Source organism: Dasypus novemcinctus, chromosome 12, assembly GCF_030445035.2.
Source record: "Dasypus novemcinctus isolate mDasNov1 chromosome 12, mDasNov1.1.hap2, whole genome shotgun sequence".
Lineage (NCBI taxonomy): Eukaryota > Metazoa > Chordata > Mammalia > Cingulata > Dasypodidae > Dasypus > Dasypus novemcinctus.
The window spans coordinates 37,576,306-38,093,546 of record NC_080684.1 but is presented as its reverse complement, the minus strand read 5'-3'; the positions used below and the strand labels follow the sequence as shown (position 1 = coordinate 38,093,546).

General features: G+C 46.8%; 11 protein-coding genes and 2 pseudogenes across 17 annotated transcripts; 5 read left to right on the top strand and 8 right to left on the bottom strand.

Moving 5' to 3' along the window:
- Nucleotides 1–1,289: 1,289 nt before the first annotated feature.
- Nucleotides 1,290–2,809, bottom strand: INHBE (inhibin subunit beta E). Its single transcript, XM_058308305.2, has 2 exons — nt 2,424–2,809; nt 1,290–2,169 (listed from the first exon to the last, which is right to left on the bottom strand). Exons 1-2 carry the CDS (start codon nt 2,704–2,706, stop codon nt 1,415–1,417), a joined length of 1,038 nt encoding a protein of 345 aa, XP_058164288.1. The 5' UTR covers nt 2,707–2,809; the 3' UTR covers nt 1,290–1,414.
- Nucleotides 2,810–5,604: 2,795 nt separating this feature from the next.
- INHBC (inhibin subunit beta C) lies at nt 5,605–16,626 on the bottom strand. Its single transcript, XM_012520755.2, has 2 exons — nt 16,067–16,626; nt 5,605–8,314 (listed from the first exon to the last, which is right to left on the bottom strand). The coding sequence occupies exons 1-2, from the start codon at nt 16,377–16,379 to the stop codon at nt 7,572–7,574; spliced, it is 1,056 nt and encodes a 351-aa protein (XP_012376209.2). The 5' UTR covers nt 16,380–16,626; the 3' UTR covers nt 5,605–7,571.
- A 27,221-nt stretch (nt 16,627–43,847) lies between these two features.
- On the top strand, nt 43,848–321,377 carry R3HDM2 (R3H domain containing 2). The gene is given in 29 exon segments (XM_058308301.2): nt 43,848–44,153; nt 150,192–150,254; nt 239,037–239,093; nt 254,749–254,822; nt 275,191–275,372; nt 275,374–275,391; nt 280,021–280,044; nt 281,510–281,551; nt 283,875–283,961; nt 284,433–284,559; nt 285,909–285,987; nt 286,656–286,715; nt 287,284–287,424; nt 287,841–287,949; nt 290,469–290,564; nt 293,454–293,485; nt 297,740–297,972; nt 300,044–300,243; nt 306,070–306,171; nt 307,941–308,183; nt 308,506–308,632; nt 308,884–309,044; nt 309,518–309,672; nt 310,784–310,884; nt 316,175–316,344; nt 317,180–317,327; nt 318,990–319,087; nt 319,459–319,543; nt 320,356–321,377. Coding segments are annotated over 28 exon segments (3,315 nt in total). The 5' UTR covers nt 43,848–44,153; nt 150,192–150,231; the 3' UTR covers nt 320,697–321,377.
- Nucleotides 228,980–230,830, bottom strand: LOC139440195 (tumor protein D52 pseudogene; annotated as a pseudogene).
- Nucleotides 321,378–323,424: 2,047 nt separating the features above from the next.
- STAC3 (SH3 and cysteine rich domain 3) lies at nt 323,425–329,747 on the top strand. Of its 2 annotated transcripts, XM_004466169.5 has the most exons (12): nt 323,425–323,510; nt 324,253–324,319; nt 324,577–324,841; nt 325,072–325,169; nt 325,337–325,409; nt 326,384–326,481; nt 328,016–328,082; nt 328,267–328,316; nt 328,582–328,667; nt 328,853–328,904; nt 328,996–329,133; nt 329,305–329,747. In XM_004466169.5, the coding sequence occupies exons 2-12, from the start codon at nt 324,254–324,256 to the stop codon at nt 329,401–329,403; spliced, it is 1,092 nt and encodes a 363-aa protein (XP_004466226.1). In that variant the 5' UTR covers nt 323,425–323,510; nt 324,253; the 3' UTR covers nt 329,404–329,747. The 2 variants fall into 2 exon arrangements, with proteins under 2 accessions (XP_004466226.1, XP_004466227.1); XM_004466170.5 differs by lacking the exon at nt 324,253–324,319.
- Nucleotides 329,748–331,632: 1,885 nt separating this feature from the next.
- Nucleotides 331,633–337,955, top strand: NDUFA4L2 (NDUFA4 mitochondrial complex associated like 2). Its single transcript, XM_058308300.2, has 5 exons — nt 331,633–332,675; nt 335,150–335,891; nt 336,218–336,306; nt 337,061–337,121; nt 337,252–337,955. The coding sequence occupies exons 2-5, from the start codon at nt 335,784–335,786 to the stop codon at nt 337,306–337,308; spliced, it is 315 nt and encodes a 104-aa protein (XP_058164283.1). The 5' UTR covers nt 331,633–332,675; nt 335,150–335,783; the 3' UTR covers nt 337,309–337,955.
- Nucleotides 337,956–338,133: 178 nt separating this feature from the next.
- SHMT2 (serine hydroxymethyltransferase 2) lies at nt 338,134–343,173 on the bottom strand. Of its 2 annotated transcripts, none has more exons than XM_058308299.1 (12): nt 343,045–343,173; nt 341,827–342,024; nt 341,268–341,347; nt 340,887–341,087; nt 340,557–340,638; nt 340,291–340,413; nt 340,009–340,148; nt 339,479–339,644; nt 339,173–339,272; nt 338,935–339,090; nt 338,731–338,838; nt 338,134–338,609 (listed from the first exon to the last, which is right to left on the bottom strand). In XM_058308299.1, exons 1-12 carry the CDS (start codon nt 343,156–343,158, stop codon nt 338,482–338,484), a joined length of 1,596 nt encoding a protein of 531 aa, XP_058164282.1. In that variant the 5' UTR covers nt 343,159–343,173; the 3' UTR covers nt 338,134–338,481. The 2 variants fall into 2 exon arrangements, with proteins under 2 accessions (XP_058164282.1, XP_004466224.2); XM_004466167.5 differs by having other exon boundaries at nt 343,008–343,115.
- Nucleotides 343,174–345,431: 2,258 nt separating this feature from the next.
- NXPH4 (neurexophilin 4) lies at nt 345,432–355,282 on the bottom strand. Its single transcript, XM_058309112.1, has 5 exons — nt 355,205–355,282; nt 354,620–354,843; nt 354,274–354,448; nt 353,063–353,182; nt 345,432–346,967 (listed from the first exon to the last, which is right to left on the bottom strand). Exons 1-5 carry the CDS (start codon nt 355,280–355,282, stop codon nt 346,107–346,109), a joined length of 1,458 nt encoding a protein of 485 aa, XP_058165095.1. The 3' UTR covers nt 345,432–346,106.
- Nucleotides 355,283–357,859: 2,577 nt separating this feature from the next.
- Nucleotides 357,860–437,162, bottom strand: LRP1 (LDL receptor related protein 1). Its single transcript, XM_058308298.2, has 89 exons — nt 436,597–437,162; nt 428,490–428,612; nt 425,955–426,092; nt 423,722–423,841; nt 419,720–419,848; nt 419,336–419,599; nt 411,011–411,173; nt 410,681–410,903; nt 409,480–409,669; nt 408,884–409,027; nt 407,466–407,702; nt 406,025–406,205; nt 404,463–404,685; nt 402,583–402,784; nt 402,164–402,289; nt 399,501–399,641; nt 399,265–399,390; nt 398,778–398,894; nt 398,326–398,406; nt 396,554–396,721; nt 394,021–394,203; nt 393,388–393,588; nt 392,012–392,257; nt 391,635–391,832; nt 390,318–390,522; nt 390,045–390,209; nt 389,216–389,460; nt 388,955–389,086; nt 388,458–388,685; nt 388,103–388,277; nt 387,922–388,016; nt 387,549–387,698; nt 387,314–387,454; nt 386,912–387,046; nt 385,286–385,417; nt 384,922–385,056; nt 384,649–384,778; nt 384,360–384,486; nt 383,879–384,030; nt 382,965–383,089; nt 382,319–382,696; nt 380,742–380,931; nt 377,116–377,320; nt 376,566–376,758; nt 375,823–375,948; nt 375,614–375,742; nt 375,272–375,391; nt 374,894–375,007; nt 374,400–374,549; nt 374,203–374,325; nt 373,920–374,036; nt 373,643–373,771; nt 373,339–373,461; nt 373,109–373,249; nt 372,826–373,016; nt 371,913–372,096; nt 371,730–371,815; nt 371,449–371,568; nt 370,836–371,023; nt 370,539–370,744; nt 369,843–370,031; nt 369,260–369,408; nt 368,764–368,857; nt 368,235–368,351; nt 367,905–368,024; nt 367,430–367,552; nt 367,143–367,268; nt 366,689–366,805; nt 366,034–366,140; nt 365,799–365,931; nt 365,012–365,131; nt 364,804–364,926; nt 364,400–364,540; nt 364,189–364,323; nt 363,993–364,112; nt 363,151–363,419; nt 362,446–362,624; nt 361,953–362,059; nt 361,619–361,735; nt 361,043–361,219; nt 360,802–360,942; nt 360,522–360,695; nt 360,171–360,332; nt 359,721–359,895; nt 359,493–359,594; nt 359,299–359,363; nt 359,097–359,187; nt 358,852–358,996; nt 357,860–358,710 (listed from the first exon to the last, which is right to left on the bottom strand). The coding sequence occupies exons 1-89, from the start codon at nt 436,730–436,732 to the stop codon at nt 358,570–358,572; spliced, it is 13,704 nt and encodes a 4,567-aa protein (XP_058164281.1). The 5' UTR covers nt 436,733–437,162; the 3' UTR covers nt 357,860–358,569.
- An 18,477-nt stretch (nt 437,163–455,639) lies between these two features.
- On the top strand, nt 455,640–468,694 carry STAT6 (signal transducer and activator of transcription 6). Of its 2 annotated transcripts, XM_058308297.2 has the most exons (23): nt 455,640–455,838; nt 456,005–456,275; nt 458,797–458,933; nt 459,338–459,476; nt 459,750–459,833; nt 460,262–460,400; nt 460,526–460,575; nt 460,761–460,909; nt 461,397–461,528; nt 461,655–461,843; nt 462,160–462,247; nt 462,388–462,510; nt 463,087–463,179; nt 463,446–463,652; nt 464,809–464,903; nt 464,999–465,135; nt 465,456–465,602; nt 465,815–465,878; nt 465,990–466,100; nt 466,249–466,341; nt 467,012–467,077; nt 467,170–467,298; nt 467,389–468,694. In XM_058308297.2, exons 3-23 carry the CDS (start codon nt 458,818–458,820, stop codon nt 467,576–467,578), a joined length of 2,541 nt encoding a protein of 846 aa, XP_058164280.1. In that variant the 5' UTR covers nt 455,640–455,838; nt 456,005–456,275; nt 458,797–458,817; the 3' UTR covers nt 467,579–468,694. The 2 variants fall into 2 exon arrangements, with proteins under 2 accessions (XP_058164280.1, XP_004466219.1); XM_004466162.5 differs by lacking the exon at nt 455,640–455,838 and having other exon boundaries at nt 456,050–456,123.
- On the bottom strand, nt 468,651–474,466 carry NAB2 (NGFI-A binding protein 2). Its single transcript, XM_004466163.5, has 7 exons — nt 474,222–474,466; nt 471,972–472,845; nt 471,407–471,540; nt 471,081–471,132; nt 470,853–470,985; nt 470,506–470,697; nt 468,651–469,508 (listed from the first exon to the last, which is right to left on the bottom strand). The coding sequence occupies exons 1-7, from the start codon at nt 474,302–474,304 to the stop codon at nt 469,399–469,401; spliced, it is 1,578 nt and encodes a 525-aa protein (XP_004466220.1). The 5' UTR covers nt 474,305–474,466; the 3' UTR covers nt 468,651–469,398.
- A 228-nt stretch (nt 474,467–474,694) lies between these two features.
- On the top strand, nt 474,695–516,432 carry NEMP1 (nuclear envelope integral membrane protein 1). Of its 4 annotated transcripts, none has more exons than XM_071218915.1 (9): nt 474,695–474,941; nt 503,329–503,453; nt 504,606–504,825; nt 506,165–506,237; nt 507,299–507,392; nt 507,847–507,961; nt 509,031–509,256; nt 510,489–510,662; nt 511,391–516,432. In XM_071218915.1, exons 2-9 carry the CDS (start codon nt 503,352–503,354, stop codon nt 511,569–511,571), a joined length of 1,185 nt encoding a protein of 394 aa, XP_071075016.1. In that variant the 5' UTR covers nt 474,695–474,941; nt 503,329–503,351; the 3' UTR covers nt 511,572–516,432. The 4 variants fall into 4 exon arrangements, with proteins under 4 accessions (XP_071075016.1, XP_004466215.2, XP_004466214.2 ...); XM_004466158.3 differs by lacking the exon at nt 474,695–474,941 and adding an exon at nt 481,997–482,144 and having other exon boundaries at nt 507,850–507,961; XM_004466157.3 differs by lacking the exon at nt 474,695–474,941 and adding an exon at nt 481,997–482,144.
- Nucleotides 498,902–501,017, bottom strand: LOC139440194 (high mobility group protein B3 pseudogene; annotated as a pseudogene).
- Nucleotides 516,433–517,241: the final 809 nt, after the last annotated feature.

Genomic DNA, 517,241 nt, shown 5'->3' with positions numbered 1-517,241 from the left:
AGTCTCTCTGACCTTTATGAGAAAGGGGAAAAAATATTGTGGGGGAAAAGAGTTCTTTTCCCTTCCTGTTACCCCATAGGCAGACCTGCACGTCTGAGCTCTGCTTCCAAGGACCTCGTCCTTGGGTCTGGGGTCCACGGTTTGGCCTGGGAGTCATGGGGAAAAGGAAGCTAGGGAGAGGTTTGGGGCCCTGCAAAGACTGGTAATAATTGTGTGGGGGATGTGGGGGGAGGGCAATGGGAGTCCTATTTGAACCTCCCTCCCCCACATGTCTTTGACCCAGACACCAGTTAGGCCAGAGCAATGGTCACTGGAAAGGAAGGGAGTGCTCCCATCCCAGCCACATGCCCTTCCTCCAAGGGAAGGCTCTCCTGGAACCTAGAGCTTTCTCCTCCCCACCTACCCAGTTCTCTAGACGAGTGGATCTCAAACTCTTTGGTCTCAAGACTCACTCTTAAAAATTATTGAGATTTTGTTTATAGGGTTTATATCCATAAATTTACCATATTAGAAATTCAAACTGGGCATTTCAAAACACAAGAATATACAAGCACACATCCCATTAACAATGATGTCAGAAAGATGACGTAATCACTTCATGCACCCTCTGGAAAACCCCACTGTACATTTTTGAGATCATGAGAATGAAAAAGGCAAATAATAGCTGAGTGTTATCGTGAAAATCATTTTGATCTTGTGGATACCCAGGAAAAGGTCTCAGAGATACCTCGAGGGTCCCCAGACCACACTTGGAGAACCACTGCTCTGGACCATCATCCCAGCCCTTCATGACTCATACCGCTGATTTTTGTTTTCCTCCTTTTTATTAGGAAAGTATAAATGTTTGTTTCCCCATTGGGTCCTGGGGAAAACAGGGAACTACTCTGGGGTCAGCAACCCCTCTCTCCTGACTCCCCCTTCTGGGGCTCTCCCAAACACTCTCCCTCAGCCCTTTCCCTTCTCCCTCCTGACCCTCCCTTAAAGCACTTCAACAGCCCCTACCCTTGGCCAGCCTGTTTCCCCAGCCCCAGGCCAGCTGGGCCCTCTGCCTGCTTCCTCTTGGACTTTCTCTTCTTTAAGAGACTAAGTTATGTTTCTCTGTCTTCTTCCCTCCCTCCCTCCCTAGCCCCTGTCATCTCAGAGGGCTTAGGCCAGGAAATTACCGTTTCTGGGTAGACCCCTGTAGAGGAAACACTTCACTCATCTCCTCGCACATCAACCAGCCTGGAATAGACCGGAGTCTTAACGAGAGAGCACCCATTTGGGTCACACGGGGGTCAGTCAGCCCAGTTAGCCTGGGCTGCCAGCTGGTCTATGGGTGGGGGTGTGGATCAGGAATCTGATGCCTCCTGCCAAGATGCCCTTTGCTTGGGAAGCCCCGATGTGACCTCTTCCGAGCCCCCAGGGCCTCTTGCTAGCTGCAGCCACAGGCCTCCACCACCATATCTGGCACATCCGTCTTGACCACGTTGCCATTGTGGTCGAGGTAGAGGAGGGAGAGAGGTCTTCGGGCAGTGGGGATGCAGCAGGAGGTGCCCAGGGGCCAAGGGTTGTTGGCCTTGAGGAGGCTGAAGACGGCCGAATGGAAGGAGGCAGCGATGCCCGGGCTGCCGGCCAGGTGGGGCGGGCACTGCCCACTGCAGTAATTCAGCTGGTACCCCTCGGGCTGCAGGATCCAGTCCCGCCATCCCAGTTCCTGGAAGTCTACGTAATGGTCTCGCCTACAACATAAGGGGGTCTCAGGCTCACAGGTGGGGGTCCTCCTCCTGGCCCGGCCTACTCCAGGCTCACTGGCCCGGATCTTAAGCTCCAGGAAGGGTCGCTGGTCTCCCACTGTGTCCACCAGCCGCTGCCCTGGTCGGGCCGCTGTGCTATTGTCCTCTAGGGACCTGCAGTCCAGCTGGAGTTTCAGAACTCCAGACTCCTCCCCCCTCAAGCCACTAGAGGGCAGAGTCAGGCCATGCCAGCCCGGGGTGGTCATCAGGTGCTCAGCCAGGAGGGTGCGGGACCCGCGGCGCCTCCTCCTTGGGCCCCAGCGGAAGATCCTCAAGTGCAGGCTGCCAGGAAGGGTGTGGAGCACGTGCAGCCAGAGGCGGGCATGGTATAGGTGGTGGGACCGAGGAGTGGACAGGTGGAAGGTGAGCATGGGGCTGCAGGCTGAAGAAGAGTCTGCCCGGGAGATGCAAAGAGGAAAGAGGAATGTGAGCAGCAGTGAAACGTTCCTCTGAGACTCCCCCACATCCTGCCCACTGCCCTCCCTAGCACCCACCTTGAGAAGAAATTGGGACTCCCTTGCATCCACCACGACTGGCCCCTGCCCCAACACCTGCCTCTCCTACCGCACTCCACTCCCTCTGCCTTTTCTGCTAGGCCTCCCTCCCGCCCCCTTTCCCTGTCTGCTCTCCCATTTCTCTCTCACGCACCTGTGATGGTAGCAAAGCTGATGACCTCCTCCCTGCTGGCTGGAGCCACGCTCCCTGGCTGTAGTCTCTGGAGGGCTCTGGTCAGCGTTGCCTGGGGTGGAGGCTGAGTGATTCTGGGACGGCTGGTCAGGTGCAGGCCCTCCAGCACTTGCTGCTTGGCGAGCTCCAGGACCAGAGCTCGTTCTGCTTGAGGTGCCAATGCGGGGCCTCCACAGGAGGGACATACAGACCCTGCCTGTGTCCACACCAGTGCCCACAGCAGCACCAGCCAGAGGAGCCCCATGATCCTTGCAGATGGCCCCAGGTTGGGATTGTCCGAGGGCAGGCAATTGCTCCTTTGAGTCTGAGTGTACGGGAGCTAATGAAGGCACAACAGCAGCAGACACCAGTGCCACACCTACTCCTGGCCGAGGGTAGAGCCACCAGTCTTCTGTTGCCTGGGACTCAGCAAGGCTGGAAGTGGATCGTCTGATGAGCAGCAGCAGACGATTAGCCTCGTCTGCCAGTGTGACCCCTGCAGCTCATGCCTGGCTACTGACCTGGGGCCTCTTTAGAGCCAGTCACCTGGGCTCCCCACCTAGTGTTCAGCCAACAGACCTACCCACTGAGCCCCAGGATTGGCCCACTGGGCTGCCCATCAGGCCCCTGCAGGGGGTGGAGGTCCCCTCACCCACCCAGAGCTCGGGTTTCACCATCTGGCCATGGTGACAGGGCTTGAGGTAGGGGTATGGGTGGGGGGAGGCAATGTGCACACGCATGATGCAAGAAAGAGGATGATTTCACATGCTCGGTCCCCAAGGTCTGGGACTTGGGGGAGGGGACTCCATATGAGAGGGGTGGGAAGGAATGATTTCCCCCCATCCCTCCAGGCTTTCTAGCTTGCCCAGCAATCACAGCCACAGCAGTTACCATGAGGCAGCTGTGAGTTCCAGGGGTTAGTCCTCAGGACTCAGGGCCAGAACTCTGGTCTCTTTATTACTAGGTGGGGGGGGGCAGAGGTAGGGGGCTGGGGAGGACGGAGTCCTCTTGCCCGAGTCGAGGTGGCAGTGCCACGGGGCATGGCGGTCACCCCCTGACCCTGCCTGTGCTGGCTGCCCAGAGTCCAGTTGGACTGGAGCACCATGTGGAGGAGGGCTGGGATGTGGAGTGGGCAATAGGAGGGGTAGCTACTGGGATGTCTGGGGAAACCCAGAGTGGGAGGGAGTTGATGCAATCTCACAGCAGGGCAGAGTCCATCAAGCCTGGCAGAAGGCACGGGTCTTTGGAGAACCTGTACCCAGCAGCCACTTCTCTTTCGGGAGCTGTGAAGGTTGCCTGAATTTGGGGCATCCTAGAGGTGGTACTGTCTCAGCCATGTTTCTGTTTTATGGGGTGGGAAATGGGGACTTTAGGTGGATTGTTTTGTCTGTTTTGAGAGCAAAGCCAGGAAGATGCAGCAACTTTAGTTCCAGTCTCTGCCCTCCTTATCTCACCTCCTCCCAGACTTTAAATGGAAGGGCCAAGGTTCCCCCCCCTTTTCAGGGTGGTGCTTCTCCGCAGGCCCCCGTTTCTTCAAGAAACTGTGGGGAAAGTGGGTGTGATTTGGAAATGTGCCCTTGCTCCATTTTATTCATTTCCTGCCTATTTATTTATTTAGAGTTACTGATTTTTATTTTTGAATATTGAGATAAATGATCTAGAAAGTGTCACTCAAATCTTTCTCTCAATTCCTAAACCGAGCTGTAAAACAGATAATCTATCTCAAAAATCTTAGAAGGCCAAGAAAACACATGCGCACCAAATGAACTTTTCCTTCCTCACCTGACCACCCAGTTTAAAACCACACGGCTTTAAATTCTACCAATTAGTTAAAATGAAAAAAACTCAGGAGGGTTGGGCTAGCAACCATCTACACCTTAGCGCAAATTCATTGACTTGGCTTTCTTTACCTACTTCGTCACCTAAGATGAACTAACTGTCCTAAAAAGATATTTTGTGTCTTGGCAGAAAAGGGAATTCTGGTGTTTGAGGCTTTAGGGTGGATGTTCTTAAGCCAAACTTTGCCTTGGAATCACCCAAGAGAACATTACAAAATACACATGCTTTACCCATGCTGTGCCCCCCTCCCACCAAACCAGGCATGGGTGTTTGGGTTTGTTCGTTTGTTTGCTTCAGCTCTGCAGATGGTTTCAGATGGACTAGCCCTTGGGAGCTGTCATGAGCCCATCTGTGATCTCCCCCTCCAGAGCGAGAAGGGTGGCGCCTTGGGGAATGGGCTTCAGTACCGCCAGTGCCCACCATGTGGCAGTGCCGTGTCACTGGCAGCAGCAGGCGGGCCGCTGCCCAGCGCTTGCAGCTGAAGGCGCTGCTCTGGAGAGTGGCGTGAGCAGCGCTCCTCCACCTCTTACTCTGGGGACCCTTCCTCCCCCACCAGGAGCCAGGCGGAAGCTGGGTCCTCAGCTCTCTCCCCCTCACCACTGCTGGACAGCAGAGCCCATCCCGAAGGCCCGCATCCCTGCCACCACTGGTTTTGGATGTCATCACCCTCAGCTGTGGCAATGGAGCTTGGTGATGGGTACCGGGCTCTTGCTAGAAACTCCGGGCACGATGTGGTGAGGAGTGGGGAGAAGGATGCCCTCCCCTCCAGGCCCGGAAACACATGGGAGCATCTCTGTCCGGGTCTGGGCTGGCGACTGACAGCTCTCCACCTTGGGGACTGGAACCTCCGGCTGCAGAGTGGCGGTGTCTGCTCATGGGGATGCTTGGGAGAGCTGCCCTGTTGCTGCCCGGGGCCAGGGCCAGCGGAAGCAGCAGGAAGTGGCTGCGGGAGTCACTGGCTCCGTCTCTCCCCCACCTCACTCTGTCAGGTGCCCCCAATTTCCAGCTCTTCCCACCCCCTCGCTGCGGTGCCTGGCCCGCCCTACCTCCACACTGACACTTACGTCAGAACGCAGCTATAAATATGCTCTTAGCATCTTAGTCACTTTTCCCAAGAAGTGCTCCCGGGGTTATAAATACCCCAGCCATCTGCCTCCCAGCCCGCCCTACCACCAGCCTGGCTGGGGGCTGAGGAGTGGGAAAGGATGTGGAAGCCTGAGTGGTTGTCTTAGGGGTCTAGGGCGAGAGGCCAGGAAAAGGTGTGGAAGAAGACGGACCCACACTTTCCCCTCTTTACAAAAGGCAGAGCCAAGAAAGAAAGGGATCAACACTGAGATCCTGGGTTTATTTTTAAATTTGCTGTATTGTTTCGTCACAAATTTTTGACATTCGTTTTCATTTTCAAACAAACTGCATTAAAATATTATGGATCTTGATTACTGAATTTTTTGACACCCCTTAAAATCTTGCCATGGCCCTGGGGACTGAAGCTGAAATTGGAGGGAAGGAAGGAGGAAGAAACTATAATAGGAGGAGGGGTGGCCGGGGAGGGGGATACTTGCAGAAGGAGGGAAAGGCACCAGAAGACTTAAAAATCTCAGGATTTATTCCATGTGCAGCTCGCAGGAGGTCCCTTTGGGAGGACTTTCTCCCTTGGGGTTCCTATTCCAGGACAGGACCTCTTACCTTGATAAGGGTAAGCTGAGCAAACACAGACATCACGTTCCCCAGAGGGCACATGGGTTTTGCGCAAACTCGACCTTGGGCTGCAGACAATATTGACCCCATGGTTCAGGGTTGGTCAACCACAGGGAGGAGATGGTGGGACAAGAAGGGCAAAGGTCTAAAGAGGACCCAGTCTCAGAGCAAATGCCTCCCTCTGCCCATCCCAGGCCGTCCTCTCTTTCTCCCTCCCCACTCAAGTGTCCCTTGGCCATGTCCAGCTTCCAGGCAGGACTCCTGCGTGGAGCATGGGGGTCGGTAAAGAGGAGGCGAGTCCGAGGTCCTAGCAGCCAGCTCTGGGCCATCCCTCTGCCTCCTGCCACATGCAGGTGCCCAGGCTGCCGGTCTACTTGCTGACTGATCTGTCTCATCTTGGGGAGTGAGTACAGAGAAAGGAGAGGAGCAGATAAAACACAGGTTTTTATTAGCCACGAGACCAGCAAAGGTGCATCTGGGAGGGTGGAGGAGACCTAAGAAAGGAGAAGGCGGCAGCCTGGGGGAGGAGGAGGCAAAGACGCAACCATCCGGCCCTGAGGAACCTGTGTGAGGAGAGAGCAGGATGGGCAGGGCAGGCAGGCTCCGTGCCAGTCAGGGTCGTGGCAGGAGACAGAGGACACCCTCAGCTGTCTCCGAGCTTCGTTAAGAGGGCTTAGTGAAGGAATTATTTACAGTGGTACTGGTCTTAAGAACCAAGGCAAGTTGAAGCACCCAGGGAAGAGTCAGAATGAAAAGCCTTTCTGACCCTTTTCTCTGAAGCGGTGCTGTCAGAGCCTAGGGCAAGCTGGGTGGCCAGGCAGGAGCTGCAGGCTGTGGGGACACAGCCACAGTCACAGAGAACCCCTGCACCGAGGCAGAGAGGGAGAGGACATAAAAAATATTCGGACTTCTGTCTCCTTCTCCCCTTTCGATTTCCTGTCAGTTTCTCCTCTTAGGTAAACCCAGCTGGAAGCCAGAGGGCAAAGGGGCTCAGGTGTGTGGGCATGGAGGAGGGCAGAGAAGAACAAAGATTGGGCAGAGTTGTGTGAAAGAGGGCATTAGCAGCCCACCTGGGCAGGTAAGAAGGAAAGGGGCACGAGACACAGAAGTAAGGAGAGGAGGGCAAGCCTCGCTTTTGAAAACAGTGACATACTCTTTAGTGAATCCAAAGGAGCTCCCTGGGGATCCAGAAGATCAGAGGAAGGGGCCGGGTCAACTCATCTTGGGGTGGGGCCCATGGAGTGGAAAGGGCAGGAAGGCAGAGCAGATTATGGGGAGGATTAAGGGGGAACTAAGGGTGTCCTGGCTAGGGAAGCTGATGGCCTTACTCATGGTCAGAGGTGGATCAGAGTCTCTGGGGTGGGGGATGAGCATGGGGGGCTTGTTTGTTGCACTATCTTCCTGAAGAGGCTGGTGGTCACAGAGATGGTACAGGGATGCTCGAATCACAGGCGGGATCATTTCCATGGCTTGTGGAGGAGGAGAGACTGCTTTCTGGACATAGGCAATAAGGGGTCACTCCCTCCCCTCCAGGAAGGGCCCCTCTGTGAGGGCATGCTTCCCCATCCCACTTGGGCGTCCCCCCCAGCCCGCCTAACTGCACCCACAGGCCTCTACCACCATGTCAGGGATGTCAGTCTTGACAATGTTGCTGTCCCTGTCATAGTAGAGCAGAGACAGGGGGTGCCGGACAGTGGGCACACAGCAAGAGCCCCCTCCAGTGGTGCCCGCCGCTGCGTTGGCCTTGAGCAGATTGAGCACTGCGGTGTGAAAGGACGCAGCGATGCCTGGCATGCCTGCCACATGCAGGGGGCACTGCCCTGTGCAGAAGTTCATTGCGTAGCCCTCAGGCTGGATGATCCAGTCGTGCCAGCCAATCTCACGGAAGTCCACAAAGAACTCTTGACGACAGCACATCCTGGACCCACTCTGGCAGTCGATGCCTTGCCGGCGGACCCGGTGCTTGCCCCCAACTCTTACCTGGGCTGCCACGAAAGGCCTATGGGTAGCCTCACCCAGGATGACTGAGTCCCGAGCTACCTGGCCTTCAGGCACCAGTTCCACCGTCAGGTGTCCCTGGCTGCAGGCAGCCTGAGCTTCAGGGCCCAGGAGGAGCTGGTGCCAGCCACTGGCATCCACTTCCAGCAGGTGCTGGGTGGCCAACGTGAGGTTGGTGTCGTGTGGGCCTGGCGTAAGGACACTCACTTTCAAAGGCCGGGTGGTATTCGCGGGGAGCTGCGCAAAGAACATGAGGCTGGCCTGCTGGATCTCCATGCCCCCAGCGGTTCTATCAGAGAAGTGGAAATCAAGACGAGTCTGGTTGATGTTGGAGAGGTCTGTGGACACAAGAAGCCCCAGTCATTCCTACATTCAGAGGGTCAATTCTACCAGCTACCGCTCTTTCCTCACCATACTTGAGCTCTCTGCTGCTTCCTTCAGGACACTTGTTTCTCTCTTGGCTTCTGTGACGCAGCGCTCTTACGATTCTACTTTGGTCTTTGCTGGCTTTTCTTTCTCTGGCCATCCCTTCAAAATGAGAGCGCCCCAGGAAAGGTCTTTAACCTTCCTTTCTTTTCACTCTACCCTGAGGGGAACCCTTATCCACACTTGTGGTCGGCCAACACAATCTTTATGCTGGCGATTCCCAAATCTGTACAGCCAGTCCAGATCATTTTTCACATCTGGACTGGACACAAAGATTTGGGAATCACCATGTTTCAGGCCTAAATTCCCAACTACTTAATTTGCCACCTGACTGTCCTGCCGGCTCATTAAAGCCAATTTGTCCCAAATAGAAATCATTATTTTCCTTCCTAGAAACCTATCTTCCTGTTCTTTTTTGAACTGATGATACTACTACCTTCCATATCACCTCTAGAAACCCTGTGAAACCCTAGCATCATCTTCCCCATTCCCATTTCCAATCCCTCACTACGATGGTTCTAAGGTCTGTGCATATCTTTCTATGCCCATTACTACTGCTGCAGGTTCCTCTCATTCTGTTGCCCTACTGAAACACTTAATTGGGCTTCTCTTCCCCTCACTTCACTAAAATCGCTTTTGTCAAGATCGCCAACATCTTCCACGTTGCCAAATTCAATGGTCTACTCTTTATATTTATCTTACTCCATCTTTAAGCAATGTTTGACACTGTTAACTATTCTCCCCTTCATGAAATATTTCCTTCTCTTGACTTTTTTGACAGGGGACTCTCCATCTCAGTTTCCTTTTTTGACAGCTCCTCTTCCTTTGCCTGCCCTCTAAATGTTGGAGGTCTGAGTTCTCTTCTCTTCTCTATCCACACTCCCACAATGATCTCGGCAATTCCCATGGCTTTAAATTCTATCTGCTGGGGGAGCAGATGTGACTCAAGCAGTTGGGCACCTGCCTCCCACACGGGAGGTCTTGGGTTCAGTTTCAGGTGCCTCCTAAAGAAGAAGAGCAGACAATAAGCAGACACAGTGAGCAGAGACAATGAGCAGACAACGAGCAGACAGATGAGGGAGCCATCTCTGGGGGGTGATGTGGAGAAATTCTATCTTCTGATGACTCCTGAATGTATATCTCTGGCCCTGACCTCTCCCTGTATATCCAACCGCCTATTTAACATTTCACTTAGATAACATATTCAAAAAAAGAACTCTAGATTTACCACCCCTCAATCCAAACTTAAATTTTCCCTTGTCCTCCTTTTGCCTGTAAAACGCTTGTTCAAGGCCAGACTTTGATTTTCTTCTTCCCCTATTTTGAGGTTATATGCAAGATCTGTCAGTTCTGCCTCCAATTTGTGATATAATTTCACTTGTTCCCATCTTCTCATTATACATTGGTCCAGTAATCTTTTTCTTGAGCTTTGTGTAGTAGTTTCCTAAGTGATTCTCTCTTGTCCTCCAAACCATTCTCCACTCAGCCACCAGAATGCTCTTTTAATTACACAGATCTGATCAGCTTAATCTCCTCAGTTTAAAACACTCCAAAAGCTTCCCATTGCTATTTGGATAAAATCTAAACTCTTTAATGCGACCTACACCTAAAACGTGTGTGATTAGTCATTCTGCTGTTTATTTACTATATTCTACCTAGACTGGCTTTTTTTTTTCTCTTGAACTCACCAAGCAGGTACCCACTGCATGGTCTTTGTACTTGCTATTCCCTTGCCTGGAATGTCTTTCCCAAGATCTTCATATAATGGGCTTCTTTTTTTGGCACTCAGCTCAAATGTCTCTCTTCAGAGAGCCTTCTCCACTACTCTAAAGTAGCCTTTTTTTAGTCACCTGTCATTCTTTGTGATCAGTTTCCTTTTTTGTTCATTTGTTTACTCTGCACTTCTCCTACCCTCCCTCTACCCCTCAGCTAGAATTCAAGCTCCATGAAGGTAGAGCTTGTGCCTGTGTTGTATCCCTACTGCTGGCACATAGTAGGCACTTAGTAAACTTTTGTGGAATTGAGTGGGCTTTTATTCTTCTTTTACAGTGACACCAGAATTATTTTCTAAAAACTTGGCTGGACCATAAATTCATGGACTCAAAAACCTTATTGGTGAAAGAAACCCAAACTCTTTTAGCAACAAGTGATTAAATGTTCATTGTGATTTGACCTAAGCTACTTTTATTTTTATTTTTCAAGTAAAGGGTGCTTTATTGTGAGGATACAGCTCGCACTATCATGGGCATTGAAGGACAGGAAATAAAGTTCAACGAGCTCTGCGTGAATTGGAAAATCAGGAATAAGACTATTCTCAATAACTCTCAGGGCCAACACGGTCTCTCTCATCTCTATCTCTCTGGGTAAGTCTGCTCCATTCTTCTCGCTCTGTGTATTACTTCTGCTTCCCTTGATAATTTTCTTGAGTCCCAAAATGGTGGGCCCAGCTCCTAAATCTTAGGACTGTTTACTCAACTCTTCCTAGCTAAGTGAGCTGGTTTTCCAGTGTCCCAATTCCAAAATCCTGGAAGAGGATTGACCCAACTCACCTCTTCTTGCTAGGTCAGCAAGCACCCTATAGTTAGAACTCCTTAAGTCACTCCATTTACGGCAGGCAAACACATGACCAGCAGGGGCTGTAGTTAGACTAGTACATTATGAACAACAATGTACAACATCTCCCAATAGCCATGACTTTGTGTAGTCCATTAGTCCCTTCCCACGTCAACTCTGGGCTTAGCCGTGGGACTTGATTTGGCCAATGGGACAATAGGAAGTACAGTGCAAGAAGAAGCTTTGATAACCACTTACACATTAAGATTTTGTCTTTGGAAGCCAGCTACTGTGGTGTAAAGAAACTTGGGCTAGACTACTGAGTAATGAGAGGCCATGTGGAGGGAGACTCTGGAGAAGGAGAGACCTTCTTAGATGTTCTAGCCCCATCTGAGCTCCCAACTGAATGCAGGTCACATGAAAAAGCAAAGCTGTATCACATGGAGCAGAACTGTCCAGATAAGCCCAGTTAAACTACGAAACCATGAGAAATAATAGACTTGTTGTTTTAAGCCTCTATGTTTTGGAGATGGTTTGTTATTTATTGATAGGTAACTGAAATTAGTACCAGAAGTGAAGTGCTGCCATAACCCAAGTCTAAAATATGTGGTATTGGCTTTGGGACTAGCAGGTGGGAAGTGGTTGGAAGGATGATGAAAATACTGTTAGTGGAGGCTGGAAGAGTGGTGAGGAAACTGCTGTTAAAACCTGGAGAAAGGAACCTGTGTTACGTATTGGCTATTGCCTGTGGTAACTTGAAAGATAGAAAAACCATCTAACTATTGTGAGTTTAGCTAAAGATATTTCCAAGCAGAATGCTGAAAATGCCAATTGCCTAAGATATTTCAGGAGAGAGATGAACTAAAAGAGGAACTCTTCAATTTTTAAGCAGAATTTAGGGAAAATATTTCCACCTAGAATTTGTTAGACTGAAAAATAAAACCCTTTCTCATCTCTTTCCATCCGGCAAAAGTTTCTCAAAGTAAGAAACAGCCTTAGGGCAAAAATCAGATCCAAGGCACTGCCAATAAAACATGGCCTCAGAGTGAAAACCAAAACAAATAAAGGGTCCGTTATAAGATGCTTTGTTAGGATTTAAGATCTTTGTTAAAATTTAAGGTGGTGTTTTGTAGACCCTCTCAACTTCTAAGACGCAAGATGACTCAACCAAGAGACACAGTGAGGAAACACAATGAGAAAAGCAACAAAGCGGGAGCGGAAGTGGCCCAGGCAATTAGGCACCTCCCTCCTACATGGGAGATCTCCGGTTCAATTTCCACTGCCTCCTAAAAAGAAGGCCAGCACACAACAAACAGACACGGCAGATGCAGACATCGAGGGGATGGGGTGAAATAAACAAATAAATCTTTAAAAAAAAGAGAGAAAGAGAGAATTTGAATAGTGAAAGCAGCAGGGAGAGAGATAAACGGGACAGAGATAATTCAAAATGAAAAGAGGTCTCTGGACCCCCAACTTCTTTAGGCAGGAAGCGGGCTGAGAAAACTACTCAGTCTCAAACACCAAAGGAAAGACATCTCAGAGGGTGGAGCTGAGGGCTAAGAGGGTGGACCCAGCAGCCAAGAAGAACAGTGTTGAGCAGTGGGTAAATCCTACCAGGGAGCATAACCAAGAGAATTCTGGATTTGGGGTGGACTGAGAATTATGCTTGGCTGGATATCAGAATTTCTATGGATCAGTGATCTGTCTGTGTTCCTGACTCTCATCCCCCATTTTAAAGAGGGGTACCTATTATGGTTGTTCTGTTAGGTGTATGGGAGGCAGATAACTTGTGTTTTTAGGTCTCAGGCACTGGTGTGCTGATAAATGTTTAACAACTGGTCTCCAGGAAAAAAAAAAGGAAAGAAATAGAAGAGCCTCGATTCTTAGTGTTCGCTAATTTCTGTGGTGTGAATACACGCACCATGGGTCTTAGATGAGCATGACTGTATTTTGCAAGTGGGAAGGACATGAATTATTAGGGGCCAGAAGGCAGCCTCCTGTAGACTGTTACATGGTGGCCCCCAATGACCAATACCTCATGTTTTCACTCTTTTGTGCATTTCCTTCCCACATAGATTCTGGACTTGGCCATCTACTCTCTTTGGCTAATGTGTCATTAGCAAGCACAATACAAGGAGAAGTTAATCACTTATGTCCTCTTGGAATCCAGCCACCATACTTTAAAGACGCTCGGGCTAGACTACCGAATAATAATAGGCCATGTTCAGAGAGGCCATGGAGGCAAAGAAACCATCTTAGATGTCCCAGTTGAATACAGCCTCATGAGTGATCTCAGCTACAGTGGATGGAGCATAACTGTCCAATGAGTCCAGTTAAGTCACAAAGTGATGGGAAGTAATAAATCATCCTTGTTTTATGCCGCTATCTTTTGGGCTGGTTAGTTAATAAGCAGTAGATACTGCAAACAAAAGTTGTGTACAGTGGCATCCCCTCAGCAGGTTGGGCAAACATAGGCATTGACATTTTCAAGATGTTTCTTCCTGAAACCTAATATATTTGGACTGACACTAGGCAGAATGAGAGGTACAGGGTATCCAGTTCAGAACTCGCAGAGCCCCCAGTGCCCCTCGCCCTTTGGTTTCTACCCTTCCTTACCCTAGTTTCCCTAGTGCCCCAGGCTCTCTCTCTTCCTGTCTCCAGCAACAATTCTCAGATCTTTCTTTCACACTATGGTGTAGATGATAGCTTAAATTGGAATGAAAACTTCAAGCTAAAATATTTAAATATAAAAGGTGGAATCCAGGCATCAGGCCTCCTCACCTCCAAACTTCCTTTTTAACTTCATCTCAGATCAGGCCCTCTCTGGCTTGAATGTTGTCTCTGTGAATTCATTCATTTGCAAATATGTGGCATGTATATAGCCTTTGAAGTTGGGGAAAACTGTGTTTGAATCCTGTGCCGGCCACTTGCAAGCTGCTTGACCTGAGCTATGTGAATTATCTTTGAGTCTCACTGTCTACATTTAAAAAAATGGGAATAATGAAGTCCATTTAATGGGGTGGTTGTGAGCATCAAATAAGATGAGACAGTTCATCCTTGTTGTTACCATGTGCCAGAAACTGGGCTAAGCACCAGGGATACCAATGTGAAAGAGCCCCTGGACTGCAGTGTTGGGGGGACTCATGGTTCATGTCCATCTGCCAGCCTTATATTCATCCACCCCAAACTACTTTTCAACTCCCAGTGCAGTCTATTCCTTTGGACTTTTGCTCATATTTCCCCCTCAATTTAATATGCCATTTACAATTCTCTATCCACTGATATCCAACTTAATCTATGATGCCAGCCCATTTACCACCTTTTTCTGAAAGACTTCAGCATTTCACCAGGACCCACTGAATGACTCCTGGTCCAGCATGCTCTTGTGCCCTTACCCAGCATTTATTTCATTCTGACTTATGTTCTTATTAATTTATTCCCAGTGACAGGAGCTGAGTCTTTCCTCTATTACCTGCTCCCTCCCACCTTAGAAATTAAACTTTTTAAAAAGTAGGTAACACTTAAATAGCACTTATTCAGTTTGGGGGCTGTCTAAGCACTTTACCTGTATTAAGTCATTTAATCCTCTCAACTATTCTCTCATTATTTCCCTTTTATAAATGAGAAAACTTATCTATTAACAACAAAGTCACACAGTTAGTAATGGCTGAGCAAGGATTTGAGCCCAAGCAATCTGGCTCCTATATTTGTACTCTTGTAAGTACCTCGCGCTAACCAATTGCGCAACTGGAGCGCCCTGTTTGTACTCTTAATCACCAGCAGAAACTCCCTTTTGAACTAGATTAGGGCCTCATCCATCTACTGGGGTCTCTAGACTGGGTCAAGCTGACCTCCAGTGTGCTTGATTATTTGAACCACTACTTCTAATTGAGCAACTACTATGCTTACAAGAGGCAGAGTGGTATAGGGGTCAAGGTCATGGATTCCAGAGCTGGGCCAGCTGGTTCCACCACTTATCAGACATGTGACACTGGGCAAGTTACTCAACCTCTTCAGGCCTCAGTTTCATCATTTCTAATATAGGGAGAACAGAAGCACTTGCCTCATTGGGTTTTGTGAGGGTCTAATATGTAAAGGATTTAGAATGCAATAAACCAATAAACATTGGATAAGTGCTAGTTATTCCTTTTTTTAAAATTTTTTGTTGTCTTTTTTTTTTTTTAAGATAAATAGATCACGCAAAATGCTAGTTATTTCTAACCCACACTAGCCTCTGGTGAAAACATGAGCAATCAAAGACAGTTCCTGACCTCAAGGAGTCGCGCTTCTGTAGGAAGAGAGACTTCACAGAAAGTGGACACAGAGGATTCCTCAGCTGCAGGTGGTTCAGGGGGCGGGGGTACCTCTGCCACTCAGGTCAGGTGGGCTCTTTGAGGATGGGAGCGCTAGGTTCTGAAGGAAGAAGGGAGCAGGCCCTGTCCAGGGGAAAAGGGTCAGGGATGGGAAGGGCCTTTGGGGCCTGAAAAAGAGCTTGTAAAAGGTCGGCGAGGTCAGCGTGCTCTTCTGCTTCTGGGGTCCTGTCTTCGAATTCCTGATCTTGCCAGCTGTGCATTACAGTCTCCAGCTCCTCCCCACTCTGTGGAAGTAACTCTCTCTTCCCCTTTAGCCTCTACCCACCTCTGAGCGGGGCCCTGAAATATCAAGGCCAGAGGGCAGGGGTAGGGTGGTGAGATTTCATAGTCCAGATATTTTACTTCCCCTTTTTTTGCCCAAATGAGGCACCTGGAGGGGGGGAGGCGGGGAGAAAGGGGCTCATTCCTGGGGCCTGAGAAAGGACAGACTCCCCAGTTCCCAGGCCCTGTGTCCAAGGCCCAGGAAGTGGACGGACTCATAACCTGTGGAAGTTTGTGGGGATGGGGGCAGGCAGTCTTGGAAGAAACAGAATTTGCCGACTCCCTAGCTGTTCATTGGTCAGGTCCGAGCTACCTCAGAGAGCCTGGGGGGTGGGAGCCTGGGCTTAGGAAATCACAGTTTGTGGGAGGCAGGGGTTGGAATGGTTTGGGAGAGGGCGTTGGGCTAGGTTAATGAGGAAACTTTTCCTCTCCTTGAGAGGTCAGGTTTGGGGGAAGATCTACAGGCCAGGAACGTACCTGTCTCAGCAAAGCTGATGATCTCATACTCCTGTGCCCTGTTGGCCCGTGGAAGTGTCCCCCGTGGGGGTCCACGGAGGCGCTGCAGGGCAGTCCTCAGAGCAGCTCTGGACACAGGCCGGCTGCGCGTCGGGCGCTGGCTGAGGTGCAGTTTGTCCAAGATGCTTCTCTTGGCCAGGTCGAGAAGCAGCTCCCGCTGGCTCGCCAGGTCCAAGGTGGGGACCCCACATGACGGACACTGACCCCCAGCTCTGGGAGTGGCCACTGGGGCCAGAACCAGGACCAGGAAGGCCAGGAGCAGTGAGGAGGCCATTGCTGGAAGTGGTTCTCCCTGAGCGACACAGTGGAGACCGAGCTGCGAGCCCGGGGCTCAGGGTCTCAGCAGCTGTGGGGCTCGTGTCCTGGCTGCCGTGCGCCCCTGGCGGGGTGTGTGTCCAGCTGGCATGACTCCAGGTTGCAGGAGATCACGGTGCAGCCAGACATCTGACAGAGAGGTGAAGCCAGCCCCCGGTAGATCCTGGCAGGAGCTGCCAGAGCCTAGTCAGGGGACGTACGGGTGGGGGATGTGGGGGATGTGGGGGAGGTTGGTTGGTTTGGGGGAAAAAAAATGTCCCTTGGCCAATGTTGGGAGACAGTTGTTACCCACGTGAGCTGCCAGGGGACAAAGGTTAGAGCTGAAATTCCTCCTCAGATTGTGAGCGATGCTGGCAAGCCCAGAGGAAAGGGGAGGGAGTGGGGCGTGAGCATTAGAGGGTGACTCGGAAGAGAGGGGGCTATTGGCAAGGCTCTCTGGGTCATCATCAGTGGAGAGCTGCATTCTCCTTTGCCAGAAGCCGTCCTCTCCAAGCCTGCCCTTTCCCCACCTGCCCTTCTTTCCTGCCTGGGACTCACAATCCAGACTCCTCTGTTAGCCCCAGGGGTGGATCTAGCCCCGGGGGGGACTTGAAGACCCCCCCAGTCTGAAGCGAGGGGAGAGGAGGTGCCCCAGTGAGATCATGTGTCCTCAGAGGGAAATCTGAAGGTGGTGCGGGGCCTTGAGAGCTAGATTTTTAAAAAATCAACTTTATTGTTACATATTAATAAAGCACCCAATTCATCCAAAGTGTACAATCAATGATATTTGGTATAATCACATCATTGTGCATTCATCGCTTCAGTCACTATTAGAACATTTTTATTATTTCAATAATAATAATAAAAAAACAAAAAACAGACAAACCAGAAAATTCTTCACCTCTCAATCCCTCTGTTTTCCCTGCTGTACATAGCTGCTATTTCTGACTCTTCTTGCATAATTTTTTTTTTCCCTATTTGGTTGCATCATCATCTTTTTTTTTCTGCTGCTTCACCGGGTGTGGCCTGTGCCTCTCTGCGCCAGGCAGGTCTAGGACGCCTTTTTTTTTTCTTACCAGGAGGCCCTGGGGATTGAACCGGGTACTCCATATGGTGAACGGGAGCTCAATTGCTTGAGCCACAGCTGCTTCCCCACAATTATTTATTTATTCAGCAGTTTTATTGAGACATAGTCACATATAATCACATACAATCCATCCAAAGGGTATAATCAATGGCTTGTCATATAATCACAATGTTGTGCATTCATCATGACAAAAAATTTTAGAACCATTTCATTACTCCAAAAAGAAAAAGTCCACACCCCTTCCCCAGCCCTACATGACCACTAATCTAATTTCATCTTTGTAAATTGACTTATGTTTACATTTTATATAAATGGAATCATATGATATGTTTCACAATATATCTAGTTCATACTAGCACAATCACCCAGTATTTGTCCTTTCGTGTCTGGCTTGCTTCACTCAACATAATGTCCTCCAGGTTCATCCATGTTGTCATATGCCTCATGACTTCATTTCTTCTTACAGCTGCATAATATTTCACGTGTGAATACACCACAGTTTGTTTATAAATTCATCGGTTGATGGACACCTGTGTTATTTCGAACTTTTGGCAATCATGAATGACACTGCTATGAACATCGGTGTGCAGATGTCTGCTTGTATCACTGCCCTCAGTTCTTCTGGGTATATACTCAGTTGTGGTATTGCAGAGTAACATGACAAATATATATTCAACTTCCTTAGAAACTGCCACTTTTTTTTCTAAAGATTTATTTTTATTTATTTCTCTCCCCTTCCCCCGCAGTTGTCTGCTCTCTCTGTCCATTCGCTGTGTGTTCTTCTGTGTCTGCTTATATTCTTGTCAGCGGCACCGGAAATCTGTATCTGATTTTGTTCCATCATCTTGCTGTGTCAGCTCTCCATGTGTGGGGCGCCACTCCTGGGCAGGCTGCCTTTTTTTTTGTGCTGGGCGGCTCTCCTTACGGGGCGCACTCCTTGTGCATGGGGTTCCCCCATGTGGAGGACACCCCTGCGTGGCACGGCACTCCTTGCGTGCATCAGCACTGTGCGTGGGCCAGCTCACCACATGGGTCAGGAGACCCTGGGTTTGAACCCTGGAACTCCCATGTGGTAGGCAGACACTCTATCCATTGAGCCAAGTCTGCTTCCCTGTCAAACATTTTTGAGACCTAGATTCACTCATCCTTTGGGGTTTATACTGTTTAGGAAAAGAAGTTTTAAAATTCCTCAGAACTTAGCTCTTTTCCTCAAAGGTCCAGAGTAGCGGATCTCTAGGAAAAGGCCTTTCTTTCCACAAAGGAAATTTGCCAGGCAAAGGTGGGAGGTAATGTGAGGAGAATGGGTTTTTAAGCTAGGGAGCCGTATAAAATTCTGCCTCTTCCTCTTACTAGCTGTGTCCTTCTGAGCAGGTTACTTGACCTCTCTGGCTTCAGTTTCTTTCTCTGAGAAATGGGAATAATGATTATTCATGATTCCAAAATCCAAAAAGCTCTGTAAACCACAAGTTTTTTTCTAACTTATATGGTAGCAAAACTTGACCTAAATGGAAGTGAGGTTATTTACAGTCTTTTTAAAAAAATCCCATGAGATTACTTATGCATTTTTACTGCAGGAGTATTAATTATTCGATGCTGCCCTGGGGATATGTGTACCATTTCACCTTTCTAAAACTTGAAAAATTCTGAATTCTGAAGCATATCTTGTCCTAAGGATTTCAAATATGGGATTGTAGACTATAAGTGATATGGGCTATGTGTGGGGGCTGTGTGTTTCTTCATGAATAACCTGGGCTGTGTGTGTAAACTTGCTAAAACTTAAGATTTCAGCATAAGCCATGTGTGCATGCAAACAGTAAGAACTGAAGCCCCACCTTTCATAACCATGCCAACCACTCCAGTCTACCTAGTTCCCGGAAAGCCAATTAAGTGATACAGGCTCTATAGGCTTTGGATATTCAGGGAGGACATAGACTAAATATGTTAATTCAAGCTTATCTGGAATGTGGGGGATGTGTGTTAATTCAAGCTTATCTGGTACTCAGACAAAGCACCATTTGACTCCCCACTCCTACATCCTCTGCATAAAAAGGACCCAAAAATCCGATTTGGGGCTCGACGTTTTGAACAAGAGTCCACCATGCCCAGCAGTCGTTAATAAATTTTTCTTCTCAAAAATATTCCTGAGTCCTGGCCTTCCACACACAATCATTGACTTGCTCTGCTTCCATAACATAATGATTGTATTAGTCAGCCAAAGGGGTGCTGATGCAAAATAGCAGAAATCAGTTGGTTTTTATAAAGGATATTTATTTGGGGTAGGAGCTTACAGATACCAGTCCATAAAGTGTAAGTTACTTCCCTCACCAAAGTCTATTTTCATATGTTGGAGCAAGATGGTTGCTGACATCTACGAGGGTTCAGGCTTCCTGTGTTCCTCTGGGCTCAGCTGCTCTGTTTTCTCCACAAGGTCAGCTGTAGACCATCAGGTGAATGGCTCTGTCTCCCTCCTTGGGGCTCCAGCTTCAGCATCAAACTCCAACATCAAAACTTCAAAATTAAGAACCCACAACTCGGGAAGCAGATTTGGCTCAATGGATAGAGTGTCTGCCTAGCACATGGGAGGTCCAGGGTTCAAACAAGGTCTCCTGACTCATGTGATGAGCTGGCCCATGCGCAGTGCTGATGCGCAAGGAGTGCCCTGCCACGCAGGGGTGTCCCCCGCGTAGGGGAGCCCCACGCACAAGGAGTGCACCCCATAAGGAGAGCTGCCCAGTGTGATAAAAGTGCAGCCTGCCCAGGAGTGGCGCTGCACACACATGGGGAGCTGATGCAGCAAGATGATGCAACAAAAAGTGATGCAGATTCCCGGTGCCGCTGACAAGGATACAAGCGGACACAGAAGAACACACAGCAAATGGACACAGAGAGCAGACAACTGGGGGAAGAGGAGGGGGGATAAATATATAGAAAATAAATCTTAAAAAAAAAAGAACCCACAACTCTGTCTTTTGCCATGCCTTTTATCTGTAAGTCCCCACCAAGCAAAGGGTGGTGACTGAATGCCCTACTGGCACAAGAGGTTTATATAATTACTTAATCAAGCAAACCTCTGAATCCAATATAATCTTAATATGCCCAGAGGAAAAGATCAGTTTACAAACAAAATCCAAAATTTCTTTTTGGAGTTCATCAATAATATCAAACTGCTACACTCCACCTTCTGAATTCCAAAAAGATATTACAGTATTAAAAAAAAACAAAAAACCTTAAATCAGTTACAATGCAAGTACTAAATCATACCACAATCAATTTAAAGAAATACAGTTTGTCTTGGGGCAAAGTCCTATCTGCTATAGACCTCTGAAACTTACAAAACAATTCATCTACTTCCAATACACAAATGGACAGACAAAGGATAAACATTTCACAATAAGGAAAAATTGGGGGGGAAATGTGAGTCAGGGGTCCTCTACAATTCAGTAAACCCACAGGGCATCCTCCATTCAATTTCAGTCTAAGAGTCATTCTTAAGATGATGGTTTCTTCTCCTTGGTGCCTTATGGGAACCCACTCTTTCCACATGCTTGCCCAATGGCCATTTTCTTGATTCCACCCTCATCAAGCATCTGGGTGTCGACCCAGCTCCAGACCTCTCCCTCCAAGAGTGTTGGGGTGATTGCCACACCTTACCCAATCTTTGGGTTAGAGTCTTAACCCCCCTAGAACACTGACATGAAGACAACATTCCCCCTAACCTTTGGCATACAGGCTCAACCCTCTCAGAGCAATGAGTTGACCACCTGGCCTTCCCTAACCTTTGGGGCACAGGTTCACCCCTCTCAGACCTGTGCAGTGCTGACCTTAACCACCCTAAAATCTGGGGAATGTGCTCCACCCTCTGTATTCCCTGGGGTGGCAAAACTTTCCCAGAACATTGGACACAAACATCCACCCTCTTCAACGGGTGGCGCAAACTCACCCTCTCTGTACTCATGGGTGGAGCTCCTCTCGTGGCCCAGGGTGATGTCCTGATTCCAGATCTCAGCTGCCATGGTTTTCCTCTTAAAGCTGTTTCTCCTTCAATCTCTCCTTTCCATGTCCCTTTTAGTCCAAGCTGACAGTGTTCTTTTTCATACAGTTCTCTCAAAAACTTTGTTGGTTTAGCATTTAAGAAGCAGGGGTCCAAACCATCAGACAGTAAGACTTTCCATAAGTCTTTCCAAGATAACTGCATCTTCAATCCTGATTTATAAGATCCAAATTTAGTTAAGTCCTCCAGTGGGGCACTTTCATCTGGGAGTTTGATTTCCAGGGGCTTGAAATTTCCAAAATCAGTTTTTGTTTTCCTTGTGCTTAGATTCTCTCTCTTGTCTAGCATTTTGCTATAAGCTGCAAGCAGAAGTCAAGCCTCATTCTCTGGATTTACTTTGGAAATTTCTTCAGCTGAATGCCCAGGATCACCATTTTCAAATTCTGCCTTCCATTAAACACCAGCAGTTAATCTTGCTATGTTCTCTGCAATTTTAAAACACAGATTGCCTTTCCTCCAGTTTCCAATAATGGTTTTATCATTTATTTCTAAGGCATCATAAAAAATCTCTTTAGGGGAAGCGGATATGGCTCAATGGATAGAGCTTCTGCCTACCATATAGGAGGTCCAGGGTTCAATACCCAGGGCCCTTCTGGCCTGTGTGGTGAACTGGTCCACGTCAAGTGCTGTCATGCACAAAGAGTGTCACCCTGCACAGGGGTGCCCCTGTGCAAGGAGTGGCCCCTGTGCAAAGAGTGCAGCCCTGTGCAGGAGAGCAGACCACCCAGGAGTGCTGCCCACACAGAGAGCTGATGTAGCAAGATGATGCAACAAAAAAGAAACACAGAGAAGAGACAATATGAGGCACAGTGAACTAGGGAACTGAGGTGGCAAAAAAATGATCACCTCTTTCCCATTCCAGAAGATCCCAGGATGGGTTCCCAGAGCCACCTAATGAAAATACAACAGACACAGAAGAACACACAGCAAATGGACACAGAGAGCAGACAATGGAGGGGGGCGAATAAGAAAAATAAATAATTATGCCAGATTAAAAAAAAATGTCTCTACAGCATCCATATTTCTATCAACAGTCTCTTCAAAGTAATCTAGGCCTTTTCCAGCAAGCATTTCACAATTCCTTCAAAAAATACCCCTTACCCAGTTATAAAACCATTCTAGCATTTTGGTAATTGCAAAAGCACTTCCCCACTCCTTGGTACCAAATTCTGTATTAGTCAGCCAAAGGTGTGCTGATGCAAAATACCAGACATTGGTTGGTTTTTATAAAGGGTATTTGTTTGGGGTAGGAGCTTACAGATACCAGGCCATAAAGCATAACTTACTTCCCTCACCAAAGTCTATTGTCACGTGTTGGAGCAAGATGACTGCCAACGTCTGTGAGGGTTCAGGCTTCCTGGGTTCCTCTGGGCTCAGCTCCTCTATTTTCTCCACGAGGTCAGCTGTAGACTATCAGGTGAACAGCTCTGTCTCTCTCCCTGGGGCTCCAGCTTCAGCATCAAACTCTGCGGGCAGCGGCGGGCCTCCGGGAGGGTCAGCGCGGTTGGCCGGGCGGGCTCTCCGGACGGGGGCTGCCTCGCGGTCGAAGGAGAGGAGGGGGTTCGGCACGAAGCCGTGGGGCCCTCGCTCTCTCTGCTCAGGCACAGGGGACGCGCGGTGCAAGCAAGAACATCACGGAGACAAGGTCTAGGCACAAGTCTACTTTATTGTTGAAGGGGACATGGTTTTATAGGGTCTAGGGATACGTAAAGGGACTTGATTGGTGCCGGTGGGTGCTGTTGCTTGCGTAGGCGGTTACTGGACAGTAAGCTGGCTAAGAGGTTAGGAGCAAGGGAGGGGAAGGGGAAGGTGTGGGCTGTCTAGATAAGGCTAGGCGGAAGACGGAGAGGGGGAGAAGGAGGGGCAGCGCCGGCTGCCAATACTGGGTGGGGAGGAGACGGGGACAAAACTCCAACATCAAAACTCCAACATTAAAAGCCCCCAACTCTGTCCCTTGCCATGCCTTTTTTCTGTGAGTCCTCACCCACCAAAGGGTGGGGATTCAACTCCCTACTGGCACAAGAGGTTTACATGGTTACTTATTCCAGCAAACTTCGGAATCCAATATAATCTAATACGCCCAGAGGAAAGGATCAGTTTACAAAATAATCTGATATTTTTTTTTGGAATTCACCAATAATATTAAACTGCTACAATGAATGACTATCTCATAGAGATGTTTTGAGAATTAAATAATTTAGTGAAGCACTTACATCAGTGGCTGGAACACAATAAGAGCTTAATGAAAGTTTATTATTATTCTGTCACATAGGTTTGTTTGTGGGCCAGAGTATCCACTTTATTTTTTATTTTTTTAGATTTATTTTTATTTATTTCTCTCCCTTTCCCCCCACCCCCAGTTGTCTGTTCTCTGTGTCCATTTGCTGCATGTTCTTCTTTTGTCCACTTCTCTTGTTGCCAGCAGTACAGGAATCTGTGTTTCTTTTTGTTGTGTCATCTTGCTGCATCAGCTCTCCGTGTGTGCTGCGCCAGTCCTGGGCAGGCTGAACTTTGTTTCACACTGGGCGGTTCTCCTTACAGGGTGCACTCCTTGCGCAAGGGGCTCCTCTACACGGGGACACCCCTGCGTGGCACGGCACTCCTTGCGCGCATCAGCACTGCGCATGGGCCAGCTCCCACACCGGTCAAGGAGGCCCGGGGTTTGAACCGCAGACCTCCCATGTGGTAAACAGATGCCCTATCCATTGGGCCAAGTCCGTTTCCCAGAGTATTCACTTTAGATGTGTTAAAGAAACCCTGCCAATATTTGTCCTTCTGGACTCTACTTTCCTGGATATCAGGCCCACCATCCCCATTTGTAGTCCAGGCTTTCTTTTTTTTTTTTTTAAAGATTTATTTATTTTATTTAATCCCCCCCCCCCCCCGGTTGTCTGTTCTCTGTTCTCTGTGTCTATTTGCTGCGTCTTGTTTCTTTGTCCGCTTCTGTTGTCGTCAGCGGCACAGGAAGTGTGGGCGGCGCCATTCCTGGGCAGGCTGCACTTTCTTTCGCGCTGGGCAGCTCTCCTTACGGGGTGCACTCCTTGCGCGTGGGGCTCCCCTACATGGGGGACACCCCTGTGTGGCAGGGCACTCCTTGCGCGCATCAGCACTGCGCATGGGCCAGCTCCACACTGTAGTCCAGGCTTTCTGCTTCCACAGTGCAATCACTTAGCACATCATCTCCGCTGCTCACCATTATATTCCTAGCATCATGCACGGTGCCTGATCTGTAATATAGGTGCCTGAAATATATTTATTGAATGAACAAATGTTACAATCCAGGCTGCTTCTGGGAGGTTACACCCAAGTCATCTTTTTTTTTTTTTTTTAAGATTAATTAATTTCTCTCCCTTCCCCACCTCAGTTTTCTGCTCTCTGTGTCCATTCTCTGTGTGTTCTTCTGTGTCCACTTGCATTCTTGTCAGTGACACCAGGAATCTGTGTCTCTTTTTGTTGCATCATCTTGCTGCGTCAGCTCTTTGTATGTACAGCACCACTTCTGGGCAGGCTGCGCTTTGTTCTTGTGGGGCGGCTCTCCTTGTGGGGCGCACTCCTTGCACGGCACACTCCTTGAGTGTGGGGCTCCCCTACACCTGGGACACCCCTTCAGGGCAGGGCACTCCTTGCGCGCATCAGCACTGCATTTGGGCCAGCTCACCACACGGGTCAGGGAGGCCCTGGGTTTGAACCCTGGACCTCCCATGTGGTAGGCAGACACCCTATCCATTGAGCCAAATCCACTTCCCCCAAGTCACCTTGATTGGACTCTTGTGTTTCACAGTCTCTTAGCTCTCTTCTATAAGGGCTGTTTTTTTTTAAGTTTTGTTTTATTTTTAAGGGCTATGAAGAGGTAGTTTTATTGTTTCATTTCTAGTTTGAATTTATTTATTTCTAAAAATAACGGCTTTATTGAAATTTAACTCACATTCCATAAAAATCATCCTTCTGAAGTATACAATTCAGTAGCTTTTAATATATTCAAAGAATTGTACAACCGTCACCACTACCTGATTCCAGAACATTTTCATCAGCCCCAAAAGAAACCCTGTACCCATTAGCAGTCACTCTCCACCGTCCTCACCCCAGCATAGGAACTGATTTTCTCTCTAACATTTTAATATTCCTAACTTCTTTCTATCCTTCTTCATACATGATAACTTTATCTTGAGTTTGGGGATGATAGTTGTATTGTAATTTACTTCATGTCTTGACCACAGTATGTAGTTATCAGACTTCCTCAACCCCTATGATGACTTCAGCTGTTCCTCTTCTCCCTGTGAAGCCTACAGATAAGGAATAAGAGGTGAACCAAAGGGGGACAAGCAAAGGAGCAGGTGTAGCTCAGTGGTTGAGCGCCTGTTTCCCAATTATGAGGTCCTGGGTTCAATCCCCTGTACCTCCTAAAACAAATTGAAAAAAAATCATTCAAAGGGGGAAAAACAGAGGGGTGCTCCAGACTTAGCTGTTCTTCAGTTACTGCATTTGCAGTAACCGTCTCACTCTGTATCATGGCACAAGGAGTCCTTTCCAGTTTGTTTATTTATTTATTTATTTATTTATTTTGAGGTTCTGGGACCGGGGGTTGAAATTGGGACCTCATATGTGGGAAGCCAGTGCTCAACCACTGAGCCACATCAACTCCCCTGATTTGTTTGCTTGTTGTTTGTTTTGGTTTTATTATTATTATTTTTTTATTTTATTTATTTATTTCTCTCCCCTTTCCCCACACCCAACCCAGTTGTCTGTTCTCTGTGTCCATCCACTGTGTGTTCTTCTGTGTCTGCTTTTACTGTTGTTTTGTTGTCAGCCGCACCGGGAATCTGTGTTTCTTTTTGTTGCATCATCTTGTTGTGTCAGCTCTCTGTGTGGGCGGCACCATTCCTGGGCAGGCTGCACTTTCTTTCGCGCTGGGCGGCTCTCCTTATGGGGCTCACTCCTAGCACGTGGGGCTCCCCTACGTGGGGGACACCCCTGTGTGGCAGGGCACTCCTTGCACGCATCAGCACTGCGGATGGGCCAGATCCACACGGGTCAAGGAGGTCCTGGGTTTGAACTGCGGACCTCCCATGTGGTAGGTGGAAGCCCTATCCATTGGGCCAAGTCCACTTCCCTTTATTATTATTTTTAAAATGTATTTTAAATTTATTTCTGAAAGATATATAGATCACACAAAATGTTTGTTTTTGTTTTTAGGGGGCACCAGGACCAAACCCAGGACCTCCTCTGTGGGAAGGAGGAGCTCAACCACTTGAGCCACATCTGCTCCCCCTTTCCAATTGAAAAAAAAGGCATGCAGGCTCTGTAGACAAACTCCCCCAACTCAAAATCTGGAATTTTGGTTGACTTACTGTGCATGGGGTTCTCCTCATCTATTAAATGTGTTTAATAATAATAGTACCAGTGTTCTGAGAACTGAATAGAAAGAAATAATAAATGTGGAATGCTACACATAGAGTAAATACTAAAAATTATAGCAATTATTTCCCCCTGGCCATCACTGTCCCTGAGTTAAAAACCTGGAACTTGCAGATCCTTGAGGAATGAACTGTATACCTCCATGACTTTCCTCTTGTTATTCTACCTCTCTGAAATCTCTATTCTTGCCTCTCTGGTGAAATTTTTTTTTCTTTTCTGTTTTGACTTAAGGCAGAAATCTTTCTTTCTTTCTTTCTTTCTTTCTTTCTTTCTTTCTTTCTTTCTTTCTTTCTTTCTTTCTTTCTTTCTTTCTCTCTCTCTCTCTCTCTCTCTCTCTCTCTCTCTCTCTCTCTCTCTCTCTCTCTCTCTTTCTTTCTTTCTCTCTTTCTTTCTTTTTTAGGTAACAGGGTCAGGGATTGAAGCTGGGACCTTATATGTGGGAAGCTGGCACTCAACCACTGAGCCACATGAGTTGTTTTTTTCCTTTGTTTGCTTTTTGTTTTTAGGAGGCACCAGGGATCAAACCCGGGACCTCCCATGTGGGAAGTAGGTGCTCAACTGCGTGAGGCACATCTGTTCCCCAATGTATTTCTATTTCAAACAAGAGATTTCAGATTATTCCAATGTATCTTGACTTCAAATGATCATTTAGACACTGAGTGTCCTTCCATCTTGTTTTTTGCCATGTTCTAGAGCATTTTCCTCACCTGAATGGCAGAAGCTGAGTAGGAGATATATCCTTTACCAGTTATCAGGAAGGAAAAAGAACTGAGAATTTTTACTTTTTTAGGAGGTACTAGGACTTGAACCTGGGACCTTGAACATGGAAAGCACTGAAAGCACTCATGGTACCACTGAGCTACATCAGCTCCCCTTGCCCACATTTTAAAGGCCTAGCCTGTGGGTGACACACATTACTGCTGCTCACATGCCATTAGCAAGAGTTTAGTCCTATGGCTATGCCTAAATACAAGAAAGCCTGGGAGATGTAGTGTGTAGGGTAGCTATGTGCTTAGCTACAATTTTCTTTTTAAATCATTTTGTAAGATGGGAAGGATGGATTTTGGTAGACAATCAAAACTCTCTACAAGGAAGTGATAATAATAACCATTCAAGGGCCTGACACTAGGTAAAGAGGAACGACAGCGTGAGGATGATAGCAAAGAGGTGGAAGAGTCAAGGGACTGTAGATCTTCATGGAGTGAAAGACTGCTGGAGTCCAGAGACTAAAGGGAATAGCTGGGGTATTAGAGAGATGTCTGACACAGAGAATACAGTGGAGTTATTATTGGTAATGTCAAGGTCTAGGGTATGATCTTGGAATGAGACACTGATATAGTGTTGTCACAGTTGGAGTCCAGGTTCTTGGTTTACATTGTAAGAAGGAATTCAGAGAGGCACCCCAATGATAAGATAGTTAAGAAAGAATTTTATAGAGATAAAGTACACACTCAGACATGAGCACAGGCATGCTCAAGGTAGAGACACACTCACTCTGTTCTGGGGTTCCTGGTTTTACGGGCTACCCCAGTGGGTAGGGTCTGTGATGACTGGTGCATTTGAATCCATGCGCGGGAGTTTTATGGGGTGATTTGATTTCTAGGGGTTGCTATCCTGTGGTTTCTGTCTGCTGTGCACGAGCTTGGCTGGAGCTTGCTGTACGAGGTGATATAACAGCAGGTGGGTGGTGGTGTCCCTCCTGCAACCTTCGTGGTTGTACTGCAAGTTGCCCCCTCATATTTGCTTGTGTGTCAACAGGCTGATGCACGTCAGCAGGCTGTTGCCTTGGCCTCTCTTACTAGGTGGTATTTGTGCGGTTTATTGGGTTTTCCGCCCTTCTCCTTAGGTCCCTATTCTATCCTACCTCATTTGAGTGAAGGGCAGAGCACTGGCAGAGAGGAGGTCAAGTAACTAAAGCTGGGATAGTAGAAGGTCGATCCAAGTGGATACTGAAATTACTGAGATGTATGATGGGAGTACTCTTAGAACGACATGAGCCAGTTCCTAAAATCTTTGAGAAATGAGGTTGTGGTGGGTTAGAATAGGGAGAAAAGAGAAGACCTGGCAGACCTGGCAGAGAACACAGCCATGAGACCCTGCCAGGAAGCCCTCTGCTACTAAGAAAGCCAGAAAGACCCGCCGAGACCCTGGCCACAAGGTCCCATTTGGAACTCTTTCTGGGGTCAAGGGGAAGCCCTGGATACCTCCAAACAAAAGACCTCACCATGGGCCCCTGGGAGCTCATAGGTGGGCAACCAATCACAACAGCAAACAGCTGGGGCCCCTCCCCAGCATTAGGAAAGGGCGGAGGAATGGGCTAATCTGCGGCCCACATGTGCAACTCATCCTGTAGCATGCCCACCATCCATGTCTCCCATTTGTGTACTTATTTCTCTTCCTGTTTTGTTGTGTTTTTGGATAAACTCTTTACTCCCTTGCGTACCCTATGGCACATCCTTAAATTCTTCTGTGTAACGTAGCCTGGAACCCAGAAGCCCAGAACCCAGAGCGTTCTGCTAACGTATTTGGCGAGCCAAGCCAGGAGACACAGAGGCAAGTACATGCTCCCTGACCCCTGCCAAAGCCTGGTGAGGTTTTTTTTTTTTTGGGGGGGGGTTACATATTTTTTATTTTATTTTTTAATTATCTTTCGGTGAGGTTTTAATTGAAGGTTGTCTGCACATGCAACAAAAGAAAAGATACATAAGTGAGACCTCCTCAGAATTAAACACTTTTGCACTTCCCAGGACTTAGTCGAAAGGGTGAAAGGGCAGCCGACTCAATGGTAGAAAATATCTGGAAATCACGTGTCAGATAAAGGTTTAGTATGCAGGATATATAAAAAGATGTTACAACTCAACAATAAAAAGACAAACGACTCAAAAAATGGGCAAAAGACTTGAATAGACATTTGTCCAAAGAAGAAATACAAATGGTGAAAAAACACATGAAAATATGTTCAACATCACTAATGATTAGGGAAATGCAGATCAAAACAAAAATGAGATATCATTTCACATCTGTCAGAATGGCCACGACTGAAAAGACAGAGAACTACAAGTGTTGGCAAGGATGTGGAGAGATAGGAACACTTACTCACTGATGGTGGGAATGCAGCATGGTACAGTCACTGTGGAGGACTGTTTGGCAGTTCCTAAAGAAGTTGAATATAGATTTGCCAAGGGACCCTGCAATACCACTACTGGGTGTATTTCCAGAAGAACTGAGAGCAGTGACATGAACGTACATCTGCACACAGATTTTTGTAGAGGCATTATTCCAGATTGCCTAAAGTTGGAAGCAACCCAGGTATCCATCAACCAAAGAATGGATAAACAAACTGTGGTTTATCCACATGATGGAGTATTATGCAGTTGTAAGAAGATATGAAGTCGTCAAGCATATGACAACATGGATGAACCTGGAGGGCATTATGTTGAGTAAGGCAGGCCAGACACAAAAGGACAAATATTGCATGACTGCATTACCATGAACCAAATATATTGTGTAACATTTTGTATAATTCAAAAAAAATTTTCTATGTATCCAGTACATTTAACTGAGAAATGTATGTTTTTATTCAACTGTGTTTTCTTTTTCTTTTTACTATGTATCCAGTACATTTAACTGAGAAATGTATGTTTTTATTCAACTGTGTTTTCTTTTTCTTTTTAAATTGTTTATAGTTTCAATTATTAAAAGTACAAAATAAAGTTGGAAAAAAAAAAAAAGCCTGTCTGTGCCCTCCTTTGTTTTATTAGTGAGGCCCCTGAAACTCTCACCCTGGGCTGTGCCTGAAGGTTTGTTCCTTACTCAGGCCCTGGGAGGCCCTGAAATTCCTGTTAATCCATTACCTCCAGGCCTCCCAAGGCTGCTTGCTTGTAAGATGCAGAACAATCAGTTGCAGCTATTTTATTTTAATTAATTAATTAATTGAGATACTGGGACCGGGGATTGAACCCAGGGCCTTATATGCAGGAGGCCAGTGCTCAACGACTGAGCCACATCAGCTCCCCTGAGTTTCAGCTTCCCTGAATTGGCTCCCTCATCTGTTTTGTTCATTGTTTGCTCATTTGTTTCTGCTCATTGTCTGCTCATTGTTTTTGTTGTCTGCTTTTTTTTTTCTTTAGGAGGCACTGCGGGGAAGCAGACTTGGCCCACTGGTTAGGGCATCCGTCTACCACGTGGGAGGTCCGAGGTTCAAACCCCAGGCCTCCTTCACCCATGTGGAGCTGGCCCAAGCGCAGTGCTGATGCCCACAAGGAATGCCATGCCATGCAGGGGTGTCCCCGCGTAGGGCAGCCCCACGCGCAAGGAGTGCGCCCCGTAAGGAGAGCCGCCCTGCATGAAAGAAAGTGCAGCCTGCCCAGGAATGGTGCTGCACACATGGAGAGCTGACACAACAAGATGATGCAACAGAAAGAAACAGATTCCTGTGCTGCTGATAACAACAGAAATGGACAAAGAAGAACACGCAGCAAATAGACACAGAGAACAGACAATTGGGGTGAGGGGAGAAGGGGAGAGAAATAAAACAAATAAATCTTTTTTAAAAAAAAAGGAGGCACTGGGAACTGAACCTGGGACCTACCATGTGGGAGGCGGGTGCTCAACTCCTTGAGCCACATCCATTCCCAGGTGCTGCTTTTTTTTTCAAATCCACCCCCCCTTGTGGCTTTTTTTGCATGCCGTCTGCTCTGTGTCCATTCGCTGTATGTTCTTCTTTGTCTGTGTTTTAGATTTTATTTCCCCTCCCCCCTTGCAGCTTACTTGCTGTCTACTCTCTGTTCATTCGCTGCGTGCTCTTCGTGTTTTTGCTGTCTCCCTTTTTTGTTGCATCACCTTGCTGAGTTGGCTCTCTGCGGCATTTGTGGGCTAGGCGGCGCTCCACAGCGTGCAGGTGAGCGTGCCTTCACAAGGAGGCCCCGGGACACAAACCCAGGGCCTCCCATATGGTAGACGGGAGCCCAACTGATTGAGCCACAGCTGCTTCCCACGTGCTGCTTTTTAATGTCCCCCTTAATGTCTGGGTTTAACTGCTGAAATTGGTCCCTGGCAGTGACCTCTCTCATGGCCAAGCTTTCTAAAGGTTGGCAAGAGTAGGCCAAAAGAAAGGTTTCAGGCCAGCCCCTCTTCTAGGGAAAGAATTTCAACTGGCACTTCGGTCCAGTACCTAGGTCCAGACATTTCCCAAGTTCTGGTTCACCCCAGGGACACCTGGGCACATGGTTGCTGTGATTTCTGGGATGTCGGGAACAAGAGAAGCATTTTCAAATATCCCCCAAGATTTAAGAGGCTTGGGTGCTTCAGCCTTTTTTTGAGTCTAAAAGTTCAGTCAGGCCACTATCTGGGATGCCAGATCAGCTGACAGACTTTTCTTTCCTATTTCTCTAGAACAGTGGGCGCGCGGCTTCTCTAGCAGACTCCCCATTGGGGTGTCTTCTCAGGAATCGGGACAACCTGCCTACTGATGCTCTAAAGAGGAAGAGCCTAATGGTTTCTGCCACATCACGTGGCCACAGTACAGCCAGGAGTGGCTTCTGTATGGGACCCTGAATTCCAGTTAAACCTGTGTAAGGGGGGAGGGGGGACAGGTAGACCTGAGGGCCAGAGACCATGCGGTCATGTGTCCTTAAAGGGATGAGGAAATGCACTACCAAGTCAGGCCATTTTAATAAGCTCAGGGAAAGCACTCAGAGACAGAACCTAAAAACCCAGCCTTATTTCAAGGAAAGCTGCTACAGGCAATAAAAATACCCTCTGTCAGATCCTGACTCCAGAGAAGTACGATCTTTCCAGGAACTCACTTTATTAGTCAGTCTGCCTTGGATATCCATAGAAAGCTGCAGAAACTTGCCCTGGGCCCCCCAACTTCCATGAACTCCCTTTCAGAAATAGCCTTTTGTGTTTTCAACTATTGAGCCCATGCCGCCAAGATGGAGAAGGTAAGGAGAGTCGGGCACAGGCCCCCTTTAGCCGCCACCACTAAAGGCACCATCACCTCAGCTTCCCCCGAATCCAGTCTCCACATCAGCAGGAACCTGGCCCCGAGCTGCCTCACCACCCAGACTGGCGGGGCCTGAAGCCGTGCATGAACCATCAACCAGGAGGAGACTCGGGTGACGACCCTTGACGTGGCAGGTAAGATTCTTAATTTCTTTGTTAAAACGGAGCCACTTTATTTGGACCTAATCTGCCACTCCAGACCTCTCTAGTCTCAGTTGTGCCCAATAAGGGGAGTGAATAGGGCATCAAGATCTAGGCCATTTACTAAACCACTCCCCTGTAGAATAAGGAACCTTTTCATAAGCCATCAATTAAGATTAAAAAGCGCCTGGAGGGAAGTGGGCTTGGCCCAATGGATATGGTGTCCACCTACCACATGGGAGGTCCACGGTTCAAACCCCGGGCTTCCTTGACCCGTGTGGAGCTGGCCTATGTGCAGTGCTGATGCGCGCAAGGAGTGCCATGTCATGCAGGGGTGTCCCCGCGTAGGGGAGCCCCACACGCAAGGAGTGTGCCCGGTGAGGAGAGCCACCCAGCGCGAAAGAAAGTGCAACCTGCTCAGGAATGGTGCTGCACACACGGAGAGCTGACACAACAAGATGACGCAACAAAAAGAAACACAGAGACAGATAAAGTAGATACATCCCCAGGTACTGGTTCTTCTGAGGCCTACAGAGACCTACAGATTCTATGGTCATGGCAGATGGAGTTAGTGCCATGTGAGTTGACCCTACTTTGGAGTTTGTATTTCTGTGTGATGGAGCTGGACTCAGAAGTGATCTTTGTTCACAAGCTTCTCCTGTTACTTTTACCAGAACTGTAGTTGGTGCTGGGGTTTAATGTATACCCAGGGGACCTGAATCTCTGGACTGATCATGTGATAGCCAGGCCCTGAGCCTCAACAGACTTGCAATTCCTACACTCTGGTTTATTGGACTTACCCCACTCAGCTAACATGGAGGTGAAGAAGGTCAACCACCACACCAGGGAGCCAAGAGTGCCTATAACTGAGATCAGGAGAACTGCATCCAGCATCCATGTGGAATCTAAGCCCCCTCTTGATATAGATGTGGAGTGGACACAACCATTCTAAGGTCCACAGGATGGAGGAATAGAGGATGGATTAGAGTGGACTTACTGATATTCTATTCATGAACTATTGTGATTAGTAATTGAAGAAAATGTGGCATTGGTGTGGAGAAAGTGGCCATGGTGGCTGCTGGGGATAGGGAGTGGGAGGAAGAGATGAGATGTGGGGGTGTTTTGGGGACTTGGAGTTGTCCTGGGTGGTGCTGCAGGGACAGTTACCATACAGTGTATGTCCTCCCATGGCCCACTGGGTGGACTGTGGGAGAATGTGGGCTATGGTGTGGACCACTGACCATGAGGTGCAGCGGTGCTCAGAGATGTATTCACCAAGTGCAAGGAATGTCTCATGATGATGGAGGAGGTTGTTGTTATGGGGGGAGGAGTGAGGGGAAGGGGGCGGGGGGTATATGGGGACCTCATATTTTTTTAATGTAACATTAAAAAAATAAAGACAAAAAAAAAATACAAAACTTTTGCCAATACAGTTAAAAAAGAAACACAGATTCCCGGTGCCGCTGATAAGGATAAAAGGGGTCACAGAAGAACACACACTGAATGGACACAGAGAGCAGACAACTGGGGGGGGGGGGCAGGGAAGGGGAGAGAAATAAATAAAAAACAAATAAATCTTTAAAAAAAAAGCGTCTGGAAAGTCAGGTCTTTCCTTATGCTAAGTTAAATGTGCAAAATTCTCTCTTACGTTCTCTCTGTGCTAACTTTACCTTTGTCAGTCTGCTTGTGCCTACGAATTTGTAAATCAGATTTGGGGTTTGCCTGTTACAAATTGGATAACGGTGAAAGGTAACCTAAAAATGAGTCTTTAAATTGTCAATACTATCTTGCAATCGGATTTGATCTATAAAAGAAATCACATGAAATTAGTTTAACTGTTGGAAAAGCAGGAAAACTTAGCAACATTAATGTTACTAATAAAATCATTTTAGTTGCTTAGTTAATAAACAAAAGTGCCCAATTTGTTTTGAAGTAAAACTTACTAGAAACTGTAAGTTAAGATCATTAGATAGATGCCTTTATATTATAAAACAGTAGAGGGATATCTGAATTTACTACAACTGGTGGATTTAGCCTAGACCTGCTATGGTAGTCTTAGACTAATTTACCTTTGTTTATGGTTACTTCAGGTCTAGCTTCACCCTTGCCTGTACTTGTCATAGTAATGGTAATTGTATTAGCCAAAGGGGTGCTGATGCAAAATACCAGAAATCTGTTGGCTTTTATAAAAGGGTATTTATTTGGGGGTAGAAGCTTATAGCCACCAGGCCATAAAGCACACGTTACTTCCCTCACCAAAGTCTGTTGCCATGGGTTGATGCAAGATGCTGGGTGATGTCAGTGAGGGTTCAGTTTTCCTCTTCCTCTTAAGGCTCCTTGGTCCCAGCTTCTTCAAATATCAGATGTAGGCTGGGATAAGTCTCATCTCTCTCCCAGGGCTCAGCTGCTCTGCTCTCTCACAAGGGCAGCTGTAAGCTATCAGGCAAACCGCTCATCTCTCTTCCCAGGGCCTCTGCTGTGACTCTGGAGCCATCTCTATTCCTCTGTGTTCTTCTCCTGCATGTTTACTTCCCAGGGCTCCACCTCAAAACTCCAACTGACTCCTGTGCCTTATTGTTTTCTCAATGTCCTGCTGACGTGGCCCAATCAAAGCCTTAATCGTAATTTAATCAAGTAAAAGTGAAACCTCTGAATGAATCCAATACAATGTAATATGCCCAGAGTTTGAAAAGACCAGTTCACAAACATAATCCAAAATCTATTTGGAATTCATAAACAATATCAAACTGCTACAGGAATTATAAACTGAACTTACCTTTGAGTGTGGTTATTTTAAGACTAGCTTCTCCCGTAGACCTACTATTGGGATGGAATTCCAAACTGAGTTTGCCTTTGTTTATGGTTATTTCAGGACTGATCTCACCCTTGGATGTGCTTGCCCACCTTTGTAATGGTCACCACTTTATTCTCTCCTGCTAGAGTCCTGTTATCTCTGAGCACAGGGAGTGAGGACCTCCCACCTTGAGCATCAAGAATTCTGAAAGCAGTAGTTCATGATTGAAAAAAAAAAAACGGCTTTTCTTGAGGCTTTAAGGAAGTGAGTATATACTGGAATCAGTGTTGCTCATTGTCTGTCAAAGTCAAATGGGAAATAAGCAAAATTCTAAAATAAAGGAAAATGTTGTAAATTGTATTTTAAAGCATAGGAACAATTTGGGTAAAAGCCAATAACTAAAGAACAAATTGTTGTGCAAAACTGCATGGTCACAGTGCAGAGTAATCAGAAATAGCCTTCAAAGAGATCTTTTAAATGTTATATTACAGTTAAACTTATTTTGTAAAGGAATAAATTCTTAAGTAATATTAGTGAGCTATGTGTTTGTTTCTAACTTTCTATTTGTGTCTGCCTATTTGCTGAGTGTATATTTTCATACACTGGGATGGTAATATTAAATTAATAAATGAAAAAATTTAAAAGAGCTCTGTTCAAGTTTTTAAAAGTTAAATAAGCACTTATGAGGCTAGGGAATTAAGAATCATAGTTTAGTGAAGTGAATGTGGCTCAAACGATTGGGCTTCTATCTACCATGTGGAAAGCCCCACGTTCGGTTCCTGGGGCCTCCTGGTGAAGGCAAGCTGGCGTAAACTGACACAACAAAGAGGAGACACAGAGAAAAGACAATGAGAGATGCAACAGACTAGTGAGCTCAGGTGGCTCAAGAGATTAAATGCCTCTCTCCCACATTGGAGGTCCCAGGATCAGTTCCCAGTGCTTCCTAGAGAAGATGATAAGAGAAGACAAGCATACACAGAAGAATGCACAGCAAATAGACACAGAGAGCAGACAGAGAGCCCAGGCAGCAAGGGTTGGGGGATAAATTAAAAAAAAAAAAAAGAATCATAGTTTATCCTGTAATTCCCCAATTTAAACCTTTTAATAGACTTAAAATGAGAGTCATTAATAATACAATTGTCAAATTTCAGTCAGTAAAGGAGAGAGTCCTTGAAAGCTATGGAAAGATCTTTTCTAAATTATAATCAAAACAAATTAAACAATGTATTCCAGAACTTAGAAGTGAGTATTCTTTTAAGATTATTCAGTTTTAGAATATTATTATATAGGTTTTAGCTTCTTGTGAAGGAAGAGAAAAAGAACATTGCTTGCATAAACTCTTATGGCTTCAATTTTATTTTGCTTGGATGTTACCTCCCTAGGTTAATAGAATATCAATTAAATAAATTAGCATTATATGTATTAAATCTTTTTTTTAAAGGTCTATCTATCTATCTATCTATCTATCTATCTATCTATCTATCTATTTCCTCTCCCCCCCCACCCTGGTTGTCTGTTCTCTGTGTCTATTTGCTGCGTCTTCTTTGTCCACTTCTGTTGTCAGAAGTGGGAATCTGTGTTTCTTTTTGTTGCGTTGTCTTGTTGTGTCAGCTCTCCGTGTGGGTGGCGCCACTCCTGGGCAGGCTGCACTTTCCTTCGCGCTGGGCGGCTCTCCTTACGGGGCATAATCCTTACATGCGGGGCTCCCCTATGCGGGGGATACACCTGCGTGGCATGGCGCTCCTTGTGTGCATCAGCACTGCACATGGGCCAGCTCCATACAGGTCAAGGAGGCCCGGGGTCTGAACCGTGGACCTCCCATGTGGTAGACAGATGCCCTAACCACTGGGCCAAGTCCACCACCCTATATGTATTAAATCTTTACGATTGCACACAATGAACAGACACAGCAAGTACAAACAATGAGGGGGTGGGAAAATAAAGAAAATTGTAAGTTTGTGTTTAATGAAATATAGATCTGTCCTAAAGGGAAATGACTAGTTTTAATAAAACAGAGTGAGAAATATAAGAGAAGACTTTTAAATGGATAAAGGTAAATTTCATTGGTTACTAACTGTAAATTTAATAAGCTTATTTAAAGGTAAATTTATGTGGTGATGGTTAATTATAAGAAGTTTGTAAAAGCATTTTCTAAACTGAAGCATTTAAATGGCTAACTCCAGGAACCATTATTAATTAGAAACCTAAACTGATATTAATAACAAAGAGTAGCTTCATAACAGTGAAATCTGTCAGAGGCCACCTCAAGCTGCATGTTAAGGTGGTAGGGGGAAGATAAACTTGATTCCATTGGGAATCTTTGGTTTTCATAAAATAGTAGAGAAAGCAGTTTTTCCTGTACTGCTAAAGTAAAATACCTGTTGTGGCAGTTTGAGATTATTTATGAATTCCAAAAAGAGATTATGTTTGTAAACTGGTCTGTTCCTCCAGGCATGATCTGTTTTGAATGTATTAGATTCAGCTGAGATATCTTTGATTAAATTATGTCAAGATTAGGGCTTTGATTCAACCATGTCAGTAGGGCGTAACTCAGTTTAAGTCCCCGTCTCCTTCGTGGGCTGTATAAATGAACACTAACTCAAGAAGACAGACGGAAGAAGACACAGAAGAGGAGAGAGCTTGGTCATTTCAATCCTGCCACGTGAAAGAAAGGAGAAGGCTCAAACAACTAAAGCTCTGGGGAGAGCCGAGTCATTTGCCTCATAGTTTGCAGCTCAAGAGACCAGAGCCCTGAGTAGCTGAGAATGCCAGAAGGAAATGAGCACTCCAGACTACAGCTGAGATTGGTAGAAGCTGGGCCCTCAGAGCCTTAAGAGGAAGAGTAAGGCTGAACCCTTGCAGAGATGAGCAATCATTATGCTTCAACACATGGCAACAGACTTTGGTGAGAAAATACCTCTCATGGTACTCTGAGTTGGACCATTTAGGGCCTTGTAACTATAAGCTTTTACCCCAAAGAAATATCCTTTATAAAAGCCAACATATTTCTAGCACTTTGCATCAGCACCCCTTTGGCTGGCTAATACTCCTGTTATTATAATTAATATAATCATGGTAAAGGTGCAGAAGTAAAAAACAAAGCACTAAAATAGTTAATTTGATATGTTGTAAACTGCATTGGAAGTATTTAGAAAGTGTATAAAAATTAAAAGAGATAGAATTTAGTATTGTCAAACTCTCTTGTGCATTCAAATGAGACTCCAGTTCCCTGCATGGTGCCTCTCCATTTGAGTTATTGGTTAGGTCAGTCACTACGACCCCTAAAACAATAAAGGTATCTATCATATCTGGATACGATCGTGAAGTGGATGTCATTTTGGACTCATATGGCACCCGGCAATGGCTTGATATGGCCAGATTTACAATGGACATTGCCTCCAGACTGCCTCTGTTTCATAGCGTAGAAGGATGCTAGTCACCAGGCCAGTGAAACACTGGTGCCTCTCTCTAGGACCAATAGTGCTGCAGCATGCTACCTGTGTGAAGGACATACCAAGTGGAGCAACAATTACCAGACTGATGTGAGTAGAACTTAAACACAATTGGCATTATGGCCTGCTCCCATGGAGAGACAACATGTATGTAACATGTATTGCAAACCTTGGAGCTTAGATCTGTTAACTTCAGCTTAAAGAGGAACTTGTGCATCCACTAGTATTAAGTGCTATACCTATATACCTGCTGAATATAATATCTATTCTATTCTAGATCTTATGCAGAGGGATATTGAACATGCTAAAAGTCCTGGTAAACTTAATTCATTTTCTAAGTAGTTAGTGAATTTGCCTGTAAGATAAAGGAATGGCTCTCTTAAGTACTCCTGTATTTTGCTTGCTATATGCTTGTCTTGTTGTTGCCTATACTGTCTTTGTGAGTTTACATCTAGGGCAGTCCCTCTCTCTTCACCTGGCCTTTCTCACTCTTTTTTTTCATTTAGAAAAAATATCTTTATTTGTCCTAAGCATAACCACCACCATGGGAACTGGGGTTGGCAGTTTATACAAACCCAGCAGGTCTACCACAATATCTTCCTAGACTTAACCATCAGCATAAAAGAACTCAAGGAGAATACTGTTACTCATCAACTTTGGAAAGATTCATCCTCTGAAAGGCACCTGGCCTTTCTCACTCTTTTTTTTCACTTAGAAAAAATATCTTTATTTGTTGTGTTGTTCTGGATTTTACAAGAGTAAGAAAATAGTAAAAATCAAGAAAAAATACCGTTTTTTTTTTCTGTACAAAATAAAAAATGGATTGAAGTAGAAATAAGAATGGCTTTCTTTCATTGGGAATTTTTTTTTTTCTAATTTTTAATATTCCTTTTCTCACTCTTGTAATTCAGTGTGTCATGGCTAGCTTCCCTCTTGGGCCTGCTTACCACCATCTTCTTTATCCTTTTAATAGGACCATGTATCTTAAATTCTCACTAAGTTTATTTCTTCCAGAATCAACACCTTGCAGAATAAGATATTAGTTACGCAAGGATTTCATTCAGTTCCAACCATGGTGCCAGAGCCTTCTTCCCTCAACCTCAGTAGAATAGCCAGATGGTTTTACACTCTGTCAGGCAGGGCCTACTCCCCCAACCAGCAGGAAGCAGCTACAGAAGAATGACCATTGCCCTTCTGCTTCCCCTTGAGAATAAGGGTGTAAATTCTCTGAGGGAGGGGAGTTGAGGCAGTTTAGAACAGGGAAAAGAGGGAAGACCCAGCAGACCCAGCAGAGAACATGGCCATGAGACTCCGTCCAGAAACTCCCGGCTACTATGAAAGCTGGAGGGAAGCAGTCGTGGCTCAACTGATAGAGCGTCCATCTACCATATGGAGGGTCCAGGGTTTGGTCCCCAGGGCCTCCTGACCCATGTGGTAAGCTGGCCCACGTGCACTGCTGCTGTGTGCAAGGAATGCCGTGCCATGCAGGGGTGGCCCCCTGTACGGGTGCCCCACACATAAGGAGTGCGCCCTGCAAGGAGAGCTGCCCTGCGTGAAAAAAGCGCAGCCCACCCGGGAGTAGCGCTGCACACATAGAGAGCTGACGCAGCAAGATGATGCAATTCCCCAGTGCCACCGAATAAAGCAAGATGATGCAGAAGAACACACAGTGAATGAACACAGAGAGCAGACAATGGGGGGGGGGAGGGCAAGAAATAAATAAAAAATAAATCTTTTAAAAAAGAAAGCTGGAAAGACCTCGCCAAGACCCTGGCCATGAGATCTCTTTTGGGACTCTTTCTGGTGTCAAGGAGAAGATACCAGAAACAGATACCTCCAAACAAAAGGCCTCACCATTGGCCCTCTGGGAGCTAATGTGGGGCAACCAGTCAGAATAGTAACAGCTGGGGCCCCTCCCAAGCATTAGGAACGGGGAGGAGGAAAGGTCTTAAAAGGCTTAACCCCGGGCCTCATGTGTGCAACTCATCCTGTAGTGGGCCTGGAATCCAAGTCTCAGATTTTGTGCTTACCTCTTTTCTTGTTTCTTAAACTCTTTACTCCCTTGCTTACCCTATGGTGTGTCCTTAAAATTCTTTTGTGTGACATTACCAAGAACCTAGAAGCCTAGAACCCAGAGTGCTCTGCTAACAAGGTCAAGGGACAATGGGGGATTGTAAACGGTATAGTCTGATGACATGAGTAGGAGTGGTTTGAAAAGTGGCAATGAGGAAGGAGGAGGACTCTCACCTTATCTCCAGGCCCAAAGTCATATGGGGTGTGATAGAGGTAACAGCTACCACTAGAAGGGGAGAGTCTGATATCAACTTGAGCAAGATAACAAAGGAGACAGAGGAGGCTGAGAAGGTGTAGGGACTTTAGGCTGACAGGCTGCACATTCCAGAGAGCAAAGTGGAAGTGTTCGAGAGAGGGGGAGGGGTGGGAGAGGGGAAGAGAATGAAAGATCATGGAGCTGTATGGAGACTGGAGTAAGGGAACTGGAGGGTGACCTGGCATTCTGGGACATCTTGTGATGTCTGATATAAACAGGGATAAAAGGATAATGTGATTCATTCCGGTGGATTTAGGGTAGATAATATTGCCAAGGCTGTGAGTGCTGTGGAGTTGGGAGGAGTGGGTTTTTTCCAGGAATTCTGAGATCCCCTCTTCGCTCCTGCCACTGCACACAGAGGCAGGGGGAGGGGCATTCTGAACCTAGCACGGGGAAAGACACAATAGCTGTAATTTGTAAAGGTCTTCTCTCCCTTGAGGAAGGGCAGAGCTCACCTCAGGCTTCTGGGAAAGAGTGATGTTTTCTGATGGTTTCCTGCAGTCTCACTCTGGGAGGGAACAACATAGAGGCCTGGGGCCTGATTACTTGCAGAACCACTTGTGATGCTTAGGCAGAAGGGCTTCAAGGCTAAATCAGGGAATCTGGAACAGAAGAAGTCTGAGCCCTATGGATGATCAATTTCCCAATGGGGACTTAAAACTGGACGGAGGAACAAGGCAGAGTGGCAAAATTCATGGCTTAATAATGTCCTCAAGAATCTAGCTTGCTTCCAACTCTTTGCTCTATCATTCCCAGCTCTAGTTTCATCCTCTGGCTGGTAGCAAGATAGCTTCATGAAAATTTCAGCACGTGGCTAGTTTACTATCAAGACCAGAAAGCATGGGTGTTGTGCAATTGCAGTAAGTGGAATAGCAACTTCCAAAAATGCTTTTCCTTGGTACCAGCCCTTACACATAAATGAGCCCTTGCACCTACACATAATAAGGGCCCAAATTCAGGGGCTTTGTCTCAAAAGAAAAAGATTGGGCCAGTAGCTCTCTGTTTCAAAAAAATGCAAGCCATTTGGGGTACAACAATCCCATGGTAGAGCTGTGTCCCTCCAGCTCTTTCCTACAACCTGGCCCACCTGCTGTGGTGATCAGTTCCAGCACAGAGCCTAATTATGTTCAAGTTCAGTTGAAATTTCATTGCAGCTTCTATGTAACTTAGCCTCCCTTTACCTCTAAGAACTAATTGCTCCTTCTTGTGTTTCCATTGCTCATTGAACACCTCTCTGTTATAACACATTGTAGTACAATTATTTGATATTTTTACTATAGCAGTTCCTGTCGCACAGTAAATTTTCATGGTTAAATTCTGTCAATGTAAGACTACACGGCTTCTTTGAGGGAGTGACTAGTAAGTAATCCAAATACACACGATAACTAAACTGATTCTGCCCAGAATGGATGCAACGGGGAAGGTTGGAAATTTAAGATGATTCATAAGAAAATGAATTATATTTTATTTAGAGAAGGGGTGATGGTCAGAATGTGATTTAAAAAATATATATAATGTGTTTTTAATTGGAAGGATTTTCTTCCTATTTTCATCTGTAAAGTGGACACTTAACTTACCACACTATCTTAAATCTTTATTTATACAACACATATTTATTGAATATATGCTCTATTTTTGGTAAACCTGTTTTATTTTTTTAATTTTTAATTTGTTAAAAAAAATATTTTCATTATATAAATGTTATATAAAAAATATAGGGCTTCCCGTATGCCCAGCTCCCCACACTGCCCCTGTTTACCCACAGTAACATCCTTCATTAGTGTGGCACCTTCATTGCAACTGATGAACACATTTTGGAGCACGGAAAAACCTGTTTAAGAAGTGTTCAATGAATTGAAATTACTTTACAGTTAAAATTATTAGTGTGGTCTAAATTTAAGGTTCACTCGACCCCCTCGATAGCCTCAAGGTGGACTGAAGAATCTTCACGGATCTGGCGTGGCGGCTTCACAGTTTCCACGGTAACGCGGATGGAGCAACACAGTGAGCGAGCAAGCACGCTCGTGTGTCTGCGTGGAGGAAAAGTGCGAGTGTGTGGAGTGATTAGGGAGGAAGAGAGCGTTTGCAGGCAAGGAAAGGGGCACGCGCGGAGCGCAGGACGCAGTGACGACTACGGCGGGCGTGGTGACGTAGCGCGCAGGCGGCAGCGGGGGGGCGGACTCTGGGCCTTTCTTCCCCTTCTGATTTCCCCCTCCCCCCTTTTCTCCCTCTCCGGGTTTGGCTCCCCCCCGTCTTCCCCCTCTCCCCCTCCTCCCCAGGTCCCTTTCCCCTTCCCCGCCCCGGTCCCGGTCCCCCCTGCTTCCCCGCCCTGGGCCCCGGGGAAACCCCCGTCGAGAACACCCCGCCCCTGAAGCGCGCCGCCGCCGGCAGTCGGTGCCGAGCCGCAGCAGAGAGGCCGTGGGCCCGGGCGGCGGGCGGGCCCAGACGCGGGCGCCCTCCTAGCTAGGGCCCGTGCCAGGTGAGGCCACCTCCCAGCCAAGGGGCGGGCAGTGCGGGCCGCCCGCGGGGAGGGGGCGTGGCGGCGGGCGGGGGGGTCCTCCGCCTGGGTCCCCCTCACTGTAGTTACCCGGGCGTCGGGTTGGTGGGTCAGGGCCCGAGTCGCCCGGGGAGGACGAGCTCGAAGCCCGAGCGCCCGGAGTGTGCGGGTGGAGCGCCGGCGAGAAGCTTGGCGGAGGGCGGGGGGCTGGCGCCACCTGTGGCCTTTGCGGTGGGACCTAAAAGCTGTTGCTCCCTTGTGCTTGGGGTGACTACTAGCTCCAGGCGTTTCCTGGGTCCCTGTTTTCCTTCAAGCATTGGGAAAATAGGAGGGAGAGGTGTTGGAGTGTTTTAAATCATGCCGGTGTCCGAGTTTATTCCAGGGACAAGGATTTGGGTTGGCACGTACGGGGAGATATTTCTTGAGCGTTTAGGTTGGGCTTACGCTAAGCTTATAACTCATTTTTGAGTCCTTGAAAACTTCTCGATTTTGGTTTTGTGTAAGAGATAAATTTTTTCAGCATTTGTGACCAGTAGCTTAGTAACCCCAGGGAATATTTCTTCACTCAAAGTGAAGTGTACTTGAATAATGATGATAAATGACCAAGTAATAGCCTCAGAGGTTCGTAAAACCAAAGAAGTAAAAGTGTGGGAAAATTTAAATTCAGATTCCAGGTGGATGAATGTCCGTACCTATATATTTTTTCAAATAGGCTTCTCAATATTTGTGATTCCTGTCTGATGTTGGGCAACGTGGAGACTGGTGAAGAGGGTTCCTCTTGGGGAACATAAATTCCTAGCGTTTTATTGTGTTTTCAGATGGTGAAACGGACGTTTGTATTGTTGTTTATGGCTCTTTTTTCTTCCTAATGCATTTTTTTTTTTCATTTTCTTTCTCCAGTTATTATTATTTTTTTTTGAAGGGGCAGGGTGAGGATTGAACCTGGGACCTCGTAACCTTGTATGTGGGAAGCCTGTGCTCAATCGCTGAGCCACATTGCACATTATCCTCCCCTGAATTGGGTTTTTTGTTCGTTTGCTTGTTGTTTGTTTTTGTTGTTCTAGGAGGCACTGGTGACCGAACCAGGACCTCCCAAGTGGGAAGCAGACGTTCAACTGCTTAAGCCACATCTGCTACCCTCCAATATTACTTTTTTCCCCCCCCTAATATTTCTTTTTATCCCTTATATGGAGTCCTGTGGGTTACCTGTGACATCAAGCAAAAAAAAATTAATGTGGTGGGTTAGGTTAGTTCAGTTCACTTTTGTATTTTTCTTCTCTTGTTGCACTTCTTTACAGGGTTGAGAGAAGAAAGTTTCTTGAAGGTCTGATGAATTCTGTCAGCCAAAGTCAAATTGCAGAGTTGCAGTTCCAGCTGCCTCAGTGTTCACCATATGCTCTGTATTGCAGAACTTCAAATTTGGAAAAAAGTTTTGGTTTTACAAAATTTATCAAAAGAGTGTGTTTGATATTTTTCAATGGGAAGGAGTCAGAAGAGGAGATTACTTCCTTTCTCTTTCAGAATAAAAACCAAACAAAGTCTTTACAATTACCTTTAAGGCCCTAGATCAGTAACACCCCTTTTCCCCCCACTACACATACTAGTCTTTTAGTTGTTCCTTCAATACACTGGGCATAATTCTACTTCAGGGTCTTACGCACTCTTCTCTTTCTCTGGATCACACCTTAAAAAGCTGTCTGAATAAATTTGCCTTACCGAAGAAAGGGGATGTTGATGTGGGAGGAGCAGGGGTGGGGGTGGGGAGTGGGGTATATGGGAACCTCTTATGTTTTTTAATGTAACATTTTGTGTGATCTATTTATCTTAAAAAAAAAAAAACAAAAAACAAAAAAAAAAAAGGGAAGGAAAAAAAGCTGCCTGGTTTGTCCCTTTATCTCTTTCAGGTCTTTACTCAAATGCCACTCAACAGTGAGTGACATTTCCCTGACTCTAAATTGCAAAGCTCCTGCCTGCATACATTTACACAGCTCACTCTGTTTCCTACTTCTCTGCCTGAATTTCTCTTTAACTCCTATCATTCTATCACATACTATTATTTAATTTACTCTCCCCTCGGTTAGAAAGTAAACTTCATGAGGACAGATGTTTTTTGTTTTGTTAATTGTATCCTCAGCACTTAGTACAGCAGTTGACATGCAGAAAATGTTCAACAAATTTATTGACTGAATGAATAGGTATAGAGGATTTTTTATTTATTAATTAATTTATTTTAGGTACCTGGGATTAAACCCAGGACCTCGTATATGGGAAGCAGGCACTCAACCACTGAGCTACACCTGCTGGCTAATGAGAGTTGTTTTTTTTTTTTCATTCGTTTGTTTTTAGAGGTACGGGGATGAAACCTGGGATTTTGTACGTGCAAAGCAGGTGCTCATCCCCTTGAGCTACATCCACTCCCCGGTTTTTATTCTTGAGCGCTCTCATTGTCATGAATTTCTGACCAGAGAATGGGTATTGGTTATCCTTGGAGATTTGGGGTGGGTTTTCACTAGGATTTTGTAAGGTACTCATTGGAAGACTTCGAGCTATTTTTTTTTTTCTCCTGTCAGTTCTTGTCACATTTCTTATTTGACAAAAGTCTTGTGCTTTCAGGCCATTGAATAAAAGCACTCTGAAGGTGCAGAGGATAGGCTGTGGAGAGCTTTCATTGATGGGCTTGGAGTAAGATTATCTCAGATCTGTCATATGGCTAGAATTTTTATCTACTGCTTCAGGCTCTGCTCTGTGATCTGTTCACATCCTTGCTGAGACACATATCACTATCCTGGGCTCTCTTTGACCCCTAAGAACACAGCAGGCCAGTTCCACTTTCAGTTTTTTGGTAGATTGAGGACGTTAATATTTATAGTCCTGGCACTCTGGGTTAGATTTCTACCCCCTATTCATGTGGAGGTAGTTAAGCTCAAAGACAATAAGAATCGTTTTTTCTAACAATGGTAGAGTTTTGGTTCTGGAGATTATTTGAACCTTTTTTCACAAATCAGTTTTGGGAGGCATCTTTAACAACTAAATTCCATCCATATTAAGCTTGAGAGTAAAAGGAGCAGGCACCTTGAGGTCTTTGTATTATCCCACATTTATTTATTCTTTTATTATTTCTTGGTTGGTACATTTGTAACCTTCATTAACCTTCTGGCTAAAGTGGCCTGGATGAGATTTCTCTATGGTGCAGACTCTCATTCTTTTCTAGCTTTGGAAGGCAAAGGAGGTGAGGTAGTGCTTTCAACACTTTGTTGAATGCTAGTGGCAAAGCTAAAGCTTTTGCTTAAACCTTTCCCAGGATGTTGAAACCTGCCAGGCCTATGAGAAAATGATTTGTGGATAGTGGAAAATTTGGTGATCTAGAATGCATTGAACTGAATATGGTTCTGATGTTATTTGAATAAAGAAATAACATCAGAGGTATATTCTAGTTTTTTTGTTTTGTTTTTAATTTTCTCCTAATGCCTTTTCACCCTTTTTTTTTTTTTTTAAGATTTGTTTTTTATTTCTCTCCCTTTCCCCCCTGCCCCAGTTGTCTGTTCTCTGTGTCCATTTGCTGTGTGTTCTTCTGTGTCCACTTCTATTCTTGTCAGCAGTACTGGAAATCTGTGTCTCTTTTTTTGTTGCGTCATCTTGCTTCTTCAGCTCTCCGTGTGTGTGCTGTGCCAGTCTTGGGCAGGCTGCACTTTCTTTCATGCTGGGCGGCTCTCCTTACGGGGCACACTCCTTGTGCGTGGGGTTCCCCTATGTGGGGGGCACCCCTGTGTGGCAGGGCACTCCTTGCGCGCATCAGCACTGCGCATGGGCCAGCTCCACCTGGGTCAAGGAGGCCCTGGGGTTGAACCCTGGACCTCCCATGTGGTAGGTGGACGCCCTATCCTTTGAGCCAAGTCTGCTTCCCTATTCTAGTTTTGTGAATAATTTCCAACATGATTAAGGCAGATTGGCAAAAGCTTCTACCAAACTTTTATTGTCTCCTTTTATCCTTTCACATTTTCTGTGAAATCTTTCTCAGGTCCAAGATACTTAAACATGCGATCTCTATGACATAAGAGATGAGAATGTGTCATAGAGATCGCATGTTTAAGTGTTTATTCTAATTATTTTGTGTTGGTGAGATCATGCCAGGTCATATAGTAATTCTGTCCTTTCTGAGGAACCGCCAAACTGTCTTCCACTGCAGCTGTACCATTTTACATTCCCACCAGTAATGAATGTGTGTTCCTGTTTCTCCTCATCCTCTCTAACACTTATTATTTAATAGTAGCCATTTTAGTGGGTATGAAATAGTATCTCATTGTGGTTTTGATTTACATTTCCCTAATAGCTAGTAAAGTTGGTCATCTTTTCATGTGCTTTTTCGACATTTTGTATATCTTTGGAGAAATGTATATTCCTGTCTTTTGCCCATTTTTAAATTGCATTGTTTGTTTTTTTATTGTTGAGTTGGAGGAGTTTTTTATATATTCTGGATATTAAACCTATATTTGGATATGTGGTTTCCAAATATTTTTCCCCATTGCATAAGTTGTTTTCTACATTCAAGATAAATTCCTTTGATGCACAAAAGGCTTTGGTTTTTTAAACAAATCAATTTTGTTTGTATATATTAATAAAGCATACAGTTCATCCAAAGTGTGCAATCAGAATGGCGTTTGGTATAATCACATAGTTGTGCCAAAGGTTTTTATTTTGATGAGGTCCCATTTATTTATTTTTTCTTTTCTATTGATCCTTGTTCTTTGGCTATAAAGTCTAAGAAACTATTGCCTAACACAAAGACCTGGAGAGTTTCCCTACATTTTCTTCTAGGAGCTTTAGAGTTCTGGCTTTTATATTTAGGTCTCTGATCCATTTTGAGTTGATTTTTATATATGGTGTGAAGTAGGAGTTCACCTCCATTCTATCGCATATGCGTGTCCAGTTTTCCTGGCACCATTTATTGAAGAGACTATTCTTTCCTGATAAGTTGTCTTGGCCCTCTTGTCAAAGTCAGTTGGCCATAAATGTGAGGGTTGATTTTGGAGCTCTCAATTCGCTTCCATTGATCTAGATGTCTTTCCTTGTGCCAGTACTGTTTATTTTTTATTTCTCTCCCCTTCCCCTCCTCCCAGTTGTCTGCTCTCTGTGTCTGTTTGCTATGTGTTCTTCTGTGTCCCCTTGGATTCTTTGTCAGTAGCACCGGGAGGCTGTGGCTCTTTCTGCTGTGTCATCTAGCTGCATCAGCTCTCAGTGTGTGTATTGCTGCTCCTGGGCAGGCTGTGCTTTTTTTGCTTGGGGCGGCTCTCTTTTTGGGGTGCACTCCTTGCGTGTGGGGACACCTCTGCATGGCATGGCACTCCTTGCGTGTATCAGTACTGCATGTGGACCAGCTTCACCACATGGGTCAGGAGGCCCTGGATTTGAACCCTGGACCTCCCATGTGGTAGGCAGAAACCCTGTCCATTGAGCCAAATCTGCTTCCCATCTGTTTTTTTTTTTTTTTTTTTTAGACGTATTGGATGCTGGGGGTTGAGACCAGGATGTTGTATGTAGGAAGCCAGCAATCAACCACTGAGCCACATCAGCTACCCTGAGTTGGTTCTGTTTATTTTGTGTGGTGCTTGTTTTTTTTTTTTTCTTTCAGAGGTATCAGAACTGAACCTGGAACCTCACATGTAGGAAGCAGGTGCTTAACTGCTTGAGACACATCCACTCCCCCATGCTGTTTTGATTACTGTCTCTTTGGGAGGTGTGAGTCCTCAAATTCCATTCTTCTTTTTTCAAGATGGCTTTGGCTATTTGGGGCCCCTTACCCTTCCTTAAAATTCTACCATTGGGGAGCGAATGTGGCTCAAGTGGTTGGGTACTCGCCTCCCACATGGGAGGTCCGAGTTTGGTTCTGTGTGCCTCCTAAAGAAGATGAGATGATGCAACAAGCTAATGCAATAAGCAGACACAGATACAATGAGCAGGGAACAGATGTGGCTCAAGCAGTTGGGCACCTGCCTCCTACATGGGATGTCCTGAGTTTGGTTCCCAGTGCCTCCTAAAGAAGAAAAGTGGGCATAACAAGCAGGGTCAATGAGAAGACAACAAGCAAAGACAGTGAGCAGACAGACGAGGGAGCCATTTAGGGGAGTGTGGGAAATTCTATAACTGACTTTTCCTTTTCTTTAAAGAAAGCTGATGGAATTTTGATTGGGATTGCATTGGGTCTGTAAATTGATTTGGGTAGAATTGACATCTTAACAAAATTCAGTATTCTAATCTGTGAGCATGAAAAGTGTTTTAGTTTAGCCAAAGCGGTGCTGATGCAAAATACCAGAAATCATTTGTGTTTTTTTTGTTTTTTTTTACTTTTTTGTCTGATTGCATTATCATCCTTTTTGGTGTGTCACTTTGCTGTGTGGGGGCCTGTGCCTGTTACTGTGCAGGTCTGGGACACCTTTTTTTCTTTTCTTTTTTTTTTTACCAGGAGGTCTTGGGGATCAAACCCTGGTCCTCCATATGGTAAAAGGGGGCTCAATTACTTGAGCCACAGGTGCTTCCCTTGGTTGGTTTTTTTTTTTTTTTTTTAAAGATTCATTTATTTCCCCCCCCTTTTCCCCCCTCCTTGTCTGTTCTTTGTGTCCATTTCCTGTGTGTTCTTCTGTTTCTACCTGTATTCTCACCAGGCACCTCCCAGGACCTTCTGGAGTGGAAGAGAGGTGATCATGCTCTTGTGCCACCTGATCTGGCGTCTCTTATTCTGCTTCTTCTGTGCCTCTTTTTGTTGTGTCATCTTGCTGTACCAGCTCTCTGCGTGGGGCAGCTCTCCTGCACGGGGAAGCACTCCTGCACGGGGCAGCACTCCATGTGGGCCAGCCCACCTTCACCAGGAGGCCCTGGGCATCAAACCCTGTACTCCATATGGTAGATAGGAGCCCAATTGCTTGAGCCACATCTACTGCCCCGGTTGGTTTAAAAAAATTTTTTTTTTAAGATTTATTTTTATTCATCTCTCTCCCCTTACTCCCCACCCCCCTGCTGTTGTCTGCTCTCTTGTGTCCATTTGCTGTGTGTTCTGTGTCTGCTTGCATTCTTGTCAGGCAGTACGGGAATCTATGGATCTTTTTGTTGTGTCATCTTGCTGCGTCACCTCTCTGTGTGTACAGAGCTACTCCTAGGTGGGCTGCACTTTTTTCATGGGGCGGCTCTCCTTGCGGGACGCACTCCTTGTACGTGGGACTCCCCTACGTGGGGGACACCCCTGTGTGGCATGGCACCCCTTGCACATGGTAGGACTGTGCATGGTCCAGCTAACGACATAGGCCAGGAGGCCGTGGGTTCGAACCTGGAACTTCCTATATGGTAGGCAGACGCTCTTATCAGTTTAGCCACATCTACTTTATTTTAAAGATTTATTTATTTATTTCTCTCCCCTCCCCCCCCGGTTGTCTGTTCTCTGTGTCTGTTTGCTGTGTGTTCTTCTTTGTCCACTTCTGTTGTTCTCAGCGGCATGGGAATCTCTGTTTCTTTTTGTTGTGTCATCTTGTTGTGTCAGCTCTCTGTGTGTGCAGCGCCATTCTTGGGCAGGCTGCACTTTCTTTCGGGCTGGGCGGCTCTCCTTACGGGGTGCACTCCTTGTGTGTGGGGCTCCCCTACGCAGGGACACCCCTGCGTGGCAGGGCACTCTTTGTGTGCATCAGCACTGCGCATGGGCCAGCTCCACATGGGTCAAGGAGGCCTGGGGTTTGAACCACGGACCTCCCATGTGGTAGATGGACGCCCTATCCACTGGGCCAAGTCCGCTTCCCTCAGTTGGCTTCTTTGTGCCTCCTCAAACCAAAAACAAAAGAAAATGAGAAAACTAACCCAGGGGAGCCAATGTCCCTCAGTGGTTGAGTGCCTTCTTCCCACATATGAGGTACTAGGTTCAACCCCCACCCCTGGTACCTCAAAAAGAAAAAAAAATCATACTAAGTCCACACTATACTGTGATTTATTTAATAAATATACCTACACCAACACATCCCCCCATAAATACTGTTTTTTTTAAATTTTCTATGCAAGCTCATGGATCCCCTAAAATCTTTGGGTCTGTGGACCTTTGGTTAAGAAGCCCTGGTCTAGATGTTCTACTATTGAAAGTAGTATATTGAAGTCTCCTACTAGTAATGTAGAACTGTCTATTTCTCCCTTCAAGTCTACCAATACTTGTCTCATATATTATAATTAAGACTTTTTATTGAATTGCCCATTTATCTGTATATAGGGACCTTCTTTATCCCTTCTTAGAGTTTTTGAGTATTTAATGTTAGTATAACTACTTCGGCTCTCTTTTGGCTTCTATTTTCATAGTATATATTTTTTTCCATCCTTTCACTTTCAACATTCTTAAGTCTTTGAATTTAAGGTGAGTTTATTGTAAACAGTGTAAAGTTCCATCATGCTTTTTTTATGTTTTACCAATCTCTGCCATTTGACTGGAGAGTTTAAGCCAGGTACTTTTTTTTTTTTTTTTTAAACAGGTTTGTTTAGTTTTTCTTCTTTTCCCCCTCCCTGCTGTTTTTGTTGTCTGTGTCCATTCACTGTGTGATCTTCTGTATTTGTTTCTCTTTTTGTCCTCTTCTTTCTCCTCCAGGATTCACCGGGATTGGATCCTGGGGACTTCTGATGTGGAGAGAGGTTCCCTGTCAATTGTGCCACCTCTGTTCCTGGTCTTTGCTGCTCTTCACCTTGATTCTCCTCTTCGTCTCTTTTTTGTTGTTGTGTCATCATCTTGCTATGTGATTCACTTGTACGGGCACCGGCTTGCCATGTGGGCTCTTGGCTTGCTGTGCAGGTGCTAGCTTGCCGTGCGGGCACTCAATGCAGGCACTTGGCTCACCATGTGGGCACTTGGCTCACTGCTTGAGCACTGGCTCACCAGAAGGGCTTTGGCTCACCACATGGGCACTTGGCTTGCCATGTGGGCATTTGTGCGGTCACTTGGCTTGCTCTGTGGTCACTTGGCTCACCATGCAGGCACTTGGCTTGCCATATGGGCACTGGCTTGCCGTGCAGGCACGCTTTCTGTTCTTCCTTTTCACCAGGAGGCCCCAGGGATTGAACCCAGGTTCTCCCATATGGTAGGTGGAAGCCTTATCACTTCAGCCACATCCGTTTCCCAATTCAGCTACTTTTAAAGTAACTACTGCTAATGCAGGGCTTTCTTTTGTCATGTTGCTCTTTGTTCTTTGTAAGTCTTACACTTTTTGTTGTCCTTTAAGTCTTCCTTTAATGCCTATTTTAATATATATATTTTTTTGTAGTACTATGAATCTCTTCTCATTTCTTTCTGCATATATTTTTCATTGGTTTTCTTTGTATTTTCCATGGGTCTTAAGTTTAACCTCCTAAATCAGTAACAATCCCATTTGATTTAATACCAACTTAACTTCAGTAGCTTGCACATAACACTTCCTATGCTCCTCTGTCCCCTCTCCTTTTTGTTGTACTTGTTACAAATCATTTTTTTATACATTGTAGGTTCAAAGTCATAAATTCATCATTTCTTTTTATGTATTTGCATTTTAGAACCTTTAAGAAATAGAGTGGAGTTATGTACTAAAAATATGTTAAGGGAAACGGACTTGGCCCAGTGGTTAGGGCGTCCATCTACCACGTGGGAGGTCCGCGGTTCAAACCCCGGGCCTCCTTGACCTGTGTGGAGCTGGCCCATGCGCAGTGCTGAAGCATGTAAGAAGTGCCCTGCCATGCAGGGGTGTCCCCCACATAGGGGAGTCCCACGCACAAGGAGTGCACTCCATAAAGAGAGCTGCCCAGCGTGAAAGAAAGTGCAGCCTGCCCAGGAATGGCGCCGCCCACACTTCCCATGCCGCTGACGACAACAGAAGCGGACAAAGAAACAAGACGCAGCAAATAGACACAGAGAACAGACAACTGGGTGAGGGGGGGAATAAATAAATCTTTAAAAATATATATATATATGTTAAAATAGTACTGGTGTTTATAATTACAGTAGTACTGGCATTACTTTAATCAGAGGACTTTATTTCTTTATGCTGCTTTGATCCATTGTCTAGTGTCCTTTGCTATCATTTTTTTTTTAAGATTTATTTTTATTTATTTCTCTCCCCCCCGCCCAGTTGTCTGCTCTTTGTGTCCATTCGCTGTGTGTTCTTCTGTGACCACTTCCATCCTTATCAGCAGCACTGGGAATCTGTGTTTCTTTTTGTTGCGTCATCTCGTGTCAGCTCTCCCTGTGTGCAGTGCCATTCTTGGGCAGGCTGCACTTTCTTTCTAGCTGGGTGGCTCTCCTTATGGGGCGTACTCCTTGCGTGTGGGGCTCCCCTACGCAGGGGCACCCCTGCGTGGCAGGGCACTCCTTGCATGCATCAGCACTGTGCATGGGTCAGCTCCACACGGGTCAGGGAGGCCCGGGGTTTGAACCACGGACCTCCCATGTGGTAGGTGGACACTCTTTCCATTGGGCCAAGTTTGCTTTCCTGCTATCATTCTTAAGAACTCCCTTTACCATTGCTTGTAGGGTAAGTCTACTGGTTATGAACTCTGTCAGCTTTTGTTTATCTGGGAATGTCTTAATCTCACCTTTTTTTTTTTTTTAAGATTGATATATTTATCTCTTCCCTCGTTGTTTGTGCTCACTGTCTGCTCTCTGTCTGTTTGTTATGTCCTCTCTGTATCTGCTCAGTTTTCTTCTAGGTGGTACTGGAAACTGAACCCGGGACCTCCCATGTGGGAGGGAGGCGCCCAACTGCTTGAGCCATAGCCACTCCTTGCCTTAATTTTTGAAATACAGTATTGCAGATATAATATTCTTGGTTGGCTGTTGTTTTCTTTTAGCATTTTAAATATTTCATCCCAGTGACTTCTTGCTTCTGTGGTTTCTGATGAGAAGTTGGCATTTAATACTTTGGGACTCCCTTGTATATAACATGTTTTTCTCTTCCACCTATCAGAACTCGTCTTTTCCTTGTTATTCAACAGTTTGATTACTATGTGTCTGGGCTTGGTTCTCTTTGAGATTATCTTGTTTGAATGTGCATATTCATGTCTTTCATTAAATTGTGGAGGTTTTCTTGTCATTATTTCTTTGAATATTCCTTCTTCCCCTTTCTCTCTTATTCTTTTGGGACTCCAATAATTTCTATATTGGTGCATTTGATGGTATCCCAGGTATTCCACAGGTCTCTTAGTCTTTTCACTTAAAATTTTTTTTCCTACTCCTCAGCCTCAGTCATTCCTGTTATTTAGTCATTGAGTTTACTGATTCTAATCTGCTGTTGAAACTCTCTAGGGAATTTTTCATTTTAGTTATTGTGGTCCTCAATTCCAGTATTTCTTTTTGGTTCTTTTTTAAAATTTTTATCTTCTTATTGAGATTCTCATATTGTTCATTCCTTGTTTTCCTGATAGCCTTAATTATTTTTCTGTGTTTTCTTTTATCTCCTTGAGCACACTGAAGGTCAGTTTTTTAAAAGTCTTTGTCTGATATGTCCAGTGTCTGATCTTCTTTGTTAATGGTTTCTGGATTTTTATCTTATTCCTTTGGCTGGCCTATCATTTCCTATATCTTTGTCTTGTAATCTTTTATTGTACAATGTACTTTTTTTTTTTTAAGATTTATTTATCCCCCCGCCCCCGCCGTTGTTTGTTCTCTGTGTCCATTTCCTGTGTGTTCTTCTGTGTCCGCTTGCATTCTTGTCAGTGGCACCGGGAATCTGTGTGTCTTTTTGTTGCATCATCTTGCTGTGTCAGCTCTCTGTGTGTGCGGCGCCACTCCTGGGTGGGCTACGCTTTTTTTGTGCAGGGTGGCTCACTGCAGGGTGCACTCTTTGTGTGTGGGGCTCCCCTATGCAGGGGACACCCCTGTGTGGCATGGCATTCCTTGTGTGGGGCAGCAGTGCGTATGGGCCAGCTCACCACACGGGCCAGGAGGCCCTGGGTTTGACCCTGGACTTCCCATATGGTAAGTGGACGCTCTATCAGTTGAGCCATGTCCATGTCCCACAGTGTATATTTTAATATGTTTTTAAAAAAATTTTAAGCAGTTTTATTCACAGTATTTTTTATTAGGGAAGTTGTAGAAAAATAATGCAGAAAATACCGAGTTCTCATGTACCTGCCCGCATTATTAACATTTTGCATTAATGTGTTACCTTCATTACAGTTGATGAGAGTGTTGTTATAATTGTACATTAACTATAGCCTTCACTTTACATTAGAATTTTCACTTTGTGTTCAGTCCTATTTTTTTTTAATATTCTAGTAACATATATACAAGCAAAAATTTCACCTTTTAACTACATCCAGAAATATAATTCAGTGGTGTTAATACATTCACAATGTTGTGCTTCCATCAGCACCATCCGTTACCAAAACTGATCTATCACCCCAAACAGAAATTTGTACCAATTAAGCATTAATTCCCTGTTCCCTACCATACCCTGGCCCTGTTAACCTGTATTCAAGTTTCTGACTCTATGAATTTGTTTTTATTTCAGATCAGTGAGATCATACAATATTTGTCCTTTTGTGCCTGGTTTATTTCACTCAATTGATGGCTTCAAAGTTTATCCATGTTGTCACATGTATCTGAACTTCATTCCTTTTTATGGCTGAATAATATTCTGTTGTACGTGTAAAGCACGTTTTACCTATCCATTCTTCTGTTGATGGATCCTTGGGATGCTTTCATCCTTCGGTGATTCTAAATAATGCTGCTCTGAACATCAATGTAGCAGTTTGATATTATTTATGAACTTCAAAAAGAAATACAGATTATGTTTCTAAACTGGTCAGTTCCTCTGGTATGATAACCCTTTGTATAGATTCAGCTGAGATGTCTGATTAAATTATGTGAAGATTAGGCCTCTGATCCAACCACCTCATTAAGAGTGCGACTCAGCGTTGTGTCCCAGCCCACTTGGTGATAAAACAGACACTCACACGGAAGTAAATACATGGAGAAGGAGAACACAGATAGATAGGCAGGAAGAGAGAGTGCTCCATAGACAAAGCCCTGGAAAGAGAGATGAGCCTGATAGTCTATAGCTAATCTTGTGGAGAGAACAGAACAGCTGAGCCTGAAAAAAAACGAGCCCTGGGGAGAGTGAAGAGCCTTATGCCAGCCTAAGGTGAGATAGGGAGAAGCTGGAACCACGGAACCTTAAGAGGAAGGAGGAAGGCCAAATCCTTGCATACATCACCTCCCTCTTGCATCAACACGTCGCAGCAGACTGTGGGTGAGAAAGTACTTTTATGGTACCTTAAGTTAGATTCTTTAGGGCCTAGTAACTGTAAGCTTCTACTTCAAATAAATACCCTTTATAAAAGCCAGCAGAGTCCTAGTACTTTGCATCAGCACCCCTTTGGCTTACTAATGTGGTGTCTATGTATCTACTTTTGAGTCCTGCTTTCAGTTCTTTGGGTATATACCTAGCGTGGAATTGCAAGGTCATATGGTTATTCTATACTTAACTTTATGGGGAATTACCAAACTGTCTTTCACGGTAGCTGGACCGTTTTACATTGCTACCAACAGCAAATGAATGTTCCTCTTTGTCCACATCCTTTCCAACACTTATATTTTCATTGTTTATAAATAGTAGCTATACTACTGGCTGTGAAATTGGGTCTAATTATGGTGTTGATTTGCATTTCCCTGATGGCTACTGATGTTGAGCACCTTTTCATGTGCTTTTTGGCCTTTTGTATATCTTCTTTGGAGAAATACCTATGCAAGTCTTTTTTCCCTAAACAAATTTTATTGATATATATTAATAAAGCATACAGTTCATCCATAATGAACAACCAGTGGTATTTTGTATAATCACATAGTTGTGCATTCATCACTATAGTCATTATTACAGCATTTTCATTATTTCAATAATAATAATAAACAAAAAAAGACAAGAAAATTCTTCACCTCTCAATCTCTCTGTTTCCCCTGCTTTACTTAGCTGCTATTTCTGGCTATTCTTTTACATTTATTTATTTATTTATAAGCAATTTTATTGCGCTATATTCACATACCATACAATCTAAAGTATGTAATCAGTGTTTTTTTTTTGTATAAGTACCATGTTGTGCATTCATCATCACAAAAAATTTTAGAATTATTTCATTATTCCGAAAAGAAAAATGCCACACCCCTTAGCATGTCTTTCCCAGCCCTACATATCCATTAATCTAATTTCACCTTCATAAATTGATTTATGTATATGTTTTGTATAAATGGAATCATACAATATGTTACACAGTGTCTTTAGTTCATGGTAGTGCAGTCCTTTTGTGTCTAGCTTGCATCACTCAATATAATGCTCTCCAGGTTTATCCATGTTGTCATATGCTTCATGACTTCATTTCTTCTTATAGCTGCATAATATTCCATCATGTGAATACACCACAGTTTGTTTATCCGTTCAGTGGTTGATGAACACCTGGGTTTCCATCTTTTGGCAATCGTGAATAACACTGCCGTGAATATCAGTGTGCAGATGTCTGTTTGTGTCACTGTTCCCAGTTCTTCTGGTAGTGGTATTGCAGGGTCACATAGCAAATCTATATTCAATTTCCTTAGGATCTGCTGAGCAGCCCTCTACAGTGGCAGTACCATTCTGCATTCCCACCAACAGTGAATAAGTGTTCTTCTCTGTGCACATCCTCTCCTACACTTACAGTTCTCTGTTTTTTCAATAGTGGCCATTCTTTTTTTTTTCTAAATGATTCCAAGGATTTTTTTTTTTTTTTAAAGATTTATTTTTATTTAATCCCCTCCCCTCCCCCGGTTGTCTGTTCTCTGTGTCTCCTTGCTGCGCCTTGTTTCTTTGTCCGCTTCTGTTGTCGTCAGCGGCACGGGAAGTGTGGGCAGCACCATTCCTGGGCAGGCTGCACTTTCTTTCACGCTGGGCGGCTCTCCTTACGGTGCACTCCTTGCGTGTGGGGCTCCCCTTCACGGGGGACACCCCTGTGTGTCAGGGCACTCCTTGCGCGCATCAGCACTGCGCATGGGCCAGCTCCACACGGGTCAAGGAGGCCTGGGGTTTGAACTGTGGGCCTCCCATGTGGTAGAAGGACGCCCTAACCACTGGGCCAAAGTCCGTTTCCCAATAGTGGCCATTCTGATAGGTGTGAAATTTCCACCATTTGTATTTCTTCTTTGAACAAATGTCTGTTCAAGTCTTGCCCATGTTTTAATTGGGTTGTTTGTCTTTTTGTTGTTGACTTTTAACATCTCTTTGTATATCATGGGCATTACACCCTTATTGGACTTCTGACTTCCAAATATTTTCTCCTGTTGTGTTGGCTGCCTTTTCATCCTTTTGATAAAGTCTTGTGAGGTGCAAAAGTGTTTAATTTTGAGGAGATCTCATCTGTTTTTTCTTTTGTTGCTTGTGCTTTGGGTATAAGATCCAAGAAACCACCACCTACCACAAGATTTCGAAGATGTTTCCCTACATTTTCTTCTAGTAGTTTTATGGTCTTGGCTTTTATATTTAGATCTTTGATCCATTTTGAGTTGATTTCTTATATACAGAGTGAGATAGGGGTCCTCTTTCTTTTGGTTATAGGTACCCAGTTTCCCATCCCCATTTGTTGAAGAGACTGTTTTGTTCTGTTAACGTGGACTTGGTAGATTTGTCAAAAAGCAGTTGGCCCTAGAGGTGAGGGTTTATTTGTGCACTCTCAGTTCTATTCCACTGATCAATGTGTCTATCTTTATGACAGTAACATGCTGTTTTGACCACTGTAGCTTTGTAATATGTTTCAAGGTCAGGCATTGAAATTCCTCCTGTGTCTCTGTTTTAGAATGCTTCTGTCTATTTTGATGCACTTTCAAATGAATTTGGTAATTGCCATTTTTATTTCTGTCAAGTAGACTTTTGGAATTTTGATTGGTATTGCATTGAATCTATAATTCAGTTTGGGTAGGTTTGACATTTTCACAATATTTAGTCTTCTAATCCATGAAAACGGATTGAGCCACCTCCATTCCCTGCTTTGTTGTGTCTCTCATTATGTTTTCTTCCTTGTTTCTGTTGTTGCATCATCTTATTGTGTCAGCTAACTGTGCCAGCCTGTCATGTCAGCTTGCTGTCCTGAACTCAGGGCCTCCCCTGTGGTAGACAGGAGCTCAATCGTTTGAGCCAAATCTGTTTCCCTTTTCCTTTTTTTTTTTTTTTTAGATTTAGTTTATTTATTTCTCTCCCCTCCCCCCATTGTCTGCTCTCTGTGTCCATTCTCTGTGTGTTCTTCTGCATCCGCTTGCATTATCAGGCGGCATTGGGAAACTGCGTCTTTTTTTTGTTGTATCATCTTGCCTCATCAGCTCCCTGTATGTGCGGTGCCACCCCTGGGCAGGCTACGCTTTTTTCACGCGGGGTGGCTCTCCTTGTGGGGTGCACTTCTTGTGCGTGGGGCTCTCCTATGCAGGAGACACCCTTGTGTGGCATGGCACTCCTTGTGCGCATCAGCGCTGCACATGGGCCAGCCTACCCCATGGGTCAGGAGGCCCTGGGGATCGAACCCTAGACCCTCCATATGGTAAGCGATGCTCTATCAGTTGAACCATGTCTGCTTCCCCCTTCTTTTTTAATATAGGCATTAGGGCTATAAGTTTTCCTTTTAAGACTGCCTTCACTATATCCCATTAATTTTGATAAGTTGTGTTCTCATTTTCATTTGTCTTCATATATTTATTGATTTCACTTGTAATTTCTAGTTTGACCCAGTGATTATTTAGGAGTGTGTTGTTTAGCCTCCACACATTTGCAAATTTACCTTTTTCCTGTCTATTATTGATTTCCAGTTTCATTCCATTATGATCTAAAAAAGGTGCTTCGTATAATCTCAAGCTTTTACTTTTGAAAACTTTATTTATTTATTTTTCCCCCTTCCCCTCTTCCTGCCCTGCTGTTTATGCTGTCTGTTGCCTTCTCTTTTCATTTTCTCTCTTCTAGGATTCACCTGGATTCGATGTGGGAGACCTCTGATGTGGAAATAGGTTCTCTGTCAATTGTGCCACCTCAGTTCCTGGTTTCTTTTTTTTTTTTTTAAGATTTATTTACTTATTTATTTTTCTCCCCTTCCCCTGCCCCAGTTGTCTGTTCTCTGTGTCTATTTGCTGCGTGTTCTTTTGTCTGCTTCTTTTGTTGTCAGCGGCACGGGAATCTGTGCCTCTTTTTGTTGTGTCATCTTGTTGCGTCAGCTCTCCGTGCATGCGGTGCCATTCCTGGGCAGGCTGCACTTTCTTTCCCACTGGGCAGCTCTCCTTATGGGGTGCACTCCTTGCACATGGGGCTCCCCTACGCGGGGGGCACCCCTGCGTGGCACAGCACTCTTTGTGCACGTCAGCACTGCACATGGGCCAGCTGCACACGGGTCAAGGAGGCCCGGGGTATGAACTGCGGACCTCACATGTGGTGGACGGACACCCTAACCACTGGGCCAAGTCCACTTCCCAGTTCCTGGTTTCTGCTGCACTTCACCTTGACTCTCCCCTTGTCTCTCTCTCTTTTTTTTTTTTATGATTTATTTATTTCTCCCCCCCCCCCCATCCTGGTTGTCTGTTCTCCGTGTCTATTTGCTGCGTCTTCTTTGTCCGCTTCTGTTGTTGTGAGTGGCACAGGAATCTGTGTTTCTTTTTTTGTTGCATCATCTTGTTGTGTCAGCTCTCTGTGTTGGTGGCGCCATTCCTGGGCAGGCTGCACTTTCTTTGGCTCTGGGTGGCTCTCCTCATGGGGCGCACTCCTTGCGCGTGGGGCTCCCCTACGCGGGGACACCCCTGTGTGGCACAGCACTCCTTGTGCGCAACAGCACTGCACATGGGCCAGCTCCACATGGGCCAGGGAGGCCCGGGGTTTGAACTGCAGACCTCCCATGTGGTAGACGGACGCCCTAACCACTGGGCCAAGTCCGCCGCCCTTGTCTCTCTTGATGTGTCATCATCTTGCTGCGTGACTTACTTGTGTAGGCACTGCCTCACCACACACGCTTTCTTCTCTTTTTTCACCAGGAAGCCCTAGGGATTGAACCCAGGTCCTCCATATGGTAGGCGGAAGCTTTATCACTTGAGCCACACCTGCTTCTCATAATCTCAGACTTTTTATATTTATTGAGATCTGCCTTGTGACCTAATATGTGGTGTATCCTGGAAAAAGACCTATGGGCACTTGAGAAGAATGTATAACCCGCTGAGTTTGGGGGCAGCGTTCTGTGTATGTCTTTTAGGTCTAACTCATTTATCATATTGTTCAGGTTCTCTGTTTCCTTGTCTAGTAGTTCTGTCTACTGAGGTGAGTGATGTGTTGAAGTCTCTGACAATTATTGTAGCAATGTCTTTTTCATCCTACAGTTTTGCCAGTTTGTTTCATGTATTTTGGGGCACCCTGGTTAGGTTCATATATATTTGACTGCTATTTCTTCCTGGTAGATTGTGCCTTTTATTAATATATAATGGCTTTCTGTATCTCTTACAACTTTTTTGCATTTAAAGTCTTTTTTTTTTAAGATTTATTCATTTCTCCCCTCTCCCTCCATTTCTGCTCTCTCTGTCCATTCACTGTGTGTTCTTCTGTGTCTGCTTATAATCTCATTAGGCAGCTCCAGGAACTGATCCTGGGACCTTCTGGAGTGGGAAAGAGGTGATCATTCTCTTGTGCCACCTCAGCTCCCTGTCTGCTGCATTTCTTATTATTTCTCCTCTGTGTCTCTTTTTGTTGGGTCATCTTGCTGCATCAGCGCTTCGCATGGGCTGGCACTCCTGCGCAGGGCAGCACTCCTGTGCGGATTCTATGCAGGCCAGCACTCTGCAGGGACTCTCCACACAGGCCAGCTTGTCTTCACCAGGAACTCCTGGGCACCAAACCTTGGACCTCCTGCATGGTAGACAGGAACTCAGTTGCTTGAGCCACATCTGCTTCCCTTAAAGTCTGTTTTGTCTGATATTAATATAGCTGACCCTGCTCCTTTTTTCTTAGTATTTGCATTGAGTATTGTTTTTTAACCTTTCCCTTTCAGTCGGTTTGTGTTCCTAGGTCTAAGGTGAATCTCTTGTAAGCTGCATGTGGATGGCTCATGTTTTTTTATCCATTCTATCAGCCTATGTCTTTTGATTGTGGAGTTTAATCCATTCACATTCAATGATATTACTGTAAATGCATTTTTCACTTCTGCCATTTTATTCTTTGGTTTTCATAGGTCATTTTATTTTCCTCTATCTCTTTACTCTTTTTGTTATCTTTTCTGTTTTTCTTTCTTCAATACTCTCCTCCAAACCTCTCTCCTTTCTTTTTTTTTTAAAGATTTATTTTATTTATTCCTCTCTCCTTCTCCCTACCCCCCGTTGTCTGTTCTCTGTATCCATTTGGTGTGCTTCTGTGTCCGCTTGCATTCTTGTTAGGTGGCACTGGGAATCTATGTCTCTTTGTTGCGTCATCTTGCTGCATCAACTCTGTGTGTGCGGCGCCACTGCTGGGCAGGCTGCACTTTTTTCACATGGAGCGGCTCTCCTTGTGGGGCGCGTTCCTTGCACGTGTGGAACCCCTACGTGGGGGCACCTCTGCGTAGCATGGCACTCCTTGCACATGGCAGCACTGCACGTGGGCCACCTCACCACATGGGCCAGGATGCCCTGGACCTCTTATATTGTAGGTGGATGCTCAATCAGTTGAGCCATATCTGCTTCCCTATCCTGTCTTTCTTGTAGGCATTAAGGCTTCCTTTAATATTTTCTGCAAAGGTGGATTCTTATATATATGAACTCTCTTAGTTTCTGTTTGTTTGTGAATATTTTATATTCACCTTCATATTTGAAGGACAATTTTGTGAGATAAAGAATTCTCGGTTGGGAAACAGACTTTGGCCCAGTGGTTAGGGCGTCCGTCTACCATATGGGAGGTCCGCGGTTCAAACCCTGGGCCTCCCTGACCCGTGTGGAGCTGGCCATGTGCAGCGCTGATGCGCGCAAGGAGTGCCGTGCCACGCAAGGGTGTCCCCCGCGTGGGGGAGCCCCACGCGCAAGGAGTGCGCCCGTGAGGAAAGCCGCCCAGCGTGAAAAGAAAGAGCAGCCTGCCCAGGAATGGCGCCGCCCACACTTCCCGTGCCGCTGACGACAACAGAAGCGGACAAAGAAACAAGACGCAGCAAACAGACACCAAGAACAGACAACCGGGGGGGGGGGGGGAATTAAATAAATAAATAAATAAATAAATAAATAAATCTTTAAAAAAAAAAAAAAGAATTCTCGGCTGGAGTTTTTCTCTTTCAGTGTCTTAATTGCATCATACCACTGTCTTCTCGCCTCCATGGTTTCTGATGAGAAATCTGCAGTAAGTCTTACTTGGCGTCCCGTATAAGTGATGGTTTGCTTCTCCCTTGCTGCTCGGAGAAATTTCTCTTTATCTTTACATTTGACATTCTGAGTAGTATGCGTCTTGGAGTAGGTCTATTCAGATTTACTCTGATTGGGGTATGGTGTGGTTCTAGGACATGTAAGTTCATTTCTTTCATAAGAGTTGGGAAATTTTCAAGTATTATTTCCTCAGATACCCTTTCTGCTCTTTTTTCCTTCTTTTCTCCTTCTGGAACTTCCATGACACGTATCTTGTTGCATTTCATATTTTCATTCAACTCTCTGAGACCGTGCTGAGTTTTTCCATTCTTCTCTCTTTTTTTTTTCCTTTCAATTTCAGCTTTTCTGTCTTCTTATTCTTTATTCTGTCATTTTGAGTCTACTATTGTATGCTTCTAATGTGTGTTTGATTTCACCTGTTGTGTCTTTCATTCCTGTGAGCTCTGTTACTTTTCTGTTCAGGATTTCAAATTTTTCCTTGCACTTGCTATATGTCTTCTTGATGTCATTTATCTCTTTGACCATAATGTTTTCAATTCATAAATTTGATTTTGAAAATTTGTGTGCATCTCGCTGATTAGTTCTCTCAAATTCTGCATCTCTTGGGTTTTGATACATTCCTTTTCTTGGGCCATGTCTTCTGTTTTCTTAGTATGGCTTGTAATTTTTTCTGATTTCTGAGCATCTGATTAGGATGTAGTTTACTCTGATGCTCAGTTTCTTTTTTGTAGGATTTAGTGGCAGGAGGCTGTGTGTACCACTGCTCTTTGATTCTTGGCTCAACTTGGATTGTTAGGATTGTCTCTGTTCATTGCTCAGAACTGGGCACTGGCCCCAGTAATTGGTTGTAGACTCGCTTCCTAGGGCCTTGGGAAGGAGGGAGGCTATAGAGGCCGGAAAAGGCCTCTCCTACTCATCTTTAATTTTCTCATGTTCACTTTCTCGGTCTGCCAGAGGAAGGTGCTCTTAAGCAGCTCTCAATTCAGTGCCTGATTGGAGTGTATTTGTTGCAACACAGACCAGATCAATGAGATAGAGCTTACCCTCTGGTGGCTTGGAGTCTTGTTGTTCAAACTTTCTCTGAGATAGTTCTCCAGTGGCCTCTGGCAACCCTCTCCCTTTTTCTGGCTAGGAAATACTTCCATTCCCCTCTGAGTCCTCAACAATCAGTCCAGGTTAGTGGAGAAGGAGATTTGGACGGTCTTATATCTTTAGCCCCTTGCTGGCTTCCAAGGCAAACAGTGGTGCAGCCTCACCTGGCCTGGAAGTACTCCTGGGACATAGCAGACTAAATTTGTGAGTGGAAAGCTGAGTTGGCCCTAGGCTGTGTCCCTCTCTCTCCCTTTTCCTGGGGCGGTAGATCCCTCGAGCTTCCTTTGTCTGTAGTGGCAGGCCCAGAGGCCTTAGAATTCTGAAGTGTCTTTAGTGTAGGGAATGGTGGTGGCAGCTGCAGCTGCTGGTTTCAACTCACAGTTCTGTTGTTGAGATTTCCCTCCTCTCTCCCTCTCCTCTGGGCAGTGTCCAGCCTTAGCCTGGTCTCTTAAACCCTAGAAGATCTTTTTCTAGGCTGTTTCTGCCCATCCTCTAGCTATTTTTCCGGAGGAGAAGAGATCCCATGTCTTTCTGTTCACCATCTTCTCTGAAGTCTCTGTTTGATTCTTTTAGTTGCCCATGTAAATGGAATTTTTGTCTTAATTTCCTCTTCAAATTTTTCCTTATTACTATATAGAATCATTTTTGATATTTGCGTGTTTATCTTGTATCCTGATGTTTTGCTGATTTCATTTATTAGCTCTCGGAGCTTAATTCAGGTTTTTTTGGGGACTTATATACATATTATTCTGTCATCTGTAAATAATGAAAGTTATACCTCTTCTTTTCCATTTTGGATGCCTTTTATTTCTTTTTCTTTTCTAATTGCTATGGCTAGAACTCCGGGTACAGTTTTGAATAACAGTGGTGACAGTGGCCATCCTTGTTGCAGATCTTAGAGGGAAAGCTTTGAGTCTTTCAACATTGAGTGTGATGTTAACGGTGGGTGTTTTATATGCCTTTTATTGTATTAAGGAAATTTCCTTCTATTTCTCATTTTATGAGTGTTTTTATTAAGGGATACTGATTTTGTTAAATGCCTTGTTTAAATTAATTGAGAGGATTGTGTGTTTTTTTCTCTTTGTTAATGTATCACATTGTATTAATTGTTTTTCTTATGTTGAACCACCCTTGTGTATCTAGGATAAATTCCATTTGATCTTGGTGTATAATTCTTTTAATATGCTGTTGGATATGGTTTGCTTGTGTTTTGTTGAGTGTTTTTACATCTGTATTCAGAAGGTATATTGGTCTGTAATTTTTCTTTTCTTGTGGTGTTTTTATTGAATTTATATTACGATTATATTTGCCTTGTAGAATGAAGTAGCGAGTGTCCCCTCCTCTTTAGTTTTTTGGGAAGATTTGAGCAGGATTTGTTTTAATGTTTGGTAGAATTCTCCTGTGAGGGTGTCTGGTCTGAGCTTTTCTATTTGGGGAGGGTTTTGGCTACTGATTTAGTCTCTTTACTTGGAAATGGTTTATTGAGATCTTCTATAATATCTTTTTGAGTCAGTGTAACTTGTTTGTGTTTCTAGGAACTTGTCCATTTCATCTAGGTTGGGTAATTTGTTGGCATAGCATTTTTTTATTTATGCCTTTTTAAATTGTTATTTTGTTCATAGCATTTTAATATTTTAATGTATTCTGGTATATAGTTCCTAAGGTCCATGTTCTTTAAATTTATATTCAGCTAATGATAAGACAGAAATTTCCTTGAGTGGTAGGAGCTGACCAAAACAAATGACACAAAAAACACCTTTCATAGTGTTTGCAAATTGGCTCTGGGGTGGCTCATGTACTCTGTTAGAGTTTAGCCCTCTTACCAAGAAGATCATCTTGAGGGGAATGTGAAGTACAGGATTCTCTGTCTTTTCTGAGCCTGGGTCTTGTCCAGGGTTTCTTCTTTTCTACTCTTTATGAAATAGACTTTTTCCTCTCTGGAGTACTCTCTTGTAAGACTTAAAGCAGGTAATCATTTTTGCAGGTGGTTTTACTTAATTCTTTCTTATGTTGCTTTAGCTGTCAGCAAGCTCTTCTGCCTGAAAGGCATGTTCTGGGATGGTAGGTGGGCCAGAGAGGAGTTTCTTGGTTCAGTCTGTCAGAATTCTACCTGATAAATTGGCATTGACATACAGGCAATGCAGTCTGCATATAAGGTTAACTCTTCTCCCTCCTGATCATGACTAGACACCCACAATGGGAGCACAGGCTATCACCACACCAGGCCAAGGAGGGGCTGTTGCAAGGGCCCAGCCAGCAAGGCCACCACAAGCTTGTCCCTAAAGCTTTGTTGTTGACTGGCACTTGCCTGCCCTGTTACTGCAACCCATCTGTTCTCCAGAGTTCTTGGGCGGATGGCTTTGCCAGACTTTTGCTAGTTAGTTATTCAAAGATTCTTTGGGGGAATAGCACCCTGGAGCATCTTGTGCTGCTATCTAAGTGGACTCTAGAATTACATTTTGAGAACACATCCCCAGTAAGTACAAGAAGAATTTTGTTTAACAGTTGTTTTGTTTAAGGTTTTTGTATGCCTTTTTGTAAGATTAGATAAGGGACTGTGGGTATCCCTCTATGGAATGTGCTGTCAGCTTACAAGTAGGAAAAATAACTGGATGCTGGACGTGAAGATGTGTGCATAAATACATTTTCGTGTGTCTAGTTTTAGAGAACTTCATAGGCAGTGGCTTCAGTATTTTCCTTTAGCTATATAGCCTTCTCACCCTCTGTGTAGAAAACATTCCACTTAATCTTTTAGTGGCTAACTTTTGTTTTTACTGTGGTTGCCAATTTAACAGTGTAGCTCTTGCTCAGAGGACTTTTTCCACCTTTGCCATGAAGTTTCTTTGTGCAGTCCTTTCTTTGGGAACTTGAGCTTATTTTTGGAAACAGAATAAAGATAGGAAAGATTTCCTAAACCTTGATCTATTTTGACTCCTCTTTGAATTTCCTTAAATATCCATGCCATGTATCTGTTTTTCTAAAACTTAAAAAAAAAAATACTGATGTTGAAAGCCCCTAATGACAGTAATCTTTTATTTTATCTTTTTTTATTTGGGACATATGAAAGAAAAGATTCTGGACACTAAATCCAGGTGTTCCTTTTGCTTTTCTGCAGGATCTCTTGTGAGTTGTTCAGTCCTGTACTGGGAAAGATGTTTCAACTTTGTAGTTTTGACAGTAAGTTTCCCAGGGTGCCTTTTAGTTCTTTTAAAGAACTGACCAGCTTTGGAGCCCTAGCCTACATACAGATTGGGGAGGGGGGGAGGATGGGGAGGGTGGGGACAAGGAGAAAAGGTGGGAAACCCTCAGGCAATAGTCAAACAATTCTGGTATTTTTAAAGGATTAATTTATGGTTATTTGTTAACCATAGAAACATAAAAATATTTTCATTCCCTTTAATTCCCTTTAACTTAATTGTGACCCTTCTAAATTGCCAAAGACATACAACTGTTTTTTCATTTTTTTATTGATAACATATATATGACATAAAACTTGCAATTTTTTCAGTGGTGTAGCAGTTTGATATGGTTATGAATTCCAAAAATAGATACTGGATTATATTTGTAATCTGGTCTGTACCTGGGCATGATTAAGTTATGATTAGGGCTTTGATTGGGCCACATCATTAGGGTATTGGATAAAAGGCATGGCAAAGGACAGAGCTGAGAGTTTTTGATGTTGGAGTTTTGATGTTGGAGTTTGACGCTAAAGCCTTAAGCTGGAGCTCTAGGAATTAAGCTCGCGGAGGAAAGAGAAGGAAGACCCTGGAAGGGAGGGACCCAGGAACCCTGGACACCTGCAGACTTTGGCAGCCATCTTGCTCCAACACGTGAAAATAAACATTGGTGAGGGAAGTAACTTATGCTTTATGGCCTGGTATCTGTAAGCTCCTATCCCAAATACCCTTTATAAAAACGAACTAATTTCTGGTATTTTGCATCAGCACCCCTTTGGTTGACTAATACAAGTGGCATTAATTACTTTTACATGTTGTGCTACCATCATCACCTTCCATTAGTAAAACTTTATCATCCCAAACAGAAACTCTTTACCTGTCAAGCAGTAACTCCCAATCTCCCCTTTCCCAGCCTTGGTAACCTCTAATCTACTTTCTGTCTCTATTAATTTGCTTATGCTAGGTATTTAATGTAAGTGGAATCATATAATATTTGCCTTCTTGCATCTAAACTTTTTTACTATGCATAGTCTTTTCAAGGTTCATCCATGTTGTAGTATGTATCAGAACTTTTCATTCCTTTTTACTGCTAATAATATTCCATTGTATATGTATATCACATTTCGTTTATCCATTCATCTGTTGATGGACACTTGAGTTGTTTCTACCTTTTGACTGTTGTGAATAAAGCTGTATGAACATTGATGTACTAATACTTGTTTGAGTCCCTGCTTTCAATACTTTGGGGGTATGTACCTAAGAGTGGAATTGCTGGGTCATATTATAATTCTCTGTTTCACTCTGAGGAAATACTAAACTGTTTTCAGTAGTGGCTATACCATTTTACATTCCTGTCAACAGTGAAGGAGGGTTAAGTTCCTATTTCTCTGCATCTTGTTTAATACTTGTTATTTTCCTTTTTCTTCATTGGGTAGCTATTTTAGTGGGTGTGTTATCTTGTTGGTTTTGATTTTTTATTTCCCTAATGGCTGATGATATGGGCATTTTTTCATGTGCTTATTGGCCATTTGATTATCTTCTTTGGAGACCTATCTACTCAAGTCTCATGCCCATTTTTAAATTGGATTGCCTTTTTGTTGTTGAGTTGTAGGATTTCTTTGTATATTCTGGATAATAAACCCTTGTTAGATATATGACTTCCAAATATTTCCCCCTAATCTGTAGGTGGTTGTTTTACTTTTTTTTTTAATATGGGTTCAGCTACTTTTTTTTTTAAGATTTATTTTTTATTTATTTCTCTCCCTTCCCTACCCCCCCCCCCACCCCAGTTGTCTGCTGTCTATGCGCTGCGTGTTCTTCCGTGTCCACTTTCATTGTTGTATTGTTGTCAGTGGTACCAGGAATCCGTGTCTGTTCTTGTTGCGTCATCTTGCTGCATCAGCTCCTTGGTGTGTGTGGCCACCATTCCTGGGCAGGCTGAACTTTCTTTCGTGCTGGGCGGCTCACCTTACAGGGCGCACTCCTTGTGCATGGGGCTCCCCTACATGGGGGGCACCCCTGCGTGGCATGGTACTCCTTGCGCAACATCAGCACTGTGCGTGGGCCAGCTCTACACGGGTCAGGGAGGCCCGGGGTTTGAACCTTGGACCTCCCATGTGGTCGGTGGACGTCCTATCGATTGGGCCAAGTCTACTTCCCTATTTTACTTTCTTGATAATATCCTGGTTTGTTTGTTTTTTTTTTGAGGTGTGGGGGCCAGGAATTGAACCTGGGAACTTGTATGTATAAAGCTTGTTCCTGAGCCACATTTGCTTCTCTTCATTTCTTTTCTTTTCTTTTTTTTTTTAAAGATTTATCTTTGGGAAGCGGATTTGGCCCATGGTTAAGGCGTTAATCTACCACATGGGAGGTCCGCGGTTCAAACCCCTGGCCTCCTTGACCCATGTGGAGCTGGCCCATGTGCTGTGCTGTTGTGCACAAGGAGTGCCATGCCACTCAGGGGTTCCCCCCGGGTAGGGGAGGCCCAGGCACAAGGAGTGCGCCCTGTAAGGAGAGCCAGCCAGCGCGAAAGAAAGTGCAGCCTGCCTAAGAATGGCGCCGCCCACGCGGAGAGCTGACATAACAAGATGACGCGGGAAACGGACTTTGGCCCAGTGGTTAGGGCGTCCGTCTACCATATGGGAGGTCCGCGGTTCAAGCCCCGGGCCTCCTTGACCCGTGTGGAGCTGGCCATGTGCAGCGCTGATGCGCGCAAGGAGTGCCGTGCCACGCAAGGGTGTCCCCCGCGTGGGGGAGCCCCACGCGCAAGGAGTGCGCCCGTGAGGAAAGCTGCCCAGCGTGAAAAGAAAGAGTAGCCTGCCCAGGAATGGCGCCGCCCACACTTCCCGTGCCGCTGACAACAACAGAAGCGGACAAAGAAACAAGACGCAGCAAAAAGACACAGAAAAACAGACAACCGGGGGAGGGGGGGAAATTAAATAAATAAATAAATCTTTAAAAAAAAAAAAAAAAAAAAAAGATGACGCAACGAAAAGAAACACAGATTCCCGGTGCTGCTGGTAAGGATAGAAGTGGTCACAGAAGAACACACAGGGAATGGACACAGAGCAGACAACTGGGGGGGAGGGGGAGAGGGAGGGGAGAGAAATAAAAAAAATCTTAAAAAAAAAAGATTTATTTTATTTCTTTCTTTCCCCTTCCTCCCCATTGTCTGCTCTTTGCATCCATTAGCTGTGTGTTCTTCTGCATCCGCTTGCATTGTAAGGTGACATGGGGAAACTGCGTCTCTTTTTTTTGTTATGTCATCTTGCTGCATCAGCTCTCTTTGTGGGCAGTGCCACTCCTGGGCAGGCTGTGCTATTTTCACACGGGGCGACTCTCCTTGTGGGGTGCAGTCCTTGCGAGTGGGACATCCCTACGTGGGGATGCTTCTGTGTGGCATGGCACTCCTTGCATGCATCAGCACTGCATGTGGGTCACCTTACCACACGGGTCAGCTTACCACATGGGTCAATACCTAGGAGGCCCTAGGTATTGAACCCTGGACCCTCCATATGGTAGGTGGATGCTCTGTCAGTTGAGCCATGTCCACTTCCCTGTTTTTGTTTTTTTTAGGAGGCACTGGGAACTGAATGCAGGACCTCCCTTGTGGGAGATGGGAGCTCAATCGCTTGAGACAGATCTGCCCCCCAAGTGTCCTTTTCGTATTCAAAAGTTTTTAATGTTGATGAAGTTCAATTTCTCAACTTTTTGTTGTTGTTGCTTATGCTTTTTAAAAAATGTCATATCTCAGATCTATTGTCTAATACTTCAGGTCCTGAAGATTTCCCCCTATGTTTTCTTCTAAGAATTTTATGGTTTTCTGTCATATGTAGGTCTTCGATCCATTTTGAGTTTTTCTGTATGGTATGAGGTAGGAATCCAATTTCATTTTTTTGTCTGTGACTGTCCAGTTTTTCCAGCATCGTTTGTTGAAGAGTCTATTCTTTCCCCATTGAGTGAACTTGACACCCTTGTCAAAAATCAGTTGCCTAGTGGGAAGCGGACTTGGCCCAGTGGATAGGGCATCTGCCTACCACATGGGAGGTCCGCGGTTCAAACCCCAGGCCTCCTTGACCCGTGTGGAGCTGGCCCACATGCAGTGCTGATGCGCGCAAGGAGTGCCGTGCCACGCAGGGGTGTCCCCCGCGTAGGGGAGCCCCATATGCAAGGAGTGTGCCCTGTAAGGAGAGTCACCTAGCGTGAAAGAAAGTGCAGCCTGCCCAGGAATGGCACCACACCCACAGAGAGCTGACACAGCAGAATGACACAACAAAAAGAAACACAGATTCCCGTGCTGCTGACAACAACAGAAGTGGACAAAGAAGAACATGCAGCAAATAGACACAGAGAACAGACAACTGGGGTGGGGGGGGGGGGGAGGAAGGGGAGAGAAATAAATAAAATAAATAGTTAAAAAAAAATCACTTGCCTAGTGGGGGCAAGATAGCAGCAGAGTAAGTGTGCCAAGAGTCAGTTTGTCCTACAGTGCAGGTAGTAATCAGCCAGAGCTCTCTAAATCACCTGTTTGAAGAGTATCCTGCAACATCCTTGGAAGAATGGAAGGAGACTGCCCATCTGTAATGAAGATTCATTAGTAGAGCACTCCATGCAGCAGAGGCTGTTGCCCATCCCCCGCTGGCTTTGAAAGCTGCTTTGGGAACTATTCCTTGGTTGGAGTTGGATCCTCCATTTCCCAAAAATGGGGGAGGAAGAGGTGGTCAGGTACTGATTTCAGCTACTGATTAGTAAACTTTGCTGGCTACAATCCGGTCCTAAGAATAGCTAAAGTTTGAGTCTAAGTCAGAAAAAGTCTTGATAGCCTTCATTTTTTTTTTTTTTTTTTTTTTTTGTGCTGGGGCTGGAGATTAACCTGGGACCCTGTAAGTGGGAACCCAGTACTCAACCACTGAGACACACATCAGCTTCCCTGAGTTGGTTTTTTCATTTGTTTTGCTTGCTGTTTGTTTTTGTTTTTTTTCAGGAGGCGTGGGAACTGAACTCAGGACCTCACACATGGGAGGTGGGCGCTCAACTGCTTGAGCCACATCCACTCCCTGGTAACCTCCATTTTAACTTCACCCTGGCACGAGGGGAAGCGGGTCTGATTGAAAATCACAGTGAAGATAGGTAATGGCTTCTTTCCCCTGGTTGGACTGCAGGCCTATCCTAGGCTCCAGCCCCGTCTCTGGCAGGGAGGAAGCTGGGGGACCTGCACCAGCCTCTCTAGTCAACTTTAGGCATGGTCAGCGTGCACAGACTAGATTGTTGGACACATCTGTGGTTCTATCCCTGCCCCTCACAGAATAGGAGAAGGGAAAGTGCTCCATCACCCTTTTCGGGCACCTGCATGCGGCCTGCATGTGGTAGATTGCTAGGCACACTGGAGGCTCCATTCTTTCCCATGGCAGGGGATGAGGGGGGCTGGTGCTTCATCAGTCTACCTGGGCAACTGTGGTCAGTTTTCTCTTGGGTTAGTTTGCTGCCCTCTCCTGTGCTCCATTTCCTCCCCTTGGAGAGGAAGAGGCATGGAGCATTATCCATCTCATTGGGAAACTACAGATAGTCTTAGCCTGCATGGTTGGTTTATTGCACATGGCTGTGGCTCTGTCCCTACCCCTGGCAGAGGAGAAAAGTGGGAGAAGTTTTAACGGTTCCTGGGGCAACACAGGCAGCTTAAGCTTCCATGGCTTATAGTGCCAAACGCATTTTTGGCTCCTATTCCACAACCATTGGGGAGAAAGGACAAGAAACAGATGAAAAAGAGCTGAAAAAATACAGATTGGCAAAACACGAGCCACCATAATGTTCTGAATTAAGTTGAACCAAGTATCAAAGAGGGACTGTAGCACGCTGTCAATCAAGTAGAATCCCTAGATTAAAGAGAGAAAAGAGGCCAATAATAAATACATCTAGTAAATTAGATGCTGTGACACCAACAAAAAAGTAAAATCCATACCAGGAAACAGGATGATATAACCCAGTCAGAGGAACAAAGTGAGCCTCTAGATGACATAAAGGAGTTGAAAAAGCTAATCATAAATGTTCAAACAAATCTTCTTAATTCATTTAGATAATTAGATGGCTGAAGAGATTAAGGACATCAAGGAGATACTGGGTGAGCACAAAGAAGAATTTGAAGGCATACATAGAAAAATAGCAGACCTTATGGGAATGAATGGCACAGTAAATGATATAAGAAATACACTGGAGGGAAGTGGACTTGGCCCAGTGGATAGGGCGTTCGCCTACCACATGGGAGGTCCGCGGTTCAAACCCCGGGCCTCCTTGACCCGTGTGGAGCTGGCCCATGCTCAGTGCTGATGCGCGCAAGAGGTGCCATGCCATGCAGGGGTTTCCCCCTTGTAGGGGAGCCCCACGTGCAAGGAGTGCGCCCCATAAGGAGAGCCACCCAGCGCGGAAGAAAGTGCAGCATGCCCAAGAATGGCGCCAGACATGGAGAGTTGACGCCGCAAGATGATGCAACAAAAAGAAACACAGGTTCCCTTGCCACTGACAACAACAGAAGTGGACAAAAAGAAGAACACATAGCAAATGGACACAGAGAACAGACAACTGGGGTGGGGGTGGGGGGGAAGGGGAGAGAAATTAAAAAAAAATCTAAAAAATACACTGGAGGCATATAATGGCAGTTTTGAAGAGGGAGAAGAAAGGATCAGTGAGCTGGAGAAAGGGCCACTGAAAGTGAATATACAAAAAGGAAAGGTAAAGAAAATAATGGAAAAAAAATTGAGCAGGTTCTCAATACTAAATGCCAGCAAGATGTGCAAACATACATGTTATAGGTGTTCCAAAAAAAGTAGAGAAGTGAAGAGGGGTGGAAGGGATAATTGAGAAAATAATGGTAGAAAATTTCCCAACCCTATTATAGGACATGGATATCCATGTCCAAGAAGCACAGCATACTCCCATCTGAATAAATACTAATAGACCTAATCCGAGATTCATACTAATCAAAATGTCAAGTGCCAAAGATAAAGAGAGAATCCTGAGAGCAGCAAGAGAAAAGTGATTCATCATCTACAAGGAATGTCCAATAAGATTAAGTGCTGGTTTTTCATCAGAAACCATGGAGGCAAAAAGGCAGTGGTATATATCTAAGATACTGAAAGAGAAAAACTTCCAACCAAGAATCTTATATCTGGCAAGATTGTCTTTCAAAAATGAGGGTGATTTTAGAATATTCACAGATATACAGAAACAGAGAGTTTGTAACAAAGAGACTGGATTTGCAGGAAATACTGAAGGGAATGCTACAGCCTGAAAAGAAAAGACAGGAGAATGAGGCTTGGAAGAGAGTCTGGAAATGAAGATTATACCAGTAAAAGTAACTGAAAATGTAAAAAGAGTGGTGAAAATGAAATATGACAGGTAAAACCCAAAGGTCAAAATGGGTGAAGTAAGAACTGCCTATACAGTGATAACATTAAATGTTAATGGATTAAACTCTCCAATCAAAAGACACAGTCTAGAGGAATGGATAAGAAAATATAAGCCATCTTTATGCTGTCTACAAGAGATTCGCCTTAGACCCAAGGATATGAATAGATTGAAAGTGAAAGGCTGGAAAAGGATATTACATGCACGATATAACTAAAATAAAAAAAGAAAAGAAAAGCGGAAGTAGCTTTACTTATATTGGATGAAATAGACTTAAAAAAGCAAAGCTGTTATTAGAGACAAGGAAGGTTATTATAGACTAATAAAATGGTCAGTTCACCAGAAGGAAATAAGTCATATATGTATATGCATCTAACTAGCATGCCCCAAATTACATGAGGCAGACACTGGCAAAACTGAAGGGAGAGGGAAGCAGATATGGCTCAAGCAGTGGGTACCCACTTACCACATGGGAGGTGCTGGATTTGGTTTCCGGTGCCTCCTAAAGAAGACAAACTGATGTGATGGGTTGGGAGGGTGAACTGATGGAACAAGATGACACAATGAGGAAACACAAAAAGAGACACAACTAGAAGGGAGCAGAGGTGGCTCAAGCTATTGGGCTCCTTCCTCCCACATGGGATGTTCTGGATTCAGTTCTCAGTCCCATCTCCTAAAAAGGTGAGCAGACAGAGAGTGCCCAACAATTGGACACAGAGAGCAGACAGCGAGTACAAACAATGAGGTGGAGGGAGAAATAAATCTAAAAGAACCCAAAAAAACTGAAGGGAGAGATAAATGTCTTTACAATAATAGTTGGAGACTTCAATACACCACTCTCGTTATTGGATAGATCATCTGGGCAGAGAATCAATTAAAAAACAGCAAACTTGAATAGTAAAATAAATGAACTGAACCTAGTAGACATATACAGAATATTGCACCCTAGAACAGCAAGATATATGTTCTTCTCAGGTGCTCATTGATCTTTCTCCAGGATATACCTTATGTTATGTTGGAAAGCAAATCTCAATAAATTTAAAAAGATCAAAATTATGTATAGCATTTTCTCTGATTATAATGGAATAAAACTGGAAATCCAATACCAGACAGAAAAAGGGGAAATTCACAAATATATAGAGGTTCAATATCACTATTAAATAATCAGTGGATCAAAGAAGAAATTGCAGAAGAAATCAATAAATATCTCAAGACCAGTGAAATCAAGAACACAGCATATCAGAACAGGTGGGATGCTGTGAAGGCAGTGCTGAGAAGGAAACTTATAGTCCTCAGTGCTTACATTAAAGAAAAAAAGAGGTAAAATTAACGACTTAACTATACAATTGGAGGAACTAGAAAAAGAACAGTGAACTATGCCAAAGCAAGCAGAAGGAATGAAATAACAGATCAGAGCAGAAATAAATGAAATTGGAAGCAAAAAAACATTAAGAGAAGTAACAAAACCAAAACTTGGTTCTTTGAGAAGATGGACAAAATTGACAAACCCTTAGCTAGACTCACAAAGAAAAAAAGAAGATGCAAATAAATAAAATCATAAATGAGAATGAGGTCATCACTATTGACCTCACAGAAATAAGAGAGCTCATAAGAGGATACTGTGAACAACCATGTGCTAACAAACTAGACAATGTGATGAAATGGAAGAATTCCCAGGAACATATGAACAACCTACAGTGACCCTAGAAAATAAATAGAAGACCTCAACAAACCAATCATAAGCAAAGAGATTGAAACAGTCATCAACTCCACAAAATGAAAAGCCCAGGACCCGATTGCTTCACAGGTCTACCAAGCATTCAAAGAAGATTTAATACCAATCTTTTTTTTTAAAAAAAGCAGTTTTATTGAGATATATTCATATACCATACAATCTATCCAAAGTGCATAATCAATGATTTTTAGTATAATCACAATGTGTGCATTCATCACCACAAAAATCTCTAGAATAATTTCATTACTCCAAAAAGAAAAACTCCACACCCCTTAGCCTTCCTTCCCCAGCCCTCCATACCATTAATTTGATTTCATCTTTATAAATTGATTTATATTTACATTGTATATAAGTGGAAGAATTAAATATGTAGTACTTTGTTCTGGTTTCTTTCACTCAGCATAATGTGGTTTTTTTTTGGACTGACATTAACATCTAGCAACGTTGACTGTGGGGGGGGGTTCGCAGCGGTGGCTGTCTGCGTCTGGCTGAGGGACTGGCGGCCGTGGGTTCCTGCGAGCTTCTGATGCTCCGTGAGGCCTGAGGGGGACGAGAGGCGGTTCTTCCCGGGCGAGGGTGAGGCGGGAGACTTGGTCGAGTCTCCGGCGGAGGCGTGCAAGGTGTGGAGGGCGATGGGAACAAAGGAGGCGAGTCACCCTTGTAGAGCTGAGACAGAGCCGTTTATTGGGGGGGGGGGGGGTAGACAGAGGTTATATAGGGCTGTCACGGGGGGGGGGCGGGCCGGAGCCTTTTGCTGGGGCGCCCTATAAGGCATGGTGGGGGGACCCGAGGCAAGGATTGGTTGTTGGATGATACGGAAACTGAGTGCACCGGCAGGCAGCTGTGGCAGGGCGGAAGGGTGCCGGCGCCTGCGCAGTGAGGCACTGTGTGCGAGTGGGGAGTGGCGCGGGAGTGGCGCGGGGGTGGGTGGGTAGTTTGTTCTGCGGGCCGCCCGGCTGCGGTTAGGTACTTTCTGTGGGGGGGCGTGGGGCACCGGCCAGTTCTGCTAATTCCAGGCCCGATGGGCAGTGGAGGGTGGATGGCCAACCGGTACCCACCATCCTCACCCGGGACCGCTAGCTCTGTCCCTGGCTCAGGCCGGCTAGCCAGACCTCGGCAGGGCGTGCATCCAGTTGACAAAATTTTGTTCCGTTTTAGAGAACTGTCTTATAAATTGAGTATTACACATATTCATATTTCACATGAGCTTTTACTATGCTTTACAGTCCCATGTTACATTTTTTAGCGTTCCTTTTAGTAATATACATGGTCTTAGACTTTCCCTTTTAACCACTATCATAGCTATATAATAGCACTGCAAGTTACTAATACTATGTTGTGCTTTTACTTTTTCCATTCATTTCCAAAGATTAAAACACATCCTTTCCCCAGTTCTGCACAATTGAACCCTCACCTTTCTGTTCTCTAACCTCATTCAGTTTTGCGGTGACAATATTCATGTTATTATCTTGATGAGATTAAACAATATATTTAGTACATAATCAGTCATTCATACAGTATTTGACCTTCTGGGTCTGGCATGCTTCACTGACTGTAATGTCCCCAGATTCATCCATGTTGTCATATGATTCATGACTTTATTTCTTCATAACAGCTGCATAATATTCCATCATATGTATACATCACAGTTTGTTTATCCATGCATTGATTGATGAACGCCTAGATTGTTTCCATCTTTTGACAATTGCAAATAATGCTGCTATAATATAGGTGTACAGATGTCTGCTTGTCACTGCTCTCAGTTCTTCTGGGTATATACCCAGTAGTGGTCATGCCGGGTCACGTGGTAAATCTATATTCAGCTTCTTTAGGAACTTCCAAAGATTCTCTCAACATGGCTGTACCATTTTACATTTCCAACAGTGAATAAGTGTCCCTGTCTCTCCATATCCTCTCTCAACTCTTGTAGTTTTCTTTCTTTTTAATAGTGGCCATTCTAATAGGTGTGAAATGATATCTCATTATTTCTTTGATATGCATTTCCCTAATTGCTAGTGATGTTGAACAATTTTCATGTGTTTTTTTTTTTTTGCCATTTATATTTCTTCTTTGGACAAATATCTGTTCTTTTGCCTATCTTTTAATTGGGTCGTTTGTCTTTTTATTGTTGATTTGAAGCTGCTCTTTATATATCATGGATATTAAATCCTTATTGGATATGTGATTTCCAAATATTTTCTTGCATTGGATTGGCTGCCTTTTCATCCTTTTGTCAAAGTCCCGTGAGGTGCAGAAGTGTTTAATTTTGAGGGGTCCCATTTATCTCTTTTTTCTTTTGTTGCTTGTGGTTTGGGTGTAGGAGCCAAGAAACCACCACCTACCACTAGGTCTGTAAGATGTTTCCCTACATTTTCTTCTAGTGGTTTTGTGGTCTAGCCTTTTATATTTAGGCCTTTGATCCATTTTGCGCTGATTTCTTTATAGAGAGTGAGATATAGGGGTCCTCTTTCATTCTTTTGGTTATGAATATCTAGTTCTTCCAGCCTCATTTGAAGAGACTGTTTTGTCCTGTTAACATGGACTTGGTGGGTTTGCCAAAAATCAGTTGACCATAGAGGTGAGGGCTTAATTTTGGACTCTCAATTCTATTCTGCTGATCAGTGTGTTTTTCTTTATGCCAATAACATGCTGGCTTTTTTTTTTTTAAACAAATCAATTTTATTGATATATATTAATAAAGCCTAGTTCATCCAAAGTGTATAAATCAGTAGTATTTTATATAGTCACATAGTTGTGCGTTCATCATTTCAGTTATTATTAAGGCATTTTCATTATTTCAATAATAATGATAAAAAACAACAAAATTCTTCATCTCTCAATGCTTAATTTAGAATTTTCAACTAGCTTCTCTGGAAAAATGTGTGGAAATGGATAGAGTTGATGGTAACACATTATTGTGAATATAACTAACATGGCTCTTTTATAAACGGGATTGTGGCTAAAAGGGTTAGTCTAGGGATGTAAATGTCAATTGAAAGAAAGCTAGAGAATAATCAAGACTGAATGAATAATATTGCAAACCTGGATGTGGATGAGGATTGTGATTAATACAAATACAAGAATGTTTTTCTATGAACTAGAACAATTGTACTTCACTATTACAGGGTGGTGAGAAAATGATGATGCATGGGAAAAGTACAATTAATGTAATTTATGGACTAGTTAACAACAATGTTGTAATATTTTTGCATCAGTATGAAAGAAGTTACTATACTGGTGCTAAGGGTCAGTAACAGGGTGGTATGGGATTTTATTCTTTTGAACTAAGGAAAACATTCAAAGGTTTACTGGGGCAATGACTGCACAATTCTGTGATGAAAGTGAGGACCACTGAGTGTACACTTTGGATAAAATGTACAAGGCATGGAACTTTATAACAGTCAACCGTGTGGTGGAAGATTGACTGTGGTAAACAGTACAAATATGAGTGTTCTCTCATGAACTATAACAAATGTACAGTACTAAAACATTGTGTTAATAATAGGGGATGTATGGAAAAATATACCCAATGTATGCTATGGACCATAGTTAGTGGTAATAGTCTGATGATCTTTTTTCATAATCTGTAACAAATGTTCCACAATAATGTAAGGTGTTGGGGTGGAGGGTTGATGTATGGAAATTCTGCACATTATGTATGATTGTTTTTGTAACTTCTCTAAAAAAAATTTACAAATAACAGCAATAATTGGCCATACATGTGTGGGTTTATTTTTGAACTTTCAATTCTATTTAATTGGTCTGCATGTCTGACCTCAATTTTTTTTTCTTTTTTTTCTGGTAAAAAACTTTCAGTCTTTTTTGAGATATATTTGTGTGTGTGTGTGAAAGGGAATGACGTTAGATGTTAAATGGTCTTCTAATTTAAGCCAGTATTCTGATTCTTCCATTTCTCCATGGGCCTTAATATTATGTTTCACGATTTTCCGCCCATTGGAATCTTCAGTATCTTTACATTCAAGAAAACCCCTTATAATTATTTTGAGGCCCCAAAAGACCTCAACTAAGCCATTATCCTCCAGAGCTATAAGTGTAACTATAGGTGAGGTAACCAGCAAGTTTAAAATAATCAGTTTATTTTAAATTGGTATTTGCTGATTGTACGTCTTTAGTGGGAAGAGGAAGAACAAAGCTAATCAGTCAAATTTCATCATGATCTTTTAGAGGTAATCTTTCATTACTGGTTTTATATACAGATCTTGTGTAATGTACAGAATAGAGATAGACTTTTTTTTTTTTTAAAGATTTATTTTTATTTATTTAAATTCCCCTCCCCTCCCCTGGTTGTCTGTTTTCTGTGTCTTTTTGCTGCGTCTTGTTTCTTTGTCTGCTTCTGTTGTCGTCAGCAGCACGGGAAGTGTGGGAGGCGCCATTCCTCGGCAGGCTGCTCCCTCCTTCGCGCTGGGCGGCTCTCCTTATGGGTGCACTCCTTGCGCGTGGGGCTCCCCTAAGCAGGGTCACCCCTGTGTAGCAGGGCACTCCTCGCGCGCATCAGTGCTGCGCATGGGCCAGCTCCACACGGGTCAAGGAGGCCCAGGGCTTGAACCGCGGACCTCCCATGTGGTAGACAGACGCCCTAACCACTGGGCCAAAGTCTGTTTCCTAGACTTTCAACTTTATTAATTAGTTTCATCTTGTTATTTGTTGGTTCATTAGCTTTATTGTGTGACTTTTACTATGTTTCATTTTGATAGAAACATTGTGCTGCAGTGTTTATTATCAATAATGGTCAAAACCATACTTTTAATCTGCAAAGCACTTTTTTCTTTCCTGAATGCTCAATGGGTCTTGTAAGTAGTGTCCACATTTGTGTTAAAGTATTTGGTTTTCTAAGATTGCAGTTCATATTTTTATGGAGGTAATTTTTTTTGTTGTGTATGGCCGTTTTAAGAATGTATGCCTTGTTTTAGCATGTGATCATTATTATGGAATCAGGTATTTCTTAGTGTCTTGGAGAAGGGTGGTTCAGATTTGTGAAAACCTTTATAGTCTTAATAACTGAGAGCTGGGAGGAATGTAATCAAGTCAGTGACAAACCATAGTTAACAGTGGATACATTTGAAATACATTCTCCCTGTTTTCACACATTGTACTTTGTCCTTCCTTTTCCGTTTTGACTCTGGGAAAGAGAAGAATGTCTAGGACAGTAATGGACTGATAACTTGCAGAAAACAGGTGGTGGTGGTGTAGTGGTGAACATAACTGCCTTCCAGAAAACAATGTGATATGTATGGGTGGCTGGTAAATGAACACCTCCACAAGAAATGGTCACTGTTGGAGGAGGCAATTTCCAGAAGCCATCAAAATGAATGAGAATATAAAATGTACAAGTCCACTTTCCTTGTTCTTTCTTGTTTTAAAGATTTATTTATTTTTTATTTCTCTCCCCTTTTCCCTCCTGTGTGCCCTTCCCCCTGTTGTCTGCTCTCTGTGTCTATTTGCTGTGTGTTCTTCTTTGTCTGCTTGTGTTCTTTGTCAGCGCCACTGGGAATCTGTGTCTCTTTTTGTTGCATCATCTTGCTGTATCAGCTCTCCACATGTGCGATGGCACTCCTGGGCAGGTTATGCTTTTTTCGTGTGGGGTGGCTCTCCTTGCGGAGTGCACTCCTTGCGTGTGGGGCTCTCCTACACAGGGGACACCCAGCGTGGCACAGCACTCATTGTGCGCATCAGCACTGTGCGTGGACCAGCTCACTATGCAGGTCAGGAGGCCCTGAATTTGAACCCTGGACCTCCTTTGTGGTAGGAGGATGCTCTATCAGTTGAGCCAAATCTGCTTCCTGTCCTTGTTCTTTTTGAAATACAAAGAAGGTTTTAACTTAAAAAAAACAAGACAATGGGAAGGACATGATGGAGACCTTATCACTAAATCTAATAGACCCCTTTTTATCCTTATCTTTCTTGATTTTTCTGCAGCATTTGTCACCTTTGACCCCTCTCCTTCTTGAAATGCTTCAGTGATGCTGTACTTTCTTGGCTTTTAACTCAAATTCCTGGCTTTTTTCCTCCTGCCCATCCTTTAAATGTTTTCTTGAAGGTTTCTGTTATATTCTCCCTCTTCACTTCTGGTTCTTAAACTTTAGTGGAATATGTTTCACAAAATCCATCATCATTTGGTCCCTGCTAACCTCTCTGACTTACCTTGTACCATGCTCCTGTTCTTGCCATGCTCTACCCATTGGCTCTTTTTTGTCCCAGGACCTTTCCATTGTTATTCCTTCTGCCTAAAATGATTTTCTCCCAGATCTTTATTTGACTTTCCTCTTCTCAGCATTCATGTTTCAGCTTAAATGATTCCTTGATAGACCTTCCTTGAATATATTATCCAAAATAGTAAACCACCCTTAGCACCTCATCACATTACTCTGCTTTAGTATCTCCATACCACTTAGCCATTACCTTAAATGATCTTGTTTGTTTTCTTGTCCATTGTCTGGCTGCCACCTAGAACTTAAACTCCATGAGAACAGGAACCTTGTTTATTTTACTAACTGCTGTTTTCCTAGGACCTGGAGTAGTCTGTCACTACACATTTATTGAACAAAATGTAGGTTCCTGGGTTCCATTTCCAGAGATTTTGATTTAGTAGACTTGGGATAGGGATGAGAACCTAGGAATTTGTAGTCTAATAACAATTCAGTTGTAGCTCATGTCTCTGGTCAGTTGTCTTAGAAGATATTTTGGAAAACACAGCTCTCTACAGTCTGGTTTCACTTAGCATCTATTACTATAACCAGACGATTGCTGAATCTCTCCAGTTCTTATCTCCCACCTAACCTCTAGTCATTTATTCACCAGTCTCTTGAACATCTCTATTTGGCTGTCATATAGCACCTCAAATTAAACATGACTGACGCAAAAGTATTTTTTCTATGTAAGTCTCTTCTTCCTCCTGAGTTATTTTGTCTATGAATAAAACCACATAATTACATAGGCCAGAATCCTCGATGCCAAATTTGCATCTTTTCTTTCTTACCCTCTAATATCCAGTAATCATGAAGTTATGTAGATTTATCTTCTTAATCTCTCTCGAATCTTTCCATTTTTCTCCATCACCATTGCCATTTCCTTAGTTCAGAAAACCACCATCACCCATCTGGACAACTTCAGTGGCCTTTAGATGGCCTCCCTAGCCTAGTCTTACTCTTTTCAATTTTTTAACTAATGAAAACTGAAATTTGTTATTTTTTTCTTTCTTAAAACTTTTTAGTGGGTCCTCCTTTCTCTTAGGACAAAGGCTGGACTTTAAAAAAATATTGCCCCTCTACCTCACCTACCCTATATTTTGCTCAGGGTTAGACTCTTGCTACAAATGAGTTACTTATTTTCTTATCATTCCTGGTCTCTCACCTTACTGCCTTCCAAAACACCACTCTCTGAACATCCCTCTACCCCAAAACAGAAACAACAAAAAGTCTCACTGATTTAGATACCATGTTCTGGAACCCTTTCAGGGCATCCAAAACCTTTCATTTTGTCTGCCTTTTTTGAGCCAATTTCCACAAAGGTAACTTCCTCTTTGTCTTCCCCTTACCATATTTCTCTCTTCATTCCATTCTGAATTTCTGCTGATAGTGAAGTTAAATTTGTTAAGATGATGATCTTCCCATTTGCAAAAGAACTCTCTGGAGTGTGTGGTTTTTGTCTTCTTTCTCTATTAGCTGTAAGGAAAAGAGAAGGAAGAAGCTTAATGGTTTGAGACATATGTTTCAGAGGTATATGTTCTAGATGTGATTTTTTTTAAATTTAATTTTTAAATTTTAAAGTTAATAAATCACACAAAATGTTACATTAAAAAACATAAGAGGTTCCCATATACCCCACTTCCCACCCCCCATCCCCATCATGTATTTTTTTAATTGTATTTTTTTTGAGGATACATAGATCACAAAAAATGTTACATTAAAATATAAGAATGGGAAGCTGATTTGGCCTAATGGATCGGGCATCCGTTTACTGCATGGGAGGTCCAGGGTTCAAACCCAGGGCTTCCTGACCTGTCAGATGAGCTGGTCCACGCACAGTGCTGATGCGCACAAGGAGTGCCCTGCCACGCAGGGGTGTCTCCCGCATAGGGGAGCCCCATGCACAAGGAGTGTGCCCTATAAGGAGAGCCACCCAGGGTGAGAAAGTGCAGCCTGCCCAGAAACTGTGCTGCGCACACAGAGAGCTGATGCAGCAAGATAACGAAACAAAACGAGACACAGATTCTGGGTGCTGCTGACACAAGCAGACACAGAAGAACACACAGAGAATGGACACAGCAGACAGCTGTGGGGGGGAAGGGGAAAGGGAGAGAAATAAATAAAAAATAAATCTTTAAGAAAAAAAAATATATAAGAGGTTCCCATATACCCCACACACACCCCTCACCCTCCTTCCACTAGATGTGATTTTGCCAGTTGTTTTATCCCCCAGCTAACACTGTAAGCAACAGAGATGTTTGTTTTTGATTCCTGATTTGGGCCAGAGCTGTACTCAGGCCAGTATGAGCTAAGTTTGCCCTTGCTGCCCTTACTGCTAAAATTTTACCTTTCCCATTATAGTGGTATCTTCTGCCTTATGTATATTATTTCCCTTTCCAGTTTTCCTTATTTTTCCCTTCAGGGCTATTTGGTTTGAACTTTATCCTTTGTGTTTTACTCCCTGTCCTATTTTCCTAAGCACATTTTGACTATGAAGAAATGGGAATACCAAGAGGGTGTGTACTTGGAGTATTTTCCCAGTATGATGGTGCCAAAATATTTTTCTCTTTATTTTTAATTGAATTAGTGTGATGACTGAAAAACTAAGTAAATTTGACCAGTAAGATAGGACTGCCAAAAGAATACTAATCCATTTATATTTTGGGTGGGCTTTGTGCTTAAAGCTTTGAATTTTTAACCCCTTTGATGTTCTCTGAAGCCTTGCTGAATTACCCTATTACCCCTGCTGAATCAGTAAAGTGGTGTTAACAGTATGTTTCCTTGTAGAGAGTAGAGGAAAACTGACTTTTGTAGGAGCTATAAGGTAAGATGCCCCTTAGGGTTAAGTACAGTGATATTTCTTGATATATTTATTTATTTTTAAGTTTTATTTATTTTTAAGTTTATTTCTCTCCCTTTCTTCCCCTCCCCCCATTCTCTGCTCTCTGTGTCCATTCGCTGTGTGTTCTTCTGGGTCTGCTTGCGTTCTTGTCAGCGGCACTGGGAATCTATGTCTATTTTTGTTGCATCATCTTGCTGCGTCAGCTCTTGGCATGTGTGCAGTGCCACTCCTGGGCAGGCTGCGATTCTTTTTGTGTGGGGCAGCTCCTTATGGGGCGCACTCCTTGCGCATGGGGATCCCCTACGTAGGGGACACCCTTGCGTGGCATGGCACTCCTTGTGCACATCAGCACTGCATGTGGGCCTGCTCACCACACGGGTCGGGCGGCCTGGAGTTTGAACCCTGGACCTCCCATGTGTTAGGCAGATGCTCTATCACTTGAGCCAAATTCACTTCTCTCTCTTTTTTTTTTTTTTAGTTTATTAATTTCACTCCTCCCCCCCACCCCGGTTGTCTGTTCTCGGTGTCTATTTGCTGCCTCTTGTTTCTTTGTCCGCTTCTGTTGTTGTCAGTGGCATGGGAATCTGTGTCTCTTTTAGTTGCGTCATCTTGTTGTGTAAGTTCTCCATGTGGGTGGTGCCATTCTTAGGCAGGCTGTACTTTCTTTCGCACTGGGTGGCTCTCCTTACGGGGCGCACTCCTTGTGCGTGGGGCTCCCCTATGCGGGGGACACCCCTGCGTGGCAGGGCACTCCTTGCGCGCATCAACACTGTGCATGGGCCAGCTCCACATGGGTCAAGGAGGCCCGGGGTTTGAACCGTGGACCTCCCATGTGGTAGACGGATGCCCTAACACTGGACCAAGTCCGTTTCCCAAATCCACTTTTCTTTTTATTGATTTAAAATATAAACATTTGAGATTAAAGCAGCATTCAATGGGTTCTTAGGCTAGCTTCAATATTTTACTTATCCATTTAGCAGATAATGCAGAAGAGAGAAAAAAGATATCTGCAGATATTAATGAGCAAACTTTGCATTTAGCTGGGATATATTTATAACTCTTTTGTCATCACAGTAGCAAATAACCTACCTTACAGCAGAACAGTCTATGTACATATTACTCATCTCTAAATAATGTTTTCCAGTGCTGTTCAGTAACTAGGAACAGGATTGAAGTTGGTGTTGGCTGGGAGAAGGTGGTCCTTTATTTCTCTGTGCTGTGTTTTCATAACTGTTTCCTGTCTCTTATTTTCTCATAGGTTGAAAATGACAATTGTGTTTTCAATTTAGTGTACTGGATCTAGCTGTAGGATCTTTTCAGATCTGTTTTATGTTCTAGGCTTTGAGAGTTTCTTCTGCTTTCTTTATTCTATCCTGTTCTTCATTTATTTATTTTAAAAAATATATGTATTTTTTATTAGAGAAGCTTTGAAGCTTACAAAACAGTCATGAATGATGTGCAGAATTCCCATACATAACCCCTCCATTAACACCTTACATTGTTGTGGAACATTTGTTACAGATTATGAAAGAACATCATCAGACTATTACTATTAACTGTGGTCCATAGTGTATACTTGGTATGTTTTTCCCATACTCTCCCTATTTTTTTTTTAAGATTTATTTATTTATTCCCCCCCCCCCCCGCGCCCTGGTTGTCTGTTTGTTCTCTGTGTCTATTTGCTGCGTCGTCTTCTTTGTCCACTTCTGTTGTCAGCAGCACGGGAATCTGTGTTTCTTTCTGTTCTGTCATCTTGTTGTGTCAGCTCTCCGTGTGTGCGGCACCATTTCTGGGAAGGCTGCACTTTCTTTCGCGCTGGGCGGCTCTCCTTATGGGGTGCACTCCTTGTGCGTGGGGCTCCCCTACGTGGGGACACCCCTGCGTGGCACGGCACTCCTTGCACGCATCAGCACTGTGCGTGGGCCATCTCCACACGGGTCAGGGAGGCCCGGGTTTTGAGCCGTGGACCTCCCATGTGGTAGATGGACGCCCTAACCACTGGGCCAAGTCTGTTTCCCTCCTCCTATTTTTAATACCATGTATTAGTATTGTACGTTTGTTATAGTTCATGAGAGAACATTCTTATATTTGTACTGTTTACCACAGTCCATCTTCTACCACATGTTTATTGTGTTATACAGTCCCATGTGTTGTATAGTCTATCCAGAGTATACACTCTATGGCTCTTTCATCACAGAGTTGTGCAGTTATCACCTCAGTAAATTTTTGAACGTTTTTCTTAGTCTAAAGAAAAAAAATCCCATACTCCACTATTACTGACTTTTAGTGTTGATATAGTACTTTCCTTGACATTGATGCAAGAATATTACAATATGGCTATTAACTATAGTTAATTGTATTTTTCACATGCATCACCATGTTCTTACCACCTTATAATAGTGACATACATTTGTTCTAATTCACAAAAAATCATTCTTGTATTATTAACCATGATCCTCATCTACCTCAGGGTTCACTATGTTATTTAGTCCCTAGGATATTCTCTAACTTTATTTCGATTGACATTTACATCCCTAGACCACCTCTTGCAGCCACAATTCTGTTTATAAAAGAGCCATGTTAGTTATATTCAGTATAATGTGCTACCAACAACTTCATCCAATTAGTCAAGCTAATTGAAAATTCTACATACATTAAACATCAGTACCCCTTCTCAGCCCTCATCCTATCTCCTAGTAACCTACAGTCTAGGTTTTAACTCCATGTGTTTATTCTTCGTATTTAGTTTATGTTAGTGAGACCATACAGTATTTGTCCTTTTGTGTCTGGCTTATTTCAGTTAGCATAATTTTCTCAAGGTTCATCCATGTTATCATATGTGTCCCAATTTCATTTTTTCTTATAACAGTATAGTATTCCAGTAACTCTTAGGAGTTACCAGGAATTGAACCCAGGACCTCAACATATACATGTGAGGCACTCACCCAGCCTCTGAGCTGCATTCATTCCACTGTATATACCACATTTTGTTTATCCATTAGTTGATGAACACTGTCCTTTATTTTTGACTTGCATTTTGCACATTGCCCACAGCGGGGGGACACAAATTCAGCTTTACCTGTATACATATGGTCTGTCACATGAAGCCTCCTGAAGAGATTATAGATTTTTAAGAGCTGCAGGCATTCACTTGCCACTATTTCACTTAACCTACCCAGCTTTTTTTCCACTTAATTGCTTTGGAAAACTATGCCCGTATCTTAAAGTGTTAGCCTAGAAATCAGAGAAATTGTCAGTTTATTGTCTGTGTTAGTGTAGATATCATCTATGTTTTCTTCCTGGTACAGTTCTCCATTAGAAGATCCTCTCTTAATTTCTGTTCCTTCTGTATTTTTAGAATAGAAAGATGAATTTTAAAAGTCAAGTTTATAGAACTACTTCCAAAGTAAGACCTAACATCAGGAAAATTCATAAAGAGAATAAACTCATTCATTCATTCAAACTCTTAATTGGAGCTTACTATTTGTTAGGTATTGTGTTATATACTAAGGGTACCAAGATAAATGACATACAGCCCCTATCCTTAAGGAGCTCCTGGTTTATTTTAGGTTACAAATAAAGTAAATATACTTAAAGATAATAAGTATTACAAGTAAGTGATAAAAGATAATATGAGAGTGGATGTAGCTCAGTAGTTGTGAACCTGTCTTGGGTTCAGTCCCTACTACTTCCTAAACAACAAAACAAAACAAAACAAAACAAAAAAACGAGAGCAGCGAGGAGGGAGTGTTTAATTCTAAATGGCCAAAGCAGATTCAGGTTTTCGGAAGAGGTAAAGTTTGAATTGAATCTCAATAAATTCATTACTCCAGTCAGCATTTGAATGGCTACAGTATTAGGTGCTGAAGATACTGTCCTAAAAGAGAGCTTAGGCAGTCAAGTAAATCAATGATAATGCAGCTTAATGAGCACTGCTTTAGAGGAGAGCATTAGTAGCTTTGGAAGCCAGATGGAGGTCTGGTTTTCTCCAATAGTGATGCCTGACATGAACCATGAAGGACTGATATGAGTTAGCCAGGTAGAGAAGTATGGGCAAGAGAGTTCTAGTGAGAAATTGCACTTATAAAGAGTGGGGATATTGAACAGAGCAGCATGATGCCTTTTCCAGACTGCAAAAAACTAGAGGTCTCTTGTGGGGATTAGTCAGAGAAAAGGCTAGAAAGGGAGAGGTCTGATCTTGAGTTCTATTTTTATTAATTTATTTACATTTTTATTTTTATTCATTTCTTTTTTGGTTTTCTTATTTTCAAAGGTCTTATTTGGTAGGCTAAAAAGTTTGAATTTTGTCTTAAACTATGAAAGCTATTAAAGAATTTACTTTGTAAAAAGATCAGTCTTGTAGTGATTTGAGGACTGAATTAGAAAATAACTGGAATCAAGGAGTTTGGTTTAGGGGTAGTCATGAAAATCCCAATAAATGGTGAAGGTTTAATGTGGCCACTGCAAGTGCACAGGAATCGACAGATTCAGGAAGCATTTGAGAGGTAGACTGTTAGACTGGGAGATGTATGTGTGTGAGTATAGTGGTGAGTGAGAGGAATGAACCCTGAATGACTCCTGCTTTTCTGGATTCCATGCCAGGATGTTTGGCAACATCATTAATAAGTTAGAATACAGGAACATGCATGTTTGGGAATAAAACATGAGGCATTTGCTATGGACTGATTGAATTTGAGGTATCTGTGGAACCATGTGGAAATGCCCAGTAGGCAGTTGGATATACCTACCTGCCTATAGCTGGAGAGAGAAATCAGGGCTGTAGAGAGATTTTGAAAGTCAACTGTATATATGTTGTAGTTAAAATCATGGATTTGGATGCTGTCAGCTAAGGAGCACATTGAGACTGAGAAGAGTAGAGGCTGAGGAGAGAACCTTGGGGAGCTCTGACAGCTAAAGGCAGGGTTGGTAGTAGTAGACCCTTGGAAGAAATCTGAGAACAAGGCCTGAAAGGTAGGTGGAAAACTGGTAAAGTGTGTGTGGTAGTGTAACTGGATTTTGTTGGTTCTTGACTGTGCTGCAGAAATGAATTTCAATATATCTTCAAAAAAATACAATTTACAGAAATGGTTGGGGAGTGGGGAGTGGGTTATATGGGAACCTCGTGTTTTTTAATGTAACTTTCTTTGTGATCTATTAACTTTAATAAAAAAAGTGTTTTAAAAAAAAAGCCTATATGTGTGTATCAGAAATGGGGGAAAAAAACCGCACTGGGTGAGTTAGGCCAGTAATTAATTAAGGTAGGGAGGGACGAGAAACGGGAGAAAGTAACAGATCATGAGTCCAAGGTAGAGAGGAAGGGGCTGAAAAGCTATGAAGCAGGCTGATTTACAGATTTCAATTTCCCGTTATAGATTATAAATGCCCAAGTTTTACTTGCATGTTGATCCTTGTGGGGGAACATGGCGAGAACAGGGCACAGAAGGCAGGAACAGGGCAGGATCAGCACTGGGACTGGGCTAAGGCAAGAGAGAAGAAGAGCTTGGCGCTTGCTTCTTAAACCGTTATTCCCGCCCCTCTGCTAATGGTATAGGAGTCCCAGCTGTTTACTGTTTTGAATGATTACCCCACCCATCAATGCCCCAGGAGGGCCCAATTATAAATTCTCGGGGAATATCTGGGGCTTCTCCTGGCTTCTGGAGGAGATCTTGTTCTGAATGGCAGAATATTGTGTGTGTGTATGGGGGATCTTCCAGCAGCCTTCTTGGGTTTATTGATGTCCACGTCTACTCTTTGCCAGGCTCCAGATCCATCTATTTTTTTTTTTTTTTTAAGATTTATATTATTTATTTCTCCCCATCTCTCTGTGTCCATTCGCTGTGTGTTCTCTGGGAACCAATGTTGGAACCTTCCAGAGTAGGAGAGAGGTGATTACTTTCTGGTGCCATCTCAGCTCCCTGTTGTGCTACATCTTATTTTCTCTCCTCTTTGTCTCTTGTTATGTCCTCTTGCTGTGTCAGCTCTCCGCATTGCCTGGCACTCCTGTGTGGGGCAGCTTTCCTGCATGGGCTGGCACTCCACGTGGGCAAGCTTGCCTTCACCAGTGGGTCAGTTTGCCCTGACCAGGAGGCCTTGGGCATCAAACGCTGGATCTCTTATATGGTAGACGGGAGCCTAATTGGTTGAGCCACATTTGTTTCCCTAGATCCATCTATTGATTCCTTATCTTACTAGCCGGCTTCAGTAGGAACCAAGAGCAGAGGATTTCAAGATGTAGGTAATAAGTCAAATATGAGAAGGAAGAAAAGGACTTACTGGATTTGGCAGACTGTTCGTGGGTTCCAAAAATATCAGTGTAGGGTTGCTGGAATAATGAGAGCAGAGGTCAGATTGATTGGGTTGGGAGTGGTTGTAGCTCAGTGGTTGAGCACCTGCTTCCCATGTATGAGGTCCCAGGTTCAATCCCAGGTACCTCCCTTTTTAAAAAAATTTCTCTCCCCTTCCCCCAGGCCCCCTCCCGCCCCGCCATTTTCTGCTCTCTGTGTCCATTCGCTGTGTGTTCTTCTGTGTCCGCTTGGATTCTTGACAGTGGCACCAGGAATCTGTGCCTCTTTGTGATGCGTCAGCTCTCTGTGTGTGCGGTGCCACTCCTGGGCAGGCTGCGCTTTTCTCGCGTGGGGCGGCTCTCCTTCTGGGGTGCACTCCCTGCGCGTGAGGCTTCCCTATGTGGGGGACACCGCTGCGTGGCATGGCACTCCTTGTGCACATCAGCACTGTGTGTGGGCCACCTCACCACATGGGTCAGGAGGCCCTGGGTTTGAACCATGGACCTCCCATGTGGTAGGCGGATGCTCTATCAATTGAGCCAAATCTGCTTCCTGGGGGTACCTCCTTAAAAAGAAAAAATATGTATACGTGCGCGCGCACACACACACATATTGCATTAAGTTCAGAAGTAAATGGGAGATAAGAAAAAGCAAACAAGCCTTGTCATTCCAACTGAGTGCAAAGAGGCAGAGAGAGAAGGAAGAGTTTTTAAGATGAGAAATTTGAGCTTGCTTATCTGCTTAGGGGAGTGAGCAAGACAAGAGATAGTAATGATAATGGAGTGAAGTCCTTGAGCATGTAGAGTATGAAATTCAGAGTAGAGGTAGAATTAACTTAAGGAGAAGAGACAGGAATGGAGACAAATGTTTGGTGTCTGGACAAAGGAATTTGAGGGAGTTTACTTCATGACCTTTATATTCCTTGTGATGTCAGGGGACAAATTATCCCCTTGGGGCAGGGGTACTGATGTGTTAGGGTAAAGAGGATTGATAGAATAGGGGTTTTTGAGAAGAGAGTAGCTGTTGAGAGAATGTGAGGGGATAGCTGCATAGTGGTTTTGTATGGCCAGGCAAAGGTAGGGGTGGAGTCATGAAAGGGTGGGAGGGCATCCCAGGCAGATAGAATAGCATGGGCAAAGACCTCAGAGTATTAAAGAATATGGTACTTAGGAAAAGTTAGCAGTATTTTGAATGCCTGGAGAGAAGGATGTATATAGGGCCTGCTTTTATGGTGGACTTTCTAAGCTATTTTATTTATTTATTTGTTTGTTTGTTTGTTTTTATTTCTCTCCCCTTCCCCACCCCCAGTTGTCTGCTTTCTGTCCATTCCCTCTGTGTTCTTTTGTGACCACTTCTATCCTTGTCAGTGGCACGTGAATCTGTGTTTCTTTTTGTTGCATCATCTTGTTGTGTCAGCTCTCTGCGCGTGCAGCGCCATTCTTGGGCAGGCTGCACTTTCTTTTGCGCTGGGCAGCTCTCCTTACGGGGTGCACTCCTTGCGTGTGGGACTCCCCTACGCGGGGGATACCCCTGCGGGGAATGGCACTCCTTGTGCAACATCAGCACTGTGCATGGGCCAGCTTCACACAGGTCTAGGAGGTCCAGGGTTTGAACTGTGGACCCCCCATGTGGTAGGCGGATGCCCTATCCATTGGGCCAAGTCTGCTTTCCTCTATTTAAGCTATTTTAAGAAATTTAAACTATTTGAGGGAAAGGGAAACCTCTGAAGATTAAAAGCAGAAAAATGGAATGATCATTTTGTGTTTTACAAAGGTAACTCTGGTGGCAATTTGGAGAAATAAGGGGTTAGAATAGAGGAAGAAAGACAGGTTAGGAGGCTGTTGTAGAGGTCCATACAGGAGATGTTGAAATCAGAATAGACTAGGTTATGCTAGGTAAGAAATAAATTCCAAACCAGTAGCTTGAAACAGCAGTTTATTTTTCACTCCTTCTGCAGACCCTGCATGTCCTCTTGGCCAGAGACTTTCTCATAGCAGTTGTTCAGGGATAGAGGCTGACAGAGCAGCCCATAAGTGACAGAGGAGTGAAGAGGGATAGGAGCAGAAAAGAGCAGATGGAGTGCCAGAATTTGGAGATTGGTTAAATGTGGGGGGACAGGGAAGGGATTGTTGATGGATAGCTCTCAAGTTTCTGCCCTAGGTGACTGGATGGTGTTACTGAGATAAAAAAGGGGCAGGTATAGGGTTAGAGGAGTGTTGGTAAAGGGCTCAGTTTAGGAAACTTGTAGCAGCTAGTTGTCTAAATATATCTGGAGCTCTAGAGACAGGTAGAGGGGTTTAGATTTGGGAGTCCTCTACACATGAAAGAGGTTCAGCTCATAATAGTGAATGAGATCATCCAGGGTCAACTTGTTGAGTAATAAGACAACTGAGATGGAGTGTCAGAAAGGACCCAGGTTTAGGGGCACTTATAGCCTATTGGGATTGGATTTTATTATAAAGATTGCCATTTTTGGAACCAGGGCAGCCTATGCATTTTTCTGACAACTTATTCTCTAGTGATTTTTAAAAATTTATTGAAGTATATCACTCATACATAAACATACACGAACAATAAGTGTATAATAATTGTTGTGAACTTACAAAACAAATATATATAACATCACATAGGATTCTCATAACTCACCCTACTACCAAAACCTTGCATTGTTGTTAAACCTTTTAAAATAATGATTAAAGAGCATTGTCAAAATATTACTACTAAACAAAATATTTCCAACCAATTCTATTATCTTTATATTATTTATATATGAACATACATAAACAATTAAGTGTATAGTAAAAGTTGTGAACTTACAAAGCAAACATGCATAACATCATACAGGGGTCCCATACATCAACCCTCCACCAACAGCTTGTATTGTCAAGAGACATTTGTTACTAATTATGAAAGAATATTGTCAAAATCTTACTACTAATCATAGTCCTTATCTTACATTTGGTGTGTTTCCCCCCCCAGCCCACCCTATTATTATTTTTTAAATGTGTTTTTTATGACAGAAGTTGTAAACTTATAAAACAGTCATGCACATGTGCAGAATTCCTAGACAACACCCCTCCATCAACACACCACAATGTGGTGTGTCATTTGCTACAGATAAAATAATATCATCTGATTGTTACCGTGTCCACAGTGTACATTTGACTCACATTTTCCCTATTGCCTCAGTATCAACACAGTACATCTTTTGCATAGATGGAAAAATATTGTTACTCCTGACCACAGTCCATAGGTCACTCTAGTTGTATTTTTCCCATGCTTCTTCACATTCCCAACACCCTGCAGTAGTGATATACATTTGCTCTAGCTAACAAAGGACACTCTTGCCTCTGTACCATCAACCACAATTCTCATCCACCTCTTGGTTTACTGTGCTATGCAGTTCCTAGATTATTCTCTAGCATTCTGTCAGTTGGCATTTATATAACTAGACTACCATTTTTCAGTCATTTATAAACTAGCTCCCCATTTATAAACTAGCTCTTATTCACAGTGAATTACCATCCACTCTAATACATTTCCACACTTTTATAGTAAAGCTAATTAAAACTTCTACATACATTAAACATCAGTAGTCCACTCAGTCCTTCTCTTATCTCCTTTATGAATCCACCACCTACCCCCAGGTCTTTTTTTTTTTTTTAAAGATTTTATTTATTTAATTCCCCCTCCCCCGGTTGTCTGTTCTCTGTGTCTATTTGCTGCGTCTTGTTTCTTTGTGTCTTGTTTCTTTGTCCGCTTCTGTTGTTGTCAGCGGCATGGGAAGTGTGGGCGGTGCCATTCCTGGGCAGGCTGCACTTTCTTTCGTGCTGGGCGGCTCTTTTCACAGGTGCACTCCTTGCGCGTGGGGCTCCCCTATGCCGGGGACACCCTTGCGTGGCACGGCACTCCTTGTGCGCATCAGCACTGCGCATGGGCCAGCTCCACACAGGTCAAGGAGGCCCGAGGTTTGAACCGTGGACCTCCCATGTGGTAGATGGACGCCCTAACCACTGGGCCAAGTCCGTTTCCCTACCACCAGGTCTTGAAGATATTTTCCAATAATTTCTTCTAGAAGCTTTATGGTTCTTGCTTTTATTTTGACTTTTTTTGATCCATTTTGAGTTAATTTTTGCATAAGGTGTGAGATAGGGGTCCTCTTTCCTTCTTTCAGCTATGGATCTCCAATTCTTTCAGCACCGTTTGTTGAATGGATTGTTCTGTCCGAGCCGTGTGAGTTTGACAGGCTAGTCGAAAATCACCTGACCATACCTGTGAGAGTCTGTTTCTGAACCATAAATTTGGTTCCATTGGTCTATTGTGTCTGTCTTTAGGCCAGTACCATGCTGTTTTTACCACTATAGGTAGGTATTATGATTTAAAGTCTGGAGACTTTTCCTTTTTTTTCCTTTTTTCCTTTTTATGATGTTTCTGGCTATTCAGGACTCCTTACCCTTCCAAATAAATTTAATGTTCATGCTTTCAATTTTTTCTTTAATGCTAGTGTTATTTTTATCAGGACTGCATTAAATCTATATATATCAATTTGAGAAGAATTGACATCTTAATGATATTTTTTCTTCCAATCCGTGAGCATGGAATGTTCTTCCCCTTATTTAGGGCTTTTTTGATTTGTTCTAACATTGAGTTGCAGTTTTCTGAATACAAGTGCTTTACATCGTTGGTTAAGTTTATTCCTGACTATTTGAGTTTTATCTGTCATATTTTATTTTCACCACTCTTTTGACACTTTTAGTTACTTTTATTGATATCATCTTCATTTCTAGACTCTTTTCCCGGCCTCTCAAGATCTCCTGTCTTTTCAGGCTCTAGCACACCCTCTGGTATTTCCTGAAAATCTGGTGTCTTGCTTAGAAATTCTCTCAGTTTCTGTTTATTTGTCAATATCCCACTCTTGCCCTCATTTTTGAAAGACAGCCTTGCTGGATATAAGATCCTTGGCTGGAAATTTTCCTCTTGTAGTATCTTAAATATATCAGACCACTGTCTTCTTGCCTCCGTGGTTTCTGGTGAGAAATGAGCACTTAATCTTATTGGATATTCCTTATATGTTATGCATTGCTTTTCTCTTGCTGCTCTCAGAATTCTCTGTCTTTGGCCTTTGACATTCTGATGAGTATGTGTCTTGGAGTTGGTCTGTTTGGGTTTTTTCAGATGGGAGTGCGTTGTGTTTCTTGGACAGGGATATCTATATTCTTCAATAGGGTTGAGAAATTTTTTACCGTTATTTCTTCAAATATTCCTTCTACCCCTTTTCCCTTCCCTTCTCCTTCTGGGACACCCATGACACATATGTTTGCACACCTTTTGCTGTCATTTAGTTCCTTGAGACCTTGTTTAATTTTTTCCATTCTTCATCTGTTCTTTTGTATGTTCACTTTCAGAGGCCATTTCTTCAAGCTCACTAATCCTTTCTTCTTCCTCCTCAAATCTGCTATTATATGATTCCAGTGTTTTTTAAATTTCATTGATTGCACCTTTCATTCCCATAAGATCTGCTATTTTTCTATGTATGCTTTCAAATTCTTCTTTGTGCTTCTCCAATGTCGTTTTAATATCCTTAATCTCTTTAGCCATCTCATTGAATTTATTAAGGAGATTTGTTTGACCATCTGTGATTAGTTTTCTCAACTCCTTTATGTCATATGGAAGCTTATCTTGTTCCTTTAACTGGGCCATAGCTTCCTGTTTCTTGGTATGGATTGTAATTTTTTTTGGTGTCTTGGCATCTGGCTTACTAGAGTATTTTTTCTGGATGCAGTTTTTCTCTTTAATTTAGGGCTTCCTATCCTTTCTCCCTTGCTGGTTGTGCAGTAGGAGCCAGGCATGTAGTTGGTGCTATAAACTATCGAGGCTCAAGCTGCCCTCATTGCGCCAGGGACCAATGCAGCTTCTAACTTTTCTCCATTGCCAGGGATAGGGACAGGGTCACAGCTGTGTGGAATAATCCACGTGCAGGCCTAGACTATAGTTGCCCAGAGAGACTGATGAAGCTTAACATCCCTTTCTCCCCTGGCTGGGGCAGGGATGGAGATGTAGGTGTGGGCAGCAGTCTATGCACTGTGGGTCCAAGATGATCGCAATTGCCCTGGTAGACTTCCGATTTTCAGTCTATGCCAGCCAAAGTTACCTGCAGTTACCTGTATAGGCTGGTGCAGGGCTCCTCAGCCTCCTCCATGCCAGAGGTGGGCCTGACGCTTAGGTGCTGCAGGCTGATCTGCATGAAAGAAATTAGTTCCTTCCAATCCTGAGAGTTTCAGTCATCCCAGCTTCCCCTCAGGCTAGGGATAGAGTCAGAATGGCAGCTACTGGCCTCCTTCTGACTTGGGCTGGTTCACACCCCCCTGTTCCCAGGGTTATCTCTTAGCCAGCCAAGTCTACCAATCAGTAGCTGAAATAGAAATCGGCAGCCAAATGTCTTCTCCTCCCCTGTTTCTGGGAAATGGAGTTTCCATTTCCTGTCACAGAGCAGCTCCTGGGGCGGCTTGTGCAGCCAGAGTAGGACAGTTACCAGCCTCTGCGGCTTGGCCGGTAATTTCCCGGAAAGGCTGGCCCAGGTCCCCGCAGCTTCCTCCCTGCTGGCAGTGGCACTGAGGCATAGGCTAGACTTGCAGACCTGGATGGAAAGTAGCCGGTCCCCACCACCACTGTGATCCTCAGTCTACCCCACTTCCCCTTGTGCCAGGTGTGGAGTTCAGATGGCGGCTCCCAGCCTCTTTCTGACTTGGACAGGCTGAAACTTTAGCTGTTCTCAGGATTATATTTTAGCCTGCTGTATTTACTCATCATTAGCTGAAATTGGTGCCCAACCATCTCTTCTTCCCCCACTTTGGGGAAGTGGAGCTTGCAGTTCCACAGAACAGCTCCCAAAGTGGCTTGTGCCTCCAGTGGAGGATGGGCACTGGCCTCTGGGATGTGGAGCGCTCTACCTATGAGTCTTCTCTGCAGATGGGCATCTCCTCCTTCCACTCCTTCATGGATGTTGCTGGATGTCCTTCTGGTCTCCTGGAGCCCCCAAACAGGTGCTTCAGCTAGCTCCAGAGAGCTCTGGGTATTTACTAACTGCCCTATAGCAGGAGCTGACTCTAGGAGCTCCTTACTCCGCTGCCATCTTGCTGGTTCTTCTCTAGTGATTTTTATTTTTTAACTTTTTTTTTTGCGCTGGGCGGCTCTCCTTACGGGGCGCACTCCTTGCGCGTGGGGCTCCCCTACGTGGAACGGCACTCCTTGTGAGCGTCAGCACTGCACATCGGTCAGCTCCACAGTGTCAAGGAGGCCTGGTGTTTGAACTGCAGACCTCCCATGTGGTAGATGGATGACGCCCTATCTATTGGGCCAAGTCCGCTTCCCTCTTGTGGTTTTTAAATTAAATCAAGTTTATTTAATATTATTTATTTCTCTCGCCCCTCTTTTGTGCTCACTGTCCCCTCTCTGTGTCTGTTCATTGTATGCTGAACCTTTTTTTTTTTAGGAGGCACCGGAAACCAAACCTGGGACCTTCCACATGAGAGGGAGGAGGCTTGAGCCACCTCTACTTCGGCTTGTTGTGTATCTCATTTTGTTTCTTTGTTGTGTCTCTTTGTTGTGTCATCTTGTTGCATCAGCTTGCTGCACCAGCCCGTTGTGTCAGCTCACTGTCTTGCCTGTCTTCTTTAGAAGGCACCAGGAACCAAACCTGGGCACTCCTGTTTGGTAGGTGGGCACCCAACTGGTTGAGCCACATCCGCTATCCACTAGTGATTTTTTTTTTTTAACATTTATTTTATTTATTTGTGTCTCTTCTTCCCCCTCATTGTTTGTGCTTGCTGTCTGCTCTCTGTTTATCTTTCATTTTAGGAGACACCGGGAACTGAACCTAGGACCTCCCATGTGGGAAGGAGGCAGCCGATCACTTAAGCCACCTCCACTCTACACTTGTTATGTCTCTAATTGTGTTTCCTCACTCTGTCTCTTCATTGCATCTTCTCGTTGTGTCATCATCTCACTGTGTGATCTTGTTTTGTCATCTTGTTGCATCACCTTGCCATGTCAGCTCATTGTCTTGCTCTTATTCTTTAGGAGGCCCTGGGAACAGAGCCTTGGACCTTCCATGTGGGCGCCTACCTGCATGAGCCACATCAGCTTCCCAGTAGTGATTTTTTGAGAGGAAGCAAATGAAGGCAATGAGAAGCTGCTGCTTCCCCCAGCAGTGTGTTAACTCTATTATTTGTGCTAATGGAAGAATTATTTTTGTTGGTTCTTGGGTGGAATGAATTTTTAAAATAATTTAAAAAATATATTATTGAAGTATATCACACATACGTAAGCATACATATATAGCATAATACAGGAACATCATACCTCACTTTACCAACAATACTTTGCATTGTTGTGAAACATTTTTAACATTATTAAAGAATATCCTCAAAATATCACTACCAACCAAAGTATCTTACAGTTAGAGCATTTTTTTCCCCAACCCACCATTTTTTATTGTTACTATTTTTCAAAATTTTTATATTATTTATATACAAACATACATAAACAGTAAGTGTATAGTAAAAGTTGTGAACTTAAAAAGCAACGTGCCTAATGGCATACAGGGGTCCTATACATTAGCCCACTACCAACACCTTGTATTGTTGTGAGACATTTGTTACAAATGGTGAAAGAATATCATCAAAATCTTACTACTAACAACAGTCCATCTGTTACATTTGGTGTATTTTCCCCCAACCCACTCTATTATTATTTTTAAAATATTTTTTAAGACAGAAATTGTAAACATACAAAAAATCATGAACATGTACAGGATTCCCATGCAACACCCCTCTGTCAACACAACACACCATGGTGGAACATTTGTTACAGATAATGAGATAATATCTTCAGACAATTACCAGTTACACAGTTATAAGTGTACATTTGGCACACTTCTATACTCTCCCATTATCAAAACAGTACATCTTTGGCTTAGATGCATGAATATTACATTACTACTGTTAATCACAGTCCATAGGTCACTCTAGTTGTATTTTCCCCATACTTCTCCACATTCCCACCACCCTGCAATAGTGACGTACATCTGCTCCAGCTCTCAAAGGACACTCTTGCATCTGTTCTCATCCACCACACCACAGTTCTCATCCACCTCTGGGTTCACTGTGTTATTCAGTCCCTAGTTTATTTTCTAGCTTTCTCTCAGTTGGCATTTACATCCCTAGACTCCCTTTTCAGCCACATTCCAATTTATAGATCAGCTGTTAATCACTATACTGTGTTACCATCAACTCTGTACATTTCCATATATTTACAGTAAAGTTAATTAAAACTTCTGCATACATTAAACATCAACAGTCCTTCTCAACCCTCCTCTTATCTCCTTTAAGAATCTACCACCTATCACCAGGTCTTGAAGATATTTTTCTACATTTTCTTCTAGAAGCTTTATGGTTCTTGCTTTTATATTTAGGTTTTTGATCCATTTTGTGTTAATTTTTGTATAAGAGGTGAGATAGGGGTCCTCTTTCTTTCTTTTGGCTAGGGATATGAAGTTCTCTCAGCAACATTTTTGAATGGACTGTTCAGTCTGAGCTGGGTGACTTGTCAAATATCAATTGACCATAGATGTTAGGATCTGTTTCTTAACCATTAATTCACTTCCATTGATCTAGGTGTCTGTCTTTTTGCTAGTACCATGCTGTTTTTACCACTGTAGCGAGGTAATACGATTTAAAGTCCAGAAGTGATAGTCTTCCAACTTCATTTTTCCTTTTTATGTTGTTTCTTGGACCCCTTACCCTTCAAATAAATTTGATAATCATGTTTTCCACTTATTTTTAAAATGCTGGTGGAATTTTTATTGGGATTGTATTGAATCTGTATATCAGTTTGGTTAGAATTGACAACTTAATGATATTTAGTCTTCCAATCCATGAGCATGGAATTTTCCTCTAATTATTTAGGTCTTTTTAAAATTTCTTTTTAACAGTGAGTTGTAGTTTTCTGAATACAAGTACTTTACATCTTTGGTTAAGTGTATTCCTAGATATTTGATTCATTTAGTTGGTATTGTACATGGAATTTTTTTTCCTGACTTCCTCCTCAGATTGTACATTACTAGTGTCTTTTAAAGTTTAAAGTCTATTTCATCTAACATAAGTATAGGTACTCCAACTCTTTTTTTTTTTTTTTTTTTTGGGTTACTGAATGCATGGAATCTTTTTCCCACCTTTCACTTTCAATCTATTAGTATCCTTGGGTCTAAGGTGAGTCTCTCACAGAGAACTTATAGGTGGTTCATATATTCTTATCTATTCTGCCAGTCTATCTCTTTCAATTGTGGAGTTTAATCCATTAACATTCAATGTTATTACTGTAAAGGCAGTTCTTCTTTCACCCACTTTGACCTTTGGGTTTTATCTGTCATATTTTATTTTCACCACTCTTTTGAGACTTTTAGTTAATTTTATGGATACAATCTTCATTTCTAGATTCTCTTCCAGGCCTCTCTCCTATCTTTTCAGACTGTAGCACGCCTTTTAGTATGGCCTACAAAGCTGCTCTCTTGGTTATAAACTCTCTGTTTATCTGTGAATATTCTAAACTCACCCTCATTTTTGAAAGACAGCCTTGCTGGATATAAGATTCTTCAGGGAAGTGGATTTGGCTCAACTGATAGAGTGTCCGCCTACCACATGGGAGGTCCAGGGTTCCAACTAGGGCCTCCGGACCCATGTAGTGAACTGGCCCACGCACAGTACTGATATGCGAAGGAGGGCCGTGCCACACGGGTGTTCCCTGTGTAGGGGGGCCCCACATGCAAGGAGGGCACCCTGTAAGGAGAGCTGCCCTGAGCAAAAAAAGTGCAGCCTGCCCAGGAGTGGCACCACATGTGCGGAGAGCTGACGCAGCAAGATGACACAACAAAAGGAGACACAGATTCCCAGTGCCACTGACAAGAATACAAGTGGATACAGAAGAACACACAGTGAATGGACAGAGAGAGCAGGCAACTGGGGGAGGGGGGAAGGGGAGAGAAATAAATAATAAATCTTTTAAAAAAGATTCTTGAAGTTTTTCTCTTGAAGTATCTTAAATGTATCGTTCCGCTATCTTCTTGCTTACAGGGTTTCTGATGAAAAAATCAACATCTTACTGGGTATCCCTTGTATGTTATGCATTGCTTTTCTCTTGCTGCTCTTAGAATTCTCTCTTCGTCTTTAGCATTTGACATTCTGATTAGTATGTGTCTTGGAGTTGGTCTGTTCAGATTTATTCAGATGGGAGTACATTGTGCTTTTAAACTATTCCTTCTGCCTTTTCTCCCTTCTTTTCTCATTCTGGGACACCCATGGCATGTATGTTTGCATGTCTCTTCCTGTCGTCTAGTTCCCTGAGACCTTGTTCAAATCTTTACATTCTTTTCTTCCTCAGTTCTTTTTAAGTTTGCTTTCGGAGGCCATTTCTTCAAGCTTACCAATCCCTTCTTTTGCCGCCTCAAGTCTGCTATTATGTGATTCCAGTGTATTTTTAATTTTATTTATGTTCTTTTCATTCCCATAAGATCTGCTGTCTTCCTATGTGTGCTTTTAAATTCTTCTTGTGCGCGTCCAATCTTTTTTTTTTTTTGCTTATGAGGATTTTAAAAAAAATTTTATTATCTTTTTTTAAGATACATAGATCACACAAAACCATTGTCTTCTTAATGTCCTTAATCTCTTTAGCCATCTCATTGTATTTATTAATGAGATTTGTTTGAACATCTATGATTAGTTGTCTCAACTCCTTTATGTCACCTGGAGGTTTATCTTTTTCCTTTAATTGGTCATATCTTCCTGTTTCTTGGAATGGATTGAAATTTTTTGTTGGCATCTTGACATCTGGCTTACTAGATGTATTTGTTCTGGGTGCCGTTTCTCTGTTTAGCTTAGGGCATTCTTGCCCTTCCTTGTTGGTTGTGTAGTGGGTAGGAGCCAAGGATGTAGTTGGTGTTATAAGCTGTAGAGACTTAAGCTGCCTGCATTGCTCCAGGGACCTATGAAGCTTCTCCCAACTTCCCCCTTTGTCAGGGATAGGGACAGAGTCACAGCTGTGTATAATAATCCAAATCCTGTAGGCCTAAACTCTAGTTGCTGGGAGAGACTGATGAAGGGTCACACCCCTTTTTCCCCTGCCTGGGGTGGGGATGGAGCTACAGGTGTGGAAGCAATCTATGCCATGCAGGCCTAAAATTACTGCAGTTACCCCAGTAAGCTTCCTACTATTGATCCAGCCAAATGTACCAGCAGTTAGCCAGAGAGGCTCTTGCAGGGCCTACCAGCCTCCTCCCTGATAGAGGTGGGACTGAAGCCTAGGCTAGTGCTACAGTCCAGTCTGGGTGAAAGAAGCCGGGCCCCCACCAGCACTGTGATTTGCAGTCAGCCTGGCTTCCCCTCATGCTGGGCGAGCAGCCAGATTTACTAATCAGTAGCTGATGTTAGTGGCCAACCATCTCTAGGAAATGGGAAATGGAGCTTCCAACTCCAGCCACAGAACAGCTCCTGAGGCGGCTTGCACCACCAGAGTAGAATGTTCACTAGCCTCTGGCGTGGCCGGTATGTTCCTGGAGAGGCTGGCACAGGTCCCTCCAGGTTCCTCCCTGCAGGAGGCAGAGCTGGTGTTTAGGCTAGAGCTGCAATCTGATTTGGATTAAAAGAAACTGGTCTCTATCAGCATTGTGATTTTCAGTTGCCCTGCCTCCCCTCATGCCAGGGGTGGAGTTAAAAATGTCGGCTACTGGCTTCTTTCTGACTTGGACAGGTTCATACTTTACCTGTTCTTAGTGTTATACTTCAGCCACCTTGTGCCGCCAGTGTAGGATGGGCATTAACCTCCAGGGCGTGGGGTGTTCTACTTAGGAATTTCTCTGTAGACAGAGGTCTCCTCCTTCCATTCTTTCAGGGATGTTGCAGAATACTCTTCTGGTCTCCTGGAGTGTCCAAACAGGTGCCATAGGTAGCTCTGGGTGATTACTAATTGCTATATAGCATGGACTGACTCTAGGACCTCCTTACTTTGCCACCATTTTGCTGGTTGGGTGGAATGCATTTTAATTATTTTATGTCCTTTAGACATGTGATCAGTTTTTCAGTATTTTCTTATACTCTGGCTTTCCTTGTACTTTACTTGCCCTAGACCTGGAATCAACCATTTTTGCACTGAAGCCTGGTGGTTCCTTTAGGGGGAGTTCTTTAATGATGAGTTGCTTCTCATTCTTAGTTATCTGTTCTTTTCTACCCTTATGGGATCAATTACTTCCAGTAAAACAGTAGATTCCAGATATAAGAATCTTCTGTATCTTCTGAGGTGTGTTTGGTAATAAAATGTCTAAATGAATTGTTTCACAGTATGAAGTGAATTATAGGCAGTTGTGACTTTTCATGGGGGACAGGATATCGTCCATAATATTGGCCTTGTATTTGGTTCTTTTTCCTAAGTTGTTAGGGACACGCCATCTTATTCTCATATAACCCAGACTTTTTCTACCTATGGTGTAGTCACTCGAGTTATATCCTTGTTTGTGTCTTCCCCTGTCTGAATTAGAATCTCGCTTAGATAGGGAAGCATCGAAACCCAGGTGTCTCATACTTTGCTTTGAACTTGCATCTTGCACTATCTGTGTATTTTACATATTGGTTTGTGAATACAATCTAGGAATCTGACATGAAGTTAGGATATTTGTATTTAACAATTCTGTTGGATTATAGTTTTCTTGCTCCTTATGAGGTCTGAAGTTTCAGAAAATCCAAAATAGGATTAGCTTTAGAATTGGGATCTGGTACAGCAACATTAGTTATAGTCTAACTGTTTGAGAATGTACTTAGACTATCTAGGGCTCTGGGTGAAATGAGACACATTAGTCCCCCCCCACAAAAACATTTTGCACTAAACTAAAGGTAAGACCTATTGAACCTAACTATATATTCCTTTAATGTGGAAACATGTAAATAAGTTGTATGAAACTTGATGATGTGCTAGTAACATGTCATATTGAAATATTTAAAATCGTGCTTATTTTCCTTGTTCAAGAAATACAAAATAATTTTTGAATGATTTAATATGGTGGTCATTTCCAGAAGTCATAGATAATATTTTAATTAACACAATATCAGTCTATTATATGGCTTATATATTCTTATTTTATTTTTCTGAAGATACTTAGATTGTACAAATGTCAAATAAAAAATAAAGGGGATTCCCATATGCCCTGCTTGCCACACCTCCCACATTTTCCCATAATAATAATATCCTTCATTAGTGAGGTACATTCATTGCAATTGATGAACACATCTTGGAGCATTACCACTAAGCATGGATTAAAGTTTACATTGTAGTGTACTCTCTGTATTTAGCCTTTTATTTTATGTGGATGACTGCTCTCATATTCTTTAGAGTTAGCTGTCTGGCAGCCTAAAAGTACAGATATTAAAATGAATTGTGAGACGCGGCTGTTAATCAGATGAGCTCATGTCTACCATTTGGGAGGCCCTTGGTTCAAGGCCAGGGGCCTCCTTGTGAAGGCAGGCTCACCCCCACCCTATGGAGTGCCACCAGCCTGCAGACACCGCGGAGAGCTGACTCAGCAAGGTGATGCAACAAAAAGAAGGGAGATAAGCAAGAACACAGAAGAGCCCGCAGCGAATGGACACAGAGAGCAGACAGCAAGCAAGCCATAAGGGTGGAGGGGAAATGAAAATTGAAAAAATGAATTGCATGTCTTCTAACTATTTCTGTTACTTGGCTAAATTTAGAACTATGTAACACTCCTGCAGGATTCAAATCTCAGGATTTTAGTAGTCAAGACAGACAATATTCTGCTTCTCAGAGTAAAGAAGAAGAAGGGTACATTCAAGTTAATTTTTGCACTGTCACCTAAATGACTTAATTAAGACACAGAGTCCAGGAAAAAGAACTGTTCTGAGAATTTTATTTAACTGTTGCTGAAACCTTGTTAGTGTGTGGGCTCAGGGTGGTGAAGGGGATTTTTTTTTTTTCCTGTACCAGGTGAATTTTTGAAGGCTGTTGACAATCCTTTCTCCCTAAGAAATTACCCTTCTTTTTTTTTCAAAGATTTATTTTTTATGTATTTCTCTTCCCTTTACCCCCATTGTCTGCTCTCTGTGTCCATTTGCTGTGTGTTCTTCTGTGTCCACTTGCATTATCAGGTGGCACCGGGAAACTGCATCTCTTTTTTTTTTAAAAGATTTATTTATTTATTTATCTCCACCCCACCCCCCCAGTTGTCTGTTCTCTGTGTCTATTTGCTGCATCTACTTTGTCCGCTTCTGTTGTTGTCAGCAGCATGGGAATCTGTGTTTCTTTTTGTTCTGTCATCTTGTTGTGTCAGTTCTCCATGTGTGCGGCACTATTCCCGGGCAGGTTGCACTTTCTTTCGCGCTGGGCAGCTCTCCTTACGGGGGGCACTCCTTGCGCGTGGGGCTCCCCTACGCGGGGGACACCCCTGTGTGGCAGGGCACTCCTTGTGCGCATCAGCACTGCGCATGGGCCAGCTCCACACGAGTCAAGGAGACCCAGGGTTTGAACCGCGGACCTCCCATGTGGTAGACAGACGCCCTAACTACTGGGCCAAGTCCGCCTGCATCTTTTCGTTGCATCATCTTGCTGTGACAACTTTCCATGTGTGCGGCGCCACTTCTGGGCGGCCTGCCCTTTTTTTACATGGGGCGGCTCTCCTTGCGGGGTGCACTCCTTGTGTGTGGGGCACCCCTACACGGCACAGCACTCCTTGCACACAGCAGCACTGTGCGTGGGCCAGCTTACCACATGGGTATCAAACTCTGGACCCTCCATGTGGTAGGCTCTATCAGTTGAACCACATCTGCTTCCCAGAAAGTACTCTTGATGAGTACGGTTCTTTTACTTCATCTGGATGGATGAGGCAAGACATCTGAGCTAGAGATCAAGGGAGCATTACGTTTGGATGCTTCTGGGAGAATTTTATGATACTGGAATTGTTTTGCATGAGTGTAATTTCAGGCTACAGGTTAGCATAGGACGAGAAACTTAGTTATTCAAGTACATTTAGCTGTACATGAAATGTGAAGATTTGTTGATACAGTTGGGTAGGACTGCAGCACAAGAAATAGCAAATAAAGAGAATGAGTAATTTAAGTTAAATATGTTAAAATGGGATAAGATTTTACATATAGAATGAATCTGAGAGAATATGTTGTGTTTACTACCTGATTTAGTAATTGGAAAGCTAGGATATTGCTGCTACTAGAGTAAGAAAATTTAGGGACATTTAAAAAAATGATTATAGGGAAGCAGATTTGGCTCAACTGATGGAACATCCACCTACCATATGGGAGGTCCAGGGTTCAAACCCAGGGCCTCTTGACCTGTGTGGTGACCTGGCCCACGTACAGTGCTGATGCCCACAAGGAGTGCTGTGCCACACAGGGGTGTCCTCCACGTGCAAGGAGTGCACCCTGCATGGAGAGCCACTCTGTGTGAAAAAATGCAGCCTACCCAGGAGTGGCGCCGCACACATGGAGAGCTGATGCAGCAAGATGACACAACAAAAAAGAGACATAGATTCCTGGTGCTACTGACAAGAATGCAAGCAGACACAGAAGAACACAGTGAATGGACACAGAGAGCAGACAGTGGGGGGTGGGGGAAGGGGAGAGAAATAAATAAAAAATCTTAAAAAAAAAATTAAAAATCCACAAGAAAAATCCATAAAAATGGAATGTATGGTTATTCTGCCCTTGGATTTATACAAGTGGTGAAATGTAAAAAAGATTTAAAAGCAGATCCACATATTACCCTCATTGGATTTAAGCCCATGTGCTTTTATTATTTTCCTTTTTGCTAGGTCTTCCATAGATCAGTTTTAGCAGAGAGAGACATGGTCCTTGGTGAAATAGGCTGCCTTCAAAAGACTTGCTAGTTGCTAAAACAAGGTTATAAAGGAGGTAGTGGGATTGTTTTTGCTTGCTTTCTTTCTTCTTTTTTTTTTTTTTAAAGATTTACTTATTTATTTCTCTCCCCTTCCCTCCCACCCCGGTTGTCTGTTCTCTGTGTCTATTTGCTGCGTCTTGTTTCTTTGTCTGCTTCTGTTGTTGTCAGCGGCACGGGAATCTGTGTCTCTTTTTGTTGCGTCATCTTGTGTCAGCTCTCCGTGTGTGCGGCGCCATTCCTGGGCAGGCTGCACCTTCTTTCATGCTGGGTGGCTCTCCTTCTGGGGCGCACTTCTTGTGTGTGGGTCTCCCCTACGCGGGGGACACCCCTGCATGGCAGCGCACTCCTTGCACGCATCAGCACTGCACGTGGGCCAGCTCCACACGGGTCAAGGAGGCCCGGGGTTTGAACCATGGACCTCCCATGTCATTGATGGACGCCCTAACCACTGGGCCAAGTCCGTTTCCCCTGTTTTTGCTTTCTTTTGCTTTTGGCTGTTTATAAAGATTCTGAATCTCTTTTATAATTTGAATAAGAAAGCTAATTGCTTAAAAATTAAAAAAAGGTAAAGAAACTAGTAAATCAACATAAACTTGTAAGTACATTGATAGACTTGATCCTCAGATGTTTCTCATTGGCCCTCTATTTAGGTAGTGGGTTGTCTGTTTTCTGGACTTATTCCTTTGGGTAAACTCTCTTTTCATATGAAGTGAAGTGTTTTGTTTTTTTAAAAAATAATTTTATTATGTTAACACATATTCAGCACAAAATTTACCATCTTTTTTATTAGAGCAATTCTATCTAGGTTTGCAGAAAATACAGAGTTCCCATATACCACTCCCCTCCCCCCCCTTTTCCCTATTATTTACATTTTACATTAATATGGTAACTTTGTTAAAATTGAAACAATAGAAAAGTGGGGCAGATGGAAAATCACAGTGCTGATAGGGACTGGCTCCTTTTCATCCATATCAGGTTACAGCTCTAGCCTAAGTCCCAGCCCCACCTCTGGCAGGGAGGAAGCTCGGGGGACCTACACCATCCACTCTGGGAAACTGTAGGCCGTGCCACAGAGCCAGTGCTTATCCTACTGTGTAAGTGCAAGCTGCCTCAGGAGCTATTCTGTGGCTGGAGTTGGAAGCTCCCATTTCCCAAACACGGGAGGAAGAGATGGTTGGCCACCAACTTTCAGCTACTGATTAGTAAGTTCAGGTGGTGTATTAGTCAGCCAAAGTGGTGCTGATGCAAAATACCAGAAATCTGCTGGGCATGATAAAGGGTATTTGGGGTAGGAGCTTACAGATACCAGGCCACAAAGCATAAGTTACTTCCCTCACCAAAGTCTATTTGGAGCAAGATGGCTGCTAATGTCTGCGAGGGTACAGGATTCCTGGATTCCTGTGTTCTGGGGCTTATTTTTCTCTGGGTTTAAGGTTCCTTCCTTCCTGGGGCTGGCTTCTTTTTCCTCTGTGAGGTTATTTCCTGGAGCTCCAGCTTAAGTCTTCAGCATCAAACTCCAACATCAAAGCTTTAACATCAGAAACCCCCAACTCCGTTCTTTGCCATGCCTTTATCTGTGAGTCCCCACCTACCAAGGGGTGGGGACTGGGTGGGGACTCAATGCCCTAATGATAACTCAGTCATGCCCAGGTACAGATCAGATTACAAGCATAGTCCAATATTTCTTTTTTGAATCCATCAATTATATCAAACTGCTACAGGTGGCTAAATTATAACTCTAAGAACAGCTGAAGTTTGAACTTGTCCTAGTCAGAAAGAGGTCTGCCTTTCTGACTAGCTGCCATTTTGACTCTGCCCTTGGCATGAAGGGAAGTTGGACTGGTTGAAAATCATGGTGATGGTAGGGACCAGCTTCTTTCCACCCAGATTGGACTGCATCCCTGGCCTAGGCATTAGCATTACTTCTGGCAAGGAGGAAGCTGGTGGGACCTGCACCAGCCTCTCCTGGTAACTGCAGGTATATTCAGCCTGCACAAACTGAAAAGTCAGAAGTCTTCCTGGGCAGTTGTGGTCGTTTTGGACACGCATGGCATAGATTACTGTCCATACCTTCAGTTCCATATCCGCCCCAGGCAGGTGAGGAAGGAGCATGAACCTTCATCAGTCTCTCCAGGCAGGTAGACACTCTTGGCCTGCACAACTTGGATTATTACATACAGCTGTGACTCTGTTCCTACTCCTAGCAAAGGAGATAGGTGGGAAATGCTTCAGAGGCAACGCAGACAGTTTGAATCTCCACAGCTTACAGCATCAACTATGTCCTCCACTTCTACACAACCAACAAGGGAGAAAGGGCAAGAAACCCCTAGAATAAAGAGAGAAGCTGCACCCAGAATAGATGCCCAATGCCAACAAAAAATTACAATCCACACCAAGAAAGAGGAATATATGACCCAGTTGAAGGAACAAGATAAGCCTCCAGATGACATAAAGGAGTTGAGACAATTAATCATAGATGTTCAAACAAATCTCCTTAATAAATTCAATGAGATGTGTAAAGAGAAAAGGACATTAAGAAGGCATTGGATGAGCAAAAGAATTTGAAAATATCCATAGAAAAATCACAGCTCTTATGGGAATGAAAGGTGCGGTGAATGAAATAAAAAATATACTGGTGTCATATAACAGATTTGAGGAGGCAGGAACTAGGATTTTTGAGATTGAAAACATGGCCACTGAAAGTGAACATTCAAAAGAACTGATGAAGAAAAGAATGGAAAAAATTGAACAAGGTCTCAGGGAACTAAATGACAGCAAGAGATGTGCAAACATACATGTCATGGGTGTCCCAGAAAGAGAAGAGAAGGGAAAAGGGGCCGAAGAAATAAAGGTAGAAAATTTCCCAACCCTGTTTAAGGATATAGATATCCATGTCCAAAAGCACAGCATACTCCCATCTGAATAAATCTCAGTAGACCCACTCAGAGGCATATACTAATCAGAATGTCAAATGCCAAAGACAAGGAGAGAATTCTGAGAAAAGCAAGAGAAAAGCAATGCATAACATAAAAGGATACTCAATAATATTAAGTGCCATTTTCTCAATAGAAACCATGAGGCAAGAAATCAGTGGTATGATATATTTAAGATACTTCAAGAGAAAAACTTCCAGCAAAGAATCTTATATCTGGCAAGACTGTTTTTAAAAAATGAGGATGAGTTTAGAATATTCACATATAAACAAACGGAGTTTATAACAAAGAAACCAGCCTTGCAGAAAATACTAATGGGTGTGCTATAGTCTGAAAAGAAAAGAGAGGAGAGCAACTTGGAAATGAGTCTAGAAATGAAGATTATATCAGTAAAAGTAACTAAAAGTCTTAAAAGAGTAACAAAAATGAAATGACAGGTAAAACCCAAAGGTCAAAATGGTTGAAATAAGAACAACTTTTACAATAATAACATTAAATGTTAATGGATTAAATTCCCTAATCAAAAGAGGTTGGTGGAATGGATAAGAAAATATGAGCCACCTGTATACTCTCTGCAAGAGACTTACCTTAGACCCAAGGATACCAATAGATTGAAAGTGAAAGCTTGGAAAAAGATATTCTACTCATTCAGTAACAACAACAACAAAAAAAGTCAGAGTAGGTATACTTATACATATATCCTCATTCTGAGGATGAAGTTGGGGGAAAAATTCCATTTACAGTAATGACCAAAACAATCAAATATTTAGGAATAAACTTGACGAACAGTGTAAAGCACTTGTATTCAGAAAACTACAATACATTAAAGATATTACAAGATATTTTTAAAGCACCTAGATAATTGGAAGAACATTCCATGCTCATGGATTGGAAGACTAAATATCATTAAAATGTCAATTCTACCCAAATCAATATAGAGATTCAATGCAATTCTGATAAAATTCCACTAGCATTTTTTAAACAAATGGAAAACACAGTTTAAAATTTATTTGTGGGAAGCAGATTTGGCCCAACGGATAGGGCATCCACCTACCACATAGGAGATCCAAGGTTCCAACCCAGGACCTCCTGACCCATGTGATGAACCGGCCCACACGTAGTGCTGATGCGCACAAGGAGTGCTGTGCCATGCAGGGGTGTCCCCCACGTAGGAGAGTCCCACGTATAAGGAGTGCGCCCCGTAAGGAGAGCCGCCCAGCATGAAAAAAGTGCAGCCTGCCCAGGAGTGGTTCCCCACACACGGAGAGCTAACACAGCAAGATGACACAACAATACCAGACACAGATTTCAGGTGCCACTGAAAAGAATACAAGCAGACATAGAAGAACACACAGCTAATGGACACAGAGCAGACAATTGGGGGGGGGGGCATGCATGGAAGAGGAAATAAATAAATAAATCTTAAAAAAAAAAATATTTGTAAGGGTAAGGGGTCTCAAATAGCCAGAAACATCTAAAAAAGTAAAAGCAAAGTTGGAGAACTCTCACTTCCAGACTTTAAATCATATTACATATCTACAGTGGTAAAAACAGTATGTTATTGATGTAAAGATAGACTCATAGATCAATGGAACCTAACTGATGGTTCAGAAATAGACTCTCACATCTATGGTCTAATGATTTTTGACAAGATTCTCAAACCCACCCAGCTTGGGCAGAACAGTCATTCAACAAGTGGTGCGGAGAACTGGATATCCATAGCCAGAAGAAGGAAAGAGGACCCCTATTTCATACCATATACAAAAATTAACTCAAAATGGATCAAAGTCCTAAATACAAAAGCAAGAACCATAAAGCTTCCAGAAGAAAATGTAGGAAAACATCTTCAAGACCCCTCTTTAAAGAGATAAGAAGAGGGCTGAAAAGGACTACTAATGCTTAATGTCTGTAGAAGTTTTAATTAACTTTACTATAATAGTGTGGAAATGTATAGAGTTGATGGTAACACATTGTAGTGAATAACAGCTGGTTTATAAATGGGAATGTGGCTGGCAAGGTTAGTCTAGGAATGTAAATGTCAGTTGAAAGAAAGCTGGAGAATGATCTAGGAACTGAATAACACAGTGAACCCAGAGGTGGATGAGAATTGTAGTTGATGTTATAGACGCAAGAGTGTCCTCCTGTGAGGTAGAGCAGGTGCATACCACTGTTGCAGGGTGGTGGGAATGTGGAGAAGCATGGGGAAAAATACAACTGGAGTGACTTATGCACTGTGGATAACAGCAAAAATGTAATATTCATGCATCTATGCCAAAGATGTACTGTTTTGATAACATGGGAGTACTGAAAAACTGCTAAATGTACGCTATGGACCATGGTTGATGGTAATAGTCTGATGATGATATCTCATAATCTGTAACAAATGTTCTACCACGGTGTGGTGTGTTGATGAAGGGGCGTTGTATGGGAATTCTGCACATGTGCATGATTGTTTTGTAACTTCACAACTTCTATAATAAAAATATATTAAAAAAATAGTAATAGATATTATTGGATTGGGGGGAAAGTACACCAAATGTGAGATATGGACTATAGTTACCCACTATAGTTAAGACTTTCATGATATTCTTTGATCATTAGTAATGTCTAAACAGCATTGCAGGGTGTTGGTGATGGAGTGATATATGGGATCCCTGTATGCTGTTATGCATGTTTGCATTCCATGTTCACAACTTTTACTATACAGTTAATATGTATGCACGTTGATATATGAATGATATAAAAAATAATAAGGTGGGTTGGGGAAAATACACCAAATGTAAGATACTTTTAGGATGCTCTTTCATCATTTATTAAAAATGTTTCACAACAATGCAAGGTATTGGTGATGGGGTGATGTATGAGAGCCCTGCATTGAGGGACGAAACGGGGTCCCTGTTATGGGACGAGCGGGGTCCCTGTTGTGGGACGAGTGGGGTCCCGTTGTGGGACGAGCGGGGTCCCTGTTAAGGGACGAGTGGGGTCCCGTTGTGGGACGAGAGGGGTCCCTGGCGTGGGGAAGAAAGCCTTGTATGGCCGCTGAGGCTTCCCTCGGGGGCTCCGAAGGCGTGGAGGGCGCACGGCCCAGGAAGGAGTCGCTGAGACAGGCTGATGGCACAAGTCTGGTTTGTTGCGGAAGGGGATGCAGATTTATAGGATTGGGGAGTGGTGTGGCGGGTTCTGATTGGCTAGGGCAAATGCTGTTTCCATATAAGGCAATGTTCTGGCAATGGGCTAGTGATTGGCCAGTAGAGTATGTGCTAACTCTTGATAGGCTGACACTGTTACTAAGCTGATAGGTGGTTGTAAGCTGTTGCTGGGCAAACAGCGTACTAAGAGATTAGGTTTAAGGGAGGGGGGAGGGGAAGTGAGAGCTGGGCTAAGCGGGAGCTAGGAAGGGGGAGGGCGGTGCCGGCTAGCCGTTAGCAGCAAAGGCCTAGTCAGGCGTGGTCACCTTGTCTAGGCCCAGTGGGCCGAGGCGGTGTCACCTCTTGCCGCACTGTTTGCCACTGAGGCAAGCTGGGTGCCCCTCCTCCCACACTGCATGATGTTATGCATGTTAGTTTTATACGTTTAAAACTTTTACTAAACACTTAATGTTTATGTATGAGGTATATACTTCAGTAAATTTTTTTAATGGAAAAAAATAGAACCAATAGTATTATAATTATGTTATTAATTGTAACCTGTAGTTTACATTAGGATTTACTCTTTGTGTTGTATGGTTCTGTGGCGTTTTTTTTTTTCCCTTCAAATTCTGGAAAAAATTTATACAACATAAAATTTCCCATTTTAACCACTTTTCAAGTACCCAACTCAGTGGTGGTATTTACATTCATACTGTTGTGCTACTATCAGCACCGTCCATCACCAAAACTTCTCCATTATCTCAAATAGAAACTCAATACCAAGTTAGCGCTAACTCCCCATTCCTTACCACAACCCCTGCCCCTCGTAGCCCATATTTTGATTTCTGATTCTGAATTTGTGTATGTTAATTATTTCATATAAGCGAAGTCATAGCTTGTTGTTAAATGTAAACAGAACTTCATTCCTTTTTTGTGACTGTATAATTATACACTGTAGGTATGTACCACGTTTTGTTCATCTATTCATTTGTTCATGGACTTTTGGGTTGCATATATCTTTGACAACTGTGAATTATGCTGGTGTGAACATCAGTGGGTAAATATCTTTTCGAGTCCCTGCTTTCAGTTTTTTAGGTATATATCTAGAAGTGGAATTGTCAGGTCATAGGGTAGTTCTATATGTAACTTTCTGAGGAACCACCAAACTATTTTCCACAGTGACTGTACTGTTTTACACTCCTACCAACAATGTATGAGGATTCCTAATTCTTCATATCTTTGTCAACACTTATCTTTTTTATTTTTCTATTTTTTTAATGATAGTAGATATTGAGTGGGAGTAAGTGGTTTCTCGTGTTTTTGCTTTGTGTTTCTCTGATGGTTAACTTTGCTGAGCATCTTTTGTGTTTATTTGCCATCTGTGTATCTTCTTTGAAGAAATTCCAGTCTTTTACCCATTTTCTTTTTCTTTCCATTTGAACTGACTCATATTTATAAATGTGAATTTTACAAAGCTCTTTGCAGTTAATGATCACATCCCTTTTACACACCCCCTGCCGGAGATGGCTCCCTTGTCTGTCTGCTTGTTGTGTGTACTCTCTGTCTGTTCATCTTCTTTAGGAGGCACCAGGAACTGAATCCAGGACCTCCCATATGGGAGGTGGGTGCCCAACTGCTTGAGCCACATCTGCTCCCCCCCTTTTTTTTTTTTTTAATGGATTGGACAACTCTGTGTGTACTTGAAGTCCTTCCGTTTTCCTGTTTGTTTTGGGATGTTTCTGTTGTTTAGTTAGTTATTGATATATTGTCAACCATGGCTAAAATGAAACACTATTGACTCTACCAAGTAACAGCACATAAAACATAAATGTGAGTGAGGAGATAGGAGGAACAAAATGAAAGTTTCCTACTCTTTACAAAAAGGAGAAAAAAGCTAGCATCTTTCGTGGCAGATACCTAATTTAGTGGTACTGTGAAACATACCTGACAGTACGGGGACAATTTGTCTTATTTTGTGTATTTGCTTTCATGAGCTGCAATACTGCTTTAACCTCTAAACAAAGTCTTAAAAACTATCATCTCCTTTTAAAAAGTCTGTCCTCCAGTACATTCCATCTGAATGATTAATGTTTTATTTGCATCAAATACCATTCACATATTCAAGTAAAAAATATTTATACATTTATACTTATTTTCTTGTCTGCTAAAGTAGTATTGCAAGTTTTGGCTTCTTTTGACCTAGAAATCACGATCATATGCAAAACATTAATGGTGGAAGCAACTGATCAGAATATAAGCTGGTTGTCCAATTTGAATGATTTCAGTTTTGCCTAATTTTTCTTTTCACTGTTTTAGAAAACTGGAACAAATAAAAGCGAAAGGAAACCTTTGCCATTTCAGGAACATCTGTACCAAGCCTTTACTATCTGCAGTGTGGCAGCATACACTTGCAGCTGGCTGGCTAACAAATGACAAATTTATGCAGTAGCAACATTCTGTAACAGTAGTTAAGGCTCAAAACAGCAATCAAATCTCCATCCTGTGCTGAGGATTTATTACTGGCAGAGGCAAACAGAAGTTTTCTTTGTTTTCAGTAGGTCACCATTTTTTAAAAAAAGATTTATTTATTTATTTCTCTCCCCTTCCCCCCGCCCCAGTTGTCTGTTCTCTGTGTCTGTTTGCTGCGTGTTTTTCTTTGTCCACTTCTGTTGTTGTCAGCGGCACGGGAATCTGTGTTTCTTTTTGTTGTGTCATCTTATTGTATCAGCTGTCCATGTGTGGGGCGCCATTCCTGGGCAGGCTGAACTTTTTTTTGCGCTGGGTGGCTCTCCTTACGGGGTGCACTCTTTGTGCATGGGGCTCCCCTACGCGGGGGACACCCCTGCGTAGCACTGGACTCCTTGCGCGCATCAGTGCTGCACATGGGTCAGCTCCACATGGGTCAAGGAGGCCCAGGGTTTGAACCGCAGACCTCCCATGTGGTAGATGGACGCCCTAACCACTGGGCCAAGTCCGCTTCCTTAGGTCACCATTTTTAATTTGGTTGTTTGTCTTTTTGTTGTTGAGTTGTAGGAGTTCTTTGTATATTTTGGTCTTAAACACTTACCAAATATTTTCTTCTATTCTGTAGGTTGTCTTTTTTTTTTTTTTTTTTTTTCAGGCCATACTAGGGATTGAACCCGGGACCTCATATATGGGAAGCACAAAAGTTTTCAATTTCAGGGAATCCCATTTATCTGTTTTTTCTTTTGTTTGCTTGTGCTTTTGCTGTAAAGTCTGAGAAACCATTGCCTAACACAATGTTTTGAAGGTCTTTCTCTATGTTTCCTTCTAAGACTTTTACTGTTTTGGTTCTTATATATAGGTCAATGATCCATTTTGAGTTAATTTTTCTATATGAAGTTTATTTTTCTCTTTGCTTTTTGGCCATTTGATTATCTTCTTTGGAAAAATGCCTATTCAAATTCTTTGTTCAGTTTTTAATTGGATTGTTTGTCTTTTTGTTGTTGACTAGAAGGAGATTTTTCTATATTCTGGATATTTAATCCTTATAAGATATATGATTTCCAAATGTTTCCCCCATTCTGTAGGTTTTCTTTTTACTTTCTTGATAATGTCCAGTCATGTACAGAAGTATTTAATGTTAATGAAATACAGTGTATCTATTTTTTCTTTTGTTGCTTGTGCTTTTGGTGATGTAGCTCAGAACCCATGGCTTAATATAAGTTCCTGAGGACTTCCTGCTATATTTTCTTCCAAGAGTTTTATGGTTTTAGTTCTTACATTTAGGTCATTGATCCATTTTTTAAAAAAATGAGAATGTTGTATTTTTTATTCTCAGAAAATGTTACATCTGACAGAAACAACCAATTTCCTTGTCACTTACACTGTGTTACTTATTGATCCATTTTGAATTAATTTTTCTATATGGTGTGAGATAGGCACCCTTTTCGAAAATCAATTAACCATAGATGTGTGGCCAATTTTAAACTCTCGATTCTTTTCCATTGATCCATTTGTCCTGTGCCTGCACTATGCTGTTTTGATTACTGTAGCTTTATAGTTACTTTTGAAATTAGAATGTCTGAGTCCCCCAGCCTTGTCCTTTATTTCAAGGTGGTTTTGCAAGTTAAGTTTTTATTAAACTTCTCTGTACTTTCATTTTTATTTTAGCTTCACTGTACTTAATCATTAATCAGTTAGCTAACAAAATTTCTCTTTAAACCTAATAGTATGTAATTACGTTTCTGTGAAGAAGTGTAAATGTGCCCATTTGAACCCTGGGAGGAAGAAAAGCTTATTCTTATTAGCTTGCTTTAACTTGCTGGAGACGTAGCATTTTGATTTCATAAAAGGTGTTCCTGTAAAATTTGAAGAAGACAATATATTAAATGCTTTGACTAGAGTGAGAACTTACTTTTATCACAAAGTGGCCCTTTGTGCAACAAAGGAAGAATATTGCCTTTTTCTTTTTTCATAGGTTCCAGGGTTTTTCACAGTCAACTGGAGTATCAGATAAGGTATTTGGGACTTTTAGAAATAAGGCTTAGAATCATTGCAGAGCTGTGTAACTAGAGATTTTTTTTACTGCATTAAAAGACCTTATAGGGAAGTGGACCTGGCCCAATGGATAGGGCGCCCGCCTACCACATGGGAGGTCCGCGGTTCAAACCCGGGCCTCCTTTACCCTTGTGGAGCTGGCCCATGCTCAGTGCTGATGTGCTGATGTGCGCAAGGAGCGCCCTGCCACGCAGGGGTGTCCCTCATGTAGGGGAGCCCCACACGCAAGGAGTGCGCCCCGTAAGGAGAGCTGCCCAGCGCAAAAAAAAGTGCAGCCTGCCCAAGAATGGCACTGCCCACACGGAGAGCTGACACAAGAAGATGACACAACAAAAAGAAACACAGATTCCCGGTGCTGCTGATAAGGATAGAAGCGGTCATGGAAGAACACACAGTGAATGGACACAACGAGCAGACAACTGTGGGGGGGTGGAAGGGGAGAGAAATGAAAAGAAAAAAAGTCCTTACAGGCTGACTGTAGAGGTAGAACATGAACAATTCATCAGCAAAACAGCAGTAAATACAATGGTTTGGATTCTGTAATATAGACAGAATACATTAGAATTTAATTAAGTCTAATTGTGTAGTACAAACAGCAAATGTGAAAAAGAGAAGGAAAATCATTATGGAAGGATTTTATGGAAGAGATAGGAATGGAGCTACACCTTGAAAAAGATAAGTATACAAAATTTTTTTCCAGTGGTCATTTCAACTATATATATTTTTTCTTTTTTGAGATTTGCTTTTTTCAAATATGTTTTACTAGGGAAAATTTCAAATATATTCAAAAGTAGAGAAAACAGTAAAATGAACCTCCATATGCAGTTACCACCTCATGGCTAATCTTGTTTCGTCTGTACTACTATCATTGTCCTTGATTATTTTGAAGCAGATCCCCAATGTATATTTTCATCCAAAAACATTTCAGTATGTATCTCTAAAAAAATAAGGATTCAATAAAAGGTAGTATCAAATACCATTTCCCCCCTGAAATAATTAACAATATCTTAACTATCATATATCTGGTGTTCATATTTCCTTGATTGTACCATAATTATTTCTTCTCCTTCTCTTCTTCCTCATCCTCTCCTCCCTTCCCCTCCCCTCCCCCCTTTTGCAGAATTAAAAAAATATTATTCATCCCCCCACCCTGTTTTCTGCTTTCTGTGTCCATTCATTGTGTGTTCTTCTGTGTCTGCTTGTCTTCTCTTTAGGCAGCACTGGAAACTGATCCTGGGACCTTCAGGTGGGAGAGAGACACTCAATCTCTTGTGCCACCTCAGCCCCCTGGTCTGCTGCATCTCTTATTGTCTCTCTGTTTCATCATCATGCTGTGCCAGCTCTCCGCTTGGTCCAGCTTACCTTGTGGGTCAGAACTCCATTCAAGCCAGGTTGCCACATGGGCCAGCTTGCCTTCACCAGGAGGCCCAGGCATCGAACCCTGGGCTTCCTATATGGTAGACAGGAGCCCAGTCGCTTGAGCCACATCTCCTCCCCCATAATTTCTTTTAACAGCTTGTATGTTTGAATCAGGATCCAAATGAGGTGTATACATTGCAGTTTGCCGATATATTTTTAAATCACTAAATCAAAAAGATTTCTCCTCCCTCTCTTTTTCCTAGCAGTTATTTATTGAAGAAATCAGGTCATCTGTCCAGTAGAGTTTCCCACAGTCTGTTGGATTTGCTGGTTGTTATCACTGTGGTGTCATTTAACAGGTTTCTATGTCTCCTATATTTCCTTCGAACTAATAGTTACATCTACAGACTGGATCAGATTAAGATTCAGTGTTTTTGGCTAGAATACTTTAGAGGTGGTGGTGTGTACTTCCATCAGTAGGTGTTTGATGTCTGGTAGTCTTCTTTTTATCATGTTAGGTGCCACTGATATCAATGTCTAGATTCCTTACTTCCTTAGGGTCTACTTTCTGGTCTGATATGATGTTCCAAGATCATCTTTTACATTTCCTTTCCCAGATTATAACAGTGATTACCCCTAAAACCCTGGTTCCTTTTATGGGGAAATGGTGTTTAGAGTTCACAGACTGTGAGTGCAGGAGATATTCATCATTCTTGGCATTCTTTTGTGGTCAAGACTAGGAAATAACATGGGTTTTCTTTTGCTTTTTTGTTTTGTTTTTTAGAAAATATATTGGAAGTGTGTATCAATTTTTCCAATTTAGAGTCAATAATATAGTTTTTTATATATCTTCAATATTAAAGAGATTAATGGTTTTCAAATTATAAAAGTAATATGACTCATTGTAAGAAATTTAAAGAAGTCAGAAGTACATAAAGTAAAGGTGACTATCATATCCTTCCTCTGGAATCACTATTTAACCACTTAACACAATAAGGGGTATCTTTGAATCTTACATCAATTGTAGAACCTGGCTTAGGCAGCACTGAAGTGGAATTAAACATTAGCATTGATTTTTAATTTTTGAGGCTAGAAGAAAAAAGATAAATTAGAAATTATTCCTTATAAAGAATGAGGATTCTCATACATTTATATATAAACTTTTTTGTGTTAATACATTTACATGGTTCAAAATTCCAAGGATACAATTAGATATAAAGTAGAAAAAGAAGAGCAAATTAACCCAAAACTAGCAGAAGGAAAAAGTAACAAAGATTAGAGCAGAGACTAATGAGGAATAGAGACTAAGACAATAAACTCAACAAGACCAAAAGTTGGTTCATTTGAAATGATAAAATGGACAAACTCTTAGCTAGACTAATGAAGAAAAAAGAGAGAAGACAAAATAAATAAAATCAGAAATGAAAAGAGGGATATTATTGCCAACCCCACAGAAATTAAAGGTCTATGAGAAGATACTACAAAAAACTTAGGTAAACAAATTAGGTAACTAAGAGAAATGGACAGATTGCTAGAAATACACAAACTACACTGGCTTAAGAAGAAATAGAAAATCTCAGTAAACCAATTGATAGTAAAGAGATTGAATCAGTAATTGAAAACCTGCCTATAAAAGTCTAGGACCAGATGGCTTCACAGGGAAGTTTTACCAAACATTCCGGAAGAATTGACACCAATCCTACTCAAACTCTTCTAAAAAAATTGAGGAGGAGGAACACTTCCTAATTCTTTGTACAGGGCTAACTAACACTATCCACAGACCAGATAAAGAAAGATAAAACCAGATAAAGATAACACAAGGAAAGGAAAGTAAAACCAGTATCTCATGAATACAGATGCAGAAATCCTCGACAAAATACTAGTAAACCGAATACAACAGCACATTAAAAGAATTCTATACCACAGTCAAGTGGGATTTATCCCAGATATGTAACGGTGGCTCAACAAAAGAAAATCAATTAATATATATCAGTTTAACAGAATGAAGGAGTAAAATGATATGATCATCTCATGTGACACAGAAAAAACATTTGACAAAATCTAGCATCCCTTCATAAAAAACACTCAGAAAACTTAACAGAAGGAAACTTCCTCAACATGATAAAAGACCTATGAAAACCCACAGCTAAGATCATACTCAGTGGTAAAAGACTGAAAACTTTCCTTCTAAAAGCATGGCCGCTATCACCACTGTTACTCAACATTGTACTGGAAGTCCTAGGCAGAGAAATTTGGTAAGAAAAAGAAATAAAAAGCATCCAAATTGGAAAGGAAGAAGTAAAACTTTCACCATTTACAGATTACATGATACTGAAAAATCTTGAAAAATCTACAACAAAGCTCCTAGAGCTAATGAGTTAATTCAGTAACGTGGTGGGATTTAAGATCAACACCTAAAAATCAGTGTTGGGGAAATGGATGTGGCTCAAGCAGAACCCTGGAGGGTCCAGGGTTCAATGCCCAGGATCTCCTGGTGAAAGCAAGCTGGCCCACACACAGTGTCAGCCCACGCAGAGTGCTGGCCCATGTGGGAGTGCCACCCTGTGCAGGAATGCTCCCCTGTGCAGGAGTGCTGGCTGATGCGGAGAGCCGGCACAACAAGATGATGGGACAAGAGACACAGAAGAGAGACAATGATAAGATGTAGCAGAACAGGGAGCTGAGGTGGCGCAAGAGAAAGATCATCTCTCTCCCACTCTGGAAGGTCCCAGGATTGTTTCCCAGAGCTGCCTAATGAAAATACAAGCAGACACAGAAAGAACACACAGCGAATGAACACAGAGTGCAGACAATGGGTGTGTGTGTGTGTGTAGAAATACATAAGTCTTTTTTAAGAAATTCAGTGTTGTTTCTATATACTAGTATTGAACAATCCGAAGAAGAAATAAAGAAAAACTTCCATTTACAATAGCAGCTGAGGCAGTTTGAGATTATGAACCCTCCAAAAGATAAGGATTGTATTTATAAACTGGTCTGTTCCTCTGGGTACAGTACACTTAGATTGTATTAGATTCGGCTGAGATGGCTTTGATTAAATTATGTTAAGATTCAGGCTTTGATTTGACCATGTCAGTAGTGTATAACTCAGGTTAAGTCCCCACTCCCTTGGTAGGCTAATATAAATGGGCACTCACTCAAGACACAGAAGATGATATGGGGAAGAGAGAGAGCTCCGTAAGACATGGCAGAGGAGAGAACTTTGATCTTGGAGTCCAGGGGAGAGATGACAGAAAGAAACAAGCCCTATGCCAGCCTTTAGCTGAGAGAAAGGAAAACTGAACCCTTGGAGAGATCGGCAACTGACTTTGGTGAGAAAGGAACCTTGAATTGGACTCTTTATGGCCTGGTAACTGTAAGCTTTTACTGCAGATAAATACCCTTTATAAAAGACAACAGATTTCTGGTACTTTGCATCAGCATCCCTTTGGCTGACTAATACAGCAACTAAAAGAATTAAATAGGGAAAAATCTAACCACAGATGTAAGGATTTATACACAGAAAACTACAAAATATTGCTTAAAGAAATCAAAGAAGACCTAACTAAATGCAGGGACCTTCCATGTTCATCGATTGGAAGATTAATATTGTTAAGATATCAATTCTACCCAAAGCTATTTATAGATTCAGCACAGCCCCAGTCAAAATTCCAATAATCTGCAGAAATGGAAAGACCAATGTATAGTTTGAGACTATATGTATCCCAGAAAAGATCATGTTATTAGAGCTAATCCATTTCTGCGGGTTTGAACCTGTTGTAGGTGAGCCCTTACTTTTGATTAGATAACTTTAGTAGGGAGTGAGCCACCGTGGGTCTTCCTTTTTTTTAAGATTCATTGTATTTATTTCTCTTCCCCCACCCCCTTGCTGTTTGCACTTGCTGTGTCTGTCTGTCTTTGTTTCTTTAGGAGGCATCAGAAACTGAACCTGGGACTTACGATGTGAGAGGGAGGCACCTAATCGCTTAAGCCACCTCCTTCCCTGCTTTGTTGTGTTTCTTACTATGGTTCTCCTCTTGTGTCTTTGTTGCATAATCTTGTCGTATCAGCTCATCATGCCTGCCCATCACACCAGCTCGCCATCCTGTTCGTCCTCTTTAGGAGGCACCAGGAACCTCTTCTCCCTGCTTGGTTGTGTCCCATTATGTTTTTCTTCTTGTGTATTTTGTTGTGTCATCATGTTGTATCAGCTTGCCATACCTGCCCATTGCGCCAGCTCACTGTCTTCTTAAGGTGGCACCTGTAACTGAACCATGGACCTCCCATGTGGTAGGTGGGAGCCCAGTTGCTTGAGCCACATCTGCATCCCCTTTTTTTTCTTCCCAATGTTATTGATACATATTAATATTGTAAAGCATACAGTTCATTCACAGTGTATAATCAATGGTATTTTGTTATAATTACATAGTTGTGCATTTATCACAATGGTGGGTCTTAATGAGGATAGTGCTCTGCAAAGAGGTGGGAAAATGGGCAATATAAAGGGTCTCAGAACAAAGATATTTTATAACAGTTACATAAATGGGGTCTGGTGATGTTATTGTACAGCCTGAAGGAATTGTACAACCTGGAGAAAATTACAGTCTGTGATACCACCGGTTGTTCTTTTCCCTTGGGAGGGTTGTTCAAATTTAACTTACACCCTGGTCATACAGGTAGTTATGTGCTGTGGGGTTTGCTTCTTTTAAGGAGGAGGGGGAGCGCAGACTCGAGGCTCCCACAGGTACAAAGGATTGAACCTGGGACTTCATACATACAAAGCAGGCATTCATCCACTGAACTAACACCCACTCCCCAATAAACGTTTAATATCCAGATAATATAAAGAATTCCTATAACTTAATGACAAAGAAGCAAACAATGTGATTTAAAAATGGGCAGAAGACTTGAATAGACATTTATCCAAAGGAAATATACAAATGGCCACAAAGTACATCATGAGAAGATGCTCAATATCACTAGCCATTAGGGAAATGTAAATCAAAACCACATTGAAATACCATTGCACATCTGCTACAATGGCTACTACCAAAAAAGAAAAGAAAAGAAACATAACAGGTGTGGGAGAGGATATAGAGAAATAGGAACACTTGTTCATTGTTGGTGGTAATGTAAAATGATATAGCTGCTGTCAAGAACAATTTGGGGGTTTCTCAGAAAGATACAGAATTACCATTGTGACCGAATATGGTGGTTTGAAATTGTAGGTACCCCAGAAAAGCATGTTCTTAAAGTCAATCCATACCCATTGTAGGTTGTCTCTCTTGATGAGTTTACTGAGTTAAGGTGTGACCCACTTTCTTCAGGTTGGGTCTTAATTCTCTTATTAGAGTCCTTTATAAACAGAAAGAATATTGAGGGAGAGAGAGAAAGTAAAGAAGCAAGAAACTGAATGCAACAGAACCCAGAAGAGAAGGGAGAGACCAGGAGATCTACCATGTGCCTTGACGTGTGGCAGAGGACCCAGGGATCATCAGCAGCTGGTCTTTGGGTAGAAAGCGTAACCTTAGTGATGTCTTTATTTGGATATTCTTATGGCCTCAAACTATAAGCCAATAAATTTCTATTGTTTAAAGCCAGCCCACTTCATGGTATCTGCTTTGAGCAGCCTGGGAAACTAAAATGCCCAGCAATCTCACTTGTAAAAGTGAGATTGAAAAAACTGAAAGCAGGGACCTAGACATTTATACATCAGTGTTCATAGTGGCATTATTCACATTTGCCAAAATATGAAAGCAACTCAAGTGTCCATTAACTAATGAATGGATAAACAGCATGTATACACATACAATGGACTATTATTCACCCACAGAAAGGAATGAAGTTTTGATACATGTGACAATATGGGTGAACTTTAAAGACATCATGTTGAATGAAATAAGCCAAACAAAAAGGACAAATATGTTTTGATCCCACTGACATTAAATAATTAGAATACGCAAACTCAAAGAGTCAGAATCTAGAATATAGGTTAATGGGACTGGATATAGGTAGGGGATAATGGAGTTAAGTCTTAAAAGGTACAGAGTTTCTGTTTGGGGTGGTAAAAAAGTTTTAATAATGGATGGTATTGATGGTAGCACATTGTGAATGTAATTACAAGCATTGAATTACATATTTGAACATGATTAAAAGGGAAAATTTTAGGTTGTGTGTATTTTACTAGAATAAAAATTTTTAAAAATCAATGGCACTGTGCAATACAGTGAGCCTTAAAGTTAGGCCATGGACTATAGTTAATAGTACCATTATAAAAACCTGCTTTCATCGATTATAACATATATCACACCAGTGCAAGGTGTTAATAATATGGGAATATGGGAATCTTGTATTTTATGTACATTTGTTCTGTAAACCCATAAATTCTCTAATTAAAAAAACTTAATGTAAAAATAAAGATATAAAGTGACGTTTCCTTCCCTCCCTTACACTCCAGCTCACTCAGTTCCTCTTTTTAGAGGTAATTAGTATAAGTTTTTGTGCATGCCATATGTTTATAAGCATACAATACACATATAGAAGCAAGTATATATATTTATTCAACCATATTCAACTCCCTTACAAAATGATTCAGTTTCTTTTCACTTAACAATATAACTTAAAAGTACATCTTAAATTTCTGTATTCTCGATTTTGCCGACAATATCATGGGATGTAGATATACCATTTATTTTATCATTCTCCTACTAAAGGGCATTTTGATTTTTTCACAGTCTTTTGCAATTCAGTGATGCATGAATAACTTTGTATTATGTCATTTTGCATATTTGGGATAATATCAAGATAAATTTCTGAAAGTTGCATATTTTTGTGATTTTTATAGATATTGCTAAATTGCCATGCAAAGATATTTGCAATTTATATTCCCACAAGCAACTGATTATGGTTTTGTTTTTTTTAAGATTTTATTTATTTATTTCTCTCCCCTCCCCCTCCCCACCCCGGTTGTCTGTTCTCTGTGTCTATTTGCTACGTCTTCTTTGTCCGCTTCTGTTGTTATAAGCAGCACAGGAATCTGTTTCTTTTTGTTGCGGCATCTTGTTGTGTCAGCTCTCTGTGTGTGCGGCGCCATTCCTGGGCAGGCTACACTTTCTTTCGTGCTGGGCAGCTCTCCTTACGGGGCGCACTCCTTGCGTGTGGGGCTGCCCTACGTGGCAGGGCACTCCTTGCGCCCATCAGCACTGTGCATGGGCCAGCTCCACACGGATCAAGGAGGCCCGGGGTTTGAACCACAGACCTCCCATGTGGTAGACGGATGCCCTAACTGCTGGGCCAAGTCCTCCGCCTGATTATAGTTTTTTTGTGTGTGTGCTTCTGTAATCTTTTTTATTATGAAAGAAAATTACATTAAACAAATATACAATTTAACAATTTTAAAAATTTGTCTAAAATAAAAACGTGTGTAATCATTAGCTACGTCAAGACGTAGAGGATAATAAGTACCTAGGACTGCTCTGACTAGTTCCCTTTTTTAAAAAAAATTTTATTTTTTTAAAGATACTTGATTATAGTTTTGAGAGAGGTGATTTGGGCATGGGGAAGATACTCAAAATAACCAGTTTTTAAATATACTCATCCATGCATATTTATGGTGGAGCATCAGCATTAGATTGCATTTTAATCTATCTATGAAAGAATTAATTATCTATGAAATTAATTATCTATGAAAGAATATACTATTTGCTTTCTACTGTAAGTGAGTAATTACAGCAGGTCAGTTTTACCTAAGATATCAGGGATAGCTTTTTGGAGGAACAGGGCCTTCAAGACAAGTAGGGCAGGAAAATTGTATATTAGCAGTTTTCAAACTTTTTGGTTTTGATCTCTTCATTCTTTTAAAAATTATTGTGGACCCCAGAGAATGGGTTTTTTTTTTGGTATTTATTCTCCAAACTGCCCCCTCCCCCCTCCCCAGTTGTCTGCTCTGTCATTCGCTGTGTATTCTTTTGTGTCCGCTTCTATTCTTGTCAGTGGCACGGGAATCTTTGTCTCTTTTTGTTGAATCATCTTGCTGCATCAGCTCTCTGTGTGTGGGTGCCACTTCTGGGCAGGCTGAACTTTCTTTTGCGCTGGGCTGCTCTCCTTACGGGGCCAGAGAGTTTTTAGTCATGTGGATTTTAGTGATCAATATTTACTATATTAGAAATTAAAACTAAGGAAATTTAAATCTTCACTGAAATAAACTTCTTATATGTCAATATAGATACTTTTTTTATGAAAAATATTTTCTAAAACAAGAAAGATTAGTGAGAAGAGGGAGAACATTGTTTCACATTTTTGTATGTATCTTTATGCCTGACTTAATAGAAGACAGCTGGATTTTCAATCTGCTTCTGCATTGTTTGTTTTGATTTTTCTTTTTGATTGAAGTATATCAAGAAAATCCAGTGCCAGAAAAATGTAGTTGGAAAAGGGAGAGTATTTTAATATCCTTTTCAGGTAATTATGGATTTTTTTTTTTCATTCTGTAACCAAACTCAACAAATGGTAGTTTCTTAAAAGTTGTTTACAATGTGGACTTGGGAATCATATTAATGAGCTTTTGTATTTGGTAACATTAAAACCTGTTGGTCTATCTATTTTGAATGAATCTTATCTACTTTGAATGGATCTTTTACTCAAGTCATGATTTTGAAACATAATGGTCAATTGGAAAATATTGGCTTGCTGAATTATACAGATCTTCTAAATGTTTGGTACAGTTTCATTATACAACATGAAAAATACTCATTAATGTCAGAACTGATTTCATCAGGAAAGCTTTTTAAGCATCGAGAAGCTGTCATGCTCACAATAGTAGTTATAAGCTTTTCAAAATTCTCCTTTTTCAAAAAAAGTAATTTTCATTTTCAGTTAAAAAAAAATTCTTTTTTTGAGGTACTAGAGCCAGGAATTGAACCCCAACCTCATATGCGGGACATCGGCACTCAACCAGTAAGCCACATCAGTTCCCCTGAGTTGGTTTTTTCATCTGTCTGCTTGTTTTTAGGAGGCACTGGGGACCAAACCCAGGATCTCCCATGTGGGAAGCAGGCGCTCAGTTGCTTGAGCCACATCCAATCCCAACTACTTTTTAATGCTTTTTCAAGAACATTCTTAGGTGAAACATGCTTTTTTTTTTTTTTTAGCAAGCGTGAGGTTGTGAAAAATACAATGTCATTGTACAGTTTGATGACCCTTCCTTGATTTATGCATAGGCACCATCAGTTTTGCCTGCCATTGCTTTTGTCAGCTTGGTGAAAAAGGCAAATAACATCCTATTGATATTATGAAGGTAGTTTGACCTCACAGAACCTCTGAGCTCACTTTGAGAACTGCTGTTCTAGATGGAGGGTATATTATATATCCAGAGATACTGAGGTGAGAAAAAGCATACCATCCCTGTCCCCCCATGGCTCCCTCATCTGTTTGCTTGTTTTTGCTCATTGTCTGTTTTTTCTTTAGGACCCTCTTCATGTGGGATGCGGGTGCTTAATTACTCAAGCCACATCCCCGTTGTCTTGCTCATTGTTTGTGTGTCTTTAAGAGGCACCAGGAACCAAACCGGGGTCCTCATGGGAGACAGGCACTCAAAATGCTTGAACTACATCCATTACCAAGCATACCTTTCTTTTTAAAAATTAATTTATTGAAGTATATCACTCATACACAAACATACATAAACAATTAGTGTATAGTAATAGTTGTGAACTTAAAAAACAAACATATATAATATCATACAGGACTCTCATAACTCACCCTGCCACCAATACCTTGCATTGTTATTAAACCTTTTTAATAATGAAAGAGCATTGTCAAGGGAAGTGAATTTGGCCCCGTGGATAGGGCATCCGTCTACCACATGGGAGGTCCGCAGTTCAAACCCCGGGCCTCCTTGACCCATGTGGAGCTGGCCCATGTGCAGTGCTGATGCGCTCAAGGAGTGCCGTGCCACATAGGGGTGTTCCCGTGTAGGGGTGTCCCCCACATAGGGGAGCCCCACGCGCAAGGAGTGCACCCCATAAGGAACTGCCCAGCGCAAAAGAAAGTTCAGCCTGCCTAGGAATGGCACCACACATGGAGAGCTGATGGCAGCAAGATGATGCAACAAAAAGAGACACAGATTCCCATGCTGCTGACAACAACAGAAGCAGATAAAAGAAGAACACACAGCAAATGGACACAGAGAACAGACAGCTGGGGCGGGGGGGGAAGGGGAGAGAAATTTTTAAAAAATTATATATATATAAAAAAAGAGCATTGTCGAAATATTACTACTAACTAAAGTATTTTTCCCCCAACCCACCCTATTATTATTATCTTTGTACCATTTCTATATGAACATACATAAACAATTAAGTGTATAGTAAAAGTTGTGACATTAAAAAGCAAACATGCATAACATCATACACGGGTCCCATACATCAAACCTCCACCATCACCTTGCATTGTCATGTTTGTTACAAGTTATGAAAGAATATTTTCAAAATCTTACTACTAATTATAGTCCTTATCTTACCTTTGGTGTGTTTTCCCCCCAGCCCACCCTGTTACTATTTTTTAAATATATTTTTTGTGACAGAAGTTGTAAACTTACAATCATGTACATGTACAGAATTCCCAAACAACACCCCTCTATCAACACACCACACTATGGTGGACTATTTGTTACAGATAGATAATATCATCTGATTGTTACCATGTCCATAGTGTACATTTGGCTCACATTTTCCCTACTGTCCTAATATCAACACAGTACATCTTTGGCATACATGCAAGAATATTATATTAGTACTGCTAACCTCAGTCCATAGTTCATTCCAGCTGTATTTTTCCCATGCTTCTCCACATTCCCAACACCCTGCAATAGTGATGTACATTTACGCTAGCTCACAAACAACACTCTTGCATCTGTACCATCAACCACAATTCTCATCCACCTCTTGGTTTACTGTACTATTCAGTTCCTAGATTATTTTCTAGCATTCCGTCAGTTGGTGTTTACATACCTAGACTACCATTTTCAGCCAAATCCACATTTATAAACTAGCTGTAACTCATTTGTTACCATCCACTCTATACATTTCCACACTTTTACAGTAAAACTAATGAAAACTTCTACATACATTAAACATCAGTAGTCCATCTTAGTCCTCCTCTTGTCTTTTTTAAGAATCTACCACCTACCACCAGGACCTGAAGATATTTTCCTACAACTTCTTCCAGAAGTTCCTTGGTTCTTGCTTTTATTTTTAGTTTTTTGATCCATTTTGAGTTAATTTTTGGTTAAGGCGTGAGATAGGGGTCCTCCTTCCTTCCTTCAGCGATGGATATCCAGTTCTTTTAGCACCACCCGTTGAATGGACTGTTCTGCCCGAGCTGGGTGAGTTTGACAGGCTAGTTGAAAATCACCTGACCATACCTGTGAGGGTCTGTTTCTGAACCATAAATTTGGTTCCATTGGTCTATTGTGTCTGTCTTTAAGCCAGTACTATGCTCTTTTTACCACTATAGGTAGGTATTATGATTTAAAGTCTGGAGATGAGGGTTCACTTTTCCTTTTTATGATGTTTCTGGCTATTCAGGGCTCCTTACCCTTCCAAATAAATTTAATATTCATGCTTTCAATTTTTTCTTTAATGCGGGTGTTATTTTTATCGGGACTGCATTAAATCTATATATATCAATTTGAGAAGAATTGACATCTTAATGATATTTTTTCTTCCAATCCATGAGCATGGAATGTTCTTCCCCTTATTTAGGGCTTTTTTGATTTGTTCTAACATTGAGTTGCAGTTTTCTGAATACAAGTGCTTTACATCATTGGTTAAGTTTATTCCTGACTATTTGAGTTTTATCTGTCATATTTTATTTTCACCACTCTTTTGACACTTTTAGTTACTTTTATTGATATCATCTTCATTTCTAGACACTCTTCCCGGCCTCTCAAGATCTCCTGTCTTTTCAGGCTCTAGCACACCCTCTGGTATTTCCTGAAAATCTAGTCTCTTGCTTAGAAATTCTCTCAGTTTCTGTTTATTTGTCAATATCCCACTCTTGCCCTCATTTTTGAAAGACAGCCTTGCTGGACATAAGATCCTTGGCTGGAAGTTTTTCTCTTGTAGTATCTTAAATATATCAGACCACTGTCTTCTTGCCTCCATGGTTTCTGGTGAGAAATGAGCACTTAATCTTATTGGATATTCCTTATATGTTATGCATTGCTTTTCTCTTGCTGCTCTCAGAATTCTCTTTTTGTCTTTGGCCATTGACATTCTGATGAGTATGTGTCTTGGAGTTGGTCTGTTTGGGTTTTTTCGGATGGGAGTATGTTGTGCTTCTTGGACAGGGATATCTGTGTCCTTCAGTAGGTTTAGGAGATTTTCTATGATTATTTCTTTAAATATTCCTTCTGCTCCTTTTCCCTTCTCCTTCTGGGACACCCATGACCTGTATGTTTGCATGTCTTTTGCTGTCATTTAGTTCCCTGAGACCTTGTTCAATTTTTTCCATTCTTTTCTTCATCTGGTCTTTTGTTCACTTTCAGAGGCCATTTCTTCAAGCTCACCAGTCCTTTCTTCTTCCTCCTCAAATCTGCTGTTATAGGATTCCAGTGCTTTTTAAATTTCATTGATTGCACCATTCATTCCCATAAGTCTGCTATTTTTCTATGTATGCTTTCAAATTCTTCTTTGTGCTCATCCAATGTTCTTAATATTCGTAATCTCTTTAGCTACCTCATTGAATTTATTAAGAATATTTGTTTGAACATCTGTGATTAGTTTTCTCAATTCCTTTATGTCATATGGAGGCTTATCTTATTTCTTTTACTGGGCTATAGCTTCCTGTTTCTTGGTGTGGATTGTAATTTTTTCTTGGCATCTAGGCATCTGGCTTACTAGAGTATTTATTCTGGATGCAGTTTTTCTCTTTAGTTTAGGGCTTCCTGCCCTTTCTCCCTTGCTGGTTGTGCAGTAGAAGCCATCGATGTAATTGGTGCTCTAAGCTGTGGAGGCTCAAGCTGCCCTCATTGCCCCAGGGACCAACAAAACCTCTCCCAGCTTTCTCCTTTGCCAGGGGTAGGGACAGAGTCACAGTTGTGTGGAATAATCCAGGTCGTGCATGCCTAACCTGTAGTTGCCCAGAGAGACTGATGAACTTCACACCGCTTTCTTCCCTGCCTTGGATGGGTATGTTGCTGCAGGTATGGGCAGCAATCTATGCAGTGCAGGTCCAAGATGATCGCAGTTGCCCTGGTAGGCTTATGATTATTCAGTCTGTGCCAGCCAAAGGTACCTGCAGTTTCCTGGATATCCTGGTGCAGGACCCCACAGCCTCCTCCCGCCAGAGGTGGGGCTGAAGCCTAGTCTAGGGCTGCAAACCGATCTGGGTGAAAGAAACCAGTTTCTACCGTCACTGTGATTTGGGTCAGCCTGGCTTCCCCTCATGCTGGGAGCAGTGTCAAAATGGCGGCCACTGGCCTCTTTCCAATTTGGACAAATTCACACCCCAGCTGTTCCTAGGGTTATACTTTAGCCAGCCGGTCTACTAATCAGTACCCGAAATCGGTAACCCACTGTCTCCTCTTCCCTGTTTTTGGGAAATAGAGCTTCCAGTTCCAGCCACAGAATAGCTCCTGGGATGGCTTGTGCCACCAGAGTAGGATAATCACCAGTCTATGCAGCTTGACCAGTAATTTCCCAGAGAGGCTGGTGCAGGTTCCTGCCAGCTTCCTCCCTGCTGGAGGTGGCACTAGCGCCTAGGCTAGAACTGCAATCTGATCTGGATGGACAAAAGCCAGTCCTCACCAGCACTGTGATTTTCAGTCCACCCTGCTTCCCCTTGTGCCATGTGCAGAGATAAAATGGCAGCTATTGGCCTATTTCTGATTTGGACAGGCTCAAACTTTAGTTGTTCTCAGGTTTATACTGTAGCCTGCTGAATTAACGCATCAGTAGCTAAAATTGGTGCCCAACCGTCTCGTTTTCCCCCGTTTTTGGGAAGTGGAGCTTTCAATTCCAGCTGCGGAACAGCTCCCGAGATGGCTAGTACTTCCAGTGGAGGATGGATACCAACGTCCATGGCGTGGAGTGCTCTACTTATGAATCTGCTCTGCAGATGGGCAGTCTCCTCCTTCTATTCCTTCAAGTGTGTTGCCGGATGCTCTTCTGGCCTCCTGGAGCCCCCAAACAGGTGCTTCAGCTAGCTCCAGAGAGCTCTGGGTGTTTATTAACTGCCATGTAGCAGGAGCTGACTCTAGGAGCTCCTTACTCTGCCTCCATTTTGCTTGTTGTCCTCCCAAGCATACCTTTTTACGTCAACTACAAGTAATTTGTTGACTGGAATGCCATGGTGAGAGAGAAAAGGTAGTCAAGGGCCATGTTATAAAAGGCTTAAAGTACCCTGCTAAGGGGTGCAGAGTATATACTATACACAGTGGGGAGTCACTGAAGGATTTTAAGGAGGAATGTGCATGTTAGGGAGGGATATGGGTATGTGATGCCATCATAGTTTTCAGAGATCACTCTCTTCACAGTACCTGGTAGTACTGAGGACAGTGGAAAATGATAAGGTCTTAAGTAACATATTGGCCTTGCTCATGGAGCCACAAAGTGCGGCTGGGGCGGCTTGCACCCCGATGCTGACGGGGGGGGTTTGGAGGGGTTAGACTAGACCGCACTGGCGTCTGATGCTACGGCAGACAGCATCAGAGGGGCTCTCAGGAGTGGAGGACGCACGGCAAGGGGAGGAAGAAAGCCGCAGAGACCAGGTCTGTGCGCAAGTCCGGTTTATTGCGGAAGGGGACACAGCTTTATAGGGTTAGGGACTGCGTGGAGGGATTTGATAGGTGCGGGCGGGTACTGCTTCCTGATAGGTGATTGTAAGCGGTTGCTAGGCAGAGGGCTGGCTGAGAGGTTTGGAATAGGGGAGGGGAAAGGGGGAGTGAGAGCTGGCCGGATGTTGGGCTAGGCGGGAGATAAAAAGGGGGAGGGCAGCGCCGGCCAGCCGTTAGCAGCAAAGGCCTAGTCAGGCGTGGTCACCTTATCTAGGCCCAGTGGGCAGAGGCGGTATCACTTCTTGCCGCACCGTTTGCTACTGTGGCAAGCCGGGCGCCCTTCCTCCCACAACAAAGAGCCAAGCTGTTCAGATCAGTGCAAAGGTTGGGGCATGACCCTAGAACAACCTAGGAGCATCTGCTGGTCGGAGCATTGGGCAGGAGCTGCTTTCATCTTCATATCATTTATAAGCAGTCCCCTCAAATATTTTTTTGCCAGCAGTTTTCTTTGGAAGTAAACCTAATCAAAATTAGAAATACTCTAAAACTTCTTTTGTATGAGTGACTTCTAACTCTTGCCGGCATTTGTAACATCCCTGGGAGCTTTGGGCGCACAAAAAAATGAAAGCCCAGTGCATAGATTTTAATGTTTTTCTAACAGCTATGGAGATTTAAAGGACTGTGATGTCAATGTCTGATATTAATATCTTGTAGTAGTAACATATATTTGTTCAGTTTCAAAGAAAGGGAAAGTCTATGGTCATGTATGTTACTAAAAGAAAAGCTAAAGAATGTAACTTGAGACTGCATAGCCTAGTAAAACTGCATATGAAATATGAATATGGGTAAATTTGCATATATAAGACTGTCTTTCATTTTGTATTAATTTGCATTTTCTTGATGACTATTGAATATCTTTCCATATACATGTTGGTCTTTTAAATATCCTCCTGTGAAATGCCTGTTCAACTCTTTGGCCCATATTTTTATTGGGTTATTTGTTTTTTTCTTACTGATTTGTAGAAATTTACCTATTTTAGGTGAGTCCTTTGTTGGACATTTATTTCCATGTATCTTCTCTAGGTATTTTTTCTTTAGCTGTTTCCCAGTTATATGTCAATAGAGGGTGGTGCTGTATTGTTCTTTAGAGATTCCAATTTCCTTATGTGTTGAGAATGCACAAGCTGACTTTGAGTGGATCACTGTTGAAGTTTTGAATTAGTCTTAGTTGATTCGGAATATTTAGTTATCTATTGCAGTGTAACAAACCACCACAAAGCTTAGTGGCTTAAAACAACTTTATTTGCTTATGATTTAAATGGGTTGGCACTTGGGGTTGAACTCATCTGACATGTTTGCCTCTGCTCCATATGGTATGGGATGGACTCATCCATGTGTCTCTGGTCAGTTGGTAGGTTGGCTAGTGTTGGGTGGACCTGGGTGGCCTCACTCATGTGTGCAGCAGTAGGCTGGGTAATCAGTCAGGGAGTTGTGGCCTCTCTTATCGGCTGACTTAGTTTCCTTGCCTAGTGTCTGGGTTCTAAGGGCCAGAGTGGAAGTTGCAAGTACTCTTGAAACTTGTACTTAGAATATGCACAGTGTCATTCCTTCTGCATTTTATTGGTCAAAATAAGTCACAAAGCTACCCCAGATTCAAGGAGTAGGGAAATAGACTCCACTTCTTAATGGGAATTGCTGCATAATTTGTGGCCATGTTTAATCTTCAACAATCGGTGTTTTTCTTTTTTCTTTTTTCCCCTTTCCCTTTTCATTCCTTTTATTTTATTTTAAAGATTTATTTATTTATTTTTAAAAATGTATTTCTCTCCCTTCCCTCCCCCCGCCCCCCCACAGTCCATTCACTGTGTGTGCTTCTGTGTCAGCTTTCATTCTTGTCAGCAGCACTGGGAATCTGTGTCTCTTTTTCTTTGTGTCATCTTGCTGCGTCAGCTCTCCGTGTGTGTGGTACCACTCCTGGACAGGCTGCGGTTTTTTTTGTGCAGGGCAGCTGTCCTTAAGGGGCGCGCTCCTTGCGCATGGGGCTCCCCTACACGGGGGACACCCCTGCATAGCAGGGCACTCCTTGCACACATCAGCACTGCGCATGGGCCAGTTCCGCATGGGTCAGGAGGCCCTGGGTTAGAACTGCAGACCTTCCATGTGGTAGGCGTATGCTCTATCCGTTGAGCCAAATCTGCTTCCCTTCATTCCTTTTAAATGAAATGGAGAGTATTCTTGTGTGTGTGTGTGTGTTATTGCCTTGACATTTCGTTCTTCTTGAAGCTTATTTGGTGAACCCAAGTGTTTATTTGGTATGGCCATGATGCTTATGGTGTTGACTGTATCTCTTTTCCAAACTTTCATATTAATATCAAACATCTCTTACTGCCAAAAAAAATAATAGTTTTTTCCTCAGGTGATTTTAATTTTTAAAAAATTAGTAATTGCTGATGGTTAACATACTAGTCTTTTTATGGGGCTTGTTCCCAGCCCTTCCATAGCTTGTTAGTCATCTAGAATTACTAATATGGGCCCAAAATAACTTTTTTTGCCAAATGTTGAGAGAAGTCAGGGAGCGAAAGTTTCCATAGCAGAGAAGGTGATTGGGTTGCAGTTGTTTTAATGGGCACTGTTTTTATATGTGAAATTGTTGTAGAATTTGAGAGAGGCTTAATTATTTGTGTATAGAGAGGCCAGGACTCAGGAATGATTTTGAGAAGGAAAAATGGTTTATTGACGGCCGGCCGGACTTGGGAGCTTTCAGTGTGAATCCTGAGCCCTGAACAAGATTTTTAAATGTTTTTTATACTGCAAGGAAAGGCCAGAGGAAAGGCCAAATGGTTGCTTTGTTTTAGTTTTCTTTTTTCTTTTTTTTTTTAAAGATTTATTTTTATTTATTTAATTCCCCTCCCCTCCACCGGTTGTCTGTTTTCTGTGTCTTTTTGCTGCGTCTTGTTTCTTTGTCCGCTTCTGTTGTCATCAGCGGCACGGGAAGTGTGGGCGGCGCCATTCCTCGGCAGGCTGCTCCCTCCTTCGCGCTGGGCGGCTCTCCTTATGGGTGCACTCCTTGCGCGTGGGGCTCCCCTATGCGGGGGACACCCCTGTGTGGCACGGCACTCCTTGCACGCATCAGCACTGCGCATGGGCCAGCTCCACGCGGGTCAAGGAGGCCCGGGGCTTGAACCGCGGGCCTCCCATGTGGTAGACGGACGCCCTAACCACTGGACCAAAGTCTGTTTCCCTGTTTTAGTTTTCAATATCCTTCAATTAGCATATATATCTTCCACATCTTAGGTAAGCTTTTAGCATGGACTCCAGACATTTTAGATAAGCCTTTAGCATATTTGGTTTGCATTTCCCCTGAATACTTAAAGTTTATAGACCTTGCATTGTTAAACTGTTTCCTGCTCCCCAAGGGCAGGACTGCAGCCTTTCATCATCCCACATCTGCAAGTTACATATAGTTTAGATTATCTCTGAAGAGACAAAGAGTCTGCCACCCATAGCCCACATCATTTTCCCCCTTTGCCAAAGTTTAACTTGTTAAGCTTTGGCATAATTATTGTTGGAGCTATGAGGTGGATGGCTGTTTGTTGTTTTGATTGATTATTTATCAATCTTTAGTGTAGCATCCAGGACTGTTTTTAAGAGTTTAGAAGATTTTATTCTGGACAGCAGAATCCTGGGGTGGGAGCCTCCTGCAGTTATGCTGCGGCCACTGGCGCTTACATGGATTTTAATTTTATTTTACCCTTGAAGAGTTTACACCTTTAATTTAAAAGGGGTGCTGAAGGGAGATGGATTTCTTTTTTGTAACTGCTTCCTGCTGGCCATGAGCTGTAGTTATTGCTTAATAATGTGTAAAACTCTTAATTTATTCTAAGTGGAGGAAGATGGATCTGGCATTCTGTACGAAGTTGGATGAAGTTTTTATATGGTTAATAAGACGTTCACTTTGAAAGAAACAAACTTAATTAAAAATTTGGAATACCCGTTTTTAAAAGAGGACACATTGGATTACAGAGGTAGACAAGGTTAGGTGCCTATAAAGAAGGTACTCCTTAAAAGCTGGTGGGAACAGCATATATATATTTTTTTAAGTTATTTATCTTTAGAGAGAAATTGCAACAGACACTTAGCTTTGTTTGAAGACACATTCTAAGCTGTTTAATGATTGACACTCATTCGCTCTGTTAGATGCTCCTGGTGAACTGGCACTCTTTGGGCAACTGGCTTCACTCAGGATTAGAACACTAATTTGGAAATACTCTTAGTTTTCACTTGTGGGAGTGATTAGAACTACAGAATAAAGATTTTTACACCTTGGTTTTTATTGTACAATTTCTAACAATTTTGATTTGTTCAATAGGTGACTTACCATTAGCAAGCAAGTCTTACTTTTGCTACACAGCAGAGTACAGCAGAATATAGAAGTTGACTAAGACTGGCTGAGACTGCCACCTTATTCTATAGACATGTTTACTAACTGTTTAGAAAATGATTTTACTAGGAATTTAACATGTTTAATATACTTCTGCACTTGATCTAAAATAGAAAAGATAACGTTATAATTATTAGGCATATATTTAGTACAGGATAAAAGTACAGCACTTAATATTAACTAATGTATTACTTAATGCATAAGGATTCGGAGTTGCAATTATTAGTTTTGAGTTTCAGGTTTGTAATACTTTACATGTTCTCTCTCCATGAGAGCAGGCCATAATGCCAATTGTGTTTAGGTTTCACTTACAGTATCCTGGTATCATGGCTCCACTTAGCATGTTCTTCAACGCAGTGAGCAAGTTGCAGCATCCTTGATCTTAGAGAGATTTTCCAGTATTCCACTAGCCTGGTGCATAGTGCTCTCTGGCACTATGGAACAGTGCCAGTTTGGAGGTGATATCCATTGTACACTTGGTTGTACTGAGTCATTATTGGCGGCTGCAGGAGCTTGAAACTGTAACGTAGTTTCCATCGACTTCAGGAGCAGAACCAGAGACTGATACAGCAAATATTTTTAATTGAGGGGTCAGTGACTAGTCTAGCCAATAACTCACATGGAGAGGCCACCTCTAATGTATACAAGGCCTGGTTTGAATGCACAAGAGTTTGATAATGTTAATGTTTATTTTTTGTTTATATATATATATATTTTAAACAATTTAATGCAACACATCATATATTAAATGACTGTTTACTTACACAATTTTATTATGAAGATAACAGGTACTTTAGTAATAGAGGAAAAATATTATTTTTCATTGTTAAAATGAAAACAGAAGACTTCCAATATAATTAAGATAACTTTTTATTACCATTTACTTAAATATGTACTTTGCGGTGGCTTTCAGACAGGTTTTATTATTATTAAGTTATTTCTGCTACCAATACCAATTTAAGTTTTAGTTAACAATGACTTCTCTAGAACTAGAACTATTTAAACATTTTCAGTTTGGCAGATGTTTTATAAACTCCTTATAATTGACTATAACTACATTGACTAGACACCTCATGTTTAAATAAACTTATTAAGTTACAATTACTAAAGAAATTTACTCTATTTATTTAAGAGAGCATATTTACAATCTTTTTCCTTTAGCCTAATTTCACTAATGTGAACTTACAATTTTCATTACTCTAAAGATTTTGTACATAATGTTAATTTAGTTTATAAATTAACTATGGGAGATTACATACAAGTTAAATAAAATTGATACCATAATAGTTTATGCAAGGAATGTTCTCTTTTTCCCTTACAGGAAGCTAAAAACTTTTTTTCTTTAAGTTATGAAAATTATTAATTTAAAAGCATACTGACTACCAGGTTTTAAAACACATGCATACTGACTACCAGGTTTTAAAACACATTACACAATTACTTAATTTTTTAAAATCATAACCCAGGAAAGATTTTTCCATAGTTTTTATGGACTTTCCTTTACTTACTGAAATTTGTTAATAGAGCCACTAATTACCTTTATTTTGTTGGAAAGAAATCTTTTGGAAGAAAATAAGGCTCATCAGATTGTGGAGAAGAAAATAATTTATTCTTAATCTTGCAAGAAGGGGTGCAGAGCCAGATATGGCTGGTGCCCCGAACAAAGAAAAATGACACAATTTATACCCCTAAGCCTAGCATGCAAGTTCTTTCTCTGTTTTTCTAGATTGGATACTTCAGAAGTTACAGGTTATCTGAGATTTAACTTTCCTACGCAAAAGTTTGATTAAACTGCTTCCTCTATTACATTCCAACCATTTTAGTTTTCACTTGCTCCCCCCTTTGTCAAATAAGGAATAGAATTTAGTGCTGAAATGGCACTGACTTAGCTCTTTTTTGGGCATCTTTCTACTGCCCATAGGACTGGCCTAAACTGGTTTCCTCCACTGCTGTTCAACCCGGGAGTGGGAGACTGAGGCAGCAGGCCGCCAGGTTACATTAACAGTTTTCTTACGTGAAAATTAACCTAATCTTTGTTTTTTTGCATTTTATGGCTGACAGAAGGTTTAAACTGGGAAATTACTAGGCAAATTGATTTGTAATTCCCTAGCCTAGTAGATAGGTTTAATTTGCTACACCTAGTTTTGCCTTTAAAGCTCTTGCAAAGAGGAGGCTCTTTCCCAATTGTTTCTATAATTAGATTTCTATGACTTTTTTATCCTGCTTAGTTTAATTTGGGCTTTAAGAATATTTATTTACATATATAACTGCATATTTAATTAACAATTTGAATAGAGCTCTTTTAAGAATTTTTATTTATTTGATATTATTATTTTGATGTATGAAGACATACACTGAGCAAATGGGCAGACACAAAGAGTTAGACACAGAAACAAAACTCATTGATATTATTTATAATTTGCATTATTTTATATACTGTTTAGCTTAATTTGGAGTCCTGAAATATATATTACTTATAACTGCATAATTAACCTCAACAATTTGAGCAAATAGGCAGACATGAATAGTTTGACACAACAACATAATTTTAGTTACTTTAAACTTCTAATTTTTACAAAACAAGTGTGACTGCAAAACATTTTAAAGACTCTTGAAACTCTTAATTTGCACTATGACTGCGCAGTTTTTTACTATGACTATGCAGTTTTACACAAGAATTTTCTTTCTTAATGGATTGTAACCAAAATGTTCTTAATGCTTTAGCACTATTTTTTTTTTGTTTCAGAACTTTATATTTTACTTTGAATTTAGCAGAATTTTGGATAAGCAACAAGATTAATTTTATATATATTTACTGAGGCTATTTGAAGCCTCAGGGAGACAGACTGCTTTCTCTCATGAATTGCCACTCTTAGGAACACTGACCGTTGAGGCAGGAGATTTCTCCCCCTTCACCCCCCTTTTGATTTTGGAGATAATAAAACTCCAGTGGTTATTTAACCTTATTCTATCAGGCAGCAATTTATTTAGTTTACACTTGAATTCATGAGAGAAAGGGTTACTAATACCAGGAGAGGAGACAGTGATGTCCCAGCTCTTCTCTGGCCTATAGGGGCAGAAGCTATTATGAAATAACCATAGGCAAAGGCAAGGGGTGAGGTTAGACTTGAAGTAACCATAAACTAAGGAAAGGTAAAGTTTAGAGTTTACACTTAATAATTTCAAGCTAAATTCACTCAGCTATAATTTTAATTATTACTTTTCTACTATTTTATAACATAAATGCATATATAAATGATTTTAACTCTTAGTTACAGTTTTTGTTAATTTTTTAAAAAACCTATTAATTTTATAACACCTTTACCTTTCATTTGACTTATAACATATTAAATGAACTTAACCATTATTTTAATTTTTCTTGTAAAGTAAAGGAATAAATCTCTTGCAGTTAGTTTGAAATAAAAAGCTATTTTTCAGGATTTGATTTTTAGAACATAAATGTTTTTTTAAAAGAGGTAAGACTCTTCTTCAAACACTGAGGAAATGATGAGGTTAAAGTACAAGAAGCTATTTTGTAAAGATTTTCTTTGTATATTGATTTTACTCAATTTTAATCATAAAAATTTTCCTTCTACAAACCTTCTACACTTTCAGTATTCATTCAGGTTCTGTCCTACACTCTACTCTTTCTAATAATCAATTATTTTATCTTAGGACAAAATCATCTTCTGTTTCCTTAACAATAAAAACACACTCCATATATCCCACATACTAAGTTACCAGGCAAACTTCTTACAACATATAATTGCCATTAATACTAAACAAGTTTGTTAAAATAATGAATTTTTCTTCACTTTAAATACTTAGCATGTAATACCAGAAACAGTTTCTTTGGAAGCAAGTTGGCAGGGGAGGCTGGCTGCCAAATAAATTTGTTATAAAATTACCTTTTATTATTATTATTATCAATTCAGTTTTTGTTTAATAATGACTTTTTGCAATTAGCCATTTAAATATCTTAATTTAAACAATGCTTGTAAAACTTTTATAATTATTTATACCTTTAAGACAAATTTTACCTTCACAGAACACATTCTCTTACTTAAAGTTACTACAATACCTTCTAAGAACCTGGGCAGAATGCAAAGGTATTTTGGCTTTGACACCCTAGGGAGGGAACTTTACTGCATTTTATTCTGATTCTGCTTTTTACCCGCTTTATGGCAGTCTTTATGGCAGTCGGGTGCACAGCAATCAAACAGGAATGCAGCTTATGAATAGAAGGTGTGGACTCACTGGAAAGGGGCAAGCCGCTCTCCCCTTCCCAGCTTTCAGGCCAAAATGGGCAGACAGAACCTACTCAAATTCATCAACTCTCCAGGGGACCCAGCCACCCTGACTGGGGCAGCCCCAACAAACTTGGGTGCATGGCGCGGACACAGATGGCTTCCAAGCCCCGGCAAAGGGCCAGACCAGAGACAAGACAGCAGAGCATGCACAAACATCTAGACTCCGCAAACATCTAGACTCTTCAGTTTTGCCCTATAATCATTTCACTCCCTTGCCAATGGCAAGGGAGGGCTCCAGCTCAGCTGTAATTCTACTTTACATAAGGACACAACTCTAACACTGGCAATGAGCTGACACAGACAGAAGCACAAAGGTCACTAATTTGACCCACAAGTTTATATATATTTTCACTATGGCTGCCCCCACAGCCATCACAAACCTCAGAACACTTAACATTTGGTATAAAGCGAATTCATTCACAATTTAGCACCATAACAAAAGATTTCAGCTAGACTTTTTCCACTGTTTAAACTTTACACCCAGACCAAGCTTCACCAGAAAAGCCGATCCATTTTCCTGTAACCAAGTTTTGTTTTTTTTAATCTAGACTAAATTCCAGGACATTAGGACTTGAACCTATAAATAGCCTTTTTTACTAAAATCAAGACTCCACTCCTTTAGTGGATATAAGACTAGACAAACCCAAAACACCAGGGTTTTTTTCCTGGTTTTTTTCCAGGACATTAGGACACGAACCTATAAAAGCCTTTCCTATTAAAATCAAGACTCTACTCCTTTAGTGGATATAAGACTAGTACCAGATTCTAACATGCAGTTAGACAAACCCAAAACACCAGGGCTTTTCCCTGGTTTTTCACCTTTTCCCAAGCCTAGAGAGAACGGCTTCCCCCCAATTTTCTGGGGCTACTAGGGTTCTCTCGGGAGGTGATTAGCCTCCCCTTCCTAGCAATTAAAGCTAGGGCCTTCCACAGACTGTGCTCACCCGGGGAGTCTTACCTTCTTCCATGTTCGGAGTTCTTTTTAGTTCCCAGAATCTTTCTCTTCAGATCTTCCATTGCCCTCGATTTTTGTCGGGAAGGTGCTGGTGGAGCCCACATTTTTCTGGATTAAATTTAATCAAGGGGCGCCCAGATTTGGGGTTCACCCAAGTCCTCCCGGCTTCCTCGGGGATTTGGAAGGGGCAGCAAAATGCTACCGTCTCTGGCCTTCGTTTGTTGTCCCGCCAGAGTCGCCAAAAATGTTGTAGAATTTGAGAGAGGCTCAATTATTTGTGTATAGAGAGGCCAGGACTTTGAGAGAGGCTCAATTATTTGTGTATAGAGAGGCCAGGACTCAGGAATGATTTTGAGAAGGAAAAATGGTTTATTGACGGCCCGCCGGACTCGGGAGTTTTCAGTGTGAATCCCGAGCCCTGAACAAGATTTTCAAATGTCTTTTATACCGGGAGGAAAGGCCAGAGGAAAGGCCAAATGGTCGCTTTGTTTCAGTTCTCAATAGGCTTCAATTAGCATATATATCTTCCACATCTTAGATAAGCTTTTTAGCATGGACTCGGGACATTCTAGATAAGCCTTTAGCATATTTGGTTTGCATTTCCCCTGAATACTTAAAGTTTATAGACCTTGCATTGTTAAACTGTTTCCTGCTCCCCAAGGGCAGGACTGCAGCCTTTCATCATCCCACATCCACAAGTCACAGATAGTTTAGATTATCTCTGAAGAGGCAAAGAGCCTGCCACCCATAGCCCACATCAAAATAAACAAGAATCTTGGGCCAGGCAAAGATGTCAGCGACCTGTCAGCCATCAAGATGAATCAAAAGTCTTAGGTGAGGTGACAATGTCAGTACAATGAGCCCTTGCCTTTAATTTACTGGACCTTTTTATTAAGGTAACGGTTACACCTTTATTTTAGAGAAAAATGAGAGCCTTGTTGAAGATTGAGCTGACTTTAAAAATTATTTTGTAGAGGGAAGGTTGCTTTCAGTGTAGGTGCACCATTGGGAATGACATGTGTCTGCTTTTCAGATTACAGCTGTATTGGTGTGCCCAAGTGTTACAGTAGTTGAGATCTTAAAAAACTTGTCTCAGATAACTAGAGGCTATTCTGCTTCTCCAAGTACGTTTAACTAATTGCCTTTGGTCCTAGACAATTGGATTTGTTAACTCTAGTTTCTGGTTTACCAGTGGCCCAAATCAGCAATGATTTGATGAGAATAGGAACTTTATTGCAAAAGATGGATTTTGACTGCTAAGTATAGCTGATTAGAAGGGTAGGACCAAGTACCTTTTTTTTTTTTTTATTGTTTTGGTGACAGAGTCATTACAGCTTTCATCAGTCAGACTGAGTCTTCCCACTCCTGTGAGGTTTAGGGCATTTGGAGCACTTCACAGAACTATTACCAGAGTGATTTTCTCACAGGTGTTCACAGGTGTTTCTCAACGGTGTTTGGGTCAGTTTAGGCTAGTGGTTCTTCTGGGCAATGAGGCACTCAGGTACAATGAGAACAGCCAGATCCTTGGCAAATGTTGATTGAGAAAACTGGATTTGGAGCCACAGACTCAGAGACCAGTGTTGAGTGATAACAATTGCCATCTTAGTTTCTGAGCACAAAAGTTAGATTCAAAGAAGTTATGGGAATTTCTGAGAATGCAAGGAAGAGTGTTAGAATCAAGAAGAGAACGCAGGTTTTATAGCATGGCCATCTTACTTGCCATATAAGTAATTTAGTTTAAAAAACCCCTATCAGTTTACTCTGCTTCAGAGGAAGTACTTACCTATAAGTGAATCAGATAATTAGAAAATTATTTCAGTGCTTATTATGTATCAGGCACTACTTGGCATTGCAGATAAAGATATGAACAAGATATGCAAGATATCTACACTTAAAGAGCTTATATTCTTACCTGGGGAGATAGTTTTCAAGTAAATAAATATGATAATTTTAAGTGCTATGAAGAAAATAGATGTGGTAATGTAATAGAGAGTAAGGGAGGAAGGGGGCACTGCTTTAGATTGGGTGGTCAGGACCTGGTTGCTGAGTAGTGCCATTTGACCTGTACTTGAAGGGAGGCAGGGCCAGCATTTCCTTGATGGAAGAGGAATGTTCCGTCCTCTTTGAATAACAAATACAAGGGCCGGGTGGGGAGGATATGGTTTAGTTTAGTATGTTCAAGAGTTGGGCCGGATGAGGATCTCATTGACTGCCACAGTAAACAGTGCCTCAAACAGGGGGGCTCCTGAGGGCTTTAGAGTTATCTAGATATATAGGTGAGTCAGATAATCTCAGGAATTTGGCACCCTGTCAATGGGCCTTATGCCCCAATGTAACAGAGTTAAACTCATTTACAATTTCCCTGCACATGGCTCTTCTGCCCCTTTTATTTGAATCTATAATTAGCACTATACTTGCTAAATATGTCCCAGAGCTTAAATCTTAAACCATTACAACAATAAATATTAGTGTGTGCTTTGAATTACGTTCCTCTTGAGTCTCTCACTCAGAGTTGGAGATTGACAAATTGGAGTGTGCCAAGGCTCTCAGCATTAACCTACTGTGCCCACTTAAAATCAGATACATCTGGGTGTGACTTAAGGGCCTATGGGTAAAAGCTACTAGTAATATCTTTGTAGAAAGAGCAGGGCAAGCAAGGCATTTCCTGGGAAGAAATTCACCACATACGTAGTATTTTAGGACAAAGGTTGGTGGTGAAAGTTTGAGAGGCAATATCATGTGTGTAAAGTTCCTTTTTGCTTCTAGCCATCCTTCCCAACCCTAACCAAGTGTCTACACATCCCTGTTGCCAAAACCGTGAGGTGCACGTTCTGTAAAAAAAAAAAAAATTAGAATTTTTTCACAGAAATCCTTGTAAGATTTTGGGAGGACAAACTTCAGTGTTGTGATATTCATGGAACAGAGTTGTAAAAATGGTAAGTTAGTGATACTCCTTACTTCAGCATAGAACACAGTAAGGCTTAAGTGTTTTGAGGGCTCCCAGTAACATAAACCGTCTTAGGCACAGTAAAGACTCCATGAGCGGTACTCTATACTCAGGGTTCTGAAGGTGAGCTAAGCAGGAGCCAGTGCTTAGGTCCTATAATAGCCCTGACAGCAACAGCAACAATAAATACTGGAGTTGGGGATGAGGAAAGTTTGAATTGTTTGCAGTATTTACTTCTACTCACAGAAGAAAATTCTGTCCCTGTCCTTTCTTCTGCTTCTCATTTACTAAGAGAGATTCCAAATCGGCCTGTTCAGTTTCTGACTCTCTTGTATAAAAGGATAATGGGTAAAAAGTAAGACTGTGTGATTAATTTATTAATGTATTAGAAAGTAGAAGGATATCTTCTTCTAAGAGGGGTCATCAGTAAAGGCGAAAGAGCCAAATGGGCAGATTTTTTAAAAAAATTATTACTTGGGTGAATTCAGAGTAGAAATGGATGTAAGAGATTCAGGGAGGTTTTGAGTTATGTGAGCAAAAGAAATTGGACTTTTTAATTTAAATTGCTTTTAACTTTTTTTTTTTTTTTTTTTTTTTGAGGGTAGACTTATTTCTTATATGTGATGCCATTCCAGCACTGGACTCATGGAGGCTGAGCATTTACTCAGGTAATAATGGGTAACATTTATGGAACTCTTTCTATGTGCCAGGCAACAAATTAAATACTATAATGAATTCTCACGTAATCCTCACACAACTTCATGGCTTTGGAAATATTATTGTCCTCATTAATACATGAAGAAATTGAGACGTAGAGAATAAAGACTGAGTTCAGCTGAATTAAAAAATAAAAAAGAAACAGAGGAGTGACATCACATTTGCATTTTTAAAGATCATTCTGGCTACAGTTTGGAGGATGGAATTGGGCAAGAAATTATATGGCAAAATCCATTTTCTTATATGTCAGAGTATAAAGCTTATAACAGAGTCTCAAATATTTCCTTCTCAATTATTACAGTCTAAGGAGAGCCTAGTTTGGGGATATATTTTAAGTGTTATTGTGAAACATAGAACTGATTAGTTTTAAATAAACATTCTAGAATTAATATATCTAGGTAAGTGGTATGAGAGTCAAAATGTTCTCCTTGGAAGCTATGCTCTTATTCCAGGAATGCTTAAATGATTTTTAGAAACTCTTCTTTTTTAAAAGTTACATTCAAAGCTTCAGTTCCTTTAGTAATAGCAGATTGAATCTTTTGAGTTAAATTTGATTTATTTTTTAAATAAGTCATTGGAAGGAAATTTTTGTGAATCAGGTGATCAAGCTGTTTAATACCAATTTTATTATTAACAAAGGTATTAGAGGACTATGTATGACTATTCAGTGTCATGATTGATCTTCCTGTGTGGCTAATTCACTTTAAAATATTCCAAAGAAGGAATTTTTAAAAATGTTTTGAACTACGATAGTATTCCGTAAGTACATAGTATCAATAAGTAACTACATTTTAAGCAAAATCTTCTTTGAATGTAAACATTCCAGTTGTTTTGTTAAAATTACTTGATAGTCTTAGGTTTATGCAAACCTACTTACACTTAATAAATTTTCCTATTTTAAATAAAATAAAAATACTATTGCTATAGTAAAAGTGAGAAATGATGATAGTTTGGGTTAGATGAGGTCATTGCTTATGTGGCATAAATACCATGAATGTAAAGCTATTTGTTTGTTTATTTTTTAGGAGGTACCAGGGATTGAACCCAGGACCCCTTATACATGGGAAGTGGGCACTCAACCACTGAGCTATATCCACTCCCCAATGAGAATTGGGTTTTATGGTTTGTTTTTTTATTTTTTTAGGAGATGTTGGGGGTTGAAACCAGGACCTTGTTCATGGGAAGCAGGCAGTCAGTCGCTTGAGCTACATCCACTCCCTGTAAATTGGTTTTGAGTAACTAAACTTTACCCCAAATTCTAAAACCTTTCCTTGTTATTGAGTGAATATATCATAGTTTTTGTCTTTAAAACAGTGGGTTTACTTTTTGATAAGAAGAATCCACTTTAGGATTTTTACATTAAAGTTTTTATAAGTTTTTAGATATTTGATAAAAAATTTGAAATAGTATAAATCTATTTGAGTAAATGTCTCTATCTGCAATGTAAATATATATAAGTGGGGAGTTTTCTGTTAATATATAGATAATAGTTTTTTTTATTTCTTTCGCTGGAGGTACTGTTTACTCGATATTTTAAATTGAAGGAACCACATTAGGGTTTCTTATAGAACCTTTCTTGGTGCATCTGAATTCTTATTTACAGATCATTATTATTAATAATTGCAGTACTTGCCAAAGGTAGAGGGTTACTGAAAGAGTTTCTAACACTACTGAATAAAGATGGATAAAATATGAAGATTGAACGTCTCTGAAAGTATAACATAGTTAAAGTATTTTTAAGTTTATGAAAATTCAGATTTATATGCTGCCCTGAGTGCTTCTCCATGTTTAATTTCTCCAAGTGTTGACTGTATGCTCAGCAAGATAAATTAAAAATGGTTTTAGTAACCTCCTGTCAGCTACTGAGTGACTAGCACGAGTACCTTTGCCTTACTTCCCATTTCCCCATGTTTTGTTTTTTTTAAGAACTTTATTGAGGTAAACTTGACATACAGTAAACTACACATATTGAAAGTGTACAATTTGGTAAGTTTTGACATGTATACACCCATGAAACTTATCACCATGAGGATAACGAACATATTCATCACCCCACAAGTTTCCTTATCCCATTGGTAATCATTTCCTTGGCCTCCAATCTCCAAGCAACCACTGATCTACTTTCTGTTACTAAAGAATACTTTGTATTGCATGTTTTTTTGGGGGGAAAGAGGGGCAGGGAGGTCTGTTTTATTTTTTTTTTCTCAGCATAATTATTTATTATTCATTTATGTCATTGAGTATTATCAGTAGTTCATTCCTTTTTATTGCTAAATAGTGGTCCATTGTATAGCTATATCACGATTTGTTTATTCACCTGATTATGAATATTTGAATTATTTTCCAGTTTTTAGCAATTACAAATAAAGCTATGCTATGACTATTTATGAACAGGTCTTTGTATGGAAATATACTTTTATTTCTCTTGGATAAATACTTAGGAATAGAATGACTGGATCATATGATAAATGTAATTTTTAACTTTAAAAGAAAATGACAAACTGTTTTTCAAAATGGTCTGTACTATTTTGCTTTGCGACCAGTAATGTGTAAGTTCCAACTGTTCTCCATCCTTGACAACACTTGATATTGTCAGTGGTTCGTCTCCACCCCACCCCCACCCCCTGCCGCTGTGGTGCCCTTGTTTGTCTGCTTGTTGTTTCTGCTTGTTATCTGTGCTCATTGTCTGCTTGGTGTATCTGCTTGGTATCTGCTTGTTGTGTCTGATTGTCTTACTTAGGAGACAGCAGGAACCAAACCTGGGACCCCCCCTTCTCTCCCCTCCCCACGCCCAACTTATTGAACCACATCCGTTTCCCAATATTCATATTTTACATGAAGTTTCACTCTGCTATACAGTCCCATTTTACATTTTTTTAGCTTTCCTTCTAGTAATATATGTGACCTTAGGCTTTCCCTTTCAATCACTGTCATATTCTTACTGAGTTTTGAGATTTCTTTATATAACTCTGGATACAAGTCTTTTTCTCAGATATTCAATTTACAAATATATTCTCCTAGTCTGGCTTTCCTTTTTCTTTTGTTTTTAACTTTCAAAATGTCCAATCTTTTTATATAAAAAGCAATTAGAAAGCTCACTCATCTTTGACATTACTGTGACATTTTGAGATTATTTTTATGAATTCTAAAAAGAGAAAGATTAAACAAACTTTTATTGTTTAATTTGTTTAATTAATAGATTGTAAACAAATCTATTCCTCTGGGTTTGATAACCTTTGATTGCATTAGATTCAGTTGAGATGTCTTTTATTAAATTACCTATTAAGGTTAGGGCTTTGATTCGACCTCTTCAGTAAGATATGACTCAGGTTGGGTCCCTGCCCCCTTGGTGGGCTGATATAAATGGACACTCACTCAAGAAGACAAACAGGAAGAGAGAGAGCTCCTTTTTGATCCTGGGGCCCCGGGGAGAGATAATCCATTTGTCTGATAGTTTACAGCTTTTATAGAAAGCCTGGAAAGACATGAGCCCTATGCCAGGAGAGAGAGGAAGCCCAGGAAGAAGAGAGCAGGCAGAGATCAGCAACCATCTTGCTTCAACATGTGGCAACTGACTTTGGTGAGAAAGCAACCTTGAGTTGGACTCTTTAGGGGCTGTGTTAGTCAGGTTTCTCTAGGGAAGCTAAATCAACAAGAGATATCTGTCAATAGTAAGAGATTTTATCAGAGTCTGTCATGTGGCTGTGGGGCTGCACAAGTCCAGGTTTCACAGGCAGGCTGTAAAACCAGGGCTCCGATGAAAGGCCAATGATGGTCCTTGATGAGTCCAAGGATGAGCTGGGAAATTCTCCCTGAATGCTGGAATTAACTTCCCCTTTTAAGGCATTCAACTGATTGGATAAAGCATCACTCATAGCAATCTCCCTGACTGATGTAATTGTAATCAGCTATTTATGCAGTAAAGTCAGTAGTGACTAAAGTCCATAAATGCCCTTGTATTACAATTAACCCAGTGTTTACTTGACCAAACAACTGAGCACAATTACCTGGCTGAGGTGACACATTAACCTAACCATCACAGGGCCTTTTAACTGTAAGCTTTTACCCTGAATAAATTCCCTTTTTAAAAGCCAGTAGATTTTGGTACTTTGCATCAGCATCCCTTTGGCAGATTAATACAATAACCATCCATGAACCTTAGATTCAATTATGTAAAATTTATATTTGTTAGGAAGTTTAATTATAGTATTAAGTACTAATAAATTATTATGCATTAATGAGTAGTATTTAGTAGCAATTGATAGATGTTCAAATTAGAAGTTATTAACATTTATGATACTATAATTTTGTTACCTCTAAGTTTTATACCATTTCAAACATGTCATCTATATAGTTGGGGAAATGTATAAGGGAGGTAGTCTATCATTTCTTCAAATAAAAACACTAAGTTTTTGAGGGGAATGGTTATCTTTAATATATTAGCTTTTTACTCTAATATTAAAGATAGTGCTGTATCACCTGCTTAAGAGTTCCAGACATGGTATCACAATTGCTAAAACAAAATGAAACTGATGAAAGTAAATTAAGATAAACTGGAATGTCTTTCTGTTTATTTAGATCTTTGGTTTCCTTTAGCAATGTTTTCTAGTTTCCTGTGTATAAATACTTTACATCCTTGGTTAAGTTTATTCCCAGATATTTGGTTCTTTTAGTTGCTATTGTAAATGGAAGTTTTTTTCTTGATTTCCTATTCAGATTGTTCATTGCTAGTATATAGAAGCACTACTGATTTTTTTTTTAAGATTTATTTATTTTTCTCCCCTTCCCCCCCATTGTCTGCTCCTTTGTGTTCATTCGCTGTGTGTTCTTCTGTGTCCACTTGCATTATCAGGTGGCACCGGGAAACTACATCTCTCTTTTGTTGCGTCATCTTGCTGCATCAGCTCTCCGTGTGTGCAGCACTAATCCTGGGCAGGCTGTGTTTTTTTTGCCCAAGGTGGCTTTCCTTGCAGGGCGTACTCCTTGTGCATGGGCACCCCTACATGGGGGACGCTTCTGCGTGGCACGGCACTCCTTGCATACGGCAGGATTGCACATGGGCCAGCTCCACACGAGTCCGGAGGCCCTGGGTGCTGAACCCTGAACCTCCTATATGGTAGGTGGACACTCTGTCAGTTGAGCCACATCCTCTTCCCATGATTTTTGTGTGTTGATCTTGCATCCTGCCACTTTGCTGAATTTGCTTATTAGCTCTGGCAGCTAGTAGATTTTTGGGGACTTCCTATATATAGAATCATGTCATCTTCAAATAGGGAAAGTTTCCCTTCTTCCTTTCCAATCTGCATGCCTGTTATTTATTTTCTTGCCTAATTGCTCTGGCTAGAACTACCAGTTGAATGTTGAATAACAGTGGTAACAGGGAAGCGGATTTGGCTCAACTGAGAGAGCATCCACCTCCCATATCGGAGGTCCAGAGTTCAAACCCAGGACCTCCTGACCCATGTGGTAAGCTGACCCATGCACAGTGCTGATATGCACAAGGAGTGCTGTGCCACTCAGGGGTGTCCCCCCACATAGGGGAACCCCACGCACAAGGAGTGTGCCCCGCAAGGAAAGGCACCCTGAGTGATAGAAGCACAGCCTGTCCAGGATTGGCACTGCACACACGGAGAACTGACGCAGCAAGATGACACAACAGAAAGAGACACAGATTCCCAGTGCTGCTGACAAGATGCAAAGGGAACACAGAAGAACACATAGCAAATGAACACAGAAAGCAGACAATGGGGGAGAGGGGAAAGGAGAGAGAAATAAGTAAAATAAAATAAAATAAAAAAACAAACAGTGTAATAATGGGCATCCTTGTCTTGTTCCTGGTCTTAGAGGGAAGTCTTTTGTTTTTTCACTATTGAATATGATGTGTTAGCTGTGGGTTTTTCATATATGGTCTTGATGATGTTGAGGAAGTTTCCTTCTATTACTTATTTTCTAAGTGCCATTTTCAAGCCACGATGCTAGATTTTGTCAAATGCCTCTTTTGCATCAGTGGATTGTGAGCAGTTTAATATTGTTTATGAATTCCAAAAATAGATATTGGATTGTGTTTGTAAATTGGTCTGCTCCTCAGGGCATATTCGATTGTATTAGATTCAGAAGTTTCACTTTTACTTTATTAAATCAAGATTAAGGCTTTTATTTGACCACGTCATTAGGGTGTGCAGTGTTGAGTTCCTACCCCCTTGGTGGATATAAAATAGACTCTCACACAGAAATAAATGCATGAAGAGGAACATAGAAGTAGATACACAGGAGACGAACACAGAGGAATAGAGACAGCTCATTAGGCATGGCAGAGACCCTGGAAAGAGAGATGAACCTAATAGTTTACAGCCTTGTGACCTTGTGACCAGACCACAGCTGCTGAGCCTGGAAAGAAACAAGCCCTGGGAAGAGAGATGAGCCTTACGCCAGCCTACAGCTGAGATCAGAAGAAACTGGGCCCACAGAGCCTTAAGAGGAAAGAGGAAGGCTGAACCCTCTTAATTATCAGCAGCTATCTTGCATCAACACATGGCAGCAGACTTTGGGTGAGAAAGTACCTCTTATGGTACCTTGAGTTAGACTCTTAAGGACCTTGTAACTGTAAGCTTCTACCCCAAATACCCTTTATAAAAGCCATCATATTTGTGGTACTTTGCATCACCACCCCTTTGGCTGACTAATATAGATTGGAAGACTAAATACTGTCAAAATGTCAGTTCTACCCAAAGGAATCTACAGGCTCAACACTAATCCAGTCAAAATAACAACAGCCTTCTTTGGAGCTGACCATTAACTCTTTTAGGAAGCTTAAGGAACCCTAGATAGCCAAAACTATCTTAAAGAATTAGAACAAAATTAAAGAACTCGTACTTCCCTGTTTTAAAACTTATGACAAGGTTACAGTGGTCAAAACACCATGGTCCAGTCACAAGAACAGATATACAGACCAAAAGAATGGTATTGAGATTTCAGGCCTAAACCTGTAGGTCTTTGGTTTTTGTGGGTTTTTTTTGTTTTTGTTTTTTGTTTTTGAGATACTGGGAGTCAGGATTGAACCCGGTACCTTGTATGTGGGAAGCCAGTACTCAACCCCTGAGCCACATTGGCTTCCCAGAGTTGGTTGTTTGCTTGTTTCCCACCTCCCTTCCCCTTCCCCCGCCTTGCTGTTTTTTTGCTGTCTGTGTTGTGTTCTTTTCTCATTTTCTCTTCTCTAGGATTTACCAGGATTTGATCCTCGAGACCCCTGATGTGGAGAGAGGTTCCCTGTCAATTGCACCACCTCAGTTCCTGGTTTCTGCTGCACTTGACCTTGACTTTCCCCTTGTCTCTCTTTTGGTGCATCATCATCTTGCTCCATAACTCACTTGTGCAGGCACTGGCTCACCACACTGGCACTTGAGCGGGCAGGTTTTCTCTTCTTTATTTTTCACCAGGAGGCCCTTAGGATCAAACCTGGCTCCTCCCATATGGTAGGCGGGAGCACTATCACTTGAGACACATCTGCTTCCCTGTTTGTTTTTATATTTTCAGGAGGCACTGGGAAGTGAACCTTGGACTCCTGTATGGGAGGCGGGTACTCAACTGCTTGAGCCACATCTGCTCCCTATTAATTGATTTTTAACCAAGGTCATCAAGTCCACTCAATTTGGAAAGAATAGTCTCTTTGACAAATGATATTGGATAAGTGGATATCCTATGCAAAAGATTGAAGGGAAACCCCTAACTTACTCCATATATAAAAATTAACTCACAATGCTCAATTTAAATATAAGAACCAGGACTATAAAATTCCTAGAAGAAAATGTAGGAGAAAGTACCTTCAGGACCATTTGTGAGGCAATGGTTTCTTAGACTTTTGATAAAAGTATGAGAAACAAAATTAAAAAATGGATAAATGGAATTTCATCAAAATAAAAAAAAACTTGTGCATCAAAGGACTTTATCATGAAAGTAAAGAAACAACCTGTACAATGGGAGAAAATATTTGGAAACCATGTATCTGATAAAGGTTAAATACCCAGAATTTATAAAGAAATCCTACAACTCAACAACAAAAAGACAGATAACCCAATCAAAAAATGGAGAAAAGACTTGAATAAACATTCTGCCAAAGAAAATATGCAAATAGCCAAAAAGCCCATGAAAAGATTGCTCAGCATCTTTAACCATTAGGAAAATGCAGATCAGAACCACGAGATACCATTTCTCAGCCACTAGAATGGCCACTATTCAAAAAATGAAAAATTACAAGTGTTGGAGAGGATGTGGAGAAACAGAACACCCATCCATTTGTAGTAGAGATGTAAAATGGTGCAGCTGCTATGGAAGACAGTTTGGCGGTTCCTCAGAAAGTTAAGTACAGATTACCATATGACCCAGAAATCCCACTTCTAGGTATTTACCCAAAGAATTGAAAGCAAAGATTCAAACAAATAGCTGCACAGTGATGTTCAGAGCAACATTGTCCTTAGTTGCCAAAAGATGACTTTTCTTAGAACATCATTATTGAGATATAATACAGAAATCATGCAATTTATGTATATAATTTGGAGTTTTTAAATATGTTTACTGAGTTGTAAAATCATCACCACGATCTAAGTTTAGGACATTTTTGTGCCCCTTAAAAGAAACCCTCTATGAATTAGCAGTCATCTACTCTCCTTTCCACCCTAGCCCTAGGCAACCACTAATGTACTTTCTGTGTTTATAGCTTTTCCTATTCTAGACATTTTGTATAAATGCAATCATAAAACAAGAGGTCTTTTGAGACTGGCTTCTGTCACTTAACATGTTCTATTTTATTTTGTGTTTTAATGATCCATTTATTTTTTTATTGAGATATATAATTCAATACCATAAATTTTGCTCTTAAAAGTATACAGTTCATTGTGCTACAATGATGGAGGAAGTTGTTGGTGTGGGAGGAGTGGGGTGGGGGGTGGGGGTATACAAGAACCTCATATTTTTTTATGTAACTTTTTTTTGTGATGTATATATCTTCAAAAAAAATACAATTTACAAAAGTGATGGGATGGGGTGGGGAGTGGGGTATATGGGAACTTCTTATGTTTTTCATGTTTTTTTAATGTAATGTTCTTTGTGATCTATTAACTTTAATTTTAAAAGTGTAAAAAATAGTATACAGTTCATGATAGTGATGATAGCATAACATTGTAAAGTAATGAACAGCACTGAATTATTTGATTAAGCGTGTTTAAAGGAGAATAATTTAGGTTGTATAGATGGTACTAGATTAAAAATTAAAAACAAACCATAGAGCTTTATAACACAAACATGAGCCTTAATATAAACCATGGACTAGTTAATAGTATAATTATAAAATCTTCTTTTAGCATTTGTAACAAAGGTACCACACTAAGATAAGATGTTAATAATAGTGTGGCGTATGGAAATTCTATATTTTATTTATGATTTTTCTTTATATTTAAAAACTTCTCTTTTAAAAAAAGTATACAATTCAGTAGTTTTATATTATATTTACAGAGCTATTCAAATATCATCACTCTCCTAATTCCAGAACCCCAAAAAGAAACTGTCAATTAGCAGTCACTCCACCACACCCCAGGCCCCCTTGACCTTGGCAACCTGTAATCTACTTTCCATCTCGAGATTTGCCTATTCTGGACATTTCATATAAATGGAATCATATGTTCTGTGGCCTTTTGTATCTGGCTTTTTTCAAAAACATAGCGTAGTTTTCCAAGAATCCTTCAAGTTGTACATATCAGTACTTTTTTTTAAAAAGCAGTTTTATTGAGATATATTCACATACCATACAATCTACCCAAAGTATACAATTGATGGCTTTATAAAAACCATCAGTTGCATCAGTGTTGAGCATTCATTACCACAAAAAATTTTAGAACAATTTCATTACTCCAAAACGAAAAACTTCACATCCCTTAGCAGTTACTTCTGAATCCCTCTATCCTTCCACAGCCCTACATAACCTCCAGTCTAATTCCATCTTTAAAATTTGGTTTATATTTACATTTTATGTGAATGGAATCAACAATACATAGTACTTTGTGTCTGGTTTCTTTCACTTAGCATAATGTCTGCGTTAGTTCCTCCAGTGTGGGTCATGGACCCAGTAATGGGTTGCACATCTGCTTCCAAGGGCCTAGGGGAAGGAGGCTGTAAAGACCTCTCTTATTTGCTTTTCATTTCCTCACATGCACCGCCTTGGTCTGCCAGCAGATGGGGCTCTTTGGCAGCCCTCTCTGTTCAAAGCCTGGTTGGCTTCTGTTCCCTGCATCGGGGACTGCAACACAGTAACTGAGGACCCTCCCTGGAGGCTATTCAGAACCTGGCAATTCAAGCTTTCTCAGAGGCGGTTTTCCACCTAGACCGACAGCCCCCTCCCATTTTCTGGGTAGTAAATAATTCCACTCCCCTCTGTGTCCTTGGCAACGAGTCCCAGTTAGCAGGGTGGGTGATCGAGAGGATTGGCTCTCTTTAGTCCTGTGCTGGCTCCCAAGGCAAACAGTGCCGTGGTCCCTCCCATCCTGGAAGGGCTCATGGGATCCATCAGACCAAATCTGTGGGCTAAAAGCCATTAAGGTCCTGTTTCTTGGGGAGGTGGATCCCTGTGGCACCCTCTGTCTGTAGCTGTCTGCCTGAAGCCAGAGAATTCAAAATTGTCTGCTTGTTGGGTGGGGGTAAGGGTACCAGTGTCTGCAGCTGCAGCTTCAACTTATGGTCTTTCCATCAAGATTTTTTTTTCCTGTGCCCCTCTTTCTTCTGGGTAGTTTCTAGCCTTCCCCCAGTATCGAAACCCTAGACCATATTTTCCAGGCTTATTTCTACTTTTCCTCTAGCTATTTTTCTGGGAGAGAAGACAGTCCCATGACTTTTTTGTTTTCTTTTTTTTTTTTTAAGGATTAAAAAAAAAAACCTCTCTCCCCTTCCCCCAGTTGTCTGCTCTCTGTGTCCATTCACTATCTGTTCTTCTATGTCTGCTTGCATTCTTGTCAGCAGCACCAGAAATCTGTTTCTTTTTGCTGCGTCATCTTGCTGCCTCACCTCTCCATGTGCGCGGTGCCATTCCTGGGCAGGCTGCACTTTTTTCGTGCTGGGCGGCTCTCCTTACGGGGCACTCCTTGCACGTGGGGCTCCCATACGCGGGGGACACCCCTGCGTGGCAGGGCACTCTCTGTGTGCATCAGCACTGCGTGTGCACCAGCTCCACACAGGATCAAGGAGGCCCGGGGTTTGAACTGCGGACCTCCCATGTGGTAGACAGATGCCCTAACCACTGGGCCAAATCCGCTTCCCCCTGTGACTTTTTAATCCACCATCTTCCTGGAAGTCTGGACTGTCAGTACTTTCTTTTTATGATTAAATTTTACCCTTGTATGGACACAGCATCCATTCATCGCTTGATGAACATTGGCTTGTTTTTGCCTCTCGGCTGTAAGTGATAATGTGCTGTGAATATTAGTGTACACGTATCAGTGTCGGTCCTTGATTTAGAGTCTTTAGTGGTATGTGTGTAAGATTGCCTGGTCATATGTAATTCTACATTTAGCTGTTTGAGGAGTCACAGCATGTGCACCATTCTACATTCCCACCAATAATGTATAAGGGTTCCTATTTCTCCATATCCTGGCCAATGGTGGTGATTTTCCTTTTTTTTTTAGTAATAAGAGGAAAATGTTATTTCTTGTGCTTTTGCTTTGCGTTTCCCTGATGGCTAATGTTGAGCACTTTTTCATGCGCTTATTGGCCATTTGTGCCAGCTGTATCATTTTACATTCTCACCTGTAGTATAGGAGGATTCTGATATTTCTACGTCCTTATAAAGGTTATCTGACTTTTTGATTCTAGGTATCCTAGTGGGTGTGAAGTGGTATCTCATTGTGATTTTGATTTGCATTTCTCTGATGACCACTCACATTGTGTATCTTTTCATGTGCTTATTGGCCATTTGCATATCTTCCTTGAAGCAATGGCATTCAGATCATTTTCTCATTTGTTTAATTGGGTTAGTTGCCATTTTAGTATTGATTTATAGTTCTTTTTTTGTTTGTTTTTCTTTATTTTTTTATTGTTACATTAAAAAAATATAAGGTCCCCATATACCCCCCACCCCCTTCCCCCCATTTCTCCCCCTATAACAACAACCTCCTCCATCATCATGAGACATTCATTGCACTTGGTGAATACATCTCTGAGCACCGCTGCACCTCATGGTCAGTGGTCCACATCATAGCCCACACTCTCCCACAGTCCACCCAGTGGGCCATGGGAGGACATACAATGTCCGGTAACTGCCCCTGCAGCATCACCCAGGACAACTCCAACCCCCAAAAATGCCCCCACATCACGTCTCTTCCTCCCACTCCCTACCCCCAGCAGCCACCATGGCCACTTTCTTATAGGAGTTCTTTATATATTGTAGGTACAAGTTCCTTATCAGATATATGATTTGCAAATATTTTCTCCCATTCTATGGGTTGTCTATTCACTCTCTTAATAGTATCTTTTGAATCACAAGTTTTGATTTTGGTAAGGTCTAATATATCTCTTTTTTTCTTTTGCTGTTCATGCTTTCAGTGTCATATCTAAGAATCCCTTGCCAAAACCAGGGTCATGAAGATTAACCCCTATCTACCCTATCTATTCCTCTAAGAATTTTATAATATTTTAACTCTTCCATTTAGGCCACTGATCCATTTTGAATTAATTTTGGTATATTGTATGAGATGAGGGTCTACATTCATTTTTTATTTTTAACATGTGGCTATCCAGTTGTCCTGTCACCATTTATTGAAAGACTATTTTCCACATTGAATAGATTTGCCACCCTTGTTGAAAATCAGCTGATCGTAGATATATGGGATTATTTCTAGAGTCTCAGTTCTATTCCATTGATTTATATGTCTACCCTTATGCCAGTACTACTGTCTTGTTGCTTTATAATAAGTTTTGAAGTTTTAAGTGAGTCCTCCTGTTTGTTCTTTTTTAAGATCATTTGGCTATTTGTGTTTCCTTGCAGTCCACTTGAATTTTAGAATCAGCTTGTCACTTTCTACAAAGAAGTTATAAGGGACTGTAATAGGCATTGCATTGTAGAAAAATTTGGGGAATATTGCCATTTTAACAGTATTATGTCTTCCAATCCATGAATATGGCATATTTTTCCATTTACTTATATCTTAATTTCTTTCAACAATGTTTTATAGATTTCAGATTATTAATTTTCTACTTTTATTAAATTTATTCCTAATTATGTTATTCTTTTTGATGCTATGTAAATGGGAATCTATTACTAATTTTGATTTTGGATTGTTCATTGCAAGTGTATAGAAAAGCCATTGATTTTGCATATTGATACTGTTTCATGCAATATTGCTGAATAATTTATGCTATTTTTTTTTTCTTTTTTGGCATGTGGAGGATTCTCTATAAGCAAGATCATTCTTCTTCAAATAGAGATAGTTTTACTTTTTCCTTTCTAATCTGCATAACTTTTACTACTATTTCTTGCTTAATTCCCTGTCTAGATTCTCAGTACAGCGTTGGATAAAGAGGGCAAGAATGGACATCCTTGGTCTTAGAGAGAAAGCATCCAGTCTTCCATCATTAACTATGATGGTAGCTGTGGGTTTTCTTAGATGCCCTTTATCAGATTGAAGAAATTCCCTTCTACTCCTAGTTTATTGGGTGTTTTTGTCATGAAAGCTCAGAGTTGGATTCTGTCAAATACTTTTTTCTGCTCCTATTGAGATGATCATGTTTTGCTTTTGTTCTGTTGACATGATTTATTACACTAATTGATTTTCAGATGTTAAACAAACCTTGTGTTTCTGGGATAAATCCCACTTAGTATATCACTGGATTCAGATTGTTAGTATTTTGTTGAGGATTTTCCATCTGTATTCATAAGAGATACTGTCCTGTAGTGTTGTTTTATTGTGATGTCTTTGTCTGCTTTTGGTATCAGATTATTCTGGCCTCATAAAATAAGTTGTGAAAAGCTCCTTCTTCAACTTTTCTTAGAAGAGTTTGTGAAGGATTGGTATAATTCTTTTTTTGTTTGTTTGTTTGTTTTGGGAGGTACCAGGGATTGAACCTGGGACCCCGTACATGGGAAGCAGGCGTGCAACCACGGAGCTACATCTGCTCCCCACTAAGTCTTTTTTAAATGTTTAGTAGAAATCAGTGATGAAGTTGTCTGGGCCTGAGCCTTTCTTTGTAGGTCAGTTATCTTTTAAAAAATAATTAAATAATGAGCAAAAAAATTTCTTCCTATTTATCCACATACTTAACAGTTTTTATGCCCTTTATTGCATTTTGTAAGTTCATATTTCCAATTCCCTGAATAAATTCTTTCAACTCTTTTGAGTTTGTAAAGATCTTTATTTTGCCTTCTTTTTTGAAAGATATTTTCTGTGAGTGTAGAATTCTTGGTTTTTCTTTTAGTACTTTTAAAAGGTGTTTCCACGTTGTGTTCTGGTTTGAATTGCTTCTGATGAGAATTCTCTAGTCCTTTTCATCTTTGTTCCTCTGTACATAATGTGCCCCTTTTCCTCTGACTGCCCAAAGATTTCCTCTTTATCACTAGTTTTTTTATTTTTATCACTAGTTTTAAGGAGTCTAGTAACCGTGTGCCTTAGTGTGGTTTTCTTCATGTTTCCTTTGCTTGCAGTTCTTTTACCTTCTTGGAACTTTGTGTGTTTATTGTTTTAATCCAGTTTGAGAAGTTAGGTTACTATTTATTAACTTATTTATTAAAGATTTATTTTATTATTTCTCTTCCCACCCCACCCCCATTGTCTGCTCCCTGTGTCCATTTGCTGTCTGTTCTTCTGTGTCTGCCTGCATTCTTGGTGGCACCGGAAATCTGTGTCTCCTTTTGTTGTGTCATCTTGCTGTGTCAGCTCTCCATGTGTGCGGCACCACTGCTGGGCGGCCTGCATTTTTTTTGCACGGGTTGGCTCAATGCAGGGTGCACTCTTTGCACTTGGGATTCCTCTACATGGGGGACACCCCTGCGTGGCACAGCACTCCTTGCACACATCAGCACTGTGTATGGGCCAGCTCACCACATAGGCCAGGAGGCCCTGGGTTTGAACCCTGGACCTCCCATATGGTAGGCGGATGCTCTATCAGTTGAGCCACGTTTACTTCCCACTATTTATTTTAAATATTCCTTCTTCCCCTTCCCTTCTTCAGCAACACCATGGACACACATATTTCACTACTCATTGAGGTTATGTTTGTTGTTGTTTTTTCAGATTTATTTATTTTATTTATTTCTCTTCCCCCTCCCCCCAGTTGTCTGCTCTCTGTGTCCATTCACTGTGTGTTCTTCTGTGACCGCTTCTATCCTTATCAGCGACACCGGGAATCTGTGTTTCTTTTTGTTGCGTCATCTTGTTGTGTCAGCTCTCCGTGTGTGTGGCGCCATTCGTGGGCAGGCTGCACTTTCTTTTGCGCTGGGCGGCTCTCCTTACGGGACGCACTCCTTGCGCATGGGGCTCTCCTATGCGGGGGACACTCCTGTGTGGCAGGGCACTCCTTGCGCGCATCAGCACTGCGCATGGGCCAGCTCCACACAGGTCAAGGAGGCCCCAGGTTTGAACCGCGGACCTCCCATGTGGTAGGCGGACACCCTACCTATTGGGCCAAGTCCGCTTCCCTGTTTTGTTTCAGTGTTTTGCTTGGGGGTAGTTTTGATTGCTATCCTCAAGTCACTGATCTTTTTCTTCTGCAATTTCTAATCTGCTTTTAATCCTAGTGTATTTTCTTTCTCTTTTTTTAAATTATTTTTTCATCTTTTCTTGTATAATATATTTTTCTCTGCCATTTCAGAGAATTTAAAATTTCTTCCTATTTGCTACTTAGCATTTCCTTCATCTTCTTGTATATGTGGAATACAGTTATAATTTAAAATGTCCTTTATTAATTATGTAATCCTATCATTTTAAGTCATTTATTTTAACTTTTTTATTTTGAAGTAATTATAGATTAACAGGAGGTTGCAAAAAAAAAAAAAAGTACAGTGAGTTCCTGTGTACCATCACTCAGTTTTTCCCACTGGTAACGGTTTATATAACTATAGTACAGTATCAAAATCAGGAAATTAATATTAGTACAATCTACAGAATTTATTCAGATCTGACCAGTTTACTTTTATTCATTTGTGTGTATGTAGTTCTATGCAGTTTTATCACATGTAGATTTGTGTGTCTACCACCAGAAATAATAAATTAGATAAAGAACAGTTCTTTCTCTGAAAGGATCCTTTCTATTGCTCTTTTATAATACACCCAGCTCTGCCCCACTCTCCTAATCCCCAACCCCTGGAAACCACTATTCTGTTCTTTTTTTTTCTTTAAGATTTATTTATTTATTTCTCTCCCCTTCCCCCCTACCCCAGTTGTCTGTTCTCTGTGTCTATTTGCTGCGTCTTCTTTGTCCGCTTCTGTTGTTGTCAGCGGCACGGGAACCTGTGTCTCTTTTTGTTGCATCATCTTGTTGTGTCACTTCTCCCTGTGGGTGGCACCATTCCTGGGCAGGCTGCACTTTCTTTCATGCTGGGCGGCTCTCCTTACGGGGTGCACTCCTTGCACGTGGGGCTCCTCTATGCAGGGACACCCCTGCATGGCACGGCACTCCTTGCGGGCATCAGCACTGTGCATGGACCAGCTCACCACATGGGTCAAGGAGGCCCAAGGTTTGAACCGTGGACCTCCCATGTGGTAGATGGACGCCCTAACCGCTGGGCCAAGTCCACTTCCCTAATCTGTTCTTTATCTCTATAATTTTGTCAGCTCAAAAATGTTATATAAGTGAAACCATATACTATGTAACTTTTTAGTAATGGCTTTTATATACTCAGTATAATTATCTTGAGATTCATGCAAATTGCTATGAATTATCAATAGTTTGTTTTTTTATTGCTGAGTAGTACTCTTTGGTATGGGTATACCACAGTTTGTTTAACCTGTTGAATAACTTCTATGTTGATTCCAGATTTTGGCTATTAAGAATAAAGTAACTATGAACATTCTTTAAGTTTCTGTATAAATATGTTTTTATGTGTAAATGTAAGCTTTCATTTCTCTGGGGAGAGTGCAATGGCTGGGTGGTTTGGCTACTGTATATTTAGTTTTATAAGGAATGGTTAAACTGTTTTTCAGAGTGGCTGCACCATTTTTACATTCCTACCAGCAATATATGAATAATCCAGGTTTTCTGCTTTCTCGCTAGCTTTTGGTATATTCACTTTTTTTTTTAAGCCATTATGATAGGTATGCAGTGATATGTCATTGTCATTTTAATTTTCATTTCCCTAATTCCTAATTATTTTGAACATTTTTTTCATGTGCTTGCCATCTCTGTATGCTCTTTGGTGGACGGTCTGCACATACCATTTACCCATTTTCTAATTGGATTGTTTCTTTCTTTTAAGTTATGAGAGTTCTTTATATATTTTAGGTCTCTTCTGCCTCCTTGGCTTTCTCAGACTCCCAATCCTGCCTTCTTCATTTATGGAGCCTGCTGGACTCAGCCTGGTTCCTCCTCCATGTGACATGGCCTGGAAACACACAAGGCATTACATTTAGGCAATCATGGGCCTCACCTCTTTTGTTATCCATCTCTCAGGAATGAGTGTTCTTCATTGCCTGATACCCAGTGTCTCAAAAAGCATTGTTTCAAAAACTAATGTTTCATACATTTTGTTTGGTTTTCTAGTTATTTCTTCCAGGAAAGTAAATCTGATCCCTGTTACTACTTTTTTTTTTTTTTTTTTTTTTTAAAGATTTATTTATTTATTTCTCCTTCCCCCTCATTATGTGCTCATCTTCCTTTTTTTTTTTAGAAGGCACCAGGAACCAAACCTGGGACCTCCTGTGCCTAATCACTTGAGTCACCTACATTCCCTGCTTTGTTATGCCTCATTATATTTTCTTCCTTGTGTCTCTTTGTTGTGTCACCTTGTTGTGTCAGCTCACCATGCCAGCCCATTGCATTAGCTCTCTGTCTTGCTTATCTTCTTTAGGAGGCACTGGGAACTGAACCCAGGACCTCACATGTGGTAGGCAGGAGCTCAGTTGCCTGAGCCACATCCCTTTGCCAGGAACATCCTTTGTTAACAGTGTTGCCAAGTAATTCCTTCCTTTCTCAAGTTCTTAAAAAAAGGGGGAATGTAACCCATGTAGTGCTTGAACATAAAGAAGCTAATGTTTAGGCTGTGTTGAAGCCCAGCTATTTCCAAATGTTTGCAAATAATTAGATACAGGTTTAGAGCTATGAATAGGTCAGCAGTCAGTGCATGATGATGGTATGAAAAGATTTTAGTGATGATTTGTGCATCATGATGAATCCTTGTTCAGGGTTCTCTTTATATGTAATGCTAAATTTATATGTAATGCTAAATTCTCTTTATATGTAATGCTAATTTCATAAGCTTCTCTTTTTTTAATACTGGTAAAATTTATATAACATAAAATTAACCAGTTTTAAGTGTACATTGCTGTGGTATTAGTTACATTCACAATTTTGTGCAGTCATCACTACTATTTCCAAATTTTTCATCATCCCAAATAGAAACTTTGTACTCATTATGCACTAACCCACTTTTTACAAGCTACTTCTTTATTCTTAATCCTTTTAGCCTTTTTCTCAAAAGAATAGCTATATTTACGAAATCACAATATCTACATTTAAAGAGTAGAATTGACCTGTTAAAGCAGACTAAGTAGGTAATTCTCTTCTGACCTCTATTATTAGTTTTGGAGCTTACATCAGAGTTTATGATGATTTAGTATATATACAAGGCTTTCTTAAAGTTTTATCTCTGAATTTCAAAAAATTCAGAGAAGTATAGCACATAACTTTCAGACATTTGAGGAAAATATTCCTTTGGAATTTTTTCTGGAATTGGACACATTTTAGTAATTTAATGACTGTGAGTTCTGGTAATCTACTAGAGCCCCCTTTGGAATAGAGTTGCCTGATTGTGCCATTCTCATCAGGAAAGTTTTATTTCGATTTCCAGTCTTTCAGGTTTGCTGATGAGCCAAGGGTTCAGCTTGTTATATTAAAGTCACCTGTTTTTCAATAATGCCTATCAAGATGCCTTGCGAAAAGTGGTTACTCAGTATTTGTTGGCTAAATTAATGTCTCTCATTGAGGCACTACTTCAGTAAGTTCCCATCTTATATTTTATCCAGGATCTTTTCTTTCCTTTCTTTTCCATCTCTATCCTTTTGGTTATTTTCTTTCTTGTTTGCATTTTTTGCAAAGGGTGAGCAAAGAAGGCAAAATAAAAAAAAAGAACCTAAAGCCATTCTGTTTTTTATGAGTAACTCTGAAAAGAAAAAAGTATTATATAAGAAGAGATTGAAACACTTGGCTAAAATGAGATTTTGGAATTAATGCTGCATTTCATTTATCCATTATTTCTCCCTGCGATTACCGTGTCAAATTGACTTTTGCTTTTTTTCAAAGCCCTGATCGACTTTTTCCTTCTAATTTACAGCTGGTAACATGCTCTCTTATTTTTCATTTTTATTTCACATTTTTATAACTTCCTTTTTTCTCTGTATGGAGTCCTCTTCCTCTTCTTTTTGCCTTAAATATTGTGTCCTGAGGCTTCTGCTCAGCTTTCTCTTCTGCTGCCTTTGGCATTTTTCTTACCATGTTCTTGCCCTTTGTGACCTCATTCAGAATCTTTTTTTTTTTTTTAAGATTTATTTTTTATTTATTTCTCTCCCCTTCCCTCCCCCACCCCAGTTGTCCGCTCTCTCTTTCCATTCGCTGTGTACTTCTGTGACTGCTTCTATTCTTATCAGCGACACCGGGAATCTGTATTTCTTTTCATTGTGTCATCTTGTTGTGTCAGCTCTCCATGTGGGTGGCGCTATTCTTCGGCAGGCTGCACTTTCTTTCGCACTGGGCGGCTCTCCTTACAGGACTCACTCCTTGCGCGTGGGGCTCCCCTATGCGGGGGACACTCCCTGCGTGGCAGGGCACTCCTTGCGCGCATCAGCACTGCTCATGGGCCAGCTCCACACGGGTCAAGGAGGCCCGGAGTTTGAACTGCTGACCACCCATGTGGTAGATGGACACCCTATCCATTGGGCCAAGTCCGCTTCCCTCATTCAGAATCTAAGCCTTTAGCTTCTCAAAGTTTGGTGTTCCAGATATCCAGTCCCACATTTGTAACAGCTTTTTAGACATTTTGATTTTTTTCAGCCCATGGGCATATCACACTCACCATGTATAAAACAACTTGATTATCTTTCTTTAAAACTGATTCCTTCAGTATTCCTACCTCAAAAGATAGAAATATTAATAGTGCTTCTCAAACTTTTTGGTATCAGAGTCCCTTTAAATTCTTAAAATTATTAAGGCCTCCAAAAAACTTTTGTTTGTGTAGGTTATATCATGTTAATATTAAATATATTAAAATTGAGAAATTTTAAAATCTTTATTCATTTTTAAAAATAAACCTTTTCTTATTAACATAAATAGCATATTTTTATGGTGCAATATTTTTTTTTCCAAAACAGCTACAACAGAAACATTTAGTGAGAATAGTGGCATTGCTTTTTCATTTTGCAAATATTTTAATATTGGGGCTAATAGAAGACCGCTGGCTTTTCATTCATTTGATTGCAGTATTACATGTCATATAATGTCTGAAAAACTCTACCTTATACCCATGAGAGAATAATGGTGAAAAGGGCAAACAGTGTCATTTTATTTTATTTTTTTAGTTAGGCCAGTAATTTATTCAGGTAGGGAGGGAAGAGAAATGGAAGAAAATAACAGAAAATAACAGAGCAGAGGTCCCAGGTAGTGGGGAGGGGATGAAAAGGGATGAAGAGGGCTAATTTACTAGCTACAATTCCCCATTATAGATTATAAGTCCCTAGGGTTACTTGCGTGGCCACATGGCAGAGGAAAAATAGTGACAGTGGCATACAGAGGGGTAGGACAGGTCCTCAGGCCAAAGAGTAAGGTGAGAGCACCTCTTTTTTTTTTTTTTTTTTTTGAGTACTATGGGGGGAGGGGCACAGGGATTGAACCCAGGACCACAAATGTGGGAAGTTGGCACTCAACCACCGAGCCACATTGGTTCCCGAGTTGATTTTTTCATTTGTTTTACTTGTTTGCTTTGTTTATTCTTGAAGGCACCGGGAGCCAAACCCAAGACCTCCCATATGGAAAACAGATGCTCAGCTGCTTGAGCCACATCTACTTCCTGGTCATCTTATTTTTATGAAAATAGTTTTGACCTTGCATGTTCCATGAAAAATTTTTAAGTCTTCCCAGGGATCCTGGTCTTTACTTTGATAGTGCTATACTGTCTAGTCACCTGGATGTCCATTTAGATTCCTTCTCCTCTCTTAGTCAACAGACATTTCATATGTAACTAAGTCTTACAAATTCCTGGTTTTGAATGCCTCTCTGGTCAGAATTCCCTCTTCATTCATTCTACACTCAGAGCCCTTTTTCCTTTCTGGTGTCCCTGCCTCTAGTCGGTTTTCTTTCTAAACCATCCACACTGTGGCAAAAGTAATCTTTCTAAAATACAAATCTGATAATGTAATTCCTTTCTGAAATGTTTCTCATAGGTTTAGTTAATACATAAGATGTTTATGATCCTGTTTCCACCAACTTTCTAGTCTCTTTCAAGCCACTTTTCCGTCGGTACCTAATGCTATAGCTTGTTTTTTAATTCAATATTTGTCGTTCTGGGAAACCATCATGGTGACCCATACATTCGTGTTGTTAATAATGTTTGTTGGGCTTTAACTATGTTCCTGGCACTGTTCTAAGTACTTTCCATTCATTAGCTTATTTAATCTTCACACAGCTTTCAAAAGAAGTACTGTTATTATCATTCTGTTTTCTAGATGAGGAACCTGAGGTTTAGAGAGATTAAGTAACTTTCCCCAGATTACCCAGCTGGTAAATATAGAACATAGGTCTATTTCCCCACTTCTCTATTTGGCTAAAAACTATTTGTCCTCGGACATAAGGCTGAAGCATAGGAAACCTTTTCTCTAGTCTGATTTAGGTACTCCCTCCTTCCATTCTCATTTAACCCCCTTTGAGCAGCTCTAGCCAGCACTTAACAATACATTATAATTTACTTGTTTTTCCCTTGCACAGTTGATTTTCTTGGTAGGTGCATGAAGGGAACTTCATTCCTCTTGCATAGGAATATTAGATTGCTTCCCAGAATATTTGTCTCTAAGAAAAAAATGCATAGTGAGAACCTTAAAACCTAATGACACTCTCATCCTTATTATTCTGTTCATTCTAAGCAAGCAAGACTCTCAGTTTGGGAGGAACAGTGAAATAGATCATATTATCTCTCCTTTGATTAATTCTTTGAGTTATTTATTTATTTTTCACACTAGGTGACTCTGATCTCATTGTATTAGCTTAGGAAAGATAATAATAGCTAACATTTATTTGAATGCTTTCCATGTCTAAGCGTTTTATCTATATTAACTTATTTAATCTTAAAACCCCCTGAGGTATAGTTACTGTTACCTCCATTTTAGAGATAATGGAAGCTAAGCCACCTAGCAGTTAAGTAACCTGCCCAAGATCACACAGCTTAAAAGTGGCAGAACTGGGAAGCAAACCTCTTTACAGCTATACTGTACAGAATAATTAATTGAATCCTCTTTAGCCAAGACCCTATAGTTAAATTCTTTGTTAGGTTAAATATATAGTGAGGATTAAAGTTAAAATTATTTGATGCAACTCTGGTGTGGTGATCTTATAAAAAAGATTATTATTATAGTTTTGAGCTTTCTGATCAATTAAATCCTACTTTCTGCAGAAATAATAACAAAAAGTTTTACATTTTATTTGAGAATTATGAGGCTGATATTTTTCTTCTCTCAGCAAGTTACACTGTATAATTACAGAATCCTGTTTTCTTATTTATTTACTATAGAGATATATCTGAACTTTGTCTTTTTGGTAGGGTTCATCAGCCCTCATCTCCTTTCCATCCCCATCCCCATTCCCTTGAGCACCGAGCACTGCAGTAGATTTTTAATTTTGAGAATGCTAATTAGATTCAGTAATTACACACCTTGAGGCATTTTCTAGACATTTATGTCAGAATATTTGGTCTAGAATAGGATATGTTAGAGCTTGTTGGCTTTTGTGTCTTTTTTTTTTTTTTAAGAAAACTTTGAATTCTATTTTAGGAAGATTTATGTTAATCCATTTAAATACAACTAAGGAATTTAGGGCTACTGGGAGTTTTTTTCTTCTGCCAGTGCCCAGGAGTATGAGATTTGTCTTTTGCTAATAGCATCTTTTTTTTTTTTTAAGATTTATATATTTATTTCTTCCCCCTCCCCTTCATTGTCTACTCTCTGTATACATTTGCTGTATGTTCTTCTGTGTCTGCTTGTCTTCTCTTTAGACATACCAGGGTCCCATCCTGGGCCCTTCTGGAGTGAGCGAGAGGTGCTCAATCTCTTGTGCCACCTCAGCTCTCTGGTCTGTTGTGTCTCTCCTCTGTGTCTCTCTTTGTTGCATCATCTTGCTGCACCAGGTCTCTGTGTGGACAGCTTGCCTTCACCAGGAGGCCCTAGGAATCAAACCCTGGACCTCCCATAAGCCCAATTGCTTAAGCCACATCTGCTTCCCACCAATAGCATTTTCAGGTCATTAAGAGTAGTATTGTTTAAGATGATACCTTGTGTTGTGGATGAGTTTCAGAATCAGACCAGTATTGGACAATCTTAGTAAAAAATAAGTATTTGAATGGGTATGTAGTCTAGTTTTGGGATTCATGTAATCCGGAAAGTACATCTACAACATGTTCCTATTGTTGACACACTTTCAATTCTCAGTTATGCCTTGTAAGATGTACTCCTGCATTATCTTTTGCCAGGCATCATTTTGTGTACCTTGAAAATGTCCTGTGCATAATGTTGTCAGGGTTCTTTAGAATCTGTTTCAGAATAGATTTGATTCCAAATCACCAACTTCTGTTATATTCTCACATTTATTTACCTAGGATATGAACATCATCTGAGAGATAAATGAATTAAGAAATTTTGAAAACCATAATATGTTTTTGAGAGTGTAATTGGGTATAAGATACAGTTTGTAGACATGTCTCTGAGTAGATGAGACTGACCTATGCAAGAATCAAGAGATTGAAGATAAAAGAGCGAGAGAGATTTAGCAAGGTGCTTTTCCTAACCTCCTCTTTTGGATTTCTATTATATCCCATCATATTTGGAGCTTAAAATCAGAACCTCAGTTAAGTGAATTATTCCAGTAACCCTCGGTGGTAGAATTATTTATGATATTACTGAGTATTATTAGCATCCCAGTACATTCAGGTGAGGAAGCTAAGTGGAAGACAGCAGAAATATCCTCATATTAAAGTCATACCTTACATTAAAAATAATTAAATATAAATAAATAAAATGGGAAAAAATAAAGTCACACCTTAATGTTTTCACTAATTTTGTTTTTAAGGAAACTGTCCTAAAACTAGAGGATGCAGCCAAGTCAGTAGCCATATATAAATAATCTCTTTTTGGTGATTCAAGGCTTACTTAAATATTATTGATGTTGGAGTGTTAGATGACCACCCCATACTTGCTTTTTATGACTAATGGTTTATTCAACAAATATTTACATGTACTGTCAGGCACTATTCTGGAAGCTTGGGATATAATAATGACAGAAAAAAATTCCTGCTCTCATAGATCTTAAGAAAGATACCACCAGACCTCTGGGAAGTGGATGTGGCTCAAGTGATAAGGCCTCCACCTACATATGGGAGGACCCAGGTTCGATCCCGGGGGCCTCCTGGTGGAAACGAAGAAGAGAATGCGTGCCTGTGTGGCAATCCAGTGCCCATGTGAGGAGCTGAGTGCCCACGTGAGTGCCCGTGCAGTGAGCCAGTGCCTGCGTGGCAAGCCAAGTTCCTGTGCAGCATGCTGAGTGCCCACACTGTGAATCAGTGCCCACACAAGTGAGTCAAGCAAGATGATGACACAACAAAAGAAAGACAAGGGGAGAGTCAAGGTGAAGCGCAGCAGAGACCCAGGAACTAAGGTGGTGCAATTGACAGGAAACCTCGCTCCACATCAGAGGTCCCCAGGATCAAATCCTACTGAATCCTAGAGGAGAAAGACAAAAAGAGAAATAGATACAGAAGATCACACAATGAAAGGACACAGACAGCAATAACAACAGGGCATGGGAGGGGAGGGGAAGAAAAAAATTAAAATACAATCTGACATTAAACGTTTAAAAAAAAAAAGAAAAATACCACCAGACCTCTGTAGCTCAATGAAGATTCCTTAATTGAGACCCAGGAACATCTGTGTTTGGTTTGTATTTCCTTTCTGAAATTAGCTCTACTTTTTTGCCCTTTTGCCTGTACCAAGGAGCAGAGTGACAACAGGCCATATAATAATAGCTTCAGTTTGTTACAGATTTGCTGTGTACTAGGCACCTGGGAAAACCATCTAATCACAATAAAACCTATGAAGAAAGATTTTTGTGTTTTTTTTTTTTAAGATTTATTTTTTATTTATTTCTCTCCCCTGCCCCCCACCCCACCCCACCCCCCATCCCCAGTTGTCTGCTCTCTGGGCAGGCGGCACTTTCTTTCATGCTGGGCAGCTCTCCTTACAGGGCGCACTCCTTGCCCGTGGGCTCCCCTATGTGGGGGATGCCCCTGCGTGGCACAGCACTCCATGCACGCTTCAGCACTGCACGTGGGCCAGCTCCACACAGGTCAAGGAGGCCCGGGGCTTGAACCGCGGACCTCCCATGTGGTAGGCGGACGCCCTATCCGTTGGGCCAAGTCTGCTTCCCTGAAGAAGCTTTTAATTTGCTCTTTTGCAGATGAAGAAAGTGAGGCTTAGAGAGGTAGTTACTTATTATGATCATACAGTTGGCATGTGATAAGGCTAAATGGACCTGTTCCTGACAATTTTAAGTCCCAGGGCAAGAGCATGAGTGGTAAACTGTAGTCCTTCTATAGGTCTAAATATTTAACAGTTATAAATAAAATATTAAAACTGTTAGAAAAAAGTTGTTCTCTTCTATCTTGAGAAATATATTTTCATAATGACCTAAAAGGCAGGTTGGAATTTAGAATACTTTGACTCCCCAGAGTTCTGAATGGGGTAGTTCAGGGACATCCCACAAGTCTAATCTCCTTCTATACCTCTCTCATCGTTTGTTCTTCACCAGCTTTTCAGGCCGTGGAATATGTATAACAGTGGGTATTATTCCTGGGAGGAGAGACCTTGGGAAGAGTCCTACTGAAGGTTGTAGAAGTGGGCTTGGGGCTTCTTGGGCAGGGAATTTTGGGATCCAGAGTATACTTAGCAGTGGTAGAGGCAGGAGCTTCAGGTATCTATGTTGTCTTGGTCCCACGGACATCTTATCCTGAGGGGAAGGGCAGGTTATAGGAGGGCCAGAGTATGTTGGGCCCAGAATAGGGTCTCTTAACCATGTTCTAGAGGGGTACTGAGGCCAGATCCATCTTACTATATTATTTGCGAGAAAATGTGAATTTAAGGAGAAGTGGTGGCTTACTCTCTGTGAAGTGGAGGAGATAGAAAATAGATGATCTGATCATGTTATGTCTTGTCTTGAAAAGTGCTTTAAATGCATCAGGTATGAATGAGTGAGTGAGTGAGTGAGTGAGTGAGTGAGTGAATGAATGCATCAGGTTTTAAATGAGCCAGGTTGTTTTTCCATTGAAGACACTGTGTTTACTATTAGAATCTAGAGAATTTAAGAATTAGAGAAAAGAACTTCACCTTACTTCAAGTACCTTCTATCTAGCCTTTGTGTAGTATAACTTTCTGAATGCCATACTTAGAAGCAGATAGAGCCAGTTTTTCTTCTAAAGATATGTGAGGCAGGAGCATATTGGTCTGTTTACATATTGATCTGTAATTGATACTGAACAAGAATTTCTTTGATACTTTTTTTTTTCATAGTTAGAATAAGGTAATGTATAAAAAAGGGCTAGATCATGCGCAGTGCTGATGCGCACGGTGTGCCCTGCCACGCAGGAGTGTCCCCCGCATAGGGGATCCCCACGCGCAGGGAGTGCGCCCATGGGGAGAGCCGCCCAGCGCGAAAGAAAGTGCAGCCTGCCCAGGAATGGCCCCGCCCACACTTCCTGTGCCGCTGACGACAACAGAAGCGGACAAAGAAACAAGATGCAGCAAGTAGACACAGAGAACAGACAACCGGGGGAGGGGGGGAATTAAAAAAATAAATAAAATCTTAAAAAAAAAAAAGGGCCAGATAATAGTTTCTTTTAAAAATTTTTTTAAAGATTTATTTTATTTATTTGTTTTCTCACCCCCCTCCTCACCTCCCCAGTTGTCTGCTCTCTGTGTCCATTCACTGTGTGTTCTTCTGTGTCCTCCAGGATCCTTGTAAGCATCATCGAGAATCCGTGTCTCTTTTTGTTGCGTCATCTTGCTGCATCAGCTCTCCGTGTGTGCGGCGCCACTTCTGGTCAGGCTGCACTTTTTTCACACGGGACGGCTCTCCTTACAGGGCACACTGCTTGCGCGTTGAGCTCCCCCGTGTGGGGGACACCCCTGCATGGCAGGGCACTCCTTGTGCGCATCAGTACTGTGTGTGGGCCAGCTCACCACACAGGTCAGGAGGCCCTGGGTTTGAACCCCGGATCTCCCATGTGGTAGGTGGATGCTCTCCCAATTGAGCCACATCCGCTTCCCTCTTTTAAATTCTAAAGCATATTTTCATGAGTCGATTAGGCATCATTAGTTATTTAAATGCTCTTAAAATTTTCACAGTTGTCTGGAGATTGATCTCAAATTTATGAAGAGACAGTGTTGTATATTGTGATGGTAATGGGGAAATGCAGTTTTGGGTACAGAATGTTAAGTTTATCCTATATATATATTTTTAATTTATTGAAATAGTCATATATAAACAATAAGTATATAGAAATAGTTGTGAACTTACAAAACAAACATATATAACATCATACAAGGCTCTACCACCAGCACCTTGTATTGTTGTGAAACATTTTTAACTAATGATTAAAGAGCATTGTCAAAATATTACTACTAACCAAAGCATTTTCCCCAACCCTCCCTATTATTATTTTTATATCATTTCTACATGAACATATATAAACAAGGGTATAGTAAAAGTTGTGAACTTACAAAGCAAACGTGCATAACATCATACATCACCCCATCACCAACACCTTGTATTATTGTGAGACATTTGTTACAAATTATGAGAGAATATTGTCAAAATCTTACTACTAGCTATAGTCCTTATCTTACATTTGATGTGTTCTTCCCCCAACCCACCCTATTATTATTTTTTTAAAGATATTTTTATAGCACAAGTTGTAAACTTACAAAACAATCCTGCACATGTGCAGAATTCCCATACAACACTCCTCTGTCAACACACCACACTATGATGGAACATTTGTTGCAGATTATGAGATAATATAGATTATTACCTGGCCCATAGCATACATTTGGCACACTTTTCCCATACTCCCCCATTATCAATACAGTACATCTTTGGCATAAATGCATGAATATAATTTTACTGTTAAACTGAGTCCATTGGTCACTTCAGTTGTATTTTTTTCATACTTCTTCACATTCCCACTGCCCTGCAATTGTGACGTACCACCTGCTCTTGCACACAGAGGACACTCTTGCATCTGTACCATCAACCACAATTCTCATCCACCTCTGGGTTTACTGTGCTATTCAGTCGCTAGATTATTATTTTTCTCTAGCTTTCTGTCAACGGGCATTTAAGTCCCTAGACTACCATTTTCAGCCACATTCTGATTTATAAACCAGCTACTACTCACTATAATGTGCGACCATCAACTCTGTACATTTCCATACTTAAAGTTAATTTAAACTTCTACGTACATTAAACATCAGTAGTCCATCTCAGCCCTTCTCTTATCTCCTTTAAGAGTCTACCATCTATCACCAGGTCTTGAAGATGTTTTCCTACATTTTCTTCTAGCAGCTTTATGGTCCTGCTTTTATATGTAGGACTTTGATCCATTTTGAGTTAATTTTTGTATAAGGTATGAGATAGGGGTTCTTTTTCTTTCTTTTGGCTATGGATATCCAGTTCTTCCAGCACCACTCATTGGACTCTACTGTCCAAGGTGGGTGGGTTTGACAGGCTAGTCAAAAATCACTTGATCATAGATGTGAGGGTCTGTTTCTGAACCATCATTTTGGTTCCATTGGTCTGTGTGTCTGTCTGTGTGCCAGTACCATGCTGTTTTTCCAATGTAGTTAGGTAATAGGATTTAAAGTCCAAAAATGAGAGTCCTCCAACTTCGCTTTTCCTTTTTAAGATGTTTCTGGCTCTTCAAAATAAATTTGATAATCATGTTTTTCATTTATTTAAAAAATGCTGGTGGAATTTTTATCAAGATTGCATTGAATATGTATATCAATTTGAGTAGAATCAACATCTTAATGATATTTAGTCTTCTGATCAGTGAGTATGGAATGTTCTTCCAATTATTAAGGTCTTTTTTTTAAAGTTTAACAATAAGTTGTAGTTTTCTGAATACAAGTGCTTTACATCATTGATTAAGTTTATTCCTGAATATTTGAGTTTTATCTGTCATATTTTATTTTGACACTTTTACTTTTATTGATATAATCTTCATTTCTAGGCTCTCTTCCAGACCTCTCCTGTATTTTCTTTTCAGACTGTAGCACATTCTTTAATATTTCCCATGAAGCCAGTCTCTGGTTACAGACTCCCTCAGTTTCTGTTTATCTCTGAATATTTTAAACTCACCCTCATTTTTGAAAGACAGTCTTGCTGGATATAAGATTCTTGGCTGGAACTTTTTTTTTCTTTAAGATTTATTTATTTATTTACACCCCCCCCCCCCCGCCCCCGCTTGTGGCTTGTTCCTTTCTTTTGCTGTCTCTTCTCTGTGTCCATTTACTACACGTTTTTTCTGTATCTTCTTGTTCCCTTTGTTGTGTCATCTTGCTGCACCAGCTCTCCGCGGCACACGGGCCATCAGCTCTCCACGTTGCATGGACCTTGCCTTTACAAGGAGGCCTTGGGACACGAACCCAGGGCCTCCCATATGGTAGATGGGAGCCCAACTTATTTAGCCACAGCTGCTTCCCTTGGCTGGAACTTTTTCTCCTACAGTATCTAAAATATACCACTGTCTTCTGGCCTCCATAGTTTATGATAAGAAATCGGCACTTAATCTATTTGGGTATCCATTATATGTTATGCATTGCTTTTCTCTTGCTGGTCTTAGAATTCTCTCTCCGTCTTTGGCATTTAACATTCTGATTAGTATGTGTCTTGGAGTTGGTCTCTTCAGATTTATTCAGATGGTAGTACATTGTGCTTTTAAACTATTCCTTCTGCCCTTTTCCCTTTCTTTTCTCATTCTGGGACACCCATGGCATGTATGCTTGCATGTCTCTTGCTGTCATTTAGTCCCCTGAGACCTTGTTCAATTTTTTTCCATTCTTTTCTTCATCTGTTCTTTTATATGTTTGCTTGCAGAAGCCATTTCTTCAAGCTCACCAATCCTTCTTCTGCCTCCTCAAATCTGCTAATATGTAATTCCAGTGTGTTTTTTGTTGTTGTTGTTTTTGTTTTTTCCTGATCCTGGGTGTGGACTTCCTGCTGATAAGGTTCTCTGACTAACTCAGGAGCACCTGACTTGCTCAGTTCACCTTTGAGAGCTCCTGACCTCATCCCAGCTTCCAAAAATCATAAGGTACCCCCACCTAAAGACTCTTCCAATTTTTAAAAAATTTATTGAAATATATTACTCATACATAATAAATGTATAATAGTTGTGAACTTACAAAACAAACATATATGACATCAAACATATATAACATCTCACCCTACCACCAATAACTTGCATTGTTTTTAAACCTTTTTAACTAATGATTAAAGAGCATTGTCAAAATATTACTGCTAAACAAAGTATTTTCCCCCTAACTAATCCAATTACTATTATCTTTATATCATTTATATATGAACATACATAATCAAATATATCGTAAAGGTTGTAAATTTACAAAGCAAACAGGCATAACATCATACAGGGGTCCCATACGTCAACCCTCCACCAACACCTTGCATTGTCTTGAGACCTTTGTTACAAACTATGAAAGAACACTGTCAAAATCTTACTACTAATCATAGTCCTTATCTTATATTTAGTGTGTTTTTCCCCCAACCCACCCTATTATTACTTTTTAAATATATTTTTTTATGACAGAAGTTGTAAATTTATAAAACAATCATGCACATGTGCAGAATTCCCAAACAACACCCCTCCATCAACACACCACAATGTGGTGTGTCATTTGCTACAGATAATATAATATCATCTTATTATTGCCATGTCCATAGTGTACATTTGGCTCGCATTTTCCATATTGCCTCAGTATCAACACAGTACATCTTTGCATAGAGGCAAGAATATTATATTATTACTACTAACCACAGTCCATAGGTCAGTCCAGCTATATTTTTCCCATGCTTCTCCACATTCCCGACACCCTACAGTAGTGATATACATTTGCTCTAGCTAACAAAGGACACTCTTATATCTGTACCATCAACCACAATTCTTACCCACCTCTTGGTTCACTGTGCTATCCAGTTCCTAGATTATTCTCAAGCATTCTGTCAATTGGCATTTACATAACTAGACTACCATTTTCAGTCACATCCCCATTTATAAACTAGCTGTTACTTATTGTATGTTACCATCTACACTATACATTTCCACAATTTTACAGTAAAGCTAATTAAAACTTCAACATACATTAAACATCAGTAGTCCACTCAGTCCTTCTCTTATCTCCTTTAAGAATCCACCACCTACCACCAGGTCTTGAAGATATTTTCCAATAATTTTTTCTAGAAGTTTATGATTCTTTTTAGTTTTTTGATCCATTTTGAGTTAGTTTTTGGATAAGGCGTGAGATAGGAGTCCTCTTTCCTTCTTTCAGCTATTGGATGTCCAATTGTTTCAGTACCATTTGTTGAATAGATTGTTCTGCCCAAGCTGTGTTGAGTTTGACAGGCTAGTCAAAAATCACTTGACCATACCTGTGAGGGTCTGTTTCTGAACCATAAATTTGGTTCTTTTGGTCTATTGTGTCTGTCTTTAGGCCAGTACCATGCTGTTTTTACCACTATAGGTAGGTATTATGATTTAAAGTCTGGAGATGAGGATTCACTTTTCCTTTTTATGATGTTTCTGGTTATTCAGGACTCCTTACCCTTCCAAATAAATTTAATGATCGTGTTTTCAAATTTTCTTTAATGCTGATGGAATTTTTATTGGGGTTGAATTAAATCTGTATATCAATTTGAGTAGAATTGACATCTTAATGATATTTAGTCTTCCAATCCATGAGTGTGGAATGTTCTTCCAGTTATTTTAGGGCTTTTTTAATTTGTTTTAACATTGAGTTGTAGTTTTCTGAATACAAGTGCTTTACATGATTGGTTGAGTTTATTCCTGACTATTTGAGTTTTATCTGTCATATTTTATTTTCACCACTCTTTTGACACTTTTAGTTACTTTTATTGATATCATCTTCATTTCTAGACTCTCTTCCAGGCCTCTCAAGATCTCCTGTCTTTTCTTTTCAGGCTCTAGTACACCCTCTAGTATTTCCTGAAAATCTGGTCCCTTGCTTAGAAATTCTCTCAGTTTCTGTTTATTTGTCAATATCCTACTCTCGCCCTCAATTTTGAAAGACAGTCTTGGGAAGCGGACTTGGCCCAATGGATAGGGCTTCCGCCTACCACATGGGAGGTCCACGGTTCAAACCCTGGGCCTCCTTGACGCATGTGGAGCTGGCCCATGCACAGTGCTGATGCATGCAAGGAGTGCCATGCCATGCAGGGGTGTCCCCCGCGTAGGGGAGCCCCATGCGCAAGGAGTGTGCCCTGTAAGGAGAGCTACCCAGTGCGAAAGAAAGTGCAGCCTGCCCAAGAATGGCGCCGCACACACGGAAAAGCTGACACAACAAAAAGAAACACATTCCCAGTGCTGCTGATAAGGATAGAAGCAGTCATAGAAGAACACACAGCGAATGGACACAAAGCAGACAACTTGCGGGGGTGGGGAGAGGGGGAAAGGGAGAGGAAAAAAAAATCTTAAAAAAAAAAAAGAAAGACAGTCTTGCTGGATATAAAATTCTTGGCTGGAAGTTTTTCTCTTGTAGTATCTTAAATATATCAGACCATTGTCTCCTTGCCTCCATGGTTAGGTGAGAAATCAGCACTTAACCTTATTGGATATCCCTTATGTGTTCCACATTGCTTTTCTCTTGCTGCTCTCAGAATTCTCTCTTTATCTTTGGCCTTTGACATTCTGATGAGTGTCTTGGAGTTGGACTATTTGGATTTTTTCAGGTGGGAGTATGTTGTGTTTCTTGGACAGGGATATCTATATCCTTCAATAGGGTTGGGAAATTTTCTACCGTTATTTCTTTAAATATTCCTTCTGTACCTTTCCCCTTCTCTTCTCCTTCTGTGACACCCATGACTTGTATGTTTGCACGCCTTTTGCTGTCATTTAGTTCCCTGAGACCTTGTTCAATTTTTTCCTTTCTTCATCTGTTCTTTTGTATGTTCACTTTCAGAGACCATTTCTTCAAGCTCACCAATCCTTTCTTCTGCCTCCTCAAATCTGTTACTATATGATTCCAATGTTTTTTAAATTTCATTGATTGCACCTTTCATTCCATTAAGATCTGCTATTTTTCTGTGTATGCTTTCAAATTCTTCTTTGTGCTCATCCAATGTCTTCTTAATATCCTTAATCTCTTTAGCCATCTCATTTAATTTATTAAGGAGATTTGTTTGAACATCTATGATTAGTTGTCTCAACTCCTTTATGTCATCTGGAGGCTTATCTTGTTCCTTTAACTGGGCCATAGCTTCCTGTTTCTTGGTGTGGATTGTAATTTTTTGTTGGTGTCTTTGCATCTGGCTTACTAGAGTGTTTATTTTGGGTGCAGTTTTTCTCTTTAGTTTTGGGCTTCCTATGGTTTCTCCCTTGCTGGTTATGCAGTAGGAGCCAAGCATGTAGTTGTTGCTGTAAGCTGTGAGGCTTAAGCTGCCCTCATTGCACCAGGGACCAACGAACCTTCTTCCAGGTTTCTCCTTTGCTAGGGGGTAGGACAGAGTCACAGCTGTGTGGAGTAAATAATTCATGTGCATGCCTAAACTGTAGTTGCCCAGAGAGACTGATGAAGCTTCACATCCCTTTCTGCCCTGCCTTGGGCGGGGATGGAGCAGCATTTGTGGGCAGCAGTCTATGAAGTGCAGGTCCAAGATCCAGTGTGTTTTTAATTTCATTTATTGCACTTTTCATTCCCATAAGATCTGCTGTTTTTCTTTGAATGCTTTCAAATTCTTCTTTGTGCTCATCCATTGTCTTTAGTATCCTTAATCTCTTTAGCCATCTCATTGAATATATTAAGGAGATTTGTTTAACCATCTGTGATTAGTTGTCTCAACTCCTTTATGTCATCTGGAGGCTTACCTTGTTCCTTTATCTGGGCCATATCTTCCTGTTTTCTGGTGTGGATTGTAATTTTTTGTTGGTGTCTTTGCATCTGACTTACTACAGTATTTATTTTGCTTGCAGTTTCTTTCTTTAGTTTAGGGCTTTCTTGCCCTTTCTCCCTTTCTGGTTATGTAGTAGGAGCCAAGGGTATAGTTAGTGCTCTAAGTTGTTGAGACTCAAGCTGCCCTCATTGCCCCAGGGACCAATGAAGCATCTCCCACCTTTCTCCTTTGCCAGAAGTAGGGACAGAGCCACAGCCATGTGTAATAATCCAAGTGGTAGTACAGGCCTAGACTGTAGTTGCCCAGAGAGACTGATAAAGCTTAATGCCCTTTCTCCCCTGCCTAGGGCTGGGATGGAGGTGTAGGTGTGGGCAGTAGTCCTTGCCGTGCGGGTTCAAAATGACCACAGTTGCCGCAGTAGACTTTGAGTTATTTGGTCTGTGCCAGCCGAATGTATCTGCAATTAATTGGAGAACCTGGTTCAGGGCCTGCCACCTTCCTCCCTGCTAGAGATGGGGCTGAAGCCTGGCCTAGGGCTGCAGGCCCATCTGGGTGAAAGCAGTAGGGTCCCTACCAGCACTGTGATTTTCAGTCCACCCTGCCTCCACCTGTGCAAGGGGCGGAGTTAAAATGGCAGCTACTGGCCTCTCTGACTTGGACAGGTTCAAATTTTAGCTGTACTTAGGATTATACTTTAGCCCACCATATTTAGTAATTATACTTTAGCCCACCATATTTACTAATCAGTGGCTGAAGTTGGTGCCCAACCATCTCTTCCTCCCCGTTTTGGAAAGTGGGCCTTCCCATTCCTGCAGCAGAATAGCTCCCCAGGCAGCTTGTGCGGCCAGTGGATGATGGGCACTGGCCTCCAGGGCATGGAGTGCTCTACTTATGAATCTTCTCTGCAGTTGGGCAATTTACTCCTTCCATTCTTTCAAGGATGTTGCTGGATGCTCTTCTGGTCTCCTGGAGTGCCATACAGGTGCTTTAGATAGCTCTGGGTGATTACTAACTGCCCTGTGAAGAGCTGACTCTAAGAGCTCCTTACTCTGCCATCATCTTAATGGTTGTCTTTCATATACTTTTTTTAATATAACTTTTTTTGTTAGAGAAGTTGTAGGTTTAGACAAAAGTGATGCAGAAAATAGAGTTCCCATATATTACCATTGTTACTAACACTTTGCATTAGTGTGGTACCTTTGTGACAATTGATGAAAGAATATTATTGGAATTGTACTTTTAACTTTAGTCCACACTTTACATTAAGATTTGCACTTTGTGTTGTATACTCCTAACCTGTTTGTTTTAAATTTTATTAAATTTTAACATATATAACCTAAAATTTCAACTTTTTACCTAATTCAAATATATAATTTTTTTTCTTTATTAGAGAATTTGTCGGTTTACAGAACAATCATGTGTAAAATGCAGGATTGCCATATACCATCCTCTTATTTTAATACATTGCTTTGGTGTCCATTTGTTAAAATTGATGAAAGCACATTTTTATAATTGTGCTATTAACTATAGCCTATGGTTTAACTTAGGGTTTGTTCTTTGTATAGTACAGTTCCGTGAATTTTTTTTATCTTTATAAATTGATTCATATTTACATTTTATATAATTGGAATCATACAATGTGTTACACTATATATTTAGTTCTTAGTAAAACACAATCATATAATATCTGTCCTTTGGGTCTGGCTTACTTTACCCAACATAATGCCCTCCAAGTTCATGCACATTGTCACATGCTTTACGACTTCATTTCTTCTTACAGCTGCATAATGTTCCCTTTTTTTTCTTTTAAAGATTTATTTTTTTTTTATTTCTCTCCCTTCCCCCCCATCCCAGTTATCTGCTCTGTGTCCATTCGCTGTGTGTTCTTCTGTGACCGCTTCTATCCTTATCAGTGGCACCGGGAATCTACGTTTCTTTTTGTTGCATCATCTTGTTGTGTCAGCTCTCCGTGTGTGTGGCACCAGTCTTGGGCAGGCTGCACTTTCTTTCGTGCTGGGCGGCTCTCCTCACAGGGCGCACTCCCCGTGCATGGGGCTCCCCTATGTGGGGGACACCCCTGCGTGGCACGGCACTCCCTGTGTGCATACTTCTTTAGGAACTCCCAGTCTTCCACAGTGACTACCATTCTGCATTCCCACCATCAGTGAATAAGGACTACTATCTCTCTACATCCTCTCTAACACTTATAGTTCTCTGGCTTTTTAACAGTGGGCATTCTGATAGGTATGAAAAGACATCTCATTGTAGTTTTGGTTTGCATTTCTCTAATCATTAGTAAGGCTGAACATTTTTTCATAGTTTTTTTTTTTTGCGATTTGTATTTCTTCTTTGAACAAATGTCTATTCACCTCTCTTGCCCATTTTTAAAAAAAATTTCTCTTCCCCCTGCCCCCCAGTTGTCTGCTTTCTGTGTCCATTCACTGCATGATCTTCTGTGTCTGCTTGTATTCTTGTCAGCGGCACCTGGAATTGGTGTGTCTCGTTTTCTTGCGTGATCTTGCTGTGTCAGCTCTCCATGTGTGCGGTGCCATTCCTGGTGGGGCTACACTTTTTTCACGCTGGGCAGCTCTTCTTATGAGGCACACTCCTTGCACATGGGGCTCCCCTACTCGGGGGACACCCCTGCGTGGCACAGCACCCCTTGCGCACATCAGCAGTGCTCATGGGCCAGCTCTTCACACAGGTCAGGAGGCCCTGGATTTGAACCTTGGACCTCCTGTGTGGTAGGCGTATGCCCTATCTGTTGGGCCAAATCCGCTTCCCTCTTGCCCATTTTTTAATCAGGTGGTTTGTCTTTTTATTGTTGAGTTATGGTATCTCTTTATTTATCATGGATATCAAACCCTTATCAGACATGTGATTTCCACATATTTTCTCCCACTGTGTCAGCTGCCTTTTCACCCTTTTGATAAAGTTCTGTGGGATGCAAAAGTGTTTAATTTTGAGGAGGTGCTCATACTTTGAGTGTAAGGTCCAAGAAACTACCACCTACCACAAAGTCTTTTCAGATGTTTCCCTACATTTTCTTCTATTAATTTTATGGTCCTGGGTTTTATATTTATATATTTGATCAATTTTGAGTTGATTCTTATATACAGAGTGAGATAGGGGTCCTTTTCATTCTTATGGTTATAGATATCCAATTCTCCCAGCACCATTTGTTGACTGTTTTGTCCTATTAATATGGACATGGTAGATTTGTCAAAAACCAGTTGACTGTAGAGGTAAGGTTTTATTTCTGGACTTTCAATTCTATTCCACTGATCAATGTGTCTATCTTTATGCCAGTACCATGCTTTTTTGACCATTGTGGCTTTGTAATATGTTTCAAGGTCAGTCAGTGAAATTCCTCCCATTTGCTCTTCTTTTTTAGAAAGGTTTCGACTACTGGGGGACTTTCCCTTCAGTGTGATAGAGGTTCCTGCCTGGAGGCTAAGAGCTTTGTAATTCAAACTTTCTCAGAGATGGGTCCTCAGTCCTGGTTAGTAGAGAGGGAGTCTGGGTGGGTTGGCTCTCTTCTGTCCTTTGCTGGCTGCCAAGGCACACAATGGCAAGGCCCCCCCTGGTCTGGAAGGGCTCCTGGGACACAGCAGACTGAATCTGTGGGTCAGAAGCTGAGTCAGCCTTAGGCTGTGCCCCTCTCTCTTCCCTTTCCTGGGTAGGTGTGTTCTCAACAGTCAGCCCTGGTTAGAAGAGAGGGAGGGTGGCGGACTTGGCCCAGTGGTTAGGGCATCCACCTACCACATGGGAGGTCCACGGTTCAAACCCCAGGCCTCCTTGACCCGTGTGGAGCTGGCCCATGCACAGTGCTGATGTGTGCAAGGAGTGCCCTGCTGCGCAGGGGTGTCCCCTGCGTTAGGGGAGCCCCACGCGCAAGGAGTGCGCCCTGCAAGGAGGGCTGCCCAGCACGAAAGAAAGTACAGCCTGCCCAGGAATGGCGCTGCACACACGGAAAGCTGACACAGCAAGATGACACAACAAAAAGAAACACAGATTCCCGTGCCGCTGACAACAGAAGCGGACAAAGACGACGCAGCAAATAGACACAGAGAACAGACAACCGGGGTGGGGTGGGGGGAAGGAGAGAGAGAGAGAGAGATAAAATCTTAAAAAAAAAAAAAAACTGAGAGGGAGACAGAAGGTAGATCTCTCCAGGCCTGTGCTGGCTCCCAGGACAAATAAGGGTGGGATTGCAACCAGCCCTGGAGGGGCTGGTGTGACACAGCAGTCCAGATTTATGGGTCAGAAGCTGAGTCAGGCTGACTATGTCCCTCTCTCTCCCCTTTCCTAGGGCAGTGGATCCCTGGAGCCCCCTTTTTAGCTAGCTCAGAGGTCTGGGATTCTAAAGTCTTTAGTGTAGGGGAGGGCGTTGGCAATAGCAGCCGCTGGTTTCAACACTCAGTTTTGCTATCATGATTCCGCTCCTTTGTCCCTTTCTCTTCTGGGCAGTGTCCAGCCTTTGCCTGATGTCGTAAAACCAAAAAATGTTTTTTCCAAACCATTTCAGCCTGTCCTCTAGCTAATTTTCTGGGAGAGAAGAGAGTCCTGTGTCTGCCTAGTCCGCCATCTTCCCAGATGTCGAATTTAAAAAAAAATTTTATTCTGTAGTGAAGCTCCACGGATTTTTTAAAAAATTTTATTCTGTTACCATGTATACAGCCTAACATTTTCCCTTTTAACCACATGCAGATATATATTTCAGTGGTGTTAATTACATCACAATGTTGTGCTACCATCCACACCATCTATCACCAAAACTTTTCCATCACCACAAACAGAAATTCTGTACCAATTAAATATTAACTTCCCATTCCTACCCCCTATCTAAGCCCCGGCTAACCTGTGTTCTAGTTTCTGACTATGAATTTGCTTATTCGTTGTCAAAACATCATAGTTCTGGCACAAGAACATATAGATCAGTGGAATAGAATTGAGAGCTGAGAAATCAACCCTCACATTTATGACCAATTGATTTTTTATTTTTATTTTTATTTTTTTAATTGTTTTTTTATTTTTTATTTTTTATGTACCGGGCTGGGGAATGAACCTGGGACCTTGTATGTGGAAAGCCAGTGCTCAACCTACTGAGCCACTTTGGCTCCCCTGAATTGTTCTTTTTTTTCCTTTGTTTTGCTTGCTGTTTGTTTTTGTTTTTGTTTTTTCAGAGGCAGGTGCTCACGGCTTGAGCCCCATCTGCTTCCTTAATTTATTATTATTATTATTTTTAGGAGGTACTGGGAATGAATCCAGGATCCCATACATGGGAGGCAGACGCTCAACCACTGAGCTACATATGTTCCCCAATGAGAGTTGTTTTTTTGTTTGTTAAGATTTATTTACTTTATTTATTTTAATTTATCCCCCTTCCCCCCAATGGTTCTCTCATCTCTCTTCTTGTTTGCTTGCCTTCTCCAGGAGGCACCAGGAACTGAACCCAGGACCTCCCACATGACAGGCGAGCGCCCAGCAACTCTGAGCCACATCCACTCCCTGAGGGCTGCCGCATCTGCCGACCTGTGGCATCTGCTTATTGCACTGGGGGTGGCATATGGCTGGTTTGCGATGGTGGCGTCTAGCTTGTTGTGGCTGGGCAGTGTTTAGCTCATAACGGTGGGGGCGGTGTCTTGCTTATTTGTGCTGGGGGCAGTTGCATCTAGCTCGTTGTGGCTGGGGCATCATCTGTTCATGTTCTTTTGGGAAGCATTTTGTGACCAAACATGGGATCTCCCATGTGGTAGGTGGGCACCCATCTGGTTAAGCCACATCTGCTTCCTTGTTTAATTTTTTTTAAACAAATCCGTTTTAGTGGTACATATTAATAAAGCATACAGTTCAACCAAAGCAGTATTTGGTATAATCACATAGGTGACTGTAGCAGTTTGATATGGTTTTGAATTCCAAAAATAGATACTGGATTTTGTTTGTAATCTGCTCTGTACCTGGGCATGATTGAGTTATGATTAGGGCTTTAATTGGGCCATGTCATTAGGGCACCACCAAGAGGTGGGGACTCACAGATAAAAGGCATGGCAAAGGACAGAGTCTGGGGGTTCTTAATGTTAGAGTGTGATGCTGAAGTCTTAAGCTGGAACCCCAGGGAAAGAGACGTGCCATTCACCTAATAGTCTACAGCTGACCTTGTGGAGAGAGGCAAAGCCTAGAGAACCTCATAGCCTACAGCTGTCCTTGTGGAGAAATCAGAGGAGCTGAGCCCAGAGGAACCCAAGAAGCCTGAACCCTCACAGACATCGGCAGACATCTTGCTCCAACACGTGAAAATAGACTTTGGTGAGGGAAGTAACTTACACTTTATGGCCTGATGTCTGTAAGCTCCTACCCCAAATAAATATCCTTTATAAAAACCAACCAATTTCTGGTATTTTGTATTAGCACCCCTTTGGCTGACTAATACAGTGGCAAAGACCACTCAATAGGGAAAGAACAGTCTCGTCACCAAATGGTGCTGGGAAAACTGAATCTCCATTTGCAAAAAAAAAGAGGTCCCCTACCTCATACCATATTAAAAAATCAACTTAAGGGGAAACGGACTTGGCCCGGTGGTTGGGGCGTCTGTCTACCACATGAAACCCCGGACCTCCTTGACCCGTGTGGAGCTGGCCCATGCCCGGCGCTGATGCGCGCAGGGAGTGCCGTGCCACGCAGGGGTGTCCCCGCATAGGGGAGCACCACACGCAAGGAGTGCGCCCCGTAAGGGAGAGCCATCCAGTGCGAAAGAGGGTGCAGCCTGCTTAAGAATGGCGCTGCCCACGCAGAGAGCTGACAGCAGGATGATGCAGCAAAGAGAGACACAGATTCCCGTGTCGCTGACAGCAACAGAAGAAGCAGACAAAGAAACAAGACACAGCAAAATGGACACAGAGAACAGACAACCGGGGCTGGGGGTGGGGAGGGGAGAGAAATAAATAAATAAATCTTTTTTAAAAATCAACTTAAAATGGATCAAAGACCTCAGTATGCTCTTGGATTAAGTTTGCTAGTATTTTCTTAAGGATATTTGCATCTATATAAGAGGTATTGGTCTGTAGTTTTCTTTTCTTCTGATATCTTTATCAGGCTTTTGTATGAGGGTGATGTTAGCCTTATAGAATAAGTTAGACTGTTCCCTCCTCTTTAATTTTTTGAAAGACTGTGTAGAGTAGGAGTTAAGTGTTCTTGGAGTGTTAAAATTCCCCAGTGAATCCATCTGGTCCTGGAAGTTTCTTTGATAGATTTTTTTTTTTTTTTAATTTCTCTCCCCTTCCTTGCCCACCCCCAGTTGTCTGCTCTCTGTGTCCATTCGCTGTGTGTTCTTCTGTGACCGCTTCTATCCTTATCAGCAGCACCGGGAATCTGTGTTTCTTTTTGTTGCGTCATCTTGTGGTGTCAGCTCTCTGTGTGTGCGGCACCATTCCTGGGCAGGCTGCACTTTCTTTCACACTGGGCGGCTCTCCTTACAGGACGCACTCCTTGTGCGTGGGGCTCCCCTACGCAGGGGACTCCTTGTGCACATCAGCGTTGTACATAGGCCAGCTCCACAGGGGTCAAGGAGGCCCCGGGTTTGAATCGCTGACCTCCCATGTGGTAGATGGATGCCCTAACCACTGGGCCAAGTCCGCTTCCCTGATAGGAGATTTTTGATGACTGATCAATAGCTACTAGTAATTGGTTTGTTGAGATCTTAATATTTCTTCTTGAGTCAGTGTAGGTAATCTGTGTTTCTAAGAATTTGTCCATTTCATTTATGGTATCTAATTTTTTTGCATACAGTTGTTCATAGTATCCACTTACAGTTCTTTTCATTTTAGCATGGTCAATAGTAATGCCCTCTTTCATTTCTGATTTTTGTTATTTGTATCTTCTCTCTATTCCTTTGTCAGTGTAGCTAAGGATTTGTTGGTTTTATTCATCTTTTCAAAGAACCAAATTTGATTTGGTTGATTCTATTTTGTTTTCTAATTCATTTATGTCTGTTCTGATCATCATTATTTCCTTCCTTCTGCTTGCTTTGGGTTTAATTTGCTCTTCTTTTTCTTTTTAATTTGCTCTTCTTCCAGTTTTGAGGTTAAGTCCCTGATTTGAAGTCTTTCTTCTTTTGTAGTGTAAATATTTTGAGCTGTAATTTTCCCTCTCAGCACTGCCTTCACTACATCCCATAAGTTTTAGTATATTGTATTTTCATTTTCATTTGCCTCAAGATATTTTCTCTTTTTGCTTCTGATTTCCTCTTAAAGCCATTGGTTGTTGAAGAATATGTTGTTTAATTTCCAGATATTTGTGAATTTTCCTTTTCTCCCTTTTGTTATTGATTTGTAGCTTCATTCATTGTGGTCAGAGAATAGATATTATATGATTTTAGTATTTTTAAATTTATTGGGACTTGTTTTGTGACCCAGCATATGGGCTATCTTAGAGAATGATCCATGCTCACTTGAAAAGAATGTGTATTCTGTTTTCATTGGATGCAGTATTATATATACATCTGTTTGGTCTAGTTGACTTAGTGTATCATTCAAGTCTTGTACTTCCTTGTTGATCTTCTGTCTGGATGTTCTATTCTTTATTGAGAGTTGTGTGTTAAAGTTTCCTACTATTGGGAAATGAGTGGTTGAGTGCCTGTTTCTAATGCATGAGGGCCTGTGTTCAATCCCTGGTACCTCCTAAATAAATAAATAAATAAATAAAGTTTCCTTTTATTAATATAGAACCATCCATTTCTTCTTCAGATCTACCAGTATTTGCTTCATGTATTTTGGGGCTCTACTGTTAGGTACATGTGTATTTATTATTGCTCCATCTTTTTTGTTGAATTTTCTGCTTTATGAGTATGTAATGACCATCTTTGTCCCTCATAACTATTTTTGACTAAGTGTATTTTATCTGATATTAGTAAATCTACCCTAGCTCTCTTTTGATTACTACTTGCATGGTATATATTTTTTTCTGTCCTTTCACGATCACCTTGTTGTATCTTTGACTTTAAGGTGAGTCATTTGCAGAGCAGACAGCATGTAGTTGGATCATGCTTTTTTAATCCATTCTGCCAATCTCTGCCTTTTGAGTGGAGAACTTTAATCCATTTACATTAAAGTTACTATTATTATATAGGTCTTTCTTTTGCCATTTTGATATTTAGTCTTAGTAAGTCTTGTACCTTTCTTGTTCCTCACTTCCATTAAAGCCTACTTTTGTATTTATTGCTTTCTTTTTTTCATTTAATTCCCCCCCCTCCCCCGGTTGTCTGTTCTCTGTGTCTGTTTGCTGCGTCTTGTTTCTTTGTCCGCTTCTGTTGTCGTCAGCGGCACGGGAAGTGTGGGCAGCGCCATTCCTGGGCAGGCTGCGCTTTCTTTGGCGCTGGGCGGCTCTCCTTACGGGGCGCACTCCTTGCGCGTGGGGCTCCCCTACGCGGGGGACACCCCTGCGTGGGGCGGCACTCCTTGCGCGCATCAGCACTGCGCATGGGCCAGCTCCATGTGGGTCAAGGAGGCCCGGGGTTTGAACCGCGGACCTCCCATGTGGTAGACGGATGCCCTAACCACTGGGCCAAGTCCGTTTCCCTATTGCTTTCTTGTGTTGTACCATATTTAGTGCCTCCTTCTTTCTGGATATAATTTTCCTCTATTTTCCTTGTGGTTACCATAGGGTTAAAATTTAACATCCTAAATATACAACAATTATATTTGATCTATACCAACTTCAGTAGCATGCACATGTACTTTCTTATACCTGTCTGTCCCCCTACCATTTTTTTGTACTTGTTACCACTTATGTCTTTGTACATTTTATGTTCATAAACCTAGATTTATCATTACTTTTTTGTGCATTTTCATTTTAGCACCTGTAGGAAATAAGAATTGGTGTTCCATACCAAACAATGCAGTACAGTAATACTGGCATTTATAATTACCCAAATAGTTGCATTTAACTCAGGTCTTTCTTTTTTTAATTAATTAATTAATTTCTCCCTTCCCCTCCCTGCCCAACCCTGCTGTTTTTGCTGTCTGTATCTGTTCACTGTTTGATCTTTTGTATGTGTTTGTCTTTTGGTCTTCTCATTTTTTTCTCCTCTAGGATTCACTGGGACTTGATCCTGGGGACCTCTGATGTAGAGAGAGGTTCCCTGTTAACTGCGCCACATTTCCTGGTTTCTGCTGTGCTTCACCTTGACTCTCCCCTTCATCTCTCTTTTGTTGTGTCATCATCTTACTGCACGACTCACTTGCATGGGCACTGGCTCACTCTGTGGGCACTGGCTCACCATGTGGGCATTGGCTCTCCATACAGGCATGCTTTCTCTTCTTCTTTTTCACCAGGAGGCCCCAGAAATTGAACCCAGGTCCTCCTATATGGTATGCAGAAGCCCTATCATTTGAGCCACATCTGCTTCCCAGGTCTGTCTTTACTTTTTTTTTAAGGGAGTACCAGGGATTGAACCCAGGATCTCACACATGGGAAGCAGGTGCTCAGCCACTGAGCTACATCCCCTCCCCAGGTCTTTATTTTTTTATGTTGCTTTGAATCACTGTCTAGTGTCCTTTTGTTTCCATCTTAAGAAATCTTTAGCATTTCATGTAGGGCAGATCTAGTGGTGATATACTCGCTCAGCTTTTATCTAAGAAAGTCTTAATCTCCCACTAACTTTTTTTTTCCTTAAGATTTATTTAATTAATTATTTATTTAATCCCCCCTTGTGGCTTGTTCCTTTCTTTTTTGCTGTTTCTTCTCTGTGTCCATTTGCTGCACGTTTTTTCTATATCTGCTCGTCTCCCTGTGTTGCGTCATCTTGCTACACCAGCCGTCAGCTCTTGATGGCACACAGGCCTTCAGCTCTCCATGGTGTACTGGCCAGCCTGCCTTCACAAGGAGGCCCCTGGATGCAAACCCAGGGCCTCCCATATGGTAAGTGGGAGCCCAATTGATTGAGCCACAGCCGCTTCCCCTCCCACTTACTTTTGAAAGAGAGTCCCACCTGATGTAAAATTCTTGGCTGGCAGTTTTCTTGCAGCACTTTTAAGTATTTGAACTCAGTGCATTTCCTGCCTCCCTGGTTTCTGATGTGAAATTGGCACTCAGTCTTATTAGGATTCCTTTTTATGTGTGACACTTTGCTTTTTTCTTCCAGCTTTCAGAATGCTCTCTTGTCTTTTGCGTTTGATGGTACAGTTAATATAGGATGGTGTGTATGTTTATGTTTATCCTGCTTGGTGTTTTCTGAGCTTCTTCGTTGTGCATATTTATATCTAATGCTAAGTTTGAGACATTCTCTGTCATTTTTTCTTTGATTCTTATTCTGCCCATTTCTCTCTTGTCCTTCTGGGACTTCCATAATGGATATATTGTTCCAGTTTGAATTCCAAAAATAGATACTGGATTATGTTTGTAATCTGATCTGTACCTGGGCATGATTGAGTTATGATTAGGGCATGGCAAAGAACAGAGTTGAGGATTTTTGATGTTGGAGTTTGATGCTGAAGCCTTAAGCTGGAGCCCCAGGAAGTAAGCTCACAGAGGAAAGAGAAGCAAGACCCTGAAAGAGAGGAAGTCAGGAAGCCTGAACACTCACAGACCTTGGAAGTCATCTTGCTCCAACACATGAAAATAGACTTTGGTGAGGGAAGTGACTATGTATAAAACATATCTGTAAGCTCCTACCCTAAATAAATACCCTTTATAAAAACCAATCAATTTCTGGTATTTTGCATCAGCACCCCTTTAGCTGACTAATACAGTTTCCCCATAGCTGAGTTAGGCTATCTTTGCTTTCAAGATTTCTCTTTTTTTTCTGTTCCTCAGCATGACTCATTTCAAGTGTCTTGTCTTGAAGTTCACTCCTTCTTTCCTCTGCCAGCTCTATTTTGCTCTTCAAACCCTCCTGGGCATTTTGAATTTCATCTTTTATGGTCTTCAACTCTAGTAGTTCTATTTGATTCTTTTTTAAAATTTCTATCTCTTTACTTAGATTCTCATATTCTTCATTCATTATTTTCCTGATATCTTGTAGTTCTTTCTCTGTATTTTCCTTCATTTCCTTGAGCATTTTTAAGAGCATTTTTAAAAAGGCTTTGTTTAGTATATCCACATTGTGCTCTTCTTCATTGTTTCTTTTTCTGGATTTTTATCTTCTTTCTTTGGTTGGGACTTCAATTCCTGTTTTTGTGTTTGTCTTATACTCTTTTGTTGTACACTATACATTTCAGTAATTTGCAATATTGATTCTAGGATTTACTTCCTGGGATGCCTGTTTCTTGGTTTTGTAATAACTGGCGATAATACAGAGATTTTCTTGAACTTCAGCCTCCTGTCACGAATGTCTGCCCAAGGCGAATACACTATGCAGTGTTTTTCCTATATTACTGGGTATGACAGTTTGAGATTATTTTTGTGACTCCCAAAAGGAGAAAGATTATGTTTGTAAACTAATCTCTTCCTCAGGGTTTGAGACATTCTGACATTTTGATTGTATTAAATTCAGTGAGGGGCCTCTAATTAAGTTTACTTGGTAAAATCAGTTAAGGGCTTCTGATTGGGCTATATCAGTAATGCATAATTCAGGTTGAATCCCCACCCCCTTGGTGGGCCAGTATAAACACTCAGAAAGATGTGGGAAGAGAGAGTTCTGTCATGTTTGATCCTGGGACTCCAGGGACAGATGAGCCATTTGCCTGATAGTTTGCAGCTGACCTTGGGAAGAGAGCCAGGACTGATACAGAAAGCCCTGAAAGAAACTAGTCCTATGCCCAGAGAAGGGAGGATGCCCCAAAAGAAAAGCCCTTTGCCAGCCTGCAGCAGAGAGAAAGGAAGCCCAGAAGGGAATGATGAACCCTTGCCAAGATCAACGACCATCTTATGGCAAATGACTTTGGTGAGAAAGCAACCTTGAGTTAGACTCTTTAAGGCCTTGTAACTGTAAACCTTTACCCCAAATAAATACCCTTTATGAAAGCCAACAGATTTCTGGTACTTTGCATCAGCACCTCTTTGACTGACTAATACACTGGGTCTCTGTCTTGTCCTGGACTTTTGCTTGTTAGTTGTCTTAGAGTTCCCCATTTACAGGAGTTTGGTTGGTCCCTCTGTTTCCCAGGGTACAAACCTCCTTCTCCCAGGCATCTGAAGCCGTCATTGTCCCATGCTACTTTTGCTTGGAGGGCAAATTCTAGGAGAAAGGTCACCCTGGGAAGGACTTCCCCAATTCAGTCTTTCCCAGCCAAAACAAATCTGGGGACCCACAAAGTGGACTCAGACTATCTCAAAATGCCCAGTGAAGAATTTCCAAAAGGGTGCCAAAACTTCTCCAACAGTTCTTCAAAGTTGAGCTTTCCTGGCATTCCCAGCAAATGCTTCCTTTCTGCTAACTTTCTCCTGCAGCTCTCAGGAAACCCTTTAAATCTTAGTCTCTGCCCCTGTGTAAGGAAGAGTTGAAACAGTGGCTGCCTCAGCTTTCATGGTTGGTGCCACCACCTTTGTCTTGGGTCTTGTTGAAACAATAGCTGCCCTCAGGACCGGGATTCTCTAATCAAAAGGTGTGATCTGTGGAGTGGGTGTCGTTCAGTAGTTGAGTATATGCTTTGCATGTATGAGGTCCTGGGTTCAATCCCTGGATAAAACTGGTCAGCCATGTACATCCCTGTTCTTGGGGAAGAGGGTTTTTATGCCCCTTTCTGTCACCAGTCATTAACATGGGACTGGACCCTGCAGTGGGGGAGAGAAGGGGAAGGGTATCAGTAATCACCACACAGAGAACACAATTTATATTTCTTTACTGTAATTTACCTGCCTTCTCTCCCCACTCTTTTCTGGATGCTGTATGGTGTCCTTCTGGCCACTGGAGTTTCAAAATAGTTGTTTCAGACAGTTCCTGCCTGTTTAATAGTTGTTTTGGTGGAAAGACTGAGTCCTGGAGCTGCATACGCTACCATGTTCTATGGAAGTCCCCTATTCCTTCTTTTTTTAAATTTATTTTAAGATTTTATTTTATTTATTTCTCTTCCTTTCCCTCCCGTTGTCTGCTCTCTGTGTCTGCATCCGCTTGCATTATCTGGCGGCACTGGGAAACTGTGTCTTTCTTCTGTTGCGCCGTCTTGCTGTGTCATCTCTCCGTGTGTGGGGCACCATTCAGCTGTGCTTTTTTCACATGGGGCGGCTCTCCTTGCCGGGCGCACTCCTTGTGCATGGGGCACCCCTAACGTGCGGTGCACCTGTGTGGCATGGCACTCCTTGCATGTGGCAGCATTGCGCGTGGGCCAGCTCACCACACGGGTAAGGATACCCTGGGGATCAAACCCTGGACCCTCCATATGGTAGATGGACGCTCTATCAGTTGAGCCACGTCCGCTTCCCTCTTCTTTTTTAATGTAAGTTTTTAGAGCTGGAAAATTTCCTCTCAGCCCTGCCTTAAATGCACTTCATAAATATTGATTTGTTATATTTTGTTTTCATTTGCCTCAAGATAGTGCCTAGTTTTCTTTCTCCTGTGATTTTTTTGACCCTTTGGTTTATGTGTATGTTGTTTAATTTCCACATATTTGTGAATTTTTCTCCTGTCCCTCCTGTTAATTTCTAACTTCATTCTGTTGCAGTCAAAGAAGATACATTGTATGATTTCAATATTTTTAAATTTATTGAATTTTTTGAAGATTTATTTTTATTTATTTCTCTCCCCTTCCCCTCCTCCCCAATTGTCTACTCTCTGTGTCCATTTGCTGTGTTCTTTTGTGACCGCTCTAGCCTTATCAACGGCACCGGGAATCTGTGTTTCTTTTCACTGTATCAGCTCTCCATGTGTGCGGCGCCATTCTTGGGCAGGCTGAACTTTCTTTCGCCCTGGGCAGCTCTCCTTACAGGGCACACTCCTTGCGCGTGGGGCTCCCCTACGCGTGGGACACCCCTGCGTGGCAGGGCACTCCTTGCACGCAGCAGCACTGCGCATGGGCCAGCTCCACATGGGTCAAGGAGGCCCGGGGTTTGAACCGCGGACCTCCCATATGGTAGGCAGACGCCCTGTCCTTTGGGCCAAGTCCGCTTCCTTGAATCTTGTTTTGTAACCTATCATAGGATCTATGCTAGAGTATGATCCATGTGCACTAGTGAAATATGTATATTTTGCTGCTATTGGGAAGTGTCGTATATATGTCTGTTAGGTCTAGTTGATTTATAGTATCATTCAAGTCTTCTGTTTCTGTATTGATCTTCTGTCTAGATCAGGGGTTCTTTAACCTTTTTTGTTTCATGGACCCCTTTGCCAGTCACATGAAAACCATGGACCCCTTACTAAGTCTACACTATACAGTGTATTATTTCATAAATATATTGCACCCACACCAACACATCCCTGCCAGAATAATGTTTTTTTGAATTTCAATTCAAGCTCACAGACCCCTTGTTATCAGCCCCTGGTCTAGATATTTTACACATATACATTGTTAAGCTTGATTTTATAGAATACATTTGGGTTCTGGTCGTTGTGTAGTTCTGAAGTACCGATTTAAACATTGTCTATCCAGCCACACTATTCATTATATCCCATATTCAAAGCATTCTTGAATAGATTGAAACTCAACCATTTTCATGAACCCATGATGGTGGATGATCCACAACTGATTAGAAGCTCAATAATTTTATCAGAGAGTCTAATTTAAATCTGGGAAGATCATAATCACGGCTTTTTTTTTTTTTTTTTCAGTTTCCAAGCTTCTTTCTTTTAATTGATAGGTAAGAATCATGTGTTTTCATGATCAAGTCTATTAGAGGGAGAAAAGTGAATAGAAAAATCTGGAGTGCTTAACATACCCTTGATACTAGAGATATAGTTATGGAATAGAAGTTTAAATTGAAGTTAGACCTTGAATTTGGTGGTGTGGCAAATAGTATTTTAACCATTGTTCAATTTTTTTAAAAAACATGTCTCTAAGTCATTTGGGTTTATTTTTCTTGTGATACCTACTATTGCCAATTAACACTATTATTAATTAGTCCTCTTATCAAATTTGCAAAACTCCTGAAAAATACTTGTTTTTTTGATAAAGTGTATTAGAATTCTGGCACCTGTTTTGAGTGGCAATTTCTGCAGTGTCTTGTATCGCAAAGAGCTTGAGATTTGTTGACATAAATCCATTTTCTCTGTGACTCCTCATTCCACCTAGGCTCTCTAGCCTATGGGTTATTTTTAAATCCTGCTGCTGTGCTCTGAACTGCAGCAGTTCTTCTCCTAAATTATTTATTATTGTTTGGAGCTGAATGGAGCAGTATGTTTTTTCATATTGCTCATTAGAACTCACTTGTCTGTCGTCATCTTGGTTGACAGATAGATTTAGTTAATGTTAAATCCTGGTGCTACTGGATTTTCTCTAGGTTCTTGACTATGCAGCAGAAATGAGTTTCAAGAGCAGTCAGGTGCGTTAGACCAGAAATTTTTTCAGGTGGGGAGGGAAGAGAAATGGGAGAAAATAACAGATCATGGGTCCCAGGTAGATAGGAAGGGGCTGAAAAGTGAAAAAGAGGGCTGATTTACAGACTAAAATTTCCTATTATAGGTAATAAATGCCCATGTTTTACTCATGTGGCCACATGGCAAAGGAAAAACAGCGAGAGGGCAGAAACAGGCGAGAGAGCACACTTTCAGGCCTTACACCTGCTTTTTGAATTGTTAATATTCCAACCTTTTGCTAATGGCCTAGGAGGAGCCCCAGCTGTTTGCTGTTTTGATTGATTACCCTATGTATCATTACCCTATGAGGGCCCAATGATGAAGTCCTTGGGGAATATCTGGGCCTTCTCCTGGCTTCCAGAAGAAGTCTTTGTTCTGAGTGGCAGAATCTTGGGGAGAGTCCTCCAGCAGCCATCTTGGGGCTGTTGATGTCCACGTGGACTTCTTGCCAGGTTCCAGATCCATCCATTGATTCCCTATCTTACTAGCCGGCTTCACTGGGAAAGATGCAAGGGAATGTGGGAAATAGGCCACACTCTGAAATACTATGAGATTATTCAGACTTTGATTATTATTATTTTGTTTCAGCAGCAGTAGGAAAGAAAATAAGCTATGTTCTTGCCTTATAATCTGCTCAGAGAGATTGTGTTGTTTTTGTGATGTTTATTTTTATAATTGTTCTAATAATGTTGTTCTTTAGGAGAGATGGGGGAGAAAAACATGAAAAGCATGGCAAATAAGTCAGGATTCATTTTAGTTATAAATATGATCTGGAACCTTTGGGAGATTAAAAAATTCTCTGATCTTCTGGTAAGAGGATTGCTTTGTTTTTTTGGGTATATTTCTTCTCATTGCCTGTTCCCTACCTTCTTTTAGACTATAGACTTGAAAGAAGGATGGCAAAAGTTAAGACTGAGACAATTATTTTGAATGGTATTTCTTCCCTTTTCTGTTTCCCAGTGCATCAGAATATTTCTTTTTTTCCTTCATCCTTTCTTTTTGCCTGTATCTTCTTTCATGAAAATATATTTTCTCCCTTGATATCTGTCTTTTTTTCCCTCTTTAATATATTAGTACACTACTACTGAAGTTTACTTTTTAAAATATTTTCCCCTTTCCTATCACTGTAGACAGAGAATGGGTATCTTCTCAATTATTTGAGTACTGGAGAAGGAGAAACCTTGTTTGTCTCCCTACCCTCTGTGCCATCTCTGGTTTGGTTCTACCATTTAAAAAGAAGTAATGGGTATACATTTGGTTCTGTTTCTTGGAACGATGATGACATACTTTTGTATTTTGAACCAAGAACAAGTTTTTTGGTATTGCTGCTTCTGGTCAGTGACCCAGAAACTGGTATCTCGCTTCTTCTTTTACTGTCATTATTTTCGTTTAAATTCCCCATGGTAGTGGCTCTCTGTTGAATGAATCTTACATTTCTCAGCAGGACCTTGGGGTAGTCCACTGACTGTTGCCCTGATATTTCATCAGACCCATTTTATTGAACTATTTCAGTCAAATTCAGCTGTGCTGAATCTGCTCTTTCCCTTGTGCTTTTGCTCTCCTCCAAGTTATCTTGACCATCTCTTTGCTGATACCTTTCCACAACTTGAAAAATCCAGTTCAACATTATATTCTCCAGGAAACATTCCATGACTCAAGCTACCCAACTCCTACTAGTTTGTATTACTGTTTGTTTTTGCATTTATCAAACTTTCTGTTTTAAAGGTACTGTGGGAAGACAAAAAGATGGTATAAAGTACAGTGCCTGCATTCAAGGAGTTATAATCTAGGGTGCAAACAAAGATTAATGGGTTTGGGTTTTTTTTGCATTACTTTGAATTTCTGTGGCTTTTAAATTTCATATATGTGTATTTTAATTTCAGATTTCAATTGTAAGGGAAGAGCAAGGAAGGATCATATTTTCTGTAGAATCCTATGAATAGTTTTACTGCTCTCAGCACACAGTTGGCAGTCATCTGTCTTATCACAGGACAATTCTTTGGATCAGTTTAGGGAAAAAAGGATCCTAGATATTGGAGATTTTCTACTTTGTTTCTTTAAGAATGGTGAGAATGGAAGACTTTTATATATATATATATAATTTTTTTTTATCCTCCCCCCCTTGCGGCTTGCTTGCTGTCTGCTCTCTGTGTCCATTCGCTGTGCGTTCTGCTGTGTCTGCTTGTCTCCCTTTATTGCATCATCTTGCTGCACCAGCTCTCATGGGCATGGGCCGCCAGCTCTCCATGGCCACCAGCTGCCAGCTCTCCACGGGCACAGGCCAGCTTGCCTTCACAAGGAGGCCTGGGACACGAACTCGGGACCTCCCATATGGTAGATGGGAGCCCCACTGATTGAACCACAGCCGCTTCCCAGAATGGAAGACTTTAAAGTCGTACCTGGAGTTATATTTTGAGGAGTAAATGGCAGACAAACTGAAATTACAGAAATCTGCTTGGTTTCTAATAGTCATCCAAGTTTTGCCTGCGTAACAGAGTTAATGCTTGTTTATTACTGATATGCTAAAGGGATCCCTTACTTGGCCTATCCCTGATAGTCTGATAATATAGCTTTTTGTTTGTCTTTTAGGAGGTACTGGGGATTGAACCCCAGACCTCATATGTGTGGCACTGGCACTCACCCACTGAGCTACACGTGCTCCACTGATAATAAAGTTTAACATCCTTCTGTTAATATATTTCAGTTAACTTAAGTTCACTTTGAAAGTCTTCAGTGACTTTCATAACCATAATCCCATATTATCTGCAGAGCTGTTAATCCCATTTTCCAAAACCTCAGGAGAGTTGATGTTGCCTTGGATAACTTAATTCAGAGCCAGGTTCCCAGTCTTTTTAAAGGTGGAACTTTATTTCATTTTCCTGATACTTTTGAGATCACTTGATGGTGTTAAGGTACTGGGGTAGAAATTGGAGTGGAGGTAGGAGCAAGAATGCTCCTGAGGAAAGGTTAAGAAGAAAGCTGTTTATTTGCCCAATCCTTCTGTAGGAAATCTATCTGATAACTTTTTTTTTTAATACTAATAAACTGTATTTTTAGAGAAATTTTAGATTTACAGAAAAATTACATAGAAAATATAGGGAGTTCCCAATATAGCACCCCACAACCACCCCCTACACATTAGATACATAGTTTTCCCTATTATCAGCATCTTATGTTAGTGTGGTACATTTGTTATAATTGATGAACCAATATTGAAGCATTGCTACTAACCAAAACCTATAGTTTACAGCACTTTGTGCTGTGCAGTTTTATAGACTTTTTCACAGATGTATAATGTCATGTATACATCATTACAGTATCAAACAGAACAGTTTCATTGCCCTAAAAATGTCCTGTGTTCCACCTGTTCATCCGTCCTCTCCCCTCTAAACCCCAGGTAACCAATTTCTTTATGTCAGTGTTACAATTTACTCCAATACAAGATATTAACTACAATAACAATAAATCTACATTGGTCCGTGGTTATACTCTCCTCCCCACCTTATGTTTACTCATTCCTCAGTCTTAAGGGATTTGAGTTGATGATGTCCACTCTGGCTACTTCAGGCTGAAAGGGGACTTAGATACTAGATAAAGATATTATTTTTTTTAACTTTATAGATATAGATATATATGTTTGGTTTTTTTAGCAGTTTTTTTTTTTTTAATTGTAGATATTATTTTGCTCACAGTTGTAGATGCTCCTTGATTTTAGAATGGGACTTGTCCATCATCTTTGTTTTGTTAGCTATCCAGGACAGACCTGAAAAACTGGAAAATAGGAGTTGGTCATAGCTTTGCTGCATTTCCGGGCTCAACCAGCATGTAAACAATCCAAAGATTTAAGTTCCTGAAAGATATATTTAATATGTATACTAAAAATATAGGTTCTAATAAAAGGTGTAGAAGAATCATGATCAAGGGAATTATAAATGAGTAACTATGTCTTATAATGGGGAAATAGATTTTCATATATATATTTTTAAAGATTTATTTATTTCTCTCCCCTTCCCCCCCCCACCCCGGTTGTCTGTTCTCTGTGTCTATTTGCTGTGTCTTCTTTGTCCACTTCTGTTGTTGTCAGTGGCATGGGAATCTGTGTTTCTTTTTGTTGCGTTGTCTTGTTGTGTCAGTTCTCCGTGTGTGCGGCACCATTCCTGGGCAGGCTGCACTTTCTTTCGCGCTGGGCGGCTCTCCTTAACGGGGCGCACTCCTTGCGCGGGGGCACATCAGCACTGCGAATGGGCCAGCTCCACACGGGTCAAGGAGGCCCAGGGTTTGAACCACGAACCTCCCATGTGGTAGACAGACACCCTAACCACTGGGCCAAGTCCGCCGCCCCATATATTTTTAAATATATGAAAATAGGGCCTGTGGAGAGGTATTGACTTAATGAGGCTGTGTGCCTTGCCTGTGGTGTCCTGGCAGCCTTAGCGCCCTTGGGAGAACTTTTGTTTGAGGCTTTGTTTACTGTGGCAGTTTGTGAAATCTGCCTGAGGACTGCATAAATATAATCTCCAGAATGACCTCCCAACTCATTTTGAAATCTCTTAGCTATAAAAACTCCTGTTTATTAAATATTTCCCCCTTTGAGTCACTGCCTTTTTTTTTTTTTTTTTCCAAATGCTTCTCTGATTAATGCCTTATAATAATCCCTCGGTGCCAGGGAGGCTCATCTCCAGAAATTGTGTCCTGTGCGGGGGAGATTGCAGGGGAGAGGCAGAGGGGGGGAGGTGGTAGTTTGTTTGTGGAGTTGGTTTAGAGAGTTTACATTTGAATAATAAAGTTTTCAGAACCTTCTGACTTTTTGTACTGCCTTCTTAGTTCTGCCCCAGCTGAATCTTCAGCCCTAGCCCCACAGACTGCTAGCTGAATCCTTAGGCTTGACTAAGAGGAAGGGAAAGGGATGTATTAAAAAACTTTTGAACCATATGAATTTAGTTCTTGCTTAAAAAGTTGTTTTACATACATAAAATGAATTTATTTTTAAAAAGCAGACCGAAATTGATAAGCGTTCCCAGGTACCTGAGAGAATAAACTTAGCTCATCCCTAGTAGAACGTCCGTAACTCTGGCTTCAAAGAGAGATTGTCAACAAAAATGAGCTTATAATAATTAAAAAAAAAAAAATCTCAAGAGAAATCAGTCACTATGATCCAGACCTATGGAAAACTCAAGATACTGGGATTATTGGTTATAGAATATAAAATAAGCCTATTTAATGAAATAAAGAGTGAATAAAAATCATGAATAAGAAGAGAAATAAAGTAAGATAGGCTGGTTCATATAATAAGCAATTAGATATTTTAGAAATAAAAATATATAATTGAAAATTTAAAACTCAGTAGAAAGGAACTTCTTTTTTTTTTTTTTAAAGGTTTATTTCATTTATTTCTCCCCCCCCCAGTTGTCTGTTCTGTGTCCATTCACCGCGTGTTCTCGTCCGCTTCCCGCTTCTGTTGTTGTCAGCGCACAGGAATCTGTGTCTCTTTGTCGTTGAGTCATCTTGCTGTGTCAGCCTTCCGTGTGTGTGGCGCCATTCTTTCACGCTGTCCGGCTCTCCTTATGGGGCACACTCCTTGCACGTGGGGCTCCCCTACATGGGGGACACCCCTGCGTGGCAGGGCACTCCTTGCACACACCAGCACTGTGCGTGGGCCCAGCTCCACACGGGTCAAGGAGGCCCGGGGTTTGAACCGCGCACCTCCCATGTGGTAGACAGACACCCTAACCACAGGGCCAAGTCTGCTTCCCAGAAAGGAACTTATAGTTCTAGTTATGATAGAGTAACAGAAACCTGATTTATACCCACACCTTAAAAAATTTAAAAACTGGATAAAATGCATGAAATATATGAAAAAATTGTTTTCACAGATTAGACAGAGGTTAGCAAAGAACTATGATCCTTGAGAGAAGAGAAACAAACAAGTTGAGGCCTGATTGACCCCACCTTTCAGCCTGGAGAAAGTTTCTAGTCTGCAGCATAGGCCATGAGATAGGATATCCAAACAGAGATGCGGTTCTCCTTAAGTTGAGGAGACAGAGTTAAGCGTTCAAGGACACCAGGGTACCTGGAATTGATGGGGCAGAGTATTAGAGGGGAAGAGTTTCACAAGAGAGAGAGAACTCTGGATATCTGCCAAGGGTTACCCTAAATCTACATTATCCAATACAGTTGCTACTAGTCATATATGAATATGTAAATAAAATAAAAATTTTATTTCCACAGTTGTACTTATCACGTTTCAAGTGCTCAGTTGCCTCCTTTCCATCATTACAGAAAGTTCTATTGGATATTTGAACTTTTTGTATCTGTGGGAACCTAAAGAAAAATGAAATAATTTATATGAATATTTTAATGGAATAATTGTACTATTTCAGTGAAATAATTAAATGTAAATTTAATGAAATAATTGTACTATTTAAAATAGAGGTATAGCTAAAAAGCCAATGAAAGGAGATAACATTAAATCATTAAAATAATCTCTAAGATGTAAGAAAAAGGGAAAAATGAACAGATTAGGCAAATAGAAAACAAATAGCAAGATGGTGAATTTAGTTTTTGTTAATTATTTTATTTTCTTTCCCTACCCCCTGTTGTCTGTTCTCTGTGTCCATTTGCTGTGTGTTCTGTGTCCACTTGCATTCTCGTTAGGCGGCACCAGGAATCTGTGTCTCTTTGTTGCGTCACCTTGCTTCCGTCAGCTGTCCGTGTGTGCAGGACCACTCCTGGGTGGGCTGTGTTTTTTTTTTTTCACGCGGGGCGGCTCTCCTTGTGGGGCACACTCCTTGCACAGGGGCACCCCTTAGCAGGGGGCATCCCTCATGGCATGGCATTCCTTGCACACGGCAGCACTGTTCATGGGCCAGGAGACCCTGGGCCTCGAACCCTGGACCTCCCTAATGGTAGGCGGGTGCTCTATCAATTGAGCCACATCCTCTTCCCAAGATGGTGAATTTAAATCCATCCATATCAATATTCATATTAAATGTAACTGGCCTAAACACAGGGGCAGAGTATCAGATAAACAGATTGTTATTTTAACAGTTAAACAGGTGCATTTAAAAGACTCAACTAAATGCTATCTATAAGAAACTCACTTTAAATATATTTAAGATACAGATAGGTTAAAACTAAAAGGATGGCAGGGAATAATCGTGCAAATCCTAATTAGAAAAGCAGGAATTACTATATTAATATGACAAAATAGATTTCAGAGCAAGGAATATTACCATGGATAAAGAGAGGCTTATTTCATAATGAAAAGTAAGTTCTCTGAGACGATCTAATGATCCTAAAGGTTTATGCATTTAGTAACAGAGCTTCAGAATACAAGAAACAAAGGGCTGTGGAGATTTTCTTTTTGGAGTAATGAAATTGTTCTAGAGTTTTTTGTGATGATGAATGCACAACACTGATTATACTAAAAACCATTGATTATACACATCGGATAGATTGCATGGTATGTGAATATATCTCAATAAAACTTCTTTAAAAAATACATGAAGCTAAAAGAGTGATAGAGCTGAAAAGAGAAATAGTCCACCAGTATAATTGGAGATTTCAGCACTACTCTCTCAATAATTAATAGAAACAGTAAGCAAAATGAGAAAAAAAGAGCACAACAATAACCAATTTAAACAAACAAACAAAAAAAGAGCACAACAATAACTAATATGACCTAATTGGCATTTACAGACCACTACACCCAACAACAGTAATTTTACACATTCTTTTCTAATGTCCATGGGATATTTACCAAGATAGAACATATTCTAGGCCATTAAACACATTTCAATAAATTTAGGATTTAAATTATACAAAGTATGCTGTTTCTCTTAAAGGGATTAAATTATAAATCAATAACAGAAAACTGTCTGGAAAAATCCTTAAATATTTGGAAATTAAATACTCCAAGAGAGACATAGGTCAAAAAATAAATCAAAAGGCAAATTAGAAAATGTTTTCATTGGAATGAAAATGAAACATGACATTTACGAATGTGTGGGATGCAGTTAATACAGTGTTTAAAAGAAAATATAGGGGAGCAGATGTGGCTCAAACAATTCAGTGTCTGCTCCCCACATGGGAGGTCCTGGTGCCTACTAAAAAAAAAAAACCAACAGCAAGCAAACAAATGATAAAACTAACTCAGGAAAGCCAACGTGGCTCAGTGGTTGAGCACCAGCTTCCTACATAAGAGGTCTGGGGTTCAGTCCCCAGCCCTGGTACCTCAAAAGAAATAAAAAAGGAAATACAGCATTTGCCTATATTAGAAAAGTAGTAAGATTTAAAAATCAATGACTTTAGCTTCGACTTTAAGAAATTAGGAAAAAAAAGAGCAAACTAAACCCTAAACCCAAAGTAAGCAGAGGAAAGGAAAGTATAAAGATTGGAGCAAATGTCAATGAAATAAAAAGCAGAAAAATAGAGAAAATCAATAAAACCAAACTGGTTTTTAAAAAAGATTATAACAAAATTGATAAACTTTCAGGTAGACTTTGATAGGACAAGAGGAGAAAAGGGGCATATTACCAGGAATGGGAGAGGGGCATCAATGATGATTCTACAGTTATTAACAAGACAAGGGAAGAGCATGACAAACTTTATGCCAATAGGCCAATTTTGACAATATAGGTGAAATGGGCAAATTCCTTGAGAAACAAACTGTTAAAGCTCAATCACCAAAAAAATTAGATAACCCACATAGCCCTAATCTATTAGAGAAATTGAAATGTATTTTAAATCTTTCACACACACAACTCCAGGCTCAGATGGTTTCACTCATGAAGTCTACCAACAATCCCATATCCACAAACTTTTGAAGAACTTAGAAAAGGAAAGAACGCTTTTCAACTCACTTTATGATGCCAACCTTATCGTGATATAAAACCAAAGATAAAAGTAAACTATGCACCATTATTTCTATAAACAGAGATGTAGAGCTCCTTAACAAAATTTTAGCAAATTGAATCCAACAATATTTAAAAAGGGCAATACATCATGACCAGATAGAGTTTATCCCAGAAATACAAGGTTAATTTAACATTCAAAATTCAATCAGTGTAAGGGAAGCAGATGTAGCAATTGGGCACCTGCCTCCCACATGGGAGGTCTCTGGTTCCGTTCCCGTGGCCTCCTAAAGAAAACGAGCTGATGCAAGGAGCTGATGAAGGAGCAGAAACAACAGGCAGGGAGCAGATGTGGCTCAAATGATTGGGGACCCACCTCCCACATGGGAAGTCCCAAGTTCTGTTCTCAGCGCCTCCTAGAGAAAACAAGCTGATGATGGAACCATCTCAGTGGGGGAAAAATATCAGTCAGTGTAACACAAGAGAAGTACAACTAATGTAAATTATAGATGACAGCTAATAATAATGGTATAATATTTTACAGCAAAGGCAAGAAGATTATTTCAGTACTAAGGAACAATGATGGGAGGTGTATGGGGGTATGGGATCTTCCTTCTGAGGTAATGAAAATGTTCTAAAATTGACTGAGGTGATGACAGTACAACTCTGTGATTAAAATGAGAGCCACCAATTGTACACATTGAATGGATTGTACAAAACATGGGACAGTATAATATAGGGAGTTTAGTGATAGAAGATGGACTATGGTTAACAGGACAAGTATGAGAACTTTCTCCTGAATAACAACAAGTATACTAATAAAGAGTTAATAATTGGGTGAGTTGAGGGAAAATATGCAAATACATGATATGGACTATAGTTGGTAGTAAAATTTTGATGATGCTCTTTCATAGTTTGTAACAAATGTTTCAAAAAATGCAAAGTATTGGTGGTAGGGTGATAAAGAGGAGCCATGTATGATGATATACATGTTTGTAAATTCACAAACTTTACTTTTTTTGTTTATATATGGTCATGTCTGAATTATATACTTCAATGAAATATTAATTTAAGAAATCAGTGTAATTCACTGTATTATCAGATTAAAAAGAAAAGGCAGAAAAAGCATTTGACAAAATCCAACTTATATTCATATTAAAAACTCTTACCAAATTAGAATACAAGGGAACTTTATCCATCTGATAGAGTGCATCTCTGAAAAAACCTACAGCTAACATCATACTTAATCTTGTAATACTGAATTCTTGCCTCTAAGAACTGAAACAAGGCATAGATATTTACTTTCACAACTCCTTTTTGACATGTGCTGCAAGTTCTTGCCAGTGCAATAAAAGGGTGGGGGAAGAGAAGCAATCAAAGGCAGATTGAAAAAGAAAAACTTTTCCCTCTGTAGAAGACAGCTTCATGTATATAGAAAATTGCAAGATAGCAATGAAATTAGAATTAATAAATGAATTTAGGAAGGTTGTAGTATATAAAATCAGTACAAGAGCAATCTGAAAGAAATTGATTAAAACATACCATTTAGGATAGCATAAGACATATGAAGTTCTTAGAGCTAAATTTGATTTAAAAATATGCGATACAACATGAAAAAAATGTTCCATATCACTAGCTGTTAGGGAAATGCAAAGCAAAATGACAATGAGCTATTATCTTACACTGCATAGAGAATGGCCTGGAAAGGATGTAGAGAAATAGGAGCAGACCTTCACTGTTGGTGGGAGTGTAAAATAGTGCAGCCTCTGTGCAAGATAGTTTGACAGTTCCTCAGGAAGCTAAATATAGAACTGCTGTATGATCCAGCAATTCCTCTACTAGAAATATATCCAGAAGAACTGGAAATTGTGACAGAAATAGACATCTGCATACTGATGTTCATAGTGATGTTATTCACAATTGACAAAAGATGGAAACAACCCAAGTGTCTTATCAACTAATGAATGGATAAACAAAATGTGGTGTATACATATGGTGGAATACTATGCTGCAGTAAGAAGAAATGAAATTGGGACATATATGATAACTTGGATGAAATTTTTTTTTCAAGATTGAAAAAAAAATGATTTCTCCCTCCCCCTACCTCATTGTTTGTGCTCACCATGTCTGCTCATCATCTTTTCTTAGTAGGCTCTGGGAACCAAACCTAGAATCTCCCATGTGGGAGGAGTGCCCAATTTCTTGAGCCATATCCTCTCCCTGCTTGTTGTGTCTCTTGTTCTGTCTCCTCATTGTGTCATCTTATTGTATCAACCCGATACATCAGCTCGCTCCACCAACCCATTGCGTCACCTTGCTGCCTTGCTTCTTCTTTAGGAGGCACTGGGAACTAAATCCCTGACCTCCCATATGAGAGACTGGTGCCCAACTGCTTGCACTTCCCTGCATAAATCTTGAAGACATTATGCTAAATGAAATAAGCCAGAACACAAAAGGACAAATATTGCATGGTCTCACTAATATGAACTAAATATGAAGAATAAACACATGGAGTTAAAAGAGTATAGGTTATTAAGAGGTCAGAGGAGAGCTGAGAAGGACTACTAATGCTTAATGTATATAGAAGTTTTCATTAACTTGACTATAAAATTGTAAAAAGTATAAAAGTGTGGAATAGAGTTGATGGTAACACATTATAATGAGTAGCAGCTGATTTATAAATGGGATTGTGGCTGAAAAGGGCAGTCTAGGGATGAAAATGCCAATTGAAAGAAAGATAAAGAATAATTTAGGGACTGCATAGCACAGTGAACCCAGAGATGGGTGAGAATTGTGGTACAGATGCAGGGAGCTAGAGTGGATGTACATCACTATTTTAGGGTGGTGGGAATGTGGAGAAGCATGGGAAAAATACAACTGCAGTGACCTATGAACTGTGACTAACAGCAATACTGTAATGTTCTTGCATCAATGCCAAAGAAGTACTGAGTTGATCATGGGATTTATGGAAAAAGGTGGCAATGTACCTTATCAGCCATGGTTGATGGCAATATTTTAGTAATATTATCTCATAATCTGTAACAAATTTTCCACCATGGTATGGTGTGTTGGTAAAGGAGTGTTGTACGAGAATTCTGCACATGTGCATGATTGTTCTGTAAGGTCACACTTCTGTAATAAAAACATGTTTTTTTAAAATGTGTAATACACTGAAAACTACAAAGCATTGCTTATGGATCGGGAGATTCAATATTGTTAACATTTCATTTCTTCTGAAATTGATCTACAGCTTCAACATAATCCCAATCAAAATCTCAACAGGCTGTGTTTTGTTTTGTTTTTTTGTTTTTTGTTTTGTTTTTAGCAGTTGGTGAGTGGATTCTGAGTTTATCTGGGAGCAAAGAATGTAGAATAGACAAAACAAGTTTGAAAACCAAAATATTGGAGGCCATATTGGAGGACTTACTCCACCTGATTTCAAGACTTCTTATAAAGATTTGGTAATTAAGATGGTATGGTATTGGTATAAAAATAGACATATAGATCAATGGAAGAGAATAGAGGTCCAGAAGTAGACCCACATGTGTATGATAATTTTTTTAAGTAAAAGATTTATTTTTATTTATTTTTATATCTACTTTATTGATATATATTAATAAAGCATACAGTCCATCCAAAGTGTAGAATCCGTGGTATTTGGTATAATCATATAGTTATGCATTCATCAATTCAGTCATTGTTAGAGCATTTTCATTATTCCAGTAATAATAATATACTAGAATATATATTATTGATTTGAAATATGCAGTACAACACTGCTGTGAACATTGGTGTGTAGATATCTGTTCATGTCACTGCTCTCAGTTCTTCTCTGTATACCTAGTAGTGGTATTGCCAGGTCACATGGCAAGTCTATATTCAGCTTCCTTAGGAACTGCCCAACTGTCCTCCACAGTGGCTGTACCATTCTATATGTCTACCAACAGTGAATAAGTATTCCTGTCTCTCCACATCCTTTCTAACAGTTGTAGTATTCTGTCTTTTTTTTTTCTTTTTTAAAGGTTTATTTATTTATTCCCCGCCCCCCCCCCCCGAGTTGTCTGTTCTCTGTGTCCATTCCCTGTGTGTTCTTCTGTGACCGCTTCTATCCTTATCAGCGGCACCGGGAATCTGTGTTTCTATTCGTTGCGTCATCTTGTTGTGGCAGGTCTCCGTGTGTGTGGTGACATTCTTGGGCAGGCTGCACTTTCTTTCGCACTAGGCAGCTCTCCTTATGGGGCGCACTCCTTGTGTGCATCAACACTGCATTTGGGCCAGCTCCACGTGGGTCCAGAGGCCCTCAGTTTGAACTGTGGACCTCCTGTGTGGTAGGCGGACACCCTATCCATTGGGCCAAGTCCACTTCCCTGTCTTTTTAATATTGGCTATTCTAATAGATGTGAAATGATATCTCATTATAACTTTGATTTGCATTTCCCTAAGCACTAGTGATATTGAAGTTTTTTTCACTCTTTGTATTGTGCAATTCTTTGGGTATGACAAGTATATAATGTCACAGATCTGGTATTACGGTATCATACAGTCCTAAAATTTCCTGTGTTCCACCTATTCATCCTTGCCTCCTCCTGTACCTCTGGCAACTACTCATCTTTTTATTCTTCATAGTTTTACCTTTTTCAGAATGTCAGGTTTGGAATCACACAGTATGTAGCCATTTCATACTGGGTTCTTTGACATAGCAGTATGCATTTATCCTTTATGCCTCTTCGTGACTTGATAGCTCATTTCTTTTTATCACTGAGTTATATTCCATTGTATGGATATACTGTAATTTGTTTAGCCATTCACCTATTGAAGGACATCTTGGTTATTTCCAGGTTTTAGAAATTGTGAATAAAGCTGCTGTAAACATTTATATATGGATTTTCATATTGATATAATTTTTCAATACCAAGGAGCACAGTTGCTGGATCATATGGTAGGACTGACTATGTTTAGCTGTATAAGAAATGGCCAGACTGTCTTCCAAAGTGGCTGTATCATTTTGCATTCCCACCAGCAAATAATGAGAGTTCCTGTCTCTTCACATCCTCACCAGCGTTTGATGTTCTCAGTGTTCTGGATTTTAGGCCTTCCAATAGGTGCGATGTGTTTAGTTTATTGATTTTTGACAGTTTCCAAAGCATTTCCATGAGGAAAGGATAACTTTTTAACCAATGCTACTTTAACAATTGGATAACCATATTTTTAAAAAAATGAATGTCCAACCTTCATACTCTCAAAAATTGAATTCAAAATGTATCATAGTCTTAAATGTAAGGGCTAAAACGATTAAATTCTAGAAGAAAACCTAGGAGAAGATCATTGTGACTGTAAGGCAAAGTTTTCGTAAGTAGAGCACAAAAAGCACAAACTACGAAAGAAAAAAAGGGATAAATTTGATTTCATAAAATTTTTTTAAAAGCCTCTTATAAACACAGTTGAGACAATGAAAAGACAAGCTACAGAGTGGCAGAAAATGCAAGTTTGAGAAAATACTCATGTAGAATATATGAAGAATTCTTGCAGTTCAACAATCAGTAGACAACTCAGTTCAAAAATAGGCAAGAGCTGTGAACACTTTGCCAAAGAAAATATGGGGATGGCAAATCATTTGTCATTAGGGAAATACAAATTAAAACCGTAAGATACTACTGTATAACGATCAGGATGACTAATATTAAGTCATCAATCGTTGATGAGGGTATATGGCAGTTGCAACTCTCATATGCTATTCATGGGAATGTAAAACAGTAAAACAAACAGTTGGGCAGTTTTTTCTTTTTTTCTTTTAATTTACTGTCCAACAAAGCCACATCAGCACTTGTACATGAATGTTTATTCCAGCTCTATTTGTAACAGTTAAAAATTGGAAACAAGCAATAGGCAAATGGATAAACAAATTGTGGTTTAATACCATTCAGCAACAAAAATAAACAATCTGTCTGCACACCAGAACATGTTCTTGACAGACTTGTTAATTTTTGTTAAATTTTGATAGTCTTTTCGGAGTAACATGTTATCTCCTTGTTAAACTTGCATATTTTTAATTACTGCCAGAAAATGAACTTCTTTTCTTTTTATAGGTCATTTGGGTTTCCACTTCCTTTTCAAAGTCTGCCAATATTTCTATTATCTTGTCTTTCTTTTTGGTTTAAATTCTTTATATGTAGTGGATGCCAATTATTTGTCATATGTTTCCAAAAAAACCCTCCAAACTAAGTTTGTCTTTTAACTGTGTTTATAGTGTTTGGGTTTTTAAAATTTTTGTTTTTGTTTTTTTTTCTTTAGAGAAGTCCTAAGTTTATAGAAAATCATGCAGAGTTCTTATACACACCCTTATTAACATCTTACATTAGTGTGGTACAGTTGTTACAAAATTCCTGAAAAAAACTTTTTTTTTTTTATAACTCATGGTCCTGAATCAAAACCCTCCAGGAAGCATTTTGGACATGATTTCAAATTTTGGGGTAACTCAAACTTTGTTCATGAGAACTGAAGAGATTTTTTAACATATTGGTGATTTAAAAATTGGAGGATAGAAAAAAATACATGGATTTTTCACTCAAGAGCTATTCACTGTTTATGATGATTGTAGAAAAAGGGCAAATATTTTGTTTAGAAGAATGGAAAGAGTCATATTTATTATCCATTGGCATAATATAGACCATGAAATCCAATCCTGCATCACAATGTTTAAGCATAAAAACACATATACATAAAGACTTCCTAATTTAATGTATAGATGTAAATTGTCAGAACAATTCTTTTTATAGTAATACAGTATGTGATTTCAAGTCTAACTTTCATTATATTTAAGGACATATCTGACTGGAAGGTAAGGTCCAGCACCATGAATTATTCAAAGAAATAAAGCTTTGGAGCTCTAAGCCATTGAGTCCTGTAATCATGTGCACTACCTCCTTTCTAGGATGAATGATAATTCCATGGCTTCCTTCTCTAAGAATCTTTTCAGAGCCCCCTTTTTATCTTTATCCCTGAGACTGTAGATGAAGGATTCAAGACGGGGGGAAGGGGTGGCCACAGTGTACATCACTGAGGCTGCTGCACTCGAATGTGTGTTGCATGAAGCTGTGGGACTAAGGTACATCCCTAGGCTGCTACAATAAAATGAGACCACCGAGAGGTGAGACACACAGGTGGAAAATGCTTTATATATCTCCTGAGCTGATGAGATTGCACATATGGAGGAAACAATCTTAGAGTAAGAGATTCTGGCAAGGGAACCCCCAGCCAATTCCCCAGTTGTGAAATATAGCACTATGTAATTGAAGTGTCAAAACAGGCAAGTTGGACCATCTTATTAAGCTCACAGAAAAAGTGGGGGATTTCCAATTGTGTACAAAAGGACAGCCACAACAGCATTAAGCTGTGTAACAAGGAATGTAGAGTCCTCATAACCCAGGTCCCCCAAACTAGCAGGTGACAGATGGCCATGAAGTGGTCATAGAACATAATGGCCAGCAGGAAGTTGTCCAGCCCTACAAAGAGTAAGAAAAAGTACATCTAGGTGACGCAGCTTCCATACGTATGACTCAGCACTCTGTCTATATATTCACCAGCATCTCTGGGACAGTGGTAGAGGTGAAACAGTTGTCACAAAGCGACAGGTTGCAAAGGAAAAAGTACATGGGAATGTGGAGATGGGAGTCAGTGATGGTGGCCAGGGTGATGAGCAGATTCGCAGTGAAGGTGACCAGGTACATGGATAAGAACAGTCCAGAAATGAAGGGCTGCAATTCCAGAAGAAAAAAATTGCAAAATTTGTGTTATTTCCTGATTCCATGTAGCTGCTGTTACTACCAAAAATTAGAAAAAATGCAACATGACTCTTTTTTCAAAAAATCATTCCTTAGTAAACTATCTAATTTAAATTTTACACTCAGAATAATTTCCATATTTTGTTTATGGAACTGTTCCCCCTTGGTGAACTCTATGGCCATCCCTGATTAGTAATTCAGGTCCCACGTTCAGAATATTCCTCTAATAGTCACGTAGTCTAAGATTTTTAAGAGAAATCTATTCATTCTTTTGAGGAGTTTATATTGAGTGTCAGCTTAGTTCCAGACACTGCCTAGGCAATGGCCATAGAGTGGGAAGCAAGAATCCCTACATTCTATTCATGAGAAAGAAGATAAGCAAATAAATAATCATGTCATGTGGTGACAACTGCTAAAAGGGAAAGATATCAGCTAAAAGGAGCATGTCAACAGGTAATGCTATATTTTATTCGAGTGAAACAAGCAGAGAAGATGACATTTGAACATGCCCTCAAAGAAGAGAAAGTAGAAGCCACAAGGAAACCAGGATCAGTGTATGCCCAGCAGAAGGATGCGAAGGTCAGAGGCCCTAAGGACAGGGCTTCTTTCAGGATTCAAGGCCACCAGTGGTAGTGCAATGAAGAAGAAGAAAAGTGACAGAGATGATGAATGATGAGTTGGCCTCACTGATGTTGAAACTTCAAGACTCAGGGAGTCACTTATACATATGACACACCCCTTTCACTTTATTTAATTTGGTTGCAAAGCTATTCCATAAATAGCCACTCCTATTTCCATCTAAAGGTTTGGATCTAGACTATATTAGAATACACTCCAAATGGAATTTATGAGATAATTTATCTCTTCTCTAGGACTGCTTATACCTCACTTAAATGCAAGCACACATGGACAACCAAGTATAAAGGGTCCTCTGGGGTGAGTTATTATCACTCTCAGCCACACTGATTTGGTCAGGAGTGAAATAATGCAAGTTGACAACATCAGATTGTTTTTTCCCAAAATAGAAATGGTACCCAGGAATTTTAACTGCCATGCCTCCCATGGACATGTATATAAGAGGGTTTGTTTTGTTGTGGCCTTTTTCTGACATGTGTTTAGAAAAAAGAACATAAAATCTGCTCAGTAACCATAGGGAGACAGCAATTAAATGGACATCAAAATAAAGGTGAGAGGGAAACGGACTTTGGCCCAGTGGTTAGGGCGTCCGTCTACCACATGGGAGGCCCGCGGTTCAAGCCCCGGGCCTCCTTGACCCGTGTGGAGCTGGCCATGCGCAGTGCTGATGCACGCAAGGAGTGCCGCGCCACGCAGGGTGTCCCCCGCGTAGGGGAGCCTCACGCGCAAGGAGTGCACCCATAAGGAGAGCCGCCCAGCGCGAAGGAGGGAGCAGCCTGCCCAGGAATGGCGCCGCCCACACTTCCCGTGCCGCTGACGACAACAGAAGCGGACAAAGAAACAAGAAACAAGAAACAAGACGCAGCAAAAAGACACAGAAAACAGACAACCGGGGGAGGGGAGGAGAATTAAAGAAATAAAAATAAATCTTAAAAAAAAAAAAAATAAAGGTGAGGGAAGTGGATTTGGCCCAATGGAAAGGGCGTCCACCTACCACATGGGAGGTCCAAGGTTCAAACCCAGGGCCTCCTGACCCATGTGATAAACAGGCCCATGCACAGTGCTGATGTGCGCAAGGAGTACCGTGCCACATAGGGGAGCCCCACGTGCAAAGAGTATGCCCCGTAAGGAAAGCCGCCCAGCACACACAAAAAAGTGCAGCCTGCCCAGGAATGGCACTGCACACATGGAGAGTTGACACAGCAAGATGATGCAACAAAAAAAGAGACACAGATTCCGGGTACTGCTAACAAGAATCCAGGTGGACACAGAAAAACACACAACGAATGGACACAGAAAGCAGACAACTGTGGGGGGGGGGGGCGGGAAGGGAAGGGAAGAAAAATAAAAAATAAAAAAGATAAATAAAGATGAGTTAGAAATACACCAAATATAAACTATGGACTATATATAGAAATAATGTTATGATGATATTCTTTTCATCATTTGTAACACATGTAACATGTAAGGTGTTGATGGTGGGGCAGTGTATGGGAATCTGTATTGTATGGTATGCATGATTATTTCATTAACTCACAACTTCTCAAAAAAAAAACAAAACCAAAACAGTTGAACAAAAACGTGAAGGTTGATTTCTGAACTCTCTATTGGTCTATATGTTTGTCCTTGTACCAGTACCATGCTATTTTTTGTTTTGTTTTTTTAGAGGTACCAGCACCGGGGATTAAACCCAGGGCCTTGTGTGTAGGAAGCTGGCACTCAACCACTGAGCCACATCGGCTCCCCTGAGTTGTTTTTTCATTTGTTGGCTTGTTTTTTATTTATTTGTTTGTTTTAAGGAAGCACTGGGAATCAAACCTGATACACATCCCATGTAGGAAGCAGACATTCAACCACTTGATCCATATCCACTTCCAGTACCATGCTGTTTTGATTACTGTGGTTTTGTAGTAAGAGTTAAGACAGGGAAGTGTAAGTCCTTGAACTATGCTCTTCTTTTTCAAAATGGCTTTGGCTATTTGGCACCTCTTAACCTTTCCTTAAAATTTGACAATTGACTTTTCCATTTCTGCACAGAAGGCTGCTGGAAATTTGATTGAGATTGCATTGAATCTATAAATTGGTTTGGGTAGAATTGACATCTTAACAATATTTAGTCTTCCGATTCCTGCACACAGAATATCCTTCCATTTATTTAGGTTTTCTGTGATTTCTTTAGCAATGTCTTACAGTTTTCTGTGTAATAGTCATTTATATCCTTGATTAGATATATTGCTAGGTATTTCATTCTTTTTTATTTTTTATTTTTATTTTTTTAAGATTTATTTATTCCCCTCCCCCCAGTTGTCTGCTCTCCGTGTCCATTCGCTGTGTATTCTTCTGTGACTGCTTCTGTCCTTAGCAGCAGCACCGCAAATCTGTGTTTCTTTTTGTTGCATCATCTTGTTATGTCATCATCTTGTTATGTCGTCTCTCTGTGTGTGCGGCGCCATTCTTGGGCAGGCTGCACTTTTTTTCACGCTAGGCAGCTCTGCTTACGGGGCGCACTCCTTGTGCATGGGGCATCCCTACGCAGGGGACACCCCTGCATGGCACGGCACTCCTTGCGCGTATCAGCACTGAACATGGGCCAGCTCCACACGGGTCAAGGAGGCCCGGGGTTTGAACCTTGGACCTCCCATGTGGTAGGCAGACGCCCTATCCATTGGGCCAAGTCTTCCCGATATTTCAATTTTTTAGTTGCTTTTGATAATGGAATCTTTTTCTTGCTTTCTTTTTCAGATTATGCACTGTTAGTACATAGAAACACTACTGATTTTTGCTTGTTCATCTTGTACCCTGCCACTTTGCCGAATTCATTTGTTAGCTCTAGTAGCTTTCTGGTGGATTTTTCAAGATTTTCTGCTTATAGGTCATGTCATCTGCAACTGGGGAAAGTTTTACTTCTTCCTTTCCAATTTGGATGCCTTTTTATTTCTTTTTCTTGCCAATTGCTCTAGCTAGAACTTCTAGTCCATCGTTGAATAGCAGTGGTGACAGTGGGCATGCTTGTCTTTTTCCCGATCTTGGAGGGAAAGCTTTCTCTCTTTCATCATTGAGTATGATGTTAGCTGTGGGACTTTCATAGATGACCTTTATCATATTGAGGAAGTTTCCTTCTATTCCTAGTTTTCTAAGTGTTTTCTTTTTCAAGAAGGGCCTCTTTATTTTGTCAAATGCCTTTTTGAGCATCAATTGAGATCATCATGTGGTTTTTACCCCTTTGCTCTGTTAATGTGGTATATTACATTTATTGTTTTTCTTAAATTGACCCACCCTTGCATACCTTGATCATGTAAAATTCTTTTTTGTGCTGTTGGTTTGCTAGTACTTTCTTGAGGATTTTTGTGTCTATATTCAGAAAGGATATTGTTTTGTAGTTTTCTTATGGTATCTTTTATGGCTTTGGTATTAGGATGATGTTGCCCTCATATAATGAGTTAGTAAATATTCCTCCTCTTTAAAATTTTTGAAAAAGTTTGAACAGTATAGGTGTTAATTCTTGGAATGTTTGGTAAAATTCTCCCATGAAGCCATCTGGTCCTGGGCTTTTCTTTGTTGGAAGACTTTTGATTACCATACTCTTTACTAGTTATTGGTTTATTGCAATGTTCTCTTTGTTATTGAGTCAGTGTATGTAGTTCTGTGTTTCTAGGACTTCATCCATTTCATCTAGGTTATCCAGTTTGGTGGCATGCAGTTATTCATAGTATCCCCTTTAATCCTTTTTATTTCTGTGTGGTGAGGCACCAATGTCCCCCTTTTCATTTCTGATTTCAGTTATTTATGTCCTCTTTTTTTTTTTCTTTATCAGTATAGCTAAAGGTTTGTTGATTTTATTGATCTTTCCAAAGAACTAACTTTTGGTTTTGTTGATTTTTTTTTAATTCTCTCTCTCATTTATCTCTGCTCTTATCTTTGTTGTTTTCTTCCTTTTGCTCACTTTGTTTAGTTTGTCTTTTTTTTTTTTTTTTAAGATTATTTCTCCCCCTTTCCCACCCTCCATACACTCATTATCTGCTCTCTCTGTCCATTCACTGTTTGTTCTTCTGTGTCTACTTGTCTTCTCTTTAGGCAGCACCAGGAATCAATCCTGGAACCTTCTGGAGTGGGAGAGAGGTGCTCAATCTTTTGCGCCACCTTAGCTCCCTGGTCTGCTGCATCTCTTATTGTATCTCCTCTGTCTCTCTTTTTGTTGTGTCATCTTGCTGTACCCACTCTCTGTTTGGGCCATGTCACCTTGTGGACCAGCACTCGACATGGGCCAGTGTGCCTTCACCAGGAGGTCCCGGAATCAAACCCTGGACCTCCCATATGGTAGACAGGAACCCAATTGTTTGAGCCACATTCACATCCCTAGTTCTTGTTTTTCTAGATCCTCCAAGTGTGAAGTTAGATCTCTGATTTGAGATCTTTCTCTTTTTAATGTAAGCATTTAGAGCTACAGATTTCCCTGTGAGTACTGCCTTTGCTGCATCTCAAAAGTTTTTGTATGTTATGTTTTCATTTTCTTTGCCTCATATTTCCTAATTTTCCTTGTGCTTTCTTCTTTGACCTTAGATTGCTTAAGATTACATTGTTTAATCTCCAGATATTTGTGAATTTTCCATTTCTCCCTCTGTTGTTCATTTCTAGCTTCATTCCATTGTATTCAGAAAAGAAACATATGATATCAGTATTTTTTAATTCATTGAGACTTGTTTTATAACATAACATGTTCTATCCTGGAGAATGATCCATGTGCAGTAGAGAAGAATGTGTATTCTCTTGCTCTTGGGTGAAATATATAGATACGTCTGTAGGTCTAGCTGTTTCAGACTACCATTCATGTTTTCCATTTCCTTATTGGTCGTTTCTCTAGATGTTCTATATATATATATATATATTTTATTTATGTATTTATTTCTTCCCACCCCCTCATTGTTGACACTTTCTGTGTCTGTTCGTCTTCTTTGTTTCTTTAGGAGGCATCAGGAACTGAACCCAGGACCTCTGATGTGAGAGGGAGGCACCTAATTACTTAAGCCATCTCCATTCCCTGCTCTGTTTTGTCTCTCATGTTTTTTTTTCTTGTGTCTCTTTTGTCATTTTGTTGTGTCCATGACTGCCCGTCTTGTCAGCTCACTGTCTTGTTCGTCTTCTTTAGGAGGCACCAGGAACCTCTGTTCCCTGCTTTGTTTTGTCTCTCATTGTTTTTTCTTGTGTCTCTTGTTGTGGCATCTCGTTGTGTCAGCTTGCCATGCCTGCCTGTCACACCAGCTCACTGTCTTCTTTTGGAGGCACCAGGAACCATACCGTGGACTTCCCGTGTGGTAGGCAGGAGCTCAATCACTCGAGCCACATCTGCTTCCCTATACATTATTTAAAATGGTGTATTAACACCTACTATTAACGTAGAACTATTTCTTCCTTCAAATCTGTTGATATTTGCTTCGTATTTTGGGGGTCTCTGCTATTAAGTGAATATATATTTATAATTTTGTTATGTCTTCTTGCTGAATTGACCCCTTAGTCAGGATACAGTGACACTCTTTGTCCCTTGTAAAAATTCCCTCCCCTCCCCTGCCCTGCTGTTTTTGCTGTCTGTGTCCATTCATGGTGTGATCTTCTGTATCTTTTTGTCTTCTCTTCTTGAATTTCTCCTCTAGGATTCACTGGGATTCAATCCTGGGGACCTCTGATGTGGAGAGAGGTTCCCTGTCAGTTATGCCACCTTAGTTCCTGGCCTCTGCTACACTTCACCTTGACTTTCCCCTTGTCTCTCTTTTGTTGTGTCATCATCTTGCTGTGTGACTCACTAGCATGGGCACTGGCTCACTGCATGGATACTTGGCTTGCCATGCGGGCACTCGGCTCACTGCATGGGCACTGGCTAACCATGCAGGCACTCATGTGGGCACTCAGCTCACTGCGTGGGCACTGGCTTACGCGTGCAGGCATGCTTTCTCTTCTTTTTCACCAGGAGGCCCCAGGGATTGAATCCAGGTCCATGTTACTGGTATAGGTATCCCATCTCTCTTTTACTTACTACTTGCATGATATATTTTTCCTCCTCCTTTCACTTTCTACTTAATTGTGTGTTTGAATTTAAGATGAGCCTCTTTCAGACAGCATGTAGCTAGAGGCTTTTTAATCCATTCTACCAATCTCTGCCTTTTTCCTGGGGAGGTTAATCCATTTACATTCAAAGTAATTACTGAGAATACAGGACTTTCTTTTGCCATTTTGCTATTTTGTGTTTGTAAATCTTTACACTTTTTCAGACCCTGAATTTTCTTCCATTCGTAACTACTTCTGTACTTCCAATGCTACTGTACCATTTTGAGACCCTTTACATTTCTTTCTGAATGTATTTTCATGTATTTTCTTTGTGGTTGCCATGGGGTTAAAAATTTAATATACTAAATATATAGCAATCATGTTTACTTTGATACCAACTTATCATCAGTAACATACACATGCACTGTACCTATACCCCTGCATTGCCACACCTTTTTTGGTACTTCTTACACATGATGTCTTTGTAAAATTGTGTGTCCAAAACCATCAATTTCTCATACTTTTTATCCATTTGCATTTTAGCACTGATATGAAGTAAGAAATGAAATTACATAAAAATAATGTAATACTTAGTACTGGTATTTATAAATACCTGTATAATCACCTTTGCTGGAGGTCTTTGTTTCTTTATAGTCCTTTGATCTATTGTCTAGGGTCCTTTCCTTTCAGTCTTAAGAACTTCCTTCAGCATTGCTCGTGTGGCAGGTCTAGTTGTAATGAAGTCCCTCACCTTTTGTTTATCTGGGAATATCTTTGTCTCTCCCTCATTTTTTTTATCCCCCCCCCCCCCCGCAGCCTTTTGTGTGTGTGTGCATGTGCTGTCTGCTCTCTGTGTCCATTCACTGTGCATTCTTCTGTGTTTGCATTTATTTATTTCCCCTTCCCCCTTGTGGCTTGCTTGCTGTGTGCTCTCTGTCCATTCGCTACAGGCTCTTCTGTGTTCTCGCTTGTCTCCCTTATTTTTGTTGCATCACCTTGTTGAGTCGACTCTGCACGGCGCCTGCAGGCCAGGCAGCGCTCCACAGTATGTGGGTGAGCCTGGCTTCACAAGGAGACCCTGGGACACAAACTGAGGGCCTCCCATATGGTAGATGGGAGCTCATCTGATTGAGCCACAGTTGCTTCCCTCTCCCTCATTTTTGAAAGAAATTCTTGCCAAATATAAAATTCTTGGTTAACTGTTGTTTTCTTTCAGCACTCTATAAATATTTTGTACACTGCCTTCTTCCCTGCATGGTTTCTGATTTGAAAGTGATACTTAATATAATTAGGACTCCCTGATATGTAGCAAATCGCTTTTCTCTTGCAGCTTCAAGAACTCTCTCCTTGTCTTTGGCATTGGACATTTTGATTGTTGTATATCTGGGTGTGGTTTTCTTTGAATTTATCCTGTTTGGGTCTTGTTGGACTTCTTGAATGTGCATATTCATGTCTTTCACTAAATTCTGGCAGTTTTCTGCCAATTTTTTCTTTGAATATTCCTTCTGCTCCTTTCTGTCTTTCTTCTCCTTCTGGGACACCCAAAATGTGTATTATTGGTATGCTCAGTGGTTTTCCACAGGTCTCTTAAGTTCTGTCTATTCTTTTTTATTCTTTTTTTTTTTTCCTGCTTCTCAACCTGAGTCATTTCTACTGTTTATCTTCAAGTTCACTGATTAATTTTTCTGCCACCTCCAATCTGCTGTTGAAATCATCTAGGGAATTTTTTGTTTCAGTTCTTGTGTTCTTCATCTCTAGTGTTTCTCTGGAGAGATTCCCACATTATTCATTTATTATTTTCCTCATATATTTTAATTTCTTTCTCAGTGTTTCCTTTTTCTCCTTGAACATGTTGAGTATCACTATTTAAGTATGTGTCAGGTCAGTCCAAAGTCTGGTTCTCTTCATCGAATTATTCTGGATTTTTATCTTGTTTCTTTGAATGGGCCATCATTTCCTGTGTCCTTGTTTGTCTTCTGTGGCTTTTGAAGCCACATTTTCTATTCCTTTTTTTTTTTTTTTTACTTACATACAGAATTTATTAAGTTTTTTACATGTTTAATAAAGCATAGTTCAGGGAAGCGGGTGTAGCTCAAGTGACAGGGCTTCTGCCTACCATATGGGAGGACCCGGGTTTGGTCTCTGGGGCCTCTTAGTGAAAAAGAAGAAGAGAAAGCGTGCCCACACAGTGAGCAGTACCTGCTCAAGTGAGTCATGCAGTAAGATGATGACGCAACAAAAGAGAGACCAAAGGGAGAGTCAAGGTGAAGCACAGCAGAAACCAGGAACTGAGGTGGCACAACTGACAGGGAACCTCTCTCTTCATCAGAGGTCCCAGGATCGAATTCTGGTGAATCCTAGAAGAGAAAAAACGAGAAGAGAAATAGATACAGAAGATCACACAGCAAATGGACCCAGCAAAAACAGCAGTTGGGGGAGGGGAAAGGGGAAAATAAATAAATATTTTTTAAAAATGCATAGTTCAAATTGCATGTAAAGTGATAACAAAGTTCTAGCAATCAAGAATGGCCACAAGTTATTTCCTAATAATCAAAATTGTGGCTTTTCACATTTGGTCTTCATAAGATAATTTATCTGGAAATAAGTCTAGTCATGCTTTCAAAAAATATTCTAGGTCTCTCCAAGCTTGGCAGTTAACACTTGGCATAAACAACAGTAAAACAATCACAACGTGGGAAAGTAGACATGGCTCAAGCAACTGGGCTCCCATCTACCTATGGGAGGTCCAGGGTTTGATTCCCGGGGCCTCCTGGTGAAGGCAAACTGGCCCACGCGGAGTACTGGCCTGCACAGCACACTGGCCCGAGTGTAGAGCTGGTGCAGCAAATTGACGCAACAAAAAGAGACACAGAAGAGACAATAAAAGATGCAGCAGACCAGGGAGCTGAGGTGGTGTAAGAGATTGAGCAGAATGAGTACCATGGCCTCTGCATAGCTACATCCAGAGGCTTTGATTCATTCAATCCCCAGGACTCAGTTTTCAAAATAGAGAGCAATGTCTACAGGGTCCTTTTTTAATTTCTAACAGTTTGAAAACAACTCAAAGTAAATAATAGAAAACGATGCTTTTTTCCCAATGCATTACGTCCTCAGTAGTTATCCCCATCCCAATAGTATAAAAAATGTTCAAGTTATATTAGTTGTATAACTTTCTGTGCTTCTGATTTTAAATGGTGCTAAATGAATTAAATGAAGACCTAATATGATTTATTTTAGCATTTTACAGCAGGGTAGACCTAAAACATTCAAGCTTTTGAATTGAAACTTTAATGAGAATGTTCATTTTTCAAATCCTACCTTTAATACAATACTCTTCTTTTTTTAAGTGTTTTTTTCTTCTTGTGTCTCTTGTTGTGTCAGCTTGCCACACTACCCATTGTGACAGCTCGCTGTCTTCTTTAGGAAGCACTAGGAACCGAACCTGGACCTCCTATGTGGTAGGCAGGAGCTGAGCCACATCTGCGTCCCTAAATACAATATTCATGATGAGAGTATTATCTTGCCAATTTTCCTCTGAAATTAACATGTTAATTTGGTAAAAATTAAGTTACTATGAGCATCATAATAACCAATACACAGAAATGGCGCCTGTCATACACAACGATAAACAAAATATTTAGGGATTCCACTCTCAAGTCACCTAGTGTTTTAAATTACTGTACATATTATCACTTATAAGCATATAACAAATTTGATATAGAGCTGATTTATTTAGTGCAGTGTCTTCAGAAACCTCATACCAAAAACAGTGTTTATTCAAAACAGCTATTTTTTGTAGCTGGTAGTTCTTCCCTTGGAAGTAAAGATTACACCAAAATTTTCAGTAACAAGAATTCAGAAAATTTACAAAGACAGTTTTAGGGAGCAATCAAATATGCAGAAGTTCAAAGAGGAAAAAAGAAAATTTTATCAAAGACAAAGATCAAACTGGCATCCCAAATCCAAAGCAACTATTTTAAATAGGATAAAAACTATGATAACCTGGCAACTTCTTAAATCATTTGGTGCAGTTCCCAGGTACTGCAAGTGTTTTTCTAATGATGTTTCCTATGTGAAAGACCTGATATGCACATTGAGAGTGTTTCCCAAGAATGGAAATGAGGATACTTAAAAAAAAAATTTTTTTAACCTACTGTTTGGTCAAAGGAATATATATATAAAGCTAAATAAAAGCACTTCTGGTATAAATGTATGGCAATGAATGTTGACACAATGTGCTTGACTCACTTGCAGCATCTGCAATGGGTAGCAAAACAAAAGTAGGAATCTCACAGGCTCTCCTGTGTATGTTCTGTGAGAGGCTCTGTGGCTGTGGCACTAGAATTTGCAATCAAATTCAATACTTCTCCAAAATCACCTCCAGCAGGCTTGGTTTCCCCTACTTTAGACTTTTAAGTTTTCAACCTTTTCTTCAAATGATTTGAAAGTCAGGGAGTTTTTTACATCTTCTAGCTTTTTGATGGTGACTGATCCAACATGGATGAAAAAACCTCAGTCCAGCCTGAAACAAGGTTTCAGATGTTTTCTTTTTCTTTTTTTTAAACAAATCAATTTTATTGATACATATTAATACAGTTCATCCAAAGTGTACAATCAGTGGTATTTGGTATAATCACATTCATCATTTCAGTCGTTATTAGAGCATTTTCATTATTTCAATAATAAAAAAACAGGAAAATTGTTTACCTCTCAATCTCTCTGTTTCTCTGCTGAACGTAGCTGCTATTTCTGGCTATTCTCACACATTTATTTATTTACTTAGCAGTTTTATTGTGATATATTCACATACCATACATCCAAAGTATATAATCAGTGGCTTTTACTGTAATCACAATGTTGTGCATTTGTCACCACAAAAAAATTTTGAACAATTTCATTCCTTCAAAAAGAAAAGAAAAACTGCACACCCCTTAGCATTCCTTCCCCAGCTCTGTGGTAGATGTTGCTGTCACGTCTTGCCACCCTTTGGCAATGTTCTGCTTTACTTCCTGTAGTGAGCTGATTCCAAGTTAGTTGATTTCTGCTAGATGCATCTCTTTTACTGCTAACACTTGAGACAGAGTCTGGATTTCCTCTTCTACCTTTGCAAGTTCTCTTTTAACTGTTCTTGCTTCTTTGGCAGGGTATCCATGGCCCTGATTGTGGCAGCAACAACTTCCTCTGGTACTGGGTCTGTTCTCAGCCAACAACATTTCTGAAGAATTGGTGATCTGGGTGGAGATGAATTTCCTTTAGCAGAAAAGTAGAGATAGTTTTGTTCACTCCTTTGTCAAAATCAGATGGTGGGAAGTAGATGTGGCTCAAGTGATTGGGCTCCCATCTGTCATATGGGGGATCCTGGGTTCAGTTCTTGGGGTCTCCTGTTGAAAGTGAAGCTAGCCCTCATCAAGGAGAGCTGGCCCGTGCTGTGAGCTGGTGCAACAAGATGATGCAACAAAGAAAGACACAGGAAAGACAATGAAAGGCACACAAACCAGGGAGCTGAGGTGACTGAAGCAATTGAGTGCTTCTCTCCCACATTGGAGGTCCTAGAATCAGTTCCCTTTGCCTCCTAAAGAGAAAATGAGAAGAGAAGACAAGCAATCACAGAAGAACGCGCTGCAGACAGACAGAGCAGACAGCGAGCGCAGGCATTGCAGGGGGTGGTGGGCAGGGAATAATTTTTTTTAAAAATCAAATCATGACTTGCAGTTCTCATATAAATCCATCTTTCCCTATAATCCATTCAAGGCAAATTCAGGATGCATGGTTTTGGAACTGCCTAATAATACTCTTCAGATGAGTTCCGCTTCGGCCATGTTCTCTTGGTTGACTGTCAGGCACAACCTTACTGGGGAAATCCTGAAGGTGCATTTCCTTAATTCATTCAGCATTTGCTTTATTAATGGTGCCCTTTACCTTTTTTTCTGTAGTTTTGAGAAAGGTTACTGTCTTTAAGATTCCTCTGCAGCCTTTGATGCAGGGGCCTTGGATCAGTGGCCCCATAGCCCACCCCAGTGATATGAAGTAACTGATCAAAAAAGATCTGGAATCAGACCACACATCCCTGCAGTTTGAAGGACAAGTTCTTTATGTCACAACCTGGCCAGCAGCAGTGGGGACTGGATTTCTAGTCTCATGCTGGAGGAAGGGGGATGGTAGCCTCTTCAGGGAAGGTGAAACTCACTGGTCTTTATTACAGTTTACCAGCCTCTTTCTCCTATTTCTCCCTGAATGCTGCAGTGTCCCCCTAAAGTCTGGAGTTTCAAAGTGGTGATTAAGATAGTTGTTTTGGTGGAAGGAATGATTACCAGAGCTTCGTATTCCATCTTCCCCTGTTCTTGTGTTGTTTTCTGTTCTTCGTTTTTAATTGTAAAGAAGTTTCAAATTTTAAAGTGGTCAAACATTTCAATCTTTTTTTTTCTTGTTTGTGCTTTCTGATGCCTGTTCACAAAAGCCTTCCTTAAACTGAGGTCTTAACAATTCTTGTATATTTGCTTCTAAAAATTTTAAAGATTTGCATTTCATAATTAGGTCTTTAATCCATCTGGAATTGATGTTTGTGTAATATCAGTAAGGCTCTGATTTTTTTTCCTATATGGATAATCAGTTGTCCCCAACCATTTGTTATTGGAAAATTGATTATGCCTCCTTTAGTGTAATCAAATTTTTGTATATGCGTGATCTCATTATCCCCCCCATTGGTCTATTCATCTAGTACTACATCATTTCCACACATCTTAATTATTATATAAGAAGCCTATACCAAATAGAGCAGATCTCTTTACCATGTCATTTTATTCAAACCGCATTGATGTTTTTATTGTAATTGCACTGAAACTAGAGATTAACATGGGAGGAACTGGTTTCTTTGCAGTATTGAGCCTTCCCAATCAGAAATGTGGTCAATAACTTCATTTGGGGGAAGTGGATGTGGCTCAAGTGATAGAGCTTCTGCCTACCATATGGGAGGACCTGGGTTCGATCCCTGGTACTTCCTGGTGAAAAAGAAGAAAAGAAAGCGTGCCTGCTCAGTAAGCCGGTGCCCGCGCAAGTGCCCGTGTGGTGAGCCAGTGCCCTCCCAAGTGCCAGCATGGTGAGCAAGTGCCCCGCACAAGTGAGTCACACAGCAAGATGATGTGCATCAAAAGAGAGACAAGGGGAGAGTCAAGGTGAAGCACAGCAGAAATCAGGAACTGAGGTGGCGCAATTGACAGGGAACCTGTCCCCATCAGAGATCTCCAAGACTGAATCCCGGTGAATCCTAGAGGAGAGAAAATGAAAAGATAAGACAACACAGGTAGCAAAAACAGCAGGGTGGGAGGAGGAAAATGGGGGGAAATAAGTAACTAAGTAAGTAAATAAATAAATCTTTTTTAAAAATAACTTCATTTGGGTCTTCTCTAGGTTTCAATAATTTTTTATACTTTTTCACTAAAGTTCTTTTCTTTCTTTTAATAGTTTTGTCCCTGGATAGTATTGGTTGTTATGTATGGGTTCCCTTTTTCTCTTTTTACGAGAACATCAAAACCCTTTAGTGCAGTGATCTTCATTTTAGCTGGCCTCCTTTTAATGCTAAATGTTTCGTCCATAGATTTTCTTGAATTCTAGACGATCACATTGACTAAATTTTGGGGTTTGTCATTCTAATTCTTAGGCCTCATTTCTTTTTTGTGTTTTATTGCTCATGTCTAAGCCCTCCCATTTAATATTGAAAAGAAATAGTGATGGTAAGCATCTCTTTTTTTTTAAGATTTATTTTTATTTATTTCTCTCCCCTTACTCCCCCCCCCCCCCGCCAGTGCCTACTCTCTGTGTCCATTCGCTGCGTGTTCTTCTGTGATCGCTTCTATCTTATCAGCGGCACCGGGAATCTGTGTTTCTTTTTGTTATTGTTGTGTCATCTTGTTGTGTCAGCTCTCTTTGTGTGCAACGCCATTCTTGGGCAGGCTGCATTTTCTTTCACGCTGGGCGGCTCTCCTTACAGGGCGCAATTCTTGTGCATGGGGCTGCCCTACACGGGGGACACCCCTGCGTGGCATGGCACTCCTTGTGCACATCAGCACTGTGCATGGGCCAGCTCCATGCGGGTCAAGGAGGCCCAGGGTTTGAACCGCAAACCTCCCATGTGGTAGGCGGACGCCCTATCCATTGGATCAAGTCCACTTCCCGGTAAGCATCTTTATATCATTCCTGAGCCTCCTGTGTGTCAGGTACTGCGCCAGTGATTTGTTTCTAATTTTTGTAATCTTCCAAGGCAGATAGAGTTAGCCTCATTATATAAGATTCAGTGATGGGAAGTGGACTTGGCTCAACAGATAGAGCATCTGCCTACCACATGGGAGGTCGGTTCAAACCCAGGATCTCCATGACCTTTGTGGAGCTGGCCCATGCGCAGTGCTGATGTGTGCAAGGAGTGCCATGCCACGAAGAGGTGTCCCCCACGTAGGGAAGTCCCATGCGCAAGGAGAGCTGCCCAGCGCGAAAATAAGTCCAGCCTGCCCAGGAGTGGTGCTGCACACATGGAGAACTGATGCAGCAAGATGACGCTACAAAAAGAAACAGATTCCCAGGCCACTGACAAGAATAGAGGTGGACACAGAAGAACACACAGTGAATGGACAGAGAGAGCAGACAACTGGGAGGGGGGTGGAGAAGGGGAGAGAAATAAAAAACAATCTTAAAAAAAAAAATTCAATGAGGTAAGCAGTTTGCCAGTTACATAATTAGAGAATAGAAAACCTTGAATTCAAACCTAGTCAGCCTGACTAAAACACTACCGTTCTTTCCTTTATATGACATTCCCTCTATGTTGCATCTCTTGATGTTTTAGTTTGTGAATTATCTAGGCCACTTTCTCTTTTCCTGTTCTGATTTTAGCCATTGAATTTTTAGCATTTTTGTTAGAGGGGAGAAAAGAAAGGAAAAAAAGGAGATGTTATTTGAATCAGTCACTTTTCATCCTGCTTTACCTCTGGGAAATCTCTTAGTGGAATGAGGTAGAAAGTCTTGGAAAAATGAAATGTGGACATTTTTAAAACCAGAATTCTCCACTGTGTGCTTTAGAAACAGTACAAGCTCCCACATACTCACCATCCACAAAGCTTTCTTATTGCCTGCTTTTTATATCTTGTTGATGGGAATGAATACAATTTTTGGTTCTTAGTCCTTTTTTTTTAAGATTTATTTTTATTTATTTCTCTCCCCTTCCCCTGCCCCTCCCCCCAGTATCTGCTCTCTGTGTCTGTTCTCTGCGTGTTCTTCTGCTATCACTTCTGTCCCTTCAGTGGCACCGGGAATCTGTGTTTCTTTTTGTTATTGTTGCGTCATCTTGTTGTGTCAGCTCTCCGTGTGTGTGGTGCCATTCTTGGGCAGGCTGCACTTTCTTTCGCGCTGGGCAGCTCTCCTTATGGGGCGCACTCCTTGCGCGTGGGGCTCCCCTACGTGGGAGGCACCCCTGCATGGCACAGCATTCCTTGTGCGCATCAGCACTACACATGGGCCAGCTCCACATGGGTCAGGAGGCCCGGGGTTTGAACCCTGGACCTCCCATGTGGTAGGCGGATGCTCTATCAGTTGAGACAAATCCACTTCCCTCAAGGTCACATTTTAGTCTTCATATGCTATGCCTGAAGGGACCTAAACTTTCCCAGTTGTCTTATTTTCTCACTGTTGTTATCTGTTAGCTCACATAGTTCACTTAGTACAAGAATGAGTGTTTTTAAAATACCTGATTACAGAATCAATCCATGCTTGCAAAAAACATTTTAGAAAATACAATTGAGTATAACTATAAAAAACTATGATCTGAGAAGCAGATGTGGCTCAACTGACAGAGTGTCTATCTACCATATGGAGGGTCCAGGGTTCGATCCCCAGGGTCCTGACCCATGTGGTAAGCTGGCCCATACACAGTGCAGCCGCGCGCAAGGAGTGCCATGCCACACGGGCCCCCCTGTGTAAGGGTGCCCCACGTGCAAGGAGTGCATCCCACAAAGGAGAGCTGCCCTGTGTGAAAAAAGCACAGCCTGCCCAGGAGTAGCACCTCACACACAGAGAGCTGATGCAGCAAGATGTTGCAACAAAAAAGAGATGCAGTTTCCCAGTGACACTGGATAATGCAAGTGGACTTAGAAGAACACACAGCAAATGGACACAGACAGCAGACAACAGGGGGAAGGGAAGAGAAATAAATAAAATAAATCTTTAAAAAACAAAAACCTATGATCTCACTACGAAAAGATAGACACTTTTTATATTTTAATCCGTTTTCTTTTCATAAATATTTACACTTAATGTTATAATGTGTATATAGTTTTGCACATTAAGATTTATTTCTATACTAGCATAAATCTTTTCCCTTGTCATTAAAAAAAACTTTATATGTATAAACACATCGTGAGAATGACTTTACAATATTCTGTTGTATGAATAAGCCATCATTTATTTTAAGTGCTTTAAAGTGCTTAGAGTATTGCCTAGGCCATGGTAAGTACACAAAAAATTTTGACTAATGCAATTTGCTTTAATCATTTACTATGTCCTAGAGGTCTTTCTCTACTACATATAGATTGAGCTAATGATTCTTTGAGAGAGTAACTTTGTGAAGGAACATCAACATTCAAATATATTGTAACTTCTCTCATCTTATAAAAACCTCTCTTGATCCCTTCCCTGCTCAAGCTACCATCTTGTTTCTCTTTATACAAAATTCTTTGAAAGAGCTTTCTGTTCTTGCTATAACCAGTTTGTCTCTTCACACACTCCAATTAGGCTTTCTTCACCACCACTCCATCTTCCTAAATCCGTTAGTTTTAGTTTTCGTCTCACTTGAGCTATTGTTTTTTTTAAGTCAAATTTATTGAGGTATACCTAACGTGAAATTTACCCTTTTTAGGTGATCTACTCTAGAAATTTTAACAAATATGTGCAAACTTGAAACCACCATCACAATTCAGATGTAGAAATTTCCATCATTGTAAACAGTTCCCTTGTGCCCCTGTAGTCGATCCCCTCCCTTTCTTCCCAGACCCTGGCAACAACTACTCTGTTACTGCTTCTGTAATTTTGGTTCTTCTAGAATGTCATATAAACAGAATCATATAGTAAGTAACATTTTAAGACTAGCTTCTGTCACTCAGTATAAACCCTTTGAGAATAATCCCAGTTGTATATATGTCAGTGATTCATTCCTTTTTATTGTTAAGTAGAAAGAATTTCATTGTATGACTGTAACAGTTTATGCATTGATTCATTGTTGACTATTTAGGTTATTTCTACTTTTTGACGATTATGAATAGAATTATTATAAACATTCTTGTACGGATTTTGTAGGAATATAAGTTTTCATTACTCTAGAGCAAACAGCTAGGAATGGAATTGTGGGGTCATGTGGTAATCTATGTTTAGCTTTATAAGAAACTGCCAAACTGTTTTCTAGAGTGGCTGAATGAGAACTCCAGTTGTTCCATATCTTCACGAATTGTCAATATTTTATATTTAAGTGTCTTGCCCATTTTAAAATTGGGTTGTTTGTTTTCTTCATGTTGAATTTTGAGAGTTCGTGTATAGTCTGGATTCAAGTCACCTTTTGGATACATGATTTGCATATGTTTTCTCCTAGTTGGTAGCTTATTTTTCATTATCTTGACAGTGTCTTTTGCAGAGCATACATTTTAATTTTGATGATGTACTCTTTGTTAGTTTTTTTCTTTTATAGATTGTGTTTTATAGTTTCACATTTTACATTTGGATCAGTGAATCAGTTTGAGTTTATATAAGGTACAAAGGTGAGGCCAAGATAAATTTGTTTTTGTTTTCAATTTTATTGCTACATATTAATAAAGCATACAGTTTATCCAATCAGTGGTATTTGGTATATTCACCTAGTTGCACATTCATCACTTCAGTCATTTTCATTATTCATTATTAATCATTACTCGTAATTGGTACAATCAGTGTCATTTGGTATAACCACATAGTTGCACATTCATTACTTCAATCATTTTCATTATTTTCACTATTTCAATAATAATAATAAAAACTACACAAAGGAACCAGAAAATTCTTCACCTCTCAGTTTTTCTATGCTTTACCTGATGTACACATAGCTGCTCTTTCTGGCTAATCTTGCACAATTATTTGTTTATTAAGCATTTTTACTGCAGTATAGTCACATATCATAAGATCTATCAAAAGTGTGTAATCAGTGGCCATTAGTATAAACACAATGTTGTGCACTCATTGCAAGATAACATTTTTTGCATGTGGATGTCCAATAGTTCCTACACCATTTGTTGAAAAAATTGTCATTTCTCCATGAAATTGCCTTTGCACCATTGTCAGAAATAAATGATGAATTTGTGTGAGTCTGTTACTGGACTCTGTTTTCTATTCTATTGCTCTGTTTATTTTTCACCAATACCATACTGTGTTGACTACTGTAGCTTTATAGTAAGTCCTAAAATTTAGTACTCTGATTTCTGCAACTTAATTCTTTTTCAAAATTGTTTTGATTGTTGAGGTTCCTTTACCTTTCCTTATAAATATCAGAATTGGTTTAGTTTGTCTCTACAGAAATTCTTGCTGGGATTTTTATTGGAACTGTATTAAATCTGTAAATTACTTTGGGGGGGCGGGGAATTGATATCTTTACTATGTTGAGTCTTCCAGTCCATTATAACTGTATGTCTGTCCATTTATTTAGGTTTGATTTTATTCGTCAGTGTTTTATAGTTTTCAGTATACAGATCCTGTACATATTTTAAGTATATGCCTAAGTATTTAATTTTGGGAAGAGCTATTGGTTTATTTTTTTTATTTTGTTTTTCATATTCATTGCTAGTATATGGAAATTTAATTGATTTTGGGGGGTATTGACTATATCGTATGACCATGCTAAACACATTTATTTGTTCTAGGCCTTTTTGTTGTTGTTGTTTGGGGGAATCCCTTGGTATTTTCTGTATACACAATTGTAACATCTGCGAATAAGAACAGTCCTGCACATCTTTTGCTTTTTTTCTTGCCCTATTTCACTAGCTAGGACTTCCAGTACGATGTTGAATAGGAGTGGTGAGAGTGGACAACCTTGCCTTGTTTCTGATCTTAGGGGGAATATACTCAGTCCATAGGTTTGTTGTAGTTGCCCTTTATTAGATTGAGGAAATTCACATCTATCCTAGTTGGTTAAGGATTTTTGTTTTGTTTTGTTTTGTTTTGTTTTTTTACAGAGAACCGGGGATCGAACCCAGGACCTTGTATATGGGAAGCAGGCACTCAAACACTTGAGCTATGTCTCCTTCCCCTGAGAATCTTTATAGTCAGTGGATGTTAAATTTTGTCAAATGCTTTTTCTGCATCAATTGAAATGATCATGTGATTTTTCTTCTTTAGATTTAATATGATGGATTACATAGATTAGTTTTCAAAAATTGAACCTCTCAGGATAAATTCCACTTGGTTGATATGTGTTATCCTTTTTGTACATCAAGGGATTTGATGTGCTAATATTTTTATATAGTTTTCTTATAGTATCTTTGCCTGGTTTTGGTATCAAGGTAATGTTGTTCTCATAAAATGAGTCAGGAAGCGTTTCCTTCTCTTTTCTGAAGAGATTATTGTATAGAGTTGGTATTATTTCTTTTTTAAATCTTCATTAGAACTTATCAGATAAAACATCTGGGCCTGTAGATTTCATTAATAGTTACAGGTTTATTGAAGTTATCTATTTCATCTTGAGGGACTGTTGGTAGTTTGTGATTTTCAAGGAATTGGTTCTTTTCAGCTAAGTGGTTTATAATATTCCCTTTTTATTATCATTTTTTAAATGTTACATTAAAAAAATATGAGGTCCCCATATACCCCCCAACCCCCTCACCCCACTCCTTCCCCCCCCAATAACCTCCTCCATCATCATGAGATGTTCATTGCATTTGGTGAATACATCTCCGAGCACTGCTGCACTCCATGGTCAGTGGTCCACACCATAGCCTACACTCTCCCACAGTCCACCCAGTGGGCCATGGGAGGACATACACTGTATGGTAACTGTCCCTGCAGCACCACCTAGGACAACTCCAACCCCCCAAAATACCTCCACATCACATCTCTTCCTCCCACTCCCTACCCCCAGCAGCCACCATGGCCACTTTCTCCACACCAATGCCTCATTTTCTTCAATTGCTAATCACAATAGTTCATGAATAGAATATCAGTAAGTCTATTCTAATCCATACTCTATTCCTCCATCCTGTGGACCTTAGAATGGTTGTGTCCACTCCACATCTATATCAAGAGGGGGCTTAGATTCCACATGGATGCTGAATGCAATTCTCCTGCTTTCAGTTGTAGGCACTCTTGGCTCCCTGGTGTGGTGGTTGACCTTCTTCATCTCCATGTTAGGTAAGTCCAATAAACCACAGTGTAGGAGTTGCGAGAGTGTTGAGGCTCAGGGCCTGGCTATCACATGGTCAGTCTAGAGATTCAGGTCCCCTGGGTATACATTAAACCCCAGTACCAACTACAGTTCCGGTAAAAGTAACAGGAGAGGCTTGTATACAAAGATCACACCTGAGTCCAGCTCCATCACACAGAAACACAAACTCCAAAGTAGGGCCAACTGACATGGCACTGAACTCCATCTGCCATGACCATAGAACCTGTGGGTCTCTGTAGCCCTCAGAAGAACCAATACCCAGGGTTGTACCTACTTTATCTGTCTCTGGGACTCTGCTGAGGTGTGCATAAGGGCAACCCCTCTGATAACCTCCCGGCTCTTTTTGGAGACTCATAGCCATATAAATGCATTTGTCCTTTCCATTTCCCCCTTTTATTCAAGTCAAAAAGCATTTTTAACTCCTGGTGTTATATGTAGACTGAGATATTCTGCTGGTCCGAGTTGACCCTTTTATTCAAGGTCATTTTCTAGTTACATCATCAGCTGGTACTTGGTAGTAATCCCTCGGCGCTAGGGAGGCTTATCCCTGGGAGTCATGTCCCATGCTGGGGGGAAGGCAACACATTTACATGCTGAGTTTGGTTTTGAGACTAGCCACATTTGAGCAACATGGAGGCTCTCAGGAGGTAACTCTTAGGCACCCTGCAGCTCTAGGCCTTGTTCTTATTTCAGGTGCACAGCCTTACAAGCATAGTCATTAGTATCAAGGGCTCATTGTTGGACCTTCCTTCTTTTTTGGTCTTTGCCAATCCTTGGGGGATTGTTGCTGTTCCTTTAGGGACTGTGATAGAGCTCCCCTGGCTAGGAACTCAGCACTCCCTCAGTTGTTGTTTTTAATTGTAACCACTATGAAAATATCCAAACATTTTTATGTACCCTGGATATATGCCCTGGAGAACTCCCTGCCAACCATGTGTCCCCTGTCAATAACATCCCACACCAGTATTCCTCCCCTGCCACTGTTGAACCTCTCTGTGATCCAAAACTTCTTCAAAAGTGAAGCACAATATATTGCCGGGTTCCATTAATAGTAAAATAGAATATAGTGATGAGTTGGATATAGAATACATATTAATTTAGAAAAATTAAGGTAAAAATAAATTGGGGTATCAAAAAATTTAAAAATGCAAAAGCTTTTGTTTTTGATGTTTTGCCTTCCATCACTGCAATAAGTGTTGCCCTGTATGCAAATTGGCAAGGCAACTTCTTCCATCTTTTCCTCGGTGTCTATGTCCTTTCTTTTTCTTATTTATTTTTTTAATTATTAAGCTTATATCCAGAAAAGTTTTAGATCACAGTAATTCATATATACAATATACAGTACTCCCACATATCCAACATAAAACCCTTTTCCCTTCCACAGGAATAATCTTTTTACATATTCATACTATATTTACTGAAACTGATATACAGACATTAAGACAATAGCTTTCAAACAAAGTAACATTTGGGTTTACATTGTGTTTTATATTTTAGACTATACAATTTTCTAAATTTTTAGTTATCTTATGTTTTACATTATGATTTAAATTTTAGCCTATCAGCCCCTATATATTTTTTCCCTTATTATCTTGTTAGTGTCTGTAGGATTTGTAGTGATATCATCTTTTTCATTCCTGTTATATCAGTAATATGTGTCTTCTTTTTTCTTTGTCTTGCTAGAGATTTATCCATTTTATTGATCTTTTCAAAGAAACAGATTTTTTGGTTGAATTTTTAAATTTATTTTCAATTTCTTTGATTTCTGCTTTTAATTATTTCCTTCAGTCTGATTGCATTGAGTTTATTTTGTTCTTTTTCTGTTTTCTTTTTTTTAATATATATTTTTTAAAGATACTTAGATTACATAAATGTTACATACAAAATAAAGGGGATTCCTATATGCCCTGCTCCTGACCCCTCCCACATTTTCCCACATTAACAACATCCTTCATTAGTGTGGTACTTGTTACAATTGATGAACACATTTTGGAGCACTGCCACACAGCATGGATTATAATTTACATTGTAGTTTATACTCTCTCCCACACAATTTTGTAAGTTATGACAAGATATGTAATGGCCTGTATCTGTCGTTGCAGTGTCTTTCAGGACAATTCCCAGGTCCCAAAAATGCTCCCATATTACACCTGTTTTTCCCTCTCCTTGCCCTTAGAACCTCCCGCGGCCACTGCCTCCACATCAGTGATATAAGTTCTTCTATTGCTAGAATCACGATAAGCCTATAGTAGAATACCAGTTAGTCTACTTTGGTCCATAGTTCATTCCCCATCCTAAGGATTCTGGAATGGTGATGCCCACTCCACCTCTAATTGAGAGGGGCCTTTGATCCCACAGGGCAGATGGGTGGGACTCTCTTGCTTGCCGTTGTAGATTCTCTCAGTTTCTTGGGATGGTGGTTATCCATCATCATCTCCTTGTTAGTGGAAACCTTGATTATTGATGAGACCTTTCTCATTTTCTAATATAAATGAGATATGCATTTTCCCCCATAAGCACTTCTTTAGGTTGCATCCTACAAATTTTGATATTGTTTTATTTACATTTCATTCAGTTAAAAATGCTTTATAAGGGAAGCAGCTGTGGCTCAATCAGTTGAGCTCCCGTCTACCATATGGGAGGCTCTGGGTTCGCATCCCAGGGCCTCCTTGTGAAGGCAAAGCTGGCCCGTGCGCCTTGGAGAGCTGACGGCCCATGCGCCACAGAGAGCTGGTGCAGCGAGATGATGCATCAAAAGGGAGACAGGCAGATACAGAAAAAGTGCACAGCAAATGGACACAGAGAAGAGACAACAAAAGAAAAGGAACAAGCCTCAAGGGGGGATAAATAAATAAATCTTTTTTAAAAAACCCTTTTACAATTTCTCACAAGATTTCCTCTTGGACCCATAGAGTAGTTAGAAGTGTGTTATTTAATTGCTGAGTACTTAGAGATTTTCCTGTATATATGTTTGTCTTTAATTTCTAGCTTAATTCCGTTGTGGTCAGGGACCATACTTGATGTACTCTAAATACTTTTAAATTTATTAAGGTTGTTTTATGACCCAGGATATGGTCTTTTTTTTAACAAATTAATTTTATTGATACATATTAATAAAGCATACAATTCATCCCAAGTGTACAATCAGTGGTATTTATTATATCACATAGTTATGCATTCATCAAGTCGGTCTTTATTAGATAATTTTCATTATTTCAGTAATAATAATAAACACGCAAACAGGAAAATTCTTCACTCTCAGTCTCTCTGTGCTTTCCCCCTGCTTTACATAGCTGCTATTTCTGGCTATTCTGGAACATTCATTCATTCATTCGTTTGTTTGTTTGTTTGTTTGTTTGTTTGTTTGTTTGTTTTATTGTGATATTTTCACATATCAGACAATGTATCCAAAGTGTAGAACCAGTCACTTTTAGTATAATCACAGTATTGTGCATTCATCACCACAAAAAACTTTAGAACATTTTCATTACTCCAAAAAGGAAAAACTCCACATCCCTTAGCAATCCTTCTCCATCCCTATATAACCACTAATCTAGTTTCATCTTTTAAAAAAAATTTTATTTTTTATTAATTTTTCTCCCCTCCCCTCCCCCCCCACCCAGTTCTCTGCTCTCTGTGTCCATTCACTGTGTGTTCTTCTGTGTCCGCATAGATTCTTGTCAGTGGCACCAGGAATCTGTGTCTCTCTTTGTTGCATCATCTTGCTGCATCAGCTCTCTCTGTGCGGCGCCAGTCCTGGGCATGCTGCACTCTTTTTTGTGCTAGGTGGCTCCCCTTACGGAACGCACTCCTTCTGCATGGGGCTCTCCTACACGGAGGACACCCTTTTGTGACACAGCACTCTTGCGCGCATCAGCATTGAGCATGAGCCAGCTCATCACACGGGTCAGGAGGCCCTGGGTTTGAACCCTGGACCTCCTGTGTGGTAGGCAGACGCTCTCTCCATTAAGCCAAATCCGCTTGCCTAGTTTCATCCTTATAAATTGATTTATATTTACATTTTATATAGATGGAATCATACAATATGTAGTATTTTGTGTCTGGTTTTGTTCACTTACCCTAATTTTTTTTTTTTTGTCTGATATTAACATCATAGTATTAACATACATTTGTTCATGTTCAAAGATAAGTGATCTTATATATGCAATTTTGCCTATATTCATATTTCATATGTAGTTTTACTAGGCTTTACAGTTCCATGTTACATTGTTTAGCTTTCCTTTTTTTCCTCTATCTTGTTGAATATTTTGTGAACATTTGAAGAGAATGTGTATTCTGTTTTTAGTTGGAGTGTTCTTCAAATGTCAGATCCTTTTGTTCAGTTCTTCTGTATTCTTATTAGGGTTGTTTAGTTCTTTTACATTCTTGTTTATTTTCTGTCTAATGGTTTAATCTGTTCCTGAGAAAGGGGTGTTGGACTCTCCAGCTGTAATTGCACATTTGTTTATTTCTCCTTTCATTTCTCAGTTTGGGTTTTGTATATTTTGAAGCTTTTTTGAAGATTTGTTATTAGGCACAAAGACATTTAGTGTTGTTATATCTTCTTGGTGAGATGCCCTTTTTATTGTTCCATAATGTTCCTCTTTATCCCTGGTAATTTTTTTTTATTCTGATGTCTACTTCATTAATATTTATGTAACTATTACAGCTTTTTCTCTTTTTGGTTTAAATAACAAGAATTTATAGGCTTCCTTCTGAGGTCAATAGCATTTTGATGGGCTGGCAATTCTTGAGTTCTTGGCTTTTCCATCACATAGTGATGTCCTCTTCTTTCTCTTCTGGGTCCCATTGACTTCTGACTTCTGATTCCTCCCCATTGTGTCCTCTCATCATTTCCAAATTCCTTCTTATAAAGGACTCCAGTAATTTGGATTGAGATCCAGCCTCACTCAGTTGGACCACATCTTAACTAAAAACTACATCTTCAAGAGATTCCACTTACAATGGGTTCACTCCAACAGGTCTTATAAGACAAGCCACATTTCTGGACTACCTCCTCAACATCTGCAGAAACCAGATCCACCACTTTCTTGATTCCACAGCTCCTCAGAAGCTGGACCATTTCCTGAGTGAGGTGAGTGGGTGAGTGAGATTTGGGCACAGACCACATGCCCATGTTCACTGCAAGCCCGGGTTAGAGCAGGTCTGCTGACAATGAATTCTCTTAGTTTTTCTTTTTCTGAGAATGTCTTTATGAAGACATTAAATGAAAGTTGTATTAGTCAGTAAAAAGGGTGCTGATGCAAAGTACCAGAAATCTTTTTACTTTTATAAAGGGTATTTATTTGAGGCAAAAGCTTACAGTTACAAGGCCCTAAAGAGTCCAACTCAAGGTTACTTCCAAGCAAGATGGTGGGCGACCTCTGTGAAGGTTCAGTCTTCCTCTTTCTCTTAAAGCTTCATGGGTCCAGCTTCTTCTGATCTCAACTGTAGGCTGGCATAGGGCTTTTCTCTTCCCTGGACTCATTTCTTTCCAGGCTCAACTGCTTTGGTCTCTTCATAAGGTCAGCTGTTAACTATCAGGCTCTTCTCTCTTCCTGGGGCCACAGGATCCTCTGTATCTTCTCAGTGTATCTACTTATATGTGATCTTGATTGAGTGTCCATTTATATATATAGCCTACCAAGGGGGATGGGGACTCAATCCTGCATGTCCTAATGATGTGGTCAAATTAAAGCCCTAATCTTGACATAATTTAATCAAAGTCACCTCAGCTGAATCTAATAAAATCAAAGGATATCACACCCAGAGGAACAGATCAGTTTATCTTTTCCGGAATTCATAAATAATATCAAACTGCCACAAAGGTGAACTTCATTCCTGAAGGATATTTTCTCTGGATATAGGATTCTAAATTTATAGTTCTTTCCTTTTACTACTTTAATTTAAAATGTTGTTGCTTCTAGTCTGTGGTTCTGGTGAGAAATATGAAATCATTGAAATTATTGTTCCGTGATAAGTAATGCATCATTTTTCTGTTGTTGCTTTCAAGAGTTTTTCTTTGCTTTTAGGTTTTAGCCATTTGATTTTGAGGAATCCAAAAGTAGATTTACTTGTGTCTGTCATACTTGGAGATTTCTGAGCTTCTTGAATCTTTAAGTTTATGTCTTTTATCAAATTTGTGACATTTTCATCCATTTTTTCTTCACATATTTGTTTTTGCATCACACTCTTTCATCTTTCCTCTGGGATTCTCATGACCTGAATGTTTGACTTTTGGTGTTATCTCACAGGTCCTTGATGATCTGTTCTTTTTTATTTCAATCTTTTTTCTCTTTATTGTTCAGTTGGTGATTTCTATTGATCTGCTTTGAACTCACTGACTCTTCTGTCCATTTTACTGTTGAATCCATCAAGTGAGTGTTTTTATTTTTCAGCTCTAAAATTTCCATTAGATTCTTCTTTATATCCTCAATTTTTTTTGCTGAGATGGACTATATTTCCTTTAGTTTCAAGAGCGTTTGCTCTCACTTGTTGGAGCATTTTTTTAACGATAACAGCTTCTGAGGACTTTGTCAGGTAATTCCAACATCTGTGACATCTTGATGTTGACATCTGTAGATTATATTTTCCTAAGAAAATTGACATTGTCCTCACTCTTCATAGCAAGTAATTTTGGATTGTACACTGGAAATTTTGAATATTATGTTTATATTTTTAATTTTCATTTTAAAAGAAGCTTTAGATTACATAAATGTTACATAAAAAATATAAGGGATTCCCCATATGCCTCACTCTCTCCCCCTCCCACACTTTCCCACATCAACAACATCCCTCATTAGTGTGGTACATTTGTTACAATTGATGAATACATATTGAAGCTTTGTTACTGTGGATTACAGTTTACATTATAGTTTACACTCTGTCCTGCAGTTTTGTAGGTTATGACAAAATATACAATGGCCTGTATCTGTCACTGCAATGTCATACAAGATAATTTCCAGTGTCCCAAAAATATCCCCATTTTATATCTATTCTTCCCTTTCCTATCCCTCAGAACCTCTGGTGGCCGCGGCCTTTACATTGAATATTATATTTTGAGAGTCTGAGTATTGGTGAACTTGTATGGTGAATGCTGACTTTTGTTTTAGCAAACCTTGACCTGGCTGGGTTCAGGTTGCAAGTTCTGATCATCCTTCCAAAGTAATTTCAGTTTTCAAAGCCATTGCAGTGGTGTTTAGATCTGCTTTGTGTGTGTGCCACCCAGTGATCCCTCCGAGATTTAGCTGGTGGCTAGTCCCATAGTTCAGAACAATCTTATTAAGATCTATATATGCGAAACTGTTTTAGGTATGAAGGGTCATGAGAATGTCTCACAGAGTTACGAAAAAATTTATTCTTACATAAACGACATATATACATGTACATACATATAATTAAATATGTATTTACTCTAAGTCATTGCTGTACTACTTTTACAAATTTTTATATGTTAGACATTTCTCAAACAACAAAAGAATGGAGCTGAAAAAGAAATATAGTTCATGACATTTGCATAAAAAAATGATTGAAGTGATAAATGCTCAACTATGTAATTATACCGAGTACCATTGATTGTACACTTAGGATGAATTTATGCTTTATATATGTATCATAATTTATTTGTTTAAATATAAAAAGCCAATGGCTTCTCATCTCATTAAGCATAAAAGCCAGATTCTTTTCAGTGGTCTACTTGCCCTTCAGGATCAGCCTTCCAACCCCCTAATGACTTTTCATCTCCCTCAGGATAAAAGCTAGAGTTCTGTCTTTTCTATGTTTCCCTTAATGAATCTGTCTCGTATTCCTAGAGCTTACCATAGTGCCTGGCCCAAAATAAGAACAAAAGTACATGATAAATATGTGTTGAATGAATGACTAGATATTTCTTTGTAATAGGTTTGATTGTTTTCTTCAGGATGCCTGCACCCTCCCTGTATATATATTAATATATTTTAAAATATATATATTTTTTTATTTTTAAAAGATACATAGATTACATAAAATGTTACATTAAAAAAATTTAGGGGATTCCCATATGGCCCACTCCCTACATCTCCTACTTTTCCCACATTAACAGCTTCTTTCATTAGTGTGGTAAATATACTGCAATTGATGAACAAATTTTGGAGCATTGCCACACAAAATTGATTATAGTTTACATTGTAGTTTACACTCTCTCCCACTCCATTCTGTAGGTTATGGCAGGATATATAATGTCCTTTATCTGTCTTTGCAATGTCATTCAGGACAATTCCAAGTCCTGAAAATGCCCCGGTATTACATCTCTTTTTCCCCTCTCCCTGCCTTCAGCAAATCCAGTGGCCACTGTCTCTACATCAATGATATAATTTCTTCCATTTCTAGAATCACAATAAGTCTATAGTAGAATACCACTCTAGTCCATATTTTATTCCCCAATCATGGGATGGGGATATATATATACACACACACACACATCCCCTTCCCAGACTATATATATAGTGCTATTGCAGACTTCGCAATATGTGTAATGTCCGTTACTCCCTGTAGCAGTAAATAGTGTTATAACCTTTCCTTAGACTCTTAAAAATTAGGACTTAAAGGTCATTTTTAGTCTACTTTCTAGAACTGTTATCCCTCTTTCCAGATTTCCATTGTACTACTTCATTTGAATCCTTTATTGTAATCTATTTATCCTCATCATCACCCTTATACTCTATATTCTTATCCTTTTTCCTCAGTTCTGCTAATAAGATGCCTTTGCCTTCATGATTTTCACATTCCCCATTTTTGTTGCTTTTCTTTTTTAAAGACTTATTGTATTTATTTCTCTCTCCTTCCCCCCCCCCCCCCGCCCCATTGTCTGCTCTCTGGCCATTCACTGTGTGTTTGTTCTTCTGTGTCCACTTGCATTGCCAGGCGGCACCAGGAATCTGCATCTCTTTTTGTTGTTGTTGTTGCATCATCTTGCTGCGTCAGCTCTCCGTGGGTATGGTGCCACTCCTGGGTGGGCTGCGCTTTTTTTCACGCTGGGCGGCTCTCCAAGCGGGGTGCACCCCTTGCGCATGGGGCACCCCTGCACAGGGTACTGCTGTGTGGCACAGCACTCTTTGTGTGTGGCAGCACTGCACGTAGGCCAGATCCACACGGGTCAGGAGGCCCTGGGGATTGAACCCTGGAACCTCCATATGGTAGGCAGAAGCTCTTAACAGTTGAGCCACATCCACTTCCCCACATTCCCCGTTATTATAGCCAGAATCTTTAGGGGCAAACAGGAGAGAAAGAACAGATAGCTACTAGTATCGTTTGCTGCCTGCCTTCTTCCCCAAAATAAAAAAATAATTTTTACTAAATATAGCTGGCTAGAAAGAAGATTCTCTATAACTGGGTTTAGTCTTAGTTTTACTTTTGTAAAATATAGCCCAGTAGCTTTCAGGGGAAAAAAAATTTCACTGCAGATGAGAAAAAGGCTGGGTAAATTCAAAAGTAAACTTTTAATTCAGTACATATCCCCAACTCGTTATTTATTCTTCACCAAGAAGACTATTTTAACATCTCAACATGTGCAGCAAAAAAGAACTGCTGCTATGTCTTTAAATGCTATCCCCAGAGTATGTGGAGGCAGGCATGCTACTGAAGTACTTGAATGAGAGCAAGAGGAGGAGGTGAGAGGGGGTGCTCTTGCAGACTGTGAGCATGTGCATGTGTGTTTGTGAGTGTGTGTGTATGTGTGCGCGCGCACGGTGTGACTTGGCAGAGCGCTAGGTGACATCTCTGATCAGCTGGACCATGGTCTGCTTCAGAGCTGCTTGTCAGAACAATTAGCTACTGGAGACACAGGAGCAAGAATCAGTAGCGTTTCATTCAAGGGTGAAGGGGGTGGGAGGAAACTGTGGGCGAGGGAAGAGGCACAGGTTTCCCAGAAAGAATTTCTTCCAGCAAAATTCCGGCAGAGCAGATCCTTACAATGAGGTCTCCATTAATAATGTGAGTTCGCTGTTCGTATAAATGCTGATCCGTCTGGGGTGAGTTTTGGATAATTTTCTTTCTTTATATAAAAGTCCTTGAACTTCACAGAATGGGTAATAAAAGAAGCTAGAAAGATAGATAGCTTTTGTATCTTGGACAATTTAACTGCTTATCACACATGAGGGAAATTAGAGAATTTAAAGTGCTAAGTTTTGTGTTTTGTGGCATTTTCATTTGCTGTTTTTTATCTTTAAAATATTTTAAAAATTAAGTTTCCTAGGAACTCTGATTTCATTCATATTCTACGTCTTTCATGGCTGTTTCAAGCAATGTTTCATTCAGATTTAGCTTATGAGAATAGTGGTGATTTCTCTTCTCTTTGCTGATGCTGTTGACGCACATTGCAGGAAGCAGGGAATCCCCTATAAATATCCTTCACTGTGTCATTACAGAGCTATCCACACCCAGTGGGTGAATATGCCTCTCTGTCCTATGTCTTTATGTAACTGTCACCTAGTCTTTAAATGTGATAGGAAGAAATATGTTCCCTTTGCTGTGTGTTTAGGGGGGCTTTTTTGAAGGTGAACATCCTAGAACAAATTCCAGAATAGGAATTAAAATTCATTCAGCCTTTTTACTGAAACATGCCTTTCGACATGTTCAGGTTGTCGTGAATTTCTTCTGGGTCTACTGTTTCTTATTTTGGGTTATTTATTTGTTTCTAATAATTGGCTTGCTTTTGTTTGTTGGTCTTGGTTTCTGAAGAGTGCAAAGATGGGATTCCCCCTACCTCCAGTGACGTAGTGGTTTTGTTTGCAGTCTTTTTCTTCTAAGAAGGGAGGGCACAGAGAGAAGAAGAAAAATTCATCTGAAGCGGTGCGTTCTCTTATATGACTTGATGATAACTGGGTGCCATTAAATGGAGCTGAAGCCAGAGTGGATGTTTAAATGAAAGGGATGCAATTATGTTTGTTTCCTTTGAGAAAATAAGATTGGGCCAGTCAGGACTGCTGAAGCAGGGTGCCTGAATTAACCCTGTATGTACTGTTAATTTATATTAAACTAGTTGCTTTTCCTAAACATGGAAGGAAAAAGAGCTTATAAGCAGGTTTCTGGACCCTAGCATTCATAAATCATTCTAGGTTGGGTTTTGGAATTTGAAATTTTTCTCCCTGGTTTGCATGGGTCCTGAGCAGGCAGTTTGTTTGTTATTTCTCAGATCTCAAAAATTGGTGGTTACATAAAATTCCTAGTTTAGAATAAAACTCTAATTTTCGATCTTGGTGGCTAAAGCAGAGCTTTAGGCAGAAATTGTTAGATATACTTTTAAGTATGGGCATATCAGCCAAAAGCATCTGATTTTGGACTAAGTGAGCATTCAATTCCTTTTTTGCCTTTTTTGCAACTCCATTTTAATACCACCAGTCTCTGGAGGGCTGCCTGTAGAGGTCAGTGGGGGGGGGGCACTCAGTAGACTAGAGTCTAGGAAATTTTTTCCTGTCTCTTTTAGATGTATGTTCAGATGCATATGTGGAGAAGTGCCTTTAAGAATTTGCTGTCTTCTTTTCCACCTTGTTCTTCTTTTCTGTTCTGTGCTTTCATTTATTCTGTTATTTGTGTGAAATGAAAGAGTAATACTTATGTTATGCAATCCTATTTTCTATGGTAACTCAATTATATTTAGTATTTATTACAACAAATGTTTCAAACTAACAAAAATCTATTTTTATTTGGCAATGAGTAATAATTGTAGGGTGAAAGTAGAACATTCCAAAAGAGTAACCTATTTAGAAGCTTGCCTGACCCTGGAGCTCTAAAAGGTTAAGAGAAATTCCATTGCATCCTTACATCTTAATATTACAGCAAATATGTGGGTAATTTCTTGCTGGCTTTTCAGGAAACCCCTGTGGTGGACAACCCTCCTTAATAGTTGCTGGGAGACTATGCTGACGTCACTGGAAGCAGTTCCCAGTCTGCAACGAGGACAGGAATAGCCTTTGAGGAGGACGAAAACTGCTGTGAAATTAAAAGATGATGGTTTTGTTAACTTGGTTTTCCTTTCACTTGGGAGTGGGTGGGATAGACCTAAAGTGTTGAAATGTTTCAGTCATGACCAGGGTGTAAAAATTACCAAGAGATCTTTTTTATTTCATTGACAGTACTTCCTTTTTAAACCTTTGTTTTCTAACCATCAAGGCTTTGTGTGGAAAAAGTCAAGGAAAGGAAATCAGTTGAAAGGTGTTGGAGAAGATTTCAATTTTTATTTTTCATTCTTCTCTCTTTTTAATTTAGGAGGAGGGAAGGATCAAGAACTTTTTGCGAAAAGTATTTTTGGCATCACCTGTTTGGGATAATTAATGTGATACTTGTTGGAAGGACTGTCAGGAAAAATTGACAAAGAACCATTTCTGTGTCTAACAGTGTCTACTTAATTCTCTCTCATGTGCTCCTCTCTAGCTTCCACCCACTCACCATTATTATACAGCCTGTTAGGAGTTTCTCTTTAGGAAAAGCATAGTGATTAAATGCTGTGACTGGAGGGACTAAACTGCTCAAGTTCAAATGTTGGCTTTGTGAATTGCTGGCTCTGTGACCTTAGGTAAATTATTTAACCTCTCTGTGCTTCTGTTTCCTCATTGTAAAATGAAGATAATAATAGTACCTTCCCCATAGGGTTGTTTTGAGGTTTAAAAGATTTATTTGGAAGTGAAATATTTCTAATTTGATGCTTAGAGGCCAAACGGAGAATATGTTCCCTGAGAAGATTAGAGGCTCTCTTTCTCTTTATTTTGCTGTCATTGATATTTTGACTTCTACGGAACAGATGATAATGACTGGTTGTTGGTTTGGGGTTTTTTGTTGTTGTTTTATATTCTTTTATTGCTTTTTTTTTTTTACTCTTTAAAATTTTTATACCCTTGGTTTTGATCTTCTTTCAAATTTTAGGATTTTCTTTTTTAGGTTTTATATTAAGGTCTTGCACTAAAAGTTGCTTCTACTCTGTTTTCTGAATTCCTTAAGAATTCTTGGTAATTTGAAAGAGTTTTATAGAACATATTTTCTCAGTCCTAGGAATTTCTGGAACTGTCTATTGCCTTTCAATTTAGCCTGCCCTTAGGGTCCCTTGGAACACAGTACTAACAAAAGTGATGTAGGGAAGTGGACTCGGCCCAGTGGTTAGGGCATCTGTCTACCACATGGGAGGTCTGCGTTTCAAACCCCGGGCCTCCTTGACCCATGTGGAGCTGGCCCATGTGCAGTGCTGATGAGCGCAAGGAGTGTGTCCCCCACGTAAGGGATCCCCACGTGCAAGGAGTGCGCCCCGTAAGGAGAGCCGCCCAGCGCGAAAGAAAGTGCAGCCTGCCCAAGAATGGCACCGCACACACGGAGAGCTGACACAACAAGATGACATAACAAAAAGAAACACAGATTCCTGTGCCGCTCACAACAACAGAAGCGGACAAAGAAGAAGACACAGCAAACAGACACAGAGAACAGACAACCGGGGCGGGGACAGGGGTGTAAGGAGAGAGAAATAACTAAAATAAATAAATCTTTAAAAAAAAAAAAAGTGATGTAGGCATCTGTCTACATTGGACTTGTTTAGGAACTAAGATGTTCATGTAAGAAACTCCAGCATGAGAAACATACTGGAAATAAATTTAATAGCTATTTTTACTAGGCAATAGTGTCAGAGATTCTTAACATTTGACTGTTTATTCTTACTATTCCACTAGTTTTTAAGATGTCACTTGCATAAGAAATGCATATTCAGTAAATACTAATAGAATAAAATAGTCTTTTTTTTTTTTTGAGGTACCAGGGCTAGGGATTGAAGCCAGACCTCAAATGTAGGAAGCCAGCACTTAACTTCTAAGCCTCATCAGATCCCCAGTTGGTTTTTTGTTTGTTTGCTTGTTGTTTGTTTTTAGGAGGCACCGGGGACCAAACCTGGGACCTCCCATATGGGAAACAGGTGCTCAACCACTTGATCCACATCTGCTCCCCATCAGATACCTTTTTTTTTTTTTTTTTTTTAGGTACCAGGGCCGAGGATTGAACTGGGACCTCATATGCAGGAAGCTGGCACTCAACCACTAGGGGGAGATCAAAGTTGTTTGTTGGAGCCAGAAATATTGCATCAGTTATTGGTGAAAAGCACGCCAGGAAAAGGAAATATCTTGTAGCCAGAAGGATTTTAGAGTGTTTATGAACACCATTAGGAAGGGCAGTTTTTGGTCTAGCCTCATCCAGTTTATAATTTTCAGATTTCCTCTTTGCTTCAAGTTGGCCTCCAGCTAAGGAAGAAGGAATGGGGCATATGGAATGTAAAGAGGCAAATGTCTTATTTCCTCATTTGGACATGGTTAATTTTTTCTCTAAGGAAGTAGAAGGTGGTAAGGAAGGGGGTGTATAGAGATGAAGATAGACATAACAGAATTCCAAGGACTGTGTAAGCTGTGATTTGAGAATATGAAGAATAAGGGCCTAGATCTGTGAATTTTGTTGCTGATTTTAACATTTCAGGAAGAGTTATGGGAAACTTACAAAGGTCAGCGGTCCTAAATTAAAACCTTCAGCTCTGTGTCCTGTGGCATGGGAATCTTCAATATTGTGAGATTCAACAAGGGAAGATCTTTAGGATTTTGGGGATTCCTTGCCATTTGTTATTACAATTCACTCGTCCCTCCCCACATTTGCTTTCAGTGTGTCACTTTGACAGCATTTATCTTATTTGTCTGTAGAGATTATTCTCTGACTAGTATTTGCAACAGTTTCTGTGGAAAATGCTTTATTAGGAAAAAAAAAAAAAAAGGCAAAGGAAGTCTCATCTCATAGCTCTTAGTGATAAAGCCTGTTGCCACGGAGTCCAGGATCAGATTGGCTGACCTGGTGGCCAATGAGCAGATAGAACATAAACACATCATCATTTAACCTTGCAGAACTCACTTATTCAGTGATATATGACATTAATACCATCACTGTATATAGAGCTGTGGAAAAAATGTTGCAAGAACAGTGTAAGGTGTTTTTCTCTTTCAAAATTTGCTGTTTAATACAAACACTGTAATGTTATAACTTCTTAAAATGATTTGATTATGAGAGATTATGATGGGGAATACCTACCACCTGTCTGTGGATTGCACTGCTGCTGCAGTCAGTTGGGCTTGTGCCAAGTCTAGGGCAAACTCTGGCCTTCTTGACCAGAGGAGGTTTGTCTTTATATCTGAAACTGCCTTGGTTATTTTGATAGCTTTAGAGCTGAGTCAGAAATTGGCAGCTTTTTGCTTACTTGTTTTTCCTTCCATCTCTTCCTGTCAATGTTATGTTTGTCCTGGAGGTTAGAGGATTAGCTGGGAGTTCTTTCTGTGTTTTCCATCTTCACGTCTCTAGCTTGTTCATATTCATTTACTTAAGTCTGGGAGATTTCACTCAGCTCCAAGTTGGTTCCTTGTCTTAGCAACTCTGGTATGAATCTTCCCCTCAACCTTACTGCCCTAGAGACTGAGTTGTTCATACAAAGAAAATCCCCTTCTAGATCTTATAAATGAAAGAAGTCAAGAAAATTATTATATTTCTTGTCTTAGACTTTATGTCAGAGATACTTGAGAAATTATAGTGGGTCTTATTTTCTTCTCCCTCAATGTTCCCTTGCTTGGCTATTTACAGAACTAAAGGATTGAAAGAGACCTCAAGAGGTCCTTCGGTTGTTCTCGTTTTGAGATATTTGCGTCTCACTAAAGGTGAGTTGCGAATTTTTCATTATACTGTTCTCTTCTGTCTAAGAAAAAAAAAAAAACATCTTCTGATTCATCTGTTAAGCCAAAAGGAGAAAAAGTCTGTTTGGTATCCAATTGAATAACTTTTGTAAGGTAGGCCTTAGGGTAAGAGTAAAGGCTATGGCTTAGTTCATTGGATAAAAATAAAAAAAGAAGAAAAAACATAAAGTTAGGGAAATGGACATGGCCCAGTGGTTAGGGCGTCCGTCTACCACATGGGAGGTCCGCTGGTTCAAACCCCCAGCCTCCTTGACCCGTGTGGAGCTGGCCCATGCGCAGTGCTGATGTGCGCAAAGAGTGCCCTGCCACATAGAGGTGTCCCCCGGGTAGGGGAGCCCCACGCGCAAGGAGTGCGCCCTGTAAGGAGAGCCGCCCAGCACAAAAGAAAGTGCAGCCTGCCCAGGAATGGCGCCGCCCATACTTCCCGTGCCGCTGACGACAACAGAAGTGGACAAAAGAAACAAGACGCAGCAAATAGACACAGAGAACAGACAACCGGGGGTGGGGGTAGTTAAATAAAATAAATCTTTAAAAAAAAAAACATAAGGTTAGTCTGTCACATTATAAGCTTTGAACCTTATGTAGTTTGCGGTTTTTTAGAAACTGGTCTCTTCCTTGCTTGGCCTTATTTTAAATGGGAATCATTAACCTCTTAGATGAAAATTGAGGAAAGCCATTGTATTAGTTAGCCAAAGGGGTGCTGATGCAAAATACCTGAAATTAGTTGTTTTTTATACAGGGTATTTATTTGGGGTAGGAGCTTACAGATACCCAGCCATAAGCGTAAGTCACTTCCCTCACCAAGGTCTATTTTCACGTGTTGGAGCAAGATGGCTGCCAACGTCCGTGAGGGTTCAGGATTCCTGGGTTCAGCTCCTTTGTTTTTTCCACAAGGTCAGCTGTAGACTATGAGGCTCTCTAGATTGCCTCTCTCCACAGGTCAGCTGTAAGCTATCAGGTGAACGGCTCTGTCTCCCTCTCTGGGGTTTCTGCCTGTCTAAAGAGCCATCTCTATTCCTCTGTTTTCTTCTCCTGGCTCAGGTCCTCTCTGCCCAGGCGCTTGCTTCTCTTTCCTCTATGAGCATACTTCCTAGGGCTCCAACTTAAGGCTTCAGCATCAAACTCCAGCATCAAAACTCAACATCAGAAAACCCTTAACTCTGTCCTTTGCCATGCCTTTTATTTGTGAGTCCCACTCAGCGCCCTAATGACATGACCCAGTCACAGCCCTAATCATAACTTAGTCATGCCCAGGCGTGATTACAAACATAATCCAATATCTATTTCTGGAATTCATAACCATATAAAACTGCTACAACCATCCTTATCTTAATTTGAGAAAGCAGCAGGCATTTTGAGAAAACTGTGTGATAAAAAAGAAAGAGCAAGAGTTTGGAGCCAATCTTGAGTTGAAGTTTAGCTTTACCACTTACATTCTATAAATATTTAGGCATATTATTTATGTAATTCACTCACTTAAAAATGTATTTATTATGTGCTAGGCGGTATCCTATATCTTGGGTATACATATATCTGTGAACGAAATAAAATCAAATTTCTTGTTATCTTTATACTTTTTATTGGAGAGAGGAAGATAATAAACAAGATAAATTAATAAAATATAGATGGTGGTAACTACTGAGCAAAAAATAAATGCTAGGAAGTATTTGGGGGTTTTGTAATTTTAATTATTGTGGCCAGAGAAGAAGGGTTCACTGAGAAGACCACATGTGAGTAAAGACCTGAAGGAACTGAGTGAGCGAGCCATGCAACTTTTAGGGGGAAAGCATTGTAGTCAGAGGAAGAAACAGTAGAACAATCACCCCAAAGTAATTAGAGGAGTCAGTATGACTGGAACTGTGAAAGTGGGACAAAGTAGTAAGAGATGAGGTTAGAGGGCAAACGAATGGTCAGATCATGTGGGATCTTGTACATCATTTTAAGGACTTTTGCCCTGAGTGAAATGGAAACCATTGGAGAGTTTTGAGCAAAGGTGTAACATAATCTGACAATGTTTTAACACAATCACTCATCCTGCTATATTGAGAAAGTACCTTTGGCGGGCAAGGGTGGAAACAGAGATCAGTTAGAAAGTTATAGAGGATGGTGACTTGGATCAGGATAGTAGCATCGGAAGTGTTAGGAAGACATCTGATTATGGATATGTTTTGGAGTTTGAGTCAACAGGATTTGCTCGCTGGTCACTTTGAGTTTCAGTTTACTCTTCTATAAAATAGGAATAGTATTATCTACTTGTAAAGCATCTAGTTCTATGTACACAATGGAATAATAAATGATAAATATTCTATAAGTGAGGCCTCCTAAGATCTGAGCCATCAAACATTGTGAGTTCTTTACTAGCCTGACCAGGTATCATAGATGACAAAGTCTGAAGAAACCAACCATTCTGTAGTGATTCTTCTCTTGCCTTAGGCCTAAGCTTACACCTGGATAAAACATTGGATTTCCCTCTCTTAGAAGTAGCATTTATCTAAAGTAATTTCTTTAAAAAACTGTTCTTAAAATACCAAAGTACCAAGAAAAATAGGAAGCCAAGTGTATAATGAAGAGTAAACAGAACTGATATATTTTCTCTTCTTTGCAATCTTTTCCTGTCTAGTTGTCATTAAAAACAGGTAAAGTTCTTACAGTGGATTCAGTACTGATTGGGGAAAAGGTATATTCAAGATACCAATTCTGAGTGAAAATCTGTTAATTCATAAGTGTAAAAAACAGTACCAGTGAATGATGAGAAAAAGGGATCCCTCGTTATCTTTTTCTCCCTTCTTACTGTAGAGTATGATTAGGAAGAACTAATATTCACTGAGCATCCACTATATGCAGACATATTCGTTATCTCATGTGATTTTCCAATGACTATGAGGTATGTATCATGCCTCTTGATACAGCTGAGTAGGTTGAGACTCAATTACACAAGTCAAACTACAAAGTCTATACTCTTGTCTACTATAATATACTTGCTGTCTCCCACACTGTGGAGATTGAATCCTTTATTTTGATGGATGATGCTCCTAACTCACCCTACAATGATGCTCATCTTTTTTCTTCCTGTAGAGGTAGTGTTAGGGACCAAGAGTGATGCCCTTATACCCTCCATAAAAATGCCACCTCTCCCCTTAATTTACCTCTTCCCTCCTGTTTTAGTTTACTAAAGGCTGTCAAGGCACTATACCAAAAATGGGTTAGCTTTTACAATCGGGATTTATAAATTTATAATCTTACTGTTCCCAGGCTGTGAAAGTATCCAGATCAAGGCATCATGAGGAGATGCTTTCTCCCCCAGCTGCACTTGTAGGCAATCAGGCACATAGTGGCATCTGCATATCTGTCCTCTCTCCAAGCCTCATTGCTTTCAACTTCTAGTTTCAGTGGCCCCTCTGAGCTCTCTGTTCCATTAATTTCAGCTTCTGGGGCTTTCTCTCTCAGCTTCTGGATGTTTCTCTCTGTTTCTACAGCCTCCTCTCTCCTGTTTATAAAGGGCTCAAGCAAGAGGACCAAGACCCACCCTGGGCTATACCCTCCACTGAAGCAATGCAATCAGAGGGTCCCACACCCATAGGAATGGACCAATTTAGGAACATAATTTTCTGGGATCCACAAAAGACTCAAACTACCACATCTTCTAAGCATATCAACTCCAGGGTGTTGATGAGGATTCCTTGCTTATAGTAATTGAGGAATTTTTTATTATTATTTACATCGTTATTAGAGTGCATGTGTACATGTGAATGTGATACCAAGTAAGCAGTGTATTAGGATTGAGTTCTGCTGAAAGTAATAGTAAAAGTAAAGAGTATCTTAAATAAAATAGTTTCTTTTTCTCTCAAATTCAGGAAATCCAGAGGTAGTCCAGAACTGGTCTAGACAGGGACCCAGATTCCTTCTGTCTCTCTCCTTCTCTGTGGTTTTCAATCCTAATATCATCTCACAGTCCAAGATGGCTGCTAGAGTGCCAGCCTTTACTTTGACATCGATGCCAGCAGGGAGGAGGAATGACTAAAAAAGGGCCACCTGTTTCCTTTAAGGATAATTCCTGGTACTTCGTGTTTACTACTTTAGCTAATATCTCATTCACTAGAATTTAGTCACTTACTATTATTTAGCTGGAATGAAGTTTGGGTAGCATGTAGCTTTGTTCCAGGCAGCCATGTACCCAATTGAAAATCAAGAGTCCTGTTAAAGGGACCAATGGCTATTGGGGAATAAATTTTAGTCTTACCTCTACAGCAGAGACTTAAGGACTAATGATTTTTAGTGATTTCTAATTCCTTATGAAATTAGATTGTTCTCATCTCATTGTTCTCTGACCAATCTCATGTTTGATTTCAGTTTTTGAAAGATTCTCTTAAATCTAAATTGTTGACTAACCTGTCTTATCCACTGACATGATTGGGACATTGACCTCTAAGGTCATAATAGGGCCAGAAAGACTAAGCTGCAGGAAATTTAAGTTAGTAGTAGAAGGAAGGCATTCTGACAGTGCCATGAACGGTAGTTAAATTTGATCCTTTCCTTCCCAGATGTCTATCTGGGTTGAGTTACCAGATTTGCAAGGGGATGGGAAAAGATTACACTTTTAAAGTCCTTTCCATCCCTAAGATTCTGTGATATTTTCTGTATAGTGACTCTGCTTTGATAAAGCTAGAAAATGGCAGCAGCAGAGGATAAAATCCCCACTGCTGCTCTTTCTTTGAGAGAGGAGGAAATTTGATCTGTTTAGCTCAAGGAAGTAAAACGGGCAATTTTGGCCAAGAATGTAGAGAAGCTGACAGCACTGTAATAAAGCCCAACTAATGCTTCAGTCCATTAATCAAAGCACCTGCATTTCTTATTTCAGGGCAAGTACAGCCAAAATAGATACTGAGCGAGGAAAGGGGGTGCATGTTCAGAACATTTTAATCTTGTTTCTCTCTTGTCACTTTGCCTAAGGAGTTGCTCTGGATATCAGCCACCTCCTGTGGGCTCCCTTACACACTAGTGAATCCTTTTGCAATTATAAAGGAGAATGATTTTCATGCTTCCTTGGTTTGGAAAATTGGCACAATTATTGTTATTTTTATTATTGTTGTTATTGTTAATGGCCTACTACTAGTGAAATCTGTGATGATTGACTCCGCAGTTCTTAAAGACTTAGTGACTGTCACATACTTTACATGTTCCATAGGTTCTTTACACTCTATTCCCGTTTTCTGCTTTATTTCTTTGAAGAGAAGAGAGACTTCCATCCCTTATTTATAATTCAGTAGGGTCTTCTTTCCTATCCTCTCAACAGCTGTTGAGGCATTTGTCACTTTAGGCATGTAGTTATAATACTGTCTTCATATTTTTGTTTGGGCATTGCAGTAAAAAGAACATGGAATTTTGGAGTCAGGAGACCTGGATTTGAATCCTGTCTCCTCACATGTATTGTATGCCCCTGAACAATTATTTAATATTCCTTATTGTTACTGTCTTCCTCTATAGAATAGAGGTAATATCTTGTACCTTGAGAAGATCAAATAAGGTGTATGTAAAAGCTCTCTATAATTTGTAATTCGAAATCATGGAAAGAATGGACTTTGGAATCAGGTAACAGCAAGGTTATAGTCTAGTTCTGCTAGTTAGTAGTGGTATGACCTTGGGCAAGTTCCTTAACTATTATTGGTGGGTATGAGTAGAAGTGTATAAAGCACCTAGTTCATAATCATGCTTAATAATATATATATTTTTTAAAGATTTATTTTTATTTTATTTCTCTTGCCCTCCCCCCATCATCTGCTCTTGAGTCCATTCACTGTTTGTTCTTCTTTGTCCACTTGCATTCTCAGCAGCACTGGGAATCTGTGTCTCTTTTTGTTGCGTCATCTTACTGTGCCAGCTCTCCATGTGTGCAGCACCACTCCTGGGCAGGCTGCACTTTTTTCATGTGGGGCAACTCTCCTTGCGTGTGGGGCTCCCCTACAGGGGGACACCCCTGCGTGGCATGGCACTCCTTGTGCATGACAGCACTGCACGTGGGCCAGCTTACCACACTGGTTAGGAGGCCCTGGGTTTGAACCCTGGACCTCCTATATGGTATACTGACGCTCTATCAGTTGAGCCACATCCGCTTCCCTCAGTAATATTTCTTTTCCTTTTCTGCTAACTTCCAGTTTCAGAGAATATAAAAATAGGGTTACTGTGAGTATGTTGAGACTTTTTGTTTTGTTTTTAACCTGCCCTTTTAGCCGTATGGATGTCTTCTTCTTCTTCTTCTTTTTAGGAGATACGGGGGAATTGAACCCTGGACCTCATACATGGGATGTACGCACTCAACCACTTAGCTACATCCACTCCCCCATATGGATGTTTTTTGCCTACTGTCTTGACTCCTAAGGACATTTTTTCTGGGGTGTGGTTAACATACAATAAAATGCACAGATCTTAATGTTTAGTTCATGAGTTTTGACAATTTTATATGCCCATGTAACCCCTACCCCAGAGATACAAAATATTTCCATCACTCTCGGAGGGTCCTTTATGTGTCTTTCTGATCAATATTAGAAAAGCTGTAAGCAACCACTCCCAGGTTTCTGTTACCATACATTAGATTGACTGTTCTTGAGCTTCATGTAAATGGACTTACATAGTGTATATTTTTGTGTGTGAATCTGTCTTCTTTCACTTGATAGTTTTGAGATACATCCATGTTGCTGTGTATATCAGTATACACAGCAGAGCATTCTTTTTTTTATCATTGTGTAATATTCTAGTATATGAATATACCACAATTTATTCTTCTGAGCCCCTACATTTTAAACATTTTTTAAAAATCTAAATATCAATTGGAGGTAATATTATCCTTGATATACAAATTAGTAAAGGACTAAAAAGTTTTACTACTAATTTGCCCCAGGATAAGTCAGAATTTTTAGCACCTATCTATTGTCTTCTTACCTGTATTCTCTACTTGGTCATAAACTAAAAGGGCGAGGGGAATGAATGTAGTTCAAGTGGTTGAGCACCTGCTTCCCATGGGCTCAATCCCCAATACCTCCTAAAAACAAATAAATGAAAAAACCAACTCTCATTGGGGAGTGGATGTAGGTTGGTGGTTGATTGCCTGCTTCCCGTGTACGAGGTCCTGGGTTCAATCCTCTGTACCTCCTAAAAACAAAACAAAACAAACAAAAACTTAATAAAAAAATTAAAAGGGAAAAAATTAAACTGCCCTCTGTTTCTAATAGCCACCTATATTATGATATTCCTTTTGGCCCAGTGCCCAGAAGGTTCCTTATAGAGTTGATGGAAGGATATATAATCTCACTGTACTCTGGAAGGTACTTACCTTGGCAGTCAAAATTTTATGGGGAATATGCAGTATTCACCCTGAAAGAAAAAAAAAAAGCTGAGTCTTGGCTCCCAATCACCCTCCCCCATATCATCCTATTTCTTCACTCCCCCTTCCTCCACTCCACACCTGACAGTCCCCTCTGTGCAACTTTGAGCTACTGAGTGTCCCCAGGAGACATTCTGCCTTACAAATTGCACTGTTTGCCTCGATGAAATATACAATGTGCACGAATAGGTTGTAGAGAAGCACATATCTGGACTCTCCTGGGAGCTTAATGTCTTTGCTTTGTGTGTCACAGTTACATACAAAGTAGTTCCTTTCTTCTTCCACCACCAAAAATATTCCAAGCCTTAATTTCCTCTCTATTGCAAATAAATCGTCAAAAGTGGAAATTATTTCTCTTGTATTTTAAGCTTTTTCTACTGGTTTAATTCTTCCTCTTTAAGGTATTTTAAAGTCTTTAAATAGTCTTGTCCCTCAGCTATAACTTTCACTTTTGTTTTGGCTCAGAAAATATTTGTTTCGAGATATCCTTATTCCCCAAGAGTAAGAAGAGCCTTCTGTGTAGACTTACAGAACAGCAACTGACTTTAGTTAAAGGTTGTTTTGGAGAGCAAAAGAGAGTCTCAGCCCAAGACCTATGGTTTTGTGCTCAGTGTATGGTCTGAGAAATCTTGGCTCTGGAATAATAACACTTTGACCCCTCATACTACCCTCTTTCTAGTGGAGGACATCCTCTTTTACCCTAGAAGCAAAATGATGGGGAGACTTAAGACCATGTGCTTTGTAAATGATTTAAAAAGCTGGGAATGTTTAGAGAAGGAGATAAGAGAAAGTTGTCTTCTGTAAGGGGCTAACATGGAGATGCATTTAAGCTTGTTATTTTTCACTTGCCCAGAAGTATAAACTGGAGCAAAGGGAGGAAGTGGCAGATGAGTTCTGCCTTTTAGTATAAGGGAAGGTATCCCCCAAAGAAATGGGCTACGTCTGGAGGGAAAGATTTTTCCCTTCATTAGAGGTATCCAGCAGGGACATTACAACCATTTTTTAGTTATTGGTAATACCTGATTTCGGTATCTGTGAATGTAGAAGGATGGTGCTGAATCAAAAAATTTCTAAGTCCCCTTCCAATTATGTGATTCCTTGATTACTTTGTATCTTTAGTAGACCTTTCATTTTCCTGCCTTGTCATTTATCCCCTTAGCTGGAGGCAGTATTATATAAAAGTTAAGAAAGCAAGCTCAAGAGCCAAACTTTCTGGCTTTGGGTCCTGGTTCTGTTATGTGCCATTGTATGACCTTAAGCAAATTATTTAACTTCTCTGTGCCTCAGTTTGCTTATCTATAAAACGATGATAATAATATATACCTCATAGGATTGTTTCAAGATTAAATAAGATAATGTAAAGCACTTTAGAATAGTACCTAGAATAGTACAATGTGTAAGCAATCCTAAGTTTTAGTTTATTATTATCATCATCTCTGTCCCTGTTAGTTACAGAGCAGGGCTTCTCTGGTCATATATTCCCTTTCAAGATATACCCATTCTGGCTATTTCTGAATGCTTTTGGCCAGAAGGTATAGAAAACTCAATTCAAAATAGCTTAAATGATATGAAGATTTATGACCTCACTTATGAAGAGATCCAGAACTAGCGAGGCTCCAGGTTGGTTAATTCAATGTCTGTATCACAGCTTCAAGGATCCAGACTTATTCTCTCTGCTCCAGCCCCTTCCATGTATTGGCAGGATGCTGCCACAATTCAGGTGTCACCTGTACCCAAAACCACCTTCAGGAGGAGAGAAAGACCTTTTTTTCCTTCTAGTGCCTTTTTTTTTTTTTTCAATACAGTGGGAAGTGTTTCCTTGAAGACACCCACCAAGCAAATGATATCTCACTAGCAATGATTGAGTCACTTGTCCCTCTATAAGATAGTCACAAAAAGGAAATGGAATTACCATGATTGGTCTAGAATAATTAAGATTCACTCCTGGAGCCAAGGATAGGGTCTCCTTGCCTGTGCATGTGTCCTTAGAAGAGGGAAAACACCAAAAGGAAATCTGGGCTAGACTGATACATAGGATAAGAGTAGAGATCTGGCAACCAGTCTTCTGTGCTGCGTTACCTTTTTCTCTGTGCTGCTTCCTTTTCCTTTGTTTTACAAAGCCCTTTAAGAGGCTTGTAGTCTCAGTGGCAATGACAGTATATGGGTGGAATAATTGCTGTTTTATGGTGTCTGGAAGAATTGATACCTCAAGTTTTCCTTTTGCCTGGATGAGAGTAAGAACATGTAGCTCCTTAAAACTTGTTAGAATAGGTGACCATATTCCTCAGACAGCTATGTAACAAGATACTGTTATGGTTTTTTTCCTTAGTGTGTGGACCTAGAAACAGTGTTTGGACTCTGTAAAGTTAGTTCAGGTGTCCAGATGCTTGAGCCATTACTGACCCACATTGGAAGACGAGCTGCAAAGCTGTGCATCTGACTTGAAGAAATATACATAGATGGTAATTGAAACCCATCCTAGAAAAAGAAACAACCAGCTGCTTTATATTTTTCCATATCATCTTCTGTTTCTGACAGAAAAATCTGTTTGAGGCTATTTAAGCCTGTAAAAGAGAAAAATATTGAAGGTATATCATGTGGAAAAAGAATTGAATTTAATTTTGTTTGACCCTAAGATAAATTTAGTATCAAGATTAAAGCAATTTAGGCAGAATGGTGTAGTAGGAAGCTCTAGGCATTGGTCCCTCCGCTGAAGCAACCATTGAGCTGGAGAGAGTGATTAGAGGCAACTATTTTGCAACTCTAGAACCTGACTGGACACTTACAACAGTCTAAGAAGTGCTTCATGAAGGAAGAGGCTGCTGGATCTTTTTTGAGTGAGCAAATATGCACAAATCAATAACCATTCTGCATTCCTTAGTCCCACCACTGCTGTGGTGGCAGACCACATTTCTGTAGCAGTTGGCTGGTGCCAGGGAGGTGATTGAAACCTTGTCTTCCAAAATTTGTTTTGGTTGGTCTGGCTCAGATGTTTGCCATAGTTTCAGCCCTCTCTGAGCTGAAACGGTATCCTTCCCCTACTCCCTTTTTTTGGAACTAGACATCTGAGGAAATCTTTATCAGATCACTGGCTGACTGAAGAGATCATCAGTCACAGAAGCATCAGTGACCATACACAATAAGAAATTTGCCTTAGCAAAAATAGATCAGGGGAAGCGGATATGGCTCAGGTGATAGAGCTTCTGCCTACCGTATGGAAGGACCTGGGTTCGATCCCTGGGGCCTTCTGGTGAAAAAGAAGAAGAGAAACCGTGCCCATCAGGCAAACCAGTGCCCACACAAGTGCCCGCATGGTGAGCCAGTGCCCTACGCAAGTGAGTCACGCAGCAGGATGATGATGCATCAAAAAAGAGACAAGGGGAGGGTCAAGGTGAAGTGCAACAGAAACCAGGAACTGAGGTGGCACAATTGACAGGGAACCTCTCTCCCCATCAGAGGTCTCCAGGATCAAATCCCGGTGAATTGTGGAGGAGAGAAAATGAGAAGAGAAAGACAACACAGATAGCAAAAACAGCAGGGCAGGAGTAGGGGAAGGGGAGAAAACAAACAAACAAGTAAATCTTTAAAAAAAAAAATAGAATGGGTGACTCTAGCCCGTAACAAGCAAAAATCAGCAATTCTTGAGGAGTAGAAAACCAGATTTTCAGAGTTACCACATTATAATACTAAGAATGACCAGTTTAAAACAGAAAAGTATGGCCCACTCACGGGGAAAAAAAAGATTTGGGGGGAGTGGATGTGGCTCAAGCAGTTGAGTGCCTGCCTCCCACAAGGGAGGTCCCAGGTTTGGTTCCCAGTGCCTCTTAAAGAAGAGAAAAAAACAGACAAATAGGGAGAAAGAACAACAACAATGAGCAGACAGTGAAGCAAACAGACAAAGTAGCCAACTTGGGGGGATAATTTTAAAAATAATAAAAAGATTTTGACAAAATCATACATTGGAATTATTACTCAAAGATGTTAAATCACTGCTTAAATATGTTCAGTGAGCTAAAGGAAACCATGAACAAAGAACTAAAGGAAGGTAGGAAAACATTGTCTAAACAAAATAAAGAGAAGGAAATTGTTTAAAAGGAACCAAACAAATTCTGGAGCTGAAAAGTAAAATAATTGAAAAAGCTCATTAGAGAGATCCAACAGCTTTTGAGCCAGCAGAAGAAATGGTCAGTGAACTTGAAGATAAGATCATTGGAATTATCTAATCTGAGAAGCAGAAAGGAAAAAGAATAAAGACATATGAGGGCAGAGGCTAAGGTGGCTGTGGGAACAGAGCGTCGCCAGTCGTGCGGGTTGAGGGGTACACTGGCTGCACTTTGGGGCAGGCGCTCTGTGGTGAGACTGTAAATCCATCCCCCAGTAAGGCACACAGATCGCTCAGGTTTTCTTCTTCCAGCTGCATGCACATTGCATGAATTTCTCGCGTCTTCCTTCCCTGCTATGGAAGGAAAATGTGGGTGTTTTTTTCCTCCCTTTCACATCTTATGAGTGATGTTAATGCAGAAGAAATTCCCAAAGCTCCCAGGTTTGATGTTCTAGGAGGGATTTTTGCAGGAAAATAAAAATTTAATTAAAAAAAAAAAGAAAGAAATATGAGCAAAGCCTAAAGGACTTCATGTAGTGTACCAGTGTACATATTATAGGAGTCCAAGAAAGAAGAGAGAGAAAGGAGCAGAAATAATATTTGAATGAATGACTGAACACTTCACAAATCTGATGAAAGACATGAACATACATATCCAAAAACTTCACCAAACTCCAAGCAGTATAAATTCTGAGGCACATTATAGTCAAATGGTTGAAATCCAAAGACAAAATTTTGAAAACAGAAATAAGGAAGGGATGCATCACTTACAAGGGATCCTCAATAAGATAAACAGCTGATTTCTCCTCAGAAACCATGGAGTCCAGGAGGCAGTGGGATGACATAAAGTCCTGAGAGAAAAAAAAAAAAAGATTAACCAAGAATTCTGTATTTGGTAAAAGCTTTCCTTTACAAATGAATGAGAAATTAAGATATTTTCAGATAAATAAAAGCTGTGAGGAAGCTCATTACCAATATATCTGCCCTAAAATAATGCTAAACAGAATCCTTCAGGCTGAAATAAAAGGACACATGACAGTAACTTGAAGATATAAGAAGAAATAAAGGGAGTGGAAGTGGCTAGGGAAATTAGGCACCTCCCTCCCACATCAGAGTTCCCTGGTTCTGTGCCTGGTGCCTCCAGAAAAGAAGACCAGCACACAACAAGCAGACAGAGCAAATGCAAACATCAAGGGGGTGGGGAGAAATAAATTTTAAAAATAAATCTTAAAAAAAAAAGAAAAACACTGGTAAAGGTAACTACATATATAAATATAAAAACCAGTATTATTGTACTTGTGGTTTATAACTCCTCTTCTTAAATATGAAAGGCAAATGCATAAAATAATTATAAATGTGCTAATCGGCACATAATATATGAAGATATAATCTGAGACAATAATATAAAAGGGGGACAGATGTACAGGAGTACAAGGGGACTGAGATGTACAGAATGTTTACTGTTGAGGTTGGTATTATTTAAATGAGATTGTTATAAGGTTGAAATATTAATTGTAATGCCAAGTTAACCACAAAGAAAATAACTTAAAAGAAGAAGGGAATCAAATGGTACACGACAAAAAATCAACTAAATAAAAAAAAATTTTAAAGACGCAGTAATGGGGGAATCAGAGAACAGAAAACATAGAAGATGTACAGAAAACAAATAGCTAAGGGCAGAAGTAAGTACTTATCATTAGTTACTTTAAATATAAATGGATTAAACTCTTCTGTTAAAAGGCATAGACTGGGAGTGGCTATGGCTCAAGCAGTTGAGCACCTGCTTTCCACTCGAAAGGTTCCATGTTTAGTTTCCAGTGCTGCCTAAAACAACAACAAAATAACAAACAAACATGAACTCAGGGGATCTGATGTGCTCAGTGGTTGAGTGGCGGCTTCCTACATACAAGATCCGGGGTTCAATCTCCAGTCCCCAGTTCCTTAGAAAAAAGCAAATAGATTGACAGTAGAGTGACAGGATGAAAAATATGATCTATTTATGCATGCTGTCTATAAGAAACTCACGTTAGATACAAAGAGATTGAAAGTAAAAGGAAGGGAAAAGATATTCCATGCAAATAGTACAAAAAGTACACTGGGAGGTTATATTATTGTCAGAAGAGACTTTAAGTCAAAAAAGGTTACAAGAGACAAAGAAGGACATTATATATATTGATAAAAAAAAGTTCAATCCAGCAAGAAGTTATAAAAATTATAAACATATAAGCACCTACTACAGAGTCTCAAAATATATGAAGCAAAAATTGACAGAGGGAAGCAGATGTGGCTCAAGCAGTTGGGTACCCACCTACCACATGGGAAGTCCCAGGTTTGGTTCCTGATGCCTCCTAAGGAAGACACGAGACACTGAGCCAACATGACAGATGGGTGCAGCAAGCTGATGCAACAAGCTGACACAAGGAGACACATGAGAGACACAGCAAGCAGGGAGCAGAGGTGGCTCAAGCAATTGGGCACCTCCCTCCCACATGGGAGGCCCCAGGTTCAGTTCCTGGTGCCTCCTAAAAAGAAGATGAGCAGGCACAGAGAGCACACAACAAACAGGCACAGAGAACAGACTGCGAGTGCGAACAATATGGGGGGAGGGAGAAATAAATAAAATTTTTAAAAGAAAATTGACAGAAATGAAGGAAGAAATACACAGTTCTACAATAATAGTTGGAAGCTTCAATATCTTACTTTCAATAATGCATAACTGTATCAGACAAAAGATCAGTAAGGAAATAGAGGACTTGAACCACGCTATTAACCAGTTGGATATAAAAGACATATGTAGAACAATCCACTCAACAAGATTGAAATTTTACAAAGTATCTGTGATGGGTTTTTTCCAGATCCTAGAAAGGATCATATTCTTGGAGCTGATCCATTCCCCTGGGTATATGACCCTATGATTGAATTGGACTCACTGGGGGGAGGTGGGGTCAGTGATTAGATTGCTTCAGTGAGGCGTGACCCAGGGTGGGTCTTGGCCATCTTGTTGGAGTCCTGAAAGCAAAGACACTGAAAGAAGGCTACCTGGAATCAGTGCAGCATAGCAGCATAGAAAGAGGCCCCCAAGAGGCTAGACCCATGGAGCAGCTCGAAGCTGAAGAGATGAGACCGGGAGAAGAGGGGAGAGACGAATGGATGATATTTTGTGCTGCCATGTGCCTGATCACCCGTAACTACTACTAAGTGAGACATTATCTCTTGATGATGTCATGGCCTCAGAGTTGTAAGCTATCAACCTAATAAATTCCCAGTATAAAATGCAACACATTTCTGATATATTGCCTTAGCAGTATATCTAAGTATATCATAATAAATACATAATATACTCAAAGGTATTATATAGGTATTATATACTTAACTAAGTATAAATATATAATTTAGCCCTTAGCCTAAAACAGTATCTTTTCTGCTAACAGTGGAATGAAACCACAAATTAATGGCAGAAGGAAAACAGGAAAATTCACTAATACATGGAAACTAAACAAAACACACTTGAACAACCATTGGATCAAAGAAGAAATAACAAGGAAAACAAGAAAATACCTTGAGGCAAAAATGAAACTGCAGCAAACCAAAGTTTATGGGATGCAGCAAAAGCAGTCCTAAAAGGGAAATTGATAGCTATAGACATCTACATTTCTTAAAAAAGAAGATGACAACAAAAGATCTCAAATCAGTAACCTAACTGTACACTTCAAGGAAAGAGAAAAAGAAGAGCAAACTAAACCCAAAACTAGCAGAAGGAGGAAAATAATATAAAGATTAGAGCAGTAATAAACAAAATAGAAAGTAGAAAACGAGAAAAAATTAGTGAAACCAAAGGTCTTCGAAAAGGTCAACAAAATTGCAAACCTTTAGCTAGATTGAAAGGAAAAAAAGAGGAGGTCTCAGATTACTAAAATCAGAACTGGAAGTGGGGACATTACTTCCCATTTTAGATTTTTTTAAAATGTAGTAAATACAGGGAGCAGGTGTTGCTCAAATAGTTGAGCACCTACTTTCCAAGTTTGAAGCCCCGGGTTTGATCCCCAGTACCTCCTTAAAAAAAAAACAGCAACAACAGTTCTCACTGGGGAGAGGATGTAGCTCAATAGTTGAACACTGTTTCCCATGTAGAAGGTCCTGTGTTCAATCCTGGTACCTCCTAAAAGAAAAAAAAAAAGGTACTATGAACAACTGTATGCCAGCAAATGAGATTACCTAGATGAAATGGGCAAGTTCTTAGAAACACACAAACTACCTATATTGACTGAAAAAGAAAGAGATCTCAACAAACCAATAACTAATAAAGAGATTGGATCCGTGATCAAAAACCTGCCAACAAAGAAAAGCCCAGGACCAGAATTCACTAGTGAATTCTATGAACACTTAATGAAAATTAACACCAGTCCTTCTCAAACTCTTCAAAAAAATTGAAGAGGAGGGAACACTTCCTAATTCATTCAGAATTACTGATCTAATACCAAAGCCAGACAAAAATACTACAAGAAAAACTACAGACCAATATCCTTTATGAATGTAGATGGAATTAAGCACACAGAGGAGCTTGGTTGTAAGGAAAGAGAATCAAGCCCAGGGAAGAGAGGAACCCTGAGCTTGGAGAGATGCAAGCCAGGAAGAAAGGAACCCAGGAAGCCTGAACCCTGGCAGACATCAGCAGCCATCTTGCTCCAACACGTAGCAAAATACTTTGGTGAGGGAACTTGCACTTTATGGCCTGGTAAGTGTAAGCTTCTATCCCAAATAAATACCCTTTGAAAAAACAACTGATTTCTGGTATTTTGCAACAACATCCCATTTGGCTGACTAATACACCATCCTAAAATTAATTTGGAATTTCAAGAGAAATAACCAAAACAGTCTTGAAAAAGAAGAACAAATTTGGAAGACTCTTACTTCCCAATTTCAAAACTTACTAAAAAGCTACAGTAATCAAAACAATGTAATACCAGCATAAGGATAGATAGAAGTACAATAGAGAGCCCAGAAATAAACCCTGCCATTTATTGTCAAATGGTTTGCAACAAGAATGCCAAGACCATTCAATGGGTAAAGGATAGTCTATTCAGTAAATGATGCTGGAAAAACTGGATAGCCACATACAAAAAGATGAAGTTTGACTCTTACCTTACACCAAAGACAAAAATAAAAATAAACCAAAGAGGGAAGGAGACGTGGCTCAACTGATAGAGCATCCATCTACCATATGGAGGATCCAGAGTTCGATCCCCAGGGCCTCCTGACCCATGTGGTAAGCTGGCCCATGGTCAGTGCTGCTGTCGCACACAGAGGGTGCTGTGCCACGCAGGGGCGTCCCCACATAGGGGTCTCCCACACGTGAGGGAGTGCACCTTGCACAGGAGCGCTGCCCTACGTGAGAAAAGCGCAGCCCGCCCAGGAGTGGCGCCACACACACAGCTGATGCAGCAAGGTGATGCAACAAAAAAGACAATTTCCCAGTGCCACAGGATAATGCAAGTGGATGCAGAAGAACACAGAGAGAATGGACACAGAGAGCAGACAACGGGGGGATGGGAAAAGGAATAAATAAAATAAATATTAAAAAAAAAAAAATAGACCAGAGACTTAAATTTAAGAGCTAAAACTGTAAAACTCCTAGAAGACAACAGGTGAAAATCTTCATGACCTTGGATTTTGTGGTGCTTTTTTAAGTATGGCATCAAAAGCACAGGCAACAAAAGAAAAAGTAAATAAGTGCCCTTCGTCAAAGTTAAAACCTTTTGTGCATCAAAGGACACTCAAGAAAGTAAAAAAAAGTAAAAAGACAAGCCACAGAATGGGAGAAAATGATTGGAAATCAAATATCTGGTAAAGGAATTAATATTCAAAAGAATTCTTACAACTTTAAAAAGAATCCAAACAACTCAATTTCACAATGGGCAAAGGTCTTGAATGGACATTTTTCCAGAGAAGATATATTAATCCAGATGGCCAGTACACACATGAAAAGCTGTTCAACATCATTAGCCATTAGGGAAATGTAAATCAAAACCACAATGAGATGCCACTTGATACCTCTTCAAATTGCTATTATTTAAAAATAAATGTGTTAGCAAGGATGTGGAGAAATAGGAACCCTCATACTTTGTTAGTAGGGGTGCAAAATGGTGCTGCTGCTGTGGAAAACAGTTCTGCAGTACATCAGAAAATTAAATATAGAATTAAGATATGACTCAGCAATTCAACTTCAGGTATGTATCCAGAAGAATTGAAAGCAAGGACTCAAAAAGATATTTGTACACCAGTATTCATTGCAGTATTATTTACAGTAGTCAAAAGATGTAAGTAACCCTAGTGTCATCAGCATATGAATGGATAAATAAAATCTGGTGTATACATACGACTTCACCCTCTCTAGCATGACTGTTATTTAAATTTTAAAAATAACAAAAAGTATCAAGTTTTGGAATCCTCATGCACTGCTTTGGGAAATGTAAAATGGTGAGTCTACTGTTAAACCATTTGGCAGTTCCTTAAAAAGCTAACATAGTATTACTATATGATTCTGCAATTCCATTCCTAGGATTATACCGAAAAGAACTGAAAACTAGAACTAGTGTTCATAGCAGAATTATTTGTAATAGCCAAAAGATGGAAACAACGAAAGTGTCCAGCAACAGATGAACTGATAAACATGTGGTTGCATGTGTGTGTTATATAATAGAATACTGTTCAACAGTAAAAAGGAATGAAGTTCTGATACATGCTTCAACATGGATAAACCTTGAAAACATTATGCTAAGTGAAAGAAGCCAGGCACAAAAGGACAAATATTGTATGATTTGTCTTATGTGAGTTCTCTAGAATAGGCAAATTCATAGAGACTGAAAAGTAGAATAAAGATTACCTGAGGCTTGGTGTAGGGAGGAATGGGAAGTTATTGCATAATGAGTAGAGTTTCTGTTTGAGATGATGATGAAAAAGCTCTGGAAATAGTGGTGATGATTACACAATATTGTGAATGTACATAATGCCACTGAATTATACACTCAGAAGTGGTTAAAATGGTGTTTTAGTCTGCTAGACTGTCAAAATGCAATATACCAGAAATGGATTGGCTTTTTTCAATGAGGTTGCAAGCTTAGAGTTCTGAGGCTGTGAAAGTGTCCAAATCAAGGCATTATCAGATGAAGACCAGCACATGGCAGTGTCTGCTGGTCTCTCCCTTCTCTTCCAGAATTCATTGCTTCAGCTTCTGGCTTCCTCTCTCCCATATTCTGTTGATTTCATCTTCTTGCTCTCATCGCTTTTTCTTTCCTCCGTAGGAGCTCTTATGGTTTTCCTCTCTCTCTGCTTCTGTGAGTTTCTCTCTGAGCCTACCACCCTGCTCTCTCCCTCCCTCTTTTCCTCCCCCCCCCCCCCCCCCCCCACATATTCATCCCTTTTATAAAGGACTCCAGTAAGATAATTAAGGTACACCCCGGGGACCCCTTACTGAAGTAATCTAATCAAAAGGCCCTTAACTGAAGAAATCTCATGAAAAGGACCTACAATAAGGCCACACCCACAGGAATGGATTAACTCTAAAGACTTGATTCTCTGGGGTCTATTATATCTTACCACACACTCAAAAAAATTTAAGCTCAAACAATTTTCTTGAAGCATTGCTAACCATTAATTTATTATATACATACTTATTTTGTTTGATTAATAGGGCCACATTGGGACTAAGACATGACATCTGGGAGATTTCCAGTCTTATCTTTTTAAGAAGGGAAAGAAGTATGCAGGATTGAGGTACAGTCAGTAGTCCATGTAAGGAGAAACCTCCACAAACCGTTGTTGGAACTAAGCACGTTTGAGTCAGCGGTTGCTTGAAGACATGGATCTTTGTAGAAGGCATTAACTTCTACTTCTGAGTGTATGCTTGGAAAGCTGTGTTGGCTTCGATACAGGATATCAAAGGTAGCAGTGGCAAATGATAATGAGTCAACCACTCCTGCATTGCCGATGCTCAGCACCATTGAGAGGTAGTAGATTGACAGAACTCAAATGGTGAAATAGCAAACTCAAGATTCTCTCTTCCTCCAGGGAGATACCAAATCTTTCTGAAGGACAGATGACTACTAAGTTCTCTCCTTGCTTAAGAGAAAGGGAAGAATTTAAGATTCTATAACCCTTTTCTGGCTTTGCTACTGTTTAATGAAGGAGTAGCTTGAAGTTGATAACAATGTTGTGGTTTGTGGTAGCTAAAGTTTTCCCTTGGGAAGGCAAAGTGTTCCTCTCAGGTGGGGAATAGAGCTTTATGATATATTTTATTCTTTCTGGAGAGAGTCTTGTGAGTTAACTCTGGAGGGATAGAGCTAAAAAGTGTGAGCAAATTGCCCAGAGAACTTATACGAAATTGCTTTAGAAATGAATCCTGGTGAATCTCAAAATAATTATGCTGCGTTAAAGAAGGCAGACTATGTATGATTCCATTTATATAACATTCTAGAAAATGAAGAATAATCTGAAGTGATGAAAAGCAGATCAGTGATTGGCTGGAGAGAGGGGGAGGGATTACAGAGAGCATGAGGAAACTCTTGGGGGTGATGGATAGTCTTAATATCTTGATTGTGGTGATGCTTTCACAGGTGTATGAATGTCATAACTTATTGTACATTTTAAATATGTGCAGTTTGTTGTATGTCAGTTTTACCTTAGTAAAGCTTTAAAAAAAGAAATGAATCCAGGGGCAGCGTTTATCAAAGGACTCTTTTTCTGGGACATGGGGAGGCTGCTGAGCAAAATACGCATATGTGAAATACAAGTCTATCAGTGTAAAGTTTAAGTATGGATGAATACCTCTTGTGTACTGTTTGATCTTTCTTTAGGAGCCCATAGAGGCTACTGTATTCTATTTAAGAAGATGTCTAACAGTAACACTACTCAGGAGACTCTGGAAATAATGAAAGAATCAGAAAAAAAACTGGTGGAAGAATCTGTAAACAAAAACAAGTATATATCTAAGATTCCAAGTAAGGAAGAAATTGAGAAAGAGGGTGAAGATACCAGTTTTACGTCAGGAGACACAGGTAAGGATTAAAAATACATACTCTTCCTGTTTATACCTGAGTAGAAATATCATTATAGGTGACATTGGGAATCAGTAAGAATCAAGCCATTTATTTGAACAGTCTTTGTTCTCCCTGAAATCCCCAAATTCAGCTCTCCAGAAACATCTCCCCTTTTGTCAGAGTCCACGAAGAATTTTAGAGAGGATAGAGTGAAATCCCTAATCCATTTGAACCTGAGTTCACTGGTTCTTGCTAGATTTGCTGAGTTTTGAAATTTCAAACTATTAGAAAGTAAACTGTATATAAACATATTTAACAGTCATGAAATAGCTCATATATTAAATTCTGAAAACTAGAGCTGTCTGGCTTTACACACAGTGTTAAATTTATATCCTGGTTGTGTTAAAGCAGTCAGCAATTTCTGGGTCAGAAATAGTCTCTGAACTTGCCACTTGGTAAATGTGAGTGAGAGGAATTTCACTCTTCAGTTGCCATGTTGTTTTCTATCCAAATTCATATTGCAGTACAGAAATAGTGGCAGTAGATGGCCAGCCAAGCTTCTTCCAGGGTTCCCCCTTTGGTGCCCTGCCAGCCTGGTGTCCTTCTCTAGGCTACCTGTTCCAGCTCTTCTCTTCTTCTGTGGTTACTTCTGGTTTCCTCTCTTACCCAAGTCCAAATTAAATAAACTCTTTCCTTCATGCTCAGAGGAGAGACTGATCTTTATTATAAGTTCCAGAAATAGACAATTAACTCTAATGAGTAGTTATTTTAAAAAGCAGGAGCAAATATATTTAGGAAGGTCTAGAAACTTGAAGCATAATTTCTCTAGACATCTTGATTCACCTAGGCCTTGTCTCCTTTAAAGATTAAAATACCAAGTAGCAAATATAAAGGAATGAAGTAAAATCAGACAACTCCCTGAAATATTTTGTCTGTTAGCTGCCTGCTTTTCTATTGCCTTTCCTCTTAGTTTGCCAACTCTCTGTCCTGGCTGCTTTTTTTCCCATTATCTTCTGCATTTGGCTTGTTATTTCCAGCCCATCCTTACAGTTTCTGGAGACAGTCTGCCACTGTTCCAACTATACTTCCAGCCTCCACTGATACCAGTAAATATTTTTAAATCCCCATAATGAATATTTAATTTATATGCCATCATGTTATATTAAAGATGATTAAATCAACTATGGGATCCAAATTATTTTCAGGAGACTATTTTAAAGTAATGTTCTTGAAGATAGGCAGAAAAGAAAGGATGTGCCTATAGATTTTATACTTACAGACATTCACTTGGTTTAAAAATATGCTCTCCTGGATATACAAATAGGTTGCTGTGGTTTGGGTGCAGGTGGGGGCTGCCTCCCCTCTGATTCCTTTTGCTTCTTTTCTACTGCTAGAGCAGGTGGAGCTGCTGCTGCCCTCTACTGGAGCTCCTGCTCCCTCTGCAAAATCTTCAATTTTGTCTGCCATCCTCGATCTTTTGAAGCAGTCCTTTAGGAAACTGTCCTCTCTACAATTCTCTAACAGATCTTATACTAAAAATTATGCTCTTTCTCCTTCCTCCAATCCCAGAATCTAACTGATGCTGTCAGGGGAGTCCTTGTTATAAATGGGAGCTATAGAGAGTTTGGAGAAGGGGGACTTTCATTACTTGTACTATGCAAGATAGATTTTGGGGATCAGCAATTGGAACTCAGAAAATCTTTTTTTCTAAATAAAATTTTATTCAAGTATACCATTCATACATGCACATACATAAACAAAAAATGTGTATTAAAAGTTGTGAACCTAAAATACAAACACGCATACAGGACTACCATATATCACCCCACCACCAACACCTTACATTCATTTCTTTTTTGTTGGTTTTGTTGTTTAAGATTTATTTTATTTATTTATCCCCCCCTCTCCCTTCTCCCCTCTCCCCCCTTCCCTCTGCCCCCCACCCCCCATTTTGCACTTGCTGTGTCTATTCGTCTTCCTTGTTTCTTTAGGAGACATTGAGAGCCGAACCTTGGACGTCCAGTGTGGGAGGGAGGCACCTAATTGCTCGAGCCGCTTCCACTTCTTTTGTTGTATCTCTCATTATGTTTTTCCTACCTCTGTCTCTTGTTGCATCATCTTGCTACATCAGGTCACTGCGCCTGCCTATCGCACCAGTTCACTGTCTTCCTTTAGGAGGCACTGGGAAACTCTGCTCCCTGCTTTGTTGTATTTCTCATTATGTTTTCTTCTTGTGTCTCTTGTTGTATCATCTTGTGGTGTCAGCTTGCCGTGCCAGCTCACTGTCTTCTTTAGGAGGCATCAGGAACTGAACCAGGGACCGCCCGTGTGGTAGGCGGGAACCTAATCGTGTGAGCCACATCCACTTCCCAACTTACATTTTGTGAAGCATTTGTTACAAACTGTGAAAGAACATCATCAAAGTATTAATACCAAAAGTAAAAATTTTAAAAATACCTATATTACTACCAACTATAGCCCATAGCTTATATTTGGTGTATTTTTACTCCAACCTACCCCATTATTAACACCCTGTATTAGAATTGTATATTTTTTGTAGTTTATGAGAGAATATCTTGGTTCTTTTTTCTTTTTTTTTTTTTTAAAGATACTTAGATTACATAAATGATGCATAAAAAATGTAGGGGATTACCATATGTCCCACTCCCTAATCCTCCCACACTTTCCCACATTAACAAAATCTTTCATTAGTGTGGTAGGTACATTTATTGTAATTGAAAAGCATGTATTGGAGCATTGCCACTAAGTGTGGATTATGGTTTACATTACAGTTTAAACTTTCTCCCACACAATTTTGTAAGTTCTGACAAGATTTATAATGGCCGTATCTGTCATTGCAGTGTCATTCAGGACAATTCCAGTATCCCAAAAATGTCCCCATATTACACCTATTTTTCCTCTCTCCCTCCCCTCAGAACTTCTAGTGGCCACTGCCTCCATATCAATGATAAAAGTTCTTCCACTGCTAGAATAACAATAAGTCTACCGTAGAATAACAGTTAGTCTACTCTAGTCCATCATTCATTCCCCAATCCTGAGGATTCTGGGATGGTGATGCCCACTCCGCCTCTAATTGAGAGGGGGCTTGGATCCTGTGGGGCAGATGGATGGAACTGTCTTGCTTACAGTTTTAGACATTCTCTGTTCCTTGGGATGGTCGTTGTCCATTATCATTTCTCATCTTTGTTCTATTAACCACATTCTATCTTCCACCACTGGTTTCCCTGTGTTATATAGTCCCATGCTTTGTACAATCCGTTCAAAGTGTATGCTCAGTGGCTCTCATAGAGTTATGCTTTCATCACCTCAGTCAGTTTAGAACATTTTTCATTTCTCCAAAAGGAAAAATCCCATACCTTCTTATACCCCCTATTATTGTCCCTTAGAATTGATATAGTATCTACTTTGCTATTGCTGCAGAAATATTACAGTGTCATCCATAAGTTACATTAATTGTAATTTTCCCAGTATCACCATATTCTTGACACTTTGGAAAAGAAGAACATTCTTACATATAACATTCATACTATTAACTACAATCTTTGTCTACCACCAAAATCACTGTTTTCAGAACATCTTTTTTATAGGAACCGTGCTATAGGGGAGTAGATGTGGCTCAAGCAATTGAGTGCCTGCTTCCCCTGTGGGAGGTCCTGGGTTCAGTTTCTGCTGCCTCCTAGAAAAGACAAAAACAAATGAAAAAAACAACTCAGGAGAGCCAGTGTGGCTCAGTGGTTGAGCCCTAGCTTCCCAGATTCAATCCTGGCACCCATTACCTCAAAACAGTGCTATAAAAGCCGTAGGTGTTAAGATTCAGTTGGGCAGGTCCCCATTTAACTCATACTGAACTTAGATGTGTCCTTTAAATAACCAGGTAGGTATGGCCTCCTAGCTGAACTTTTTGCTTTAAATTTTTAATCCCTTCTGATTAATCTACTGTACTGCTTTAGGGAAATGGTTGTGAAATAGAAACCTGATCGTGTTAATTCTCTTCTTCAAACTATTTCTCTGTGTCTTACCACCCTAGACTAAGTCCCAGATTTCTCAGCATGGCATACTGTGATTTAGTCCTGCCAGCCATCTGCTTCTGACATCCTGTACTTCAACTTTATCTGATTCCTTGGTCCCCATTATAAATGGGAGCTGAAAAGTTTGAGGAAAGCATACTTTTGCACATGCTTTCTCTACCTAGAATGTCCTCCTTGGTTTTCTTTCCCTGGCCCTCTTCCATCCCCTTAACCCCATCCCCAGCATCTGTCTAACACCTGTTTATTCTCCCAAACTCAATCCAGATGTGTCATTCTCTAAGAAGCCTTCCTTAACAACATTTCTCACCCATCCCAGGTCTATATTCATTGTACAATTCTTCGATTAATGTCTTTTTCCTTCACAGAACTATTAACTCCATGAGGCCCAGGATTACGTCAGTGTTTGACTCACCATCGTACCCTGGGACCTAGCATAGTGCCTTGCCCATAGCAGGCAACTCAGTCTTTGTTAACTTTATATATTACTCAGTCTGAGTTAGATGCTCCTGCTGTATGTTCCTGTAGCATACCATGAGTACCTCTGTAATGCATTTAATATACTATATTGTAATTGTCTATTTGTCTGTCTTTCCAACAGGATTGTGAGTTCATTTTTGACAAGGTTTGTGTCTTTTGTCTCTGTATCCCCTAGTAAGGTAGTATAGTACCTGGCACATATTAGGCTTTCAAAATGTGTTTGTTAGGTGAAAACTATCCATTCTTGGAAATAAATAGGTTCATACATTCTTGCCAAGGGTGTAAATGGGTACAACTTCTTTGTTACTTTTGTATGCACACATGCATTCATGGGCATATATGTGTAAAGAAACATAATGGTGGTTGACCCTTAAAGTGGGAACCAGGTAGCTGGGGACAAACGTGACCCTCATTACATCTCTTGAATATTTGTGCCATGTGTATATAATACCTATTTGAAAAAATCCGCAACAGATACTGCTTTGTATTTTGGACTATGACTCTTTCTTGCTGCAACAGATCTTGACATTGACCAGCCCCACCATCATTTCTATTTTCCAGATATTTTCCTGGTTCTCCATTTTGCCTTGTGGCAATGTTGTTTGGTAACTAGTGAAGATGGGAAAGGAAAGAGACACCGCCATCTACCTAGGTCCATGCTGATGTTGTCTCTGTCTTTTTTCACCTGCCCAACCCTGTAGGCTGAGGTTTCTCCACACCCTAGTGGCAGCAAGTTCCATTCTAAACATTTCATAATCTCTAAATGCCTCATCCCATATATAACCCTACCCATTACCTCTTTACAAAAGCCCCCATTTTGACTTCTCAGCTCTTTAGGAACATTATCGTTTAATTAGTCATTCCTTTTCCCATCTGTCCTCAGGCCCTTGTTTTTCTTCATCCTCAGCTTCTACTATGCTCCATACTCACTCTCTCTCCTCTTTGCTTTGGAGGTCTTGACTCTATCTCCCATGGTTCCTCCCTCTTATCCTGTCCCATCTTATATCCTTGGCCCAAACAAGCTAGAAGAGCCACCAACAGGAGCTTACAACTGGAAGAATTCTTGGGGAGGGAGACAGTTGGGAAGATGAGTCTTCCTCCTATTTCTGTAGCCATAGAGACAGACGTTTTAGGTAGCTCAAGGTGAAGATCTGAATGTGTTTTCCTATAAAAACATTATTGTAAGTGATATTTAGAGATCTTATTTCACATCCATTATGGGTTAAATAGGCTCTTGTGAGCAAGCATGGGTATAAAACACTGTCATGCTGCGTTAGTGACATTTCCAGAAGCATCCTAATCAGGAGAGGATTCTGTGGTGTGTCCAAAAGTAATTTTTATTAATTTGTGGAATGGACCAACCTGTCAGTGTCCTCTTACTCTTAGTGGTGAGTGGTGATTTGCCTTTGGGTGGCCTGTGGTACCTCCACGTTGCCGTTGCTGGAGTTGTAGTATAGGACGACGCCATGCCAAGTGGTTCTCATCATACATAGTTTGGCTATTGTTGTAATGGTTTTTACAGTTAGTAATTGTCTTTGTAACCATGTATTGCTATTAATTTAAGTGTTAATTTTTCCCATCTTTAATATTTTCTGATCCTCTTCTAACAGAGACGGACATCCAACCATGGTCATGCCAGGAAACGAGCCAAGGTGAGAGCCCTTCCACTACAACATCTTTTCCAGCGTTTTTTAGTAATACTTTTCATGAATGAAAATATCACCAATATCCAGCTTATTCTGATCATATATAGGCAAAGTTTTCTTGCGTACACTCTGAACCCTAATCATCATGCACACATTTCTTATTGGAATGCCTGGCTTTACTTTTCTTCATTATCTCTAGTTCAAGCACAGTTTTTTTCTGATGTCTGAGAGGATACCCAGCTGGAGCCTAAGTGAAGTGGTATTGGTTCTTCTGAAATATCAGTTTCTCTGTTCACCCTGGCTTCTCTAGGATAGCTGCCATATGAGTCTTTTTTTTTTTTCAACATTTCTTTTTTTTTTCCCCATGTGAATTTTCCTTTAAGATAAATCTTGTGCCATTTGTAGAAATGAATCAGCGTTTTTGGATATCCTAAAAGTATAGGCATTTCTTGATGTTTCACTTTTTTAGATTGAAGCAGGGATGAGGATTTTGTTTTTAATCATTTTATGATAAAATTAGCACTTCGCAGCTTATTTCAAGCAAAATTATCAGGAAGAACTATATGTGTTAGTGTGTGATAGCTTTTTAATTAGCTAGGAAACAGTAAAATGTTAAATTTTTCTTGCAGTGGGAAAAATTGTCACCAGAAATAATAATGAGGGTACTCAACTCCTTCCCCCAGAAAAATGATGGCAAAATTTGGGAGTGGCACAGCCAATATTTGGCCTGGGTTTGAAGACAGCCAATAACTATGAGAAATTGTCTCTGAGTCCTGCTTTATACATGGCCTAATCCACAGTTTTGGACTTGATGTTGAAGTTCAAAACAGAGGGTACTCTCATTACTCTTAGGTTCCTCCCAATCTTTTTTGAGATAAGTACAACAGTTATCTACATTTTGCAGATGAGGAATCTTGGATTTGTAGAGATCGAGTGATTTGACAAAAGACATTCAGTAGTCAGTGGCAAAATTAGACTTGAAGTCACTTCTTCGGATTTACAACTTCTTTTCACTATACTGCACAACCTAGAGCAGACATACCATGTTTTGTCCTTGTGTATTCACTATAAACCTTGGTTGTATTTTAAGAACTCAGTGAATTTTTATAGGCACATTTCTAATGAGTCACTCTACAATTGTTGGCTTTGGAAATGAAATCCCAGTCCCTATGAGAGCAGTGATTTGCACAGTGGATTTCAGATCTTTTTGGCCTTCTCCAGCCAGCAGAAGTTAGCCAGGTAAATTAGCATTTTACAGCACTAAACCCCAAAGTGTTAGAAAGTTTCTTTGCCTTTCTCTTTACACTTTTCTTAGGCACTTCTTTCGGTATCTTTGCTACCTCAGATTTAGAGTCATTTAACATTATTGTCTACTCTATGCCAAGAACTCTCTACATTGTCTACTTTAAAACATCTAATTCTGGGAAGTGGACTCAGCTCAATGGATAGAGCATCCACCTACCACATGGAAGGTCTAGGGTTCAAACCCAAGGCCTCCTGACCCATGTGGTGAACTGGCCCATGCGCAGCGCTGATGTGTGCAAGGAGTGCCATGCCATGCAGGGGTGTCCCCCGTGTAGGAGAGCCCCACGTGCAAGGAGTGCACCCTATAAGGAGAGCCACCCTGCATGAAAGAAAATTCAGCCTGCCCAGGAATGCTGCCGCATTCCTGATGCAGCAAGATGATGCAACAAAAAGAGACACAGATTCCCGATGCCACTCACAAGAATATAAGCAGACACGGAAGAACACACAGCAAATGGACACAGAGAGCAGACAACTAGGGGGTGGGGAGGGAAGGGGAGAGAAATAAATAAAAATAAATCTTTAAAAAGCAAACAAAAAACCCCATCTAATTCTCACAATAACCCTTTAGGTATTTTTTATTCCACTGTTATTGAGGAAAGAACAAAGATCCAGAGAGGGCAAGGGATTTGCTCAGGGTCTTTTAACTTGTAAGTATAAAACCAGGAATTAAAACCAGGACTTCTGACTCTCAACTCCAGGGTCTTTCTACTGTGCCATGGTGTGTGTATTGACAGTAAACTTCTGAGTCCAAAATTGGAACATTGGGCTAGAGATAGAGAGCTATATGAGGTAGTTTTCCTAACATCTGTCCAAAGTAGCCATTTTATTTTTACATATGTACTGTTACAAGCAGGAGAACTATCTTTCAAGTGAATTGGTAACTGGCAAGTAGGACCTATTTGATAAAATCCTATTTAATGAAAGTAATAACTAACATAGCCAAAGAGGATGCCCTTCATTGAGCCATAAAGCTTTCTGAGTGCCCACCAAGGGACTATATATGTGTATTTGGATTTTCCAGTCTAATTCCAAGCTGAAGTTGGTGCGCAGCCTGGCAGTGTGTGAGGAGTCCTCTACCCCCTTTGCTGATGGTCCACTGGAAAGCCAGGTAAGTGGTGCTTTACAGCAGCAAGTGTAGCCTTTGAGCTGGGCAGTTGTTTGGTAAAGTGTAGTATAACAACCAGTAGCATCAACATCAGGCTTGGAGATTAGGGTGTAGGAGATTCAGAACAAAAGCTAATGGGACAGAGCATGAATGAGAACATGAAAGTATAGGTCTTCACACCTGGACCACCCAGGAGACGGTACAAGGAGCTCAAGTGTTTAGAATCATTTCCTTTCAATTTCTTTTCCAAGAAGAGCCATTGTAACTTGAGCTCTTCATATAGTAGGCTTTGATTGCTGGTAGAAAGGCTTGGCCTGTACCCTGTTAGTAGAACAAAAGCTAAAACAATTTAATGAACAACATGCACTCTTTTATAGGAGAAAGCTGCCACCCCAAGATTTGCCTGCTTTGGAGATTCCTAGGGAATTTTAGAAGAGTCTCTTTTGATTGTATTCTTCTTTCCTCTTGTCCAAGGATATAATTCAATTGCACATCAGTTGCCCTTCTGACAAGGAAGAAGAGAAGTCCACAAAGGATGTCTCTGAAAAGGAAGACAAGGACAAAAACAAAGAAAAGGTCCCAAGAAAGATGCTATCCAGAGGTGAGGACTTGCCCCCCTCTCTCATCTAGCCTAGAGCCTGTCTCCAAAGTGCCCTTTCCTTCCATCCTGAAGCCTAGCACCCACTGGCCTTACCAGCCCAATAGTTGAAAGTGTCCTGCTGACTGCATGGTTGCCTGGGGATGTGCTTCACTAGATTACATTCTTTGCTTTTTTTTTTTTTTTAAGATTTATTTTATTTATTTCTCTCCTTCCCCCCACCCCTCCCCAGTTGTCTGTTCTCTGTGTCCATTTGCTGCGTGTTCTTCTTTTGTCCACTTCTGTTGTTGTCAGCGGCACAGGAATCTATGTTTCTTTCTGTTGCGTCATCTTGCTGTGTCAGCTCTCTGTGTGGGCAGCACCATTCCTGGGCATGCTGCACTTTCTTTCACGCTGGGCGGCTCTCTGTATGGGGCGCACTCCTTGCACATGGGGCTTCCCTACACGGGGAACACCCTGCATGGGGCGGCACTCCTTGTGCGCATCAGCACTGCGCATCGGCCAGCTCCACACGGGTCAAGGAGGCCCAGGGTTTGAACCGTGGACCTCCCATGTGGTAGACGGATGCCCTAACCACTGGGCCAAGTCCGCTTCCCCTCTTAACTTCTTTAACCAACCCTGCCTGAGAGGCCAACATGCCACAGAGAGCTACTTTATCTTTATTCATGTTCCCATAGGAGGACATTTTCATCAATTCTGATTTTATTTGTGCTTCTAGAATAAGCAGTGACATGGATAATCTCTGGTAGCAGATCCTCCAGACCATTTATATTTTGGTTTTGGGATGCCTGGAATGATTTTTTTCTTTAATCATGAAGATTTGCCCCTGCAGTTACTAGGTTCCCTTTGATTTTTAATTCTTGGGCTGGTAGCAAAAAGACATAGTCCATAAAATTGATAGTTGGCAGGAAAAAGGAAACCTTGGGAGTAAAAATTTGAAGTGAATCATTCATAAAGTGAATGGTTACACATGAATAATCAACATTTAAGGATATTTGCTGAGATTCTGGAAAATTTCTCCCTGACTGCCCTTATCTGGAATTTATTTTACTTAACTAGAATAAAATCTGCTTTGTTTTGATTAGGACATTCAGTATTCAGTAAAGGTGATTTTTCAATATAATACCGTTACCACATTGTGACCCAGATTCCTCATTTTGTCCTTGTCATGGGGGATTTTGGGTATCTGGCAGATTAGGGTTGTTCTGGTTTTTTATGCTAATACCCTTGAGGTTGGCTTCTACTTTTCTATTCTCATCTTTCCTGATCAGGTTGTGGGCTTCTCCTTGGGGTCAGAGACCATACAAGGCAGTTTCAATTTTTTAAAATTTCTTTTATTGTGTTGTTTCTAGACTCCAGCCAAGAATATACAGACTCCACTGGAATAGACCTACATGAATTTCTTGTAAATACGCTGAAAAAAAACCCAAGGTAATAGCATGGTTTAGTAGAAAGGGAAATAAGGCCAGGGGCCAGGAGGACACCCAAGAGGCCAAGCAGCTTCCCAGAAGTTCTCCAGTTGGAATATAAGATGCCCACTCCCCACCATCATCTCTTTCCAGCACAGTTTTATATTCTGTGAAGAATTTAGAATGCTCTCAGACTGAGATTTCTGCTTTGGGGGGAGTTGAGGAAAATTCTATGGAAGAAGAATGCAGGGACAAGAAAATATGAAGGCTTGGGAGTACATGATGATAAAAAAGCACAGAAGAAAAAATAATTGGTTTGTACATAAGCTAAACTGTAATTGCTTAAGAGTTCTGTAAGTAACCAGAGGGGATATAGATAATGATTAGATTTATAAGTATGAAGTATGTATTTATATATATATGGCTGCCAACAGAATTAAATTTCTTCTATGGAAAACAAAGTGCATGATTAGGAAAACTACAAAATGTATACTTGGATTGTTTTTCTTTTTCAAAACATCACAGGACAGGCGAGTGATGCTGAGCAGCCTTTGCATTACAGTCTACTGTTGGGGTTTGGATATATGCCTCCCTTCAACTTCTGTAGTGAGCAAGTTGGGTTTTTAATCCCTGCTTTCGATGTCTATGGGAGGGCTGCGTTTTTGTTTTGTTTTAATCTTTTTTAAACAGGGACAGAATGATGCTGCTAAAATTAGAACAGGAGATTCTGGAATTTATTAATGACAACAAGTAAGTTACTTGTATGAAATATATATTTAGAGGTGGGAGGGGGCACTGGAAATAAATTTAGGTACAATTTTAGGACATGTCTCTGTCATCTTTCTGTTAGTGTGAATTTTGAGGTAATTACTCCTTGGGAACAAAAAGGAGTCAGGGAGAAGCAATCCAAATGGGATTTTAAAATATGTGCATGAAAACAAAGTGAAGTTATAAGGCTGTTGGGTAGGCTTGAGTTGGAAAAGAAGTTATATCTTTTCAGCAACTAGTTCTTGTCCCAGATTCTTTATTCTTAAATTTCTCCCTTTTTTTTTTGTAGAACACCATCCAGATGGGTTACACCTAGGGCTTAAGGAGTGTTCATAATGAGGATAGTAGGTCAGAGTGATCTGCAGAATACTGCAGATAAGGAAGCTGAGAGAAACCTTTTTGGTACCCATTGAGTAAATATCTATCTTCCTTGTACTTTGTCTCTTTCTCCTAAGGAATTTTCTACTTTAGACAGTTTAAGAAAAATTACAGTTAGCTGTTATTGCTGTTATTTGCCCTTATTTCACTTTTTTCCCTGGATTTCCTTCAGTAATCAATTCAAGAAGTTCCCTCAAATGACCTCATATCACCGGATGCTATTACACCGGGTAGCTGCCTACTTTGGGATGGACCACAATGTTGATCAAACTGGAAAAGCTGTCATCATCAACAAAACCAGTAACACAAGAATGTAAGGGAAGAAACCACAAATTGAGAAGACTTTCCTGGGATAACCTGCTGGGGTGGAAAAGGAAGGTGTAGGATCAAGAACTCTTTCAGGGGAGAGTAGAATGCAGAGGGTTATTGCATCAAACTCCTTTTGAGGCTTCAGGAACAGATTTTAGAGGCGCTAGAGCTTCGTGAAGACTGTCCCTGTTTCTCTTCACATTCACTGATAGTTATAACTTTGGAACAAGACAAGGTATAGATGTGTAAAAGAATAGAGCCCATGGAGCTCATTAAAACCTTTATGTGATTTTTTGGGTGTTGACTACAGAAACCCCCTGAGTGGGAGTTGTGAAACTTGAGAGCTCTACCTAGGAGATCTGATTCCTAACAAAAGGGTCTTTTTCTTCTCTTCCTTCCATATTTCTCTACCAATCCCAGCCCTGAACAGAGGTTCTCAGAACACATAAAGGATGAGAAGAGCACAGAATTTCAACAGAGATTCATTCTTAAGAGAGATGATGCCAGTATGGACCGAGATGATAACCAGGTGAAGAACGGAAAGGGGTGGGCCTAAGAGAGAGAGAGATTGCTGTAAGAGAAACTGGGAGGGGAAGAGAATTTTTGTGGAATGGAAAAAACTCAAAATATCTCAGTATGGAAAATGTATTGAGTGATACTGAGTTGCCTTTGGCTTAATGTTGAGGACTGACTATACTTGTTGAGCTGAATGCCACTCTCTTAGCCCCAGAGAGACATGGTGCTGAGGTTTGCTGGGTTTTCTCTTTGTGCCTAGTATACCTGGTTCTGCCACTGACTTCTAATTCCACGTCATTTTGGGACAAAGCAAGATCCTTCCCTTTCCTCCCTCAATCCAGCTGATGGTTTTATACTTTTTTTCCTTAATAGTTAGGGATTTCTTTGGGAACCACCAAAGCTACTATACCCTACTTCCACTCTTATCCTAGCTCAGGGTCAGCCTTCAGCTAGCAAAGTTGTGATCTACCTTACCCACTTATAAAGGTGTTTCTGATCCCTCTGCAAACTACTGAATCTCTTCCCAAATCCTTCCACCAAGGTGAGTGAGTTAATTTGACTTGTTACTGGGAACCTCAGGCAGTATCCTTTTGTGATTCACTCCTGTGGGAATAAGAGGTAAACAGTCTGCCCCATGCCTTCACTTACAGACCTGGCTGTTGTCCTGACCTCTGGCCCATCCTTTAGATAGTGATTGTTTGGGGGTTAGTTTTCCTAGCTAAGGAGAGGGTTTAGATCTATCCTGTTTCTGCTTAGCCTTCAAAGGGGATTAGGTAGAGAATAAGTTTTGAAGAGCCTGGTTGGGTAGAAACCATTTGTTTCTTGCCATTTAATGAAAATTATAATAATACCTTAACTCTAGAGTGAAAAGTAATTATTTAGGGATAGTCTGTGGTCTTGAGACCAGGACCTTTCCTGCTTGCTACTTGAGTATTTGAGGGAGTCTTTTTGAGAAAAGTGCCATATCTCTTGGGGACATGTTTAATAAAACACAACAAAATAAATAAAACAAAATTTAAAAAACAAGAAAGAGCCTTTCCATCCTGATGCCCTTCTCTCCATTTTCTCAAAACCCTTTTTCTATGGATCGAAAATTATTTAGGCCCAGAGGCACACTGGGGTAGAATAGAATCTGTCCCTATTGTGAACTTCTTTTTTCTCAGCTTCAGGCTTGATCCATAATAGAATAGTCTCTGTTCATTTTCTGTCTTAATAATAAGCATGGTAATTGCTATGTTATTGAGTATCTTCCCTAAACTAGGCTCTATTCTAAATACCGTGTGTGCATTCTCTCTTTTAATTGTCTCCACAACTCAGTGTAAATGGGTACATACAAGAAAACTGAGACTAAGAGATGAGTTATTTGCCTGAAGTCACATTACTCGGAGGTAGCAGAGCCAGGATTCTGCCTTTGTGTTTTTTCAACTCTGCCATTCTGCCACTTAAGTTATGACTTCCTTTGGAAAGAGTTGAAGATCAGCCTAGAGCAGCAGTCTCCTTCAGGATGCTTCATTTAAAGCTTTCATAGCTTCTGGTTTGAAGGTCAGAATCTCCCTCAGAACTCCTCACCTTCAAGATTAGTATGAGAAAGGACACTCGGTAACACCCTACCCAGGATAGTGTTCACAAATTGCAGGCCCAGAGAGGAAGGGACAATGACAGAGAGCTGAGTCAATGACAGAGGCTTGCCAGGGGGGAGAGGTGATCTGCCCAGCCATCCTTTCTAGGCACCTCACTACATTTTCCAGAGAATGTAAGGTCTGCCAGCCTCCATTTCCTTCTTTTCCTTATCTCTCTGTCTCTTCTCTCCCTCCACTGTCCCTTATTTTTCTGTACCTTTCTCTGTCCATTCTCCTTTTCTTTATGTTGCTCTGTTTTCTTTCTTCTCTATTTCTATATTTCCTCTCTCCTTCCCTCCCTCCACTTGGCTATAGTTAAGATGGAGAAGAAAAAAAAATGCTTAGACTTTGAGTTTAGCTTCACCCTTGGGATTTCATTTCCAAGGCCCTCTTTGCTGAGCTGTGTGTGACTTGGGTCTTCAGGCCGTGGCATAAGTGACTAAAGAAGGGGATAATGTCAGGTGCTAGTTCTGTAAATTTCCTCCTCTATATCCAGCTCTGCTAAACACCTGTTTCTTCTCCCTCTCTGGCTTCTTTCTATCCCTTGCTTTCCCTCCAAAGCAGTGTTGTTTATTTTCTTGAATCCTTACTGATTGAGAGAGTGCCTGATTATTACAAGGAAGCAACCCAATCCTTATAAATGCTTGTTGTTCTTGATACTCTGGGGGGTGGGGAAGATGAGAGCGCCCAGTCATCCAGAAAACGTGATCTCCCAAACTGCATGGTCAGATGTACCCAGTGAAAACCTGTCCATGACTGGAAATTTCATTTCATTTTTTTTTCCCTTTTTTTTTTTTTTTTTTTTTTTTTTGATGGCAACTATAAACTCTCCCGGTTTCTCTTCCTTGCTGGTGTGCAGTGAGCTTGCAGTACGAGGAGAACTTAACTAGCTTAATTCTGCTCATCGATCTAGATCAGAGTTCCATTGCAGGATGGAAGGAGGAGCAAGTCAATAGAAGAGAGAGAGGAGGAATATCAAAGGGTCCGAGAGAGAATATTTGCCCGAGAGGTAAGTGTAGCTTCTGAGAGTTGTTAGCCCATAGCTTTTAGCTCTTAAATCTTTGGAACTGTGAATGGAATGAACCTTCTATGAATGTTTTTTTAAACCAACATCAGCCAGCCCCAGATTTGAGCTCTGAAATCAAATGTAATTTATTGGGAAACTACATTTTTTGTTTTTGTTTTTTTTTTTTTTTTGGTGGTTTTTGTTTGTTTGTTTTTGGCTATTATTTTTCATGCTTTCTGATGTACAGTATACAAAGAGAGCTAAAACTTGGGATGGCTGAATTTGGTAGGGATGACTAGACTGAAAATAGAAATGGTTTTGGCAGGGCTTATGAAAGGGCCCTGAATCTTGCCCTTCAAACCCTCTTCCCACTTAACCTCTTTCACTCCAACTATCCATTTTAGGCATCTTTGCTTCTAAGTGGAATACTTAGTGTCCACACAGCCTTCATACATTCATCTTGTCTGGCCAGCCTCGTTTTTAGGATATGTTGGTGATTGGTAGAGTGCAGATTTGGCATCCATCCTCTGTGAGCTCTGCATATAACATGCACAGAGGGTACCACTATTCCCTCCAGGCCCTGTCTAAACAGGAAGTCTCTTTCTTCCTATATTCCTTACCTTACTTCTTAGAACAAGACTGGCTCCATGGACCAAAAGGCACCTTGAATCATTTTAGACAGCTTTATTTTGTATCCCTGTATCTGGTTGCCTTTGCCTACCAGGATGACGAGAAGTATAGCAGAAATTCAGGAAAAGGTGTGGATGGGCAAGAAAGGATGTAGGATCCAGGTAGCATTAGCATCTTATAAGTCATATTAGCAACATAGGAGAAAGAGCCCATCTCCCTTTGTTGTCAAAAGATGGCCAGTTCTACTCAGTATACTTAGATGGACACTACTCTCCTCACATTCCCCCACTCTCCCCTTCCTCAGCAATACCAAAAAATATATAACTTTTCATCATCACTTAGCTCAGAAAAATGTCTCCAACTTCAAGAAAACTGAACTCCCCTATGAACTTGCTCCATTGTCTCAGGAGACCCAGGTGCTTCCAAGGATCCTCACTGGGGACAGATACACGACAAGCCTTCTGGCCTAAAGTCCAAGGAGAAAGAATCTTCTTACCTTCTGTTACATAGACTTCCAGTGTGAGTCAGAAAAACCCTTCCTCCAAATTATCCAACCAATAGTTCAAAGACGTTTTCTATCTTTACCTACAAAGATATTGGGTGGAAACGAGAGGAGAGAAGTCATCTGTACACAGCTATGGTCACTGATGACCCTAGATTGTGAGCAGAGCAGGTTAGTGGATAATCCTAGCAAACACTTATATAGTACTTACTATCTTTCAGGCACTGTTAGAAGCACTTGATGTTGATTAACTCATTTAAATCCTCACACTGAGGTCTATGAGAAAAGTTACATTGTTTTCCCCACTTTACAAATGAGGAACTGAGGCACAGAGAGGTTAAGTAATCACCATAGGTCATTCTGCTATTTAGCAGAAGAGCTGGTATTTGAATTTAGGCAGTCTGGCTCTTCACCCTTAAACTAAACCACTTCTTGATAGTTTGTTCTACTCTGAGCTCTTTTGATTGAGAAGTATCACTGACATGGTAGCCTAACTGACTGTGCGATGTGCTCTCCTCTGCTTTACTTGCACACAGAAAATGACTGCCCCATAATGCCAACCATTAGCAAAGCCACAAATATTATGAAAGCATAGGCAACTTTTAATAGCGTGTTGGGGCTGATTATCAACTCTGGCATATATTAACCTACAGTCATAGCAAAGGCAAAGTTAGCTCTTCTCTCCTGTTTTTTTCCTGATTCCTAGTCTTACCAAGCCTCTACTAATATATGTATTCTTTGTTAAATCCTTGTGGATTTATCAGTTTCATTTCAGCACTTCCTAACTCTTGCTATGGTAGAGGTATCATATATCTCTGAAGGTCTAAACAAGGGAAAATGACCAGAGCCCACCATATTCCAAAGATTACTTTGTAGAGGGGAGCCTAGCCCATCAATGGGAGCCAATTAAGGGTGGAGTTGTAGGTTTTGGGGGAAGGAGGGAGCAGGAGGCAGGCCAAAAAGAAAGGGAAGTGGCAAGAAGGGTGTTTGGATGGAAATGCTGCTGCTGCAGCCGTCTCTGGAGCCTGAGCTATGTGTTGGGAAAGCCAGCCAATATAGGCTCTGCTCTACACGGAGCCCACTCTTCTTAGCAGCTGGACACTCTTGGTACTTTTTTCTAAGGCTTGGGAATCCCCCACAATGCTCACTTCACTCAGCTCAGTGGCTTTGTCAGTAAATGATCCCCAAAGGAAATGTTTCAGACTTTTAATTTTCTCATTTTTTTCTAGGCTCTGAAAAGTACCTACTTCCCCATTTTCCTACTCTCCTTGGGCCCCAAGTCAGAATGTCTTTCATTTTGGCCAATGTAGAGGATAGAAGTGGAATAACCATTGAGAGTAATATCCCCAAAACTAAGTTTCTTTCTCTTGTGTCCCTTTTCCCTCCCTTTGAACACACTTTTTAGGACCAAACACACCAATTATTAGGCTCAACTTACCTCTAGAGAGAATAAATTTAGGGCTAAAAAGGAAATAATAGATTAATACTTTGCTCTTTCCCCTTTCCATACTCCTTCTTTATCAACCTCTCTTTTTAAGCACTCTGTGGGAAGGCTAAAAACCCCCTCTCTTTCCCATTAAAGGTGAGAAGTCAGATTGGGTGTGTGGGTATGGGTCATCAGTCCCTGCTCCCTCTTTCCCTGTTGGTGGGGTGAGCTTTGGTTTGAGGACCTTGGGTATTCATAGCATCATGGACACCCTTTTCGGTTATGCCATGCTGTTTTCTTATAAGTTATTTTCCGTTTTCTCCCCTTCACCTAGACTGGCCAGAACGGATATCTAAATGACATCAGGTTAGTACCACTTAGCATGTTCCCTGCTTCTCATTGAGCTTTGTCAGTGAGGTTAATATAATCCTGTAATGATGCTTTTCTTTGATGTTAACCAACAGACTCTCCAAAGACGCCTTTTCTTCTAGCTCTCACAAGAGAAGGCAGATTTTTAGGTACCTCTGTGTGATCTGTATCTCTTTCTCTCTTTTTTTTTTAAATTTCGTTTTGCTGTAAACTTTTCAGCGGAGTGAGTTTGCTCCATGCATGGCTGCTTGTGGAATAATTCAACTTGTGGTTTTTGCAACACTGGATATTTTTCCCCATTTAAAAAAAAAAAATTGGCTCCTGCTCAGTGACTTTATTTTTATTGTTGCTGATTCCATTTTAAGTCCTAGATTAGGTGGGGAACAGGACCACATAGGTGTGTCTGGGATAGGTACTGCTTCCTCCCAAAAGTTTGGGCATTTTTTTAAGGATTTGAGTGCATATTTATATTAAGGTGAAAGAATGGGTGTCTTCTATCTTTTCCAAATATATGGAAAGATGTGAAGAACTTGTCCCTGACTCAGTATAGGGAATGTTTTATATCTTTAAAAAGAATACTACATGCACACATATGAAAAATACAAACACATGTCTATGGATAGTTTTCTCCTTGAGATAATATAATAGGTGAGCATGTCCTTTATGTTTGTCCATTACTTGCTCTTAATGCTGGTGAAAGCTGTTGTATTAACTTCCCCAGTACCTAATATTCTCCATTTTCCCACAAAACATTTAGTCATGTGACTCTCCCATTCATTTTGGACTCAGTCTCACACCCCAGAGTATTACACAAGGCAGTGGTGAGGGAAGCACCACTTCAGGGCCCTGTCATGGTGCTGGCTCATCTTGAGTATGTCCTTCCTTTTTACCAAGAGAAAAACTATAGAGTTTAGAGAACCTGGGTACTTAACTGTGATTCCAGTCTAACATTTTCCAAAGCATTTTTTTCTTTTTGAATCCTGAGTTTGAAAAGGGACTATCTGACTAAGTCAGATTGACTAGAGATCTCATTCTAGGCCTTTATTTTTCTTTTCCCATTTGTCCTTTCTAAAGCTAGTCAAACCATGTGGAACTTGGAATAATTTGAGATTTCACATCTTGGGATGGAGCAGTTGTCCCTCTTCACATATCTCTGAACTCTTTTTCCTAGACTATCCTGCCCTTGATCTACCTGAAAACTCCAGACAGAGAGAGCCCTGCAGTGTTGGTGGTAGTAGAGTCCCCCATCCTTTTTTAAGATTTTTAAGTTTCTGCTCCATATTCTACACTTCAGGGTCATAGATCATTCCAGAATACCTGTAATAAATACGAGTTTTAAATCAAGTCCTGTGAACCCTGACACTGAATGAACAGTGCTTTAAAGTTGCTAAAGTATCCTTTGTCCGATTCAGTTCTTTCAACATCCTGATTTGGTAAGCTGCGTTTACATCTAAGAAAACAATAGCAGAGAGATTAAGTGGCTAGCCCAAGTTTACATTTCTATTATTGGCAAACTGGGACTGCTTCCTTGTCCAGTGTTCTTTTCATTATACCTTGCCAGCTCTCTCCAAACGTCTCACCCCTTGCTCTCTGATTAGTGTTCTATTCAGAGCCCTAATTCAGATTCATTGCTAAGAACGATGCCTTTATTAGTGTGGTGGAGCATCCAAGTATATCAAACTGTGCAGGTAATAACTTGAAGAATCTGATGAGCAGGCAAGCCCTTGCTTCTCCTGACCTCTTTTTAAGCTGCCACTTTTCATACTGAGCTTTGATTAAAGATCTAGGTCATCTAAAATGCAGCTTCATGGTCTCTTAAAAGGGGCTAACTTCCTCCCTTATTTGGGTATTCATCCAGAGCTTTGATGATGAGGAGTTGATCTTCTCAAACTGCTTTATACCTTTCTCCCAAGTCTGTGTTTGTGAAGCAAATACCAATACACCAAATTCCATTATCCAGATTGGTAGTAACGATGGAAACTGCCCAATATTTCAGAAGATTTTACCCCATTGATAAATAAGCCACAGTGAGGCTTATTGATATTGCTACCTCTTCCACGGGTCTCTTAACCCGCACCTCAGACCCAACAAAATGGACATTTTACCAGCACTGTATCAACTAGTGAAAACCAGATCACTTCTGATTTTACAGGAGTATGAGATGTGAGTGATCTCTGACTTTACTTCCATCTCTCCCATCACACACAAACAACCCAATCTAGTGCGCAGAATTGAGGCTGAGTAGCTTTTCCTAGATGCCTTGTTCTTAGTGAAGTGGGAAGACATGACTTGAGATTAGATTTAGTTGTAGAGAGGGAAAACAAATCTCTCTCCTGGCCGAGACTCACCGTAGATTCTCCAGTCTTTGGAGGAATAGTGTACTAACCCAGGCTAGTCTAAAACCATCAGGCAATCCACGTTTTGAGCACTTGGTCATTGCTGTCTTGGGAATTGAGTGAGTATATAAGTGCTGTCACCTTGGCCCTAGCTTTCCCAGGGTGTTTGGTTTAAAGTTACTTCATTCACTATCTACCTCTGGTAGAAAGAGAAAGTCAATGGCAGGATTACTCTAACAGATAGTACAATGTTTAACTTAGGTAGAAAAGCTATTAGAACTGGTCTTGGAAAATTCAAGCTCTAATGCCATAATATTCAGGGCAGCCTCATCCATTGACACTGTTATATCCCCTTCTCTCACAAACACCCGTCTTTATTGAGTCTACTTAGTAGACTTTGCATTTGTCCACTGAGATAAAGAACCATTAGCTCTCATTTCAGATCTGGTTCTGTTCCTAGAGGCCATGATCTACACTTCTTGTTTCTCATTCTACTTTTGATATCCCCATGAGAGGGGGTAAAATTTTGGGGAAACGGAAGTGTTTCCCAGGCCTCAATTCTAACTACATGTAGAGAAGTATTGATATTACATATGAATTTACTTGGGGTAGCAAAAGAAAAATTAGCATTTCCTAATTACTGTGCCAGCATATTCTTAGCCCACCATAGTAGGCTTGGCTAAAAGCTAGAACAGTTAATCCTAGCATATGTTTTGTCTGTTTTCTTTGCATTGCCTTTGGAGAAGGTGAGGGTAATACCTTTCTTTATTAGAATAACTCTGAACCTAGTGTCTTTGGAGCTAAGGGAATTGGACTAGAGTTTTCTAATTGCTTTGGTGGGATGGTGGTGAAAAAGAGGGAGCCCAAACTTCTATGAGTTTCGTGTAATTGCTCCCCATTATACATATAAAATTGTTACCATTTGGTTTACTTAGGTCATTAGCTGTGGGAATGGTAAAACATAAATACCTGGTTCTTGGTAGCTTATTGATTGAGAAGCAGTAAGAACTCAGTAAGACTTATGGTTTTCAGGTCAACCCAGGCTAAGCTGAGGAGTTCATCTGTTTATAATCATAGACTATGATTTTATCATTAAAATTACCCTGATATTTCTGTGGTAGCGTAAGAGAGGAAGAATCCCTTTTCTCAATAGCCTTGTGCCCATGCCTAGGGCAGAAGAAATATCACTATGGAAGCAGTTTGGCACCCCTTGCCATCTAAGAGCTCCCTCTGTGCTTGGTCTGGTGGAGGACTTCAGCCCTTAGAGACCCTGGAACCAGTTGTTCCCAGACACCAACATGGAACTTCCACAAAACGGGTTGGGCCAATTCCAGACTATCTGACTGAGTTTTCCGGAGTGCTCCCTTAGTCCACCATATTCCTTTTCCCACTTCTGGAAAGGTGGCCAAAAGCAGCACCTCTGCTGTCTTAGACATGTGCTGTGTGGAAGACCTGCTGTGTGACTTATCCATGTCATTGGCTACTCCTGTCTTCTAGCAGTAGGGCCTTCTAAGAGTCCTTTTGTTTTTAAGAACTCCCAGAAGGAGCTGGTACCCCTCTGTTCCCCACTATTTCCTGCATGTGTGGGATCCTCACAGGAGGAAAAGACCACAGCCAATCTCAGCATCATGTATGTGGTTTTCCATCCACCTCTGGTCTGATGTATTGAATTAGTTGCCAGTGCACTGTCTTCCAGGTTTGCCTCTGTGCTCTTTGTTGCTGTACTGGATCTTGTTCTGTCTGCTCCCATCAAGTCTCAGTTGGCCAGCCAGCTAACAAGAAGTCGGTGTCCATCCTCTCCCAACCCCCAACCCTCATCCCTTCTTTCTTATTGAAAGAATAGAAATGAACTCTCTCCTAGCCCTTCTGCTGAAGTGGTAGGTGGAAGATTCTCTGACCACTGTGGTCTCTGCAGGGGGAACCGCGAAGGACTGAGCCGTACCTCAAGCAGCCGCCAGAGCAGCACAGACAGCGAACTCAAATCCCTGGAGCCACGGCCCTGGAGCAGCACAGACTCTGACGGCTCTGTCCGAAGCATGCGGCCCCCTGTCACCAAAGCCAGCAGCTTCAGCGGAATCTCTATCCTCACCCGGGGTGACAGCATTGGGAGCAGTAAAGGTGGTAGTGCAGGAAGAACCTCTAGGCCAGGTACTACAGCTTCTCTCCTTCAATGTCATGCCCATCACTGATAATTTACTTTTAACAAAGCACTTAGTTTCCTGTATCTAACACAGCCAGGTGAGGGGAACTTTGATTTCTTGAAACCATTGTCCATTTGAGTCCTTCTCTGATGTTCTTTCAGACTTTCTGACCTGATTCACAAAAATTGATTGGGACTAGATTTATTTTGTCTGATTTTGAATCAAGGTGGGACATTCCTATCAACCCATGTCCAGGTTATATTCTAAGATGAGAATGTTAGTTGCTTTCATTCTGTGGTCTCTGAGTTTATAAAGAGGATTTGTAGCACAGAGGGAGCCCTTAAAGTTTAGCTGTTTGTAGTTCATTGGTAGCATCCAATAAGCTGGAACTTCAAGGGGTGTGGCTATGGCTGCTCCCCTGGAGCCCAGTCTCTGGGAAGAAGCATACATTCATAAATTCTACATACAACCCCTATAACCACCTCTCCTCATTTGCTGTGTATCTCTCCATCTGTTCCTAGAACACTCAAAGCATTGGGGTATTTAGTTTTCTATACCCAATGGGCCTGTTTCACCATCCTCCCACCTCTAAAGAATTGCTGAATCTCATTCCAAAATTCTGCCCACCTTGTCCTCAATAGGTATCGGTCATGGTGAAACTTTGGCTTCTGACTATTAGGTCTCTGCTGCCCTTCTCTGTTACTGTCTTCCTAATCCTGCTGCCTCTGCCTTCGTCCGAGTCTTTATCTTCTTTCTTTTTTTTTTTTTAATTGTATTACAGAAATTGTGAACTTACAAAACAATCATTCATGTGTAGAATTCCCATATGATACCCTTCACCAACATACCACACCATTGTGGAACATTTGTTACAGATTATAAATTAATGTCATCAGACTATTACCCCTCACTATGGTCCATAACATACTTTGGCATATTTTTTTCCATAACCCCTATTATTAACATTATACATCTTTGTCTTTCTCTTCTTTTATTTAATTATGACACCAGCCCCAAAACTGATGTCTCTGCTCCATTTTCAGCCCCTTTTAAAGACAGTTTGCCAGTCTAAAATATAAATCTAGTCCTCTTAGTGCCATCTTAAAAAGTTCATGTTTCTGTGCTGCCTGTATAATGAAGTACAAACTATTTAATATGGCATAAGCTCACTTCCTTACTCCAGTTTGCCATCTCTGTCTCATTTCCAGATATCCATCCTCCTTTGGCTCTCCAACCATTTTTTTAATATGGCACTAGTTTTGTCCCCTCTCAGTATGACAAGCTTCTTTTCATCCTTCAAGCCCATCTCTCCTGCCACCTCCTCTCTAAATTCTTCCCTGACCCTCCCAGGAGTTAATTATTTCCTTCTCTATGCTTTCATACAGCTTTTTTCATGTTCCTGATATACCCCTTATCATTATCATGTTGTAATAATTGTGTGGATGTTTATCTTCCTTTGGAAGATTCTGGGCTTCTTAAGGGTAACTGCTGACTGTGTTCCCTTTACCGTTGAGTCCTCAGTTCATTACACAATGCCTGGCACTTAGTAGATATTCAGTAAAAGTGTGCTGTTTGAGTGAATGATTATATACCTTTCAGAACCTGGAAATAGAAAAATAGTGACAGGTGTGTGTGTGTATGTGCATGCATGTGCACGCATACTCTTGAGGAGGCAGGTTTGCCTTCTCACAACTGTTACAAGATATACTACAAGTAGAGAAGAATGCAAAGAGAAGATAGGTCCCTTAAAACATGAATTAAACATTCATGTTTTCAGCAGTCTAATCATCATGGACAGATTCTAGGCACTTCAGGGGAGGTTTCTCAGCAGGGTCACATTTTGTTCAATTCCAGAACCAAAGAGTCAAAGTCATTCCTGTGCCTGGGGAGCAAAACCAGCCCGGTGAGGATTCCCATCAGCAAGGCAGCTGAAACGGAATTGTAGTCATGCATGTATCTTCGAAAAACAGTGGGGAAATGGACATCAGGGGAGTGAAGAGAAAGGACAAGGAAAGATCTCCAGGACTGGGTACGTTCATGGTTTGTGCTTACAACTCTTAGTCTCCTCTTTGCCTTAGGTATGGCACTAGGTGCCCCAGAAGTGTGCAACCAGGTCACCTCATCCCAGTCTGTCCGGGGCCTTCTCCCTTGTACTGCCCAGCAGCAGCAGCAGCAGCAACAGCAGCAGCAGCAGCAGCAGCAGCAGCAGCAGCAGCTTCCTGCTCTTCCACCCACACCTCAGCAGCAGCCACCCTTGAATAATCACATGATCTCACAGGTGAGTCACCACTCAGTGTTAGAGCCCTCTCCATTCTGATTCAAGCAGGCTTTGACAGTACAATCCTGTCTCCTTTGCTGTGGGTAGCAACAATGATCAGTTTTTGGAGACATGCCACTCCTTCTTCCATCCCTCATTTGTTTGTTGTGCGTAGAGATTTGGCCAAAGTGCTCTCAGTAGGGTTGGCCTAGGAGTTTTTTGCTTTATATTTCTCCCTCTTCCTCCTCAGAAATGTCAGTGATATCTTTTACTCTGTCCCACATTTTTACTATACTTGTCTCCCTCTATATCCTGTATAATTAGCAAAGTGATTTTGCTCACTGTATCCATATATGGAGCTAAAAAAATATTACAGCTCCCACCACAGTATGACCAAAGAATGCGTTTATATGTAATGGTTTGGGGAGAAAGGGAATAACACTTAAGACCTTTGACGTGTGCATATATGACACAAGGCACAAAGACCCCAAATGGTGTCTTTGTCTTCCCTATGCCATAAAAGGGCATATCGTTCACCTTCTGTTACTGGACTGGTAGATCTTGGTATCAACTAGAGTTGGATTTGAATGAAATTATGCTTTTCTGGAGACCATGCAAGCCATCAGCATAAGAGGTCCTACTCTGAACTAGTCCTGGATTTAAAAGGCACCTTATTACTCTGAGCAGATGTGAAAAGAACTCTTCCTTGATGAGATTCCATAACTTTATCCTGAAGCACTCTCTGCTAGGCAGAAAATGCATGTGTCTACACTGACTCTTCTGCTGCAGTGCTGCAGTTTTTCTCATTTCACCTCCCAGACTCCCTTCTTCCCCTTGCTCAGCCCAACTTGGCCTTAGGTATATCTTTATCCTGGGTACAAAAAGCAAGTCCCAAGCACCAATACCCCAGAAACCAGAAGCAAGAATGGAAATGGCCCAGAATGGCCTGGTACTGCCCTATCTCAAACATAGTGAAATGAAGCTAAATGAAGAACCATGGAAAAAATAAATAAATAAATGAATCTAGGAAACCCTGTTTTGTGTCTTAATGTGATCTCCATGCAGGTCATTCTAGTCCTTCATCTTTCTCTAAATCACTCTCTCTGTAGTCCTGACTCTTTTTCTCATTCTACCACTGTCTACCCCATTAAGTCTTGTTTACATCACCTTATCTCCCTGCAGACTGAAGCACTGTGTGTGTGTGTGTATTTTCCTCTGTGTCTTGCTTCAAATCTGTAAAAGGGTAAATTCTGTGCTGCTCCCTCTGCCTTTCTCATACTGTGTTTGTGTGTGTGTATGTCACACTTTTCTAAAGTCCCAAATGTTTTTCAGTTTTCTTTTCTAAAATGCATGTATTTTAATACAGTCTTGCTCCCCTTTTTCCCCCTTATTCATCCATCTCCCTCCACCTTCCATCCATACCTAGAAACAGTCATCGAGAGAGAGGAATAAAGAAATGAGTAAAGAGAACAACCATTTGGGACTGGAAAAGTTATAAACAAACTAAGTGACCATCCTGAATCCCAAACTTCTGTTCAGATTCTGTCCCTGCTACTGGGATCGTGCATTGGTATTGACTCATTTCCTGCAGAGATTTTGGTGCTAAGCTAAATACTACTGATTGGAGACAGAGTAGCATTGTTTGGTACAGAGTCTCTGCTCCTTCAGAAATTTACTCTTAAGCTTGGCATGATCTCAGATTCCAAACTAAAGAATCTATCCTGGGTAAGCTTTGGTGGCCTGAAGCACTTTGGTGGTTGTTGATATTGTACCTCCACCATCATCATCCCCCACTGTATATATCTCTTTTTTACTTTCTCACTGCTCTTTCTTCCTCTCTCTCTATCCCTTTATTCCTTTTCCTACCTTTTTAAAAAATTGTGGTAACATATATATATGTATGTATGTATGTATGTATATCCCTTTTTTAAAAGTCAGGAAGAGGAATAAATATATTTATCATAAAATTTACCATTTTAACCATTTTTAAGTGTATATTTGCCTGGCATTAATTACTTTTACAATGTTTTGCTACCATCAAAACTTCCATTACTGAAACTTTTTCATCACCCAACGGAAACTCTTTACCCTTCAAGCAATAACTCCTTGTTCCCCCTATCCCCTTTCCCTCAGCCCCTGGTAACCTCTAAGCGCCTCTCTCTCTCTCTCTCTCCCTCTCTCTCTCTCTTCCCCCCCCCACCTTATTCTCGATATTTCATGTATTTGTCCTTTTGTGACTGGCTTCTATCACTTAGCATAATGTTTTCAAGGTTCATCCATGTGGTAGTATGTATCATTCTTTCTTATAGATGAATATTCCATTATTTCCATATAATACATTTTTTCTATCCATTCATCTGTTGATGGACAGGGGTTGTTTCCACCTTTTGGCTATAGTGAATAATGCTGCTATGAACCTTGATGTACAGATATCTGTTTGAGGCCCTGTTTTCAATTCTTTGGGTTCTATACCTGAGAGTGGAATTGCTGGGTCATAACATAACCGTTTGATGCTCTGAAGAACTACTGAACTGTTTTCAGTAGCAGCTGCACCATTTTACATTCTTGCCTACAATTTAGGAGGGTTGGGTTCCTATTGCTCACCTCCTGGCTAACACTTATTTTCCTTTTGCTTTTTTTGTTTTTTGTTTCTTTAGTGACCATCCTAGTAGATATGAAGTAGTATGCCATTGTGGTTTTGATTTGTATTTCCCTAATGGCTGATGATGTTGAGTATCTTTTCATGTGCCTACTGGTCATTTGATTATCCCTTTGGAAAAATGTCTGTTCAAGTCTGTTGCCCATTTTTAAATTGGGTTATTTGTCCTTTTGTTGTTGAGTTGTAGAAGTTTTATATTTATTCTGGATAGTAAACACTTTTCAGATATATGATTTCTAAATATTTTCTTTCATTTGAGGGTTATCATTTCACTCTTTTGTCCTTAGATACACAAAAGTTTTTAATTTTGGTAAAGTTCTGCTTATTGTTTTTCCTTTTCTTCCTCATTCCTGCTGCCCCTTCCTTCCTTTCCTTCCTTTCCTTCCTTCCTTCCTTCCTTCCCTTTATTCTGTCTTTCTGTTTTTCTTTCTTCTTTCTTTTCCATGACTGGCACTTCGCACTAAGGGCTTTCCAAACTCAAGAAGTTGTTGAGCTCCAGAATAATACTGTGCAGTTTCTCAAGTGGTGCATAACAGTGGAGAGCTGAAGGAGATGACCACACATGTACCACTGTGCTTGTTTTCAAGGTTTTCCTTTAGAAGAACAACTCTGAAAAATGGTGGTTACCTTTGGCTCTGCAGCAAGAAGCATTTGCCCCAGGGCTAAGAACTATGTGAGCTAAACTATGCTCTTTCACTTATTATTGGCAGTCCTCCTAGGTCAGAGCAGGCCTTCATATCATATGTCAGTAAGACATGTAAAACCAAGAGGTGAGGCTGAGAATTAAAGAGCCAGTGACCACCTTTGCCAGTTTGCTTAAAATGGAGTAGAGCTCTTGAAAAGGACCCCTCTCAGCCTCATTCCTGGTGTCCAGTTAGGCATCCAAGAGCCAGTGACTTAGCCCAGAATTCACCAGTAGGTGGCAGTCAACTCCCTCATGGCCAGTCTTTGGCTTCCCCATGGTTTCTCTGGAGTTTGAGCCTCCTAAGGATTATCTGTAGCTGAGGATAGTGGTGGAAAAATTAAAATAATAATAACACTGAGATCCACTGTTTTGACCACTGCCCTTCCCCAATCAGGGGAGGCCTGAGAGAGGAGCATCATTTCTTCTCTCTCACTTTTACTCAAAATTCACAAATGCGTGGAAAGCTGGCTGAATTTTTCTAAAGTTTACCACTTCACTGTCCCTGTGGCTACCCCCTTCCTCCCCAGAGTAAGGAAGTAATTAGGTCCTTCCCCAGAAGAAGGAAAAAGATTTGCATGCTAGAAAATGTATGGTTTTTTGTTTTATTTTATTTTATGGTTTTTTGATTTTTTAGGAGGCACAGGGATTGAATCCGGGACCTCGTACATGGGAAGCAGACGCTCAAAACCTGAGCTACACCCACTTCCAAAAATGTGTTTAAAAAGTCACTAGCACAAGCAATTCATATGCTTTGGAATACCATGGACTTATGAGAAATAGGTGTGCCAATAGACCTGAGTTTATTTGAAAGGCTACAGCAACATCTCTCCCAAGTCATACAGTAGATTTCTCAATAACATTTCCCTAACCAAAGTGACTTGCTTTTTATTTACTCCAAATATCAGGTCCTCTTGTCAAGGCCTCTGGAACAGTCTCCCCCTTTATGGGGGGAGAGGAGGGGATCTTTCTAATTCCAGGACTTTCTTCCTTCTGTGAGAGAGTCTCCCTAGAGATATGTGGCAGGAGAGGATATTGATACCATGGCACTTCCACCCTCTCCCTTCATACTTAGTCCAGAGAATGGGAGAAGTCTATGCAAGATTCTTAGGTAATTTCTTTTTTTATTATTTACCACCTCCCCCTCCCCACACACATACACACACACAGATGGTTCTCTCATCTGTCTGCTGACTGTTTATTTGCCTTCTCCAGGAGGCACAGGGAACCGAACCCGGAATCTCCCGCATGAGAAGCAAGTGCCCAATGGCCTGAGCCATGTCCACTCCCCACAGATTGTGGCATCTGCTGACTTGTGGCATCTGCTCGTTGTGGCAGGTGCACTTTCTAGCTTGTTGCAGCAGGGTAATTCGTTTTGACTTCTTCCTTCACCTTCACCTTCTCCCCACTCCAGGAGTAGAGTGGAAACAATGTCAGGCAGAACCAGGCTTCAGTTCCAACTCTGCAGTTTATTGGCTGTGTTATCTTAGATTAGTGATTTCTCTGAGCCTTCCTTTCTTCACTATAAAATAAGTTATCCTATCTTCCTATAGGATTATTGTGAGGCTGTAATGAGACAATGTGTATAAATATTATTTCTGTCCTCCTCCTCCCGTCCTTCTGATCACCAAGGGCTGTGACTAGAGAACCAACAAGATGATTGAAATGGCTGACAGGGAAAGGAGAGGAAAAAAAAATAACTGCCCATTAGTTGGTTGAACACACCATGTTCCTAATAAACAAATCCCCCTGCTTTAGACTAAGGAAAGGACTGAAGGAACAAAAGCTAAACCAGGGTATTTATATTTTATTCCTAGATCCCTCCCAGCTTGCTTATGGGGGGATTTCTCATACTGCCCTCACAGACTGGAGGAGTACAAAGCAATCATGGAACAGGAGGAAGTAGCCATAAGCAGGCCAAATGTTTTTTCCTTCTCTGCTCTTGGGAGGGAAATGATCCTTATGAATGAGCACTTCCTCCAAGACAGCTGTGGTGTGAAATCGGGACCTTGGCTGTGAGAGCTGAGCCAGATCTTGGATGACCCTTCCAACAGAAGCACTACGGGAGTGCGGACAAGAATCCCTTCCCAAGTGGGCATTCAAAAAGGGTTATAATAATGCTGCTCAGGAATTGTGTGTTCAGAAAAAAAATGCTTTGGAAAGATGCTGTGTTTGGAATCAGGCAGCAGACCCAGGCCCTGAGCCTCCTAAGATTGCTTGCAACAGCTGCAGAGTCTGAGTGGCTAATGGAGCAGGGCATGGAGCAGGTCTCTCCTAATGAGAGGGATTGCCTGTTTGTCAGAGAGATGCGAAAGCCACAAGCTGCCCCAGTCTTGGTCTGCAGCCTGATCTGCTGCCTGCTCGGTACCCTTGCTATTTGTGTGAAATTTCTTTTATGATTAACTTTTTTGTTCCTTCCTTTTCCCTCCCCATCTCTGCCCCTCTGCCTTTCCCCATGCCTCCCTTTTCTCTTCCCTTTTCCACATGCCTCTCTGCTGGTCTACAGTCAGTCCCGGCTCTGCAGCCCTCTCCGCAGCCTGTTCAATTCTCTCCAAGCTCCTGCCCCCAAGTCCTTCTTCCAGTCTCTCCGCCCCAGCAGTACAACATGGTATAACTCTATTCCCCTTTCTTTGTCCTTGTCCATGTGTGCCCTGTATTTGCGGGTATGTCTGGGTCAGTCTGTGGCGGCCTTGCAAGCACTTTGTGGTTTTTAGAGGACCATGTTAAAAGAGGTTTCTTTTTGTGGGGCCAGTGTGGACTGAACTGTATACTCCATTCTAATGGCCTTAGCACAGCACTTTAGACGTTAAAGGATGCTTATACTTAAGATAGACGGGAACAGTGAGTTCCCCCCAAGTTTTAGAAGAGGGAACAAAATTGCATGCTGGTCTAACCTAAGCTTCTAATCTTTCTACCTTGTATATGCTTCCTCTCATCTGCCCCCAGGACATATCTGAGGAATTCAGTTTTTTCTGTACAGAATGGTTCTCTATAATTTCCTTTAAAAATAAAAATACATTTGCAGATTTTTCTGGTACTGCTGGCAAAAATTTAAAATGTTCCCCATATCTTACCATGTCATCTTATATGAAAATATCTTTATTCCACTACATAGCACATGCTATTAAAATTGGTGTGTATCCCGGCTCCAGATCCTTTGAAGATCTGATTTGCCTGGTAGTTGTTAACTTCCATCACGGTTATAGAAACCCTGATTTTTAAATTTTGTTTAATTACATCTCTCTGCTTTTTCACTAGAATCCCCTCTTTCCTCCCACCTCTTATCTCCATTCTGAAAAGTCCTAGAATATGGACCTCAAATTAATCTGCAATCCAGTCCTCTTGTCATCTATTCCTGCCCAATAAGGTAGCAAAACAGCTAACTTGAAGATTAGACCCCTGAAAATTGAAACAGGAAAGTATTGTCTTTTGGTTTCTACTAGTTTCTTTTGCAAAAGAACTCCTGCTCTGGAGTGTGTATGTGTGTGTGTGTGTGCACGTGTATGTGTGTGTGTCTATCAATTACTGTCCAAAGAGTAGAGGACAGAAGCAGCTAACAAGCCCTAATCTATCACCACACAAGTGAGAGATGGAACACCATCACCCTTGCTGCTTAGGGGAGAGGGCTGAGAGAGAAGGTAATTACATACCGAACAGTCAGTCTCATCCTCCAGCTCAGCCACTCACCCTGGCCTCCTTTGGGAGGTGAGAATTGGAAGTGGTTTCTGAAGGGCAGGAGAACTCTGGGTAGTGTCAGAGAACAGAGGTGGAAATGACCTCAAGAGGGAGTAAGGAAATAAGCTGCAGGATCGGGCACCCAGCACTTCATGGGCAAAGCCGGGGAGCCACAGGAACCTACTCACCCATAATCCGTTCAAGGTGTTGCGTGGATCATTTATTATAAAAACAGGATTTATGGCACGGTAGGGTCCGTTTGTATGATTGGGAGCATGAAGAAGACAGGAAATGGAAAAACTCATTTAATCTTTTGTCTTTAACTCACTAGTTTGTCCTGGTTTGTTGGGGTTTTTTTTTTTCTCCTTTTCCCATATATAGAAGTGTGTCAATGCTTCTGTCTTCCCAGGATTAATCCTAATAAAAATCATGATCAGGATGGCCATGGTTACCTCATAGGTGGTAGAGAGACTGACTCTAGAGTTGGGCTTTAAGCCGCTGTTCAATTCACAGCAATTCAGAATGACATAGGCTTAGAGCTAAAAAGTGCCTCTCAGGAGCACAGGACAGGACTGTCCCACATTAGTGTGAGGCTTTAGAGAGGGTTCCTATTTCTTGTGTCTGTCTGTCTCTGTCTGTTTTGAAGCCAAAGAGATGCAGCTTGAAATGGCCTCAATCCTTGAGTCCCCCCTCTCTCAACAGGCAGATGACCTCAGCAACCCCTTTGGACAAATGAGCCTTAGCCGCCAGGGTTCTGCTGAAGCAGCTGACCCATCCTCAGCTCTGTTCCAGCCCCCACTTATCTCCCAGCACCCTCAGCAGACTAGCTTCATCATGGCTTCCACGGGACAACCCCTCCCTGCCTCCAACTATTCCACCTCTAGCCATGCACCACTTACTCAGCAAGTCCTGCCACCCCAGGGCTACATGCAGCCCCCTCAGCAGGTGAGCAGCTTGGGTTCCCAGTTTACTATTTTATTTATCCAATATTATAATGCTTTCTTCCTATGGTTTAGACAGAGCAAAGGAGAATACCTATCCCCGTTATGCACTTCAGAGTATTCATTCTAACCAGAAGGCCTTCTTTCTATGTAACACAAGTCCTTCCTGCTCTATTTCAAACATATATACTAATCCCGCAATTGCAGGGCCAGAACATCTCCATTTGCAGATTTTAGGTCATCAACCCTGATAGATTTAATAATTTAGGGATGTTAGGGCTACATTTTGAGTTACTCTCTCACATTTCTGTTTCCTCTCCCCATAGATCCAGGTTTCTTACTATCCTCCTGGACAGTATCCTAACTCCAACCAGCAATATCGACCTCTCTCTCACCCGGTGGCCTATAGCCCCCAGCGTGGTCAGCAGCTGCCTCAGCCATCCCAGCAGCCTGGTAAGAGGAATCTCTGGTATAAGAAGGAAGGCAGTGAATCTAGGGGAAGGATAGAGACTTGGAAAGAGAAGAATTTATTTACCTTCTCCCATCTCACCCCCCAAAAAAGGCAGGAATAATTAGCTCCAAATGAAGAACCCAAGGTCTCCAGAAAAAAGAAGAGAAGAGAGAAGGGAAATTCCTGATAGAGTGTGACCACCCAAACATGTTTGAGACCATACTGATATCTTCTCTGCCTTACCCATCCCTAGGTTTACAGCCCATGATGCCTAACCAACAGCAGGCGGCTTACCAAGGCATGATTGGGGTCCAGCAGCCACAGAACCAGAGCCTGCTCAGCAATCAGAGAAGCAGCATGGGGGGCCAGATGCAAGGCCTGGTGGTTCAGTACACTCCACTGCCTTCTTACCAAGTGGGTGCATTCTGAGTCGGGAAAGATCATCCATTGCTTGGGGATAGGAAAAGAAGGCCAGTCTCCGAGGGTCTCCAGACTCACAACTCCAGTGCTAAAATAGTACCCACTTTCTTCCTAGAATTTTTCCTTTCAAGTTTTTTGCTCTGAGGGAGAGCCCAGAGAGTCTGGGAAGAGTCATTTAAATTGTTTTATCTTTATACAGCCATACAAATAAATACATGCTTAGGGAAGTAGGGTCTAAAAGGAAATCTGGCTCCTTCTTCTATGTCAAATGCCCAAGGACAGGTTTTGGAGAAGGTGGAAATAGAGATAAAACTCTCTAAGCATGTCCTTCAGATGGGGAGAATAGGAGGAGTCTCTATGCGGTAGGGAAGGAAGCTGTCTTGTCCTGGTCTACTGCTGACTAGGCTTCTTCTCTGGATGGTGTCAGTGGTTACCCAGGTGGTCATTCTCTTCTTGTTTCTACTCAGGTCCCAGTGGGTAATGACTCTCAAAATGTGGTCCAGCCACCTTTCCAGCAACCCATGTTGGTTCCCGCGAGCCAGTCTGTACAAGGGGCCCTCCCGGCAGGGGGTGTACCAGTGTACTACAGCATGATCCCACCGGCTCAGCAGAACGGTACGAGGTGAGCAATCCCAGAGAGCAGGGACTCATCTCCCTTAGGCCTTCATCAGTTGTTGCCCCGTGGTTTTGTTTCTGCTGGCACTAAGGCAGGCAAGAGTAAAGATCCCAGTGATGCCGGAAAGCAGGTAGAATATGAGAGAAGGAGTTCATTCCTTTTTCCTCCTTGATTTGACATTTGAATATGAGTTCATCAGCAGAAAAAAGTTCAGAAATAGGAGACTTTATAATTTCCCCATCTTTTGTTTTTTTCAAATCATTGGAACTCAAGAACCATCGGATAGAGACAGGTTCATCATTAAATTAAGCAATTTTGGAGTATATATAAATGTATGTTTTTGTGTGTATTTCTGTATTTATGGGTGAATCTTGCTGTATCTTTTTCTATGTATTTTTTTTTATCTAAGTATAGGTCATATCTAATAGAATTTTAGAGATAAAAGGCACCTTAGAGATAATCTAGTCTACTCTCCTTGTTTTATTTCTCTCCCTTGTTTTGTAAATGAGAAAGCTCCAGCTAGGGATGTTAACAGACTTACCCAAAGTAGCAGAGCTGGAACTAAGACTAAAGACTGTGCTTAACTATATGTGTTTCTGTTTGTCTCACACTGTATATATGTTTTCTCTGCCTTTTTATGTTTTGTAGGTTTTTTTACCCTATTTATCTTTAGGTGACTGTCTTTATTTTCTGTGGTGTATGTATTTAAAAATCACACCTCTCCTTAGTTCTTTGTTACCCATATCTCCCTAGTACTCTCTATCTGTCTCTGGCACTCTCTATGCATTTTTGTTGTGTTTTTAGATTCCATTCATGTGTACATGTGCCCATGCCTATGTGTCTGGTATTTCCACACTATTGGAAAGAGCATGTGTCGCTAACATTCCATCTGTAGCACTGATTAGCAGCTTCCTAATTGAAAGATGATCCAGTACAAATATATATAATTAACTTTGAGTTGATGGGTGATTTTAGAAATTGCATGGCAAATTGGTCTGGGAATGGTTTGGAGCTGCCTCTGCTTCCCATGGGGGAGGCCCAAGAGGAAGCAGCTGTTTGCCAGGAGCTGTGTTCCTCCTTTACTGCTTCACCACTCCTTTCTTTCCCATCTCCCCAGCCCTTCTGTAGGGTTTCTGCAACCTCCTGGCTCTGAACAGTACCAGATGCCTCAGTCTCCCTCTCCCTGCAGTCCACCACAGATGCCACAGCAGTACTCAGGTAAGAGGATAAAGAATTGGAACGTCTTGGGCATTTGCAAGAGCAAAATGTTGCTGCAAGGCTTATGCTCTAGAGCTGAGAAGGATGGAGTAAGTTTAGGGGTTGGCTCTGTCCCCAGCCGTGAGAGACCACAGAGTCTTGACTGGTGTTTTCCTGGGGTGCTGAAGCTGACCTCTTCAGAGAGGTGAGGTTTGTTTTGTTGCCCGTGTCCCAGAGAAGCTGCGTCTCTGATTGATTTCTCCCCACCCCCAAATCCAGCATTATACTCATAAACGTTTGGAAAATGAAGTGCCTACCTCTGTCTCCTGCCTTTTTTTTTTTTTTTTTTTTTTTTTTTGAGGTACTGGGGGCCAGGGATTGAACCTGGGACCTCATACATGGGAAGCCAGTGCTTAACCACTGAGCCACATTGGCTACCCTGGGTTGTTTTGTGTGTGTTTTTTTTTCACTTGTTTGGTTTTTTTTTAGGAGGTACCCAGAACTGAACCGGGACCTCCCATGTGGGAAATAGGTGTTCAACTGCTTGAGCCATACTCACTCCCCTTGCTCTTCTTTAGACAGCTTTTCTTTTCCCTTGGGAGTGTGTATGAGGCTGATAAAATGCATTTTAAGTCATATCTTAGGTCTCTTTAGCAGTTTTTAGTGGGTACTCACATATATTATGACATTTTAATCCTCACCACGGCATCATGAGGAAGAAATTTAAGACTCAGAGAGGTTAAATGGCTTCCCTAAAAGTCACAGTCTTAAAAGTGGGATGTGGTCTTTTGAATTTCCATACATATCCCATAATGCATCCTCAGCAACACATTTTCTACAGGCTTCTGTATTCTTTTCCTTTCTCTGCAGTAGGAAAAAGTAGACCTCATGTCAAACAACTAAAGGTCCTCTTCAGATGGGCCAGCCATCCCTCGTGAATAGGCTTATGCCATGCAGCCTCTTACTGTCTGCCGCTGAGAACTCCCCTGTTCACCAAGTACCATTGCTCTTGGTTGTTTCCCCTGTTTATTTCCCAGTCCCTCTACCCTGACAGAGCAGTACACTTTGTTAAAGAAACTTCAAGGATTCTGGAGGACAGGAAGACAATTTAACCTCTAACATCCCCATTATAGTCTATTTTTTGGATCTCAGAGTGCCCTCTTCTGGTGAGAGAGGGAGGTATTTTGCCAGTTTTCACCATTTAGAAGCAGAATATTTTTCACTTAAGATTTTTGCAGTTCATCTTGTTCATAAGATGTAATCTGTGCTTACCTTGAAGGAGCAATGGCTTCTGCCTTTATCCAGGCCAAAGTTGGTTCTCTCACAAGGCTGAGATGTTTTAAATTCCACAGTCCTTACCCTTTATTAAATTATTGGTCTCTCTAGCTGTTTCTCCTAGTGTCCCCCAGAGGCGTTTGCCTTGAAATTCCCAACGGAGTATGGAAATTGTAGAAACCAGCTCCAAGAACCACTGTAGCCTGTGGTGGTGCTTGATACCACAGGGCATTTTCTCTCCTATTTGTTTTCATAAGTGTGTGCATGTGTATATTAGTATACCTCTATGTGCATTTTTATGCCTGTCTTTAGTGGTCTGTCAGTATATCTCAATGGTTATGTTTGTTTGCCTTCAAAAAAATAAGGTCTTTGAATCAGCAACATGCCAAATGAGCAGAATATTTCATTACCTTCTCTGGGCCTAGTATAGGGTTAAGTAAACTGAAACAGCTGTTGGTCTTTAAGTTGGCAGCTCTAGAGATCTGGGCTAGGGTTGGAAGGAGATAATCTAGGTCTTTCCAAGTAAACAGAAATGGATAAAACTCTCTATATATCTTTGGAATTTTTTGTCTCCTTTCTTTCCTAGCTACCCTGATTGATCCTAGGCTTCTGCCCGACCCCTTACACTTTACCCAGAAGTGGAACCCTCTCTTCTACCCACATGGTCTAAGAGGCCATACTCACTATACCATTGATTTTAAAAGTCTTTAATCCTTGCCCATAGAAACCTAAGAGAAAGTAGACGAAGAAAAATAACTGCTTCTTTCCTTCCCAGTTTATCCTGCACCAAGAATATAGAAAACAGGCACAGCTCACAAGAGCTGCCCTGTCACCTTCAGAGGACAGTTACCCGCCCTCCTCCCATGTAGCAACATGGTCACTCTTCCAAAAATAAAGGCAAGGATTAGGGTTGGTTGTTCCTGGAACAACTGTTCTGGTTTATTAATACATTTTTGTAGTTCCCAGTTCACCCCTGGGCCTAGACCTTAATTCTTCCACTATGATATTAGACATAACTATAACCCCAGGAGACACTTTCCTTCCCACTAAAATGATGGCTCGCAGGTCCCTCGAGGCTTCTGCAGGGATGCCTGTCTAGGGAAGATGCATACAGACATGAAATGGCTGTGATACCTATATACAGACTCCCAGCTCACAGTGACACAGCAACACAGACAGAGTGAGGTGCATACAGAAATAGCCTTGCACATACTGGCTCATTTTGTAGCTGAGGGTTTTCCAAAGCTGAGACAAATAACTCTTTTCTCTCCCATTTCCTGCAGATGCCCCTTACCCACACCAAAAAAAGGAAAAGGGGCCAAGGTGGTATTATTGGATTCCACCCTATAATTTAGGAAAGATGCCTGTGGATTTTATTCCTCTGGACATTGCCTTCCATAGATTTGATTCCTGGTGATAAGGTAGAAGCCCTATCAGTCTTCTACCTCAGTGATTAAAAAAAAAAAGAAAAAGAAAAACCTAAACGAAAAACAGTTCTGCCAGACATAAATGTCATCTGTTTGTATTTATGTGGTTTGCTCTGCCCAATCGACCTTTCTGCCTAGGTTTAATGATGCCACTTAAAAAGCTATTCACATGTCCCCTCTCCTTTCAGAGCTTTCGAGCCAAAATTGATTTCCTTATTCAACCCTTTCTTCCTTTTCCCACCCTGCCCCCCACACAAGCTCCTTCCCCCAACCTAAAGTGCTGTTACTGGGCAGTAGATTTTTATTTTTATTTTTTTTATTTTTATGTCCACTAAGAAGTAGTGACAGTTCAGCTGCTAATGGATGCCATCTGCTTTTGGCTTGAGGAAGAGAGGCATAAAAATCTGCTCATCGGTGGAGTAATGCTCTGTGTCTTGGGCGGAGTGAAGGAATACTGCTCCAGGGCAGCTGGGAAGGACTCGGTGTGAGGAGGAGCTCAGGACAAGGCTGCCCCTGCCAACAGAACGCTGGCTTTGTTTTCGTTGGGGTCAGAGGAAATAAAATGAGGACTTTGTTCTCTATCCCTCTCCCCTTAAGCCCCCTAAGGGCCCCTTAGGGAACTGTTTTGGTATTAGAAAAAGCTCCCACTGCATTTCTTATGTCCACTCCTACACAATGACACACATATATTTCACTCTCCACCCCTCACCTTTCCTGGCCCAGAGCAGTAGGCTCAGATCATGAACTGCCTTCCAGGAAAACTGTATATTTGATTATTATTGCATTAGGCCCTCAGGTGGCAATGAGGTGCTTGAATAAGGTCAATTGCAATTGCAATTTTGTTGATAGAGGATGTCGCAGCAGGCGGGGCTCTTAAGATAAGGAAATCAAATGCCCAAAGCAACTACAGTGAGTCATTAAATTCATGATACTCCACAACCCTGCCATTTTCCCATGGCCCTTCTTCAAACCATGCTGATGAATAATACCCTGTCTCTCTTGGCAGGGGATGGGGAGATGCGAACCACTCTGAATATTTGTGTTCTCTGATTAGTTGAACCCTAAAGGGTGAGGGGCACAAATTGACTGGGGAATAGGATACGACAGATGCTGTGTCTCTTGAGCTTATTTCTCAGGCCTCCCACCATTTCTTTTCCTTTCCTTTGACCAACTCTACCTGAGAAAAACAATCACCCTCACTTCCCAGCATGCCTGGTGCCCAGGGCAGAAGCTGCAACATTTCCCATCACAAGCAGTAATGCGATGGCAGCAGCAGTGGCAGCCTCAGCCCCAGAGCACTGAGCCATGAAAACAGCAGCTTTGCAGCAGATTCCCAAGCCAGCAACTCCCACCCCCATTTCTCCACCACCACACACATGCATGAACCTAGCCTGTCCCTCAATACGGGCATAGCCTGAGAGGTCAGGACTCTTCCCAATGAGGCAGCAGAATTTTTGACCATTCCTCCCAGCAGGGACTGTATCAAACTGCTTTTCACGAGGAGGATTCAGGAGCTAATTTTCCTCCTCATTGAGCCCTTTCCTACCACTACCCTGTGAAAAGATGAGGCCATCCATGTTTGCCCATGCTGAAACCCTCAAGTCCCCTCTAGTCAGTTAGCGGAACGACTCTGTGTAACCTTCAGAGGGCCCAACCCTTTACTCCATTCCTGCTCTCTCTCCCCTAATTCTGAACCTCCTTATTTTCATTCTGTTTCAATACCTTCCTAACTGTCTTCCTGCTGCTAGTCTGTCCCTCCCTTTAACCATCCTACATTCAGCCCCTTGAGTTCACTTTCCAGAGCTACAGGATCAAGTCCAAACTCCTTAGGAGAATGTACTTCAGACTCTGACACCAGCTATTGGTTTAATGTCTGACTCCCTAATGGACTGTCTATCCCATGAAGGCAGGGACCAGGTTTGCGTTTTGTACACCCAGTGTGACCAGCAGAGTAACTGGCACATAGTAAATGTTTGTTGAATGAACGAATAAGCATATTTGATTTCCTCTTACTTCCCTACCTATGCCTTAGCACCTTGAATTATTTGCCACTTCCTGAATATGACATACATCCATGCTATTCCTTCTGCTTGGAATATTCCCCAACTCACCCAGCCCTTGCCCAAAAAGTACTTCCTAGGTCTGACTTAGTGAAAATTGTGTGTACATCATCTCCAAAACCTCCAGAGATCACTGACTTATCATAACCATTACCAAGCCTGCATGTGCCCACAGCTGTAGCTCAAGCCCCAGGCTGGGGTCTGTGCCATACCCAGACATTTAAACAGTCTGACCTGGGCATTTGGTAATATCCGGCTTTGACAAAACAGAGTCATATTCTGCCGTGCATGCCAAAGTATTCTTCACCAGGTGAAGGCCGGGAGAGCATTGGCATCTAGGACTTATCTCCCTTCCATCCCAACTTCCATTAGTTTGAGGAGAGGTTGTCAGAAGCTGAATTGGCAACCATCTCAGATTCCTGGGAGGACACAGTTTGAGTGACTCTGTGGCTAGTGGGTACACTTGCTTACTGCCTTTACCATTTGGGGCCAGCTGGAAAACTGAAACAGTCTGAATTCACAATCAACCACTCTTTCCCTGCTACTCAGGAGTGTCACCTTCTGGACCAGGTGTGGTTGTCATGCAGCTGAATGTCCCTAATGGACCCCAAGCCCCCCAGAACCCATCCTTGGTCCAGTGGAGTCATTGTAAATATTACAGCATGGACCAGCGGGGCCAGAAGCCTGGAGACCTGTACAGTCCTGACAGTAGCCCCCAGGTGAGTCCTACAGTCCAGCCCTGTTTGGCCAAGTAGATAGCCAGGTTCTTCCCAAGAAACAATCTATGCCATTGACTGAGCAGCCTCTTACACATCTTCCCCTGGCCACTTTTTGGGGAGAAACACAAGAAATGGAAGAATACATCTCTTTCAGGGAACCTAAGATCTAAGGCAGCAGAGAGAACACATATTTGAAAATGCCCAAAAGAATACTTAAAATGGTGTATATAAATATAGACATTAAAATAACATAAGCTGGGAAGCGGACTTGGCCCAGTGGTTAGGGCATCCATCCATCTACCACATGGTAGGTCCACAGTTCAAACCCCGGGCCTCCTTGACCCGTGTGGAGCTGGCCCATGTGCAGTGCTGATGTGCGCAAGGAGTGCCCTGCCACGCAGGGGTGTCCCCCATGTAGGGGAGCCCCATGCACCAGGAGTGTGCCCCGTAAGCAGAGCCGCCCAGCATGAAAGGAAGTGCAGCCTGCCCAGGAATGGCGCCGCACACGCGGAGAGCTGACACAACAAGATGAAGCAACAAAAAGAAACACAGATTCCCGGTGCCGCTGATAAGGATAGAAGCTGTCACAGAAGAACACACAGCGAATGGACACAGAGAGCAAACAATAGGGGGGGGGAGAGAGAAATAAATCTTTTTTAAAAATTAAAATAACATAAGCTAATTACCTCAGGAATAAGGGGGCAGTTTAAAGTAGCAGTCTGACTTTGGCAGGATTAGCAAGAAAGACTTATTTCCTGAGGGAGGTGAGTTTTCAGCCAAGCCATAAAATATTCATGTTTGGTATTTATGTGATGTGTGCTCCTCTCTTCCCCAGGCCAACACACAGATGAGCAGCAGCCCCGTCACGTCCCCTACCCAGTCCCCAGCACCCTCTCCTGTCACCAGCCTCAGCAACGTCTGCACAGGACTCAGTCCTATACCTGTCCTCACACAGTTCCCCCGGCCTGGCGGTCCAGCACAGGGTAAGGGGGTTAGATCAGGGCTGGCGTCTGTAGAATTTTTCCAAATCTGAGAGCCAACTCTTCCTCTGTATCAAAGAACCTCGAGAAACTGTAATATCCTGTTTAAACCAAGGACACCCTCCCCTTTCTGGTGCTGCCCAGACTTCCTTTAGGTCAGGGGTTCTTAATCAAGGGTCCACAGATTTCAGTGGGTCCAAGAACTTGAATTTTTAAAAAATCAATTTATTTATTTTCTCTGACCTCTAACTGAAATCTAGCATTTCCTTCATTTATGAGTGTATGCAATAAATTACAGTAGTATTCCTTTCATATCACATTACAGTGTTGCATATCTTGAAAAATCGCTTGCACTCATCCGTATTTCAAAATTACAGAGTTGTTAGACCCAACACTAGTTGAGTGTCATAAAACTTTCTGCTGCTACATTCTGAGAAGGGGTCCCCGGTTTTCACCTGACTGGCAAAGGGGTCCATGGAACAAAAAAGCTAAGAACCCCTGCTTTAGGTACTTAGTAGGGTTGGTACTATGGGCTGGGGAAAAGAAGTTTACTGAACTTTCTAATGAACCAAGGAGTTTAACCCATCAGTACTGGGTCTGAAGACTAGAAGAATGGGTTTGTGTCAGACACAGGAGAATTTTAGAAAAAGGAATGCTGGATTTGGGTGGAAAGACTGGTTCCAGTTCTAGTTCCCCCACAATCTAGTTTTGTGATGTTGAGCAAATTACTTTAACTTGGAACCATCTGAGTTTCCTAATCTATAAAATGGGGTTAGTCATACATAAGATGGGTATGGATAACTTTCTGCCTTGCCTATTACATACAATATAAAAATAAGGTGAGTCTATGGTTTAAAAACTTAAAAGTGCTCTGAAATGTAATATTTTTTTTTGATGTACCAGGGGCCAGGGATTGAACCCAGGACCTCATATGTGAGAAGCTGGTGCTCAACCACTGAGCCACATGAGCCTCCCGAGTTGGTTCCTTTGTTTGTTTAGCCTATTCATTTCTGTTTTTTCAGGAGGCACCCGGGAACTGAAACCGGGACCTCCCACTTGGGAGGCAGGAGCCCAACCACTTGAGCCACATCTGCTCCTATGAAATGTAATTTTTATCAATAATAATAGCTAACACTTATGGTGCTTCATATGTACCAGGCATTGCTTTACATGATTTACATGTATTAAATGCATTTAACCTTTTCAGTAACACTAATAAGGGGGTTGGAAAAAGTATCCAACATCACATTACCAGTGACAGAGCTAGGATTTGAACCAGACAGTCTGGCTCCAAGTCTGTATTGCCTCTCACATGAGTCAGAAGCTTGAGCCCTGGGTTTTTGGGTGGGGAGAATCTGCGTAAGAGATCAAAGGCATTTGTAAGGGTCTGTAGGTTTCCTCCCTGGTCATTTCTTCAGGGCCTTTTGTCTACCAAGTAAAGGTGAAGGGATCTAATAGCTCCATTTGTCTGTGAGATACAGCTGAGAGCCAAGAAATTAGGAAGAGAGATGGCTCTTAAATCAGTCACATGGGCATTTCTATCACAAAAAAAGTAGTAATAGTGTGTATTGTTGCTATCCATTTTCAAAGTCCATTCCCAGAGTCTCTTAAAAGTCTTACCACAAAGCTCAAGCTCCCAGAAAACCATCTGCTCTTACTGCCTAGGTGATGGGCGGTACTCTCTCTTGGGCCAGCCATTACAGTACAATCTCTCCATCTGCCCTTCCTTGCTCCATGGCCAGTCAACTTACACAGTGCACCAGGTAAGGGTGTCCACCATCCCTTCCCACTCAGCCTTCAGGCCGTCAGTTTTCCCCCTCCACACACACTCTCATTCACTTACTCTCTCATCTGGGCCCCTATCACTGAGCCACCCACTTCATCAAGTTCAAAGGAAAAGGAAACAACAAAGAGAATGGATAAAGTGGGAGGGGCTAAAGGGCCTTACCCCTAATTCCTCCCACCCGACCCCAGTGCCAAGAAGGAGGGGCTCTTTGCTTCTCAGTGGCCACTTCCTGGGCAGTCTGATTGCGTGGGAGCGTGTAGTCCTCAGGACTGGGTGCTACTCTGCAACTCTTAGGCTAGCATACAGTCCGTGTTTACCCAAATGAGAGTACTCTTTTGGTTATTGAAGGGACAGAGTGGATTGAAGCATGGAAACCGGGGCAAGAGACAAGCACTCAAATCTGCCTCCACTGACCTGGGGACAGCGGACGTTGGTGAGTGACAAGATGTAAATCCCTATAAGAAGGTGCCCACCACCAGCCCTGCATTACCAGCCCAGGGCAAGAGGGGAAAGCCAGCTTAGGGTGAAGAGTGGAAATGGGAACCTTTTGTGCTCAAGAGTAAGGAGAAGAGAGAGAGAGTAAAGTATCCCTGTCTTCCTTACCAAGCCATCCCAAGTCCTGGGGAAGATCGAGGTAAAACTTGGGAATGTTGGAAGTTACTGAGTCTATAAGCAGAGAGTCTTCTGGGAGCGTCCTGAACTGAACATAGGACCTCGACCTTTGGTAGTCCTAGACCCAATTTAGGACTAGGAGAAATAATTCTCCTCCTGCAGACCTTCAGTACTAGGAAGTCAAGATCTGTCAGGAGTTCCCCCAATTTGGAACAGTTTGATAAAAAGGAGAGAAAAAGAAACTAACTTCCCTGGATGATGAGAAAGAAGACTGTATTTGGGCCAGCTTCTGAGTAGGAAGGAAACTATGAAACATTCAGATTGATCCATTGATTTTGTTTTTAAAAAATCAGCAAAATCCACATTACCATCACAGAAATGAATTCTGATTCCCACACCTTCTTCTTGCCTACATCTGTAGACTAGGAGAAGAGAAAGGTTCATCTTTTTCTCCTAGTTGCCCTGATCAGAATCTGGATGGTGAGGAATTTGGTTCATTTGGGGAGGGGAGGAGATGGCTAAGTGGAAATAGCTGGACGTTTGAGGGCATTGTATACAGACCTGCTCTGCTGGATGCTGCCCTTCTGCCACTCCCCACCTCTTACCACTATATTCTCTCTCCTCCCTTTCCAGTCCTGGGCCGGGTGCTGGAGGTGACAGATCTCCCTGAAGGCATCACCCGCACCGAAGCTGACAAACTCTTCACTCAGCTCGCCCTGTCCGGCGCCAAGATCCAGTGGCTCAAGGATGCTCAAGGGCTGCCTGGTGGGGGCGGGGGGGACAACGGTGGGACTGCCGAGAATGGCCGCCATGCGGACCTCGCTGCCTTGTACACCATCGTGGCTGTGTTCCCCAGCCCCCTGGCTGCCCAAAATGCCTCCCTTCGTCTCAACAACTCCGTGAGTCGCTTCAAACTTCGAGTGGCCAAAAAGAACTATGACCTGAGGATCCTGGAGCGAGCCAGCTCCCAATAAGTATTGGAGAGAAAGGACTGGCACAGTAGGGGCAGGCCAAGGAGAAGTGGGGGCGAGGGACCCAGACAGACAACTGACAGAGGCAGAAGACAGGGAGACAGATGCTAAATGGAGTCTAATTTAGTAGGAATGAAAAGGAAAACAAACAAACGCACTGGACTCCTCGCCCCCTGGCCATCGTCCCCTCTCTTTCCCCAGTTGGCTCCTCTCTGCCTCCCTCTCCTTCCCATCCTCTTCTATCATTTTTTTAATCTCTTCTTCCACCCATGAAATTAATTTCTTTCATAATTTTTTGGCCAGGTAGAATTGGGAAGGTCCTACCCTCCCCTGTTCTGTTTCCTTGCTATCCTGAGTTCCCTTTTCTTTTTTGGTCTTTATGAATATATTTATATGGGCAGAATTAAGAAAAACAAAATTGATTTCCCCTTCTTCTCACTTCCCTCATCTTGTCTCCCCAAACCCCACAGAGTTAAAACTTGGGTCCCCCTCATCCCCAGAACACTTGTATATTGTTTGAAGTTTGTGCCACAGTAAAAGACACAGTATTTAATTGCACATACAGATGTTTGCTGGGTATATTCACTGTAAATTTTATTTAATCTGGTTTTTTGTTTGTTTTGGGGGGTTCTTTGGGGGGGAGGTTGGTTTCGTTTTTAAATATAAAAAAAAAATCTTCTGTCACTGGGCATCAGTTCTCGTTTCTCTGTTGCCGCCCTGGTGTGAGTGGGGGTTGGAGGTCCTGGGTAGGTACAGTCCCACAGCTGTTGGAGGGGTTTGATATGTGTTGGGATGGCTTTCCCTAGCATACGCACATGTATCTTCCTACACCATTCCTTCCCTCCCATTCTCCCTGCCTATAATTCTGATGGATGGATGGGTTTCTAATGTGGCCTTGATTCTGGGTTCTTCCAACTCTGCCACTGACTGGTTCATTAAGCACATCATTTCTCGACTCTGGACCTCTGAGTCCCTATTAGTAAAGTAAGATTTTGACTGACAAGGTGACCTCTGAGGTTCTTGCCAACCTGTTAATTCTGTGAAATTCATTTAGAGCCCTTATGGCTGAGCTGGGAGGACTAAGGTCCAGGACTGGGCTGAGATGCCATCCTCATATCCCATCATCTAATCTTCTGAAAACCCTTAAGCAATGGAGGATTTGGGCCTTGCTTTAATCCTAAAGCCAGAGGACTGGGTTCTACCTGGAAGGAACAGAAGTGGGTATTTCTTACCATAAAATCCATATCAGCTGAACTTACACTGCTAAGGTGCTCAGCAGTCTCTATGCAGATGAAGAAAGCCCGAGAAGAGCAGAGGTCACCCTGCCTGCAAGAAGTCTTTCCCATATCTGGGGTTTCTCAAAGTTAGCCCTGTTTTAGTGCCATTAAAGAGCCTGTAGACTCAAAACCAATAGACCCCTGCCACCCAATGGTTCCCTACCAATCCCACCCCACCTCTTAGAAAAAAGAGCAGTGGGTGAAAATAGCAGAGCATATTGCCCTGGAAATCTGTTGAGACTGGGTGAGTGTATCTCTAAGAGCTCCTCTGAAGCTTGTCTGACCCTACCTCCAACCTAATCCTTTATTTCTTAACAGATACAAGGGATGATGCAGCACTACATTACTACGTCTAAATTGCTCTCCTCTGAGATGGACTTATCTTCTCTTCCAGCCATGCCACAGCCCAAAGAGTAGGAGAAACCTGCATCCTTGTGAGAAAAGAATGCAAGCTATCTCACTGACCTATCAGTTCATATATTGGGGTATTAGAGAAGGGAGAGAGCATCCGAAATTATTCATAAATTATTATGAAAATAATTTAGGAAATCTGAGACTTGGTCATCCTACCTCCAAGAGTTTGCAGTCCTCATGAGGAAAGGAACATTATTTACAGGGGATTTAAACAAATCTCCCAATGTGGCAGCTCTAGCCTTCCGACCATCCCTACCTGGTCATTAGACCCTCCCTCCCCCAGAGTCCCTCAGATGGCAGTCTTAAGCCCTTAAGAGTCCTGTAATCCTGAGGACAAGACGGGGAATATGGGGAACTGTTACTGGGGAAAACTGCAGGGCACAAGCAGTACTACAGATTCTTCACTCCCAGGATAGAATCAAGGCACTCCTCCAGCTACCCACAGTTAAGGAAGCAGTCTAGTCTGGCTGATAGGAGAATTCTTTCCTATCTTCACCAATCCCCAGCTCTTTCCTTCCTAAAGTTTAAGTCTAGGTCGATGCTTGAAGGTATACAAACAGAGTCAAAAGAAGACAAAGTCACAAGACGGCAAAGGCTGAGAAGTTGAAGTCTGTAGTTCCTAAAGTAGGTTCAGGGAGGGTAGAATTGGGGAGTTTTTGACATTGGGGAAAGGGGATGGGGAAATGTCTATGATTCATCTTTACTTCACCTTCAGTCTTCTAAAATCCACTCAAATGGGTGTGCAGCCTGTACTGAAGCCATCCCTTCCTGAATTTAGCTTCTACTGGCCTGCTCACATAGATGAAGAGTCTGAGAACAGCAGCTCTGGGGAACGGGAGGGGTTAGGGTTCAGCCCTGCCCCAAACCTCCCCGTGTCCAATTTCTCTGTGTCAGCTGTGTTGCTCAGCTGTCCACTTTCCTCCAGCCCTGTCATTTCAGCTCTGACACCAAAGGGAGAGGCTAGGAGGTCTACAAATACCAACTGGTAGCCGGTGTGAGTACAGAGGGTACTGGGGGGGCTCAGCCCCCAGGGAAGAGGACCGATCCTCCCCCAGCACCACCACCAAGGCCCCAGGGGCTCCCTCTTACCTCCACAGACTTTGGGCTGACTTAGGGAATCCCAAACGTAAGTTGCCTCTTATCCTCTTTCCATTTCCAGGACCGCTCACCCAGTTGTCCCAATCCTTAGTCTATTCAACTTCTAAGTTTCTCTTATCTCCAAGTACTTCGGATTTTAGGAGTGAAATTATTACTGTACTCCAGGAAGACAGCTAGCAAGGGGGGGGGGGGGGTCAGAGGATGGGGGTTGGGTCAAGGGGATGGAATAATAAGGGAGGGAAAGGCTCATATTACTCTGAAAACTTAAAATAGCTGAGGCCTGAGGCAGGCTGGTATGATCTAGGCAAGGGGCCCCCAGGGCTTAAGGCAGAGGTAGGGGAGAACTTAGGTGTCCAGCCCATGCTCCCATGCATGCATGCAGATGCACACATTAAACCTCTCAAAAAGAAGGGACCTGGGAAGGCATGTCACATCTCTTGCGCACAGCCTCCCAAGAGAAGGTACCTGTAGAAAAATTCCAAACCATGCAGACTTGAGCTGTGTTGAGGCTGTAAACTCTGGGGTTGCTCCTCAGGGTAAGAGGTGGGGTTTCAGTTTGAGAAACGGGTTGGGAAATTCTTCAGTCTGTCTAACTTTTCTCTGGACCTCCGCGGAGTCTTTCTGTTCATAAGCTCTGGGAAAGGATCTCCGTTGAACCAGTTTTCTCCCGAGGCCTCCTCTTCAAGGATCACTGCTCAAGGGACAGGAGTGAGGAAGGGAAGAATGGCAGTCAGGGATTAGATTTCATGGTGGGGTCCAACCTCTTGCAGGATGACAGAAAAGGAGGTGCTGGAGTCCCCCAAGCCCTCCTTACCAGCCGAGACTCAGCAAAGTGGGGTGAGTCTGGACCTCTGACCACTGGGTGTGGGGAGCTGGGAAACTATTACAGCCCTTGAAGAAAAGTATCTGAATTGTTCTCACTTGTATGTGACTCATTTAGAATGCCAGCCAGCACCTGCAGTCCCTAGTATCCCCTAATCTTGGGGTGTATCCTTTGTCTCAAACCAGAAAGAAGTCCAGTTAACTTTAGCCTCACCCACTCTAGAGAGGATGATGGTCCTTTAACACTGGATTTCCTTCACTCCCTCCCTCAGCTACAGCGGCTGAAGCAGTTGTTCAGGAAGGGGTCTGCGGGGACAAAGGAGATGGAGCTTCCTCCAGAGCCCCAGGCCAATGGGGAGGCAGTGGGAGCTGGGGGTGGGCCTATCTACTACATCTATGAGGAAGAGGAGGAGGAAGAAGAGGAGGAGGAGCCACCCCCAGAACCTCCTCAGCTTGTCAACGATAAGCCCCACAAATTCAAAGATCATTTCTTCAAGAAGCCCAAGTTCTGTGATGTCTGTGCCCGGATGATTGTGCGTGAGTCGTGAAGGGAAGTAGAGTGTGATGGGGAAGGCAGGGGGGTGGGGGAGAGTTTAAATGAGTGTTTGCATAGCAGACATGCTATGGCAAGTTTGGCTTTTTAAGAAAATACTGTTCAAATCTAGGGTCACAGACAGAAAAGGGACCCTAGGAGCTAGAGCAGCAGCAGTGGTGCAGAGGGGAAGGGAAATCAGGAGCCTCACCCAAATGTTCTTCCCCTCTCTAAGTCAACAACAAATTTGGGCTCCGCTGTAAGAACTGCAAAACCAACATCCATGAGCATTGTCAGTCCTATGTGGAGATGCAGAGATGCTTCGGCAAAATAGTGAGTAGGGTTCTGGGGCGCAAGAAGGTAGAAGGGTGGGAACATGTTGCCACCCACTCCCTTGCCAGCCCCTCCTTGAGTCAACCCATTCACTTCCCTTCTAAGAAAGGGTGAGCTCTGGACCCTGTCTTGCCATTTCTAATGCTCACTCCCATCCCATCCTACAGCCCCCTGGTTTCCGTCGAGCCTATAGCTCTCCACTCTACAGCAACCAGCAGTACGCTTGTGTCAAAGATCTCTGTAAGTGCCCCATATGGGACCCGAGGGGATGGATGGGCAAGCCTTGAGGTGGTTTCAGCACCACCTCTAGCTTTCAAAGCCAAAATCTGAAATTCTGTTTCGCATGGTTCTCTGTCAGCCTAATAGTCTTAGCTTGCAAGCGGGGTCAACATTATTTCACCTGTTCTGTCACTGAGGCAGATGAGACTTAGCCAGGGCCACACAAAGCAAGCATAAGGCATAGCCGCCTCTGCCTGACTTCAGAATCTGTGCTTTTTGTATGCAAAACCATTTCTAAGCAAGAACAAGAATTCTAGACTGTTCTCATGCTTGTTACAGAGTCATGCCAGATTCAGGGCCAGACTAAAAGCTTTGGGGCATCCTGCAGATTGATAATTTGGCAACCCTAGAAAACTTATTCATTGATACTTTGCACAACATTTACTTGGAGGAGAGGCTTAACTCTGAGGAATGTGGATGAAACAGAAGAATCTACTGGTGGTAACACCCCAGTTTACACATGCCACTCCATAGAACAAAAATCAGCAGCTAAGGGACCCACTCACCTTAGAAGAATAGTGACCCTTATTCAAGCATGCCCCAACTCCTAACCACTTTACCAAAGTTTTCTTCCAAACCTCATATAACACTCTTCCTGGAAGGAATTATGGTAAATATCCTTCTCTCTCTAGCACATTAAATTTCCAATGAGGTTTTCAGAGCCCATTATAGATTGATGACCCAGACAATGCCCAACTGATCCTTCCCTAATGCCCCACTACCCCATGTACCTTTCTTTTTTTTTCAGGGAAGTATTTTCTCTCCCCCCCCCTTTTTTTATTATAATTTTTTTAAGATACATCGATCACACAAACCCATGGGTGTCTTATCTACTCAATCCCACCTCTCCCTTCCTTAGGAGGTCTCACTTTCCTCCATGTCCTTCTCTTCCTCCCCAGTAATGTCTTCCTTCTTTCTTGTCTCATTCCCATTAGCTGCTGCCAGTCGCAATGACCCTGTTTTTGAAACTCTGCGCACTGGGGTGATCATGGCAAACAAGGAACGGAAGAAGGGACAGGCAGATAAGAAAAATGTGAGCACCACACATACTTTCCCTCCTGAGATCAGAGACCCCATAGGGCAGGCCTTGTCTCCCTCCTCTGGGAAGCACTGAAGCTGTGGATCTTCTTCCTCTAAAAGTACACGTAACTCAACCAACCAATTTTTTCATGCAATTTTAGAGGGTATTTTGCATCTGCTGCACTTCAATGTGAGCCACAGATTAAGAATTCCTACCATAGAGTTATATTTTCCCCTGGAACTCCCTTCTGAACTTGTCAGATTCACCACTACAACCACCAGGCCCCTGGCATTGCTAGAAAACCAAGACAAGAGCTATGCTTTTGGATTTGAGGAGTAGAACTTGCCCTACCGAGTAGTAAGAGAATTTGAGAGTTTGCAAGCATCCATGAAGATCATCTGGTCTGATTCATTCATCTTAATAGATGAGGAAACTAAGGCACAAAACTAGTGGCTGAGACCAACCTCATTTCCTTTTGTAAAAGGATTCCTAGATTGGCAATTTCCTAGACTTAGTGTGTACCACTTCAGCAAGGAATTTGACAAGTATCCTTACACCCTGGGACAACCAGGGTGGTCTAATATGGAAGATGGTTCAGTTAGATGGATTCTTAAAACTGGTTGAATGACAATACCCAGAGAGTCCTGGTTCTGTAGGGACTGTCTAGCTAGAGGGAGATTTTTGGATGCTTTGTAACATGATTTGGTTCTTGGTCCTCACCTGTAGGCACTTTTCTTACTGACACAAATGAAAATGTAAATATATTCATCAAATTTGTGGGAAGTAGGAAGCAGTTTTACCTACTTGAATAATATACTCAAAAATCTTACAGAGGAAAAGAATGGGCCAAAATTAATCATTTGAAAATTTGTAAGGAAAAATGTACAGATCTGTCTTTGGATCCAAAAAAGTAATTGCACAAAAACAGAAGTAAAGATCTGGCCTCAAAATAGTTGATATGGAGGTTGGGGTCAGATTAGGGATTTCTGTGGAGTAGACTGGCTTATTAGCATGCTTCCAGAAGGGCTAGCACACTGCTGGGTTCCATTCTCTTAAGAGAGTTACAAAAACTGTGCTGCCCATTTTTCTTTCACATGCTACTATTTTTAACATAGTAGTGAAGGATCTGGACTCTGGATCATGGTGGGGCACATGATTTGAAGGGACTGACAATGATTAATCTAGAGAAGAAAAGACTAAAGAAGTACATACATGTCAACTGTCCTCTTTAAAGGGAACATATTTGTTCTATCTTGCTCCAGAGGGCAAATCAGGACCAATAAGTAAAACTTACAGAGAGGCTGGCATAAGTCTAATATAGGAAATGGCCCCCAAGTGACATGGGGTTAATTTGTAAAGTAGTGAGCTCCTTCTTATTAGCCACATTCAAACACAATGCAGGTGACCCACCTGCCAGGATGTTTAAGAGGAAGTCCGTGCATTAGGCAGGAGGTGGGACTCGAGATCCTGTCATATAGTTCTCTGGCCTGACTGGAGAGCCAGGATTCCCCAAACCCCATCTCCTTAACTCTGGTACCCTCTCCAGCCTCTAGTAGCCATGATGGAAGAGGAGACAGAGTCCACCAGACCAGAAGAAGGAAAACCCCAGGCTGGTGAGTATCACCACCTCCATCCATAGAGGTGGACTAGCGTTGGGGCCTCTGCTGTGGCACACAGGATGGAGGGCCAAAGGACAGGCCAGCCTTGGAGATGAAAGAGTCCTCCAATGGAACGGTAAGAAAATGAGGGCTGCCCTCCAGGAGCCAGAGACAAGTTGTTGGTGTGTTTCCATCCCAGGAAACCCTGAAGGAGATAAGAAGGCTGAAAAGAAGACACCTGATGACAAAGTGAGAATCCTTTCTCCCTGCAAGGACCCCAGTCCTCTCCCCAACCCAGGTCTGACACCACTCATGGCCTCAGCAGAAGTTCACACCTACCTCTTGGTTTCCCATCACCCTTAACATGCCCTCTCCAACACACACACCAAGAAATAATACAGTTCAGGGACCTGGAAAAGAGCTGAAATGTAACCTATCTGGAAAATGCCCTAGCCTTGAACTCCTGCCCCTCCATGTGGGGTAGAGGAGCACTGACATACCTTCTCACCCCCAGCACAAGCAGCCTGGCTTCCAGCAGTCGCACTACTTTGTTGCTCTCTATCGGTTCAAAGCCCTGGAGAAGGATGATCTGGATTTCCAGTAAGCATGCTTTGAGAGAAGGGGGCCCTACTGGGCAGAGGGCAGGGAAGAGCCAAGCTCCCTATGGGAAAGGGAAAGGGGAGCAGGGCTTGGAGCCTATTGGGACTGGACCTGAGGCACAGGCAGGGAGCAGGTAAGTGCCACGCCCCCAAATCTCAAAGATTGCTCCCTTCTTCCTCTCCCAGGCCTGGAGAGAAGATTACAGTCGTTGACGACTCAAATGAGGAATGGTGGCGGGTAAGGGAAAATGTCCGGCGAGGGAGGGACGTGAACTGAGTACCTAGGACCTTGTACTTGAGAAATTGATTCTCCCTACCATCTCCCCTAGGGGAAAATTGGAGAGAAGATCGGATTTTTCCCTCCAGACTTCATCATTCGAGTCCGGGCTGGAGAGCGTGTGCACCGCGTAACTAGGTCCTTTGTGGGGAACCGTGAGATAGGGCAGATCACTCTCAAGAAGGACCAGGTAACTCTGGTGCTCCAACTCTTCCCTGGTCCCAAACTGCAATTCTGCAGACCACACTCCTTGGACATCTTAACCCATTAATAAGAGCCTCCACAACCCCAGCCTCCTCTACTCTGCTCTTCCACCCTTTCCCTTGATTCTTCTCCTGTTCCCTTATCCTTTAACCCCCAGATCGTGGTACAGAAAGGAGACGAAGCCGGCGGCTACGTCAAGGTCTACACCGGCCGCAAGGTGGGGCTGTTTCCCACCGACTTCCTGGAGGAGATTTAGGGTCGCGGGCGCCTGCAGGCGGGAGATAACCCTTGCCCCATCATGGGCGGGCCCCAGTTTGGGAGGGAAAGGGAGAGGGCAACAGGACTACTTGGCCGGGGGAGTGACGGCCACCGGAGCGTGACGGGGCTTCTGAGAAGGGACTGGTTCCCATCCTCCTCCCCCAGCTGGGGCCCCAAATACCTGGTGCCCAGCGCTGCCCGCACCGGCCACCTGCAGCTGCCACCTCTCGGGCCCAACCTGCGAGAGCTGAGAAAAAGTGCGCATCTCCACTAGGAGGCGCCGGGGAGTGGGGGGGGGGGGGTGGACTGCCGATGTTGCGAATTTATTAAAGTTTTGACATAAGTTAGGAAACTTTGTTCTTTAACTGCGGGGCGAGAGCGGGGTGAGGAGAGGGCCTGCTGAGAGCTGCAGAATCCGCCCCAGCGGTTCCTCCTCACTACCAACGAGTAGCCCAAGACCGACCTGGGCTGGTGCTGGTGGGAGGTGGGGAAACAGGTGCGTCCGCCTGGTGAGGCTTTTACTATGAAGAAAGGGGAGCTGGGCTGGAGTCACCGCCCCCGCCCCTCTGCGGCTGGGAGCAGGATCGGAAAGCTGGGTAGGCAGGCCCCCTGGCCTGGTGGCTCTCAGCCGCGGGCCTCGCCTTCCATCTCGCAACCTGGCTCAGCGCGGAGCTGAGCCGCCAGGGGGCGTTGCAACATCTCGGTTGGAGAGCGAGGGACCTGGGGAAAGAGATCCGGAGACTCCGAGCCGGAGACCCGAGGCCTGGGAGGGGGTGGGGTGCGTGCCGTCTCCATGGCAACACTTCCTCAAGTCCTTGGGGAACTGAGCGAGCGAGACCGCAGGCCCTAACCCCTCCCGCACGGCCCGCGCCCTAACCCTTTCCGACAGGTACCGAGTGAGAGGGCACAGGGCAGACAGCTACCCGGCTCTCGCCGAGAACCCCCTGCGGCGCGCCTTATGCAAATGTTTTATTTGCATATGCAAATATGCAAATGCGCCTGCACCGGTCAGGGCGGCAGGTGGCGGAGAGCGGGTAGGTGTAGGGAAGGGAGCTGAAAGAGACGAGGAGTTTGGGGACCTGGGAACGGATCAGTGAGAGGCAGCATGGGATGGTCGCTGTAGTGGGGCAGGCGGGGGTCTTGGGTTTGACGGCGAGTGGGGGAGGGTCGGCCTGGCCAGCCAGGAGCTGCTTCTCTCTCATGCCCGCTGTCTGCCAGGCCTGAGGTTGGCACCGCCTAGCAAGGTTGGCAGCGGGAGCCCGGGCACCATCTGCTGCTGGCGGGGGGAGGGCAGAGGCTCAGCTGGACTGGGGAGGAGGCGGGCGGGACTGGCGCCCCGCTTCCTTGCAGAAGGCTGAGGTGTGGTGGGGGGAGGGGACACCGAAGAGGACTCACTGCAGAACTGGTTGTTTCCTTTTCCCTTTGCCCTTGACTGTCTGGGACGCCTGGGGGGCCGTGGCGGGGTCATAAAGAAAGACTTAGCACCAGCCCCGCCCTTTTATCACTCTCGGGCTGGAATAGGAACCAGATCAGAACCCACCCCACCCCTACACACACACACACACACACACACACACAGCACACACAGGAATCAGGCCTTTGGCCTCTTGTCCCCACCCCACCTCAGGACCCGCATACCACGAAAGTGTGGGAGAGAAACGTCCAGGGCTTGGATCGCCTCTCTTCATCAAACGGTCTGAGATACTCAAAGCCAGAGCCCCCCGAGATCCTGGAGCGTCCCCCCCCCCGCCCCCCAATGCCGAAGCAAAACCAATTTCCTGGCTCATTGGGCGGTGATGCTGGTGGAGGGGTGCCGAAGGAGCAGGGAGAGCGGCTGTTCTCCCCGTACACTCGAGGGGCGCCCCCCTCCCCCGCCTCGCGGAGCCGGCAGCTGTCCCTAATTAGAGCGGCGGTTTAATTGGATTTATCAGCAGTTAATAGGAAATTAAGCAAAGGGCCCGAGAGAGGGGGGGAACAGGAGCGGAGAGGCAGGCTGTGCTGAGCTTGAAGGAGGGGTGCTGGGGTGCCAGGGGCGGGGACTCAAGGCCCAGCGTCTTGATCAAGCCCCAAGGTCGAGCCCCGCCCCCGTCCCCGCCTGCAGGTTGAGCGCTGGCCGCCTTCTGGAGAGCAGGTCCCAGGAGAGGGGCGCGGACGCGACAGCGACCCTGTGTAAGTCCCCAAAGCCCCTACAACCCGCCAGCGGCGGCCTGCCTGATGGATGATGCTGCCGCACGCGCCAAAGGTCATAAGTCTGGGCCAAGGAGCAGACTGAATTGAAAACAGGCGGGAGGAGGGGCCAGAGTGGCAAGATCCAGGACATAACCTACAGCCCACTCCCCACCAGGGCCCGCTCCACTATTAACAAAGAAGCGCTCTCTTGAAGTCGGAAATTTGAGTAGGATAGAGGGACCAGGGGGATCTAAAACGACCTGCTCTTCAACCACCACCTTGGAGCCGGTGTTGAAGATCCTGGGGTTCTCCTAGTACAGCTGCCCGTGTCCCCTTATGCCCCACCATCAGCACCACCACCACCAACTGCTCAGGGATGCAGGCTGGCTAACCTGCACCAGGGCGTCCAAGGGGACCCAGAAAAAAGGTCCCAGGTTGTCCCGGATTGGGGGGTCCCTGGCAGAAACCTAGTACAGTGGGGCTGACAGGCTGCCGAGTCCACAGCTCCAGGTGCCTCCTGTCACCACTGCCTTATTATACAGGAAGGCTAAGGAGGTCGGCTCCCCGGGAGCTCAGCGACCTAGCTGCCACCTTCCACCTGCCAGGCACAGGCAGCTCCTGCCTATCAGGAGTGTGTGTGTGGGGGGGAGGGGGGTCTGTAACCCTGGGGATTGTGGTTGTCTAGGCCCCTGGTGTGATGTGTGTCTGTGCTTGTGCCCCAGCTGTATGAGGTGTGTCTATCAGAGCCCCAGGTGCAGTGTGTGCCCTGAGTGTGTGTCTGTACCTGTCAGTCTGGACCATGGCCGCCCCACCTCACCCCCATCTGCAGGATTTCTGTCAATGCCCCTGGGTATCTAGGTGTCTGGGAGTGCATCTGTGCTTTGGCTCCTCTGTGTGTTGTGCAGTCTTCGCGCCTGAATGTACACACATGTGGGCATTTCCGCGTGTGAGCGAGAATCGGGAACGGCCGCTGGTGAATGTGTGTTGCTCTGGTATCTCCGCCTGCAGGTGCGTGTGCCTCGGTGACAGTGCGTGGGCGTGTGCCTGGGTGTGAGCCGCGCAGCGTGTATCCAAATGACAGTGTGACGCGCGTGTGTCTGGGTGAGTCTCCCGCCCCCGCCCCCTCCTCTTCCCATTTCTATTCCTCTCTCCTCTCCCGGCCCACTCGGCTCCGCCGTCCGCATCATCTCCATCCATTATTGAAGAAACAGCCGCGTCCGCTCCAATCACATCAACACCCCCGCTTCCCCGCCCGGTTCGCCCCGCGGCCGCTTCGGGTGCTGGAGAGGGAGAAAGCCGCCGCGTGGCGGGGGCGCCGGGCGGGAGCGGGCTCCTGACCCTGTGCTCCGAGCCGGGCCGGGCGCCGGGACGCCGGGGTCCCTGGCGGAGAGCGCTTTGCATAAACAGATGGCGCGGGCATCTTTGTCTCGCTCGCTCGCCTGCCGCGCGGCTCTCGGCTCCGTGGCTGCCTGGCTGATGCAATCATGATCATTTCGGAGCCTCGGGACCCGGCGCCCTTAGTAGCGGGAGAGGGGGGTCAGGAGCCCTGGGGCTCCTGAGCAGATGCTGGGCACTCTGTCTTCCCTCCGGCGCGTCCCCTCCCCGACCCAAGCTGCAGCGGGAAGACCGAGGCGGCATCGAGGTGACGGGCATGTGGAGGTGACCAGGAGGGGGATCTCGGGCAATGCCCGATGTGTCCCCGGGCTGCTGCAGCCCCCCAGGTGCAGCCAGCCGGAGAATAGGAATAACGCTGGGATGGGGAGGGGGCGAGATAGAGAGATGGGCATTTATGAAGAGAGACTTTATAGAGAGCAAAGTAGGGAGATGTAGTGGGAAGGAGCGACAGCAAGATACAGAGAAACGCATGCAGAGGGCCAAGGCCAGGTAGAAGGAACTGCAAGGGGAGAGAGGCAAAATGAGAAGGAAGAAGGAGACAGACAGAAAGATACACAGACTGACAGACAGACAGAGCTTGAAGAAGAAAGAGAAAGAAGGGCAGCCAGAAGCCGGGGCAGGCAGGGTCAGAGGGCGGAGGGCAGTCTCCTGCGGCAACACTGAACCAGAGTGGAGACCGAGCCCCGGAGCCCGGAGATGCCCAGCCTAGCGAGAGGGACCAAGTTGAGCCTGGGTGCCGCGCGCCGCTGCTAGGGAGAAGGGAGCTTCCGCGTCCTCTTTCTGCACCCAGGCCCCACAGCCCATCACAAGCAGTGAGGCTGCAGAACCCACTGCCTCGGCGGCGGCGGTTTGGAGAAGACCCATGCACCAGGCGAAGACTTACCCGCCCGCACGCAAGGGGCGCAGGGCCGACGCGTCCCGGCAGGGGGCACCTGAGGCCTCTCCCCCGAGGACTTGGCATGGGGCCCCCAGGGGGCGCCCGTGCCCACGGCCCCCGGGGCCCCACTCTGCCCCCGCGGCGCCCAGCTGTGTTGTCAGGTCGCGGCGAGGTGCAGTGTTCCGTTTGCGCCGGGGTGCGGCCGCGCCCAATCCGCGGCTAATGACTCCTGCGGTCCCTCCCCCGCTCCTCGGCCAGCGTGGCCTGGGTCCTTCCGATGGGAAAGTGAGGGGAGGAGGTGGGATCTGGGCCCCAAGGAGTTCTGTGTCTCGGCCCGGCCCCCAGAAGCCACGATCTAGAGGTGGGCACCAGAGATAGAGGGGTCCTAGAAATAGGGTCCCAGACCAGGGGCCAGAGACAGACCAGAGCAGGTGAAGGGTCAGGGGGTCGCGGAGAGGCCGGAGCAGGAATGGAGTAAGGAGCTTGAAGCTGGGCAGGAGGAACGGAGGATCCCGAACGCGCCAGGCCCTGGGCACTGGGACGCTGGAGAAAGGCACAGCGGGGAGGACGAGGGTCAGGAGCAAAGGGCGCCGAACAGGGGCCAGGCGTCCCTCGCGGCGGCGTCCTGCGCCCCAGATGTGCAGCCCAGAGGCGCGGCCCTGGAACTCAAGCTCGAGCTCCGGGCTGATTCCTAGTCCCAGGGACTGGAGGGCTGGCGGGTAGCAGGGCCCTGGGGGTGCGGGCGCCCAGAGAGGGCCGGGCTCTGCGCCGCTGGAGGCTCTGACATCCTGTCAGCCCCCCTTCCCCGCCCCCCACACGCCGCGCAGCGAGTCTCTGTCTCTTTGTTCTCGCCGTGTCTCTGACACTTTATCTCATTATCCGCTGGAGGGAGGCGGCGAGCCCGGGACCCCGCAGCCTAATTACAGCCGCGCTTGTCAGGGGAGGTATCAGCGCCGGGGAAGGGGAGGGGGTCGCTCCCAGGAAGGCGCCCCTCCCTCCCTGGACCCCGAGGGGCCCAGCGGTAGATGCACAGCTCGCCCTGCCCGCACCCGCCACCCGGCTAGCTCTGGAGAGAAGCGGGGGATCCGGCTGCAGCCTGCGAGTGAGGACTGTTTAGGGCTCGGGCCCTGCCTTCCTAAGACTGCGATTCCCCAAAGGTGGGGGCCGCGCAGCACACACTTGAATTGGCAGCGCAAACAGAGTCAATCGCTCCACATTTGCCTGTATCTCGTTCTCGTTCCTCCAACATCTATTCTGCCTTTCCTTGACTCTCTCCTCTCACTGCCTTCTCTTCTCCCCACAGCCAGAGGCAGAGGGCCGCCTCCTTGGGTGGCTCCACCTTCACTTCTACCAGAGGGAGGCAGGGCAAGCAAGTCTCTCAAGTCCTAAAACGGTGCTAACTGACTGTCCTGAGTCAGATTCTAGATGTGTCCCCGGCTCCTTGGCCCCCGACCCCCCTGGACCCAGGCCAAACGCAGCTTGGAAACACCACCCGGGACAGGAGGCACTGGGGCAGCTTTAGTGGTGACAGTCTGTCTCCACCCCCTCCTTACACCAGCCAGAGAGCTTTGCAGATGCTCTTCCCGATGTCACCGGCGGGCCCTCCGCACACGTGTACTTTGCTAGAGGCCCGCCTGCCCGTCCCACGACAGGACTCTAGGTCCCTTCTGGGCTCCTCTCAGTCTCGGGGGCCTGCACCTTTGCGGCATCTCCCTCGCATGGCCCAAGGTCCCAGGTGTGGTAGCGTCCATGGGTCAGGGTGCCAGCATCTGGAGGAGAGGGGCGAGGTGGGAACGTCTTGCCCCAACCACTGCCTCGCTGCTCTGGAGCTGGGGGAGGAGGGCAGCTGGTGAGGGTAGGCTGAGCCTGAAGAAGGGACGAGCTGGGCCTGGCGGGGCGGGGCAGGGCTGACCCCTCCCCAGGGGTGGGACCCTAGGATGGGGGAGGGAGCGGAGCCGCTGGAGAGGACCAGACGCTGGAGAGGCGATATGGCGGGAACCAGTCTTGGGGCGCGCCTCTACCGGCAGATTAAGAGACATCCGGCGGTGAGTTACGCTCCCAAAGTCCCTGGCCCCCAAATCCCCCAGCTCCCTGGCTCTTGCCAACTCCTCCAATGTGCCTAATTTCCCCCCGGGGGGCCACCACCCCACCCCTGCAATGCGCCCGACTCTGGTATTTACCGCACACAGCCTTGCTGTGGGGTGAGGGGGACCACGGGGGCTCCGGTGTAGGAGGTCCCAGGTCCCCTCTCCCAAAGGGAGGGGCCACCAGACCGATGGGGGTGGGCGGAGGGCAGAAAAGCTTGTACAGGTCGATGGATCCGAAACTGCGGGGCGGGGGCTGTCCTGAAAGTGCCCCCTCTTCCCCGCAGCTCATCCCGATGATCAGCTTCATCGGCCTGGGCATGGGCAGCGCCGCGCTCTACCTGCTGCGCCTCGCCCTGCGCAGCCCGGACGTCTGGTAAAGGCTGGGCTTAGGCCTCGAGGGGGGCTGGGGTGGGACAGGAGGACCTTGGAGGGACCGCAGAAGTGGGTGGCCCTAGCGGCTCCCCAGGCCGCACACCCCCACTGTACCTGGCACAGTGGGATCCGGCTGTGCACAGTGGGGGCAGGGCTGGAGCCTGCTCCTGACACAGGAGATCCTGACCTTGCGCCCACCTGGCCGCCCACTGCTCAGTGGCTCCCTACTTGGCCTGGTTGCCATGGTGATGCCACTCAGCCTGCTGCAGGCCTCTGGGGACCTCCATCTCTGTGCCCGAGCCCCAGGGTGGTGGCCTGTGGAGTGGCCAGGGGCACCACAGCGACCTGGGGTGGCACCAGGACCCCACGCTGGGCTGGAGCCCAGAGGTCCGGGGCGAGTGGTGGGGATTCCACGGCACCCAGGGCCAGCCCAGCCCCTTGGGACCTGCGTCTTTTCCCTGCAGCTCTGCTCTGCTGGGCCAACCTAGGGAAGCGGGAGTGGGAGGGAATCCCTGGGCCAGGCTCAGTCAGGCTGTCACAGGGCTCCACGCTGACAATGGTGACAGGCTTCTTGTCTCGCCTGTCAGCGCCCGCTAACGTGCCCCCTTCCCTGTGACTCTTTGGGAAATGCCACCCTCCCCCCAGGGTAGGCGCCTGGGAGGGGCAGGGACCCTGGCGGAGCGTGGGGGTCCTATTAAGCTCCGAGTCTAGGCTCCGGGAGAGGACACCCTAACTCTTGCCCTCCCACTCCACAGCTGGGACCGAAAGAATAACCCAGAGCCCTGGAACCGCCTGAGCCCCAACGACCAATACAAGGTACCGCCCGTTGGCCCGAGGGTTATACCCGCACCCGCTCATACCTTGGTCCCAGGGCCCACATCTCTAGCGCCCTGCTGCAAAGACACCTAGGGTGCCCAGTGCAACCCCATTTTCCCTCTCCTCCTAGTTCCTTGCAGTTTCCACTGACTATAAGAAGCTGAAGAAGGACCGGCCCGACTTCTAGGAGGAGCTGGAGCCCTGCGCTGGATGTCAACCACGGCCGCCAGCCTGCTCATTTCTTCCACTGGCACTGCCAGCACCCCCCGCCCCCGGGCACCACTCTGGCCACCCCGCTCAGCTCCCGCTTATACAGGCCCCGTTCCCACGCGGGGGGAGGCAGCCCCACCCCCGCGCGCCCCTTGCTCCCAGCAGCGGAAGCGCCTCTGACCCTCTGCTCGCTCGGGTCCCACGCTGGGGAGGAGGAGGATGTGTTAGGAGGAAGGCAGCGGCGGGGCAACCCAAAAGGAGCGGGGCCTCCCCCATCCCGAGCCTTCCAGGGTGTGGCCCTGGCTACGTGTGGAGCATGACCAACGTGAGTGGAGAGCCAGCGGGCCCGCGGGCCAGGCGGCGACGTGGTGAGCCCCACGTTAGCTCAGGCACCCAGTGCCCGCCCAGGGGCGGCGCTGCGCCGGCTGGGCTGGTCCTGGGGACCAGGGCACTTACCCCTGGAGAAAGGCCTCCTCCCGCCGCCTGAAACCGCTGCCTGCCCGCCCACGGCACCCCCTTCCCCCTCGCACCTGGGCCTCCCTGCCCCTCCCCTGCTCCCCTCGGTCCCCAGGGATCAAACAGAAGCAGCCGTGGGCAAAATACAATTTCATTTAACAAATTGAATTTGCTGCGCCTGCTAATCACGTCTGGTGTCGGCTCTGATCAGAGACAGAGAGAGGAGGCTGCAGCCCCGGGGGTCCCGGTGGTGGTGGTGGCGGTGGGAGGGAAGGGGGGAGCACCGTGAGGGAGACAAATCACCACCAGGCCCTGGGGATCCCTACCACAGTAATAGAAACTCAGGGTGGGTTAGCATTTTATTAGGTAAAAACAGGAAGGGGGTGCCTGCCTACCACTACTGGCTCAGAAGAGTAACTCCCTCCCTTTCTCCCCCTGCCCCCCACCCCCCAAGAAAGAGCAAGGAGCCTATAACACTGAGATAACGGCAGACTTAGGGCACAAAGCCCCAGGCTCCCCTTCTAAGTCTCGCTGCTCTCCTCAGCTATGAATTCTGGGAAGGAGGATTAGAGCTGGCTCTCCCAAGCTGGAGGCCTTCCCTGCCCCCTGCAAAAAAAGGCTTTCCCCTCCACTAACCCAGGTAAGGTGGAGGGAGAGTAACTGCCAGTCTGTGGGCCACGTGACCCAGGTGCCTTCATTGCTTATCAAAACCAGGCATGGGGAAGGCCCTGGCGAACTCCTCCACCCGTCGCCTGAGGTCTCCGATCCGCTGCCTTGTTTCTGGGTCCTTGAGCAGGAAGGATTTGAAATCCTGGAGCTTGGCTAGAGAGGGGCAAGACAAAAAGGGGTGGAAGCTCTCTCTGGGGAAGTGAGCTAGGTCAGCCGGGGAGGTGGCAGGCAGGTGAGCACAAACCAGCAGGCTCAGGAGGACCTGCCCACTCACCAGTCTTGCTCTTCACCTCCAAGCCAAGATTGACGCCTTCATCTATAAAGTCCACAACTTTCCGGAAGTCATCCTCACGGAACTGTCTGGAAGTCAAGGCTGGGGTCCCTGGGAGGGAGGCAGGAGGAGGATTAGCATAGCCCAAAGCTGCCAGACAGCCCCCCCGGTGTGAGAGAGCTTCCCTCCTCAAAGCCCAGGTCTCACCAAGCCGCAGGCCCCCGGGTGTGATGGCACTTCGGTCTCCGGGACAGGTGTTCTTGTTGGCAGTGATGGACACAAGCTCTAGCACCCGCTCAGCCCGAGCTCCGTCCAGGCCCTTGGGCCGCAGGTCCACCAGTACCAGGTGGTTGTCGGTGCCACCTAAGAGGAGACAGTAAGCAGAGGGTGGTGAGTCCGGGGCCTCTGCCTGAGGCCTCGGGGGCCCTCAGCCACCCCGACTCACCAGACACCAGGGAATAGCCTCGCTGTAGCAGGGCATCGGCCATGGCCCGAGCATTTTTCAGAATCTGCAGAGAGTACTCCCGGAACATGGGGGTGCAGGCCTGGGGATGGGACAGCAGCACCTGTGACCCGAGGTCCGGACCCCAGCTCTGCCCTTCCACCACCCGCACAGCCCCTGTGGCCTCAGACTTGACCCCCCCATCCCCGCCCCTCCTTCCCTCCAGCCTCAGTGTCAGGTAGCAAGGCACAGGCCGAAGCCTCCAGGCCAGTGCGCCACCCCCCGCCCCACACTGGCAGGCTCCCCAACCTGCTTCAGGGCCACAGCAACTGCAGCAATGGCATGGTTGTGGGGCCCGCCCTGCAGGGATGGGAACACAGCAAAGTTGATTCGATCCTCGAATGTGTAAGGGATATCCTGGCCCGTCTTGGGGTCCACGGCCTGCACGCCCTTCCGGTAGAAGATGAGTCCTGACCTGTGTGGGAGAGCGGTGGTCAGAATCGAAGCTGAGAAGAAAGAGCAAGGGATGGGGAAAGCAGAGGAAGCTGGCTGGCCCGGGCCCCCGACGGGACTCAGAGTCCACCTTGGTTGTGCTGGGGGTACTGGATTCCAGTGGTGGCGGGTTCAGCTCCTCACTCCCACCCCCCAATTCCCGGCCAGAGAATGGCCACCATGGGGCAGGACAAGGAGTCTCATTGCAAGACTGGGGAGAGCAGCTGGGGCTGTGGGTGGGCGTGCAGCAGGGGGGAATGAATTTCTCTCTCCGTCACAGCTCAACAACGCCCCAAGGTAGGGCGTGAAAACCGGAATGGCCCGGCCTGACCTGAGGGGAGCCTGACCTGGCCCCCCGAAGGGTCTTGTGAGTGGTGGTGGTGACAACATCCGCATGCTGGAAAGGTGAGGGGATCACCTTGGCTGCCACCAGGCCGCTGATGTGGGCCATGTCTGCCAGCAGGTGCGCCTTGACCTCATCACACACCTGCGCAGGTACAGAGACAGACCTGAGCCTGGGGAGGGTCCAGATGGGCCTGGTCAAGGCTAACCTGCCCCCCCCCCAAAAGGCTACCCCCCCTTCTCCAAAATCCCTCCCCCCACCCTCCCAACCCCCGCCTTGCGCCCACCTCTCTCATTCGGGCGTAGTCGATGAGGCGTGCGTAGGCGCTGGTCCCAGCGATGATGAGCTGTGGTCGGAAAAGCCGGGCCGTCAGGGCGAGCTGGTCGTAGTCGATGAGGCCGGTTTGGGGCTAGACAGATGGATAAAGAGCTCAAGCCCTGGGAAGGAAGCAGGGCAGCTCACTCTCCCCTTCAGCCCTGACAGCCACCCAGCGCTCTGGCCCCTTCCCAGCGGGACCCAAGCAGCCACCCCCACACACCCTAGAGCACTCACGTTCAGCTTATAGGGCATGGACTCAAAGAAAATGGATGTGGCTGAGATCCGCTTGACGGGAGACATGTAGCCATGGGTAAGACTGGGAAGGGGGAGGCAGTAAGGTGGTCTCAGACGGAATGACCCCCAGACTTAACCACTCCCCTCCTGCCAAGCTCCAAAGGCCTCCGTCCCTGAAGCACTGCTCTGAGCATGTGCCACCCTCATTACACCCACTGAAACTTGTGGATCAGAGAGAGGCCAGTTCCATCAGCATGGCACGCAGTAGGTGCTCAGTTAATGGCTTGTCTCCCATGCCCGTACTTCCCACCATATCCATCACACACTCACTGTCCCCCATCAGGCAGGTCCAGTCCCATGATTCGGTCGTGGGGCTTCAGAAGGGCTGTGTAGGCAGCCAGATTGGCTGGGGACCCCGAGTAGGGCTGGACATTGACGCCCCACTGCGCAGGATCCAGATCAAAGGCCTCCAAGGCCCGGCGCTGACATAGCAGCTCGATTTCATCCACTACCTCTGCTCCCCCGTAATACCTGCCATGGGAGGAGGGGACGTAAGGGCACTGGGAAAGGGCTCCACTACCCCCCTCTCTCCCAACAGCAAAGGATTGGGAAGGTCACTCCTCCATATACCCTGGGAGGATACAGGTAGGTGTCCCCCCAGGAGCACCTGCCCTGATGCTGCCGTCCAGCCCCCTGGCGCCTAGCCCTCACCTCTTGCCAGGATAACCCTCCGAGTACTTGTTGTTCAGACAGGACCCCAGGGCCTCCAGCGCAGCTCGGCTGCAGAAGTTCTGGGGTGGGGGTGGGGGGGTCAATGTCAGGGTTCTTGCACAAGACCTGAGCCCGTTCCCTGGACCGCCATACCCCCACCCTGCTGAAGCCTCAAGCTGCAGGGCAGAGCCAGACTACAGAAAGTTCTGCTCATTCCGAGTTTCTTGCCAGACTGGGGCAGCATCCTCAGAAACCCAGCCGACGTGATGGGTGTGTCCCCAGCAAGGCGACTTGTTCACTTGAACCTGTGCTGCTAGGCCCCTCTTTCTTCTTGGGAGGGAGGGATCAGATCAGTAGCTGGAAGGCTCTGGAGGCTCCCTAAGGCCCCTCCTCTCCCCCATGACCTTGACCTGTCCTGCCTTTGGTCTGGAGGTCAGTAAGGAGAGAGGGAAGTAAGGCCCAGCAAGAAGACCCTGATCTGGAGACATATCAGTAAGATGACCTGTTATCTCCTGCACCCGGGATGGCCCGACCCCTGCCCCCTCTCCCCAGGTCCCACCTCTGAGGCGATGAGCTCCAGGCCACGACACTGCCTGTCCTTCTCCTTCTGCAGCAGCTCCCACATTTCAGGGTCGCTGTCCGACAGACTCTCCTGGCCTGTCCAGCCCCTGACCGCTTCCCCAGGCTGGGTCTGGGCTGCCTCGCTGTGCTGGGTTCGTACGGCCATCCTGACTAGCTGGCCACATCTCTGCAGAGGCTAAGGGCAGGAAAAGTCAGAGTGAGATGAAGAGTCCAGACAAACTGTCTCCCAGCCACCCTCAGCAATGCCTATCCTGGCTCTAAACCCAGCAGGCAGATGTCACGCTCCAGTTCTCACCACCCCCACCTCCACCTTCAAAAGCCAGCTCCAGAGCCAAGGCTGAGATCAATGTCCAGGGGGTGGTTCTGATTCGGTCCATTCACCTCACCTCAGAACCTCCCCATACCTTGCCCCATGAGCCACTGTGCAAAACTCAGAGTGCAAAGTTTGTCTTCCAGAAGCCCGCGTCTCCAGAACTCACTGGAGGGCGGCGGAGGTCCAGACCTCCCCACCCACAGGAGCTAAAGGGCCTTCCTGCAGGGCCTCCGTAAACCGCTACCCCAGTAGGGTGGGAAGAAGCCAAGCTGACAGGGTTAAGGCCCCGGCTGTAAAGCTGGTTTCCAGAGAAATGGAAGTGGGAGGACAGGCCTTTAGCAATCCCTGGGGAAGAGCACTGTGTGTGAGGGAGTGTCTGCCGGTAGGGAAGTCAAAACCTATCCCTTGTCCCTTCCACCTCCCTCCCACACAGGGCCCGCACAGCTGCGAGCCTCCTGATGCAAGCAGCAGGACCGGGTTGCATCATCTGCACCGCTCAGAGCTGGGGGGAAAGGCTCAGTTCGTGGGTCCACGTTGGAGACCCCTCTCTTTCGTCCCTCCAGGGTTAGCGGGGCATCTGGCACGGTCTCCTCCCTTAATGCCACGTGAAATGAGCGGGCACCAGGCTCTGGGGCGCCTGTCCGCGGAAATGGGGAGGATGGGCCCAGGTCACCCGCACGTGCCCGGGGTCTCAAACTAGCATCCCCTAGTTTCAGCTCCACTCCCCCAAACTCCAGAACACGTGCGTGGAAAACCGGAAAACTCCAGAGTTTGTGAATAAGAACTTGGAAAGGAGGAGGGCTTTCCTTCCACTGCTCTCCCAGTCTCCGGAGCCCCAGCCTTACCCGGGCCGCCCCAGCACAAACAAAAGGGCAGCATTACGGTCGGATATCGTGAGGTCCAGTCACCAACTCGAGCCTGGGGCAGAAGACGGGCGGAAGAAGACCGACCAGAAAGCGCATGCGCATCAAGAGCCGCCGGAGAAGCCACGGACATAAGGGGAGGGATTTACGCATGCGTGAGGTGGCGCCTCTACGGCCGTCTGGAAATTGTAGTTTTTTCCCCTTCTTCCACATCATTTCCCCATCTGTAGCCTCAGGGTCAGACGCCCTTGTCTGAAAGATAAAAGACTCGGTGATACCCATCCCTTCACTACCCTGAAGACCTTCAGTTTTTTTTTTTTCTTCCTCTTGTACAGGAACAAAACTTCACTGAGTACCTAGTGGGTACTTGGCATTACTAGGTGCTGTGGGAGATACAAAAACTCCTGTGTAAGATGGAGAGCTATGGTGTTCTGGAAAGCACCCTGAGTTCAAGTTCCAGCTCTGTGAGGAATTGTGTCCGTGTCATCGTTCCCCCCCCCTCCCCCCCCACCCCTTCCTCTGATATCCCAGCAGGTAGCATGCTTTTTTTATCCCCAGGGCTATCACATGGCTTGACACTGCCAGGAGCTCCCTGAGTGTCTAGCGAATAACTGAATGGATGGACCGATGAGTAATACTGCTATCTAAGGTAGTGCTTCCCCAAATCACTGCTTAGCAGGATCACTGAGGAGAGATTTGGTTGTGTGTCAGCCCGGTGGGCAAGTGCCTGGATTCCACCCCACATCCACTGAGTGAGAGGAGAGGCCGCTCGCTCATGTATTTATACCATAGTTCTCAGCCAATTCTGATGCCCCCAAAGTTGGGAACCTACCCTGAGAGGTCCATGAGTCCCTCCCTTATGGGCTTTATCCAAACGAAGTCAGGCTTAAAGGAAAGTCCTTTCCAGTTCCAAAAGTCTATATCTCTGGGGATATAAAGAGAGCACAGCACCTGCTGCAGACATCATGAGGTGAACAGACAACAGAATGGGACAAATGCAGTAACAGGAGGAGGCACTTCACTCTGTTCTGAAATGTCCCTGGAGGAGGAGATAGCCATGAGGAAGCAGGTGTGTCAAGCAGAGGAAGAGGAAGAGTTTAATCCACCACAGAGCATGTTGACACGCAAAATCTTATTTAATCCCCAGGCCATGCTATTTTATTATCAAGTTATGAGTGAGGAAACTGAGGCCCAGATAAGCTAACTTGCTAGTTCCAATCATTCCCACCCCACGGTGAGCCTCAGAACCTCCTGCCCCCCCCCCCCCCCACACACACACACACACTTTACCTCCAGTCTCCTTCCCTCTTATTCCAGCCTCAGATTTTTCTCAGGTCTCTCCAGCAATAGGCCAGGTGTTAGGAGAAAGCAAGGTTCTTCCTCCAGTCTCTGATCCAGAACACTTCCCACCTCCCTCCTCCTTTCAGCTGATCTTGTCATTCAGCCAGCCACCCAGCCAGCAGGTATTTATTTTCCACTTACGACTTTTCACTTCCTGGGATGCCTGGGTCAGACTCCCTCTGACTCAGTTTCCCGCTGGAGCCAGTAAGTAATCCCCTGGAGAACAGCGCCCTCTCCGAGTCGGTACCTTGACCCGAGATGCCAGGCGAAGGCAGGCGAGGAGTCGCTCTGTGCCTCAGCTTGTCCGCGCCCCCCTCCCTCTACCCCAGCCAGGGGTCCCGAGGGGAGGGCGGCCCCGGAGCTTGAGAACTGATAATGAGGCCGCAGCCAATTAACGCCCGGGCTTGGTTTGGGGCGGATAAAACGAGCAGCGGGGTCTGCAGGAGGGAGCTGGGGGCGGGGGCGGGGCGGTGGGCAGCTGGCTGAAGAGGGCCGGCTTCGCAGAAGGCGCGCGGCGGCGGCGCGGCCCCGCCCCTCCCAGCCCGCGCCGGGCCCTTCCCCCTTTCCCTCATCCCGGACCTCCCTCCCCCTCATCCGTCTGCAAACTCAGCGCCCACGAAATTAGGAAGGGAAAGGAAGATCGATGACTCCAGATGCCGCAAACACCGGTCCCTCTCTTCCCTACCTGCCGCCTCCCGCCGGCCCCGCGGAGCTTAGCAGGTTGTCAGCGCTCCGCCTACGCCGCCCCTGCATCTCCACCCCATCCCAGGCCTAATACTCCTTTCCCAGACTGGATTCTCCGGAATCAACCCCTCTCAGCCGAACCCTCACCCTGTGTGCTGCAGGTTCACTCCAGCCCCCTTAGGGTCCCCCCTTAGGCAGAACTCTTACCCAAAGAGTTGTCCTCATCTCGCTCTCATCCCGTCTTGGAGGACCTCCGAGGTCCTAGCTCTGACAGTCTTTGCCTCAGTTTCCCCACAAGCCGCCCGAGGGAAGAGGCCTTGACCAGGCAGAGGCCCACACTCGCCCTCCCCCTTCCTTACAAAGGTCTCACACAGTCGCGTATTGGATTTCACTTTATTTTGTTCCCTTTCCCGCGTCTGTTTTGGCATAGAAAAAATTATCACCGAGAGGAAGCAGCCGGAGGGGGGCAGGTGGGGCTGGAGCGCGAGGACAGGAGGGAGGCTGGCAGAGGGCAGGGGCCAGGCGGAGCGCCCCCGCCCAGAAGTTCTGCTTGAGCTGCCCTAGTCGAGGTGAGGGGCAGAAGGGGGCAGGCACACAGCGGGGTAGGCAGAGGGGATGGGAGGAGGCCGGAGTTTATAGGTGGCCAGTCTTTGCCAGGCGACAGGGTGCAACCGGGGGACAAGCACATGGGGGCAGGAAAGGGGGGATGCGGATGCCAGGCCAGGCCTTATTAAAGCTGCGGGCAAAGGGAACGCACAAGTTCAACATCAGGGGAGCGAAGGGGACCAAGTGCAGACAAAGGGGATACTGAACCACCGCCAAGCCTGGCCCTAACCTGGAGCTGCGCTCCAGCCCCTCCACTGTGAGGTGTAGCGGAGAGGACTACCCCCAGCCCCGTGGGCACCCCCATAAGGAAAAGAGGACCCAGGCCACCCCCAGAGTGGACGGGGTGGGCGCGGCCCAGGAGCGAGGGGGCAGGGGGAGGGTCCCAGCCATGGAGGGAGGGAGGGGCCGGGATGAGGGGAAAGCCCCGGGCCGCCGTGGGGGCGGAGCGAGCTATCCAAAGTACGGGTGCTCGCTCTGGAAGTTATAGTCCGGGCACACCTTCTGCACAAGTTTGTAGTCAAAGCTGAGGAAGGAGACGAAAATGCAGATGACTTTGAAGGGCTTGGCACAGAGCCAGGCGGCCTGGCTCTGCGTGTGTTCCGTGAAACACACCTGCGACGGGTCGTACAGGCACGGACGGTGCTTGCGCGCGCGGTTTGTCTTCTCATACTCCACGTGGCAGTTGAAAGCGCGTGACTCTTTGGCCCCGGGCACCCCCAGCGTGCCCCCGAGCGGGCCGGTCAGCGCGCCCCGGAGTGGGCCCGCCGCCGCTGCCATCCCCAGCGGCGGTCCCAGCCCGGGCAGCACTCCCTCCAGGGCCAGCGTGGACTGCAGAGGGTGGGGCGCGGGGCCCGGCAGCCAGACGCCCCCAAACTCGACCCGCTTGGAGGGTGGCACGATGCTGACGCTGAGGTTGCCCAGGCTGGAGGAGTTGTGGCGGAAGTACACGCTGAAGGTGCCGTTCACGTGGTCCACGATCTTGCCGGTCACCAGCAGCGAGAACTTGAGGGTATGCACGCGGAAGTAGAAGTCTCCCCAGCCGAAGATCTTCTTGGCGCGGGCCGCTTTGACGGACGGCTTCCGCTTGCTGCGCTGTGCGGGCAGCGCCCCTGCCGCCCCTGCCGCCCCTGCCCGGGCCAGCGCCCGCGTGTGGTTAGCAGGCCAGGCCCAGCTCCAGGCGCGCGCCGTGCCCAGGCCGTCGGGAGAGCTGGGCGCAGGGAGCTGCTGGCCAGGGGCGCCGCCTCCGGCCGCGGCGGGGTGCAGCTGCAGGTACTGCGTCCTCCCGGACTCCGGTATCTGGGCACTGACGCCCTGTGGACCAAGAAGAAGGAGGGCACAGATGCTGGGGTTGTCCCTGGCCACCCCGCCAGAGCCCTGCCCGCGCCAACCCCTCTCCAGAGCCGCCAGGAGGACCAAATAGAACGGTCGGGGTGGGGGTGGGGGGGGGGGGGGAGCGGGGCTCAGAGGGTGTGCGTTCCAGTAAGATGTCTGACCCTTTCAAGCTATGCCGTCTTGGTCAGCTTCATCTATCCAGGCCTCAGTTTCCACATCTGTGATATGATGCCCTAACCTGGACCCTGGCTGGTTCCTGGTCATGGGCCAGCGAGAAGCTGGGCTCCTCCAAGTGAGGCAGTGGCCACTGTCAACACCAGCATTTAAGAAAGAGGTACAAAGGCCTTCCAGTGCTTCTGCGGAGACTACGGAGGCCCCACCCGGGGCCCGGGCTCCGTCTCCCCTGCCGTGGAGGTGGCGCGGGCAACCGCTGGCCCAGCGGAGAGGAATCGGAGAGTCAGGGCTCCGGGGGCGAGGCTCGGAGGCTAAGCGGGCACCCCTCCCTGCCCCCATCGCTCCCGTGGTGGTGGACACCGCCTGGAGGTCCTTCCCCTGGGCTCCGCGGGGCGGGAGAAAGCGCCCCCTGCCCGCTCCCGCCCATCACCGCGCGTCCCAGGTGGCGGCCGATCGGGGAGACAGCGCGGGCGTGAGTACAAGATGGATCTAGAGGCGAGAGCGTCCGGGCCTGGCCCGGGCCATCAATTATCCCGGGCGTGGGGCGGGGGGGGGGGGGGGGGGGGGGGGGGGAGGTGGCCAGTTACAAAGGAGACGGGGAGAGCGCGAGAGGAAGAAATATGGAGATGCAGCTCCGCCAGGGGGGCGGGGGGCGGGAGAGGAGCCGAGCGTGTCAGTCAGCCCGGGCTAGCCAGCGTTTGGTGTGGCCCTGACTGCTGCGGTCCGCGTGTGTTGGGGGGAGGGGGCGCTGTGTGTCAGTCTGGAGTGGCTGTGTGTCTGTCAGCCTGCCATGGCTATGTGTGTGTGTCTGTTTTCTTGGAGTGGTTGTGTGTGTGCGTGCCTGCCCGTCAGGGGTGTTTGTGTGTCTGCCTGTGGTGCCTGCATGTCTGTCACATCTGTCTGTGTGTCTAGGTTGGCTGAGAATGTGTCCTTGGTCTGAGTGAGGCTTGTGTGTGTCCCTCTGACGGGTGTGGCTGTGTGCCTGGGTTGCTGCAGGTCTGTGTATATTGGCCTGCAGGTAGCTGTGCTCTGTCGCCTGGGGTGTCGTTTGCTCCGTGTGCGCTCCTATCATCCTCTGTCCATGCGGCAAGCTCTTTCTACAGGGTTTGTGACCGCGTGTTCCGTTTGGGGTGTGTATATGTGGGTGAGGTGAACGGTGGGGGGTGTGGCTCCCACACTGGCCTGCAGGCTGAGCGTTGGGTGGGTAAGGAGGCCTGGCAGCACGAGTGCCCCCCTCTGTGTGCACATGCCATGTCCAAGGGGACCAGGAGTGGTAGAGCCAAGCTGCTGGGCTAGAATCTCTACCGCCTGGTCCCCGTTCCTGCAGCGCTGCGATCCCGGGTTATTAATGCCGCCGCCACCCGCTCATCATACATATTTATCGCCCCCCTCATCCCTCCTCCCATCCATCCTTCCTCCCAGCCCAGGTGAGGGGGTGGGGGCAGCAAGAGTGATCGACTCAGAAAGGCCTGAGCTGGCCGCCTGACAGGGCCTGGAGGGAGGGGTGGCAGACTACCGGGAGGCAGGCGCGAGGTGCCCTCCCAGAAGGAGGGGTCTGAGCCCCCACGGTCGGTTTGGGAAGGGCAGGGCCTGCGCTTGGGAGAGGGTATGGGAGGAGGAGGTGGGGGAAAGCTGAAGGGTGGGGTCACTTGAACTCTGACCTCCAGCTGCCTCACCCCTCTGAGCCAACTGCTGCACTTTCCCCAGCCAGCCCAGCTCTGCATCAGTCCCCACTGCCTGCTGCTGGAACCCCGGTTGCCTCCGAAGCCCCTGCACGCCCTGCCCCTCCTCCCCGCTCTGCACCCAGCCCAAGGCCTCCCGGCCTCCGCTCGGCCCAGAGACTGCTCCAAGGGGCTGGGGGAGGGGATGAGGCTTGGCAGGGTGGGGAGGGGCGCCAGGGCATCCCCCACTCTGATCTCAGACAAATTGCTGCCTCCGCTTCTCTGATCCCAGCAAATCCCCAGGCTTTGGGCACCTGCACCCCCCACCCACCACAGGAGCCGGCCAAGATAAAAGGGGGGGGCAGTCGAAGCGACCTTGGTGGGGGGGCTCGGACAGGGAGGGGCTGGAGTCTGCGAGGAAACGAGGCGAGAAATGGGAACATGGAATAAAATAAAATAAAATCCTCCCTCTGGCTTCCTTGCTCGCGTGGCTCTCTCTCCCGCTCTCGCTCTCGCTCTTTCACTGTCTCTCGCTCGCTCTCTCCCCTGACTCTTCCCTCAGTCTCTTTTTGTCTCTCAGTCTCTTCCTCACTCTCTCCGTCTCTCACTTTTTCCTTGCATCCTGGTTTTCTGTTCCTGTCCCTCTAACTGTGGTTCTCTCCCTCTGCCCTTCAGGTTTTGTCTCTCGCCCCCGTGGCTGGGGTGGGCGCGGGGGGAAGACAGGGTGGCGAGGGGCCCACTCGCCCAGTGCCCGAGGAGCCGTCCCCCGGCGCTGCGGCTGTGAGGGGGAGCAGGGTGTTGTCTGAGGATGGGCACCCCTCGCTCTGGAGCTGGTTTAATTAAGCTAATTGGGCGCGGTGACATTTGCGGAGGGGAGAGGCCAGCACAGCTGTCGGTGCGGGGGGGGGGGGGGGGGGGAGGGGAGGTGCGGGGTGGTGAGGGGGCTGGGGGACCCCCCCCAGGCTCCTCCAGGTCCCTGCTCGCCCCGAGCCCCGCGGGGAGCTCTCTGCCCCCAAGGCAGGCCAGCCCACGCACCAGAGGGGAGTCGAGGCTGCGTCTCGCTGCGAACAAACTCCACGGGTGGAGGGGCTCACTTGGGCTGGAACCACTGGGGAGGGGGGGCACGCTCGGGCTGTCGGCCCCCCAGCCGCATTGCAGGGCGCACCTCCCCGGGGCCTCGGCGCGCTCCTCTCCTGCGGGGTCAGGTGGGGCTGCTCGGCGTTCCGGGTGGGGGAAGGAGCAGCACCCCGTGGTGGAGGAGGGGACAGTGTTCCGGGCCTGGCTTGGGGAAGGGGAGGGAACAGCTTCTTGAGCCCCAGCACCCAGAAAGAGGTAGGGGCACCGCAGTCGGGGCAGCCCAAAATCTGGCTGGGAACCAGGGACAGAGAAGGGAGTGAGGACAGGAGTGGGTGGACAGGGTAGGCTGGGGCGGCGGGGGGGGGACTGGGACAGAGATGGAAGAGGGCTGGGATTGGGGAGCGGGCAGGCACAGTTGAGGGTGCAGGGGTGAGGATGCAGCAAGGACAGGCATGGAGGAGAAGATCAGGAATGTGCACCAGCATGGGGCACAGACAGGGCTGCCAGTGGGGTAGGGACCAGGCTGATGACCATGGGGGCCAAAATAGGGATGGGAGGGACAGGGATGGTGGGTGAGAGGTGGGCATTAGGAGCGGGCAGGATGAGGCTGGGGCAGAGACTGGGGCTGGGGGCAGGATGGGGTGGGACCAGGAATGGGGGGTGGGGAGTGGTTATTGGGCAGACATCAGGGATATCGATGGATGCAGAGACCAGGGGCACAGGAATGAGGACTGCGACGGGAAATGGGGGACGGGGAAGGAGATGGGAGACAGGAGCTGAGGACAGGGATGGGAGACGAGGCAGAGGCAGAAGACCTGGCAGGATTGGGCTACAGGAGGGGGACGGGCAGGTGGAGGCGCAGATGCCTCTTTGCAGACCCTGCTAGGGCACAGGGGGCGGAGGCGGCTGGTGGGGTGGGCTCTGCCCTTGGGCCAGGCGCCCCCTCCCCCTCAGCCCCGCCTGCCCGCCTGCTAGGAGGCCTGCAGCGCAAGGCTCGCCGTTATCTGAATTTTGATTTTATTTTATTTTATTTTATTTCCCTGCTTCCAGGAGCCGGCGCGGTCCCCCCGGGAACGGCCGCCCCCCGCCCCCCCCGCCCCGCGCCTCACTTTATTATTGCAATAAATGTGCCTATAAAGGCGCCGGCTCCGGGGCGCGGTGCGGGTGGAGGGGAGCTGCGGAGCAGGGATGTAATTTCCCGAAGCCGGAGCCGGAGGGGGGAGTGGGCGGGAGGTGGAGGAGGGGCAGGCGGGGGAGAGGGGGAGCCTCGCCAATTTCCCAGCGCGCAAGGTAGCGCGCCCTGTTCCCATCCCCACCGGCAGCTTGCTCCCACCCCACGCCCGGGACGCCCCCCCCCTTTCCCCCCAGTCCCGGGCAACGCTTGACCCCCAGGATCCCTCCCTCATGATCTCGTCCCCTCTCTGTTACCCTGTCCCCCTCAGGGACCCTACCCATCTCGAGTGGCTTGGGTTCTGCCCAAAGTTCCCCCACCTTCTTGCCCCTTACCCGGTCTCTTTCCACAGTCATCTCGCCACTGCCCAATTACCCTGACCTGCGTTTCTGTTCCCCACTTACCTCCCCTCTTCCCCAGTCACCCCATCTAGTTTCTCTGGCTTCTCCCCCTGCCCCCACCACCACATGACCCTCTAAATTCTCCTTTCCAACGGGTTCCCCTCCCATTCAGGGGCCTCGCCTCCACTGTCAGGCTGTGGCCCAAGGGAGCTGCCACAGCGCCCCCCTTCCCTGTGCCCCAGGCCCAGCTGCGGCCCTGATTCCCCCCAAATCCCCGCCGGCAGCTCCCGGCCTTGGCCCAGGCTGTGCGTGTCTAAGTGGCCCAGCCAGAGATTAGTTGGGGGGCCTGAGTGGGGGAGAAGGCAGGAGGGGGTGGCTGGACCAGGGGCTGGGGCCAGCTGGCTCTGCCAGACTCGCTTCAGGCCTAATCCTTCCCCGAGGCGGGATGGAGCTGGATGGTCCCACAGGGCCCCGCCCCTGCCCTCCCTCAGCTAATTAGTGATTAGTGATTAGTGATTAGTGATTAGTGACTATTGATTGCCTGCCACTTCTCCCAGAAGGCAGCCGTTTTGGCAGGGGGTGGGAGAGACAGAGACAGAGAGGGCGAGAAGACCTCAGTATTAGAAAGACTCCCAAGAAGCCCCGGCAGAGGCCAGAGCTGCAGGGACGGCAAGTCAGGAGTCCCAGGCCCGAGAGGACACCGGGAGAGCCCGGAAGGAGGGCGGAGGGCGAGCGCTCCTGGAGGAGGGGGTGTGTGAGCAGGATGGCTGGTGGCAGGGTTGCTCGCATTGAGGGTTAGGGCCTCCCAGAGCTGCCCTGTAAACTCTCCTCTGCTAGCCCTTCACCCCGGCTCAGCCTCACCTTTCACTCATTCCCAATCCTGGCACTGAGACACCCCTGAGTGCAAACTGCACACAGGCACACACTCAGATACGTGAATGTACGTGGAGGCTCACAATCGTGTACCCTCACTCGGATGCACTCAAACACATAGACAGAGCACGCAAACCCCAGACACCCGCATACAGACAGACATACAATACACATGCCCCGGCACACGGATGCACCTGAGACCCACCCTGGGCTAAACACATGTGCACACGCCATACTCACAAGTGCATACAAGCACACGCGATACTCGACACAGTTTTCTATCCTCCTCCCGCAGTTATACGTACCCGCACACCCACAGTGTGTACACACACACACATTCTTATCTGCACACAAGCTGGCCTAGACAGCATACACACCCCCCACCAACTCTCACGCGGGGGTCCACAGCTGCAGCTCCCCCCGCCACTCAGATAGATCCCCATCACTTACACCCTCAGGCTTACTCTCCCTCAAGTCCCCACCAGATGTTTCACTCCCCTTGAGGGGGCAAAGAAAATTAAACCAGATCTGTCCGCAGGGGAGTCTATTTGATGGGGAGAAAGGAGAAGGGAGGAGGTAGGGGAGGGTCATCCTGTCGCCTTCCCACCCGGGACCTTCGCACATGGGCATGTTGTGGGGCACAGACCCCCCTGTAGTCCTAAGGACAGGGTGGGCAGCAAGTCTAAAAGAAGCTCCCCCCAGGGGAGGGGGCTCCTCTGCCCAGCTTGCAGCCCTTCAAGGTCACCAGGCGGGTCTGGGAGAACAGAGCGCTCTCACCAGCTTCACCAGGGCAGCCTCTGGCCTGCTGGGGCTGCTGGGGGTGCCCGCTGGGGGCGACTGGGCTGAGCAGGTAGGGGTACCAGTGGTGGTGGGGGAGAAATCCCCCCCTTCCAGACCCTGTAGGGGATTGGGATACGTAGAGTTGGGGATTCGGGAAGCCACCTGCCTGCTCCCAAACTAGCTAGGTCACAGTTGGGGTACAGGAAGCAGGACAGCCCTGAGCATGGGAAGCTGAAGGAAAGGGAAAAGGGGCCAGGGCCAAGGGCCCTCTTTGTGGGGTCCACTGCCAGGAACAAGAAGCAGGGGGCGCTTACCCCACCCGTGCAAAGCCAAGCCCATAGCACCACACCTGGGGCCCAGCACTGGCCACCCAAGCCTGGCTTCCCAGGACACACGCAGGCACACAGGTGCACCCGTGCCCCACGCTCCACGCCCGCACATATGCTCACACAGGCTGAAGCCTCGCGGGGGGGGGGGGGGAGCCAGGTCTGGGCCCCCATAGCCCCTGGGTCCTCATCCTGGAGCCTCAGGGCAAGAGGCCGCCGAGGGGGGACCTGGAGGAACGGGAAGAGAGACGAGGCGACACTCCCCTTCCAGACGGCCCTCCCCCACACCAGCGGGGTGCGAAAAGGGGGTGTGTCTCTGCCAGGTCGGGCAGGGTTGACGGTGTCTCCGAGGGAAATGTGATGGGAGACCGGGGCCAAGTTCGGCCGTGTCTTTGTGAGTCCGTGTGCGCGCGTGAGCTCGGCCGTGTGTGCTCTGCTCGGAACACGGTGCCCACCTGGCATTGTGACAGGTGCAGAAACGAGAAATGACAAACGGGGAGTGGGGTGGCGGGACCGACAGTGAGGAAGGCGAGCGAGGTTGGCGCGGAAAGACGGCGAGGCTGACACCCCGCTGGCTCGTCGGTCTGTCTCGCACTCCGGCTCTGTCTGGCGCACTCGCGGGCCGCGCTTCGTCCCCTCCCCCGCCGCCGCGCCTGGGGCCGGATCCCGGCCCGGCCTCCACCCCGGCCCCCCACCCTCAGCCAACTTGCGCTGGGAGAGCGCCGGTCCTGGATCCGGGAGTCTGTCTGTCCGCGTCCCCCGCGCCGCGCAAAGTTGGGACAGGCCGAGCTGAGGGCCGGGCGGCCGCACGGACCCCGCAGCACTCCGGGACCCGGGCGTCCCGGGACCCCCGCGCCGGCGCTGCAGCCCCGCCGCCCTTACCTTCCGCAGGAGCCACGGGCCAAAGAGCAGGAGAAGCCATTCCGGGAGCAGCCGCATCTTCCCGGGCGGCCGCGCGGGGCGGGCAGGGCGGGTCCCGGGCAGGCGGGGGCCGGGCTGGGGCGCGGGGCGGCGGGCGGCGGCGGCGGCGGCGGGAGCGGGCGGCGCGGCCCGCGGACTGAGCGAGAGGCGCGGAGCGCGGCGCCGGGGGCGGGGCGCGGGCGGGGGAGAAAGTTGGGTCTGACTCCCGCGGGCGGGGGGCGGGGGCGGGGCTCCGCGGCGCGCCAATCCCCGCCGCGCCCCGCGCGCCCCCTCCCGCCCGGCTGGGGGCACCGAAGGTGACTTTCACCCCGACACGCCCCGGACACGCCCCCGGCCCAGGTGCGGAGCGGACGGAGGGGCCCGGGGCCGCTGTTCCCGAGGGGCCCGCTCGGGGCGCCGCCGACGGGGGAGAGGCCGGGGCGCGGGGCGCGAGGCCGCGGGACTGCGCCCCCGAAGTGGGGCGCCGCGGAGCGGGAGCCGGGGGGCCGCGGCGGCCCGGCCCGCCAGGGGCCCTCGCTGCTCCGAGCCGGGCTGGGGCCGGGGCAGGCGCAGGGCAGGGGCCGGGGCGGGCGGGGCCTCGGGCGGCTGCGGCCGCGCGGCGCTGACGGGGATGGATGGGCGCCCCGCGGCTCATTCGGCCCGGAGATGAGAATCATTGATCACGGACGGAAACCCCATCACGTCTGTCAATAGGGCTGACAAACGGAGCCCCCGGGCCCGCCCTCTCCCCGCAGCACCTCGGACGTCTCAGGACACTTTGGCTAGACCCGCCGTGCGCCTTTGTCCCCCCCCCACGCGCCCACCCCCGCGCCCTGCGGTGGGGGCTGGGCAGGAAGTCCCCTCCGCGCGGCCGCCGGGTCCCTTGGCGCGGCCTCTTTCCCGTCCCTCTCACTGTCCCATCCTTCACCGTCAGCGCCTCTCGCTCCTCGTCCCCTTTGCTGTCTGTCTCTGTCCTTGTCCCTGTCCCCATCGCCGGCCCTGTCTCTGTCTCTGTCCTCTTCCCGTTTCTTCCTCAGCTCCCTCCTCTCCTCAGTCTCTTTCTCTCTCCCCCGCCTGGAAGTGTGCAGCTGTCAGCTGTTGCTACGCACTGAGGCTGTGGCTGCGGTTGTGGAATGACCATCACCTAGGCAGAGAAAGATAGGGTCGAGCGGAGATAGAGAGACAGATGCATATCCGTAGACACAGACATGTCCCCCAGCGTGTACAGACACGCCGTCACAGGGCAGGGCACACCACTGAGGTGAGTGCGCAGCACAAGCAGAGCGGAATACCCAGGTATGCGCCGAAACCGGCACACACACACGGAGACAGGCACACCGAGGCACCCTGTTGCGCCGATGGACACACTCGTGTTACAAACACAGGAGCACACCCAGAGACGGAGAGACACACAGGCACGCTTCCACCGAGAGACAAGCACACCCGGCCAGGTGTGCACTGAGTCCCCCTCATCTCGACAGAGAGACATATTCACAGCCGGAGGTGGACAGACGCACTGGGACACACAGACAGGCGTGTGCTGGACTGGCAGCCCAAAAGACAAGCCGAGGCAGACTATTCACGGCAGCGAGTGCTAAGAAACAGAGAGACAGACACCAGAATGTGACAGATACAGAAAAAGGGTCAGGGAGAGGACAGGGAGGCTGAGAGAGAGAGGACAGGCAGAGACAGAGACCCCTCAGGGAGACCACAGGGAGCCAGGAGGCAGGGATCTGGGCGCAAGAGAGATAGAGAGGAGGCAGGAAGGGGCAGGAGAGGCCGGGCGCGAGGCCAGAGGCAGAATCCTGAGCCCGGGCCCAAGCGCAGGAGCAGCTGCAGTGGGTGAGGGCAGGGGCGCACCCAGGCCTGGGCTGTCCAGGAGAGAAGCCCCTCCCTGGGGCCTGGTTTTCTGGCATCTGGATACACCTCATCTCTTCTCCTTTCAGCTAGTCTCAGGTTACCCCTCCTCTCTCCAGCTACACACACACACACACACACACACTCCCTGCCTTTGGGTCTTTGCCTCTTTCCCTGTATCTCTGTCTTTCTTTCTGTCTGTACCAGCCTCCGGCCCTGGTCCCTGATTCTCCCCTTGTCTCTTCTCCATCTCTGTCTCAGGTCCCCTCCCTCCTTGCCAGGAGGGCAGTTTTCGAGGACTGTCTCCTGGGGGACCCTCTCCCAGCGGTTCTGATGGACAGAGGGAGGTACTCTGTGTTCCGAGCCACAGCTGGGAGTCCCTCTCGATCTGCTCAGGATCTTGAAGTGACAGGAGAGAATCAGGGTCTCCTTGGGGGTGTCAGATGCACAGCTGGCAGGAGGAGGGGGTGAGGGGGATAGGGTTGGTGGGGGCAGCAGGCAGGCACTAGGGGAGGGAGGGGAGCAGGCTGGCACTGCGTGGAGGGGGTGTGGCAGAAGAGCCTAGAGGGGAGGAAGTGAGTCTGGGCTGGGGTTCCTTTGCCTGCAGGTGCATAATTAGTATGTGTGTTGGGGCGGGGCCTGTGGGGGGCTTCAGGATAACCAGTGCTGCAAGAGTGCAGATGCCACCTGGTGGACAGATGGGGGCTGGAGCCTCCCTTCCAGCCATTAACAAGGATGCCCCCTTGCCCAGCAGGGCGGCTCCGCCTCCAGGCCTGGGGGCCCTGGGGAGCCTCAGGAGGCAGAAGGTCTCAGAGCTGGCTGGGAGGCTGAGGCTGGGGATGGGATCTCAGCACCAAGAGTGAAGGGCAGGGCTCCTGTTTCTGGAGGTGTCTAGACCCATAGTTTCTCCAGGGAAGGAAGAAGCCAGAGAAGAATAAACTGGAGGAGCTGAGCCAGCGAGAAGGCCCGCTCCCCTTTGGGGCTGGGCGAGAGTTCTCCCGACGTTTGCAGCCATCCTTCCTGAGCCCATATTTGCTGTTGAAGGGCGAGCGGGGCTCCTGCCCTCTAATGTTCTGGCCACAGCTTTTCGGACAGGGGTTGAAAGAGCCTTGGGGTTGTCCGTCAACCCCTGGGATGTCTCAAGTGATGGATCAGCTGGGTCTGTTGGTGGCCAGTGGGGCCGGCAAACTGGTCTGCCCAGCTCTCCTTTAGCGGGGTGACCAGGGGTGCACCCTGGGTTCTACTCTTGGCAGCTGATCCACGAAATGTGAGATGCCAGGTGCCAGGGGCAAACTCAGGCAGAGCTGTCGGAGACCACCCGAGGGTTAGAGCCTTCACAACCCCAAGAGGTTCCCTGTGCTGTGGAGGGATTTCTTACTGTGGGGATCATCTCGGGTGGTGAGGGGGTGGTATTGAAAGCAGAGACAGACTCCAAGTTAGTGTCCTAGAGCCGGAGGGAACACAAGGTCCAGAGAGGTGAAGTCCCTGGCTCAAGGTCACACAGCCAGGAGAAGCTGGCATTCTTTGACAAGCCCAGTGTCACCCCCTTCCCCCTGTACAGCAAGCTGGAGAGGCAGGGCGCTCCCGGAGAAGGCCGCTGGAGACCTTCCTGTCGGCCTGCAGCGCGGCGCAGGGCACCCTCTAGCGGCTGCGACACGCCAGCACAGCCCCAGCGCCCAGAGCCGCACACAGGCAGACACAAACAAGTGGCTTTTTTTTTTTTTTACAATTTTATTTATAACAATATCTGTGTTATTTAGTTGTAAAGGAATTCAGCAAAAATTATTAAAACGTTCATGTCCCCAAAACGGGGCTGCCCGCTTGCTCTTCCTTGGGGTGCCCCACTGCCTCCTCACCCTCTCAGTCCCCAGGGGAGCGGCCTGCCCAGGAGGCCACCTCGGGCCCTTGCAGAGGGGCTGGGCTCGGGGCATGGCCTCCCAAGAACAACCAGAAACCTCCGTCCTTTTCTTCCTACCTCAGCCAGAGCCGAACCTTCCAGACAGGGGCAGCAAAGGGCTCTCCCTCCCCAGAGCAGGGGGGGGGGGCACGAGGGTGTCGAGGGGGGAGCCTTGACAAATTGTGGTGTGGGGGGGGCCAGCACCACCAGTGCTCCCAGGGGGGGTGCGTTCTGGTGGGAAGGTGGGAGAAGGGCCCCCTCCCACTTTTCAGCCATAGGAGCCCCCAGAGCCCTCCCTGTCCCCCTCCCTGAAGGCAGCATTGGGGGGGGGGCGCCTAGGAGCGGGCAGGAAGGAGGAGAACGGAAAAAGATAATACTGTGCTCGCTTGCTCACTCACATATAAAAAGTAATTCCTTCATTTTTACATTTATACAGCTGGCTGGGGGGACCGGGGAGGGGCTCGCTGGAGGACTTCTTGGGCAGGGGCTGGAGGCTCTCAGGGGTCGTCCGACGGGGCAGGGCCCTAGGCCAAGGGGTCCCCTATCTCGTCCTCGGGGCCCCGGCCCAGGAGCTCTCGCTTCTCGTCCGTGCTGGCCAGAGAGTGGCGGCTGCCGTGGCCGCCCATGTAGAGTGTGGCGTACACAGGGTTGGTGAAGTTGGTGGGCTGTGGGGCGACAGAGGGGTCAGGTGCAGCTCCGGGGCTGGGGCACCCTGCCCCCCATCATCCACCCCAGCGCCCCCAGTCATCCCACCCACAGCCTCTTGCCCTGCCCTGGGAGCCTGCTCCTCTGCCTTCCCAGCCCACCTTGTCGGGGTCCAGGGCGAAGTCGGCGTCCAAGAGGCCCCCCACGTCGTCAGGCTCCCCGCCCTCGTACATCTTATAGGTGGGGTTCCCGATCTCCACGTTCATGGCTCCGTTGGTCATCCGCTGGTGCTGGAAGCCCTTAGCCCTGGGGAGAGGCAGGAGGGCAAGGGGGCAGGGGGCTTAGCGGGGGGCAAGGCCAGGGTGGTAATAGAACGGCCAGATTGTCCAGCCCGCCCGTGGCTCACCCTCGGACTCGCCGCTTGTACCAGAACACCGCTCCAGCCACCAGCAGCAGCAGCAGGAGCAGCAGCAGCGGGATTAGGATGGAGACCAGGTCTGGAGGGGAGGGGGGAAACTGAGTCAGAAGGCCCAGGGAAGCAGGGGGCGGTGAGCCCGCCCTGCTCCGGGGCCTGGCAGCCTCGCCTGTCCCTCCCCCTGGCCGCTTACGTCCAGACTGCTGCTCACTGGTGACCAGCTCCTCGCATTGGCGTCCCGTCGTGTGGGGCGGGCACCTGCAGACGGGAGGGCAGGCTGAGCACCGCTGCGGGGCGGCTGGGCGGGCCCCGGGGTCCCGAGGGTCCCCCTGCTCAGGTATGGGGAAGGGGGAGCCCACGCCCGGCTGGGGCCCGGGTCCGACTCACTGGCACTCGGGCATCATTTTGCTGTTCATGGTGCAGGAACCGCCGTTGTTGCAGTGGCCGACGCAGGTCAGACAGCTGGGGGCCACGCGGCCGTCGGAGCAGCTGCGGGAAGGGGTCGGCGGTGGGGGCTGGTGGAGGGCTGTCTGGGAGGGGGCGGGGGGGGGGGGAGGCAGGAGGCTGGGGTGGGGCGGGGGCCGGGCGGAACGGGGGCGGCGGGGCCCCACTCACTTGCAGGTGACGTCCCCGCTCTGCTTGTTGACCACGCAGGTGCCGTCGAGACAGCGGCTGCACTTGGTCACCTCGCACCTGGGCCCCTCGAAGTAGGCGGTGCAGCGGCACTGCCGGGAGCCGTCGGCGGCCATCTGGCACGTGCCCGAGTTCTCACAGAAGCCCGAGCACTGCCCTGTGCGGGGTGGGGCAGTGCAGGCGCCTCAAGCCTCCCCTCATGAACGTCCTCCGCGGGGACGCCACCCCCCCGGGGCCCCCGCTGCCCCACGGTGCGGGCCAGACCCGAGGACTTCCCTTTTGCTTGGACACTCCCCACGCCAGAGGGGCCGCCTCCTCGGGGGCCGCACGTCGGGTGCCTCCACGGAAGCACCAGCAGTGGGTCCCTTCCTGGAACCTGCCCCACCCCAGGGCTCTCGGCCGCCCTCCCTGGGGCCCGGGTGGCTCACTCACGGTACTGGCAGCGGTCGCCCAGGAAGCCAGGGAGGCACCGGCACTGGGGCTGGTTGCCCTGGTTGACGGTGCAGGTGCTGTTGTTGGCGCAGTAGCCCGCACACACCTGCTGGGTGCACTTGGGGCCCGTGAAGCCCGTGGGGCAGCGGCACGTGGGCATGCCTGGCGGGAGAGCGTGTGTGAGCGGGACCACTGCGGCAGCCCCCAGCCCTGCTGCAGGGCACAGGGCGGTGGAGGCAGAGACTGAGGGGCGCGGGGCTGGAGCTGGGGGCACGAAGGTGCAGGGGCGGAGCCAGGGTGGCAGGCACTGGGGATCGGCCGAGGCGGGCGGGTGGGCGGGCTGGGGCATACCGGACGGGGAGGCGGCGCAGGTGCCCCCGTTGCGACAGTGCTCCCAGCACTGGTCCAGCTCACACTTGTCGCCCGTGTAGCGGGGCTGGCAGCGGCACTTGGGCTGCCGGCGGGCGTTGAGGAAGCAGCTGCCGCCGTTGAAGCACTGCAGGTTACAGGTTCCCGGCCGCGGCGCTGCAGGGAGGTCAGGGCAGAGGAGGGATGGAGGCGTGGGTGCCGGGGGCGTCACGGGGGCTCGGAGGAGGGTGCTGAGGCCTCGGGGGGGAGGGGACGGGCATACCGTCTGGTGGGAGCGTGGGCGAGGGCACGACCACACAGGTGCCGTTGTCCAGCCGCTTCCCGTTGGGGCAGGTGCAGACGGGCCCACTGGGGCTCAGCAGGCACAGCCACTCGCACTTCTTGCGGTCGCAGGGGTTGGTCACTGCAGGTGGGGGGCGTGGGGAGGAGGCTGAGCGGGCCCTGCCCTGAGCCCCGGCTCCCAGGCTGCCCCTCCCCAGCCGCCCAGCCTCCCGCTGCCCCACCTTCCGGCTGCTTGTGCTGGTGGTACAGGACCACGTCGGAGGCGTGGCTCAGGGCCCCCGTCAGGTTGACCAGGGGGCTGTGTCCAAACTTGTGGATCTTGAAGACGCGGTTATTGATGTAGGTGACGCCGTAGATGTAGTCCTCGAAGACGTCAATGCTGAAGGGGTGACTCAGGCCTGGGGGAGTCGGGGGAGTATGGTCTCCAGGCCCTTCAAACTCAACCTGACCCAGATCAAATGCCCCTAGCCTGCGGCTACTCCTGTGGTCACGGCTAGCAAGAGGTCCCAGTGCCCCCAGACTTCTGGGGTCACGGTTGGCCTCTCCCTGCGCCTGCTGGGTTCCTACTGCGGCCGGTGCTACCTCCACACAGCTCGCGCTCAGGAGAACGAAGGAAAGGCCAACTGGGCCCGAGGGTCGGGGTGGACCTCGGGCCTTCCGGGGCAACACGGGGGGGCGTCGAGTTGGGAGGCTCTGCAGGATTATTGGGGGGTGGGGGGAGGCTGGCCAGAATGGAAGGTACTGGGTGAGGCCCCTGGGCTCGGCGGGGGTGGGCGAGGCTGTGGTCGGGGTCTGACCTCGTTTGCTGTCAGCGGCCACGATGGGGTCGGTGCCATTGAGCCGGATGCTGCCGATGACGGAGAGCTTGGCGTCGGCCCAGTACAGCCGCTCGTTGTGATAGTCCACTGCCAGGCCTGCGGGGGGGCTCCCGTGAGGGCCTGCCCCTCCCCCCGGGCCGGGGGCAGAGGGCGGGGAGCCGCGCCCTGGTCACAGGACCACCGCGCCTCACCGCGCCTGGGAGGGGTCCGCACAGCCACCTGCCCTGTCCCAGGCTAAGTCCCCCCCCTCCCGCTCCTGCGTGCTCAGCGAGCCAACCCCTCCTGCGCCAGCCCGCTGCCTGCCAGCACGTGCCTGTGGGCCACTGGATGTTGTCCTGAACCAGCGTTTCCCGGAGGGTCCCATCCATCGCCGCCGTCTCAATCTTGGGGTGATTACCCCAGTCTGACCAGTACATAGTGCTGGGGAAGAAGGGGTGAAAGAGGGTAAGACCGGAGCCTGCCCGGGCCTGCTGGGGAGCGGGCGAGGCGCCCCCCCTCCCATGGAGAGGACCAGGGGGAGCCAGCCTCCCGGCCCGGTGGGAGCCTTTTCCTCGAGAACCACAGTACGCGGTTCTAAGACAGCGGAGCAGGCAGGGCTGCCCCAGGGAGGGAAGTCCAGGCGTGGCTGCCATGCCGAGCTCCAGTCCCTGACCCGGCAGGCCCGGCTGGGGGCCCCGAAAAGGCAGCACCGGGGGGCCTGGGGTGGGGGAGGCCTGCAAGACTGAGGGCCTGAGGGGGCCGTGACCCCAGGCCAGTCGGGGGCATGCCTGAGACCGGCCCAGGTGCCCCCCCGGACCCTTGCCCACCCCCTCAGCGGGTCCACCACGATGGCATGGGGCTCGTCGATCATGCCCGAGATGAGCGTCTTGCGGTTCTCGCCCTTCATCTGCGCCACCTCGATCACATCGCGGCCCGAGTCGGTCCAGTACACGTTCCCGGCCACCCAGTCGATGGCGATGCCCCTCGGCATCTTCAGCCCCGAAATCTGAGCGGGGAACACGGGTTCAGGGCTGTGACCTTGTCCCTCCCCAGCTCCACCGCCCTGCCCGCCTGGCCCTGCTGAGAAGTCCTGCGGTCTGACAGCCAGTCGTGTGCCCTGGCTTTAAAGACACTGAAATGACATCGTCAGCCAGCTCCGACACGCCGGACTCGGGGCTTTCGCGGCTCATGCCGGTTCCTCCTCGCTAAAAGCCCAGAGGCAGGGATTACAATCCCGTTTCACCAATGAGCAAAGTCAGGGCCAAAGAAGTAAAGCAAGGCGCCCAAGATTCTCACGGCGGGCAGTGGTGAAGACTGGGAGTCGAACCCGGCTGGGAAGCCCCGCTCGGCCCGCCCACTGCGCCGTGGCCTCCTCCCACCGAGGTTGGCAGCCACGCGGCAGAACCATCTCGGTCCACCCGCACCTCCCGCGCCCTTGCTGTCCAGAGCCTCACCCTTGGTCTCCTCCCGTTTTTTCCCCACCCACCCAAACCGTGGCCTCTAGGCAGGCCCACCCCAGGCTCCACGCTCACATTGAGGTGGGTGACGCCCCGGTCGAGCTGTCGCCGGTGCCGGTTGGAAGTGGTGGGAGGCGCGGCGGGGGGCAGGCTGCGGTAGGAGATGGTGCCCGTGTGCCAGTTGGTCCAGTAGACGCGGCCGGCCTTGACGTGCACGTCCATGGCATCGATGCGGACGCTCTCGTCGCCCTGGAAGGCCTGCTCGTAAGCCGAGTGCGGGTGCCCGGGGAACAGGCTGCGGATCTCGTTGTCATCCGCGATGTACAGGACCTGGTACTCGGAACCTGGGGACGAGACGCCAGAGGCCGGTGGGCGTGCGGGGCCGGGGCGGACGGCCGGGGAGGGGGCCGCTGAGGTGGGTCCCGTGGACCCGCAGCTGCGGCCAGAAGCCCGTGCTCATCCCGCCTCCCCTCGGCTGAGCTAGCATGACCTGCTCCCCTGCATCGTCCCAGCCCCTCGGCCTCAGGGACTCCTGCCCCCTCGCGGCTCCTGGCTGGCGTCACTGCGCTCTCTGCTGCACGCTCGCGGAACCCGCGGCTGTGGGGTGTGTGTGCGAGCCCGCGCGTGCACTGGGGTGTGTGGCAGGGCTACACCCGTGTGTGAGGTGCTCACGCCGGCCCGCGGAAGGTGGAGGTGTGCGCGAGAGCGTGTAGGGAACACGTGGCTGAGCGTGTCACTGCATGCCTGAGGGCGGTCCCTGCACACGTCTCCGTCTGCCGAGGAGCCACCCGCCGCCTGCCGGGCCCCGGCACCGAGCTCAGGGCTGGGGCAGGAGGAGCGAGTTCCGTTCCCGGCCTGCCCCACCCCACTCGCAAGGTGCTGCCTGGCCCCCCTTCCTGCCATCCCCCGCTCCGTGCCTTCGGCCTTGCAGGTGTTGTGCGTCTTCATGAAGTTGCGGGCGCAGCTGCAGAGGTGGCCGCCCTTGGTGTTGTTGCAGAGCTGCGAGCAGGTGCCGAAGCGCAGGCACTCGTTGATGTCTGGGGGTCACATGGGAGCGTCACTGGGGGCGTGCAGCGGGGTCTCTGCCCGCCCCTGCCGGCCCCGCCCTCCTACCCTGGCATCCCGGCTGGCCGGGCACGGTGTGGAAGCCCGGGCGGCAGCCACAGTATGCAGCCTTCTCGGTGCGCACGCAGCGCGCCTCGTCCCCGCAGATGCTGGCGTTGGCGGCACAGCTGGTCAGCTTGGGGTCTGCGGGGAGAGGGGATCCCTTCCGCTGAGCCCCGGGCCTGGCCGGGCTCCCCCCGCCCAGCACGCCTGGCCGTACCGATGCTGCAGCCCTCCTCGTCGGAGCCGTCCCCGCAGTCGTCGAACATGTTGCAGCGCAGCGAGGAGGACAGGCAGCGCTGGTTCCGGCACAGGAACTCCTTCTTGTCCTTGCAGTGTGGGGTCTGGGCCGTGGGGGGCTCTAGGGAGGGTGGGGGCTTCAGATCCTGCCCCTCCTCCCACGGGGACCCCTAGACAGTCCCAGAGACCGGTGGGCTCCCAGCTGGCCGTCAAGCAGGCAGGGGGGACATTCAGGGTCCCAGCCCTGATCCCAGCCCCGGGCTGGCAGGAAGCCTCAGGCCTCTCCCAGGGGCTCTTCTTCCCTGGCAACAGACCCTCCCCTCCCCAGGTGAACCCCTTCCCCCCGCACGGCTCCCTCTCGGCCCTCACTGCTCCCCTGCTCACCACAGTCTTCCTCGTCAGTCCCGTCCCCACAGTTGTCGGTGCCGTCGCACTGGCGTCCGATCCACAGGCAGACACGGTCATTCTTGCAACGGAAGGGCCGGTTGGGAGGGCACACGAACTGGGCTGCGGCGAGGGGACAGGGCGAGCGTCAGGGGCCGGCGTGGGGAGCCCCTCCTTCCCCCGGGAGCCCGCGCCGCTGGGGCCTCACCGCACTCCTCGGGGTTCTCGTCCGAGTTGTCCCCGCAGTCGTCCTCGCCGTCGCACTTCCAGGCCAGCGGCTTGCACAGGGTGTTGTTGCACTGGAACTCGTCCAGGGGGCAGGTCCGCACTGCGCACGAGTGGAAGCGAAGCGCAAAGAATGAGACGCGAGCCACAGGATCTGGCCCAGACCCCTCCCTCATCGGGGGGTGGGGGGCAGCGGCGCTGCAGGGTCACCAGGCAGGCAGCGGCCCCACGGGCTTGGACCTAAGGGTGGTCTCTAATTTTCCACCAGATGGGCGGCTGGGAGTGGGGGCGGGGCCCTGCTGCCTCTAGAATTCAGGGGAGAAGAGGCATTTTTTTGGGGGGAAGTTCCAAGGCAGAGCAGGATGCCTGTCCTCACTGGGCTGTCCAGCCCCAGCAGAACAGCCAGGGGCAGGGCCTGCCTTGTTGTCCCAGGAAGGGAAAACAAGCAGGGCTCTGCCTCTCGGGGCGGCTCGCTGTCTGCAGGGACGTGTGGGGTGGAGGGGCACAGCCCACAGACTTGCTCCTGCTGGGTCTCAGCCCCGCTGGCCCCCTTGACGAAGTGCCCTCATGCAGGGCACAGACGCACCCAGGGACCTTGTGTCTGGCTCCCTGCTGGATCCCCAGTGCCCAGGACAGTGCCTGGCACACGGCGGTGGTCCATAAACGTTTGTCCAATAAGCAACAAACACAGGAAAGGAAGACCGAGTGCATGCCCGGGCCAATCGAGGGGGTGGGGGGTGAGGGGGGTGGGGGCCAGGCCGGGGGCTCACCGCCCGTGCTGCAGGCCTCCTCGTCACTGCCGTCCATGCAGTCGGCGTCCGCGTCGCAGCGCCAGCGCAGGGGTATGCAGTGGCCGCTCTTGCACTGGAACTGGTCCATGTCGCAGCGGGGGGTGCAGTCTTTCTGTGGGCGCAGGAGGGGGAGGCCCGGTCAGGGCTGGGCACCCCGGGGCCTGGCCCCCGCCCTTCCGAGGCCATCGCTCTTTCCTCCGGGACCCCTGCCCACCTCGTCTGAGCCGTCGGCACAGTCGTGATCCCCGTCGCATTTCCAGCGCCCGGCGATGCAGCGACCATTGGCGCAGGAGAACTCACTCTCGGAGCAGGGCCGAGGGGCTGGGGAAGGACGGGGAGAGAGCCCCAGGGGGGTGGGCATGGGGACTCAGCCCCCAAGGCACCCCCAACCCGTGGCAGAGTGAGGCCCGGGGCCCAAGGCCCAGCCTGCCGCCCCCACTGCCACAGCTGACTGGCAGAGCCGACTGGCTGCCCTTGTGGGACGGAGGGCGCCCAGGGCCACCCCACTGGGACAGACTGCTGGGAAGCGGGGGAGGGACAAGCCCACTAAGACAAGCACCAGGTGGAGGGAGGGCCCACAGAGGCCGACGGGCAGAGGCAGGGGTGTGGTGGGGGCCGGGCACGCCGGAGACACCTACCTCTGCAACCCCAAGAGGACAGTGTGAAAATGGAGAGAAACATGAGATGAGGTGAAATGGCACAAACTCAGATACACACCATGGAGTGGGGTGCGGGTGAGGAGGGCGGGGGGTGGGGGCCCCTGACCCCTGCCCTGGCAAGCCTCGGGAGCGGCAGGGGTGCAGAGAAGGGAGGAGCCCGAAGTCTCCTGGGGCCGGACGCGTGGTGGGCCGGGCGGGGTGGGGACATACTGCAGCTCTCCTCGTCCGAGTTGTCCCCGCAGTCGTTGTCGTAATCGCACTGCCAGCGGCCCGGCACGCAGCGGTTGTTCTTGCAGCGGAACTGGTATGGCTCACAGGTGCGCTCATCTGGGGGGGCGGGGTGGGGGGCACACGTTGGGGCGGCAGGCGTTAGGGTCTCAGGTGTGGGGGGCATTCCAGCCCGAAGAAGGCCGGGGCTGGGGTCTGGGCAGGGTCCTGATGAGTGGGGTCTGTGAGGCGGTTGAGGGCTCACCAGAGCCCGTGGGGCGGGCAGAGAGGATTCCGCCCGGAGATGCGCTGCCAAGGCGTGGGCTGGGGCAGGGCTGGGGGAGCCCGACAGGAGGGGCTGCGCAGGGGCGACCAGCCCAGGTCCCCAGCCAGAGGACGCCGCCCCACCCCTGCCGCGCAGGACGCCCTGCTCCGGGGCTGGGCCACCCCTGCTCACCACACTCTTCTTTGGGCTCGTCCGAGCCGTCCCCACAGTCGTCCTCTCCGTCACACTTCCAGCGCGCGGGGATGCAGCGGCCCGAGTCCTTGCAGCGGAACTCGTCCACTCCACAGGTCATCTGGGCTGCAGGGGGCGGGCGCCGAGGTGAGGGTGCGGCTCCTTCCGGGGGGTGCGCCGGGAGTGGGGGAGGGGTGGCGGGTGCCCGGACGTGGGGGTGGGCCTGGGTGCAGCAGGCACCGCTGGGGAGGGTGGGCCACGGGCTCCCGGGGCGCCTGGCGACTCACTGCAATTGGCCGGCTCGTCGCTGCCGTCCACGCAGTCGTTGTCGCGGTCGCAGACCCAGACGCGGGGGATGCAGCGCTTGGTGATAGAGCACTGGAACTGGTTGGGGGCGCAGGTCACCTCGGCTGCGGGCGAGGAGAGAATGAGGACCCGCCTCTCACGCCCCCACCCCGCTCAGGAGCCCCGTCTTCTTCCTTTCCAAGCCTTGGCCCCGTTCCGCCAGCGATTTCTTGGGAGGCAGGAACACTTAGCCCCGCGACCCTCCCTCCCTCCAATCTTTGAGCTTTATTTCCCCCCTGGATCTGCTCATCTCCACACCAAGCAGGTGCTGATTTCAGGAGCACGGCCAAGGTAGCCTGGTAATTTACACTGTGTGAGGACGTTGCTGCGGAGTGGTGAAAGCCTCTGGTTCCCCGTGAAGCACGCCCCCGTGCCCACCCCACCACCTGCACGCCTGCCCCAGCCTCGGGCGCTCACGGCAGTCCCGCTCGTCCTCCCCGTCTCCACAGTTGTCCTGCCCGTTGCAGCGGAAGATGCCGGGAATACAGCGGTTGGTGTTGGTGCACTTGAACTGGCTGGGCAGGCAGACGTGGATGTCTGTGGGGAGCGGGAGGAGGGGAGGGGAGCTAACGGTGATGCGGGCAACGTGAGGCAAGCTGGGGGCCACCCGTGCCCTCAGTGGGGAGAGCACAGGCCAGCACGCCTGGCCCTGGGAACCCGGCCTGGAGCTGCCCTTGGAGCACAGTATTAAATCCCAAATCCTGGGGAGCACGGGGCACAGGGTGGCTGGGGACTAGGCAGCCTTACCGCAGTTGGCCTCGTCACTGTTGTCCTGGCAGTCGTTGTCCCCATCGCAGATGAAGGCAGGGTTTGTGCAGATGCCCGTGGAGCACTGGAACTGCCCCGGGCGGCACTTGAACTCAGCTGCAGGCAAGGGGCGCCCAGCATCAGGAGAGCCCGCGGGGGGCTCCGGGGGGACCTCCCTCCCCCCCAGCACTGCAGTGGGCTCCCCTCCTCCCCCACGGTGGGCTCCCACCACGGCGGGCTCGGGGGGACGCCTACCCTGCCCGGCACCGCGGTGGGCTCCAGGGGCCCTCCCCAACAGCACCCTGGCGGGCTCCGGGGCCCTCCCCCCACCGGCACTGCGGCGGGTTCCAGGGGGCCTTCTCCCCTCCCCCCACCCCCTGGCACTGCAGCAGGCTCTGGGGGCGCCCTCCCCACTCAGCACCGCAGCGGGCTCCGGGGGCCCTCCTGCCCAGCACCCTGGCCACGGCCCCTCTGGAGGCAGGCCACGCCCACCCAGGTGGACCCTCCGGCCACCTGCCCGGGCACTCACGGCAGTCTGGGGGCTCATCGGAGTGGTCCCCGCAGTCGTCCTCTGTGTCACACTTCCACCAGAAGGGGATGCACTTGTCGTTCTTGCACACAAACTGGAGGGCAGGTGGGGCAAGAGGGGTTGGTGGGGGTCTGGGGAACTCAGAAGCTTTTTTTAAGGGGGTGGGATGTTTCAAAGAGGTGGCAGGGTCAGGGGACTTGGGGGGAAGCATGAGCTGGAGGGAAGGCCAGGACATGCCGAGCACAGGGAGGTCAGGGAGGGCCAGGGTCCGGCGGGTGGGGGCGGGCTAGGGCGCGGGGTGTTTTTGGGAGGGGACGGGTGCAAAGTATTGCTGTGGGGAGACAAGAAGTAGGCAAGAACGTGGGGGCGTTAGTGTGGAGAAACCAGATGCGTGATATTAGACTGGGTGCTGGGGTCCGAGGAGGGGCGGGGGTCCCGGTGAGGGGGGCCGAGGGGCTGGGTGTCGGTGACGGGGGCCCGGAGGGAGGGCCCTCACCTGGCTTGCCGTGCAGTTGGACACACAGGTGCGCCCGTCACCGCCCAGGTAGAAGTTCGTGGGGCAGGCGCACTTGTGGCCGCCCCCCGGGGACAGCAGGCATAGGTTGCTGCAGCCACCGTTGTTGACCTTGCAGGGGTGATTGGGCACTGCCAGAGAGACAGCAGTTCAAGGGTGGTGGCGGAGGACCGCACACACGGGCCACGCTTTCCAGCCTTCCGAAGGGACGCTCTAGTTCCCGCCTCATTCAGGAGGGAGCCAAAGGCGGAGAGAGGGGAGGGCCCCTGAGGAGGTCCTGGGCTCAGGGCCAAGCCGGGCCCCACCCTCCCCACGGCCTGCGCTTCCTTAGGGCCGCCCCGGAGGGCTGCGCCCAGATGTGCCCTCCTCTGCCTAACCCACCCTGAGCCTGAGCCTGATGGCCTCAGGGCTCTGCCCTAAAGGCTGCAGGGCTGGAGCCAGCCTGAGCTGCCGCTTCCCAGCCTAGACCGTGCCCTGCCTGTGCTGGGGAAGGGGCGGCAGCAGGAACCCTGCCGAGGCGGTGGTGCCCGGCCCAGCCCTTGCCCTCCCGCGCTTGTCCGCTTACCGTCCGGCTGGCGCAGGGCGTGGAAGACGTGCAGGTCCATAGGCCGGTGCAAGGTGCTGGTGAGCAGCGTCTTGTTGGCGCCCGTGGCCTTGTGGGCTCGGTTGATGGACTTTGTCTCCCAGTCCGTCCAGTAGACGTAGTCCTCGAACAGCGTCAGCGCAAAGATGTGCGGGATGTCCTGGCTCAGCACTGCAGCGCGGGGAGGCAAGCGGGCGTGGTCGGTGCCGAGAGCACGTGGTCGGTGCCGCGAGCACGCGGGCGCCTGGCCTTCTGGTGCCCGCAACGACCCCAAGGGGGGCGGCGGCCCCAGTTCCACACGGGGAGCGGCTTTCCGGGGCTGCGCAGCTAAAGAAGCGGCAGAGCTGGAACTCGAGTCCAGGGCTGTCTGCCAGCACGTTCGGAGCCTATGGGGCTCTGGGGCTTCCTATCGGGAAGGAGAAGAGCTGAAGCCCCAGCCCCAGGCTCCCCTCCCCACTGCCTCGGGGTCGCCCTGGGTCCCCTCACGCAGAGCTGGGCGTGGCCGGGGCCTGTCTTTCTCCTTCCTGAGGGTGCTGGGCCGGCGCGGGTCGCATCCCGGGGTGCTGGAGTCCCCTGCCTGCTGGGGTGTGGGTCCCACTCCTGCCCAAAGGCCCGCTGCCCCCGGAGCTGAGCCCTCAGGCCCGCCAGGCCCGCCGAGGCTGGACCCTGCACACTGACCGACGTGGCGGTTGGAGCCATCCAGGCTGGCGAACTCGATGTAGTCCTCACGGGCGTCGGCCCAGTAGATGCGCTCGGTGACGTAGTCCAGCGTCAGGCCGTTGGGCCACGTGATCTTGGTGTCCACGATGACGCTGCGGCCAGACCCGTCCATGCCGATCCGGCCGATCAGCGAGTGGTCGCCCCAGTCGGTCCAGTACAAGTACCTGGGCGGGTGGGGGGCTGTGAGCCCCGAGGAGCCCGGCCACCCGTCCCGCCTGCGCCCTAGGGCTCCCCTGGCCCTGCCCCCCCACGCACCCGTTCTGCACGTCCACCACCAGGGCCCTGGGCTCCCGGAGGCCGGAGCTGACGAGCACCGTCCGGTAGGCCCCGCTGAGCTTGGACACCTCGATGGTGTCGCGGCCCTTGTCGCACCAGTACAGGTTGCCGCCCACCCAGTCCACGGCCAGCCCGTCGGGGTTGCTGAGGCCGGTCCGGTGCAGGACCTGGGGGGCAGGCAGGAGGTGAGAGCCGCTGGGGAACACGGGGTGGCGCCCCGTCTCCCAGGCCGGCGGGGAGGACGGTGGGCGTGGAGCACCCGGCCTGAGCTCGAGGCTGGGAGGTGCGTCAGCTCCTAGAGGCTCCAGGACAAGGGTCTCGGGGCGAGGGCAAGCACAGGCCAGCGCACCCCGGGGTGGCGCCCACAGTGCCTGGGCGCAGCAGGCTTAGGGGGCGGGGGCGAGGAGGCAGGAGGCAGCAGGGAGCAGCAGGGAGAGGCTCTGGGGCATGGAGAACCCAGCGCTGCATGGCAGGAACTTGCCAAGACTCGGGGGGGGGTAGGAAATGAGGGGTCGAGGGGCGATGACCTTAAACAGAGCCATCGGGGAGGGAGCTGGGGCCTGGGCCTTGGGGCAGGTGGCCCCTGGCGCACCTGCACGTGGCTGCCGTTCAGGTGCATCCTGCGGATCATGCTGCCCTGGGTGGTCACGTCCGTCCAGTAGATCATCTGCTCGCGGTAGTCGAAGTCCAGGGCCACGGCGTTGTTCAGGCCCTGGATTTGGGGGTGGGGAGAGGGGGCGGCAGGTGTGGCAGCGGGGGCTGCATCTGGGGAGAGGGGGACGGTGGAGTCGGGGCGGCCGGCTGGAGAGCTCAATGAGGAAGCCCCTCCGGGCTGGGGCGACGATAGGGCGGAGGGTGCCTGGGGGTGGCTACCTGCTTGAGCAGTGTGTAGTTGGAGCCATCCAGGTTGAGCTTGCGCAAGTAGTACCGGTTGGCGAAGATCAGAAACGGCTCCTCGTCTGGAGGTGGGGGAGGCCGGCTCAGCTGCTGGCTGGGGCCTCCAGCCCTGCCCGCCACCACCCCTGCCGCCCCGGCCTGCAGAGCCCGGGGTCTCACCGGTCACGGCCTTGCAGCTGTGGGGATCGCCGCCGCGGGGGGCGTAGCCCTCCACGCACAGACACTTGTAGCTGCCGTGGGTGTTGACGCAGCGCTGGCTGCATGGGAAGCTGGTGCTGCACTCGTCCACGTCGGCGCAGGTGCGGCCGTCGTCCTTCAGCCGGAAGCCAGGGCGGCAGCGGCACTGTGGGCACAGGGAGCCTGAGGCCGGGGGCAGGCAGAGCAGGGTGTGGGAACTGGGCTTCAGGGGCTGCGGGCCTCCCCCAGGCCTGTGGGGGGAGACCCTTTGGGCGGCTGGCCAGCGGGAAGGCAGGGGGCAAGCAGATGGGGAACCACTTGCTCCAGTGGCCCGGCTCCCATCCTGGCAGAACCTCAGTGGCCTCCGTGCCAGGGACGGTGTTGGGCCCCGGCCCCTGTGATGCGGGAGCGGTGCCCAGCAGAGCCGATCGTGCCCTCCTCCTGTCTTCAGGCCCCTGGGCTGGCTCCCCACAACTTCCTGACCTCTCAAGTGTTGGCTGGGGAGCCCCAGGTGGTCGCAGACGGACGCCCTTCTCTATCCACACTCACTCCCCTCGGGATGCGTCCAGCCTGTGGTGGGTTCACAGCTCCAGGTGGACCCATCCCCTTCTCTGTCCCCAGGCTGGACTCCTCCCCAAACTCCTGGAGCTGCCGCCTCCTGCACACGCACGCGCTCCTCTCACACCCTCGTCCCCGTCAGCCAATCCCGCCACCCCCCACTTCCCAATGGCTGCAGAAGCCAAGCAGGCAGATTGTGATTTTGTTCACTGCTGATCCCTAACGACTGGAACGGTGCCCGGCACGGTGGGGGCAGAACTGACGCTTGTTGAACGAACGAAGGAACGAGGGAGGGAGGCAGGCGCCCCCTGCCTGGCGGCGTGGAAGCCGGGCACACCTTGAAGCCAATCTTGAGGTCTTCGCAGTCCTGGCTGCAGCCACTGAGCTTGCGGCTCAGACACTCGTTGACGTGGCAGCCGCGCTCGTCGGAGCCGTCGCCGCAGTCGTCCTGCCCGTTGCACAGCAGCGCCTCGGCCACACAGCGCCCACTGCTGCACAGGAACTGGGACGAGGCGTTGCACTTGTGCTCTGGGGAGGGCCGAGGCGGCAGGTCAGTGGGGCCCCGGGGTCTGGGGAACGGGGAGCCGGGGCGAGGGGAGGGGGCGGCGTGCACGCCCCACCTGGGCTGGTGCAGTGGGGGTTCTTGGGGGCCTCGTCGCTCTGGTCGTGGCAGTCGTTCTCGCCATCACACTCCCACTGGCGGGAGCTCAGGCAGCGCCCGTTGGCGCAGCGGAACTCGCTGGGGCCGCAGGTCGGGTACTCTGGGGGAAGAGGGCCGGTGAGGCGGGGGGGCCGGAGCATAGCCCCCACCGGCCGTGGACCCGCCTCCCGCCACAGCCGCGCGGCTCACCACACTCCGGGGTCTCGTCGGAGCCGTCGGTGCAGTCGCGGTCATGGTCGCACACGAAGTGCTTGGGGATGCACTGGCGGTTCTGGCACATGAACTCGCGGTCGTCGCAGGTGCTGTTGTACACTGCGCACGGAGCGGGCGCGCCCCTCAGTCGGCAGGGCCCCTGCCTGCCCACTGCCCCGGGAGCACTGCGCGGGGAGCCCCCCAGGCAGGTCCTACAGACGGTCAGTGCCGCGGCATGACCCCTGCCGCCGCCTTCCACCTCAGCTGCCCGCGCCCACCCCCAACGGCCCCCGCCACTCACGGCAGCCGGCGGCGACGCTCTCGTCAGCACCGTCGGCGCAGTCCTTGTCGCCGTCACAGAGCCAGCGCTCGGGGACACACACGTGGGTGCTGGGGCAGGAGAAGGAGGAGGGGCCGCACGTCTTGCCTTCTGCGGGGGGTCAGGGAGCCCCTGAGCGACTCGGGAGCAGGCGCGGCGGCCCACCCCTGCCTGCCCGCCTCCCCGCCTGGCTGGGGGGCTGCCGGCAGGAGGCACGGCTCCTCGGGGCCGCCCCCGGCCAATCCCAGCCACCCCTCACCACAGTGGGCTGCCTCGTCGGAGCCGTCGCCACAGTCGTCACTGCCGTCACACAGCCACTGCTTGGAAATGCAGCGATGGTTCTGGCACTCAAATTGGGCCTCGGAGCAGAACTTGTCTGGGGTGGTTGGAAACTGCGGTTAGGTGCTGGTGAGAGCGAGGTCAGCGGCCCCCCTTCCCAAGCCTGGAGGGGCTGCTCCAGGCAGGGCGCCCAGGGGACGGCCCTGACAGGGCTTCGGGCGAGGCCGCCCCGCCCCGCAGCCCCGAGGGCCACGGCCACTCACTGCAGTGGGTCTCGTCCTCGCCATGCTCGCAGTCATCCTCCTTGTCGCACGTCCAGCTTGTGGGGATGCAGCGCCCGCTGGGGCAGGCGAAGTAATTCAGGGGGCATCGGGGGCGCTTCACTCCTGGGGGCGAGGGAGGTGTGAGGGCTCTCCCGGCCCACCGCCCGCCACCCGCCGCCCGCCTGCCCCGGCCGGACCTGGGCAGTCGCGCTCGTCGCTGTAGTCCCCGCAGTCGTTGGCGCCGTCGCACACCCAGCTGGGCGCGTAGCAGAGGGAGGTCCGCTCGCAGGGCTGGAAGAGCACACCCTTCACCCCCAGACGAAAGTAGCTGCTGCAGTCCGTGGCGCCTGGAGGGGCGGGGACAGGGCGATGCCTGGCTCTCCCCACACCCCCTCCCAGGGCGGCCCAGGCAGCGCCTCAGCGTTGCAGATAGAGTTGTCCGTGGTGGGAACGGTGCCCCGCAGGGCGGTGAGTGAGCACCGCGGCCCCACACGGGCCCGCCCTCCCGCTCACCGCCAGCCTCCCTCAGTCCCAGCTGGGGGGCGGGAGGGGAGCAGGATCGGGTGGAGGGGGTGGGGGACTGGAAGCTGCCCCATGGGCCTGGGCACGGGCAAAGAGGGGCAAGGGCAGGAGCAGGGGGGACTGGGTGGGGGGCGCAGAGCCGCGGGCCCCGGGAGGGGGCGCCACTCACTGCAGTTCATCTCGTCCGAGGCGTCGTCGCAGTCCACAAACTGGTTGCAGCGGCTGGAGTTCCCGATGCAGGTCCCGTCTCGGCAGCGGAACTCGCCCACGCCACAGGCTGTCTCTACAACAGCGTCCACCCAGGGCCGTCAGGCCCCCGTCCTTCCCTCGCGGGCAGGAGGGTCTGGGACAGAGGCCCCGGGCCAAAGCACCTGCCCCGGGCCCCGGCACGCGAGTGCCCTGAACCGGACCCTTTGGGGCCTGGGGACAAAAGCTCCGCCTGAGTGGGGGTGAGGGAGAGGCTCAGCACCCAGGGCAGGGGGTCAGGCTCAGGAGGGGGTGGGGTTCCGAGGCCCAGGGGACGGGGTGCCGGGGGCCTCCCACTCACTGTTGCAGAGAATCTCGTCAGAGCCGTCCCCGCAGTCGTCCGCCCCGTTGCACCACAGCACGTTGGACACGCAGCGCCCGTTGTTGCACTGGCGGAACGTCTTCTTGCAGCGGCGGGAGTCTGCGGGCGGGGGAGCGGCCCCGGGTCAGCGGCAGGGCGCGGGAGGGGGGCCGCGGCCGAGACGCCGGTTCTCCCCCCTGCGAGCGCGTGCTCAGCCTGCGCGCTGGCGCGGACGGGGCTGGCGGGCGCTCTGGCCTCCTCGGGCCGCGCAGCCTTCCGTGCCGCTCCCTCGTGGCCCGCCCGCCGGGCCTGGGAAGTGGCAGGGCCGGCCGGGCTCCTTACTGCAGTAGGACGGCTTCTCATCGGACTTGTCCTTGCAGTGGGAGACGCCGTCGCATGTGAGGCTGAAGCTGACGCACTCGCCGTTGGCGCACTCGAACTCGTCTTGGGCTCGGCAGGAGGAATTCACGGCTGGGGAGGGCGGTGGAGGGGGCTTCAGGAGTGCTGCCCCCCTCGCCCGCCCCCCGCCCCCCCCCGCCGCGCCCCCTCACCCTGGCAGGTGAGGTCCTCCTGGAGGATGCGGCCCCCTCGGCAGGAGCAGTTGACGTGGCCTTGGTGGGTGAGCAGGCACAGGTCCTGGCAGCCCCCGTTGTTGACTCGGCAGGGGGACAGTTCGCCTGCGGGGGGGGGGGGGAGCAGAAGGGGGCTGAGGGCCGCTGCCGGGCACACCCACGGAGCACCCCGTGCCCACTCGCGCAGGCTCGCCGCTCCCTGGCGCCGGCTGTGACGAAGCGTGCACGGGGGCTGCTGCGGGAGCGACTGGGGAGGGCCAGGCGCGGTGACGGAGGGCGGGGAGGGCAGCCGCCGTGGCGGGCTGGGGGGCGGCCGACGGCGAGGGCGTGGGGGGGCGTGCTTTAAGGCGGGTTTCAGGGACTCGGTCTAAGGAGCCTGGAGATGGTGGGTGAAGTGGGGGCCCCCGGGCGTGTGCGGGTGTGAGGCGCCTGGGTGGCCGGGCCCCGCCTGGGTGTGTGAGAGTCCAGGAGGGGGAGTGACCAGGCCGCAGGGTGGGGTCCAGGACGTGGGGGTGCGTGTGAGCGCTCTTCCAGGCATGTGCCAAGTTCGTGCGCGCGTACAAGGGCGTCTTCGGGGGCTGGCGTGGAGGAGCGTAGGTGTCTGGGCCTTTCTGGGGGAGGCGTGCACAGGCGTGGGTGTGCACAGCAGGCCCTGGAGGCGGGAGGCAGAGGCGGGGTGCACGCGTGTGCGCGCAGGCGGGTGGGCCGAGGGGGCCACTCACAGCTGTTGGTGTCGTTGGCCACGGCGATGATGCCCATGGGCTGCTGGGGAATGTCCACGCGCAGCAGCTTCATGTCGCTGCCCACGTACTTGTTGGCCCGCTGCACGGCCCGCCGCACCCAGTCGGTCCAGAAGATGTGCTCCCCGTACACGGCCAGCCCGAAGGGGTGCACCGGCTCCGACTTCAGGATCACCTGTGGGGACCGCGCCACCCCATCACCACTCGACTCAGTCCGACTGCACCCTGTGCTGCGGGCTCCAGGGGTGGGGGCCCGGCTCACCCCAGGTTTGGCCAGAGCCCCAGGGCAGGAGGGTCCGACAGGGCCGCCCTGCGCTGCCCTCACGTCGTTGATGGGCTGGGCTGGGGGTCGCCCCAGGCCGCGCAGCTCGGTGGCAGCAACAGGGACTGGATTGGACCCCTCGTGCCCTCCGCGCTCTGCCCACTGTGCCACGCGGCTCCCATGCAGGTGCCCTGTGCCTGGGGGGGCGCCTCCCGACGGACCCCAGCCTCCCCTCCAGCCAGCCGTCCCGCCCGCGGGCCCCCGACTCACATAGCGGTGGGAGCCGTCGTACTCGCACCGCTCAATCTTGTCCAGGGTCGCGTCAGAGAAGTAGAGCTTCTCGGCCCGGTGGTCGATGGCCAGGCCATTGGGGGTACGGATGTCCTTCTCGATGAGCGTCAGGACGTTGGCGCCTGACAGCGCTGCGCGCATGATGCTGGGGTGCTGCTCGTTCCAGTTGGTCCAGAACATCAGGCTGGGCGGAGAGAGGGGCGCAGGGGTGGGCATCAGCGCCGGCGTCCGCGTGGGTGCCGGGCCCGCACAAGGGCTGAGGCCGGGGTGGGCAGCCAGCCGGCAGGACAGGCTCCGGCAGGACCGGAACGCAACCCCAGCAGCCTCGGGGCGACAGGGCGGGCGTGGCCCAGGTGCTCGGAGGGGCTGGGCGGCCGCAGGCAGTGCACACTGAGAGGTTGGGGTGTGCGTTGACATGTGTGTGTGCATGTGTGCGTGAGCACGTGCCTCAGGTCCCCTTGGTGTCTGTAGAATGACCACCCACATCGACCGGGGCCAGCGCGGCAGAGCGCGCCAGGCTCCGCGGGTTCCCATCGGGGCTCCAGCGCTCATGTGAGGTGACCTCGGGCCAGGTACTGAGCCTCCTTGTGCCTGCTCCTCCTCTAGGAGGTGGGGTAAGAGGACTGCCTGCCTCAGGAGGGGCTGTGAGATAAGTTAATACCTATCTTAACAACAGCTGGTAACCGCTATGAGAGTATTTTCTAGTATTTTATTTTTTACTGCTCTCCCCTCCCTGCATGAACCCGGCTCTTTTCCAAATCATCTGGCACGCCCCTGTTGAGTACCCGGTGCGTCCTAGATCTTGGGGACAAGTAGAATCACTTCCTCAAACTTGAAGGCCTATTTTATGTTTTTAAGATTTATTTACCCCCTTTCCCCGCTATTTGCACTTGCTGTCTTCTCTGTGTCCATTTGTTGTCTGCTCATCTTCCTTTTTTCAGAGGCATGGGGAACAGAAACCTGGGACCTCCCGTGTGGGAGGAAGGTGCCAGATCCCTTGAGCCACCTCTACTCCCTGCTTGTTGTGTCTCATTGTGTTTCCTCATTGTCACTTTGTTGTGCCATCGTATTGTGTCAGCTTGCTGCCCTGCGTGTCCCCTTGTTGTACAATCGTCTTGTGTCATCTTGCTGTGCCAGCCTGTTGTGCCAGGTTGCTATCTTGCTTGTCCTTTCTAGGAGGCATTGGAAACCAAACACGGTACCCCCACGTGGTAGGCGGGGGTCCAGCTGCTTGAGCCACATCCACCTCCCTTTAAGGCCTTTTGATTTTTGGGGTTTGGGCTCCAGCTCTGCCTCTTGTTAGTTCTGACCTTGAGTGAGCCTCTTAGCCCCTCTAGCCTCAGCTTCCTCGGTGGGGGCGGTCATGGGGAGAAGTGCCAGCTACTGGTTATGCCTCTACCCTCCCGGGTGGAGGGAAGGCTGAAGGGATGGATGTGGAAGAGTGCGGGGGAGTTGAGAACTACCCTGAGGGTGACTGAGTGTCGTCCTGACTATAACTGGAGCCACAGCTCCTGCGCCCTCATCCCAGGGGTTCTCGCCCAGCAAGCAGGGCCCTGCCCAAGGCTTCTCCACCACACTTGAGCCATCGCCTCCTTCCGCTACCCTTGGGTGGAAAACACTCCTCTCCTAGGGAGAGGCCGGCAGCTCCTGAGGCTAAGGCTCCAAGTCCAAAGGCCTTGAACCGTGGAAGGGCCGGAGGCTCCGACGGCTCTTAGAATCAGGATGGGAGTTTGTAAGATCTTGGAGGGAGGTGATCTTTCCTCCTAGCCTCCAAAAGAGGAAATGGGGGCCCTGGGGGGCCCCTGCTAGCATCGTCTTCATCGACTTGTCAGGGCTGGACTGGACTTGTCGGTCCCACAGGTGCCTTCCAGGCCCTCGGGTAAAGCTCCGTTCACGCCTTGTGGTGAGAGGCGACGTTCCTCTTTTATGCGTGGTTGATTCTGAGTTGAATAAACCACTTCCCGGGAAGGGGCCGTGGAGAGGGAGAGGAGACTTGCCCAAGGCACAGGCGGGCAGCAGCCAGGCACGCAGAGGACTTTCTGACCGTGCGGATGCGGGCTCCGAGCTGCCCCCGGCCCACGGCGCAGGCTCCATCCTCCTCGGCCTCTCCACCTGTCCACGCTGGCCTTCTTCCCGTTCTCCCAAAGCACTCTCCTCCTTGGACCTGGGAGCGCCTGCTCCCAGCAGCTCAGGCCTTCCTGGAGCGCTCTGCCCCCACCCCTGCTTCAGTGACCTCGTTATCCTCATGCGTCATCTCCTCAAGGCCACAGCCCCGATTCCCAGCCTGGGTCGGGTCCCGGGGATGCGCTCACGTGGCTCCTGCGGTCTCATCATGAGCAGAGTCAAAAGAGCCCTTCGGCCTCGGTGGCAGTGCCGATGTGGTCTCGTTCCGTAGTGCGTCCTCGGTGCATTTGCTGAGCGAACGGCTAAAGCCCCCTCAGGCTCAGAGGGAAGGTAGCAGGTGGGCAGCCGGGGGGCCGCCCGTGGCCTCGCGGTGGGGCCGGGGGGCAGGCAGGGAGCCTGGCATGATGGCCCCTAGACAGAGCTCCGGGCCCAGGAGAGGAGGCGCCGAGACGCCCGGCTATAGGCCGGGCTCTTTGTCATCAGCCGCATACACGCAGGCAGACCCGGGCAGACAGGCCCGGGGCGGGGGTGGACGGCGGCGCTGGTGCCCGGTTGGCGGTGCCAGCAGACCTGGACTTGACTGACGTCATGCAGCTGCTTTTGGATTTTGTTTGTCCCCTGATTTCCCAGCAAAGCTTTTTGGAAAAACATGCCAAGTGCTGCTATATTCAAGAGAAAAATTCAAGAGAAAAACCATTTTGTTCATGGGTGGGCCAGGACTGCTAAGGCGAGGGGGTTGTTTTGTGGTGAGGGCAGGGGCTGCTCCTGCAGGGAAATAGAGCAGGCAGACAGGGCTGGACCCTCGGGGAGGGAGCTGGGAGCACCCGCCAAGGGCAGTCCTCCAAGTTCGTCCCGTCTTGTGCTCTCAGCGCCTTTGCAGCTCTCCCCAGCTTCCCATGCTGTCCTCGGACCTGCCTGGCCCTACAGGGGAATGCTCTGCACTGCATGGACGTGGGGTTCTCTTGCAGTCCTTCTCCAGACTTTTGCTCAAAACCCCCTCCTTGGCTTTCCCACGTTCGGGCCTTGTACCAACCTGCCACCTCCAGGATGCCTCGCGCTGGCCTTAGTGCTCGCCACGAAGGTAACGCACCCCCCGGCTAGGGGCTCGCAGGGGCCCAGCCTGGGGCTGCCACACAACAGGCGTTCAATGAGTAGCCTCTGCTGGATGTTCTGAGCCCCAGAGCTGGAGCGCATACAGGGGACCTACCACGTGCCTTGAACATGGCTGGCTGACGAGCGAATGAATCAATCACAAGGCCAGACGCATCCTGCACAGCCCCCGATCCGCCCCTTGGTTATTACTGCCTCATACTATAGAGGAGGAAACGGAAGTTCAGAGAGGTCATACAGCTCGCCCAGGATCATATAGCAAGGAAGTGGCCAAGCGCAGATTAAAGTCCGTCTCTCCTGCTCCTTTGCCCTGTGCCTGGGTCTGCCTGCCCTGTGGCCCCCTCTCCCACTCCCCAGGCCCAGCAGCTCACTTCTGGCACTCGTCCAGCACGAAGGCCCGTGGGTGGTCATCCCCGGACATGGTGATGACGGTCTCACGCTCGAAGGCCCCTGGGCGGGTCTGGTCCACCGTGTGGCGGGTGATGGTGGACGTGGTATAGCTCGTCCAGTAGAGAGTGTCCCAGCCCCGGTGATAGGCCAGGCCTTCCACGGAGCCCACATCTGCGAGGAGACAGGAGCGGCCGTGGGTTGGGAGGGGCAGGAGGCAGAGCTGGAGGGATGCTAAGGGGGCGGCCTGGCCCGCTCTGGGGCACCTCCCCCTGCACACGGGAGGCGGGAAGGGGAAATGTGGGAGCTGGGGACTACGTGGGGAGCAGGGAGGGCTCGGGGAGCTCAAGTCTGGCCCCCTCCTGCCCCACCCTACTTCCCACCAAAACGATCTGCCGTCCATTTCCCTAATCCTGCGCCCATGTCCCCACCTGCAGGTGGATTTACCCTTATGCTGTGGTTACACTTTTCTGGAGCTGATTTCTGCCAAGTTGGGTATAAACCGGATTTCAGTTAAAAAAAAGTCCTGCTTGGACTGTACTGGGAAGCTTCCTATTTAAAAAGATCTGGACCAGACTGTTTTGTGGAGTAGGTATTTTCAACTCAGGTCAAATAATTCAATGCACAATGAGAGAGACACAGACAAACAGTGGTTCAAGAGAAAAAGACTCGGGAGTTTCAGCCACATCGAGCTGTATGATGATGTGGGTGTCAAAAGGCTGCATTAACAGAAGTATTGTAGCCTGAACAAGGGAGGTGACGCTTCTGCCAGTCTCTCCTGATCAAGCTATAATTACAGAGTGGTGAGTTTAGCTCTGGATGCTACATTTTCAGACAGACAACCTGGACAGTGTGGAGCAGGATATGTCTAGAGAAGGCTGAAAGGACAGGTCTGTTCTTTTCACCACTGTAGAGCCAGCACCTGGCTCAGTGCCCGGCAGGCTTTTATGGACTGGGTGAATGAATCAATGAACAAATGAAGAAGTTGGAGGACCTGGTGTCCACAGCCTGCGGAGGAGAAAACGGTGATAGACCAAAATAGCTGTTTTCAAAAGGGCCGAAGGGCTGCCTAGAGCCGGCAGCTCTAAGGACCACAAGCACTGGTCGTGGAGCCGCGCTACCCGTGCTGGGCGAAGCTCGCATGTGCACCGCGTCACGTCAGCCTGGCTCTTCACGAGCTCAGGCTTGGGGCGCGTAGGAAACGCGCCCAACGTTACTGGAAATCCTGCGTCTGGAGTCTAACCCAAGGCCGTCTCCACAGCCTGTGCTTATAACCCCGAGGCTACGCAGAAGAGAATTCGGGCCTTGGAGACAGAGCTGGGATGGGTGGGGTGAGGTCGGTAAGGGAAGGGCCAACTCCGACTCCAAATAAGGACGAGCTCTCAAGTAGCCGGAATGGGTCTCACAGGATCCCAGCGGCCACGGGCCGGGGCTGCCGTGGCCCGTGGCTTCAGACCCAGGGCAGGGCTGGGCTGGCACCCGAGGGCTCTTCACCCAAGCCTGGGCTGATCCTCCCTGCCCCCCCCCATCCACCTCCTGGGACCACCGGGCCTGGGCTCACTCTCCACGATGGTGGTCCTCCCCGAGCCGTCGTCATAGATTTGCTGGATGTTCCCAAAGTGGATGTCGCTGAAGAAGATGCGGTTGGGGGCGCTCGGGGAGCTGCCCGCTTGGTAGTCGAAGGCCAGCGCGATGACGTTCTTCATGTGCTCAGGGTCCTCGAAGGGCTGCACGGGCGCGTTGAGGTTGCGCTCATCCGACAGGTGGATGCTCTTGAGGATGGTGCGCTCCGAGTAGAGCAGGTAGCCGGCGTACTCGCGGCACGAGGCCCCGTCCTCGGCCAGCATCCCGTGGGCGCAGGCGCAGGCCCGCTGCCGCCCGCCTCGGTACAGGCACAGCTGCTGGCACCCGCCGTTGGCCACTGCGCACACGTTGGTGCCTGGGGGTGGGGGTCACAGAGAGCAGGTCCCCGCCGTGAAAGGCTGGCCGGCGCCTCCGTCCCAGCCGACGCGCTGGCGCCTGCGCTGCCCGCCCGCCAGGCCTGCGCACCCAGCTCCCCGCAACCTCTCCTCGTCACCGTGGTCTCCCGGGCCAATGGAAGTCCCACTTCAGGACTAACCCTTCTCCCGGCCCCTCACTCTTCCCCGCGGAGGGAGCATGCGTGGGCCACCGTGGCCCTCTCTCCAGCCCGGAGCCCCCAGCCTCACCCTTCTGCCGGTCCCGGTTGAAGACTTTGATGTCTTTGAGCTGCACGCCGATGCCCGTGCGCAGGGGCACGGAGTCCGTGGCGTTGTCTTTGCTCCCGCGCTTGATGGAGCCGTTGGCGTGGGTCCTGGGGGTGGGGCAGGCCGTGAGCAGGCATGGATTGGAGCGGGAGGGGGGCTGGTGAGGCGAGGGAGGGCGGGCAAAGTGAGGGAGGGGCGGGTGAGGTGAGGAGGGGGGCTGGCGAGGCGAGAAGGGGGGCGGGCGAGGCGAGGGGGGGCTGGCGAGGCAAGGAGGGGGGCAGGCAAGGCGAGGGGATCGGGGAAGGCGAAGGGGGGGCTGGCAGGGCGAGGAGGGGGGCGGGCGAGGCGAGGAGGGGGGTGGGCAGGCTAGGAGGAGGGTGGGCAGGCTAGGAGGGGGGTGGGCAGGCTAGGAGGGACGGACAGGTGAGGAGGGGGCAGGCGAGGCGAGGAGGGGGGCTGGCGAGGTGGGGGGGGTGGGTCAGGTGAGGAGGGGGTCTGGTGAGGGAGGAGGGTATGGGCGAGGCGAGAGGGGCGGGCAAGGCGAGGGGACAGGAGAGGTGAGAAGGGGGGCTGGTGAGGTGAGTGGGGGGTGGGTCAGGTGAGGAGGAGGGCTGGCGAGGCAAGGAGGGGGTGGGTGAGGCGAGGGGGACGGGCGAGGTGAGGAGGGGGGGCTGGCGAGGTGAGAGGGGTGGGTGTGGTGAGGAGGGGGGCTGGCAAGGTGAGAGAGGTGGGTGAGGTGAGGAGGGGGGCTGGTGAGGCAAGGGGGGGGTCGGGCGAGGCGAGGGGGGGCTGGTGAGGCGAGGAGGGGGGCAGGCAAGGCGAGGGGGGCGCAGGCGAGGTGAGGAGGGGTGGGGGGGGGCGGGCGAGGCTTGGAGGGCCGGGGCCCGAGCCCGCACCTGTCGCTCCAGTAGATGAAGTCCTCAAACACGGACACGGAAAACATGTCCATGTTGTTGCTGGACAGGACGACCTCGCGGTTCTCACCCGTCTCCAGGTCGATGCGCTCGATCTTGTCGGTCCTTGCGTCGCACCAGTACAGCTTCCCGTCCTGCGGCCCGAGGCACCCGCCTCAGCTCCGGGGCCCTGGCCCAGGCCCTCGGTCCAGCTTTCCCGCTCGCTCCCGCCCCCACATCCTCCCTACCCTCTGACCCACCGACGTTCCCACCTCTAGGTGTCCCTCCACTCCCCACTTCCAAGGGACCCCCGACACGTCTGGGTGGCCGGGGTGGGCGCTGGGCCAGAAGCCCAGAAGCCCAGGACCCCGGTCTCTGTGTCTTTCCACCGTAGGGGGGCTCAGCTCATGCAGAGGAGCACGGGGCGGGCGGGGGCTTCCCCGGGCTCCTCGGCCACCTCCTCGGCCAGGGCCGCGGCGCGAACCTCGTAGTCCACGGAGATGCCGTTGGGCCAGCTGATGCTGACGTTCACCAGCACCACCCGCTCCGTGCCGTCCAGGCGAGACCTCTCGATCCGCGGGTACTGGCCCCACTCGGTCCAGAACAAGTACCTGTGGGGGCGAGGTGGGCTCAGTCCCGACGCGGGCGAGCCTCCTGGAAGCCCGTCCTCTCCCTCCCAGCTGGGCAGGGGCCGCGCCGTGGGAAAGGGCCTCCCCCTCTCCAGGGCCCGGGCCGGAGCCAGGGCGGGTGGTGGCCGGCGCGCCCATCCTCACCCCTTCTCCGGGTGGACCGTGATGGCCCGGGGCTTGTCCAGGCCCTGGGAGATGACCACGTAGCGGAAAGAGCCGTTGAGCCGGGCAACCTCGATGACGTCGAAGCCCTGGTCCGTCCAGTAGATGTTGCCTGGGGGGGGTTGGGGATGTGGGTGCTCGCCCCCCAGCCCCACACACCCTGCTGCTCCCGTCTGCCCCCCTCTCCGTGGAACCCCCTCCTGGGAGCCCACCTCCCGCCGCGCCCTCTGCCTCGCTGGGCGCCCCCACGCTCACCTGCGATCCAGTCCACCGCGATGCCCTCCACGCGGCCGATGCCGTTGGTCACCACGTCCTCGCGCCACGTCTGGTCCCGCTTGGCCCGGCTGATGGTGCTCAGGCCCATGTCCACCCAGTAAATGGTGTCGTTTTCTGGCGGTGGGGGGAACGGGTGCGGGGAGAGCGGGCTGAGGTGGGGGCTCGACATCAAAACGGGGGCTGGGAGGGGGGCGGGGGCACCAGGGCGCCGGCAAGCAGGGCGAGTGCCGGCCATGGGGAGTGGCCCCTCGGGATGTGGCCGGGCGGCCTCTCCCGCACCCCGGGGCACACGTCCTCCAAAGCTCCTGGGTGGGTCCCCCCACCCTCCCCGCAGGTGGCTCACCAGCGTGGAAGTCGATGCCGACGGCCAGCGAGGTCCCCGACACCGGGACCAGGGCATCGGACTTGTCGTTGGGGTCCAGGGGGATCCCTCGGATTCCCTCGTGCACAGAATACAGGAGGAAGGAGCCCACGCCTGCAACGCAAGGGGCTTCAGCCAGGGGCCTCCCGGCATTCCCTAGGCGCTGCCTGTCACCCTCAAGCCACTCCGTCCTGCTTCCCATTCCCTAGGCGCTGCCTGGCACCCTCAAGCCACTCCGTCCTGCTTCCCGTTGACATCCTCCCCCGGCCGTCACCCTCTGTCCCTGGAACCTGGGCACAGGGGAGGGTCCCCGGGCTGGGAGAGGGGCAGCGAGGGGCAGCACCGGGGACCCACTTGCAAGTCCTCCAGCCACCGCTAGAGGGCGGCAGAGCCTCGGATTTCTCTCCCATCACCCACCCTCCAGCTGCAGTTACAGAAGACACCCAGCCAGACCTTCAGGAGTGTGGAGAAGTTTAGCCAAGGCAAACGGGACTGGAGGGCTCCAGAGTCTAGATTCCCAGCTTAGCCCCCTGCCTGCCTTAGTTTCCTCTTTGACATCCACCTGTCTGGAACTTGACATTCCCAACACCTTGCTCCGGAACCAGTTCCATTCCCTTCTTTTCCATTCCGAGAGGTACCATTATCCATGCACATGAACCCCAGAATCTTCCCTTGTCTTTATCCCTCTGAAACACTGTCCCCAGATGAATCCCTAAATGGGCCCTGCTTGTTCAGGCTCCATGAAGAAAAGAATTAGTGGTCAAATGGGTACAGGGAAACCCCAAACACCAGAGGCCCCGCTTGAAAATTTCTCAGGGCACATGAGCATATTCAAGGCTCTGAGAAGTTCTGCAGGAAAAAACAAACCAATGAAAAACACTTAAAAACCTTGTTCAAGCCTGTGTTTCTTTCTATAACATCTGCCCACATCAAAGAAAGAAGCTTCCCAGAATTGCACTTTGGGAAACGCTGTGGCGGGTAAGCTTATAAATTGGTCCGTAAGTTCTTGCAAGGAATCTCTGAGTTTCGGCCCAGCTACTAACTGCAGCCCAGGCCCGTCTCCTCACCCCTGGATCGCTCCATCGCCTCCAGCAGTTCTCACGGCCGCGTCCCTCCCTCCCTTGTCCCTCCCTCCCGCTTCAGCCTGCTCTGCCACCAGGTTAACCTCACTATACCACAGCCCGATCGCCCGTGACTGCCCCCCACCCCTGCCCACTACTTGGGCCCTGCAGCGCCTTCCTGACTGCCCTGGACTTTCGCTTTCACTGAGCCCCTTCCTGCACGCTGCCTGCCGCCCCGAGCCCCCATGCCTCCCAGCACACCTCTCCCACGGAGCCGGCCCTGATTCTGCCTGCTGTCCACTGCTCCAGATCCCCTGCGGGGCTGGACAGTCGGGGCCACTTCTGGGTCAGGCTTCCCCTACACGTGGGCCCCCATCTTTGGTTAAGGCTGTCGAGCTCCGTGGGCCAGGCGGGGGACTTCTGCCCCCAGGATCTCCCCCGGCACCCGGTGCAGCAGAGGGCGACTAAACCCGAGGTGAAGCAGGCCTCTCCCGGGCGTGGCCGTGGGGGCGGCAGGCCGGGGCGGGAGGGGCAGGGCGGCACTGACCCTCGCAGGCCTGCTGGCCACTCCGCAGGCTGTAGCCGGCTGTGCACATGCAGGAGCGCGTCGTCTCGGACGTGGGCAGGCAGAGCTGGGAGCAGTCGCCGTTGTTGATGCTGCAGGGGTTGGAGCCCTTGTGGTCTGGGGCGGGGGGAGACGAGAGGGCAGTGAGGTGACGCCCGCCAGGCCCCTGGTGTCAGGCTGCGGGCGCCAAGCCGGCCCTGGGCCCGTGCAGCTCAGGGACAGGACGCCCCCTCCTTCGCCCGGGTCTTCTGTTCTCCCGTCCCCGGGGCCAGCACTGCTACGAGCAGATGTGCTGCCTCTGTGAGAATCGGGGGAAGGAAGCCCAGCCCAGGCCCCGCCCCCTCCGCTCCCCCGCCCCGCGCGGCCCCCGCAGCCCCGCCTCACCCAGCTGCACGCTCTCGTCGTAGACCTTCATGTGCATCACCAGGGTGGTGCTGTTGCGCAGGACCACCGCGCCCGAGCCGTCGGCCTTGCTGCACGTGCCCATCTTCTCCGACACCTGGTCTGCCCACCACAGCTTGTCCCCTGGGAGGCGGGAGGGGATGAGGCCCTGGCGGAGGCCCCACCCCGGCGCCCCCGGGGGCCCGCGCGCCGCACCCCCCCCCCCCGCGGGCCTCACCCATGACGGCCAGGGCGGTGGCCTTGCCCAGCTGGCCCTGCATGGCGTCGAGCACCTCCAGCCCGCTCCCGTCCAGGTTGCAGCGGTTGATGGTGTGGTTCCTGGAGCTGACCCAGTAGAGCTTGCTTTCGGGGAAGTCGATGGCCAGGCCTGGAAGGGGGTGGGCCGTCACCACCGGGCGCCTGGCCGCAGGGCTGGGGATGCAGGAATGGGGACCCGGGACGGGCGCGAGGGAGGCGAGGTCGCGGGGAAAGGGGGCGAGGAGGACCAACACCGAGCTGGGCGCCCGGGGAGGCCGGGGGACAGCTGGGGACCCTGCGAGCACCCGGCCCGGGCATGAAGGGGGGCTGGGGGCAGGCAGGGCCAGCCGTACCCACGGGGCCCTTCTGGCCGCTGAAGAGCAGGGTGCGGTCGCTGCCGTCCATGTTGGCCATGCTGATGTTGTCGCCGTCGGTCCAGTAGAGCTTCCTGGGGGCGGCCGACCGCGAGGGGAGGGTCAGAGGCCTCGTCCAGCCCGCCCCCCCTCAGCCCCCAGCCCCGAGCGCTGGACTGACCCTCGCAGGGGGTGGACCACCAGGCCGTGGGGCTGCTCCAGGCCCTGGACCACGGCGTTCTTGAAGGAGCCGTCCAGCCGGGCCACGTTGATCTGCTTCTTATTGGTGTCGTAGCTCGTCCAGAACAGGTTTCGGGAGACCCAGTCCACAGCCAGGCCGTGGGCATTGGGCAAATCTGGGGGCAAAGCGGGGAGTCGGGTGCCCGTAGGGCGCAGGTGGGGGGCGCGCTTCAGAGGCCGGGTTGGCCTGGGCTCGGGATGGGGGGGGTTGAGCCAGGGCCGGAGCACGGAGAGGTGTGGGGGGAGCAGCGGGCTGGAGGGAGCCGGGGCGGGGCGGAGGGGGGGGCGGACAGAACCTGCCGAGACGACGGTCTCCACGCCCGTGCCGTTGATGAAGGCCCGCTTGATGGCCTGCGTGCGCACGTCGGACCAGTAGACGCGCTGCTCGCGGGCGTCGTAGTCCAGCACGGTGACGTTGTCGATGTCGGGCACCGTGAAGGAGATGATGTAATTGTAGTAGGGGGCGTCCAGGTCCACGCCCCGGATCTCCATCTGGCGCGCGTACAGCAGGAACTTCTTAAACTCTGCAGGGCGCAGGGCGGTCAGCCCGGGCAGCACCCCCCGTCTCCGTGCGTCCCACCCACCCGGAGGGGCCCTTCCTCCTTCCCTCGTCTCCTGTTTGCTGCCGGCCCCTGACCCAGGCGGGAGCGCCCTGCTGGGGCCGTGGCTCCCTGGCTTCCAGCGGTCATCTCTGGCCCCGCTCCCACCAGGAGCCTCCAAGGTGGGACTGGGTACCTCGGCCTGGGTAGCCGGAGCCTCCCGGAAGCCGGCTCCTGAGGGAGGGGTCCCCTACCATAGCAGGTGGTGTTGTCCTTGTGGAGCTTCATGAGGTGGGGGCAGGCGCAGGAGACGGTCCGGTTGTAGTTGATAAGACACAGGTGGGAGCAGGGGCCCCGGCCCCCGTTGGCCTCACATGGATTGGGAGCTGGGGGCGCAGGGCAGGGAGAGAAGCAGGGACCGTCCCGTGACTTCCTGGCCCTCCCTGGCCTCTCCCCGTAGTCTCGCCGCCCCACCCCCCCTCAGGTCCCCGTTCCGGCCTCCCCCGCTGCCTTACCCATGGGCTGCCGGGAGGGGTGGTACACCTGCAGGTCGAAGGGCTGAGTATTGGTCCTCTGTACCACGGTGACATTGTGGCCGGTCCACTTGTTGGCCTTGGCCAGCGTGTTTGTCCGCCAGTCCGTCCAGTACACCTCCCCCCCGTACAGCGTCACTGCAAACGGGTGCGACAGGAACTCGTGTCCCCGAAGCACCTCCATGTGGCCGGAGCCGTCGTAACGGGCTGAGTAAATGGCATCTGACCTGAGAGTGTGGTCGGGGCACAGTGAGGACGCCGTCTCGGGCCGCAGACCACCCTGCGCGGGCCCCCCCAGCACACTCGAGCACGCCCTCCCCTCACCCCTGCTGGCCAGACAAGGCAGGCAGACGGCCGGGCGCGAGGACCCAGCGGCCCAGGGCCCCGGCTCTCAGATCCTGATTCCCAAGCCACGAGGCTCTCGCGCTCCCTCCTCCCAGGGCAGCTGTGAGCCCGGCCCGTGCCTTGGCGGCATGAGAGAGAGCAGACACGGCCCCCAGCTCCCAGCCCCCAGGAAAACGCCCACAACTGCACGTGGAGAGGAGGTCGTACTGCCGCCCTCGCCTGGGGCTTCTGTGCGCGGCCCTGCTGGGTCAGACGTGGGCGACAGTCCTCCACCATCCCTCGTCCACCCGCAGCCCCGGCCCGGGCTCTCCCTCGCCACGGTCCCCCTCGCGGCATGCCCAGACCTTTGCCTCCCATTTCTGGCTCGAGTTCCCCGAGCCTTCTCCAGAGCACCATCCCTGCCCGGGGAGGGGGAGCGGAGCTGGAGACTGGGGCCTCCCCGAGGGCGCACGAGGGCGGCACAGACCTGGCGTCGATCCAGAGGATGCGCTTCTCCAGGTAGTCCACGGTGAGCCCGTTGGGCCAGCCCCCTGAGCCGGTCTCGCGGTGGATGGTGCGGCGCCCGGCCCCGCTCATGGAGGCTGCCTCGATGCGGGGTAGGCTGGCATCCCAGTCCGTCCAGAACAGGATCCTGGGGAGGGGTCAGGAGGGCCAAAGTGGAAGAGCCGGGGCAGGGTCTGTGGCAGGCTTCTAGGCAGGGCAGGTGGGGGGTGACCAGTGTCCCGGGCAGGGTCCTCACCCATCCCGGGGATCCAGTGCGATCGCCCTCGGGTGCTCGATGTCGCCGGCCAGCAGGGTGGTCCGCAGGGTCCCATCCAGCTTGGCCACCTCAATCTGGTCCAGGTTACTCTCCACCCAGTAGATGTTGCCTGCGATCCAGTCCACTGCCAGGCCCTCGGGTGTGGCCAGGCCATACTGAATCACCACCTCGAAACTGGTCAGGGCTGGAGGAGAGAGCATCGCAGGAGGTGAGAGGCCCCTTGGGCGGGGCGGAGCAGATGTGCAGTATCCCAGGATCGCGATGGGTCCCCTCAACCCTGGCACCCTGCCGACACCTCTGATGTCCCCAGATTCAAAAGTGGGTTTCCAGGCCCCCCCACTCTCCTCACCCGGTACCCTTCCCTGCCTGTCAGGGCCAAGTAGGAGGAGGTGGGGGGGCAGCTACCATCTGCCTGTAGTGCTAGACCTAAGGAGATAATCCATGGGAGCAGGTCAGACTGGAGGGTGGAGACTCTGGGGCAGATCTGGACTCAATATGAGGAAAGAACTTTCTAGAAGTTGCCTAATAGAATGTCTTAGAAGTTTTTCTGTTAATACATATGTATTTATCTCATTTTTAAATTATGGTTGCATGATAAAAACATTTTCACAATTGACCTTGCCATCCCCTTGCTGGTAGACATTTGAGATGGTGCCAAGTTTTCTCTCTTACAAACAATAAAACTCCTCCACTAAAATATGCCTCCCTCAAGTCTCTGCTCAGAAGTCACCTTCTCAAGGGGCCATCCTTGACCACCCAATGTGAAATGGCAACCGACACACTCTACCCTGTTGAACTCCTTTCTTTTAAATGACAGAACCTCTTGCCAGCTGCTATAGTCCATATTTTGTTTTGTTTATTATCCGATGTCCCTACTGGATTGTAAGCTCCACCAGGGCAGATATTTTCGCCAATTTTGATCACTGTGGTTTCCCCAGTGCCCAGTGCATACAGCAGGTGCTCTTTCTTTGGCGGAAGGCATGAAGTCTGACAGGTCAAGTTGCCTTGGAACAGAAGACAGGGTTCAGGTACCCCATCCCCCAAATGGTTTTCCTTCCCAGCCTGCAATTCTGGGATTTGGGGAGCTGAGCTCCAGGCCGTTCCAAGGAAAGGCTGATCATTTTGTTAATTATCAGGCTGGCAGCTCTGCTGATGATAATTACCGGGCGTCAGGCAGTGAGACCCACAGCAAAATCTAACCCAATTAACAGGAGAGTGGGGGATGGAGGAGCCCAGAGCTCTGGGGCCTGGAAGTGGGCCCGAGTGTCCCCTGGCGTCAGTCCCGGGCGCGGTCACCTCCGTTGTCCAGCAGCTTGCCGCGGTAGATCTTGTCCTCCACCACGTCGGTCCAGTAGAGGGCGCTCTGGCTGAGGTGGAAGTCCAGGGCGATGGTGTTGCGCAGGCCGGGCACCAGCACGCTGTAGTCCCCTTTGTGAAGGTCGATGCGCCGGATCTCGTGGCGGTTGGAGAAGATGATGAAGGGCTTGAAGGGGTCTGGGGGAGGGTTGTGATGGGGTCGGCGAGGGGCTTGGAGTAGGCAGGGTCTCTGCTGGCAAGCCCCGGCCGGCCGCCCCGCCCCGCCGGCCCCGCCCAGGCCCCGCCCCACCGCTCAGGCCCCGCCCCGGCCCCGCCCCTGCGCAGGCCCCGCCCCCCCGGAGCCCCCCGCGGCTCACCCAGGCTGCGGCAGCTCTCCCCGTCAGGCTCCAGGACCCAGCCCTCGTAGCAGGAGCACTTCACACTGAACTTGTTCTGGTCACACTTCTGGCTGCACTTGAGGTGCTTGGCACAGTAGCTCTGGATCTGGCAGGTGTGGTTGTCGGGCCCCAGCTCCATGCCCAGGGGGCAGGAGCACACGATGCCTTCGCCAGGCGCCACGGAGCAGTTGTGGCTGCAGCCGCCGTTATTCAGGGAGCACTGGTCTGGGGGGAGGCAGGGGACAGGCCCTGAGTCGGGACCCAGAAGGAGGCAGGGCGGGGGCAGGCAGACAGAAGCTCGCCTCCCTTCTCCATTCCCTGCTCCTCAGGCCAGGCAGGGACCCCAGCACCCACCACCGCCCCAAGGAGCACTCGCATAGCCGGGCCGCCTCTCTTTGGTCTCTATTTCCCCGCCCCTTCTTGGGCCCACAGCTGGGGCCAGGTTCTTTGCCTCCTCTCTGGGAGAGTCCTTACGCCCAGCCCCCTTTCTCGGTCTCTCCCGATTTGGGTGTGCTTTGGGCAGCCGCAGGGAAGACCCCGCCCGTGTCCCCTGACGCGCCGTGGGGCCTGCCAGCCTGAGCGGCTGGCTGCCCTGACGGATGGCCTGTCAGCACCTCTCCCTGGCCAGCCCCAGACTGCCTTATCTCCCGTTCCTCTCCTTTGAAGGAACCCAGTGCTCTGCCAGGCTTGGAGGAGGAGCGGCAGGAGATAAGGATGCTCTGCTCCTCATCCCCGAGACACAGCGTGCCGCCCTCCCCGGCCCCCGGCCCCATCCACCTCGTTTCCTTTGATCTTGAATGCATACCCTCCGCCCTGCCTTCACTCACTCTGCCAGTTCTACCCGTCCTGGGAACCCAGCTACAGCCCTGCCTCTGGGACGCCTGCCCTACCCACATCAGCACGCAGGCCCGGTGCTCTCCTTCATGAGTGCCCGCTCTCCCCTGCTCTGTAGTGATGTGTTATGGGTATGGGTGGGGTCTGTGCCTCCAGGAATGGGCTGCCCTGCTCTGTCTCCACAGTGCTTTAGGAGCTGTGTGACCCTGGGCAAGTTAGTTAACCTCTCTGTGCCTCAGTCTTCTCATCTGTAAAAGGGGGATTTAATGGCATCTGTGTTCTAGGACTGCCACATGGAATAGACGTCCTAACAGCGGCAGGCGGTGCTTAGCACAGGGAGCCCTAAATCAACACTGGCTGTTGATAACTACCCTGACTACCGCTTACCCAGCAGCCAGTGCTCCCCTCTCCTAATCTTAGACCTCTCCCCCAGAGCCCGCCCCATCCTACCTGCCCTGGCCCTGGCGCAGCCCCCCTCCCCTCTCCTCCGTCTGGGGCCACCGCCCGGGCCTGGTCCTCACCACAGAGCTCGCCCTCATCTGAGCCGTCTCCACAGTCGTCGTTGCCATCGCACAGCTTGTCGGGGGGCAGGCACACTGAGGTGTTGTTGGCACAGGGGTGCGAGGGCGGCCTGCAGGCCAGGGACTCACAGTTCTCCTCATCTGAGTTATCTTCACAGTCGCTGTCACCATCACACACCCATGCTTTGCTGATGCACCGAGCTGAGAGATGGGTGTCGTATGAGGGGCCAGGCCCGGGCAGTGGGGCTCTCCATGCCCTTTGCCCTTCTTTCCAGACCCAGCTGGATTTTATAATAGGGTCAGGACTGCAATGCCTTGGGGTCCACTAGGAACCTTGAGGCTTTTTCTGTCTAATTCTCATGAGCAATAAGACAGGCAGGCAGGAGTCTGCAGGAGGTGCAGAGTTCGGCTCTTGTGAGGGTTTTGGTTCCCAGGGCCCTTTGGATAGGCCCCAGCCCCTTCGCAGTTACCCCTACGCACTGCAGACACAAGGACACAAGCTTTCTCTGCACTGCCCGTTGCCTTGTCCCCACCCCCAACCCACAGTGCCCTCCTGCCACTGCTCTCTGCTTTCAACAGTCTCCTCCTGCCCACGCTGCCCCAACCCAGGCTTCCTCCAGTCCTCCTTTTCACCTGAGTCCTTGCAGCCGAACTTGACGTTGGGGTCACATACGTGGGTCACCCCCTCACAGCTCTTCTCATCGCTGGAGTCCATGCAGTCGGTGTCCCCATCGCAGCGCCACCGCAGGGGGATGCACAGCCCGTCCAGCCGGCACTGGAACTCATCATTGTGGCAGCCGCCAGGGGGCCTTGTGGCTGCAGGGGGCAGGCAGAAGGCATCAGGGGGTGTGAGAGGCTCCCGCCAGCTGCTTCCGTCCCTGCCTCCCCAGCACCTCCCGCTCTGCCCAGCCCAGGGCCAGTGGAGGCAGGCACGGAGGTCCTGCTGATGCTCGGAGGCACTGACTCAGCAGGAGGTCAGGAGCCATGACGCTCTCAAGGGCCCAGACGTCATTTTGTCTAATCTCGTTTCACAGACGAGATCTCGACTGGGTAAGCAATTTGCCGGGCCAGAGTCCGAAGGCTCCTCCAGCCCTTTAGCCTAGCCTGTTTCAACCATTCACGCTGCAAACACTGATTGAGCGCCTACGAGGTGCCAGTCACTGTCGTAGGTAACAACAGAGTAAAGACAAAGTCCGTTATCTCACAGGGCTTCGGTTCTAGTGGTGGAGAGAGACAGAGACAAAAGATGTACATCCAGAATGTCACTGTAGATCGTGATAAATGCCGTGGAGACAAAGCCCGGTAAAGGCTAGAAAACGATGGCGATGAGGCCTTAGATAAGGCGGTCAGGGAAGGCCCCTGAGCAGGAGACTTTTGCGTGGAGGACGAGCCAGGCAGAGGGAACAGCCAGTGCAAAGTCTCTGAGCTAAGACTACACTGGGCCTATCAGAAGATGCCCAGGAGGCCGAGGCAGCTGGAGCAGAACAAGCGTGGAGATGAATGGCGGGCAGGCCAACCAGAGAGGTACGGGGGGCCAGAGCTGGCAGGGCCCTGCAGGCCTCAGCAGGGGCTCAGCATTTGTTCTAGGTATGTGGGGAGCCACTGCCGGGCTGAGGGCAGGGTGGGCCGTGGCCCGGCTCCTGTTCTCTAAGGGCCCTCAGGCTCCCGGTGGCTGCCCACGGGAAGCCAACTCTGGAGGCTGCGAGAGGAATGGGTGCACCCTGGGTAGGGGTGCAGCCCGGAGGGGCAGGTGGGGCTATCCGCTCCCGCAGCTGCTCCATGCGCGCCCCTCCACGCTGCACCATGACCCTGCTCTCCACGTTCACCTCGTGCCTGCCAGCCTCTAGCTGCCTTCCCTTCCCCAGAGCCCCGGGCCCTCTTTGCACTCTAATCCTTTTCCAGGTTGTCTTCCTAAAGCACCTCCCACCCCGTAGCCCATTCCAGCTTCAGAACCCTTCTGAAGTCAACTGGCGCTGCAGACCAAGCCTCTGCCTTGCTCTCTCCTGCTGTGGGCAGCCGCCCCCCTCGTCACCGCATCCACACGAGGCCACCCCTTGCGTCTGACTGGCCCGCCTGGCCCCGGATTCTTCCCGGTAGGTTCCCACCTGCCCCTGAAGGCCCTCCCTCTTGTCCTCTTACCCACAGCCTAATCCTTCAAGAGGACCCAGCGCAAGCCCCACCTCTTCCTGGGTGGTCCAGACCATGCCCGTGCAGTCACAGTTACTGGCTGCAGCACCCTGCTCCCGTGTGCCAGGCCCTAGTGCCTCACCCACTTCATAGAGAAGTTGAGGCTAAGAGGAAGCAACCTCTCCAAGCTCGCCCGGCTGGTAAGGCGAGGGGCAGGGAGCGCTTCCCACATCTCATGGCCTTGGGGGCTCAGCGCCCTCCTGGGGGCCCAGGGCGCTGGTACGCGTCCCACGCCCCCAGCCCTCCTCGAGGGCCCTGGGGACTTGGTTGCCGGCTCCGTGCCTCCTGGGGACGTTCCCGTGCCCCCGCCTGGGGCTGGACTCGTGGCATTCATTCTGTTCCCATACCTGAACACCAGCTTCCAAGCTGTGACCCAGGGGCCAGACCAGGCCTGTGTAGGATTTCAGTCTGCACTGTCTTTGTAACCTCTGACGTCAGTGGCCAGAGTGTAAACACGAGTAGATTTCACGTACGATCCTGCCTTTCTGGCTTCTCTCAGAGCCAGGCTGACCCTGGCCTGAATTCCTCATGGGAGCAACCGACCAGAGCTGAGAAGGCAGCATGCCCGCATGGGGCCGAGCCGGCCAGCCCTCTGCTGGCCCCGAGGACCCTCACAGAGCCGGCCCCTCACTGTGCTCACTCAGCTCTGCCCCCGCTGGTGTCCTGTTTCCAGGCTACGGGTACCACACAAGCCCCGTGCACCTGCTCTTCGAGCCTGAGCGCGCTGGGCCCTCACCTAACACTGTGAATTGGTGCTAGTATTATCCCCACTACGCAGGTGGAACTCGCAGAGCTCGAGCAACTTGCTCAAGGCCACCCAGATAAGACGTTGCAGGGCTGGAGCTCAAACCCAAGGCCACCCAGCTGCAAAGCCCGGCGGTGAGGCCACGACGCGCAGGAGGGCAATCTCCCTCTCCCACGGGACGGGCAGCTCTGGAAGGATAAGCCCTAGCCCGTCCCCGCGCCCCGAGCTGCCCACCCTGGTTGGTGCAGTTGGCGTGTGTCTCATCGCTGTAGTCCCCGCAGTCGTTGTCGCCGTCGCAGGTCCAGTGCTCCGGGATGCAGCGCCCGCTGTTGCACTTGAACTGGGTGCTGGAGCAGGAGTGGCTGCAGCCAGCCTCGTCGCTGTTGTCCCCACAATCGTTGTCTGGGGGCGCGGGAGGGAGGGCAAGCGAAGGGGAGGCGGGGTCAGCAGAGCCACCTTCTCTGTGACCCCTCAGCTTGGGGCCCCCACTCCCAACTGCCCATTCCCACCCTCTGGCCACCCTGACCCCCCGCTAAGAAAATAACAAACAGAAAACACACAGAAACTGCATAGACTGCAGCATGCACCATGGCCCACGTGGAGGGGGGCGGGGTGGGGCTCCAGGAGGGCCCCTTCCCCACGCACTGGAAGGGCGGGGGCTGGGGGGCAGGAAACGATCTTTCCCGCCTTGGGCAGTGTGTGGGCGCGGGGTCTGCTTGCTTCTGGGGAGGGGCAGGGATTTCTCGTCTCGGAGGGAGAGAAGTGGGAGGTGTGTGGGCGATCCCTCTGCCGGGGCAGGGAGGGCTCAACCGACCCCTGCCCCCACCCTGAGTGCGGGCAGGTGGGGCCACTCTCCGTGGGGGTCAGCGGCGGGCCAGTCGGGGCCGCTCTGGGCAGTGCCAGGGTGCCTGAGCGGGCGGCCCTCCAGGCCTCGGGCTGGCCCTTCCCTCCTGCTTTAGGGGATCTTGCTAAGACGGGTCCGGCTGCTCTGGGGCTGTGTTCCTGTCTTTTTCCCCAGAGGATTTACTTCTCTCCTCTTTCTCCCGTCTAGCCCCACCTCTTGGTCACTTCCCCTCCTCCAAGTGGTCTCCCCTGCGCTCTCGCCTTCTCTCCCCTCCACCGCTTTCTTTCTCTCCCTGGTTTCGCCTGCCTCTCTCCTGGCCCCACCACTGCTCTCTTTCTCCCTCTGTCTCTTCCTCTCTCCTTTTTCCTCGAGTCCTGGGAACTCTCGGGGCAGGGGGGCTGCCTGGAGGCCCTGGAGGTGGCCTGAGGCCAGGCTGGGGCTCTGGGTGATGGTGCATGTGCTTCTATGCACTGACCGGCAGGCTCAGGACAGGTCTTTTCGTCAGAGCCGTCCCCACAATCCTTCTCTGAAACACAGAAACCGCCAGGGCAGCCATTGGCACGCGAGACATGGCACAGACGAGGGGCACACGTGGCACCGACCGACAGTGTTGGAAGGAGGCCCTGGCCCAACACGTCATGACACAGCACAAGACACACCCAGGGCCCCGAGACGGCACACGCCCCCGCCACCTGCCACACGTTACACACGCAGCGGGCCCCTCGGACCAGGGCCGATATCACCGGATCCGTGGCTGACCACCAGGTGGGCTTCCGAGCTCGGAGCCCGGAGGGTGCACCAGGGCTCCAGGAGATGGGGGATCGCAGGGAGAAGGGAGTCAGGCATGGGGCTCTCTTGCTCTGCCCCTCTGGCCCTTCTCGCTCCCGTCTCCCTGGCCCCCTAATCCCCCCTAGGATGGACAGCTCAGGCCTTGCCTGGGGCAGGAGCGGCCCTGACAGATGGGCAGGGTGTCCCCTTCCCCCTTCTAGATGCCTCTCAGCGTTCTGGCTCCTGCACTCTTCTCCCAGACAACCCAGCAGGGCTCCACTCTGTTGGGGCAAGGCCCCAGCTGGATTCTGAAAACCCCTTCTCCCATCCAGTGCCTGGCTGCAGCTGCCAGCTGTCCTTGGAGGCAGGGCAGGGGAGGGAGGCAAGCTCTCACCATTGTCACAGCGCCAGTTGATGTTGATACATCTGCCGTTGTTGCAGGTAAACTGAGTCAGGGGGAAGCAGGTGGGATAGGCTGTCAGGGAGAAAGAGTAGGTGAGTGGGGCGCCCTCAAGACTGCCCGGCACCACAGCACGGAGCAGGGTGGGCATGGGGACGCCCACCCCGGTCTGTCGCCCAGTCAGACGGGGGAGGGAAGGCCTAGGGGTGGGAAACGGCTCGCTCCGACCTGCCCCTGCTGGTTCCCAAACAGGCCGCGTGTGCTTTTCACCCCCGAGCGCTCTGGACCCTCCCGTAAGGCTGTGATGTCGGTGCTGTTATCCTCCCCACCGTGCTGATGGCACCCCCGGGTTCTCAGGGACGTGGTGCCGTGCTTGGGCCCCGCTCCTCCCCCCGGGGCACCTTCTGGTGGGCTTATCCTCCCCGCGTCCCGCCGCTCCCTCTTACCGCACGAGGCCGACTCGTCTGAGCGGTCCCCACAGTCATCGTCCAGGTCACACGTCCAGGAGATGGGGATGCAGCGGCCACTGGCGCAGGAGAACTGGTTGGGTGGGCAGGTGCGAGCTGGCAGACGGGAGCGGGCGTGAGTCGGCGCGGCCCTGGCCCCTGCTCTTACTGCCCTTTTCTGCTTTCTCCTACCAGGAAGCCTTCCCAAGAGTCTCAAAACCATTTCTCAACAGGGTGCTTTCGCCCATGGCTCTCGAGGGCTCTCCGGGAGCCTCCAAGGAAAAGATCCACCTCCCCGTTTCCCATCTAGAGCTGGGATTCTGCCCCTGCAGCCTCAGCCCCCACCTGCCCCGGCCCCCGGGGCAATGGGCCAGCAGACCATGCCACTGCTCGGACCCCACCCCCTGCCCTGAGCCTCTGCCCTCTTCTCGTGCCTCGGTCTTCCTGGGCCTGGCTTCCCCACCTATCCCTGCCACCCCCTGCACACCTGAACATGTGGCATTGGACTCGTCTTCACTGTTCCCACAGTCGTTGTCCCCGTCACAGAGCCAGCGGTTGGGGATGCACCGGTTGTTCTCGCACTTGAACCGATCCGAGGGGCAGGTGTGCTGATCTGGAGCGGGAAGAGGTCAGGGGCCAGCGGTCAGCATGCGGGGGGTGCCCCCAGCCCCCCGCCCAGGCCCCGCGGGCCGGGCATCCACAGGAGAGGGGCGGGCGACTCACGGCAGAGGGCAGGGGCCTCGTCGCTGTTGTCCAGGCAGTCGTTGTCTCCGTCACACTTCCACCGCTCCTGGATGCAGCGGCTGTTGGCACAGGCAAACTCGCCCGGCTGGCATTGGGGCGGGGGCACGTAGGAGGGGTTCGCTGTGGGCACCACGGGGCAGGAGGAGCAGAGGGTCAGGCCAGATCGCGGCATGGGTGCCCAGGCCCCGTACTCCTGCCACCACCAAGCAGGCCTCTCCCCGCCATCTCCATGAACCACCACCCCTCCCCCGGGAGATGCCCTGGGACGCCCCTGGCCCTGCCCTGGTCCCTGGCAGGGGCGAAGACAGCCCCCCAGCTCTGCGGACTCCGCTCTCCCAGCCTTCACGGCCTCACCACCGCTGGGGGGGTCTTGGACTGCTGGCAGGAGAATCGTGCCCTTTGTATTCCCACCGGTGACTTCCAAATGCCCAGGACTGCCAGCCCGTCTCCAGCCCTGCAGCCCCGCACACCCTTCTCCCCAGGAAGGACCCCGGGGTTCCGCGGTGACCGTTCCCTCCCGCAGCCCGCGGCCCGCCGGGCCTGCAGTGGGGTGGGTCCTCCTTGCCCTCACTACGGCTTCCTGGCTATTCTCCCTCCTGCGAAACCAGCCTTGACTTTGCTGTGATCAGACTGCACCCACCCCTGCCACCTGTCCCCCAGGCTGCTCCACCCCCGCGAGGGGTCTCGGCTCCTGGCACAGGAGCACGCTCGCCCGTATCACTTCTTGGTGATCTCGATGCCCATGTAGACGCTTTCCATGACGCTGACCCCTCAGCTCCTGGAGAACCCGCCCCGTTATGCTCTTGTTCCCCTCGACCTTGGGTGCTCCCCGCCACAGCCACACACTGATGTCCTACAGACCTATTTCCTTCCGCCTCAGGATTTCTACCCTAAGGAAACCATCTGGAAAAGGGGGGGGGGCACAAAACTGTGAGAAATAGCAGAGGGGCTGATTAAGAGCTGGGCCCTGGGTTCGAATTCCTCCTCTAACTTTAGGCCTCGGTTTCTTCATCTATAAAATGGGGGAGATTAAAATCCCTTCCCCGCAGGGCTGTTGTTAAGCAGTAAGTTACGCCCAGGAAAGGCTTAGACTTAGAGCAGTGCCCAGCACACAGTGCTCAACAAAGGTTGGCTTTGATTGCAACAAAAAAATTGGAAACGACCTAACCGTCCAATGGTAAAAAAGAGGCTGAGTAAGTGACGGAATACTTACTAAATGAAACATATTCCAGCTATTGAAAATGTTTCAATGTGGCAAAATGTTAAAGAGTTGGTGGATCTGGGTTGGGGGTTGGATTCATGTTCTCTGTGTGGGTTCTGTATTATTGTTGCCACTGTCCTGTAAATTTGAAATTATTTTAAAATAAAAAGTGTTTTTTAAAAATGATGCCTACATATTGTCAAGTGAAAACACCAGGAAACAGAACAGTGGGTGTGCTGCACAATCCTACTTGTGTAAAATTAAATACATGGGGAAATGCTGGGGGGGATGCCCCCCAAAATGCTAACAATAGGTGGTGGGATTTGGGGTGAACCGTACTTTCTACTTTCTGCTTTTCTATATTATTTATTTTTATGGTGAGCATGACCAACTTTTATTAAAAAACAAGGCTGTTTAATAAATGATGCTATAACAACATAGAAAATGCTTATGACATATGATCTGAAAAAGGCTGAACACATTTTATACATGGTGTGCTTACAGCTATGGAGAAAACACCAGCAATACCCCCTAAGAACAAGCTGGAGCTCAGGTTACCACAGTGCTGGTCCTCGGTGGTGTTTGCTGGTGGGATTTGGGCTTTTGAGCTCCTCTCTAGTTGTCAATTTTTAAACAATTAATTTTATTTACGAACACCCCATACCCACCATACCTACACCCCTTCCCCCACCCCCAACCCTAGTAACCTCTAATCTACTCTGTCTGTGAAGCTGCTATTTCCAGGCATCTTTGATAAGTGATATAATATTCACTCCTCATCAGTCCCTGTCCTACGTGCCTTGCTTGTTTCCCTGACCGTGTTTTCAAGGTCCTTCCATATTGCACCACGTCTGCACCTTCCTCCCTTCTTACGGCCAGATAGTGCTCCAGAGCGTGCACCACCACATTTGTTTAGCCGCCCATCCGCGGACGGACATTTGGGTGCAAGTAGTGGCTTGAGACCTACAAGTGGAACTGCCAGGTCATGTGGTAATCCGTACTTAACTTTCAAGGAACCACCAGATTCCTTTGCACAGTGGCTGCCCCACTTCACATTCCCAACAACAATGCACAGGAGTGCCAGTTTCTCCACTTCCTCTCCAACACTTATTTTCCATTTTTAAAATAGCTAATTTCTAAAATTTTGAGCTATTGTTGTATTATTTTAGCAATGGGGAAACATTTAAATGCAGCTAAAGAATATTTTCCTCCTGACATGGCTGTCCACTTTCTCGCTCAGTTTCCCCTAACCTCACGCCCTCCTGAGCCTCTCCAAAGAGCCAGGCTTCCATCCCCGGCCCCCGGAGCCTTCTCCCACCCCCATCCCTCGCTTCCTACCGCCCGCCACAGGGCCCCCCCTTCATCCGACCAGGACCCCGGAGCCTCCCCTGTGGCCCTCTCCCCCTGGGGTGGCCCCTTCCCGCCCGCCCGGGCCCCTCACCCAAGCAGGTGACGCCGTCCGCGTCCAGCACCTGGTCCTCCGCGCAGGCGCACTGGCGGCTCCCCGGCGTGGCCAGGCACAGGCTGCTGCAGCCGCCATTGTTGACGCGGCATTTGTTGGTGCCCACTGCGGGGGAGGGGCCACGGGAGAGATGGGGGGTGGGTTGTGGCCAGGACAGGAAAGGCCCGGGAAGGGTGGGGAGGGGAGACACAGTAAAATGAGGAGACAGCGAGGGAGGAGAGAGGAAGAAGAGCACGATGAAGGAGAGAAGCTGTGGACGGGGCGCGGCGCGCAGCGCTGGGTTGGACGGCCTCTCTTCTCCCAGTCCTGGGGGAGCGCCTTCACCTCCAGAGGAGCCAGGCCTGGGCCAGCCCCACCCCGCCCCCAGGCCCCCGCCCCAGCCCCAGCTCTGGGGGTACCTTGCTGCTGCTGGGCATCGTACATGCGGATCTCAAAGATGGGGGGCCGCTCGCTGCGCAGGAGGGTCACGGTAGGGGCGGCACCCGCTGCGCCCCGTTCCAGGCGGTAGACGCTGCCACTCCGGTACTCGGTCCAGAAGAGGTAGTTGCCATGGTGACAGAGGCCGAAGGCGTGGTTCAGCTCAGGACCCTCGTACACAATCTAGGGAGGGAGGGGAAGCTACTGGGCAGCTGGGGGGCCCAGAGGGGCCCGAGGAGCACGGGGGTCCTTGCTGTTCCCGCCCTGGATGCTAGATAAGGGTCTCATTTCCAGCACTGGCCCGGGACGCCCTGGGGTGACGAGTTTGCAAACACTGAGATGCGCCCTGGATGCCAGGCCCGGAGCCCAGAAGCTGAGCCAGCAAGGACGCTGAGGGCGAGCGATCCTCTCCTCTCTTGGGCTCGTTCACAATCATTCCTGTCTCCCCAACAGCACACACGCATGAACACACACTCAGGCGCACACACACTCAGACGACCTCAGGCGCGCACACTCAGACGTCCTCAGGCGCACACACACTCAGACGTCCTCAGGCGCGCACACACTCAGACGTCCTCAGGCGCACACACGCAGACGTCCTCAGGCGCGCACACACGCAGACGTCCTCAGGCGCGCACACACTCAGACGTCCTCAGGCGCGCACACACTCAGACGTCCTCAGGCGCACACACGCAGACGTCCTCAGGTGTGCACACACTCAGACGTCCTCAGGTGTGCACACACTCAGACGTCCTCAGGTGCGCACACACTCAGACGTCCTCAGGCGCACACACGCAGACATCCTCAGGCGCGCACACTCAGCCGTCCCCAGGCGCGCACACGCAGACGTCCTCAGGCGCCCACACTCAGACGTCCTCATGCGCACACACTCAGACGTCCTCAGGTGCGCACACACGCAGACGTCCTCAGGTGTGCACACACCCAGACGTCCTCAGGTGCACACACGCAGACGTCCTCAGGCGTGCACACACCCAGACGTCCTCAGGCGCACACACGCAGACGTCCTCAGGCGCGCACACTCAGCCGTCCCCAGGCGCGCACACTCAGAAACGTCCTTATGCGCACACACTCAGACGTCCTCACATGCACATACACTCAAATGTCCTCAGGCGCACATACACACACAGCACTGAGCAGAGAGCAGACAGCCAGGACCCATCCATTCACTTCTGCCTCCAACAAACATTCACCAGGGCCAAGTGGTGGTGGGCGCTAAGGGATGAAAAACACATCTCTGCCCTCAACCTGCTCGTTGTCTCATGAAGGGGACACACGGGGATCTGGTAAAGAAGAGCTTGGAGACAGCCTCCGAGAGGAGGCCCCTGGGGCCGGGGAGCCAGGGTGGGCTTTCTGGGCGGAAACGACCGCCTGAGCAGTGGCACAGAAACAGCCGGGCCACGCCAGGTGCTGGGAACAAGCTGTGCAGTGCTGGAGGCAGGGGGTGGGGAGAAACGAGACCACGGAGGTGGTCGGGGGCTGGAGCAGGATGGGACTCACGCATCACGGCCCACACGCCCAGACGGGCACACGATGCACGGCGCAGAGCCACTGGGTGCTGCCTCTAGGTGTGGAGGCAACAGACAGACACACACCAGGTGTGGCGTGGGCCCTCCAGACACAGAGATGTGCATGTGTGTGGTCAAGACAATGCACGGACGTGGCCACAAAGTAACAGAGGCAGCCCTCAGACAAGAGCACAGCACATGAGCTACAGCAGCCCCGGATGCAGCCATCCAGAGGGACGCAGGAGACACACATGACACCCACGGGCCCGGACACGCAGAGCCTCATCCACACCCAAACGTGGTCTGGCCACGCCCAAAGGCACACGCCTGCCCACCTTCCGGTCTGTGCCATTGAGCAGGATGGTCTCGATGCGGTCATAGAAGGCGTCCACCCAGTAGAGGCGCCCAGCAGGGATGTCCAGGCTCAGCCCATTGGGCCACAGCACCGTCTTGGAGGTGACGAAGATGTCTCGGTGGGAGCCATCCATCCAGGCCCTCTCCAGCCGCCCTCGCCGACTGTCCTTGGGGTCTTCCTCCCAGTCCGTCCAGTACATCCACCTGTGGGTGGGGGTCGGTCAGCACCAGAGGGGCCAGCCCTGCCACCAACTGTCCAGGGTATCCCTAGAGCCCCTCCCGGCAGACTCCCTGCCCTGCTCACCCCTGGACCACACATCTCATCATTCATTCCTCAGTCAACAAACATTCATCGACACCGCTCTACGCTGGGCTCTATTCTGGCCCTCAGGGACCCAGCAGAGGCCAAGCGGGCCAAGGCCCCGGCTCTCGTGGAGCTTGCCTTCCACTGGGGAGACAGGCAAGAAACAAGCCAGTCAACAAGGTCAGGGGACGAGTGATCAATGTCACGAAGGGCATGAAACAGGGTGATGGCGGGAGAGGGGCCAGGTGGCAGGTGGGGTGAGGGCAGGAGCGGGTGATCGTGGACGGTCTCTCTGAGGAGTCAGCATCTGAGCTGAGATCTGAAGGCTGAGGAGCCAGGCCTGCGAAAGTAGGGGAGTTTGGAGACCCTCTCAGTTGGACTCTGTCAGTGAGGTGGACTCAGGTTAAGTCTCTACCTCTTGCTGGGTCTGATAACAACACCCACACGATAAAGGAAGCCGCCGTGTTTGATCCTGCCATGGGAGAAAGGACTCCAGTTTCGCCCACAGCTGAGCCGCAAGGAGAAGCCCCCGCAAGGAGAAGCCCCCGCGAGGCTCAAAGAGCCGAGGCCCTGGGAGAGATGAGCCCTTTGCCTGAGAGCTGGCAGCTGAACTCTGGAAGAAAGCGGAGCTGTGGAGACAGAGAGGAGGCCCAGAAAGAGGCCGGCCCCTCGCCTGGCTTGCCTGCGGCTGCAGGAAGGTGGGGCCCTCAGCAGAGCTCGGCCGCCAGCTTGCTTCCCCGCGCAGCGGCTGACTTTGGTGAGAAAGCATCTCTTAGGGTGCCTCGAGTTGGACTTTTCATGGCCTTGGAAGACTTTAAGTTTTTACCCTAAATAAGTCCCCTTTATAAAAGCCAACCCATTTCTGGTACTTGGCATTGGCAGCGCTTCGGCAAACTAAAACACCACTTGAACCTCCAAGTGCAACGAGTGAGGTGCAGTTGAGGCCAGAGAGGTTGCCGGGCACAGGCCTCGCGGGCCGTGCGGGCCTGAGAAGGCACATGGCTCCCATCGAAGGGCAAGAGGAGCCAGCCTGTGCTGGGAGGGACAGGGTCCGCTTTGTACTGCTGTGTGGAAAGCATCACTCCATTCCCCTGCAGACAGGAACCCTTGCTCTCACGTGGCCCCGCCTCAGCCACCCTCCCCGACCCACAAACTGAGCTCTCTGACTTATCCACCCCCCATTTCTGAGACTCACACAGTCCCCGGCCCCGCCCACCCCGAGGCCCTGTGGGGGCTCACCCGTTGAGCGGATCCACCACGATGGCCCTGGGGTGTGTCATCTTGCCCTCGATCAAGGTCTTGCGCGTCTGAGCAGCCTTCTCCAGCCTGGCCACACTGATGGTCTTCTTGGGCCCATCGTCCGTCCAGTACAGATTGTCCCCCATCCAGTCCACGGCCACACCCTCCACATTGTGGATCGCTGCGGGGGAGAGTGACAACGTCTTCCCTCATCCTCCAGACCACGTGCTCCTCTGAGCACCTCAGGCCAGGCAGGCAATGCCCTGGGCAGGTGACGGGCAGGGGAGGCGGCAGGACGGCCCGGGGAGGACCGGCTATGTCCGCACATCTGTGCTGAGTCACAGAGTCCCCTGAAGCGGCACATGGTGACCCGTAAACCCGCGGGGTCAGCAGGGGCGGTCGCGGGAGGGCAAGCCCGGGCCTGCACATGGGCTAGGCCGACGTGTGACGCCACGTCCCAGGCTAAAAATCCTGAACTAACAGAATGAATAAATTAGGAAGTGATTTTTCACTGAGCCAAAGGCTGAGTCTCAAGTGTCCTTTAAATAGCAGTTCCCCCGGTCCAGGGAACCCTGATCTTTTCCTGATGAGGAGCTACTTTTGATTTCCTCCAAGTCTTATGACTTGCTGACTGCTGAGGTTCTCTGAGCCGTGGTGGGGTGGGGGCCGGGGCAAAGGGTGGTGACTGGCCAGGGAGCCTATCCTGGGGGCTTAGGGACAGGACTGTGAGTTCCTAACATCAGCAGGGAAGGGGCAGAGCTCATCTTGCTCAGGCGTGTGCACAGACGGGGGTTAGAGGACGACGCGCTGCTGACCTGCCCGTGCAGCTGCAGGGGTCCTTAACTGGGGGTTCGTGAGTTTGAATTGGAATTCAAAAAATATTACTTGCGTGTAGACGTGTTGGTGCAGATGTGACGTATTTGTTAAATAATACCCAGGGTAGTGTGGACTTAGCGAGGGGTCTGTGGTTTGCACCTGACTGGCAAAGGGGTCCACGGAACAAAAAAAGTTAAGAACCCCTAAGCTGGAAGGAAAACCTGGGTTCAGTTCATTAAACACCATCTTCTCAGGGCACGTGAGCACTCGGCCTTCGGCAGCCTGGCGGGCCTCCCCGCAGAGCCTGCGTGTGAGCAGCCCCTCCCAGGCTGTGCTGTGCGGAGCTCCAGGGCCGCGAGCCAAGGTGGAGACCCCGAGTTCTCCCCAGGGCTGGCAGGGATGGCCCGCGCTGCCCGGCCCATCCATCCTCCTGACTCTTTTTGGCTCAGCCAAGAAGCAGGTCATGCGGGGGTCGAGCTGTCTATCCCCGCATCTCCATAGCAACCAGCCCAGCCGGCCAGCGAGCAGGGGACTGTCCGCGCTGAGAGGGCGCCAGGCCCCGGAGCAGTGTGGGCGCCGGGCCGACCGCTGGGAGTCCCCCACCCCCCGGGGGGGCGGCCCTTACCGTCCTTCAGGATGGTCTCGCGCTCGGTGCCGTCGATCTTCTGCCGGCCGATGAGGTAGCTGGTGGTGTCGGCAAAGTAGATGAAGCCGGTCTCGGCGTGGAAGTCCAGGGCCCGGGGGTTCATGAGGTTCTCGATGGGGATCATGTGCTCGTCGGGGACCTTGGCCCCCACGTCCATGCCCCGGATGATGCCGGGCCGGCCCTTGCCGTACACCAGGAAGAGCTCGTGTTCCGGCTCTGGGCAGGCACAAGGGGGAACACGGAGTCAGACGCCCACAGGCCACCGCCCTGCCTTGCCGGGCCACGGCCGGGGGGCCGCGGGGCCCGCTGCGCCGGTGCTGGGGCGGGGGGTGGACAGACCACACACAGGCAGGTCCAGCTCTGAGTCCATGGCACTCCAGGGGTGGGAACGGGGGAGGAGGGGCATGCCCACTGCCCGGGAGTGAAGCCAGAGGCCCCATAAGTGAACTTTCAAAATGCTGTGGGATCTGATCACCCTGCACCACCTCTTCTGTCACAGCACTTCTTGGCGGGGCCACTCAAGTGGCCTCCTAGCCACGCCCCTGAGGCCGATCTTCTACCCAGGAGCTGGTGTGCTCCCTTTACAACGTGAAAAGTCCAATCACTTCCTGCTCTAAGGTCCCCAAGAGATGAAAAAATTTGATAATGGAAGGTAGTGATGGTAGCACAACACTGTAAAGGAAATTAATGCCACTGAATTGTATACTCGAGAATGGTTAAAATGGCAAATTGTTATATGGGTCACCACACAGATAATCCAACCTCTCCTTCATCTCTCTCGCTCACCCCACTTCAGCCACTGTGCTGTCTGTCCAACATGCCACACTCACGCTAGCCTCAGAGCCTTTGCACTTTCTATTCCCTCTGGCAGAAATGCTCTTCCCTCAGGTAGTCACTGGTTTGTTTCTTTACTTCCACGAGAGCTTGGCTCAAATGCCATCTCCTCAGAGAGGCATTCTCTGACTACGTTCTCTAAAACGGAGCCCTAACTCTATTCTCTGCTTTATTTCCTTCATAACACCTATCACCACGTGAAGTTACACTTGTCTGGCTGCTCCACCAGGATAGAAGCCCCCCGAGGGCAGGGACGACATCTATCTTTTTCTCTGCTGAGTCCCCCTTGCCAGAGCAGTGTCAGATGTGTGTAGGTGCTCAGTAAGTACTTGCCGAATGAATGAATGAACCAGTTTGCAGTCTTCTCGGGTGCCTGAGTGGGGTGGTGGGACAAGGCCTGCTCTTGGATGTGGGCTCAATCGCGCCTCCAGCCCTCACTAGGGGTGGAGTGTTGGTAAGCTCCTCAATTTTTTCTGCATCTCAGAAAGGTGCAGGCGGGCAGGGGGGAGACAGGTCAGGACCCCCCCATCCCGGCAGCCACGTGCACCCTCCCCGTCACTCACTCTTGCACGACTTCCCGTCACTGCCCAGGCTGAAGCCGGAGCGGCAGCGGCAGGTCCGAGCCTTGTGGCTGTTGGCCAGCAGGCAGATGTCGGAGCAGCCACCCGGCTTCCCGTACTGGTCGTTCTCACAGGCGTGACTCCTCACTGGGGGCAGGCGGGGAGGCGGTCAGCACCCCCAGAGCCCCCTTGCCCAGGCCTTGCGGGGGCCTCCCTGAACTGGCCACTCCCCCTGCTGTGGTCTTTGTCCTGTTGGCCCATTTTAGGATTTGGAGGCCACACGTCTGGAATGGCTCTCCCCTGCCACGGCGTAGCCTCAGACGCTCTGGCGGGGGGGCAGGGGGGTCACACCGTGGCCCCTCCGTGGCCAGGTGCTTCTGCTCCAGCCTGGCAGGGGCAACCCAGGAGGGGCCCTATGGCCGGGATCTGGAGGACAAGGGGGCAGTCAGAGGCCGGCAGGGGCCGCTGGGGGGCCTGGGGTCGATGGCCAGCAGGAGCGGGCAGGGAAGAAAGAATCAGGGCTCCCACGGGAGGGGCCCTGGAGGGACGGTGATCCCGCGGGCCCAGGGCCAGCTCGGGAGGGCTGCGGGCCCGCTCACCTCGGGGCTGCCGCCGCTGGTGGTAGATGTGGAGGGCGCCGCCCTTGTCCACGCGGGTGACGACCTGGTACTCGGTGCTGTTGAAGCGGTTCACGCGGATCACGCTTGTCTTCTGCTGGGCGTTGGCGTTGTCCGAGTTGGTGGCGTAGAGGTAATTCTCGAACACCGTCAGGCCATACAGATGCTCGATCTGAGGCAGGCAGACACGGCCGACCCGCGATGAGCAGGGCGCCTTCCCTCCCTCAGCTCCCCCCCAAGCCTCTTACCCGCATTCCCGAATCCACTCCACAGCTGCCTTTTTAGCTCCGTGCTTTACCCCCGTCTCCTCTGGCTGGCCTATCTCGCCCCTGAGAGCTCTGCCCATCAAAACCCCACCGTGCCTCCACAGAGCAGCTCTTTGAAAGCTTCTGGATCCTTCTAACCAGAGAGGGTCTCTCCGTCCATACTGTCTTGGGTGCTATCCAGTGCAGAGTGAGGTGATTTGTGGACTTATCCCACCTACTCTACCCAGACCCTAAGAGAACTAGACACATAGTAGGTGCTTTAATGATTTCAGAATGAATTCAATTCGGGCTCAAACTCCACCACAGAGAACATCCTTCCCCGACTCCAGCCCCCACCCTCGAGGCTCTGAGCAGCTTCTAATAGCCCCCCACCCCCCAGCTCACCTGGGGGACCAGCCATCCCTGCCGCCCAGTACTGAGGGGCTTGCTGTTCGCGGGACTTTCTGGGCTGACACAAGGACCGTCCCAGACAAACTGGGATGTCTGATCACCCTAATTATCCCAGAGCGGAGGTGCTTCCTGGAGCCGGCAGGGCTTCTAGAACCCGTTCAAGTCCTATTTCCCAGTTATGTCACCTCAGGCAAATCACTTAACCTCTTTGCGCTCTTGATTTATTCATCTGCCAAAAGGGAACTAAGCCACCTGCCTGCTCCAAACCCCATCCGGGGTGGTGTTACAAGGATTTTAAGGAAAAAGGAAGTAAAAGCCCACTCTCAAATCGTAGCTCCTGTCAGAGTGGAAGCCGTACCCCGTCTTCCCTGAAGAGCTCGAGCCCAAGGCCCGCCCATCATAGGGCTGGCGGCAGCCGTACTCCCACATCATCCGTCCGTCCGTCCCTCCACCCCCCGGGTGCCCTGGACAACGGTTCCCCTCGCCGGAAGGCCCCGCCCAGGAGCCCCAGACGACAGCCCCCTCACCAGGATGCCCTGGATGATGGTCTGCCGGCCCTTGCCCTCGTAGTCCACCACCTCGATGTAGTCCAGGTAGGCGTCGGCCCAGTAGACCAGGCGGCTGACCAGGTCCAGCGTGATGCCGTGTGGAAACACGATCTTGCTATCGACCAGCTTGGTGCGGTTCTGCCCGTCCATGTCACAGCGCTCCACCTTTGGGATCTGCCCGTAGTCAGTGAAAAACACCTTCCTGCGGGCAGGCGGCGTGTTAAACGGGACCTGGGCGCCAGGCCCCCCCGCCCTTTGCGGTGGCCTCGGCCTCCCCCGCTTCCGGAGCCCCTGCCCCACTGTTCTCACCCCATGGCAGGGTCCAGCGCAATGCCCTTGGGATTGTAGAGCTCCAGGTCTAACAAGGTCACGCACGTGTCCCCATTTCGATTGCAGACAAATATCCTATCGTCGATGTCATCCACAAAGTAGAAGTTGCCAGTCAGCCAGTCGATGGCCATCTGTTCCACGTCTGGAGAGGGTGAACAAAGAGCTCTAGGGGACGGATGCTCCCACGGGCGTACCCACCCTCTGCTGTCGCAGCACCTGCCTCTCTTGGGGCGTTTTCTTCACCACCCAAGCGACGGCTGGCTCCCTTCCCTGAGCACTTGTAGGAGTTGCCTCCAGCATCACTACATCTGCTCTTGGATTCTTTGTCATCTTCCCACACGTCTTTCTGAGTGGCCTCACACACCCCCAGGCCCGTGCCGGGTCATGGTCAGTGCCCGGAGGTACTGAGGCAGCGTGGGTAGACAGTTGACTGACAGGCTGCCCTCACTCCATCCCTCCCAGAACCGCGACCATCTTGAGGTGGCACAAGGCAGCGAGCACAGTTCCACTAACTAGCTCACTCCAATATAGAGATGTTTACCCGAGAGGAGCGTGCCAGGCCGGTTAAAACACCACACATCTTTGCTTTTGGCTGGGCTTGTATCAACTTTACGTGGTAACTGTAGTTACCCCAGGCTAACCAGAAGTCCTGGCTGGAAGCTGTACATGTTACACAGATTTAAAAATGGAAAAGTCATCAATAAATCCAGTTTGAGAGAAAAGTATTTCAACATAGGGGGTCTCTAGAAAAGGAAAGGTCCATGGTGGCACCAGGTTGGGAACCAGTGACGTGGCCAGACTTCCTCTACTTGCCCCCATCCCCGTTTCTTCAGTGTTCCTATTGCTCAATTTCCTCCTGTCCTAGGGAAAATCAGGAGGGTGGAATCCGATACGGGGCTGGAGGAGAGTGCACAGGGGGAGGGCCAGCAAAGGATCCTGAAGGTAAACTGGGGCACGGCTGAGAAAAAACAGCAGCTTCAGAAGCGTGGGGGTGGGGAAGCTGTAGACCAGGTGCCCACGCTCGGCCTGCGCCACGGTTCTGGAGGCGATGGAAGAGGCCAAGGGGGGGCCGAAAACAGGGGGATGGGGCGAGAGTGGCAGCGCTGCGGGAGGCAGGAGGGCCAGGGCAGGCCCTCCTGCTGGCCCTCTCCGGATGCCTCCTCTGCGGGACCCACTGGCTTCCACCCACCACTACCCGCTCCGAATTCCAACACTGACTCTTGCAAAAGTGGAAAATTTCCAAGGCAGTGACTCTCCAGGACCCCAACCTTGCACTCTACAGCCACCAACTTCCCCGGCACGTAAAGCCGTCTTTGGCCTACACGTCCTCAGCTGAGACCAGCCCCCAAGAGCTGCCCTCACACGGGCGGGGATTATTTTGCCCCCCACAGCGACAGGTAGATTGCCTTGGCATTCTGCCCACCCCTTACCCTCAGGGATTAGATTAGGGCCCGTTTCCTCGCAGGGGGCGGGGTGGGAGCGAGGCACAGGAACAGGAACATGGCTCTCCAGCAACTTGGCGAGGCCCTGACACTGACTCACAGTCACAGGACTCGGAGAGGAAGGGAAAGAGCCAACTGGAGGCCCTCATCAAACTAGTTTCCTCCTCAGGTCTCCGCTGTCAACCCCCACCCTGAGACGACTGGAGAAAGAGGTTCACTGGGATGAGGGGTCATTCCTGTAAGTGCTGACACATCCCCAAACCCGGCACTCCCTCCGCTGGGCCCCCGGTGCTGCCCCGTCCCGACAAGGTCCCAGGGAGGGGACAGAGCAGCCAGGGGAGTGCAGGGCCCAGGCCGTGCAGGAGGAGGGCCCGGCTCAAGGGAAAGGCGATCCAACTCTGCCCCCCACACGCCGTTACCACAGAGAGGACAGATTAAAATGATCGCCGCTGGGCCGCCTCCAAAGGAAACCAAAGTCCCAAAGGGAGGGACCTGCCCGCTGCCCCAGGCGGCCAGCGGGGAGGCTGAAAGGCAAACAGGGCTGTGTGCCCTTCACTTGGTGGGCACGGTGGGGGTCTGGGGGCTCCGGGCATGATACTATTTTCCCAGCACCAGCTGGCACAGCTATGTCCTTCTCTCCAACTTCCTGAGGCTTCCCTGAGTCACTGCCCAGCTCCAGGCCTGGCACACCCTGCCCCTGCTCTCCCCATCCACCCTTCCCTTGGCAACGGGGGAGGAGGAAGAAGCCTGCCCAGAGCTGATGCTGCTCATCCCAGGTGCAGCTCCATAACCATCCCCCAGCCTCAGGATGCGCCCGGCCCTAGAACCTCCCTTGGCCAGGATCCTCTCCCAGTTCAGTTCCGGGAAGGAAGGCGGCAGGAGTGACCCCGCTCTCGGTTATTTACCTTGGCCGGGAGGCGGGGGAACTCAAGCCCTCTCCCCCTTCCACCTCCCCAAAGGCCAGGCAGGGCCCCACTCAGCAGGCCGGAGAGCGTTGGCAAGAACCGGAGTCCCCAGCCCGGCCCGGCCTCCCGTTTGGTATTTTTGCAGCTGGAGACTATTAGTTGCGAGCAAAATCCTTTGTTACCCAACCCCCCTCCACCGCATTATTTTCCTCTCTCCTGAAGTCCAGATTCCTCTGCCTGCCCCCACCACAGAGCACGCATGCACACGCGCACACACGCACGTGCACGCGGGCACGCTCGGCCACCCGCCACGGGGCAGGAGGGATCCCGGGCTAGGCCAGGGGACGTGAGCATTCTGGCCCCAGCCCCTGGCTCCCGGCTCCTTGGGCTGCACCCCCCCACACCCCCCAGGACCCCTGGCCAAAGGCCGCAGAGCCTGAGGACCGGCGAGGCTCAGATAAGCCAAAGAGCAGCCTTGAGGGAGAAGAGGGAGAAGGGCGGGGGTGTCTGAGGGCCGAGGTGCTGGGGAGTCAGGCTCAGAGAAGGGGGGCTAGGAAGCTGGGAGGGGGCTGAGGAAGACACAGCAGAGACCACAGCCCGCTGGGATGACTCAAAGGACTTTCAGTTCCAGGCCCCAGAATAGACCTGGGGTGTGTGTGTAACTGCCAAGCCCTCCCCAGACCCCTCCCCGGGGCTCGCACTCTGCACTCCCCACGAACTCCAGTTTTTCTCAACTTCCTCCATCGTCACATTATTCAAAAGGCATTTCCCGAAACAGGGCCTGATTTCTTCCCCAAGTGGCCCCCACCCCGTTCCCAAGAAGACCCCAGCTTCAGCTAGGATGCCAGACACACTCCCTACAAGAAAGAAACTCCGGGGAAGTAAGGGGACCTCTGTGCCATTAGAAAATATCCCCCAACACATCCACACACCCCAAGATTGCAGGAAAGGGCCCGAGCTCCCTGGATGGGGAGCGGGAGCCATTTCCACTTCCGCTCTGCCTTCCGCTGACAGATGTGACTGTGGCACGGCGGGGGCCTGGGGGCCCCCCCGGCACGTGCACTATTTCCCCAGCACCAGGAGCCTCTCCGCATCCCTCCCCATCATTCCGCGTTGTCCTGGGCCCTGCACAGCCCGCGTTTGAACCCTGGCTCTGCCCCCTGGGACCGTGGCCGAGTCAGAACACTTAAGTCTGCGTCTGTCTCCTCACCTATAAAGTGGGATGGTACGTGAACAGCGCCGAGCACAGGGCCCGGCCCACAATAAACACGCCACCCCTGGGGGCTAGTGCTGGTACCACCCCCCAACCCGTTAGCCCAGCTCTGTCCTTCCCCACCTTCTCCACCAGGTCATCATCTGTGCCTGCAGCCCGACTCCAGAGCCCTCCTGACCCCAGGTGGGCCCCCAGGTGGCCAGTTTGGGGCTAACACCTCCTGTCCTGCAAGCTTTGGCTCAGGCTCCCAGATTTCCCCAGTCAGGGCTCCCACGAGCCCCAGCAATGTGAGGGCACGGCGCCGGCTCTCATCTCCGTCCCAGCACCTGACACATTTATTGATTCATTCGACAAATATTTATTGAGCACTTAGAGCTCACTCTGCCGTCCTACAGCGGTACATCATTTTTTCCCCTTCCCTTCTACTCAGAGCCCCTCGTTCTCTGGCCTTGCTGGGGCTTGGAATACCACAGGGAGGACAGTCTGCCCAGGGGTCCCGCTGCTGCAGGAGCCCTCCAGACGGAAGGCACCGGGGCGCGCCTGGCCGCTGCTCTGGGGCAGGCCCTGGCTCCTGGCTCTTGCTCCTGACGGGCCCTGACTTCAGCTCTTCCTTGCTTCCAAGTCTGGGGCTCGGCCACATCAGGTCACCACTATCCTCGGGTGCCCTTCCTGCCCCTGCGGTCCTTCCAACCTGGGTCCGTGCCCTGTCCCCTTCCCCTGCCAGCCCCAGGCCCCCAAGAGGCAACGAGTGTGCACGCTGCATCCCCGGGAGGAGAGGCCCGGACTCCGCGGCCCGGCCTGGCTCAGGGTCCTCCCGCTGCTAAGAACCCCTTTCCGGGCTCTGAAACGCATCTCTCTTGCTTCAGTTCCTTTGGCTTGAAAACAGGGAGGGGGTGTGTTGGGAGCAGGCTGGGTGGAAAGGCAACTTGAGGGAGACAGCGGGGGAGGAGAGGACAGGGCTGGATTGGTGCCGAGAGACACAGGCTGGCCCTGCCTGCGAGAGAGGAGAAAGGGCTGCGACGGGATTAGGAAACTCCGGCCGGGAATGGGAAGCACAAGAGCCAAAGTGCAGGGGGCTCAGAGCCAAAGAGCGGGGCGGCTGGAGCCCGATCACCGCCTCGGATTCGGACACCCTGTGGGTCTGAACGGCCAAGGAAGCGGGTGCTTGGCCTTCCTAGGTAGAGCCTGGAAGGGTCCCTTAGGCCAGGGGCGCCAGGGGGCCACGACGGCCTGGGGGTGCCCCGTCAGCGGGAACACAGCTCCCCTTCCAGCTGGGGACACCCGCTCATCACAGAGGGGCTGCTGTCTGCCCCTCACTGTCTCCCCCCTAGACGGAGTGCTACCTCATTTCCTGCTGTGATTTTAAAACCACTAAAACAGAGAGAGGGAGGGAAAAGTGAAGTTGGCCAGCTGGACTTGGGGACCCATTTCGCAACCTTGCCCACTGCAGCCTAGTGGGCCGTGGCTGGGTCTCCCTGTCCCCCCCCTTGCCTTCCCTATGCAGCCTGTGATACCCGAGGACCCCTCCTGAGCACCCCTCACAGCCAGTCCAAACTGCTGGTGGGTTCGGCAGACCCCATTTCCTTCCAGGCCTCTAGTGGAGCCCCAGCAGCTCCCGAGCACCGCACTCTTGCCGTCTGCCCTTTCTTTTCCTCTACATGGAAACACCCTCCGGCCCGGGAGAGCACTGCAGTGGAAGGGAGAACAGGGCAGAGGAGTTCAGCCTAGGAAACGCAGGGCTGGGGTCAGGAGACTCAACTGCCAGCCCTGTACGAGGCCGAATTGGGTGTGAGGTTCCTTGAGGGGGTGATGGGGGAAGTAGAGTGGGCAGGCCATGTCCTGGCGCTCGTACTGCCAGGCCTGTTGAACCTGCAGTTTCCAGAACGCCATCCTTTTATGTACCACCTCCGAAATGTTTGCCGTGTGTCTGTTGAGCTTGTACTATTACTTACTTACTATGCCTTTGAACTAAATCCTTTTCTTATCTGCTGCAGCCTAAGCAATCTATGAAACCATAGATTTGGTATGCTAATTGTAGGCGTTTCCTAATGAATATTAAATAAAATATAACTAAGACAATAAAAAAATGACCGTCTATGTGTCACCTAAAATCAAGATGGACCCACTTTGGAAACGCATTCGAATGCGAGGGTTTCATCTTGGTGCCTCTACAGTGTCTTTCTGCCCTCGGCCGTCATCCTCCCCAGTCCTCCTGGTGGGACAGCAACAGAGGGGAGGACGGGGAAGAGATGGGGTCCAGGTCCCCAGGCGCCCCCCAAATCCAGGCCAACAAAAGACATGGATGCCAGGCGAAGGGTCTGCAGGCCAGGGACTCAACTGAGGAAAGAAAGTGCACACATGACACCTTTTAGAAATATAAGGACTCGGGCCGAACAGAAGCAGAAGGAAGGAGCTGGGATTGAGACCGGAAAAAGCTGGACCTCTAAAGCCGAGCCTGGCTCCAAGGAGCCTTTCCCAGAAGCTGGACCAACCACTTCTCCAAGAAGCAGAGCGTGGAGGGCCCTCTCGGGCTCTCTGGACCCCTGGGCAGATCTGACTCTTCATGCCCAGGACCCATGTGAAACAGGCTCACTTCCTGGCCTCCTTCCTTCCTTCTATTCTATTTCTGTCTCTAGAGTTTTCTCTGGGACAGGCCCCCCCTTCTCCCCGCACCCGCAGGCCTGACTCCCTCCAGGTCTGCCTCTCTGTCCTGCCTGGGGCTCAGCCCAGGGGTCCCAGAGTCTCAGCAAAGAATAGACAATTCCAGGGAGGGCTGCCCCAGAGAGTGGGGAGAAAGACCTTCAGTCTTTCTTCCTCGCCCTGCGGGGAGAGCTAATTACAGGCCAGCGGCCCACTGCGCAGGTGAGCCGGCCACCTCACCACCAGGGCAGGCCGTTCGGCCCCTCCTGGGAAGGGAGATGAATGGGGGCTGGTGGGGGCTGGGGGGGTGGGGAGTGCCGGGGAGAGACGCTTCCGACATCTTCAGCACTGGGCCCATAATTAGTTTGTGGGATGAGAGCAAAATAACCATCCTCAGGGTGACAGCCAGACATTCAGGCGGCATGGGGAATGGGTAGGGGCAGGGAGGGAAGGAATGGACAGAAGCCGGGGCAAGAGGGACCCACTCATTCACCCCGCTAGCTTTCCTCCCAGAACCTTGGTCTCCTCCAGCCTCCTGGACTCTGCCCCAGAGGGGCCCAGGGAACCTAGCAGACTGGGCGGCAGGCTCTGTTTGCCAAGGGAGGGGTGCCTGCCTGAGGCCATTTCCTGCTTCTCTGGTGAAGGAAGGCAGCAGGGGGGCCCAGACCAGAGCAGCAGCTGAGAAGGCTCCCCTAGCCGCCTACCAGGAGCCCATCACCCGGCTGTGAGGCTGGGCCAGGGAGGGAAACTGCTGGGGCTGTTTGTCTAGACAGGCCCGCGGAGTGGAGCAGGGGCCCCGGAGCAGGGGGTGGCAGCTGCCCGGTGCGGTCTTGCCCCGATCCCACCCTACCTGCCACCGGCTCCAGGCTCGGCCCACCAGGCTCGGCGGCCCCCAGCCCCAACCCCCAGGGAGAGCTACATCTGACCAGAGGCGCGCCTCAGGCCGCAGCTGCCCTTGCACACGGTCTGGGATGCTCTGGAGGAGCCAGGGGCTGAGGCGTGGACCACTAGGCCAGGGTTCAGAGGGCGCGGGCTGTGAGAGGACCCCCATTCTACACCATCCCCGGAGGCCGGTCCTTTGCAGGGATCTTAGTCTCTTGTGGGGATTGTCCCCGGGGAATGAATGAAGGTGCTAGAAGACCTTTTAGGGAGGCTCGAGGTGCTGCTCCACCTCGCCTTCCTAAAGCTGCTGTGCTCGCCTTTCTTTACTAACCACTGGCTTCCACTTCAACTGATCTGATCTGGGCAGACAAGTTTAAACCTATTTTGCAGATTAGGAAAGCAAGGCAGAGAGGGAATTTTGTGGTTTGTTCAAGGGCCCAGGTCAAGTTACCCTCCCCCAGGGGTCGGATCAACCACAGGCCACAGATTCTTGCCCTCGTGCCAAATCTGGTGGAAACGTGATGACACTAGATGTTAACTCTAAAGTGGTTGGGTTTTTGTGTTTGTTTGTGTACCAGCATCTGAGGCAAGCTGCTCCGGCAGTGGCTCCAGGCCTGGCCGTGCTCCCTCCCCGGTGACGTCCCTTCTCCCCACCCCTGGGACAGCGAAGGACGAAGGACGGCTGGGAGCTCGCGTGGCCCCACCCGCACTGCTCCTCCCCTAGTCCCGTTCACTGCCACAGAGTTGGGCAGAACCTGTATGCGCCCCACGGGACCCAGCCAGCTCCGCTCCTTCGCCCTCCCTCCCCCGGCTCCAGGCCTCTTCCTTCTCCTGCCACGGCTCCCACTGCCCGGGAAAGCCCCTCTGCACTCAAATCATCCCTCCTCTATCCGCTGCCACAAAACGGGACAGTCCCTGGTCTACGGAGATGGACTATTCATGGTTCGCTCAGCCCCCGTTTGTGCTCCGAGTCCATCCCAGCCCTGGGTCAGAAAGGCAGGGGCCGCCCAGAGGCTCAGCCCCCAGAGCGGGGCGGAAGCACAGGCGGGACTCTGCCGCGGCCAGCAGCCACCGTCGTGCCCAGCCCCTGCACGGCCTCATCAGGTTACATCCTGCCTCCCCCCACCCAGCCACCCTGTCGGGTCCTGGCCTCTGCCCCAACAGGGCCCCTCTCGCCCATCTCCGCCAGCCTCCCCACCCTCGCCGGGAGCGGGCGACTCACGGTGCAGGCTGAGGGAAATGTTGATGGTGTGCTCGTCCACAAAGCCCTTCAGGCCGGGCATGCGGGCACACTTGAGCTGCGTCTGGGCGGCGCTGTCCCCGACGTGCACCCAGCACACGGTCTCGTTGGCGTAGCTGAAGTCCATGGCTGTGGTCTGCCGTGTGCTGGTGGGCGTGATGGTGGACACCTGGGCCCCGCTCAGGTATGTGGCCAGGATGTTCTGGGAGTTGGCGATCAGCAGCACAGGGGGCCGGTCGACGGGCTCTGGGGACAGGGCAGGGCAGGGTCAACGCGGCCCGGGGCCCTGAGACATCTCAGACTGCTGCCTGTCGGGGAGCAGCACCGAGGGCGCCCTGTGCCGTGGCCACGGGTGAGCCCACTCACCGTTCTTGGCCTTGCAGGAGCGGTTGTCTGGCTGCAGCAGGTATCCCTCGACGCAGCCGCACGTGAAGGAGCCGTCCGTGTTGGTGCATAGCTGGCTGCAGGTGCCGTACACTGAGCACTCGTCAAAGTCTGTGGGAAAAGAGCAGGAGTGTGGTTATTTGCAGAGGAAGGAGAGAAGTGAGTGCAGAGTGCACTCCCACACCATTGGTGGGTGTGTCCATCTTTACAGCTACTTTGGAGGACAATTTAGCAGAACCTACTAAAACCTGAAACGTGTGAACCTTATGATCCAGTAGGTCCATTCCCGGTACCCACCCTGGAGACACATCCATGCACGTGCACATCCCTTCATTTGTTTGGTAACAAGTTCTTGACTACCTACTATGTGCCAGATACCGTGCTAAGTTCTGGGGATACAAAGTTCCAGAAAACAGTTAAAGAACTCCAGTAACAAGGTAAGTGCCGAATCAAAAAAAACCAAAACAGGCTTAAAAGAGGTAGGATCTCCTGGAGCCCTGGCTGGCTCCTCCCCCACCTCTCACCAGATCACTTGTCCCCATTCTGGAGGGAGCAGAGCAATCGTCGTGCACATGCTGGGAGCATGTATGTCTGGCCCAACCTGTCTGGCGGGGGCCTAAGGGACCCATAGCCCCAGAACTTGCCCTGAGTGTAGAAGGCAGCTCACAGAGCTCTCCTACAGAATGCTGTGGAAGAGCGTCAAGTCACGCTGCCTGGGCAAGGAACTGCTGGCTGTAGGGCATGCAGCCCAGCGCACTACACCATGAGGAAACTGTTTCCTAGGGAAGACATGACGTTTGTATCTGTAAATGGGGGAATTCTTAGGGCCACGTGCAGAAAGGACAAGGGAAGCCCCAGTGCTTTGGTCTGGAGCGATTCTCCAAACTCACTCTAGGGAGTGCACTTGTAATGGTCAATATGGAAAGACTGGGAAAGGTGTTTTCCTTTTTTCCCTTCTTCTTCTTTTTTTTTTTTGTTAGCTCCTGGCATTCAAAGAAAGCGCTGCCATAACACCAGTGACTACAAACTTAAGGAACAGAGAACTCAGAGTCTGAATTTTAGTGATACACATTAAAGTATCAAAATGTCCAGGTTTCAACAAAAGATTACAAAACAATCAAACAGGGAGCGATGGCCCAGGCGAAGGAGAAGATTAAAGCATTAGAAATCATGAATGAGGAGGACCAAGCCTGGGATATACCAGACAAAGACTTAAAAAAATGGTACTAATTATGCTCAAAGAACTAAAGGAAACCAGGAAATAAGGATGATTACAAAGAGAATGGTATTAGAGAGGTAGAAATTATGGAAAGGAACCAAATAGAGCTGAAGATCACAGTAACAAAATTAAAATTCCCTAGAGGAGTTCAATAGCAGATTGGAGCTGGCAGAAGAATTAGTGAACTTGAAGATAAGACAATTAAAACCACACTGTCTGAAGAGCAGAAGAAAGAAAGAATGAAGAAAAGTGAACAGAGCCTGAGGAACTCGTGGGATATCATCAAGTGTACCAATATATGCATTATGGGAGACCCAGGAGGAGAAGAAGAAAGAGAGAAAAGGTCAAAAAGAATATTCAAAGAAATAATGGCTGATGACTACCCAAATTTAACGAAAGACATGAATATACACATCCAAGATGCTTAATGAACTCAAAACAGGAAAAACGTAAATGGATCCAAGCTGCAGCATATTATAATCAAAGTGTCAACTGCCAAAGCTAAAGAGAGAATTGAGAGCCACGAGAGAGAAGCAGCATGTTACATACAAGAGAGCCTCTATAAGATTAAACGCTGATTTCTCATCAGAAACTATGGCAGCAAGAAGACAGTGAGATGACATATTTAAATGCCCGAAAGCAAACCTCTGCCAACCAAGAATTCCGTATCTGGCAAAACTCTTTGAAAAATGAGGGAGAGATCAAGACACTCCCAGATAAACAAACGCTGAGGGAGTTCATCACCACTAGACCGGCCCTAAAAGAGATGCTAAAGGAAGTTCTGCAGATTGAAAGGAAAGGACACTGGACAACAGATTGAGGTCATAGGAAGACACAAAGATTTCCAGTAAGGGTAATGACCGGAGTAAATACAAATGCCAGTGCTACTATATTTTTGGTTTGTAACTCCAATTTTTACTTCCTACAGGATCTAAAAGGCAAACACTTAAAATGTAATGATGAGTCAGTGGTTTTGTACTCATATGTATAAACATGTAATTTGTGACAAGAGCTACATAAAGGTGATGGGACAGAGGGGTATAGGAACATAGTTTGAGTATACTACTGATGTGAAGTTGGTATCAAAACAAATGAGATTGTAACAATCCAAATGATTGTTAACATTCAGGATGTTAAATTTAAGCTCCATGGTAACTAAAAGAAAATATTGGAGAATGTGCAAGCTCACAGAAACAGAAGTTAGAATATAGTTGCCATGGGTGGAGGGAGGGGCGAAGGGAACAGGAATTAAGGCATAATGGGTGCAGGGTTTCTGTTTGGAGAGATGGGAAAGTTTTAGTAAGGGAAAGTGGTGAGGGCACCACAATATTGTGAATGTCATTAATCCCACCGAATGCTCTGCTTGGCTGTGGTTGAGATGGGGAAATTCATGTTCTATATATGTTCCCACAATTAAAGAGAGAGAGAGAGAGAGAGAGAGAGAGAAAGCAACCAAAGAGACAATGACAATTGAAGGCAATATATGATCCTGGACAGGATCAAACAAGGGAGAAGGCTCAAAAGGTCATTACTGGGATATATGGGGAAAAAAAGGAATATAAACTGTAAGCTTTATGTCATGTTAAAGTTCTTGAACTTGATAACTGCACTTAAGTGGATATATGAGTGAATATCCTTGTTCTTAGGAAATGTACACGGCAGTATTAAGTGTTCAAGGAGCATGTGGTATATAATCTACACTCAGTGTTCAGAAAATGGATTGAGAAATAGGTACAGATAGATAGATGGATAGATAGACGGATTGATAAAATGATGGACAGATAGCTACAGTGATGTGGCAAATGTGGTAAAATGTTAAAATTACTGGGTCTGGCTATCTCCAGGGGGAGGGGTTGGGGTATGTTGGAGTTCTTTGCATGGGACTTGTATTATTTTTGTAACTGTCCTGCAAACTTGAAAGTATTTCAGAATAAAAAGTAAAAAAAACAGACCCAAAACCTTGCCCTTGTGAAAAGCATGTTCTGATAAATGAAATACATTGTTATTACAATACTAAATGAAACAAAAAATGGTAAATCAGAAGTGTTAGTGCGATGGAAAGTGACTGGCACTATAGACAAAAATTAAGCAGAGAAAAGAGACAGAGGATGCAGGTGGTGGGGGTGGGATGGCCTCCCTGAGAAGGTGGCATTTGCTCAAAGACCCGAGGGAGGCAAATTTAAAACAGAAAAGTTTGCATTGTTTGCAACAGAGAACAACTGGGAACATCTTACTCACCCATAGGGGATGGCTAAATAAACTGTGGCAATAATCATACGTCACAGTGGTTTAAGAGAACGAGGAAGAACTCTACATAGTAACACGGAAAGATCTCTAGAACATACTGATGAGTGAAAACACACCGAAAAAAAGCTATGTAGAGAATGATATCATTTACGTAAAAAAGAGCACACACACATAAACAATGCTTCCAATTAGATTTCCCACAAGCACCTGTATACAAATGCATACAAAGGGCCTGGGAGAGAAAAGCAAACTGATAGCGGTGTTCACCTCCGCAGAGATGGGAAAGGGATCAGAACTGAAGATGATTTGTCAGAGGACTTTGATTTTATGTGTAATGTTTCAATTTTTTTAGGACAAGAAAATTCACATATGACCTTTAGTTTTAAGACGAACTTTTTAAAGTCTGGTGGAAGCCCGCGCTGAGGGCTCGATCTCCTGCACCTTCCATCCCCTTTTCTGCACGTCAGCCCCCCCGGCCTGCCCAGCCCGCGCACGCGCACAGCGCACCGCTCGCCTACCTTTGCAGCTCTTGCCGTCTGCCTGCAGCTGGAAGCTGTGGTTGCAGTAGCAGGTGGGCCCGCTGAGGGAGGGGACACAGTGGTGCTGGCAGCCCAGCCGGGAGCAGTTGCCGCGGAGCTCTGTGTGGGGGCAGGAGGCACACACTCAGGCCCCAGACCTGGCAGCCACAGCCAGCCTGCACCCTTCCCCCAGCTCCCATCAAGCCCTCAGAAACCACCAGCAAGGGCTGCGATGCTGGAGACGGGAGGGGCTTCGGAAGGGAGGAAACCGAGGCTCAGAGCCGGCCTAAAGACGGGCCCAAGGTCACCCAGCCAATTCCGGCAGAGCTGGGCTGAGAGCCCATGTCTCCTTGCTCTGGGAGCTCTGGACACCCTCTGTCCCCACTGGGAGGGGTCCTGGGACTTTGTTGGGGTCAAGAGGGAGGGGGGACAGTGCGTCCTGCCCCTTCCACCTGCTTCTCATCCGCGCTGCCTGGGGATGGCCGTGGTGGCGTCAGGGCTGGGGGCGCACGGCGGCCCCTGAAGGAGCCTGGCTCTGGCCAGGAGGGACCCTCAACCCCATCCGCAGGGCCCCAGGGCTTGCGAGAGAGGCCCAGGTGGAGGGCGAGGAGGAGGAGCAGAAGCGTTTCCCTCGGGATCCTTCTCTAATCTTTCTCCTGCCACTGACCCACTTCCACGGGGAAGACAGAAGGGAATGAGACTGGAGCAGGGAGAGGTAGGAGAGCAGCTGCCCCCCCAGACCAGCGACCCAATTAATGGCCCTTGCGTGGGGCCAGGCGGCCTGGCCACAAAGACCCCTTTGTCCAGCTGCCTCGCGCCCCCACTCCCCCCCCTACCTAGGAGAGAGAGTAGTCCAAGATGCTAAGATGTTTGGAGGCACTAAGCCTGCCAGGAGGAGGTAGGATGGGGGGCTAGCCCCAGTTATTCTTTCTGCTCCCCACCCTACCCAAGAGTCCAAATGTGCTGCCTGTCCAGCCTTCCTCCACAAAGGGGGAAAAAACTGTTTATTCTGGAAAAAAGAGTTTCTCTTCTGGATGGTGGGGTGGGGATGGGGGAGCACGAGGAGGCCTAAATCTGTAACATCAGAGAAGGAAGTTCAAACGGTACATTTCTGAGCTTCTCTGTTGATTTTGAAGCTGAAAAGGTATGTAGGAGGAAGCTGCTTTTCACATGTGCCATCCGATAAGACGGGGCGTGCGTGGTAATTGAAGTCAGCCCCGGGGCCCACACGCTGCATCCCAGCCCAAGAGCCTCAGACCAAAACATGCAAAACAAACCAAAGGGAAGGAGAAAAATCTTCCACAAACTTCCTTGCTCCACACCTCCCGCCCCGAGTGAACAGGATCCAGATGTGTCTCCTCCCACAGGCAGATGTTTTCTGACATGCGCACAGGCACCGGGCAGCCATCGGACATGCGCACAGGCACCGGGGCCCCGCAGCCGGGAACACCGCCCCGCCCCGAGGGGCTGGCGAAGCCGGCGCTTCTACCCCAGCCCCCAGCCGCCGTGCCATCTCCTGCTATGCAGGCCTGAGCCTCGGCCGCCCTGCTGGGGGGTCACTGCCCCCAGCTGCTCACACAGTGACCCTGACTCTCCCTGGCCCCCAGGCGCCTCACAGGCAAGGATGCAGGGCTGGTGACCTGAGCTGCAGGTGGGCAGGTGGTCTGACCTAATGTCCTAATGTCCCCTCCTCAGCCTGGGTGACTTTCCTAAATTTTCCGAGGCATCGGACAGCACAGCCAAGATCCCAGACTGTCAGAGACAGAGGGTCCAAAGCAGCTAGGAGGGTGCCTCAAGAGCTGCAGTTCCTGCGGGGTGCCTTAGGGGCACAGCCATTGGAAAATGGGCCTTCACTATTCCAAAAAAAGGTATGCAAACACTGACATTGTTTAAAGCTCTCATTTTACAGATGGAAAACTTGGAGCCCGGCAGTGACTTGTCCAAGTGCACAAAGCATTTGTGGGAGTGCCTGGGCTAGGGCCTGGCCCCGGGTGCGGTCCCCTGGGCTGTTCCACTAAGCTCCAAGCCCAAGGAGGCCACCAATTTTGGCTGCTCTTTGTTTGGTGGCAAATCTGTGTAGGGAGCCAGACAAGGCCTCATCCCAACGGAAGGTGAGAGGACAATCCTCAAGCTGTTTGGCCTCCAATCCAACAGCTGACTGGCTGAGAGCCCTCTGCAGCCACCCCACTGGCGAGGCTGGGCTGGGACAGGAGCACGTGCGGCGAGCCCTTACCTCGGCAGTGGGGCCCCTCGTCCGAGCCGTCCACGCAGTCCTGGATCCCATTGCAGAGCCGGGACATGGGGATGCACAGCTCGGTGCCCAGGCAGTTGTGCTCGTTGGGCTGACATCGCTGGACCTTGCTCTGTGGACCTGAGGGCAGATGGAAGGGTCATCGTGAGCCAGCTGGCTGTTAGTGGCCAGCTGCCAGCTGCTCACTGAGCAGGGATAAATTGAGGCTGGAGTTCCAGACCCAGGTATTCTTCAGATCTCAGGAGGAGTCACCCTTCCACCTAGAGCTCTTCTAAACCATTCCCACTGATAAACACACAACTGGGAGCAGTCAGGCACAGTGGGACACTGGGCCTTCAGCAAAGAGTTTACTCCCCAAATGCCCCGATTCTATGCTCAAGAGACAGGCTGAAGTCCAAGGTGCAAGGTTTTGATGAGCTGAGGGAAGCAGAGAAGCTCCCATGATGAAGAACACTTCCATCCCATATCTCCCTGGGTCACAGAGCCTGGGGCCGAGAGCCAGGCCAAGGCTTCCAGAACTGTGCTGTCCAATACGTGGCCACCAGCCGTAGGTGCCTATTGTGGCGACTTCAAACTGTAAGTGCAAAATGCACACCAGAATCCAAAGACTTAGGACAAAATAAACAATGTGAGAGATCTCAGTAATAACGTTTACATGGATTATATGCTGAAAGGATAGTATTTTGGATACATTGGGTGGGTTAAATAAAATCTATTATTAAAATTAATTTCACGGAACAGGTGTAGCTCAGCAGTTGAACGCCTGTTTTGCATGTACAAGGTCCCAGGTTCAATCCCCAGTATCCCCTAAAAAAAAAAAAACTAATTTCATCTGTTTCTTTTGACCTTTTATAGGTGGCTACTAGAAAACTTTTAAATGACCTGCATGGTTCACACTCTATTTCTATTGGACAGATGTTGTCTAGACATCCAACCACAAAGCATTTGTGTGACGGAAGGATTTGGGAAGCCCAAAAGTTGTGGTGGACTGGTGAGGTCTAGGGTACTTCCTCTGTTGCCCAGGTGGGTAGACTGGGGAGAAGGGGCAGGAGAGCTCTGCAGGGCATGCCAAGGAGGCCACGTGGGCCAGGGTGCTATGAGCTGGGAGTCAGACCACTGCCTGCTGGCAGCCTGCCCCCCAGCCTGGACGGCGTGTGGATGAGTGTGTGTGTGTGCGTGCGCGAGGGCATCTACAGGTGTGACTGGGCAGGAGTGGCCCGCCTGAGCGGGGTGATGTGTGCAACTGTTCAGCAGCGCGGGCACTTGTTTCTACGCAGGCGGGTTCTCCTGGGGTCTGTGGGTCTCCAGGGCTTAGTGAGCCTGGGCTTGTGTGAGTGTTTGCACGGCCGTGTGTGGGTCTGGGGTATCTGTTTCTGCGTTCACGTCTGAGATTCTGAGAATGCATCCGTGCTGGTGCTGGTATCTGTGTGTGTGCAGACGTGGGAGTGCCCGTGCCTGGGTGGGCCTGGGCGTGGGTGGGACGCGTCCAGGAGTGCATATAATGTGAGCAGTGTGGGGATGTGTACACAGTGGGGTTGGCATCAAGCTAAAGGAAGAATGGACCACGAGAGCCAGATGCAGCCCCCCGGCACGGCTTTCTTCACCCACATCACCTAGGCCTCAGAGTCCAAAAGGTGATGGGTGAAGGTGGCATCAGACGAGAAGGGGGTCCAGATGAAGCACCCACCACAGACACGCTCCAGGGCAGGGTATGGGCGTGAGACAGAGAACTGCTGGCTCCCTTTCCAGCCCCCAAATGACCCCTGATAATTATGGGTGGGGGTGAGAGGAGAGGGCAGGGGCTGGGCCCAGGACCAAGCCCGGAGGGAGAACAGAGAGTGCAGGGGCTGCCCAGACCCTGCCAGATGAGCCGAGCACGGGGGAGGCTGGAGGTGGAGACCCCAGGACTCAGCAGCTGTCCCAGGCTCCAGGGGCCACCAGCAAGTCCTCCGGCCCCCACGGGCAGGGTAACAGCTGGGTGGGGCCCTTTCTCCCAGTTTCAACAGCTGCCTCTGATTACACCACTTATGGGGGGGCAGGGGAAGGCGGAGGTGGCGGGAAACTGTGCACACAGGGGCGGGGCTTCTGGTACAGAGGCTGAGCAAGAGCCTGTGGCCTTTGGCCCAAGGACAGGAACGGGCGCCGGCAAAACCTGGGGGCACTCATCAAGGGTGGGGGCAGCTCAGATGGCAGGAAGAAGAGATATGGAAAGGAAAGGGGGCTGAGCCATCTCCTTCCGCTAGAGGCGTCGGCCCAGGGCAGAACATCCCCGGTGGGCTCGGAAGCGCAGTGGCCAAGGGAAAAACGCAAAGGGTGGTTTCGGGCAACTCCATGAACCATGGTGGGGCCTCTGAAGAGCAGGGAGAGGACAGTTTCGGTGGTCTCGTCACAGATAAACACAATCACGGAGCAAGGTCCACACCAAGCTAAAGATCAGCCATCCTGTTCCCAAACATTTGTCTGAGGCCAGAAGGAAAAGGGTTATGTCAGGGGGTTGGGATAGGGAAAGGGACTTACATATCTCCGGGGCCTCATCCGATCCGTCTGGGCAGTCCCTCTCGCCGTCACACCGCCAGCCCTTCGAGATACAGGTGATCTGGTCTCTGCAGGCAAACTGCTTGGGGTTGCAAGTCTTGGGGGCTGGGGCAAGGAAAGAAAGGGGAGAGTGTAAAATGAAGGATGGAGCTCAGGCCCAGGGTTGCGATGCTCCCCGGGGCTGCTCCTCCATCCCCAGCATCAATCTCGGTCCGGTCCAGACTCTGGGCCACAGCCCGTGTGACTCTGGGGGTGTAGGGGGTGGGGGCTCCGGGGAACACATTTTACTGCCCCCAGGCTGTGTGTCCAGCGTGCCTTTCTTCTGTTCCTCAGGGCAGAGCCCGGGCTGCCCTGTACAATGACAGTGGGGGCGGGGGGCACCGTCAGGCTTTTGGTAGGTTCCCTCTTTACCTTCTCTTCCTCTCTGTTCCTCTGCCCGCTGGGTCACACCTGGTCCCTTGAACCCAGCCTCCTGCCCATCTCCACCCCCAGGTTACTGGGCCCACAGGAAGGACATGTACGTGTGGGGGTGCTCTTGGCACCGGTGGCTTGGAGATGATAATCAGCCGAGGTCCAGGAGGGCAAGGCTAGGGTGGGGCGGGGCGCGGCGCAGGCGCTCTGAAGAGCCTCCCTGGCTGGTTAGGCCTCAGGGAGGCCTTTCAGCAGACAGCCTTAGAGGACAGGGGCACCCAGATCGTGCTCAGGATGAGAGCTGGGAGCAGAGGCGGGTGGTTGGGATGACCTCTAGAAGCTGGCTTCACCCCAGCCGACACGTGAAGCTCCTACATCCAGGACACCCCCCACCTTCCTTCCACTGCCTGCACCCGGCCCCCCTGCCCCTGCCCCATTCTCTTACCCCATTCTCCAAGGAGAAACTAAGAGTGGTAACGGTTGACTTTTACTGTAGGCTGAATAGGTGCCAGGCGCCCTGGGGGATTAGTCTTTCCATGTGTTATCTTGCTTAACCCTGTCCACACCATGACAAAGGAAGTACTACTAACACCACCATTGCACAGATGAGGAAACTGAGCCACAGAGGCCGTGAGGGAGGTCACGTGTGACTTGCCTGGCAAGTGATAAAACAGGGACTCGCATGCATGGCCAGCGCCCCATCCCCCACCAGCCTCGCCATTCCCACCATCCATCAGGGCTGTGCCTCCCGACCCCACCACCCTGTCCTCCATGGCAAGATGGGCCCCCCTGCACCCCCTCCCCGAGCCGGGTTCCTGGCCTCCCAGCCCCTGATCGCCCTTCCTCGGCCTGGGTCCATTCCGTTCCCAGTCAGCTGGCGCACCCTGAAGGGCAGCTCTGTGCCGGGCACCGCACTGGGCGCTGTGGGTACCAAGGCCTGGGGAGGCCCCCTCTGCCCCTCCGGGGCTCACATCCCCTGGGAAGATAGCCGTGCACTGACTCTCCTGCGGGGCAGAGGTGTGAATAAAGGGCGTGGGTGCCCCGGGCAGGGAGGGGTAGGGGTCTGGGGGGGTGCCACACAGGGAAGATGTCCCCCCGCCCTAACCCCCATCTCTGGCAGAGGGGGTGGCACCCAGGCCCCTGGCCAGGACGAGAACCAAGTTCAGGAAACACATCAAGGATGGCCCCCCCGGCCCCCCCGGTCCCCCCTCTTACCCCCCACCCTGAGCCGGGAATAAAGGCCCCTTGAGGAGGTGGATAATGCTGAGTTCATTGCCCCACTGGGCCAGCTGTGAGGGCTTCCCGGGAAGCACGGCTTGCCAGCCTAGTTAGCATGCCGGAGCACCGTCCTCTCCCCTGGCCAGCCACGGCCGGCTGGGGGCCGGAGGGGGCTGGGTGGGACGTCCGGGGTCCAGAAATGGACCCCCATGCCACCTGGGGCTCGTCCCCGAGATGGACTCACAGCCCGGGCTCGAGGTCACGGGCTGGTCACTCTGACCTCCCCTCCGTTCTGCGTCCCGGCCATGGTCCCCCCCTCCCTTGGCCCTCACTCAGTCCCCCGGCTGTCCCCCACCCCCATTTTTGGCCTGAACTCGACAGAGGAAACAGCAGCTGGCAAACTCCGAAAGCTGGAATGAGAGAGATTCACAAACCAGATGTGCTCTTTCTCGGACGACAGAGGGGCGGGGGAGCGGGAGGCAGGGGCGCGCACTCGGGGCCCAGCAGCAGCATCTCCCCCTCGGGCCCAGGGCTGGGTGGGGGCACAGCCCCGAGGGCCAGGGCGGTGCGAGAACCCAAGGATGGAGGAGAGGGAGGTGAGAGGATGCCCCTCCTGCAGGGAGGGTGGAGGAAGCCTAGGAATCTCGAGTTGGGAGGTGGACGCCTGTCTTTGATTTCCTCCAGGGGGAGACCGGGTGGAACAAATACCCTCCTTTGGGGCAGTCTACACAGCTAAGGGAAGCCTCCCTCCAGGCTGGGCGGGAGCTGCGGTGGGGGTGGGGAGACGGGATCTGCTTGGAGCCAGCGGCCAACCCCTTCCCCTCAGTAGAGCCCAGCACCCCGAAAACCCACCTTTGTGGCCTGCAGTTTAGAGGAGGGGACGACACTGCCCTAAGGTCAGGAGCAGCTAGGGGCGTCCCGTGCGCCCCCACAGCTGGGGCTTCCTAAAGATGAGCGCTAACGCTTTCGAAAGGCCACCCCGTGCCAGCGGCTGGTCTGAAGTGTTCTGTGCATAGATCCTCCCCACCCCGTGACAGTGGCCATCCCCATCTTACAGACCAGGAGACCGAGGTGCAGAGCGCTCAGTAAGCCAGCGGGAGCTTTCCTCGTTGGCCCTGGGGCCCGATGAAGAAGGGAGCTGGCAGGGAGAACATTTGGCTCTCTGTCACTGGGGGTGGTGAGGGACTGGAGGAGGTGGTGGTGGCCTTAGCCTGGGCATGGAGGGGACTCAGAGGGACTCGAATGGGACAGAGGAGGAATGAGAGGAGGGAGAGGAAGGAGAAGAGGCGAGAGGGAGGAGAGCGAGCGGGGCTGCGGGGAGAACACCAGGACACAGGGCCGTCTGTTCTCAGCTTTGCCTGGAGACGAATGTGACCGCCATGCTAACTGTGGCCAACACCCCTGCCCCCCTCGCCCAGACCCAGGCGCCGGCCGGCCACGGCCCCCAGGGCCACCGAGCGAGAGCCAGGAGAGGAGGTGCAGGGTTGGGTGAGCGGCCAGACACAACACGGACCCCCTGCCCTGCTCGGGCCTTGGCTCCCACCTCGTCCCATTCCAGGGCCTTAGGGGGTAGGGAAGGGGGGGCTGGAGAGGACCTGGCCGGAGAAGACAGGGTGAGGGGAAAGCACAGGCCCCTGCAGGAGCCTTCTCCAGAAGAGCTGGACCCATCGGGCACAGCGAGGGGGAGGAAGAGAGGCGACGCCTCTGAGGCTCCTTCCCAAAGGACAAGGGCGAGGAGAAAGCAGTTCACAGCCCCAGCCCCTCGAGACCCCTCTCCAGAGCAGACAGGGCAGAGGGAGAGCACTGGACGAGGCACGGGGAGGATGCTGTCTAAAGGGAGTCGCAGATACATCCGAGGAAACAGAGGCGCCAGGGCGTCGCCGGGGGTCCCCAGGGGGTGGGAGACCAGCCTGCAGGAATCTGAACTTTTCAAACACACAGGGGTGGGGCAGCTCCGGCCTGCCAGCCCCAAACCTGGAGCTTTTCGCTTTATTTTATGTCTTTTGGGTGTTACCCCGTGGCTCCTTCCCGCAGCTCAGTGAGGCTCAGACACATTTTTGTCATTCCTAAGTCTGGGCCTCTGCTTTGCGGCCTGGACAGACGGACAGACGGGATGGCTTGGACCGCCAGGGGCGGGGAAGGATCTCCCCCTCCTTCCTGAGTCAATATTGACTCAGCAGGACAGGAGCCTGGACGGTGACCTGCCCGCCATCTTTTTCCATTCCCCAAAAATAAAATCCAGACCCCTGGAATGCCTCCAGAGGTCACCTTATCACTCACCAAGCTTCATTAGTCCATCCCCCCCCGCCCCACCACTACACACACAGCCCATGCCCACTGGAAGGAAAAGCTCTAAGCTCCTGACTCACTGTCCGCATCTCTCTCCAGTTCTCAGGCTGCTGGTCATGAGGAAGTTCCTCCAGAAGTCTAACCTTCCCCCTTTCTTCTGAAACACCTCCCTCCCTCCTCTTACTCAGTCCACAAGGTGGATCAAGTCCCCTTCTTCCAGAAACATTCTGACACCTATTCCCAAATATCAGCAGAGGGGGAAGAAGAGAGAGGAATTGGAGGGAAGTGGAGGGAACTTTCACTGCTGAACTGGACCCTCTTGGGTCAGGCCAAGGAGAGGAAGAAAAACTTTAAATGGTGAGGGGTGCCAGGGAGCAGGTAGGAAGGCCCGGGATAGACTCCTGCTCCAGGTAGTTTTCAGGATACCAAGAGGCCTGGATGGAAGTGGATGGAAACAGGCAGAGACAGATACGGCAAGTGACAGAGACCGAGGGGCAGGGCAGGCAACACCACAATAGGAGAGCCGAACCCAGAGCGGGGGAAACGAGAGGCTCCGAGAGGCCAAGACGGCTCAAACCAACGACAGACAGACAGACAGGAGAGAGGCGAGAAAGACAGGAAGGATCTTAGCTCCGAGGCTGCCAAGACGATGACACAGTTGCCCTGGGATGAACCCAGAGAACGACAACCTCCTGAGATCAGGGCGCGAGGCAGCATGTGCCCTGGGCTGGGACATGAGCCCTGGTCTAGCTTGTCCAACCCAAGGCAGACCCAGAACGGAACCCGCCTCCCGCAGAATAGGGAGGGACAGAGGCTGGAGCAACTCCACCAGGGAAGATAAGGCCTAGCAGCGACTGGTCTCCCCTGGGGGAGCAGGAGGGACAACTGCCTCTCCTCCCACCGCACTTCCAAACCTCCCACCTCTCTCCCCGGGTGGTTTCCCGCTGGTGCCAGGGGCCACTGCTCCAGGAAGCACTCCAGAGTCAACTGCTTCCTTCTCCAAACAATTCAGGAAACAGCTAACCTGGCTGAAATCTCGGACAAGGGGTATGGGGGAGAGGGGTGGAGGGGAACTGGGCTCCCCAAAGGCTCATCCCCGGCACCCAGGGTACCAGGTCAGGGACCCTTGTGCAGTCCCATTCAACTGCACCCAGATTCCTCAGGAGCCACTAGCCCCCAATCCAGTGCTAGAAGCCCCTGAAGGCTGGAGCTCAAGGGGTGGGGGTGGGGTAACCTGGGGTTTTGAGGGGCAAAGGCTAAGACTGCAGCAGGAGGGAGAGTTAGAATAAGGAAGGACTTTCCAGCGGGAAGCAAGGAGTTTTGAAGAGTGGGGGGATTTGGACAGGATTTGGCTCTAGCCAAGGGCCCGGCCGACACCCTTGGGAGGTCCACTGAGGGGAGAGCAGTTGGGGTCAGGGATATGGAGAAAATGGAGGGAGAGGGAAGGCAAGCAGGACTGGAAGAAAAGGCAGTCAAGTGATGCAGCCCCCAACAATAAAGCATTCCTCCAACCCCAGAATGAATGTCCTGCACCTCCCACATTGAGGGATGAGGCTGAGCAGGCACGGTCAAGGATTTGGATCCCGCCAGAAGAGAGACGGGTGTGGATCCCTCTCTCAAGTAGCCCCATAATGTACTCAACCGCCCACTTTGCCTTCCAGCTGGCTCAGGGGCCATGTGGAGAGGAGGAGGAGGAGAGAAAGAAGTCAACCTTCTCTCCCAAGCCAAGGCTGCCTGGGGCTGCTCTCCCCGGGACAAAATATTCCCCGTCTTTGGGCCAGACCCTCCATAATCCCTCTTCCCATTCGCCCTCCCACTGTTTCTCCACCCTTCCCAGCAGCAACTGTACTAATGGGAACCAACATTGCTCCCCAGAGAGCAGGACTCTGGGGTGGGTCCAGACAGATGAAGCAGAGCTAGCAAAGGGCCCCAGGGCTGCTCCATGGCAGGAGAAGGGGAGGATAGACTCCAAGTTCGGTACCCTCAGGCCAGGAGGTTTCCTCCTCTAGAAAGCAAGGGAGAAAGTTCAGAGTCTGTGCCCGCGAAGCCTGAGGGTGGGGGAGGGATAAGGGGAATCCCACTGGCCGCCCCTGGATAGAGCCCAACCTGACCACCACCCAGTTCTGTGTAATCACCCTTTCCCACCCCCAGCCCCAAGTGGGATGGTCCTGATTTTTCACACCGTGGTTCCCAGGGTGAGAATGTCAGTGTGTATTTGGGGAGGGGTCCTCCTCCTAGGACTTTGGATAGAGTTCAGTGTGAGCTGGGGCGACAGCAGGAAAAGGCATAGAGGTTTCAAGTAAGGGTAGGGAGATAGTTACGAATTTATTAGCCCATTTCCCTCCTTCAACCACCACCAACCAAACTGATGTGGCAGCTATGCCCCTTTAGAACCCTAGAAGTGAAGCTACCTGGAGCCAGTGACCTTATCTGCACAGAGATCCCCTTGCTTTGCCTAACCCCATCCACCCTCCTTCATGGGGTTCCTGATGGATCTTTTTTCTCCTGTTCTATCTTAAAAAAAATATATATATATATATATATTTCCATCCCTTCCCAGAAGCTGTTACACCCAAATCTCCATGCCTCAGTTTCCCCTTCCAACCTACAGGGCTGAGAACCAGAGGAAAGACCTTGCATGACTGAGGGATTCATGGGGAAGGGTTGGCTGAGAGGGCTGGTCTGGAGGATACACAGGGCAGAGTCTCTTCCTCTTGGGCAGATAGTCAAGTTAGTGGGAGGGGGGTCCCCAGGACTGTGTCACTGAGGGCCACTGAGTATACTTTGAAATAGTCTGGGCATAAACCCCTCCCCCAATTGAAGCAAGCTGGGGGAAGGGAAGGGGAGGGAGAGATAATCTGGTTTCAGAAAAAAACTTTCCCAATCCCAACCTGGCAAAACACAGAAGATGGAGGAGGGGTTGGGGGGGGAGGGCAATTGCTTGTTGCGTGCTGGTATTCGGCCCAGTTCTGTCCCCGTACCACAGGAAGAGGTGAGTTTCCACTCTTTTCTCAGATCAGAGGCTGGACCCAGCCCAACCCCATGGCCCCAGCTCAAATCTTGGGGAAGACTTGAACCAGTGACTCACAAGTAAAAAGGAAATAAAAACAACAACAACAAAAACCACAGCTGATAGAAAAAGGCAAGCGAGGACACCCATTTCCCCAAAGGGCCACAGTTCATTCTAGCCAAAGCCTAAGTCTGCAGTATACAAAGTGTGGATGTACGGCTGGGGGAGGGTGGGATCAATAAACACATTTACCAAAGGTTCAGAGAATTGAGAGGCAGTGGCATAGGCAGCACCCCAACCCAACCTCAACTCTCTTTCTAGACCAAACTGTGATCAAGCCAGAAGCCAGGGAGAAATCAGGCCCCCCGCCCCCGCCCCGGCATTCCAGGCCATTTTCCAATACCCTTCCCCAGTGATGACATCTGACGTTTTCTCTTCTCAAAGCTCCCAGGCATTAAGAAGGAAAATCCAAAGTCACAAAGCATTGCCTGCACCCCCTTAGCCCCCCAACGCAGCTCTCCCCAGGCTGGTGGTAGAAGTCTTGAGACTGGAAGTGCTGACTCCAGAACCCAGGCAGGCAGCCCGTTGGATCCTGGACCCGGGCCTCCAGGCCTGGGCTCCCGGGCCCAGATTCCACACCCAAGCAGGGGGCCCTCCCCAGGGCCCTCTCTCCCCACCCACAGCCTTGTGGGGCCTGCCTGCCCTCTGCCCAGCGGGGCATCCCTGGCCCTGCTACCCCCTCCAGGTTCAGAGGCCACTGCAGAAGCCTCCCCCCACCCCCCCCCTTTGCAGCCGCACATTGGAAATCAGGATTCCTTCACAATTCAGATTGGGGAGGGGGTGCTGAGGCCCTCCCTGGCCAGAGATAAGAAGAGAAGGCCTCTGGATCCCAGGGTGGGAAAGGGGGAGCCCTCGCTTCCCTACCCAGGCCTCTGGTCTTTGTCTGGGCTGGGGGGTCCCGGAAGCATCATTTGCCCAGGGCCCCCATCCCCCCAAATCTTACCCCCATCCCCGCCCCCAGTCGGGCCGCTGCTGTGTCAGCTGGATTGGGATAACAAAAGGCACCCCCTCCCGCGTCTCCTTTCCTCGTCCCTACGCAGGAGTGGGGGCTGGGGAGGGGGTGTCCCCAGGGGTGCAAAGGGGCCGCGGAATCTCACTCACCCTCGATAGCCGCCGCGGCCAGAGCCGAGAGCAGCGGCAGCAGCAACAGCCACGGCGGGGTCAGCATGGTGTGGGCTGATGCAAGCAGCAGCCCCCTCCCCTCTGTTCCTGCTACTTCTCGTCTTCGCCCCCCCATTTGGGGGGTCCCCCTTATTCCTCCTTCCCCTCTTCTCCTCCTCTATTCTTATCCTTTCCTTTGGCAAAGCGCACCAAGGGTGTGGGTGAAGAGGCAGAGTTGGGAGTCCCTTGGGGTGGGCCTGCTGACGGGGGTGCGCCCTCTGCCCCCAAATCCAAACCCTTCACCCCCTGCTTTTCTCCTTGCTCCTCTCTCCCCCACCCGGGGCGAAGCTCACAGCCCCATCTCGGAGCCGCCTCCGGCTGCAAAAATGCACAATTGGGAGGAGGCGGGGAGGGGGGAAGGGGGAGGTGGGGGGCGTGGACCGGGTGGGGGAGCCTTTGGAAGGGGCCTGATGGAGCTCTGGGGGGTCCCCTCGTTTCCGCCTCCTGAGTGCACGAGCCCGGAGCTCGCACCGCTGTTCCCCGGACTGAGGTGCCGCGGGGGGGCCGAGGGGAGAGAGGGAGGGGACCGGGAGAGCAGGGAGGGAGGTAAGGGGCGGGGACAGAAAAAGGGAGGGGGGTAGAAAGAGCTACGCGGCAATCCCGTCAGTGCGCATGCGCTGATTTGGCGCGCTGCCCTGGGGAGGGGGAGTCAGAGGAGCGGCGAGACTTGGAGTTCGGGAGAGCGGTCGGAGCGTCGGGGTCCCGGGGGGCCGCCGGTCGGCTCAGGACCCGGAGTGCGCGCTCCCCTGCATGCGCCTTCTCTCCGCGCTCCAGGGAGCTGCCCGGGGGCAGGGGGCTCGGGCAGTGGGCGAGGAGAGCCGCTCCTGGGGGAAACTCCGCGTCGTTCCCGAGCGTTTCAGCCGCCGTCCCTGGGGGCGGGGGTCCGGGGCTCCGCGCTCGGGGCCGAGGCCCGATTTCCTCGGGGGACCCGGCCTGCGCCTCCCCAGCCCGGGGCGGGGGCGGGGCCGCCGGTCGGCGGGGAAGGTGCGGGGCCGAGAGGCCGCCTGTGATTTGGGGCCTCGGGAATCCCGGGGCCGGGATTGGGGCCTGCCCGGAGGGGGCGGCGGGGGAGGGGCCGCGCGGGCCCGCCCCTCGTCGCTCCGGGCCGCGGAGTAAACAGGGACAGCCGCGGGGACACGCCGCAGCTTGTCCGTCCCGCGGGGATGGAGCCCACCTTAGCGCGCGCCGCGCCCGGCTCGCCTGGCACCGCGCGCGGGAGGGGCAGGCCCTGGTTGGGAGGGCGGTGAGTCATGAGCGGGTGGGGTTGGGGAAGGGCCACCCCCCTGCGCCCCGGGAGGCTGAGGCTCATTTGGGGTTATTTTTTTTGTTTTTTTGATTTTTGTTTTTCACCTTCTTGCTGGCACCCCACAAAGCCAGGGTTTTAGATTCCGAGCACCGGGGATCTGGAATGAGATGAGGAACTCTGCACCTCCGCTTCCGAGCCTCGGGTTCGACGGGGGTGCCTGCTGAGGGACCCGGCTTGGGGAATGCTACTTTTGAGACCCGGAGGCTCCGGGCGCTTCCCGGAGACCGAGGAGGGGCTTCTGGCCACTGCCCCCTTCTGGGCGGTATCTTAAGGCCGCAACCTTGATAGCTGACATCTGACGTTCTGCGGGTGTGGAAATCAGAGTTCAGGGACCGCGGACAGGCGGTGTTGGCTGCTAGAAGCTGGCTTTAGAGGTGGGTTACAGTAGCCCCACTCTTCTCGCTGCCTAAAACTCTAGCCAAGAAAGGCCCCTGGTCCCACAGAAAGGGGAGTAGCGTGAAGAAACCCTCTGCTAGTGGGAGTTCGAGCAGGAGAGGAATCCAGAAGGAACTCGACCTTTCCCCAGACCAGGGATTCTTTCCGGCCCTCCTTGCAGTTTTGCAAGAGTGTGTTCAAGGCTTGTCATTTTTTCCTCCGAAATACCATCTCAGAGTTCCTCCATTTCCACTGCGAGAGAAAGGTTCTCCAGCAGGACTGGGTCTTATTCATCTTTGTATGCAGCCCTTGTGGCCTAACTCATGGCAGGGACGCAGTAAATACATTTTAGTGACTGCCTACTAGATTCCTCCCTCCCCCGGCGTCCCCTCCCCACATTTCTGTCCCAGGGAAATCAGGTCCAAAGGAAAATGATGTCTGGAGTGACTCGGGCCAGATGGGGCTGTGGGGCAGGGCAGTTGCATTCCTTTCCTTTCTCAAACCAGTGAATCTTCCTACAACTCTGCTTTCCTGGTGTCTGGTCCTTGCTGGTGAGCCTCCTGCTGGGTGTCTGTGGCCAACTGAGTCAAATGTGGACGCTTCTCCCGGAGAGTCATGGCCTTCCAAAAGCTGGCGTCAGCCAGCGTATCGATGCTTACCTCTCCCTGTTATCTCCTGAATGTGAATGTACGTTTACTTTTATTAACTTTGTATTGGGAAAAGATAATGCATGTTAGTCATTTTAAAAACTCAAAGCATATAGGAAGGTATAAGGTGAAAAGCAAACTTGCTGCTCTCCACACTCCCATTCTCAGCCCCAGAGGAACCACCACTAACAGTTCTCCAGCTCCTTCCTGAAAGAGTTTTTTTTTTAACGTTAGACAAATATAAATGAGTATCTTTAAATAGTACAAATGAGCTCATGCAATATATACTGTTCTGTAACTTGCTTTTTTTCAATGAACTCATCTTGATTCCTTTCTGTATCGTACTTACACATCATTCTTTGTATTAGCCACTTGGACTCTCCTTGCGTGGACACTCCACAGTCTCTTGGGCACTTGGGTTATTGCCAATCTGTGAATTGCTGAGGGCGTGTATCTCTAAGATGAAAGAATGAATGCCTTTTTCTACCTGAGCCTTTAATTATGCTGTTCCCCCAGCTTCTCTCTGCCCTCTTCAGATGAGCTCCTGTTATTCTTGCTTTGCCCATTTATCCTATTCTAAGCTTGGACTCAAGGTGTCCTCAGTACCCCAGAGTTTAGCACTTCATTGTGTGGGTCCTTTGCCCACCACAGACTATAAACTTGGGAGCCAGGACCATGTCTTTTATTTCTTCATATCCACCCAGGGTTAGGAGTGCTTGATCGGCAGGGAAGGAGGCTGGCAGCAGTCTTAGGACGAGGGGTGCCTGTCCTGGGAGAAGAGACAGTCCCTAAGTAACTGATGTCAAATGCGATGTGACTGTAGGCATCTCACTTCCCCATATTTCTACTATACGATTTATCTTTCAGGTCCTCTCTGCCTCAGTTTCTTCTCTTTCTCCCCCCTTCTATTCTTAAGAAGTTTCCTCTGATTTCAGTTTCTTGGGATAATGAACATAGTAGGAAATCAAAGAGGAATTCTTTGCAATCCATGATCAGGATACTTAGAATGATGAGAGCGGGCAAAGAAGTTGGTGTGCAAAGAGGATAGCTCCTTTTTTGGACCCCCTCTCCCCCCACTAAATTGTTAAACCCCCTCCCCACTTTCCTGCCTGAGTGTAGCAGAATCTGGATTGGGGCACTAAAGGGGCAGCTCTGGGACCAAGTCAGGCCGCAGACTCATGCCGCCTAGTGGCCGGTTAGAGGAGTGTGGGTAGGAAGGGGTATCTGGAAAGGGTCTGGTGGAAACTGAGAAGAGGGACGGGAACCAGGACTTCGTGAGGGCTTATCATATGCCAGCCCCACGCAGTGGACTTTATACAGATTAGTTTACTTCAGTCCTAAAACCACCTTGTGACATAGGTGTTATTTGCAGTTTGTAGATAAGGAAATAGAGGCTCAGAGAGATGAAGGAATCTGCCCCAAATCACAGTACAGATTTCAGGCCAGGTTTCACTCATTTATTAAACATTTATTAGGTACTTCATATGTGATGGGCACGTTGCTTGACACTAGGGACAAGCAATGGAAACACAGCCTTCAAGAAGCTCACAGGTTAGTGGGGTTGCTCAGCGAGGTGACTAACAGTTACAACCCAGTATCCTGATGCCGATGAGAGAGACGTGCTCAGAGGGCCTTGAGAACTTGGAAGGACACCTAGTCCAGATAAGGGTGAAGGGCAGAGCAGGGCACATGATGCCACAATAAATGATGAAAGAGAGGAAGGAGATGACAAGTGAGGACAGGAGGAAATGGTGTTTCAGGCAGCAAGGAGGATAGGCAGAAAAGGAACACTGGAGGCATGAGAAAGCTTATCACATTTGAAGAAATGCAAATGTGGTATGTCTGATGTTTAAGGCACTTTTCGGAAGGGTACTGGATGTATCACAAAGGACCTTGTGTGCCACAGTAAGGATTTTTCTGGAAGAGAGAGGGAGCCAGGTGAGAAAGTTTTTAACTAATGCACCACTGATAGAGTTGGAGAGGAAGAGAAGATTTCTAGAGGCATTAAGTAAGTAGGATCAAGTATGATAATTGGTTTTTCATTAGGTCTAGAAGATGGTGGCAGAGAAAGCTGGGCCCAGGAATTTTGGCTCACATTAGAATGTTCTCAAACTTTGGTGCACATTAATATCAACTGGAGAGTTTACAAAATCTCAGTGCTAGAGGATTTATACCACTTGACTTCAAGACTTAGTTACAGTAATCAAGAGCGTGTGGTACTGGCTTAAGGATTGACAAGCAGATCTGTGGAACAGACTAGAGAGCCAGAAATAGACTCACTCTTAAAGGTCATTTGATTTTGACAAATCAAAGTAATCCAATGGGGGAAAGGGATGGCCTTTCAACAAATGGTGTTGGAACAACTGGATATCCATATGGAAAAAAAAAAGACCTCTACTGCAGACTGTACACAGATTAATTCAAGATGGATCATAGAACTAATTCAAGATGGATCATAGAACTAAATCTTTTTTTTAAGATTTATTTTTTATTTATTTCTCTCCCCTTCTCCGCCCCCCCCCCCCCCCCCCCCCCGCCCCATTGTCTGCTCTCTGCTCTCTGTGTCCATTCACTGTGTGTTCTGTGTCTGCATATATTCTTGTCAGCGGCACCGGGAATCCGTGTCTTGTTTTGTTGCATCATCTTGCTGTGTCAGCTCTCCATGTGTGCAGTACCACTCCTGGGCAGGCTGCACTTTTTTCCGCACTGGGTGGCTCTCCTTACGGGGCGCACTCCTTGCACGTGGGGCTCCCCTACCGCATGGCACAGCAATCCTTGCACACATCAGCACTGCGTGTGGACCAGCTCATCACACAGGTCAGGAGGCCCTGGGTTTGAACCCCACACCTCCCATGTGGTAGGTGGATGCACTATCCATTGAGCCAGATCCACTTCCCTAGACCTAAATCTTAAAAGCTAGGTCATAAGGCTTTTAGATTAAAATAAAGAAGAATATCTTCATGACTTGAAAGTAGGCAAAAATTTCTTAAATCATAGAAAGCAATAATTAGAAAAAAGATAAATTAAGCATAAAAATTAAAAACTTTTGCTCATCAAAAGACACCATCAATAAAATGGAAAGGAAGCTAAATAACTTGTATCTAGAATATATAAGGAATTCCTATAACAGTAATAAAAACACGAATATTTCTTTAAAAATGGGGAAAGGATTTGAACAGTTAGGTCACAAAAGAACATAAATGAATGGTCAATGAGCCCATTAAAAGTGTTTGACTTCTTTAGTCATCAAGAAAAGACAAATTACAATTCCAAAAAGAGAGACTAAAGAGACATTGACAATTAAATGCAGTACATGATCTGAACTGGATCTAATAATGGAGAAGAAAATGCCCAAAAGGACATTATTGGGACAATTGAAAAACTTGGCATATGGACTACATGCTTTATATCAATGTTAAATTTCTTTTTTTTTTTTTTTTTTAAGATTTATTTATTTATTTAATTCCCCCCCTCCCCTGGTTGTCTGTTCTTGGTGTCTATTTGCTGCGTCTTGTTTCTTTGTCCGCTTCTGTTGTCGTCAGCGGCACGGGAAGTGTGGGCGGCGCCATTCCTGGGCAGGCTGCTCTTTCTTTTCACGCTGGGCGGCTCTCCTCACGGGCGCACTCCTTGCGCATGGGGCTTCCCTACGCGGGGACACCCTTGCGTGGCACGGCACTCCTTGCGCGCATCAGCACTGCGCATGGCCAGCTCCACACGGGTCAAGGAGGCCTGGGGTTTGAACCGCGGACCTCCCATATGGTAGACGGATGCCCTAACCACTGGGCCAAAGTCCGTTTCCCGATATCAATGTTAAATTTCTTGAATTTGATCATTGAACTTAAAGTGGTTACAAAAGTGAATATGCTAGGGAAGCGGCTGTGGCTCAATCCATTGGGCTCCTGTCTACCATAGGGGAGGCCCTGGGTTCACATCCTGGGGTCTCCTTGTGAAGGCAAGCTGGCCTGTGCCCGCGGAGAACCCGCAGAGAGCTGGTACAGCAAGATGACCCAACAAAGGGAGACAAGCAGACACAAAAAAATGAGCAGCGAATGGACACAAAGAGCAGACAGCAAGCAAGCTGCAAGGGAGGGGGGGATAAATAAATAAAATAAATCTTAAAAAAAAAAGAATATGCTAGTTCTTAGGAAATATACATATAAGTATTAAGTGATAAAAGAGCATGATATATGCAGCCTACTCTCAAAATAGATGATAGAGATAGATATATGAGAAGGGCGAGAAGGAGGGAGTAGGGAGGGAGGGAAGGAGGACAAATGTGGCAAAATGTTAGATGTTGGTAAATCTGGGTAAGGGGTATACTGGAGTTCTCTATTTGTGTGTATGTGTGTTTTAACTTCTTATTTTGAAATAATTTCAAACTTACAGGAGAGTTGCAAAAATAATAAAAAACTCATACAGAGACTGCCAACATACCCTTCACCCAGATCCCCAGATTTACCAGCTTTTACTATTTCACCACATTTGCCATTTTTCGTTCCCTCCCTCCCTCTCTTCCTTCCTTCCTCTTTCTCTTTCTCTCTCTATCCCTCTGCTTATCTAGTTATCTATTTTCTAAACATTTGAGAGTAGGTTGTATACATCATACTCCTTGAACACTTAATACTTCCATGTACATTTCCTAAGGACAAGGACATTCACTTAGGTAGCCATATTAAGTACAGTTATCAAGTTCAAGAAATTTAACATTGATATAAAGCTGACAGTCTGTATTCCAATTTTTAAAATTGTCCCAGGAATATCTTTTTGGGCCTTTCTTCCTCTCTATTATTAGATCCAGTGCAGAATCATGTATTGCATTTAATTGTCATTGTCTGTTTAGGCACTCTTCTTTTTTTTTTTAAAGTGTAGAACATAAGCTTTCACATTGCAACCACTCCCGAGCAGACCATTCAGCAAGATTAATCACATTCACAGTGTTGTGCAACCTTCACCATCATCTGTTACCAGAACTTTCCCATCACTCTAAATGAAAATCATGTATCCATTACGCATTAACTCCCCATTCTCTCCCCTTGCCCCCCACCCCTGGTAGCCTGTATTATATTTTCTGTCTGTATGAATTTGCATAGTCCAGTTATTTCATGTAAGTGGAATCATACAATATCTGTTCCCCTTGTGACTGACATTTCACTCAACATGGTATCTTCAAGGATCATCCCTGTAGTAAATATATCAGAACTTCATTCTTTTTAGGGCTGAGTAATAATCCATTGTATGTATATACTTCATTTTGTTTATCCATTCATCTGCTGATAGGCATTTGGGTTGTTTCCACCTTTTGGCTGTAGTAAATAATGCAGCAGTGAACGGTGATGTACAAATAACTGTCTAAGTCCCTGCTTTCAGTTCTTTTGGGCATTCTCTTCCAGTAGCTGTATCACTTTACATTCCCACCAACAATGTACTAGGGTTCCTATTTCTCTGCATCTTCATCAGCACTTATTTTCTAGTTTTTTGTTGTTGTTGTTTGTTCAATAGTGGATATGAGTTAGTATCTCTCTGTGGATTTGATTTGCATTTCCCTAATGGCTAATGATGTTGAGCATCTTTTCATGTGCTTATTGGCCATTTATGTATCTTCTTTGGAGATACATATTCAAGTTCTTAGCCCATTTTTAAACTGGGTTGTTTGTCTTTTTGTTATTGAGTTTTAGATATTTTGTGTGTGTGTGTGAGGTACCAGGGGCCGGGGATTGAACCTGGGACCTTTATGTGGGAAGCTGGCACTCAACCACTGAGCCACATCAGCTTACCTGAGTTGGCATTTTTGTTTTTTTGCTTGTTGTTGTTTTCAGGAGGCACTGGGAACCGAACCCAGGACTACCCATGTAGGAGGTGGGTATTCAACCATTTGAACCACATTTGCTTCCTATATATATTTTTTCTTTTTTAAAATTTATTTTTAATTTATTTCTCTCCCCTTCCCCCCCCCCCCGCCCGCAGTTGTCTGCTCTGTGTCCATTTGCTGCGTGTTCTTCTGTGTCCACTATATTCTTGTCAGCAGCACCAGGAATCTGTGTCTCTTTTTGTTGTGTTATCTTGCTGCGTCAGCTCTCCATGTGTGGCACCACTCCTGGGCAGGCTGTACTTTTTTCATGTGGGGCGGCTCTCCTTGCATGTGGGGCTCCCCTACGTGGGGGACACCCCTGTATGGCATGGCACTCCTTGCACGCATCAGCACTACACTTGGGCCAGCTCACTACATGGGTCAGGAGTTTGAACCCTGGACCTCCCATGTGGTAGGCGAATGCTCTATCCGTTGAGCCAAATCCGCTTCCCTATATATTCTTGATATTTCTTCCCTATATATTCTTGATATTGAGCCCTTACCAGATATATGACTTCCAAATATTTTTTTCTCATTTCATAGGTTGTCTTTTCACTTTTTTGATAATATCTTTTGAAACACAAAAGTTTTTAATTTTGATGAAGTCCACTTTATTTTATTGTTGTTGCTTGTGCCTTTGGTGTAAAGTCTAAAAATCCATTGCCTAGTACAAGTGTCTAAAAATATTTCCCTATGTTTTCCTCTAGGAATTTTATAGTTTTAGCTCTTTGATCCATTTGAGTTAATTTTTGTAAATGAAGTGAAATATAGGTCCACATTCATTCTTCCGCATGTGGATATCCAGTTTTCCCAGCACCATGTGTTGAAGAGACTATGCTTTCCCCATTGAGTGGACTTGACTCCTTTGTCAAAAATCAAGTGGCCTTGGATGTTTGGGTTTATTTCTGCACTCTTTAATTCTATACCATTACTCACGTAGCTTTCTTGTAGATTCTTCTGGATTTTCTCTATATATAGGATTATGCCATCTGTGAAGAGGGATAGTTTTACATCTTCCTTTCCATTTCGGATGCCTTTTATTTCTTTTTCTTGCCTAATTGCTCTGACTAGCACTTCCAGTACAAATGTACGAAAGTTTAATAGAAAGGGTAATAGTCATGGGTTTTTTGGTATTATTTTTGCAACTGTCCCATAAGTCAAAATAAAAGTTAAAAGAAAGAAAATGCAAACTAAAACCACACTTAACAAATGTCTAAATTTTTAAAAATTGACAAGCCCAAATGTTGGTGAGAATGTAGAGTAACTGGAACTCTCATCCATCATTGGTGGGAATGTAAAGTATACTACCACCTTGGAGCAATATGTAGCAGTTTCTTATAAAACTGAGCGGACACAGCTCAGTGATTGAGCACCTGCTTCTCATGTACCAGATCCCAGGTTCAATCCCCAGTACCTTCTAAAAAAAAATTAAAACTGGAAAAACTAAGCATATACCTACCCTATGACTCATCAATTCCAATCCTACTTATTTATCCAAGAGAAATGAAAGCATATGTTCACACAAATACCTGAACAAGAATGTTCTTAACTTTTTCTTCGTAATAGCCAAAAACTGGCTACAGCCCAGGCATCCATCATTAAAAGAAAAGATAAACTGCTGTATATCTCTACAATGGGATACTGCTCAGCAATAAAAATGAACAATCTGAAGATACGTGTAACAACATGGGTGAATCTTAAAAATATGTTAAGTAAATCTTTGGGAAGTGGATATAGCTCAAGCAGTTGGGCACCCACCTACCACATGGGTGGTCCTGGGATCGGTTCCTGGTGCCTCCTAAAGAAGACGAACAAGACAGTGAGCTGATGCAAGCAGCTGACACAATGAGATGATGCAATGAGATGACACAGTGAAGAGGCACAACAAGGAAACACAATGAGAGACACAATAAGCAGGGAGCAGAGGTGACTCGAGCCATTGGGTGCCTCTTTCCCACATGGGAAGTCCTGGGTTCGGTTCCTGGTGCCGCCTAAAAAAGAAGACAAGCACACAATGAATAGACAGAGGAGACAGTGACTGTAAACAATGGGGGGGGGTAATTTTTTTTAAAAAAGTAAATCCTGCCTTTTCCATTTACATGAATTATAGGACAGTCAAAAACTAATCTACAATAGGAAAAGACCAAAATGGTGGTTCCCCCTGTGGGTATGGAATGGGGATAATGATCTATATCTTGACTGAGGATTGGGTTACGCAAGTGTATGCATTTGTCAGAATTCAGTGAATGTATTCTTAAGATTTGTTCATTTCACGGGTTGCAAATTTTAACTCAGAGCGTTTTTGTTTTTTTTTTAAAGATTTATTTTTATTTATTTCTCCCTGCCCCTCCCCCAATCCCCCCACTCACTGCTCTCTGTGTCCATTTGCTGTGTTCCTCTATGTCTGCTTGTATTTGCATTAGGTGGCTCTGGGAACCGATTCTGGGACCTTCCAGAGTGGGTGAGAGGCGATTACTCTCTTGCGCCACCTCATCTCCCTGTTCTGCTATGTCGTCTTATTTTCTCTCCTCTGTGTCTCTTGTTGTGTCATCTTGCTGTGCCAGCTCTTTGCATTGGCCGGCACTCCTGTGCAGGGCGGCTTTCCCACGTGGGGTGGCATCCCCATGCAGGGCGGCACTCCTGCATGGGATCACATTCCCACATGGGCTGGCACCCCGTGTGGGCCAGCTTACTGTGTGGGCCAGCTTGCCCTCACCAGGAGACCCTGGGAATCTAACTCTGTATGGTAGATGGGAACCCAGTTGGTTGAGCCACATCCATTTCCCTCAGAGTGTTTATTAAACTGTAAACAAATAATGAACAAATTATTTGTTCATTATTGCAATGCCCAGGTCACACTCCAGACCAAATAAATCAGAATCTCCAGTGCTTCTAATATGCAGTCTATGTTGAGAATCACTTGGTCAAAGATGACTCCAAGGTTTCTGTCCTGGGCAACTAGGGGCATCTGTGGTTTCATTTACTGAAGCAGGGAACAAAGGAGGAGAAGCAAATGTGGTCAGAAGCTGGATTGTCTGACATTGAGCTCTCCATGGACTTGAACGTGGTAACGTGGTGATGTTCAAAAAGGCATCAATAGCAGGGTTTTATTTTAAATTAATTCACTTAGCCCTTACAACAGCAACCCTAAAAGGTGGATACTATTATTCTTACCATTTTACAGATTAGGTAACTGGAGCAGGGAAAGGTTCAACAGTCTGTCTGAGGTCACACAGCAACCAAACGGTAGGGCAGGAATTTGAACCCAGGTGGTCTGGCCCCAGAGACCATGGTTTTAACCACCACACTCTGCCACCTTGCCCCTGGAACATTGCAGCCTTGGCTGTAGATGAGATTACATGGGAAGAATAGTTTGTGTAGACAGGAGACTAAGAAGGAACACCCCGAGAAGCAGGAGGAAAACCAGGGAAGAGACAGACCACGGAAGCCAACCAGGTGCACAGTGTTGAAAACTGAGGCAAGGTCCACAAGGTAAGGACAAGGTGTGCCATCATTCGCAGTGCCTAGGAGGGGTGGGCATGTGTGACGTGGGTTTGAACAGTTTCATTGGGCTGGTAGGGGTAACCACCAGTTGGCAGTGTACTGAGGAGGTGAGAAAGGGCAGACAGTGAATGTGGATAATGTCCCCAAGAAGCTTGGCTGCACAGGTGAAGAGGAAGGGAGGCAGCCAGATGGTAATTAGACATCTGTTTGGAGGGCTAGAACTTCCTCGCAGAGCCTCAATCCTAACCACAGCTGGCTCCATCCACAGAGACTTGACTTGGCCCATCCACCAGGGCTATTGCTTGACCTTCTGTGGAGTCGAGGTCTGCTGGCTGCTTTAAGTCTTTGATAGCCCCCAGGGCTCCATTTGGAGCCTTGAGATGAGCTGACCCCCCCATTGCAGCATATCCTGTCATCCTTGGCAGGCTCGGTGGGCGTCCCCCCTTCTCCACTCAGCCCAGTGCTTCCTCTTCCTGACCACCCTACACTGCTTCGCACCGCCCTCCTTGCATGAAATCCTTGGCCGTCCTCAGCTCAGATTGCCCTTGCCCTTTTGCTTGCCTGAAAGCTGGCTCTTCCCTGAGGACACGCTTCCTTTAATGAGCTAAGCCTTATTCTTCCATGTGCACAAGACAGGTGTGGGAGCACGAGGCAGGTAGCCCACTCTGAGCTCTCCTTTTCCTATAACCATGATGGCTCCACCAAGGTCCCAGTTAGGATGCTTGGAGTGAAATAGAAGACCCAATGAAAGTAGCTGGGACAGTGAGGACTTCTAGAGCAGGTCCAGGGCTGGCTGATTCATCGAAGATTTCCTACCTCTTCACACTGCTATTCTATCCTCAGAGGCAGGTGGTATCTCCCGTTTGGTTGTGATATGGTTGCAGCCGTTCAGGTGTTGTGTGTGGAAAAGACACTCAGGAAGAGCAAAACCTCTCCCTGGAGCCCCGTAAGGTCCTGTTGGCCAGGAGTGGGTCGCTGGCCAGGGGAATGGAACTAAGGTGGTTGGCTACCATTGCAGATTCATCTCCTGAATACAGGGGAGCTGGGCACCTGAACAAATCCAGACTCTGCCAGTAAAGAAGAAGGGATTGGCTGCTGCGTAGGCATCATCAGTGTCTGTCCTAATAGCCCTAAAATTCCTCTTCTTTTAGGTCAGCTATTTCACCTGTCATTGAGAAGACACATAGCACCCTGCTCAAGGGTGACAGTGCTGGAGCCAGACTAGCCGGACTCAAATCTCACCTCTCACGTACTGACTCTGTGACCCTGGGCAAGTTATCCAACTTTCCACGCCACAGTTTCCTCATCTATAAATTGAGGAGTATCAGTGCTATCCAACAGAACTTTCTGCGACGAAGGAAATGTTCGATGTGCTAAGACGGTAGCCTCCAGTCACATGTAGCTTTTGAGCACTTGCAATGCAGCTAGTCCATCTGAGGAACTGCATTTTTTATTTCAAATTAAACAGCCACATGTTTATAGGCTCCACATGGATGAACCTTGAAGACATCATGTTGAATGAAATAATCCAGACCCTCATATCACATACTGTCTACAATACCATTGATATGGCAGATTCACAGAGACAGAAGTGGATTTCAGGTTACCAGGGTGGGGGCGGGGGTGGCGAGGAGTTCCTGCTTAACGGGCAGAGTTTCTGTTTGGGATGATGCAAAATACTTTGTACTGGATGGTAGTAATGGTAGCACAATATTGTGAATATAACTAGTATCACATGGAAGTGGTCGAAATGGGAAATTTTGTGTTGTGTATATGTCCCCACAATAAAAATAACTAAATAACTAGCCCTTTGTGTCCAGTGGCTGCTGTATTGGGCAGCACAGTTTTATACCATAGTATAGATGTACAATAACATGTACAATGCTTAGATTTTTAAAGTAGGGATTGAGGTGACACGGCAAACCCTCACCAAATGTTATTTATTATTTTTGTGGTCATCCACTGATGTACTGGTCACATGTCCCCACTGCTTGAAGACTGTGGCACCCAACTCACTGTCTCCCTGTCCACCTCAGGTCTTTTGCAAACCCAGATGGCTTCTGTGTTCATGCAGATAGTCCAGCCAGCGTCCGGACCTCTGGGCTCCTTGGCCTCCGCAGCGCCAGTGACTCACCTCTATGTTGCCAAAGCCTCACTCCCAAAGCCACTCCCTGCACCACACCCTCCCAGCAGCCCCGGCTTGCAGGGTGACTGGTCTTTAAGTTGGTTGAGACTTCCAGTTCCTTGACTCCATTCTTTCCTTACCCACCTGCCTCTCACCTCCTCTTCTAACCAGCCTCAATTCCACAAGGCTTCCCTTCTACTCCTCCACCATACACCCTCCTCTGTTGTTGGGAAGCTTCTTGGCATCAGACTGGTCCTTTTCAAACCATCCTCGACACCGCTGCTACGGTGTAAATCTCAAGTTACTCGTGTGCCTGACTCCTCTGATGGCTCTGCATTGCCAACTCCTGCCATTCCCAGAACGGACCAGCCTCCCACAGCTATCCATGCCTTTGCATCTGGCAGTTCCTCTTCTGCTTTAACTCTCCCCTTGTTCTTTGCCTGAACAACTCTATTTTTCCTTCAAGACTTAGTTCAAGCAGCACCTCCAGGAAAGGCTCCATGATCTCCCAAGCCTCTACGTGGCTGACGTGCCCCTCCCATGTGCTCCCACGGCGCCCTGTGCTCACTGGGATCACAGCCCTGATCACCCTGGAGCATCATCGGCTGTTAACAGGTCTGATGACTCGCCTCAGCTGCAAGCACACGAGGGCAGACACGCCACAGATGCTTGTTGAATTAACTGGACCTAAGTTCTGGGAGGTTTGGTTTTGTTTGTTGTGTATCAGTTTGCTTTTGTTTATTTATTTTTTAAGATTTATTTAATTTTATTTCTACCCCCTCCCCCGCACCAGTTGTCTGTTCTCTGTGTCCATTTGCTGAGTGTTCTTCTTTGTCAGCTTCTGTTATTGTCAGCGGCATGGGAATCTGTGTTTCTTTTTGTTGCATCATCTTGTGTCAGCTCTCCTCGTGTGCGGCACCATTCCTGGGCAGGCTGTACTTTCTTTCACGCTGGGCGGCTCTCCTTACGGGGTGCACTCCTTGCACGTGGGGCTCCCCTACGCGGGGGACACCCCTGCGTGGCAGGGCACTCCTTGCGCACATCAGCACTGTGCATGGGCCAGCTGCACACAGGTCAACGAGGCCCGGGGTTTGAACCACGGGCTTCCCATATGGTGGACGGACACCCTAACCACTGGGCCAAGTCCGCTTCCTGCTTTTACTTTTTAAAGGTGGGAGGGATTTGAACATGTTTATATACTGATGGTAAAGATCTGTACTAATCAGAGTGAGAGGCTGGAGAGTTGGGGGATTGCGGGTATAACTAAGAGAACAAGCCCTGAGGCGGCAGCAGGGAGGGGCTCTGAGCGCAGGTGCCCAGCACGCCTTGGGCAGGACCTGGGACCCAGTCGCCTTCTCCTCTGAGCCTGCAGGGATGTGCAGGTGCCACCAGGTAGGGAGAAGGCAAGAAACGGGGGGAGTTCCCAACCAACGGCCTCTGTTTCCTCTAAGTGATGAGTGCCCTCAAGGTGCGTGGAAATGTGGAAAGACTGGCGAAGGTCTGGGAGACAGAGCTGGTGAGGGGTCCACAGCAACTGCCCACGCTTCTTCCGTGGCCTCTCCCTTCAATCCCTCGGTCCTCCACAAATCCCAGGCCACTACCCCGTTCTCCTGAACGTGGCACCCACTCAACTTGCCTGCGAAATCTACTGAGCTCCTATAATCAATCCACCCATGAGTTTGGTCCTTATTTACGACAGTGTATGTCAAACATCTAGCCCTGTCCCAGGTAAAGAGTAAACACTCGGTAAATGGTAGCTAATGTTGTACTTACTGGCAAGAATGCATATTGTCTTCTCTAGCTGCATGGCCGTGGATGCAGCATGATATGCATCCCTACCCTCTGGGAGCTTATGTTCTTGTTGGGGTAGAAGGATGTACTATAAAATAATTTAAAAGCAACACAGAGGTACAGGTGATGGCCACCAACATCTGAATGATGCTTTCAAACTTTTTCAAACACAACCTGCACTAAGAAATATGTTTTATTAATACATCATAACCGGGAAGCGGATTTGGCTCAACTGACAGAGCGTCCACCTACCATATGGGAGGTCGAGGGTTCAAACCCAGGGCCTCCTGACCTGTGTGATGAGCTGGCCCACGCACAGAGCTGATGCGCTCAAGGAGTGCCGTGCCAGGCAGAGGTGTCCCCTGTGTAGGGAAGCCCCATATGCAAGGACTGTGCCCTGCAAGGAGAGCCGCCCCGCATGAAAAAAAGCCAGCCTGCCCAGGAGTGGCACCACACACACAGATCGCTGATGCAGCAAGATGACTCAACAAAAAGAGACACAGAGCTGAGGACAAGAAGGCAAGCAGACACAGAAGAACACACAGAGAATGGACACCGAGAGCAGACAAAGGGGGGGGCAGGGGAAAGGGAGAGCAATAAATAAATAAATGAACTAAAAATATATCTTTTAAAAAATAATACATCATGACCTAGGATTAGACACATACATAAAACTGGAACAAAAATTTCACGAAACAATACCCATCCTTTGTGTGATGCACTCTGTTATTTTCTATTCTATTCTACTTAGTTTTAAAAGAAGTAATAGTCAAGGCCTGCCAAATTGATTTTGTTACCCACTATTGGGTTGCCACTTGCAGTTCTCAGGCCACAAGATTTTTTTCATATGCTTTTTCTCATTCAATCCTTAGAGCCACTCAGAGGGATGGCAGGACCAGGAGGAGGGTAAGGCAAGTGAGGCACACACTCTCAGGGTTGTGCATTACTGAACGTCTTCTGGCCAATCCTGCAATTACATGACCTGAGAATGAATGCCTTCTTAATTTTGCACCCTAGTCACCTCATGTCCCTCATCCTTGTCCAAGCCCTGTGAAATAGGTATAACTATTGTCCCATTTCAGAGATTGACACTTGTGGTCATAAAGGTCTTTTTCTTTTTAAAATTTATTTTATTTATTTATTCCTCCCCACCTCTTTGTTTGTGCTTGCTGTCTGCTCTCTGTATCTGTTCATTGTGCACTCTCTGTGTTTGCTTGTCTTCTTTTTAGGAGGCACCGGGAACCAAACCTGGGACCTCCCATGTGGGAGGGAGGCACCCAATAGCTTGAGTCAATCTACTCCCTGCTTGTTGTGTCTCTCATTGTGTTTCCTCGTGTCTCCTTGTTGCATCATCTTGCTGCACCAGCCCATTGTGTCAGCTCACTGTCTTGCTTGTTTTCTTTAGGAGGCACCAGAAACCAAACCTGGGACCTTCCATGTGGCAGGTGGGCACCCAACTGCTTGAGCCATATCTACTTCCCTATAAAGCTCTTTTAAAAAGAAAAGATTTATTTCTCCCCACCTCCTCGTTGTTTCTGCATTTGCTATGTCTACTTTGTTGTGTGCTGGTCTTCTCTTTTTTAGGATGCACCAGGAACCTAATTGCCTGAGCCACCTCCACTCCCTGCTTTGTTGCATCTCTCATTGTGTTTCCTCGCTGTACCTCTTGGTTGTGTCATCTCACCATGTCATCTTGTTGCATCAGCTTGCTGCACCAGCCTGTCCTTTCAGCTCGCTGTCTTATTCATCTTCTCCAGGTGGCAACAGGAACCAAACCTGGACCTCCCATGTGGTAGGTGGAAGCTCATTTGCCTGAGCCACCCCCACTTCCCTCTATAAAGCTCTTAAATGGAGTCAGACCCAGCCAGATTTGTTTCTAAATTCTGGGTTCTTTTCATGACATCACAGTTTCTCCCTCAGTGCAGTCATTTGGAGAGGAAGACAATAAATATTATTTTCCTACCAGTACTTATTCCTCACCCTCCTACTCATCCTTGAAAGGAGCCAGAGTCAGAGATAGAGTTCAATCCTTCCCCTCTGCCTACCCAAGGTGGAGAGGGGGAGAACTTGGCCCTCCTGAGACCCCTTAGATGGTGAAGTCTGAATTCAGCTACTGTCTGTGGATGTCCTCAGGCAGAGTGTGCACCTGGGGGCACAGACAAAGTGCGTGTGCTGTGTTTGTGCACACACACTGCTGTCCCAGCTTTGCTTGCTCTACCAGCCCACGGAGAGGTTCCCTGCCTGCCAGCCCCATCCTCGCTCTCCCTCCTCGTCAGTCGGACTGCCCCCCAGACCCAGTAACCGCACATACACACACGCACACAACAGGCTCTGTCCTCATGGTGATTACATCACCCCCAAATCTGGGGACCCCTATTTGGGGTAACTTCCCCATGCCTGGTTTATTCCTACCATTTACTCTATGTGGCAGGCACTGCTCTGAGTCTTCACGTGTATTGTCACATTTCATTCTCACCTTATAAGGTAAAGACAATTTGCCCCATTTTAGAAGATGACAAGACAAGCCTGAAGCACAAAGAGGTAAAGGAAATTGTCCAGAGTTGTGCACTCAGCAGCACTGGCAGGATCCGAACCCTGGCAGCCTGTCTCCAGAGTCCAGGTCCTAGCTGCCATACTCTGCTTGTTCCTATCCTTCCTTGCCTGGGTGGCCCAAACACGTGCACTCATGCACAGACATGCCCGGTGGCATGGGATGGAGGTAGAGGAGCTGGGGTGTGAGGCTCAGTTCAGACACCAGGGGGCAGTATAGGCTTAGCTTTGGCCCCTCTGCGCAGCCCTGGAAGGGGAGAGAAGGGGAGTGGAAACTTCCCTCTACCGCCCGTCCAGACACCACCGTTTCTGCCGACCCAGCCTTTCCTGTTTGGGACATGAAGGTCTCTCTGGGTCTCTTGGCCTCCCCTATCTCCTCCCACCGAGAAAGCTGCAGAAACCATCCACTAGTTATGATGATGACTCAGAAGTACTTGCTGAGCAAGCCCGGTGTGTTTGGGTGCAGGGGTGTGTACGTGTGGCATTGTGCCTGCATGTGGCTCTGATCGCTGACACATCTGTGATGTGTGCGTGAGCATGTGTCGTCTTGTGGCTGGGGACTCTGTACATGTGTGTTTCTGGGTGTGTCTCAGTGTTTACCCCAGAAACAGATAGGAACTTTGCCAAGGCTGCACAGTAGATTCGTATTCAAACCTGCCCCCTGGGAATCTGCAGGCGGCAGCTCCAGCTTGTGCGGGCGCCCGCTGGGGTCTGAGGAGTGGCACCCTGGGAGGGGGGTGGAAAGACGGTCTTGGGGGAGCTCCGTCTCCAGTCCTCTAGAATCCTGGGCCGCGAGGTCCCCGTCCCCGGGCCCTCCCCTCGGTGGTCACGCGCTCTAAGGCGTTTCCCCGCTGAGAAGGGAAGGGGCGCTAGAAGTTCCTGGGTGCGCGGCGCTGCGAGCTGCTCTTCAGGTCCTCCACTGGAGGAAGTGCACACAGCCCGGAGCCATCTGCTTTTCCAGAGGTCCCAGGGAGCCCAGACCCCAGTCCCCGTGAAAGTTGGGCGTCTGGGGAAGCATGTCTCTGCTTGGTATTAGGTGACTTCCTGGAAGAAATCACACGCTTCCCAGGGGAGGCAGAGCGGGGAGGGGGCAGCCTCCCCTGCAGCCTGGCCCCAGGCCCCCGAGCCCCAGCCCTGGCTCCCCCCCTCCCACCCGGCCCAGGAGACACGCTCACCCCACTTTCTTCCTCTTCCTCCTCCAGCCCACTTTCTCTTCTCTGTGTCGTCAGAGCTCCAGGGAGGGACCTGGGTAGACGGAGAAGCCGGAAACAGCTAGGGCAGCCACTGCTTACACAGAAGAGGAAGGCCGGGAGAGGACTGTGTGTGTGTGATTTTTTTTCTTTTTGGTGGCGGTGGTGGGGGGTGGGGAGGTGCTAGCAGGGCCGGCCCTCAACTCGCTGGACAGAGCTACAGACCCAGAGGGACTGGCAGTGGCCGCTGAGAGGGGGAGAAGACGGCAGAAGGGTTGCCAAGGTGAGGGGATGCCTCCGAGGAGGGGTGGGTGGGGGGCCTCTAGTCAGAGCAGGGGGAGGGCTGATGGGGGGGGGGCTCTCAGGAGTCTCCCCCGGGCAGGGTGGAGAAATCGTTTCGGCTGGTGTTGGTACTGGGTTTGGGCAAGTTTTCAAACTCTCTGAGGAATCTGGGGTGGCCGCAGGCCCCAGAACCCGACGGGGTGGGGGGAGGGCGGGTGTCACTTTTTCCACGCCCCCACTCCCGCACCTCCAGGATGATGCAAAAGCAGGGAAAGGAGGGGAAGGAGGTGCCCTCTGACCTCTGAGCGGAGGGAAGCGGCCGCCCCTGCCCGGGAGGTGGATGCCAGAGGGCAGTTGGGCCCTGTCAAACCCCTACCCTGTCCCCCCGTAAAGGTTCCTGGCCCAGGGTGTGGCCTGTTTGGGGGGTGAGCGAGCCCCAGATGTAGACCTCATGGTGCCCCAGAGGAGGGGGGATTTCCCCCTGAAGGTGCTCCACGCCGGGCCGCTGCAGACGCGGGTTAACCCTCCTCGTGCTGCGCCGGCTCCGCCTCCCCGCCCCCACCCCCGCCGCCGCACGCACGCATTGGGCAACGCGGAGAAACTCTTGACTTTTGATCCTGTGGTCCCACGGTCAGAGCACTCGAGAACGGTCGGGTTGAGGTGCTGGGGCTTAGGCCGCGGAGTGGGCCAGCGAGGCTCCTGGACGTGGGGTTTCCCTTCCCGGTTTGGGAGGGAGCGCTGGCTCCGCCCCCTCCCGCAGCGGCCCCTCCCTCCGGGGCCCCTCCAGCGGCTCCCGGCGCCAGGGGCCCGGTGCTGGCCGGGCCGGTCGACCCCACCTGGTTGGGGGTGGGGGAGTCAGGGAGGTTTGACGCTAGGGCCGTTTCCCTGAGGTGCCAAAGGAAAGGAGGTCACCGCAGTCCCTACAGGATAGGGGTAGGGGGTCGCAGTTCTGGAACTGAGCACCAGCGGGGTCTCGGGAAGGGAAGAAGCATAGGGGAAGGGGGTGCTTTGAATCTGAAACACAGACCCAACGCGGGCTCCAGGAGGGGACCCGCCCGGGGAGAGGTGGGGTGGGGGAGCAAGGCCTGCTGGGCACACACACACACACACACACACACACACACACACACACACACACACGAGCTGGAGTGGCCAGGGGTGGAGAGGATTCTGTCTGTGGGAGAAAAGAGCCCCGGGGGGTAGGGAATGAGGGGAGGGGCTAGAGGGTCTTCAGAGAAGGGACCCTTCTGTTCCCCATCCCTTTGGGAACCCCAGGAGAGGGGAGAGGCTGAAAGTGCAACTGGAGGAATTGGGGATACTAGCAGGGATTTTCAATCATCCTCATCCTCTCTTTGCTAGGAGAAGAGAAGCATGAACTGAGACCCCTGGGAAACCACTGGTCTACCCCCCCACCCCTGCAGCCCCCACACAAGTGGGGTACAGCCCTTTCCCCTGCTTCTCCCACCACCTCCTTTCCTCTCTCCCTCTTTTCTTCTCTCTCTTGGCCTTCTAGTGCTCTCATTTCCTCTGGCTCTTTCAGGCTCTTCATTCCAGGCTTATTAACCCCATTTTCCCCCTCCAGTCTCTCTCACCCTCTTCTTTAGTTCTCTCTACTTACCCCTTTTCTCAGTCTCTCCTCCCTCATTTCTCTTCCCACCCTCCCCCTTTTCCTAGAATGATAAGATTTGGAGTTGGAAGGGATCCCAGTAACACAGCGTGGTGCTTAAAGTTCAGGAATTGGACAGTCTTGGATTCCAATCCCAACGTCATTCACTGGCTGAGTGGCCTTGAGCAATTTAGAGAACTTCCTTGAGCCTCAGTTTCTTCATCTGTAAAAGGAGATAATTATGTACTTTTAAAACTGTGAGGCTTTAATGAGATCATGGACTTAGCGTAATGCCTCATGTACAGTGCTTGATAAATGTAGGCATTATTACGTTACCATCTTCTTCATCGTCTGACCTGGTGGTTTTCAAATGATCTCATCCTGGAATTTTAAGGGGGTTCCTCCAGGGACACCTTTAAGGTGAGAAGATGAAGAGAGGGGAGTAGAACCAGTAGAGTTTCAGGTTTCCCACACTTGCTTTCAACAGAGAAGCTCTAATTTTTTAGCTTTTGTATAATTGTGATTTCACAGATTAAACACTAAACTAGTCTACTGCTTTAAAAAAAGGTATGTGAAGCTCAGTTCTCATGTGAGGTCCACAGGGGCGGCCCTTGTCTCCTGAACCAGAGCCAGATGGAGAGCTGGATCCCAGGTCCTCTGCTTTTTCAAGGGAGCTCTTTCCCACCACGCTGTCTCCTCTTATCTCCCCGTACCCATGGCCCCTGTGTCCATCACTGAGGGTGTTATCCCATCTCAGGCATCCACCAGGGATGACTCTGGTTTGAGGTGGCCTGGCTGTGAGTGGAAGTGGAGATGGTCTGTGGGAAGGCCGGTCTGCAAGAGGACCCCGGCTATCCTGAGAGGTGGGCCGAGTTTCCTGGGTGTCTCTTAGGGTGGCCTTGTTCCTTTCCTCTAGGCGCCCTCCCAACCCCAGATCATGTCTCTTTGGGGTCTGGTCTCCAAGATGCCGCCAGAAAAACTGCAGCGGCTCTATGTCGATTTTCCCCGGCACCTGCGGCATCTTCTGGGTGACTGGCTGGAGAACCAGCCCTGGTAAGTCCTGGTCGCCCCTCTCTGGTCCCCTACACCTGCCCGATGCCCATTAGATTCTCCTCCGCACCCGATGGAATTGTGGATTTGAGACCCGTTCTACCACGTGTGGTGGCCTTGGTTTAGAAGGGAGTCTGTCCCGCCGGAACTAGACCATGCATGTTGACATGGGGGGTCCTTCTCCCCCTTAGGAGGCTGAGCCAGAAGAGGGAGGTCAGGGCTGGGGCAAGGGCACGTGCAGTAACAGCCGGGAAACCTGGGACCGAGGGAATGAGTGAGGGCCGCAGAGGGCCTGGATGGAGAACGCAGAGTGGGGAGTGGACGCTGAGATGCTTGCTGTGGGCCGGAAGGTCCGGGGAGCTGAGGGCGCCCTGACCTGAGGCCGCCTCACCCTCGTCCTCCCTCAGGGAGTTCCTGGTCGGCTCGGACGCCTTCTGCTGCAACATGGCCAGCGCGCTGCTCTCAGCCACTGTCCAGCGCCTTCAGGCCACTGCCGGGGAGCAGGGGGAGGGCAGCGCCCTCTTGCAACACATCAGCACCCTGGAGGTGGGGACTGGAGGGGAGGGGACAGGGCTGGGGTGGGGACTGGGTGGAGCTGGGGTGAGCATTGGATGCTGGAAGAAAATGGGTGTTCTTGCGGTTAGACGTTGGCCAGCAGGCAGATGAGATTTTTAAAACATGCGAATGCATGGAAACTTCTGGAATCTAAAGTGGCGCTACCTACCAGTGCATGTGTGAATTGGGGGAGGTGTATGTGGAGTGGGGGAAGGATGTGGGTAAGAAGTAGGCCAGGCCTGCCCATCACCTTCCTCTCTACAGAGCATATACCAGAGGGACCCCCTGAAGCTGGTGGCCACTTTCAAACAAATGCTTCAAGGGGAGAAAAAAGCTGTTATGGAACAGGTATTGTGATACCCCACCCCCCACCCCGACTCAGCTCCCTGGGGCTTTAGCCTGAGCCATGAGAAACAAGAAAGAATTGGAGCCTCAGGAAAGGCTCAGTGTTCTAGGATGACCAAAGGAGGTTCCTTGGGTCACAGTGGACCCCCAGCCAAGCTCAGGGGAGCTTCAAATAAGGGACTGAGAGTAGAGAGGCCTGGGGAGCACAACACAAGGGGATAAGGAACTGGTTCCACCAGAGGTGGAGAGGTCTGATCCGCAGGACACTCCAAAAGGTCAGAGCTGCCTGAGGGGAAAGGGGAGCCAGCTAAGGGAGTGGTCAGCCCCTTTTCTGCACAGCGTGGTGGCGGTCACCTGTTCAGGGAGTGGAGGCTGGGCACTGAAGGATAGACAGAGTGTCTCACCTCTTGGCGTCTGGCCCTCCTGCGCAGTTCCACCACTTGCCAATGTCCTTCCATTGGAAGCAGGAAGAACTCAAGTTTAACACGGTGCTGCGGAGGCTGCAGCACCGAGCGGGGGAGACCCGCCTTCTCCGGGAAGCCCTGCAGCAGGGGGCGGAGGTTGGCCAAGGTAGGGGCCCGGGCCTGGAGCCGCGCGAGGGTCCTGGGGTGTGTGGGGGGAGTGGTGCCCCGTGGAGCTCAGCCGGACTGAACCTCCACTCTCTCTGCGCCCCTGATTTCTGCCCCCACCCTCAGTGTCTCTGCACAGCTTGATAGAAACTGCCAATGGGCCTGGGCCAAGCGAGGTGAGTAATGGGAGGAGAGGTGGAGGCTGAGCTCAAAGTACAGCTGGAGGGATGGAGGTTAGCCTTCAGAGAGGCGCGGACTGAGGTGGGGAGGAGAATGCCAGAGAGGAGAGAGAGCCCTCTCCCCAAGCGCCGCCGGGTGAGCAGGCAGCAGTGGCCCCGGCTCAGCCCCCCCCTGCCTGCAGGCCCTGCCAGCGGTGCTGCAGGAGGCTGTGGGGGAGCTGGAGGCCGCCCAGGCCCTGGTGCTGAAGAGGATCCAGATTTGGAAGCGGCAGCAGCAGCTGGCAGGGAATGGCGCGCCCTTTGAGGAAAGCCTGGCCCCGCTACAGGAGAGGTAGGGCGGGGCCGAGGGGGCAGGCGGGCAGGCCGGGGGTGGGCACCTGCTGCCTCTGCTGGAGCTGGGCCGGCGGGACCCCCAGGAGGGCCTCGGAGCAGGTCCAGGGGCCGGTTCCAGCAGCGCAAGTGCCCCAGGGGGCACAAGTGAGGGCTGGCCCAAACCATGTTATTCTCTACAAGCCCTGTGCCCTGGGGATGGGGGGACTTTTGGTATTGGATTTTTTGGGCGGGGGCACCTTTTACTTTGCACAAAAACACTCCACGTGCTGGCGGCTCTCCCGGGATTCTGCAGGGATCCGGGCACTGAGAACGAGCCTCCCACCCACGGCCAAGGCAGGTCCCGGAAGCCCTTCAGCCCGGGTGCCTTGCGGTCACCACCCCTCCACAAACACTCTTCAGCTTTCTGCCTGGGTGTAGGGGAGGGGGGTCTGGGCTGGAGCAGGCAGGCTGATGTCCGTGCCCCCTGACCGCCATCCTGGCCCCAGGTGTGAGAGCCTGGTGGACATTTATTCCCAGCTGCAGCAGGAGGTGGGGGCGGCTGGTGGGGAGCTTGAGCCCAAGACCCGGGCATCGCTGCTTAGCCGGCTGGATGAAGTCCTGCGAACACTCGTCACCAGGTATGCCCGGGAGCCCCCCAGCCTGGCCTAGGCGGACCCTGAGCAAGGAAGGGGGTCAGAGTGGGGGGGAGGGCATCCCGAGGAAGCCAGCCCCAATCCCCCTTGTGTCCTCACTGCTCCTCCCAGCTCTTTCTTGGTGGAGAAGCAGCCCCCCCAGGTTCTGAAGACTCAGACCAAATTCCAGGCCGGCGTTCGGTTCCTGTTGGGTCTGCGGTTCCTGGGGGCCCCAGCCAAGCCCCCACTGGTCCGAGCCGACATGGTGACTGAGAAGCAGGCGAGGGAACTGAGCATGCCCCAGGGGCCTGGTGCTGGAGCGTAAGCTGGGGCTGCAGAGGCCTGTTGGGGGGCGGGGGGCTGGCACCCGGAAGGCCGGGGTGATGGTGAAAGGGCTGTGGAGCGTGGGGACCCCGAGAGCTCAAGGCAGAGGAAGAGGGGGCACCCACTCAGGGGCTGGAATGGGATGGGGCCATCGGGGTTTGGCTTAAGAACCCGGGGGGGGGGGAGCTGGGGACTGGGGGGCCAGTGAGAGTGGGGTCCACACCGTTCAGCTAGGGACTCGAGCGCCTCACTCACATTGGCTCACGTGGCCCACCTGGGACGCGCGCACCCACTCTCTGACCTCCCCTGGCAGAGAAAGCTCTGGGGAGATCATCAACCACACGGTGCCTCTGGAGAACAGCATTCCTGGGAACTGCTGCTCCGCCCTGTTCAAGAACCTGGTGAGGGGCGTCGGGGCGTGGTGGGCAGGGAGGGGGGCCAGGGGGCTTCAGACTGCGGGGCTCTCCCAGGAGAGGGTGTGGGTTGCGCAGGAGACGTGACCTCCTCCCTCAGCCCTGTTTCCCTTCACCCCACCCGGCAGCTTCTGAAGAAAATCAAGCGGTGTGAGCGGAAGGGCACGGAGTCCGTCACCGAGGAGAAGTGTGCGGTGCTCTTCTCCAGCAGCTTCACGCTCGGCCCCAACAAACTCCCCATCCAGCTCCAGGTGAACCAAGCCCCTCCCCCCCAATGCCCCATCCGGGACCCCAGGTGCCCCTCCAGGCCACGCACTGGGGTCCTGAGCCCCCACCCCATGTGCCTGGGATTCGTGCACAGGGAAGCCGGGGTGAGGGGGAGGAGCAAGAATGCGGAGTGCCTGGTCCTGGAAGGAGCAGCCCCGTAGCAACCCACGGTTATTAAGCCCTTAGAGACCAGAGCACTGTTTGAAGTGAGATACGTGTTCATCCAGACACATTTGGATTTCACTATGAGGCTGGTGCTATTACTAGCCTCATTTTACAAATAATGACCTTGGGAGAGGGTAAGTAATTGGCCTGAGGTCACACAGCTCTGCGTGTTGGAGCTGGTATTTGAAATCTGGAGGTCTGGGTCCCTAACGTTGACTCGCAGCCACTTCTACAGTGAGGCCCTGTTGAGCTTCAGAAAGCACAGAGTGACCTGCTGTGAACTCTTAACTAGGTCGCGTGAGTCCAGTAGCTTCCTGCACCTTCAAAGCCAGCCCCTGCCCCCGGGGAAACCCCTCACTCCATTAAGAAAAATGCCCTCTCCGCATTCCCTTCAGGCCCTGTCTCTGCCCCTGGTGGTCATTGTCCACGGCAACCAAGACAACAATGCCAAAGCCACCATCCTGTGGGACAATGCCTTCTCTGAGATGGTGAGGAGAGACCTGGCGTGGGAGGGGCAGGGCGGCGAGGGCGCCGCAGGCTGGTGGGGCACCGGCCTGTAATAAAGGGTGTGACCTGCTTGCGGACCTGCTTTTGCACTCCTTCCGACATCCCGAACAGCCATCACGGCATAGCACAAGAGAGCGACCGTGGACAAAGCCCCTCCTGTGCGGCTGTGTGCAGGGGGGCGGGCTGCGTGGGAGCGGCGGGGGAACACAGCAGCGCCCGAGGCACCCTCTCCTCTCCTTCTCCCCAGGAGCGTGTGCCCTTTGTGGTGGCTGAGCGGGTCCCCTGGGAGAAGATGTGTGAAACTCTGAACCTCAAGTTCATGGCCGAGGTGGGGACCAACCGGGGGCTCCTCCCAGAGCACTTCCTCTTCCTGGCCCAGAAGATCTTCAATGACAGCAGCCTCAGCATGGAGGCCTTCCAGCACCGTTCTGTGTCCTGGTCACAGTTCAACAAGGTCATTCCCCTGCCCTTCAGACCTCCACCTCCAGGCTCCTCAACCCCAGAGCACCCTGGGGACCCTGCCTGGGCCTGACTGCGGGATCTTCTCAGCGCCCCATCGGGTCCGTGACGCAGGCCTCTGCCCTGGCGCGGGCAGTAGCACCCCTCGGCTCCGGGGAGCCCTGAGGATGCACCCTCTGGCACCCCTCAGGCAGTGGCCTGGGAGGCCCTCTGTCCTCGAGCTTTACCAGCGACTTGCAGAACTCTCCCAGATTTGTCAACAGAGCTCTGATTCAAAATGACTTTGGCCCATTGGGAAAATAGTTCCTGTTGCAAAAACCAGGATGCAATTCTGGTGTTTGCAGTAAAAATAGCTCCCAGTTCACTAGCTGCCAGACACTGGGCTTAGCGCTCAATGCACGTCCTATTACTTGATTCTCCCGGCGGCCCTCGGGGGCAGGCACTATTATTATCCCCACTTGCAGGTGAGGAACCTGATGCTCAGAGGAGTTGAGTAGTTTGCCCGAGGTCTCACAGCAGGTCAGTGGCACGGCTGTGATGGAACCCCATTTTTCTGACTCTGGCTCTTAACTGCTGTGTTTTATTGTCTCCCAAATAGGGTGGCTCAGAACCGGGTGGGTTACAAGAACAGGGGGAAAAAGGCCATCTAGGTGTCTTGGCTGATGACCAGCTGCATACACAGCAGCCATGTACTGCTCTCTTGGGGGAAAAAAAAAAAAAGGAAGAAAGAAACGCCCACACTGACCAGAGGATGTGTCAGTAAAGGGAACACAGCACGCCTCACACCCCGCCGGCCACCCTCCCGGGGGTGCCCCGCGGCCAGGCCTCCATAGGCAGGTGGCGTGGCGTGGTGGCTGGAGGGGCTCCGGCGCCAGACCGCCTGCGCTTCCATCCTGGACCTGCCTCTCACCAGCTCTGTCGACCCGGGCGCGGCATTCGACCTCTCTGTGCATCCGCACAACGGACGACGGGGTGGTTACCGTGCCTGCCCCCACAGGCTGGCGGAGATCAGAAAGGTCTTGAAATAGTGTGGTGCGCAGGACACATGAAGTGGGGCCTGAGGTCCAGCCAGGTCCCGACGCGCAGCTCGGTGGGGGCCCGACCCGGGCTCCAGCTCCCGCCCCCCCCTGCTCACGCCAGCTCTCCAACAGGAAATCCTGCTGGGCCGGGGCTTCACCTTCTGGCAGTGGTTCGATGGTGTCCTGGACCTCACCAAACGCTGTCTCCGCAGCTACTGGTCGGACCGGTGAGTTCCCACCCCGGGGGGCCGGGGCACCTGTGCCTCCAGCTCCCTCTCCGTCCCCAGGGCTCCCACCCCCACCCTCTCCTTCTCCTGGCCAGGCTGATCATCGGCTTCATCAGCAAACAGTACGTCACCAGCCTTCTTCTCAACGAGCCCGACGGGACCTTCCTTCTCCGCTTCAGCGACTCAGAGATAGGGGGCATCACCATAGCCCACGTCATCCGGGGCCAGGACGGTGAGGTCACCCCAGCCAGCCCTCTGCCTCTCGACCCGCGGCCTGTGGGGTTTCTTCTGGGAAGGAAATGCCCTGGCTTCCCTGATGCCCTCCTTGACCTCCAGAAAGTTCTCCTTTAGGTCTAGCTTCTTCCTTCTGGGGTCCCAACCCCCATCGTTTCACCTGGAGCTTGTGGGAATGAGAGTAGAGGGTCTCCCCCCCTCGGGAGCCTCGCCCTGGGGACCCCTCTCCCTTGGTAGATGGAGAGTGGGTTGTGAGGTGGGCGCTGGGGAAGGGACAGAAGTCTGAGCAGAGGGCCCAAGGCGTCCTTTCCGTTGCAGGGTCCCCACAGATAGAGAACATCCAGCCGTTCTCCGCCAAGGACCTGTCCATCCGCTCCCTGGGGGACCGAATCCGGGACCTCGCGCAGCTCAAGAACCTCTACCCCAAGAAACCCAAGGACGAGGCTTTCCGGAGCCACTACAAGCGTGAGCTGGAGCAGCAAGCAGTGCTGATTCCGTCCTGTCTTCTGCCCCCTCCCTGCTCCCAGCCGCCCCCTCTGTGCTTGCCATGGGTCACCCCTGGCTTCTCTCCCCACCTTCTTAGCCCCCCTTCTCCTGGATCCCCATCAGTCATGCCCATCTTTCCTTTCTCTGTAACTCTGGGGCACTCCACGGCTCTTCTTTCCTCCCCAACACAGCTGAACAGATGGGTAAGGACGGCAGGGGTTATGTCCCAGCTACCATCAAGATGACTGTGGAAAGGTGAGCATGGCCTGGAAATGGGGAGAGGGGCCCGGGGGCTGCTACTTAGCTGCAGGAAGGGAAGGTGGCATCGGCCCTTGGTCAGACGTGTGTCTCCCTCCACGATCCCAGGGACCAGCCACTTCCCACCCCGGAGACGCAGATGCCTAACCTGGTGCCCATGTACGATCTCGGGATGGCCCCTGATTCCTCCATGAGCATGCAGCTCAGCCCGGACATGGTGTAAGGGGCTCAAGGCGCAGGAGTGGGGCTGGTCTGGGCGCGCGGGCTTGCTGCGTGGGCAGCTGGGAGAGCGGGCCTCGAGGGCCGAAGCAAGACTGTCCCTCTCTTGGAGAAGGGCTGGCCTCAGGGGTCTGCTTTCTTTCCCCAGGCCCCAGGTATACCCACCACACCCTCACTCCATCCCCTCGTATCAAGGCCTCTCCCCAGAAGAATCGGTCAGTGTGTTGCCAGCCTTCCAGGAGTAAGTCGGAACCCCCGACCTCTTGGGGACAGGGTGGGACGACCACCTGCAAGGGGGGTCTGCATGCATTAGGAGAGGCTCTTCCGTGAGAAAGGGGTGGCCCGCGCACACCCTCTCCTTGCCTCTTCTGCGCAGTCCGCTGAGGTGGTCGTGGTTCAGAGCCGCCCACACTGCCCGAGTTCGAATTCCAGCTCTGTCTCTGACCGACTTTGGGCAAGTCACTGAACCTCTGCTGCCGTCACCTGTAAAATGGGGAATGATAATAATAATGATGATACCTCCCTCACAGAGCTATTGTAAAGGTTAAATACGTAAATAACACGTATAAAGCTGAACACAGTACCTGGCCCACAGCGAGAGCTCCCATAGAAATATGAGTTTTCTCTCTCCTGCTCCTGAAATCTGATGCCCCGGATCTGCTGCCTTGATTTTTTATTCATCTGTTTTTGGCCTTGAAAAGGCCTGGACATTTCTGAGCCCACGCATTGAGGTGGGGAGTGGGGGGTTTGGCTGAGCGTGGAAATGGCTTGCCCAAGGCCAGGCAGTTACTGAGCGGTGAAATCGGGACAAGGAGACAGAACTTGTTTCCTTACCCAGTGGTTTTGACTTTGCAACCCTGTGCCTTCACCAGCCTTCTTTCCTCTGACCTTTCCCACCTTCCTGGTTCCAGACCTCGCCTGCAGATGCCCCCCAGCCTGAGCCAGATAAGCCTGCCCTTTGACCAGCCTCACCCCCAGTGAGTGTCCAGCCTGCCCCTGGCCCTGCCCTGCCCGTTCTTGCCCTGGACAAGCCCACCCTCACTGTATCTCCTTTCCCGGCCCCGCGCAGGAGCCTGATGCCGTGCCAGCCGCAGGAGCACGCTGGGTCCACCCCTGAGCCCCTGCTCTGCTCGGATGTGACCATGGCAGAAGAAAGCTGCCTTAGCCAGCAGGTGGAAGGCTTCTCTCAGAGTCCCTGGTGAGTGTGGGGCTGGGGCCGGCTCTGCGTGGGAGCTGGAGGGGCAGGCACCGTGCTTACCCCACTGCTTCTCCCCCTTCCTCTTCGCAGGGTGAGTGAAGACATGCTCCCTCCCCTGCTGCCCCCCACCGAACAGGACCTCACCAAGCTGCTCCTGGAGGGGCAAAGGGAGCCAGGAGGAGGGTCCTTGGGAGTCCAGCCCCTCCTCCAGCCCTCCCCCTATGGGCAGTCGGGGATCTCACTGTCCCACCTGGACCTAAGGGCCAACCCCAGCTGGTGATCCCAGCTCTGAGCGGGGAGCCCAGGGAGACAGCTCTTCTACCCCCACGGACCTGCTCTGGACGCCTGCCCAAGCTCCCGGCAAGCAGCAGGTGGGGAGGGGGCCCTCCTCCCCCCACCTCCACCCTGGTCAGGAGGAAAAGATTTTGCCAGGAGAATGCACTGTGGTGGAGCAGATCCAGTCCTTCCCTCCCACCCAACACACACCCCGGCCACCCCCTTCAAGCACAAGAAAGGAAGTTCAGGCCCCAACGTGAGACACGCTCCAGCCCGCCTGCACACGCAGAACATACACACACAGCTCTCTGTGAAGACGAGGGGGGCTGCCAGGCTAGGGTGGGGCCAGAGCACAGGGCAGGGCGCAGAGGACTTCTCCGCCCACTCTGAACCAGGGCCCAGGATGCACACGTAGAAACAAGACACGTGCGCACCTCTGCACCTGAGGCTGGGGATGGAACGGAAGGACTGGGCTCAGCCCTGGGGGGGCGGGAGGCAGTTTTGGGGATCCTGGGTGGGAGGAGGGCAGGGTTCTGTACATTTGGTTACTGACTTGGGTTCTACCCAGATTAAAAACCAGAAAATCCCAAACCACCCCAAATTCCTACCAGTTAGATGGAGGCTTTTGGTGTATGAGATTGTATACAAAGATCAACTTCCTTCATGTAGAGCTGTGTCAAAGCGTGTGTAACCAAGACACGTTGATGTACAGATATGTGTACGTGTTAGGCATATGGCCCCAGGACATGCGTGACAATGTAGGTCTGGAAGTGTAAGACACTGCACTAAGACACCAGCAAGTGTGCTGGTGTCCCTGCAGTATGCTAATCCACAAGTCCTCTGAGTTTTGAGTGTAAGTGCCCAGGTGGGAGAACACCTGCACATGGCTGTAGCTTCGGCTTTTCAACACCTCCCGGAGCCAGGGGTGAGAGTCTGGGACTCAGGCCTACCGTGTGGTTCTCCCAGCGGACTAGGGGGCCCTGCCCACTGCTTCTCTTCCCCTATCCCCTGCCCACCGCCAGCTTCCCTCCACACCCCATCCACTGTCACCCTTTCTCCCTCTTGGGAGTCATAGATCCTAAGCCATAAAATAAATTTTATTCCAAAATAACAAAATAAATAATCTACTGTACACGATCTGAAAAGAAAGACACTCTATAACTGCTCAGATGGGTGCTGCAGTCCAGCCCCGAGCTGGGGGAGGCCCTGGGACCAACCCAGGCCTCCCGAAGGGCTGGAGCTTCAAGGGAATCCCACATCCACCCCCAAACCCTCCGAGAGAGGGCAGGAGGGAAAGAACTGCTGAGGACTTAGGGGAAAGATGGGGATGGATGGGCAAGGTGCAGCACTTAAGTTAACAAAACAAACTAGAAGCACAAATATGGGGAAGGGGAAGGGAGGAGGAGCAGGTCCAGTGTTCCCAAGCCCCCCGTTGTGGAGGAAGGGAGAACATTTGCATTTTTAGATGTTGGACCTTTCCAGACAAGTCCCCCTTTTCCCCCATGTCCAAACTGAGTCCAACTGCTCACACCACTGGTTCAACCCTAGAGAGAACGGGAGGGTGTTGTGTAAATGAGGGAGAGCCCCGAATGCCCCGGAGGCAGAGTCCTTGCCCCCTTGCTCTGGGCTTGTGTCCTCTCGCCAGGCTCCTGCTCGTTATTGCTTGAAGCCCCATAGTCCTTTGCCCATGGAGCAGGTGGGGAGGCAGGAGAAGGGCAGCGCAAGGATCCAGGGCTGTGACTAGGGTTTGGGGGTGGAGAGTGTGCAGGGGTCAGTGTGAGCCAGGAGTCTGGGACCCTGGCCCTGAGGACGCCAGTCCACCCCTCACTGCCGGCTGGCCTCAGCCTCCACCTTCACGCTGCTCCGGCGCCCCTCGACCAGGGCGGGATGGGGTCCTGGGGCGGGGCATCGGTCCAGAAGACCTTCCTCGAACTCTGTGGGGAGAAGGAGTGGGTTAGGAGGCTGTCGGGTGGAAGCTGCCGAGGTGGCTGGGAAGAGGAGCAGGGCAGAGCGCGCTGAGATCCCAGGAGCTCACTTTCCTCAATTACCACCTCCTGTCCACGGCGTGGGAACGGGGGTGGGGGCCGTACCCACGCGCGTGCAGCCCCCTCCCCTCTCGGCCTGTGAGTGGCCCTCTGTCTCTGTCTGCGTCTCTCTTTCTGTCTCCCGCCTCCGTTCTGCTGGAATTTCTGGTTTTGTCAGGAGCTGCGGGGGTGGCTTGGCTCTGACCTCTCCCCCTCCCCCCTTCCTCAGGCTCTGCTGCCCCCACTCATCCCTGGCCCCCTCCCAGGCCCCACCCACCCTGCCATGGCCCCCCAAATTTCTAGGAAGGCAAATAATCAAAGGGAACACAGGAAGCCAGCCTCCCAGCTCCTCCCCCAAGAAGAGCCCCCCTTCCAGTCCCGCCCCCACTTCCCACCCACGCACAGTTAAAAATACCAAGCCAGGGTTGGTGGCTTTGTCTGCTGCGTCACTCTCGGCCCAGCCGCTGCCCGGCCCTCGGCCCAGCCCCTTCCCCCAGCCACACACAATGCATCCCCCTTTGGGCTCCCCCCACACCCAAGCTGGGCAACCCCACCCCACAACTCCTGGCCTGCTCCACCCTCTTGTGTGGGTGGAGGGTCTAGCCAAGCTTCCCTTCCCAGTGACCCTCCTTCCTGCTCCCCTTCGCCCACCACTCTCTGTTCCCCGCTCCTTCCAGCTCTCTCTGCAGATGTCTGAGAGCCGGTCCTTCTCCGGTGGGAACAGCCCTGCAGGATCCTCCCCTCCTCGACCCATGCCCGGTCTGGCTGTGGCCTGAACCCTGACCCTCCTGCTGCCCTATGGTTACTACATCCCTCTTCCTCCCCGTCGGGCCCCAGGACACCCAGGACTGCTGTGTGGAGCCAGGGTGGCTGGGGTGCTCGGGGACAGCACTGCTGGCTGCCTCACCTGCGAGAGGCGGCTTCGCAGGCACACAGGGGCTGAGGCGGCCCACGCGGTCATGGGAGACGAGGCGGGCGAGCCGCAGCCCCTCGTCCATCAGTGTCTGTTGCAGGATGTGGCGGCTCCACAGCCCATGGGCTGGCAATGCCAGAGGCAGGTCAGCAGGGGGCGGCGTCAGCCTTGGGCATGGCCCCACAGCTGTGGGCATGGGCACGGGTCAGATAAGGGGCTGCAGCCAACTCAACCCCCACCCAGCCAGGCCTCCCATCCTGTTCCAGGTAGCTGCCTCCTGGCTCCATGCTCCCCACCTCACCCCGCCCCCCGCGAGGAGAAGTGTTCTGATGCCCACTCACCCTGCAAGTGGCCATCCAGGCTCTCCCCAGACAGGCTGGCACTGTCTTCCTCCAGGCTGGGGCGGTATGGAGGCACATAGGACTCAGGGCCTGGGGGAGGCTGCTGGACTTCGGGGTGACTCTGTTCTCCCACCTGTGGATGCCCCAAAAGGGGAAATGAGGACCTGGCATGGGAGGGGATTAGGGAAAGCTGTCCCGTCCCCTTCACACGCCCCCTGGAAAACCTACCTCTTGTTTTAGCTTCTTCAGTGGGGGTCCTCCCAGTTCTTCAGAGTGGAGCCTGCATAAATGAAGAGGAGGTAAAGGAGAGTGAGGCTGCAAAGGGCTCCCTGGCGGGCAAGGTACACAATGTGGCCAGGCAGGAGTCTTGCTCTGGGGGATCGAGGGGGATGTGAGAGGGATGGAAAGAGGGATCAGATAAGCAGACACGCCCGAGGGCAGGATGTGCAGGTGGGTGGGAAACAGGCTGGGAGATGCCTGGGCTGGAGCTTGGGACCCGATTCAGCTCCTCGGCAGGACTCCAGGCTAGGAAAGACCTGGAGAAGGGATCTTACCTGGAACCCTTCAAAGAGGACAAGTAGGTGCTCTCGCGGGCCACTTGGCGGGACAGGGAGAAGAGCTCCACCCTTCGCAGTAAGAGTGTGTTGTCCCTCATGCAGAACTGGGCCGCAGCCTCGTTGATGGTCAGCTGTGGAGAGGGGGCCGCGGAGGCAGTCAGAAACCTAACTCCCCTCATTTCGAGGACTCCTTAGAGCTTTCCACTATCAGACAGAGGCAGTCAGCCGACGGATGCCTGGGTGGTTTTTACGCTATTTGGGAGCATTGTGAGAGAGGAGGGCAGAGGTGAGCACCCACGGCTTCGAGGGATGCCCGGGGCCTTCGCTCCTATTAGGTGCTGAGTGACACTGAGCTAGACAGCTGCGTCCCCGCCTGGGTCTCTGCTTCCCTCTGTTTAGGGAGGGAAGCACTGTAGCTGTGGGCTTGGGGGTATGTGGGGGAGGGGGTTGGAAGGCGGGATCCAGGTCAGGGGGCAGAGATTTGGGGTGCACCGGGATTCGTGCAGGTGAGGGGGTTGCGGCTTGGGAGCCAAGAGTAATCCTGGGAGGCCGAGGTCCTCACCTCGTGCAGGCTGAGCTGTTTGCCCTCCCGCCGTTTGGAATCGAAGCGGCCGTAGATGATGCTGTACTTGCGGATCTCCTCTTCCTTCTGGCTATCATTATCGTCCATCTCAAAGATATGCCCCACACTCCGCGCCAGCTTCTTATTCAGCTTCAGCAGGGACGTCACCTCCCCCGCATCCCCCCTGGGGAAGCTCCGGAAGATCCTGTCCACACTCTCCACCACCATGCGTACCATCTCTGGCTCCAGTCGGTCCGGACTACCCCCAGTCCCACCTGCTGCCAGACCCGCAGCCCCCGTCCCTTCAGGGACTCCTCCCCCTGCAGGTGGGGAGAAGGGTGGCGAGCCAGCCTCCTCTTCTCCTCCTGCCCCAGTGTCCGACTCCGGAGTGCTGCGGCCTGGCCAGATCCGGGGGTCCCCTGATCCAGGCCCCCCCGGCAGTGGCGACAGCTTCTCCCCGAGTTCCAGGGGACTCTTAGGGCTAAAACTGCGGGCACAGCCCGCCTTTTCCCCTGGGCTGCCGTGCCCATTGCTCATGCCCCCTTTCCGGGAACCCGCGGTCTCAGAGATCTTGAAGAGCGGGATGCTAGAGACGGGCACGGCAGGCACTGGCTGGCTGAAGAGCCCCGGGTTGGTGGCCCACTCTCTCAGTGCCTTCTGCAGGCGTCGGACATGGAGGGGCTTGGTGGCCATGCCCACGAGGGCCATGATCTCCAGGAACTCCTCCTCACCCGCCTCGCACAGCTGCTGCACGTCGTCCCCTCCCTGCTGGATGAAGGTCTCGTAGTAGGAAAGGAGGTTGGCGCGCTGCAGGACCCGGTACAGCTGCAGCTCCCCCAGCGTCCGAGGCAGTGCCATGGTTTGGGCACTGGGCCTGAGAAGGAGGTGCACGAGAGTGAGGCCATCAGTACGAGTCTCCCTTGCTGGGGGCCACTGACCTTCCATCTCTTTCCCTCTTTTGAATGCTCTCTCGGCCCACTGCCCAGGCTTGAGCACAGACCAAGAGAACCAGACCCTGCTAAGAGACACAGACCATGCCAGTGCCAACCCACATTGGTTAGGAGCACCCAGAGCCAGTCTTGGTGGAAGTCCGACTCTTAGCCCCTATCCTCAGTTTTTCCCTTGCAGGCCTGGGGCCAGGAGACCTTGAGCTGTGAGGCTGGCCAGCACATCCCTGGAGTTTCTGAGCCTCCCTCTCCCCCAGAACAATCCTCCCCTTCCTTCCTCAACACCCAGCAGTCTCAACACTATTCAAGGTGACATCCTACGCTCAGGTGACTGCAGGACCACATCTTCTCCAGCGGATACTGGAGCCACTGCTGGCTGGAAGGAAGGTGTGGCCCCTTCCCTGCCCTTTCCTACTTAGTGAACCAGTGGGGACCTATGTGCCTCTGTCTTCAGGGCCCCCCATCCCCTTAGATGTTCTTACGGCACCCTTGCTACTTCTACGACTTCCTCTCCCTTCCAGGCTGCCCAAGGCCCCACAGTTGGTCCCTCTCCTGGCAATGACCTTTCCACCTGCTCAGTTCACCTGCCCCTTCCGCTCAGACATGAGGTAGAGGTATGGAAGGAGTGTCTCAATTGTTCTGGGGCCCTTCTGCCCCCACACCCTCCCACGGTGGTAGCGTCTGTGGGCGAAAAATGCCCGAGGACTGCCGCCTACTCTCCTCTCCTCATTTTCCACCCACATATTCAAGCGGAGTAGGGGAGAGACTCAAGGCGGGAGGGGCTGCACACCGACAGCCTCCCCCCTCCCCCTCATGTGAATAAAGAAACAGAAATGGGGAGAGACACTTAACACATCGCATCCTCTGCTAGTCCCGCAATTGCTTCCTTGGCTCAAAGGCGCCGGCTTCTCCCAGACCCGGGGTCCCGCGCTCTGAGCCAACGCCAGACTGAGCAGCTGAGCGGTCCTCCCCTGGCACTTTTGCCAGCTCGCGCTCCCGGGCTTCCCTGGCACTAGGGGCTCCCCGTGTTCTTTGCCGGGGGAAGGGGTTCACGATGCCTCCGGATCCCTGCCAGGTCATGCCCACAGAGTAAAATGGGGTGGGGGAACTAGGTACAACTCCTTCCTATCCCAAATCCCTGCCTGCTCCCAAGGCCCCCTAATTCGAAGACTCACCCCCTTTTCCATCAGTCTCCACCCCCCACCCCCGTCCCTCTTCCTCCCTTCGACCTCCGCCCTTCGGACCCCATTCGTGTCCGGCCCCACCCATCTCCACTCCCCGCCGCTTCCCTTTGCCCACTAACTTGAGTCTGGGCTGCGGCGTCCGGCGGGCGCTGTCCCCTCCGCCCGGCGGCTGCTCGGCTGTGGGGGAGGGTGCTCTGTGCATGGACGGCCGGAGACCACCCGGGCTGCCCCTCCCGGTGCTTGGCGCTCGGCGCCTAGTGCGCGCTGCGCTCTTCCCGGCGCGCGATGCCGTGTCCGCCGCTGTCCAAGCTCCGTCCCTCCCTCCACGTCTCCTCTCTTCGAGCCTCCGCGCCTCTGTGCCTCTGCCCCCCCACCCTCCCCGGCTGCGCTCGCCGCCTCTCCGCGCCTCCGCCTCCGCAGGACGCACGGGGAGCGAGGCCCGGCGCTGCGCTGGCTGGCGGGCTGGCGGGCGGAGGGCGTGGGTAGAGCCGGGGGCGGGGGCCGGGGGCGGGAGGCGGGCGCCGGGGCCTCTGGGCCGCGGAGATGCCGCGGCCGAGAGGCCCAGGGAGGCGGGGACTGGGGGAGGGGTGGCGGAGCACTAAGGCGGGGGCGGGCACTCGGAGCCCGGGCGCCGAGTTGGGGACCGAGGTGACCGAAGACGGGCTGCGGAGGGCGGGCCTGGGGACCCAGCGGGCGGGGAAAGGTCGCCTCGTGCCGCCCACGCCGGATGCGCAGCCGGCCCTCTCCGCGCCCACGTTCCCACGTGAGCTCCCCGCCGGCCACATTCCTACTCTCCCCCGCCACTCGGAGCTGAGAGCGGAGTTTCACAATCAGCACAGGTACACAAAGACAGAGAAGCGCCGGGACGTGCACACGGCCGAGACGACTGCGCGGCCGCCTGGTGCCCACACTGCGGCCTCGCGGCGCTGTACCAGCGAATGTGCAGAGTCGGAAAAGTTGGCGACGCTGGGCGCGCGGCTCTGCGTGTGCGCGCACCTGACTGCCGTAGGCGAGTCTGAGCGTGGGGCTGTGCGAGACTCCGGCGCCCTTCCGCAGCCCCAAAAGGAGTAATCTGGGGAGGCTGCCCTCGGAAACCGAGGCCTTCGCCCGCCCTGCCTCGAGCCCTTGCGGCAGTCTGGGGGCCTGGGATGGGCGGGTTACGCTCAAGGCCACCGCTTAGATGCCTGTTGAGACGCATAGGGGGTTGTTAGCGCGTGGGTAGGCGGGAAGGGGGGACCCCCGCCTCCGTCTACTCGTCTCATTCCCAAAAGAGGGAACTCTGCTCGTTCCTACCCCCAACCTCCAAGGCCCGAGTGTCCGACGGGGCTCCCTGCGGAAAAGCGGGAGCGAGAAGCGCCTGCAAGGAGCCAGGCCCCCTCCTCAGCTCACTGCCTCCTACCCCTTAGTTTCTCCCAGCCCCATCTGGTTCCCATTTCACCCCCTCCCACGGCTGGGAGGGCGCGCGGGGGCTCTGAGGGCCCCGCCCAGCGGCCCAGGGTCCGGGGGAGGAGAGGCGGGTGGCAGCAGGAGAGCAGTCAGGCCAGAAACCAGGTTCCCCCTCGTCGGGGGAGCCTGAGCCCCGCCCCGCCATTCCGCACTTCTGAGTGGCCCAGGGCCCGGCAGGGCGTGGGTGGCGTGGGCGGGGGCCGGTTTTACATTCCGGCCGGGTGAGGGGACCTTTCCGTTTCTGGTGGGGGCAGGAGAGGAGGGGTACTTGTTAGGGGGGGTTTCTGTAGATTCCCCTTTTCATCCCTTTAAACACCAAACCCCGAGGTTGAGGGTAGGAACGAGCAGAGTTCCCTCCTTCCAATGCCCCATTCTGCAACCGGAGGGCGCGCCTAGACCGGCTCCCTCCGGCAGCGCTCCTGGACCCCCCTCTGAGGCTCGCGGGGGCGGCCCCTCCCCCACGCTCCCCTCCGGTTATTTTGGAGCCCGGGCTGCCAGCCGCTGGCCCCAGGTTTCCACGTGCCCCCGCCCTCCCCCGCCCCCGCTCCCCGTGACGCACATCCTCCGCCCACGCAGCCTCTGCTCCAGGCGCCCCGCTCGCTCCCGCCCGGGGCCCCCCTGGGGCGGCGCTGAGCCCCGGGATCTGGAGGAAGACGCAGGCCTGGGGAGGAGGGCGGAGTGGGGCGTGCAGCGAGGCGGTGGGAACGTGCTGGGCGCCGGGCGCCAGCGGCCGCGCTTCAGAGAGAGGGCGAGGGAGGAGCCGGTCCTGGGGTCGCCTCTCCCGGGTCCTGGAGCGGGTCGTGGGCTAGAGAGGGAGGTGGGGAGAAAAACCTGGCGGACCAGGCCTGCCCACTTCCCGACGGCAGCCTGGGGGGGGTGAGGGGAAGTGATCCAGGTGCCCTCGTGTGTGTGTGTGTGTGTGTGTGTGTGTGTGTGTGTTGAACTCCCGAGTGTTTTTATTTTTGTTCCTCAAGGTTGTAGTGCGATGAGATTCAAATGAGAGAATGTATGTGCAAACTCCTTGTGAATTGTAAAATGCTAAGTAAAATTAAGACTTTATTATTGGTTTGTGTCTTTGTACCCCGAGATTACGTATTTATGTTTCTTTACATCTACTTGTGTATCTCTGTCTCTGTTTCTAGGTTTGTGTGAGTCCCAATGTGTGGATTAAAAAAAAGGGGTATATATTGTTAAAACCATTGACTTGTCAGGCCCCGCCAAGGCCCAGAGCGCCCCCGCAGCCAGCCGGAGCTGCCGAGATGTCTGTTCTTCGCTTCCCTCCCACTCCTGCCACCCCCAACTCCCTCCTCCCTTCCGTTGAGAACAAGGAATTTCCAGCCTTGAGAAAGGGGAGAGACACAGAGACAGAGACAAAGAGAGACTGGGACCGTGAAAAGCTGTAGGAAAACATAGAGAAGAGACATGGGAGGGGCAAGGCAAAAGGGAGTGGGGCCGAGGCAGAAATCTTCCTTTCTTCTCTTTCTTCATGGGTCTCATCAGTGTCTCCCCTCATTCCGGACCACTTCCCTACCTGACTAACCTGCCCTGCCCCGTACTCCACCCCGCACCTCCTTTTCCTTCGGTGTTGTGAGGCATGTACAGAAAAGCGGCATGTCCCGTTAAATCAAGGATTAATACTCAAAATTATTTTATTGTCCAGACGTTTTTCCAGGAAGATTTTCTGCTGGTTTGACAAAGGGAAACAGTATCCTCCGTCCCAATTTTCCATGAAGAGGAAAAGGTTGGGAAAAAACGGGAAACATGGGTGGAAGAGGAGTAAGGAATTGGAAAACTAGAGTTTCTTTCTTTGCCACGTGTTAATTTTCATCTAGCAGATTGCACTGCTCACTCCCCCCACGTTTTCACCAGGCCAATTCCCACTCAGCCAGCAAGGTCTGGCTCAAATGTCACTTTCCCCAACTCTGCATTCTGGGTCCTCTCCATTCCTCTAGGCAGAAATTAATTCCTCCCACCTCTGTGGCCTTCAGAGTTGCTTGTTTCACCCTCAGCCTGAGACCTCTTCAGGCTCTAGGCCTGGTATTTGGGGGACCCTCTGAAATGAATTAACTGATGATGGTGTTTGCAGGCCTGAGGAACTTTGAAAAGGGCAGTCCACATGGATTTTACCCCAAGTGGGACTGAACCTGGGCAAAGCTGTTAAGTGGAGAAGTTCATTTTCTAAATCTCTCCCCTTTTTGAAGTTTCCAGTGAGTCTCCCAAGTTTGGCTCCTTGGCCTTCTAAAATGACCATTATTCCAGTAATTGAATTTATATACAGGTGCTGAAGGAAGAGGCTGAATAGTAACAGAAATTAGAAAGTTAACGATTCTTCTTTTTCCCTTTTTCAGTAATACACCAGAATTTATACTCTCAGGAGTGCTGTCCTTCGATGTGGACATCTCCCAGGAGGTGCTTCACCCCTCAGAGACAGATAACCCTAACTTTTACCTTGAAGGAAGTTGTAGATGAGTAGGGGACATAGATTGTAAATAATAGGGAAACTGATTTGGCCCAAGGGATAGGGCGGTCTGCCTACCATATGGGAGGTCCAGGGTTCAAACCCAGGGCCTCTTGGCTGGTGTGGTAAGCTGGCCCATGTGCAGTGCTGATGCGCACAAGGAGTGCCGTGCTGCGCAGGGGTGCCCCCTGCGTAGGGAAGGCCCATGCTCAAGGAATGCGCCCCGCATGGGGCGCAGAGAACTGACACAGCAAGATGACACAACAAAAAGAGACAGATTCCCAGTGCTGCTGTCAAGAATGCAAGCAGACACAGAAGAACACACAGCAAATGGACACAGAGAGCAGACAACAAGGGGGCGGGAGGGGAGAGAAATAAAAAAACAAAAAACCAATAGATGTAAAAACAATGAGAGAGTATAGGGCTCAAGTAATCTAGTCTGCCTGGGGAGACTCAGTTTAGAGAGGCATCCACAGGAGGTGATAAGGTAACCCAGGCTTTTTTTTTTTCTTAAGGAGGTACCAGGGATGGAACTCAGGACCTGGTACATGGGAAGTGGGTACTCAACCACAGAGCTACATCCATTTCCCTGACCCATCGTTCTGAAGTATGAATAGGAGATTTCCAGGGAAGGGACAATCGAGTCAGAGACCAAAATATGCAAATACACAGAAATATGAAACAGAATATGTTTGAGAAACTAGAAATTGTTGTGCATTATTGCTAGGGGGAAAGGTTATATATGAACTAGGGAGCTATAAAAGGTTGGTGCTTCTCAAAGTATGGCAAAGAAAGTTTTTATTTTATTAAGTTCCAATCCACTGTTGTCCACTACTTTTATAAAAATACACAAAATGGGGCAAGTGGGGAGGGGCTGGCTGCTCCATCACCAGAATGACTGTGGCTGGTGGGTCCTTACCAAGCCCTTTCATTCAGAGGCTGCACATAATGGACGTTAAACACTTTGTTATAGGGGAAAAAAAAAATTGTTAGAAAAATGAAGCAAAAAACAGTTTACTAGAGTTAATAGATACAAAATTAGTCAAATTGCTATGAAAGTTTCTAAATGCTTACACTTAATTTCTCAAATTATTTCATCACAGATTAGTAACCGACTTTGAATAGTATTTTTGAAGTTGTTTCTTTGCATTTATAATTTGATCATCCTAAAGGCTCTGGACTTTGACCTGTGGTGATACTGTGGAACCATAGAGACTTTGTAACACAGAGGTAACATGGTCAGATCTTCTGGAGTCCAGCTGGTGGAGGGAGGGTTGAAGAGGAGAGGATAGATTCAAAAGTAGGAAGGTAAAATCTGTAGGACTACATGATTGATTGGTAATGTGGAAAGGGAGAGGAGTTTAGGGTGACTCCCAGGAATCTGGCTTGAGTGATTGAGTAGATGGAATGTGTTTTCTGAAAACTTACATATTGTCTTCATTAACTATTCCGACAATTCCTAAATTCAAAAAGTAATGCAAACCAAAATTTTTTCATAACTCATTTGGCAATAAAATCTTATCTGAATTTATTTTGTGGCAAAACCTGACCTACACTTACATGAGATTATTTATAGTTTTCATTTATTCTACTTGGAATGGATATTAATATATGTGTCACTGCAGAAATATTAATGTGATTGAATATTGGTTGCTATCCCAACCCCACTGGGACTGTTGCCATATTTAGAATATATGGACCATATTACTTTTCTAAAATTAAAAAGTCTCAATTCTGAAACACATTTATTGTTCAGATTGACCACCCCACTGCATTTATCAGTCCTAGCTTGAGTTACCTTTGGCTATTTGCATAAACCAGATCCACTGGCAGATAAGGAATTGTAAGGGCAATGTGCCCTGTAGACTCTGAAGATGATTTTCAACTTATTGTAAGCAGTGCCTGCATTAGTAAAACAAGCCTAAAGCACTTGAAGTGACAACACTCATTTGGATGATAAGTTGTAACATGTTTGTGGACAATCAGCAGTCTCATTACTGTACACCTTGTTTGCACATTTTAATGGTCAGTGATCTTCTGGAATTAGTTCCCAAATAATTCCTGTGCTCTGGCCTTTAGTCGAAACCAAAGAGCAAGCCCTGAACAGTAAGAATTTGGAGCCTGGTAGAAAGCAAAGCCTATTTTTAAAAGTAAATTTTATTTTTTAGGATAGTTTTAGATCTACAGAAAAAATGGAGAAAATAGTACAGAGAGTTCCCAAATACCCCTTTACCCTCTTAGTAATTCTTATATTTGTATAGTACATTTGCCAAAATTAATGAACCAGAACTGATGTGTTATTATTAACCAAAGTCCATAGTTTATTCAGATTTCCTTAGTTTTTACCTTATGTCTTTTTCTATTCCAGGATCCCATCCATGATACATTACATTTAGTTCTCATATATCCTTGGGTGCCCTCTTGGCTGTGACAGTTTCTTCGTCTTTCTTGTTTTTGATGACCTTTACAGTTTTGAAGAGCACTGACCAAATGTTTTGTAGGATGGCCCTCTACTGGAATTTGTTTAATGTTTTTCTCATGATTAGACTAGTGCTATGGGTTTTGGGGAGGAAAATCAGAGGTAAAGTGCCATTTTCATTGCATTGTATAAAGAATACATAATACTAGTGTGATTTATAACTGTTTATATTGACAGCCCAGGGTGTGTGTATGAGACATGGATGACCTTTGCAGCAGGAGTGGCCTGGTCTTGTCTTTCGGGGGAGGGAAAGTTTTCTCTTCCCCATGACTCAAATATCTTCTTTTGACACCTTGAACTATCCCCAGCAGCTACCCCCTTCCCTGATTTCTCCCCAGTTCACGAAGCCCATCACCTCTGCTCTTCCTATCCACTACCATTAGATCTTCTAAAAAAAGGGAGGGAGGGGTTTGGTTTCTCTTAGCATTTATGGAACACCTAATGTGCCAGGAACTCTGCTAGGCCCTTACTGGGTTAAATCATTTATTGGGAAGCAGCCAAATGCCATACAAAGAACTCAGACTGCGGTAACAGTAGACCTGAGTAGGAACCGCACCCAGCCCGAGTAACCCTGAGACTTGGGACCTGTCCCTTTGCTTGGCTTTCTCCAGTAGAGATAATTGTGTTCATCCTCACATTCAGTTTGCTCCAGCCCCCACAAAAGAATCCCTATGGCTACATTTTTTTTTTTTTATACTTGATTTATTTTTTTTCACTTTTTAAAATCAAAGTTAATAGATCACAAAGAACGTATAACCATATAACCCACTCCCCACCCCCAACCCCCATCACTTTTGTAAATTGTATTTTTTTGAAGATATATACATCTCAAAAAGGTTTATTAAAAAACATGAGGTTCCCATATACCCCCCACCTCCCCACCCTACTCCTCCCATACCAACAACCTCCCGCATCATTGCTGCACACTCATCGCAGTCGGTGCCTATGTCTACATTTTTAATGCTGTTTATGCCTGTAAAACGTTGATAACAATTTTTTGTGACTTCGCTTTTAATTCATTTAGGACTTCGGAGAACCACAATCATCTTGATTTTAAAAATTGTCCCGTCAGGACGACCTTATGCGTAGAGATCTCAGTTGTCTTAGCAAAACAAAATAACGTGGCAAAAAACCCCAAAATGTGGAACTTGAGACCTTTTTGATGGAAGTAGGAAGTCGGGTCGAGGAGGCTTTGACCATTCTGATTTCCTATTGGTTAAGTTTACCGTCAGTCGCACCAGTTGTAAATAAACTGGAGACGGAAGCATGTTGTTAAGGGGTGGGATCTTCCTGTAGCCATTGCGTTGTGAGAACCCGTTTTCTAATAGGCTGAAAGATGCTTCTCCCGCCCTCGCCCATCAGTTGCTAAGGCGCGAGATTCATAGGGTTATTAAAGGCTAGCTTTCTTAGGGCTCCGTGCGTCCGATTGGTTGCTAGGGGGCGGGCCTTGTAGCTGATAGGGTGCTGGACCTGCTTATTTCAGGTTAGTTGCTAGGGAGAGGCACGTGAGGAGGCGGCGGTGTGCGGCGATGATGGCGGGAGGCATGAAAGTGGCGGTCTCACCGGCAGTTGGTTCCGGACGCTGGGGCTGCGGGGCCGGGGGCCGTGGGGCAGTGTGGCTGCTCCTGGTCCTCTCCGGCTGCTTGGTCTGCGGCGCAGGTACCGCCGGGCAGTCGCTTCCTAGGGGACGGGTGCCGAGGGGATTATTTTTAGAAAAGTGGGTTCTGGGATTGCCCGGAAGACTTCGGCGGTTACTCTGCCCAGGCTTGCGGCTCTGCGGATGGGCGTGGTGCGAAGACGAGGCTTTGTGGTCCGAGAATGGGCGTCGGAACTGAGGAGCGAGGGCCCTGTGGCAGGCGGCCTGGGAAGCTACCCGGCTTGGGGAGGAGGCTGGACCCTTTTGGGCTGAGACAGGCAGGAAGGCTTGAACAGGCAGGAAGTGGTCCTGGGGGCTGCGTTGCGCTGCAGCAAGTCTCGAGTTCTTTGCTTTTAAACAGACCCGAAAACCATTCCTGGCAGGCAGTGATGCCGCAGAAAGGAAGCATCCCATTCCTCAGATTAGCAAACACCGTCTGAGCGTTTGGGTCTGTCAGGACGCAGGGCACCGATAGCTGAGAAGATCATTGTTGTTCACAGAAATGCAGTGATTTCTAGATATAATATCTTCCGTCACGGCTCTATAGAACGGACCTGAAATCATTCAAATCGCATGTTTCCAAAAGAGATACAGGTGCCATTCAGCATCGGGTAGGTTTCTTTTGGAAGTTTATGCATTCCTTACAGCAAACTCATTTGGTAACTGCTACTGGAGAATTGGCTTTGAACCGGGGAGGAACCTATTCTCCTTTTCCGCTCTTAAAATCTAGAAAACCTAGAGTGTACTCGTAAAAACTTTCTACCACCATTTCTACAAAAAAATGAAGTTTCCAAGCTTCCACTGGAGGGAGTTGAAACTCATGGGAATAAAGATAATCTTGTCTTGTAAACACATGCTCTCCTCTCTCACCTCTCCCATCAGCTGCTGCCTGTCTATCTCATGCTGTCACTTGTGATTATCCTTAGCTTCAGCTTTAAGATGGTCTCAGTCTCAGCATCCATAGATCTGGCTCCAAAGCGTAATCCCGCTTTGGAAAAAAAAAAAAACTCTAGGAGATGGAGAGGAGGTGTCTAGAAAGGTGCTTCTCCAGAAGCAGGGCCCAGGGTAACACTTGAAAGGCTGTTACCTGATCAACTTGGGTCAGATGGTTAACTTCTAAAATGGGGTTGTTGGTTGCCAAGATGAAATGAGAAAATGTATGCAAAAATGCCCTTAGATTGGAAGTGTTCAATCGGTAGTCTCTTTTTTTCTCTCAGATCTCTTTTATGAAGGGAGGAACTGGGGTTTCTTGGCTTGGAGAAGGGTAAACTTGAGAACATATTTGTCCTGGGTGGCCTATAGATCATTAGGGTGTCAGCTACAAAAAAACAATCATATGTAGTAGGGAAGAACTTTCTGAAAGTCAGAGATATACCAAAAGAGTACCTCAAAAGGTAGAAGTTCCTTCTCATTGAAAGTTTTTTTAAAAAAATCAAATTATGAAAATAAATGCTCTTATTTTAGGCTTTTTGGAAAGTATAATTAAGTACAAAGGAAGAAAAAACCCTGTTTATTCCATGCAGAGATAATCCATTTTAGCATATTTTCTTTTGATCTTTTTCCACGTTTTTTCTATTTTTTTCCACATGTTTTAAATTATGAAATGTTTTGAATTGATAACAAATTCACATGCCTGTCAGTAATCCAGTTCCCTCCTCTACTGGGAGATTGTTTTCTTACTTGGATTTTCTAGCACTAGTATTTCTCTAAGTCATTTAAAAGTCTTCCTGGGGAGTGGGTATAATTCAGTGGTTTGAGCACCTGCTTCCCATGTACTGGGTCCTGGATTCAGTCTCCAGTACCTCCTAAAAAAAAAAAAGTCTTCCTAAATATTATTTTTACTTATATTGTAGTCCATTGTATGCACAGACCATTATTTATTTAGTGTCCTTGTCCCATCCTGTCATCTCCCCACTGTTGGTTGAATATTTGAGGTTTCCAGTTTTTCACTGTTGTAGATAACACTTTGTGAACATCTTTGTGTATTAATTGTTTTATTGCATTTGGGTTTTTAAAGGATAGATTCTCAGAAATGGGTTTATTAGATCAAAAAGTAAATTTTTTTTAAGATTTATTTCTCTACCTTGCCTTGTTGTTTGTACTTGCTGTGTCTGTTTTGTGCTTGTCTTCCTTTTAGGAGGCATTTGGGAACCGAACCCAGGACCTCCCATGTGGGAGGAGGCGCCTACTCTCTTGAGCCATCTCTGCTCCCTGCTTTGTTGTATCTCTCATTATGTTTTTCTTCCTTGTGTCTCTTATTGTATCATCTTGTTGCATCAGCTCGCCATGCCAGCACATCCCATCAGCTTGCTGTCTTGCTTGTCTTTATGAAGCACTGGGAACTGAACCAGGTGTATCCCATGTGGTAGGTTGGGAGCTCAATCGCTTGAGCCACATCTACTTATCAGTGAAAAATTTTTTTAAGATTTATTTATTTATTTATTTATCTCCCTTCCCTCCCACCCCAGTTGTCTGTTCTCTGTGTCTATTTGCTGCGTCTTGTTTCTTTGTCCGCTTCTGTTGTTGTCAGCGGCACAGGAATCTGTTTCTTTTTGTTGTGCCATCTTGTTGTGTCAGCTCTCAGTGTGTGCGGTGCCATTCCTGGGCAGGCTGCACATTCTTTCCCACTGGGTGGCTCTCCTTACAGGGCGCACTCCTTGCACATGGGCTCCCCTATGCGGGGGACACCCCCGCATGGCATGGCACTCCTTGCGCACATCAGCACTGCACATGGGCCAGCTCCACATGGGTCAAGGAGGCCCGGGGTATGAACCGCGGACCTCCCATGTGGTAGACGGACGCCCTAACCACTGGGCCGAGTCTGCCGCCACCGGTAAAATATTTTGAAGATCCTTGAAACATCTTGCTAAAATGCTTTCCTGAAAAGGTGTACTTTTGCTCCTCTGCCACAGGGCAAGGCAAATGATGACGTCTGCTGATCTCTCCCTTCTCTTCTGAGTTTCCTTGATTTCAGCTTCTTGCTTCAAAAACTTTCTCTCTCCCTCTGTATACATTCCATTTATAAACGACTCCAGTAATAGCATTAAGTCCCATCTGGAATGAATGGGTCACACCATAACTGAAGTAGCCTCATCAAAGGTCCTACTTACAATGGGTTTACACCTACAAGAATGGATTAGATTTAAGAACATGTTTTTCTGGGGTACATTCAAACTATGATATACATTTCTTTTGGAGAAATATCTATTCAAGTCCTTTGCCCATTTTTTATTTGGGTGGCTTGTCTTTATCATTGGGTTGTAGGAGCTCTTTATATATATTCTGTATAGTAAACCCCTATCACATATATAATTTCCAAATATATTCTCCCATCTGTAGTTTTTTTCACTTTCTAATGTCCTTTAATGTGCAAAAATTTTAAATTTTGATGAAGTCTCATCTATTTTTTCTTTGGTTGTTTTTGCTTTAGGTGTCATCTCTAAGAAACCACTGCCATTTCCAAGGTCATGAATATTTATCCCTGTTTTGTTCTCAGAGTTTTATGGTTTAGCTTTTATATTAGGTTGCTGATCCATTTTTTATTTCTCCCCACACCCTCATTGTTTGCATTTGCTGTGTCTGTTTGTTGTGTGCTGGTCTTCTTTTTAGGAGGCACCAGGAACTGAACACAGGATCTCCCGAGTAGTCACACTTGATTCACATCCACCTCCCAGTCACTAATCCATTTTGAGTTAATTTTTGTATATGGTTTGAGGTAGGGGTCCAACTTCATTCTTTCCATGTGGAAATCCAGTTTTTCTTGCACCAGTTGTTGAAGAGACTATTCTTTCTCCATTCGATGAAGTTGGTACCCTTGTCAAAAATTAGTTGGCCTTTTTCATACTTTTAAAATCAATTTGCATGAGCTTTTTTATATATTAAGAATATGTATATTTTTATCCATTTTATTGATACATATTAATAAAATATACAATCCATCCAAAGTGTACAATCTGTCCGAAGTGTACATGCAGTGGTATTTGGTATAATTGTATAGTTGTATATTCATCACTTCAGTCATTATCAGAGCATTTCCGTTATTCCAACAATAATAACAATATACAGACAGACAAAAAAATCTCTACCCCTTAAGAATCACATCTCGATATCTATGCTTCCCCTACATAGCTGCTGTTTTTTTTTTTTAAAGATTTATTTTATTTGTCTCTCTCCTTCCCCCCCATTGTCTGCTCTCTGTGCCCATTTGCTGTTTGTTCTTCTATGTCCTCTTGCATTATGTCCTCTTGCATTATCCGGTGTCACTGGGAAACTTTCTTTTTTTTTGTTGCATCATCTTGCTGTGTCAGCTCTCTGGGTGGGCTGCGCTCTCTTCACACGGGGCGGCTCTCCTTGTGGGGCGCATACCTTGCGCGTGGGGCTCCCGTACATGGGGGTGCATCTGAGTGGCACAGCAGTCCTTTGGATCAGGAGGCCCTAGGGATCGAATCTTGTACCCTCCATATGGTAGTCGATTGCTCTATCTATGGAGCCACCTCTCTTTCCCTGCATAGCTGCTATTTTGTTTCCATTTTTCTAATTTATTTGTATTTGTATTTTGTATAGATGGAGTCAAACAATATGTAGTATTTTTGGTCTGGTTTCTTTCACTTAATATACTTCCTTTTTCTTTTTTTTTCTTTCTTTTTTTTTTTTTACCCTTAATGGAAGATTATTAATGTAATACTATACACTGCTGTCCATATTTTGGTTTGTTTTTTTGCCTGATATTAAATCTTGTAACATTAAGGTACATTTGTTTGGTTTTAAAGACAGTCAGTCTTCTATATGCAATATTACCCATATTCATTTTTCGTGAGGTTTTGCTTTGCTATAGAGTGTAAAATTAATATTTTATTAAAAATACATATTATCTCTTTGCCTAGAGGAGCCCACATCTACACATTTAGGTGTATAATTCTGTTCTCTTCTTCCATTTCTCAATAAACTACTGGCCCACCTAAATTGGCATGTCCTTAACTTTTATGCCAAGAACCTGGAAGAATCCATCATCCCCCAACTTCCCCAGACTTCAGTACATGGGAAAAATACAACTAATGTAACTTATAGACTGTGATTAACAGTAAATTGTAATATTTTTGTAGCAAAGACAAAGATGATATCAATACTAAAGGTAAAAAAATATGGGATTTAGTTTTATGAGATGCGCATATGATCATTTTTTTCCTTCACTTTATTAACAAGGAAACCTTGGCCTTATCATTTAACCAATCTGTGCTCATTTATGTGCCCTTTTGAACATTGGTGATATAAATTGAGTTTGTCTTTAGGAATAATGGGATACATATGTCTGCACAGAATATTTCGAAGTATTGCTTCTATAATTTGTTAAGCTGCCTTTTCATCTGTTATATTTTTTGAAATTGAAATAAAGTTTACTTAAAAAAAATAAATATATTTTAACAGTGTGGCACATTCATTGCATTTGGTGAATACATTTTGGAACACTGCTATGCTGCATGGATTATATTTTGTATTGTAGTTTAAACTCTCCCCCAATCCATTCAGTGGGTTATGGCCGGATATATAATGTCCTGCATCTGTCCCTGCAGTATCATTCAGGACAACTCCAAGTCCTGCAAATTCCCACATATCACACCTCTTCTTCACCCTCCCTGCCCTCAGCAACTCCCATGGCCCCTGTCTCAATGTCAATGATACAATTTCTTCTGTTGCTAGAGTCACTATAGTTCTATAGTAGAATACCAGTAAGTCCATTCTAATCCATATTTTATTCCTCCATCCTGTGGACCCTGGGATGGGAAGTGGGGTATATGGGAACCTCTTATATTTTTTAATGTAACATTTTGTGTGATCTATGTATCTTTAAAAAAAAAAGGACAATAAAAAAATTTGCTAAAAAAAAAATAACAGACCTAAATATTTCATCAATAAAATATTTGTGATGCAAGTGTTTTAATGAATATATCAAAATATTTAGTTGCTACCTAAAAAATATTTATATTTAAATATATTTATTTATTAAATTTTCCTTAATTTGTTTTCCCCTTTTCATATTTTAATAGATTTATATATTCTATGTGATTACTTGATTTTGTTCCTTAGAATTTTTCCATTGCTTTTATGTTTTGACAAGTATCCCAAAGTTGCATTGATATTATTTTATTCTTGTTTCTCAGGTATGATTTAATTTTTTTCATTTTTTAAATCTTTTTATAATTAAGGTTGTCATTTGGTGTGAGTTGAGGTTCTAGATAAATTTTATTATTGAAATAACCAATCAATAGTCTTAGCATACTATTGAATAATACTTTTTAAGTCCACAGATTTAAGATGTTGGTGGGTTTTTTGTTTTTTTTTTTAGAAAAACTTTATTTCAACTTCAAAAAATAAAGTAACGGACAAAATGCAGCTGAATAAATTGTGGAATCATTACTTTAAAAAATCCTTTCCAGGAATGTTTATCTTATTTAATCCTAGAAACAAACTCACTTGTTTATCCAGTGTTCCAAAAGATCAATAAATGAACACAGATTGGTTAAATGATATGGCCACAGTCTCCTTGTTAATGAAGAATATGAAAAGAAAAAAACTTGACCATATTCACATTTCATAAAACTAAATCCCATATTCTTTTTTTAAAACTTTAGCATTGTTATAGTACCTTCTTTGCCTTTGCTAAAAAAAATTACAATATTGTTAAATATAGTTTATAAGTTACATTAGTTGTATTTTTCCCATGCGTCACCATATTCTTAACACCTTGTATAGAGGAACATTCCTATATTTGTATTATTATCCACAGTCCTCATCTAACACTGAAATCGCTATATTATACAGTTCCTAGATTATCCTCTAGCTGTCTTTCAGTTAACATTAACCTTCCTAGACTACCCCTTTCAGCTGCAATCGTATTTATAAGTCAGTAGTGTTAGTTATTATAATGTGTTACCATCAACTCTGTCCATTTCCACATATTTGCAATCAACCTAATTAAACATTCTACATATATTCAGCAGAGCTCCCCCTTCTCAACCCACATTGTCTCCTACTAACCTGTACTCTGTCATTTAATTCCTTTAGTTTACTCATATTTAGTTCATATCAGTGAGACCATATAATATTTGTCCTTTTGTGTCTGGCTTATTAAACTCAACGTAATATCCTCAAGGTTCACCCATGTTGTCATATGCATCTCAAGTTCATTTCTTCTTACAGCTGAATAGTATTCCATTTTATGTATACACTACATTTTGTTTATCCATTCATTGGTTGACAGGCACTTAGGTTGTTTCCGTCTTTTAGCAATTGTGAATAATACTGCTGTGAATGTTGGTGTGCAAGTACTTGTTTGCATCCTTGCTTTCTGTTCTTCTGACTGCATTCCTAGTAGTGGGATTGTCAGATCATATGGAAGTTCTATATTTAACTTCCTGAGGAACTGCCAAATCATATTCCACAGAGGCTGCACCATTTTACATTCCCAAGGACAGTGAAGGAGAGGTCCAATTTGTCCACACCCTCTCCAGTGCTTGGAGTTTTCTGTTTTTTTGTTTTTTGTTTTAAAATAATGGCTATTCAATAAGGTGTGAAATGATTTCTCATTGTAGTTTTCATCTACGTTTTCCTAATAGTGATGTTGAGCATCTTTTCACATACTTCTTTTTGGTCATTTGTATTTCCTCTTTGTACAAATGTCTGTCCAAGTCTTGCCATTTTTTAATTGAGTTACTTGTCTTTTTATCATTGGGCTGTGTGATCTCTTTATGTAATATGGAAATCAAACCCTTATTGGATGTGGTTTCTGAAAATTTTCTCCCATTGAGTGGGCTGCCTTTTCACTACTTTAACAAAATCATTTGAAGTACCAAAGTATTTAATTTTGAGATCCCATTTATTTTTTCTTTCATTGCTTGTGCTTTGGGAATAAGGTTTAAGAAATCACCACTTACCTCAAGATCTTGAAGATGTTTCCCTACATTTTTATCTAAAAGTTTTATGATTCTAGCTTTTATATTTAGGTTCTTGATCCATTTTAGTTAATTTTTGTAAAAGGTATGAGATAGGGGTCCTCTTTTCTTTCCTTTAGATATGAATATCCAGTTCTTCCAGCATCATTTGTTGAAGAGACTGTTGTGAATTGCTGGGTAGGTTTGAAAACCTTGTCAAATATCACTTGACCATAGTTGTGTGAGAGTCTGTTTCTGAACTCTTTATTTGATATCATTGTTCAATCTATCTTTATGCCAGCCAGTACCATTCTGTTTTACCACTATAGCTAAGTAATATGTTTTAAAGTGAGGGAGTGAGAGTCCTCCAACGTCGTTCTTCTTTTTAAATATATATTTTTTGGCTGTTTGGGGTCTTCACCTTTTCAAATAAATTTGATAATTGGCTCTTCCAATTCTGCAAAAAAAGGCTGTTGGAACTTTATTGGTATTATGTTGAAACTCTAATTCAGTTTAGGTAGAGTTGACAGCTTTATAACATTTAATTTTCTAATCCATGAACATGGAATGTTCTTGCATTTATTTAGATCTTTGGTTTCTTTTGGTAATGTTTTGTGGTTTTCTGAATATAGGTCCTTTATGTCCTTGGTGTTGTTGGTTAAGGTGATTCCTAAATATTTGATTCTTTTTTTTTTTTCTGAAGTACTGGGACCAGGGATTGAACTGGAACCTCGTGTGTGGGAAGTTAGTGTTCAACCACTGAGCCACATCGGCTTCCCTAAGTTGATTTTTTTCCTTTAACTTATTTTTTTAAAGATTTATTTTATTTATTTATTTCCCCCCCCCCCCGGTTGTTTGTGCTTGCTGTCTGTTCTCTGTGTCCTTTCATTGTGTGCTTTCTGTTTTCTTAGCTTCTTTTTAGGTGGCACTGGGAACCGAACCTGGAATCTCCCATGTGGGAGGGGGTACCCAATCACTTGAGCCACATCTGGTTCCTGCTTGCTGTGTCTTCATTGTGTCCCTGTGTTGTGTGTCATCATTGCTTCATCTCATTGTGTCATCTTGTTGCATCAGCTCACTATCTTGCTCCTCTTCTTTATTTATTTATTTTTTAATTAATTATTTATTTATTTTTTTAAATTACATTATGAAAAATATGAGGTCCCATTCAACCCCACCGCCCCCCGCCCCCCACACCCCCACAGCAACACTCTCTCCCATCATCATGACACATCCATTGCACCTGGTAAGTTCATCTCTGAGCATCACTGCACCCCATAGTCAATGGTCCACATCATAGCCCAGACTCTCTCACGTTCCATCCAGTGGGCCCTGGGGGGATCTATAATGTCCCGTAATTGTCCGTGAAGCACTATCCAGGACAACTCCACGTCCCGAAAACGCCTCCACATCTCATCTCTTCCTCCCGTTCCCCACACCCAGCAGCCACCATGGCTACCGTTCCCACACCCATTCCACATTTTCTCTGTGGACATTGGATTGGTTGTATCCATTGTACATCTATGTCAAGTGAGGGCTTAGATTCCATATGGGTACTGAATGCACTCCTCCCGCTTCCAGTTGTAGACACTCTAGGCTCCATGTTGTGGTGGTTGACCTTCTTCAACTCCATGTTAGCTGAGTGGAGTAAGTCCAATAAATCAAAGTGTAGGAGCTGAAGTCTGTTGAGGCTCTGGGCCTGGGTGTCATATTATCAGTCCAGAGATTCGAATCCCCTACATATATCTTAAACCCAGCACCGACTACAATTCCAATAAAGTAGCATGCAAGTCTTGTGAAAAGAGATCCCCTCTGAGTCCAATTCCATCACGCAGAAACACCAGGTCCAAAGAAGGGCTATCTGTCATGGCAGTGAACCCCTTCTGCCATGACCATAGAACCCGTGGGTCTCTTTATCCCTCAAAAGAACCAATACCTGGGGTTGTATCTACCTTATCTGTCTCTTAGACTCTGTTCAGTTGTACATAGGGGTATTCCTTCTGACAACCTCCAGACTCTTTTTTAGAGACTCACAGCCTTATAATCTCATTTCTCCTTTCCATTTCCCCCTTACATTAGGTCAAACAGCTTCCCGAAGTCATGTCATTATATGTAGACAGGTATATTCTGCTGTTCCGCATTGAATCTTTAATTCAAGGTCATTTTCTAGTTGCTTCTTCAGCTGGTATGTGGTAGTGATCCCTCGGTGCCAGGGAGGCTCATCCCCGGGTGTCATGTCCCACGCTGGGGGGAATGCATCGCATCTACACGCTGAGTTTGGCTGTGAGAGTGGCCACATTTGAGTAACATGCAGGCTGTCAGGAGGAAACCCCCAGGCACAATGCTACTCTAGGCCTTGTTCTTATTGCAGGTGTATAGGCTAACCATTAGTATCACGAGCCCACTGTTGGGCCCTCCTTCCTTCCTGGTTCTTGCCGTTGCACCTGGAGGATTGCCGCTGCTCTCCCAGGGCCCACAACAGTGACCCCCCGGCCAGGAGCCCAGTACCCCCCCAGCTGTTGTTTTTGTTTCCACTATGAGTATATATAGACATTACCATATACCCTGGGCATATGCCCTGTATAACTCCCTGTCAACCATATATATCCTGTCAATAACATCCCATATCAGTATTCCTCCGCTGCCATTGTTGAACCACTCTGTGATCCAAAACTTCCCGTAAAGTGAATCCCAACATAATGTCAGCTTCAGAAGAGTCTTAGATCACCGAAATTCATATATACAATATACAGTATTTCCCCAGATCCACCATAAAACCTTTTCCCTTGCACAGCAATATTCTTTTAACTTATTCATATCATATTTCCTGAAACTGATGTACAGATTCCAACACTATAGTTTTCAAACAAGGTGACATTTGTGCTTACTATGTGGTCCATATTTTAGGCTGTACAGTTTTCTAAATTTTTTAGTTATCCTATGTTTTGTCTTATGGTTTTCATTATTAGTCTGTCGTCCCCTATATGTTTTTGGTGTAATGCTCCTCTTCTTTAGGAGGAACCAGGAACTGAGCCCAGGACTTCCCATGTGATAGGCGGGCACCCAACTGTTTGAGCCATATCCACTGCCCTGTTTTTTTGTTTTTAGGAGGCACCAGGGACCAAACCCAGGACCTTCCATGTGGAAACAGGCGCTCAACTGCTTGAGCTACATCTCCCCAATATTTGATTCTTTTAGTCACTGTTATAAATGGAATTTTTTTTCTGACTCTTTCTTTGCTCATTAGTAGTGTATAGAAATGCTATTGATTTTTGCATATTAATCTTATATCCCACCATTTTGCTGAAGTTGTCTCTTCGTTCTAGTAGATTTGTTGTGGGTTTTTGGATCTTCTGGGTATAGGATCATATCATCAGCAAATAGCAAAAGTTTTACTTCTTCCTTTCCTATTGGGTGCCCTTTATTTCTTTTTCTTGCCTAATTGCTCTAGCTGGAACTTCTGGCACAATATTGAATAACATCGGGAACAGCGGCCATCCTTGTCTTGTTCCCGATATCAGCAAGAAAGCTTTGAGTCTTTCACCATTGAGGACAGTGTTGACTGTGGGTTTTTTATAAATATGCTTTATCACGTTGAGAAAATTTCCTTCTATTCCTATCTTTCTCAATGCTTGTAATCAAGAAAGGATGTTGTGTTTTGTTAAATGTCCCTGCATCAATTGAGATGATCATGTAATTTTTTTCTTCAATTTATTAATGTGGTATATCATATTGATTTTCTAGTGTCAAACCACCTTTGCATACCTGGGATAAACCCACTTGATCATGGTATATAATTCTTTTTTTTTTTTTTTTCAAAGATTAATTTATTTCTTCCTAACCCTTTGTCTTTTGCATTTGCTGTGTCTGCTTGTCTTCTCTTCAGGAAGCACCGGGAACCGAACCTGAACCTCCGATGTGGGAGGGAGGCTCCTAGTTGCCTGAGCCACCTCTGCTCCCTACTCTGCTTTGTTTTGTCTCTCATTGTGTTTTTCCTTGTGTCTCTTGTTGTGTCATCTGTTGTGTCAGCTCACCATGCCTGCCCCATTGCATCAGCTTGCATCTATATTCTTCAAAGCAATTGTTCTGTAATTTCTTTTTTCATTATATCTTGATCTGGCTTTGGTATTAGGGTAATGCTGGCTTCATAGAACGAATTTGGTAGCATTCCCTCCTGTTCAATTTTTTGGAAGAGTTTGAGCAAGATTGGTATTAGATCATTTTTAAATGATTGGTAGAATTTACCTGTGAAGCCATCTGGTTCTGGGCTTTTCATTTTGGGGGGGGGGGTGGGTTTGATGAGTGTTTCAATTTCTTTGCTTGTGATTGGTTTGTTGAGGTCTTCTGTTTCTTCTAGGGTCAGTGTAGGGTCTTGTGTGTTTCTAGAAATTTGTCCATTTCATCAGTGTTTTCTAGTTTGTTGGCATACAATTGTTCATAGTATCCTCTTATGATCTCCTTTATTTCTGCAGAGTTAGTGGTAATGTCCTTTTCATTTCTGATTTTATTTATTTGTATCTTCTTTTTTTCTTTGTTAGCCTAGCTAAGGGTTTGTCAATTTTGTTGATCTTCTCAAAGAATCAACTTTGGTGTTTGTTGTTTCTCTCTATTGTTTTTTTATTTTCCATTTCATTGATTTCTGTTCTAATCTTTCTTATTTCTGTCCTTTTGCTTACTTTGGCATTAGTTTGCTGTTCCTTTTCTGGTTGCTCCAGAAGTGCAGTTGAGGCTTTAGTTAGGTCAATAATTTAAAAAGATTGAGACTATACAAAGGACTTTCTTTGATCATAATAGAATGAAGCTGGAAATCAGTAACAGGCAAAAAAGGGAAAATTCATAAATATATGGAGATTAAATAGTACACTCTTAAATAATCAGTAGGTCAAAGGAAAAAATTGGGAAACGGACTTTGGCCCAGTGGTTAGGGCGTCCGTCTACCACATGGGAGGTCCGCGGTTCAAGCCCCGGGCCTCCTTGACCCGTGTGGAGCTGGCCATGCGCAGTGCTGATGTGTGCAAGGAGTACCCTGCCACACAGGGGTGTCCCCCGCGAGGGGAGCCCCACGCGCAAGGAGTGCACCCATAAGGAGAGCCGCCCAGCGCGAAGGAGGGAGCAGCCTGCCGAGGAATGGCGCCGCCCACACTTCCCTGCCGTTGCCGCTGACGACAACAGAAGCGGACAAAGAAACAAGACGCAGCAAAAAGACACAGAAAACAGACAACCGGGGGAGGGGAGGGGAATTAAATAAAAATAAATAAATCTTTAAAAAAAAAAAAAAGGAAAAAATTGCAAGAGAAATCAGTAAATATCTTGAGATGAATGAAAATAAGAACACAGTTTATCAAAGCTTATGGGATACAGTGAAGGCTGTGCTGAGAAGGAAATTTATAGCCCTTAATGGTTACATTAAAAAGATGTTAGTTTTTTTTTTTAAGATTTAATTATTTATTCCCCCCCCCTCCCACTCTCTGTCTATTTGCTGTGCATTCTTCTGTGTCTGTTTGTCTTCTCTATGTATGGATGGCACTGGGAACCAATCCTGGGACCTTCTGGAGTGGGAGAGAGGCACTCAATCTCTTGAGCCACCTCGGCTCCCTGGTCTGCTGCATCTCTTATTGTCTCTCCTTTGTTTCTTTGTTGTGTCATCTTGCTGTACCAGCTCTCCTCTCAGGCCAGCTTGCTGCATGGGCCAGCACTCCTGCATGGGCCAGCTTACCTTCACCAGAAGGCACCCCAGAAATCGAACCCTGGACCTCCCATATGGTAGACGGGAGCCCAGTCGGTTGAGCCACATCCTCTTCCCAAGATGTTCGTTTTTAAGGAGGCATTTTAGTATGAACTGGATTACCACTTAACAGAAACTAGTAGAGACTATTTAATAAGAATTCGAACAGGTTTTTCATGACTTTTGGTGTTTTTTTCCAATCTAGTCATTTTTATTACCTTATATCAGGTATATGTTAAACGATCATTATTTATTGATTGAAAAGTAGGTGAAAAGTAAGTTTGTAATGATTACAAGTAAATATGAAGTTATTACCCTTTGAATAATTGCTTTATAGATAAATACAATAAACAAGTTGTGATTCACAGAATTTCAAGATGTTTTCCTAGAAGAGCTAGATCTTGGGGCTCAGGAGATGTTTTCTTGAATGTTTAGTTTGTTCTCCTTTTTTTTTTTTCTTTTAAGATTTATTTTATTTATTTCTCTCCCCTTCCTCCCCCCCCCAGTTGTCTGTTCTCTGTGTCCATTTGCTGCGTGTTCTTCTTTGTCCACTTCTGTTGTTGTCAGTGGCACAAATCTGTGTTTCTTTTTGTTGCGTCATCTTGTTGTGTCAGCTTTCCATGTGTGCGGCGCCATTCCTGGGCAGGATGAACTTCCTTTCGTGCTGGGCGGCTCTCCTTACGGGGTGCACTCCTTGTGTGTGAGGCTCCCCTGCGTGGCAGGGCACTCCTTGCACACATCAGCACTGCACGTGGGCCAGCTCCACACGGGTCAAGGAGGCCTGGGGTTTGAACCGTGGACCTCCCATGTGGTAGACGAACGCCCTATCCACTGGGCCAAGTCTGCTTCCCATGTTCTCCTTTTTAATATGCAGGCTCACTCACCTTGGGGAGGAAGGAAAAGTGATATATGCCATTTTGCCATGGGAAGCACAAAAAATTTAACATGAACATTTTGTCAACTTGTATGTTTAAGTTCATTTGTTTCTAAAAATTTTAAGTTATAGCATGTGTAGTGATGTGTCCACACAGATCATCCATCTAAGGTTCAATTGATATTTCTGCCCCACTCAGTGAATTTCCAAAGATGTGGCTGGTCAAGGTGCTGATTTTTGTAGGAGGATACCTTTAAGGAGGTGTAAGAGTTTGGTATTATTTATGAATTCCAGAAGATGTTGATTATGTTTATAAACTGGTCTGTTCCTCTGGGCGCGATACCCTTTGATTGTATTAAATTAAAAGGTTTTACGCTTACTTGATTAAATCAAGATTAAGGCTTTGATTCGACCACTTCAGTAGGGTGTAACTCAGTTTAAGTTCCTGTCCCCTTTGTGCGCTGTATATATGGATGCTCACTCAAGAAGACACACAGAAGATACACATGGAAAGAGAGACGCTCCATAGATACCAAAGGAGAGAAATTTATCAGCTTTGATACTGTGGCTGGGGAAGAGAGATGAGCCAGCTGCCTGAAAGCTTACAGCTGACTTTATGAAGAGACCAGAGCAGCGGAGCCCAGAAAGAAACAAGCCCTATGCCAGCCTATAGCTGAGATTGGAAGAAGCTGGGACGACAGAGCCTTCAGAGGAAGAGAGAAGGCTGACCCCTCATAAAGACTGGCAAGAGACTTTGGTGAGAGAGCATCTCTTTTTTTAAAATTTATTATGTAATACTGTTTTGTTTAACTTCAAAAACATTTCAGCATTCTAAACATATTAAAAAAACAATGTTGCAAATTGTGATTGTCAGAAGGTTCTTGAACTTTGATGCAGTGACTCTTCACTTTACTGACAATGAAGAGTTCTACAGTTTGTATAAAAACAAGCAGTTTTAAAACTACTGTACTTAACTAAAAAAAAATCCAAACACTTCTCATGCCAGCTGATCCCCTCTCCCACCTTTTCCATAGCTATGATGGCAGCAGAATATATGTCGCTATATACAGAAACAAGACAACCTGAGGGTAAATGGATGCCCACTGCAGTGTCATCAGGTCCAGCTTCCCAGTGCGCGCCCTGAGCTGCGGCCCTGCCAAAGGCATCGCTGCCACCACCTCAATGCTGAGCATGAACCATCCAAGAATTTCCCTCGTTGCTTTCATTTTTACAAACTATAGATATGTGCAGTTGATAACAGGATTTCTAGCCAAAAACCATAGTGAATACCACCTTACAAATTAAAAAAACAGAGAAGTGTGAGAAACATCTCTAAATGCTTTGTCACACCAACAGCAAAGTGCACAGAATGAAGAGAACATGAGAGTGCCTTTTCATTTTAAAAATGTTTGGAAATATGTACAACTTTGATACCATTTCACAGGGTGCTCCTGACACCCATGGCCACTTCGTGTAAACACTGACAATTTCTAGAGTACCTTGAGAGACTACAATATGATTGTATTAGTCAGCCAAAGGGGTACTGATGCAAAATACCAGAAATCTGTTGGCTTTTATAAAGGGTATTTATTTCAGGTAGGAGCTTAAAGTTACCGGGCCATAAAGCATAAGTTACTTTCCTCACCAAAGTCTTTTGCCATGTGTTGGAGCAAGATGGCTGCTGAGGAACTCAGGCGTCCTGGGTTCCTCTCTTCCCAGGGTTCATTTTGCTCTAGGCTCAGGTCCTGTGTTTTCTCCACAAGGTCAACTGTAGATCTGACCTTCTCTAGGCTTTGCCTCTCTCAAGGTCAGCTGAGGACTGTTAACATGAATGACTTGGTCCTCTTCCTGGCACCTTCTCTCATCCTGACAACCAAGCTCCTCTTACTTCCTGGGGCTCCAGCTCAAGACTCCAGCATCAAAAACTCCAACATCAAAACTCCAACTCTGTCCTTTGCCATGCCTTTTATCTGTGAGTGCCCACTAACTAAGCGGTGGAGACTCAGCACCCTACTGACATGGATCCCAGTCAAAGCCCTAATTGTAATTTAATCACACCCAAGTACAGACTAGTTTACAAACATAATCCAGTATCTATTTTTGGAATTAATGACCCTTATCAAACTGGTACAATGATAATGATCCAAGTTTGTCATTAAACCTAATGAGGGCAATAGGCACGGCTCAAATAAGAGATGTGTCCATGACGGCATTCCCTTATTCTCAGATATTCACAAGGTGGCAGATCAGTTTTTATTCATCCTCCTTCTCTTCCTCTTCTTCTTCTTCCTTCTCCTCTTCATCTTCCACCTTTTTCTGGGCAACTTTAGCAGGACCTTCTGCACCATCAAACTTCCCTTTAGGGAAAGCGGATTTGGCTCAACTGATAGAGCGTCTGCCTACCACACGGAAGGTCCAGGGTTCAAACCCAGGGCCTTCTGACACATGTGATGAGCTGGCCCATGTGCAGTGCTGATGCGTGCAAGGAGTGCTGTGCCACACAGGGGTATCCCCGCATAGGGGAGTCCCACGTGCAAGGAGTGTGCCCTGTAAGGAGAGCCGCCCGTGTGAAAAAAGTGCAGCCTGCCCAGGAGCGGCGCCACACACACAGAGAACTGATGCAGCAAGATGATGCAACAAAAAGAGACGCAGTTTCCCAGTGCCACTGACAAGAATACAAGTAGACACAGAAGACACACAGCAAATGGACAGAGAGAGCAGACAACTGGGGTGGGGGAGCAGGCAGGAAGGGGAGAAAAATAAGTAAAAAATAAATCTTTAATAAAAAACAAAAAACTTCCCTTTAGACTTATCATCGGCGACATCCTTCTCACACTTCTTCAGCTTTGCTGCTTTGTTGTCGTAAGGCTGCTCTTTACTGTCAGCTCGGGTGGTTCCACATCTCATCCAGCTTTTTGGCCACATCTCTGATAGAGGTGCCAGGGTTTGCAGATTTGATCTTGGGGTGAAATTCTGAACAAAACAGGAAGAACCAAGACGGTGGCTGGTTGGGGGCGTTAGGATCCTTCTTTCTCTTGCCTCCCTTAGCTGGTTCATAATCTTTCATTTCCTGATCATAGCATCCTTTGCCATCTCAAAATCAAATTTTGATTTCTCCTTCCCAGACATTGTTTTCTACCTCTCAGAGCACTTGGAAAACTCTGCAAAATTGGCAGGAACCTCTTGGTTCTTCTTCTTATGTTCCTCTTTGCACGTTTGTACAAAGAAGGCGTAAGAAGACATTTTGCCTTTTGGTTTCTTGGGTCTCCTTTAGCCGTCCTGATGTGTCGTTGCTGGTCTGGGCAGCACAGGGCACAGTATGCGGCTCAGTGCCCTCAGCCTCGTGCTCGAGAAAGTACCTGTTCTGTACCTTGAGTTGGACTTTCTAGGGCCTCGTAACTGTAAGCTTTTACCCCAAATAAATACTCTTTATAAAAGCCAACAGATTTCTGGTACTTTGCATCAGCACCCCTTTGGCTGACTAATACAGGAGGATTTTCCTTACCTTTTTCCCTCCCTTCCCCTTTTTATTCTTTTTTTTTTTGAATGGTCTGGAAAAAGAAAGAACTTGCTTTTATAAAGATGTTAATTCTGACATTACTTTTTGAAATCTTTTTTATTTTTTTATTTTGACATTGCTTTTTATTAAAGAGTTTTATTTCCTGAGGAAAATGGAATTGGGGCATTAGTTTAAAATGATGCCTTCTCTTGTCATTGTTTTTCAAATGGCTGTGCTGTTGACACTTTATTTCTTTCTTAGTATCTTCTTGAAAATAAAAAGGAGCTTAAAAAGGTACAGTGCTACATTACTTGGTACTGTGGGAGAGAAAAGGGGTTAATAAATGTGAATCTTGTATTCATTTTATTTGACAGATTTGTGTGTTTATTGGAACTTTGTTAATAGACTGGTTATTATTGTAAAGAAGTTATGTTATTGTTCAACATTTAAAAAATAATGCTTCCCAGCGTTTTTGCAGGCCTCAATGAATTTGTAAAGTATTTTTATGTTCCATGTAATCTTATTAATCACTCTCCAGAAGAAAATTAACTTTTGACCCATTTTTGTAAGTGGGTATTTTCAGTGGATTTGTGGACTTGTTAGACAAATGGGCAATAACTTTTTTTTTTTAATAATTTCAAACTTACAGGACAGGTACAATACAAAAATAATATAAAATCCATACAGCTCTTTTCTGCCTGGGCTAGCCTGCATGTATAACTGGGACCCATAATCTGTTATTTCCTTCCTCTTCTCCCATCTTCTTAATAAACTACTGGCCTAACTAAAAAGTAAAGAAAACAAAAACCCATACAGAGAACACCAACATACCCAGATCCCCAGATAACTGGATTCACCAACTTTTAGCATTTTGCCATATTTGCTCGCCCTTCCTTCCCTCCTTCCCTCCTTCCTTCCTTCCTTTCCTCTCCTAAATGTTTGATAGTAGGTTGTATTCATCATGCTTCTTGAACACTTAATACTTTCATATATATTTCCTAAGAACAAAGGTATTCATTTATGTAACTACATTAATTCGAGAAATCAACAGTGTTTTGAAGTTTTGAAATGGTTTCATTTTATGAGAGGTAGGCTTGGAGGAAGTCCACATTACTATTGGATTAAATCCTACTGAGAAATTGATGGTGTATCAAAACCAAATTTTGAAAATCAAGATATAATTCTAGTACCATAAAATCCACCATTTTAAAGTGTACAATTCACTTGTATGAGTATATTCATAGAATTTTACAGCCATCACTATTACCTAATTCTAGAATATTTTCACACCGAAAAGAAACCCAGTCCCCATTTCCTTCTCCCTCTACCACCCCTGGTAATGCCTAATCTATCCCATCTTTTCTCTGAATATGCCCAACCAGATAATTTATATAAATGAAATCATACAATATGTGGCTTTTTGTGTCTGACTTCTTTTATATAGCATAATGTTTTCAGGGTTCATCCATGTTGCAGCATGTATCAGTAATTCATTTTCATAGTTGAATAATATTCCATCGTGTGGATATACCACATTTTGTTTATCCATGCATTAGTTGATGGACATTTGGTTTGTTTCCACTTTTTGGCTATTATCAGTAGAGAGCAGCTGTGAACATTTGTGTACAGATGTTTTTGTGGACATTTCCAGTTTTCTTGGGTAAATACCTAGAAGAATTGTTGGGTCATATGGTAACTTTTTGAGAAACTGTCAAATGTTTTCTAAAGCAGAGATACCATTATATAGTCCCACGAGCAATGTGTAAGGGTTTCAATTTCTTCACATCCTTGCCAATGCTTATTTTCTATTGTTTGGTTTTTTTTTTTTTTTTTAAATTATAGCCAACCTAGTGGGTGTGAAGTGGTATATCATTATAGTTTTGATTTGTATTTCCCTAATGACTAATATGTTGAGCTCTCTTTTTTAAACATTTTAAACATAAAGTTTTAATTTTGATGATGTCCAGTTCATCTATTTTTTCTTTGTTGCTTATGCTTTAAGTGTCATATCTAAGAAGCCACTGCCTAATCCAAGGTTGTGAAGATTTATGCTTATGTTCTCTTCTAAGCGTTTTATAGATTTCCTCTCATCTTTAGATTCAAGACTGAATGTAACTTCAAAATTAGTCTTAACTTCAGCCTAAAACCATTTTGGAATGGGTTGGCATCATGGCCTTTTATTGTGTTACTTTGACTTGGTTTCTAAGGTTTGATAGCATTTTATTTTTGGTTTTTAGTTTATTTAAATCTACCCACCCTTATACTGAGAACCGAAGTGATAACTGAATTTCCCATTACAGCATCACTTGATAAGTTGGGAAGCACAAATACAGAACTTGGGGGAAAAGTTATTTACCTATTTTGTTGTAAAGAAAGTAGCTTGGGCAAACTTGAGTGGGAAGACCCAGAAGAGTGGTCACTTTTAAACTTTGAATTTAGCTGAGATTGAATACAGGCTCTTAAGGGGAGAACTTCTGGTTTATAAAGAACAAAGGAAATGTATATAATCATTGGTTGCTCTTAAAACTTGAGATAAAACAGTCGGGGGCAAAACTCCTTATCAATTTATTAGTAATCCCTTACAGCACTATAAATATATGTAAAACACTGCCAGTTCTGTCATCCCACTCAAGAGCGGGCTTGACAAAGTCAATAGATGGGGTTACTGCAACTTACTTTAGCTGTGCCTTGTAACAATGGCAGGATATCTAGTGGTTAAGACCATAGGCAGGCCTGGGCGGGAAGCTTTCTGGCTCCTTATTAGCTCTGTGACTTTGGGCAAATTACTTAATCTTTCTTAGGCATCATTTTCCTCATATTAAAAATTGGGATTATGAGTGCCTACCTCCCACAATTGTTGAGAGGGCTAAATGAGAGATTGTATGCAAGTTATTTAGCGTAGTCTGACATAACACACACTTAATAGTAGTTTTATTATTATTTTGGGTTAATGATTATTTTTAATATTTGATTAAATTTAACAAATAAGACTCTGCCTTATTCCTTCTATCATTTCAGTTTTCTTATTTCTCAGTCTGGCTGACATTTTAATTCCAAATTGAAATATGGCCTTTAAGAAAGTGGCCATTTTATATATTTATTTTTGTGAAACACATTATTAGCTTGCTCTGCTGTGTTACATTTAATCCTTGTTTCCTTTTTTTTTTTTTTTTGTATAAAGCTGCTGTTGAGGCCCATGTGGTCATGCTTCAAGAATCCCAAGTTTATCATAGGGATGACAACCAACAGTTCTGTTATAAAAATGTGCTTGTTCCAAAGTGGCATGATTTATGGACACGGATACAGGTAAGGACATAGAGGATCCAGGCGGGGGCAGCTTCTGTGAATATCGGTCTGTCTATGATTAATGAGTACTTTGATACATTTTCCCCCCTCACATTTATACACGAAATATATTGCTAACAACCTTGTTAGCGTTGAGAGTATCCTGGATTTTGCATTCATCAATAACCACTTATACCTAATTTGTGTTCCTCTCTCTCTGCTCCCTTACATAGTTTACAACACTCTGAATTCCTTAGCAAATCCAGCAGTGCGCTTCGTCCTTTTCCTTAGGAAACACTCCGTCCTCTCCTCTCCTCTCCCAGTGCACACCCCTCTCTTTCACTTTAAAGACCTTATGCCTTCTTTGGGCTGGAAACTGTTGCGTGTCTGTCAGGATGCAAACTCCTTTGCCTTGCTGTTCCTATTCTAGTTTGATTCTACACGAGATGTTTCATAAATCCCCTGAGCTGAAGTCATCTCTCGATAGAATGACTTTGGTCTCATTTATTTCATTAACACTACTAAAACTGGCAAACAGGAGTGTCTGGCTCTAATAGTGATTGAACAAAATGAGTTCTTTTGGAAATGTTGCTTTTATAAGCACAGCTACTGGTAAGGCATTTGTTATTCTCATAAACAATATAAGGATGGGTTTGTGGGTTTTTTAAAAATTCTGTTTTCTTTTTTCTATTGTCTAATACAAAAATCATACTCTATCTAGGGTATATTATGACCACCATTTACCCATAATCAGTGATTTGTGACAATGGTTGAACTCAGCCTGTCATTATGGGAAACATTTTCAGTTTTCTGGGACTGTTTATACCAGCAATTTTCTTAATATTCTAGACCTCCGCTTTGTATGATCTCTCATAAATAGCTGTACTGATAACTCTTTCAGCTGGGAAGTCTTTTTTTCCCCTATGCTCTGTCCTAATAGTTAGATTGAGCTTATATTAACAACGAGACATTTTATAATGCCTTTCTGTACCATGTGCAATATTTTCTGCCCAATTATGTTTTAGCTGCTACATCTCTGTGTTTCTGATAAAGTTTGTGGAAAGCTGGCACCATCCCTGATTAAGCTATTCTAAAGGTTTAAAATATGTATATTTGTGGAAATTCTAAATTTTCCCTTCCTTCTTTCTCATTTCTGTTTTACTTGTCTGACAGATTCGGATATATAGTTCCAAATTGGTACGAGTCACCCAAGTGGACAATGAGGAGAAGCTAAAGGAGCTAGAGCAGTTCAATATCTGGAACTTCTTTTCCTCCTTTTTAAAGGAGAAATTGAATGATACCTATATTAACGTGGGTCTGTACAGCACAAAAACCTGTCTCAAAGTTGAGATTATAGAGCACAACACCAAGTACACTGTCGTTGTGACCCGGAGTAAGTCTCACCTCTTTTTCTGATGGGTTCTGTAGTGAAAAGGGACTGAGCTTTGTATAATTTTTGTACAATAAGAATTTTTCTGTAAGTATACTTGGTGAGAAAGAGAAATCAGCCCAAGACATGACGGTCCCTTTGTGGTTGTGATTATAACCCTGAGTGTAGCACTGCTACAGTTTGGACAGAGTCAAGATTCCACCTCTGTCATTCCAAATACCTCCTTACCTAGAACTGTGAAGACTTGGTTCCTGAGCTGATGGGCCCATTGCTCTGCAGAGTAAATCAGACAGATTGGTTCCTGCCTTCTGGGCACTTGCAGACAAAGGCAGATGTCGCCAGATGTACAGGCCTACATATGAAGACATGAATGGTTAAACAGTAAAAACTGAAGAAGAGTAAAACTGAATATTAATACTTCACAAATAAAATTTGTGAAATCACGAATGAAGAAGGGGGTCCACTTCACCTTAAGGCTTTTTCAGTGGGACTAGGAGAAGTTATCCCTTCTCTTGTCTATGTGTGAGAAAGTGTCATGGAGGAGGTGGATCATTATCCTGTTGAATTCTCTCTTTGAGTTGCTCCTTGGTTGCTGCCCAGTAGCCATTGTGAGTGATAGGAATGTTCCCAGGTGTTGCTCTAAAATAGGTAGTGCCCTTTTAGTTGGCGTAGGGTTCCACAGTTCTTGGATTGTTTAGGATTGGCCTGATTTTGGTGCTCCTTCCACCTTTACTGATCCTTCTTGCTCCTGTTCTATTCGTAGGTCTCCCCTAGACTCCAGAGCTTTTGAATGTGAAAGCTGTGTGAGTGTCTGGTACGCTACTGGGGGTCTCTTCTTGGGCCCACTGAGTGTAGGCTTTTCCAACACAGTGCTCTGGAGTGAGAGAAAGTAGGTGGTACTAATGGGCAAGAAAAACAGCCAACTAGAGAGCAACAGAAGGCCCTGACCCAAAGCCCTAGGCAGAGCTCCTGAATTCTGTGCCTGTGCGTGACTTAAGGTTTGAAAGCCAGAGTGGTGGAGACCCCTTGTGGGCGATTGTGTGAAGTGTCGCTGGCACGGTGCCTGGTTCCATCCAAAGTGAAGCTTAGTTTCTGTTTTGCCTTAGCGTAGGTAGCCAAAACAAAAAGTTAAGATCTTCAGGAAAGTACTGGTTAGACAGAGACCTCATTATATTTTCTCTTGGAACGGTGCCCATGCTTTGTGTGGAATTTACATAGCTGTTTAGGTGCTCTTTGCATATATTTTACTATAGCTGACCAATAATGTCAAAGTTGTCTTTTATTGTATAGTGTCTTAAACTGTTTACTTCCCCTATTAAGCAGAAGTCTTTATTTATTTCAGGATTTGACCCCAAACTCTTCTTCATTTTCCTCCTTGGAATTATGCTATTTTTTTGTGGAGATTTGCTGAGCAGGTAGGTTCCCAGAGTGTGCATATGGGGAGGCTCAGACTCAAGCTGCTGCTTCACTGCTACCAAAAGAACTTTAAATTTTGCCATCCTCACTTCCAGAGCCTTCAGGAGCCATTGCCTGGGTGGAGATTTTTGTTTAACTTTAATATAATGTATTATGGTTTTCGTTTTTTCTTATATTCAATAAGATTGGCAATAATGAAATTCTCCCTTTAGGGTGACCCACCACATGATGGAATTTAGCCAGTACTGTCAAGTTGAACATCACTCTTTACACCACTAGAAATAAAGTGTTAAGGCTTCATTTACACATGTCGAGTTTCATGCTGGTCAGAGGTAAAGAGACAGACATGAAACGTAATCATTTCTTGCCCTTAGGACGCTTCTAGCTAAGATTGGTGAAATTGACATGTACACATGATAAAGAAACATGTCATAACAAACATTGAACAAAAGTAGACTCAACATTAACTTTGTGCACAAATGAAAAGCGCGTTTGTGGAGTAGTGCATGAAAGATTAACAATTGGAGTTTGCGTTGGCCTGGAGTGGGTTTGGTAGAAGTTGTTCCTTGGTTTGGGGATGCTGAGAGAAACTTGAGATGAGAGAGGAGTATCTGGTAGAAAAAGCCTGGATGAGAGTAGGAGCTGTTGGTGCTAGGCCATGTGTTTGGTTTGTCCTTCTGGGTAGGTAGTTCAGTTCCCTTCTCCACCCAGGCAATATTCTTGCCCCTTCCTTCTCCCCAGAGAAGCTGTGCATTTCCTCAGAAGAGTCTTACTGAAAATTGGGTTGGGAGAGATTCTGGAGTGAGGGTGGGAGGCTAAGCAGAGGTTTGTTATTGGGATATATTTATTTGCAAGATCCTTGTGGATAACTGATCCTCACAATCTGGCAGCAGCTACATTGTACCAGTCTACTCTGCTCTGACTCAAGTTTTTGGCAAATATATATCTGCTGTAATCTTGGACCTTTTTCTCCCTTTTGGCTGGGGTGATTGCCCTTGTTTGAACAATGCCATATTTGAAGTAGACACTAGTAATTATGAAGTAAATTTTATCTCTGCAGAAGTCAGATTTTCTACTATTCCACTGGGATGAGTGTGGGAATTGTGGCCTCTCTACTAATCATCATTTTCATACTGTCCAAGTTTATGCCCAAGGTGAGTAGCAGAGTCTCCATACACAGTTAGGATGAGCTGAGATAGCTGGAGGACTGTTTCTTGACTGGTGGTAGAACACTGAAAATTTGCATCAATGGCTGATAAGTCAGTGTCCTACTCTTTCCTTCATTCAAAAAGACACTTTCCGCTATGTAACTTGGAGCCTGATTTTGTACATACTTTCCTTTTTATATAAAATCCTGTGGTCAATGGGGTGGAGCAAAGTCTCCTTCCTGTTTGTTAATTACATAGCCAGGCTTTTAAGCATCTCATCTTCCCAGTGTTCCTTTCAGATTGTACCATTTTAAATATAAAGGGCATCTTTTTAAGGGATGTGTTTTTGTGCATTTTGAGTGGGCTTAAGTTTTTTAAAACTCATAGTTCCATTTTGTTTCTCTTTATCTGTGGAAAGCCTGTTGTAACTTTTTGCTCACATTTCTGCCCTCTCTTCTAGAAGAGTCCCATTTACGTCATTCTGGTGGGAGGCTGGTCCTTTTCTTTATACCTTATTCAACTAGCTTTTAAAAATTTACAAGAGATCTGGAGGTATTACTGGCAGTATCTTTTAAGTAAGTATTGTTGATTTTGCTGTTCCTTTTCATATGGTTACAAGATGTTTATTTAATTTGATCATACAGAAAACCAGTGTCTGTTTATGGGAGTTAGTAGTCCATGTCATTTTATTAATTTTTATTTTTTTTAAAGATTTATTTATTTTTTTATTTCTCTCCCCTTCCCTCCCCCCCCCCCAATTGTCTGCTCTCTGTGTCTGTTCACCGTGTGTTCTTCTGCATCTACTTGCTTCCTTGTCAGGCGGCACCAGGAACCTATGTTTCTTGTTCCTTATCTCGCTGTATCTGCTCTCCGTGTGTGTGGCACCACTCCTAGGTGGGCTGTGCTTTTCGCACGGGGCGGCTCTCCTTGCGGGGAGCACTCCTTGCACGTGGGACTCCCCTATACGGGGGCACCCTTGCGTGGCACGGCAGTCCTTTGCATGCGGCAGCTCTGCTCATGGGCCAGCTCATGGGTTCAGGGTTTGAACCCTGGACCTCCTATGTGGTAGGCAGACTCTCTTATCAGTGGAGCCACATCTGCTTCCCTTATTAATTTTTAAAAATGAAAGTTTTTCATAAAAGTATTTCTAGCCCTCCTACAGTTGTCATCTTTCTTAAATTAAAATGGTGATGCTAGGGAGAAGACTTTTATTTATTGGTATTTATAAGTGTACCTCTCCTTACATAATAGGCATCTTTCTATAAAGCTGTAAATGGACTTTATTAATAGATTATTTTAATTCCATTGGGAAACCTTAAGAAGTAAAAGCCTCTGCAGTGAATCATTTCACAGATAGTAACCCTTGGTTATCGCCTTTGAGAAGTGATTGATCTGTATTTTCTTATATTGGTTTTTTAAAATAGACTATTCTAGAGTTCAACTAAATAAATTTGGAACAACAGAAAGGATAGAAACTTTCAAATATAACTATATCCTAATAATGAAAATGGTTTGAATAATTGTGTGAAGATTTTGTCCCATTTCCTGGTTCAGTGGGTGGTGTGTAGTAGACTTACTTTTCACACAAATTATTTGTGCCAGGTATAGATGAGAAAACATGTCTCCTGATGACTCTCTTCATAGGCTACATCCTCACAGTTGGATTCATGAGTTTTGCAGTGTGTTACAAGTATGGGCCTTTGGAGAACGAACGAAGTATCAACCTGTTGACTTGGGCCTTGCAACTGATGGGCTTATGTTTCATGTATTCCGGCATCCAGATTCCACACATTGCCCTTGCCCTTATCGTCGTTGCACTGTGCACTAAGAACCTGGAGTATCCTATTCATTGGCTGTACATCACCTACAGGTGACTGAAAGGCATTGTAACTTTGTATTAACAGGTGCAGTATAGGATGCAGTTTTATCAAAAGGATACAGAGGTGTTGACCCAGGAGCCCCTTTGTTAATGAAAAGTTAATGCGTTATGCTTCTGCTGTTGTTTCCAACTCTAATGTTTTAGCTCTCCCTGTAGGCATTTTATATAAAATGAAAGCAACTCAATAAAGTGTTATGTGTTCTTGTTACCACTAGGTGGTACAAATGATATCACACCGCACCCTACTTATCACCTACTTTCAGATTATTTCACTTGGCTATCAGGTTGCTCTGGGAGTCCTAGTCTTACATTAAGATGTAATTCACAGCATGTGCTCATCTTGCATTGTGAAAGTGGAACGGTCATAGGTTTTGAGGTTATCAGTGGCTGTTCTATTGAAGACAGTCAAAGTGATTCCTTCAGTTTGGGTAACCAAGTGAATGGGCCACAATCTTATATTATCATTTTCATTATCATTATCATTTTCTTGTCATTTTTCCATTTACTGGAAAAATAAGTATTTTATTATTATTGAAAAATAAATTAATTTGTTTGCATTAGTGAATAATATTGACTGCTATGATGCTCACGGTGTGACATGTTGAGTTCATTATATGTGATCTATGTATTTTTAAAAATAAATACAAAAAAATATATTAAAAGAAAAGAGTCCATTATAACTAAAGATGTCTGTGGGAAAAAGGTGGGTGATGAGGTGATGACTCTTTTTTTTTTTTAAAGATTTATTTTATTTTATTTAATTCCCCCCCTCCCCCGGTTGTCTGTTCTCTGTGTCTATTTGCTGCGTCTTGTTTCTTTGTCCGCTTCTTCTGTTGTTGTCAGCGGCATGGGAAGTGTGGGCGGCGCCATTCCTGGGCAAGCTGCACTTTCTTTCGCGCTGGGCGGCTCTCCTTACGGGCCGTACTCCTTGTGTGTGGGGCTCCCCTACGCGGGGGATACTCCTGTGTGGCAGGGCACTCCTTGCGCGCGTCAGCACTGCGCATGGGCCAGCTCCACACGGGTCAGGGAGGCCCGGGGTTTGAACCGCGGACCTCCCATGTGGTAGACGGATGCCCTAACCAACCACTGGGCCAAGTCCGTTTCCCTGATGACTCTTAATGTTCAGCGATTTTCTCTCTGGTTGGCTCACTGAAGGGAACTAGAGGTGTGGATGGGTATGGATTACTGATTCTTGATTCATGGTGTTCTTTTGGTGAGCCCAGAAAGGTGTATAAGGCAAGAGAAAAGCCTGTCCCCCCTCGTCTCCTGACAGAAGAAGAGTATCGGATACAGGGAGAGGTGGAGACCCGAAAGGCTTTAGATGAGCTTCGAGAATTTTGTTGCAGTCCGGACTGCTCTGCTTGGAAGACTGTTTCTCGAATCCAGTCTCCAAAAAGGTAAACTCTGGGCCAGATTTGCCAGGCATCTGTCAGGATAATTGTGATCTTGAGATCTAACAAAATTCTAACAGAATACTAACAGAGATAATTGTTTTGTATTTGTGGCTTTTGTTTTCTTGTTAATCCAAGAGTAATCAAGAAAATGGTAAGGATATCATCATATATTTAGTAGTAGCCTCCTCCTCTAGACTTAAGGAACCATCTACTCCAATTTGATTGTAGTGTTGAGATGGGAAGACTCGTAGAACTACATTAAGTTTTCCCTCTGTGGTGTTCTCTGAGGGGGTTGTTTCCTCCACCCCATTCCCACCCCCTTTTTTCAGTTAGGAGCAACTATATCAATGAGTATGTGAAACTTCAATTGGGAATACTGTTGGCATAAAGTTTATAGGGCCATAAATGCTAATAAATATAATGTCCCTTTATCTACCCTCATCATGATCATGGATGACTAATGGAAGCTTAGCACTTCCATGACTGAAAGGGATAGGCTAGTGCCTATTAAACAGGATGGAGTTGCAGGGGATGTTGGCCTATGATCCCAGTTTTCCTTTTCTCCTTACTTTTTGCTTTAGTCTTCTTACCTGCCAGATTAAAGACAGGAATGTTGGCCCAGTATAATTTGAGCTGTGAGCATATTAAGGGTATCAGTTTGTTCTTAATTTGAAAGAAAACCAAAAGGACAGAGGGCAGGTTCCTAATAAGTATTTTCTTTTCTTTTGCAGATTTGCTGACTTTGTGGAAGGCTCCTCCCACCTGACACCTAATGAGGTTTCTGTCCATGAGCAGGAGTATGGCTTAGGGAGCATTAATGTCCAGGATGAAATCTTTGAGGACACATCCTCTGAGGAGGAAGACTCAGAGTCTCGGTGCCTTGCTGTCACACAGAACAGCTTCCTGGCTTAGGTGGTGTTCAGTTACTTTTTTGTGGAGTAGCTTGGCACCTTGGTGGTCCCTGTACATGTGCTGTGCAATTGCTCCTGAACCCTTTGAAACAGGGTGAGAAAATACAGAAATTCTCCCTCTGAGATTAGAGGCCTAAGTAGGCCTCCCTCTGGAACTGATTTAGGTAGTCTCCGTGGAATCCCCTGGAGAAGTGGGGGTAAAGTAATAAATGCTATGGGCAGTTGTCTTCCCCTTGGTTAAACTATCAGCCTACCTGTGTGTTCCCAAAGAAACTGGGGAACATAGCCAGCATGGCGTTCTAGCTCCTCTGTGAAAGGTGATTCGGTTGTGGTATTTCTGCCTGGGTCTTCCCATAGAATGGCTTAAACATCTGTGGCATCTTTCCACTGTGGCTGGAATGAGTGAGTTCTCACTGATCAGGAGTGAAAACTGTTTAAGTGCTCTAAGGTTCTCAGACTAAAGGCTGCATCTTCCATAGAGAAATCCACAAATCTGTGCCTCCTTCAGTTCTGCTTTATTTTAGTGACTTAAAAAAAATTCTTGATTTAACTGTTTTGAGAAGATGGATTTTTATTTGTCTTATATTTTCAACAAATGTATTTGTAAAAATGTAACAAACTGGGGAGCAGAGGTAGTTCAAGTGGTTGAGCGTCTGCTTGCCATGCACAAGGTCCTGGGTTCAACCCCTGGTACCCCCTAAAAAAAAAAAAAGGTAACAAACTCATATTCCAGAACAACCAAGTGCTCCAGAGTGACAAAGCCCAGAGGCCCTTACATATTTATTAATACAGATTAGCCATGGGAGCTCCAGGAGCTGTTGTGGTTCGTTGGACTTTGACTCAGTTCTCATAATAGGTATTTGGAGTCTGCTAGCCTTTGGGAATATTCCTGTAGTCTCTTCTGTAAGCAAGGTCTTTGTGGTTTTTTATTATATTCAACTTCTTAAAATTCCTTCTTAAAAATACATTTGTACTCTTCCCTTCGCATTCCTCCTTAGGTGCCTCTCCTCCCTGTCCCCTTTATCCTTTCAGGAAGTGTCTTACTTCCTGAAGGATGTATTATTCAGTGTTTGCCTCATTTTTATGCCCTCTTCCCCTTGGTTTATAGCATTATTCCTGCCAGCTAGGAGAAGTGATACTATTTTGGAGATTTAAATGTTTTTTACAGGTTCCCCATTTTTCTTGCCAGTGGATCAGATGTTATGGACTCCAAAAACTATCTCCTTTTCCTTTCCTTTCCTTTGTCTTCTCATTCTATCCATTCCTTTCAGCCTTTCCTTACCACCTTAGCAATCACCCCATCCCTGCTCCCCACCCCAATTTTCTGACTAATTTACAAGCCCTGAAACTATATACAAAATTTCTTGATGCATACATTATAGCTATGTAGCAGTCACAATTTGCATTGCTGAAAAATAGACCTTCAGGTAGTCTTCCTGCCCATTGGTGCTTTTTCAACTATCAGGATCAGGCATTTTCCCAGGATCTTATTATACTTATTTGCAATTCCATTTCTGCCAGAGATTCATGCTACCTTTCATTACAGTGTCTTTAGTTTCAGATTCCTTGGCCATTGGAAAAGTACCCAGATAAACCAGCGGTGCCTTTTATGAGGGAGCAAATTCCCAAGTGTCTGTCATTTGCTGGGTTCTGTGTTCATGATCTTCACCCTTGTACCTTGGAAAAAGCTGTAATTACTTTAGCCAAGTAAATTATGAGCACAGCATCAAGCTTACTGGCTTATCATGGTCATGGACAAGGCAGATGATTTTCTAACAACTGTAATGATTCCTTCAGCCCAGCCTTTTATTTACTTATTTCCCCCCCCCCTTTCTCCTCCTCCCACCCTGCTGTTTTTGTTGTCTGTGTTATCTTCTCTTCTCATTTTCTCTCCTCTAGGATTCACTAGAATTCAATCCTGGGGACCTCTGATGTGGAGAGAGGTTCTCTGTCAATTTGCCACCTCAGTTCCTGGTCTCTGCTGCACTTCACCTTGACTCTCCCCTTGTCTCTCTTTTGTTGCATCATCATCTCACTGCATGACTCACTTGTGCGGGTGCTGGCTCACCACATGGGCACTCATGCAGGCACACAGGCCCTTTGCGCTCACCATGTGGGCGCTTGCATGGGCACTGGCTTGCCCTGCAGGCATGCTTTCTCTTCTTGTTTTCCACCAGGAGGACCCAGGGATTAAACCCAGGTCCTCCCATATGGTAGGCAGAACTATCTTTTGAGCCACATTTGCCTCCCTAGTCCAGCCTTTTAGCTGATAAGTGTGGAAGGCTCTGGGCTCCATTGCTGACGTCCAAAATGTCAGCTCTGAGACACCCCTCCAGGTGGCTGGCTGGTTATTTCTACCAGTGTTTCCCACAGCTTTAAACTATCACAAGGTGACAGCTACCTCAGTTGGCAGCAAATAGACCACAGTAGAGACTGAAAATATGAGCAGTATTTGGGCAGGTGCTAAGGGTTAAAGTTTTAGGGTAAAAAGATTTATATTGGAAAACCTTAATGCCTTTGTGTATATGATACACTTTTATCCCTCTGTTAAAAGTTCTGAATTATACTTACGTTGAATTTTGCCTTATTTACAGAAATTGAGACCTAGCATATTTGAGCATGAGTTGATTGAAAAAATAAATTGAACTGTCCAAATGGTCTCAGGATTCCCTGGGGACTTTGGTGCCTTCCTCAGAATAGCAACTGTGGGAAGTTATAGCTTGCCTCAAGTCTTTATTTCAGTGAGAAAGGATTTTCCTTTTCTGTTTATTGAATGCCTTAGGAAGCATAGCTCCCACCTCAAGACATTTTTTTTTCCACGTTTTGAATTTGGGATGAGTAAAACCAAATTCATTCTGTTATTCCCTGTCTGGTAGTTGGAGAACTGAACTATAGGTGGTGGAGATGACAGTCTCGCAGCATGAGAATTGCTTTCAGACAGTGAAGGATGGTACCTCTTTGGTGTGCTGTATGTCCTTGCCCTGCCTGCCTGCCTGCGTGGCTCTGCCCCAGATGCTTCAGAACCTTCGTGAGACTGGAGATTGCTGAATGCTGTAAACCTTTAGGAGTTGCTCTTGTCTCCCTCTTGGCACTTAACTCTGCTGGCTCAGTCTCTATTTGAAGCCCCCATTTAATTTCCTCTGGCAGTTACAGCTCTTGCAATTTCAGCACAGTCTCATCTCCTCCAAGACCAATCTCATCAAGGAGGATTGAAGGGATAACTGTGGAATGAGCTGGATGTTGGAGCCATGTCTGCTGCCACATCAGCATTTTGTTTGGCAAATATCAAACTGTAAATCGGCCCTAGGGCTCAGGGTCACATCAGCACTGGAAATCTATTGTCTTTAATTGGTCTGGCCAAGTTGTATAGAATAGGACTTTGATTAATTGGAGTATAGAAGGTAACTAACCTAAAACGTATTCCTTCACTTTCCCACTCTGATACTTCCCATGAGACCAAAGGATTGCAATAACCATAAGGAAACTTTAGCAGCATCATTATCTTCAAATGAGATACTCTTGTCACCCAATGCATTCCACCAGAACTGGTTCATTTCTCCCCGCAAACTCATGAATTTTTGTCTTTTATAAGGGGATTTTGCTTATGATAGCTTTTTGGGTCCCAGTATTCCCTTTTGTGCTAATACAGCCCATTGTTGGGCTCAGCCCTCTTCTCATTGATTGTGTTCCCTTCACCCCAGTCCCTAGTTGGCATATATTATAGAGGTTGAGGGAAGAAAGGACCCAAATAGGTCGATAGTCCCCCTAGGCCCTGAAACCATAAAAGGCTTGGGAATGGATTACGCAGTTGCCCTTGATCTCTTTTTTGTTGTAGGAATAAAATGGGCTCAGATGGATGGATGCCTGTGTAAAAATGATTCCTAGCTCTGTGCTCATAACTTTCCTGTGAATTGAGTAGTGAAAGTTGAAGTAGGAGGAAAGGAAATTAAATGTTTTTCTAGTATTCCTTTGGACCAGGGCCTGACATATGAGACAGCCTGTATTGAAACGTCAAGAATTTGATCTGAACCAAGGAGAGGAGCGGCTGACAGATTTATTGTGCCTGCATTTTCTGTAGGCAGTGAAACCAAGTATTAAACACAAAAAATACTCATTGCACAGGGCAAATGCTCCTAAACTGTTTGTTTTGGTGTAACAAATTGTTTTTATTTTTAGGGGAACCTGTGTAATTGTGGTGAATCAATAGTGTGTTTCGATGACGTAGCTTATGGATTTAGGTCCTGTTGAGTTGAATTCTAGATGGTAACTACCTGGCAAAGGAGTACGTGGTGCCTTAGGTGAAAGGAGCCAGAGCCTTCCATGAATAAACAAGTAGACTCGCACCAGCGTCACCTCGCAGCGTAATGGGAATAGGGATGGTTTTGCAGCCTTCCAAAGTATGGATTCCCACATCCCCCCCGCCATGTGTTTCATCTTTTTATTTGTGCTCTGGATGATGACTCAAGTGGTGAGATCACCTTCTGAACTTTTCTACAGCATGAGCAACATTCTTACCATGTTATCATAATAGCCCATAATGGAGTATTAGGACTGTTATAGCCTGTGATTGCCTCCGTTTTCCATGTTTCTGAAATTGAAGGTAAGGAATTTTACTGGGTGAAGTTTAGCCTGTGGTTAATGCCTTAATGTTATTTAAAAATAAAAATATCTGTGTCATTTATATTTAAAATAAACATCCATGAATGTTTTGAAAGGAAAAATTATCAGGGATGGCTCTTTGCCATGGATCTTCTTTTTATCCTCTCTTCTGTAGGAAAAAAAGATAATGATGTCTCATATTTTTTCATTTTTTATTGTACAGTTTGTAAGTAATCCCAATTTTAATAAAGTTTTATAGACTATATAGTGGTCTCTCTTAATTACCATGTACTTGTCTTGTGTTTTGAGTACTTAGCAATAGTGCCTCAGTTTCGTCTTTCTGCCGAGATGGTTTCACATGGCATCCGTTTCCCTTTTTCTCCTTAACCGCATCTCCCTGCCCTGGGTCTATTTTGGTCAACTTCTGTTCTTGGAGTGGTGATTTCTCAGGATGCCAGGTCTCTAAGGGGCATTCTTCCAGGACTAGCAGGTTGCATCACCGTGCTGTCTCATAGGAAAACGTAAAAAGTATAGGTTATTCCTGGACCAGGCAGTTGCTCTGATTGTTTTAGTTCTTTTTTTGTTTAATTATTTTTTAATGGCTTACAAAGTATCTCTTTTGGTTCTTCATAGACCTTTGGCCATTCTGGGTGCGTTCTATGGCTCCAGCAGCAGGATGCCTGCCAAAAGCTCTGTGAGGGGTAGAAGAGGGTGCAGGGCTGCAGTAAGGACTAGGGGCCAAGGAATAAGAAGCTCAGTTATGTGTAGGCCCAGCTTCTTCAATAGGAGTCTGGTGCTTTCCATTTGCTTTTATGTATTGGCTATTTCCTTAGCTCCTGGAATCCTTTATAGCATTTGCATTAGTTATGTACCTGTCTTCTCTCTCTGCTCAGATATTTAGACTACATGGAAATCCATTATCCATTTTTTTGAAGACAGAAATCCAGGAGCTAGAAGAAAACAGGATGTAGGCTACATGTAAATTTATGTAGATTAATGCACTCTAATGACATCCTTTCTCCTTTTACCTTCTATACCTATGACTATGGAAATGAGAGAGGTATAGGTAAGA

Bases quoted from the DNA above. Each gene is read 5' to 3' on its own strand.
- INHBE (XM_058308305.2), bottom strand. From the start codon at position 2,706: ATGGGGCTCCTCTGGCTGGTGCTGCTGTGGGCACTGGTGTGGACACAG. The intron at 2,170-2,423 runs GTGCGTGAGAGA...TCTCCCGGGCAG, and splicing joins CAGCTTTGCTACCATCACAG to ACTCTTCTTCAGCCTGCAGC.
- INHBC (XM_012520755.2), bottom strand. From the start codon at position 16,379: ATGGCCTCCTCACTGCTCCTGGCCTTCCTGGTCCTGGTTCTGGCCCCA. The intron at 8,315-16,066 runs GTACGTTCCTGG...TTGTGTCCACAG, and splicing joins CATCAGCTTTGCTGAGACAG to ACCTCTCCAACATCAACCAG.
- STAC3 (XM_004466169.5), top strand. From the start codon at position 324,254: ATGACAGAAAAGGAGGTGCTGGAGTCCCCCAAGCCCTCCTTACCAGCC. The intron at 328,317-328,581 runs GTGAGAATCCTT...TCTCACCCCCAG, and splicing joins AGAAGACACCTGATGACAAA to CACAAGCAGCCTGGCTTCCA. The intron at 329,134-329,304 runs GTAACTCTGGTG...TTTAACCCCCAG, and splicing joins TCACTCTCAAGAAGGACCAG to ATCGTGGTACAGAAAGGAGA.
- NDUFA4L2 (XM_058308300.2), top strand. From the start codon at position 335,784: ATGGGGGAGGGAGCGGAGCCGCTGGAGAGGACCAGACGCTGGAGAGGC. The intron at 335,892-336,217 runs GTGAGTTACGCT...TCTTCCCCGCAG, and splicing joins AGATTAAGAGACATCCGGCG to CTCATCCCGATGATCAGCTT. The intron at 336,307-337,060 runs GTAAAGGCTGGG...CCCACTCCACAG, and splicing joins CTGCGCAGCCCGGACGTCTG to CTGGGACCGAAAGAATAACC.
- SHMT2 (XM_058308299.1), bottom strand. From the start codon at position 343,158: ATGTCCGTGGCTTCTCCGGCGGCTCTTGATGCGCATGCGCTTTCTGGT. The intron at 340,414-340,556 runs GTGAGTGCTCTA...CCATCTGTCTAG, and splicing joins CCATGCCCTATAAGCTGAAC to CCCCAAACCGGCCTCATCGA. The intron at 338,839-338,934 runs GTGAGACCTGGG...CCTCCCTCCCAG, and splicing joins ACCCGGGGGCCTGCGGCTTG to GGACCCCAGCCTTGACTTCC.
- NXPH4 (XM_058309112.1), bottom strand. From the start codon at position 355,282: ATGGGGACAGGGACAAGGACAGAGACAGACAGCAAAGGGGACGAGGAG. The intron at 354,844-355,204 runs GTGAGAGGGACG...CCCCGGCCCCAG, and splicing joins TGACGGTGAAGGATGGGACA to CCCGGCTCGGAGCAGCGAGG. The intron at 354,449-354,619 runs GTGAAAGTCACC...CCTCTCGCTCAG, and splicing joins CGTGTCCGGGGCGTGTCGGG to TCCGCGGGCCGCGCCGCCCG.
- LRP1 (XM_058308298.2), bottom strand. From the start codon at position 436,732: ATGGGGGGGCGAAGACGAGAAGTAGCAGGAACAGAGGGGAGGGGGCTG. The intron at 384,031-384,359 runs GTTCGCGCCGCG...CTCGGGCCGCAG, and splicing joins GCATCTCCGTGGACTACGAG to GACGGGAAGCTGTACTGGTG. The intron at 368,858-369,259 runs GTGAGGGCCCTC...CCTGCCCTCCAG, and splicing joins CCAACTGCACGGCAAGCCAG to TTTGTGTGCAAGAACGACAA.
- STAT6 (XM_058308297.2), top strand. From the start codon at position 458,818: ATGTCTCTTTGGGGTCTGGTCTCCAAGATGCCGCCAGAAAAACTGCAG. The intron at 465,603-465,814 runs GTGAGCTGGAGC...TCCCCAACACAG, and splicing joins TTTCCGGAGCCACTACAAGC to CTGAACAGATGGGTAAGGAC. The intron at 466,101-466,248 runs GTAAGGGGCTCA...TTCTTTCCCCAG, and splicing joins CAGCTCAGCCCGGACATGGT to GCCCCAGGTATACCCACCAC.
- NAB2 (XM_004466163.5), bottom strand. From the start codon at position 474,304: ATGCACAGAGCACCCTCCCCCACAGCCGAGCAGCCGCCGGGCGGAGGG. The intron at 472,846-474,221 runs GTTAGTGGGCAA...CCTCCTTCTCAG, and splicing joins ACGCCGCAGCCCAGACTCAA to GCCCAGTGCCCAAACCATGG. The intron at 471,541-471,971 runs GTGAGGACCTCG...CCCTCTCCACAG, and splicing joins AACAGCTCAGCCTGCACGAG to CTGACCATCAACGAGGCTGC.
- NEMP1 (XM_004466157.3), top strand. From the start codon at position 482,015: ATGATGGCGGGAGGCATGAAAGTGGCGGTCTCACCGGCAGTTGGTTCC. The intron at 482,145-503,328 runs GTACCGCCGGGC...TTTTGTATAAAG, and splicing joins CTGCTTGGTCTGCGGCGCAG to CTGCTGTTGAGGCCCATGTG. The intron at 507,962-509,030 runs GTAAGTATTGTT...CTCTCTTCATAG, and splicing joins TTACTGGCAGTATCTTTTAA to GCTACATCCTCACAGTTGGA.